The sequence below is a fragment of the Anomaloglossus baeobatrachus genome, chromosome 2 (genome assembly GCF_048569485.1).
Source record: "Anomaloglossus baeobatrachus isolate aAnoBae1 chromosome 2, aAnoBae1.hap1, whole genome shotgun sequence".
Lineage (NCBI taxonomy): Eukaryota > Metazoa > Chordata > Amphibia > Anura > Aromobatidae > Anomaloglossus > Anomaloglossus baeobatrachus.
Window position 1 is genome coordinate 387,403,991 of NC_134354.1, and position 576,716 is coordinate 387,980,706.

The 576,716-nt window shown below is 44.9% G+C and overlaps 1 protein-coding gene and 1 long non-coding RNA gene across 3 annotated transcripts in view; one reads left to right on the forward strand and one right to left on the reverse strand.

The window, feature by feature from the left end:
• The window catches only part of LOC142290148 (uncharacterized), a 50,165-nt gene extending 28,383 nt beyond the window's left edge, over positions 1-21,782 (forward strand). The window contains exon 2 of the long non-coding RNA XR_012750221.1: positions 20,234-21,782. This is a non-coding gene — a long non-coding RNA (uncharacterized LOC142290148). The remainder of the gene's footprint in view (positions 1-20,233) is intronic.
• Positions 21,783-536,706: 514,924 nt separating this feature from the next.
• Positions 536,707-538,385, reverse strand: LOC142290149 (uncharacterized). 2 transcript variants are annotated; one of them, XR_012750222.1, is made up of 2 exons: positions 537,550-538,385; positions 536,707-537,464 (listed from the first exon to the last, which is right to left on the reverse strand). XR_012750222.1 is itself a non-coding variant. In XM_075334087.1 (2 exons), the coding sequence occupies exons 1-2, from the start codon at positions 537,955-537,957 to the stop codon at positions 536,761-536,763; spliced, it is 915 nt and encodes a 304-aa protein (XP_075190202.1). In that variant the 5' UTR covers positions 537,958-538,385; the 3' UTR covers positions 536,707-536,760. The 2 variants fall into 2 exon arrangements, 1 of the variants encoding a protein (XP_075190202.1); XM_075334087.1 differs by having other exon boundaries at positions 536,707-537,267.
• Positions 538,386-576,716: the final 38,331 nt, after the last annotated feature.

The window sequence follows — 576,716 nt, forward strand, 5'->3', positions numbered from 1 at the left end:
GGAGTGAAAGAGAAGTCTCCAGACACAATACAGCTACCTGACATCGCTTCTTCTCTGCATATCGACAACTTGGGAAGATCAGTCTTTCACACAACCAAGGACGACGATAAAGTAGCCTTGTCAGTAGAGGACAGAGAATTAATCGAAATAATGGACTGTGAGTTTTCTAAAGACAAAACCAACCACTGGGTCTCTCCATTACCCTTCCGATCTACCAGGGTAGTACTCCCAAACAACCGAGATCAAGCTCAGACCAGATTTAACTCTCTTCAGCATTCCATGAACAGCAAGCCTGAAATGAGAGAACACAGCGTCGTCTTTATGGACAAGGAAATCTGCAACAACCTAGCAGAACCTGTACCATCTGAATTGAATCCAGCAGATCACGCAACCAAACCTATGTCTATAAGTTCTTTTGCTAACTCTTCTTGGCTTACAGGTCTAGAGTTCCTGCTGAGACAGTCAGAAGAAGGTGTCCAGGAAGCCTTCAGCATCCTAGATCCAGACAATGATCCAGATGTCCGAGCTGAAGTCAATACCCTGGTCACCAGTGCAGAAAAAACTTCCAACCTCGGTTGCCAACGCTTTGAACGTTTCTCCAGCTGGATGAGGCTCGCCAGGACCGTCGCTAGGTTAGTGCATATCGCCAGATGCTATCATACGGACCTTAAAAACAAAGACTGTCATCGCTGGCATGTCTGCCACAAACCCCTTTTTTCTGAGGACATCTCCCATAGCGAGTCCCTCATAATACGCCACCTCCAACAGAGTGAATTCGCCATAGAATGGAAGTGTTTACACAACAAACAGCAGATTCCATTAAGAAGCTCTCTCCCCAATTTAAACCCAGTTATCGACAGTTTCGGCTTACTGAGGGTTGGTGGTCGTTTGAACCAGGCTCATCTTGGAGTTGCAGAACAAAATCCTCTCATCATTCCCAACAAACACCATGTTACAGTCTTGCTGATCTGACACCACCATGAAAAGACTGAACACCATGGCAGGCAAATTACAGAAGGTGCTTTACGGTCTGCAGGCCTCTGGATTATTGGGATGAAGAGACGTGTAGCACAAATACTACACGATTGTGTGCACTGTCGTAAAGCGAGAGGAAAACAACTGTACCAACAAATGGCTGACTTGCCTACAGACAGACTTTCTACAGAGCCACCTTTCACCTACGTGGGCCTAGACGTTTTCGGACCATGGATGGTGTCCACACGCAGAACTCGCGAAGGGCAAGCAAACAGCAAGCAGTGGGCTGTGTTATTCACATGCATGAGTGTTCGAGCCATTCACATTGAGGTGTTAGAGTCCATGGATACCTCCAGCCTAATCAACGCCTTGAAAAAGTTCCTTGCCATCAGAAGACCAGTGAAACAGCTGAGGTCTGACCATGGAAGCAACTTCGTCGGTGCATAGAGAGAACTGAACATCGACACCAAACCTATCCAAGATCAGCTGGCAGAGAAAGGTTGCACCTGAATCTTCAATCCCCTTCACAGTTCTCACATGGGAGGCTCCTGGGAGAGGATGATCGGGATTTCACGCAACATCTTGAACTCCATGCTAATGGACGTCAATTCCTCAAGACTCACACATGAGACTCTAGTCACTCTTTTAGCTGAAGTCTCAGCCATTATCAATTCAAGACCCCTTGTGCCGGTGACCATGGATCCAGAAACACCAACCATATTGACTCCTACTATTCTTATTACCCAAAAAACTGACAACGCGGTAATGCCCAGCGGAGAGTTCACCCACGCGAACACTTATCAAAAACACTGGAAACGTGTTCAATACTTGGCTGACTACTTCTGGAACCGATGGAGGAAGGAATACCTCACCATTCTTCAAGGAAGAAAGAAGTGGCGACATCCCAAGCTGAACCTCAAAGAAGGAGACCTAGTCCTCATGAAAGATCAGACCACAGAAAGGACTGACTGGCCTATGGGACTGATTACTAGGATACTGCCTAGCCAGGACGGCAATGTTCGGAAGGTGGAGCTAAAGGTCATCAGGAAAGGTGAGACGAAGACCTTTGCAAGGCCAATCCACAAACTTGTTCTGCTGTTGCCCATAGAGAGCGTCTGTTATGATCCATGGAAGACCACCACAAATCATTGGCAAAAAGGTGACACGAGCATTGGCAACTAATCTGGCCGCCATCCCCTTACTAACCAACACAACTAGAAGTAGCCGAGGGGTGAACTAATATCCTGTGCACCGCGAACCCAGCCGGAGAACTAACTGTCCTAAAGGTAGGAAAGATGAATAGCTCTCTGCCTCAGAAAATAGACAAGAATAGCAAGCCCCCCACATTCAAAGACTGCGGTGATATAGGAAAAACACAATACACAGGTAGATGACAGGATTAGCAAAAGGTGAGGCCCCCGCTGACTAAAATAGGAAAGGACAGGAAAGGAACTGATGGTTGCCAGAGAAAAACCCTGCAAAATACCAACTTCCTGATAGTACAAAAAGGCCCTCAGATCGCTCGATCTGAACTCCGTCCTATACCAGGTGCCCTTGTCATACCAATGAACAGAAAACAAGAATCATAACAAAGTCAACAAGCCACAAACACATGGACCCAAAGGAGCTATACTCCACACAGAACTGCAGGGAGTTCCTCAACAATCCACTAAGGGGGAAAATCCCTGCAAGCAAAAAAACTGAAAATAACCACAGCAAAATGACAAACCCAGATAAACAAAAGAACCAGACAATAAATAAAGAGCAAGCACTTATCTGGGGAAGATGTGGTGTAAAGCAGGATCAAGCAGGCTAGAGATACAAAGAACAACTGACATCCGGCAACAGCCTGCAATCAGACCAGGACTTAAATAAGCAGAGAGTTAGGAAAGGAAACACCCACTGCACAACCCACCTGGTCTCTGTCCAAACCCTTCCTGGCCACCAGAGGGAGCCTCCCAGCAGCCAAGACATAACTAACATTCACAACAGTACCCCCCCTTGAGGAGGGGTCACCGAACCCTCACCCACGCCACCGGGTCGCTCGGGATGAGCATGATGGAAGGCGCGAACCAACCTGTCCGCATGAATGTCAGAAGCCACAACCCAAGAGTTATCCTCCTGCCCATAACCCTTCCATTTCACAAGGTACTGAAGCTGATGCCTACTGCGACGGGAATCCAGAATTTTTTCAACCTCATACTCCAGATCCCCTTGTACCAAAACAGGGTCAGGAGGCGCTGCTGCAGGAACTGCCGGCGCCACATGTTTCTTCAACAAGGACTTATGGAAGACATTGTGAATCTTAAATGACGCAGGCAGAGTCAAACGGAAAGATACAGGATTAATAATCTCAGAAATCTTATAATTATTAATCTCATGGCTGTAAAAAAATCAAAGGAATTAGTCGGGGAGAAAGAGAGGCCCATGGAGAGAACTTCAACCTGTGCCTCCAACAGTGCATGTACGGATACGTGAGACCAGATGGATGGTGACTCTTGGCACAGTCGCCCCATCTGGTCTCAACGAGGCTTTAAGTTTTGCCTCTTTCCTTTGAGATCACCATGTATGGGGTGGTCTTTTTTCCCCCTTTATTTTTAGGGGTTTTACTGTTTTTATTATCATTGCTTATGTGTTTTGGTCTTTTTTGACCTGGGCGTATATTTTTTTACTCATATAATCTCTTTTCTTTCCCCTATATCTTATGCGGCGCAGCCATAATTCCAGCTGTCACCCTCATCTTTTGGTCTCGAAATATGATTGCCTGCTATATGCTTCTACTCTCAAGCTACACACGGAGCCCTGGAACCAGCGCTATTTTTATCTGTGAATAATGTTTATGCATCTATGTACATTTATACTTATATTGTGATATACAATGTTGTTCATCATCAACTATTTCTCTGCATCATATGTTATTGCTTCGGTATGTGGTCTGAATTTCCGGGTTCTGTGCTCTCATTGATGTGCGCTTGCCTGCATCTCACCGCCGGCTCTGCTCTCCCCGGCTGTCTCTGTCTGACCTTTGTGCATGCGCGGGAGCTATGAAGACGCATCCCCGCTCCCGCGCATGCGCTGGGTCATGACGGCCAGTGGGAGGTGCTGAGTCCGTGTGGTGCGATGTGCGCACACGCCGAGAACAATCGGTGAGGTGTATCAGCTGGACGCTGGGCTATTTATAATAGCCCTGCCGCGTTTGTTACCCACTCCCTGATGAAGCGAATATACCACTAACGTGAAACGTACGTTGGAGTCCCACTGGGGGGGTCTTCCCTCCTCGTCACCTCCGGAGTTTTCTGCATGCCTTTTGTGTTACATCATACAGGTCCGCAGGTTGGTTGTAATGTAGTATGCACATGCATCAGTGTCTTCCTTTTGGTCTGACCTCTTTAACTTTAATGAACCCTTGTTTCTTTTACCCTCACAATTGGGGCATATGGTGCATGTGTTCCAACATTGCTGCCTGCTTGTCCTGTTACCACTCCTGACATTGCTTATATGTCCATTTAAAACTTTAGATGTTGTTACGTTACAAGCTATTTGGACATTTCCATTTGTTTACCCTTTGATACATGTGGTCTAGGTGTGAGGATTTGAAACTGAGGTTTCACACAAGTGCAGATATCCATTTTTTCTTGCCCTTTTTCATATTTGCCCCCTTCTGTGCCCTAATAATTGCCTTGGTCCCATGACCTTGTATTTTTCGATTTCATGATCTTTTGTACTAATAAATTGACTGATTTGAAGCATATCTACTCCTAGTTCTCTGTTTGTTATGCTATTTGAGTAGCTCTATAGTAGTGTGGCGATTTCATGTATGACCCACCCTACTGTGTTTTTCTATGCACATGGACATACGGTGTCTACTCCACACAGAACTGCAGGGAGTTCCTCAACAATCCACTAAGGGGGAAAATCCCTGCAAGCAAATAAACTGAAAATAACCACAGCAAAATGACAAACCCAGATAAACAAAAGAACCAGACAATAAATAAAGAGCAAGCACTTATCTGGGGAAGATATGGTGTAAAGCAGGATCAAGCAGGCTAGAGATACAAAGAACAACTGACATCCGGCAACAGCCTGCTATCAGACCAAGACTTAAATAAGCAGAGAGTTAGGAAAGGAAACACCCACTGCACAACCCACCTGGTCTCTGTCCAAACCCTTCCTGGCCACCAGAGGGAGCCTCCCAGCAGCCAAGACATAACTAACATTCACAACAGCGTCCCTACGGGATGAACGCTACCGGACCTGAACTTTGAGCCATCCATCTTGTTTTGGACTCAATTGAGCTTGTTTTTGCATTTAACATGCCTTTCCTTTCAGGTTCTATTATGGACTCAATAGTGAAATCCCCAAAGTGAATTTCAGACGGGGAATGTGCTGTTTCTATTTGTCTTAGTTAAAACTGTTATTTAATGTTTTTCATGCTAATCTCTGCTGCCATCTACTGGTCAGACCTTTCGGCTCCTCTGTTTCTTTTGTCCAGCCCATGGGAGTGTCTGATGACCCTCTTGCATCAGATCCTGGTATGTTCATTCCAGCCAGAGTTTTGTGAGAAACACATCCCTTATTGGAGCGGCTGAAGCAAAGTCTTCTGACCACAAAGTAGCTTCAGAGACAAACATCACTGGAGAATTACAATGCCAAGTACTTGGATTACTGCACTCTGCATGTCCTAACCTTATGAGAAAATAAACCACCAATGTTCCATCTCAGCATGTGCATGTTTCACTCTGGAGCGCTCTGGTCCTGTCTGCCTCACCTATAGGAAAAATGAAGGTAAGATTCTCACAACCTCTCACAACTACGCACCTTCCATCGCCTTTAAGTGGGGACCGAACAGGTAGCTCTGTGTAGGGTTCTGTTTCCCACTGAACGTCGAGTTTGTGAACTCTTCTCTTTCTTTTCAGAACTATTTCTCCGTATGGTAAAGGATCAGCTTTTGCTTTCTTATTATAGTCCTTTTCTTCTTAAACTCTGGTTCAAGCTCTTTTCAATACATTCCTGTATTTTCTTGTACTGCGCTTGACGATTAGTATTCCAGTCACTCTCTGATGAATCTAGTTCTGGCATGATAACTTACATTTCAAGATCAACTGGTAATCTTCCAGGTCTTGCTCTCATGGCATACAGATTGTTGAACTTACTGGGATGTTATTGTAGATATCCACTAGGTCAGATAGCTTCTCTGGCCACATGTTTCTTTCCTATAGTAGAAGAGTCTTCAGCAATTCAATGACAATTTAATTCATTCTTTCACACATGCCATTGGTTTGTGCATTGTAAGAGGTGGCACGAATCTTCTTTCCCGTACAAGTTTCAGAGCTCCTGGAATATCTTGGCTTCAAATGCAGGTCATTGATCCATTAACACCTGTCCTTTACTGGGACGACCACTAAGAACCTGGAGTAATGGTCCACCATGGTGGGGGCATACAGTATCTGTAGCCTGTTCTACTGGGTGTTAATTTTACATGGTCCAGGGCTACAAGCTCCAAGGGCTGTTTGGTAACAATGGGCTGTAGTGGTGCTCTTTAACTGTCACGATCCTTCCTTCTCAAGACACAGGGGCCACAGTTTCTGCACCAGTTTTCTATGGAGTTCCTCATCTCAATCCAATAGAACCTGTCTCGCAGCAATGCTTCCAACTTCTTTTAGCCAAAGTGTCCTGCCCGGTCATGGTAGGTTTCTGACACCATCTGGATGTGGCTTTTGGGTATTACATACTCTTTCATGAGTTTTAGGGTTAGTTATACTTCTGCATAGTTTACCTCGGTGGATGCACAGCCTACTCCTTTCTTTCCACAACTGTTGAGCTTCAGGTGTAGCATCAGGTCCCAGGTATGAATCTGGTTGGGTGATAAGTTCCTTGACCAACTTCACTGCAGGGTCCCCATCCTGGGTCTTCTTCCAACCATGATGAGGTAACGGGTTTAATGCAGCCTCTTGATGCTTATAACAGGATTGTTAGTACTGGGAGGCACTGGAGTGATGGAAGGCTGGTAATTCGATTTCTTCCTACTCATTCACATCTTCTCCCTCCCCTGGTAGGAAAGGCATCCTGGATAATGCATCTGCGTTGGTATTCTTGCAACCAGACTGATTCTTGATGGTGAAATTATAGTTTGCTACTCGAGCCACCCAACTTTGCTCCAGTGCACCCAATTTTGCTGTATTTACGTGGGTCAGAGGATTGTTATTCGTGAAAACGGTAACCTTAGCAGCTGCCAGATAGTGTTTAAACCACTCTGTGACTGCCCAGACCAATGCCAGGAACTTCAGCTTGAAGGAGCTGTAATTATCAGGGTTCCTCTCTGTAGGACGGAGCTTCCTGCTTGCATAGGCAATGACTATTTCTTTGCCACTCTGCACTTGGGACAGCACAGCTCCCAATCCCATGTTGCTGGCATCAGTATACAGCACAAAAGGTAGATTGTAATCAGGATAAGCCAGAATCTCGTCGCCAGTCAGGGCCAACTTCATCTGTCTGAAGGAGTTTTCTTCTCCCTCACCCCATTCGAATTGAGGACCAGAAGTTTTACCCTTTTTGGTCTGGCCTATCAGAAGTTCTTGTAGAGGTGCTGCCATCTTCGTGTAGCCTTTGATGAATCTCCTATAGCATCCTACCAGGCCCAGGAACTGACGGACTTCTTTGACGGTGGTCGGTCTTGGCCAGTTCTTGATGGCAGTAATCTTTTCTGGGTCTGGCGCCACTCCTTCTCCACTGAAAATATGTCCAAGGTATTGGACTCTGGGTTTCAACAGGTGACACTTTGATGGTTTCAACTTCATTCCATCCTTTGACAGTTCCTCAAATACTTCTACTAGATGTTCCAGATGTTCCTCGTAGGTTTTCGAGTAAACGATCACGTCATCCAGGTAGAGCAGTACTGTCTCGAAGTTGTGGTGTCCTAGACAACATTCTAACAACTTTTGAAACATTCCAGGTGCGTTGCAGAGTCCAAATGGCATGCTGTTAAACTCACACAGTCCCATCGGAGTGGCAAATGCATTTTTCTCTCGATGTTCTTCTGCGACAGAGACTTGCCAGTAGCCACTGGTGAGATCTAGGGTAGAAAAGTAGTTAGCAGCCTTCAATGCAGCCAGGGATTCTTCTATACCGGGTAGTGGATAGGCATCTTTGTGTGTTATCTGGTTGATCTGCCTATAGTCCACGCACATCCTCATGGTGCCATCCTTCTTCTTGACTAGAATCAATGGAGCTGCCCAGGGGCTACAACTGTGTCTGATAACCCCAGCCTCCTGCATATTCTTCAACATCTCCTTGGCACACTGGTAATGCTTAGGTGGTATAGATCTCTACCTTTCTTTAATAGGAGGGTGATTCCCTGTGGGTATGTGATGGTGTGCCTCTTTGATTCTCCCAAAGTCTAGTGGGTGTTTACTGAAGACTTGCTCGTATTCCTGTACTACCCTGTAAACCCCTTGTTTCTGGTGTGTATGCAATCAGTACTGTGAGGGCCGGGGAGGACTGGTAGGCCCAGGAGGTGTCTATTTATCTGCATGCTGGTGTCCACCAGGACAGATTTGATGTTGTGTCTTTCCTGACGGTCCTGAGGAAGGGGGCAGTGGCTCCTGAAACGCGTAGACCTGGATGAAATAAAGATGCATAAATCTAAACATCTGTTCCTGTGATCCTTTGGCGCAGTATCAAACACCCTTCTCTTTTGCTCTCTGTTTTCTGCCAATTGGGTGGCTGCAGCCTTGGATCAGATTCTACATGCGAATACAGTTGTTGTGACTCTCACAACAACATCTGGTGAGTAGTTTCACCCTCCTCCCACCCCTTATATACTGGGGTAAGACCCTATATGCGCTTTTCTCTCCACAGATTTCTTGTCCACTGCATAGTCTAGAATATCCCAAGCGTGAACCTGAGAGCAAGCTCATTCCGTTAGCCATACGGGTGAGCGGGACCCGTTTTAGTTTCAAGCTGAAAGGGACCAACCACAGAAAGAGGTGCAAAGGTCAAGGTCACAGGCTAACAAGCAACAACAATGGGCACGGGACCCAGGCGTGCTCCCTCCCTGCTGCAATGGCATCCAGAACTTTGGTTTACCACGGTTGTCAGCGTTATTGGACTGAGTGCGTAATTAACCCTTACCGGACCGATGGCACCTTCCCAACACCAACACTGAGTCCCGGGGAATTCCCCCTACCTGTGGAGGGGTCAAATACCTGGCTGCCACACCATCGCCACTGGGTACTTCTAGTCGCAGTGGTGGTACTTCACCCTTACCACGCACCACAGGTGGCGTCACAAACTTTCCACACCATCCCCTGTGCATGGCCCCCTTTGTTCGAGTGGCTGCGTGACCCCCCGGGTCCCGAGCGGCCTGGCTGCTGGCGCGGGGGTTGCACATATGCAATTCCAGACACCAATCCTCTAACTGCTTTTGGGGGTGGTCAACCTCTGCTTGTTCTGATGGAATCAGGGATTCCACTGCCTGGATGGAGTCATTTGTTACAGTCAACAATTAGGCAATGGTGGCGTACCTGGGCAATTTGCACAGGTACTCTTACCCGGTGTACATCAACCACTCCCCTGGCTGTCAGGATGATGGACCAATTTTCTGAAAAGATAGGCTCCACTATTGCCTGGTAGTCCTACCCTCTTAAGCCTATGGCCGCCCGACGCCAGATCATCATTTCACTTCTGGGAGGTATCCCAATTTGACCGGAGTCAATTACCCGTACATTACCAATTTCTCCACCAGACAGGTTTACCTGTTGTTTTTGCAGGAGGGCTCGGATTTCTCTTTGCAGGACCCTCTGCTGCCCAGCACCTGCAGTTTCAGCAATCTGTTGGAGTAAAATCACTTCCCCCAAACAGTTTTCAATCACATTGGTACCCAGAATCCCCTGCGGATTCTTGTCCTTTACATCAGTTTCGACTACAATTAAGCCTTGGGCCTTTAATACTACCCTCCCCACTTTTATGGTTGCTTCCTTAAACCCAATCTGAGTTACTGGTAGTCTATTTACAGCATAAATAGTGAGGCCTGAGTCCGGACGGGTAAGTTCAGCATCTTACCAAAACCTTTTGTAAAGTATATATGGTATGGTGGTTACCTGGGAGCCGGTGTCCAGCAATGCAGGTGTGGGGATTCCATCCAGGGTGATGGACAGAATCGGTCGTCTTCCTACATACTGGTCTTGCCAGTCAGATGAGGCTTGTCGTCTTAATCCTGGGGGTTGGCCCTTGGGCCCACGGTTTGCCGGTTTAAAGGACACCTGCGTGCAAAATGGCCGACCTTGTTGCAATGACGGCAGATGGGTTGTCCAGATGAGTTGTAGCGGTCACTGCTCCTCCCTCTGGACGATGGGATTCTTCTATCTCGCATCCATGGGATGTCTTCAGGGCAGTCGGCTAGCAGGATCTTCTCCACTGGCTTGGATTCTGGCTTGATCTGCATCACTTTCAGGATATAGCAACATCCTTGCTCAGCTGCTGTACCTGGGAACACAAGTCAGTTGGAACACAAGGGGGTTCAGCCTGCTCATTAGCTGCTGCCACAGTTGAGGAAGGGGGTTCAATCCTTACAGGCGAGGTACTGGCTTGCCAGGAGTGGGAAACAGAGTCTGTGGTTGCAGGGGATTGCAGGGCTTTTATGGCTCGGTCGTTTAAAACATCAAAGTCGAAGTCCGGGTGTTCTAGGACCCACAGGCACAGTTGTTTACGGTCCTCCACGGATTGTAAACCCTGCAGGAAATGTTCAACCATCATTTTGTTCCCTGTGGGATCACCGATGGGGTCTACGTGTTTCAGGGCCCGCAGTGCTGCTTGCAATCTTAAGGCTGGGGCCACATGGGGGACTAATGTGATCCTCGCATGACACTCGGCTCACGCTGGCAGCACAGTGGGAGCCGAGTGTCATGCAAGTGTCACTGCGAATGAGGTCCGATTATGTGATCGGACCACAGCTGCGGGGGGCAGGCCGGCACTGAGGAGGAGAGGTCCAGCGTTGAGGAGGGGCAGGCCAACACTGAGGAGGGGAGGACCGGCGCTGCAGAGAAGAGGGAGGGATTTATCTCCCTCTCTCCTTCATAGCCGGCTATTGCCATTCTCGCCCTGCACTTGCGGTACTGTCTATGAGGCGATTTTTCACTCACCTCATAGACTTGAATGGGTGCGAGAGAAACTAGGAACGCATTACAGTCGCAGCATGCTGTGATAGTTTTCTTGGTCTGATTAGGGCTGAGAAAATAATAGCTCATGGGTGCTGACACATAGGCTAATATTGGTACGAGTGAAATGCGATGTTTTATCGCATTCCACTCGCTCCGATTTTCATGCCATGTGTCTTAGGCCTTACGCATAGTCTCTGATGCTATCCTGGGGTCTCTGCCTGCAGTTATAAAATCCCATCCCCAGCTCTGCTTCTGTACGGGTTTCAAAAGCAATCTGTAACTTGTCAAAGATGGTGGTCACTGATGCCCAATCCACATCTGACCAGGTTTCTATTTCCAGCTCTGCTGTACCCATTAACTGTCCCAGCACAACAGACGCTCATTGCTTGCAAGTCATTGCATACATGTTCAACACAGTGCATATTTTCTTTTTAAACCCGGGTAAGGCATCTGGTTTGCCATCATACTGGGGCAGCCACACCGCTCCTGAGACATACGGCAGGGGGATCGGCATGATCTGTGCTACCGCACCGACTCCGAGCGCTGCCGCTTACACTACCGGAGCAGACCCCGCTGCATTCTCGCTATCAGGCGCCTGCATCTTCCCGTTCCCCCTTGGTGTTTCTCACCACTCTCTCGCGGGACTGGAGCACCTCGGGAACTTCCGGGTCAGGTTACTGCCCCCTTCTGCCAGCGTTAAAAGGAGTCATGGGCCAGGTTTCTTTTCGCGCCTTTCTCACTGCTGTGGCGCAGTTAATTTTTACACCAGAATGGCAGCGGTTTTTCAATCAATAAAACACAGTCCATGAAATACAGTATTTAAGGCACACGTCACCCGGTTTGACCTGGTCCAGTTCAATCCTGTTAGTGACGCCAGGAAAAAGCTGTGTCGCCAAGGGTTATGGGGTACTCAGTCCCGGGTGGTGTAATAACTGGGGAAAGTCACTTTGGTGGCCGTCCCTCGATCCTGGGTGCTTTTTAAAAGGGGGATATTTACAGGAGATTTGAGTATTGTTCACATGTGGCGCCACTTGCGGTTTGCGGCTATGTGGATGGAGCCGCTGCTCCACAGTTTTCACTACTGGGGCTGGTATTAGTGGCAGCCGGGATGTTAGGCCCTCCGCAAGCAGGGCCAGGCCCCAGAGGATAGGTGATGCATATGGGTGATGAAATAAGATAGGCCACACGAGAGGTTTCAGTGTAACTTGCACTAAAAAAACCGAACAAGATAACACTAATGCGGGCTTCACGCGATACGATCTTTCGAGCAAATCGCTGCCTGTGTCGCACAAAGTCGTTTAACCCCTGTCACACGCACTTATGTGCTGAGCGATGTCGCTGTGGGCGGCGAACATCCACTTCCTGAAGGGGGTGGGACGTTCGGCGTCACAGCGACGTCACATTGCGGCCGACCAATAGAAGCGGAGGGGCTGAGATGAGCGGGACATAAACATCCCGCCCACCTCCTTCCTTCAGCAGTGTTGGTGGGAGCCGCAGGACGCAGGTAAGCTGTGTTCATCATTCCCGGGGTGTCACACAGTGCGATGTATGCTACCCCGGGTACGATGAACAACCGGCGCAAAGTAAAATAAACGATTTTTTAAAAATAAACAACCAGTACACGATACCTGATTTCTGACCGATTTGCGATCGCTCGTAGGTGTCACACGGGACGACGTCGCCAACCAAGCCGGATGTGCGTCACGAAAACCGTGACCCCGACGATCTATTGCATGATAGATCGCCTCGTGTGACGCCCGCATAAGGGGTAATTGAACAGATTCACTCCCTTATGTATTTTTGGAAGGGTGTAAAAGATCGCTACAATTGGATATTTAGGTAATTGGAAATCAAATTCCTCTAGGGAAATCAATTTCATTGTTTTTGCTTCAATGAGAATGTTTCTTAAGGTACCGTCACACTTAGCGACGCTCCAGCGATCCCAGCAGTGATCCGACCTGGCAGGGATTGCTGGAGCGTCGCAACATGGTTGCTGGTGAGCTGTCAAACAGGCAGATCTCCACAGCAATCAGAGATCAGCCACCAGCCACCAGCGACTCGTGTAACGACGCTGTGCTTGGTAACCATAGTACACATCGGGTTACTAAGCAAAGAGCTTTGCTTATAGTTACCCGATGTGTACCGTGGCTACGTGAGCAGGGAGCCAGCTTCTAGAAGCTGCGGACACTGATAACCAAGGTAAATATCGGGTAACCAAGCAAAGCCTTTGCTTGGCTACCCGATGTGTACCTTGGTTACCAGCATCTGCAGAAGCCGGCTCCCTGCTCCCTGCACATTCAGATCGTTGCTCTCTCGATGTCAAACACAGTGATGTGTGCTTCACAGCGGGAGAGCAACAACCAAAAAATGGTCCAGGACATTCAGCAACAACCAGCGACCTCACAGCAGGGGCCAGGTCGTTGCTGGATGTCACACACAGCGACATCGCTAGCAAGATCGCTGTTGCATCACAAGAACCGTGACTCAGCAGCGATGTCGCTAGCGATGTCGCTTAGTGAGACGTGGCCTTAAGTTCTTTCATAAAGATTGCAGGGGGACCAGATTTCAAAGTCTCATAAGTGGAATGATGAGACAAAATAACTTGGCACATCATTAAATAATCCTTCTGATTCATTATCGCTACATTACCTCCTTTGTCAGAGGGTTTGATTACTATCTCAGGATTTGCTAGAGATTTTGAATAGCCATTCTTTGGTCTTTTTCCTGCACTCCCTTCTTCCCAGATTAGCTGCACTTCAGTATAGTACAGGGTTAGGAGGGTGAGCTGACGGTGAGCGGGGGTGTCATTTTGTTCACTTAGGGTGTCAACCTCTGTGGCAAGGCAGGGAAATTTGGAGGGCATTTGACCAAACCGTTCTCCACTACAGCACTTCATGTCCTGTTTCATTTTTTGTTTTTTGTTTGTGTGGGGAGTTCTGATTTGAATCAAATTCAATAAAAGTGTTTTTAGGGGTTTCTCTTTCTGGTGTTTCAGTTCTTTTAATCACTGCAAGCTGGTAACTGGTCACCCGAAGCTGGCTGGTCTTAACCGCAGGCCCCTGTAGTCCCAGTGCTGGTTTAGTGACCTGGTGCCTTCTTTCCCTTGCACCTGTCTTTGGTTGGTGGGTTCCAGTGGCGTAGAGCAGCTGGGGTCCCCTCCTGGTTGTCTTCTTCATGCAATCCGTATGACGGTAGCGTGAACCCTGTTGGGTTGGAGCCACTGATCCTGTCCCCGGTTCTCCCTTTGCTACTGAGTCCCGAACTTCAAGGTCAGTGAGGTCCTTGATGGACCCCCTCACTGTGCAGATTTTATCAGGTCTGCCTGGAGCTTTTGCCTTACCTAGAATTCTCAATCTCGTTGGTGCATAGTTCCAGGAGCACTGCACGATACTCCACCAGCAACTAACCGCCTAGGCCCCAGACTGGATTGGCTCCACCTCTAGGCGGTCATCCATTGGTTCAACCCTAGCCTGGTACCAGTCTATGTGTGATGTTGGGGAAAAACAGGGATTATCTGGAGTGTTTGGTGTGTTACTGGCACTGGTCTTCTGGGTTCTTAGGGGGAAGGCACTGCATCCTGGTGAGGATGCAGTACCTTTTAGCTCCCTGATGGCTTCAGGGGCGTTATATACGCACTTCTGTTGCCAGAGGTTTTGACATTAATGACTGTGTATTAAGTAATTTTGAGGGCAAATCAAATTTACACAGTTAAACAAGCTGTACATTGTCTACTAGACATTAAAAGTGTCATATCTTCACTGTTGTCCTATGAAAAAAAATAATACATTTTTTACAAAAATTTGAGAGTTGTACACGTTTTCTTTTGTGATCTACTGTACCATCCTTTCACACATATAATTCAGCAAAGTATCAGGAAATAATAGTCATTATTGGGCCATTCATATCCTAACATTCCAGAATTTTCCTTTTTGCCCCTTATTTGTGAAAAAAAGCCACAACATTTAAAAAATCACCTTGCTAGGGCTGAAATTGGCTCTAAAGCTGGTGTCACACACAGCGACAACGACAACGACGTCGCTGCTACGTCACCATTTTCTGTGACGTTGACGCGACGTCCCGTCGCTGTCGCTGTGTGTGACATCCAGCAACGACCTGGCCCCTGCTGTGAGGTCGCCGGTCGTTGCTGAATGTCCAGCTTCATTTTTTGGTCGTCACTCTCCCGCTGTGACACACACATCGCTGTGTGTGACAGCGAGAGAGCGACGAAATGAAGCGAGCAGGAGCCGGCACTGGCAGCTGCGGTAAGCTGTAACCAGCGTAAACATCGGGTAACCAAGGGAAGACCTTTCCCTGGTTACCCGATATTTACCTTCGTTACCAGCCTCTGCCCTGGCTGCCGGCTCCTGCTCTGTGCACATGTGGCTGCAGTACACATCGGGTAATTAACCCGATGTATACTGTAGCAAGGAGAGCAAGGAGCCAGCGCTAAGCAGTGCGCGCGGCTCCCTGCTCTCTGCACATGTAGCACAGCGACGTTATGATCGCTGCTTCTGCTGTGTTTGACAGCTAAGCAGCGATCATAATAGCGACTTACAAGGTCGCTGTTACGTCACCGAAAATGGTGACGTAACAGCGACGTCGTTGTTGCTGTCGCTTAGTGTGAACCCAGCTTAAGAATCCTAACAACTTACAGACGACTTTGTCCATTCAATGTAAATGTACTTTTTCATGCCTATACTGTGATATAGAAGGGTTAATAGTTTCTCTATTTCTTCATTAAAGATTTATTGTTATTAGTAAGTATATCTGGTGGTAGTTCATAGTCATTATGGAGCCTTCGGAATAAGAGACAGTTTCAAGGATTATTATTGTCTCTAAATGTTCTTCTTGTCTTCTTCTTATCTCATATGCATGACTCTACATTTTTGTTTTGCTAAAACTTAAAGGTCATATGAGCAACTTGTAAAATCCAGCTAAAAGCCTTATTTGCAAAATCACATTGATCTGTAAATGGTATAAATAAACTGTACTTTGGTTAAATAAACAGAAGAAATTGATCATGCCCACATGAATGCTGGTCTTTTCTCTCCGAGCGCTCGATCTTGATTAGGTCTGAAGAGGCCTAATTGAGAAGACCTCACTGGTGATCCCATAAGCTGACTTGTGACAAAACAGAACAGCTACAACAGTTTTTGGCGCCCAACGTGGGGCCGTGGCCAACCAGCCTATTCGGAAGAAGTTTTGGGGACTCTGGTGAAATTTCAGCTGCAGCAAGGTGAGAAGCTTTGTTCTTACACTTCATTTCACTCTCTCTGATTTCCCGAATATTCTGGGTAAGGCTGTACACACGGTTCAAGAACTCTGGCATCACCAGTGAGTATTGTTTTTTTTTCATGCATGTCTGAATGAGAGTTGAAATATAGAGTAATAAGATAATCTGTTGTCCGTCCATTAACTGATTGCATAGATTGCATAGCACAGAATTTGGGACAGTCTCTGTATAATTGCATTTGCTGTGTTGCTGTGTTTTGTGTTTTACTTTGGCCATCTTTGCATCTTTGATGGGCAATACACTGGTCTAGGGATATGTGTTCATAAGTGGTTTCATATTAATGCCTGGATAAAGTAGGCAGGCAATAGGTTGTTGTATATTGATGAGAAGCCTCTGAATAACAAAGTGACAAGTAATTGAGATAAGAGACTTGGTAAAATAATATGTATGTATAAGTCTAATGGTTATAGGCTATACTGTGGACTGTGAAAAGATGTTCCGGTTGTGAAATGTCACAGGGCATAGCCATATAGAGTATTTGAGTGGATACCTGACATATGTATTTTTTTCCCATCAGTGTCAAGAGCGGTTTAGATAATTTTATTTGCATGTGAGGTTAACTGATCCTTGGAAGGTGTATTGTTACATATGTTTCTGGAATCAATGAATGAGTAGGACAAGTGGTCCTGGGATCTGTCCTTATAGTGAGATATTGTGTGTTTCTTCCCCTCAAAATGGGGATGAAGGTTTTATAGTAAACTAGAATATTAGTGCTGTGAAGGTATATAAGTGGTCTCAATTTTCTGCTGGGATTGTGTATTATACCAGTGGGTATTAGGATTGTGTTTTGGAAAGCTGAATCTGGACGAGATAACACTCTTGCTAAACAAACTGTGCGCTGACATTCTTTTGGGAGGGGTCAAGTGAACAGCTGCGCGATTTTCTGCCCTCTGTGAGAAGTCAGCTTTGAGGATTGTTTTTGGTTTATTGGTTTAACTCTAGTTTACGTTCGTTGCTGGAATACTTTGTAAAGGACCAGCATGGAGTAGCCAACTGCACATCAGGTCTAAGTGGGTTAGAGAGCATTTGTGGCCTTCCCACTTACATGGAGGTGGTCTAGCAGGTGAGAGGACTATCACACCTGGTCCTTCCTGCTTTAGTCATATGGTCTATTGGGTGAGAGGTGTTTTTTAACCCTTCCCAATACGCCCTACAAGTGTAGCAGGTGAGAGTGAATGCTGATTGAGCCTTCTTGCTACCACTTGAGAGCCCATTCTGACTTGCCAGGAGACGTGTGGCCTGTTAACAAGGTTCAGGGACACTGAGAGGGCATTTGCAGAAAGGTGGGCTGTGTGGGAATAAGTTGAAGCCATGGGCAACTTGTTCAGTGTGCAGCGTGGGGCTCCAGCGGGATCCAAAACAGCCAAACAGTGCAAGAAAGGGAAGGCAAAGAAGCAGTGAAAAATGTCAGACTAATACTCAGAAAGGCAGACATGCCAGAGTGTGGGTGTTTGGATGTTGAGAAATGGCACAGATTCAAGGAAGAGGTGCAGCATTGTGGATGTAAAGAAATAACAGTGGGATGTATTATTATATTATTGTTATGTAAAGTGTATTATAAATGTTTTAATGCACCAAGAGCAAAAACTGTGACTGCTACCGCCCCCCCTTCACATGATCAGAAACCCAGACCAGATGAATGGACTTGTAAACATTGTAGTCAGAAAAACCCAGACTGGAGAGGTACTTGTGCTACGTGTAATGTTACTCGCCCTAAGCAGATTGCCCTAAATCCTGTTCGAACCAGATCACATGTGATGACAGAGGATGCTGACACTGAGACATAGGTAGTGAAGGAATTGAGTTTTGGGGAGGAAGCTGGACATTACTCTGATGGTGAGGAAAGAAAACAGTTATCTGACCCTGAAGACCAACCTTTCCCTCTTTCCCTGACTGACGTAATACAGCAGGAAGGGGAGAGTATAGAGACGTACTTTTGGAGGTTACAGCTGAAGTGGGCAGACGTGGGGTACAAAGTCAGAACCTCCCTTAATGACAAAATACTGATGAGTATATTCGTTAACGGTATGAATAAGGTTTTACGAGAAGCAGTACAGACAGCCAGACCTGAGTGGAGAAACATGGACCCAACAGACCTTCTGCAAGTAGCTAAGGGGGTTGAACTGACAAAATGCAAGTGACCAGTTATGTATGCTAGAGCACAAGGAAAACAGTGGAAGCAGAGAGGGGGGGCACCAGGTGACCGAGCGACCGTACAGTGCTGGAATTGTGGACAGAATGGACATTACGCCAGACAGTGCAAAAACCCCAAATAGGAGAGGGAGCAGACTGACTCTCCTCCTTCCTTCCCTGCTCCTTTGCCTCTGGCCTAGAAAACTGGTGACCATGAAGGGACTGGAGGGATTGGTGTTTGAAATTCCCTTGATAAACAGTATCCCTTAAGCTCAGCCAAATCAATGGCCCTGACCAGAGAATATGTGCAAGCGGGGGCTCTAGTACAAAGGTCCTCCCCCTGTAACATTCCCTTGTATCCAATCAAGAAAAAAGGGCCCAAAGGTTCCCCTGACACGTACAGAATGGTGCATGATTTGAGAGCTGTCAATGCTGTCACTGAGAGTGTAACACCAATTGTTCCAAACCCACATACCTTACTGTCACAAATCCCAGGGACCTCCAAATGTTTTACAGTAATTGATTTGGCAAATGCATTTTTCTCTGTGCCTCTAGACCCTGACTGTCAGTATCTTTTTGCCTTCACACATGAGGGGAAACAGTACATGTGGACAGTCCTCCCGCAAGGAGGAATGAATTCACCTACCATTTATTCTACAGCTATGGCAGGAATTCTGGAGCAGTGGCAACCACCTCATCCACAGGTTACGCTATTGCAGTACGTGGATGACCTTTTGCTCTGCTGTCCAGACCAGACGTCCTGCAAGGAAGCCACAATTTCTTTACTGTATTTTCTGGCAGAGAATGGTTGCAAAGTTTCACATGAAAAATTACAGTACTGTAAGCAAAAGGTAACCTTTTTGGGTCACTGTATCTCTGAAGGTACGAGACACCTGACTGAGGAGAGAAAACAAGCAGTCCAAAATCTCTCCCTACCCAGCTCCCACCGGCAACTGCGCACCTTTTTGGGCTTAGTGTCATACTGCAGGCCTTGGGTAAGGTCTGCCTCGCAAATGATGTAACCCCTCTATGATTGTCTGTCATCTGACCCCTTTGACCTCACTCAGGAAGCTATTGATTCCTTTCATTCCCTTAAACTACTCATTGTATCTGCCCCGGCCCTGGGTATTCCAAATTACGATCAACCATTTTCCTTGTTTTGCACAGAACAGGGAGGGCATGCGACAGCCGTCCTCGACCAGCAACATGGTGACAAACAAAGACCAAGAAAAACTGATGAAGGAACTAGTCTGTCGGTATGGCATCCCAGAAGCCATAGAAAGTGACAGGGGTACACAGTTCACTGGAGAAATAATGAGGGACATTATGCAGGCCCTGGGAATAGAGCAGGCATTCCATACCCCTTATCATCCACAGAGCAGTGGAAAAGTAGAGAGATTAAACGGGACACTTAAACTAAAAATTCAAAAGGCCATGGCAGAGACAGGAAAGAATTGGGCAGAGTGCTTATCCCTGGCACTCTTTTCAGTCAGACACACTCCAAATAGAAAGACAGGCTTGTCTCCTTTTGAAGTCCTTTTTGGTAGTGCCCCAAAAACAGGTCTCTACTTTCCACAAGTGTTACAGATGCAACATGGCACTATGACAGCCTACGTCCAGGCCTTACAGGAAAGACTTAATGTGGTGCATAAACATGTCTTTTCATCCATTCCAGATCCCAATGCAAGTGCAGATGTGCATCAGCTGAATCCAGGTGATTGGGTGGTCGTGCGCAGACACGTGAGAAGGAGCCTAGATCCACGCTTTGATGGCCCATTCCAAGTCCAGCTGACCACATCCACCTCAGTGAAACTTGAGGGAAAACCCACCTGGATCCACGCCAGTCACTGTAAAAAGGTCACTCCACCGGCAGAATGACAGTCTTGCTAATTATCCTGCTAGGTGTAGCAGGGTTGCTGCGCCAAACAAAGACACTGAGCGAACTTTTAAATATGGACTGGGATAATAAACTCATTTGCCACCATATTTCTCTTACTGAGGACATGGAAGGAGAAAAGCCAAAAGACTGTTGGATCTGCACACACAGTTTTATTTTCTTCAAAGACTATGCCATATTTAGCCTTACCTCTGGAACCACAGGAGGTGTTGATATCAGACTGTATACACAATGAAACCTGGACTCTATCGATATTCTGGTGAAAAGATGTATTTGCCACCTTGACTATAGCTGGAAAGGTCACTAATCCCTGGTTCCAGCTAAATATCACACGGCCTAGGGGACAGTCGTGGTGGATGGAATGCAATCCGGACATTGAGGGTGTAGTTACCAAACTAAAGACTAAGATCCCTCATTCAGGCCCCATTACCTACGATGGGTTATGGTTCAGTCTTCAATATAATGATGTTGCTATCTGTAGAAAGGACAATGATTGTTTCCGTGTGTTTGTGTCTATGTGTGTATCTACATACATAGTCACCAGTTTTTATCTGTTCTCCTATTATATGTATATACATGTGTATGTATATATGTATATATATGGATGACTCCAGCAAAGACTCCTGGTGGGGAAATACATTTTCTTTTATGAATCCAGCTAATTGGTTTAAGGGCCTGGCAGGTTGGGTTTCTGGCATTATACAATCCTGTATGCAAATATTGTTATTCTGTCTATTGCTTTATATAGCTGTAAAAGCATTGATATATGCGTTAGCTAAACTATTGAATAATGTATGTTCTAAGAGTTTCAGTATTGAACCCTCTGTAGTTTACTACGGACCCCAAATGGCCTCTACTGACGGGGAGTAGGTGTCCACACTGAGGGTGGATGGGTGAAGTCTTAGGAAGACCCCTCATGGGTACTAGGCCCATGAGCCAGCAGCTCCTGTTTGGACGCCTACTGACCCTGTAGTGAAGGTTATACCATTTACAAAAGGGGGAAATTGATATAGAAGGGTTAATAGTTTCTCTATTTCTTCATTAAAGATTTATTGTTATTAGTAAGTATATCTGGTGGTAGTTCATAGTCATTATGGAGCCTTCGGAATAAGAGACAGTTTCAAGGATTATTATTGTCTCTAAATGTTCTTCTTGTCTTCTTCTTATCTCATATGCATGACTCTACATTTTTGTTTTGCTAAAACTTAAAGGTCATATGAGCAACTTGTAAAGTCCAGCTAAAAGCCTTATTTGCAAAATCACATTGATCTGTAAATGGTATAAATAAACTGTACTTTGGTTAAATAAACAGAAGAAATTGATCATGCCCACATGGATGCTGGTCTTTTCTCTCCGAGCGCTCGATCTTGATTAAGTCTGAAGAGGCCTAATTGAGAAGACCTCACTGGTGATCCCATAAGCTGACTTGTGACAAAACAGAACAGCTACAACAACTGCCTTCAAAGTTCTCATACCATGAAAGGGGTTTCAATTTCTCATTCAAGATCTGAGAAAAGGTTTTCTTTTAAGGTCTTCATTTTTTGTGACACCTTAAATGTGATTTAACCAAATAAAATGTCCCTGCTCTCTTGGAAATGTTGGTGAAACCACTTAACATATCCAGAACCACATATTTGAACATAAAAAACACATTAACCCCTTAAGGACCATGGGAAGTAAAATTACGTCCCAGCGGCCATAGTGTTAAACCCACCCGGTTGTCGCAGGCAGCCGGGGGGGGGATCCCCGCACATGTCAGCTGATTTGTACAGCTGACATGTATGCCTAGCAGGCATGAACAGATTCGCAATCTGCCCGTACATGTTAACCCCTTAAATAGCACTGTCAAGATGTGACAGCATCATTATAATAGCAATCATGGTTAAACTTTACTCACTGCCCGACACCGGAAGCCACGTGACGTCATCATATGGATCCGATGGTTGTCATAGTAGAACAGAGTCATGTGATGTACTTCACATGACTCACTTCCTCTTTCACACGGCCAAGTGCTGTGTGAGACAGGAGATGAGCATATCTGGTGTTCCCAGCTGTGTAGCTGTGATGAACAGATATGGAAGAGCGATCAGACTGCTAATCCTTATAGTCCCCTGGGGTACTAGTAAAAAAATAAAAATAAAAAAAGTTTTGAAACAAAAATAAAAAATAAAAAAACCTAAAAGTTCAAATCACTCCCTCTTTCGCCCCATTGAAAATGAAAGGGTTAAAAAATATACACACATTTGGTATTGCCGCGTTCAGAAATGCCCTATCTATCAAAATACAAAATCAATTGATATGATTGGTAAATGGCATAGCATCAAAAAAATTCCAAATGCGGCAAATTTTGTGCAAAATTCAATAACATGATCATAACGTAGCATCTGCGCAAAAATGGTACCATTAAAAATATCAGCTCGAGACACAAAAAATAAGCCATCACTAAGCCCCAAATCCTGAAAAATGAAAATGCTATGGGTGAACTTCATGAAATAATAATTAAAAAATGGGCTTCCCTATATTTTTGGTTCCCAGTCGAGTACAAATAGGCAGCTAGGGGTTGGGGGCAGCCTGTGGCGAAGCCCACTTAATTTTTTCATTGTTGTCATTTTTGGGCAAAAAAAATTAAAAAAAAGGGCTTACCTGAATTTTTCATTGCCAGCGAAGGTAACAGCAAGCACTGGTGGTTAGCATCCAGTAGCTGCTTGGATTACCCTTAGCAATAGAAAATGCAGCGGGAGCAAACACATTTTTTTTAATTTTTTTTTTAAATAACTAAAAAAAAAGTGCTTCCCTGTATTTTGATTGCCAGCCAAGGTAAAGCCAGGGAGATGGGGGTGGCAACCCATATCCGTCTGCTTTATGTGTGCTGAGAATAAAAAATACCATGGAGGGCTACATTTATTTTTAAATTATTTATTACTATACAACTATATATACTATATATATATATAAATATATATATATATATAGATATATATATCTATATATATATATATATATATATATATATATATATATATATATATATATATATACACGGCTCTGGCAAAAATTAAGAGTCCACTGCAGTTTTTCTGATTTTTCTCTTTATATTTTAGAGTAAAATGTAAATTGTTATTTTATTCTATTAACTACTGACACTACTGACACTGATTCTATTAACTACCTATACATTATATATGCATTATATGTATATACGTATATACTAGTTTATACATAATATGGTATATACATTATATGTATATATATATATATATATATATATATATATATATATATATATATATACACAGTTAGGTCCAGAAATATTTGGACAGTGACACAATTTTCGCGAGTTGGGCTCTGCATGCCACCACATTGGATTTGAAATGAAACCTCTACAACAGAATTCAAGTGTAGATTGTAACGTTTAATTTGAAGGTTTGAACAAAAATATCTGATAGAAATTGTAGGAATTGTACACATTTCTTTACAAACACTCCACATTTTAGGAGGGCGAATCCTTTAGAGGCAATCACTGCCTTAAGTCTGGAACCCATGGTCATCACCAAACGCTGGGTTTCCTCCTTCTTAATGCTTTGCCAGGCCTTTACAGCCGCAGCCTTCAGGTCTTGCTTGTTTGTGGGTCTTTCCGTCTTAAGTCTGGATTTGAGCAAGTGAAATGCATGCTCAATTGGGTTAAGATCTGGTGATTGACTTGGCCATTGCAGAATGTTCCACTTTTTTGCACTCATGAACTCCTGGGTAGCTTTGGCTGTATGCTTGGGGTCATTGTCCATCTGTACTATGAAGCGCCGTCCGATCAACTTTGAGGCATTTGGCTGAATCTGGGCTGAAAGTATATCCCGGTACACTTCAGAATTCATCCGGCTACTCTTGTCTGCTGTTATGTCATCAATAAACACAAGTGACCTAGTGCCATTAAAAGCCATGCATGCCCATGCCATCACGTTGCCTCCACCATGTTTTACAGAGGATGTGGTGTGCCTTGGATCATGTGCCGTTCCCTTTCTTCTCCAAACTTTTTTCTTCCCATCACTCTGGTACAGGTTGATCTTGGTCTCATCTGTCCATAGAATACTTTTCCAGAACTGAGCTGGCTTCATGAGGTGTTTTTCAGCAAATTTAACTCTGGCCTGTCTATTTTTGGAATTGATGAATGGTTTGCATCTAGATGTGAACCCTTTGTATTTACTTTCATGGAGTCTTCTCTTTACTGTTGACTTAGAGACAGATACACCTACTTCACTGAGAGTGTTCTGGACTTCAGTTGATGTTGTGAACGGGTTCTTCTTCACCAAAGAAAGTATGCGGCGATCATCCACCACTGTTGTCATCCGTGGACGCCCAGGCCTTTTTGAGTTCCCAAGCTCACCAGTCAATTCCTTTTTTCTCAGAATGTACCCGACTGTTGATTTTGCTACTCCAAGCATGTCTGCTATCTCTCTGATGGATTTTTTTCTTTTTTTCAGCCTCAGGATGTTCTGCTTCACCTCAATTGAGAGTTCCTTAGACCGCATGTTGTCTGGTCACAGCAACAGCTTCCAAATGCAAAACCACACACCTGTAATCAACCCCAGACCTTATAACTACTTCATTAATTACAGGTTAACGAGGGAGACACCTTCAGAGTTAATTGCAGCCCTTAGAGTCCCTTGTCCAATTACTTTTAGTCCCTTGAAAAAGAGGAGGCTATGCATTACAGAGCTATGATTCCTAAACCCTTTCTCCGATTTGGATGTGAAAACTCTCATATTGCAGCTGGGAGTGTGCACTTTCAGCCCATATTATATATATAATTGTATTTGTGAACATGTTTTTGTAAACAGCTAAAATAACAAAACTTGTGTCACTGTCCAAATATTTCTGGACCTAACTGTATATGTACAGTACCTGACAAAAGATCAGTCGCTTATCCATGTTATGTAAATGAAAGCTTATAACCTAACTTTAAATTCATCCATTGTTTTCATAAATTACTCTTTTCATAGCTGAAACCCTCCTAAATTTGGTTTAGGTTATGAAAATAAAGTTGCTGCAAAGCTGAAATATTGATCATTTAATGAACACAGAAGGGTCAGAATTTGGCAAGGCAAAAGTTTTTTCGCCTTGTCATATAATGCACCCAATCCTAGCTTACATCCTCACCTGTGCTCACTAAATGATTGGTTAATTAGTGAGTGTGTATAAAAAGAAACCCAGCACCCCAGACCTTCAGTTGAACTGCAACTTGACCTCTGACAACATGCCAAAAATCCACCCTGCGACCAAAGCCTTGATTATCAAGAGGCTTAAGACCAGATACACTTCAGAGGCAGCTGGCACCTTTAATGTGTATCAGCGTCAAGTACAAAGAAGTAAAAAAAGATTTGAAGAGCCTGGAAATGTTTTTGACAAGCCCAGGTCCAACAGACCCCACAAGACAACTGCTCAGGAGGAACGTTTGTTGGTTAGAAAATCCAAAGCCATCCCCTCTTCCACTGCAGCAGAGCTCCAACAGGCCTGGTCACCTCAAGTCCCTGTGTCAACTAAAACAGTTTGTAGGATTCTGTCTTGAAATGGCCTCCATGGTCGAATCAGTAGCGAGAAGCCAGCACTAAACAAAAGGCAATTAAAAAACCGTGTAACATTTTCCAAGTCCCACAGCCTGCTAAACAGATGGACGCTGGAAAAGTGGCAGAAGGTGCATTTCTCTGATGAATCTTCAGTTTAATTACACCACATTCAAATTCTGCAGCAGGATGGTGCTCCATCTTATACAGTCATATGAAAAAGTTTAGGCACCCCTATTAACCCCTTCAGCCCCGGGGCACTTTCCGTTTTAGCATTTTTGTTTTTTGCTCCCCTTCTTCCGAGAGCCGTAACTTTTTTATTTTTCCGTCAATCTTGCCATATGAGGGCTTGTTTTTTGCGGGACAAGTTGTACTTTTAAATGAAATCATAACTTTTGCCATATGGTGTACTGGAAACCAGCAAAAAAATTCCAAATGCGGAAAAATTACAAAAAAAAGTGTGATGGCACAATAGTTTTTGGAATGTTTTATTCATGGTGTTCACTATATGGTAAAACTGATATATGGGTGATGCCTGAGGTCGGCGCGAGTTTGTAGACACCAAACATGTATAGGTTTACTTGTATCTAAGGGGTTTAAAAAAATCACAAGTTTGTCCAATAAACGTGGCGCACGTTTTGCGCCATTTTCCAAAACACATAGAGTTCTTATTTTTTGGGATCTATGGCTCAGTGACAGCTTATTTTTTGCGTCTCGAGCTGACGTTTCTAATGGTACCATTATTGCGCAGATGGTACGTTTTGATCGCCTGTTATTGCATTTTGCGCAAGACTTGCGGCGACCAAAAAACGTAATTTTGGCGTTTGGAATTTTTTGCCACTACGCCGTTTACCAATCAGATTAATTGATTTTATATTTTGATAGATCGGGCATTTCTGAATGCAGCGATACCAAATATGTGTGTATTTATTTATTTTTTAACCCTTTAATTTTCAATGGGGGGAAAGGGGGTTAATTTGAACTTTTAGGTTTTTTTTTTTTTGGTTTTTTTTTAAAAAACTTTTATTTTTACTTTTTTTTTTATTTTACTAGTCCCCCTAGGGGGCTATAGCGATCAGCAATCCGATCGCTCTTATCTATCTGCTGATCACAGCTATACAGCTGTAAACAGCAGATTCAGTCACTTTCTGTTTCTCTCTGCTCGCGGCCGAGGGAAAACGAAAAAGAAACTTCATAGCTGCAGGCGTCATCACATGACCCTGTGCTACGATGGAAACCACCGATAGTCATGTGATCACGCACGTGACTTCCGGTGGGGGCGGCGGTAAGTAAAAAACATGGCCGTGCGCATATAGATCTTGCTGCCAGACTTTGGCAGCAAGATTAAAGGAGTTAATGGCCGCGGGTGGAAGCAATTCCACCCGCGGCTAGCAGGCACACATGTCAGCTGTTGAAAACAGCTGATATGTGTGCCGACCGCCGCCGCCTGCCCGCGGCAGGGGGCAGGGCTTAACGGGACACGCTCCATGACGGATATATCCATCCATGGTCGTGGAGGGGTTAATGTTAACCTTTTTTCTTTATAACAATTTGGGTTTTTGCAACAGCTATTTCAGTTTCTTATATCTAATAACTGATGGACTGAGTAATATTTCTGGATTGAAATGAGGTTTATTGTGCTAACAGAAAATGTGCAATCCGCATTTAAACAAAATTTGACCGGTGCAAAAGTATGGGCACCCTTATCAATTTCTTGATTTGAACACTCCTAACTACTTTTTACTGACTTACTAAAGCACTAAATTGGTTTTGTAACCTCATTGAGCTTTGAACTTCATAGGCAGGTGTATCCAATCATGAGAAAAGGTATTTAAGGTGGCCACTTGCAAGTTGTTCTCCTATTTGAATCTCCTGTGAAGAGTGTCATCATGGGCTCCTCAAAACCACTCTCAAATGATCTGAAAACAAATATTATTCAACATAGTTGTTCAGGGGAAGGATACAAAAAGTTGTCTCAGAGATTTAAACTGTCAGTTTCCACTGTGAGGAACATAGTAAGGAAATGGAAGAACACAGGTACAGTTCTTGTTAAGCCCAGAAGTGGCAGGCCAAGAACAATATCAGAAAGGCAAAGAAGAATGGTGAGAACAGTCAAACACAATTCACATACCCCCTCCAAAGACCTGCAGCATCATCTTGCTGCAGATGGTGTCAATGTGCATCGGTCAACAGTACAGCGCACGTTGCACAAGGAGAAGCTGTATGGGAGAGTGATGCGATAGAAGCCGTTTCTGCAAGCACGCCACAAACCGAGTCGCCTGAGGTATGCAAAAGCACATTTGGACAAGTTACATTTTGGAAGAAGGTCCTGTGGACTGATGAAAGAAAGATTGAGTTGTTTGGTCATACAAAAAGGCATTATGCATGGAGGCAAAAAACACAGCATTCCAAGGAAAGCACTTGCTACCCACAGTAAAATTTGGTGGAGGTTCCATCATGCTTTGGGGCTGTGGGGGTCAATGCCGGCACCAGGAATCTTGTTAAAGTTGAGGGTTGCATGGATTCATCTCAGTATCAGCAGATTCTTGACAATAATGTGCAAGAATCAGTGACGAAGTTGAAGTTACTCAGGGGATGGATATTTCAGCAAGACAATGATCCAAAACACCGCTCCAAATCTACTCAGGCATTCATGCAGAGGAACAATTACAGTGTTCTGGAATGGCCATCCCAGTCCCCAGACCTGAATATCATTGAAAATCTGGAAATCAGGAATGGTCAAATATACCTTCATCCAGGATCCAGGAACTCATTAAAAGCTACAGGAAGTGACTAGAGGCTGTGATTTTTGCAAAAGGAGGATCTACAAAATATTAATGTCACTTTTATGTTGAGGTGCCCATACTTTTGCACCGTTCAAATTTTGTTTAAATGCGGATTGCACATTTTCTGTTAGTACAGTAAACCTCATTTCAATCCAGAAATATGACTCAGTCCATCAGTTATTAGATATATGAAACTGAAATAGCTGTTGCAAAAACCCAAATTGTTATAAAGAAAAAAGGTTAACATTAATAAGGGTGCCAAAACTTTTTCATATGACTGTACATCCATCTCTACAATACAGTTCCTCCTAGCAAAGAAGATCAAGGTGCTCAAGGACTGGCAAGCCCAGTCACCAGACATGAACATCATTGAGCATGTTTGGGGTAGGATGATAGAGGAAGCTTGGAAGACAAAACAAAAGAATCTAGATGAGCTCTGGGAGGCATGTTAGACTGCATTCTTTGCTAACCCTGATGACTTCATCAATATATTGTATGAATCATTGTTGAACTGCATGGATGCAGTCCTTCAAGCTCATGGAAGTCACAAAAAATATTAAATATGGCTCTAATATCACCACAACTTCATTCACCAATGTTATGCAATATATCTTTGTATTAGAAGTTAATTATTTGTTTGAATTTCACATTAGTTTCTGTGGGCGACAAAACTTTTGTCTTGCCAAAATCTGACCTTTCTATGTTCATTAAATGATCAATATTTTATCTTTGCAGCAACTTTATTTTCATAACAAAAAAACAAATTTGGGAGGGTTTCAGCTTTCAAAAGAGTAATTTATAAAACCAATGGATGAATTTAAAGTCAGGTTATAAGCTTTTATTTACATAACATGGATAAGCGACAGAACTTCTGTCAGGGAGTGTATAAGCATATTGATTTTTGTATAATTTTCTTTTCTTTTAAACATTTAATGATTTGAGTTTATAAGTTATATACTTTTTGTATAGATATCCTTTAGAAAGGCCGCATGTTAGCCTGATTAAAATGGCCTTTATTCACCTATTCTTTACATCCCTGATCTTCTCTGCTGAAGCTTGAATATAAGGAGTATCTTACTTTCTCCTTCCAACCACGACAATAATATGACTCTCCTTACCTGTTTATGAATAGTAGAAAGAGTTATCACAATTCTCAATGTTATGTATCAACAAATGTTGATATTGCATGCAATTATGGGTAGTATCCCCTATAAATATACACTACAGGTTGTAAAATCAACTGTAGTTTCAGGATCTCTGCCTCCTCTGTCAACTACCACCTAAAATGTCAAAGCTGACTTAAAGCACCACTCAAGCATTTGTTTTTCACCGCTGAAGTTGTGTTTTTAATCCAAGATCTCTGCTCCTAGTAATATGGCATATATTATATATACTCATAATACCTGTCCTCCAGCATCTTTACCTTTTACCAATATTGCTCCCGCCCCGCAGTGCCATCTTGTTACCACAACTTCTGACTGGCCAAAAGTTAGAATTTAAATTACAAGATCTCAATGCAAATCTATAAGAACCAGTACGATACTCTCATAGACTTGCTTTGAAGAGTGACCTTCAGGTCGCTCCATGAAACACTGTAGAGAGCTGGTAGGTAATATACTACCAAAGACTGATTTCGCGGGCGGAGGAGGGGACGCTGCGCTCTCCCACTGCTCGGGTCCGGCTGCCGCTGCTCTGCGGCTGCTGCTGCTCGGTGGCTCGAGCGATGGGGGACTTGAGTGGCGCTCCTCGCCCGTGAGTGAAAAGGGGTGGTTTGGTGTTGGGGATATTGTCCGTGACGCCACCCACGGTTGTGGTGATTGTGTGGACACCACCGCTGCTCTGAACGGGGATCCCGGGAGCGGTGACAGGGAGCAGCTTTGTTGTTATTTCTCTCCTCCGTGGGTAGGGGGTTGGTTGTCCCGGGGCCCAGTGATGGGGTAGGTAGGGATGATGGCAGGCGGGTTGTGGGGCCTGGTGAGGTGCAGGATCGCAGGGGCAGCGCTGTGCCGCATGGCACGGAGGTACTCACTCAGCCCAATGATGATGACACAGTTCACGGTAAAACAGGTGGCTGGATGGACGGGTCCCTCGGACGGCTGCGGTGTTGTTGTTCCCTGCAGCTAAGTGATGACTGTCTCTCCCTGCACCTATGTTCTATGTTGATTCCGATGGGTTCCCACCGGTAACCCGCTCTCCGACCTGGATGTGGGCCGGAGGAGCCCCTTTTGCCCGCAGGTGCTGGCCCTGGGAAACGGTTGCCCTTGGCGGTGGCGGTGTCTCCCCTTCACGGTTGGACGGTTGCCTTCTGTCGGGACTTGACTGTTTGGAAACCCGGAGGTCCCCTTCACTAATGGATTCGGCAACTTCACGGCGACTCCTAGCCTTGCCGGGGTCCGAAAAGCCCCTGCCAATGGTGCTGGCTTCTCCTTGTGTACCGGTCCGGTACCGCCGGGCCACCGCCCGTCCACGGTCCTTACGGCAAACTCCGATAGGACACTCCTGCAGACGGTCACCACCGTCTGCCAACCTTGCTGCTCTGTCCGGGCCACACACCCGGACCAACTTCTGGCTCTTTAGCTGTCACTTTACTCTTTCCACTTTCACTGTCAACACTGATCTCTTTCCTCTCCAAACTCTATCTCTCTACTTCACCTCCTTCCACTTCCTCCTCCAAAACTAGACTGCCTGTCTTTCCCGCCTCCAGGACTGTGAACTCCTCGGTGGGCGGAGACCAACCACCTGGCTCCACCCCCTGGTGTGGACATCAGCCCCTGGAGGAAGGCAACAAGGGTTTTGTGTTTGACCTTGATGTGCCTGCAGGGAGTGTGGGGTGTGTAGGTGTTGTGCTCTGTGACCCCTGGCTTGTCCAGGGCGACACACTGACAGCAGTGATTTAAGGTGAATATAATTGCAGGTGAGTATATAAGTAGGGCCAGGGATCTTTGATTAAAAGCACAAATTCAGCACTGATAAAAAAACACTGGAGTGGTGTTTTAAAGGGGTTGTCCACTACTTGGACAACCCTCTTCTCAAGCTGTATTGAAATAATATCCCATATACTTATGTCTGGTGCCAGCACTGCTCCAGTGGTTTTGGCACTGTCTCTCATGGGATCGTGCACCATTGTGAAGTTACGAAACCAGCTGCTTCACTCTACCCACCTTTGGAGAAATTGCTTACATCTGGATGAAGGTAGTGCTGCTGTTCTCGCTCTTCCTATGAATGTATGGGATTCATGAAAAGGTGGGTAGATGATCTGCCACGAAGATCGCATGACGTCACACTACACGATCTTGGGAGAGACCGTGTCAACACTGCTGGAACAGCACCAGATGTGAGTGTAAATGGTATATATTACTAGGGGCAAACTGAGGGCAAACATAGGGATTGAGCAGGGGTTGACCGGAGTGGACACCCCCATTAATGTGGATACCAGTAATTACATCAACAGAGGTATAGCTGTATTTGGTATTACTGTCCATGTAAAATAGTTAGGATTTTGTTTTTTAAGCCTCTCCGACACAAAGACTGAGTGTAACAGCATCTTACCACCCGATGCTATTTACACCCAGTCTTTGTGTCGGAGAGGCTTTAAAAACAAAATCCTATTTTACATGGGCGCTGATACCAAATATCTATTTTGTTAATGACATAATACTGATAACACTTACAAACAACTGTTTCAGTGTAATCATATTTAAAAAAAAGTGCTTGACTGCATCACTTCCAGACAGTTTTGTTTTATAACTTTTATTTTCTATCAACATTGACATGTGAGACCTTGTTATTGTACATTGAGATGTAATTTTGAATAATACATTCACTTTATCATGTAATGTATAGAAAAATGAAGAAACGGAGGAAATGGTGAAAAAAAATATAATTATAACATGGCTATTTGGGTTTAGTTTTCACAGTGTTCTTTGTGTGGTAAAATGACCTTGCAGTATGATTCTGCAGTATGATTACAGTGATAAAGTTGTATAGTTTAGTTACTATTTTAGCGATTTAAAATAATGACACACAACTTTTTAGTTTCCTAAAGGCCACTTTACACACAGAGATACATTTTTGGCAGATCTGTGGTTGCAGTGAAATCATGGACATATTGTTCCATTTGTACACAGCCACAAACCTGGCACTGATTGTCCACAATTTCACTGCAACCACAGATCTGCCACAGATCTGCCACAGATCTGCCACAGATCTGCCACAGATCTGCCACAGATCTGCCACAGATCTGCCACAGATCTGCCACAGATCTATCTCTGTGTGTGACAGGGCCTTAATGGCTTAAATTGTGAGTAGTGAGCTAGCAAGCTTTGATTGCATTTTATTACATTTCTTGAAAGAAGTATGTAGACTGAAAAATGATCATTCTGACATTTTGCTTTTTTTTCTCTTTGCAGTGTTTGTCTCATGGGTCAATTACCTTGATACATTAAATGTTTATCAAAGGGGTGATACCATATATGTTTTATGTGATATTGCCACATGTTGAAACTGGAAAAGTGGGGTGTGGGATTCAAATTTTTCAAATATTAATTTACTTTTTAAACTTATTTTATTTTTTTACTTTATTTGTAGTTCTCTTACAGGACTTGATCTTTTGATCCTTTGATCACTTTTTCCCTATACTGCAATATATTTGTACTGTATTGAAGTATATAGTGTAAATACTGGTCTTCTATGAGGCTTATACTGTGTCAAAGCTTTATAGGAGTAAAAAGATGGCAGCCATAACTTTTCAGCAAGCACTTAGCAAACAATCACATTGGCGCTTAGTAATTGCTCTATATAAATGTTGCCCTCAGTGTTTGACAGCGGCTCATAAATTTGACTGGAACTACTTCAGAGTGCTGTTGATACAGGCAGATGCTGACTGTGTAACACAGCTGGCATGTGCTGTGTGTCTATTGAGCTCAGCTACTGAGACACCTCAACACATACACATCCCAACACAGATGTACAGTAACATCCCTATACTCCAATGGTTTTAAGAATACATGTCACAATAAACATACTGCCCAGTCTAGGTGCAGCATGTTCTACATCAGAATTTAAACTGAAAGATCTATAGTTTGGGTGTAAAATATTAAATAAAGCCACTACTTTCTTTGGTTAGATCCCTGGCTGTTCTGCACTAGGAGTCAATGGGTGATCCTAATTAGTGATTGGTAGCTAATTATGTGCACATGTATGGGAAAGGTTGTTAGTCGCTGAGAGATACTGATTTTGCGTGATTCTGTATTGATGTGTTTTACATTTTAAATCACGTCATCTAGACAGGCACAGCATAAAAGACAATTATTTCCTGAGTTCTGGTATTAGGCATCTAAATATTACTTTATATCCGTATCAAGGATTATGCACTAATGATAAATATTAAAGATTAAAGGGTCCGGTCTCATTCAAACTTATGAATGCATGCACTGTGTGTTGTGAGGATTTGCCGGTTTATGAGCTGGGAATGACGGTCACATCCCGAGTATGGAATATGCAGGTTCCCAGCCAGAACTAGTGGATACGGCTGTGCCCATCAGATGGGCATTTGTTCTGAGCCGGGCTGCACCCACTAGTTGGATTCTGGCTCACAGTATGCATATCACATACTCGGCACGGGACCGGCATTCTCAGCTGAGAAACTGTTGAATCCTCGCCGCCCACAGTGCATGCGCTAGGAGGATTCATAACGCCTTTAACAGGGAAGTAGACATACTTGTGCTCTCAGTGAGAAGACCATGTTACAATATTTTTTGTGGCTTAAGGGCTTACCTTTACTGAAGCTATTTAAGAGGCATGTCATATTCTACCTATCTATCTAACTATCTATCTATCTATCTATCTATCTATCCATCTATTTTTTTTTCAAGATCATTTTGAGTAAGGATATAACACACTACTTGATATGAGAAAGCGTATTAAAGCAGCCCCTAGTCAGTAGACGCTGAGATTGCAGTAGTGAGGTAAAGGACATAAAATACCCATTTATCACTTTCACATCAGTGAATAGATGTCTAATTCATGGAGTTTAAACATAATTGTCTGCATTTACATTTATTACATTTTTTTTCTGTACAAGACCTGCATTTTGCTTTAAATTTGATAAATATTTTCTTGAATTCAGTATAGTACTTTTGAGCAAGATATTATATGTTAAAGGGAATCTGTCAGGTGAATTCTGCAACCAGACCCACGAGAAATTCTGGGCACATATTTTAAACCCAGCCTAACCGTCTCTGCATCTGGTAGCATACATAAAGTGATCATTGGAAAAATTATTTCTAAAAATCTTTTATCACATGCTAATGAGGCCAAGGACTAGTCACAAAGGCGTTTCTTCCCCTAGCTAGTTGGCCCCTTTAGCATGTTAGTACTCCCCTGTGGGCATGCTAATAAATGCACAGCATCAGAGGATGGTCGCGCTCACCTCTCCGCTGCCATCATGTCTGAGTCCTGGATTTCAGCACAGTGTGCATGATCCTGGACTTCCGGTCATGCCCACTAAATGGGTTTGAAGCCAGGACTCGTATACCCGGCTTCATAGTGCACACGACCGAAAGTCTAGGATCATGTGCACTGAGCCAAAATCCAGGACTTGGAAGCAGTGGCAGTAGAGAGGTGAGCGCGACCATCTTCTGACGCTTCGCATTCATTAGGATGTTAGCACACCCACAGGGGTGTACTAACATGGCTAATTAGATCTATTTACCTATACTAGTGTATACAGGGACGGTTAGGCAGGGATTAGCAATATACACCTGTAGCACCCCTGAAGCCGTCTGGAGCTTAAAGGAACTGCATCCTGTGAAAGATGCATGGCCTACCCCCAGGGACCCAGAATACCAGTGCAGGTAACACCAAAACACACATATAATCCCTGTTTTTCCCTTCCCCAAGGACTGGTGACAAGCTAGGGTTGGACAAACACAAGGAGAGGAAGGGCACTACCCGTGGGATCTCCAGGTATACAGAAAACTGGACCAATTAAAGAAAGAAAAAGAGGTATACCAAACAAGGAATCACCACATTATCAAACAATTAAGAGTAAATTTTATTGTACACAAAAAGCCACATGTCCGCACCGGAGGTGTGGCACACACAAAAGGTAATAAAAACACTTAAAAGCCCATGGCATAAACCAATCACATTGGGAAACAATATATATAGTATATAATGTATATAACAAATAACTATATAGATACAATATGCATAACCTCTCCTTAGTGCAACAGACATATATTATAGATAATATCTACACATTGCATAGCTACAACAATAGTCCTAAATATTGGATCAGTTGGATATACCGCAGATAATAATACAACAGTTTACAACACTATATGCAGTTTGAAGAGGCCTAGGCCTCCAAATATCCAGAAGAAAAAGATGCTAAATGAACATCAGGCTGCGATATTGACTCTTAGTGTGACTGGCTAAAGAATCTTATTTATATGGGGACAACATCACCAAACACCAGTGTAGCCCAAGAAATCAGGGCAGTTCATCTACACCAAGCCTTCAGGGTCCCTTGGGTCTATACTCACTATCGGTGAGAAGCCAGAAAAATACCAAAAGAACATGCAAATGGAAGTCGCATCAGGAGAGGGTTTCCCAAGGGATAACCCCACGCGTATCGCCACCTCTAAGGGTGGCTTCCTCAGGGGAAAAAGAGAAAGCTATGTGACACTTCAGTGTGTGCCCTATATATACAAGAAATTCATTAGGACTCACCAGTGCCGCAGCTGGAGAATCTCATATGTTTGCCGCGTTCTAATGGCGGCCGCCATCTTGCCTAGGTCATGTGGCAGACAGGTATACGCCCCCAATTCCTACTGCGCATGCGTTGGTCGTAAACAAGTAGCGCTTTTTAAAAATACCACTATATGTCCCTAAGCATGTCAATTTACTGACATGCACTCTAGCAGCACCTGAGAACTGCGATTCCATGATCGATTTAGTATATACATCTAAGTATAACGCCGGCTGTCTAGTTTGTATCACATGATAACAGAGAGGGGAGGAGCATCCCCATCTCATACTGGGCATGCGCAGGTATTCAGAATGCCGATAGGTTATAACAACATACACAGTGCAGCGTTATAGGTATTGAATATGGACGCATAATATAAGAACTTCACCCATATATATAAACAGATGCACATATTCATGTGAGAGCAGAAATTCACAGCAGATATCGCCGAAAAAGCACTCCATTACACTATCTGCACTTAGGTAGGAGAATGATGCTAGCACAAAGCTTTTTCAGCCTCTTTAATCGCATGGGGGGCAGCAATAATTCCCCAGCTCAATATCCAGCCCAAAGTACAGAGCAATCCAGGTTTATATCAAACCGAACAGGATGAGCAAAGAGCAGGGCAATAGTAAGTCTGCACGCAGACATGAGTTTCATTTGACCAATATGTGATCAATAATATGGATGTCCAATGATCAGAATATGATCACCATTATATTCATTTGGTTAATGCAAACAAAGCCCGTCCTAACATGCTGTTTCCAGCAGGTGCTGTGCGTATGCGGGAATCGTCGTCATTAGATGATACAAGATATTGCCCCTGTGGGGACATGCTCATACAAAAAAGGGCCGCATGTCAAAACCCATCAGGGTGACATACGGTCCCAGCCAATGCACAAGCACCAGCAGAACTCGCCATAAATAGGACTAAATAGGACTCTAGCCCACCGTTCCACCCTGAAGGCAATATGCTAATGCAGCAGGCGAATCAGGGTGGAACAAAGAGCAAGAGGACCAGATTACAGAACATGGAAATCCCATACTCGAAATATAATCGCAATTACATTTATTCAGGTGATACAACCAAAGTTCATCGGAATGCGCTGTTTCCAGCAGGTATCATACATATGTAGGGCTCATCAATATTAGATAATACATAATATTGCCCTTAGGGAGACATGCCCAAACACAAAAGCAAGACCATACGTCACAAAAAAAGGGTGACATAAGGTCCTAGCCAGTGCAGACGCAAATCTCCCCATGTAGGGCTTTGGCCCACTAATCTACCCTGAAGGCAAGGTGTAGTAACTATAGGCGGATTATGATAAAACAGGGAGCATAGGGTTGTGGAGACCACATACAGGGTGGAAATCAGTCAAAAACCCTCGGATTAGTATTGCAGAAGATTAATCAAGGAGTGATCATAGTCAGAAAAAAGTAGTCAAGCTCACCCAGAGCTCTCAAAACATGGAAATAGTCGGCAGACTCATCCATCCAACCTCAAAGACAAAGTAGACAGTGCGCCATGGTAACCCCTCATGAGATATGATTAGGAGCACTATAATTACATCAATGGCAAGAATGCATAATAAGAATAAAAGTTAACAAGGAGGAAAAGGGTTGTCCTTCAAAGGTCCATAGATTTCATCTAGGGATGAGTATAAATATAGAAGATCAAGCCAAAGAGGGTATTCGATGTGGTTTGGTTTAATAACCCCCGCTGTCATAGTCCTTTCTTTTTATTTCTTTCTTCTTTCTCTTTCTATTTTTGTATACCTCTTCATTTTTTCTCTCTTTTCCCTTTTCCCTTTTCCTTGTTCCCCTTCTCACTTCTCTCCTTCCAAGACGTCATGCACAAGTATATGTCCATGAGATCTCATTGAAACAATTGGGAAACCTCATCAGGTTAGGTCGGCACCGCAAGGATGGTAGGAAAATGCTCCAATATTAAAAGTCCGATGTTCTCATCGTGTCAGCTCTTCCCTCATCTTTCATCCTAGATGTCCTTCTTCACATTCTACTTGCTCGAATATCACCTCCTAACCAGAAAACAGGAGACTGGTGAGCAACAGAGACAAACGAGATGACAAAAATAGCTTGTGAGGACCCACAGTTTCAGATGATGTTATAGAAACCCGTGTACAGTAATTCTTCATTTAGGCCGTGTGGAGCCAGACTCTTAAGGGTGTAAATCCACCGGGATTCCTTCCGAAGGAGTTCCTTGGTACAGTCCCCACCCCTAATATTCTGTCTAACAGAGTCAACGATCATTATCTTAACCGTGTTGAAACGCCCTCCATGATGGGTAAGGAAGTGGGCAGCTACCGAGGTAAGCACTTTGCCCTTCTTTAGGTCTGTGCTAGCCGTGTTGATATTTGAAAAGTGCTGTTGAACCCTCCTTCTTACCTCCTGTGTGGTTTCACCGACATACAGTTTGGGACAGCTGCAGATAAGGACATACACGCCGTTCCTGGTCCGGCAGTTGTAATAAGCACCAGAAGAAATTCGCCTAGGAGAAATAGGTAGGGAGAAATGGTCATCAGCCACCATAAAAGGGCACACTGTGCATGCTCCACAGGGAAAGGTTCCTTTCAATCTAACGCCGGTGCCCAGGCTCTGCTTCGGTCTGATAAAATGACTGCTTGAGAGGATACCCCGTAAATTCTGGACCCTCCTTGCTACCAACCTTGGTTTTACGCCCAAAAAGGGAATCAGCTTTTTGTCACTTCGTAGAATATCCCAATTATTGTGAAGCAAACCATAGAGATCTTGCCACTGGTTATTAAATGGTGTGATGATACTCACAATTGTCTGTTTTGTCCGTATTTTCGGTTGGAGTAGGGTCTGTCGTTCTATAGACTTGCAGGTTTGTAGTGCTCCAGAGACCACCCTCCTCGGGTATCCCCTTTTGCGGAACCTGTTGGTCAGATCAAGGGCATGTGATTCAAAATCGATGTTATTACTACAGTTCCTTTTCACCCTCATGAACTGGCCCTTAGGGATGCCGTTTTTAACATGCGTTGGGTGAAAACTGCTATAATGTAGCAGACTGTTAGTTGCTGTGGGCTTACGATATAAAGCCGTGCAAATGGTCCCTTCTGTTTTCGTGATTCGAAGATCAAGAAACTCAACAGACTCAGAGGAGATGTTGGAAGTCAAATTGATATTCAGACTGTTGTTATTCAAGGTGGCAATGAATAATTCGCATTGATCAAGGGTCCCCGACCAGAAAAACAAGATATCGTCGATATATCTAAACCACCGGACCACATTGGTTTTGTACTGTTCCAGGGTGTAGACATATAGCTCCTCCCACCACCCTAAAAAGATATTAGCATAGGGTGGTGCGCAGCACGCCCCCATAGCGGTCCCGGACGTCTGGCGGTAATAGACTCTGTCAAACAAGAAATAGTTCCTGTCGAGCACTAGGAAAAGTAAATCCAGAATAAAAGAATCGTGCCTCCTGTTCCCAGTTGTTTTGTTGTCAAGGAAAAAAGACACCGCCATTGATCCCAGCTTATGGTCAATTGAGGTGTATAGGGACTCCACATCTAAAGTAACCAAAAGGGTCTCAGGTGGAACTTCCAATTGTGCCAGTTGGTCAATTAGGTGAGTAGAGTCCCTCACATAAGAAGGAGAAGATTGTGCCAATGGTTGGAGATAGAAGTCCAAGTAGATACAAGGCCTCTCCAGTAAACCACCAATCCCTGAGACTATTGGCCTACCCGGAGGCTCCGGACGGCCTTTATGAATTTTGGGTAGCATGTAAAATGTTGGTGTTACTGGGTCCTTTGTTGTTAAAAAAATTTTTTCCTTCAAAGTTATGGTACCTTGATCATGCGCTGTGGTCAGGAATCTATCCAGATTCTTTTTGAAAGTGCTCGTTGGATCTGATGGTAACGCTGTATAGCATTCTTTGTTGGATAACTGTCTCTTCGCCTCCCTAGTGTAAATTTCTGTTGGCCACAACACCACATTCCCACCCTTGTCGGCTTCCTTTATCAGGAATTCCTTGTTGTCCCTCAATTTAGACAGGATACGTCTCTCTCCAATGCTTAAGTTATTAGCTCTATTCCCATCTAATTTGAGCTTCTCAATGTCTTTACACATCTTATTAAAGAAGATCCCAACCGCTGGACAAAGACCAAGGGGGGGTGTGGCTTGGGACAAGAGTCGCCCCGCAAAAGGGATCTTCTTACCAGCTTGTCGCTCGTTTTCTTCCAGGAGGTCCAGGAGATCGTTAAACACCTGGTGGTCCTCAGGAGGCAGTGTATTAATAAGCTCGGGTCGACTGTAAAGATATTTAAATGTTAGTTGACGGCAAAAGAGGTAAATGTCTTTTGTTACAGTGAATTTATCCAACTTGCTCATGGGTGCAAAAGATAGTCCCCTCATAAGCAAATTGGTTTCCACTTGGACAGTTGGTATTCGGAAAGATTTACTATTTGTAGATCTCTTAGATTACCTGTTACCAGTTCTGCCTCCGGCTCCTTGTTTGCCTCTGTAGGGGTGATCGCCAAGGTTGAGCTCTCCTGTTCCTTCTCTTGGTGTTTTGATTTCCGACGGCCCCTCCTGGTACGCTTTCTGGGTCGCTTGTATCCGTTGATAAAAAAAGATCACTAGAGGAAGCTTCAGAGGTCGCTGGAGCACTAATGGGTTCCTGATTAGCTAGTCTACGCTTGTTGCCCCTATGTGACCACTTATAGGCCCTATTCTCAGCGTAATCGCTTCTATCTCGTTGGAACTTACTCTTTTTACCCTTGATAATATCTTTTTCGTAATTGTCAAGGATATTTTTCAGTTTCTCCTGAAATGGGGCTACTACTGTCTGTAGGTCTTGCTGTTTAAGTATATGTTCTTTATTGTTTATCTCCTCCTTTAGTTGGGCGAGGAGGGAACGATCATGTTCGATTAGCATATCCAGAAGTATAATCGAGCATGTCTGCAATCCCTGCTCCCATGTGATTCTAAACTGTGCATCAGTCTCCCAGGCCGGGAATATTTGTACTCTAAGACCCCTCGGTGTGATTTTGAGTTTTTTATACTCTTCTAGGGTTCTGATGTTCCACCACACTTTGGTTACTCTTTTATGCAAGTTGATCAAATTTTGCATAAGTTGTTGATTCTCATCCTGTAAACCACCTGTACCACCAGTTGCCCCAGAATTAAAAGGGGCACCAAAAATATCTGTGGATTGACAAGACCAGGCTGCTTCTCTAGCTGCTAAATCCATATGGTTTAATTGTACAACACTATAAACTCCAAATACACTCGTCAATAATACAATAAATTTGGCTAAATACCAAACAGAAGAGTGAAAGGGTGTGCCACCTTCCAGAAACGGAGCAAAAATGCACCTGGAAAAGGATAAACACAAGGAGAGGAAGGGCACTACCCGTGGGATCTCCAGGTATACAGAAAACTGGACCAATTAAAGAAAGAAAAAGAGGTATACCAAACAAGGGATCACCACATTATCAAACAATTAAGAGTAAATTTTATTGTACACAAAAAGCCACATGTCCGCACCGGAGGTGTGGCACACACAAAAGGTAATAAAAACACTTAAAAGCCCATGGCATAAACCAATCACATTGGGAAACAATATATATAGTATATAATGTATATAACAAATAACTATATAGATACAATATGCATAACCTCTCCTTAGTGCAACAGACATATATTATAGATAATATCTACACATTGCATAGCTACAACAATAGTCCTAAATATTGGATCAGTTGGATATACCGCAGATAATAATACAACAGTTTACAACACTATATGCAGTTTGAAGAGGCCTAGGCCTCCAAATATCCAGAAGAAAAAGATGCTAAATGAACATCAGGCTGCGATATTGACTCTTAGTGTGACTGGCTAAAGAATCTTATTTATATGGGGACAACATCACCAAACACCAGTGTAGCCCAAGAAATCAGGGCAGTTCATCTACACCAAGCCTTCAGGGTCCCTTGGGTCTATACTCACTATCGGTGAGAAGCCAGAAAAATACCAAAAGAACATGCAAATGGAAGTCGCATCAGGAGAGGGTTTCCCAAGGGATAACCCCACGCGTATCGCCACCTCTAAGGGTGGCTTCCTCAGGGGAAAAAGAGAAAGCTATGTGACACTTCAGTGTGTGCCCTATATATACAAGAAATTCATTAGGACTCACCAGTGCCGCAGCTGGAGAATCTCATATGTTTGCCGCGTTCTAATGGCGGCCGCCATCTTGCCTAGGTCATGTGGCAGACAGGTATACGCCCCCAATTCCTACTGCGCATGCATTGGTCGTAAACAAGTAGCGCTTTTTAAAAATACCACTATATGTCCCTAAGCATGTCAATTTACTGACATGCACTCTAGCGGCACCTGAGAACTGCGATTCCATGATCGATTTAGTATATACATCTAAGTATAACGCCGGCTGTCTAGTTTGTATCACATGATAACAGAGAGGGGAGGAGCATCCCCATCTCATACTGGGCATGCGCAGGTATTCAGAATGCCGATAGGTTATAACAACATACACAGTGCAGCGTTATAGGTATTGAATATGGACGCATAATATAAGAACTTCACCCATATATATAAACAGATGCACATATTCATGTGAGAGCAGAAATTCACAGCAGATATCGCCGAAAAAGCACTCCATTACACTATCTGCACTTAGGTAGGAGAATGATGCTAGCACAAAGCTTTTTCAGCCTCTTTAATCGCATGGGGGGCAGCAATAATTCCCCAGCTCAATATCCAGCCCAAAGTACAGAGCAATCCAGGTTTATATCAAACCGAACAGGATGAGCAAAGAGCAGGGCAATAGTAAGTCTGCACGCAGACATGAGTTTCATTTGACCAATATGTGATCAATAATATGGATGTCCAATGATCAGAATATGATCACCATTATATTCATTTGGTTAATGCAAACAAAGCCCGTCCTAACATGCTGTTTCCAGCAGGTGCTGTGCGTATGCGGGAATCGTCGTCATTAGATGATACAAGATATTGCCCCTGTGGGGACATGCTCATACAAAAAAGGGCCGCATGTCAAAACCCATCAGGGTGACATACGGTCCCAGCCAATGCACAAGCACCAGCAGAACTCGCCATAAATAGGACTAAATAGGACTCTAGCCCACCGTTCCACCCTGAAGGCAATAAGCTAATGCAGCAGGCGAATCAGGGTGGAACAAAGAGCAAGAGGACCAGATTACAGAACATGTCATAGTCCTTTCTTTTTATTTCTTTCTTCTTTCTCAGGACCTTTGAAGGACTATTTCCATGTTTTGAGAGCTCTGGGTGAGCTTGACTACTTTTTTCTGACTATGATCACTCCTTGATTAATCTTCTGCAATACTAATCCGAGGGTTTTTGACTGATTTCCACCCTGTATGTGGTCTCCACAACCCTATGCTCCCTGTTTTATCATAATCCGCCTATAGTTACTACACCTTGCTTTCAGGGTAGATTAGTGGGCCAAAGCCCTACATGGGGAGATTTGCGTCTGCACTGGCTAGGACCTTATGTCACCCTTTTTTTGTGACGTATGGTCTTGCTTTTGTGTTTGGGCATGTCTCCCTAAGGGCAATATTATGTATTATCTAATATTGATGAGCCCTACATATGTATGATACCTGCTGGAAACAGCGCATTCCGATGAACTTTGGTTGTATCACCTGAATAAATGTAATTGCGATTATATTTCGAGTATGGGATTTCCATGTTCTGTAATCTGGTCCTCTTGCTCTTTGTTCCACCCTGATTCGCCTGCTGCATTAGCATATTGCCTTCAGGGTGGAACGGTGGGCTAGAGTCCTATTTAGTCCTATTTATGGCGAGTTCTGCTGGTGCTTGTGCATTGGCTGGGACCGTATGTCACCCTGATGGGTTTTGACATGCGGCCCTTTTTTGTATGAGCATGTCCCCACAGGGGCAATATCTTGTATCATCTAATGACGACGATTCCCGCATACGCACAGCACCTGCTGGAAACAGCATGTTAGGACGGGCTTTGTTTGCATTAACCAAATGAATATAATGGTGATCATATTCTGATCATTGGACATCCATATTATTGATCACATATTGGTCAAATGAAACTCATGTCTGCGTGCAGACTTACTATTGCCCTGCTCTTTGCTCATCCTGTTCGGTTTGATATAAACCTGGATTGCTCTGTACTTTGGGCTGGATATTGAGCTGGGGAATTATTGCTGCCCCCCATGCGATTAAAGAGGCTGAAAAAGCTTTGTGCTAGCATCATTCTCCTACCTAAGTGCAGATAGTGTAATGGAGTGCTTTTTCGGCGATATCTGCTGTGAATTTCTGCTCTCACATGAATATGTGCATCTGTTTATATATATGGGTGAAGTTCTTATATTATGCGTCCATATTCAATACCTATAACGCTGCACTGTGTATGTTGTTATAACCTATCGGCATTCTGAATACCTGCGCATGCCCAGTATGAGATGGGGATGCTCCTCCCCTCTCTGTTATCATGTGATACAAACTAGACAGCCGGCGTTATACTTAGATGTATATACTAAATCGATCATGGAATCGCAGTTCTCAGGTGCTGCTAGAGTGCATGTCAGTAAATTGACATGCTTAGGGACATATAGTGGTATTTTTAAAAAGCGCTACTTGTTTACGACCAACGCATGCGCAGTAGGAATTGGGGGCGTATACCTGTCTGCCACATGACCTAGGCAAGATGGCGGCCGCCATTAGAACGCGGCAAACATATGAGATTCTCCAGCTGCGGCACTGGTGAGTCCTAATGAATTTCTTGTATATATAGGGCACACACTGAAGTGTCACATAGCTTTCTCTTTTTCCCCTGAGGAAGCCACCCTTAGAGGTGGCGATACGCGTGGGGTTATCCCTTGGGAAACCCTCTCCTGATGCGACTTCCATTTGCATGTTCTTTTGGTATTTTTCTGGCTTCTCACCGATAGTGAGTATAGACCCAAGGGACCCTGAAGGCTTGGTGTAGATGAACTGCCCTGATTTCTTGGGCTACACTGGTGTTTGGTGATGTTGTCCCCATATAAATAAGATTCTTTAGCCAGTCACACTAAGAGTCAATATCGCAGCCTGATGTTCATTTAGCATCTTTTTCTTCTGGATATTTGGAGGCCTAGGCCTCTTCAAACTGCATATAGTGTTGTAAACTGTTGTATTATTATCTGCGGTATATCCAACTGATCCAATATTTAGGACTATTGTTGTAGCTATGCAATGTGTAGATATTATCTATAATATATGTCTGTTGCACTAAGGAGAGGTTATGCATATTGTATCTATATAGTTATTTGTTATATACTATATATATTGTTTCCCAATGTGATTGGTTTATGCCATGGGCTTTTAAGTGTTTTTATTACCTTTTGTGTGTGCCACACCTCCGGTGCGGACATGTGGCTTTTTGTGTACAATAAAATTTACTCTTAATTGTTTGATAATGTGGTGATCCCTTGTTTGGTATACCTCTTTTTCTTTCTTTAATTAAGCTAGGGTTGGACCCAATGGATAGCCACCTAGGAGTGGAATTGATCCAGTTTACTAGACTAGAGGTCCCCAACTCCAGTCCTCAAGGCCCATCAACAGTGCAGGTTTTTGGGATTTCCTTAGTATTGCACAGGTGTTAATGTAATTACCTGCCCAGGTGCTGGTTCCAACAGCAGTGCAATGCTAAGGAAATCCTGAAAACATGCACTGTTGGGGGGCCTTGAGGACTGGAGTTGGGGAACCCTGTACTAGACGACAACCAGGTTGGAGGGGTCAGACAGTTAGTAAGTGGAAGTGAAAGGAGACGGACATAACCATGTTAACGGGAGTGTGTAACAGTGACCTGTCAGGCGCAGGCGTGTGGTTGCCAAAGGAGTACGGTGGAGTACTCTCGGAATCATAGCACCGATGGTGTACAGAACGCTAGGTCAGGAAAATTCTCCAGGCAGACCTGATAAAATCTGCACAGTGAGGGACCTCACCAACCGTAAAGTTCGGGGCACCAGCAGTGATGGGAGAACAAGGGACTGGAACAGAGCACCGACCCTACAGGGTTCAAACTGCCTGCCGTACGGACTACGACTGAAAGACTACCAGGAGGGGACCTCCAGATGCTCCAAGCCACGGGGACCCACCAACCAGGTGCAGGGGAAAGAAGCCACGAGGTTACCACACCGGCACTGGGACTAAGGGGACCAGTGGTGAAGAACAGCCTTCCTCAGGGTACCAGCCATCACAACGCTGTGAGTAAAAAAAACAGTTACACTGCAATCCCTTGTGAGGCCTACCTTCTTTCCGTGCCCAACTCCATCACCGACCCCCTGGGGCCTGGCCCAACTTGCGGAGGGCCCAACATCCAGGCTGCCATTAACATCGGCTCCAGCGGTGAGAGACTGTGTAGCAGCTGTGGGCAGCTCCATCCGCAAGGGACATCATAATAAAACCTTTATTATTACTCCCCTGAACATAACCCCTTTCAAGCAACCCCCAGGGTCGCGGAACCAGGCAACAGCCACCCAGTGAACTGTCCCAGTAAATATACTGCCCGGGACCGAGTACCCCAAAGCCCTGGGGTGAGTAACACCCAGGACTGCTCATGGTTCTGGGTGCATATTGCACCTGACAGGTTCCCTTTGAAAAAAAGTCAACCATAAAAAACACATATTGTGTCTATAGTAGGAAAAAAAAACCACGTATTGTGTCTGTAGTAGGAAAAAAAACATATTGTGTCTATATTAGGAAAAAAACACATATTGTATCTATAGAAGAAGAGCATGATATTTGCCCTATACAGCCAGCTAACCAATCTGAGCAGACACAACCAAAGAATACTGTTGTTCTGGAAAAGCCTGCAGTGCACGGATGGTGATGGAGAAACTAAAGCCACATTGCTTTTATCAATCTTTCCTGTATCTCTGTAATCAGTCACAGATGGACACCACGCAGTAGCCGTGCTTCCATTTTTCATTGATATAAATCATTTTGAATACATTCATATTTTATGTCCAAGTTATTGTTTTCATCTGCACAAATTCTGATTCTGTGCCGCACATGTTCTTTAGGGCTGTGTGTCAGACTGTGCGCTGTATAGATAGAAAAGGCTTTTAGGCATTCTTATTCATTTCTATAACTGAGTTCTTCAGCCGGAGGCATCCCTGTCACAGTGCACAAGCTTACTGCTCCCTCTGTAGGGTTATTATGTAATGTCTCGCTGTGAGGTCATTTCCAATGTTTAGAGCTAAATGCAACAACATATCTTTGTGAATAGTATGGAAATTATAATTTTGATATCATTTTTACTTTTATCTGAAAACACCGGTCAGAGCTATAAGAAATGCATTTATAATTTATATCCTATTTTTTTATAAGCAACACCCTATAGCCAAAGAAGGTTGCGTTTTTAGCTGCTGTATCTCTAAAACATTGTAAAACAGTTTTATTATATGTGCCCAAATGTGAAATGCAAGAACTGTAGCTTTGAGCATTGCTGAGAGTCTAGGGAGGACAATTTTTATTCTGCACGTATGTGTGACGCCTTGGACTAGCCAGGTAGTCACAGGTAGGCCCTTACACAAACACTTCCCCCCTTAATAAGATGACAGCAGCCAACCTACAAAAACCTTGTCACCTCCCTCCGGGTTTGATGTTCACACCAGGGGGGGTGCCTGGTGTGAATCCGCCCACCGAGGAGTTCACAGGCCCTGAGGCAGGAGAACGTGAGAGATTAGCTTTGACAGTGGAGTGGAGTTCAAGTGCAGACCTATGCCCAGGTCTGCTATAGTCTAACACCAGGTGTCTGGGTTGGAGCCCAGTCACCTCTGGCAAGGAGGCAGATGGTGGTGGCCGCCTGCAGGAGCTGGGATTACAGCCGGTGGAACCGTAAGGACCGGGGATGGGTAGTGGCCCGCCGGTACCGAACTGGGGAACCGATTTGAACCCGGAGCACCAGGAGGAGTACTCAGACAAAGTACGAGGCCCAGAAACAACTAGACCGAGTCAAATCAACTGATTGAGGACTGGACTTTAGGCCCTTTCCCACCTAAGACCCGACTGAAGACAACAGCCCAACCATAGGGGTAGAAAGCCACCGCCCGGGCATCGAGACCCGACGGGCCAGTGTCTGTACCGGTGTGTGCTGGCTCTACCGGCACACACCAGGCTGGGGAACGGACTACCGTTGCTCAGGCATAGGAGTCATCATTTCTACAAAAGTGAGGTGCAGGAGAAAGGCGGAAACTACCAACCTGAAAAGGGGAAAAAGCGCAGCCGGCTGCGGGCACCGTTCATCATCTTGTTTGGTTTACCAGAGACTCCAGCGTGTTTGTAATAGTGAGTACAAAAGTGCCTTCGGGCCGCGCACCGCGCCGCACCACACCACACCGACACGCCAGCACGCATCCAATCCCCCGCCTCAGCACCTCCCTTGGGCCCCCGGGACCATCATCCACCTACCCATGAAGGGGTCAACACCAAGCTGCGCAACACTGTCCCGGGAGCCTAGTCAACCGCAGTGGTGGTGTCCATCCATTCACCACAACCCATGGGTGGCGTCATGAACTCAAATCCCCTACAAACAACAGCGGCTCTGGCCGTGAACCTCCCCACCGAAGTCCCTACATGTAGCGCCACCCCCCCCCCCTTTTCAGAGGGATGTGACCCCCGGGTCCATGAGGAGTTCGAGCCACCCACCGACAAGCACAGATCCGAGCGGCTCGGCAGCCGGCCGAGCCCCGGGGCGGTACACATCCATGTCTTTATTAAGGTGCTCAAACCCTTTTTTGCTAATACTTGTAAGGCTGCTATTAATTCTAATTGCTACATGTAGGAAAAGCAGGAGCACAACGATCTAGTGTATCCATAGTAAGAGGAAATGGTGCCCATAGTTATATGTTCCAGGTCCACTGAATATTTCAGAGAAAGACACTTAAGCACCCAGTGTACCGCCCCGGGGCTCGGCCGGCTGCTGAGCTGCTCGGATCCGTGCTCGTCAGTAGGTGGCTCGAACTTCTCCCACACCCGAGGGTCACGTCGCTCTAAAGGGGGGTTGGCGCTACGTGTAGGGATTTCGGTGGGGAAGGTTCACGGCCGAGGCCGTGGCGTTTAGTGATGTAAGTTCATGACGCCACCCACGGGTTGTGGTGAATGTGGACACCACCGCTGCCGTTAACTAGGCTCCCGGGGACGATGTTATGTAGCCTGTTATTGACCCCTCCGCGGGCAGGGGGTGATGGTCCCGGGACCCGGTGGTTGTGAGGTGCGGGCAAGATGGTGTGGTGCGATGCGCGGCCCGAGGGCACTATTGTACTCACTATGACAGATACACCGGAGTCTCTGGTAAACCAAAAAGGATGGTGGTCGGTGCCCGCAGCCGACTGCGCTTTGCCCCTTTCTCAGGTTGGTGGTTCCCGCCTTTCTCCTGCACCTTTTTTGTAGAACTTGACTGCCTATGCTTCCACAACGGTAGTCCGCTCCCCGGATTGATGTGTGTCGGCGAACCCGTTTGCCCGCAGGCGGTGTCCCGTGGGATCTCTCTGCCTGTGTGGTGGCTTTCTATGCCCCTCGGTGGGCTGTTGTCGTCTTTCGGGTCTTGGGATGGGAAAGGACCTAAGATCCAGACCTCAATTAGTGAATTTGACATGGTCCAGTGGCTTCTGGACCTCGTTCTGGGTCTGAGTACCCCTCCTAATGCTCCGGTTTCCAGTTGGTTCCCCGGTTCGGTACCGGCGGCCCACTACCCGGTCCCGGTCCATTACGGTTCCACCAGCCGTCTTCCCGGCTCCTGCAAGCGGCAACCACCGTCTGCCTCCTTGCCACGGTACCAGGGCTACAACCCCGGCACCGGTCAGTGTCGCTGCAGACTTGACGCCTCAGGCCTGCTGCACTTGAACTTCAGCACAAACTGACTTGACTGACTGCACAGACTGAACTGAACTACTGAACTCACTGTCTAGTTCCTGTCTCAGGCTCTCTGGACTCCTAGGTGGATGTAGCCAACTGCCTGGCTCCACCCCCTGGTGTGACCATTGAACACAGAGAGGTGACAAGGGTTTTGTAGGTTGGCTGCTGTCACCTTATTAGGGGCTGGTGTTTGTGCAGGGGGTCTACCTGTGACTACCTGGCTAGTCCAGGGCGTCACATTCCCCCTTGGTTTAATGCAGATTGTCTGCGGGCTGCCCGACGACCACCGGTTTATTTTTGTTTGCTGGAAAGATAAAACGGGAAAAACATAAATACAAGTATACTAAACTTTTTTTTACAATTCAAGTATTTTAGAAATCATCCCTTGCAAAAAGCACATTTTTAAACGTTGCAAAAATAAAACAGTTTTATTTAACGGGAACGGGACCACGTCCTTCAGTTACCCACCCAAACAAACCTAGCCTTGATGCTGCCTCTAGGAAACAGGCAGCACCCCTTTTCCCCAGTCCAGGAATGGGTCAAGGCTCGGGTATTGCCCTTGCTGGCCGGGTAAAAAGTTCCTTACCTGGCAGTCTCTCAGAGGCCCCACGTCCAAGAGACCCCTGGACCCCTGGACCCGGAGGGCTGTCACTGGTTACAATGGTGACGGGACCTCGACCTCCTCTGCCGCAGACCCTTCCTCCAGTCTGCCTCTCCGGAGGTTGTGGGATCTGAAGGGTGGTCCGGGAATTATTTACAAACAGGACTTTCCTGCTGGCGCAGCCTCCTCCAGCCACTTTCCCACAGTCCACTACAGGGCAGCTTGGGTCCCCAATGCCACATTTACTCACAGTGACACTGTCCACAAAGACCCCGTCTTCCACTGCCTGCAGTGCGGGTACGGTGAACTGAACTCTGGAACGGGTACTGTCCTCACTCCTTTAACTCCCTGCCATACTCCACCAGGGGCTCCGACCCCTGATGGCGCCCTCCGCGGCTCCGACCGCAGCGGCGTTCAACAAGTCGTGCAGGGTCCTCCTCCTTCCACCCGTGTGCTGGATGGCGTCTCCAGGAACATGGGGGACGTTCAACAAAGACAGGAGGGTTTACTGCAGGAGCGGGTCCTTTAATACTTTAAAACGTTCAACTTTAAAACTTTAAAATGTTGGAACTTCAGGGGTTAACTTTGGGTGTGGCTCCTTAAGGACGGCTGTTCTCAGGGCACATGCCTGGGAAGTGCCCTAGCTGCCGACAGTACCTGCAGATTGCCATCATCGTGTTCCCAAAGAAGCCGACGACGAGCGGCGCCTCATCTCCGGATACGGACTCCGTGTCATCCCCTGAGCTGCTGCTAACCGTTGCCTCCGACTCTGGGCTGGAGATCTGGGGGGGCCTCCAAACCGGGCACCGCTCCCATCGCGGCCAGGCGGACTGCCGGAGCCGACATCCTTCCTGCGGCAGGCGGGTCACTGCCAGCTGCTGCACGGGGAGTCACCGCCGGTACTTCAGGGCCCGTCGCTCCCGCGTCCGGAACGGGGACTATAGCCTCCTCCTTGCTGGTGGCAGTCTCTGCGGGCGCCGCCGCTCCAGCGGTCGGCGCGGGGCCGGCATTGGTTTCAGGAGCAGACATCCTCCATCCGTTCCCCTTGGTCTTTTCGGGGCACTCCGCTCTCTTTCTCTTCAGTGTCACTTTTTAGCTGCACTAACGTCTGCACCGCTCTGTTCCCAGGGGGCGGGGCTTCAACTCTCGCGCGGAAGACAGGTATGGCAGGAAACTTCGCGCCAAGGGATAGTGACAAGATGGCGAATTCTGAAATTTTTCAACGGGTCACCGCTGACTTCTGCTTCAAGGCGCACTTCCACCGGTAAGTGGATGGGTTCAATCCTTTTCGTGACACCAGAAGAGTCGATGTGTACCGCCCCGGGGCTCGGCCGGCTGCTGAGCCACTCGGATCCGTGCTCGTCGGTAGGTGGCTCGAGCTTCTCCCGGACCCGGGGGTCACGTCGCTCAGAAGGGGGGTTGGCGCTATGTGTAGGGATTTCGGTGGGGAAGGTTCACGGCCGAGGCCGTGGCGTTTAGTGATGTAAGTTCGTGATGCCACCCACGGGTTGTGGTGAATGTGGACACCACCGCTGCCGTTAACTAGGCTCCCGGGGACGATGTTATGCAGCCTGGTGTTGACCCCTCCGCGAGCAGGGGGTGATGGTCCCGGGACCCGGTGGTTGTGAGGTGCGGGCAAGATGGTGTGGTGTGATGCGCGGCCCGAGGGCACTGTTGTACTCACTATGACAGATACATCGGAGTCTCTGGTAAACCAAAAAGGATGGTGGTCGGTGCCCGCAGCCGGCTGCGCTTTGCCCCTTTCTCAGGTTGGTGGTTTCCGCCTTTCTCCTGCACCTCTTTTGTAGAACTTGACTGCCTATGCTTCCGCAACGGTAGTCCGCTCCCCGGATTGATATGTGTCAGCAAACCCGTTTGCCCGCAGGCGCTGGCCCGTGGGATCTCTCTGCCTATCCCCCTCGGTGGGCTGTTGTCATCTTTCGGGTCTTGGGACGGGAAAGGACCTAAGGTCCAGACCTCAATCAGTGAATTTGACATGGTCCAGTGGCTTCTGGACCTCGTTCTGGGTCTGAGTACCCCTCCTGGTTCTCCGGTTTCCAGTTGGTTCCCCGGCTCGGTACTGGTGGGCCACTACCTTGTCCCGATCCCTTACGGTTCCACCAGGTGATGCAAGGTGAGATTCACGCGAGATACACGCGAGGCCCTAGTAAGTGTGACACCGGCGTTATTCTCACCTCAGGTGCCAATGCTGTTACAGCGGTGTCAGTACCCACTCCCTGGTTCTCACATGATGTTATGTCACATGAATCCTACGCCTAATAAACGCTCGCTTCTCTCACCACAACTTTGAATAATTTAACCATCAGGAGGAAGTTAGAGCTGCATTAGGTTGCTCATTTTAACTTGATCATTGATATGTTTAACAGTAACTGTTAGGGGTACTTTACACGCTGCGACATCGCTAGTGATTGCTAGCCATGTCGAGCGCGATAGCTCCCGCCTCCGTCGCTCGTGCGACATTTGGTGCTCTCTGCTGTAGCGAACATTATCGCTACGGCAGTGTTACACACACATACCTGGTCAGCGACGTCGCTGTGACCGCCGAACAATCCCTCCCTTAAGGGGGAGGTGCGTTCGGTGTCATAGCGACGTCACTTAGCGGCCGGCCAATAGAAGCGGAGGGGTGGGGATGAGCGAGTCGTAACATCCCGCCCACCCCTTTCCTTCCGCATTGCTGGTGGACGCAGGTAAGGAGATGTTCGTCGCTCCCGCGGTGTCACACATAGCGATGTGTGCTGCCGCAGGAACGACGAACAACATCGTACCAGTGGCTGCAGCGATATTAAGGAAATGAACGACGTGTCAACGATCACCGTTTTTGAACGATTTTGCGATCGTTGATCGTCGCTAATTAGTGTTACACGCTGCGATGTCGCTACCAGCGCCGGATGTGCGTCACTAACGACATGACCCCGACGATATATTGGTAGCGATGTCGCAGCATGTAAAGTACCCCTTAGAGCAGGATATGTGTCATAATTTTATTGATACAATAAACAAAACAATTTGGAGTAAAAAATAAATACATACATAAATGAATACAAAAGAAACTACAATATTGCCGTAATACATGCATATGATTCACATAAACAATGAACTTGTCATGTGTAGGGATGAGAGAACCCACCAATCTTTGGTGAACTTCCCGATGTTTGCCGAACGATCCACCGAACATTTTTGAAATCCATTGAATTCAATGGCCGGCCAACCCTAAAACAGAGAAAACACCTTTAGGGGGTCGAAAAGCTTCCAAAACAGCAAAAATACATTTTATAATGGAGCCCTACTGTTTTGGCATAGCCAATAGCTTCCTAGACTATTGACATAAGAAATATTGAGGTAGTTGAGAGACAGGTGTAGGGCTGGTGCTCCCACACCCCTGCCAGTACAGACAAGGCACAACTTGGAGACCCATCTTAAAGTCTTGATATTTAAAAACATTTCAGGCAGACAGCAGGACAGTGGCATCAATTGCCCCATAGTGTCATTGCACAGCAGTCAGGAATGGTCCATGCAACACACAGGATGTGTCCTCATATTTTCATTTTTAAAATCAAGAGGTGAATGTGTGACTAGATGAGGCCTCTTGCACCCACAACCTTCAGTACAGGCACTACTAGTACCTGGCACTACAGACAAAAGACAATTTGGAGACCCTACTTGGAAACTCCACATTTTTCAAAATTAAGGTAAGACAACAGGAAAAGTGCCAACAATTTGCACAGGCTACAAATAGCCGAATGCCACAACATGGATGCGTGGGACCGGCCTTGTAACAATTCCTGAACCAGGAAATCTAACTTCAACAGAGACAGCAAAATGACAGACAGGAGTAGGACAGTTGCTCCCAGACCCCTAACACTACAACATCACCTAGTCTGCACAGTCTGGGACTGAGGTAGCAAAGTCATTGGAATTCTATGACTTGTTCATCTTTATGAAAGTTAGGTGGTCTACACTTTAAGACAGGGGTGGGGAACCTCCGGCCCGCGGCCGCATGCGGCCCACAATGACCTTTTATGCGGTCCGGCGCAGATTCCCAGGGGCTGCAGTGCTGGGGCCGCCGGCCCTTTAAATGACCACATGCACTGTTTGGGCGAACCAATGGGCTCCCTGCTGTCCAGTGTTAGCGTGATCAGCGGTGTGAGCCCGCCCCTCTTTCCTATCCTGCTGTGTGCCCACCCCTCTGCCCTCCGAAGCAATCTGCCCGTCCCTCTTTCCTCTCGTGCTGTGTGCCCACCCCTCTGCCCTCCGGAGCGATCTGCTCGCCCCTCTTTTCTCTCGTGGGGTGTGCCCACCCCTCTGCCCTCTGGAGCGATCTGCCCACCCCTCTTTCCTCTCGTACTGTGTGCCCGCCCCTCTGCCCTCCAGAGTGATCTGGCCCCTCTGCCCCCTTTGGAGCGATGTGCCCGCCCCTATGTCCTCTCGTGTGGTGTGACCACACCTCTGTCCTCTGGAGCGATCTGCCTGCCCCTCTGTCCTCTCGTGCGGTGTGCCCACCCCTCTGTCCTCTGGAACGGTGTGCCCGCCCCTCTGCCCTCCGGCTTGCACTGTCTTCGGTACTGTGTGTGCGCGCACCTGCACTCTGCTACCCATCCAATACTTTATGTACCATCTCCCCAGAGTTGTGTGCAACGATCAGTGCTGTGTCCCTCACCCCATGCTGTGTCTCACCTCAGGTTTGTGGCTCCCCAGTAATGTCAGGGCTCTGCAGGTGCTGTGTGCAGAGCCCTGACATTACTGGGGGGCAGTGCTGTGTACCCTCCCAATGCTGTGTATCACCCCCAGTGTTGTGTTTCCCCAGTGATGTCTGTGCCCCCCTCAGTGATGTCTTTGCCCCCAGCCCCTCTTGTGATGTGTGTGCCTCCACCTCTTGCATTGTGTATGCCCCCCAGCGTCTCCTGTTATGTGCATGCCCCCCAGCTCCTCTTGTGTTGTTTGCCTTCAGCGTCTCCTGTGACTTATACATCACATTGGAAATGCAGGGTGCATATACATCACAGGAGACACTGGGGACATACACAACACAGGAGGGGCTTTGGGCATTTACATCACAGGAGGGGCTGGGGGCATTTACATCACAGGAGGGGCTGGGAGTATATATATGTCCCCAGCTCCTCATGTGATGTATGTGCCTCCAGTGTTTCCTGTGATGTGTGTATACAGCAGTCCCAGAGTTTCCTTTTTGTTGTGTATACATCAGTCCCAGCGTTTTCAATGTGATGTATGTGCGTTTAGTGACTCCTGTAATGTATATAGAGCAGTCCCAGTATCTCCTATGTGTTATATGTGCCTCCAGCATCTCCTGTGATGTATATACAGCGTCTCATATATGATGTATATGATTTACCAAATATTATGACAAAGAGTTGACTGCGCTTCAGACCGAGACAAACCTAGAGCAGCAACATGATTAGTATCACCGAACATCACAGCCGCACCGAAGAGAAGCTGCTCCGGCCGCCACAGTAGGGGTGAGTTAATTAATTGTTTGACCAAATATAGCAGGGTCATTTTCACATTGATAATTTTGTGCGGCCCCCGAAGGTTGGTAGAAATTTCCAAATGGCCCCCGGTGGTAAAAAAGGTTCCCCACCCCTGCTTTAAGGGGACAGCCAGATGCGCTTTTTTGTCAGCACACCACCCGCAGTGCTGAAGACACATTCTGAAAGAACACTGGCTGCCGTGTAGGCCAAAACTTCCAAGGCCTGACTGGCAAACTCAGGCCACGCTTCTATTTTTTAAGGCCAAAATACAAAAGGATCCAATCTCCCTTTTATGGCATCAATATTAAGCTCTAGATACTCCTGCACCATCCTCTCCAGTTCTTCACTATGTGTCAGACTTCTACTCAGTTCTGCTGGTGCATACGATGGTCTAAAAAATGTGTGCCAAACCTCACAGAAAGTGAGTCTGCTACTTGACCTGCTGCTGCTTCTAATGTTTCTGTGATGACAATGCAACGTTCCCTTAGTTGGAATTTTAGAACTGGGATGCACACTGTGTGCCTCACTGCTGTCTTGTGGAAACCTATTATAAGATGGTCTACTAGCTTGTTTTGCTACTCTAGGGTCTGCATGTCGCTTTCCAGGGGGAAAGCATCTTGCTTTGCTACATTTAGGGGCACTTTGCACACTATAACATCGCAAGCCAATGCTTGCGATGCCGAGCGCGATAGTCCCCGCCCCCGTCGCAGCTGCGATATCATGGTGATAGTTGGCGTAGCGAACATTATCGCTACGCCAACTTCACATGCACTCACCTGCCCTGCGACATCTCTCAGGCCGGCGACCCGCCTCCTTATTAAGGGGGTGGGTCTTGCGGCGTCATAGCGACATCACACGGCAGGTGGCCAATAGAAGCGGAGGGGTGGAGATGAGTGGGACATAAACATCCCGCCCACCTCCTTCCTTCCGCATAGGACGCAGGTAGGAGATGTTCCTCGCTCCTGCGGCTTCATCCACAGCGATGTGTGCTGCCGCTGGAATGAGGAACAACATCGTAACATCGGTCATTTACAAATTATGGAAATGACCGACGCTACACCGATGATATGATTAAGACGATTTTGCACTCGTTAATCGTATCAAAAAGGCTTCACACACTACGATATCGCCTGCGACACCCGGATGTGCGTCACTTTCAATTTGACCCCACCGACATCGCACCGCGATGTCGTAGTGTGCAAAGTGCCCCTTACTCTTGTACCAAGGAACAACCCAGTAGCAGCACTATTTCTAATCCTAACAATTCGGACATCATGTTGCAGATGTCATATGTCAGACACTTTCATGAGGTCCAAGTCCATGTTGTGTTGGTAGTGAGGTAACGCTCAAGCTTGCCTTCTCTATCTCCTCCCATGAACCACAGACAACAGAGGCATGATCAATATCTTCTTCATCTTCTGACATTCTGTGCTCATCACCTCTTCCTCCTCCATTTATTCCTCGTCTCCTGCACCTTCATTAGCAGTTTGTCTGTTACCATGAGCTTGTCGCAATCGATGGATTCCTTGCTTTCATGACACCCGTCTGTGCAAAGACTGTCCAGACTTTACAGAAAATGGTATCCCTACCCCATACTCCTTTGCTTCCTATTCTTCCTCTGGGACCACCAACTTCTCTCGTAGACTATTCAAAGTATTCTCCAACTTGTAAATGACCGGAATAGTGATACAAATGATGCCATCATCAGTGCTAACCCTCTTTGTAGCCATTTCAAAACTGTAGGAAGGTGCAGAGTTCCTTCATCTGTGCCCACTCAGCAATCATGATTTGCCCCACATCTGTACTGTGGTGTCCCAGGCTTCCTTGTGAGTCTGTGAATCTTTGGAGCTGATCTCTGATGCCCATTGAATAGAACTGGTGAAAAGCTCTGCAAACACGCCCATCTGTGGTTCCCCCCACAGTCAGTTGACTGGTTGAAGAGTTGTGACGCAGGGGAAACAAGGGTAATTGGTGTGTCACCTCTGAGGACTGTACTGTGTGTGTTGTTGTGGTGGAGGAAGAGGAAGAGAGGTCACTTAATGCAGCACTTGCCATCTACTATTGCACATGCTCTTTCTGGCCCTCATCTTATCGTACCTCATCATACCACTGTGCGGCTGACAAAGAAAGAGAGTCAAGTAGCCTGTCCAGTAAGAGAAGTTGTCAGTTGTCTTTGGATAGGAAGAGCCAATGTTTGTTCAGTACAGCATTCAGTAACATTAGCACCTACCCTACGTGCACCTCCAACGCCATGCCTATTACCCCTTCTACCACTACTGTGAGATTCCCCATGCTTGATGTACCATTCCACTTTTTTTAACCAGCTGTTTCCCCACCCTAGGTCCACACCTGTTAGTCACCTGTCACTAAATTAGCAATGTCTATTTAAGTAATATAATAATAATAATAATAATAATAATAATAATAATAATAATTTTATTCATTTATATAGCGCTATTAATTCCACAGCGCTTTACATACATAAATAGCAATTATTTACCATTATATAGATGATGAAATGGAAATTTTTGTCTGGATGACAGATTTGGCACTATTTAGACAATGAAATAGCAAATTTGGGTTGGACCATAGAATTTGCAATCAATAAATAAAATTCCGATTTGTGGCACACAACGTTCCCTACACTGCACGCCCCAATAATAACCTATTCTACACTATCACCCTCCTAACTATCTCAACTACCTAAAATTAATCCCACCGCCGGTCATGTCATCTTGACTGCAATGTGCCATTATATTTGTGTCATACAAAAAGATAAAAATAAAAAAAGAAAAATAACACATCTATCTGTTGAAGCTGGACTTTTTTTCAATTGGTACTTGATGTAGCACTTGCTATCGACTGTGGCACATGCTCCTTCTGGGCCTCATCTACAAGTCGTACTGCTGTGCTGCTGTTAAAGTAAGGTGTTCGAGTAGCCCGTACAGTAACAGAAGTTGTCAGATCTCTTGGAATAAAATGAGACGGCGTTTGTTAAGTGCAGCTTTCAGTAACATTGCCACCTACCCCACATACACCTTGAATACCACAACCTTGGTGTTTCCACCTCATGTTTGATTTCCTATGGTCTATGCTTGTCTACAGAAGTGTGGCACCTTAAGTGTGCAGAATAAATATACCAGAAATATAATTTCACGATAACCACCCTTGAATGTCACCACTAGTCCTGATCTGACAACCCATCTGTTTAATCCACAGGTATGTCTGCAACGTCAATACAATATCACAACACCATGCCTATTACCTCTTCCTCCACGACCTTGGTATTTCCAGCTCATGTTTGAAGTACCCTTTACTTTAGCGCAATAAGATTCCCCCACTAATGCTTATTAGGTCTCCTTGGGTTGTGTGTTGCCTGTAGCAGTAGGGTTCCCAGACTGGCAGGCATGCAGCTACCTTTCAACCATCTATGTCTCTTACTATCTTTAAATGTGTATAGCAGTAACAGTCTATGAAGCTAATATGGCTGCCACCTGAGTGTGGCTGAGCAGAAAAGCAGTTTGAACTCTTGCATGAGGTATGTGGGCTCTTAGCCCACCAGGATCCCTTGTTTCTGTGACCTTGTCTTGTGTTCCATAATTGAACTCTGCACACCAATGGTGCAGAGTTTGTGGTAATCCTCCTCAAAGATTAAACCAAAAATGGATAAGGGAAAGAGGTATATACAAATATGCACCAAAAACAAAAAACCTATAAACGCAGTAAATTTTTATTAATATAAATATAAAAATCCAGACAAACATACCAGGTGACCGAAACAAACTGGTGTGTGAAATCTACATGGGTAACAGCAAGTGATGGCCCGTGTAGGTCAGGGCATGGGTAGTCCAACAAAATCTGGAGGACATGGGCCTTGCCCTACACTTTTTCCCTGCCTGACAACGGAGGTAATATCACCCTAATTTTTATGGCGCCCCCGTTCTTCGGCGTCTTTTTCTGTTACTCCCTACTCTGCCTCTAGATATGTACCCTTCACCAAAACCTCATTCAAGTGCAAGTGCAGATACAGTCATGTAACACATTCCAGTCAGAGAAAATTCAAATCCATCCATCAGAATATTCATGTGTATACACAAAGAATTACAACTTCCCACCACACCATAAGACCAGGGAGACCCCTACCCAAATGATGTTAGTAAGTAGGAATAATGGTCCTTGTTAGGGGATAGTTAGTAGTTCCCTTGAGGTCCATAAAGATAATCTACCAGGCCAAGAAGATCCCCAAGGTTAGTAGAGACGCCATACTAACCTTGGTAATCCTCTTCCTTAATACCAATAGATACCTTGGGACTGTAGTCCTTGCCAGTAGCTTTTATGCAGTCCACAAGTTGTTTTATTTTCATAGCTCATAATTACATTCAGCTTTCCATCTCCAACTCCATCTCTATAGATTATGATGTGTGATGAAAGTGCTTTGTTGCAGGTATCCCAAGCATTTTAATTAGCTTGGATACAAGCTTTCAGTCTATCAACTATTTCTTGTGATCACTTTTGATGTTGCAGAATGAAACGCGGAAACCACCAAATCATTCTTTGATTTAAACTGGTAACAAACCCAGCAACTTTTTCCAGCCAATGTGTCATACTATTAATTTACAACAATCATTTATTTTAGTGGGATTTCTAAAGTCCACAGTTCTCCACCCATTTTACAATTCTTCTGTAGAGCCATTTTTAAAGCAACTGAAATAATAGTTTGTTGTTTGCTCAGGGTTTTAGCAACAACAAACCGACATGAAACAGGGCACTTAGATATTTCTTAAATTCATCATAATGATCCTTTCTGTTACTGGATAATTTGATGATGGGCAATGGGAAATCCCCCTTCCCTGTAGCTTCTGGTAGTCCAACGTGAAGTATGTTCTTGTTATGCTCACCAAGGAGTGGCGAGCATCCGGAGGTGGACTCACTGGACCGTGCCCCGGACTCCCCTGAGAAGGCGACCAGCAGCGAACCCCTATACAGGGACTGTGCGGTGCCTCCCCAGAAGGCCTAGAAGCACGGCAGCCAGGAACCGGTGGTAGGAGTCTCTGTACGGCCAGGCGTAGCTTGGGTATGACGTCCGCAGCAGGCAGAACACGGGTGTGGCACCGGAGATGATCACAGCAGGTGGCACGTTCACTGCGGGTAAGGCCGGTGACGTCCACTGCGGGTATGACCGGTGACGTCCACTGCGGGTATGACCGGTGACATCCACTGCGGGTATTGCCGGTGACGTCCACTGCAGGTATGGCCGGTGACGTCCACAGCCGGAAGGTACAGATGGCACTACGGTGAGATAGAGTATTAGTAACGGACAGGAACACACAGATAACAGTAGTATAAAGGGGCCTGAACACTAGCAGGGCTCTGGTAGAAGTGTTGCTCGGGCGCCTGCTGCCGGGGGAGGTGAACCTAAATAGTCTTTAGGTAGCAGGTGGCCTCTGAGGTCACTTTCAGAAAATGAGGCACTGCTGCTTTAAGAAAGGGTGCGTGGCCTCGCGTGCAGCCTAGAGTTGCTCACTGCAGAATTATGTGTGGACGGGAGATAGGAAGAGACTGCACCAGCTCCAGGAAGAGGACGCCTGACCCGGGATTGAGCAGAGCCATGGGACTGGTAAGAGGAAGCACGTCGCTGCCGGGGGCTGGGACCGGGAGTGCACGTGGGGGCCATGCTGGGGCTGGGCAGATGTGAGGGAGAGCGCCCCCCTCGGGATCTGGCGGGACCAGGTGCTACAGTTCTAACCTAGGGCTCTGCACCATGACGGTGCTGGTCCCGAAGGGGCTGTTGGGGCTCACCCTCCAGCTACCGTGTTGTTCCTCTGTCTCACTGCTCCACCCGGTCGTTTCCTGCTTCTCTTTGGTCTGCCCAGTACCCAGTCGGCCATTCTGAGGGGAGCCTTTCAGGATCCCCTCAGAGGCCTTGCTCTTCTCTGTCTCAAGCTGTTCTCTAAACTGTTCTCTCAAACTGTTCTGAAGTTAAACTGTGTGTGTTCGCTCACATCCCCAGGCAGCCCTCACCTTCCTGATGACTCTTCACTTTCAGTGCTTGGGAAAAACCCATTGCCATGGTGCACACTTGCAGCCCAGTCTGGCGGGAAACTACCTAAGTGTATTATGGAAGTGAAAACCCGTGGTTAACCTCTTCCTTACCCGGGATGAGCATTGCACCTTAAGTCAGATGCAATACCCCATGGCGACTGAAGCCTCAGGGGTGCCACAATATCATCAGCTTCAATCAAAACTGCCTTGTTCATTCTTATTCACAGTTGTTGAGACACATTGAATGGTTTTGTGAAAGAGCATTGGCAGTGTCATAGTGCCTTCAACAGTAAATCAACAACTAGCTATCCAGTGACTTTACATAAAGTAGAGTAGGTCCTTTTAATTGTTTTGACCAGTCTGAAAGCTGAGCATCAATAATCCCAGCTTTTTTTCATTGCAAAGTTTTATCTGAAGGTAGAACTCTTCCAGTGAAGTTTTGGGTCATTATTTAGACCCTGTTAAAGTAAAAAAGGAGTTAAAAATCTTCAGGACTGCTAGAAGATTATGAGACCTACTGCTGCCACTCATTCAACTCTTCATTCAAAAGCTGTAAATTCTGGGCAAGACTCTGCCTCACTGTTGCCCAACACACTATGAGTACTGTGGGGCAATTTGTTACTGGTGTCTGCTCCCTAATTTTTGGAAATGTGGAGACTCCAAGTTGGGTCTCCAAGTTTTTTCTTTTTTATAGTAGCAAGGGTCTCAGAGGAACAGGCCTACTCCAGTCACTTATCTACTTCTTTATTTGAAAGCTGTAAATTCTGGGCCAGACCCTTTCTGCAGCATGGCCCATGCCTCATTGCTGTGCAAAGACACTATGGGTACTCTGGGGAAATTAATGAAACTGTCCAGATGTCTACCCTTAATTTTGGGAAATGGGATGGGTACTCCTAGTTAGGTGGACTGGGTGGACTGGCAGGCATACAGCTACCTATCACTCATCTACCTCTCTTACTATCCTTAAATGTGTCTAGTAATAACAGTCTATGAAGCTAATATTGGGGCCACCTGAGTGTATAAAATCAGTTTGAGCTGTTGCATGACGTATGAGGGCTCCCAGCCTACCAGGCCTACAGCTGTTACTCATCCACCTCAATATTTCTTATGCTAATAGTCTAGGAAGCTAATGGCTGTGCCATAACAGTGTGGCTCCACTGTAAAACAGTTTGAGCTGTTTTGGAAACGTTTGGGGCCCCTAAACGTGTTTTCAATGTTTTTGTTTTTGCTTCCCATTAAAATCAAACAGAAACACAAGCAAACACAGGCAAACACAGGTGAAGTCGTCAAACACAAACCAAATCGTACCTTGGGAGGTTTACTCATCTCTCATCTCAAACACCGTGCTATTCATGCGAGTAACGAATAGTACTGAGTATATTCACTCATCACTAATCATTGGTAAATTACTTAAATTAATTTAAATTAAATAATTTAATAATTTAATATTTTAATAATAAATTAAATTAAATAATTTAATTAATTAAAATTGATTTGGGTACTGTATGTGAACGCTTGACACATATTGCATGTACCATATATATGTGTACACATGTGTGATTATTCATCCTGCTATGAATGGCCTGTATTAGCTTCTTTGCACTGGCCATACTATTTAGATGCCTATAGTACAAATATAAGATGCCATGGCACAACAGCTATTCATTCAACTAATTATACAGCATGCAATGCTTTCCTTTCTGTAGTGAAATGAAAATGTCAAATAGTTTTCTGGTGAGCAAGCACAATAGCAAGAATAACCGAGCTTTAATACATAATACAAACAGTAGGTTGCATTTTCCACTGATTTTGCTCTGCAGCTGAGATTTCCCTTACTGTACATCAAATGAAATTAAAGTTGCTCTGAAGAATCGAGGTTTTGCTTCTTTGAGTTTTTTGTCTGTAGTAAATTGACAATAATGTTTCCGAATCTTGGCTTACTCAGAAGAACATCCAACAACATTAGACCAATGTACTCTCATAGCACCGGAGAATAATAGCTGAATAAATAGAGTTTGCCTCTCAAAATGTCTAAAATACAAAAGCAAAATCAAATAACTTAGTTGTATATTAACCAGCGTGTGCTTGAGCCCAGCTGTATGTGCTTTTGATGACACATTCTGTCTGGGATATGAATGTAACAGATTTGGGTTTGCCAGTTTTCGGGAATTCTGAAGATTTAGTACAATTATATAAAGTAGACTATTAAAAGGAAGAAAGTTACTTGAAGTAAAGTGAGCGCCAAAGAATATATAAGGCACCTGCTTCACATGGTGCCTATTTTTTGTGTTCAAAAGCTCTTAAAATGTAAAAAGACAGCAAAATTCCTTAAGGAGAAGCTGTTAGCAGATCAAAAGGGACCAGTTTTGCTCACACTTTGCAATTCACAATTTTGGGTATTTTTTTTTTTCTTTTGACTACATCTGGTTACAGAGATATGAGTCTTTTTTATTTAGTGCTAACCTTTAGGCCACATGCACACGTTTAGTATTCGTAAGGCCATGTGCACACGTTTAGTATTTGGTGATTTTTTACCTCAGTATTTCTAAGACAAAACCACGAGTGGGTGATAAATGTAGAAGTGGTCCTTGTGTTTCTATTATACTTTTCCTCTGATTGTTCCACTCCTGGTTTTGGCTTACAAATACTGAGTTAAAATCGCCCGAAATACACAAAGTGTCCATGTGGCCTTATGGTCTTTACAATGAAGTGCTGAAGACCGGGTAATAATGCAGAGCAGCCTAAAGACACATCCACCCATAATTCTGTAAGAAACAACCTCTTGGTAATCACCATAAAAACTACCACTAAATAATGGGGTTTAGAAAACCAAGGTGGTGGCAACAGCGACTTCTACTCTTATCTCCAGGCGACGCCGTGTTCCTGCCGTGGATAGTGCTGGTGATGGGAGAGGAGTCGATGCCTGCGGCGCCGATGGGCGCAGGCTCTGCTCATCCACTGGGTTGCGTTTCCTTGGGATCTGCAGTACCACTGGCTGACTGTAGGTGGCAGGTGTCTCCCAACTGAAGTACCATAATCCAGCTACAACCTATGGGAAGACACCACACCCTTTTTAATGCCTCTCCTGTCTGATGACTACTGCCAGAGATAGTTCTACACTTTTGGTTCCTGTTCCGCCCTGTTCTCTTTTGTGATTTTGTGTGCTGACTACCGCTCTTTTCCTGACTTCGTCTCCTGCCTGCTGTTTATGTACCTCGCTGCCCGATTCAGATTTGACCACCGCTTGTTTTCTGACTACGTCTCTTGCCTGCTGTTTATGTACCTTGTTGCCCGATCCGGATTTGACCACCGTTTGTTTCCTGACTACGTCTCCTGCCTGCTGTTTATATACCCCGTTACACGATCCGGATTTACCCTCTGCTTGTTTTCTGATTACGTCCTTGCCTGCCAATTCTGTCCCTGTTCCACAATTCCTGGTTTGACCCTGCCTTACTATTACTCTCTCAGACTGCAGCCTTCCACAGGTAGTGATCACCTTGGGCCCTGTGTAATTCCAAATCCCTGTATAGGGGTTAAAGGTTTTCGGGGTTCTGGGTTCTAGGGGTCCTGTTTGCTGAGTGGCTTCCCTCTAGCCTATCCTTTACAGCCCGTCTGAGTGTGTGGATCCAGGCAGGCGTTACACCGTGCCCTCTGTAGAAGCCCATCTATGCCGCGATAGTCTGTTAAAAATTGCTGGACAACCAGGTTCAACAAATGAGCTATACAAGGCACGTGTGTCACATTGCCCCGGCGAAGGGCCACACCGGGTTTGCAGCAATGTCACACACAGCCTTCCCTGACTGCAGGTTGAGTGGAGACAACCATTAATGAAATTTGGTCTGATGATCAGCACCACTATACCAATTTTATGCCTGCTGGAAAAAAAGCTGGAGGCTATGATGGACAAGGTGGTGGCATTGGAGGCAGAGGAGCAGTAGGAAACAATGACTCATTTATCTGGGCTGCCGTCCACACAGGGCTCCGAGGTATGGTTTCTGAGCCAAAAACGGCCATGTCCCCAACTTTTCAGCTAGGGGATAGTTTCAGAGCAGGAGGAGGAAAAAAGTCTACCCAGCAGGGTGGTCGGGAAGTTATGTCAGGGGCATCACTGCATTATGGCTGGGGGAATACAGAGGAGCCAGTCCACACACCTGCGACTGAGGACAGCTCATCATTGACTCTGTGAAGTCTGGCACACTTGAGCCAATACATGCTGTTGTGCCTGTACAATGGCCCTAAGTTGCAAGAATTCTGACCAGTAATGAGGTGGGGACACTGCTGGATCCACGCTACAAAGACAACGTAACATTGCTACTTTCGCCACTGGAGTGGGATTGAAAAATGCGTGAATATAAGGCCAAGCTGTAACGCTGCAGTTATTGCCTTCCCACCAGACATCAGGGTCTCGGTGGTACAACAAGGCAGCGGAGAAGAAGGAGGAACTAAAGAACAAAGCAGTTGCACCGACCACACCTTTGGAGGGAGAATCATGCTGGCCGCAATGTGGCAACAATTCATGTGCAGCCCTCCACACCATCATCCAGCAACACCATCTGCTACAGTGCGTATTTCCAGGAGTCAGCATTTAGCGAAAATGGTGGAAAAGTACATGTCCACACGCATTGCAGTGCTAGCTGGTGGTTCTGCGTCATTTAACTTGTTAGTTGCAAAATTGAAGACATTGACTGAGCTTGCACAAAGCGCTTTGGAGGTGCTGGTCTCCCCTACTTCAACTGTACTGTCTGAATGTTTAGCACAGCAAGGGGTCATTACAGGCAAACACATCAGCCTGTCCTCAGTTAACATGGACCAGCTGACTTTTGTTAAAATGAATGTTGTAGATTACACCAGACTTGTCTGTACCATTGGCTGAGTAGAAAACTAGATAACAATCACCTGCAGACATTGGTATATTTTATTTGCAATGCCCAGTGTTTTGGAGACTCCAAAATACAGTAACCTCTAAATGCAATATTAAATTGAAAACCAAATAAATAAATGGTTTGTGCCTCCTCCTCCTCCTTCTCTTCCAAAATTCTACTTCTTACCAGTGTGCAGCCGGGTCTCTGGCCTTAATTTTTTGGAAAAAAGAATACTTCTCGCCACTAGAAATGAGCAAACCTTTCAAGGTTTGGTTCAGTTCAGTTCACCGATGTTCCCAGTGTTCACTGAACAGTTCAACAAACATATTTGAACCATATTGAATTCAACGGAAGGTAAAAACAAAGGCAGAGACAACACCTCCAGGGGAGTCCAAAATCTCCCAAAACAGCTCAATGCACAGCCATTAGCTTCCTAGACTATTACATAATATTGAGGTGGATGAGTGACAGGTGTAGGCCTGGTGGACTGGCAGCTGTCATAATTGATGCAATAGCTTAAACTGCTTTTCTGTTCAGCCACACTTAGGTGGCATCATTATAAGCTTCATAACTTTTATTGCTAAACAGATTTAAGGATAGTAAGAGAGATATATAAGTGAAAGGTAGTTACTAGGTATACTCATCCCCATTTCCAAAAATTAGGGTCAAACACCAGGAAAGTGGAATCAATTGCCCCAGAGTGCCAACAGTATTTTGGCAGAACAGTCAGGCGAGAGCCATGAATGAGACAAGTCTGGGACAGCATTACAGATTTCAAGTTAATTTAAAAATAAGAGGTGGCTGAGTGACTGGTGTAGGCCTGCTGTGCTGGATCCCTAATACCTCATGCAACAGCTCAAACTGCGTTTCTGCTTAGCCACACTCATATGGCATCAATATTAGCTTCAAAGACTGCTATTGCTAGACACATTTAAGGATAGTAAGAGAGGTAGGTGAGTGAAAGGTAGGTACATGCCTGCCAGTCAGGGAGCCCTACTGCTACAAACAGGACTCAACTAGGAGTCCCCATCCCCATTTACCAAAATTAGGGGCAGGCACCAGTACAGTGGCATCAGTTGTCCCAGAGTACCAAAAGTATATTGGTGCAGCATGAATTCATGGGACAGGACTTGGCCAAGCATTTCTACCCTCAATATTGATCAGTAAGCAGTGGCAGGTGTAGGCTTGGTGCTCTGAGACCCTTGACACTACAGGCAATACATTCTAGATTCTATTCGGACCCTACTACCTCTTGCAATTTGTCACTAGGGTCTGTGGCCTTAGTTTTTGGAAAAAAAAACTACCTCTTGCCACTTCTTACCAGGGTTTGTAGTCTTTTTTGGAAAAAAATGCCGCTCGGCACTGCTGAACAGGGCTTGTGGCCTTAATTCTTGAGAAAAACTACCTCTTGCCACTTCTCACCAGGGTCTGTAGCCTTAATTTTTTTAAACAATACCTCTCGCCATTTCTGAACTGAGTCTGTGGCCTTAATTTGTGGGGCAAACTACTTCTCAGCACTTCTCACTATGGTCTATGGCCTTATTTTTTTAAAAAAAATCTACCAGGCAGGCCTGGGACTTTAGTTTAAAAAAAAGTAGCCACTGGGAACATGGTATTGCAGGCTTAATCTGTCTCAAAGCAATAACTGTGATGCAGCAGGCACAGTGTTGTGACGCTCTGAAAAACATTTATATTATAGCGTGGCACCCCAGTGGTCCGGATGCCACAGTAGCATTGCCCTCCTCACAGGGGTTGATGTTATGCCTGGAAGCAAGGTGGCACCAGCTGCCAACACTTTCCTGACTCCAGACCAGAAGGGGGAGCTCTAAAACCCAGTTTAAGAGGAGCTTCCCTTTAAATTCTGGCTTGGGTAAGGGGTTAGTGTGGGGAAGGATGGAGGGGTAGGAGGAGAGACCAGCCTGACGTCCTGAGGACCGGAGTCACCAAAGGACTCATCTTAGGGAAGTGGAGGGTTTAGTGAAAGGGAAGAGGAGAGAGAGAGAAGTCGAGAAAAGCCAGGGGAGTGGAACGGTGACTGAGCTCAACCCAGAACAGAGCGCTAGAGTCAAGACGCCGGAGTCCTTGGTTGCTCGGGTCCTGAAGTCCCGGTAGCTGAATCCGGAAGGCAGGAGACTGCATGTCTTCTAGCCACACAAAACGCCCGGCGGCACAGCAGCATACTAGAGCCCGGAACCACTACCAGAAGAGCGGTACTTGTAAAAGGCTTGCACCGCCTGCCATACGGGTGAGAAAAAGTACAACACCAGGAAGAGGGCCACAGCACAGCTTTAAGCAGCAGGGACCTACACAGGACAGCGCAGAAGAAAGGCCTCTCTACCCACCTGGCTAAGTGGATCCCCAATTGCTTCCAGGCTGCCCGGACCTCCATTACCATCTGAACTAGTTTCCCTGGCCTGCACTATCCACTACCAAGTAAAAAGGTAAATGAAACTACAGTCCCTGTGTCATCCAGTTATTGGCTGCGTCTTCGGTCCTGCACCCCAACGTTAATTTCTCCATCACAAACTATACCAGTTGCCCTGGGTCCCTGTTTCACCTGTGGGGAGCTGTACCATCATTGCTGCATCACCATCTGCCCCAGCGGTCCCTGACTGTTACCAGTGCTGTCTACTGAGCGGCCACCTTGCTGGAAGCCTGCTAATGTGTTAATTTGCCATGGTTACTTCCATCACTGAAGCATGGCCGAGTCACCTTGTCATCATGGCCACAGTACCACCAAACCCAAAAATTGAAGCAGAGTCTTATTACATTTTTTTAAATTTGTAGTATTCAGACATAGCTGCCTGCTTTGAACTATAATATTTTCAAAATAAATGCTTTGCATTCCCGAAATGGACACTAATTGGTATAGGTGGGCCACTTCAATTCTAAAAAACAAAATGCTGTGTGAATATCTCTGGACCCACTTTTTTTTTCAAAATAAATGCTTCGGATTCCCGATATAGACACTCAACATGGGTGAGCCGCATCAAGTGTAAATGGCTGAGACTGGCAGTAGCAAGTCTAACTGGCGTATGTCCTGCTCAATTCTAAATCCAACTATGAGCTTTTTAAATACAACAACTAGACTGTCCACCACTGGAGCAGAAAATTGGCTACTGGGTGGGAACTGTTAAAATAGGCAGTCTATGAATTGGTGTGCTGCTGAAAGTGCAGAGTTGGCACCTGAAGAGCATGGACATCTTTCTTCAACATCACACTCTTGAAAACGAACAAAGCAATGAAAACCTCAACAAGTCAGGCAACTGGCAATACAGGCTATATAGGGCACATTATTTGTTAAACTTTTTGCTTTGTGGTTAAGCTATGCTAATATTTCATGTCTGCCTGCTTTGAACAATAATTCGGGATAGACACTGAGCAGCATGGGTGTACCACTTCAAGTCTACATGGCTGGGACTGGTAGTACTAAGTCTAGCCGGCGGACCATCAGCTTTATCACAAATCCAACTACGAGATTTTAACTGCAATAGCTATGAGGGGCTGCTGATAAGTCTTTGGTTTGTGATCTTTTTTGTTTCTATTGTAACAAATGTTACATTACATGAAAGACTTATGTATCTAATATATGTTTCCAAAATTTTGTGCTTGTTGCTTATGGCAACAGTGTTTTACAAACACAGGAAAACAAAATGGCCTAGTCTAATTCACAGCAACTGAGAGCAGAGGAGTGATAAAATTCTTGTTTCTGCAAGGAAAGTCCGCAAAGGATATTCATGGTGATATGTTGCAGACATTGGGGGATCAATGCCCTATATATTGCACAGTTAAGAACTGAGTTGCCAAATTTAAAACGTTCCACTTTAGCACCAATGATGAGGAACGTCCTGGACAACTGAGAGTAGTTGCTGTTCTTGAGACTGTCAATACTGTGCACAGCCTCAAACTGGAGAATCGATGAATTTCAGCTAAAGCAATAGCAGACATCATGGGGATTTCCCGTGAACGTGTTTGTGTCATTATCCATGAACATTTGGATATGAGGAAGCGATCTGCAAAGTGGGTCCCCAAATGTTTGACAACAGATCAGAGAAGCATGCGTGTGAAAACTTCCCGGTACATTTGTCAGCGTTTCTGGACTCATAAAAACTTCCTGGATCAACTGGTCACTATGGATGAGACCTAGATTTATTTGTATGACCCTGAAAACAAGGAACAGTCAAAAGAATGGAGGCACAGTATTAATCTTTGTTTTTTCATTTACTTGCTTTGTAACCATAATTGCTGTGGGGACAAAAGCCCTTTAAGTCATTTATCTAGATATTAAAAAAAAAATATTTGCAGGGCAATTACCATGCTCTTACCCTATTTAGGTTCCTTTTGCAGCCTCCACGACCATTTTACAGCCCCAAACTTGGGCTCCCCACTGATTTGTTTGTGGTTTGAAGTTCGGGGTCAAGTTCGACTGGCGAACTAAATTTTTTTTTTGTCTATGCTGATTTGGTGAATCCGAATATCCACGGGTTTGCTCATTGTTAGCTGCAACTTTTCTCAGATGCCATTTTTATGAAACATAAAGATAACAGCCTGGAAAGCACAATATATTTTCCTCTTTAATTGTGATATATGGTAGGACATCTAGTAAATGCCAAGCTGAGAAGTAATTAGAAGTTTTGAACACTTTTCTCATTCCATCATATAAACAAAGAACGTAATGAAAACATTACTGTTTAGGATGATGATAATGTATTACAGAGAGCAAAATGTGTTAAAGTTTTTCTTCAGGAAAGGTTTTTCAACTCGATAACATGTCTACCAAACAATCCTGATCTCAATCTTATTATATGTTTGAAATAAAAATTGCTCCATGACAATGCTTTCTCCTTTAAAGCTGATTAAAGCTGTACAAACCAAAAGACTGATTACTAAAAATAGGCGAATGAATTCCTAACAAATCAAATTAGTTATATATTTCCAGGAAAAAATTAAGAATCACCCAACAGCTACCATTTTGCTGTACTCTGAAGACTGAGAAAGGGGAAAAAAAGGAAAAATCTTATACATATTTATTTGAGTAGAAGTGAATTTTCAAAACTTACAAATATTGATATACTCCAGAACACGGATTTCTTGCAATTCAGGAAAATAGTGGTTATCTGGCCACTAATTTTGTTGACACATACTGGGTTTAAAGCTGATTTAGCAACCACTTTCTTTGAGTAGAGACCAGAATACTAATTACTAGAGATTACTAGAGATGTATAAACTAATTCTTAACAAAATACCGTAAATTAAAATTAGTTGTAAATATCCTCCAACAAGCATGGAGGATTAAAAAAAAAAAAAAATTAATAATAATTATACTCATCTCACTGATAAACTGCTGATAAACTGATCCACTTCTCCAACAGACCGTCATCCACTTTTCTTTTTTTATTCTACATTCTACTTTTATATTGCTCTGAGATCTAAAAAGAATAATAATAAAGAACATTAAGCACTTCTTAGTTCCCCTCCTGTCTGCTGACCTCTGCCAGAGATAGTTCTGATTTCCTGGCTCCTAATCTGTCCTATTCTGTTTTGTGATTCCTGTGTGCTGACTTCTTCGTGTTTTCTGACTACCCTTCTGCCTGCTGTTTTTGTACCTCGCTGCCCGATCCGGATTTGACCGTTGCTACGTTTTCTGATTACATCCTTGCCTGCCGATTCTGCCCCTGTTCTGCTATTCCTGGTTTGACCCTGCCTGACGACTACTCTCATCGGACTGCAGTCTTCCACAGGTAGTGATCTCCAGGGCCCTGTGTAATTCCAAATCCCTGTATAGGGGTTAAAGGGTTTCAGGGTTCTGGGGATCCTGCTTGGTGAGTGACTTCCCTCTAGCCTGTCCATTACATCTCATGTGAGTCTGTTAATCCAGGCAGGCATTACAGATTCCTGACCTCGGTTCCGTTTCTCCCTTCTGTCATTTACTAGACTTCCTGGTATCCGACCCATGGCTTCCTCCCGACCATGACATGCTATTTCCTTGGTATTGATTAGACATCCTGATACTGACTTGACATGATGATTACTCTCTTGTATTCTATAGCCCTCTAGTGGTTTGTCTGCTTACTGTATATTGCATCTGTCTCTCCAGCTAGCTTCAGGGCCCCAACTACAGTCATGGCAAAAAGTTTTGAGAATGCTACAAATATTAATTTTTACAAAGTCTACTGCTTAAGTTTTTCTAATGGCAATTTGCATATACTCAAGAATGTCATAAGGAGTGATCAGCTTAACAGCAATTACTTGCAAAGTCAATATTGGCTAAGAAAATGAACTTTAACCCCCAAAACACATTTCAACAGCATTGCATTCCTGCCTTAAAAGGAGCAGCTAACATTGTTTTAGTGATTGTTCCATTAACACAGGTGTGGGTGTTGATGAGGACAGGGCTGGCGATCAGTCATGATTAAGTAAGAATGACACCACTGGACACTTTAAAAGGAGGCTGGTGCTTGGTATCATTGTTTCTCTTCAGTTAATCATGGTTATCTCTAAAGAAACACGTGCAGCCATCATTGCTCTGCAAAAAAATGGCCTAACAGGGAAGAGTATCGCAGCTACAAAGATTGAACCTCAGTCAACAATCTATTGCATCATAAAGAACTTCAAGGAGAGAGCTTCCATTGTTGCCTAAAAGGCTCCAGGGCGCCCAAGAAGGATCAGCAAACGCCAGGACCGTATCTTAAAACTGTTTAGCTGCGGGATCGGACTACCAGCAGTGCCAAGCTAGCTCAGCAATGTGAGTTGGAGACTCTTTGAGCAAGGCCTGGTTTCAAGGAGGGCAGCAAAGAAGCCACTTCTCTCCAGAAAAAACATCAGGGACCGACTGATATTCTGCAAAAGGTACAGGGAGTGGACTGCTGAGGACTGGGGTAAAGTAGTTTTCTCAGATGAATCCCCTTTTTGATTGTTTGGGACATCTGGAAAACAGCTTATTAGGAGAAGAAGAGGTGAGCACTACCACCAGTCTTGTCTCATATCAACTGTTAAGCATCCTGAAACGATTCATGTGTGGGGTTGCTTCTCAGCCAAGGGAATCGGCTCACTCACAGTCTTGCCTAAAAACACAGCCATGAATAAAGAATGGTACCAGAATGTCCTCCAAGAGCAACTTCTCCCAACTGTCCAAGAGCAGTTTGGCGCCCAACAATGCCTTTTCCAGCATGATGGAGCACCTTGCCATAAAGCAAAGGTGATCACTAAATGGCTCATGGAAGAAAACATAGAGATTTTGGGTCCATGGCCTGGAAACTCCCCAGATCTTAATCCCATTGAGAACTTGTGGGCAATCATCAAGAGACGGGTAGACAAACAAAAAACAACAAATTCTGGCAAAATGCAAGCATTGCTTATGCAAGAATGGACAGCTATCAGTCAAGATTTGGTCCAGAGGTTGATTGAGAGCATGACAGGGAGAATTGCAGAGGTCCTGAAGAAGAAGGGTCAACACTGCAAATATTGACTTGCTGCATTAACTCATTCTAACTGTCAATATAACCTTTTGGAACTCATAATATGATTGCAATTATATTTCTGTATGTGATGTAAACATCAGACAAACACAATTAAAAACCAGAGGGCAACAGAGCATGTGAAAAAATAATTTTGGTGTCATTCTCAAAACTTTTGGCCATGACTGTAGTAAAGTAGCATGAAACATATAATATAAATTTGAAGCCAAAGTGTTCTCCCATCAAGCAAACATTCCTTCATCTTCTATCTATGATTTGTGTAGTTCCTTTGGAGTAAATAAAAAAAGACCTCCCTTTAAAGCATGGTAAGACTCTAGAATTTTCACAAAGAGTTTTACATGAATGTCTATTCATTTGAATGGTCATCATGTAATTCTCAATAATGAATAACTCACCAATATTTGTTTTTCAATGAAATCAAGCATAAATCACATTGCATATATAGACTTAATAAATTAATTGCACAGAAATGGGAACAAAATATTCAGCAAGAATACATTTCTTCCTGTAAGAAAATAGGAGCAAAACATTTTGAATGATGTGATAGTAGTTGATATATACTGTATATTTTTTTAAACTTTGAATCACAGAAATTAGTGCTTTGAGGTTACCTAAAAGAACTGATATAATAAAAATGAAAAGCTTTTAAATATTATCAAGAAGGAGGTAACCACAGGGAGTAGAGATAAGACATTTCTTGACATGGACAGAAATAGCTTACTACCTACAGCCTTGATTCTCAGCGCTGAGTGCTATGGCAACTCTCTTTGCATTGTTATACAATTATATGCTTTCACATATTACACAAAAAAAAAAAAAAAACAACAAAAAAAACAAACAGAACTAGCTCTTGAAACCTAAACAGCTAAAAAGGTTTACAAATCAAAAGTTCTAATTATGTACCACATGCCAGAATGATAATGCAATAAGGCACTTTATTATGGAACGCCATCTGATGCTAACAGCCAAAGGCAGCAATTAGCTAATCCTTCGAGTCGTTTGCTATGCAAATTAAATTATTGTAATTGTGCAAGGTTTTCCATTTATTACATTAGCATCAGGTTTTATCAGTCCATCTGCACTGTGAGTTTGTTTGGGGCCCTTTCAGATAACAGGTACAGGTTTGGTATTGCAATTACTTAAATTAAATTAGTCTGAAAAGATAAATAATTCTGCACAAAGCAGGTTATGAAAATCAGTTCACATATGTATTAAAGGTACAGTTTTTAATTTTACATAATATGAAGTGTTAAGCTTTTGAAATGAGCAAAAGTTTAGCTGATGCTTAGATATCAACTTACTGCAGTTCTGGATGGCCATCTAATAAAGCAATAGTTCTTATTGGCAATGAGCGAACCCAAGGAAGTTCAGTTCGGCGGCTTGAACCGGACTTTAGATAAAATTTGGTTTGGGACCCGGACTTGACCTGAACACCAATGTAAGTCACTAATGCCCACTAATGTCATTTATGCCCAGTTTGAACCATGCTGACACTGCAAGCAGCTTACACTGGGCTCAGTACTGAGCGTATCTGAGCACAGCGATGCTCACACAATTGGTTTGCATATGTAAAGCACCTGAACTCCGAACTCGAAATCTGTTTTTTTTATAAAGTCTGTGTTCAGTACGGACACCGAACACCAAACCTCGAGTTCCCTTATCTCTACAGATAATCGGGTCGGAACTTTAAGTTAAATGTTCTTGTCAAACACAGTCGTTACAAAAATATCAGAATTTGGGATTGGTTTTTGGGTGCTTTACTTATGCAATCCATTGAAACGAGCATTGCTATACTCAGAAACGCTCGGTGCTTGGCCCAGTGCAAGTCACTTCCAGTGTTGAATGGCTCACACTCACTGAAAGTAAAATCAAAGTTATAGGATGTAGTCTTTAAAAAAACAAAAATAAAAAATAATACTCTCTTCCTCCCCTGGAAGTGATCGGCTTATGACTGGCTATATGTGGGCAGCCCAGTGCGAGCAGCTCACACTGGGGGTAACAACATTTTGATTGGATGCAGCGTGGAAAAAAAATTAAAAAGCCCCACCTAACATCCCCCGAAAGTGTTCTGTTTATTGCTGGCTGCATGTGGGCAGAGACTCGAACTGCCCAGTTAGGGACGTCCATTGAGGGTCATATCTAGAGATGAGCAAACCCGTGGAAGTTCAGTTCAGCATGGGACCCGGACATGACGTGAACCCGAATAAAAGTCAATAATTGTGCAGTTCGGGTCTCCGTCCTCATGCAGCCAGCCATAAACAGATCCCTTCTTGGGGTACTGGGTTTTTCCATTTATTTTGTTATGTGCACATTACAGCTGATCATGCTGTTGTTATCCCCAGTGTGAGCCATTCAAACACTTGCAAGCGGCTTGCACTGGGTTGAGCACCAACTGTTCCTAAGCACAGTGAGTGTTTTCCATTCGTAAAGCACCTGAACTTCGAGCCCAAAATCTTTTTTTCTAAGTCTGTGTTTTGTACAAACACTGATCACCGAACCATGGGTTTGCTCATCTCTATTCAGGTCAAGTCCGGGTACCAAACTGAAATTATCTGGAGTTCGGCTGAGCCAACTTTCCATGGGTCTGCTTATCTCTACTCATCTTTATCACTTTAGAAATGAGTACAGATGAGAGAACCCGAGGTTCGGTGTTTGTTCCAAAGACAGACTACAAAAAACAGAGTTCAAGTTTGGAGTTAGGGTGCTTTACCTATGCAAACAACTCTCGCGAGCAACGCTGTCCTCAGGGTGAACCACTTGCAGTGTATGAATAGATCGGACTGGAGGTAACAACAGCATGATTAGTTACAGTGTGCACCAAACAAAAAAAATGAAAAAATCCACCCACCAGATGCCAGAAATCTGTTTATGGTTGGCTGCATTTGGGTCAGCCCAAACTGACCAATAAAGAAAAAAAAATGATGTGGGCTCATACCTATTTATGATACTCAATGCAGGTAAAGCAGACAAATGAGAACTGCAACCCTCAGCTGTTAGCTTTACCTTGGGTGATTATCAAAAATAGAGGGGATGCCCTTTTTGTTTTATTTATTTAAATAAATAGTTTAAACATGCGAGCTTTGCCCTATATTTGATGACCAGCCAAGGTAAAGCAGACAACTGCAGGCTGCTATTATCAGGGTGGGAAGGCTCATGGTTATTTTGCCTTTCCTAGCCTATAATTAGCAGCCCGCAGCCGCCCCAGTAGTGTCACATCCATTAGATGTGCCTAATCTAGCTCTTTGCTTCACTCTTCCTGGTTGACCTGGTGAGGTGGCAATCAAGGTAACAATTCTGAGGTTGATACCAGCTGTGAATTGGCAGCTGGAATCAAGCAAAGGCCCATGTGTACAGACCTTGAACTGACAAAGATGTTATAGACGCCTCTCAGAATGTTCCCCTCACAAACGTGAAATTTAGACAATTTGAGAAGGGTTTGAGAGGACTCTATCAAAGTTTTAGATAAAATGGTTAAGAATTTGAAAGGGTGTTAAGAAAGATAATGGATCCTGATTAGAGAGGAGTAGACCCATGGAAGTTCAGCAGGGTCAGCCGAACTTTAAACTAAGATCGGTTTGGGAACCGAACATGAACTGAACCCCAACAGAAGTCACTAATTGGGCAGTTTGGGTGTCCGCCCACATGCAGCCACCCATAAATAGATCACTTTCGGCAGTGGGTGGGCAGGGGATTTTCAATTATTTTGGTGGTGCACATTACGGTCAATAATAATGCTGCTGTTACCCCAGTGTGAGCCATTTAAACACTGCAAGTGGCTCACATTGGGCTGAGCACTGAGCGTACCCAAGCACAGCGATGCTCATGCAAGTGGTGTTCATACACAAAGCACCCGGACTTCGAACTCTTTTTTTTTTTCTAAAAGTCTGTGTTTGGAACGAAAACAAAAAGAGGGTCCGCTCATCTCTAGTCCTGAATCTGATTGTATTTGTGGAAACTTTAGATGTGTGAATGTTAACCCTCTAGTCCCATTTGCATTTGATTATGCAGGACTGTTGAATGAGGCCTTAGGGAGCTCAATGGAAAGAATCAGGACAAGGTACACAGGTACAGCAAATTGTACAGACATAAGTAGGACTATGACTGTGTTGATAGATACTATTGCACAATTAAAGAGGGCTTTGACGTTCAAAGGAGCATAGTCCCACCTGCTATTGTGATGAATTATACTTCCTATGAACAGCAGCCAAAAAATGCTTTCTTAAAAGGCTGTCAGCCACAAATAAGTGAGTACAGTGCGTACAGAAAGTATTCAGACCCCTTTAAATTTTTCACTCTTTGTTTCATTGCAGCCATTTGGTAAATTCCAAAAAAGTTCATTTTTTTCTCATTAATGTACACTCTGAACCCCATCTTGACAGAAAAAAACAAAAATGTAGAAATTTTTGCAAATTTATTAAACAAGAAAAACTGAAATATCGCATGGTCATAAGTATTCAGACCCTTTGCTCAGTATTGAGTAGAAGCACCCTTTTGAGCTAGTACAGCCATGAGTATTCTTAGGAATGATGCAACAAGTTTTTCACACCTGGAGTTCGGGATCTTCTGTCATTCTTCCTTGCAGATCCTCTTCAGTTCCATCAGGTTGGATGATGAATGTTGGTGGACAGCCATTTTCATGTCTCTTCAAAGATGCTCAATTGGTTTAAGTCAGGGCTCTAGCTGGGCCAGTCAAGAATGGTCACATAGTTGTTTTGAAGCCACGCCTTTGTTATTATAGCTGTGTGCTTAGGGTCATTGCTTTGTTTTAAGGTGAACCTTTGGCCACGTCTGAGGTCCAGAGCACTCTGAAAGAGGTTTTATTCCAGGATATCTCTGTACTTGGCAACATTCATCTTTCATTCAATTCCAAGCAGTCATCCTGTCCCTGCAGCTGAAAAAAACCCCCATAGCATTATCCTGCCACTACCATGTTTCACTATTTGGATTGTATTGGTCAGGTGATTTGCATTGATTGTTTAATCCACACATACCGCTTAGCATTATCACCAAAAAGTTCTAGCTTCGTCTCATCAGACCAAAAAATCTTATTTCTCATTGTCTGGGAGTCCTTCATGTGTTTTTTGCAAACTCTACGTGGGCTTTCATGTGTCTTGCACTGAGAAGATGCTTCCGTTTGCCACTCTGCCATAAAGGCCCGACTGTTGGAGGGCTGCAGTGATAGTTGACTTTGTGGAACTTCCTCCCATCTCATTACTACACCTATGGAGCTCAGCCACAGTGATCTTGGGGTTCTTCTTTACCTCGCTCACCAAGGCTCCTCTCCCACGATTGCTCAGTTTGGCTGGATGGCCAGGTCTAGGAAGAGTTTTGGTGGTCCCAAACTTCTTCTATTTAAGGATTATAGAGGCCACTATGCTCTTGGGAACCTTGAGTACTGCAGAAATTCTCTTGCAACCTTGGCCAGATCTGTGCCTTGCCACAATTCTGTCTCTGAGCTCATTGGGCCGTTCCGTTGACCTCATGATTCTTATTTGGTCTGATATGTACTGTTTGCTGGGAGGTGTTATATACACAGGTGTGTGCCTTTCTAAATCAACTCCTATCAGTTAAATTAAACACGGCTGGACTCCAATGAAGGAGCAGAAACATCTCAAGGAGGATCACAAAAATATGTACAGTTAGGTCCAGAAATATTTGGACAGTGACACAATTTTCGCGAGTTGGGCTCTGCATGCCACCACATTGGATTTGAAATTAAATCTCTACAACAGAATTCAAGTGCAGATTGTAATGTTTAATTTGAAGGTTTGAACAAAAATATCTGATAGAAATTCTAGGAATTGTACACATTTCTTTACAAACACTCCACATTTTAGGAGGTCAAAAGTAATTGGACAAATAAACCAAACCCAAACAAAATATTTTTATTTTCAATATTTTGATGCGAATCCTTTGGAGGCAATCACTGCGTTAAGTCTGGAACCCATGGACATCACCAAACGCTGGGTTTCCTCCTTCTTAATGCTTTGCCAGGCCGTTACAGCCGCAGCCTTCAGGTCTTGCTTGTTTGTGGGTCTTTCCGTCTTAAGTCTGGATTTGAGCAAGTGAAATGCATGCTCAATTGGGTTAAGATCTGGTGATTGACTTGGCCATTGCAGAATGTTCCACTTTTTTGCACTCATGAACTCCTGGGTAGCTTTGGCTGTATGCTTGGGGTCATTGTCCATCTGTACTATGAAGCGCCGTCCGATCAACTTTGCGGCATTTGGCTGAATCTGGGCTGAAAGTATATCCCGGTACACTTCAGAATTCATCCGGCTACTCTTGTCTGCTGTTATGTCATCAATAAACACAAGTGACCCAGTGCCATTGAAAGCCATGCATGCCCATGCCATCACGTTGCCTCCACCATGTTTTACAGAGGATGTGGTGTGCCTTGGATCATGTGCCGTTCCCTTTCTTCTCCAAACTTTTTTCTTCCCATCATTCTGGTACAGGTTGATCTTTGTCTCATCTGTCCATAGAATACTTTTCCAGAACTGAGCTGGCTTCATGAGGTGTTTTTCAGCAAATTTAACTCTGGCCTGTCTATTTTTGGAATTGATGAATGGTTTGCATCTAGATGTGAACCCTTTGTATTTACTTTCATGGAGTCTTCTCTTTACTGTTGACTTAGAGACAGATACACATACTTCACTGAGAGTGTTCTGGACTTCAGTTGATGTTGTGAACGGGTTCTTCTTCACCAAAGAAAGTATGCGGCGATCATCCACCACTGTTGTCATCCGTGGACGCCCAGGCCTTTTTGAGTTCCCAAGCTCACCAGTCAATTCCTTTTTTCTCAGAAAGTACCCGACTGTTGATTTTGCTACTCCAAGCATGTTTGCTATCTCTCTGATGGATTTTTTCTTTTTTTTCAGCCTCAGGATGTTCTGCTTCACCTCAATTGAGAGTTCCTTAGACCGCATGTTGTCTGGTCACAGCAACAGCTTCCAAATGCAAAAGCACACACCTGTAATCAACCCCAGACCTTTTAACTACTTCATTGATTACAGGTTAACGAGGGAGATGCCTTCAGAGTTAATTGCAGCCCTTAGAGTCCCTTGTCCAATTACTTTTGGTCCCTTGAAAAAGAGGAGGCTATGCATTACAGAGCTATGATTCCTAAACCCTTTCTCCGATTTGGATGTGATAAACTCTCATATTGCAGCTGGGAGTGTGCACTTTCAGCCCATATTATATATGTAATTGTATTTCTGAACATGTTTTTGTAAACAGCTAAAATAACAAAACTTAACAAATATTTCTGGACCTAACTGTACAGCATGTGATTTAAATATGAGTGTCAGAGCAAAGGGTCTGAATACTTATGACCATGTGATATTTCAGTTTTTTTTTGTTTAATAAATTAGCAAAAATGTCTACATTTCTGTTTTGTTCTGTCAAGATTGGGTGCAGAGTGTACATTAATGAGAAAAAAAATGAACTTTTTTGAATTTACTAAATGAATACAATGAAACAAACAATGAAAAATGTAAAGTCGTCTGAATACTTTCCATACCCACTGTATGTTACCAAACATATGGTTACACACAGGACAGCCTTACTGACTGAAGCTTTAAATTATGCCAGACAAGCAGAAAAATTCTTCAAAGATAAAAAAAAAAGTTTAGAAAGGACAGGTGTTTGTAGTTGAGGATGAGTGTAAAGGTTTCCTCACTCAAATGAAGAATAAGGTTACAAAGGTAGAGGAAAAGGTAGAGGTAAGAGAGTGGGACACATCCTTGATGGCATTGTGGAAAAATTGGGCACTTCCTTTTAGAATGCTCTGACAGACAAAAGAGCTCAGACAGAAAAGCCCCATGATTAGACAGGTCTCCTATAAAAAAAATTACACCTCAACTGCCAGATCACTACTTAAAAAGCAGCACATAAAAACCCTATGGAAATATTTTATTTAGCTGAAATAGAGATGCATTTACAAATATTTTCACTTCCAGAAGTAACCCTCCTCTTGGGAAGCCATGAGGTTACTTTCTTTTTGATTCAAAATCCACTACAACCTTAGTAAGTCAGAAGAGATACTCACTATTGGAGTATCTGCTGCCTGTATAGTAGTAAAAGGAGCTAATGGTAGGACACACAAAGAACAATTGCCTACCTCACTTGCCACTGCTGCAGGACCCCAGGTAAAATTTACTCGCAGTCCACAGTAGTGGTGTACTGCCAATGGTGGCAGGCCACACGACCACTATGTGGCCCGTGAATCAGGAGGGCCCGATGCTATGATCGCACTTTCAATTGTATCGGCATCGCAGTTGCTCATACAATTGAAAGCAATGATGAGAGAGTGAGTGGCGTGCTGCCTCTCTCATCATTCTCCTGCTATGTCTGCACTCTGACAGCTCAGCATAGCGGAGCGCGATGACGTCACTTTTGTGTGCCTGCTGTGCTGAGATGAGCAGTGTGGCACAACAGTGGACATGATGAGGAGACAAGAGCAGTAGGGGAATGAGGAGAAGGGAGAATTTATGTATTTAATCACGGTGGCTAGAGGCCAATGGGCCAGAGGGTGCATTAACTAATATGGGGGCTGTATACCACATGACGGTGCATAAAACTATATGAGGCTGTATAGTGCTATATGGGGGCTGCATAGTGCTATATAAGGGCTGCATAATGCTATATAGGTCTGCATAATCCTATATGGGGGCTGAATAGTGCTATATGGGGCTGCATAATGCTAAATGGGGGCTGCATAGTGCAATATGGGGGCTGTGTAGTGCTATATGGGTGCTGCATAATGCTATATGGGAGCTGCATAGGCCAATATGGGGCTGCATAATGCTATATGGGGCTGCATAATGCTATATGGGGGCTACATAATACTATATGGAGGAATATGGGGACTGCATACTACTATATGGAGTAATATGAGGCTGCTTTATATTATGTGAAGCATCATGGGGTGCATTATATTATATGGAGGAATATTGGGTGCATTATACTGTATGGTGGAATATGGGGCTGCATAACACTACATGGAGGAATATGGCTGTTTGTCCCCTCCAACCCAGAGCTGTATGCCCGTCCACATCAGTGCTGTATACCCCCCAGAGCTGTATGTATTCCAAACCCGAGTGCTGTATACCAACAGAGCTGTATGTTCTCCAACCTCAATGTTGTATGACCCCAAAGCTGTATATCCCCCCACTCCAGTGCTGTATGCCCCCAGAGCCTAATGCTCCCCCTATAGAGCTGTATGCCCCCCTCTGGAGCTGTATACCCCTTTTGCTGTATAGTCCTTCCTTAGTAATATGTATGCACCCCAGTAAGATGTATGTCCCTAACCTCTCCTGTGATGTATAGTGTCAGTGTGCTCTCTATGCCACCATGTCTGTTAGTGTATTCAATAAGGAAAGAGAGGAGTCTTAGGGGGCCAATCATAATATAATCAAAGAAACATAAGAAGCCTTGTGCATATCAAAATATATCAATTTATTGAGTGATCAAACTACACAAGGACACAATACATAGACATTAAAAACCTTCATAAAGTGCAGGAGGTGAAGCTCAGAGAAAAAAGTTCCCATACCTAAGAATCTCTGCCATGTTTTTAGAAATAACAAAAGGGGGTCTAGCAATGCTCCCTAGTAATTACAAAAGGAGTCATGGAAGATGTCATGGAAGCATTGCTACTTACCCATAGTATGAAGATCAATAAAGGCAAATGCCAGGGCAGAGATCCGGTACCAGCGGGAGGAAGCCCCAACGCGTTTCGCTGCGTTGCTTCTTCAGGGGGCAGTGTGTGGCAAGTGTACCCCACGGACTCTCCTTTATATGCTGCCAATCCCAGAGATTATCCACATTAGCGCCGCATGCGCCGCGCCGAACAACCCCTGTCCGCCTGCCACCTCCGGGTTCCACCAGCGGAAGTGACTCATAATGATGTCACATCCTACCGCCGGAGAAATCCTAAGTGCGCGCAGAGTGGAGAGCGGCACAACGCATGCGCCGCAGACATCTCTGTTGTGGGCACGGAGGTGGGCGTCCCCAGCCTCACAAGCCCACATCCAAACAGACCGTGAGTAGTGTATGTCGGCCGCCGAAATCATTACATCACAGAATGCAGCAAGAGAGGAGGAGCACAGCCCATATATGGCATATGCTCCACCTCAAAATTCCACTGCACTCAATATTGCAGGCAGCGGCGACAGACCCATAAATAGAGCCCAAACATAGGAGAGACTGGGGTTATGTTATAATAGTCCTGGTTCACACATAAAATTATGCAATACATCTATAATAAGACAACAGATAATATATCAAAATACATCATAGTGGAGGATAATAAGGAGGACAGTAATAGACATCCATATATAAATAGAAAAAATAGAAAATCTTTAATGGAAAATTCATCATTTATAATGTCATCCCGATCCAATGGAAGAGGGGAAGTTGCTTATATCCAATTCAATGTATCATAAATCAGTCATAAAGATGGGGAAGCAGGACATCTCAATTACCTAAGTCAAAAGCCACATTAAAAACAAAAAGAAAAAGGGAACAAAAGAATAAAATTAAAATCAATTTAAAAACAACACATATATGCTAAAAAACACACATGAGTTGCCCCCAGAGAGACAGAGGAGGAAATTATGTTCGACATATGTCAAATTGAGATGAGATGTAATTAATCATGATATTTCATGTTTATAAAAATGCCGAGAAGCTGAGTTTCTCATTGAGACCATTCGCTGTCATGGTCCCCAGGCGAACAATCCAGCTACACTCCCGTTGAGCAAGGGTCTTACTATAATCACCACCCCTCGCCCCAAGGTGTACCATGTCAATTCCTCTAGCCTTAAAAAGGGTCGGGTCACATCCATGTTCCACCTTGTAGTGACGGGGGTAGCATGGTCAAACGTGGGTCATCAAACTCCAAAGCTGGAGCCGCCAAAATGTTCCTCACATGCTCACGTGTGCGTACCCGTAACTCACGAGTAGTGAGCCCTTCATAGATTAGGTTGCACACACACATGGCATAGTAAACCACATTGGTAGTACGACACGTGATATGGTGGCAGATTTGATATTCACGACCACTATCAGCAGAGAGAAAAGACGTGGCCCCAATCATATTGCGGCAAGCAATACAATTGCCACAGGGAAAGAAGCCCCAGAGTGGTTCTCCAGCATCAAAAATACGCGGCACCCTGGCCACATAGTGACTATGGACCAGGGTATCGCGCAAATTCGAGTCTCTCCTAGCTGTCATGGGGGGGTTATCCGGCAAACTAACTCCAATTGTGGGTTCCGTCTTGAGTATACTCCAGTGATGTTTTAAAATGGATCTCATATCCTGCCATTTATTGTTATAGGTAGAAATAAAACGGGCAGATGGAATAGTCTCTTTCATCTGTCTGGAGATTAGCAGTTCGTCTCTTGATGTGTTTCGGGCACGTCGATATCCCCTCTGTACACTCCTTCCACTATAGCCCCTCGATAAAAATCTTTCCCTAAGATCTTGGGGCTGCTCCTCAAAAAGAGTTTCATTGGAACAGACCCGTTTGGCTCTTAAATATTGGCCAGTTGGAATTGCGGAGATCGTAGATGGAATATGGGCTGATGACGCGTGAAGGAGACTATTTACTGAGGTCTCTTTGCGATAGATTGTAGTCTGGATAGAGCGGTCAGGATGCACCAAAATACGAATATCCAAAAAATCAATAGAGGTAGGGTGGCACTTAAATGTCAACTTAATATTATAATTATTCAAATTCAAATCAGAAATAAACTGTGAAAACTCAAAATCAGTGCCCCTCCAAAGAATCAAAATGTCGTCAATAAAACGGAGCCAGCACTGCGCTTGGGACGCGGCAGGCACGCGCTCGCCAAATACCTCCCTCTCCGAAAACCCAAGGAAGAGGTTGGCATACGAAGGTGCACACGCCGCGCCCATCGCAGTGCCACGCTCCTGTAAGAAAAAACGATCTTTAAATAAAAAATAATTGTGGGTCAAAACAAATGAAAGTAATTCCATAATCAATTCAATCATTGGTGCATCCAGACCGCTTGTCTCCAGAAAGAACCTAGCCGCTCTGAGACCATGCTCATGCTTAATTGAAGAGTACAAAGACTCAACATCCACTGTGGCCAGGATAACGCCCGGGTCCACAAAGATCCCATCAATCTGCCTCAGGACGCCAGTAGTATCCCCGATATAGGAGGGCAAAGTCTGAACCAGAGGATGCAAGTAAATATCAATAAACCTGCACACTGGCTCAGACAGCCCCCCAATGCCGGAAACTATCGGACGACCCGGGGGGATGAGGGGATCTTTGTGAACTTGTCTGTTAGTGACAGCCACCAATCAGCCGGCTGAACCACATGCCCGGAAGTAGCTGGACGGGAGACAAGTGCGGGAGGTGAGTGAGGCTCCTGCCGGCTTCCTAATATTAGAAATATCTGTAAGGTATCTGTGTGTGCATGCATTATGTGTTTATCTATGTATGTCAGTGTATATGACTGTGTATAGATTTATGTCTATTTATGTGTTTTTCTGAATTTTTCTTTATGTATGTGTACGTATGCCTGTACGTATCTGTGTATGTGCGTGTCTACGTGTGGATGGGGCCCACTGAGACTCTTTCGCCCGGGGCCCGCAAAAACTTGGAGTCGGCCCTGCATAAATCTATTTGAGGCAATACAGATTCCCAAGACAATGACTACTGTATGTGTAAATGGGAAGCACATACAAGTAAAGATGACCTATATGTATACTCAGAAAATACGATTTTTTTTTTCTTTACTAAACAAATTTTAAGGAAAAAAGTATTGCCTTGTTGTTATAGGTGTCCTTAGCAGGTGGAATGAAGTTTTTCCAACTACCCACCCTGATGCATTAACAGTAGCTAAGACCCTAGTAAAAGAAGTTATACCTAGATTTGGGGTAACAGAGAGAATATACAGTTGAAAGAAGAAGTTTACATACACTATCTGAAAAGACACATATGCATGTTTTTCTCACTATCTGACATGAAATCACAATAAACCTTTCCATGTTTAGGTTAATTAGGAACCAAAATTATTTATGTTTGCCAAATGCCAAGAGAGAGAAAGAGAGAGAGAAGAGAGAGGAGAGAGAGGAGAGAGGAGAGTGAGAGAGATGAGAGAGAGATGAGAGAGAAGAGAGAGAAGAGAGGAGAGAGAGAGAGGGAGAGGAAAGAGAAAAGAGAGGAGAGAGAGAGAGGGAGAGGAGAGAGAGGAGAGAGAGAGCGAGAAAGAGAGAGAGGAGAGAGAGATGAGAGAGAGAGGGGAGTGAGGAGAGGGAGGAGAGAGAGGAGAGAGAAAGAGGGGAGAGAGAAAGAGAGGAGAGAGAGAGGAGAGAGAGGAGAGAGAAAGAGAGGAGAGAGAAAGAGAGGAGAGAGAGAGAGGAGAGAGAGAGGAGAGTAAGAGAAAGAGAAGAGAGAGAGGAGAGAGAGAGAGAGGAGAGAGAGGAGAGAGAGAGTGTGAGAGAGAGAGAAAGAGAGAGAGGAGAGAGAGAGGAGAGAGAGCGAGAGAGAGAGAAAATATGGGACCGCCCACATGATGATGTCATGTACGGTATTTGGAAGCTTCTGATAGGTTTATTGGCAATATGTGTTAGAGACAAACCTGTGAGTGTATTTTAATGCACACCTGAAACACACTGCTTCTTTGTGCAGCATCATGGAAAAGTCAAAAGAAATTAGCCAAGATCTCAGGAAGAGAATCTGGTTGATCCTTGGGTGCAATTTCCAGATACCTGAAGGTAAACCTTTGACTTTGTAAGAATGTAATAAAAATACCTTAAAACATTCTTTCTCTCTCATTATTCTGGCATTTGGTTAATATAAATAATTTTGGTTCCTAATTGACCTAAAATGAGAGGCTTATTCTGATTTCACAGTAGATAGTGAGAAAAACATGCAGATGTGTCTTTTTACATAGAGTGCATGCAAACTAATGGTTTCAACTGTATATTGACAATGTTCCACACGTTGTAAACCAAGTAATATCACTATTAAGGTGGCCACTTGCAAGTTGTTCTCCTATTTGAATCTCCTATGAAGAGTGGCATCATGGGCTCCTCAAAACAACTCTCAAATGATCTGAAAACAAAGATTATTCAACATAGTTGTTCAGGGGAAGGATACAAAAAATTGTCTCAGAGATTTAAACTGTCAGTTTCCACTGTGAGGAACATAGTAAGGAAATGAAAGAACACAGGTACAGTTCTTGTTAAGCCCAGAAGTGGCAGGCCAAGAAAAATATCAGAAAGGCAGAGAAGAAGAATGGTGAGAACAGTCAAGGACAATCCACAGACTACCTCCAATCAATGTCAATGTGCATCGGTCAACAATACAGTGCACGTTGCACAAGGAGAAGCTGTATGGGAGAGTGATGCGAAAGAAGCCGTTTCTGCAAGCACGCCACAAACAGAGTCACCTGAGGTATGCAAAAGCACATTTGGACAAGCCAGTTACATTTTGGAAGAAGGTCCTGTGGACTGATGAAACAAAGATTGAGTTGTTTGGTCATACAAAAAGGCGTTATGTATGGAGGCAAAAAAACATGGCATTCCAAGAAAAGCATTTGCTACCCACAGTAAAATTTGGTGGAGGTTCCATCATGCTTTGGGGCTGTGTGGCCAATGCCGGCACCGGGAATCTTGTTAAAGTTGAGGGTCGCATGGATTCAACTCACTATCAGCAGATTCATGACAATAATGTGCAAGAATCAGTGACGAAGTTGAAGTTACGCAGGGGATGGTTATTTCAGCAAGACAATGATCCAAAACACCGCTACAAATCTACTGAGGCATTCATGCAGAGGAACAATTACAATGTTCTGGAATGGCCATCCCAGTTTCCAGACCTGAATATCATTGAAAATCTGTGGGATGATTTGAAGCGTGCTGTCCATGCTTGACGACCATAAAACTTAACTGAACTGGAATTGTTTTGTAAACAGGAAAGGTCAAATGCACCTTCATCCAGGAACTCATTAAAAGCTACAGGAAGCGACTAGAGGCTGTTATTTTTGCAAAAGCAGGATCTGCAAAATTTTAATGTTACTTTTATGTTGAGGTGCCCATACTTTTGCACCGGTCAAATTTTGTTTAAATGCGGATTGCACATTTTCTGTTAGTACAATAAACTTCATTTCAATCCAGAAATATTACTCAGTCCATCAGTTATTAGATATATGAAACTGAAATAGCTGTTGCAAAAACCCAAATTGTTATAAAGAAAAAATGATAACATTAATAGGGGTGCCCAAACTTTTTCATATGACTGTATAATGCACCCATATAGTCCATGTATAAGGTGTCCTTCATGTTTATTATGCAGCCCCATAGACCTCCATGTATAATGCAGCCCCAGAGACCTCCATGTTTCATGCAGCCAGCCCCCCCCAGGGCCTCCATGTGCCATGCAGCCAGGCCCCCCAGAGCTTCCATGTGTCATGCAGCCAGCCCCCCAGGGTCTCTATGTGTCATGCAGCCAGCCCCTTCTCAGGTCTCCATGGGTCATGCAGCCAGCTTCCCCCCCAAGGACTCCATGTGTCCTGCAGCCAGCCCCCTCCAGGGCCTCCATGTGTCATGCAGCCAGCCCCCCCCCAGGGCCTCCATGGGGCCTGGCTGCAGGACACATGGAGTCCTTGGGGGTCCCTGGCTGCAGGACACATGGAGGCCCTGGGGGGGCCTGGCTGCAGGACACATGGAGTCCTTGGGCTGCAGGTTCCCCCCAAGGACTCCATGCGTCCTGCAGCTAGCCCCCCTCCAAGGACTCCATGTGTCCTTCAGCTAGGCCCCTCCAATGACTCCATGTGTCCTGCAGCCAGGCCCCATCCAAGCACTCCATGTGTCTTGCAGCAAGCCTCCCCATGTACTCACTGATTTATAAAAAAAAAAAATAAAAAAACAAGTACTCACCTCTCTTCCCCTTCCACCGCAGCTCTGTCCTCACCTCTACTTGTTTCATCGCTGCCCGTCCTCAAGTGGCTCCGGTTGGCGTCCTCCTGTGCTCTGTGCTCTCACCACACACAGCAGTCGCACAGGAGTGACGTCACCGCTCAGGTACGAGGGAAGACTGATGATGCCATAGAGCGGCGCCGGCTGCTCTATGTAATATCAAAGCAGTGCACGGGGACGGGAGTGCGGTGAGTGACGGGAGCGCGGTGACGGGAGCGCAGTGATGGGAGCATGGTGAGTGATGGGAGCCCGGTGATGGGAGCTTGGTGATGGGAGCACGGTGAGTGACGGGAGCAGGGTTAGTGATGGGAGCACAGTGATGGGAGCGCGGAGAGTGAAGGGATCGTGGTGACGGGAGAACGGTGAGAGACGGGAGCGCGGTGAGTGACGGGAACACGGTGAATGTTGGGAGCGCGGTGAGTGACGGGAGCGCGGTGAGTGACTGGAGCGCGGTGACACCACCGCTGACACCAGGCAGGTATGCTCGGTGTCAGCGGTGGCAACCGGGTCATATAGCGGCAGCCGCGCTGGGTGGTCTGCGGCAGAACAGCGCAGCTCCTCTCACAGAAAGGAGCTGGCTGCTGATCTGCCGGGCAGCCGCAGGCCCCTAACCTCCCGGGCCCGGCTGCAATCACGACCGCTGCGACCGCGGTAGTTACGCCCCTGGACAGAATAAAATCTGACCTGCTTTTCATAGGCCCAGCTACAAAGTGAGATTTTCCACAGGAAAAAACTTGTCTCAATCTGGTCCAATTATTCTCTTCACTCACCAAGATGGTCAGATCTCTAATGCATCTATTAGGGTAGCCTAACTGTAGCTCAAGACTATGGGTTTAAGTCTTATGGCTACATGGAGTTAAAAGCCAGGCAATAAGAAGAAAATAATCTCCCCTTGTGCAAATGAGGATAATTATAACCAGTTACTGAAAACCTTAAAAATTCTAAGATGAGGGACTAAAGGTTATATGCCATTTGAGCTGATGTATCAAGAACAAACCCATTAGGACTTTTTTGCATAGAAGATCAGAATAATACCATACCAATCAAAGGAAAGTATGTTAGAAATGACCATAATAGAATACATGGGATCCACAGTAAGATGATCGATCCACAGTGAGATTTACTAACGTGACCTATGAAGATAAACTAGCTATATAGCTAGCTAGCTATAGAGACATGCAATAAGAATAAAAATCAATGGTTGGCATGGCTTAGATATACTGCAAAAAGCCATAAAAAACGTAGCTGTATAGCTTGTGCAATAGCCAGACCACAACTACGAACTATAACTTTTCTACTTTATGATCAGGAGGATCCAAAAGTGTTACAGTGTGTAACTAAACTCTATCATAGAACTTATATCACCTTAGATTAAAACTGGGTTCACACATAGCGACAGCGACAACGACATCGCTGTTACGTCACCATTTTCTGTGACGCAACAGCGACCTTGTAAGTCGCTGTTATGATCGCTGCTTAGCTGTCAAAAACAGCAGACGCAGCAGCGATAATAACGACACGCGTCGCTGTGCTACATGTGCAGAGAGCAGGGAGCCGCGCATACTGCTTAGCGCTGGCTCCCTGCTCTCCTAGCTACAGTACATATTGGGTTAATTACCCGATGTGTACTGCAGCTACATGTGCAGAGAGCAGAGAGCCACGCACACTGCTTAGCGCTGGCTCCCTACACTTCTAGCTACAGTACACATCGGGTTAATTACCCAATGTGTACTGCAGCTACATGTGCACAGAGCAGGAGCCGGCACTGGCAGCTAGAGGATGCTGGTAACGAAGGTAAATATCGGGTAACCAGGGAAAGGTCTTCCCTTGGTTACCCGATGTTTACCTTGGTTACAGCTTACCACAGCTGCCAGACGCCGGCTCCTGCTCCCTGCTCGCTTCATTTTGTCGCTCTCTCGTTGTCACACACAGTGATGTGTGCGTCACAGCGGGAGAGCGATGACCAAAAAATGAAGCTGGACATTCAGCAACGAGCAGCAACCTCACAGCAGGGGCCAGGTCGTTGCTGGATGTCACACACAGCGACAGCGACAGGACGTCGCTGCAACGTCACAGAAAATGATGACGTAGCAGCGACGTCGTTGTCGTCGTCGCTGTGTGTGACACCACCCTAAGAAGGGAATTGTAAAACATTATCACTTTTATTTCCCTCACTTAATAAACCAGATATGTCACCACAGGTGATTGCTTATCCTGGTAACTATACTTGTTTAAGGCTATGTGCGCACTTTCCGTCGTCCTACATGCAGTTGTAAACGCACGTTTTAGCATTAATTGATTTAGCCAAAGTTGCCTTTTCTAGAAATTTAGCACAGAAAACGCATGCGTATTTACCGCGTTTTAGATGCGTTTTTAGCGCTTTTTCCATGCGTTTCCACATGCGTTTTCACACATGCGTTTTGAACATCAAAACACTGCTAAATAAAGATTAAATAGTCAAACAGATCGAAAAAAGAGAAAAAAAAGGGACAAATCTATATTAATGGGAAAAATAATGGAAAAAGATATATTTAATAAAATTATAGCGTTAATATACATTTTATCGGTAAAATAGCAATAAATGCATATTATTCTTAAATTTAATTGTCGGATTATGTGTGTGTGTAAAGGGTCATATTAAATCATTATTTTGATGTCCAAAACGCATGTTTTCTGCAATGAAAAAGCAGGTAAAACGCAGGAATTTTGATATTTCTTGCTTTTTGTTACTTCTCATTGACTTCAATGTTAACAAAACGCACCACAAATGGCAAAAACAATTGACAGGGTCCTTTTCTGAACGCATGGTTTTTGACCAAACTTATGCAAATTTTGAGATGTGTTTGGAAACGCAAAGTACGGACAAGAAATCATGAATTCTCATTGTCTTTAATGGAAAACCAAAACGCATGCATTTGGGCACAAAAACGCTGCAGTTCAAAACTGATCCTAAACGCACCTGAAACGCAGATGAAAACTGAAAGTGCGCACATAGCCTTAGTCTTCCAGGGAACGGACACAACCTTGGTGAACTCCAGGATGACTTTTATAGAGAATCAATTAATGTCGCCCACACCAACTACTCAGCCATATGACAAAGACAAATCACCAAAGTTATATAGTGGGAAGAGACAGATACGTGAAACCCCCAATGATCCTTCAATTGTAAATCTACATAGATGATATTGAAGTTCCCAGAGAAGTGCCCAACGAGTACAAAGCTATGAACCAGGTGGCAGCTGGGTGGGAGTCCATCATATGGTGGGTGGTAATAAACATAAATTTAGCTTGGATAAATTATGTATTCTATAACTAAAAGAGAATTATTAATCACAATGGAGCTGCCGTTAAAGGGCTAGCTGAGCAGCTAGGACCAACTTCCTGCATTGCTTGGCAGAATAGAATGGCAGTAGACACACCATTTGCAGAAAGGGTATGTACGCTGTTTGGAAGATTTTATTGTACTATCATCCCTAACTCAATTGAGCATTGAGGTACTTGTTTATACTCGGTTATTGATCAAATACTGCATGTGCTAGAGCTAAATGCTTAACCCAGTTACTTTACCGGCCCTTCACATAACTCCCAATGACTAAAGTCCCCAGACATTGCCCAGCAAAGTCCGTTCAGTCTTTCCGGTCTTCATAAGTCTCCATCATTCAAGTGCTTTTGGCATCTTCCGGCACCTTCCATTACATGAGCATCAACCAATGTTCCCCCAGCTAAAGTACCTGTGCGGTTAGTTCCGCTCAAGTCTTCGTTCCCTAAAAGAGAAGAACGGGGACTCATGCATAACCAACAGCACAGTTATTAAGGCCGGGGGTAACATTTGGATGGCACACATGGCACAGTAGTTGCAAGCAATGCCAGTTGCAGGCTGGAGGATGAAGGCCTAGAAGACAGAACAAAGGCTGCTGGGTGGTGTCAGCTGCTACGGGGACTGTGGTGGTAGGGAACTATATCCGATGCAGCTAAGAGAATGGGCGACTCAAGCAAAATATTTTCTCAAGTCTTTCCTTGACTCTTTTTGTGCTCAAGACTGCAGTCGAGCAACCGAAGATTCCATTTTTCTCTATTCGAGTATTGAGCACCTGAGCACTTTTATGCTCAAATATTACTAATCCCTAATAATACAGCACTAGATGGAAGCATTACAAAAGCCTTTTATGAATCAACTGCTCTGCTTAATGAATTAGCTGAGAACTCTGGATTTGATGACATGCTTTTTTCCTGGATTAAAGGATGGTTTGGAAAATGGTTTGGCCTGGTAACATACGTGCTGATATGCTGATATCTAGTGCTATTGCGACCAGTACACTTACAGTTTATGGATGCTACGCAATACCATGAGTCAGATAACATGTTCAAAGACTGATTGACTCTGCCCTGACAAAAATTATGTATTAAGAGATGGAGGCTTTGGAAGTCAGTGATAACGATTCAAGATATCACGCCCTTCCCAACATAATGAATACTTTGGAGTGTGACTTTTTTTGCAAAAACTGTAAAAGCGAAGAAAAAACCCTGATGTACACATAGAAATTATATTGAAATTTGCAAAGGGGAATGTTATAGACATTTGTTACACCTATCACTTATCTATTTTATTTATACATATAATGTATTAAGAAACTTTAAAGACTTGATATGCAATAAATAAGCTTTATAGCCTTGTTATGGATAAATTAAGTATCACTGACATAATGTGACATTTTGTTGTTAGAAGCAAAATCTGCCACTTTATATGTAACAGAAAAAGTGATCAAATCTGTGGTGAAGCTTGTAACTATGTAACTATCTCTATTTTATGGCGTAAATAATGCCTATATAAATCTGAAATGTAAATGTTGAATCCAGATGTCCTCATTTCCTCATTTGGTAAAGACTGGAATTTCCTTATCAACTTCCGTAAACAACACTGGTGAAGATTGTGGGAGAAAGATTACTTTAAAGGTACCGTCACACTAAAAGCCATGTCTCACTAAGCAACATCGCTAGCAACATCGCTGCTGAGGCACCACTTTTGTGACGCAACAGCAATGTTGCTAGCGATGTTGCTGTGTGTGACATCCAGCAACAACCTGGCCCCTGCTGTGAGGTCGTTGGTTGTTGCTGAATGTCCTGAACCATTTTTTAGTTGTTGCTCTCCCGCTGTGAAGCACACATCGTTGTGTGTGACAGCGAGAGAGCAACAACTGAATGTGCAGGCAGCAGGAGCCGGCTGCTGCGGACGCTGGTAACCAATTTAAATATCGGGTAACCAAGAAGCCCTTTCATTGGTTACACGATATTTACCTTCGTTACCAAAGTCCGCCGCTCTCACGCTGTCAGTGCCAGCTCCCTGTTCCCTGCACACATAGCCAGACTACACATCGGGTAATTAACCCGATGTGTACTCTGGCTAGGAGTGCAGGGAGCCAGCGCTCAGTGTGCGCTGCTCCCTGCTCTCTGCATGTGTAGCTCCGTGCGCTGGTAACCAAGGTAAATATCGGGTTGGTTACCAGATATTTACCTTAGTTACCAAGCGCAGCATCGCTTCCACGCGTCACTGCTGGCTGGGAGCTGGTCACTGGTTGCTGGTGAGACCTGCCTGTTTGATGTGGTACCCCAGGGTTCAGTTGCCACAAATATACCTGTTCCTGGGCAGGGAAGGATCTCCACATTAGGTAATCCCACATACAACATTTCCACTCCAAGCCTGGAGGGGGAGCTCTACAAGTCGAGTTCAGGTGAGGTCCCCATTAAAGCCAGGTTTGGAGGCGGAGTCAGAGAGACAGTTGACAGTTGGAGAAAAAGAGACTGTGCGAGCAGAGAGTGAGGGGAGACATCAAAATGGAGAGGGCAGTGCTTAGCTCGCACAAGTAACTGTGTGACCGCCTGAGGGATCAAGAGTGAGGCAAAAGAGGAGAGACCGGGGAGGTGGAGCCTGACCGGTTCATCCCCAAGGAACAGCACTGATTATCAGACACCGGCGTCTGAGATTGTGAGGGATCTAATCTGCCCAGCAATAAAGACCGGGGGCCAGGGAGACTGCAGATCTCCTGGCCGCAGCAGCACCTGAAGGCAAAGCCGCTACACAGAGCTTAGGGACCGCAGTGAGTACAGCAGTGCCCCTTAGAGAAGCTCCCGCCGCCTGCCATACAGGTGAAGACAGTGAGAGAGGGACAAGGTATAGCTACAGGCAGCCTAGTACCAAGGAGAAACAGTGCAGCAGGGAGGCCACACAACTGACCTGGTGTAGAGATCCTGAACTGTTCCCAGATTAACCAAAAACTGTATCATCAGAAACTGAACCCATTTTTAATAACACCTGCAAGTAAAATCTGGTCAGAGTTAATGAATTGGTGTGACGCCCTTTATTTCTTTCATCTGAGGAGCCATAGGCTGCTGCACTAAAGTGACAGTTGAAAAGGCTGTGAAGAAAAACCGCCATATCTGTGTACTACTAAAACTGCCCTGGGGACCCCGCTTCACCTACGGGAAGCGTAAACAACTGGCTGCCTAACCATCACCCCAGAGGTCTGACCTGCAGCCCCAGTAACCATACTGGAACCGTAGGTGGCGTCACAAAATACTTTTATTTATTTATTTATTTATTTTTTTTTATTATTTTTTTTTATTTTATTTTTTTTTTTATTTTTATTATTTATTGACTTTCAGCGACCACCAGGGCCACGGAACCGGGCACAGGCCCCCGTGACATAATCCCATTAACCAATACCCGGAACCGAGTACCCCACGGCCCTGGGGCGGGTCAGCTTTTGGCATCACGAACAGGATCTGGACAAGGCCCAGTAACCCTGGGTAACGTGTGCCTTGAAAACTGTTTAATAATAACTGAACTTTGCCGCCATTTTAAGCATTTAAAAAACTAACTGCGCCACAGTGAGGATGGAGATGCAAGGCGATGCTGATGCCGCTGGAGCAGCTGCAGCACCTGAAGCTGTAGCCCCGATCATGCCGCTTGCTCTGCCGTATATCCCAGGGGCGGCATGGTTACTGCAATATGCTGGGGAGCCCATTTAGAGAAAAGATGTGCAATTTCCTGGATATATACTCTATGACTGACAAGCAAAAGTGTCTGTTTTGCTGGGGCAACTGACGGGTGCAGCAGAGCGAGAGGTTAAATCCTGGCTTAATACAGATAAAAGGACAATAACCCAGATATTTGCTAATTTAAAAGCTGCTTTTGAAACTCGCACTGTAGCTGAGCTAAGAATGAGGTTTTACAACTGCAAACAAAGACCGCAGGATAGCATACGGGATTATGCATTGAACCTTCAGGAGGCGCTGCAGGCTGTAAAGCAGCTAGACCCTGAAAGTGCACGAGAGGAAGATAAAATGTTAATTAAACAGTTTCTTGAGGGGCTACATTCACCAATTCATCAAACACAGCTGCGTCTATGGGTCATGGAGCATCCGAGTCTAAACTTTGTAACTCTGAAGAACCGGGCCATTAGAGCACTGCGAGTCCCTGTGACTACAGACCCCGCACCTCAACCGCGGCAAGCCATCACCTCTCCCTCAGAGGTGGCGTCCCTTTCCTTAACTCCAGCAGAAATCAATGGACAGACTGTAATACATGGTGCCTCTGATGACTTGCATTCCCAGGTACAGCAGCTGACAAAAGATGTGGCCATGCTCCTAAAGGCCATGCAACTCCAGCAGAAACCACAGTCGTTGGAGAGGATCCAGTTGGCTGACAGCCCTGAGGAAATCTCATGGATGCAAGGAAGGAGGAACCCACCGCCCAGAGGAAGACCCAACGACCGCTACGACTCGTCAGGACAACCTATCTGCCGCCGTTGTAACGAGGCGGGCCACTTTGCCAGGTCATGTCCTTTAAACCAGCGACTCCTGGGGCAGCGGGCCGGCCACCAGGAATAAAACAACCAGGCCCATCAAACTGGCACGATAGATATGTGGGAGGACGACCATTCCTATCTATCGTGCTAGATGGCATTCCCACACTTGCTCTATTGGACACTGGCTCACAGGTGACGACGATCCCGCATATCCTTTACAAAAGATTTTGGGCCGATTCTGAGCTCACTCGCCCAGACCCAGACCTTACTATATATGCTGCTAATGGACAGCCGGTATCGCAAGTAGGGTACAATGAGGTGACGATAAAGGTGGGGAGGGAGGAGCTAAAGGGCCAAGGACTTATTGTGGTGGATACTGATTGTCGTGAAAGAAATCCAACAATGATATTAGGTACTAATGTTGTTGAAAATTGTCTAGGAGAAGTTCTTTTCTTGTTCCAGCAGGTTGCAGAAACTGCCAGCGTCGGGCAGCAGAGGGTCCTACAGAAAGAAATCAAAGCCTTTCTGCAGAGACAACAGGTAGAGTTGTCTGGTGGAGAAATCGGCAGTGTACGGGTAAGCGACCCATTCCCCATTGTGTTACCCCCAAGAAGTGAAGTGATGATTTGGTGTCGGGCAGCTATAGGCCTCAGAGGGCAGGATTACCAGGCAATGGTAGAGCCCATGTACTCAGATAGTAGGCCCACAGTCCTGACAGCCAGGGGGATAGTTGATGTACGCAAAGGGAGGGTACCTGTACGAGTTTTAAACTGTGGAGAGAAAGAGGTCAAGCTACCCAGATATGCTACTGTTGCCAAGTTTTTCACTGTCAACAACAACTCAATTCAGGCAGTGGAACCCTTGACCCCGTCCGACCAGGCAGAGGACAACAGTTCCAAGGGACAGCTGGAAGACTGGTGTCAGAAGCTGCATGTTGGCACTGATTCCACCCCTTCTTACCAAAGGCACGGAGTTTATCGAGTGGTGAAGGATTATGAACGGGTCTTTAGTAAGCATCCATTAGACTTTGGGCGGATAAAAGGGGTACACCATTGCATACCCACGGGAGACCATCCACCTATAAAAGAGAGATACAGGCCTATCCCACCAGCTCACTATCAGTGTGCTAAAGATATGTTACAGGAAATGAAGGAAGCTGGGGTTATTAGAGATAGTTGTAGCCCCTGGTCAGCTCCACTTGTCCTGGTAAGAAAGAAAGATGGCACAATGAGGATGTGCGTTGACTATAGGCAGATAAACCGCATAACACACAAGGATGCTTACCCATTGCCCCGCATTGAGGAATCACTTGCTGCACTGAAAGCTGCTAATTTCTTTTCCACCTTAGATCTTACCAGTGGGTATTGGCAGGTTTCCATGGCAAAAGAAGATCGAGAGAAGACCGCATTCACGACACCGATGGGTCTGTGTGAGTTCAACAGCATGCCGTTTGGACTCTGCAATGCACCCGGCACGTTCCAAAGGCTGATGGAGTGTTACCTGGGGCACCGAAACTTCGAGACTGTACTGATATATCTTGATGACGTCATCGTGTATTCCAAGACGTATGAGAAACATCTGGAGCACCTGGCCGAGGTGTTTGAAGCATTTTCAAAGTTTGGTATGAAACTAAAGCCTTCAAAATGCCATTTGCTGAAGCCGAAGGTTCAGTATCTTGGGCATGTGGTCAGTCCGGATGGTGTGGCACCAGACCCTGAAAAGGTCACTGCTATCAGAGACTGGCCAAAACCAACAACCGTCAAAGAAGTGCGTCAGTTCTTGGGGCTGGTAGGATACTACAGGAGGTTCATAAAGGACTTCACGAAAATAGCGGCGCCTTTGCAAGATCTCCTGGTAGGCCAGACAAAAAAGGGCAAGACTTCCGGCCCTCCGTTTGAATGGGGTGAGAAAGAAGAAGACTCCTTCAAGCACATGAAGTGGGCCCTGACCAGTGAGGAAATCCTGGCCTACCCTGATTATAATCTGCCATTCGTGCTGTACACAGATGCCAGTAATGTGGGATTGGGAGCTGTGCTGTCGCAGGTGCAGAATGGCAAAGAACGTGTAATTGCCTTTGCAAGCAGGAAGCTCCGTCCTACTGAGAGAAACCCGGAAAACTACAGTTTATTCAAGCTGGAATTCCTGGCCTTAGTCTGGGCCATAACTGAACGATTCAAGCACTACCTGGCATCTGCGAAGTTTACCATATTTACGGATAACAACCCGCTTACTCACTTGGACTCCGCAAAACTAGGTGCACTAGAGCAGCGATGGATGGCCCGGTTTTCAAACTATGACTTCACCATCAAATATCGGGCAGGCCGTAAAAACGCTAACGCTGATGCATTGTCGAGAATGCCCCATTTACCAGATGCAGGAGAAGACTCGGATGAGCTAGAAGAGATAGAGCTGCCGGTTTTTCACCACAACAGTGCATCCCAGTGTAACCAAGGTGTTAAAGGCAAACGCCAAGAGGCCACGCTGAATCCGTTACCTTACCACGGGTGGGAGGAAACGCAAGACAGTGATCCGGCTGTTCGCCTAGTTAAAGAGCTAATAATCCAACCAGACTCAAGTCTTAGACCAGATGCCCCACCGGAAGCGCAGCACCTGTGGAAGGAAAAGAGCAGATTGTTCATCTACAGGGGTAGGCTATGCAGACATTACATCAACCCCCAAACCTATGAGAGGGTGTGGCAAATAGTGGTACCGAAGAGAGATGTTCAGATGGTGCTGGAGGCGTACCATGATGGAGCAGGACACTTCGGGTGGAAGAAGCTTGAGGTACTGTTACGCAATAGATTCTATTGGGTTGGCATGAGAACTACCATTGAGAACTGGTGCCGAAACTGTGGCCCATGTAACCTGAGAAGAAAGGATCGTGACAGTCAAAGAGCTCCACTACAACCAATTGTCACCAAGCAGCCGCTGCAACTTGTAGCCTTGGACCATGTGAAATTAACATCCAGTAGATCCGGTTATACGTATGCCCTCACTATGGTGGACCACTATTCCCGGTTCCTGGTGGTAGTACCTGTAAAGGACTTGACAGCAAGAACTGCAGCGAGAACCTTTCAAGCCTACTTCTGCAGACCACATGGCTACCCGGAACAGGTGTTGACGGATCAAGGTTCTGCGTTCGAAGCTGAAGTGTTCCAGGAGTTTTGCAACCTGTATGAATGTAAGAAAATCCGAACCACACCAAATCACCCACAGACAAACGGCATGTGTGAGAAAATGAACCAGGTGGTTATAGACCTGTTGAAAACCTTGCCCTTGGAAGAAAGAAGCATGTGGCCAGAGAAGTTGCCTGATTTAGTGGACATGTACAACAACATCCCTGTGAGTTCCACCAATTGCACGCCAGCATACTTGATGAGAGCAAGACCCGGGAAGTTACCAGTTGACTTAGAAATAGGAATTGTTCCTGAAACCAGTTCACCTGAAGCTGATTGGGACACTAAGCGCCAAGAGCAGTACAAAAAGGTACAGGAGTGCGTAGAAAGAAGCCTAGACCAAATTAGAGAAAGGCAAGAGAAAGATTATAACAAGAATGCACCAGCTGCTCCTTTAATACCTGGAGAGATGGTTCTAAAAAGAAAAAGAAAGACCCATAAGCTTGATGACCAGTGGGAAGCAGAACCATACATAGTATTGCCCTCTAAATTTGACAACAAGAAAATCTGCTTAATCAGCAAGGATAAGAGAAAAACGTCAGCGGCAGTTTCTAGAGACCACCTTAAAAAATGTCCTGAACAGTTGAAGCAAAAAGAAGTAATCCTGGGTATACCTCAACCTAAAGAGGAAAAGAAAGAGAAGATGATAAGAACAGTACTTGGTGATTTTCCTGAAAGTTGGCCTCAGTACAATGGAGCCATAATTATACCATTATTGACTGGCGCTCAACCAGTAGAAGTCCCAGAAAGACTGGAGGAACCGGTCAACCTTTCAGAAGAACTACCTGTCGCAGTAGAACCAGAGAACCCTGCTATTGGGGATCCTGCCAGTCCTATGGTAAGACTAAAACAACATTCGCGCATACCAATATTGCGTAGATCCTCATGCAGGCTAGTAGATAGTGCACACATAGCACCAGCACTAAGTACCAGTACACTGCACCAACCAGTTGTGACACAGGCATTACGTAGGTCTAGCCGTAGCAACTTTGGTCAGCCCCCGTACCGTTATATAAAAGAATATTAAATAGAAAGTGTAGTAGTTAGTAAAATGTAAAAATATTTTATTTATTTGTTTATTGCAACTAAGTAAATCCGTAACCGTCAAGCGTGTTTAACCTGCAGGACTTTTTGCATGAACTTTTGCATCTTCTTGAACTTTTATGGAACAATGGACCACAGAACTGGTAGTGGTCAAAAACTTTCTTATATATACCATACTCACATTTTGCAGCGGAAGGACTGCATTTTTCTGTTTTATTGGTTTCTGTAATTTTTATTTTTTAAGACTTTGTACTACTCTTTATTGTTGCTAATGTTTTATAAGTTTGTGTTTCCAGTCCAGGAGTACTGAATTTAACTAAGAAGGAATGTGGCACCCCAGGGTTCAGTTGCCACAAATATACCTGTACCTGGGCAGGGAAGGATCTCCACATTAGGTATTCCCACATACAACATTTCCACTCCAAGCCTGGAGGGGGAGCTCTGCAAGTCGAGTTCAGGTGAGGTCCCCTTTAAAGCCAGGTTTGGAGGCGGAGTCAGAGAGACAGTTGACAGTTGGAGAAAAAGAGACTGTGCGAGCAGAGAGTGAGGGGAGACATCAAAATGGAGAGGGCAGTGCTTAGCCCACACAAGTAACTGTGTGACCGCCTGATGGATCAAGAGTGAGGCAAAAGAGGAGAGACCGGGGAGGTGGAGCCTGACCGGTTCATCCCCAAGGAACAGCGCTGATTATCAGACACCGGCGTCTGAGATTGTGAGGGATCTAATCTGCCCAGCAATAAAGACCGGGGGCCAGGGAGACTGCAGATCTCCTGGCCGCAGCAGCACCTGAAGGCAAAGCCGCTACACAGAGCTTAGGGACCGCAGTGAGTACAGCAGTGCCCCTTAGAGAAGCTCCTGCCGCCTGCCATACAGGTAAAGACAGTGAGAGAGGGACAAGGTATAGCTACAGGCAGCCTAGTACCAAGGAGAAACAGCGCAGCAGGGAGGCCACACAACTGACCTGGTGCAGAGATCCTGAACTGTTCCCAGATTAACCAAAAACTGTATCATCAGAAACTGAACCCATTTTTAATAACACCTGCAAGTAAAATCTGGTCAGAGTTAATGAATTGGTGTGACGCACTTTATTTCTTTCATCTGAGGAGCCATAGGCTGCTGCACTAAAGTGACAGTTGAAAAGGCTGTGAAGAAAAACCGCCATATCTGTGTACTACTAAAACTGCCCTGGGGACCCCGCTTCACCTACGGGAAGCGTAAACAACTGGCTGTCTAACCATCACCCCAGAGGTCTGACCTGCAGCCCCAGTAACCATACTGGAACCGTAGGTGGCGTCACAAAATACTTTTATTTATTTATTTATTTATTTATTTTTTTTTATTATTTTTTTTTATTTTTATTATATATTGACTTTCAGCGACCACCAGGGCCACGGAACCGGGCACAGGCCCCCGTAACATAATCCCATTAACCAACACCCGGAACCGAGTACCCCACGGCCCTGGGGCGGGTCATTGACAGCTCACCAGGAACCCGTGTAGCGATGCTCCAGCAATCCCACCAGCAACCTGACCTGGCAGGGATCGTTGGAGCGTAGCTACACGGGTTGCTGGTGAGCTGTCAAACAGGTAGATCTCACCAGCAACCAGTGACCAGCCCCAAGCCAGCAGCGACGCGTGGAAGCGATGCTGCGCTTGGTAACTAAGGTAAATATCAGGTAACCAACCTGATATTTACCTTGGTTACCAGCGCACACCGCTTAGCGCTGGCTTCCTGCACTCCTAGCCAGAGTACACATCGGGTTAATTACCCGATGTGTAGTCTGGCTTTGTGTGCAGGGAGCAGGGAGCTGGCACTGACAGCGTGAGAGCGGCGGACGCTGGTAGCGAAGGTAAATATCGGGTAACCAAGGAAAGGGCTTCTTGGTTACCCGATATTTACATTGGTTACCAGCGTCCGCAGAAGCCGGCTCCCTGCTCACTGCACATTCAGTTGTTGCTCTCTCGCTGTCACACAAAGCGATGTGTGCTTCACAGCGGGAGAGCAACAACTAAAAAATAGTCCAGGACATTCAGCAACAACCAGCGACCTCACAGCAGGGGCCAGGTTGTTGCTGGATGTCACACACAACAACATCGCTAGCAACATCGCTGCTACGTCACAAAAGTCGTGCCTCAGCAGCGATGTTGCTAGCGATGTTGCTTAGTGAGACGTGGCCTTAAGGCCACGTGCACACACTGAGTATTTGTTGAGATTTTTTCCAGAGTGTTTTTAAGTCAAAACAAAGAGTGTGTAAAAAATACATAAGTGGTGCTCGTGTTTCTATTATACTTTTCCTTTGATTGTTCCATTCTGGTTTTTGGTTTACAAATACTGAGGTAAAAATCTAATAAAATACTCACAAGTAAGTAAATAGTATAATAAATACATCATTTTTTCTTTTACTGATAAATATGTTTTGTGAAAAACAATGGAAATTAATTGTAAGCTTAGAAAAAAATTGTGATATTAAAGTGATTGTCCAATTTTGGAGACAATGTTTTTCTTAACTAAAATGCGTGTAATTAGTGTTAAAAGTCATTTTGCATTTGGGTTCTATTACAGATTTTGGAACAATTTGCTTTAGCTTTTTGTTTTGCTGCTAATTGAGCTTTGATGTCTTCTGTGGTCGTAGAACACCTGAAAGGAGCTAATAAAATGACAAAAGAATTACAATCTTTTGTGATTCAATCTGAATGACCAGACTGATAGATTAGTGATCTATTTCTGTAGCCAGCAATATAATTAAAAAAAAGAGTATAGAAAGTAAAAGGTGCAAAATTTTTATTGTACCCCAATTTTAAGTAAAAAAAAAACAAGTTGCAAAAGATAGACAACTCCTTTAAGGCATGCAACACACATCCGTGCCGCCGGTACATGTTTGTGACTTTTTGACACGTACCGGCGGCACGAACACACGTGCACCAATGTTCCCCTATGGTAACAGGCACACACACGTAAAGCCACACGGAACGTGTGTCCGTGTGGTTTGTACGTGTGTGCATTTTTTTAAATGGATGACATGTCCGCGTGTCTCCGGCATCACGCAGACACGGACCCGCTAAAGTCAATGGGTCCATGCTGGAACGTACATGACACGTAGCATGTATGTGTGAAATCCGTACCATCCGTGTGCGTTTTTTGTTTTTTTTTAATGGTGAAACAGCTCAAGACACACGGACAGCACACAGACTGCACATGGACATGACACATACGTATTTCACGCATACACGGACATTCTACACGCACGGCAAGCATACGCTATCACACTGATGTCACACGTAGCGGAGAAACGGACATCCAAAACGGAACACGGACCCGAAAAACGGACCGTGAGAAACGCACGTGTTTTCTGTGGACCTGTGTTTCAGGCCTAAAACATGGTGTACTCTGCAAAAGAAAAAGCTTCATCTGAGACTTGGCTTTACTTAGTTTTCCATAAAATGACGGGTTTTTTTATTTTTATTTTCCACATGAGTTTCAATTTCACATTTTAATTTCTATAACAACGCCTTCATTTATGTTCTTCAGGGATTTGAATGTATTTACATAAGAAAACCAACTTATTTTTACAACAAAGCCCCGTTCAAGGGAGTCTGGTAATTTAATGAAAGATGAAAATTTGGACTAAACACTTTACTAATTAATTGTGAGACAAGTAGTGGCATGCGAACATGCTCTTTATTTTAAACACTGGTTTAATATGAATGTAATCTTCTCCAAAATTTCATCACAAGCAGCGTACAGTGGGAATTAGTGTTCGTTCCCCTCGCTGAGTAATGTGCTAAGTCAAGCATGTTAAGTGTGCATTATCCTGAAACGGTAGACTGATCAAAGGTTGTTAAGCTTTATATTAAGGAACGCTTGTGCCTTTGTTGTATTTTAAATATGAAAAATATTGGTGTAATTATGTCATGCAATTTAGAATATATATTACATTATATGGTCTTCCATATGTTTTATATAAGGAAAATTGTTTGGCATTAAGTTTTAAAGGGCTATCCCCAAAATCACAATGTGGTCTTAAAATAACGTGTACATATATTTTTTTCATTTGGCCAATATAGCCCCTTTTTAAATTTGTCCAGTTTTTCACATATCCTCCCCTCCTTCACCTGCCAGGGACTGTGGTCGATCCGGGTGCAACCCAGTCTTACTCAGTTGTTTATCCGTGAACAAAGTTGTTCTGAGACTAAAATAAAGCTTGTACTCTGAGGAATTATGCCAAGGAAAAAAGGAGAGTCCCCTTTGTTACAGTGCAGGGCTCATTGCTAAAAAAAAGTGTTACCTGTGTTTTAGTAACTAAAAAGAGAGATATTCTGCAGGATGAGCGTAATACAAAATCTAAGAAGAGATGTATGCTGTAGAATTTTCTGTATATACAGGAGACAAAAAGGGAACATATACTGTATGATAAATCTGTATCTAGAGGGGCAGAAAGAATAGCTATACTGCAAAATGGAGCTATGTGTAGTGGGACAAAGTTAAGAGATATACTACAGAATGGGCTGTATTTAGAGGGAACATAAAGAAGAGATTATATGCAGAATGTAACTGTATACAGGTACTAAGTTTAGTTGTGCTATGTTTATTGTCAGCTGCTGAAAGTTTTGTGATGTAAAACAGCAAATACAGCTCTATTGATGAATTTGGCAGATAATCCTATGGTATAAACATTAACAGATCTGCATTTGCAGTTTGATATTTATATTTTTTCTGCAGCAAGCACAAGCAGATCTCTGTACTGCCATTGTGGAAGAATGCTGAAGAGTTAAAGTCTACTAAAACCAAATAATGATAGAAAACCACACTGCGACTATACTGATATACATGGCATTATAGAATATTAGTCAGAGAGGGTACAGTACCACAGCAGACAAGTACACATAAGTAGAGTTGAGTGATGTTCGAGGTTTGCTAATTTCATGTTTGAGTGATTTTAGGGGGTGCTCGAGATCGAACTCGAGTTTTTTGCTAAAAGCTCGACAGTTCGAGTTAGGTTCAAGAACGGGTCGATCACCATAAACGTGGCTTTTCACATTAAGGATATGTGCACAAGTTGCTGTCTGCATGCGTCCTTCGTCCCCAGCACAATCCCTCTCCCTTTCATACTCACCGATCACGGGCGCCTCGCTCCACGTCTGTCACAAATCTGCTGTGTCTTTTCCTCTTTAGAAAATAGCTGCCGCTTCATTAGTTAATGAGTTATTCCATGCTTTCCCGCCCACCGGCGCCCATGATTGGTTGCAGTCAGACACGTCCCCAAGCTGAGTGATTGCTGTCTCACTGCAACCAATCACAGCCGTCGGCGAGCGGGTCTATATCATGCAGTAAAATAAATAAATAATAATTAAAAAAAAAATGCAGTTCCCCCCATATTTGATACCAGCCAGGATAAAGCCACACGGCTGGAGGCTGGTATTGTCAGGATGAAGAGCACACGTTATCAGGAGCCCACCACCCTAACAATATCAGCAGGCAGCCGGCCCGGAATTGCCACTTCCATTAGATGTGACAGTCCCGGGGGACTCCACCCAGCTCATCCCGAATTGCCCTGGTGCGGTGGCAATCGAGGTAATAATGAGTTAATCATGCCAGGCGTCTCCCCGAGATACCGTCCATGATTAAACTGAAAGTGAAAGTAAATAAACACACAGCAAAAAATCCTTTATTTGGAATAAAAGACAACAAACCACCCTGTTTCACCCCTTTACTAATCCCCAAACGCCCCTCCAGGTCCAACGTAATCCACACGACACTGTCGGTTCTGCTACAGAACACGAGTGCACTGTATCAACTCCATGAAGCAATGAAGTGAATCGCGCAGTCAGCAGAGACTTCAGCACTGCAGACTTCAAGATTACCAATGTGTCAATCTTGATCAATAGAGTCAGTAGCTCAGTGTATAGAGCGCTTGCCTCAGAAGCATTAGGTAGCGAGTTCTAATACCAGTAAAGAGTTCCATTTTTTTATTTTTATTTTTCATTTTAAATGATAATTATTAGATATTTATAATTATAATTTAATTTAATTATGCACTGAGAGGAGGAGCCAGACAGTAGCTGTGAGCTGCGGGACACACCTCTAAAATCGGAACAGTTCACGGAATGAGGCTGCATTGCTCTCTCCTCTCTCTTCTCTGTCTTCTCTCTCTCTTTTTCTCTCTCTCTTTTTCTCTCTCTCCCTTTCTCTCTCTCTCTTTTTCTCTTTCTCTCTCTCTCTCTCTTTCTCTCTCTCCCTCTGTCTCTCTCTCCCTCTGTCTCTCTCTCTCTCTTTTTCTCTCTCTCTCTTTCTCTCTCTCTTTCTCTCATTCTCTTTTTCTCTCTTTCTTTCTCTCTCTCTCTTTTTCTCAGTCTCTCTTTTTATCTTTTTCCCGCTCTCTCTCTCTCCTCTCTCTCTCCTCTCTCTCTTCTCCCTCTCTCTTCTCTCTCTCCCTCTCCCTTCCTCTCTCCTCTCTCTCTTTTTCTCTCTCTCTCTTTTTCTTAGTCTCTCTTTTTCTCTTTTTCCCTCTCTTTCTCTTCTCTCTCTTTCTCTCTTTCTCTCTCTTTCTCTCTCTCTTTCTCTCTCTCCCTCTGTCTCTCTCTCCCTCTGTCTCTCTCTCTCTCTCTTTTTCTCTCTCTCTCTTTCTCTCTCTTTTTCTCTCATTCTTTCTCTCTCTCTCTTTTTCTCAGTCTCTCTTTTTATCTTTTTCCCGCTCTCTCTCTCCTCTCTCTCTGCTCTCTCTCTTCTCCCTCTCTCTTCTCTCTCTCTCTCTCCCTTCCTCTCTCCTCTCTCTCTATTTTTCTCTCTCTCTCTTTTTCTTAGTCTCTCTTTTTCTCTTTTTCCCTCTCTTGCTCTTCTCTCTCCTCTCTCTCTTTTCTCTCCTCTCTCTCTTCTCTCCCTCTCCTCTCTCTCTCTTTTCTCTCATCTCTCTCTCTTCTTTCTCTCTCTCTTTCTCAGACCTGGCGATGATCAGCTGATTCTGTCGGACAGGAGTCTGCACTGAAGTGTGCAGTTTTTGTTTTTTTTTGCACTGATGCATCACCTGATTGTATAAAAGCCGTTTATACAATAAGCTTCTGTGTCATGTGATTCAGGCCCTTGAACCTGACACATCATCTGATCGCTTTGCCTTCCAGCAAACCGATCAGATGATATTGGATCCAGATTGGACGGCGCGGGACCCTTGACCCAGAATTACTGCGGAGGGGGGTTCTTTATTTCAATAAAGATGGAGTCACTAATTGTGTTGTGTTTTATTTGTAATAAAAATATTTTCTGTGTGTTGTGTTTTTTTTTATCTGTACTAGAAATTCATAGTGGCCATGTCTAATATTGGCGTGACACCATGAATTTCGGGCTTAGGGCCAGTTGATAATATACAGCTAGCCCAAACCCCAATATTACCCAGCAAGCCACCCATCACCAGGGCAGCTGTAAGAGTTGGATACAGCGCCAGAAGATGGCACTTTTATGAAAGCGCCATTTTCTGGGATGGCTGCAAACTGCAATTCGCAGCAGTGGTGCCCAGAAAGCTTGGGCACCCCCGCTGAGGATTCCAATCCCCAGCTGCCTAGTTGTACCTGGCTGGACACAAAAATTGGGCGAAGCCCATGTCTTTTTTTTTAATTATTTCATGAAATTCATGAAATAATTAAAAAAAGGGCTTCCCTATATTTTTGGTTCCCAGCCGGGTACAAATAGGCAGCTGGGGGTTGGGGGGAGCCCGTAGCTGCCTACTGTACCTGGCTATCATACAAAAACATGGCAAAGCCCACGTAATTTTTTTGGGGGGCAAAAAACTGCTGCATACAATCCTGGATGGAGTATGCTGAGCCTTGTAGTTCTACAGCTGCTGAATGTCTCTATGGAGGAGAGTAGAGATGAGCCAACCCCCTAGAGTTCGAGTTCGGTTCGTCGAACGGTGCCCCGTTCGACGAGCCGTTCGACGAACCTCTCGAACCCCATTAAAAACAATGGGAGGCAATCACAAACACATAAAAACACATTATAAATGTACACATACAGTTAATAAACACTGCCATAACACTTACCGGTCCCCGCGATCCGTCCTGCACTCTGTCTCATGTCGCTATTCCTTACCATGATCGCTGCATCCTCCCGGTAACCAGCACTAACAGGACCTTCCGTGACATCAAAATAGCCATGTGACCAGTCACGTGTCTGTTATCTCATTGGCTACATAACAGGGAAAGGTAGAGATTGGTTTTCATATGCCGCGCCAATGATCACCATTCAGAAGATCAGATTAATGTATCTTTATTTTTTGCACAGGTCTACGCGTTTCAGGAACTCAGCTCCCTTCCTCAGGACCGTCAGGCACAAGACAACATCAAATCTACTGTAGTAGACACGGACATACAATAAATAACTATGATGACGTCAAAGAAACACCCCTTCTTGAAAAAAATGGCAGGAAAGGGTGCATCGTGATATAGACATGACGCAACATATGTAGCTTTATAATACTCATTTATTATGAAGCTACATATGTTGCGTCATGTCTATATCACGATGCACCCTTTCTCTGCGTTTTTTTCAAGAAGGGGTGTTTCTTGGATGTCATCATAGTTATTTATTGTATGTCCGTGTCTACTACGGTAGATTTGATGTTGTCTTGTGCCTGACGGTCCTGAGGAAGGGAGCTGAGTTCCTGAAACGCGTAGACCTGTGCAAAAAATAAAGATACATTAATCTGATCTTCTGAATGAACCCATCTCTACCTTTTACTCACAAGGAGATAATCTTTATCAAAAACACAATCTCGTGGTCCCCGAGTGCATCTTAATCAATAATCCATATAAATCACTCCAGTGACCATTTCAAAACATATAATTAATCTTTATTGACATGATTAAAAAAACACATACACAAAAGACAATTCAGTACATAATTAAAAAAGAGATGAGGTGTAAAAAGGAGGGTCTGTCAAAATAATCACCAATCAAGATTATAATATGAAACCATACAGTTCCATGAAGCACACCATTGATCCTTAAGGTAATTACGTTCAGCTAAGCTCATTAAGGGTTAATATATGATGATTTGCATGGAGTTTTTAAGAAAAAGCATCAAATATAACAAACAGGAGGATCACATGAAGAGGTGCATTTGATACAAAATACCATAAAATGCAATATAATATCATAAATGCATCAATCCAAGAAGGGGGGCTAGTATTCACCAATTTGTCAGGGTATAATACCACTAGTCAGTGTTAGCATATAAGACCATGCATTTCTATGAGGCACGCCATTGATCCTCCAGTGTGTTTATACATAAGATGATTTTATTCAGCTGAACCCATCAGGGGTTAATATATGGTGGTATATGGTGGTTTTCATAGAGCTCTAGGTAAAAAGGCATCAATCAAATATGACACCCAGGATACTCACATGGAGAGATACATTTAGTTTCCACACTATTAAATGCATTGCACATTCCATCAGTGTATCAATCCATGTAAAACTAATATTTACCAATTTGTTTAGAGTATATTACCTGGTACAGACAGACCCCCCCACACCACTCCAACGATCGTTTCACGTAGCTTCGTCAGGGTGTGATGTGAGGGGATGTCAGGGCACTTAATATAGCTCCCACACAGCTGAACTATCAATTTAATTAAGCGCTTTGCTTACCGGACGCTGTTGACACGCATACCATGGCGTCCCTCCCCCACCACGAGACGCAGACGCGTCAGGAGAGGCGACGCAGTCGCCTGTGATGACACATCGGCAATCCGAGGTAAGGGGAGGAAAAGCCACGCACGCGCACAGCAGCGTCAGCACTCATAATGCTGTGCATAGAGGGAGTGAGCGCCATTTTATCGAATACTTTAGGGAATCTTCCCAAAAATGACTGCCATTACATAAGCTTTACAAACTGCAGTAGATAGATATTTATTATATCAACTGTAGGAAAAAGATCCACAAGATCATGATGTGCCCTGTTATGTATAGAAGGAAGGAATGATAGAAAGACAACCACTAATTCGTTTATGCAACCACAATACACTTATTCTGAAAAAATGCATCAATATTTATATATAAAATAAGTTGTATCTTATACTTTTATACTTTATTCCAAAAATCATAAGTGCCCTGAATCCCCCCAGTTTAAAATAAAGGAGACAGTACAATGATGCAGCTAGAACATCCAGAGGATAATACACCATGTGCATATATCAGTCCATATAATCAATTATTTTCATGGATCATAGGCATGGTGTCCACTATAGTAATGTCAGAAAAGGGAGACATTCAGTCCGCATAGTAACCACGTGGTCCAAAAGAACCCTTCTATGACAATGTCACAGAGAGGAACGGCACAAGCGTGCCATTGCCCTCTGTGCATGGCATAGAAAATACAAAAACCAATCAATCTCAAAGTTGGAGAGATTCCACAATATCATTATTTCAAAGGGAGGGGATACTCAGCCAGGACCCCATTCCCTTGGTCAATCGACCCTACTATACAAATACTACAGAGAGGGGCGGCACATAAAGGTGCCGTCACCCTCTGTGTATGGCATAGAAATACGCGTTTCAGGAACTCAGCTCCCTTCCTCAGGACCGTCAGGCACAAGACAACATCAAATCTACCGTAGTAGACACGGACATACAATAAATAACTATGATGACGTCAAAGAAACACCCCTTCTTGAAAAAAATGGCAGGAAAGGGTGCATCGTGATATAGACATGACGCAACATATGTAGCTTTATAATACTCATTTATTATGAAGCTACATATGTTGCGTCATGTCTATATCACGATGCACCCTTTCTCTGCGTTTTTTTTCAAGAAGGGGTGTTTCTTGGATGTCATCATAGTTATTTATTGTATGTCCGTGTCTACTACGGTAGATTTGATGTTGTCTTGTGCCTGACGGTCCTGAGGAAGGGAGCTGAGTTCCTGAAACGCGTAGACCTGTGCAAAAAATAAAGATACATTAATCTGATCTTCTGAATGAACCCATCTCTACCTTTCCCTGTTATCTGCCGTTTGGGTTGCTGCTGCCGTGGTCTATCTCTACATGCGATTACAGTAGTTGTGACTCTCACAACTCCATCTGGTGAGTAGGATTACTCGCCCTCCCTGCACCCAGCACATTTTGGGGAAAGACCCTATTTGCACTTTTTCTCCACAGCTTTCCTACTCATCTCATTGGCTACAGACTGGTCACATGACTATGACGTGTCATGTAGGACCTGCATCTCTTCAGTACGCGGTGATCATTTGTGCATCCCCGTGTATCAGCAACATGCTCTGGCACACGGTCGGGTTCCGGGTCTGCTTCCCCGTTCCGCTATAAACCAGCTGCAACAGCCGGTCAATAATGGAGATCACCGTTGCTAAAGTAACGCGCCTGTCAGTGGTGACGTCACAGCTTACAGGCAGCAGCTCCTTCTCACTCACAGAGTGAAAACACTGCACGGGGAACAGCGTTTTCCCCCATGCAGCGCTGCTGATGTAGCAGAGCTGCATGTGTTGAAGGAGAAAGAAGACAGAAGAGCCGGATTGTGGAGGGATAAGAGGGAGTAATGAACAATGGAGTGTCTAAGTGTATCTGTGTATTTATTTCTATTAAAGTATTTTTTCACTGTGTGGTGTCTTTTTTTAACTCTTTATTGGAGATTCTTAATGGCCGGGTCAAACTTGACTGACATTAATAATCTCTGGCTATATACTAGCTAGTAAAACAAAGCCAGTATTAACCCATTATTACCCAGCAAGCCACCGTCAGCAGGGCTGTTAGAAGTGTTGGATAGAGCGCCAGATGATGGTGCTTCTATGAAAGCACCATTTTCTGGGGCGGCTGCGGATTGCAATTCACAGCAGAGGCGCCCAGAAACCTCGGGCTAACCTGTGCTGAAAATTCCAATCCCCAGCTACCTAGTTGTACCTGGCTGGACACAAAAATATGGCAAAGCCCACGTCATTTGTTTTTTAATTATTTCTTGAAATAAGTGAAATAATTAAAAAAAAACAGGCTTCCCTATATTTTTAGTTCCCAGCCGGGTACAAATAGGCAGCTGGGGGTTGAGGTCAGCCGTACCTGCTTGATGTACCTGACGTGGACTTCGCCATATTTTTGTGTCCAGCCAGGTACAACTAGGCAGCAGGGGATTGGAATCCACAGCACAGGTTGACCTGAGCTTTCTGGGCCCCTTTGCTGTGAATTGCAGTCCACAGCCACCCCAGAAAATGGCGCTTTCATAGAAGTGCCATCATCTGACGCTGTATACAACTTTTCCAACAGCCCTGGTGATGGTGGCTTGCTGGGTAATAATGGGGTTAGGGCTAGCTGTATATTATCAACTGGCCCTAAGCCCGAAATTCATGGTGGCACGCCAATATTAGACATGGCCACCATGAATTTCTAGTACCGATAAAAAGAACCACAACACACAGAAAAATATTTTTATTATAAATAAAACACAACACAATTAGTGACTCCATCTTTATTGAAATAAAGAACCCACCTCTTCAGTAATCCTGTGTCAAGGGTCCCGTGCCGTCCAATCCGGATCCAATATCATCTGATCGGTTTGCTGGAAGGCAAAGCGATCAGATGATGTGTCAAGTTCAAGGGCCTAAATCACATGACACATCAGCTTATTGTATACTTTTATACAATCAGCTGATTCATCCGTGCAAAAAAACCCAAAGCAAACTACACACTTTCATTGCAGACTCCTGTCCGACAGCATCAGCTGATAGTTTAGCCGGCCGGACAGTAAAAAGCCGGCCTCACCGCTTGACTTATAGTGTCAGCTGATGCCGTCAGGTGACCGCATCAGCTGATCATCGCCAGGTCTGAGAAAGAGAGAGGGAGAAAGAAGAGAGAGAGAGAAAGAGAAAGAGAAAAAGAAGAGAGGGAGAGAAAGAAGAGAGAGAGGGAAAGAGAGAAAGAAGAGAGAGAGAGAAAGAGAGAAAGAAGAGAGAGAGAAAGAAGAGAGAGAGAAAAAGAGAAAGAAGAGAGAGAAAGAAGCAAAAGAGGAGAAAGAAGACAAAGAGAGAAGGAAGAGAGAGAAAGAGAGAAAGAAGAGAGAGAAGAGAAGAGGAGAAAGAAGAGAAAGAAGAGAAAGTAGACAAAGAAGAGAAAGAAGGAGAAAGAGAAAGGAGAGAAAGAAAGGAGAGAAAGAAAGGAGAGAAAGAAAGGAGAGAGAGAAGGAGAGAGGAGAGAAAGAAAGGAAAGAAAGAAGAGAGAGAGTGAGAGAAAGAGAGAAAGAAAGGAGAGAGAGAAAAGAGAGAGAAAAAGGAGAGAGAGAAAAAGAGAAGGAAGAGAGAGAGAGAGAAAGGAGAGAAAGAAAGGAGAGACAAAGGTGAGAAAGAAAGGAGAGAGAGATATCTACGAGGAACTTCAGAGGGAGGCGGCCCAATTCCAGCTCAAAGGTAAGGTGCTCATCTGTGGAGACCTGAACGCCAGGATAGGTACAGAGAAGGACTACCTGTCACCTGACGGAAACACATACGTCCTGGGAGATGAGCCCTTCTACAGAGACTCAGTACAGACAACAAGAAAGAGCTATGATAGAGTGGTGAATAAAAGCGGCAGAACACTACTGAACCTGTGCCGAAGCTTGGGGCTGCATATACTGAACGGGCGCACCAGGGGTGACTCATTAGGGAGATTTACACTAAACTCCCACATGGGCAGCAGTGTAGTGGATTATGCCATAACAGACATAGACCCAGCAAACATAAATGCCTTCATAGTAACCCCCGACACCCACATGTCAGACCACAACCAGACACTGCTGTACTTGAGATCCACGGACAAATCACCCACACAAAAGCCCCACTTGAGCTGGCTCCACAACTTGCCACCATCCTTCAAGTGGCCCAAACAGTTAGCCATTGAATACACCAACATGACCAACAGAACAGAGATTAAAGAGCTGCTTGTAAACTTTCACACAAATTCCTATACATCAGACCAGCATGGGGTAAACCTGGCAGTAGAGTTGAGCGCGGTTCGCGGTTCGTGGTTCTCCAGTTCGCGGCTCGAGTGATTTTGGGGGCTGTTCTAGATCGAACTAGAACTCGAGCTTTTTTGCAAAAGCTCGATAGTTCTAGATACGTTCGAGAACGGTTCTAGCAGCAAAAAACCCAGCTAATTCCTAGCTGGCTTTCCGCTGTAATAGTGTAAGTCACTCTGTGAGTCACACTATTATGACATTTCAGTGTATAGTGTGCGGGAACAGCGCATTCAGATCACTGCTGTTTGGATAATGGCGATCGCCATTTTTTTTTTTTTCCTTGTCTTCCTTCCCTAAGCGCGCGCGTGAAGTGGGGCGGGCCAGCATGTCAGCCAATCCCAGACACACACACAGCTAAGTGGACTTTTAGACAGAGAAACAACGGCATGTGTGATAGGATGTCCATGTCACATGTCCCTGCATTATAAAAACGAGTATCTGCCCGTCCGGATGCCATTATCTCTTCTGCGTCCTTGGTGTCAGACATCACTGGCGCAGCTCCTATCGCCGATACAGCTGTATACGCTCCATACACAGCGCTGGACAGCATAGGGATAGCACTTTCTATCAGTCCTTTTAAGGGCTCATACCGGCAGGGTCAGAGCCATAGGTGACAGGTCCTGAAAACAGAGTTTAACAGCTACACAAGATGACAGCGTCTGTGTAGCTAAGGTCAGGGATTTCCTCGCTGCATTTCCCCATTAGGAGGGATAGAAAGGCAGGCTTCCTTTCCTCTACCCAGAGACCCACAACCCTGCCACTGTACCCTCCTGCCCTTTGCACACTACAAACTCATTGTTACTAAGCCATTATACTAGCAAACACTCAGTGATCTTAGTGGCATCCTAAACGTGGCTATTGGACTTCTGTATAGTCCCAGTAGTGCAAAGATATTTGCAGCACATCTGCCTGCATTGCACACTCAAACTCATTATAACTAAGCCATTATACTTGCAAACACTGAGTGAACTTAGTGGCATCCTAAACGTGGCTATTGGACTTCTGTATAGTCCCAGTAGTGCAAAGATATTTGCAGCACGTCTGCCTGCATTGCACACTCAAACTCATTATAACTAAGCCATTATACTAGCAAACACTGAGTAAACTTAGTGGCATCCTAAACGTGGCTATTGGACTTCTGTATAGTCCCAGTAGTGCAAAGATATTTGCAGCACGTCTGCCTGCATTGCACACTCCTACTCATTGTTACTAAGCCATTATACTAGCAATTTATGCTGCCAGTTTAAGGGCCGTAGTTGCATTGCCAGGGATATTTATTATTTATTATTCTGCTGTTAATAAAGCTAGACCACCGCTGCAATCTACACCACCTCTCAATTTTTACTACCACATTTTCAGTGCACAATCTTGTTGCAATCAACATGAGTGGCAAAATGACAGATGCTGGTGGAAAGGGGAAGAGGCGTGGTGGAAAAGGAAAAAAAGGGTTTGTCCGTGGGGAAGGTGGCAAAGCTCCATTATCATCTGCTGAAGATAGACCATCTACCAGCAAAAGTAAGATGTCTACTACTTACCGTGGACAATCCGATGTGCTCCCTTTTTTACGGACACAAACAACAGGAACAAAGGTAGATGATGGCCAAAAAAGGAAAATGCTTGAATGGATCTCAAGTGGTCCAACAAGTGCCCTCTCAGCCACCTCAAGTACCGCATCCAAAAAACACCAGTCCTCTGAGTTGTCATCCCAATAAAACTTGCTTTCTCCCAGCTCTGAAGTCTCCATCAGCCCTGCACAGTATGGTGGAACTGAGATGGCTGAGTCTGCAGAGCTGTTCAGTCACACTATAGCCTGGGAATCAGAGGTCTGCTCCCAAACTACAGGGAGTACAAACCAGGAAATGGTCTGCAGTGATGCCCAGAACCTTTGTGACTCTGATTCAGGCCGTGAGGATGAAGTTTCTGAGCATAATGTTGACCCTTTGTCACAAACTGTAACACCTGTGGTTATAGACAATGAGGAACATACTGATGACGATGAGACGCAGATACCAGATTGGGATGACAACTTAAATATTCGGTCAGGGCAAGAAGAGGCTCGGTCTGAGGGGGAGGGGAGTGCAAACACAACAATTGATGATGAAGTTCTAGATCCCACCTACTGTCAACCCCCAGTCAGGCACTCTAGGAGGTCAACAGAGGCGGTGGAGGAGGATGCAACCGACGACGAAGTTACCTTGCGCCTTCCTGGACAGAGTCGGAGCACTGGTAGCACATCTACAACTGCATCCTCAGCCACAACTCTACCTCTGAGCACTAGTCGGGGGGGCTCAGCAGGTCGCATGCCCTCTAAGCCTTGCCTAGCCTGGTCCTTTTTTGACATAGAAAAAGATCGCCCAAATTATGTGATCTGTAAAATTTGTCGTGATTCTGTTAGTAGAGGTCAAAACCTCAGCAGTTTGACAACTTCTTCCATGAATCGTCACATGAGTAAATATCATAGGTCCCAGTGGGAAGTTCACCGTGCTGCAATGCGGCCTAGCGGAGCGAACCATCCACGGCCTGCCCCTTCCAGTGCATCCGCGCACTCTTCATCTTCTAGGACTGTGGGGACAGCTGTCACACCTGGTTTTCCACGCACAACTTCCACCACTGTAACCGCAACAGGCAGTTTGCTTGGTAGGTCGTCAGTTGGTTTGGAAGGGGAAACAAGTGAGTGTGTACAGCTCTCTCAGACATCGATAGCACCAACGTTGGATGAAGGCAACATCATGTCTCCGCCTGCACTTTCCTCACAAACCTGCATTTTTCCAGGGACACCCTACTCAACACCGTCTACACACAGCAGCCAGATCTCTGTCCCTCAGATGTGGTCAAATAAAAGGCCATTTCCTGCGACCCATGACAAAGCTAAGAGGTTGACTCTATCCCTCTGTAAGCTCTTGGCTACCGAAATGCTGCCTTTCCGCTTAGTGGACACACAGGATTTTAGAGACCTTATGTCTGTCGCTGTGCCCCAGTACCAGATGCCTAGTCGCCACTACTTCTCTAAGAAAGGTGTGCCCGCGCTACACCAGCATGTCGCACACAACATCACCACTTCCTTGAGAAACTCTGTGTGTGAATGGGTGCATTTCACCACCGATACTTGGACCAGTAAGCATGGACAGGGACGTTACATGTCGCTGACTGGGCACTGGGTAACTATGGTGATAGATGGTGAAGGGTCTGCTGCACAAGTCTTGCCATCCCCACGACTTGTGTGTCAATCCTCTGTCTGTCCAAGTTCCGCCACTGCTTCTGCCTCCTCCACCTCATCTGTGTCCTCCACCTCCGCCCCAAGCCTTCCTGGTCAGGCCACCAGCGTTCTCACTGCGCAGAAGGAATCACGCACCCCTCATTACTATGCTGGCAGCAGAGTGCAACGGCATCAGGCGGTCTTTAGCTTGACATGTCTTGGTAATAGGAGTCACACAGCTGAGGAGTTGTGGTCAGCTCTGCGGTCCGAGTTTAATAAATGGTTGTCTCCACTCAACCTGCAGCCTGGTAAGGCCGTGTGCGACAATGCTGCAAACCTGGGTGCGGCCCTTCGCCTGGGCAAGGTGACACACGTGCCTTGTATGGCTCACGTGTTGAACCTTGTTGTCCAGCAATTTTTAACACACTATCCCGGCCTAGATGGCCTTCTGACCAGGGCACGAAAACTGTCTGCTCACTTCCGCCGTTCAACCGCGGCAACTGTGCGACTTGCATCGCTCCAGAAGTCTTTCGGCCTGCCGGTTCATCGCCTTAAATGCGATGTGGCGACACGCTGGAATTCGACTCTCCACATGTTACAGTGACTGTGGCAGCACCGCCGAGCCCTGGTGCAATACGTCATGACGTATAGCCTGGGGCAACGAGATGCAGAGGTGGGGAAGATCACCCTGATGGAGTGGTCTCAGATCAAGGACCTATGCACCCTTCTGCACAGTTTCGACATGGCGACGAATATGTTTAGCGTTGACAATGCCATTATCAGCATGACAATTCCAGTCATTTACATGCTGGAGCACACGCTAAACACTATTCGGAGTCAGGGGGTGGGACAACAGGAAGAGGAGGAACTACAGGAGGATTCATATGCGCAAGGGACAACAACATTACCAAGGTCCAGACGTTCATCATCACCAACGCGGCAGGCATGGGACCATGGGGGACAAGGATCAACAAGGGCGCATAGTAGCAGGCGAAATGTTGAGGAAGGTGCAGGAGAACATGAAGAAATGGAGGACGAACTGTCCATGGACATGGAAGACTCAGCGGATGAGGGAGACCTTGGTCAAATTTCAGTTGAAAGAGGTTGGGGGGAGATGTCAGAGGAAGAAAGAACGGGTAGCACCTCTATGCCACAAACACAGCGTGGACTTGGTCTGCATGGCTGCGCAAGACACATGAGTGCCTTCTTGTTGCACTACCTCCAACATGACCCTCGTATTGTCAAAATTAGAAGTGATGATGACTACTGGCTTGCCACACTATTAGATCCCCGGTACAAGTCCAAATTTTGTGACATAATTCCAGCCATAGAAAGGGACGCACGTATGCAGGAGTATCAGCAGAAGCTGTTACTCGATCTTAGCTCGGTTTTTCCACCAAACAACCGTGCAGGTGCAGGGAGTGAATCTCCCAGTTGTAACTTGACAAACATGGGACGGTCTCGTCATCTTCAACAGTCTACCCGTACCAGTAGAACTGTATCTGGTGCTGGTAACAGCAATTTTATGGAATCTTTTCATAATTTTTTTAGACCCTCCTTTGCAAGGCCACCAGAGACAAGTCTGACACATAGTCAACGGCTGGAGAGGATGATACAGGAGTATCTCCAAGTGAACATCGATGCCATGACTTTGCAAATGGAGCCTTGCTCCTTTTGGGATTCAAATCTAGAAAAACGGCCAGAGCTCTCCAGTTACGCCTTGGAGATTTTGCCGTGTCCAGCTGCCAGCGTTGTCTCTGAACGTATCTTCAGTGCTGCTGGGTGTGTGCTGACAGATAAGCGCACGCGTCTGTCCAGTGACAATGTGGACAGACTAACGTTCATCAAAATGAACAAGTCATGGATCCACCAGGAATTTACTACCCCTATGTCATCCTGGGGAGAGTAAATGCTTGTGGATTTGGAATGTGCTTGATGCAAATCTAGCTGTGAAGTGTACAACTAGGGCACAAGTGCTGCCACTGAATGGGTGGGTGTGTGTGGGGCACAATTTTTGGAAAAAAAAGGGAGACTCCGCTTGGAGTAACCCTTGCTTGCTGTGTTTTTTAAAAGGAGCCAAGATGAACAAGTCATGGTTCAGCAAAGACTTTGCTACCTACCCCAATGTCATCCTGGGGACGGTTAAGTATGGCGTATTTTTGAATGTGCTTGATGCAAATCTACCTGTGAAGTGAACAACTGGGGCACAAGTGCTGCCACTGAAGGGGTGTCTGTGTGGCCCAATTTTTGGAAAAAAGGGAGACTCCGCTTGGAGTCACCTTGCGGTGTTTTACATGATTTTAGAAGGGCATGCCATGCCTATATCTGTGTCTCGTCCTCTTTTTCCTCGTAACGCTGTTTTGTTTTCGCATGAGAATTTGTCCTTGTCACTTTCCCATGTGTTTGTGTTGTGTTGTGAGTTGTTTGTCACCTTTTGGACACCTTTGAGGGTGTTTTCTAGGTGTTTTTATGTGTTTGTGATTGCCTGCCATTGTTTCCTATGCAGTTCGAGTTCGGTTCGTCGAACGTTCGACGAACCGAACTCGAACGGGAGCTCCGTTCGGTGAACCGACCTCGAGCCGAACCGCAACCTGTTCGCTCATCTCTACCTGGCAGTAAACGACTTTATTAACATCCTATATACCATGGCAGAGCTAGCATACCTCTGAAGGACCAACTCCAAGAGACCTACAAATAAACAAGGCCAAAAATGATTTGACAAAGAATGCAAGGCACTGCGCAACTCCCTAAGGGTAGCCTCAATTCAAAAACACAGAGATCTGGACAACAAGGAGCTAAGAGTGGTCCATGACACCCTACAGAGGCAATACAAGTGAACCCTCAAGGAGAAAAAACAAAAGCACATCTCCCACAAACTGCAGCAGCTCGAAGACTCCCTCCAGGACAACTCATTCTGGGAGACATGGAGCCATATCGGTACAAATCCCAAGCAAAGCACCCTCCACATTCAAAATGGCAACATCTGGCACAGCTACTTCAAGGGCCTCTGCAAGAATATCCCTGAAGACGACCTAACCCCAGAACAAGAGCATATAATGACTAAACTGAGGGACATGGAGGAGACAATCAAGAACTTTCAAAATCCTCTGGACATACCAATCAGTGTGCTGGAAATAAAACACAGAATCAAACTGCTAAAATGTAAGAAGGCCGCGGGCAGTGACGGCATCCTGCTAGAGATGATCAAATAGAGTTCCCCAGATATACATGCAGCACTGGCAAAACTATTCACCCATGTCCTGAGTGCCGGCTAATTCCCTCAAAGCTGGTATCAAGGTCTCATAATGCCCATCTACAAGAATGGAGACCGATATGACCCAGCAAACTACAAAGGGATCTGTGTCAACAGCATTCTGGGAAAACTGCTTAACAGCATCATCAATAATAGGATTATCGCCTTCCTCACCCAGGGTGACATCCTCAGCAGAAGCCAAGCTGGGTTCATGCCAAACCACCACACCACGGACAACATTTACACCCTGCAAAGCTTCATCAAGACCCACGTCCACGGCAAAAAACAGGGGAAAATATTTACATGTTTCGTGGACTTCAAAAAGGCATTTGAATCAGTTTGGCACACAGGCCTGTTCCTGAAACTTCTGGAGAGCGGAATAGGTGGCAGAACCTACGACGTGATCAAGAGCTCATACACTGAGAACCGGTGCAGCGTGAAGGTGAATGGGAAGAGGATGGCTTTCTTCCGACAGGGCCGTGGGGTCAGTTGGGCCTGAGCCCAACTCTATTCAACATCTATATAAATGGACTAGCAACAGCTCTAGAGTCCTCCCCCATTCCAGGCCTCAGTCTGCATGACCAAGAGGTGAAGTTCCTGCTGTACGCAGGCTACCTCCTGCTACTCTCCCCAACCGAGAAAGGCCTCCAAGATAGCCTGGCAGTACTGGAAACATTCAGCACCACATGGACGCTTCCCATCAACCAAAAGAACACCAAAGTCATGGTGTTTCAGAAGAGGAACCAGAATAAAATAAACTCTCCCTCCTTCACATTAAATGGCTCCACGCTGGAGAAAACCAGCAGCTATACCTACCTCAGTCTGGAGCTAAGCAATAACGGGAGCCTCAAGAAAGCAGCAGAAGCCCTGAAAGGAAAAGCGTGCAGAACCTTCTACGCCATCAGAAGACAACTGTAACACCTCAAACCACCTGTGATAGTCTGGCTCAAGATATTTGACAGCGTCATCACCCCTATACTGCTGTATGGCAGCGAGGTATGGGGCCCAGTGACCTACCCAGACCACACAAAGTGGGATTCCAGCCCAAGTGAAGACTTCCACATGGAGTTCTGTAAATATCTCCTCCAAGTCCATCGCAGCACCTCAAACATAGCCTGTCGGGCAGAGCTGGGCCGATTCCCCTTATGGTTCAGTATACACAAGAGGGCGCTATCACACCAGGCGCACATACAGAACAGCAACCCCAGCTCCTACCATCATAAAGCCCTGCTGAGCCAGAGTCCAGAGCAAGCCAGGAACCCCGACAGCCAGTCCAGCCAAAGTCAGCAACACACCCTGACAAAAGCCCAAATAAAAGAGATCTCAGAGAGCTGCAAGATGCAATATATAGAGGACTGAAAGTGAATTAGAGAACTCCCAGAAACTCACCATCTACCGGTCACTGCGGAGGGACTACAATCTGGCCTCATATCTGGAAAGGTTACGCCACCCCAAAGACAGGCAGACCCTGAGCCTGTACAGACTGAGTTCTCACAGCCTGGAAGTGGAAACAGGGCGGCACCGACAGACATACAAGCCACGGGAGAACAGACTGTGCCAGCACTGCCAGCAGGGGGCTCTGGAGGATGAGGCGCACTTCCTGCTGCACTGTGACAAATACTCAGCAGTGAGGGCCTCCCACTTCCAGAAATTTACCACCCATACCCTGGACTTTCCATTCACGGACGAAGAGATGAAACTCCGCTTGCTACTGGGGGGAGAGGAATCAACGGTGGAGATCACTGCCCAATATGTCACCACATGTCATAAGCTGAGGGGAACCTAAGACCCCTAAATGGACTTTCAGAGCCCAAATTGTGCCCCCAACTACGCATAACCCTGAATCCCTCCCACCACACTTACTGTATTTCTCTTGCTTTGGCAACACTAATTGTATTTTGGTCCTGCCAATAAAGCATATTTGAATTTGAGATGGATAGGAGAGAGAGAAAGGAGAGAGAGAGAGAAAGAGAGAGAGAGAGAAAGAGAGAAAAAGAAAGGAGATAGAGAAAGGAGAGAGAAAGGAGAGAGAAAAAGAAAGGAAAGAGAGAAAGGAGAGAGAGAGAAAGAAGAGAGAGAGAAAAAGAGAAAGAAGAGAAATAAGAGAAAGAAGAGAAAGGAGAGAAAGGAGAGAAAGGAGAGAAAGAAAGGAGAGAGAGAAAGGAGAAAGAGAGAGAGAAAGGAGAGAGAGATAGGAGAGAGAGAAAGGAGAGAGAGAAAGAGAGAGAGAGAAAAAAAGGAGAGAGAAAGGAGAGAGAGAAAGAAAGGAGAGAGATAAAGAAGAGAAAGAGAGAAGGAAAAGAGAGAGAGAGAGAAAGAAGATAGAGAAGAGAAAGTGGAGAAATAAGAGAAAGAAGAGAAAGTAGAGAAAGAAGAGAAAGAAAGGAGAGAGATAGCAGAGAGAGAAAGGAGAGAGAGAAATAGAGAGAGAAAGAAAGGAGAGAGAGAAAGAAGAGAGAGAAGAGAAAGAAGAGAAAGAAGAGAAAGAAAGGAGAGAAAGGACAGAAAGAAAGGAGAGAGAGAAAGGAGAGAGAGAAAGGAGAGAAAGAAAGGAGAGAGAGAGAAAGGAGAGATAGAGAGAGAGATAAAGGAGTGAAAGAAAGGAGAGAGGGAAAGGAGAGAGAGATAAAGGAGAGAGAGAAAGGAGAGAAAGAAAAAAAGAGAAAGAGAGAAGGAAGAGAGAGAAAGAGAAGAGAAAGAAAGGAGAGAGAGAGAAAGGAGTGAAAGAAAGGAGAGAGAGATAGGAGAGAGAGAAAGGAGAGAGAGAAAGAAGAGAGAGAAGAGAAAGAAGAGAAAGAAAGGAGAGAAAGAAAGGAGAGAGAAAGGAGAGAAAGAAAGGAGAGAGAGATAGGAGAGAGCGAAAGGAACAGAGAGAAAGAAAGGAGAGAGAGAAAGGAAAGAGAAAGAAAGGAGACAGAGAAAGAAGAGAAAGAGAGAAGGAAGAGAGAGAAAGGAGAGAGAGAAAGGAGAGAAAGAAAGGAGAGAGATAAAGAGAGAGAGAGAGAAAGGAGAGAAAGAAAGGAGAGAGAGATAGGAGAGAAAAAGAGAGAGAGAATGTAAGGAGAGAGAGAAAGGAGAGAGAAAGGAGAGAGAGAAAGAAATGAGAGAGAGAAAGGAGAGAGAAAGAAGAGAGAGAGAAGGAGAGAAAGAAGAGAGAGAAGAGAAAGAGGAGAAAGACGAGAAAGAAGAGAAAGTAGAGAAAGAAGAGAAAGAAAGGAGAGAAAGAAAGGAGAGAAAGAAAGGAGATAGAGAAAGAGAGAGAGAGAGAGAGAAAGGAGAGAAAGAAAGGAGAGAGAGATAGGAGAGAAAAAGAGAGAGAATGTAAGGAGAGAAAGAACGGAGAGAGAAAGGAGAGAGAGAAAGAAATGAGAGAGAGAAAAGAGAGAAAGAAGAGAGAGAGAAGGAGAGAAAGAAGAGAGAGAAGAGAAAGAGGAGAAAGAAGAGAAAGAAAGGAGAGAGAGAAAGGAGAGAGAGAGGGAGAAAGGAGAGAAAGAAAGGAGAGAGAAAAGAAAGAGAGAGAGAAAGGAGAGAAAGAAAGGAGAGAGAAAGGAGAGATAGATAGAGAGAGAGAGCTCACAGCTGATGTCTGGCTCCTGCCCTCAGTGCATAATTAAATTATATTTATAAATAGATTATAAATATAATTTAAATTAAAAAAAAAAATTACAAGATCTAGAATTCGCGACCTTATGCTCCCTAGGTGAGCACTTATCCAGTCAGCTATTGCCTCTAAAGTGAATAATAGGCAGATTTGCTAATCTTGAGGTCTGGATTGCTGAAGTCTCAGCTGACCACGTGATTCACTTCATTGCTACGTGAAGCTCATGCAGAACACTCGTGTTCTGTAGCAGAGATGATAGTGTCGCGTGGATTACGTTGGACCTGGAGGGGCATTGGAGGATATTAATAAAATGGTGAAACTGTGTTTTTTTGTCTTTTATTCCAAATAAAGGATTTTTCGCGGTGTGTGTGTATTTACTTTCACTTTATAAATAGATAATAATGATAATTTAAAATTCTAAAAAAAAAAAAAATTAAATTCTTTACCGGGACTAGAACTCGCAACATTATGCTTCTTAGGCGGGTGCTTGATCCACTAGTCTAGTGCGTCTTACAATATAGATAGGCATAACCGCTAACCGCGTGAGTCACTTCAGTGCCACTACATCTTGAGGGAGCAGAGCTGACAGTGTCATGTGGATTACTTCGGACCTGGAGGGGTATTTTTGGGATTAATAAAGGGGTGAACCAAGGTTGTTTTTTGTCCTTTATTCCAAATAAAGGATTTTTCGGTGTGTGTGTTTCTTTACTTTCACTTTAAGTTTAATCATGAAAGGTGTCTCGGGGAGACGCCTGCCAATATTAAACTCATTATTACCCCAATTGCCACCGCACCAGGGCAATTCGGGATAAGCCGTGTAGAGCCCCGCAGGACTGTCGCACCTAATGGATGCGGCAATTCTGGGCGGCTGCTGGGTGATAGTGTTAGGCTGGAACCCTACCGGCTCCCCCTACCGTGGAGCTCTCCATCCTGACAATACCAGCCTCTAGCCGTGTGGTTTTATTCTGGCTGGTATCAAATATGGGGGGACCGCATTTTTTTTTTTTAATTTATTTAATTATTTTAATGAACGATATACACCCACCCACTGGCGGCTGTGATTGGTTGCAGTGAGACAGCTGTCACTCAACTTGGGGACGTGTCTGACTGCAATCAATCATAAGCGCCGGTGGGCGGGGAAAGCAAAGAATAACTAATTGACTAATGAAGCGGCAGTCAATTTCTAAAGAGGAAAAGACGCCGCAGATTTGTGACAGCCGTGGAGCGAGACGCATGTGATCGGTGAGTAGGAAAGGGAGAAGAATTGTGCTGGGGACGCAGGACACATGCAGGTAGTAACATGTGCACATAGCCTTACTGTGAAAAGCCACGTTTATGGTGATTGAACCGTTCTCGAACGTAACTCAAACTGTCGAGCTTTTAGCAAAAAGCTCGAGTTCGATCTCAAGCACCCCCAAAATCACTTGAATATGAAATTGACGAACCTCAAACATCGCTCAACTCTAGAGGAGAGCAGACAGCAGCTGCAGAATGACAAGGCTCAGCATGCTCCATTCACTAGTGTATGCAGGAGAGCAGACAGCAGCTGCAGAACTAGAAGGCTCAGCATACTCCATCCAGGACTGTATGCAGGAGTTTTTTGCCCACCCAAAAAATGACGTGGGCTTTGCCATATTTTTGTATGCTAGCCAGGTACAGCAGGCACCTACGGGCTGCCCCCAACCCCCAGCTGCCTATTTGTACCCGGCTGGGAACCAAAAATATAGGGAAGCTCGTTTTTTTTTAATTATTTCACGAATTCCATGAAATAATTAGAAAACAAAGGACGTGGGCTTCGCCATATTTTTGTATGCTAGCCAGGTACAGCAGGCAGGTATGGCTGTCCCCAACCCCCAGCTGCCTATTTGTACCCAGCTGGGAACAAAAAAAATAGAGAAGCCCTTTTTTTAATTATTTCACAAATTTCATGAAATAATTAAAAAGACAATCGACATGATCTTCACCCCATTTTTGTGTCGAGCCAGGTACAAGTAGGCAGCTGGGGAATGGAATCCGCAGCACAGGTTGGCCTGAGCTTTCTGGGCCCCTCTGCTGCAAATTGCAGTCCGCAGCCGCCCCAGAAAATGGCGCTTTCATAGAAGCGCCATCATTTGGTGCTGTATCCAACTCTTCCAGCTGCCCTGGTGACAGTGGCTTGCTGGGTAATAATGGGTTAATACTAGCTTTGTTTTACTAGCTAGTATTAATCCAGAGATTCTTAATGTCAGGCAAGTTTGACCAGGCCATTAAGAATCTCCAATAAAGAGTTAAAAAAAGACACCAGACAGAGAAAAAATACTTTAATAGAAATAAATACACAGACACACTTAAAGACTCCATGTTTATTACTCCCTCTTATCCCTCCACGATCCATGCTCTTCTGTCTTCTTTCTCCTTCAACCCATGCAGCTCTGCTACATCAGACAGCACTGCATGGGAGAAAGACGCTCACGTAGTGGATAGACTGCATGGAGCAGCAGCGTTCTTCCTCCCCTGCTGTGCTGTCTGATGTAGCAGTGCTGCATGGGTTGAAGGAGAATCAACCCATGCAGCTCTGCTACATCAGACTGCGCTGCATGGGAGAAAGACTGTTATGAACCGGCGGCGGCTGCCGTTCTTGGCCGTGCCTCGGGTCGTCCAGTTGGCTGTTCCTTCCACCACGTCTAAGTGTGGAGAGGCGGCTAGTGCGCATGCGTGCGCCGATTTACCCCAGCCAGAGTTTAAGCCCGGTGTTTTGCCTAGTGAGCATGCTCAGCCTGTTTGTGTTATGTCTGAGACTAAGTCCTCAGTTCAGGCTACTGAACATGCTCCCACAATTAACCCTAACAGCCTCTTTGCATAGGTACTTGGACTTTGTGCTGTGTCTAAGTTCTGGGATGTGCCTACTGAGCATGCTCAAACTGATAGTCTGCTTTCTAAGCCTGTGGCTCAGGCTACTGAGCATGCTCAGGCACTTAGTGCATCAGAGGCTAGGTCCGGTAAGGACCTCACTGAGCATGCCCGTGAGGTGGCAGGCCCTGATAGGGCAGAGGGTGTCAGGTGTCCTGATGATGTAGCAACTTCGGACTGGCTCGCAGAGGCCCGCCCCTATGATCTGGCACCTCAGTATTGGTCGTCAGACGATGACTGGTGAAGTGTTTGCGGCGTGGCTGTCATTAGGTCATCAATGACGTGGCAGTTCCGGATAGGTCGCATGTGACGTCACTGATGACATGGCACTCTGCTATTGGACCTTGGTGGTTCCACCCTGGATTTGGGGCGGACCCAGATTATAAAAGGGGCTGGAGACAACATGGAGGTGCGCAGTCTTCACTTTTGCTCAGTCAGAGCACACCTCCATGTTAGAGCCTCATTGCGGCATAAGCCTATGTTGGGAAGCGGTAGGTAGGGTTAGGCGAACGGTGCCTGTCACGCCAAGATTTATGGCTCGGCACATCAGGGTCAGGCGCCATGCTTCCCTCCTGCCGTTCCAGTATTGCTATAGCAGCCCAGTGGCGTTAACTGGGCTGTGGCTGCTATGCTTCCTGTCCGATTGTGCCCCCTACACACACGGACAACGCACCTGCTGCGCCACCTGTCCGATTGTGCCCCATACGCACACGGACAACGCACCTGCTGCGCCACCTGTCCGGTTGTGCCCCCTACGCGCACGGACAGCGTACCCCAGGACCCCTGTGGAGTTAACAGGGTGTTCCTTATCCTGCTCGGCTTCCCGGTCAACGCTACTGGTGTACCCATCTGGCCTGACGTGTCCTACACACACGTGGCCATTCGAGAGGTGGCCAGAAACGCTAATCGGAGGACCGCTCGGCCTGACGTGTCCTACACATGTGGCCGACAGGGCGCTTTCGTGGCGGTCTTCCGGTCAACGCTACCTGGTTACCACCCGGCCTGACGTGTTTCCTGCACACGTGGTTGGTGTAGCGCTAGGTGCACCAAAACGCTAATCGGGTTGTCGTCCAGTCTGACGTGTCCCAACACACGGGACTGGTTCCCAGAGTTCCTGGGTTATCTCAGAGCCATCCAGCTCTATAGTCTCCGCCTAACCCTCAGGTGCCAGCAGCTCCTTTCTCATCTGGAGCACGGTGGGCCCCGACTGACGATTAGGATATATACCCCCTGGTCCTAATCTGCTGGTCCCCCCGTAACAAAGACGCTGTTGCTCCGTGAGTGATCAGAAGCTGCGTGCTGTAAGCGGTGACATCACCGCTGACAGGCGGGTTGCTATAGCAATGGTGATCTCCGTTATTAACGAAATGGGGAAGCAGAACGGGGAGCCGACCATGTCCCAGAGCATCTCGCCAGTACACGGGGATGCACAAACGACCACCGCGTACCAAAGAGATGCACTGACAGGACCTAGCAATGACGTCTAGCCATGTGACCAGTCTGTAGCCAATGAGGTAATAGACACGTGACTGGTCACATTCTTTTTTGACGTCACGGAAGGTCCTATCATCAGTGCTGGTTACCGGGAGGATGCAGCAATTATCAGAAGGAAAAACGGTGGGAGACAGAGTACAGAACACGTCGCGGGGACAGGTAAGTGTTATGGCAATGTTTATTAACTTAATGTGTACATTTATAATGTATTTTTATGTGTTTCTGTTTGCCTGCCATTGGTTTCAATAGGGCTCGAGAGGTTCGTTGAGCCATTCACCGAATAGAACTCGAACGCGGCCTCTGTTCGACGAACTGAACCGAACTCGAGCCTCTTGAGGCTTGTTCATCTCTACACATAAGCAAAACATGCATTCTACCCTTAAATTAGCTTGATGATAATTCAGAGAAATTAGGCTTATCACAATTGAGGGGGGAGAGGTCTGCAGCACAGAGCAAGAGCAAGTGGTACTTGGAAATACACACAGTTTTAACAGATAAGACGAAAACCATAAATAATGCTATGTAAAGCTGGCTACACTGAAGGGAAGATAAAAATTAAAAAGATACATAAAAAAAGAATATATTTTGGGCTTAGTCTGTATATAATAAAAAGTATACATTGTGGGGAAAAAAAGGGGATTCTCTTAATAATTAGGAATGAGCAAGCCCGAACTGTAGAGTTCAGGGTTCATACTGGTCACAGGGTGTCTGGGTCTAAGACTCGAATACAAACTTTTAATTGAAAGTCTTTGTCCCAGTTCGGATTTCAGGTACTGAAAGTATGGAAGTAAAGCTTGTTGAAAGGCTACAAGCAGTCAATCAACAAACCTCATTCCGTGCAGAAGTTTTGTGTATGCTGCTGTGAACAAAAAAAAATTAAAAAGAAGTGGATTCCTACATATTTTTGATAACAAGAGCAGGTAAAGCAGACAACTGGTGTCCCACTGGGTATGGGGAAGTACCAAGCAAATGGTGAAAGGGAAGGGAAACCCTGTGTCTAGGGAAAGGGAAGTTGGTGGCCCCTGACCAAACCTACTGCTGGTCCCTGTGGTCCCTGACCACTATAGATAGGTTCCTCACCGATGGACCGAGCCAGATACCTAACCCTAGGTATCCCTAGTGTTGGGCCCTAAATAGGGAAATAATGGGATGAGCTCTTTATCAATCCAATTAAACACTATAGAAGACACAAGGAGGACACACAAGAAAAAAATCATGAACTTCTTGTCCATAGATAGCACCAGTAGACGTTCAGCAAAGTTTTCAGCAATGATACCACAGAGAACTACAAGCCTCCTGCTTGCAACCAAAGCTTAAATGGACTGAAAAATATCACCATCACCAGTCCAAGGAAGAAAGGGGTATTTAAGCACTAAAGGAATGCTGATGTTCAGCAGCTTGGTGGAAGGCAAGCTCCTGTTGACTCCAAAAGGCGAAAAATGAATCCAGCAGGAAAGCTACCTATGCCAATGAATACTGACAGCAGGAACAATGGAAGTCAGGGAGCATTCTGTGCAGCCAAATGCTGTGACCTTCTATGGCCAGAAACCAAATGACTGTCTGTCACCTGTTAATCACCTGTGACAGCTGGAGGCTTCATCCTTCAGCTATCAGTTTTACCTTCGCTGGATATCAAAAACAGAGGGGATCCTACACCGGTGTTTAGAGTAATTTAAATAAATAATTACCAGCCAAGGTAAAGCTGACAGCTGGGCGCTTGTATTATCAAGCTGGGAGGGTCCATAATTATTTGGCCCTTTCCAGCCTAAAATAGCAATCCACTACCATCCCACAAGCGGTGCATTCATTACATGTACCAATTCTGGAGTTTACCCAGCTCTTCTAGGTTGCCCTGCTGTGGTGCCAATCAGGATAATACCTTTAGAGTTGATATCAGCTGTGAATTGACAGCTTTATTCAAGCCCAGGGTTTACTAATGAACAGTTGTCTACCAGGGAAAAAAAGTGAACAAACGCTCCCCCACACCCTCATTCACCAATTTATTGAATTAAAAAATCTTCAATTTTCCTCACACCTTAAAGTAGTCATTCTTTTTGCTGTTATTGCTCCTGCTCGACGACTCTAACTTTTCTCTTACCACAAATATGGCTAGTAGTTCCACATTGCAATTCTCTACCCGTAGTCCTGAGATCTGTTAATAATTTTTTCCATCACTTAGGGAAACTATAGATAACAAACATGAGATTTTTGAAGTAGTAACATTTTGATTGTTTGGTCTCTGCCAGCAAAAACCTTTGTGTGTTAAAAAAAAATTCTTGGGACAAACCAACTTTTCCTGCAGTCAGCTCTAAAGAAAATCTCACCACCAAGCAATTGCTGGAGGAGGTTCTACAGAACCTTTAAGATCTGGTCACAGTGGAGGCTTCATGTCTGTATGAGTTATTTTTCATAATGCTACCAGATACACACGTGGTCAAAATTGTTGATACTCCCTCGTGTAATGAAATAAAAATCCACGATGGTCACAGAAATAACTTGAATCTGACAAAAGTAATAATAAATAAAAAATCTATGAAAATGACCAAATAAAAGTCAGGCATTGCTTTTCAACCATACTTCCACAGAATTTTTTTTAAAAATAAAACTCATGAAATAGGCCTGGACAGAAATGGTGGTACCCTTGAAAATAATGTGACAAAAGGGACATGTTAAATCAAGGTGTATCAACTAGTTAGCATTACAGGTGAGTACAATCTTGTAATCAGTCAGTGGGCCTGTATTTAGGGCTACAGATACTCAATGTGCTGTTTGGTGACATGGTGTGTACCACACTCAACATGGACCAGAAGAAGCAAGGGAAGAGTTGTCTCAGCAGATTAGAAAGATAATTTTAAATAAGCATGTTAAAGGTAAAGGTTATAAGACCATCTCCAAGCAGCTTGGTATTCCTGTGACTAGAGTTGCACATATTATTCAGAAATTATGATCCATGGGACTGTGGCCAAACTCCCTGGATGTGGCCGCAGGAGGAAAATTGATGGCAAATCAAAGAGACGGATAATGCGAATGATAGCAAAAGAGCCCAGAAAAACTTCTAAAGAAATTGAAGATGAACTTAAAGCTCAAGGAACATCAGTGTCAGATCGCACCGTCTGTCTTTGTTTGAGCCAAAGTGGACTTCATGGGAGACGACCAAGGAGGACACCATTGTTGAAAATAAAATCATAAAAAAGCCAGACTGGAATTTGTCAAACTACATGTTGACAAGCCACAAAGCTTCTGGGAGAATGTCCTATTGATAGATGAGACAAAAATGGAACTTTTTGGCAAAGCACATCAGCTCTATGTTCACAGATGGAAAAATGAAGTATATCAAAAAAAGAACACTGTCCCTACTGTGAAACATGGAGGAGGCTTTGTTATGTTCTGGGGCTGCTTTGCTGTATCTGGCACAGGGTGTCTTGAATCTGTGCAGAGTACAATGAAATCTCTAGACTGTCAAGGGATTCTAAAGAGAAATGTGCTGCCAAGTGTCAGAAAGCTTGGTCTCAGTTGCAGGTCATGGGCCTTGCAACAGGATAATGACCGAAAACACAGCTAAAAACACCCAAGAATGGCTAAGAGGAAAATATTGGACTATTCTGAAGAGGCCTTCTATGAGCCCTGACCTAAATCCCATTGAGCATCTTTGGTAAGAGCTGAAACATGCTGTCTGTAAAAGGCAACTTTCAAACATGAGACAACTGGAGCAGTTTGCTCTTGAGGAGTGGGCCAAAACACCTTTCGAGAGGTGCAGAGCTCTCATTGACAGTTACAGGAATCGTTTGATTGCAGTGACTGCCTCAAAAGGTTGTGCAACCAAATATTAAGTCAGCTCTATTTCATGAGTTTTATTTTTTTAAAAATTCTGTGGAAGCATTGTTGAAAAGCACTGTCTAACTTTCATTTGTTCATTTTCATACATTTTTTTTATTTATTATTACTTTTGTCAGATTCAAGTTATTTCTGCAACCATTGTAGGTTTTTCTTTCATTAAACGAGGGGTACCAACAATTTTGACCACGTGTGTAATTCTTTGGCACTCTGCAGGTACTGCAAAAGGTAAATAAGCTGTGAAGATCTCAGCTCTAAAGCTGGTGTCACACATAACGACGACGACAACGACGTCGCTGCTACGTCACCATTTTCTGTGACGTTGCAGCGACGTCCCGTCGCTGTCGCTGTGTGTGACATCCAGCAACGACCTGGCCCCTGCTGTGAGGTCGCCGGTCGTTGCTGAATGTCCAGCTTCATTTTTTGGTCGTCACTCTCCCGCTGTGACACACACATCGCTGTGTGTGACAGCGAGAGAGCGACGAAATGAAGCGATCAGGAGCCGGCACTGGCAGCTGCGGTAAGCTGTAACCAGCGTAAACATCGGGTAACCAAGGGAAGACCTTTCCCTGGTTACCCGATGTTTACGCTGGTTACCAGCCTCCGCTCTTGCTGCCAGCGCCGGCTCCTGCACTGTGACATGTGGCTGCAGTACGCATCGGGTAATTAACCCGATGTATACTGTAGCAAGGAGAGCAAGGAGCCAGCGCTAAGCAGTGTGCGCGGCTCCTTGCTCTCTGCACTGTGACATGTAGCTGCAGCACACATCGGGTTAATTAACCCGATGTGTGCTGCAGGAGAGCAAGGAGCCAGCGCTAAGCGCGGCTCCCTGCTCTCTGAACTGTGACATGTAGCTGCAGCACACATCGGGTTAATTAACCCGATGTGTGCTGCAGGAGAGCAAAGAGCCAGCGCTAAGCGCGGCTCCCTGCTCTCTGAACATGTAGCACAGCGACCTTATGATCGCTGCTTCTGCTGTGTTTGACAGCTAAGCAGCGATCATAACAGCGACTTACAAGGTCGCTGTTACGTCACCGAAAATGGTGACGTAACAGCGACGTCGTTGTCGCTGTCGTTTAGTGTGACACCAGCTTTATAGATTAGGAACTACAGCTCAGCACATAAAGTGACATAATTTGCTAATTTGGCAAAGTCAATCTGGCCAGTAATCAGAGTAAGCCTCAAGTTGACCTCCAGCTTCATGTCACAGTCATTTTTCTGTCAGCCAAGCTGATTGATAAGGTAACACCTTTTTGGTGTCATCCTCACAAACATCATCATTGATATCCTCCTCTACTGTGTGTAGTACTCTAAGTACACCTCTTCCATCAAAATGACAAATATCCATCAGAGATTGTGTGACAAGGTCAACAATCATAAGCTCTTAAGCCCGCTTTACACGCTGCAATGTATCTTACAATGTGTCGACGGGGTCACGTAAGTGACGCACATCTGGCATTGTAAGTACATTGCAGTGTGTGACAGGTACGCGCGATTGCGATTGAACAGTAAATCGTTCATCGCATACACATCGTACCTTTCTCTAAAATTGCACGTTAGATTGTTCATCGTACCCGGGGTAGCACACATTGCAGTGTGTGACACCTCGGGAACGATGAACAGATCTTACCTACGTCCTGCGACTCCCGGCCCACAATGCGGAAGGAAGGAGGTGGGCGGGATGTTTACGTCCCGCTTAGCTCCGCCCCTCCGCTTTTATTGGCCGGCTGCCGTGTGACGTCGCTGTGATGCCGAACGTGCCTCCCACTCCAGGAAGTGGACGTTCGCCGCCCACAGCGAGGTCGTATGGAAGGTAAGTACGTGTGACGGGGGTTACTCGTATGTGCGGCACGTTCAACAAATTGAACGTGCCAAACATAAGATGGGGGCATTGCAAATCGCATACGAAATCGTATGCGAAATTGCAACGTGTAAAGCAGGCTTTAGTTACACACTTGTTTGCCAACTAAATTCACATGTTGTCAAGTTGTCTGTGCAGTCGAAGCCTTATCTGCTTGTGTGTTCCACTCACTTTCCTGAAATGATTGTGTGTGATTAATCTCATTAAAATATAGCAAGTTATTATTATTTTTTACAGAAAGGGGAGCCTACTTTCTATTTTCATATGCAGGACATCATAGGCTGCTCTTTGTACTTGTCTTAAATCTCCAAAGCGTTTTGAACTATGGGCACTTGGAGGAGTTTCACAGCTGACTGGTTAATTGTTTATAGGGGGAGAAATGCACCACTACACCACTACATCAGTGACAGGTAGTGAGGCTTTGACAACTGAGACGTATATCTGTTAACATTAAGCAGCAGCTGTTTCCTACAGCTTGTCCAGATATTGCTCAAATAACAGGACCTCATACACAGCAAGCACGGAGCACATCATTGGTTCCACTCTTCTTTTTGCTCATGCAAGGTAAAGTGCTGCTGTGCATGAATTGGCAACTTGTTCACCAGCCGGCTCCCTATGAACTGAAAAACAGAACTGTGAGCAACAATACACTGAACATTCTGGCTGCATTATGTAATGGCTGTCAGGGACCAGAGACACAAGTGTACTGTTGTAACGGGGTGCCGGGGGTGCCTCGGGGGGTGTAGTCGTGGCCCCTTTGGGCGACAGGCTAACCCCCGGCCCCGCCGTTACTATTGGGACAGGGGATTGTTTTGTGGGGCAGAGTGTGGATGAAGGAAGCACGTTGACAGACGCAGGAAGATTCTGCAGGCGGGCATCAGTTGAACCAAACGGCATTTTATTGCACATAGTTTCACAACAGGCTCAATGCACGAATCTTGTAACAAGCAATCACAATTCCTGCCGGGGAAAAACTGCTCCTGTCTTCTCTTCTCAGGGGACCTTGCCCAGCTACTTCTAGTCTTCTTCACCCGGGCTCCCGCTCCGGCTACCACAGATTTGACCCACACAACTCTGCTTCACCGACTAGGACACTTTCTTTCTCCTTTCTTTTGCTAGCTGCCACCATAGCTCCCACACTCTGCCCCCGTTGCTCTTGCTCCCCCGTCCCGGAATCGACTGACTCAATCTCAAACTTTCCTCCCTACAGCACTCTCTCTCCCTCCCCTAAGCTGCCGGCTCCACCTCTCTCCTGCACTGTTTCTATGGGGACAGCCATCCCACCAGGCCACTAGGGGGAAACCCACTAATACAGTAAAAACACAATTTATCATTAACATTAATATTAACAGCTTTATCTACCCCAGCGTGGGGTATCTTCAGGGGGGGAAAACTACGCCTCCTTGTAAGGGGTCCGTCCACCCCTTACATTCCTCCCCTCTTTTTGCCTTAGCCTCCCGGCAAGGCTCGCACCTGCAAAACACAATCTTAGCAGCAAGGCAATTTTTTTTTTTTATTATAAAACCTTAAAACTTTCATGTAAAAACTCAATCAATGGGCGCTCAAGTCCGGCGCCCGGAGTCCCTCCAAGGGAGCTCCCGGTCTTTGTCGTCAGTTTGCCCGGAGGCCCTCAACAGGCGCTCCCGGTCTTGGCTGGTCTTCTGCCCGGAGGCTCTCATAGCACTCCCGGTCTTTGTAGGTAGGAAACCACAGACAAGAAAGATTTCTATCACAATCACGGAGGGAGTCCTGCACAGTCCGGCATCAGGCTCCATCCGGGCTCGGTAACTTAAACGTTACTACAACCACAAACCTTCACCGTTTTTTCTTTAACACTACCGGTTCTTGACACATCTATGTCCATCATCTCCGATCGTTAGAATTCACACGGGATGATAGGCACGTGGACTTCCAACGACGACCACCGGGTGCGTCACCATACTTTGACGAATCGCCAATACCGCCGGCGTCCCCTTTTCCGGCTCAGCTATCAGTCCTGTAATGACTTCTGGCGACACCGCCAGCGTGTTTCTCGGCCGGCAAGTCTCAGCCAGCACCGGTCTCTGTTGTGTACGTCTCCGGTACTAACATTCTTCCCACTCAATCTCTTGTTGCCACTGTGCGGCCTCTTGAGCAGTGGGCATCCGGGTCACTCCCACGGCAAATAAGCCCCGGCATCCTAGTTCTCTCCGGAACTTCACTTTCTCCCCCGGGTACAGTGTATGGAGGCGATGAGGTAACCCTTCAATGTCCAAATTGACCCGGTTATAAAAAAAATGATCCCCGGTCTCATCGTCTTCAATGAACCCGTAGCTTTCGGCCTGATTGAACTTGACCACGGTGCCAACGGTACACTGCCGATCAAACTCTTTACTAAGGGGACCAGCCATCATCTCCCGGGCCACGGTCTCGGCCAGTAACCTTTCTTGCACCGGATCTATTTCAGGCGGCGGGGACTGTCGTCGGGTCAGGGGCGCCGGCTTCACCGGCTCCCAGAAAAATCCCCACTCATCTTCCTCTAACTCCGGGGCATGTTGCTCTCCCGGGGCCGGAACTTCTGTGGGGGCTGGAGGTCCCACCTTAACTGGCGTAACCACCTCCGGACTCTGGGGGGGTGTTCCCAGGGTTTCGCTTCCCGGCTGTAGTTGCGTCTTGTAGGTGGCCCGGACTTCAGTGGATGTTTCACCGGTCACGGCATCCCATGAAGTGACCCACGTTACTTTTGCGGGCCGCTCCGGACCTCCTGGCATAGCCGGTAGCTTAATGGTAAGTGCCTCCTTGGCTGCAGTCTGCCTCAGGCGTCCTTTTCCCAAGCTGGTTGCCACCAGCACGCCCGCTGCAGCTCGCTGTTTTGTCTGGGTCTCCATCTCACTCAGAGTCAGTCGCTGAGTTGGCGTCTCTTGCAGCCCTTCCTGTAATGGCGCCGGGGACGGTGGAGATGCTGGGGAAGGTGGAGGCGGGCCTTCTTTTCCCGCTCTTGTATACACTCCACCCCCAGTCTCGCACATCAAATCGGCCCAGCATAGGCGACCCTTCTTTTTTTCTGTAACGCCGCCCTCTTCACATGTCTTCAGCAGCATCTTGGGGCCAGTACCTCCCCTCTTTGGGCGGCGTACTCTGTACTTCTTTTTCTTCGCCGGCCAGCTCAGGGTTCTTCGCTTGGCGCCAATTCTTCACGTGCTCACTGTATTCGTGAAGACGGTGGCCATCTTAGCGCCATCTTATGCCTGGTCCAACGCCTTAGGCACCACTTGGTCTTCACATTCAGGGATCGGGACCCCCCGCAGATAATCCGTATCCTGCCGACTACGCCACATGCAACGGGGTGCCGGGGGTGCCTCGGGGGGTGTAGTCGTGGCCCCTTTGGGCGACAGGCTAACCCCCGGCCCCGCCGTTACTATTGGGACAGGGGATTGTTTGGTGGGGCAGAGTGTGGATGAAGGAAGCACGTTGATAGACGCAGGAAGATTCTGCAGGCGGGCATCAGTTGAACCAAACGGCATTTTATTGCACATAGTGTCACAACAGGCTCAATGCACGAATCTTGTAACAAGCAATCACAATTCCTGCCGGGGAAAAACTGCTCCTGTCTTCTCTTCTCAGGGGACCTTGCCCAGCTACTTCTAGTCTTCTTCACCCGGGCTCCCGCTCCGGCTACCACAGATTTGACCCACACAACTCTGCTTCACCGACTAGGACACTTTCTTTCTCCTTTCTTTTGCTAGCTGCCACCATAGCTCCCACACTCTGCCCCCGTTGCTCTTGCTCCCCCGTCCCGGAATCGACTGATTCAATCTCAAACTTTACTCCCTACAGCACTCTCTCTCCCTCCCCTAAGCTGCCGGCTCCACCTTTCTCCTGCACTGTTTCTATGGGGACAGCCGTCCCACCAGGCCACTAGGGGGAAACCCACTAATACAGTAAAAACACAATTTATCATTAACATTAATATTAACAGCTTTATCTATCCCAGCGTGGGGTATCTTCAGGGGGGAAAACTACGCCTCCTTGTAAGGGGTCCGTCCACCCCTTACACTGTCATGGACAGAGTAGGCACAAGCCACCCACAAAGCAGGATCCTGAGGTACCCTGAGACCTTTTAACCTCTATTCAGGGATCTGGACTTACTGCAAGGTCTAGGAGATCGCTGACTATGGAAAGGCTGCAGTGTTAAGTAGGGGGATATTCACCAGGCAGGGTCAAAACTAAGATGTCCGCAAAGTACCAGATCAGCAGGCAGAAGAATCATCAGGAAAACAGGCCGAGTTCAAAACCAAGATGTCAGGCAGGCTACAAAATCAGCAGGCAAGTGAAACATCAGTAAACAGGCAGAGATCAAAAACACAGGGAACTATGGCACAAAACTAGCAGAGGGGAAACTAGATACGCAGCAGTGGAAGTACTCAAGGCTATATCTGGCAGGGAGAAGCAGACAACTGAAAATATAAGAAAGGTGTGGTGCCATCTCATAGGCTGGAGCTGGAAGCTGAGAACTTCGCCTGGAAGGCACACACTACCACAGTCAGCCAGTGGTACTGCAAGTCACAGGCATACCAAGCTGGGACTTTAATAAAGGTAATGAGTTCAAACAGGTACAATTAATACAGGTAATAAGTGCAAAGTAGAAGGGCTTCTTAAAAAATAACAGGTTCGTGAGAGCCAAAATTCTTGCTGGTTGGAAGGTGATTAAATACTTATTTCATGCATTAAATGCAAATTAATTTTCCAAAAATTAATGTAATTTTCTGGATTTTTTAATATTCTGTCTTTCACAGTTGAAGAGTAACTAAAATAAAAATTACAGACCTCTCCTTTCTTTGGAGTTAGAAAAGCTTGAAAAATCGTCAGCATACCAAATTTTCCTTACTTTATAAATTTTTTTTAAGAATTATTGCATTGGCTTCCTGCATTCTTGTGCATGAAGAATGAAGAAAAATGTGTATTTAAAATGCAACAGGATAAATGCCAGCCAAATTAAATTAATATGTAGTCAATCACACACTGCTTCTGGCACCTCATCTTTCCCTCTCCCCTATTAATAGAATCTCTGTATCATATGCAGAATATATGTATATTCCACCATGTTACCACATTGTTTTTTTTCTGTCTATTCTGGCTTTATTTCTGTCTCTTTCTGTAACTGTTTGCTATATGCAGAGTGTCTTGTTGGATCACTATATACTATATCTATAGTTACATTAAACAACAAGGGAAATCGGTCTACACAAATGTTTTTAATATGTTTGTTATTCTATGTGTATATATGTTTTTTTGTGTATATATTTTTTGTATCTGTGCACACTTGCATTATACCATATTATATCATGTATACTCATATATGTGAATTTGCTACTGTGTATCTCCATTTGTTTCGGATCCCTCGTAACTACTAGTTGAGGAGTTGCCTCTAGTGAAACCACACATGTGAAACTAATTAGTGGACCAGGGATCTGATTTAAGGGAGATGGTTACACTCTAAAGTCAGAACATGACTAAGACCTGAAGCGTCGAAACGCGTTGTTCTGCCATCTTTCTGACATCTATTATGGTATTTGCTGGATTTTTATTACCTTATTTTCAATAAAAAAGGATTTTTAACCTATTCCTGGCGCTGGAAACCTCTCTTTCTGTTTGCATAATGTTTTATGCTTTCACTCCCTATCTCTGAAGATGAGCTATGAAATTATGTCCTCTCATTATTCAGAATTGTCCTGAAATAGCTGCTGTATTCCCTGTTTTGGTTTTTATTTGGCTATTATAGTCCCACTTGATAGGCTGTGCTACACCATATGACATATGCTGTTATGAGAAAAATCCTTAGCAAATTATCTAAGATTTGACACAAATTTTTATCACATTAAATTGATTTACCCATTTCTACTCAACACCAACTATAAAACATGTTTGTTATTAGGGTGTTTTATAGGATGATTTTAATTTTTCAAGGATTTATCATGGGCGGATTATGGAAAAGCAGAAGAAGGCTATACAATGAAACTGTCCACAACCAAAGAAAAATAACACATTTTTTAGCATATAGGGGAACTTTGCAAAATTTCTGATGCAAATACATGATGGATATGTTTTATTTTTTAATCTTTCACCCCTGAATAAATAGTAAAAGGTAATAATTAAGTTATATATGACCCTATCTGATGCCATTAACAATTTCCTTACATCTAGTCTACATGTATGGCACAAGTCGGTGCCACGTGTATGGCGTGGGCTCAGAAGCCCACTGGCAGATAATGGCTGTAAAATATCTTCAGGATCTATATGTATGTATATATATATATATATATATATATATATATATATATATATATATATATATACATACAGTCATATGAAAAAGTTTGGGCACCCCTATTACTGTTAATCTTTTTTCTTTATAACAATTTGGGTTTTTGCAACAGCTATTTCAGTTTCATGTATCTAATAACTGATGGACTGAGTAATATTTCTGGATTGAAATGAGGTTTATTGTACAAACAGAAAATGTGCAATCCGCATTTAAACAAAATTTGACCGATGCAAAAGTATGGGCACCTCAACATAAAAGTGACATTAATATTTTGTAGATCCTCCTTTTGCAAAAATAACAGACTCTAGTCGCTTCTTGTAGCTTTTAATGAGTTCCTGGATCCTGGATGAAGGTATATTTGACCATTCCTGTTTACAAAACAATTCCAGTTCAGTTAAGTTTGATGGTCGCCAAGCATGGACAGCACGCTTCAAATTATCCCACAGATTTTCAATGATATTCAGGTCTGGGGACTGGGCTGGCCATTCCAGAACATTGTAATTGTTCCTCTGCATGAATGCCTGAGTAGATTTGGAGCGGTGTTTTGGATCATTGTCTTGCTGAAATATCCATCCCCTGCATAACATCAACTTCATCACTGATTCTTGCACATTATTGTCAAGAATCTGCTGATACTTAGTTGAATCCATGCGACCCTCAACTTTAACAAGATTCCTGATGCCGGCATTGGCCACACAGCCCCAAAGCATGATGGAACCTCCACCAAATTTTACTGTGGGTAGCAAGTGCTTTTCTTGGAATGACGTTTTTTTTTGCCTCCATGCATAACGCCTTTTTGTATGACCAAACAACTCAATCTTTGTTTCATCATTGCATAGGACCTTCTTTCAAAATGTAACTGTCTTGTCCAAATGTGCTTTTGCATACCTCAGGCGACTTTGTTTGTGGCGTGCTTGCAGAAACAGCTTCTTTCGCATCACTCTCCCATACAGCTTCTCCTTGTGCAACGTGCGCTGTATTGTTGACCAATGCACATTGACACCATCTGCAGCAAGATGATGCTGCAGGTCTTTGGAGGTGGTCTGTGGATTGTCCTTGACTGTTCTCCCCATTCTTCTTCTCTGCCTTTCTGATATTTTTCTTGGCCTGCCACTTCTGGGCTTAACAAGAACTGTACCTGTGTTCTTCCATTTCCTTACTATGTTCCTCACAGTGGAAACTGACAGTTTAAATCTCTGAGACAACTTTTTGTATCCTTCACCTGAACAACTATGTTGAATAATCTTTGTTTTCAGATCATTTGAGAGTTGTTTCGTGAAGCCCATGATGCCACTCTTCATAGGAGATTCAAATAGGAGAACAACTTGCAAGTGGCCACCTTAAATACCTTTTCTCATGATTGGATACACCTGCTTATGAGGTTCAAAGCTCAATGAGGTTACAAAACCAATTTAGTGCTTTAGTAAGTCAGTAAAAAGTAGTTAGGAGTGTTCAAATAAAGAAATTGATAAGGGTGCCCATACTTTTGCACTGGTCAAATTTTGTTTAAATGCGGATTGCACATTTTCTGTTAGTACAATAAACCTCATTTCAATCCAGAAATATTACTCAGTCCATCAGTTATTAGATATATGAAACTGAAACCCAAATTGTTATAAAGAAAAAAGGTTAACATTAATAGGGGTGCCCAAACTGTTTCATATGACTGTGTATATATATATATATATATATATATATATATATATAGTATACATATATATATATATATATACATATATTATGTATAATTTTAATATTAGCAAACACTTCCAATTAGAAATGTAGTATAGTTCTCCTGATATAGCCAAGTCTCCTACCTTATGTGCACGGAATTGGAGTTTAGGTACCTATTGTTACGACCATGAGCAACTAACTAACTGTGACTATATGAATGGATGCAACCATGAACACTTAAGCTGCAATGCCCTGCACATGAGGTAAGAGACATAGCTATATCATGAATATATATATATATATATATATATATATTTATTTACAGTATATATATGTGTATATATATTTATTGGGGGTATTTGCCATTATTATTATTATTATTATTTTTATTATTATTACTATGCCCACTATATATTTGAATATGATATCAGAGATGGGAATAACCCTTTAAGTATCCCAATAGGTAGATAGAGAAAGAAAGAAATTAAAAACGCTGTAAAAAAAAAAAGCAACCAAAATTTAGTATCTACTTAGAAGTTGTATAAAAAAAAAATAATGCATCCACCGGTGGCCGCGGGTAACCTCAGTGACAGCAGCTGATCGCACGGCTGTCTTCATTTGCTGCATGGAGGTGACCGGAGCGGCTGTGTCTGCTGCGGCTCCGGTCACCTCCATGCAGCTGCGGTGGAAGCGACGCTGGATCATCCTGGATTACGCCGGACAAGGAGGGCTTTTTGGGGCTGATTAAAGTGGTTAACCAGGGTATATGTGTGTTTTTTATTTCTAATAAAGGATTTTTCGGGTGTGTGTGTTTATTTACTGTAACTTACAGATTAATCATGGAGGGTGTCTCATAGACGCCTGACATGATTAATCTAGGACTTATTGGCAGCTATGGGCTGCCAATAACTCCTTATTACCCCGATTTGCCAACGCACCAGGGTAAATCGGCAAGAGCCGGGTACAGTCCCAGAACTGTCGCATATAATGTATGCGGCAATTCTGGGCGGCTGTTGGCTGATATTGTTAGGGTGGGGGGCTCCCCATAACGTGGAGCTCCCCATCCTGAGAATACCAGCCTTCAGCCGTATGGCTTTATCTGGCTGGTTTTAAAAATGGGGGGAACCGCACGCCGTTTTTTTTAATTATTTAATTATTTATTTCACTACACAGTATAGACACGCCCACCGACTGCTGTGATTGGGTGCAGTGAGGCACCTGTCACTCAGAGTGGGGGCGTGTCTCACTGTAACCAATCATAGGCGCTGGTGGGCGGGGAAAGCAGGGAATACGAAATTGTTTAATGGGCGGCCGGCTTTTTCAAAACAGTAAAAGCCGCCGGAGCAGTGTGAATGCCGTGCAGCGCCGGGGATCGGGGATCGGTGAGTATGTGAGAGAGGGGGATAGACTGACATGGACTGAGAGTGAGGGACAGAGATAGTGACGGACTGACAGAGATTAGTGCATGACAGACATTGTGAGGCGCTTCAGAACGCAGATTTTCAGCTGCGCTCTGAAGCGGACCTTTTTTAAGCTGCGGTGCAGAGCGCACACCTGCGCACATAGCATCAGACAACAAAATCGTATGAGGGATGTCACACGTTACAATTCACTAGGTTCGTGCAACAAAACGCTCAATTCTAGAGAATGATACGATGTGTTTGCGATCAACGGTTTTGCGTTCAATCCTGATCGCATGTAGCTGTCACACGCAGATACCTCACAAACGATGCCGGATGTGCGTCACTTACAACTTGACCCCAACGACGGATTGTGAGATATATTGAAGCGTGTGTAGCGGGCTTTAAATAATCACAATACCATTTCATTTATATTACACAATGATGGCCATGAAAAGGAGACCAAAAGCAATATAGAAATGGCCTTTTATTTGCAATTTTATTTCACTTTTATTTATTTTGTGCCCGTTTTTTGGTACATATTATATGGTGAATTGAATGGTGTCATTGAAAAATCCAAATAAATAAATAAAAAAAAGAGGAAAATCTAAAATACTAAAATAATAATTGACCACATAGGGAAGTGGTTAAAAACTAGAATTAATCCTTCAAAAAATCCAAACCCTCAAATATCATCATCATCTGAAAAAATAGTAAAATTATGGCTTTCAGAATATGGTAGTGCAAAAAAACCCAAAACATAATGTGTGTAAAAAGCTATACTAAAAATATAACATAAAGTGGAAAACTCAAGATTTTTTTTTAAATAATTTATTGCCATTTTTTAATGTGATGCATAAAAATAAAAATGTTTTCTTTACAATTTACAAGATATTTTAATCACATGGTTCTAATATTGCATAAAAAAACACATGGCAAATTGGATCTCAGTTGCTAGATACAAGAACACCCCAGTCCTTCATCTAATATTCATGCAGTTGATTGTGTTACTGGTGCACTGAGAGGTATTAATGTGCCAAATCAATGCAGACCGGTGGGATATTTTCAATGAAATTTACATTCCCTGAAGAGTCTCTTTGAGCAGATTTCCACGTATGCCATAGAGTATATTGGAGTTCTTGAAATGCATATTGAATGTTGATGTCAACTTTATTGTTTTTGGACTGAGTCAATCTGTACGCTAACATCAGGCGAAGTAGGAAAACCGACTATTGCAGGCATTACATGTCATTCTTCATACCTAGAAAGATTTAATTTTCTCTGTTGCCAAAGCGGTTATGCTGGTCTCACGCTGGCTGTTTAATTAATGCTTTCTGTGTGTTTAAGAACCATCTGCGTTATTAGCCGTAGTAAGAAACTGGAATCTCTTATTGTTTCACAGAGGTGCAGGAAATAATTGTTTATATGTATAATTGTGAAAAGATATGTACTACACATAAATAAATATATATAAATATATATATATATATATATATATATATATATATATATATATATATATAGCCATTGATGTCGAAACAGCTGGTAACAAAAGGGAGAACACCCCTAAGTAAAAAATGTCAAATTATAACCAAAGTGTAAATATCTTGTGTAGCTGCCATTATTTTCAAGCAATGCCTTGTCTTTCTTCACTAGCACTTCACAGGTTGCCTGTAATACCCGTACCGATGTCCACTCGCTTTTATGCCCCCCCCAGTGGGGACACTGGAATTCTCACCTTCTCACCCGCCCAGCGGTGGCTGCCCCATCCCTGGTCCATGCTGCTGACTCCCAGGTCCTGTGCATGCAGCATAGGTCTCCTGGGAAAGCCTGTAGGGTGCACACAGGGACATGCCCCTTTTACAGTATACCCTGACCTGGAAGTGCCTCTTAGATCAGCTGAGAGGCATCAGGTATTTAAGGTACCTTCCCCTAAAAGAGGTGCCTGGCAACGAGTTCTATACATTGCTAGTTCTCAGGTCCTAGTGCTGCTGCTGTTATTCTGCTGTGTGCTCTTGCTGATTCCTATCTGTATTTCCTTGCATTACAATTCCATTGTTGCTTTTGCAACTATCCATGCCAGCAAGCTCCTACGATATCCACAGCCACTGCTAAATAAATCTACACTGCCTGGCTCCTATGTTATCCTCTGCTGCAAGTATCTATGCCAGCTTTCTCCTAAAATATCCACTGCCGCTGCTGCAAGTATCCACCTTGGTTGCTAATACTGCATCCATCCATCCTGGCTAAATCCTTCACACTGACTGCTTCTGCTTTTTCTATCATCAGAGGCTGTCAGGTTTTGTACTCCTGGGACCAGCTGTGTCAGCATCAGACTTCTTGAGTGTCACCTGGTCTCACACCTAGAGCGCAACACACTCACCATCAAAGGCTCTGGTGAAAACCAGGTGTAGTTCTGTTATCAAGCCCCTTTAGGTTTTCTGTGCGCTGTGGCCCAGTGGATGTGCTAATTCATGCTTGCTCTATCAGTATGTCCATACCCAGAAATTCCTCTCAGCTCAGTTGAGAAGCATCAGATATTTAAGGCACCTTTGCCTTTAAGGGAAGTGTCTAGACAACAAGTTATATTCATTCAGTGAGTTGGCCATCACCACTTCCTCAGGAAGAGAGTTCCAGAGCCTCACTGCTCCTACCGTGAAGAACCCTCTTCTATGCTGATGTAGGAATTTTCTTTCCTCCAATCGAAGATAATGCCCCTTTGTTCTTGTCACAGTCCTTGGTACAAACAGATCATGGGAGAGATCTCTATATGGCCCTCTGATATATTTTTACATGTTTATTAGGTCTCCCCTAAGTCTTCTCTTTTCTAGAGTAAATAGACCTAATTTTGATAACCTTTCCATGTATTGTAATGGAGTGGGTGCATTACAATACACCAAAGAAAAAAAACCCTAAAACAGTACTTTATTTCTATTAATAAAAACGGCATACCTTAGAACTATCGATATAATTCTATCAGACCGTAGTCAAGTGAAGGGGGTGAGATGCGAAACATAAGCTAGTGTACAATAAAGTGGTGAAAGGGGCAACAATGTTCTCCAATACTTACAAAAGATTATATTAATAATCAGGGGCACTATGTCTGTCAATTAGCCCTCACTGTCACCTACTTACCAGCGTAGTTGCACCATAATGTTTAGGGTGCCCCCCGCTCCTCGTCGGCTGTTCCCTACCTTACCCTAGAATAATATTTACCATATTTAATATTGCCAGGTGGCTTTTTTGTTCCTGCACTATTATCCTGTGAAGGTCCCCTAATGAACTCCAAGAAATCCGGGGGGAAATGCGTTGGGACTGAGACATTCTGCGGATACTGGCAGATAAGTCCCTGCTTGAAATTTATATTCTATGATCCATCTATGCTAGAATATACATCTGGTGTTTGTGCTCTATGAGCATTGGTCTATTCTGTAGATTCAGGCAGTTTGAGTTTGAGTCCCCGATAACTGAGGAGGACTTAATTATTGCCTTATTTTCTGACTTCTGACAGATTTTTGGCACAAATTATCTTCACAATTATTCTGGTGGTGGTGGTCAACCTCTGGTAAATATTATTCTAGGGTAAGGTAGTGAACAGACGATGAGGAGCGGGAGGCACCCTAAATATTATGGTGCAACTCCGCTGGTAGGCAGGTGACAGTGAGGGCTAATTGACAGACATAGTGCCCCTGATTATTAGTATTATCTTTTGTAAGTAACGGTGAACACTGTCACCCCTTTCATCACTTTATTGTACCCTATCTTATGTTTTTTAACCTCACCCCCCTCACTTGACTACGGTCTGATAGAATTATATTGATGGTTCTAAGGTATACCGTAATTGATAGAAATAAAGTAGTGTTTTAGGGGATTTTTTCTTTGGTCTATATTAGTGTTTACCACAAAAGAAAATTATAGATAATATAGGTAAAAAGGGTAGCATGTGATAAAATTTAACCTTTATTGAATAAGTTAAAATGTGCTTATATTAAAACTATTGCAGTAGGTCTAAATATTCAAATTCTGAACATATATTTTAGATCATGAATGTGTATCGTAGATGGGTAAGTAATCTCACAAAGGTGATCCAACAAGAGTGTCAATGTATAATAGCAGGAAATTAAACTTATTATCTCCTAAATAGGGTCAAAGCCAAGGTCCCTTTATTTTATATGGCCATTCCTTTTGCAGAGTAGCCAGCTTCCTCGTATGAATAAAAAAACTCCCACCTGCAAATGTGGCGCCCTGGACTAGCCAGGTAGCCACAGACAAAACACACACACACCCACCTCCCAGACAGTTACATTAGTCAGACAAAACCCCTTGTTGCCTCCCTCCAGGGTCTGATGTCCACACCAGGTGGGGCGGAATTCAGGCGGTTGGCCCCACCCACCGAGGAGATCACAGGCTTGGAGGGGGGAAAAGCAGTCAGTGAGAGTTTGGAGTGGTTCAGGTCAGGAGGTGAAAGTGAGAGGTCACGTACTGCGAGTGTCTGGGTTGGAGCCCAGGCACTGAGAGCAAGGTTGGAAGATGGTGGTGGCCGTCTGCAGGAGTTGGTGGAACTCCGCAGAGCCGTAAGGACCGGGGCTGGGCGGTGGCCCACCGGTACCGGACCGGGGAACGGAGTGAAGCTAAGCACATAGGCAGAGCCATTGGACCCCTACCAGGCTTGGAGTCGCTGTCAATAGTCAAATCCGAATGTGACAGGAACCCCCGGGGTTCCCTAACAACTTAGTCCCGATTAAAGGCAACCGCTCACACCGTGAGGATATACAGCCACCGGCTAGAAATCCGAGGGCCAGCGCCCGCGGGCAAAATAGGCTCCTCCGGTATCTATACACCTGGGAGTGGACTACCGTTGGGAAGCCATTGGAGTCATCACAGTACACAAAGGTGCAGGGAGAGACAGCCACCATCACCTGTCTGGGGAGAGACACTGCAGCCGGCTGCGGGACCCGTGCATCCAGCCGTTTGGTTTACCGGAGACTTTGTGCATCCATTGCTGAGTGAGTACACCCGTGCCATCCGCACCGCGCCGCGCTGTCCCTGCAACCGTGCACCTCACCGACCCTGCCTCCCCATCACACCACTGGGCCCCGGGACCACCAACCCCTACCCATGGAGGGGGAAAACAACATCCCAACTGCTCCCTACCATCGCTCACGCTCCCCGTCACCAGCAGCAATGTTGCCCATCTTCACCACAACCCGTGAGTGGCGACACAGACTAAATCCCCAAACAAACCACCCCCTTTTCACTCATGGGCAAGGAGCGCCACTTGAGTCCCTGGATCCGGCCCACCACTCGAGCCACCGAGCAGTAGCTGCAGCGCCGGACCCGAGCGTTAGCGAGCGCAGCGCCCCGCCGCCCGCGACACTAAATCTTGCAGTGGGGATATATGGCAAACATTTATGTATTATAGCACAGCTTCATATAAGGGGATACCTGTTTAAAATGAATGCGTTATCAAGTATTTTAATGACTTAATGAAAAATAGACTAGGCTGGTATTTTTAAATAGATGTCCTAATGAGTGCTCTGTTAGTAGCCAGCTATAGTGATGTAAAACTCAGATCATCCCAATATCTTACTCTGGATATGAAAAATGACTGCCATACAAATTGTGCCCCGTGGGCATCTCTGATCTGTGATTGGTCATGTCTAACCACCACTATATAAGGTATGTTAATCCATAAAATGTCATGACTATAAAGCAATATGGAAAAGCCCATGCAGCAAGACAAAATACAATTTTCCTGCTTACTGATGCTGCAGCATTGTGAGAAAAGTTACCAGGCATGTTTTATTTTTGTAAACTGCAATTTGAATTTGTAGTGTAACATTGAAAGACCTAATTATATATATATATATATATATATATATATATATATATATATATATATATATATATATATATACATACAGTGCCTACAAGTAGTATTTAACCCCCTGCAGATTTAGCAGGTTTGATAAGATGCAAATAAGTTAGAGCCTGCAAACTTCAAACAAGAGCAGGATTTATTAACAGATGCATAAATCTTACAAACCAACAAGTTATGTTGCTCAGTTGAATTTTAATAAATTTTCAACATAAAACTGTGGGTCAATTATTATTCAACCCCTAGGTTTAATATTTTGTGGAATAACCCTTGTTTGCAATTACAGCTAATAATCATCTTTTATAAGACCTGATCAGGCCGGCACAGGTCTCTGGAGTTATCTTGGCCCACTCCTCCATGCAGATCTTCTCCAAGTTATCTAGGTTCTTTGGGTGTCTCATGTGGACTTTAATCTTGAGCTCCTTCCAAAAGTTTTCAATTGGGTTAAGGTCAGGAGACTGACTAGGCCACTGCAACACCTTGATTTTTTCCCTCTTGAACCAGGCCTTGGTTTTCTTGGCTGTGTGCTTTGGGTCGTTGTCTTGTTGGAAGATGAAATGACGACCCATCTTAAGATCCTTGATGGAGGAGCGGAGGTTCTTGGCCAAAATCTCCAGGTAGGCCGTGCTATCCATCTTCCCATGAATGCGGACCAGATGTCCAGGCCCCTTGGCTGAGAAACAGCCCCACAGCATGATGCTGCCACCACCATGCTTGACTGTAGGGATGGTATTCTTGGGGTCGCATGCAGTGCCATCCAGTCTCCAAACGTCACGTGTGTGGTTGGCACCAAAGATCTCGATCTTGGTCTCATCAGACCAGAGAACCTTGAACCAGTCTGTCCCAGAGTCCTCCAAGTGATCATGAGTAAACTATAGACGAGCCTTGACATGATGCTTTGAAAGTAAAGGTACCTTACGGGCTCGTCTGGAACGGAGACCATTGCGGTGGAGTACGTTACTTATGGTATTGACTGAAACCAATGTCCCCACTGCCATGAGATCTTCCCGGAGATCCTTCCTTGTTGTCCTTGGGTTAGCCTAGACTCTTCGGACAAGCCTGGCCTCGGCACGGGTGGAAACTTTCAAAGGCTGTCCAGGCTGTAGAAGGCTGATAGCAGAGAGAAATAGTGGAACGGGGCTTTAAAGAACCGCGCCAGAGATCACAGATGTAATCTTGGATTAATGTAAACTTTTATTTTGGCACAGGTCTACGCGTTTCAGGAGGCTCAGCTCCCTTCCTCAGGACCAGCAGGCAAAAGATACATCAAATCTCTGTTCTTTGTGCCTGAAATACTTCTTAATACTTTAGGGGAACCAAACAGAATTCTTGTGGTTTGAGGGGTTGAATAATAAATGACCCTCTGAATAAACTTTTCACAATTTAAAAAAAAAATAAAAAAAGAAATAACATTCTTTTTTGCTGCAGTGCATTTCACACTTCCAGGCTGATCTACAGTCCAAATGTCACAATGCCAAGTTAATTCTGAATGTGTAAACCTGCTAAATCTGCAGGGGGTTGAATACTACTTGTAGGCACTGTATATATACATATAAATATATATATATATGGAATGACTAGACAATATTTTAAAAATTCAATAAAGTTTATACAGCCCCTGCATACAAAGACTGTAAAAAGCCAACATAATGAAAATAACTAATTGATTTATTTTCTACACACAGAGTAAACAAAATTAATAGTTCAACTGCTTTTCATTTCTCAGTCATTTTACATCCTAAAAAAGTAAATTTACACGTAAAGTGGTTGTCCGGTCTAAGGCTATGTGTGCACTTTGCGTTTTTACCTGCGTTTCAGCTGCGTTTTGAACTTCAGCGTTTTCATGCCAAAATGCATGTGAGTCGACCATCAGAGTTTTTGATAGGGGGGTACTCTGGTGCCGGGACTATGGATACTTTACTCTCGATGGGGTTATCACAGGTGGTCGGTCCCGGCCTCGTGCCCTGGGCGGTCACTCTCCGGCTGTGGAATGGGGTACAGGGATGATTTTGGGGATATATGTGATGCCACCTGTGGTGTCTGGTAAGCAGGATACACCAGCGCTGCCCGCGGCCGACCTCTGAGGCGATGGTGACGGCAGCTTAAGATCTCTCAGCTCCCCACGGGTGGAGCTATTTTACCTCAGGGCGGCGGGTTGCTGACCAGGAGGGAAGCGACCGAGCAGTGATGGCTGCCTTCTTCTCTGATGTCGCAGGGTCCTGTCAAACGGCGGAGAGATGACACACCGAGTCCACATCAGCTTAAACAAGTCCTTTTTACTGGCATCTGGTTTGTTTTGCACAGTACACAGCAGAAACAGTTCGGTTACCAGAAGGCCAATGGTCACAAATTTCGGAGGAGATTTAATGACAGAGTCTCTCTGTGAGATAACCTTTCTATGTCTCTTTCTCGGTCCCTGCTCTGAGGGCTCTGTGACTCCCTCTTTAACCCACTCGTTAGTCTCGTCACTGGTTTTCCCAGGGGTCTGATGCTGCACGATTTCTTTATCTATCCCGCAACAGCGTCGTGAACTCGGCTTGGGGTTAGTAGTCAGACTCTCGATGGGTACCGGGACTCCTCTAATTTAGGATCCCAGGTTAAAGGGAACCTGTCAGCAGAAATTTCGACTTAAACCTAACAGATTCCCCCTCTGCAGCTCCTGGGCTGCATTCTAGCAAGGTCCCTGTTAGTATTGTGGCCCCTTTCTGACCCAAAAAAAGAGTTTATATCGAGGTACCTTTTTGGCTTCTCATTCTCTAAATGTGTCACGGGGGCGGGCTGCCTGATGGCCGTTATTCTGCCCCCTGTTCCTGTATGCCGCCCCCATCGCCGATTTCTATACTTCTGGACGCCGCCCACTGCTCCAGCCATCCCCGCGCATGCCCAGTGCTCATCTCTCGTGGATGAGCACTGTGCCCAGTGTCACCGGTGGTGACGTGCGCGCAGGGTTTAGATTATGGGCGGTGCTGTGATGTTAATTACCAAGCAACCGCCCATAATCGCGGGACCGCGCATTCCCCCTCGGCCTGCTTCTTTCTGCGCAAGCGCGCTGCAGCTGAACTCCTCCTGATCGGTGTAGTCACTGCTCCGCGCTCCTCCCATCTATTTCCTGCCTCAGGGCAAGATGGGAAGGAGGTGACGTGAGTTCAGCTGCAGCGCGCTTGCGCAGAAAGCAGGCCGAGGGGGAATGCGCGGTCCTGCGATTATGGGCGGTTGCTTGGTAATTAACATCACAGCACCGCCCATAATCTAAACCCTGCGCGCACGTCACCACCGGTGACACTGGGCACAGTGCTCATCCACGAGAGTTGAGCACTGGGCATGCGTGGGGATGGCTGGAGCAGTGGGCGGCGTCCAGAAGTATAGAAATCGGCGATGGGGGCGGCATACAGGAACAGGGGGCAGAATAACGGCCATCAGGCAGCCCGCCCCCGTGACACATTTAGAGAATCAGAAGCCAAAAAGGTACCTCGATATAAACTCTTTTTTTGGGTCAGAAAGGGGCCACAATACTAACAGGGACCTTGCTAGAATGCAGCCCAGGAGCTGCAGAGGGGGAATCTGTTAGGTTTAAGTCGAAATTTCTGCTGACTGGTTCCCTTTAACAGTCAATGGTTTGGGGATAAACCTGACAAACTCCTCGGTTCCTTTATACCAGTGTCGACCTGAACTCTTCAGCTGGCTCTCGCCAGACCTAAAGTGTCCTTTTTCCATCTGGGTTACCCCTTTTCCTGTGTCTTTCTTTTCTTTTGCGGTACCCTCGCTCAGGACGTCGGACCTATGTTATTTCTAGCCCTTCTTTCAGTCATCAATTTACTCTCGTCTCTTCTTGTCACTCCTGTTAACTGACTAACTGTCACTCAGTCGTCCTGTCAATCACGTCGCGTCTCACACTCAGCTAGGCTCCACCCCCCTATGGACCTACTATATTAACAGTCCCAGGAATATGAAAGTAGGGGCTGCTGAGTCAATGTTACTCAATCTAATATAAGACTCTGCATTTCCTCTCTCTTTCACCTGTGTCCAAAGGGCACTGTACCTTGAAGTTAAGGTGCTGTATTCCCCTGTAGCACCTAACCACAGGGGCGCCACATACCCCCTTAGTTAATCACACTCGTCCCCGAGTGTGACAACAAGGTATAGGTTAAGCTAAACATTTTCTTATAATTTAACCATAACATATTGGTAATATTTACTGTTTTTTGTTTTTTTTTAACACAGAGTCTTAAAAATAAAAACTACAAAAATTGAATAAGATAGGTCAGCAGCTCATACAGCATTAGTCCATTGGCCGTAAGCTGTTAAAGAAACTTTTGCCACACCCAGTCTTGTGGCTCGGTCTTCACTTAAAGGGCAGCAATACAAAAAAAAAATATCAACAGTTACAAGTGCTTTAGTTTAAGGCGGGCTTTGCACGCTGCGACATCAGTAACAATGTGTTACCGATGCTGCAGCGATAGTCCCGCCCCCGTCGCACGTGCAATATCTAGTGAAAGGTGCCGTAGCGATTATTATCGCTATGGCAGCTTTACACGCACATACTTGCCGTGCGATGTCCCTCTGGCCGGGACCCGCCTCCTTCCTAAGGGGGCGGGTCGTGCGGCGTCACAGCGACGTCACGCGGCAGGCAGCCAATTGAAGTGGAGGGGCGGGGATGAGCAGGATGTAAACATCCCGCCCACCTCCGTCCTTCTCATTGCAGCCGGCGGCAGGTAAGGTGAAGTTCCTCGCTCCTGCGGCTTCATACACAGCGATGTGCGCTGCCGCAGGAGCGAGGAACAACATTGCACCTGTCACTCCACCGGCATTATGGAAATGTCGGAGGCTGCAGCGATGATACGATAACGACGCTTTTGCGCTCGTTCATCATATCAAAAAGGTTTTACACGTTGCGATATCGACTGCGACGCCGGATGTGCGTCACTTTCGATTTGACCCCATCGACATCGCACGTGCAATGTCGCAACGTGCAAAGCCGCCCTAAGAGTTCTAAGTGTGGTGAGGTTCCATATCAGTCCTAATCACTGTAGACCTCTTGGCCCTGGAGTCACTTTCCTGGCCCCTGTACAGCATTATGCCATCTTCCTTCACCCCTTTTATACATTAATACTATCTACCTATTCAACTATTCACATATTCTACTTTCTACATTTTATTCTCAGTATCTAAGTGGTAGACAGCCAAAGTTAATACGTGTTGATCTGCGTAAAATTGGTATACTTGAGGGTCTACTTACTCTCCTAGTGGAAATGGCAGGTTTACCGACTGCAGGAATCTCTGATTCCATTACGACGGGTGGTTCTTCTGCTCTGGGCGTTTCACTAGGTTGTGGAAAAGTCACCATCAGTATCAAGTATACGCCATCTACTTGCGGCCAATCTGCAGGAAGTTCTCCTAAAATTGTCTTGACTATTCTTTCTTCCTCTTCTTTTCTCTGAATAGGAATTCTCTCTACTGGTGGCAGCTGTTGAGGGTATTTCTTTAAATGATCCCTGGACACCATTGCTGTTATTTCACCATTGTCTTTGCTAATCAAACAGGTTTTCTGGTTGTTGAAGTTTGATGGTTTTACAGTGTAGGGTTCTGCTTCCCATTGATCATCTAACTTATGCAGTAGTCTTTTTCTCTTTAAGACTAATTCACCTGGTAGTAAGGGTGTTCCTTGAGCATTTTTGTTAAAGTTTGCTTCTTGTTTTTCCTTTGATTTTTCCAGGCTTCTCTCGACACATTCCTGTATTTTCTGATACTCCTCCTTTCTTTTTACTTCCCAATCTGCTTCTGAGGTATTTTCTTCAAGAACTACTATGTCCATCTCCAAATCCACCAGCAATTTTCCTGGTCTTCCTCTCATAAGGTATGCAGGAGTTATATTCTTGTAAAGAGATGGGTGTTTAGGTACCGCGCCAACGACCACTAATCCAGGAGATGAAATTAACGTGACTTTATTCCATGTTCAGGTCCTGGATGGACCTGAACATGGAATAAAGTCACGTTAATTTCATCTCCTGGATTAGTGGTCGTTGGCGCGGTACCTAAACACCCATCTCTTTACAAGAATATAACTTCATCCTAGGGGTGACTGCTGCCGCTGACCCAGTATATATGTTTGCATAGTGGTTGTGACTTTCACAACTCCACTTGGTGAGTAACCTCTGTGAATTATACCCTATCTGTTTGTAGGGTAAGACCCTATTGCGCTCTCTTTCCACAGTGTTTTCAAGGTATGCAGGAGTGCAATTTGTTGAGCTTACTGGAATGTTGTTATACATGTCAACTAGATCTGGTAACTTCTCTGGCCATCTGTTCCATTCCTCCAAGGGCAGAGTTTTTAGCAGCTCTATCACAATGGGATTCATTTTCTCACACATTCCATTAGTCTGAGGATGATAAGGAGTAGTACGAATTTTCTTGCATCCGTATAATATACAGAATTCTTGAAACAGTTTAGACTCAAATGTCAGGCTTTGATCTGTTAATACCCATTCTGAATATCCAAGTGGTCTGCAGAAATAGGCTTGGAATGTTTTTGCCGCTATTCGAGCCGTTAAGTCCTTCACTGGAGCTACTACTAGGTACCTGGAATAGTGGTCCACCATGGTAAGAGCATAAGTATAACCGGATCTGCTGGGTATGAGCTTGATGGGATCAAGGACTACCAGCTCTAATGGCTGTTTGGTAATGATGGACTGTAGTGGTGCCTTCTGACTGTTACGGTCTTTTCTTCTTAATGAGCATGGTCCACAATCTCTACACCATTTCTCTATAGTAAATCTCATGCCAATCCAGTAAAATCTTTCACGTAACAGGATCTCCAACTTCTTCCATCCAAAATGTCCTGATTGATTATGATACATATCTAACACCATTTGGGTGTCACTTTTTGGAACCACAATTTGCAAAACCATCTCATGTGCACTAGGATTAATATATCTTCTGCACAGTTTATCTTGATGGATAAATAACCTGCTTCTTTCTTTCCACAATTGCTTGGCCTCTAGTGGGGAATCTTTGTCAAGTTTGCAGCTTGGTTCGGTTACTAGCTTTTTCACTAGACTCACTGCCGGATCACTATCTTAGGTTTCTTTCCAATTATAGTGAGGCAACGGGTTCAATGCTATATTCTGGTGGTTTTGATAGATAACGGCCTCTGTCAATTCCCATTTTTTGTTCTTATGGAAAGCTGGGTGTTCTACTTCCTCCAAGTCATCCTCATCTACTTCTGATCCTTGTAGATATGCCTGAGGATTCCTAGACAGGGCATCAGCATTGGCATTTTTACGGCCTGTCCGGTACTTGATGATAAAATCAAAATTTGACAATCTGGCCATCCAGCATTGCTCCAGTGCACTGAGTTTTGCAGTGTCCAGATGCGTCAATGGATTGTTATCCGTATAGGCGACAAATTTTGAAGCAGCCAGATAATGTTTAAACCTTTCCGTTATGGCCCAGACTAAGGCCAAAAACTCCAACTTAAAAGAACTATAATTTTCAGGGTTTCTTTTGGTGGGTCGAAGTTTCCTGCTGGCATAAGAAATTACCCTTTCTTTTCCATCTTGTACCTGAGATAATACTGCTCCTAGGCCTACATTACTTGCGTCGGTATACAGGACAAATGGTAGGTTATAATCAGGATATGCCAATATTTCCTCACCAGTCAGAGCTGTCTTCATCTGTTGGAAGGAATCTCCTTGCTCTTTACTCCATACCAATGACGGTTCTGACCTTCTTCGTTTAATTTGGCCTACCAGTAGGTCTTGTAAAGGTGCTGCCATTTTCGTATAGCCCCTTATAAATCTCCAGTAATATCCTACCAAACCTAGGAACTGGCGCACTTCTCTGACTGTGGTTGGTCTCTGCCAATCTTGGATAGCTGTTATCTTCTCCGGATCTGGTGCTATTCCATCTGCGCTAACTACATGTCCAAGATATTGGACTTTTGGTTTCAGCAGGTGACATTTTGATGGTTTAAGCTTCATTCCATATTTTGCTAGAGATGCAAATACCTCAGCCAAGTGTTCCAGGTGATCTTCATAGGTCTTGGAGTATACAATTACATCGTCTAGGTACAAGAGTACGGTCTCAAAGTTCTTGTGTCCCAGGCAAATTCCATGAGCCTTTGAAATGTTCCTGGTGCATTACATAATCCGAATGGCATCCTATTAAATTCACATAGGCCCATTGGTGTTGTAAATGCCGTCTTCTCTCGGTCTTCCTCTGCCATGGAGACCTGCCAATATCCACTAGTGAGATCTAATGTAGAAAAATAATTAGCAGTCCTCAATGCAGCAAGAGACTCCCCTATACGGGGTAATGGGTAAGCATCTTTGTGAGTGATCTTATTTATTTCCCTGTAATCCATACACATCCTCATAGCGCTATCTTTTTTTCTAACTAGGACTAAGGGGGCTGCCCAGGGGCTACAACTATCTCTTATAACCCCTGCCTCTCTCATGTCCCGCAGCATCTCTTTTGCACACTGGTAGTGTTTTGGTGCCACGGGTCTATGTCTCAGTCTAATTGGGGGATGATTCCCTGTGGATATGTGATGACGTACTTCGACCTTAACAAAGTCTAACGGATGCTTACTAAACACCTGTTCGAATTCTCGTGCTACCCAATAGATTCCATGTTTTTGATAGGAAGGGGTGGTATCAGTCCCTACATGCAACTGCTGACACCATTCCTCCAGCTGTCCCTTGGAGTTGTTGTCCTCCGCTTGATTTGATGATGGTAAAGGCTTTATCGCCTGTATATGGCTGCACAGACAGTGTACAGCTTTGCTACTGTAGCGTACCTGGGTAATTTTACTTCCTCTTCCCTACAGTTTATGATATGAATTGGTACTCTTCCTTTGCGTACATCCACCACCCCTCTGACTGTCAGCAGCGTAGGTCTGTGCTCTGAGTATACCGGTTCTACAACTGCCTGATATTCCTTTCCTCTAAGACCCATAGCTGCTCAACACCAGATCATCATTTCACTTTTAGGTGGTAACATAATAGGAAATTGGTCTATAACCCGTACACTGACAATTTCCCCTCCAGACAGATTTACCTGTTGTCTGTGTGTCAGGACTCGAATGTCACGATGTAGCACTCTCCTCTGTCCATGATCAGCAGTCACAGCAATCTGTCAGAGCAAAAACAATACTTTCCCAAGGCAGTTTTCAATTACATTTGTTCCAAGTACCATGGAGGGGCATTTGTTGTTAGGGTCATCTTCTACCACACATAATCCTTGGTCTTTTAACTCTACTCTCCCCAGTTTTAATGTGACTTCCCCAAACCCAACCTGGTTTAGTGGTAGTCTATTGGCTGCTAGTATAACCAAACTAGAATCTGGGGGTCTAAGATCATCATCAGACCAATAGTGTTTGTACAATATATGTGGGATGGTGGTTACTTGTGACCCAGGGTCCAAAAGAACTGACATGGGGATTCCTTCTAGTATAATATTAAGGTATGGGCGGCCTCCCACGTACCAACTACGCCAGTCTTTCGGGGCCGACTGTCTTATTCCTGAGGCTCGGCCCTGGGCCCCAGGAATCGCCGGTTTAAAAGACATCCTCTTGCGAAATGGCCTGGCTTGTTACAACGAAGGCAGACGAATTGTCCTGAAGAATCTGTGTGGTTCATTGCTCTGCGTTGGAATGGTGCGTTGGTCCCCTGAATGGGCGACTTGTTGGTCCCCTCCACAGGCGACATGTACCTTTTCTTCATCCATGGAACATCCTCAGGAGAATCAGGTAACTGTATTTTACTGGGTAGTTGTAATCCTGGCTGGTTCTGCAAGAGTGTTAGCACAAAGTCCATCTTTTTAGTCAGCTGCTGTACTTGATTGCGCAAATCATCCTCTCTGTTTGATGTCTCAGCCGGCTTTACAACCTTTACCAAATCTTTGGAAGCATTTGTTATGCCGGCGGGAGAAGTATCAACCTGCCAGGATGGGTCCAGTGACTTGGCCGGCAATTTGTACTGTAATACTGTTATTGCTCTATCTTTAATAGCATCAAAGTCAACATCAGGGTGATCTAAGACCCACATATGCACTTGCTGACGGCTGACTTCTGACCTCAAGCCAGCTATGAACTGTTCGGCAAGCATTCTATCCTCGTCGTCCACACTTGCTGGATCCACTTGTTTTAAGGACCGGAGTGCTACCTGTAAATGTAAGGCATAATCTCTGATGGTTTCCTTTGGCCCTTGTTCACATTGGTAGAATATCATCCTCAAATCAGCCCAGGTGCGTTTCTCAAAAGCAGCTTTTAACTTGGCAAATACATTTTCTCTGTCTCTGTCAGTATCTTTCCATGACTCTATCTCCAGCTCTGCTGCACCGATTAATTGTCCCAGCACCATAGCGGCTCGCTGTTTCCCGGTCATAGCATACATATGAAGCACCGCACATATTTTCCTCTTAAAAGCTGACAGAGTGCTTGGTTTCCCTTCATAGATTGGCAACCATTTTGCTCTGGGCACATATGGCAAGGTTATTGGCATTATTGAGGCTACTGGCGCGGCTCCTGCTTCTGTAGGGACCCAGGAATCATTGTCCTCACTCATGGCGGCGCCCCCTTAGTTAATTGCGGCTAGTTGCAAAGCCTTTAGATACAGTCAAAGTTCAGCACACACTAGGCTTTTGCATAGACAGACCCGCCTTTTGTCAGTTCTCGGGTATTTTCGGAACCAGCCACTGCACTTCGGGTAGTCTGAGCAGAGCGCTGAGCGGGACTTATCCTCGCTCTCCTTTTCACCTGTTGTGTGGTGCAGCTTCAATTTCTGTGGTAGCTCGCGCCTATTTCAAACCAATGAGCAACGCCGTTTAATTACAATGAATATGGAGGTTCTGTGCGCACTTTACATAGCCAATACAGTCTTTTTAGGCACACAATGTTGGTTTTTAAGTACGATCCTGTTCGTGACGCCAATTGAGTCAACCATCAGGGTTTTCGATAGGGGGGTACTCTGGTGCCGGGACTACGGATACTTTACTCTCAATGGGGTTATCACAGGTGGTCGGTCCCGGCTTCGTGCCCTGGGCGCTCACTCTGCGGCTATGGAATGGGGTACAGGGATGATTTTGGGGATATACGTGATGCCACCTGTGGTGTCTGGTAAGCGGGATATACCAGCGCTGTCTGCGGCCGACCTCTGAGGTGATGGTGACGGCAGCTTAAGATCTCTCAGCTCCCCACAGGTGGAGCTATTTTACCTCAGGGCGGCGGGTCGCTGACCAGGAGGGAAGCGACCGAGCGGTGATGGCTGCCTTCTTCTCTGACGTCGCAGGGTCCTGTCAAACGGCGGAGAGACGACACACCGAGTCCACATCAGCTTAAACAAGTCCTTTTTACTGGCATCTGGTTTGTTTTGCACAGTACACAGCAGAAACAGTTCGGTTACCAGAGGGCCAATGGTCACAAATTTCGGAGGAGATTTAATGAAAGAGTCTCTCTGTGAGGTAACCTTTCTATGTCTCTTTCTCGGTCCCTGATCTGAGGGATCTGTGACTCCCTCTTTAACCAACTCGTTAGTCTCGTCACTGGTTTTCCCAAGTGTCTGATGCTGCACGATTTCTTTATCTATCCCGCAACAGCATCGTGAACTCGGCTTGGGGTTAGTAGTCAGACTCTTGATGGGTACCGGGACTCCTCTAATTGAGGATCCCAGGTTAACAGTCAATGGTTTGGGGATAAACCTGACAAACCTCCTCGGTTCCGTTATACCGGTGTCGACCTGAACTCTTCAGCCGGCTCTTGCCAGACCTAAAGTGTCCCCTTTCCGTCTGGGTTACCCCTTTTCCTGTGTCTTTCTTTTCTTTTGGGGTACCCTCTCTCAGGACATCGGGCCTATGTTATTTCTAGCCCTTCTTTCAGTCATCAATTTACTCTCGTTCTTCTTGTCACTCCTTACTGACTGACTGTTAACTGACTAACTGTCACTCAGTTGTCCTGTCAATCACATCGCGTCTCACGCTCAGCTAGGCTCCACCCCCCTATGGACCTATTATATAAACAGTCCCAGGAATATGAAGTTAGGGGCTGCTGAGTCAATGTTACTCAATCTAATATAAGACTCTGCATTTCCTCTCTCTTTCACCTGTGTCCAAAGGGCACTGCACCTTGATGTTAAGGTGCTGTATTCCCCTGTAGCGCCTAACGACAGGGGCACCACACATACGTTTAGATTTTCCAGCAAAGTCAATGGGAAATGGATTTCTTGTGCGCACTTTGCTGTTTAAAACGCTGCATTAACTTTGCATATTTTTGGGCAAAAACTCAGCGTTCAAAGAAGCAACATGTCAATTGTTTTTGCCATTTTGGCTGCGTTTTGCTAACATTAGAGTTAATGAGAAATTTCAAAACGCAAGCTGAATCAAAATACCAGTGTTTTACATGCTTTTTGGATGCAGAAAACATCAATTTTTGACAAAATAAAAGCATGCGTTTAGGCAATTAAAATAATGATATGATATGTCTCTTTACACACACACATAGTCCGACAATTAAATTAATGCAAATCCATGATTTAACTTTATTTTATGCATAAATATATTAAAATAGTTAGAATTTCAATTAAATTATCTATTTTGTGCATGATTTTAAATATATTTGTTATAATTTTTTCCGCTTTTTGTCATAGTATTTTACAGTTTAAACTTTATTTAGCGGTGTCTATATGTTCAAAACGCATCTGTCTTTTTGCAATGAAAAAACTTGTAAAAAGCGCTAAAACGCGGTAAATACGCACACGTATTTATAGCGTTTTGATGGTCAAAAGCAATTTTGGCAAAAGCAATTTTTGCCAGAGGATGTGTTTAGAACTGGAACTACCTCGACGCAAAGTGCGCACATAGCCTAACATGTCATGTCTGAAATGACTCTTTATGACTGCAGACTGGTGAATCATCCCATTGCACTCTGCGAACGGCGGTCAGGTGGCAATGAGTATATAATATGCATACTCACGGCCGCATTTCGACTAGATGGGTGCGGTCTCGCTCAACGCAAGTATACTTAGCAAAGCTGCATGTAGTTGGAATGAATTGGGAGTATAGATATCACATACTCATTGCCACATGACAGCTGGCCCATATTGACAGAGGCGAATCCTCACAGTGCACAGTGCATGAGATATGAGGATTCAAAACTCTGCAGACATGGAGTGACACACAAAGTGACTAGACTTATGGAATTAAGTCAGACAATCCTTTACTTAAAAAGCAATTATGTACCCAAAATGTTACCAATTAATACTAAAATTGACCTGCAAAAAATAAGCCTTCAAACATTTCTTGGAATATGGAAAAAAAAATAAAAAAAATTACAAACTGTGCAATTGTAGTGTAGGAAAAAAATACATAAATCTAAACAAAGACTGGTATCAAGATCATTGAAATGACACAAAGAGTAAAGTTACCAAGGCCATTGATAATGCAACACTAATAAAACAAACAATAAAAGGCAAAATTGCTGTTTTCTTTTCCATTTTGTCAAAATAACTTACTAAATATATTATGTATACTTCTAAAAGTTGCTATGAAAAAACACAACTTATGCTATAATAAGCACATTTTGTTGACCATAATTGTAAAAGGTTATTATTTCTATGTTGTGGTTATGAAATAAATATAAAAAAACACTATAGGTGCTTTACACGCTGCGACATCGCTAACGATATATCGTCGGGGTCACGTCATTGGTGACGCACATCCGGCGCCGTTAGCGACATCGCAGCGTGTGACACCAAGGAGCGACGATCAACGAGCGTCAAAAATCGTTGATCGTTGACACGTCGCTCCTTTTCATAATGTCGTTGCTGCAGCAGGTACGATGTTGTTCGTCGTTCCTGCGGCATCACACATCGCTGTGTGTGACACCAAAGGAACGACAAACATCTCCTTACCAGCGTTCATCGGCAATGAGGAAGGAAGGAGGTGGGCGGGATAATCTGCGTGCTCATCTCCGCCCCTCCTCTGCTATTGGGAGACCGCATAGTGACGCTGCAGTGACATCGCTATGATGCCAAACGCACCTCCCCTTGAAGGAGGGATTGTTCGGCGGTCACAGCGACGTCGGTGAGAAGGTATGTGCATGTGACGCTGCCGTAGCGATAATGTTCGCTATGGCAGCGATCAACAAATGTCGCACGAACGACGGGGGCGGGTGCTATTGCGCACAACATCGCTAGCTATCGCTACCAATGTCACAGAGGGTAAAGCACCCTTATGTCCTTAAAGAGTACAACCTCTCTGTGGTTCCCTTTTTTAACTTAAAGGGGTTGTCCACTAATTCCTCTTCTTAAATACTTTGTAACCCAGTGTAAGTTTGAAATAACATATACCGTATATGCCGGCGTATAAGACGACTGGGCGTATAAGACGACCCCCAACTTCTGCCCTAAAAATATAGAATTTGGGATATACTCACTGTATAAGACTACCCCGCTCCCAAATGAAAAAAAGTCTGCTTTGATTGCAACATGTTAATTTTAATTCCGCGAGAGCCGTACAATATGTTTTTAAAGGGCCATTGACAGATCAATCGCTCCAATGTTCACTTAGTACAGCAAGGAATGCTCCTCCCTGCTGTATAAAGCCGCAAATGGACTGAAACAATGGTACTACACTCTGCTACAAACAGACACACACAACTCTGCTACAAACAGACAAACACACACAACTCTGCTACAAACAGACAAACACACACAACTCTGCTACATACAGACAAACACACACAACTCTGCTACATACAGACAAACACACACACACAACTCTGCTACATACAGACAAACACATACAACTCTGCTACATACAGACAAACACATACAACTCTGCTACATACAGACAAACACACACAACTCTGCTATATACAGACAAACACACACAACTCTGCTACATACAGACAAACACATACAACTCTGCTACATACAGACAGACACATACAACTCTGCTACATACAGACAAACACATACAACTCTGCTACATACATACAGACAAACACATACAACTCTGCTACATACAGACAAACACACACAACTCTGCTACATACAGACAAACACACACAACTCTCCTACATACAGACAAACACATACAACTCTGCTACATACAGACAAACACATACAACTCTGCTACATACAGACAAACACATACAACTTTGCTACATACAGACAAACACATACAACTCTGCTACATACAGACAAACACATACAACTCTGCTACATACAGACAAACACATACAACTCTGCTACATACAGACAAACACACACAACTCTGCTACATACAGACAAACACACACAACTCTGCTACATACAGACAAACACATACAACTCTGCTACATACAGACAAACACATACAACTCTGCTACATACAGACAAACACATACAACTCTGCTACATACAGACAAACACACACAACTCTGCTACATACAGACAAACACACACAACTCTCCTACATACAGACAAACACATACAACTCTGCTACATACAGACAAACACATACAACTCTGCTACATACAGACAAACACATACAACTTTGCTACATACAGACAAACACATACAACTCTGCTACATACAGACAAACACATACAACTCTGCTACATACAGACAAACACATACAACTCTGCTACATACAGACAAACACACACAACTCTGCTACATACAGACAAACACACACAACTCTGCTACATACAGACAAACACATACAACTCTGCTACATACAGACAAACACATACAACTCTGCTACATACAGACAAACACACACAACTCTGCTACATACAGACAAACACATACAACTCTGCTACATACAGACAAACACATACAACTCTGCTACATACAGACAAATACACACAACTCTGCTGCTCTGTGGGGCCTGCACCCGCGGCTCGGCGGGTACAGCACCCGCGGCATCGGCGGGGGGGGGGATTGGCAGGGCATACATCTGGGGGGTTAGAAGCAGCTCACCGGGGCCCATAATGGGGAGGCGGGGAGGGCATTTACCTGATTAGGTCACGGTGGAGAGGGGGCCCACACAGCGCCGGACAGAAGCTCGCCTCCTTCATCTGTGGGACTGAGAAGGCGGTAGCTCCGCCCACAGATGAAATTCAAAACAGGATGTCTGCGCGCCTTAAAGTGACGGCGCCGCAGATTGCTGCCGAGGACTGCGGTCCCCGGAACTCGGCCGGGGGCAGCAGAACTATAAAGGCGAGTGGGCCTCGGCCAAGGGACAGGAGAACTGACGAGGCCGAGTGGGCCCCCCCGGCTCTCCAGGGCCCCGGCATTTGCCCATAGACAGGTAGGAGCCCTGTCTGCGAGCCAGATACGGCCATCAAAAGAGCCATATCTGGCTCGCGAGCCATAGGTTCCCGACCCCTGCTGTATGATATATACCGTATTTTTCGCTTTATAAGACGCACCTGATTATAAGACGCACCCCCAAATTTGGTGAAGGAAAAGAGAATTTTTTTTTTTTAATGTTAAATGGGGTCCATCTTATAATGCCAGTGTCCCTCTAACAAATCATATAGGGTATATGTCCATCATAGCCCCCCATCCTAAAATTAGCCCCCTTAATCTGGATATGGCCCCCTTATATTGAATATAGCCCCCTTGTGATGGCACACGTTCCCCTGTGCTGCTTATAGTCCCCTATGGATCGCACACGTTCCCGTGTTAGATAACGCCCCCATGCTGCTGCCCATGGCCCCTATAGATCGCACAAGTCCCCCTGTGTTAGATATCGCCCCCATAGTGCTGCCCATGGCCCCTATAGATCGCACAAGTCCCCCTGTGTTAGATATCGCCCCCATAGTGCTGCCCATGGCTCTTATATAGATCGCACAAGTCCCCCTGTGTTATATATCGCCCCCATAGTGCTGCCCATGGTCCCTATAGATCGCACAAGTCCCCCTGTGTTAGATATCGCCCCAATAGTGCTGCCCATGGCCCCTATATAGATCGCACAAGTCCCCCTGTGTTAGATATCTCCCCCATAGTGCTGCCCATGGTCCCTATAGATCGCACAAGTCCCCCTGTGTTAGATATCGCCCCTATAGTGCTGCCCATGGCCCCTATATAGATCGCACAAGTCCCCCTGTGTTAGATATCTCCCCCATAGTGCTGCCCATGGCCCCTATAGATCGCACAAGTCCCCCTGTGTCAGATATGGCCCCTAGGCTGCTGCCCAAAGTAAAATAAAACCCTCTTTCCTTATCTCCTCCAGCGCTGAGCTCCCTCCTGTCTGGCTCCGTGCTTCTGTTCCTCCACTTCCTGGTTCTCAGTGCGGTCATGTGATCGGCACAGCAGCCTGAGCTCTCTGCCTGCCTGATCACAGTGGAAGCAGGGACACGGGGAGAAACGCTGCAGGGGTAAGTAAAGCTTTTTTATTTTAGAATGAGCAGCAGCCTGGGGGCCAAATCTAACACAGGGGTGGGCATGTGCGATCACACTGGGACGCAGGCTCATATAATATGCACCGCTGCCCCAGCCCCTCACTGCGGTGCGATTTCAGCACCATTGGAGATGGACAGCGGCTGTGCATATTATATGAGCGGGTGCAGGAGATCAAAGGCTGCAGCCCGCAGCGTTCCCCTGTGCTCCAGAGCTGCTGCCCCCACCTCCCCTGGACGCTGCAGTGTACATATATATATACACCACCCCCCCCTGTTTATCCGGCGTATAAGACGACCCCCCACTGTAGCCATTATTTTAATGGGGTAAAAAGTCGTCTTATACGCCAGTATATACGGTACTCACATTGTGCATCGCTATTGCTTCCAAGATACCTCCTAAAGTTGCACATTACATTGTTATAGAACTTGAGCACTGCAGCCAATCAATGAATATTAATGGGCTGCAGTCGCCATACATTCTTCAAACATCTTAGGTTTGTTAGCAGGAAGAGTGAGTGAAGCTGATAACAATATAATGTGAGTCTTGGAAGACCCAGCGTTAACTTGCTGTTCGAGAGATGAATATCTGTTAGCAGTAATGTATATCCCTTTGATAAAATAGTGGCAAACCCCAGACTGGATGTATTATTAAATATTTATAAACAGCCAAAGGGCTGGAAGAAAGAAGTGCAAATAAGGCCTTATCCGAGGGTTAAACCAAGGATACAAAACAGTCAAGGCTCACCTTGGGTGGTTGTGTTGGCCACAACTACCGTATCAGCATGGATTCATGACTGCTCCAGCTCCACATGGAAGAGATGTTAGATTAGTAGGAAAAGGGTTAATTTGTATAACCATTTTTTAAACAAAAACCCAGAAGTGCCCCTAATGCCAAGCTACAGGACCAGAATTTCTATCACAAGTTGAGTCCAAACATCCGATATGCTCAGCAGGATCTCACAACTCTACATGTGCTCGCCTTTAACCCCTAACTATGAAAGCATGAGATAGGGCCCGTTATTACAAGATTTGGGGATTTTTACCTATACCAGGACTAAAACATCGAGAACTAAGAAAGCCATTACTGATTAGTAACATAATATCATTATACAGGTACTGATCAGAAACTTTTTAGTAAAGATGAGGCAGCACTGGTTTACTTCCAACGCGCAAGATCTTATGATGATATTTGAAGTCTTGCTCTTTCACAGGGCCATGAAGAGTTGATGGATACAGCCCTGCATATCAGGATCATACTACACAGTTCTGGCAACTTTAGATTGGTATTAGATACACTTCAAGCAATTTTTGGTATAAGTTATATTTAGTCATATCATGTCTATGGCTGCCCACTGTATACTAAATTCAAAAAGGGAAGCTACCGACAGGTGACAGGTGCTCTTTAAGATCCAAACTAGTCTTTAAGGTCTAGACTAGTTCTTTAAGTGGTTTTCAGGGAATTGTAAAAAATAAAGCTTGTAAAAAAGGAATGTAATAAAATTAAAACAAACACTTCTGCTGATAAATCCTCCACGGTTTTTGTCTTTAAACTTTGGTGGTCTTGTTAATTGTTTATGTAGTAATTAACGGCATTACAGGCAAACTTGATGACTGTGACAATCAATGTCTGCACGTATGGCACCAGAACGCTGATGCCGGTAATTAACATCTTGTTATGGTAACTATTACTGTATATTTTTAGGAATTGCAAGACAGACATTTTGTTACAACATTCCTTTTGAATTGAAATTGCAACACCAAGAAGGAAAAGGCATGGAATTATAGAAATCAAAGAATCGCGAGACATGTTAATGATATGCAAATGATGAAAAAATGGAAATAATATTTTCAAAATATCTTGATTTACTCAGTATTGAGTATGAAAACTATATGGAGAAATACATGCACTTACACAGCTTAGCATTCATCAATGAGGCGTCACACTTGCTGGGTGTAGCATGCGTGGCAAGGTATGTTCAGACCTACATGTATCTGATTCACAATAAACAACACAAGATAAGGGGGGCACCGGGCACACAAAAACAAATGGAGGCCCTGGAACTAAGCAGAGGGTAGATGGACACATCCTAACCTCACCTGAGCTGTCCCTCCTCTCCTCACCAGTCCCTCTGTAGTCTCCGCAACTGTCGCCGAATAGGAACCTGAGAGCCTCGGAAGACCCTATAGTAACCCTGACTAATGAGGGGCAAGTGGGGTTCACTAGACCTCACCGCTGAACTAACAACACACTAGGGAAGAAAAGACAAACAGGGGGAAAAACAACCAAAAGGATATAGCTTGAGAACAGGAAACCTAATGCACAACCTTCCTCTAAGGCGGCCAGAGACAATATGACTTTGTTGCTTCAGCAGGGATTGCTGGGATACACTACTATTTAAAGCAGAAGGGCATTACTACAAAGTGAGTGCAGCTGAAAACGCTCAGCAAGGCTGCAAGAGCAAAACTGACACTTAACCACTTCAGTGCCAAGAGAAACGAAACTCATTTAAATGTAGAGAGTCAGATGAGAGGCTCCAATCCAAAGGCGGTCACTGGTCTCTATATGCAGAAAGACCAGTGTTACAGGAGGTTAATAATGGTTGTCTGAAGACTAACCTGCTATCCTGAATGCACCTGGGAAATGCCTCTGTGACGCCCTGGCCTATCAGGTCGTCACAGGGTATTGTGCAACCTGCCCTTCTGCACAGTATCCAATCCTCCTTGGTTAAGGATCCTTGTCCTTTGGTGTTTCTAAAATCAGAGCCAGTCAAAACCCTAGGAACACTTTTTACCATACCCACCAGACACACCATTGGGGGCCTAAAGAAAATAGGGCTGCCCACTTGGGGGGTTGGTAGGGGAAAGTGAAAAAGAGAAAAAGGAGAGTTGTCGTGTGGAGGCGAGAAAGAGAGGAGGTCAGGAGCAGGGCTCCTTGAGTCTACTAGGTGGCAGACGTTGGTCTGGGCCTGGTGGCAGCTGGAACCCCGGTCGCAGGGGATCGTGTCAAAGGGCACAGATTGCCGAGAAGGGCAACCGGAGGCCTTGAGCCATCTCCAGGCAGGGGCCAGGGCATGACGGGGTACGTGGACTCTAGGCCGGGAAGTAGCTTCAAGTGTCCTTGTAATTGAAGTCTTCAAGATTCATGCCTCACCCGCTCCAAAATTGGGGTACTAGCGCACCGATGGGATAGGACTTTCCCAAACACAGTCCAGAAAATCCCGAGTGTGAACCCTGTGAGCAAGCTCATTCCGTTAGCCATACGGGCGAGCGGGACCCGGTAAGTTCCAGACTATAAGGTCCAACAAGTGAGAAGGTGCCACGGAAAAGGCCATAGGCTAACAAGTAACACCAAGGGCACGGATTCAAGCGTGCTCCCTCCTTGCTGCAGCGGTGCTCAGAACTCTGGTTTACAAGCTTTCGGTGTCAGTGTTCTTGAACTGAATGAGTACATGAGACCCTTCCTTTTCCCAACGGCACCCCAAGTACCGCCACCGGGCCCCGGGGCACAAACCCCCTACTCACGGAGGGGTTAAACACCTTGCTGCCATACCACCGCCACTGGGCTCCCCCACCAACAGCAGTGGTGGTATTCCACCTTACTACGCACCGTGGGTGGCATCACAAACTTCTAGTTCCCCTGTACTTACTCCCCTTTTCAAACTCGAGTGACCGCGCGAACCCCCGGGTCGGGAGACCCCCCGAGCCACCGCGGCTCTGGATCCGAGCGGCTTGGCCGCTGAGACGGGGGCGGTACACCTCGAAAAACTTGGTGTCACAAACAGGATACAAGCAGGACCCACTTACCTGGGTGACGTGCGCCTTGACAATCGAAAACCGTGAGTCAAGAGTCCTTTTCCCGCCAATTCCACCATTGTCTGCCATAATTTCATGCCAAAACGCTGTCTTCTCTGAAAAAGCACACAAAGCCTAAGCCCTGCCCTTCGTCTTGCATGTGAGGCCGGAACCGGAAGTTCCCAGAGGGCCACAGTGCACAAAGAGTGCTGAGAAAAGACAGAGGGGGCATGCTGGAATGTAATACCAGCAGAAGTGGAGCAGTCAGTTTGTCTACTAACCACCACAGAAGCGGAGCCAAAGAGTCCACCTATCCCGCTACCGCGCGGCATCCCGACGGCTGTTGGGGCCTCAGAGTTCAAATAAAGCCAGAGCCAGATAGGGAGCTGAGGCCGGACGCTGATGCCCCCTACTGGGAACGACAGCAACAGATGATGCCAGCGATGACTATGCAAGAACGACGACAACAAGAGATGCTTGCCCGAACTTAGAAAGAGTATCTGAGGAAGGATACATTCCGTGTCCATGGGCCGCAGCGCAGAGGGTGCGTCAGGCGGTTTAACCCTGAGAAAGGATGGGGTTTCCTCTGGGAAGCAAATCTTTCAGAAGAGGCGTTTTGTCACGCGGTAAGATGTCGAGCAACATCTCCCCAATGGCCATCCAGGTTGCACTATAGGACTATAGGGTCCAACAAGTGAGAAGGTGCCATGGAAATGGCCACAGGCTAACAAGCAACACCAAGAGCTCGGATCCAAGCGTGCTCCCTCCTTGCTGCAGCGGTGCTCAGAACTCTGGTTTACAAGCTGTCGGTGTCAGTGCTCTTGGACTGAGTGAGTACATGATACCCTTCCTTTTCCCAACGGCACCCCCAGCACCGCCACCGGGCCCCGGGGCACAAACACCCTACCCATGGAGGGGTTAAACACCTTGCTGCCATACCACTGCCACCGGGCTCCCCCACCAACAGCAGCGTTGGTATTCCACCTTACCACGCACCGTGGGTGGTGGCACGAACTTCTAACTCCCCTGTACATACCCCCCCTTTTCAAACTCGAGTGACCGCATGAACCCCCAGGTCCGGAGACCCCTCGAGCCACCGCGGTTCTGGATCCGAGCGGCTCGGCCGCTGACACGCGGGCGGTACACCTCCATCAAGCACATATGGGATATCAATCATCAGCAATTGCAAAGGGAGCTGCCAGCAGTGGATCCTGATGATCTGGGGGCACTCTGCACTATCAGAAGAATTTTACTCAGACAACCATAACGGGGGCTTTACACGCTACGATATTGTTAATGTTTTATTGTCGGGGTCACGTCTTTAGTGATGCACATCCGGCGTCATTAACGGTATCGCAATGTGTAACACTTACCAGCGACCTTCAATGTCCTCCAAAGTGGTGAAAATCGTTCACCATGGAGAGTTCGTCCTAAAACCAAAAATTGTTAATGGTTGCTTATAGATGTTGTTCCTTGTTCCTGCGGCAGCACACATCCCTGTGTGTGACACCGCAGGAGCGAGGAACCGCACCTTACCTGAGTCCCGCCCGCAATGAGGAGGTAAGGAGGTGGGCGGGATGTTCGTCCCGCTCATCTCCGCCCCTCCACTTTGATTGGCTGGCCGCTTAGTGACGTCGCGGTGATGTCGCCGTGATGCCGATCGCACCTCCCCCTCGCCGCCGACCAGGTAAGTGCGTGTGACGCTGCCGTAGCGATAATGTTCGCTGCGGCAGCGATCACACAATTTCGCATGCACGACGGGGGCGGGTGCTTTTGCGTACGATATCGCTAGCAATTGCTAGAAATATCATAGCGTGTAAAGCCCGCTTTACTATCCTCATTGATAACATACCAAGACATGTAATTGCGTCTACTTCTGGATGTGTGCTCATAGTAGATAATGAATAAATTGAGATATTTTGAAAATGTTGTTTCCATTTTTTCATAACTTTTATGTCATAACATATCTTTAAAACCTGTGAAGTCCATAACTCCATAACTTTTCCATTTTTGTTTTGCAATTTCGCTATTGAGATAAGTACATCATCATGTTGACAAAATGATGGCTGTTAAACAATATAGCTGCATATATAATGGTCCTTTTTGCAAAAATGGCTAGTATAAAAATCAAAACAATTACTTTGGGGATTTTTTAGTAAATAAAAAGAACATAATTATTAAATGGTGATATTCTTCTAACTACCATTACTTTCAAAAGAAAATATTCAATAAGATGGTTATGTAATATATCTAATTATTGGGCCTGGCCATGCAGTGAAGCATGATGGCTCCATTATTAGTTAATTCTGACAGTCTTAAGCGGGCTTTACACGCTGCGACATTGCTAGCCGATGCTAACCATAGCAAGCGTGATAGCACCCGCCCCTATCGTTATGCCGATATGTGAAGATCGCTGCCGTAGCAAACATTATCGCTACAACAGCGTCACACACACTTACCTGCTCGGCGACGTCACTGTGACCCGCAAACCGCCTCCTTTCTAAGGGGGCAGTTCACTCGGCGTCACAGCAACGTCACTAAGCAGCCGCCCAATCAAAGCGGAGTGGCGGAGATGAGCGGAATGAACATCCCGCCCACCTTCTTCCTTCTTCATTGCTGGCGTGTGGCAGGTAAGGAGAGGTTCCTCGTTCCTGCAGCGTCACACGTAGCGATTAGTGATGAGCGAGTACTAAAAAGCTCGGGTGCTCGAAGCTCGGGCCGAGCCTCCCAAGATACTCGTGTACTCGGGCCGAGCAACGAGCCCAATGTTATCCAATTGGAGACCCGAGTATTTTTGTGAAATGACCCCCCGGCAGCATGGAGAAACCCTAAAAATGTCACAAAAGTCTCAGAAGAGTGCTCAAATGACATGGCAACAGCATGGGGAAGACCCCTTGAAGCATTTATCACTGAAAAGTCACAGCTGTGAACAATTTTGTCCGCGTTTTACGCCATTTTTACGGACTCACCAGAAAACCTTCCAAAATGACCCCAAAATGATTTTTCATGGCGGAAATGTTAAGGGCACATACCCAATAGTGAGATAGAGCTGGTGTATGTTACTTTTTGAGATTAATACATGAAAGATTTTACGTGAAAACATTGTGTGGCACTCCGATGTCCCTGAGAAGAGACGTACATGAAGGCCTCTTGAGTCTAATGTGCCCATTTTGAGGAAGTGAGTCTTTGTAGTATTTTCCTTTGCCAGGGCAGTCCAAAATTGTGAGGTTCACCAATGCCCCTGCATACAGACGTGCATGAGGGCCTGTAAACCTGAAGTGCCCATTGGAAGGAAGTGGGTCTATTGTAGTATAGCCCTTAGGCAGGGCAGCCAAAAATTGGGAGGCTCCACATTGTCCCTGGATAGAGACGTGCATGATGGCCTTTAAACCTGAAGTGCCCATTGTAAGGAAGTGGGTCTATTTCAGTATAGCCCTTTGCCAGGGCAGCCAAAAATTGGGAGGCTCCACGTTGTCCCTGGGTAGAGACGTGCATGATGGCCTGTAAACCTGAAGTGCCCATTGTAAGGAAGTGGGTCTATTTCAGTATAGCCCTTTGCCAGGGCAGCCAAAAATTGGGAGGCTCCACATTGTCCCTGGGTAGAGACGTGCATGAGGGCCTCAAAACATTAAGTGTCCATTTTAAGGAAGTGGGTGTATTATAGTATAGCCCTTAGGCAGGGCAGCCAAAAATTGGGAGGCTCCACGTTGTCCCTGGGTAGAGACGTGCATGAGGGCCTCAAAACATTAAGTGTCCATTTTAAGGAAGTGGGTGTATTATAGTATAGCCCTTAGGCAGGGCAGCCAAAAATTGGGAGGCTCCACGTTGTCCCTGGGTAGAGACGTGCATGAGGGCCTCAAAACCTTAAGTGTCCATTTTAAGGAAGTGGGTGTATTATAGTATAGCCCTTAGGCAGGGCAGCCAAAAATTGGGAGGCTCCACGTTGTCCCTGGGTAGAGACGTGCATGAGGGCCTCAAAACCTTAAGTGTCCATTTTAAGGAAGTGGGTGTATTATAGTATAGCCCTTAGGCAGGGCAGCCAAAAATTGGGAGGCTCCACGTTGTCCCTGGGTAGAAACGTGCATGAGGGCCTCAAAACATTGTTCCCATTGCAAAGGAGCGGGTCTCCTGTCGTTGTAATGTCCATTCTGCAAAGAATGGGCGAAAAAATTTACCACTGGGGGTATACCTGAAACAAAGGCCTAAGTATTGCAATTTGTAACGGTCATCATCATGGTGGCGCATGAGGAGAAGGAGGAGGAGTCCAGCGATTATCCAAAGTCCAGAAGTGTGTACCCATGGGTGAGTGGAGGTACATGGCAAACTTTAAATTCCGCTCTCATTTGCTGGTGGTGTGGTGAAGTCTGGCCCAATCCAACCCTTGTTCATCTTGATCAGAGTCAGCCTGTCAGCATTTTCAGTTGACAGGCGGGTGCGTTTATCTGTAATGATTCCACCTGCGGCACTAAAAACACGCTCTGACAAAACGCTAGCAGCAGGGCAGGCCAGGACTTCCAAGGCGTAGAGAGCCAATTCATGCCACGTGTCCAGCTTGGATACCCAATAATTGTAAGGCACAGAGGAATGTCGGAGTACAGTTGTTCGATCTGCAAGGTACTCCTTCAGCATCTGGGCAAACTTAGGATTTCTTGTGGCACTACCCCGCACCTCAGGGGCTGTGGTACGTGAGGGGCTGAGAAAACTGTCCCACATCTTAAAGACTGTTCCCCTACCTCTGGCGGATTGGACTTGTGCCTCTCTCGGCTGTACGCCTCGGTTGTCCACTGATTCATGACCTATGCCACTAGCGTTTTGTGAGGGGAATGCTTTGCCTACTTCCGTGAGTATGGCCTTCCGAAACTGCTGCATTTTGGTTGACCTCTCCTCCACGGGAATAAGAGACAAAAAGTTCTCCTTGTAGCGTGGGTCTAACAGTGTTACCAACCAGTAATGATTGTCGGCCAAGATGTTCTTAACGCGAGGGTCACGAGACAGGCAGCTTACCATAAAGTCAGCCATGTGCGCCAGACTCTTAACAGCCAGGACTTCAGTAGCCTGACCAACAAGATGACTGAACATGCTGTCCTCCTCCTCCTCCTCCTCCTCCTCCTCCTCCTCATCTACCCTGTCCTCTGGCCAGCCACGCTGAACCGAGGATATGACTGGTGTGCATGTCATATCCTCAATTTGGCCGGAGAGTTGCTCCATGTCTTCATCCTCCTCCTCGTCATAGTCCTCCACTGCACGTTGTGATGAGACGAGGCTGGGCTGTGTGTTATCACCCACACCCACTACTGTTTCTTGCTGCAACTCATCGCGCTCCGCCTGCAATGCATCATGTTTGTTTTTCAGCAGAGACCGTTTTAGAAGGCAGAGTAGCGGTATGGTGACGCTAATAATGGCGTCATCACCACTCACCATCTTGGTGGAGTCCTCAAAGTTTTGGAGGATGGTACATAGGTCTGACATCCATCTCCACTCCTCAGGTGTTATGTGTGGAGTTTGACCCATTTCCCGACGGCTTAGGTGATGCAGGTACTCAACAACTGCCCTCTTCTGCTCACATATCCTGACCAACATGTGCAGAGTTGAATTCCAACGCGTGGGGACATCACACACCAGTCTGTGAGCCGGAAGATGCAAACGGCGCTGAAAGCCGGCAAGGCCGGCTGAAGCAGTAGGTGACTTTCGAAAATGTGCAGACAGGCGGCGAACTTTTACCAGTAGATCAGACAGCTCTGGGTATGACTTTATAAACCGCTGAACCACGAGGTTGAGCACATGGGCCACGCATGGAACATGTGTCAGCTGGCCTCGCCTCAAAGCCGCCACCAGGTTCCGGCCATTGTCACACACGACCTTTCCTGGCTTTAGGTTCAGAGGTGTGAGCCAGTGATCTGCCTGCTGTTTCAGAGCTGTCCACAGCTCTTCTGCATTGTGGGGTTTGTCACCTATGCAGATTAGCTTCAGCACAGCCTGTTGCCGCTTCGCCGAGGCAGTGCTGCAGTGCTTCCAGCTTGTGACTGGTGTGGAGGGCACAGTGGATGAGGATGCGCAGGAGGAGGAGGAGGCTGAAGAGCATGACATTCCGGAGCTGTAGAGTGTGGGTGAAACACTGACTGAGGTAGGGCCTGCAAACCTTGGTGTGGGAAGGACGTGTTCCGTCCCTCGCTCAGACTGGGTCCCAGCTTCCACAATATTAACCCAGTGTGCCGTCAACGAGATGTAGCGGCCTTGCCCACAAGCACTTGTCCACGTGTCTGTGGTTAGGTGGACCTTGGGTGAAACAGCGTTGTTCAGGGCACGTGTGATGTTTTGTGACACGTGGTTATGCAACGCGGGGACGGCACACCGGGAGAAATAGTGGCGGCTGGGGACCGAGTAACGTGGGACAGCTGCCGCCATCAGGTCACGGAATGCTTCAGTCTCCACCAGCCTAAAAGGCAACATTTCCAGCGCAAGCAGTCGTGAAATGTTAGCATTTAGAACTGTGGCATGTGGGGTGTTGGCAGTGTATTTGCGCCTGCGTTCAAAGGTTTGCTGAATGGATAACTGAACGCTGCGCTGGGACAAGGACGTGCTTGATGATGGTGTTCTTTCTGCGTAGGCAACTGCAGGTGCAGGAGTGGAGGAGGCTTGTTCACAGGCAGCATGGACAGAGGATTGGCTCGCATGCACAACCAGCGAAGACGTAGCAGTGACATCAGCAAGCACTGCTCCTCGACTCTGTTGTACTTCCCACAAAGTCGGGTGCTTGGCTGACATGTGCCTGATCATGCTGGTGGTGGTCAGGCTGCTAGTTTTGGTACCCCTGCTGATGCTGGCACAGCAGGTGTTGCAAATGGCCTTTTTTGAATCATCTGGATCCAACTTAAAAAACTGCCAGACTCGGGAAGACCTAACATTTGTACAGGCACCTTGTGTCGTCGTGTTGTTCCGGGGAACGGTTGCCTGACTTCTGCCTGGGGCCACCACCCTGCTTCTTACTGCCTGTTGTGATGCTATGCCTCCCTCCCCCTGTGCACTGCTGTCCTCGCTCTGCATATCCTCCTGCCAGGTTGGGTCAGTTACTGGATCATCCACCACGTCGTCTTCCTCTTCCGCACCCTGCTCCTCCTCCTGACTTGCTGACAATTGTGTCTCATCATCGTCCACCACTTGTTGAGACACGTTGCCAACTTCGTGAGAACGTGGCTGCTCAAATATTTGGCCATCTGTACAGACGATCTCCTCATGACCCACTTCAATATGAGCTGGCGAGAGGCCAGAATGTGTGAATGGAAACGTGAACAGCTCTTCCGAGTGTCCAAGTGTGGGATCATTAATGTCCGAAGAGGACGTGTACTCAGCCTGGTGGTAGGAAGGAGGATCAGGTTCAGAAATGTGCGGTGCAGTATCACGGCTACTGACACTTGACCGTGTGGAAGACAGAGTGTTTGTGGTGGTGCCAATCTGACTGGAAGCATTATCTGCTATCCAACTAACAACCTGTTGACACTGGTCTTGGTTCAAGAGCGGTGTACTGCTGCGGTCCCCAAGAATTTGGGACAGGACGTGCGAGCGACTAGATGTGGCCCTTTGTTGTGGCGAAATTAGAGCTTGCCCACGACCTCGGCCTCTGCCTGCACCACCATCACGTCCACTTCCTTGTTCCTTGCCAATGCCCTTGCGCATTTTGCAATGCTGTGCACTGCTGACGTGTATATTCACTACTTGTGCGTTATATCAAAGTGTGTGGAAATTGCACACAAGTGCACCTGTACGCTGCCACCAACAGGCACACACGTGCGGTTTTAAAAACCAAGCACGGACGCAATAATAACCTAACAGGTTTTTTTGGGGAGCGACAATTACAGACAAGTCAGACACTATCTGGACTGTTTTACACTGTGTACACCAGCCCCAGATATGATGAAGGCTGGTATACGGTCACCACTACCCTGCCTGCCTGCCTGCCTGTATACTGGTACAATAGTCCTGACAAGGACTCTTTTGGTCACTAGCCTGTATTCAGACCTGGCTATACCCTGCCTGTATATAGCAACAATAGTCCTGAGAAGGACTCTGCTACTGTACTCCGACCTGGCTATACCCTGCCTGCCTGTATACAACTAGAATAGTCCTGAGAAGGACTTTTGGTCACACTGTTTGCAGCCCTGCAACTGAAAAAGCTATAAAGGGCCGCAAAGCTTTCCCTGAATCAGCGACACTCTCCCTACACTGACTGTCTGAATAGCTGTGAGCAGAGCACAGCGCGCCGGCCGATATAAAGGCTCGGTCACGCTGTGCAGGCCGGCCAATCACTGCAATTCCACAACTAACAGGGCTGTGGCATTGCAGTGGTCTGCCAGCCAATCCCTGCATGAGGGCTGGCTCTCAAAAGAGCGCCAACATGCAGAAATGAAGACCACGAGTACAGCACGAGTATCGCGAGATTACTCGGTCCCCGCCGAGCAGCCCGAGTACAGCGATACTCGTGCGAGTACCGAGTAGTGACAAGCATGCTCGCTCATCACTAGTAGCGATGTGTGCTGCCGCAAGAACGAGGATCAACTTCACCCAAGCAACAGCAGCGAGAATTGGTAGAGGACCCCCATGTCAACGAAAAGCGATTTTGGACGTTTTTGCAACGATCCAAAATCGCTCCTAGGAGTCACACACAACGAGATTGCTACAGCGGCCGGATGTGCATCACAAAATCTGTGACCCCAACGAGATCGTTGTAGCGATCTCGTAGTATGTAAAGCCACCCTTAGTATTTAATAATTGCAGAGTGCCTTCTTTTCTCTAAAAAAAAGGATCAAATGCTTGCTTTGCCTTAGGCACATCAGTGGGTTGAGAAAATATCAATAAGATACTTGGCAGTCATTTATATATGGTGATCAATCAATTGAAGTATAAAGGGTGCTTTACAGGCTGCGACATCGCTAATGATATATCGTCGGGGTCACGTTGTTAGTGACACACAGTCGGCACCATTAGTGACGTCGCAGCGTGTGACACCAAGGAGCGACGATCAACGAGCACAAAAACGTGAAAAATCATTGCTCGTTGACACGTTGCTCCTTTTCCAAATATCATTGATGCTGCAGGTACGATGTTGTTCGTCGTTCCTGTGGCAGCACACATCGCTATGTGTGACACCGCAGGAACGACGAACATCTCCTTACCTGCGTCCACCAGCAATGAAGAAGGAAGGAGGTGGGCGGCATGTTCTGGCCACTCATCTCCGCCCCTCCTCTGCTATTGGATGGCTGCCGTGTGACGTCGCTGTGACGCCGCACGAACCGCCCCCCTTAGAAAGGAGGCGGATTGCCGGCCAGTAAGTCCATTTGACGGGTGTTAGCGATATTGTGGGCGGCGATTTGCCCGTGACGCACATCCGACAGGGGCGGGTACGCTCGCTAGCGATATCGGTACCGATATCGTAGCGTGTAAAGTACCCTTAAGGCAATAATTGTGAGAGGTATGTGTCATGACTCTCTCATGGCTCTGCACATGCAGAGCCACTGTATGTGTTTGTTTTTTCTGTCGGTTCCCTCCGGGGGTTAGGTCATTTGGGAGGAGCCTTTTGGCACTTGACATGACCATTTGTCTTATTTACCCTCTGCTCTCACCAGACTCTGGCTTTGCTTTCTTCTCTGCACAGACGTGACTTCCTGGCACTGACCTAAGGCTTACTGACCACTCTCTTGCATCCCCACTTTTGTGCTAGTGACCTCTAGTGGTCTTGCGCCAGACTGCACCCAGGAGCACTTCATTCTCCCTGAGTTCCTGAGCTTCCTAGTGGTAGCATCCCAGTATGCCTCTGGTTTCCATATGTACTTTATAGTAATTGCTTTCATGTAATATTTATATCTCACAAATTATAATATTAAAATGTTGCCTATGTTAAATTATGGTAATATGTTTTGTCCTTACCTCTCGGCTAAGAATTAGTGTGTTGTTTGAAAAAAATGTTTGATATTATATGCACTTCTCTATTTTCTGAAGGTTGATAGAAATTTCTGTTTCCCCACTATTGGTTGAATGATATATCATTGTCTTAGAGGCAGACACATCATTGGTGCAAGAATAAATGAATCCCTAGGTCCATATTCAGACATATATTAAGAAGAGTCACCAAAATCAGGCATGCTCCTACAAAAGACCTCCATAGAAATATATATATAAGGCAAACTACAAAAATATGTCAATTTTATAGTAAACATACACTTTATTTCATACATAATAATAACATGATTTCATAGGGATACAAAATTGAGCAGAAGTACAAAACGTGCACATGTTAAAACTGCAAATTGCAGGGGGGGGTGTCCAATGCACCAGCGTCTAAGGGAATTTAATAATGCCTCAATAATGACCATCACAGCCCTCCAAGTATAAAGAATAGATCACCAAGTAAGCATATAACCACATCAGTCATAATAGTAGTTATACCACATCACAAGTACATCAAATTATCATGTGGAACATTTGATATATAGCAAACCATTCAAGTGAATAGATATTTAAATTCAAATGGCTGATGGGAACACACTAACAGGCTGCTGACATGCCAAGTCTGTCAGATAGGGAGGGGTGCAACCTCACCCAGGCCCAGTATAGTACAAATAACGTACCCAGGTGTTTGCCAGAGACACCGTGCAGACACACCACCCTGCACCTCGACGCGTTTCGCTACCGCTTCGTCGGGACAAAGTAGCTTTGTTGGAAGGCAAACTTTGACAAAGTACATTCTAATTACTAAGGAGGAGCAACTCAATGCAAGGTACTAGCTTGAAGGCAGACTGAACGGCTCCACATTAGAAACCTCTAATGATAATTGAAGTAAAATATTTTTGAGTGCTATATTTATAAAACTCTAGTTTTATAGAGTCCATGACTATATCCATCATTGGGGAACATATTTATGGGTGAAATTGCCAAAGTTTTGGTAGCTCGCAAAGTACAGGTACACAAGATCTTCCTGAATTATGTATATATTAAATTCATGTGTGGTAGTAGTATGTATCAAATGCTTGAATGATGTTAAATAGGATGATGACCATATTGTTTCTCTAGAAAGCTCCTGAGGAAAATATAGTTGCAATAAATACACTGTGTTCCAAATTATTATGCAAAAAAAGTTTAGGAGTGATAAGGTTAGACATTTTTTGTTTGTCATTTAAACTCATTGCTGGTGATGTGTGTCAGGGCTCTTTCTATTACTGAAAGCAATTGCAGATACCTGTGCACATTAGTTTGGCAGGTGTGTCCAAATAAAGGCAAGACTACTTAAGAAGGCTGTTCTACATTATTAAGCAGCCTATATTTTTTGCCAAAATGGGAAAGAAAAAGGATGTGTCGGATGCTGAGAAGCAACAAATGGTGGAGTATTTAGGTCAAGGCATGACTACAATCAACATTGCCAAGACACTTCATCATGATTATCGCACAATCAAGAAGTATGTAGCTGATTCACAGCACACACGTGTGCGTGCTGATAAGGACAAATTGAGGACTCTTTCCAACAGGCAATTGTGTCAGGTTAAAAGAGCAGCTGCTAAAATGCCTTGTCACAGCAGCAGACAAGTTTTTGAAGCTGCTATGGGCATAAAAGAGGACAAACTTATGGTGTGGCCACCATCTTCCCCTGACCTCAACCCCATTGAGAACCTCTGGAGCATCATCAAAAGGAATGTCTATGATGGCGGGAGGCAGTTCACATCTAAGCAACAGCTCTGGGAGGGTATTCGGTCCACATGCAAAACAATTGAAGCACAAACCATCCAAAAACTGACAAATTCAATGGACGAGAGAGTTCAGAAGCTTCTTTCAAACAAGGGGTCCTATGTGTAAATGTAACATCACCTAGAATTAAGTTTCGACTTGAAAACTGTTTAATTTCATTTTGTAATAAACTGATAATGCTTATAATTTCACAATTGACCATTTTGTTTTTCAAAATAAAAAGGTTGAAAACTCTGCTGTGCATAATAATTTGGAACATGCATTTTGAGTGCATTTTGAGTGTTTATTATTTTTAAAAATATACTGTTTTCATAGGCAGTATGATCAAAAATATTTCAATTATACTGGAATAGTAGATGACTGGAAAAGAAAAATGACTGCAATTCATAAAGTTAATTTAGGAAAATATGAAAAAATATGTTTTGCATAATAATTTGGAACACAATGTATGGCCTGAAACTATTAAAATTGAATCTAATCAGCTGGTCTCCTCTGACCTTAGGTGAGGGAGAAGTGAGGAGTCTTGTAGACCCCATTATAACATTTCAAATATCCAGACACCAGGAAAAACAATGAATATTGAGTATTTGTTCATATTTCCTGCAGGGTTCTCTGATAGAATCTCTCACAGACCCAATTTGCAAGTCTTATCCACATTGTATCTCTTTTATTTTATGCTGGTTTTGCCTGTGTGTGTCTTTTTTATGTATGTAATTTTTTTTTAGCACTATATTTCTTTCTGCATATTAAATCGAAAATGAAAGCACCACTCAAGCATTTACTTTTTAATTGCACCACTGGAGTGGTGTTTTAAATCTAAATCCCCTGACCCCTATCACATACTCAACTTTAGGCGGATTTATCTGCATTAACATTGCTAAGGTTGAGCTTGTCGATTTGTGATCTGCAAGCGCTCCAGTGTTTCATGGAGAGTGCCGGGGGTCACAAGTCAAAAGTTCTCTATGAAAGCCTCGATCAGGCTCTCCTAGAGAAGCATTGGGAGCTTGTGAAATAATTTCTGGCCAATCAGAAGTTACTGTCACAAGAATGTGATGCGAAACTGGACCAGTCTCACAACTTTGCTGGAATGTGGTGTGGTTGCCTTAAGCCACACCCTGCCATTTAAACTACGTATCCATCCCACTTCCTGCTAAATCCAACTCAAAATATCTCAGATATGCTCTCTCACCATTTTTAAAGTCAATAAAAACGCATGTCCTCGTAATCTCCCGCTTAGATTACTACAATATTGTTCTCTGTGTCTTTCCATCTATCTAACAATGATCTTCACCTCAATAACTCTGAACTCTGCTTCCTAATTATGCTCTCTCTCTCCTTCTCTCTCTCACTCGTCTTCCAATGGCCTTCTATTGTCAAGCAAATTAGGTTCAACATTTTATGCTATGATAAACAATCCTGTTGGTACTATACGATTGTATGGTTGACTGTAAACGATTATTAGCAGTCTCCTCTCTCTATGTATCGATTCATTCATCATTTTGATATGTTTATGCACTTTCTTGCCTTATATAGTTTTGCTTTGTACACACTGTGTGCACAATTATTAGGCAAATGAGTATTTTGATCACATGATACGTTTTCTACATGTTGTCCTACTCCAAGCTGTATAGGCTTGAGAGTCAAATACAAATTCAGTAAATCAGGTGATATTCATCTCTGTAATGAGGAGGGAGGGGTGTAGTGTAATGACATCAACACCCTATATAAGGTGTGCTTAATTATTAGGCAAGTTCCTTTCTTTTGGCAAAATGGGTCAGAAGAGAGATTTGATGGGCTCTGAAAAGTCCAAAATTGTGAGATGCAGCAGTCTTGAAATTGCCAAAAATTTGAAGCGTTATCACCGAACAATCAAGCGTTTCATGGCAAATAGCCAATAGGGGCACAAGCAGCATATTGAGCAAAAAAGGCGCAAAACAACTGCCCATGAATTGAGAAATATCAAGCGTGAAGCTGCCAAGATGCCATTTGCCACCAGTTTGGCCAGATTTCAAAGCTGCAACGCTAGTGGAGTATCAAAAAGCACAAGGTGTGCGATACTCAGGGACATAGCAAAGGTAAGGAAGGCTGAAAAACGACCACCTTTGAACAAGAATCATAAGATAAAACGTCAAGACTGGGCAAAGAAATACCTTAAGTCTGATTTTTCAAAGGTTTTATGGACTGATGAAATGAGAGTGACTCTTGATGGGCCAGATGGATGGGCCAGAGGCTGGATCAGTAAAGTGCAGAGATGGTATGGGCTGGTATCATCAAAGATGAACTTGTGGGACCTTTTCGGGTTGAGGATGGGGTGAGGCTCAACTCCCACACCTACTGCCAGTTTCTGGAAGAAAACTTCTTCAAGCAGTGGTACAGGAAGAAGTCGGTATCCTTCAAGAAAAACATGATTTTCATGCAGGGCAATGCTCCATCACATGCATCCAACTACTCCACAGTGTCGTTGGCCAGTAAAGGTTTAAAAGATGAAAAATTATGACATGGCCCCCTTGTTCACCTGATCGGAACCTCATAGAGAACCTGTGGTCCTTCATAAAATGTGATATCTACAGAGAGGGAAAACAGTACACCTCTCGGAACAGTGTCTGGGAGGCTGTGGTTGCTGCTGCATGCAATATGGATGGTAGGCTGTTGAGTGTCATCATAAAGAAAGATGGCTAAATTGGTCACTAATTTTTGGGGGTTTTGTTTTTGCATGTCAGAAATGTTTATTTCTAAATTTTGTGCAGTAATATTGATTTACCTGGTGAAAATAAACAAGTGAGATGGGAATATATTTGGTTTTTATTAAGTTGCTTAATAATTCTGCACAGTAATAGTTACTAGCACAAACAGATATCCTCCTAAGTTAGCCAAATCTAAAAAAAAAACACTCCAACTTCCAAAAATATTAAGATTTTAAATGAATGAGTCTTTTGGGTTCATTGAGAACATAGTTGTTGATCAATAATAAAAAATTCCTCTAAAATACAACTTGCCCAATAAGTCTGCACACAGTGTGTGTATATACATATATATATATATATATATATATATATATATATATATATATATATATATATATATATATGTATATATGAAGAAAAAACAAAAAGCCAGCACCAAATGTGCACTACAGCACTAAACATTCCAAACTGTACTTATTATAAAAAAATTTTTGAGATTTTTGGCAAAAAATTGCAATTTCTTGAGCTGCTTCGCCACGTCACGGCAAATCTCATTTGAAGCAGTCCTACACTAAAATATTTTTATAAAATGTGCCATACGGCCTCACATATGAATAGTAGAACTGCTCTTAGCAGCACTCACCTGGTCTATTTCAATCTCGTACCCATGACTGAGTCATGGCTGTGGGCGGGACAGGTCCAAGCAAATGCTGCATGAAGTAAATAGCCTGTGGACAAAGCCTGATGACTTAATGTGAACAGTCACCAACCGCCAAAATCCAGACAGATGGAATACATCCCAAATTGGGGTGCATAGCAAGGTGGAGGTCAACCACCGACCAATTCAATGAAGAAAAAACAAAAAGCCAGCACCAAATGTGCACTACAGCACTAAACATTCCAAACTGTACTTATTATAAAAAAAAATTTGAGATTTTTGGCAAAAAATTGCAATTTCTTGAGCTGCTTCGCCACGTCACGGCAAATCTCATTTGAAGCAGTCCTACACTAAAATATTTTTATAAAATGTGCCATACGGCCTCACATATGAATAGTAGAACTGCTCTTAGCAGCACTCACCTGGTCTATTTCAATCTCGTACCCATGACTGAGTCATGGCTGTGGGCGGGACAGGTCCAAGCAAATGCTGCATGAAGTAAATAGCCTGTGGACAAAGCCTGATGACTTAATGTGAACAGTCACCAACCGCCAAAATCCAGACAGATGGAATACATCCCAAATTGGGGTGCATAGCAAGGTGGAGGTCAACCACCGACCAATTCAATGAAGAAAAAACAAAAAGTCAGCACCAAATGTGCACTACAGCACTAAACATTCCAAACTGTACTTATTATAAAAAAATTTTTGAGATTTTTGGCAAAAAATTGCAATTTCTTGAGCTGCTTCGCCACGTCACGGCAAATCTCATTTGAAGCAGTCCTACACTAAAATATTTTTATAAAATGTGCCATACGGCCTCACATATGAATAGTAGAACTGCTCTTAGCAGCACTCACCTGGTCTATTTCAATCCCGTACCCATGACTGAGTCATGGCTGTGGGCGGGACAGGTCCAAGCAAATGCTGCATGAAGTAAATAGCCTGTGGACAAAGCCTGATGACTTAATGTGAACAGTCACCAACCGCCAAAATCCAGACAGATGGAATACATCCCAAATTGGGGTGCATAGCAAGGTGGAGGTCAACCACCGACCAATTCAATGAAGAAAAAACAAAAAGCCAGCACCAAATGTGCACTACAGCACTAAACATTCCAAACTGTACTTATTATAAAAAAAAATTTGAGATTTTTGGCAAAAAATTGCAATTTCTTGAGCTGCTTCGCCACGTCACGGCAAATCTCATTTGAAGCAGTCCTACACTAAAATATTTTTATAAAATGTGCCATACGGCCTCACATATGAATAGTAGAACTGCTCTTAGCAGCACTCACCTGGTCTATTTCAATCCCGTACCCATGACTGAGTCATGGCTGTGGGCGGGAAAGGTCCAAGCAAATGCTGCATGAAGTAAATAGCCTGTGGACAAAGCCTGATGACTTAATGTGAACAGTCACCAACCGCCAAAATCCAGACAGATGGAATACATCCCAAATTGGGGTGCATAGCAAGGTGGAGGTCAACCACCGACCAATTCAATGAAGAAAAAACAAAAAGCCAGCACCAAATGTGCACTACAGCACTAAACATTCCAAACTGTACTTATTATAAAAAAAATTTTGAGATTTTTCGCAAAAAATTGCAATTTCTTGAGCTGCTTCGCCACGTCACGGCAAATCTCATTTGAAGCAGTCCTACACTAAAATATTTTTATAAAATGTGCCATACGGCCTCACATATGAATAGTAGAACTGCTCTTAGCAGCACTCACCTGGTCTATTTCAATCCCGTACCCATGACTGAGTCATGGCTGTGGGCGGGACAGGTCCAAGCAAATGCTGCATGAAGTAAATAGCCTGTGGACAAAGCCTGATGACTTAATGTGAACAGTCACCAACCGCCAAAATCCAGACAGATGGAATACATCCCAAATTGGGGTGCATAGCAAGGTGGAGGTCAACCACCGACCAATTCAATGAAGAAAAAACAAAAAGCCAGCACCAAATGTGCACTACAGCACTAAACATTCCAAACTGTACTTATTATAAAAAAATTTTTGAGATTTTTGGCAAAAAATTGCAATTTCTTGAGCTGCTTCGCCACGTCACGGCAAATCTCATTTGAAGCAGTCCTACACTAAAATATTTTTATAAAATGTGCCATACGGCCTCACATATGAATAGTAGAACTGCGCTTAGCAGCACTCACCTGGTCTATTTCAATCCCGTACCCATGACTGAGTCATGGCTGTGGGCGGGACAGGTCCAAGCAAATGCTGCATGAAGTAAATAGCCTGTGGACAAAGCCTGATGACTTAATGTGAACAGTCACCAACCGCCAAAATACAGACAGATGGAATACATCCCAAATTGGGGTGCATAGCAAGGTGGAGGTCAACCACCGACCAATTCAACATTGCCTAGTAAAAGACTATGTGAGCCAGCGTTGAGAAACATGTGATGGTGTCTCCGCAGGCCTTCTTGCTTTGAATATTTCCCAGGGGGCATTGCTCTAGAATCATTGCGTTGAGAAACACGTGATGGTGTCTCCGCAGTGGTGGATGTTGATCTCCCTAAGGTCAACCATCCTTGCTCACATAGTCTTTTACTAGGCAATGTCCCACTAGCCAGATTCCTACTCCACACTGATGAGGGGCAAATACCCCGAAACGGCTGTCTGTGGATGGATACCATGTTTGGCATAGGTGGTCTCCTTGACTGGAGACTACCCTTCCCGTGATTGTTCCTTCCCGGTGAAAGACCTGGCTAGTTTCCTGCCAGCGTTGAGAAACATGTGATGGTGTCTCCGCAGGCCTTCTTGCTTTGAATATTTCCCAGGGGGCATTGCTCTAGAATCATTGCGTTGAGAAACACGTGATGGTGTCTCCGCAGTGGTGGATGTTGATCTCCCTAAGGTCAACCATCCTTGCTCACATAGTCTTTTACTAGGCAATGTCCCACTAGCCAGATTCCTACTCCACACTGATGAGGGGCAAATACCCCGAAACGGCTGTCTGTGGATGGATACCATGTTTGGCATAGGTGGTCTCCTTGACTGGAGACTGCCCTTCCCGTGGTTGTTCCTTCCCGGTGAAAGACCTGGCTAGTTTCCTGCCAGCGTTGAGAAACATGTGATGGTGTCTCCGCAGGCCTTCTTGCTTTGAATATTTCCCAGGGGGCATTGCTCTAGAATCATTGCGTTGAGAAACACGTGATGGTGTCTCCGCAGTGGTGGATGTTGATCTCCCTAAGGTCAACCATCCTTGCTCACATAGTCTTATACTAGGCAATGTCCCACTAGCCAGATTCCTACTCCACACTGATGAGGGGCAAATACCCCGAAACGGCTGTCTGTGGATGGATACCATGTTTGGCATAGGTGGTCTCCTTGACTGGAGACTGCCCTTCCCGTGGTTGTTCCTTCCCGGTGAAAGACCTGGCTAGTTTCCTGCCAGCGTTGAGAAACATGTGATGGTGTCTCCGCAGGCCTTCTTGCTTTGAATATTTCCCAGGGGGCATTGCTCTAGAATCATTGCGTTGAGAAACACGTGATGGTGTCTCCGCAGTGGTGGATGTTGATCTCCCTAAGGTCAACCATCCTTGCTCACATAGTCTTTTACTAGGCAATGTCCCACTAGCCAGATTCCTACTCCACACTGATGAGGGGCAAATACCCCGAAACGGCTGTCTGTGGATGGATACCATGTTTGGCATAGGTGGTCTCCTTGACTGGAGACTGCCCTTCCCGCGGTTGTTCCTTCCCGGTGAAAGACCTGGCTAGTTTCCTGCCAGCGTTGAGAAACATGTGATGGTGTCTCCGCAGGCCTTCTTGCTTTGTATATATGTATATATACATATATATGTTTTATATATGTTATGTACTGTATACCATATCTCCTCCTTCCATATACATAACAAAATCCATAGGCAAACTTCAGATCTTAAAGGAAATCTGTCAGGTGCAATATGCACCCAGATCTACGAGCAGTTCTGGGTACATATTGCTAGTCCCTGCCTAATGCTGGGTTCACACATAGCGATGCAGCAGCGATCACGATGGGTGACCTGACCTTATCAGGATCGCTGCTGCGTCGTTACATGGTCGCTGGTGAGCTGTCAAACAGGCAGATCTCACCAGCGACCAGTGACCAGCCCCCAGCCAGCAGCGACGGGTGGAAGCGGTGCTGTGCTTGGTAACTAAGATAAATATCGGGTAACCAAGGGCTTGGTTATCCGATATTTACATTGGTTACCAGCGCACACCACTTAGCGCTGGCTCCCTGCACACCAGAGTACACATCGGGTAATAAGCAAACCCTTGCTTATTTACCCGATGTGTACTCTGGCGTGCAGGAAGCAGGGAGCCGGCAGCACAGGCAGCGTGAGAGCGGTGAATGCTGGTAACGAAGGTAAATATCGGGTAACCAAGGAAAGGGCTTCCCTTGGTTACCCGATCTTTACCTTGGTTACAGCTTACCGCAGGCTGCCAGAAGCTGGCTCCCTGCTCGCTTCAGTTCGTTGCTCTCTCGCTGTCACACACAGCGATGCGTGCTTCACAGCGGGAGAGCAACGAGCAAAAAATGAATGAAAAGAAAGGAGGAACGGAGTATATATGGTGCAAAATAATAACGTTTATTTAGAAATGCATGATTAAAATGATACACACAAAATCAGGGCCATGATTAAAAGGGTTAAAACCACATGGAAGGGTGGTGGCACTATACGACTCAGGGTGCCTTGGTTTAACACTGGATATAAAGTTACATAGAGAATGAAAAATCCATGAAAGGTAAACAACAGTATGTAATACAATGAGTCACAATGCAGTAAAACCAAATTGAATCAGATGCTGTGAACAGATTCTGGCTGAGTATTTATGTCCACTAAAGTGCATGTGCCAAAAAGGGACCATGAGTCATAATAGAACCATGGGGATAATAGTGTAGCAATTACCATAATAGAATTAAAGTTGTCACATACAAAGAAAGCTCCCAGAGCAATAGTGCCACCCAACCTGCCCTAAAGCCATCCTCCAACATACCTTTCGCTAAATGGTGAATCACAGTGGCTCCAGCTTCTTCAGGGAAAGGCGATAAAAAAAGCAAAGAGCAAAAAATGAATCAGGACATTCAGCAACGAGCAGCGACCTCACAGCAGGGGCCAGCTCGTAGCTGGATGTGACACACAGCGACAGCGACGGGACGTCGCTGCTACGTCACAGAAAATGGTGACGTAGCAACGACGTCGTTGTCATCGTCGCTGTGTGTGACACCACCTTAACTGTCCCTGTATCTAGTAGTATAGATAAAGAGATTTTTAGAAAAAGTTAGAAAAAGTATTTCTAAAGATCTTTTATTGTATGCTAATAAGACCAGAGACTGGGGTGTTATTTCCACTGGCTAGTCGGCCCCTGAGCATGTTAGTACGCCCCTGTGGGTGTGCTAACATGCTAATGTATGCCCAGCGTCAGAGGACGGTTGTGCTCACTTCTATGCTGCCATTGCTTCCAAGTCCTGAATTTTGGCTCAGTGTGCATGATCCTAGACTTTCGGTCATGCGCACTACATGGGTTTGAAGCCAGGACTCGTACACCTGCATTCATAGTGCGCATGCCCGCCGGGTATATGAGTCCCGCTTTAAACCCATGTAGTGAATATGACCTAAAGTCCAGCATCATCCTCACTGACCCGAAATCCAGGACGCTAATGCGATGGCAGCGTAGAGGTGAGCGTGACCATCCTCTGATGCTGCGCATTTATTAACATGTTAGCACACCCACAGGGGCGTACTAATATGCTGAGGGACCAACTAACCAAGGAAACCAACACCTCGCGACTAGTTTCTGTGCTCATTAGCATACCATCAAAGATCTTTACAAATACCCTTTCTAAAAATCTTTTTATCTATGCTAGTGTATACAGGGATAGTTAGGCAGGGATCAGCAATAATATTATTAATATTATTTATTATTATAGAGCCACAAATCCGGGAAAGGTTTTTGAGTTGGAGGCGGCAGGAGGTGAAGAGGGCTTGGATGTGTGGCTTGAAAGAGAGATCAGAGTCTAGAGTTACTCCCAGGCAGAGAGCACGTGGGACTGGGGAAAGTGAGCAGCCATTGACATTGATGGATATATCAGGTGGGGGGGTTAAGTGAGGAGGAGGTAAAATGATGAATTCTGTTTTGTCCATGTTCAGTTTTAGGAATTGAGCAGAGAATAAGGATGAAATAGCAGACAGACATTGTGGAATTCTGGTTAGTAAGGAGGTGATGTTAGGTCCAGAAAGGTAGATCTGCGTATCATCAGCGTAGAGATGATACTAAAACCCATGGGACTCTATGAGCTGTCCCAGGCCGAAGGTGTAGATGGAGAACAGCAGGGGTCCAAGAACTGAACCTTGGGGGACACCAACAGATAGGGGGCGAGATGAGGAAGTGGTGGGAGAGTGGGAGACGCTGAAAATTTGGTCAGTTAAGTATGAGGAGATCCAAGATAGCGCCAAGTCTGTGATGCCCAGAGACAAGATAATCAGTAGTAGAAAGGAATGGTCTACTGTGTCAAAGGCAGAGGACAGGTCCAGGAGGAGGACAGAGTAGTGTCGCTTGGCTTTTGTGGTTAGTAGGTCGTTAGTGACTTTGGTTAAAGCAGTTTCAGTGGAATGATGGGGTCGGAAGCCAGATTTTAACCAGTCAAAGAGGGAGCAGGAAGAGAGGTGGGAGGACAGTTCAAAATGAACATGGTGTTCCAGTAATTTTGAGGCATAAGGGAGAAGTGATATGGGGTGATAGTTTACCACAGAGGAAGGGTCAAGGGAGGGTTTTTTGAGGATGGGTGTGATGGAGGCATGTTTAAAGCATGAAGGGAATACACCAGTTGTTAGTGATAGGTTAAAAAAATGCATCCAGAACTGCTCGTGGTTCTGGGTGCATATTGCACCTCACAAGTTCCCTTTAAAATGTTCTCTCTATTTTTCCATTAGCTTACCCACTATTCCCCCACACACATTCTGAGGTCCGGCCATTGCTGATCTTTACAGTTTAAATTTTTTATTGTACATTTTGATACATATCATTTGCAGTTTTGTTTTTAGCTAAGAGTTTATCTTTACGCTTTAAAGCATATTTTATTACTGTAATAAATGAAAGCATTTAAGAGAAAAGACAAGTAAGTATATTACTTGAAATTCATATATTTCGCCATCAGTAAACCGATACTCCAGAAAAGCCTTTTATTGCTGTCATATATATTAGTTAGACTAGAATAAATGACGGCGCTCTATTGTTATAATCTTAGATATTTGTATTGTGTGACAACTATTAACAATAGCTCTTTAATACTTTAATACTGGCGTGCTTTATGTGGCACTAAACTGGAGATACTTTTTAATTCTCAGTAAAGATGAACATATCTACAAATATGTATTTCTATTGCCCTGATCTGCTCATAAACTTACAGCTTCAAGAGATTGAAGTCATTGAAAATCGGAGCTATTAGCTAGTTATACATTAATATACAGATTATTGTCCATACCATAATACGTGCTATATGCAATTAAGGCTCTTTATTGAATTGAAACTTTATTTTTGTTAATGAGAATGCCGTGAGAGCCATGCATAAGACATTATTGCATTAATTTCATTAATGTGAGTATGTGCATCGTTTGTCACTGAGTTCATTATTAGGTGCAAATTCCTATTAAATTACAACAATTTATTTAATGCAAGTAAATGTGAGAATTAAAAGCAGAAAAAGCAACAAAGATTGAAGTATTTCATTGAACATTAAGGTTTTTCTGCTCAAACCGGCATCATTATGGTAAAGTGCATGTGCGGTGGCAATGTCAGTAATTATTATTTCATATAACAGCTCTAGTGATCAGAATTATTATTCAGCAAAGACTTAACAGCTTTGTGCTTTAGCTATCAGTTTTTATAATGGAAGGAGACTATAAAATTATTTTAAATAGCTTATAAGTATATATGTTTTTCTGCTGTATTTTTATTTTTTTTTAGAATTTTAAAAGATTAAAGGGCTCTCCGTGAAAAGAAAACTAATATAAGAAAATGTCATTACACATAAATTGCTAAATTTCTTTATTAGCAGATCCCAATTGTTTTGTCTAGAGGTAATCACTATAAAATCTATATGGTCGCTACTGTCTTGTTAGGCCACAGGCACATATTGAGTATTTGGTGAGATTCTTACCTCAGTATATGTAAGGCCATGTGCACAGAAGTATTTGGTTAGTTTTACCTCAGTATTTGTAAGGCCACGTGCACATGCTGAGTATTTGCTGAGTTTTACATCAGTATTTGTAAGGCCATGTGCACACGTTGAGTATTTGGTGAGTTTTACCTCAGTATTTGTAAGGCCATGTGCACACGTTGAGTATTTGGTGAGTTTTACCTCAGTATTTGTAAGGCCACATGGAGATGTTGAGTATTTGCTGAGTTTTTTACCTCAGTATTTATAAGGCCACGTGCACATATTGAGTATTTGGTGAGTTTTGTACCATGCTGGGTATTTGGTAAGTTTTGTACCTCAGTATTTGTAAGGCCAAGTACACATATTGAGTATTTTGTGATTTATTTTACCTCAGTATTTGTAAGGCCACATGCACATATTGAGTATTTGGTGAGGATTTTTTACCTCAGTATTTGTAAGGCCACATGCACACATTGAGTATTTGGTGAGTTTTACCTCAATACAGTCATATGAAATAGTTTGGGCACCCCTATTAATGTTAACCTTTTTTCTTTATAACAATTTGGGTTTTTGCAACAGCTATTTCAGTTTCATATATCTAATAATTGATGGTCTGAGTAATATTTCTGGATTGAAATGAGGTTTATTGTACTAACAGAAAATGTGCAATCTGCATGTAAACAAAATTTGATCAGTGCAAAAGTATGGCCACCCTTATCAATTTCTTGATTTGAACACTCCTAACTACTTTTTACTGACTTACTAAAGCACTAAATTGGTTTTGTAAATTAAAAAGTGTCCTCAGACAATAGTGAGCGCTTGACCCAGAAAACTTACTTATAATTCTGCAGCTGGTTTTAAGGCAAAAACCACCCCAAAAATTGCCTGAAAGGTTTAATGATATAAAGTAGAGATTTCTTCCATATTGGGAAATCTCACAAACCAGCGCTGAATAATAAGAGAGTGAAGATTAATTTAAATAATTTTTTATATATTTTAATGGTTACAATACTCCTAATCCCTAACAATGAACGAGACTAATTTCTACAAATAGATAAAATGGACAAAACATATACAATATATATGCACAATATGACTAAAGGATCGTGGGGCCCCGGCCGGTGGCAACCACGATCTAGTAAAGGTTAATAGAAGTTAGTAATATTATTAAACCGGTTGGAGAGCTCAAGGAAAAATAGTTAATAACTACAAAAAGTTTTTCCAAGAAAGCACTAGGACTGCGCCAACTCGTATGTACAGGAAATCTTCCTGCTTAAGGGTACCTGCACCAAGGTTGAAGCTTTAATGTTTGTTGAATTTTCACTAACAGCCACGCTGCACTCATTCACGATCCCTGGTTAAAGTTGAATATACCGCGCTCCTGACAGGAGTCTAGCGGTGATTGGATCAGTGCACCGGGGGCCCGTTACAGATCCCCAGTGTATGTTACCTGACACCGATAACAACCAAGGGGGGTCCGTGAGATGTGGTCCTTGCGTGGAGTAGTTTTTTTTCTCCCTGTCTGGAGAGGAAAAGTTGATGCTGGATCTCACTGTACAAAGTCCTCAGATCCAGAAAGCAGGATACCGATTAAACGTTATTGCAGAAAACCAGGGTTGTTTTAACCTGGATTGTAGGCTTTTCCATGTGCCTATTTGGGGGTTCACCTGCCAGTGAACCGACAGGTCCCGTAGTCCGGTAGTAGTAAAGAGCAACCAGACACTTAGGTCTAGTTCACAGCACTAAACTGAGCACAATCCGATGCAAGTTTCGGGGGCATTACCGGTCCCCTTCCTCAACTACTTTTTGTAGTTATTAACTATTTTTCCTTGAGCTCTCCAACCGGTTTAATAATATTACTAACTTCTATTAACCTTTACTAGATCGTGGTTGCCACCGGCCGGGACCCCACGATCCTTTAGTCATATTCTGCATATATATTGTATATGTTTTGTCCATTTTATCTATTTGTAGAAATTAGTCTCGTTCATTGTTAGGGATTAGGAGTATTGTAACCATTAAAATATATAAAAAATATGTAAATTAATCTTCACTCTCTTATTATTCAGTGCTGGTTTGTGAGATTTCCCAATATGGAAGAAATCTCTAAATTGGTTTTGTAACCTCATTGAGCTTTGAACTTTATATGCAGGTGTATCCAATCATGAGAAAAGGTATTTAAGGTGGCCACTTGCAAGTTGTTCTCCTATTTGAATCTCCTATGAAGAGTGGCATCATGGACTCCTGAAAAACAACTCTCAAATGATCTGAAAACAAAGATTATTCAACATAGTTTAGGGGAAGGATACAAAAAGTTGTCTCAGAGATTTAAACTGTCAGTTTCCACTGTGAGGAACATAGTAAGGAAATGGAAGAACACAGGTACAGTTCTTGTTAAGCCCAGAAGTGGCAGGCCAAGAAAAATATCAGAAAGGCAGAGAAGAAGAATAGTGAGAACAGTCAATGACAATCCACAGACCACCTCCAAAGACCTGCAGCATCATCTTGCTGCAGATGGTGTCATTGTGCATCGGTCAACAATACAGCGCACGTTGTACAAGGAGAAGCTGTATGGGAGAGTGATGCGAAAGAAGCCATTTCTACAAGCACGCCACAAACAGAGTCGCCTGAGGTATGCAAAAGCACATTTGGACAAGCCAGTTACATTCTGAAAGAAGGTCCTGTGGACTGATGAAACAAAGATTGAGTTGTTTGGTCATACAAAAAGGCGTTATGCATGGAGGCAAAAAAACACGGCATTCCAAGAAAAGCCCTTGCTACCCACAGTAAAATTTGGTGGAGGTTCCATCATGCTTTGGGGCTGTGTGGCCAATGCCAGCACTGGGAATATTGTTAAAGTTGAGGGTCGCATGGATTCAACTCACTATCAGCAGATTCATGACAATAATGTGTAAGAATCAGTGACGAAGTTGAAGTTACGCAGGGGATGGATATTTCAGCAAGACAATGATCCAAAGCACCGCTCCAAATCTACTCAGACATTCATGCAGAGGAACAATTACAATGTTCTGGAATGGCCATGCCAGTCCCCAGACCTGAATATCATTGAAAATCTGTGGGATGATTTGAAGCGTGCTGTCCATGCTCGGCGACCAGCAAACCTAACTAAACTGGAATTGTTTTGCAAACAGGAATGGTGAAATATACCTTCATCCAGGATCCAGGAACTCATTAAAAGCTACAGGAAGCGACTAGAGGCTGTTATTTTTGCAAAAGGAGGATCTACAAAATATTAATGTCACTTTTATGTGGAGGTGCCCATACTTTTTCAGTGGTCAAATTTTGTTTAAATGCGGATTGCACATTTTCTGTTAGTACAATAAACCTCATTTCAATCCATAAATATAACTCAGCCCATCAGTTATTAGATATATGAAACAGAAATAGCTGTTGAAAAAACCCAATTTGTTATAAAGAAAAAAGTTTAACATTAATAGGGGTGCCCAAACTTTTTCTTATGACTGTTTTTGTAAGGCCACATGCAAACGTTGAGTATTTGGTGAGTTTTACCTCAGTATTTGTAAGGCCACGTGCACATATTGAGTATTTGGTGAGTTTTGTACCATGCTGGGTATTTTGTGAGCTTTGTACCTCAGTATTTGTAAGGCCAAGTACACATATTGAGTATTTGGTGATTTATTTTACCTCAGTATTTGTAAGGTCACATGCACAAATTGAGTATTTGGTGAGGATTTTTTACCTCAGTATTTGTAAGGCCACATGCACACATTGAGTATTTGGTGAGTTTTACCTCAATACAGTCATATGAAAAAGTTTGGCCACCCCTATAAATGTTAACCTTTTTTCTTTATAACAATTTGGGTTTTTGCAACAGCTATTTCTGTTTCATATATCTAATAACTGATGGACTGAGTAATATTTCTGGATTGAAATGAGGTTTATTGTACTGACAGAAAATGTGCAATCCGCATGTAAACAAAATTTGATCGGTGCAAAAGTATTACCACCCTTATCAATTTCTTAATTTGAACACTCCTGACTACTTTTTACTGACTTACTAAAGCACTAAATTGGTTTTGTAACCTCATTGAGCTTTGAACTTTATAGGCAGGTGTATCCTATCATGAGAAAAGGTATTTAAGGTGGCCACTTGCAAGTTGTTCTCCTATTTGAATCTCCTATGAAGAGTGGCATCATGGGCTCCTCAAAACAACTCTCAAATGATCTGAAAACAAACATTATTCAACATAGTTGTTCAGGGGAAGGATTCAAAAATGTGTCTCAGAGATTTAAACTGTCAGTTTCCACTGTGAGGAACATAGTAAGGAAATGGAAGAACACAGGTACAGTTCTTGGTAAGCCCATAAGTGGCAAGCCAAGAAAAATATCAGAAAGGCAGAGAAGAAGAATGGTGAGAACAGTCAAGGACAATCCACAGACCACCTCCAAAGACCTGCAGCTTCATCTTGCTGCAGATGGTGTCAATGTGCATTGGTCAACAATACAGCGCACGTTGCACAAGGAGAAGTTGTATGGGAGAGTGATGCAAGAGAAGCCATTTCTACAAGCACGGCACAAACAGAGTCGCCTGAGGTATGCAAAAGCACATTTGGACAAGCCAGTTACATTTTAGAAGAAGGTCCTGTGGACTGATGAAACAAAGATTGAGTTGTTTGGTCATACAAAAAGGCGTTATGCATGGAGGCAAAAAAACACGGCATTCCAAGAAAAGCCCTTGCTACCCACAGTAAAATTTGGTGAAGGTTCCATCATGTTTTGGGGCTGTGTGGCCAATGCCGGCACTGGGAATATTGTTAAAGTTGAGGGTCTGCAAATAAGCATTAAAATATACACCTTTATTGATATAGACCTAAAAAGAGCAACCTTAATTACTCTAGTGCAAACAAGTCAAGCTCATAAAGCCATCACCACTAGAGATGAGCGAACCGGTCGCGGTTCGGCTCGAGGTTGGTTCGCCGAACGGACCTCCCGTTCGAGTTCGGTTCGTCGAACGTTCGACGAACCGAACTCGAACTGCATAGGAAACAATGGCAGGCAATCACAAACACAGAAAAACACCTAGAAAACACCCTCAAAGGTGTCCTAAAGGTGACAAACAACTCAAACACATTGGAAAGTGACAAGGACATATACTCATGCGAAAACAAAACAGCTGGACAAGGAAAAAGAGGAGGACACACAGATATAGGCATGGCACGCCCTTCTAAAATCATGTAAAACACCGCAAGGTGACTCCAAGCGGAGTCTCCCTTTTTTCCAAAAATTGGGCCCCACACACACCCACCCCTTCAGTGGCAGCAGTTGTGCCCTAGTTGTACACTTCACAGCTACATTTGCATCAAGCACATTCAAAAATACGCCATTCTTATCCATCCCCAGGATGACACCGGGGTAGGTAGCAAAGTCTTTGCTGACCCATGACTTGTTCATCTTGGCTTCTTTTAAAAACAATGTAAGCAAGGGTTACTCCAAGCGGAGTCTCCCTTTTTTCCAAAAATTGGGCCCCACACACCCACCCATTCAGTGGCAGCAGTTGTGCCCCAGTTGTACACTTCACAGCTAGATTTGCATCAAGCACATTCAAAAATACGCCATTCTTATCCATCCCCAGGATGACACCGGGGTAGGTAGCAAAGTCTTTGCTGACCCATGACTTGTTCATCTTGGCTTCTTTTAAAAACAATGTAAGCAAGGGTTACTCCAAGCGGAGTCTCCCTTTTTTCCAAAAATTGGGCCCCACACACCCACCCATTCAGTGGCAGCAGTTGTGCCCTAGTTGTACCCTTCACAGCTACATTTGCATCAAGCACATTCAAAAATACGCCATTCTTATCCATCCCCAGGATGACACCGGGGTAGGTAGCAAAGTCTTTGCTGACCCATGACTTGTTCATCTTGGCTTCTTTTAAAAACAATGTAAGCAAGGGTTACTCCAAGCGGAGTCTCCCTTTTTTCCAAAAATTGGGCCCCACACACACCCACCCCTTCAGTGGCAGCAGTTGTGCCCTAGTTGTACACTTCACAGCTACATTTGCATCAAGCACATTCAAAAATACGCCATTCTTATCCATCCCCAGGATGACACCGGGGTAGGTAGCAAAGTCTTTGCTGACCCATGACTTGTTCATCTTGGCTTCTTTTAAAAACAATGTAAGCAAGGGTTACTCCAAGCGGAGTCTCCCTTTTTTCCAAAAATTGGGCCCCACACACCCACCCATTCAGTGGCAGCAGTTGTGCCCCAGTTGTACACTTCACAGCTAGATTTGCATCAAGCACATTCAAAAATACGCCATTCTTATCCATCCCCAGGATGACACCGGGGTAGGTAGCAAAGTCTTTGCTGACCCATGACTTGTTCATCTTGGCTTCTTTTAAAAATAATGTAGGCAAGGGTTACTCCAAGCGGAGTCTCCCTTTTTTCCAAAAATTGGGCCCCACACACACCCACCCCTTCAGTGGCAGCAGTTGTGCCCTAGTTGTACACTTCACAGCTACATTTGCATCAAGCACATTCAAAAATACGCCATTCTTATCCATCCCCAGGATGACACCGGGGTAGGTAGCAAAGTCTTTGCTGACCCATGACTTGTTCATCTTGGCTTCTTTTAAAAACAATGTAAGCAAGGGTTACTCCAAGCGGAGTCTCCCTTTTTTCCAAAAATTGGGCCCCACACACCCACCCATTCAGTGGCAGCAGTTGTGCCCCAGTTGTACACTTCACAGCTAGATTTGCATCAAGCACATTCAAAAATACGTCATTCTTATCCGTCCCCAGGATGACACCGGGGTAGGTAGCAAAGTCTTTCCTGATCCCAGCTCTGTTCATCTTGGCTTCTTTTAAAAACACATCAAGCAAGGGTTACTCCAAGCGGAGTCTCCCTTTTTTCCAAAAATTGGGCCCCACACACCCACCCATTCAGTAGCAGCAGTTGTGCCCCAGTTGTACACTTCACAGCTACATTTGCATCAAGCACATTCAAAAATACGCCATTCTTATCCGTCCCCAGGATGACACCGGGGTAGGTAGCAAAGTCTTTCCTGATCCCAGCTCTGTTCATCTTGGCTTCTTTTAAAAACACATCAAGCAAGGGTTACTCCAAGCGGAGTCTCCCTTTTTTTCCAAAAATTGGGCCCCACACACCCACCCATTCAGTGGCAGCAGTTGTGCCCCAGTTGTACACTTCACAGCTACATTTGCATCAAGCACATTCAAAAATACGCCATTCTTATCCGTCCCCAGGATGACACCGGGGTAGGTAGCAAAGTCTTTCCTGATCCCAGCTCTGTTCATCTTGGCTTCTTTTAAAAACACATCAAGCAAGGGTTACTCCAAGCGGAGTCTCCCTTTTTTTCCAAAAATTGGGCCCCACACACCCACCCATTCAGTGGCAGCAGTTGTGCCCCAGTTGTACACTTCACAGCTAGATTTGCATCAAGCACATTCAAAAATACGTCATTCTTATCCGTCCCCAGGATGACACCGGGGTAGGTAGCAAAGTCTTTCCAGATCCCAGCTCTGTTCATCTTGGCTTCTTTTAAAAACACATCAAGCAAGGGTTACTCCAAGCGGAGTCTCCCTTTTTTCCAAAAATTGGGCCCCACACACCCACCCATTCAGTGGCAGCAGTTGTGCCCCAGTTGTACACTTCACAGCTACATTTGCATCAAGCACATTCAAAAATACGCCATTCTTATCCGTCCCCAGGATGACACCGGGGTAGGTAGCAAAGTCTTTCCTGATCCCAGCTCTGTTCATCTTGGCTTCTTTTAAAAACACATCAAGCAAGGGTTACTCCAAGCGGAGTCTCCCTTTTTTTTCCAAAAATTGGGCCCCACACACCCACCCATTCAGTGGCAGCAGTTGTGCCCCAGTTGTACACTTCACAGCTACATTTGCATCAAGCACATTCAAAATACGCCATTCTTATCCGTCCCCAGGATGACACCGGGGTAGGTAGCAAAGTCTTTCCTGATCCCAGCTCTGTTCATCTTGGCTTCTTTTAAAAACACATCAAGCAAGGGTTACTCCAAGCGGAGTCTCCCTTTTTTTCCAAAAATTGGGCCCCACACACCCACCCATTCAGTGGCAGCAGTTGTGCCCCAGTTGTACACTTCACAGCTACATTTGCATCAAGCACATTCAAAAATACGCCATTCTTATCCGTCCCCAGGATGACACCAGGGTAGGTAGCAAAGTCTTTCCTGATCCCAGCTCTGTTCATCTTGGCTTCTTTTAAAAACACATCAAGCAAGGGTTACTCCAAGCGGAGTCTCCCTTTTTTTCCAAAAATTGGGCCCCACACACCCACCCATTCAGTGGCAGCAGTTGTGCCCTAGTTGTACACTTCACAGCTACATTTGCATCAAGCACATTCAAAAATACGCCATTCTTATCCATCCCCAGGATGACACCGGGGTAGGTAGCAAAGTCTTTGCTGACCCATGACTTGTTCATCTTGGCTTCTTTTAAAAACATTGTAAGCAAGGGTTACTCCAAGCGGAGTCTCCCTTTTTTCCAAAAATTGGGCCCCACACACCCACCCATTCAGTGGCAGCAGTTGTGCCCTAGTTGTACACTTCACAGCTACATTTGCATCAAGCACATTCAAAAATACGCCATTCTTATCCATCCCCAGGATGACACCGGGGTAGGTAGCAAAGTCTTTCCTGATCCCAGCTCTGTTCATCTTGGCTTCTTTTAAAAACACATCAAGCAAGGGTTACTCCAAGCGGAGTCTCCCTTTTTTTCCAAAAATTGGGCCCCACACACCCACCCATTCAGTGGCAGCAGTTGTGCCCCAGTTGTACATTTCACAGCTACATTTGCATCAAGCACATTCAAAAATACGCCATTCTTATCCATCCCCAGGATGACACCGGGGTAGGTAGCAAAGTCTTTGCTGACCCATGACTTGTTCATCTTGGCTTCTTTTAAAAACAATGTAAGCAAGGGTTACTCCAAGCGGAGTCTCCCTTTTTTCCAAAAATTGGGCCCCACACACCCACCCATTCAGTGGCAGCAGTTGTGCCCCAGTTGTACACTTCACAGCTAGATTTGCATCAAGCACATTCAAAAATACGTCATTCTTATCCGTCCCCAGGATGACACCGGGGTAGGTAGCAAAGTCTTTCCTGATCCCAGCTCTGTTCATCTTGGCTTCTTTTAAAAACAATGTAAGCAAGGGTTACTCCAAGCGGAGTCTCCCTTTTTTTCAAAAAATTGGGCCCCACACACCCACCCATTCAGTGGCAGCACTTGTGCCCTAGTTGTACACTTCACAGCTAGATTTGCATCAAGCACATTCAAAATCCACAAGCATTTACTCTCCCCAGGATGACACAGGGGTTGTAAATTCCTTCTGGATCCATGACTTGTTCATTTTGATGAACGTCAGTCTGTCCACATTGTCACTGGACAGACGCGTGCGCTTATCTGTCAGCACACACCCAGCAGCACTGAAGACACGTTCAGAGACAACGCTGGCAGCTGGACACGACAAAATCTCCAAGGCGTAAGTTGCGAGCTCTGGCCATTTTTCTAGGTTTGAAGCCCAAAAGGAGCAAGGCTCCAGTTGCACAGTCATGGCATCGATGTTCATTTGGAGATACTCCTGTATCATCCTCTACAGCCGTTGACTATGTGTCAGACTTGTTGTCTCTGGTGGCCTTGCAAAGGAGGGTCTAAAAAAATTATGAAAAGATTCCATAAAATTGCTGTTACCAGCACCAGATACGGTCCTACTGGTACGTGTAGACTGTTGAAGATGACGAGACCGTCCCATGTTTGTCAAGTTACAACTGGGAGATTCACTCCCTGCACCTGCACGGTTGTTTGGTGGAAAAGCAGATCTAAGATCGAGTAACAGCTTCTGCTGATACTCCTGCATACGTGCGTCCCTTTCTATGGCTGGAATTATGTCACAAAATTTGGACTTGTACCGGGGATCTAATAGTGTGGCAAGCCAGTAGTCATCATCACTTCTAATTTTGACAATACGAGGGTCATGTTGGAGGTAGTGCAACAAGAAGGCACTCATGTGTCTTGCGCAGCCATGTGGACCAAGTCCACGCTGTGTTTGTGGCATAGAGGTGCTAACCGTTCTTTCTTCATCTGACATCTCCCCCCAACCTCTTTCAACTGAAATTTGACCAAGGTCTCCCTCATCTGCTGAGTCTTCCATGTCCATGGACAGTTCGTCCTCCATTTCTTCATGTCCTCCTGCACCTTCCTCAACATCTCGCCTGCTACCATGCGCCCTTGTTGATCCCTGTACCCCATGCTCCCATGCCTGGCGCCTTGGTGATGATGAACGTCTGGACCTTGGTGATGTTGTTGTGTCTTGCGCATATGAATCCTCCTGTAGCTCATCCCCTTCCTGTTGTCCCACCCCCTGACTCCGAATAGTGTTTAGCGTGTGTTCCAGCATGTAAATGACTGGAATCGTCATGCTGATAATGGCATTGTCAGCGCTAAACATATTCGTCGCCATGTCGAAACTGTGCAGAAGGGTGCATAGGTCCTTGATCTGAGACCACTCCATCAGGGTGATCTGCCCCACCCCTGCATCTCGTTGGCCCAGGCTATACGTCATGACGTATTGCACCAGGGCACGGCGGTGCTGCCACAGTCGCTGTAACATGTGGAGAGTTGAATTCCAGCGTGTCGCCACATCGCATTTCAGGCGATGAACCGGCAGGCCGAAAGACTTCTGGAGCGATGCAAGTCGCTCAGCTGCGGCGCTTGAACGGCGGAAGTGAGCAGACAGTTTTCGTGCCCTGTTCAGAAGGCCATCTAGGCCGGGATACTGTGTTAAAAATTGCTGCACGACAAGGTTCAACACGTGAGCCATACAAGGTATGTGTGTCACCTTGCCCAGGCGAAGGGCCGCACCCAGGTTTGCAGCATTGTCGCACACGGCCTTACCAGGCTGCAGGTTGAGTGGAGACAACCATTTATTAAACTCGGACCGCAGAGCTGACCACAACTCCTCAGCTGTGTGACTCTTATTCCCAAGACATGTCAAGCTAAAGACCGCCTGATGCCGTTGCGCTCTGCTGCCAGCATAGTAATGAGGGGTGCGTGATTCCTTCTGCGCAGTGAGAACGCTGGTGGCCTGACCAGGCAGGCTTGGGGCGGAGGTGGAGGACCCAGATGAGGTGGAGGATGCAGAAGCAGTGGCGGAACTTGGACAGACAGAGGATTGACACACAAGTCGTGGGGACGGCAAGACTTGTGCAGCAGACCCTTCACCATCTATCACCATAGTTACCCAGTGCCCAGTCAGCGACATGTAACGTCCCTGTCCATGCTTACTGGTCCAAGTATCGGTGGTGAAATGCACCCGTTCACACACAGAGTTTCTCAAGGAAGCGGTGATGTTGTGTGCGACATGCTGGTGTAGCGCGGGCACACCTTTCTTAGAGAAGTAGTGGCGACTAGGCATCTGGTACTGGGGCACAGCGACAGACATAAGGTCTCTAAAATCCTGTGTGTCCACTAGGCGGAAAGGCAGCATTTCAGTAGCCAACAGCTTACAGAGGGATAGAGTCAACCTCTTAGCTTTGTCATGGGTCGGAGGAAGTGGCCTTTTGTTTGACCACATCTGAGGGACAGAGATCTGGCTGCTGTGTGTAGACGGTGTTGAGTAGGGTGTCCCTGGAAAAATGCAGGTTTGTGAGGAAAGTGCAGGCGGAGACATGATGTTGTAATAGCAAAACGTAATTAATGTCAACCTTAATTTTCAAAATATATAAACCAGCAAGGTCTTAAATCACATAAATCTCCTAGGAGACACTAGTATAAAACTTAACATTTAATATACAGATTAAAAAGTGAACAGGGTCACTAAAAAACGTGACATACTCAACACAAAAATAACAAATGCATATATGGTGTTAGATCACAGCCCCACACGTATTCACATATAGGTGCGCAAGCACACCACCATACTCAATGGTACGTGTCAGGCTAATCAAGAATCAACACCAAACAGCAATGACACATTCATATGTCCATATGAGAATAAACCCTCTATTCAATTATCCTAGGAACTAACCACCTAATATAGGGGTACCCAGGAATAGAAGTGGAACAGATCTCACTCAAAGTAGCGGGCTATATTAATGCAGCAAACCTGAAACTCGACTATCATAGGTCGAGTAGACTTGTTTCCTTGATTTGTGAAAGCATTAATAAGTAAAAACTTCCATCAGAGTATACATAACTTCCGACGCGTTTCATTAATATTCCTCAGGGAAGTTAGTAATCCAAAATAGAGGGTAATACCACCATCACAAGGGCAGGCATCCCCGGTGGAACCTCAGTGCTGGACTGAAAATAAAACAGAAACAGCCATAAGCCCACCATTCAAAATATCAATGTATCAGAAAAAGGACCCCAGATAGGGCACTCACCCAAGAAACAAGCTCTATAAGTCCCGGTGCTAGGCCACATCAAACCGCCCATCTATGAACGCACACTATAAAAATAAGACTCCATTAAGCCACCACTTATTACAGAATCATAGGGGAGAAGAAGGGGGTCCCGAGATCAGGAACACTCACCAAAGCACGTCCCCCACATCTATTCTGTTCAAAAATGTGCCGCGCTGCCGGCCTCATGGACCGCGCCATCTTATATCACGCGCGCATGCGCAGTACACCCCATTCAATGGTGTGACGCGCAACCGGAATCCCCCGAAACCGGAAGTTAGCGTGTCATCATTAGCCGCCGCCCACATCATCACATGATGTCGGCCGCACATCCGGTGACGCTATATCCGGAAAATGGAACGCAAGCTAGGTAAACACCATACAATCGCGTCATTACCATATTAACGCTTGCGCTCCCATACCAAAAGGTACTGGCAGTGAATGAGAACAAGCTCCATTCACAAACGTTTAAAGCCTTATCACAGGCAGAATGCAATACTCCTCAAAAAAACACACCTCTACAATGCAGTGATGTTTAAGGCAAAAGACGCCCCCCCCCCCAAGAATCAATCAGAATGATCTCACTATCACATAGTTGGAAAACATTACAGCTTAAGACCATCACAGAGAGGGCCCCCATAAAGTACCGTCAAGGAAAATTTCAGAATGAGGACAGACCACCAAAGTCGATCCAGTAGGCCCAGAGCACGAACCAACCCCCTCCCACCCCAAAAGGAGTCCCATACACATAGCAGGAGATGGAAAGAGAGGCTAAGTGCACACTAAATCTACCCCTCATTCTTGGAAAACTTACCCTACCTTACTGCAGAGGTCGGCACCGTAAACAATACCCACGCCCATGGCGCCCCCGCTCACCGTCGACTGGCCCTCCTACACTACCCCTACAAACTAAGGTGCACCTAAAAAGGGGGTAAAGGATAATTGCTCATTAAGGCCATTTGGGGCCATGGTACCCAGCGTGTAGATCCAAAAACACTCCTTACGGAGTATCAACTTGTCCCAGTTGCCTCCTCTTGGTGGTGGTTTGATGGAATCAATGCCCATAATCCTGATACAGTTTTCATCTCCATCATGGTATGCATTGACGTGTCTAGCCAGTGGGGTGTCGTTCCTATTCCTAATGTCGTTTTTGTGCTCACCAACCCTCTTTCGTAGTTCCCTGATGGTCTTTCCAACATAATGTTTATTGCAGGGACATGTCACCCTGTATATAACACCTCTAGTCCTACATGTGATAAGTGACCTGATCTCAAATGTCCTATCATTGAACCGGCTACGGAAAGTCTTACCCTCTTCCACGAGGAAACAGTTCTTACAGTTATGACACTTAAAGCAGCCTCTAGCCCCACAGGTTAACCATGGCGGTCTGTCCTCCCTGAAAAAGCTATGGACCAATCTGTCCTTCAAAGATCTCGCCTTCCTGTATGTTATAGAAGGATGATCTAATATGTATTTACCCACAATCGGGTCCATCTTCAGGATCGGCCAATGCTTACAAAGAATCTCACGTAGGCCAGTTGCTCCATTGTCAAATGTGGTGATATACCTCAACGGCTCATTCAACTCTTTACTTTTGGGTCTTGGATTAAGAATCTCTGTACGGTCCACCCTACAAACCGATTGAAAAGCTCTCTCAACCTCCTTCTTTGGATAACCTCTCTCATCCAACCGCTTTGTAAGATCCTCAGCCTGCACTTTAAAGGCCTCGTCACTAGAGCAGTTGCGCCTCATCCGTAAGAACTGGCCCCTTGGGATGCCCTTTTTATGAGACCTGGGGTGCGCACTCTCCCATCGTAACAATGAGTTGGATGATGTTTCCTTCCTGTACGTACTTGTCATCAGCTCATCAATGGGGCAACTGGCCTACGTGAGATTCTTTGTAAGCATTGGCCGATCCTGAAGATGGACCCGATTGTGGGTAAATACATATTAGATCATCCTTCTATAACATACAGGAAGGCGAGATCTTTGAAGGACAGATTGGTCCATAGCTTTTTCAGGGAGGACAGACCGCCATGGTTAACCTGTGGGGCTAGAGGCTGCTTTAAGTGTCATAACTGTAAGAACTGTTTCCTCGTGGAAGAGGGTAAGACTTTCCGTAGCCGGTTCAATGATAGGACATTTGAGATCAGGTCACTTATCACATGTAGGACTAGAGGTGTTATATACAGGGTGACATGTCCCTGCAATAAACATTATGTTGGAAAGACCATCAGGGAACTACGAAAGAGGGTTGGTGAGCACAAAAACGACATTAGGAATAGGAACGACACCCCACTGGCTAGACACGTCAATGCATACCATGATGGAGATGAAAACTGTATCAGGATTATGGGCATTGATTCCATCAAACCACCACCAAGAGGAGGCAACTGGGACAAGTTGATACTCCGTAAGGAGTGTTTTTGGATCTACACGCTGGGTACCATGGCCCCAAATGGCCTTAATGAGCAATTATCCTTTACCCCCTTTTTAGGTGCACCTTAGTTTGTAGGGGTAGTGTAGGAGGGCCAGTCGACGGTGAGCGGGGGCGCCATGGGCGTGGGTATTGTTTACGGTGCCGACCTCTGCAGTAAGGTAGGGTAAGTTTTCCAAGAATGAGGGGTAGATTTAGTGTGCACTTAGCCTCTCTTTCCATCTCCTGCTATGTGTATGGGACTCCTTTTGGGGTGGGAGGGGGTTGGTTCGTGCTCTGGGCCTACTGGATCGACTTTGGTGGTCTGTCCTCATTCTGAAATTTTCCTTGACGGTACTTTATGGGGGCCCTCTCTGTGATGGTCTTAAGCTGTAATGTTTTCCAACTATGTGATAGTGAGATCATTCTGATTGATTCTTGGGGGGGGGGGCGTCTTTTGCCTTAAACATCACTGCATTGTAGAGGTGTGTTTTTTTGAGGAGTATTGCATTCTGCCTGTGATAAGGCTTTAAACGTTTGTGAATGGAGCTTGTTCTCATTCACTGCCAGTACCTTTTGGTATGGGAGCGCAAGCGTTAATATGGTAATGACGCGATTGTATGGTGTTTACCTAGCTTGCGTTCCATTTTCCGGATATAGCGTCACCGGATGTGCGGCCGACATCATGTGATGATGTGGGCGGCGGCTAATGATGACGCGCTAACTTCCGGTTTCGGGGGATTCCGGTTGCGCGTCACACCATTGAATGGGGTGTACTGCGCATGCGCGCGTGATATAAGATGGCGCGGTCCATGAGGCCGGCAGCGCGGCACATTTTTGAACAGAATAGATGTGGGGGACGTGCTTTGGTGAGTGTTCCTGATCTCGGGACCCCCTTCTTCTCCCCTATGATTCTGTAATAAGTGGTGGCTTAATGGAGTCTTATTTTTATAGTGTGCGTTCATAGATGGGCGGTTTGATGTGGCCTAGCACCGGGACTTATAGAGCTTGTTTCTTGGGTGAGTGCCCTATCTGGGGTCCTTTTTCTGATACATTGATATTTTGAATGGTGGGCTTATGGCTGTTTCTGTTTTATTTTCAGTCCAGCACTGAGGTTCCACCGGGGATGCCTGCCCTTGTGATGGTGGTATTACCCTCTATTTTGGATTACTAACTTCCCTGAGGAATATTAATGAAACGCGTCGGAAGTTATGTATACTCTGATGGAAGTTTTTACTTATTAATGCTTTCACAAATCAAGGAAACAAGTCTACTCGACCTATGATAGTCGAGTTTCAGGTTTGCTGCATTAATATAGCCCGCTACTTTGAGTGAGATCTGTTCCCCTTCTATTCCTGGGTACCCCTATATTAGGTGGTTAGTTCCTAGGATAATTGAATAGAGGGTTTATTCTCATATGGACATATGAATGTGTCATTGCTGTTTGGTGTTGATTCTTGATTAGCCTGACACGTACCATTGAGTATGGTGGTGTGCTTGCGCACCTATATGTGAATACGTGTGGGGCTGTGATCTAACACCATATATGCATTTGTTATTTTTGTGTTGAGTATGTCACGTTTTTTAGTGACCCTGTTCACTTTTTAATCTGTATATTAAATGTTAAGTTTTATACTAGTGTCTCCTAGGAGATTTATGTGATTTAAGACCTTGCTGGTTTATATATTTTGGAGACATGATGTTGCCTTCATCCAACGTTGGTGCTATCGATGTCTGAGAGAGCTGTACACACTCACTTGTTTCCCCTTCCAAACCAACTGACGACCTTACAAGCAAACTGCCTGTTGCGGTTACAGTGGTGGAAGTTTTGCGTGGAAAAACAGGTGTGACAGCTGTCCCCACAGTCCTAGAAGATGAAGAGCGCGCGGATGCACTGGAAGGGGCGGGCGGTGGATGGTTCGCTCCGCTAGGCCGCATTGCAGCACGGTGAGCTTCCCACCGGGACTTATGATATTTAGTCATGTGACGATTCATGGAAGAAGTTGTCAAACTGCTGAGGTTTTGACCTCTACTAACAGAATCATGACAAATGTTACATATCACATGAGTTGGGCGATCTTTTTCGATGTGAAAAAAGGACCAGGCTAGGCAAGGCTTAGAGGCCATGCGACCTGTTGATCCACCCCGAATAATGCTCATAGGCAGAGTGGTGGCTGAGGATGCAGTTGTAGACGTGCTACCAGTGCTCCGACTCTGTCCAGGAAGGCGCAAGGTAACTTCGTCGTCGGTTGCATCCTCCTCCACCGCCTCTGTTGACCTCCTCGAGTGCCTGACTGGGGGTTGACAGTAGGTGGGATCTAGAACGTCATCATCAATTGTTGTGTTTGCACTCCCCTCCCCCTCAGACCGAGCCTCTTCTTGCCCTGACCGAATATTTAAGTTGTCATCCCAATCGGGTATCTGCGTCTCATCTTCATCAGTATGTTCCTCATTGTCTATAACCACAGGTGTTACAGTTTGTGACAAAGGGTCAACATTATGCTCAGAAACTTGGTCCTCACGGCCTGAATCAGAGTCACAAAGGTTCTGGGCATCACTGCAGACCATTTCCTGTTCTGTACTCACTGTAGCTTGGGAGCAGACCTCTGATTCCCAGGCTATAGTGTGACTGAACAGCTCTGCAGACTCAGCCATCTCAGTTCCACCATACTGTGCAGGGCTGATGGAGACTTCAGAGCTGGGAGAAATCAAGTGTGATTGGGATGACAACTCAGAGGACTGGTGTTTTTTGGATGCGGTACTTGAAGTGGCTGAGAGGGCACTTGTTGGACCACTTGAGATCCATTCAAGCATTTTCCTTTTTTGCCCATCATCTACCTTTGTTCCTCTTGTTCGTGTCCGTAAAAAAGGGAGCACATCGGATTGTCCACAATAAGTAGTAGACATCTTACTTTTGCTAGTAGATGGTCTATCTGCAGCAGATGATAATGGAGCTTTGCCACCTTCCCCACTGACAAAACCTTTTTTGCCTTTTCCACCACGCCTCTTCCCCTTTCCACCAGCATCTGTCATTTTGCCACTCATGTTGATTGCGACAAGATTGTGGACTGAAAATGTGGTAGTAAAAATTGAGAGGTGGTGAAGATTGCAGTGTTGGTCTAGCTTTATTAACAGCAGAATAATAAAGAATAAATATCCCTGACAATGTAACTTAGTTATAATTAGTTGGAGTGTGCAACGCAGGCAGACGTGCTGCAAATGTCTTGGCACTAGTGGGACTAAAGCAAAGTCCAATAGCCACGTATAGGATGCCACTAGGTACACTGAGTGTGTGCTAGTATAATGGCTTAGTTATAATTAGTTGGAGTGTGCAACGCAGGCAGATGCGTTCTGCAAATGTCTTGGCACTAGTGGGACTAAAGCAAAGTCCAATAGCCACGTATAGGATGCCACTAGGTACACTAAGTGTTTGCTAGTATAATGGCTTAGTTATAATTAGTTGGGGTGTGCAACGCAGGCAGATGCGCTCTGCAAATGTCTTGGCACTAGTGGGACTATAGCAAAGTCCAATAGCCACGTATAGGATGCCACTAGGTACACTGAGTGTGTGCTAGTATAATGGCTTAGTTATAATTAGTTGGAGTGTGCAACGCAGGCAGATGCGCTCTGCAAATGTCTTGGCACTAGTGGGACTATAGCAAAGTCCAATAGCCACGTATAGGATGCCACTAGGTACACTGAGTGTGTGCTAGTATAATGGCTTACTTATAATTAGTTGGAGTGTGCAACGCAGGCAGATGCGTTCTGCAAATGTCTTGGCACTAGTGGGACTAAAGCAAAGTCCAATAGCCACGTATAGGATGCCACTAGGTACACTGAGTGTTTGCTAGTATAATGGCTTAGTTATAATTAGTTGGAGTGTGCAACGCAGGCAGATGCGCTCTGCAAATGTCTTGGCACTAGTGGGACTATAGCAAAGTCCAATAGCCACGTATAGGATGCCACTAGGTACACTGAGTGTTTGCTAGTATAATGGCTTAGTTATAATTAGTTGGAGTGTGCAACGCAGGCAGATGCGCTCTGCAAATGTCTTGGCACTAGTGGGACTATAGCAAAGTCCAATAGCCACGTATAGGATGCCACTAGGTACACTGAGTGTGTGCTAGTATAATGGCTTAGTTATAATTAGTTGGAGTGTGCAACGCAGGCAGATGCGTTCTGCAAATGTCTTGGCACTAGTGGGACTATAGCAAAGTCCAATAGCCACGTATAGGATGCCACTAGGTACACTGAGTGTGTGCTAGTATAATGGCTTAGTTATAATTAGTTGGAGTGTGCAACGCAGGCAGATGCGTTCTGCAAATGTCTTGGCACTAGTGGGACTATAGCAAAGTCCAATAGCCACGTATAGGATGCCACTAGGTACACTGAGTGTGTGCTAGTATAATGGCTTAGTTATAATTAGTTGGAGTGTGCAACGCAGGCAGATGCGCTCTGCAAATGTCTTGGCACTAGTGGGACTATAGCAAAGTCCAATAGCCACGTATAGGATGCCACTAGGTACACTGAGTGTGTGCTAGTATAATGGCTTAGTTATAATTAGTTGGAGTGTGCAACGCAGGCAGATGCGTTCTGCAAATGTCTTGGCACTAGTGGGACTAAAGCAAAGTCCAATAGCCACGTATAGGATGCCACTAGGTACACTAAGTGTTTGCTAGTATAATGGCTTAGTTATAATTAGTTGGAGTGTGCAACGCAGGCAGATGCGCTCTGCAAATGTCTTGGCACTAGTGGGACTATAGCAAAGTCCAATAGCCACGTATAGGATGCCACTAGGTACACTGAGTGTGTGCTAGTATAATGGCTTAGTTATAATTAGTTGGAGTGTGCAACGCAGGCAGATGCGCTCTGCAAATGTCTTGGCACTAGTGGGACTATAGCAAAGTCCAATAGCCACGTATAGGATGCCACTAGGTACACTGAGTGTGTGCTAGTATAATGGCTTAGTTATAATTAGTTGGAGTGTGCAACGCAGGCAGATGCGTTCTGCAAATGTCTTGGCACTAGTGGGACTAAAGCAAAGTCCAATAGCCACGTATAGGATGCCACTAGGTACACTGAGTGTGTGCTAGTATAATGGCTTAGTTATAATTAGTTGGAGTGTGCAACGCAGGCAGATGCGTTCTGCAAATGTCTTGGCACTAGTGGGACTATAGCAAAGTCCAATAGCCACGTATAGGATGCCACTAGGTACACTGAGTGTGTGCTAGTATAATGGCTTAGTTATAATTAGTTGCAGTGTGCAACGCAGGCAGATGCGCTCTGCAAATGTCTTGGCACTAGTGGGACTATAGCAAAGTCCAATAGCCACGTATAGGATGCCACTAGGTACACTGAGTGTGTGCTAGTATAATGGCTTAGTTATAATTAGTTGGAGTGTCCAACGCAGGCAGATGCGTTCTGCAAATGTCTTGGCACTAGTGGGACTAAAGCAAAGTCCAATAGCCACGTATAGGATGCCACTAGGTACACTGAGTGTGTGCTAGTATAATGGCTTAGTTATAATTAGTTGGAGTGTGCAACGCAGGCAGATGCGCTCTGCAAATGTCTTGGCACTAGTAGGACTATAGCAAAGTCCAATAGCCACGTATAGGATGCCACTAGGTACACTAAGTGTTTGCTAGTATAATGGCTTAGTTATAATTAGTTGGAGTGTGCAACGCAGGCAGACGTGCTGCAAATGTCTTGGCACTAGTGGGACTAAAGCAAAGTCCAATAGCCACGTATAGGATGCCACTAGGTACACTAAGTGTTTGCTAGTATAATGGCTTAGTTATAATTAGTTGGAGTGTGCAACGCAGGCAGATGCACTCTGCAAATGTCTTGGCACTAGTGGGACTATAGCAAAGTCCAATACCCACGTATAGGATGCCACTAGGTACACTGAGTGTGTGCTAGTATAATGGCTTAGTTATAATTAGTTGGAGTGTGCAACGCAGGCAGATGCGCTCTGCAAATGTCTTGGCACTAGTGGGACTATAGCAAAGTCCAATAGCCACGTATAGGATGCCAATAGGTACACTGAGTGTGTGCTAGTATAATGGCTTAGTTATAATTAGTTGGAGTGTGCAACGCAGGCAGATGCGTTCTGCAAATGTCTTGGCACTAGTGGGACTAAAGCAAAGTCCAATAGCCACGTATAGGATGCCACTAGGTACACTAAGTGTTTGCTAGTATAATGGCTTAGTTATAATTAGTTGGAGTGTGCAACGCAGGCAGATGCGCTCTGCAAATGTCTTGGCACTAGTGGGACTATAGCAAAGTCCAATAGCCATGTATAGGATGCCACTAGGTACACTGAGTATTTGCTAGTATAATGGCTTAGTTATAATTAGTTGGAGTGTGCAACGCAGGCAGATGCGCTCTGCAAATGTCTTGGCACTAGTGGGACTATAGCAAAGTCCAATAGCCACGTATAGGATGCCACTAGGTACACTGAGTGTGTGCTAGTATAATGGCTTAGTTATAATTAGTTGGAGTGTGCAACGCAGGCAGATGCGTTCTGCAAATGTCTTGGCACTAGTGGGACTAAAGCAAAGTCCAATAGCCACGTATAGGATGCCACTAGGTACACTAAGTGTTTGCTAGTATAATGGCTTAGTTATAATTAGTTGGAGTGTGCAACGCAGGCAGATGCGCTCTGCAAATGTCTTGGCACTAGTGGGACTATAGCAAAGTCCAATAGCCACGTATAGGATGCCACTAGGTACACTGAGTGTGTGCTAGTATAATGGCTTAGTTATAATTAGTTGGAGTGTGCAACGCAGGCAGATGCGTTCTGCAAATGTCCTGGCACTAGTGGGACTAAAGCAAAGTCCAATAGCCACGTATAGGATGCCACTAGGTACACTAAGTGTTTGCTAGTATAATGGCTTAGTTATAATTAGTTGGAGTGTGCAACGCAGGCAGATGCGCTCTGCAAATGTCTTGGCACTAGTGGGACTATAGCAAAGTCCAATAGCCACGTATAGGATGCCACTAGGTACACTGAGTGTGTGCTAGTATAATGGCTTAGTTATAATTAGTTGGAGTGTGCAACGCAGGCAGATGCGTTCTGCAAATGTCTTGGCACTAGTGGGACTATAGCAAAGTCCAATAGCCACGTATAGGATGCCACTAGGTACACTGAGTGTGTGCTAGTATAATGGCTTAGTTATAATTAGTTGGAGTGTGCAACGCAGGCAGATGCGCTCTGCAAATGTCTTGGCACTAGTGGGACTATAGCAAAGTCCAATAGCCACGTATAGGATGCCACTAGGTACACTGAGTGTGTGCTAGTATAATGGCTTAGTTATAATTAGTTGGAGTGTGCAACGCAGGCAGATGCGCTCTGCAAATGTCTTGGCACTAGTGGGACTATAGCAAAGTCCAATAGCCACGCATAGGATGCCACTAGGTACACTGAGTGTGTGCTAGTATAATGGCTTAGTTATAATTAGTTGGAGTGTGCAACGCAGGCAGATGCGTTCTGCAAATGTCTTGGCACTAGTGGGACTAAAGCAAAGTCCAATAGCCACGTATAGGATGCCACTAGGTACACTGAGTGTGTGCTAGTATAATGGCTTAGTTATAATTAGTTGGAGTGTGCAACGCAGGCAGATGCGCTCTGCAAATGTCTTGGCACTAGTGGGACTATAGCAAAGTCCAATAGCCACGTATAGGATGCCACTAGGTACACTAAGTGTTTGCTAGTATAATGGCTTAGTTATAATTAGTTGGAGTGTGCAACGCAGGCAGATGCGCTCTGCAAATGTCTTGGCACTAGTGGGACTATAGCAAAGTCCAATAGCCACGTATAGGATGCCACTAGGTACACTGAGTGTGTGCTAGTATAATGGCTTAGTTATAATTAGTTGGAGTGTGCAACGCAGGCAGATGCGCTCTGCAAATGTCTTGGCACTAGTGGGACTATAGCAAAGTCCAATAGCCACGTATAGGATGCCACTAGGTACACTGAGTGTGTGCTAGTATAATGGCTTAGTTATAATTAGTTGGAGTGTGCAACGCAGGCAGATGCGCTCTGCAAATGTCTTGGCACTAGTGGGACTATAGCAAAGTCCAATAGCCACGTATAGGATGCCACTAGGTACACTGAGTGTGTGCTAGTATAATGGCTTAGTTATAATTAGTTGGAGTGTGCAACGCAGGCAGATGCGTTCTGCAAATGTCTTGGCACTAGTGGGACTAAAGCAAAGTCCAATAGCCACGTATAGGATGCCACTAGGTACACTAAGTGTTTGCTAGTATAATGGCTTAGTTATAATTAGTTGGAGTGTGCAACGCAGGCAGAGGCGCTCTGCAAATGTCTTGGCACTAGTGGGACTATAGCAAAGTCCAATAGCCACGTATAGGATGCCACTAGGTACACTGAGTGTTTGCTAGTATAATGGCTTAGTTATAATTAGTTGTAGTGTGCAATGCAGGCAGACGTGCTCTGCAAATGTCTTTGCACTAGTGGGACTATAGCAAAGTCCAATAGCCACAGATAGGATGCCACTAGGTACACTGAGTGTTTGCTAGTATAATGGCTTAGTTATGAGTTGGAGTGTGCAGAGGACAAGAGGGTACAGTGGCAGGATTGTGGTGCTCTGGGTAGAGGAATGGAAGCCTGCCTTTCTATTCCCTCCTAATGGTGAAATGCAGGGAGGAAATCCCTGACCTTGGCTGCACAGACGCTGGCGCTGTTTTCAGGACCTGTCACCTTAACTCTGACCCTGCCGGTTTGAGCCCTTAAAAGGACTGCTATAAAGTGCTCTCCCTATGCTGTCTAACGCTGTGTATGCAGCGCATACAGCTGTATCGGCTATAGGACTCAGGATGACGGAGCTGCGACAGTGATGTCTGACACCCAAGACGCAGAAGGCAGATAATGGCGTCCGTGAAGAAAATGTCCGGTTTTATAATGCAGGGACATGTGACATGCAGATCCTATCACACATGCCGTTGCTTCTCTGGCTCAAAGTCCACTTAGGTGTGTGTGTGTCTGGGATTGGCTGACATGCTGGCCCGCCCCACAAGACGCGCGCGCTTAGGGAAGGAAGACAAGAAAAAAAAAAAAAAAAATGGCGATCGCCATTATAGAAACAGCAGTGATCTGAAGGCGCTGTTCACGCACACTATACACTGAAATGTGATAATAGTTTGATTCACAGAGTGACTTACACTATTACAGCAGAAACCAAGCTATGATTTAGCTGTTTTTTGGCTGCTAGAACCGTTCTCGAACGTTTCTAGAACTATCGAGCTTTTGCAAAAAGCTCGAGTTCTAGTTCGATCTAGAACATGCCCCAAAATCACTCGAGCCTAGAACTGGAGAACCACGAACCACGAACCGCGCTCAACTCTAATCACCACCTACGGTGAATACACCATGGCCACTTGAGTCAGCCTAATAAGGACATTCCCATCAGGTGTCCTATCTGGTGATGGCCACAAGAGATAATAAACACAGGAAAAAAAAACTAAACAAACAAACCAAAAAGTGATATTGCTGTGAGCAAAGGACAGTGGTCCAATTGGCAAAAAAACACAACAAAAGAAATAATGAATACCTAAAAAACAAATCAATGTGCACTCATATTCCTGACGGTGGTCAGTCATAAATAGACATTAATACACAATAGATTTTCCGGGTATTAAAATAGGAATGGTCTCACCCAGTCCCTTTTCATACGAGGTCATGCAGTCTCTCCATCCCAGTCAGTAGAGTCGTCCACCATATACTAACCCTACTACTCTTTGGGTTAAAAAAATAAGAAATAACTGCTGCCCCGGACTTCCGTTCTAACAAGGACGGACCACATCTAAGGTCTCAAGCTGGACCCCTACGCTGACCCTGATGACATCCCGACGCGTTTCGTCATTAAGACTCCTCAGGGGACACAATAATTGTCAGTCAGGTCATTGTTGCTAGCCCTCACAAAACCATAGTGTCAGAGATTCTGGCGTGGCCAAAACTGGGGTCATTTAAACATATGAGTCATATAATTTCTCCAATCAGGAGGTACAGCTGACCTGATGCTTATTTAGTAAGGATTATGTGGATCCTGCCATGTGGGTTTAGTTCAGCATGTGTGGTTATATTTCCTGGATAATGTCGCGTGCGTTCCACAGAGGTAACGCCCATGATACCTGGAGGTGCAAATCAAATAAACACTCCAGTAAATGTGCCACTGAATCCCACTCCTTCCGGCGTGCGTTTCACCTGTAAAGGTCTAAACCGTAATCAGAGGTGCACATCAGGAAATATCCCCGCATCACCTCCGGCCGGTCACAATAATCACCCGAAGAGGCAAAACACATCCTGCACTTACCGGCACTGGAGAAAAGGGACTTCCCGTCACCTAGAACCATGTGACCGGAAGTGCGCGTCAGAGCTGCAGCGCGCGCATCGCTTCCTACCATGCGTGCCAATCATGGGTACAGAGGAAACTGTCACGCGCACACCGGAAATAGGGGGGAACCTTTATTTCAACGGAGCACATACTTCAGTCCCCCAGGTCTCAGTTTACATAGCCCAAGTAAAGGAAAATGTATCAGAGATCGGAGACGCACGCTCCAGATGGAGCAAGCACATACTCCAGTCCTCCGGGTCTTGGTTTATATAACCCAAATAAGGGAAAATGTAACAGTGACCAAAGACACACGCCGGTGTCACTCGATATATTGTCACCAATCCATCAAACCACATGTATGGATGAAAATAAAGAGTGACAGGGGTGTGCCAGAGGTGGGAAGAGGAAAGTCACTCCCCTCCTGGCATATTCAAGTGGGGAGGGTTTGCATTCGATATAGATAATATGACTCAATAACTGAGTCCTATGCATAACGGAATATACTCCCGACTGGCAAGACTCCTCCCACAGATTGAGCTCCAAAAGGGATAACACCACCAACATGTGCCTGACATAGCACCATTTATCCGGTCCCAACACATGACATCGGACTAATAAGATGGATCCCTTTAAGAGACTCAATCAGATGAACAAGCACGTCAACCACACAAGTCTTAAGAACAAGTCAAACCCCTATGGTCTAATTTGTTCCACACATGGCGTTATTCTATTCCACATTAGTTCGTGAACCGCACAATATATGACGGTACACATGTGTAAATAGCGATATGTGACTCTAAGATATAATATTAAGCCACGACCAAAATGGTAATCTAGAGTGGGCAGAATCAAAAATCATCCCAAGGTCCCATTTGGTGGGCACTGAAGGGGTATGAAGGATAATATAGACAGCAGGGATACACCGTCCACAAAAGGCTAAATAAAACTGTTGAAAAGTAATTGCTCATTTAGACCTTTGGGGGAGAGAGTTTCTAGTTTAAAAATCCACCTTGTCTCTCTTTGCAGGATGAGTCTATCCCAATCCCCTCCTCTTTTGGGTCTCAAAATTTTATCAATTCCAATGAACCTCAACACACGTACATCTCCACCATGTTTTTCGGTGACGTGTCTGGCCACCGCAGTTTTCCTACGATGTTCCACGTCACCAAGATGTTCACCTATCCTCCGTCTAAACTCACGAATAGTTTTCCCGATATATTCGAGGCCACAGATACAGTCGATTTTGTAAATGACCCCCTGTGTACGGCAGTTGATAAAGTGCCGAATTACGTACTCTCTGAAGGTCACATTACTTCTGAAAGTCCTAGTAGTCTGAATGACCGGACAAGCAATGCAACCTGAGCATTTAAAACATCCCTTAACTCCTCTTGTCAGCCAATTGTCATCGATTGAGCGCACAAAATGGCTATGGACCAGCCGGTCCGATAGGGATTTCCCTCTCCTGTATGTAATCTGTGGTCTCTTCGGGAGAATTGTACACAAACCCCTGTCCATTTGTAAGATGGACCAATGTTTACCCAGTATGCGGCGTACGCTTCCCGCACCATTATCAAATGGAGTTATAAATCTTGTTACTCCATCCTGGGTCTCCATTTTCTTTTTAGGGATCAAAAGTTCAGTTCTTGGTCTCTCCTTAGCCACCTCGTAAGCTCTCTTTATAATGGTCTTGGGGTACCCCCTTTCTTGGAATTTGGCTCCCAAGTCACATGCCTGCGCCTGATAATCTCCTTCTTTGGAACAATTTCTTCTAATCCGAAGAATTTGTCACTTTGGTATACCCCTCTTTAGATGCTTCGGATGACTGCTATCCCACCGAAGTAGGGAGTTAGAAGCTGTCGGTTTATAGTAAGTACAAGTCTGTAAATTTCCTACAGCATCTTTCCGAATCAACACATCCAAAAAGGGGAGAGAGCTCCTCTCCTCAAATACCGATGTAAATTTTAGACCAATATTATTCATGTCTAGGCCCGCTACATAGTTAGACAAATCGTCCCTTGAACCATTCCACACCACCAGGATATCATCTATGTAGCGGGCCCAGATTTTGAAATGTTGTGTAACCTCCTCTGTCTCATGTATAAAAATCATTGGCTCCTTCCACCAGCCCAGGAGCAAGTTGGCATATGAGCTGGTGGTAGAAACGGACATCGAAGAGGAAAACATTCTTGGTCAAACAAAAGTTGAGGAGTCTCAAGACGAAATCATTATGTCGTTGATATTGAATGCCCCTTGTCGAGAGAAAATGTCTCACCGCCTCCATCCCTTTTTCATGCGGGATGAAGGAATAAAGAGCCTCAACATCAATGCTTGCGAGGGTAGCATTAGGTTGAACGGTGATGCCTTCCAACTTGCGTAGAAGGTCTAGTGTGTCCTGAACATAAGATTGTAATGCCAAAACAAAAGGTCTCAAGATTTTATCGAGGTAAATTCCACAATTCTGGGTGAGGCTATTAATCCCCGAGACGATCGGTCTCCCTCTCAGGGGAACCAACCCCTTGTGTATTTTTGGGAGGCAGTAAAAGGTTGCCATGACAGGATTTTTTTGGAACAGAAACTCATATTCCGACCTGTCAATGACTCCCAATGACAAACCCTCATCCAGAATTATTTTTAGTCCTTCCATATAAGTCTTGGTGGGGTTCCCTGGAAGAACCTCATAGGCATCCCTATCACTCAGCAATCCAAAACAGAGATCAACATATTTATCCTTATCCATGACGACCACATTGCCACCCTTGTCAGAGGGTTTTATGACAATGTGGTCATCGCCCTCCAGGTTTCTCAGGGCCTGGATCTCCAAGATGTCCAAATTATACTTAGGTATCAGTCATAGACAGACTCCTAAGTTCATTTGTTACCAACTGCTCAAAAATATCTATTGCTGATAAATCACCAACAACCGGTGGAGTCTTAGAACTTTTATTTTTGAGCTTTGTAAAGGGGCCTAGACCCTTCAAATTAGGGTCTTCATCCTCCAAACTGTTCAAGAGCCTTATATCCGGAAGCAAATCAGATGGGATGTCCAGATCTTGACAGACCCTGGCATCCTGCCTGAGAAAATGCTTCCTCCACCTCAACTTTCTAAGAAACAAATTGAGGTCTTTAATAGACTCAAACAGATCAAAGTTGGAGGTTGGCACAAACGATAACCCCCTTTTTAAAAGATCGATTTCTGTTGGACTAAGTACCTTTTTGGACAGATTGATAATCTCTATGTTGGGTGTCATTTGCCCCTGTGGAATTGCCGGTTTCTGAGAAAATGGGGTTCGAACGGGTGAGTGGGGGAGGTAAAATCCACCCTTTCCCCTGATTTATAACCACCCCTACCTCTACCTCTGCCCTTGTTTTTATTTTTTCTGGACTTCCTAAAGCCCTCGGTATCTGAAGTTTCAGTATCTGTGGAGGGTGGTACTGTGGGAGGGATATCTGGGCCTGGTTGATTGTTGAATACCTGATATGCCCGATTATCTTTAAAGTCCAAGATATCCCTATTGTACTGCTATGTTTTCGTTCCTTTAGGTGATATTGAAACCTTTCCAGACTATCCGGTAACTTCTTTTCTTTATTAGCAAAGTCTGGCTCACCATAATACTTCTTAGTGACTTCAATGGATTCCTTAAGTTTAGTATTCAACTGAGAGAGTGTGGCCCTCTCTTCCCCCAGCATAATCTGCATGAGTCTTAGAGAGCTAATAGTGGCCTCTCTCTCCCAGTTGGCAATAAAGGAAGCACTTTTATACCGTGGCCCAACTGACAATTGAATTCTGAGGTCCCTTGGGACGATTCCAGCCTTAATATAACTTTCCAGGGTTTGAACCTCCCACCATGAGGCAATTTGATCTCTATACACCTGGGTTAATTCAATAAAGGCTGCCCCATAGGAAGGTATGTATTTTTTCTGTGTAAGCTCCTTATCTGAAAGACATTTCTAGCCTAGACTAACCATTCATCAGTATTTAGACCAGTGGATAGGAACCCTGCTATCACTCAATGTAAATCAGCAATCCCAAATAATTAGTATGCAAATAAGCATTAAAATATACACCTTTATTGATATAAACCTAAAAAGAGCAACCTTAATTACTCTAGTCCACTGGTCTAAATACTGATGAATGGTTAGTCGAGGCTAGAAATGTCTTTCAGATAAGGAGCTTACACAGAAAAAATACATACCTTCCTATGGGGCAGCCTTTAATGAATTAACCCAGGTGTATAGAGATCAAATTGCCTCATGGTGGGAGGTTCAATCCCTGGAAAGTCATATTAAGGCTGGAATCGTCCCAAGGGGCCTCAGAATTCAATTGTCAGTTGGGCCACGGTATAAAAGTGCTTCCTTTATTGCCAACTGGGAGAGAGAGGCCACTAATAGCTCTCTAAGACTCATGCAGATTATGCTGGAGGAAGAGAGGGCCACTCTCTCTCAGTTAAATACTAAACTTAAAGAATCCATTGAAGTCACTAAGAAGTATTCTGGTGAGCCAGACTTTGCTAATAAAGAAAAGAAGTTACAGGATAGTCTGGAAAGGTTCCAATATCACCTAAAGGAACGAAAACATAGGCAGTACAATAGGGATATCTTGGACTTTAAAGATAATCGGGCATATCAGGTATTCAACAATCAACCAGGCCCAGATATCCCTCCCACAGTACCACCCTCCACAGATACTGAAACTTCAGATACCGAGGGCTTTAGGAAGTCCAGAAAAAATAAAAACAAGGGCAGAGGTAGAGGTAGGGGTGGTTATAAATCAGGGGAAAGGGTGGATTTTACCTCCCCCACTCACCCGTTCGATCCCCATTTTCTCAGAAACCGGCAATTCCACAGGGGCAAATGACACCCAACATAGAGATTATCAATCTGTCCAAAAAGGTACTTAGTCCAACAGAAATCGATCTTTTAAAAAGGGGGTTATCGTTTGTGCCAACCTCCAACTTTGATCTGTTTGAGTCTATTAAAGACCTCAATTTGTTTCTTAGAAAGTTGAGGTGGAGGAAGCATTTTCTCAGGCAGGATGCCAGGGTCTGTCAAGATCTGGACATCCCGTCTGATTTGCTTCTGGATGTAAGGCACTTGAACAGTTTAGAGGATGAAGACCCTAAATTGAAGGGTCTAGGCCCCTTTACAAAGCTCAAAAATAAAAGTTCTAAGACTCCACCGGTTGTTGGTGATTTATCAGCAATAGATATTTTTGAGCAGTTGGTAACAAATGAACTTAGGAGTCTGTCTGTGACTGATACCTTTTCTAAGTATAATTTGGACAGCTTGGAGATCCAGGCCCTGAGAAACCTGGAGGGCGACGACCACATTGTCATAAAACCCTCAGACAAGGGTGGCAATGTGGTCGTCATGGCTAAGGATAAATATGTTGATCTCTGTTTTGGATTGCTGAGTGATAAGGATGCCTATGAGGTTCTTCCAGGGAACCCCACCAAGACTTATATGGAAAAACTAAAATTAATTTTGGATGAGGGTTTGTCATTGGGAGTCATTGACAGGTCGGAATATGAGTTTCTGTTCCAAAAAAATCCTGTCATGGCAACCTTTTACTGCCTCCCAAAAATACACAAGGGGTTGGTTCCCCTGAGAGGGAGACCAATCGTCTCGGGGATTAATAGCCTCACCCAGAATTGTGGAATTTACCTCGATAAAATCTTGAGACATTTTGTTTTGGTCTTACAATCTCATGTTCAGGACACACCAGACCTTCTACGCAAGTTGGAAGGCATCACCGTTCAACCTAATGCTACCCTCGCAAGCATTGATGTTGAGGCTCTTTATTCCTCCATCCCGCATGAAAAAGGGATGGAAGCGGTGAGACATTTTCTCTCGACAAGGGGCATTCAATATCAACGACATAATGATTTCGTCTTGAGACTTCTCAACTTTTGTTTGACCAAGAATGTCTTCCTCTTCAATGACCGTTTCTACCACCAGCTCTGGGGCCCCGCGATGGGGAGCCCCTGTGCCCCATCATATGCCAACTTGCTCCTGGGCTGGTGGGAGGAGACGATGATTTTTATACATGAGACAGAGGAGGTTACACAACATTTCGAAATCTGGGCCCGCTAAATAGATGATATCCTGGTGGTGTGGAATGGTTCAAGTGACGATTTGTCTAACTATGTAGCGGGCCTAGACATGAATAATATTGGTCTAAAATTTACATCGGTATTTGAGGAGGGGAGCTCTCTCCCCTTTTTGGATGTGTTGATTCGGAAAGATGCTGTAGGAAATTTACAGACTTGTACTTACTATAAACCGACAGCTTCTAACTCCCTATTTCGGTGGGATAGCAGTCATCCGAAGCATCTAAAGAGGGGTATACCAAAGGGACAATTTCTTCGGATTAGAAGAAATTGTTCCAAAGAAGGAGATTTCCAGGCGCAGGCATGTGACTTGGGAGCCAAATTCCAAGAAAGGGGGTACCCCAAGACCATTATAAAGAGAGCTTACAAGGTGGCTAAGGAGAGACCAAGAACTGAACTTTTGATCCCTAAAAAGCAAATGGAGACCCAGGATGGAGTAACAAGATTTATAACTTCATTTGATAATGGTGCGGGAAGCGTACGCCGCATACTGGGTAAACATTGGTTTATCTTACAAATGGACAGGGATTTGTGTCCAATTCTCCTGAAGAGACCACAGATTACATACAGGAGAGGGAAATCTGGCTGGTCCATAGCCATTTTGTGCGCTCAATCGATGACAATTGGCTGACAAGAGGAGTTAAGGGATGTTTAAATGCTCAGGTTGCATTGCTTGTCCTGTCATTCAGACTACTAGGACTTTCAGAAGTAATGTGACCTCCAGAGAGTACGTAATCCGGCACTTTATCAACTGCCGTACACAGGGGTCATTTACAAAATCGACTGTATCTGTGGCCTCGAATATATCGGGAAAACTATCCGTGAGTTTAGACGGAGGATAGGTGAACATCTCGGTGACGTGGAACATCGTAGGGATACTGCGGTGGCCAGACACGTCACCGAAAAACATGGTGGAGATGTACGTGTGTTGAGGTTCATTGGAATTTATAAAGTTTCGAGACCCAAAAGAGGAGGGGATTGGGATAGACTCATCCTGCAAAGAGAGACAAGGTGGATTTTTAAACTAGAAACTCTCTCCCCCAAAGGTCTAAATGAGCAATTACTTTTCAACAGTTTTATTTAGCCTTTTGTGGACGGTGTATCCCTGCTGTCTATATTATCCTTCATACCCCCTTCAGTGCCCACCAAATGGGACCTTGGGATGATTTTTGATTCTGCCCACTCTAGATTACCATTTTGGTCGTGGCTTAATATTATATCTTAGAGTCACATATCGCTATTTACACGTGTGTACCGTCATATATTGTGCGGTTCACGAACTAATGTGGAATAGACTAACACTATGTGTGAACCAAATTAGACCCTAGGGGTTTGACTTGTTCTTAAGACTTGTGTGGTTGACGTGCTTGTTCATCTGATTGAGTCTCTTAAAGGGATCCATCTTATTAGTTCAATAGTATGAATCAGCTCACCGTGGAAAAAGCTCAGTCTTGATTTCGTCCTGGAGCACGGACAGGCACTGCCAAAGCCCAAAATAATGCAAAAGATGAGGATGTCCAGCTCTTCAGGCAAAAAAATCACGTCTTTATTTTATCATGCAGACACAAAGAATGACATGATCAGCACAACGCGTTTCAGGTGAAAGCACTCACCCTTAATCATGATTAAGGGTGAGTGCTTTCACCTGAAACGCGTTGTGCTGGTCATGTCATTCTTTGTGTCTGCATGATAAAATAAAGACGTGATTTTTTTGCCTGAAGAGCTGGACATCCTCATCTTTTGCATCCATCTTATTAGTCCGATGTCATGTGTTGGGACCGGATAAATGGTGCTATGTCAGGCACATGTTGGTGGTGTTATCCCTTTTGGAGCTCAATCTGTGGGAGGAGTCTTGCCAGTCGGGAGTATATTCCATTATGTATAGGACTCAGTTATTGAGTCATATTATCTATATCGAATGCAAACCCTCCCCACTTGAATATGCCAGGAGGGGAGTGACTTTCCTCTTCCCACCTCTGGCACACCCCTGTCACTCCTTATTTTCATCCATACATGTGGTTTGATGGATTGGTGACAATATATCGAGTGACACCGGCGTGTGTCTTTGGTCACTGTTTTCATTTTCCCATATTTGGGTTATATAAACCAGGACCCGGAGGACTGGAGTATGTGCTTGCTCCATCTGGAGCATGTGCTTGCTCCATCTGGAGCGTGCGTCTCCGATCTCTGATACATTTTCCCTTACTTGGGCTATGTAAACTGAGACCTGGGGGACTGAAATATGCGCTCCGTTAAAATAAAGGTTCCCCCCTATTTCCGGTGTGCGTGTGACAGTTTCCTCTATACCCATGATTGGCACGAATGGTAGGAAGTGATGCGCGCTGCAGCTCTGACGCGCACTTCCGGTTACATGGTTCTAGGTGACGGGAAGTCCCTTTTCTCCAGTGCCGGTAAGTGCAGGATGTGTTTCCCTTCTTAATTAATTAATTAATGTGACCGGCCGGAGGTGACGCGGGGGGATTTCCTGATGTGCACCTCCGGTTACGGTTTAGACCTTTACAGGTGAAACGCACGCCGGAAGGAGTGTGATTTAGTGACACATTTACTGGAGTGTTTATTTGATTTGCACCTCCGGGTATCATGAGCGTTACCTCTGTGGAACGCACGCGACATTATCCAGGAGATATAACCACACATGCTGAACTAAATAAACATCAGGTGAGCTGTACCTCCTGATTGGAGAAATTATATGACTCATATGTTTAAATGACCCCAGTTTTGGCCACGCCAGAATCTCTGACACTATGGTTTTTTGAGGGCTGGCTACAAGGACCTGACTGACAATTATTGTGTCCCCTGAGGAGTCTTAATGACGAAACGCGTCGGGATGTCATCAGGGTCAGCGTAGGGGTCCAGCTTGATACCTTAGATGTGGTCTGTCCTTGTTAGTACGAAAGTCCGGGGCAGCAGTTATTTCTTATTTTATGAACCCAAAGAGTAGTAGGGTTAGTATATGGTGGATGACTCTACTGACTGGGATGGAGAGACTGCATGACCTCGTATGAAAAGGGACTGGGTGAGACCATTCCTATTTTAATACCTGGAAAATCTATTGTGTATTAATGTCTATTTATGACTGACCACCGTCAGGAATATGAGTGCACATTGATTTGTTTTTTAGGTATTCATTATTTCTTTTGTTGTGTTTTTTTGCCAATTGGACTACTGTCCTTTGCTCACAGCAATATCACGTTTTGGTTTGTTTGTTTAGTTTTTTTTCCTGTGTTTATTATCTCTTGTGGCCATCACCAGATAGGACCCCTGATGGGAATGTCCTTTATTAGGCTGACTCAAGTGGCCATGGTGTATTCACCGTAGGTGGTGATGGCTTTATGAGCTTGACTTGTTTGCACTAGAGTAATTAAGGTTGCTCTTTTTAGGTCTATATCAATAAAGGTGTATATTTTAATGCTTATTTGCATACTAATTATTTGGGATTGCTGATTTATGGTAAAGTTGAGGGTCGCATGGATTTAATTTAATATCAGCAGATTCTTGACAAAAATGTGCAAGAATCAGTGACGAAGTTGAAGTTACGCAGGGGATGGATAATTCAGCAACACAATGATCCAAAAGCACCGCTCCAAATCTACTCAGGCATTCACGCAGAGGAACAATTACAATGTTCTGGATTGGCCATCCCAGTCCCCAGACCTGAATATCATTGAAAATCTGTGGGATGATTTGAAGCGTGCTGTCCATGCTCGGCGACCAACAAACTTAACCAAACTGGAATTGTTTTGTAAATAGGAATGGTCAAATATTCCTTCATCCAGGATCCAAGAACTCATTAGAAGCTACAGGAAGCGATTAGAGGCTGTTATTTTTGCAAAAGGAGGATCTACAAAATATTAATGTCACTTTTATGTTCAGGTGCCTATACTTTTGCAGCGGTCAAATTTTGTTTAAATGCGGATTGCACATTTTCTATTAGCACAATAAACTTCATTTCAATCCAGAAATATTACTCAGTCCATAAGTTATTAGATATATGAAACAGAAATAGCTGTTGAAAAAAACCCAATTTGTTATAAAGAAAAAAGGTTTTCATTAATAGGGGTGCCCAAACTTTTTCATATGACTGTTTTTGTAAAGCCACATGCAATCGTTGAATATTTGGTGAGTTTTATCTCAGTATTTGTAAGACCACATGCACTTATTGAGTATTTGGTGATTTTTTTTCCCTCAGTATTTGTAAGACCACGTGCACAGGTTGAGTAGTTGGTGAGATTTTTACCTCAGTATTTGTAAGGCCACGTGCACGCATTGAGTATTTTCTGAGTTTTTTACCTCAGTATTTGTAAAGCCACGTGTACACGTTGAGTATTTGGTGAGTTTTACCTCAGTTATTGTAAGACACCATGCACATGTTGAGTATTTGGTGAGTTTTATCTCAGTATTTGTAAGGCCACATGCATACGTTGAGTATTTGGTGAGCTTTTTTACCTCAGTATTTGTAAGGCCAAGTGCACATGTTGAGTATTTAGTGACTTTTTTACCTTAGTATTTGTAAGGCCACGTGCACATGTTGAGTATTTGGTGAGTTTTTACCTTAGTAATTGTAAGCTAAAACCAGTAGTGGGTAAAAAAATACATAAGTGGTGCCCGTGTTTCTATTATACTATTCTTTTGATTGAAAGTACAAAGGTATCCAGCTCACCTGTTCCACCAAGTGCACGGCATCTATCCAAGACAATCCAAGAAAAACTTTGTTCCAGCACATACGGAGTAAAAATATGGTAAAAAACACACACGGATGGTAGGTGAAAAAACAGCAAACTGGCCCTAGAAATACCAGATCTTCTTTCTTTTTTTCTTTCACTGTCTTTCTTTTAACCGTTTTTTTCTGGGGCCAGTTTGCTGTTTTTTCACCTGCCATCCATGTGTGTTTTTACTATATTTTTCCAATAAAAGAAGTTTATACTCCATATATTCTTTTCACTCCTGATTTTGACTTACAAATACTGAGGTAAAAAAAACAACAAATACTCAACGTGTTCACTTGGCTTTACACTGACAGACACATGTCCTAAATGTTAGTAAAGATGTCTACAACATTTGTCCTCTTCCTTCAAGTACGGTGTGGGCCATTTATATGGATACACCTAAATAAAATGGAAATGGTGGGTGATATCAACTTCTGTTTGTGGCTCATTAGGACAATTGTTTTCAGATGACCCCAAAGACAAACGTCTAAGGGGGTCAGATCAGGAGACTTTGGTGGCCATTCAACTGGCCCATGATGACCAATCCACTTTCCAGGACACTGTTCATGTAGGACAGTGCACCATCATATTATGGGTGTCTGAGCATTCCTACATGAACAGTGTCCTGGAAAGTTGATTGGTCATCGTGGGCCAGTTGAGTGGCCATCAAGGTCTCTCGATCTCACCCCCTTAAACTTTTATTTTTGAGGTCATCTGAAGGCAATTGTCTATGCTGTGAAGATACAAGATGTGCAGCATCTGAAATAACGTGTGCTAGCATTTCTTCTGCGGGGTTCCTATCAGTGTGTCAAGCACACCATTGTTTTTCATGTGAAATTCTCAATAAGTTTGATGTGTTACATGAGCCTCTTCCCATTGGAAAAAATAAACTTAGATCCAAAATGTCTGACTTCAAAATTGCCGCCATTGTCACCACCCATCTTGAAAAGTTTCCCCCCTCCCATATACTAATGAGCCACAAAGAGGAAGTTGATATCACCAACCTTTCTAATTTTATTTAGGTGTATCCATATAAATTACCCTCCCTGTATAAGAAGGTGTGCTCCTAGTGGACATTTGGCCTGATGCTGGAGATATCAGGAGTGCTGAGGTAAGAAGAGACACTAACAAGAAAACTTTGGGTTTAAGCCTTCTCGAACTGTATTTCACCGTTCAAGCAGCTTTTTCTAAAACAGTATAAATATCAGAATAGCTAAGAAAAAACATCACTATAATGATTAAAATTAATATATAACACTTTTTGTGTCTTTAAATTCAAATCCTGAAACAACTTGTACAAAACATTACTTATTACTCTGGTTTCCAGAAGTATATCCATACATAGTAGTAATTAATCAACAGGAAATATACGACATGGAAAAACATCCAAAGTCATTATCTTGTAACCAATAAACACATGGCAGGTATCTTCGACACCTGTGGTCCATGCAAACTTTCCTTATTAAGGTCCTATGTGTATATCATGCTGTATTGCACATAAATCTATTACAAATAGACAAAAAGCAATGCAGTTTGCTTTTAGATTTTTCTAAGAAGTCCATGTGAATCTGCACTATTGCACATCAAGCTGTCACATGGTGTTTGGCTCTAAACTTGTCGAGTGTCATGACAGCATCAGACACTGTTCAGATTACAGACTCTGACACTCCTCACTATACTTTCTCTGGTGCTTCTGAGTTGCACAGGCAGCTTCAGGCGTTGACCAGCTGGGTGCTCATTAGTGTTGGACTAGCAGGAATTAATTTCTGCTAGCCTGCTGGTTAGCTCTTGGATCACATGCTGCGGGAGACCTATCACAGTTACTCCATGCCCTTTTAAGATGGGTGGATTTGTCTTTCTATGCTGATTATAGCTTCTTTTTCTATGCTGACTATATCTTCTTGCTAAACCTGTCTGTGTACTGTTGTGTTCCAGCTAAAGGCTGGGTTTTACAGGCTGTCAGTGGGTCACTTACACACATCTCATGTACTGCTGTACACGAGAACAGCAGCATATGAGATCAGTGACCAAAGTAAAAAAAAAAAAATAATGTCCCACAGTGGGTCTAAGTAAAAAAATAGTCAAAATGTGTAAAATAGTTAAAAACACACACACCAAAAAGAGCACGCAAATCACAAAAACCCATTTTGTCACTAAAAAAACAACTCTTGTGTTCAAAGAAAAATAAACAAGAACACATAATAATATAAACATAATTGGAATCCCTGCATCTGGATCTATAAAAATGTCATGTTACTTATTCCGTAAAAATAAATAAATAAGAAACACATCAAAAATGGTATTTCTTCATTAATCATAAAGGTTTTATTAAATTTCCAGCATATAACAAAGAAATTTGACAATGTCAAACCACATACAGGTAACAATACAAAAACAGAGTACATATAGGGTATATCAACATATCATTGTGGGACATTAAATACCCCTACAGTACGAACTGGGAAAAACATAGGGTGGAGGGGGGAAAGGGGGTGAGCAACCATATAGATAAATTACTTTAGTGAGTCTAGCAATTTCCCTGGGGTTATCTGTCTCAAGGGGCCAGCTCTAAGTTACTTCAAAGTTCAGAGGAGCCTTGCAACTGTGGGGGGTAAGAAGGTTGCGGGAGAGCTGCGGCATAAGGAGAAGTCGCCCAGGGGGCCCATTGTTCTAGCACTGCCTCTTTCTTTTTCAGACTAGAAGCTAAACTCGTTTCATATACCCACTGTAGAATCAGCCTGTCTGTTAGCTCTGTCCTAGTTGGAGACAGCGGGGACTTCCACCTGTAAGCTATACAATGCCTACCTGCAATAAGGAAATGGGAGATAATGGTTTTAAAGGGGTCAGGAATTGTGTCTATACCCATATGTAGAACGGCGAGGGCTGGGGACGGGGGGATCCGGAGACCAGTGACCTCCCGGATCATTTCAAAAACTAAATTCCAAAATTCAAAGGTCCTCGGGTAGAACCACCACATATGACTTAAAGACCTCTGTGGTTGCAGCCTCTCCAGCACAGTGGGGACATGTTTGGAGAAAAGGTTGCTCATTTGATGGGGAAATTAGGTGGATTTTTTTTAGTTGTTCAATATGGTTAAGGCATAAATCTTTGGATCCACTTTGAGGCAGAGTGCCAGGCCTAAGTTGGGAGTGGGGAGGAAAGATCCGTCTCCCATTTAAGCATGTAGGGGAGTTGTTTATCATCTAGTGGGCCATTTAATAATTTATAGACGTATGAGAGGCCCTTAATTTTACTATTTTGAAAGAAGTTTTTAATTGAGATGGGGTCAGCTACAAGAGGGTTGGAGAAGATGGGAGCGTTTATGAGAAAGTGGCGTAACTGAAAAAATTGGAACAAGCTGTGCCGAGGAAGATTGAATTTCTCACACATCTCTGAGTAAGGAAGCAAAACTCCATCTTTATATACAGTTAGGTCCAGAAATATTTGGACAGTGACACAAGTTTTGTTATTTTAGCTGTTTACAAAAACATGTTCAGAAATACAATTATATATATAATATGGGCTGAAAGTGCACACTCCCAGCTGCAATATGAGAGTTTTCACATCCAAATCGGAGAAAGGGTTTAGGAATCATAGCTCTGTAATGCATAGCCTCCTCTTTTTCAAGGGACCAAAAGTAATTGGACAAGGGACTCTAAGGGCTGCAATTAACTCTGAAGGCGTCTCCCTCATTAACCTGTAATCAATGAAGTAGTTAAAAGGTCTGGGGTTGATTACAGGTGTGTGCTTTTGCATTTGGAAGCTGTTGCTGTGACCAGAACCCATGCGGTCTAAGGAACTCTCAATTGAGGTGAAGCAGAACATCCTGAGGCTGAAAAAAAAGAAAAAAATCCATCAGAGAGATAGCAGACATGCTTGGAGTAGCAAAATCAACAGTCGGGTACATTCTGAGAAAAAAGGAATTGACTGGTGAGCTTGGGAACTCAAAAAGGCCTGGGCATCCACGGATGACAACAGTGGTGGATGATCGCCACATACTGTCTTTGGTGAAGAAGAACCCGTTCACAACATCAACTGAAGTCCAGAACACTCTCAGTGAAGTAGGTGTATCTGTCTCTAAGTCAACAGTAAAGAGAAGACTCCATGAAAGTAAATACAAAGGATTCACATCTAGATGCAAACCATTCATCAATTCCAAAAATAGACAGGCCAGAGTTAAATTTGCTGAAAAACACCTCATGAAGCCAGCTCAGTTCTGGAAAAGTATTCTATGGACAGATGAGACAAAGATCAACCTGTACCAGAATGATGGGAAGAAAAAAGTTTGGAGAAGAAAGGGAACGGCACATGATCCAAGGCACACCACATCCTCTGTAAAACATGGTGGAGGCAACGTGATGGCATGGGCATGCATGGCTTTCAATGGCACTGGGTCACTTGTGTTTATTGATGACATAACAGCAGACAAGAGTAGCCGGATGAATTCTGAAGTGTACCGGGATATACTTTCAGCCCAGATGCAGCCAAATGCCGCAAAGTTCATCGGACGGCGCTTCATAGTACAGATGGACAATGACCCCAAGCATACAGCCAAAGCTCAGGAGATAGATGATTTTTGGGAGACATATCATTTTGAAAGTCTGCATTCTTGCCATCCAGGACAGAGGAAGCAGAGTGCGGCGGGCAAGTTCATTTTCCAGTGAATTATGTAGAGCTATCATATTTTTTTGAATTATGGTCTTAAATGGGGCCAGTATAATACCCAGGTAGGGGATGCCATCCTCTTCCCACTTAAAGGTGTATAACTGAGATAAGGCAGTTTTGGTAGCGGGAGGCAGGAAAAGCGGAAAAATTAGGGATTTATTAACGTTTAGTTTGTAGTACGAGATTTGTGAAAAAGAGGTCAAAATCTCCATTATATGCTTCAGGGACACCACCACATTGGTACACGATAGGATGACATCATCTGCATATAAGCTGATCACATGATCCATCTTGTCCGCTTTCACTCCCGAAATCTGCAGACACTCACGAATGGCCTGGGCCAAGGGTTCAATGGTGAGAGCATAAATAATAGGGCAGAGGGGGCATCCTTGACGTGTCCCATTAGTGATTTCAAAGCTCCGAGACATAAACCCGGATGCCAATACCTTAGCATTGGGACTAGAAAAAAGCGCCATTATAGCAGATAAAATAGGGCCTTCAAATCCAAACTTATCTATTACCGATTTCAGGTAACCCCTGTGTACCCTGTCGAACGCTTTTTCTGCGTCTAAGGACAGGAGCACACTGGGGGTTTTCCTTTTCTCAACTAGCGCGATCAGGTCCAGCATCCTTCTTGTTCCATCCTTCGCCTGTCTGCCCGCCACAAACCCCACCTGATCTGGAGCAATTAGTTTCGGGAGAATTTTATGAATCTTGGCCGAAATAATTTTTGCATACAATTTTACATCGCAATTCAAAAGGTATATGGGCCTAAAGTTTCCGGGGGTTACTGGGGGTTTTCCCGGTTTAGGTAAGGTAGTTATTATGGCCTCAAGATTACTTGGCGTGATAGCTGCTGATTCTTGCCAAGAGGAGAAGATTCTCAGGATAAATGGGGACAGAATGTTAGTGAATTGTTTATAATATGTGTTAGTGAGGTTGGCCTGTAATTGACATCAAAGGGAAACCACAACTATGAGAGACAAAATGAGAAAACAAATCAAGAAAATCACTTGTTTAATTTGGCAAGATTTATTTGCAAAATATAGTGGAGAATATTTGGTCAATAACAAAAGTTCATATTAATATTTTGTTATATATCCTTTGTTGGCAATGACAAAGGTCAAACATTTTATGTAAGTCTTCATAAGGTTGGCACACACTGTTTGTGGTATATAGGCCCATTCCTCCATGCATATCTCCTCTAGAGTAGGGATATTTTTGGCCTGTTGCTGGGCAGCACAAACTTTCAACTCCCTCCAAAGGTTTTCAATGGAGTTGAGATCTGGAGATTACCTAGGCCACTCCAGGACCTTCATATGCTTCTTTCGAAGCCACTCATTCATTGCCCTGATGGTGTGCTTGGGATCATTGTGATGCTGTAAGGCCCAGCAACATTTCATATTCAATGCCCTTGCTGATGAAAGAAGGTTTGCACTCAAAATCTCATGATACATGGCCCCATTCATTCATTCCTGTACACAGAACAATCGTCCTGGTCCCTTTGCAGAGAAACCAACTTTGCATGCTTCACAGTAGGTATGATATTCTTTGGATGCAACTCAGCATTCTGTCTCCTCCAAACACGATGAGTTGTGTTTCTACCAAATAGTTCTACTTTAGTTTCATCAGACCATATGACATTCTCCCAGTACTCTTCTGGAAAATCCAAATTATCTCTTGCAAACTTCAGACGAGCACGGACATGTACTGGCTTAAGCAGGGGGACACATCTGGCACTGCAAGTTCTGAGTCCCTGGTGGCAGAGTGTGTTACTGATGATAGCCTTTGTTGCGGTAGTTGAGAAGAAGTGAAGAGTGGACCCAGCACCACAATCCAGTATATTAAAATGTCAAAAATTTATTAGATATTAAAAAATCCAACAGTATTTTAATATACTGGATTGTGGTGCTGGGTCCACTCTTCACTTCTTCTCAGCTATATACCAGCCTGGCTGGCCTGGAGGACTACTAGCACCTGCAAGTCCTGGAGCGCAGTTGCCTATGGTAAGTTGAAGTCTCATTACGTTTTTTCTTACTTTCTTGTGGTAGTCCCAGCTCTATGCAGGTCATTCACTAGGTCACCTGTGTGGTTCTGGGATTTTTGCTTATCGTTCTTGTGATCATTTTGACCCCACGGGGTGAGATCTTGTGTTGAGCCCCAGATCAAGGGAGATTATCAGTGGTCTTGTATGTCTTACATTTTCTTATTATTGCTCCCACAGTTGATTTCATTACACCAAGCTGCTTGCCTATTGCAGATTCAGTCTTCCCAGCCTGGTGCAGGGCTACAATTTTGTTTCTGGCGTCATTTGACAGCTCTTTGTTCTTCACCATAGTAGAGTTTGGAGTGTGACTGTTTGAGGTTGTGGAAAAGTGTCTTTTATACTGATAAGTTCAAACAGGTGCCATTACTACAGGTACATGAGTGGAGGACAGAGGAGCCTCTTAAAGAAGAAGTTACAGGTCTGCGAGAGCCAGAAATCTTGCATGTTTAAGATGACTAAATACTTATTTTTCACCATAATTTGCAAAACAAATCTTGCAAAATCAGAAAAGGTGATTTTCTGGATTTCTTTTCTCATTTTGTCTCTCATAGTTGTGGTCTACCTATGATGTCAATTACAGGCCTCTCTCATCTTTTTAAGTGGGAGAACTGGCACAATTGGTGGCTGAATAAATACTTTTTTCATAAATATGGTGCAATATAGGTACAGGGAACAGATGGAGACTTCAAGTATGAATACAATTTTTTATTTTTTTTTAAATCTTAAAATGTGTTTAAATATGCTCAACGCAAAGTATAAATGCTGAATAAAGTGTCCAAGTGTCTACCCTAGGTGACTACGTTAAAAATTATACAGATCTGTATCATTAAATATATGTAGGGAACTAAAAAACATTGTATAGATATAGATAAAGAACACCAAGATATGTTTAGGCTACTAGATAGTGTACCATAATCTGAGTAAGGTTAAACAATGCCAGCTATTTCCCAAGGTAACTTGCTAAGAAGAGATTTACTAGTGTATTAATGACAGTAGCTCCATCTGGTCCTACTACCTCTCAATACTTTAATATCTCTAATAATCAATAGACCTTTTTTAGCACAGCTCTACACAGCAGAAATGCTGACCTACTGTGAACACTGGTGAACTATGTGAACTATGTCATGGCAGGGAAAGGGGTTATGAGCCCTCCCACTCTGCCCTCCAGTTTGCCATGATGCTTTGCTCTGTCACTCCTCTGCTCTCCACTCTGCCCTGACACTCTGTCTTGATCTGCCTACATCTGATGTAGCATCTTTGACTTTCTCTGCTCTGCAACATCTGACTATCTCATTCAGATGTAAAAGAGCTGAGACGATCAGAGATGCTACATGCTGGCCTGTGAATTGCTGTTAGGGTCACAAGTTGCTACAGACCTACACAGCCAACTCCACCCTTTAATAGATGGTGGAGCCTGTTCCTCCATGCCAATTATAGCTCTAGCTTTGCTCTAGTGATACAGTTCTTTATGCATTGTGATCCCGCTATTGGTAAACTGCTGAGTGCTGTTTGTTGTTAGTTTATTTTCTCCCTGTACTTTATTTCTCCCTGAGCACATATTGTTGTATCCCCTGTGTGTGCTTGCAGTGAGTTTGAGCTTTGGTTTTCCCCTGTTTGTCTGTTTTTCTGGGATTCACACTCCTGTCCTGGCCCTCCCCAGGGGAATTAGACTAGGACTGTTCAGGAGTTAGGGCTACGCTGATGGTCCAGATCTCTTCATCATCTGAAGTACCTCTGGAATAAGGGGCAGCTTAGGGACTGAATTCAGTAAAGGTGACTTTAATACCTCACTTTGTCACAACTGTACTTTGGCCACAAGACCTTCAACCTGATTGGTCAACTGTTTTGTTTTTCTGTTCCACTGTGTGGTTATCATATAGATGTCCTATATTAAACACATTCATAGTAGTAACAATCAACCATTGAAAAACAAACAAATATGCAGATATTTGTTTGTTTTTCAATGGTTGATTGGTGTAAGACAAATTTGTGATTAGACTTTTAAAATTATACAATTTATTAAATACTAGCTTTACTACCCGGCTTCGCCCGGGTTAATAACTGCTGTTAAAATAGAATGTATTAACAAAAATGTATTCTGCACACAAAAACCACAAAACAAATAGATATAAATGTAATTATAATGCCTGTCTCCCCCCTCTGTATATATCTCTCTGTCTCTCTCTCTATCTCTTTTTCTGTCTGTCTCTTTCCCTGTCTGTCTCTGACTGTCTCTGTCTCTTTCTCCATCTGTCTCAATCTCTTTCCCTGTCTGTCTATCTCCCTGTCTGTCTATCTCTGTCACTTTCCCTGTCTGTCTTTTTCCCTCTCTTTCCCTGATGGTCTATTTCCCTCTTTCCCTGTCTGTCTATTTCCCTGTGTCTGTCTCTTTGTCTGTCTCTTACCCAGTCTGTCTGTTTACCTCTCTTTCCATGTCTGTCTGTTTCCCTGTGTCCGTCTCTGTCTCTTTACCTGTTTCTCTCTTTCCCTCTCTTTTCCTGTCTGTCTCTTTCCCTGTCAGTCTGTCTCTTTGTCTGTGTCTGTCTCTTTCCCTGGCTGCATTGTGACACGCCAACATTCCATATAAGGGCGTGGCTGTGCATTCTTCTGAAGTTCTGGCTGCACTGGGGCTCCCAGCTCCATTCGCTTTAATGGAGGCAGGTTTTTTGGTGAATAACTGTAAAGCGCGGTGTTAAAATTTCCCCTCAAAACATAGCCTATGACGCTCTCGGGGTCCAGACGTGTGAGTGTGCAAAATTTTGTGGCTGTAGCTGCAATGGTGCAGATGCCAATCCCTGACATACACACACACACACACACACACACACACACATTCAGCTTTATATATTAGATAAAACCAAAATATTATTTTGCATCCACATTTTATGTAAATTATTTTTTTTCATATTATGTAACACTTAAATTAAAAAAATGTCAACTATTATATTTTTTATTAGTGATGGAATTCAGTGCTAGCTGTAATACTAAATAAACCTCTTGCTGTGAATTACATGGTTGAGGTCCAATTTTAGTCACAAGAGTTGTTTGTAAAGTTCATTTTTACTATAAGAGAATAGGAATGTCTCAATGTTTCAATGATTTTTCACCCTAAGGCAAGAGTCATTTCTCACCATCTCAATGTTCTCCCTAGTATGTTTAGTGCGACAGTGTCATTTGTTTTTAAATAACGTTTTATTTTCCATTATCAGTTTGATGAAAGGTCGTATTATTTTGCTGTGGGATAAAATTTGGATTCGATCAGGAGAACCTTCCAGGAAACAGCCAGCTAATGAAGCATCAGAGAGCCAAGTGTCTGCGCTGCAGGGAATCCTGGAACCGCAGACGCTGGGGATGCTAAAAGCATGCAGCAAGATTTATTTTTTCAGTTTCTTAAAGTGTACACCACCCTGATGTAAACATAAATCGTAAGGAAGTAGCATGGATGAGAAAGAGTGTGCTTAGATTAATGTATGCTATACTGAATATCATCTTTGAATTTAAACTAGAAAGGGTGATGGCTTAATAATTGACAAAACAAGCTATCAGAGAAGATATTAGCCATGAGTGATGGTGTTTGGTCCATTTTCATTAGATTGTGTCTGTGCCTGGGCCAGATTACCATTATATGCCTGTATACAAACTGTATTTTCATGATGCCTTGAAGCCAGTCTTAAGTCTCACCCCCACAGTAGGATATTGGTAATCACTCTCCATGCATGCAAGCACTCTTTTCTTCTGTGATGGACCTTACAACTCACCCACAAGTATCATCTCCTCACCTGGCTGCAGCAGGCTCCATCTCTCACACATAGTGGTGGCAATCTCATCTCCACTCCTTATAAGACGGCGGCTGGTCTGGTTCTGTCTATGATACCACACAAAGACATAATTTAATGGGATGCCCTCTTTTTACCTTGTATAGAGCACCAATTCTCGAGTGCAGAATAACCACTTTTTCTATGATACAGGCTAACTATAGCTGTTGTGTGTCTCCTATGCACTCATATTTCATCACTTTTGGGAAAATAGAACCTAATATATAACCTTTCATGATTCACAGGGTTTATTAACGTTGAGCTCACATCACCTTCTGACCCAGCTCATGAAATGCACCTTTCAATACCTAATCAATAAATCAATGTCCTCCAATGGATGACATTTCAGACCTTGATAGTCATCCCACCACTCTGCCAGCCAGACTGATTAGGGCCAAGCATCACCTGTACTAATCACCAAACATTAATTGACCCCACATACTATGTTGTGCTTGTCACACAAAAGCAGGTGGAGGAATCCTCCTAAATCCAGCTCACTATATGCGCTTGGAAGTCCTATAGATGGTGCACAAAAGCAGGTGGAGGAACCCTGCTTAAACCAATCACAGCCACCAGCAAGCAGGGAAGGCGTGAATATGTTATGAGCATAATGAGCGGCCGGCTCTTGAAGATGACAGAGCTGCCGCAGCAACAGTGTGACAGTCGCCCGGTGATCGGTGAGTATGAAGCACTTGCTCCTACCCCTTTGCGCTCGATACTGGTCCCCATAGTCAGAAAAATGCACAAAAACACATTTTAAAATAACAACTTGCGTTTTTCATTGCAGTTTTCCACATCCCATTGAATTCAATGGGGGAAAAACGGAGTGAAAAATGCCAAAGAATTGCATGGACATGCTGCATCTTTGTGGTCACCACAAAGACGCAGGCAAAAAAAAAACTTCAACGTGCAGACAGCAAAAATGAAATCTCATAGACTTTGCTGGGGAAGGAAATTTATGCAGTTTTCAGACCAAAACTGCAGTCAAAAAAAGCGCAAAAGGTGCGGCAAAAAAAGCACATTGCGCAAATAGCCTAAATGATACGGGGGGCTGTCTGATAATAACCTAAAGGAGTATCAGACAGTCAGGGTCCACCGTGCAAAGACTCTGCTGCAGACTATGGCAGAGTGCAATACCTCTGTTAACTCACAGAAGGATATAATAAGTAAGTAAAGCAATTCCTCCCTTACTTGGAGGGTGTGTGGAATGATCTCTGTTAATAATCACAGAGACAAAGGCAATGTGTGCGAAATGGCACCTACCTAGGTCCGCATTTCTAGTGGTGCAAAAGAGACGAACAGCAGCGTAAGCCGCACAAATCTCCTACCTGCGTTCGCTCCACTAGTGTGCGAGGACACGAACCACTAGATATGGCACCTGCCTAGGTCCGCTCTTCTAGTGGTGAAAAAGAGACGAACAGCAGCGTAAGCCGCACAAAGCTCCTACCTCTGTTCGCTCCCCTAGTGTGCGAGGATACGAACAACTGCCAGACGCAGTATAAGGAACGTTACCCTAGCGGCAACGTCCACCTACGAGTCGAACCATTAGGCCCAGCCAGACCATGTGCCTCAGGCACCTGCCTATGTCCGCTCCCCTAAGAGGTAAGGATACGGACAGCAGCCGAAGCTGTAAGGTATAAGAACGCTACCCTGCCGGTAGCGCTCACCTAGCATAGACAGAGGAATGCCTAGAGGAACGCGCACAGAGCGTCTACTCTTATGCATGAACCAAGAGGACTGAGCGCCATGCGGCGTGTGTCAGGGTCTTATATAGACTCTGTGCCTCATCCAAGATGGAGGACACGAGAGCCAATCCGCTGCCAGAACGACAGGAGTGACGTCATGCTGGCCTATCACTGACCAAGGCATCACAAACACATGACCAGCGACCAATCGGCATAGAAGAAAGAAATCTGGACTTAGTCTCCAGCGCTCGCACATGTGCAGTAGCAAGAAATCTGGACTTAGTCTCCAGCACTCGCACATGTGCAGTAGCAAGAAATCTGGACATAGTCTCCAGTGCTCGCAGCAACCGTAACACTAAAATTGTTATATAAAGTATTGTCATGTATGTAATGGAGCTGTAATACAGATTAAATGCAGAAAAATCTTGGCACACCAAAATGAATATAAGGCCTTTATTATAGAGGCAATCAAAAAAATCCAAAAAATTTAACAATTCGACCCCTATATTTGGGTCTTTAATAGACACAATAGATTCTTGAGTAGAAATATGCCTTTAAGAAGGTGACAGTCAAAATCACTTTGAGAGCTATAGAAAACAACAGATTGCTGTTCTGTATAGAAATAATGGCGCAGTGTAGCAGAGCATCTTACATGCAGAGAGGAGGGCACCCTCCTTCCTGTGTGTAAGACGCTCTGCTACACTGTGCCAACACAGCACACAACCCTCATCCGTACAAAAATGCATCACCAGAACTATCTACTGTACAAAATTACATCAGTAGAACCAAAAGCACTAGAGAAATACATCACAATAATCACCATCACTACATGAATTCACAACCCTTATCAGTATAGTAATACATCACCAGAACCACCATCAATATGTAAATACATCACGAAGACCTTCATCAATACAGGAATACATCACCAGAACCCCAATTAGTGCAAAAACACAGTATAACAACATTCATCAATTCATCAATACAGAAAAAAACAAAACCACCAGTAGTACAAAAAATAATCACCAGAACCAGCAGCCATACAAAAAAAAAAGAATCACTAGAACAATCATCAGTACCAGAAGCAAAGCATCACAACATTCATCAGTACAGAAATGCATCACTAGAATTGCCATCAGTACAGAAATACATCACAATACTCACCAGTACATGAATAGATCACCAAGATCACTATTTGTGCATGAAATCAGCACTAAAATCAACATTAGTACATGGAAGATTATTTGTAATGTCAGGTCAACCCCACAAACATTTGTATCACACGAACCTGTACCTCCCAGTATGTTGTTAACAATGGTAAGAAGATACTGGGAGTTATCTGTGATCATTAAACTGCAGACCATACAGGAGCCACAGTATAAGTGAGAATTAGCCAGTATCACAAATAAACATCTATATCCAGAATTTTCTCTGATTGGAGTGTTTCTGTTTCTTTCTTCTTCATCTTGCCAAGACACCACAATGACTTTTCACAGCCACCACTTGTCTCTGTACACATCAGTCTTTTTCCGTCATCTATATCAGATCCTAAAGCGGGCTTTACACGCTACAACAAATCTAATGATGTGTCGGCGGGGTCACGTCGTAAGTGACGCACATCCAGCATCGCTAGTGTTGTTGTAGCGTGTGTCAGTTACGTGCGATTGTGATTGAACGCAAAACCGTTCATCGCATACAAGTCGTTCATTTCCTTAAAATTGCACGTCGGGTTGTTCAATGTTCCCGAGGTACCACACATCGCAGTGTGTGACACCCCGGGAACGATGAACAGATCTTACCTGCGTCCCGTGGCTCCCGCCGGCAATGCGGAAGGAAGGAGGTGGGCGAAATGTTTACTTCCCGCTCATCTCCGCCCCTCCGCTTCTATTGGCTGGCTGCCACGTGACGTCGCTGTGACGCCAAACGTCCCTCCCACTCCAGGAAGTGGATGTTCGCCGCCCACAGCGAGGTCATATGGAAGGGTAAATATGTGTGACGGGAAATAATCGTTTGTGCGACACTGTCAACAAATTGAACGTGCCGCGCATATGATGGGGGCGGGTACGATCACATACGATATCGTATGTGATATCGTAAGGTATAAAGCAGCCTTAACACAATGGTCTGAAAAATAGCAATGAGTTTATAATTCTCCTGAATAAAAATATCTGCCCTAGTATTATGCATGGGAGGAGATTGAGCCAGTCTCGCATTGGACCAGCAATAGTACAATCACAGATGCACTTTGCAGTCTGTGCTAAGCAGACCTTAGGGGCTGGGATAATCTTCACCTATTCCCGATATAGGGAGAGGGGCTTTGGCAGAGCCCTTCCCAAACTGCTGTTACAGGATTTTTGGCATCTGGTAATGTGGTCAAAGTCATGTAACATGAGTGTGCCCAGCTCAAGTAGCGCAGTACAGATTCAGAATAACTAAAGGAAATACCAGGGACTATAGCCAAGATGAAGAACCAGAAATAACTGTCAACCAGAAGCAACCAGACACTTACCAGAGAACACTCATCACACCACTGCACAGGAAACTGAATAAACAGAATTGAGTTGGATTAGGAGCAAGGTAAAAATAGCCAGTCCAATGGTACAGATTAAACTCAGGTGCTGCATCCCTCCCAATCATGTCCAGTCAGTCACTACCTATCCACTTGTACAGCAGAGGGAACACATTCCCACCATTGGCTTAAACCAGGCAAGGGAGCATCCGGCATTTTTTGGCAAAGGGGAGACACAGCGTCCAATGTCTGTTCTCCAGGAAAACAAGTGGGAGGCATGGCCAAGGCATCATATATAGCTGCGTAAGTCTGCAGAGTGGGCAGATTTGCGGGGAAGTTTGGGAACTGAAAAAGGATGATTGCAACCATGGCAGGTATTCCTAACACCTACAGTGTGCTCCTGAATAAATAATTGTTTCTCACTGTGCTCCCTGCACAAAATATGAAAATATCACCCTATCACCCACACATTGTCTCTCTTATGGTACATGGCCTTCACATTACCCTGTCCCTTCCAAACAGGGCCCCTGCTTCAACTGTAAACCCACACTATGCCCCCCTATATTGCACATTCTTTATATCGTGTAAATAACCAATCTCTATTATGTGTCCCCTCACACTTTTAGCTTCCCATACTGTATCTTCAAATTATTCCCCCCAAACACCATCCATTCCATTATACATTCCCCCCTCATAATCCTTATTGTCTCTTAATACATTTTTTTACCCTTCTCCCCATACTGTTTCCACACCCACTCCAGCCTCTATTCATACTGTTTCACCACACATTCCACACTCCCCATACTGTCTTTTCATATTTCCCCCACTGCTTTGCATAATGTCTCCTCACACATTGCCCTTGCTCACCACACTGTCTTCCTACACATTCCCCCTTGCTCACCATACCATATGTGACGACACGGACTCTCATGGGTTAAAGTTTCTTAAAATTCAGCCAGACGTATTGTTCTACTGTGTGGTAACTCATGTTTGCTTAACTATTGTCTGGGACTAGACCCTTCGGAGCATTCATTGTAATGTAGTTGTGTATTGCTAATCTAATGTAAATTACCTTAGTAGCCATTGTCGACTCTGTGACTTGCAGACTCCATGTAGATATCTTCAGTCTTTCTATGCACATCATTTGAATGAACATTGTCCATGCAGCTTGAGATTCATCCAATGGGAGAGGCGCTCTTGTCCAACCAATCGATGAGGACGCAGTGTATCTAAGTGGAAGGCTGTGGCTATAAAAAGGGACTTCATTAACCCACCAGGTGGTTGATGGTGGTTGATGGATGCTGATGGATCCAGTCTAAGCTCTTTGGAGCTGACTAGAGGATCAGGATATCTTATGGCTTCAATCTAGGGGCTCCGGTTCCGGTTGGAGATCATATCCACAGCCTAGGGATTTCGACTCTGGCTGCCAGGATTGTAACATCAAACCAGGACTACCTAAGGAGGACACTCAGGTTGGGACAGTTCAGTCACCTGTTACAGACTTTGCAGACCTCAGTCAGCTTCCTAAATCTGGCATTATTCCTTTCTCGGTGGGTGCCCGCCAAAAGCGGGGTGCTGCTGGATTTGAGTAAATAGCCCTGGAACCTCTGAGGCATGGACATTCTAAATCCCTGGTGAGCCAGCGGAAGGGTGAGACTCTGTTGCCTGTTACATTTGTGTGTTTTGCTGGTTATGTGTTATGTGCCGTTAATTGTTTGGGGATCCAATAAAGTCTAATTATTGTGGTTCCCTCACCCTGTGTTGTCTGAGTAGTGTTACGCCCACGGTTAAGGAGGCCGGCGTTCAGTTGGGATGAGCTCTGAGCCATGCTGTCTTTCTAAAGGCGGCGGGTTTTAGTGGACGAGAGCACCCACTGAGCCCCGTGTCTCCACAATTGGTGGCAGCGGTGGGACACTACTCAGCCTGGTTTACCCAGGGGAGCTGCAGCAGACTGGTGTTTTCGGACACCGTCCAGGGCTCAACAACCAGGGAGGCACATAAGCATACCCAGCAGGCCATAGGGGAGGCATTCAGGTTTCGGACGCTGCCATGTCCAACCCCACCAGCTCAGCCATGGGACAAGGACAAGAGAGGAGTTACGACCGCTGCAGTAAATGGATGCTACAGGATCTGTGCCAGAGGCGAAAGATTATCTACTGGAACGCTGAGACTCGGTCAGCCTTGATCCAGAAATTAGTCCGTTGGGATGCCCAGAATGATGCAGAGGACGATGAGGATCCCGCCGATATTGACCCAGAGGATTTAAACTATGTTCCACATCATGGATCTAGTGACAATCGGGAATCAACTTTGTCCAAAATGGCCCAAGCCACAGCGTTGTTGGATGCATTGGGGCCTAGATCCTCAAGAGAAGAGAGGGCTTATGTTCTGGAATATGTTTATGGGATTCCAGCTGCAGTACTGCTAACACCAGCCGGTCGAGAAGGATGGTCGCGCTACCCAGCAGAAGCTGTGCCAAAACAAAGGACTACAAACAGGGCCTGTGACTCGCCCAATCTATGGCGCTGTTATACATGTGGGCGCAATGGACATATAGATAAAGATTGTCTCCAAAACCGAGGCCGCATGCTTGGAGCCCGTCTGCCACTCCAACCAGTCAACATATGCCGAGATGAACCAACGAGACCTGAGGAATGCTACTCCCAAGAAACACCAATAGCTGAGGAAGTGGTTTATCCAGTCCACACTCTACGGCAGGCCGGACACCATACACCAGCCAACCTCCATCCCCACATCCAGACGGTCAAGGTCTGTGATATACAGGCTCAGGGACTTCGAGACATTGGATCTTCCATCACTGTGGTAAGCCCAGTTATTGTTTCCCCAGAAGACCCTTTACCAGATTCCCAATTATCCATCTCCCTGGCTGAGGGCCAGCGCTCAGACATCCCTCTGGCATGTGTGCAGTTGGACCTAAGGACCGACCAGGGAGAGGTCGAGGTGGAGCTTGTGGATAGCCTCCCCACACCTGGTATTTTGGGGACCAACCAGGAAGTGATCGATGTGGGGATTGTGAACAGCCTCCCCATACCTGTCATTGTGGAGACTAATCAGAGCAAGGCTGATATGGAGCTTATGGACACAGTCCCCACACCAGTTACTTTGGGGTCTGACCAGGAAGAGGTCCATATGGCGTTTATGGACAGCCTCCTCACACCTGTTGTTTCGGGGACTAGCCAGGAGGAAGTTGAAGTGGGGTTCATAGATGGCCCCACCAAGCCTGTTGTTTCGGATACCACTCAAAGGGAAGTGAAAGTGGGGCTTGTGAATTACCTGCGCACACCAGTCATTTTGGAGAATGACCTAGGACAAGGACTTTCCAGTCAGTTTGAAGCAGCCATCACCCACCTCCAAGCCAAGCAGGACCCTGATGTGGATCTTTCTAACATCTTTTCCAAGGATAATTCACATTCCCAGTCTACAGCATCCACTTCTGAGCCAAGAACCGTGAGTAAGCCTAACCACACTGTGGCTATTAACTGGGGGAAGATTGATAGTAAGAAATGTATGCAAGCCCAACTCATGGACCCCAACTTAGTTCTTGTCCACAATATGGCTGCTCAACTTGGGGGAGGTAATCAGGGGGAGGTGTATAGATGCGAGCCTCTGTTGCTGACCTCACCATTAAAAAGGACAATGCCGTCAAGAGGAGAAGGATGATCGGAAGCCTATCATGTCTGGCTAATATTAAGAAGGGGGAGGAATGTGACGACATGGACTCTCATGGGTTAAAGTTTCTTAAAATTCAGCCAGACGTATTGTTCTACAGAGTGGTAACTCATGTTTGCTTAACTATTGCCTGGGACTAGACCCTTCGGAGCATTCATTGTAATGTAGTTGTGTATTGCTAATCTAATGTAAATTACCTTAGTAGCCATTGTCGACTCTGTGACTTGCAGACTCCATGTAGATATCTTCAGTCTTTCTATGCACATCATTTGAATGAACATTGTCCATGCAGCTTGAGATTCATCCAATGGGAGAGGCGCTCTTGTCCAACCAATCGATGAGGACGCAGTGTATCTACGTGGAAGGCTGTGGCTAAAAAAAGGGACTTCTTTAAGCCACCAGGTGGTTGATGGATGCTGATGGATCCAGTCTAAGCTCTTTGGAGCTGACTAGAGGATCAGGATATCTTATGGCTTCAATCTAGGGGCTCCGGTTCCGGTTGGAGATCATATCCACAGCCTAGGGATTTCGACTCCGGCTGCCAGGATTGTAACATCAAACCAGGACTACCTAAGGAGGACACTCAGGTTGGGACAGTTCAGTCACCTGTTACAGACTTTGCAGACCTCAGTCAGCTTCCTAAATCTGGCATTATTCCTTTCTCGGTGGGTTCCCGCCAAAAGCGGGGTGCTGCTGGATTTGAGTAAATAGCCCTGGAGCCTCTGAGGCATGGACATTCTAAATCCCTGGTGAGCCAGCGGAAGGGTGAGACTCTGTTGCCTGTTACATTTGTGTGTTTTGCTGGTTATGTGTTATGTGCCGTTAATTGTTTGGGGATCCAATAAAGTCTAATTATTGTGGTTCCCTCACCCTGTGTTGTCTGAGTAGTGTTACGCCCACGGTTAAGGAGGCCGGCGTTCAGTTGGGATGAGCTCTGAGCCACACTTTCTTTCTAAAGGCGGCGGGTTTTAATGGACGAGAGCACCCACTGAGCCCCGTGTCTCCACACCATACACCTCAGATCACTGAACAGGTGGCCAGATGGTGCCCCCTCCCGGCTACGAATGGGAAAAATGCGCCACTCACCCTCCACCTAAGATACTTTCCTGCTCTGATGATCTATAAGTGTTAGAAATGGTGTGGGGTAAATTGAGTCTCAACTTTTTTGACCCATGAAGTTCATGAAATTCGATTCAAACTTGATCCTCCTCAGATAAATTCACTCATACCTAGTTATGGTGTTTATTCTGTATTACAGTGTGATCAATGTAATATATTTAGTTGGAATGCACTATGTATTTGTTATATTTGGGTAGCTCCGTGGTTAGTTAGCACAGTTGCTTGGCAGCGCCAGGGTCATGTGTGCAAATTCCGCCAAGGACACATCAGCAAGAAGTTAGTTTGTTCTCCCTGTATTTGTGTGGGTTTCCTCTGGATACATTGGTTTCCTTCCATACTCCATAGACATACTGATAGTGATTTTAGATTGTGAGCCCCAGTGAGGACATTAGGTACGTAAAGCGCTGTGGAAATTAATGGCACTATACAAGTACAAATCAAAAAGAAGGAGCCAGCACGATTTTCTATACTGTATTTGTTGATAAATTAGAGATTTTTGGCAAAACATTGCAATATTTTGAGCCACCCCGCCAACGTTACGGCAAATCCCATGGGGCAGTCCTACACTAAATATTATATTTTGTTTGGGGTGCCATATGGCCTCACACATCAAATGCAGAACTGCTTGAGGCAGCACTTACCTGGTGCTTTTCATTCCCGTACCTGTGACTGAGTCACAACTGTGGGCGGGACAGGCCCAGCCAAGTGCTGCTAAGTAGAGATGAGCGAACCGGTCGCGGTTCGGCTCGAGGTTGGTTCGCCGAACGGACCTCCCGTTCGAGTTCGGTTCGTCGAACGTTCGACGAACCGAACTCGAACTGCATAGGAAACAATGGCAGGCAATCACAAACACAGAAAAACACCTAGAAAACACCCTCAAAGGTGTCCTAAAGGTGACAAACAACTCAAACACATTGGAAAGTGACAAGGACATATACTCATGCGAAAACAAAACAGCTGGACAAGGAAAAAGAGGAGGACACACAGATATAGGCATGGCACGCCCTTCTAAAATCATGTAAAACACCGCAAGGTGACTCCAAGCGGAGTCTCCCTTTTTTCCAAAAATTGGGCCCCACACACACCCACCCCTTCAGTGGCAGCAGTTGTGCCCTAGTTGTACACTTCACAGCTAGATTTGCATCAAGCACATTCAAAAATACGTCATTCTTATCCGTCCCCAGGATGACACCGGGGTAGGTAGCAAAGTCTTTCCTGATCCCAGCTCTGTTCATCTTGGCTTCTTTTAAAAACACAGCAAGCAAGGGTTACTCCAAGCGGAGTCTCCCTTTTTTTCCAAAAATTGGGCCCCACACACCCACCCATTCAGTGGCAGCAGTTGTGCCCCAGTTGTACACTTCACAGCTAGATTTGCATCAAGCACATTCAAAAATACGTCATTCTTATCCGTCCCCAGGATGACACCGGGGTAGGTAGCAAAGTCTTTCCTGATCCCAGCTCTGTTCATCTTGGCTTCTTTTAAAAACACAGCAAGCAAGGGTTACTCCAAGCGGAGTCTCCCTTTTTTTCCAAAAATTGGGCCCCACACACCCACCCATTCAGTGGCAGCAGTTGTGCCCTAGTTGTACACTTCACAGCTACATTTGCATCAAGCACATTCAAAAATACGCCATTCTTATCCGTCCCCAGGATGACACCGGGGTAGGTAGCAAAGTCTTTCCTGATCCCAGCTCTGTTCATCTTGGCTTCTTTTAAAAACACATCAAGCAAGGGTTACTCCAAGCGGAGTCTCCCTTTTTTTCCAAAAATTGGGCCCCACACACCCACCCATTCAGTGGCAGCAGTTGTGCCCCAGTTGTACACTTCACAGCTAGATTTGCATCAAGCACATTCAAAAATACGTCATTCTTATCCATCCCCAGGATGACACCGGGGTAGGTAGCAAAGTCTTTCCTGATCCCAGCTCTGTTCATCTTGGCTTCTTTTAAAAACACATCAAGCAAGGGTTACTCCAAGCGGAGTCTCCCTTTTTTCCAAAAATTGGGCCCCACACACACCCACCCCTTCAGTGGCAGCAGTTGTGCCCTAGTTGTACACTTCACAGCTACATTTGCATCAAGCACATTCAAAAATACGCCATTCTTATCCATCCCCAGGATGACACCGGGGTAGGTAGCAAAGTCTTTGCTGACCCATGACTTGTTCATCTTGGCTTCTTTTAAAAACAATGTAAGCAAGGGTTACTCCAAGCGGAGTCTCCCTTTTTTCCAAAAATTGGGCCCCACACACACCCACCCCTTCAGTGGCAGCAGTTGTGCCCTAGTTGTACACTTCACAGCTACATTTGCATCAAGCACATTCAAAAATACGCCATTCTTATCCGTCCCCAGGATGACACCGGGGTAGGTAGCAAAGTCTTTCCTGATCCCAGCTCTGTTCATCTTGGCTTCTTTTAAAAACACATCAAGCAAGGGTTACTCCAAGCGGAGTCTCCCTTTTTTCCAAAAATTGGGCCCCACACACACCCACCCCTTCAGTGGCAGCAGTTGTGCCCTAGTTGTACACTTCACAGCTACATTTGCATCAAGCACATTCAAAAATACGCCATTCTTATCCATCCCCAGGATGACACCGGGGTATGTAGCAAAGTCTTTGCTGACCCATGACTTGTTCATCTTGGCTTCTTTTAAAAACAATGTAAGCAAGGGTTACTCCAAGCGGAGTCTCCCTTTTTTCCAAAAATTGGGCCCCACACACACCCACCCCTTCAGTGGCAGCAGTTGTGCCCTAGTTGTACACTTCACAGCTACATTTGCATCAAGCACATTCAAAAATACGCCATTCTTATCCGTCCCCAGGATGACACCGGGGTAGGTAGCAAAGTCTTTCCTGATCCCAGCTCTGTTCATCTTGGCTTCTTTTAAAAACACATCAAGCAAGGGTTACTCCATGCGGAGTCTCCCTTTTTTCCAAAAATTGGGCCCCACACACACCCACCCCTTCAGTGGCAGCAGTTGTGCCCTAGTTGTACACTTCACAGCTACATTTGCATCAAGCACATTCAAAAATACGCCATTCTTATCCATCCCCAGGATGACACCGGGGTAGGTAGCAAAGTCTTTGCTGACCCATGACTTGTTCATCTTGGCTTCTTTTAAAAACAATGTAAGCAAGGGTTACTCCAAGCGGAGTCTCCCTTTTTTCCAAAAATTGGGCCCCACACACACCCACCCCTTCAGTGGCAGCAGTTGTGCCCTAGTTGTACACTTCACAGCTACATTTGCATCAAGCACATTCAAAAATACGCCATTCTTATCCGTCCCCAGGATGACACCGGGGTAGGTAGCAAAGTCTTTCCTGATCCCAGCTCTGTTCATCTTGGCTTCTTTTAAAAACACATCAAGCAAGGGTTACTCCAAGCGGAGTCTCCCTTTTTTCCAAAAATTGGGCCCCACACACACCCACCCCTTCAGTGGCAGCAGTTGTGCCCTAGTTGTACACTTCACAGCTACATTTGCATCAAGCACATTCAAAAATACGCCATTCTTATCCGTCCCCAGGATGACACCGGGGTAGGTAGCAAAGTCTTTCCTGATCCCAGCTCTGTTCATCTTGGCTTCTTTTAAAAACACATCAAGCAAGGGTTACTCCAAGCGGAGTCTCCCTTTTTTCCAAAAATTGGGCCCCACACACACCCACCCCTTCAGTGGCAGCAGTTGTGCCCTAGTTGTACACTTCACAGCTACATTTGCATCAAGCACATTCAAAAATACGCCATTCTTATCCATCCCCAGGATGACACCGGGGTAGGTAGCAAAGTCTTTGCTGACCCATGACTTGTTCATCTTGGCTTCTTTTAAAAACAATGTAAGCAAGGGTTACTCCAAGCGGAGTCTCCCTTTTTTTCCAAAAATTGGGCCCCACACACCCACCCATTCAGTGGCAGCAGTTGTGCCCCAGTTGTACACTTCACAGCTAGATTTGCATCAAGCACATTCAAAAATACGTCATTCTTATCCGTCCCCAGGATGACACCGGGGTAGGTAGCAAAGTCTTTCCTGATCCCAGCTCTGTTCATCTTGGCTTCTTTTAAAAACACAGCAAGCAAGGGTTACTCCAAGCGGAGTCTCCCTTTTTTTCCAAAAATTGGGCCCCACACACCCACCCATTCAGTGGCAGCAGTTGTGCCCCAGTTGTACACTTCACAGCTAGATTTGCATCAAGCACATTCAAAAATACGCCATTCTTATCCATCCCCAGGATGACACCGGGGTAGGTAGCAAAGTCTTTGCTGACCCATGACTTGTTCATCTTGGCTTCTTTTAAAAACAATGTAAGCAAGGGTTACTCCAAGCGGAGTCTCCCTTTTTTCCAAAAATTGGGCCCCACACACACCCACCCCTTCAGTGGCAGCAGTTGTGCCCTAGTTGTACACTTCACAGCTACATTTGCATCAAGCACATTCAAAAATACGCCATTCTTATCCGTCCCCAGGATGACACCGGGGTAGGTAGCAAAGTCTTTCCTGATCCCAGCTCTGTTCATCTTGGCTTCTTTTAAAAACACATCAAGCAAGGGTTACTCCAAGCGGAGTCTCCCTTTTTTTCCAAAAATTGGGCCCCACACACCCACCCATTCAGTGGCAGCAGTTGTGCCCCAGTTGTACACTTCACAGCTAGATTTGCATCAAGCACATTCAAAAATACGTCATTCTTATCCGTCCCCAGGATGACACCGGGGTAGGTAGCAAAGTCTTTCCTGATCCCAGCTCTGTTCATCTTGGCTTCTTTTAAAAACACAGCAAGCAAGGGTTACTCCAAGCGGAGTCTCCCTTTTTTTCCAAAAATTGGGCCCCACACACCCACCCATTCAGTGGCAGCAGTTGTGCCCCAGTTGTACACTTCACAGCTAGATTTGCATCAAGCACATTCAAAAATACGCCATAATTAACCGTCCCCAGGATGACACCAGGGTAGGTAGCAAAGTCTTTCCTGATCCCAGCTCTGTTCATCTTGGCTTCTTTTAAAAACAATGTAAGCAAGGGTTACTCCAAGCGGAGTCTCCCTTTTTTTCCAAAAATTGGGCCCCACACACCCACCCATTCAGTGGCAGCACTTGTGCCCTAGTTGCAAACAGGATGTTTTGATTTGCATCAAGCACATTCCAAATCAACAAGCATTTACTCTCCCCAGGATGACACAGGGGTAGTAAATTCCCTCTGGATCCATGACTTGTTCATTTTGATGAACGTCAGTCTGTCCACATTGTCACTGGACAGACGCGTGCGCTTATCTGTCAGCACACACCCAGCAGCACTGAATACACGTTCAGAGACAACGCTGGCAGCTGGACACGACAAAATCTCCAAGGCGTAAGTTGCGAGCTCTGGCCATTTTTCTAGGTTTGAAGCCCAAAAGGAGCAAGGCTCCAGTTGCACAGTCATGGCATCGATGTTCATTTGGAGATACTCCTGTATCATCCTCTCCAGCCGTTGACTATGTGTCAGACTTGTTGTCTCTGGTGGCCTTGCAAAAGAGGGTCTAAAAAAATTATGAAAAGATTCCATAAAATTGCTGTTACCGGCACCAGATACGGTCCTACTGGTACGGGTAGACTGTTGAAGATGACGAGACCGTCCCATGTTTGTCAAGTTACAACTGGGAGATTCACTCCCTGCACCTGCACGGTTGTTTGGTGGAAAAGCCGAGCTAAGATCTAGTAACAGCTTCTGCTGATACTCCTGCATACGTGCGTCCCTTTCTATGGCTGGAATTATGTCACAAAATTTGGACTTGTACCGGGGATCTAATAGTGTGGCAATCCAGTAGTCATCATCACTTCTAATTTTGACAATACGACTGTCATGTTGGAGGTAGTGCAACAAAAAGGCACTCATGTGTCTTGCGCAGCCATGCGGACCAAGTCCACGCTGTGTTTGTGGCATAGAGGTGCTAACCGTTCTTTCTTCCTCTGACATCTGACCCCAACCTCTTTCAACTGAAATTTGACCAAGGTCTCCCTCATCCGCTGAGTCTTCCATGTCCATGGACAGTTCGTCCTCCATTTCTTCATGTTCTCCTGCACCTTGCTCAACATTTCGCCTGCTACTATGCGCCCTTGTCGATCCCTGTCCCCCTTGGTCCCATGCCTGCTGCGTTGGTGATGATGAACGTCTGGACCTTGGTGATGTTGTTGTCCCTTGCGCATATGAATCCTCCTGTAGTTCCTCCCCTTCATGTTGTCCCACCCCCTGACTCCGAATAGTGTTTAGCGTGTGCTCCAGCATGTAAATGACTGGAATCGTCATGCTGATAATGGCATTGTCAGCGCTAAACATATTCGTCGCCATGTCGAAACTGTGCAGAAGGGTGCATAGGTCCTTGATCTGAGACCACTCCATCAGGGTGATCTGCCCCACCTCTGCATCTCGTTGGCCCAGGCTATACGTCATGACGTATTGCACCAGGGCTCTGCGGTGCTGCCACAGTCGCTGTAACATGTGGAGAGTTGAATTCCAGCGTGTCGCCACATCGCATTTCAGGCGATGAACCGGCAGGCCGAAAGACTTCTGGAGCGATGCAAGTCGCTCAGCTGCGGCGCTTGAACGGCGGAAGTGAGCAGACAGTTTTCGTGCCCTGTTCAGAAGGCCATCTAGGCCGGGATAGTGTGTTAAAAATTGCTGCACGACAAGGTTCAACACGTGAGCCATACAAGGTACGTGTGTCACCTTGCCCAGGCGAAGGGCCGCACCCAGGTTTGCAGCATTGTCGCACACGGCCTTACCAGGCTGCAGGTTGAGTGGAGACAACCATTTATTAAACTCGGACCGCAGAGCTGACCACAACTCCTCAGCTGTGTGACTCTTATTACCAAGACATGTCAAGCTAAAGACCGCCTGATGCCGTTGCGCTCTGCTGCCAGCATAGTAATGAGGGGTGCGTGATTCCTTCTGCGCAGTGAGAACGCTGGTGGCCTGACCAGGCAGGCTTGGGGCGGAGGTGGAGGACCCAGATGAGGTGGAGGATGCAGAAGCAGTGGCGGAACTTGGACAGACAGAGGATTGACACACAAGTCGTGGGGACGGCAAGACTTGTGCAGCAGACCCTTCACCATCTATCACCATAGTTACCCAGTGCCCAGTCAGCGACATGTAACGTCCCTGTCCATGCTTACTGGTCCAAGTATCGGTGGTGAAATGCACCCGTTCACACACATAGTTTCTCAAGGAAGCGGTGATGTTGTGTGCGACATGCTGGTGTAGCGCGGGCACACCTTTCTTAGAGAAGTAGTGGCGACTAGACATCTGGTACTGGGGCACAGCGACAGACATAAGGTCTCTAAAATCCTGTGTGTCCACTAGGCGGAAAGGCAGCATTTCGGTAGCCAACAGCTTACAGAGGGATAGAGTCAACCTCTTAGCTTTGTCATGGGTCGGAGGAAGTGGCCTTTTATTTGACCACATCTGAGGGACAGAGATCTGGCTGCTGTGTGTAGACGGTGTTGAGTAGGGTGTCCCTGGAAAAATGCAGGTTTGTGAGGAAAGTGCAGGCGGAGACATGATGTTGCCTTCATCCAACGTTGGTGCTATCGATGTCTGAGAGAGCTGTACACACTCACTTGTTTCCCCTTCCAAACCAACTGACGACCTTACAAGCAAACTGCCTGTTGCGGTTACAGTGGTGGAAGTTTTGCGTGGAAAAACAGGTGTGACAGCTGTCCCCACAGTCCTAGAAGATGAAGAGCGCGCGGATGCACTGGAAGGGGCGGGCGGTGGATGGTTCGCTCTGCTAGGCCGCATTGCAGCACGGTGAGCTTCCCACCGGGACTTATGATATTTAGTCATGTGACGATTCATGGAAGAAGTTGTCAAACTGCTGAGGTTTTGACCTCTACTAACAGAATCATGACAAATGTTACATATCACATGAGTTGGGCGATCTTTTTCAATGTGAAAAAAGGACCAGGCTAGGCAAGGCTTAGAGGCCATGCGACCTGTTGATCCACCCCGAATAATGCTCATAGGCAGAGTGGTGGCTGAGGATGCAGTTGTAGACGTGCTACCAGTGCTCCGACTCTGTCCAGGAAGGCGCAAGGTAACTTCGTCGTCGGTTGCATCCTCCTCCACCGCCTCTGTTGACCTCCTCGAGTGCCTGACTGGGGGTTGACAGTAGGTGGGATCTAGAACGTCATCATCAATTGTTGTGTTTGCACTCCCCTCCCCCTCAGACCGAGCCTCTTCTTGCCCTGACCGAATATTTAAGTTGTCATCCCAATCGGGTATCTGCGTCTCATCTTCATCAGTATGTTCCTCATTGTCTATAACCACAGGTGTTACAGTTTGTGACAAAGGGTCAACATTATGCTCAGAAACTTGGTCCTCACGGCCTGAATCAGAGTCACAAAGGTTCTGGGCATCACTGCAGACCATTTCCTGTTCTGTACTCACTGTAGCTTGGGAGCAGACCTCTGATTCCCAGGCTATAGTGTGACTGAACAGCTCTGCAGACTCAGCCATCTCAGTTCCACCATACTGTGCAGGGCTGATGGAGACTTCAGAGCTGGGAGAAATCAAGTGTGATTGGGATGACAACTCAGTGGACTGGTGTTTTTTGGATGCGGTACTTGAAGTGGCTGAGAGGGCACTTGTTGGACCACTTGAGATCCATTCAAGCATTTTCCTTTTTTGCCCATCATCTACCTTTGTTCCTCTTGTTCGTGTCCGTAAAAAAGGGAGCACATCGGATTGTCCACAATAAGTAGTAGACATCTTACTTTTGCTAGTAGATGGTCTATCTGCAGCAGATGATAATGGAGCTTTGCCACCTTCCCCACTGACAAAACCTTTTTTGCCTTTTCCACCACGCCTCTTCCCCTTTCCACCAGCATCTGTCATTTTGCCACTCATGTTGATTGCGACAAGATTGTGGACTGAAAATGTGGTAATAAAAATTGAGAGGTGGTGAAGATTGCAGTGGTGGTCTAGCTTTATTAACAGCAGAATAATAAAGAATAAATATCCCTGACAATGTAACTTAGTTATAATTAGTTGGAGTGTGCAACGCAGGCAGACGTGCTGCAAATGTCTTGGCACTAGTGGGACTAAAGCAAAGTCCAATAGCCACGTATAGGATGCCACTAGGTACACTGAGTGTTTGCTAGTATAATGGCTTAGTTATAATTAGTTGGAGTGTGCAACGCAGGCAGATGCGCTCTGCAAATGTCTTGGCACTAGTGGGACTATAGCAAAGTCCAATAGCCACGTATAGGATGCCACTAGGTACACTAAGTGTTTGCTAGTATAATGGCTTAGTTATAATTAGTTGGAGTGTGCAACGCAGGCAGATGCGCTCTGCAAATGTCTTGGCACTAGTGGGACTATAGCAAAATCCAATAGCCACGTATAGGATGCCACTAGGTACACTGAGTGTGTGCTAGTATAATGGCTTAGTTATAATTAGTTGGAGTGTGCAACGCAGGCAGATGCGCTCTGCAAATGTCTTGGCACTAGTGGGACTATAGCAAAGTCCAATAGCCACGTATAGGATGCCACTAGGTACACTGAGTGTGTGCTAGTATAATGGCTTAGTTATAATTAGTTGGAGTGTGCAACGCAGGCAGATGCGCTCTGCAAATGTCTTGGCACTAGTGGGACTATAGCAAAGTCCAATAGCCACGTATAGGATGCCACTAGGTACACTGAGTGTGTGCTAGTATAATGGCTTAGTTATAATTAGTTGGAGTGTGCAACGCAGGCAGATGCGTTCTGCAAATGTCTTGGCACTAGTGGGACTAAAGCAAAGTCCAATAGCCACGTATAGGATGCCACTAGGTACACTAAGTGTTTGCTAGTATAATGGCTTAGTTATAATTAGTTGGAGTGTGCAACGCAGGCAGATGCGCTCTGCAAATGTCTTGGCACTAGTGGGACTATAGCAAAGTCCAATAGCCACGTATAGGATGCCACTAGGTACACTGAGTGTTTGCTAGTATAATGGCTTAGTTATAATTAGTTGGAGTGTGCAACGCAGGCAGATGCGCTCTGCAAATGTCTTGGCACTAGTGGGACTATAGCAAAGTCCAATAGCCACGTATAGGATGCCACTAGGTACACTGAGTGTTTGCTAGTATAATGGCTTAGTTATAATTAGTTGGAGTGTGCAACGCAGGCAGATGCGCTCTGCAAATGTCTTGGCACTAGTGGGACTATAGCAAAGTCCAATAGCCACGTATAGGATGCCACTAGGTACACTGAGTGTTTGCTAGTATAATGGCTTAGTTATAATTAGTTGTAGTGTGCAATGCAGGCAGACGTGCTCTGCAAATGTCTTTGCACTAGTGGGACTATAGCAAAGTCCAATAGCCACAGATAGGATGCCACTAGGTACACTGAGTGTTTGCTAGTATAATGGCTTAGTTATGAGTTGGAGTGTGCAGAGGACAAGAGGGTACAGTGGCAGGATTGTGGTGCTCTGGGTAGAGGAATGGAAGCCTGCCTTTCTATTCCCTCCTAATGGTGAAATGCAGGGAGGAAATCCCTGACCTTGGCTGCACAGACGCTGGCGCTGTTTTCAGGACCTGTCACCTTAACTCTGACCCTGCCGGTTTGAGCCCTTAAAAGGACTGCTATAAAGTGCTCTCCCTATGCTGTCTAACGCTGTGTATGCAGCGCATACAGCTGTATCAGCGATAGGACTCAAGACGGAGCTGCGACAGTGATGTCTGACACCAAAGACGCAGAAGGCAGATAATGGCGTCCGTGAAGAAAATGTCCGGTTTTATAATGCAGGGACATGTGACATGGACATCCTATCACACATGCCGTTGCTTCTCTGGCTCAAAGTCCACTTAGCTGTGTGTGTGTCTGTGATTGGCTGACATGCTGGCCCGCCCCACAAGACGCGCGCGCTTAGGGAAGGAAGACAAGAAAAAAAAAAAAATGGCGATCGCCATTATACAAACAGCAGTGATCTGAAGGCGCTGTTCACGCACACTATACACTGAAATGTGATAATAGTTTGATTCACAGAGTGACTTACACTATTACAGCAGAAACCAAGCTATGATTTAGCTGTTTTTTGGCTGCTAGAACCGTTCTCGAACGTTTCTAGAACTATCGAGCTTTTGCAAAAAGCTCGAGTTCTAGTTCGATCTAGAACATGCCCCAAAATCACTCGAGCCTAGAACTGGAGAACCACGAACCGCGCTCAACTCTACTGCTAAGATTAAAAAGCCTGTGGACAGGGTCGGTGGCTGTGTGTGAACAGACACCAATAGCTAAACCAGTTTACAGGTAGAACAACCAAAATAGGGTGCACGGCCTGGTGGAGGCTAACCACCTGCCAAAAAAAATTCAAAAAGAAGGAGCCAGCACGATTTCTATATTGTATTTGTTGATAAATTAGAGATTTTTGGCAAAACATTGCAATATTTTGAGCCACTCCGCCAACGTCACGGCAAATCCCATGGGGCAGTCCTACACTAAATATTATATTTTGTTTGGGGTGCCATATGGCCTCACACATCAAATGCAGAACTGCTTGAGGCAGCACTTACCTGGTGCTTTTCATTCCCGTACCTGTGATTGAGTCACAGCTGTGGGCGGGACAGGCCCAGGCAAGTGCTGCTGAGATTAAAAAGCCTGTGGACAGGGCAGGTGGCTGTGTGCCAACAGTCACCAATAGCTAAACCAGTTTACAGATAGAACAACCAAAATAGGGTGCACGGCCTGGTGGAGGCTAAGCACCTGCCAAAAAAAATCAAAAAGAAGGAGCCAGCACGATTTCTATACTGTATTTGTTGATAAATTAGAGATTTTTGACAAAACATTGCAATATTTTGAGCCACCCCGCCAACGTCACGGCAAAACCCATGGGGCAGTCCTACACTAAATATTATATTTTGCTTGGGGAGCCAAAAAATCTCTAATTTATCAATAAATACAGTATAGAAATCGTGCTGGCTCCTTCTTTTTGAATTTTTTGGCAGATGGTTAGCCTCCACCAGGCCGTGCACCCTTTTTGGTTGTTCTATCTGTAAACTGGTCTAGCTATTGTTGACTGTTCACACACAGCCACCTGCCCTGTCCACAGGCTTTTTAATCTTAGCAGCACTTGCCTGGTCCTGTCCCGCCCACAGCTGTGACTCAGTCACAGGTACGGAAATGAAAAGCACCAGGTAAGTTCTGCCTCAAGCAGTTCTGCATTTGATGTGTGAGGCCATATGGCACCCCAAACAAAATATAATATTTAGTGTAGGACTGCCCCATGGGATTTGCCGTGACGTTGGCGGGGTGGCTCAAAATATTGCTTTGTTTTGCCAAAAATCTTTAATTTATCAACAAATACAGTATAGAAATCGTGCTGGCTCCTTCTCTTTGAACTATACAAGTACCTCAATGACCCATGCTATATGGGTACCATTTTAATTATCCCCTTAAATATCATGACGGAAAGTTACAGTCTAGTTACTCTGCTGCCTCTTGGTGATTTCTAATTTTTCTAATATTCCTTACAATAAAGAAAGATTACTGTGTCAATGCAAACTATATTTATATTTTCTACATGCTACATTCATTCCTGTAATGTTCTCCCCATTCAGATATAAGCTTAGATGATTGCAATATATTTCTTTCACGCTGAGTAAATGTTAAGAAGTATTAAAAGTGAGTAAAGTATAAAATTTTGAAAAGAAATTACATCATCTCAGGAGTAACTTAAATTTTACTGGGGACATCTGCAGCACAGACATATGCGAGTTTAATAATCCTTCCTGGATTCATAGCGCTCTATAAATCTTCATCTTTCTATAATATATTGTGTAGGCAGATATGCTAAATGAGTTTCTTGTGTTATAGGAACCTCTGACTTCTGGAAAAATGACAGCTAAACTATACCAGTGAATGTAACTTGAAATCCATTTGTCTTTTGTAGTAATGTGTCCTCATCAGATTACAGGATGATAATAGTTTTACTTGTCTACTTCTACCCGCATCCCCATCCTGCCACATATAATAAATCTGTCTACCTGTTCAGTGTCTGCATGGCCAGCTGCTACCAGTCTCCTACACATCTCTGTTACACCACAGTCCGCCTGCTGCCCTTGATAAGTGTTCCAAGGAGAACACTAAGCATTAACCTTCGGACAACAGCTTGTTACTGGCAAGTCATAGCTTCCCCTATGATCTCATTAGTCATTTTAAACTGCATTGTGTTGCTTTGGATCTCAGTGTCAAAAAACCCTAAATGTATGGGATAATCAGTTCAATTATGATGTGGCAATAGACATCTACAATAAAGGACTAGTTAAAAATGATAGCAGGTTAAATGAAGGTACATTACCACTTTAAAAAGAAGTCGCTAAATTGACCTCTCATGTCAAATTGTTAAAATGCCCTAGATATGTTTTGCTTGTGTATATACTTTTATTTGTTTCTAGATAACAAATATAGATATGTCATTCTTTCCTAGCTTCCAGAGATTTTTCACAATGTTTGATTTGCAGTCTTGCCTCTTTATAAACTGAGACATAAGTGCACAAAAGTTAAAGAGAACCTGTCACTGAATGTTCATAATACTTACTTAATGGTCGGTGCGGTGCAGACTGGTCGGATGGGCCTCTCCTTTCTCCGGGTCCTGCGCCTCCTCTTTCGGCTATCTTTGTTCTCCTTCTGAAGCTAGTGTGAATGACGTGTTCTATGTCAGCTATACTAGCCAACAGGGAGGTCCTGCGCAGGCGCACTTTGATCTTCCCATCTCTGCAGATCAAAGTGCGCCTGCGTAGGACCTCAATGTCGGCTAGTATAGATGATGTAAAATGCATCATCAACACTAGCTTCAGAAAGAGGAGAAAGATGTCTGAAAGAGGAGGCGCGGGAGCCAGAGAACGGGAGACCATCTGCTCCGCACCGACCGTTAGGTAAGTATTATGAACATCCGGTGACAGGTTCCCTTTAAATTTCACCTCTCCTTGATAACCAAAGATAAGTGTATCAGGCAGAAGTTAGAAGTCAGCATGGCCATCAGGTAAAATTTCTTCTTTATTAGGTTATTTCATAAAATGACAAACATGGGGAGAATAAAAGTCCTGTTCTGGTGAATTTCGATAATATGTTATGAATAAGAGTGCATAAAGCACTCGAAGCACGTCAGAACAGGACTTTTCTCCATTCCATGTTTGTCACTTTATGCAATAACCTAATAAAGAAGACATTTTACTTTACCAGATGCCTGTGCTGGACGTCTACCTTCTTCCATTATGCTGAGATGCACCAACAGATCCATGCACCTTTCGGCATACTGTGATTCCAGCCTTGGATCCTGGACTATTTGTTTGGTGTATCAGGCAGAATTCAAGTTTGCCTGTTTGCACATTTTTTTTCCAATAAGTTTGATTTGTGGAGAAGTTATTCTCTGCGAATTTAATGTTCTTAATCAAGCTCTGGGGTCTTTCAAAAATCCAGAGCATAACAAAGGCAATTTGTAAATAGTAATAAACATACTTTTACTCACCTCAATGTTCTCCTTTCTTTGTCCATCTTCTTCTCACTGCCAACTGTCCAATCCTCATTGCATGTTCAGATTGCCACTGGCAGTACAGAAGTTCCCTGAAAACTTTGTTCATTAGGCCAAGGCTTCCAAGTTTCCTAGGCCCGGTATGGGTCTGTGCATACTCCAGCAAATGTAAAAATGCATGCTTTGGCATCATGGACTCATGTACAAAGCCTTCCCAGGCTTAGCAAACCTGGAAGCCTCTGTCTAGTGACTGAGATCCTGGGAATTTCAATGCTTTTGTCACCAATCTCAAGTTGTGAAGAGTTGACAGGTTTCTGTGAAGAGCGGAGGGGCTGGAGAGGTGGGTATAAATGCTTGATTAATTTATACATTTTGATGGCCTTTAATGTTGAAGAAAAATTGCAGACTGTGGTTGCCATCTTTCCGAATCCAAATGGGAGTCATTTAACAAAAATGCTCATTGTTATAACATTTGAGTAGAAATCAATTCCACTTAAATTTATTTGCTTATCTTCATTGATAACTATACTAGTTGTAATCTTGTAATCAAAAACATTAAATTGCTGTTTATTGTAAATAATAGCAATGCAATGTACAATTGTTTAAAACATTATTCTAACAGGAAAAGTCTGTGTAATCTTGTAACACATAATAGGTTGTACTTTAGGACCACAATGCTGTGCAACTCTGGTGAATGTTTGGCACATGAGTATTGTATGCAGTCTGGTTTGCTTCATTGAAGAGGTGAAGAGATGATTCAGTGGTGGATTCGTGAAAAGGAGAAGTGAACAAGAAAATGTGAAACCAGGAAACAAAATATTCAACCTCCCTGCTGACATTTACGTCACGATTCCAACACTCACTGTATCTTGTAGTCAGGGAATGACAGCTCAGTATTGTGAGTGACAGTCCAGTTGCCTAGCCCCTTTGTCTTCATTTGCTATCTTCCTGGAATTTTGACTTCGGACTGTGACTGGACTACTCCCTCCTTTATCTTATCCATTTGTTTAATCACAAGCTCTCTGTTACGGGGGAACCGGCAGATTAGGACCAGGGGTATATATCCCAATCGCCAGTCGGGGCCCACCGTGCTCCAAATGGTAATGGAGCTGCTGGCACCCTGTGGGTTAGGCGGAGACTATAGAGCTGGATGGCTCTGAGATAACTCAAGAAACCGGTCACGTGTGTAGGGACACGTCAGACCGGACGACAACCCAGTTAGCGTTTCAGTGGAGCGGACGCTACTCCGACCACGTGTGTAACTACACGTCAGGCCGGATGGTAACCAGTTAGCGTTGACCGAGAAGACTGCTGCGACAGCGCCCTGTCGGCCACGTGTGTGAGACACGTCAGGCCGAGCGGTCCTCCGATTAGCGTTTCTGGTCACCACTCGACTGGCCACGTGTGTAAAGGACACGTCAGACCAGGTAGTCACACCAGTAGCATTTGACTGGGAAGCCGAGGAGGATAATACGGTTCCCACACCCAATCCAGGAACACCCTGTTAACTTCACAGGGGTTCTGGGGTGCGCTGTCCATGCGCGTAGAGGGCACAACGGGACAGGTGGCGCATCAGGTACACTGTCCGTGTGCGTAGAGGGCACTCTCGGACAGATGACAAAACAGGTATTCTGTCCGTGTACGTAGGAGGCACAACTCAACAGGTGACACAGCAGCCGCAGCCTAGTTAACGCCACTGGACTGCTCTAGCACAACAGGAACGGTAGCAAGGAAGCACGGCCCCTGACCCTCATGTGCTGAGCCACGAATCTTGGCGTGACAGGCACCGTTCGCCTAGCCCTACCTACCGCTTCCAACAAGGCTTATGCCACCAAGAACTCTAAATGAAGACTGCGCACCTCCATGTTGTCTCCAGCCCCTTTTATAACCTGGGTCCGCCCCAAACCCAGGGTGGAACCACCAAGGTCCAATAGCAGAGTTCCATGTCATCAGTGACGTCACATGCAACCTATCCGGAACCGCCACATCATTGATGACCTCATGGCAGCCACGTCCCAAACACTTCACCAGTCATCGTCTGACGACCAATGGTGAGGTGCCAGATCTTAGGGGCGGGCCTCTGTGAGCAAGTCCGGAGTTGCCACGTCATCAGGACACCTGACACCCTCTGCCCTATCAGGGCCTGCCACCTCACGGACATGCTCAGTGAGGTCCTTACCGGACCTAGCCTCTGATGCACTAAGTGCCTGAGCATGCTCAGTAGCCTGAGCAACAGGCTTAGAAAGCAGACTATCAGTTTGAGCATGCTCAGTAGGCACATCCCAGAACTTAGACACAGCACGAAGTCCAAGTACCTGTGCAAAGAGGCTGTTAGGGTTAATTGTGGGAGCATGCTCAGTAGCCTGAACTGAGGACTTAGTCTCAGACATAACACAAACAGGCTGAGCATGCTCACTAGGCAAAACACCGGGCTTAGACTCTAGCTGGGGTAAATCGGCTCACGCATGCGCACTAGCCGCCTCTCCACACTTAGACGTGGTGGAAGGAACAGCCAACTGGACGACTCGAGGCACGGCCAAGAACGGCAGCCGGCGCCTGGGCGCAACAGGAACCACAGCAGACTGATTGCGGCTATGGCGGCGCCGGTTCGTAACAGTAACCCCCCTCTAGCGGCCCTCCCACTCGAATGGTCTATAGTCGCCACAGATACCACTGAGCGATGGGCGGAAGATGGAGACATGCAGTGGGAGCTACAAGACTCGCTCCACCGCGTAATCACCCCAGACGACCAGTCGATATGTGGGGAATGCCGCTTCAACCAAGGAATACCCAGCAGAATATCATCTGCACCCTTAGGGAGAATCAGAAATGAAATGGTCTCCCTATGACCAGATGACATGGCAAGGGTAATGGGCACTGTCCGCTGGTGAATTACCTTGGGCAACAAGGACCCATCCACCACACGGACTCTCACTGGCCTTGGCATTTGCACCGACGGGATGGCATGCCGCTGGGCAAAAGAGGAGGAAATGAAACTATCCCCAGCACCTGTGTCCACACTTGCCCTTGTGGACCATGTTGACCCCTTAAAGGAAATGGACGCGGGAAACATCACCCTAATGGATGACGCAGAGTCCAGTCTACCTCCAGCTATGGTCACCAATCGCGGTCGCTTACCCTGACACTTTGGGCAACGGTTGGCATAATGACCATACTGCCCACAAGCAAAACAGGAAATGCCCTTGCGACTCGAAGACCTAGCAACACCAACCCTAGCGATGTCCATAAAGACAGAGATGTCCTCTAAGGGTGGTGCAGTAGGAGAGACCACTACAGTGGCTGAACGACCCTCTGACCTGCGCTCCAGCTGACGTTCGGAGGTCCGCAGGTCAACGCGGGTAGCCAGAGTCATGAGGCCCTCAAGGGTAGTTGATACCTCACGCAACGCTAATGCGTCCTTCACGTGCGAGGCTAATCCCCTCCAGAACAGTGGAATGAGAGTCCTCTCTGACCACCCCAGTTCTGCAGCAAGTGTCCTGAAACTCACAGCATATTGACTTGAGGAGGTACGCCCCTGCTCCAAAGTCAGTAGCTGTAGGGCCGAGTCGTGAGTGACCTGAGGCCCCAGGAACACTTGTCGCAAGGACTCCAAAAACTCCTTAGAGTCCTGTACTACGGGGTCATTCCTCTCCCACAATGGTGTAGCCTACTCCAATGCTCTATCAGAGAGCAAGGAGATGATAAACCCCACCTTCGACCTCTCAGTAGGAAACCGTGCAGCCAACAGCTCTAGATGGACTGAGCACTGGTTCACAAATCCCTTACATGCCTTGCTGTTCCCAGTAAACTTGTTGGGCAGCGAGAGGTGAGGGAGGGTTGGAGTAGGCTTGGTGACGGACACCATTGCAGCCGCTTGAGCCACCACATCATCCATATCAGCAGCAAGAGCAGACTTCTCCAAAGACCTCACTCTGGCATCAAGCTGCAGCATGAACTGACCTAGCTGCTCCATCTCCGCCATGCCAGCCAGACCCTGGCACAGTCTTACTGTTACGGGGGGACCGGCAGATTAGGACCAGGGTTATATATCCCAATCGCCAGTCGGGGCCCACCGTGCTCCAAATGGTAATGGAGCTGCTGGCACCCTGTGGGTTAGGCGGAGACTATAGAGCTGGATGGCTCTGAGATAACTCAAGAAACCGGTCACGTGTGTAGGGACACGTCAGACCGGATGACAACCCAGTTAGCATTTCGGTGGAGCGGACGCTACTCTGACCACGTGTGTAACTACACGTCAGGCCGGATGGTAACCAGTTAGCATTGACCGAGAAGACCGCTGCGACAGCGCCCTGTCGGCCACGTGTGTAAGACACGTCAGGCCGAGCGGTCCTCCGATTAGCGTTTCTGGCCACCACTCGACTGGTCACGTGTGCAAAAGGACACGTCAGACCAGGTAGTCACACCAGTAGCATTTCACTGGGAAGCCGAGGAGGATAATACGGTTCCCGAACCCAATCCAGGAACACCCTGTTAACTTCACAGGGGTTCTTGGGTGCGCTGTCCATGCGCGTAGAGGGCACAACCGGACAGGTGGCGCATCAGGTACACTGTCCATGTGCGTAGAGGGTACTCTAGGACAGATGACGCAACAGGTATTCTGTCCGTGTGCGTAGGGAGCACAACTGAACAGGTGACACAGCAGCCGCAGCCCAGTTAAAGCCACTGGACTGCTCTAGCACAACAGGAACGGTAGCAAGGAAGCACGGCGCCTGACCCTCATGTGCGGAGCCACGAATCTTGGCGTGACAGGCACCGTTCGCCTAGCCCTACCTACCGCTTCCAACAAGGCTTATGCCACCAAGAACTCTAAATGAAGACTGCGCACCTCCATGTTGTCTCCAGCCCCTTTTATAACCTGGGTCCGCCCCAAACCCAGGGTGGAACCACCAAGGTCCAATAGCAGAGTGCCATGTCACCAGTGACGTCACATGCGACCTATCCGGAACCGCCAAGTCATTGATGACCTCATGGCAGCCACGTCCCAAACACTTCACTAGTCATCGTCTGACGACCAATAGTGAGGTGCCAGATCATAGGGGCGGGCCACTGCGAGCCAGTCCGGAGTTGCCACGTCATCAGGACACCTGACACCCTCTGCCCTATCAGGGCCTGCCACCTCACGGACATGCTCAGTGAGATCCTTACCGGACCTAGCCTCTGATGCACTAAGTGCCTGAGCATGCTCAGTAGCCTGAGCAACAGGCTTAGAAAGCAGACTATCAGTTTGAGCATGCTCAGTAGGCGCATCCCAGAACTTAGACACAGCACGAAGTCCAAGTACCTGTGCAAAGAGGCTGTTAGGGTTAATTGTGGGAGCATGCTCAGTAGCCTGAACTGAGGACTTAGTCTCAGACATAACACAAACAGGCTGAGCATGCTCACCAGGCAAAACACCGGGCTTAGACTCTGGCTGGGGTAAATCGGCGCACGCATGTGCACTAGCCGCCTCTCCACACTTAGACGTGGTGGAAGGAACAGCCAACTGAACAACTCGAGGCACGGCCAAGAACGGCAGCCGGCGCCTGGGCGCAACAGGAACCGCAGCAGACTGCTTGCGGCTATGGCGGCGCCGGTTCGTAACACTCTCTTGGTATCTGACCCCAGACCTCCTTAGAGTACCGTCTTACTAAACGACGTACAAGCGATTCCGACCACGATACGACCTGGTCAGGATCGCTGGTGCGTTGCTACATGGTCACTGGTGAGCTGTCAATCAGGCAGATCTCACCAGTGACCAAGCCACCAGCCACCACCCCCCAGCGACTCTGCGCTTGGTAACCAGGGTAAATTTTGGGTAACTAAGCAAAGCGCTTTGCTTGGTTACCCGATATTTACCTTGGTTACCAACGTACACCTCTTAGCGCTGGCTCTCTGCACACATAGCCAGGGTACACATCGGGATACTAAGCAAAGCGCTTTGCTTAGTTACCCGATATTTTCCCTGGTTACCAGCGTACGCTGCTTACACAGAGTCGGTTCTCGTTGGTCTCCCGCTGTCAAACACGCTGATGAGTGCTGCACAGCGGGAGACCAACGAGCAAAACATGAACAAGAACAGTGTGTAACAATCAGCGATTTCACAGCAGGGGCCAGGTTGCTGCTTAGTGTCACACACAGCGAGATTGCTGATGAGGTCACTGGTATATCATCACAAAACCTATGATTCAGGAGCGATCTCGCTAGCGATCTCACTATGTTAGAAGTACCCCTTACTCCCCTTCCTCACTGATTATCAATGAGTAGTGACTCACATTTTGCCTCACAAGTTGCCTGTAAGTAGTGACTGAGCATCACAATGCCATGTCACAGAGAACTCGTGTCAGAAAACATCCACTTCAGGTCATTCATGATCCAGTGCATATCGCCAAACATTTCAACAAGACTTAAAACGAGCAGAAAGATCTGAAAACATCCAGAAAAGTTAAATATTCTTGGAAATCATATACTATAGTTAGCCCCAAGGAAATAAATTCCAGTTATTCCTGTTTAGAGCCTGAGATGGTTGAATAAATCATTAAAAATGTCCTGTTACCATGGTACAGAGACTAAATTTAATATATAAAGCTGAGTGTGTGTGTGTGTGTGTGTGTGTGTGTGTGTGTGTTGTATCTCTGCTAAAGGAATCTGCACCGTCGCATTTACAATCACGAAATTTTGCACAGACACACCATGTGACTCAGGGAACGTCATAGACTATATTTTGATGGGAAAATTTAACCCCACGCTTTACAGTTACTATGCAAAAAACCTGCCTTCATTAAAGTCAGTGTAGCTGTGAGCTACAGGTCATTAATAGCAGGTGTGATTGGTTGCTATAGGAACAAAATAAATTGTTACGATTCTTATACTATGTGTGAGGTAATAAGATGGCGGTGGGGAGATGGATAGAGAGAGACAGAAAAGACAGACAGAAATGGGCACATACAGAGTAAGAAGCAGACAGTGAAAAAGACAGACAGACAGAGACAGACAAGGAAAGAGACAGAGAGAGACAGACAGTCAAAGAGACAGACAGAGGCAGACAGACAGGGAAAGAGAAAGACAGAGAGACAGACAGGGAAAGAGACAGACAAAGAGACAGACAGGGAAAGAGACAGGGAAAGAGGCAGAGACAGGGAAAGAGACAGACAGGGAAAGAGACAAAAACAGAGAAAGAGACAAACACAGGGAAAGAGACAGAGACAATGAAAAAGACAGGGAAAGAAACAGAGACAAGTAAAGAGACAGGGAAAGAGACAGACAAGGAAAGAAATAGGGAAAGAGACAGACAAGGAAAGAAACAGGGAAAGAGACAGACAAGGAAAGAGACAGATACAGGGAAAGAGAAAGAGACAGGGAAAGAGACAGAGACAGACGGGAAAGGGACAGATGGGGAAAGAGACAGAGACAGGGAAAGAGATAGGGAAAGAGACAAGAAAAGAAACAGTGAAAGGGAAAGAGACAGAGACAGGGAAAGAAACGGAGACAGATGGGGAAAGAGACAGATGGGGAAAGAGACAGAGACAGACGGGGAAAGAGACTGACAGAGACCAAGATAGAGAGAAACAGACAGACACAGACAGACAGAGATAGAGAGCTAGACAGACAGACACATAGATAGAGAGAGACAGAAGAGACAAAGATAGAGAGTGACAGATATAGATACTGATACAGAGACAGACAGAGAGACTGATACAGAGACAGAGATATAGACACAGACAGACATGGATAGAGACAGACAGAGAAGGAAAGGGAACGAGACAGAGAGAAAGATACACAGAGACAGACAGGGAAAGAGACAGACAGAGAGACAGGCACACAGAGACATACAAAGACAGACAGAGACAGAGAGAGAGACAGGCAGACAGAGACAGACAGACACACAGAGAGACAGACAGAGACAGACAGACACACAGACAGACAGAGAGAGAGACAGAGACAGACAGATAGACAGAAACAGACAGAGACAGACAGAGAGAGACAGAGAGACAGTTACTATCCCAGGCAACACCCGGGTACTACAACTAGTAGCTACATATTAAAGAAACCCCAGTATTTCTACTACACTGTGAATATGCATTCATTTGTCATTATTCACAGACTCGTTTTCTTGAATACTGTTTGAATATTCATCCTTTTAGTAAAGCAAAAATTCATTACAAAAAAGTGTCTACATCTAGACAATCCTCCGATTTCACTTTTTAAAATGAATGCATTACCACAATTTTTCCATCTAATCTAATTGCAAGAATACTAGTAAACCTAAGTACTTCACGATCATGAAGTCTGCATAACCCCGGCCTACCACTGATTTCTGCCTATGCACAGTATACACAGAAAGCTGCCAATCAGTAAGGAGGGTGGGGTTATATGGAGGTCAGCATGTAGAAAACTAATAAATCCTCAGAAAATAAAATAGTGATTTTATCTTGGCGACTTGGTGTTTAGCATTGCAGTCTTGCAGCGCTGGGGTCCTAGGTTCAAATCCCACCAAGGACAGCATCTGCAAGGAGTTTGTATGTTCTCTGGGTTCTCCGGTTTCCTCCCACACTCCAAAGACATACTGATAGGGAATTTAGATTGTGAGCCCCAATGGGGACAGTGTTTCTGAGGTATGTAAAGTGCTATGGAATTAATGGTGCTATATAAGTGAATAAATATGTTTCTGAGGTATGTAAAGTGCTATGGCATTAATGGTGCTATATAAGTGAATAAATATGTTTCTGAGGTATGTAAAGTGCTATGGAATTAATGGTGCTATATAAGTGAATAAATATTATTACTATCCAAACTGCTGTCTCAGTCAGAATCTCTATCCCTACATTACGGTGCTCTCATATGTGGTAAAAAAAAAAAACAAAAACTGGTGACCAATAAGTTTAAATTTGGCAATCTCTTATAGTTATAAACCAAAAGAAATTGAACATTTTTATATACCACAAAATACAAAAGTTAAAAAAAAGGAAGACAAGATGGTACTTTCACTGTGATTCTATGGCGGACCCACTCCAGTATTTTCATTACAAGGCCATCAATTGATTTCACTGCCTGACATTTAATACTACATTTCCTCAGGTACAGAACAAATTCTAGAAGATCCTGCAACAGTCAAGCGATGGCCATGTAGACTTCAATTGAATTGAGGAGTCAATACCTTTAGTAGTCCTTATAATATTTCACCTAATATTCTATTTAACTATCAATATGGCAATGGAATTATTAGATTACTGGTAAGGTTGAAAAGTTTTTAACTTTTTATAGAAATTTCCCATCAAATGTTGAAAGCACTATGCAATAATGGACATTGTAAAATAATATTTTAATGCAATATAATAATGCCAAATAATATCTCCTACAATTAAATTTACCCAAGCAACTGTTAGCTCTTATAAAACATCAGCTTGTAAAGCACATTACAGAAGGGTTGAACTGGATGTCTCTTGACTATCATCATGGGATATTACTTAACGGAATATATAGTCTTTTCTCAGGCAAATCTCTAGATAGGATAAAGACTCATCATGCTAGTGACTTTAAAACTTACTGCTTTAAACTATTGCCCTGCTCCAAAGATGAACTCATTGATGCCTCACCGGTAAAAGTTCAAAGACTTGGCATTATCACCTTTGCTTTTCCCAAGATGCATCTAAAGAAACATATTACCCTTGAGTTGATTCTCCAAACTATTGATGCAGATTGTCCTTTATAACCTTTGTCCTAATCTTATTCTTAACAAAATGCAAAATGTTTCTGATGCCTAAAGCAATAAAGGTGTTCTGTGACATTGTGAAAGGTGAGGTCCGAAATCTGCAACTTGCCAACTTTTCATTTCCTATAGTATAAGAAACTAACATCAAGCTTCTCTGTGAGTTTTATGGAGGTTGTGACGCATTTTATTGCAATCCTATAAATGTTGTAGGCGGTTGTTATTGTAAGACTTTAAGCTTTGCCATTATTTATGCAGGTTTCATTCTATTTCATATATAGGGACAAATATAATATGATTGTCACTGAGAATTTATACATTAAAAGCTTTTGAGATACCATATTTCACAATACAGTTGCATACAATTCCCTTTCTGCTGAACTGAAATAATCATCCTCAAAATTAGTTTCAACTTTGTTTTTTTGAAATATATGATGATGTGATAATATTTATAAAGGTTTTATTGACGTGAACGTTTTACCAGATTTCAGTAGCAACCCATCCAATCCACACAGCCAAAGAAATCAAACCACTGATATTATAAAATTAAGTTGTATGTAGTAATGAGAAATGAAACAGTCACAACTGCAGACTGTCCAAGACATGGCCGTCCTGCTAACTTGACATCTCAAGCAAGCAGAGAACTAATTGGAAAAGCAGCCAAGATGCCCATGGTAATTCTGGAGGAGCTGCAAAGATCCACACCTGAGGTGAGAGAATCTGTTCACAGGATAACTACATAGGTATGCAAAATTTGGGTTTATGATTGTTTTTCAAATCCAATAATTGATTCTCATGTTATCTTATGCAATGATTTAAAAAAACACTACTGTTTATAACCATCAAGTATGGATTTTGCACAAAATGTGCATGAAATTACATAAAAGTGAAATGAGCAAGAACAATCTTATTATAGGCAAACATGTACACAATGTTATACAGTATATAAAAATATTTTGAACATTTATTCTGCAACTTCATTGGAAATTAATTTTTGCACCATTTCCTTTTCTCTTCAAATCTTCTGTTGATACCTTTTCTTCTATAGCAGGCATGCGGATCTTCTCTATAATGCATCCAGCAATAGTCCTCCGTAATGTTCATGTTCCATCTACCTTGGCATCATCATTCCATCTCCTTGATATCCTGATGAAATCTTTCTCCTAGCTCTTCATTAACAGCATCAAAGTTTTCAGGAAAGTAGACCAAATAGGAATGTAAAAAATGTAACTTCAAATTCATCAGACAACCCAAGACTTTGAAACATTTCAGAATGTTTTTCATAAGAGACTTACATTTTGGATCTTTTTTGTTATCTAAAAATTTCTTAATGACATCTTTAAAAGAATCCTAAGCTCTTTCTCCAAGAGCTTTCATTTGTTTCGATCAAGTCGTCCTTCATAAGTTTTCAAATATCAGAATTCACAAAAATGCCTTTTGTTTTGCTTCGGGCAGTCAAGGAAACTTGAAACACAGATAATAAAAGTCTGTCCTTCTTTCACTGGAGCTTTCACCAACTACCTCATCATTCCAAGATTATTGTGAAGTAGTGGCAGGAGAACTTTAGTGGTATCAACTAAACTTTCTGCAACTACCATATTTTTCGCTTTGTAAGACGCACTTTTGTTCCCCCAAATTTTGGGGGAAAGTAGGTGGTGAGTCTTATAAGCCGAATATACGGGGGGAGGTGTGTATATATTTATATATATATATATATATATATATACACACTGCAGGGTCCAGGGGAGGTGGGTGCAGCTCTAGAGCGCTGCTGGGGGCAGGTGAACGCTGCGGGCTGCAGCCTTTGATCTCCTGCTCCCGCTCATATAATATGCACAGCCGCTGTCCATCTCCATGGTGCTGAAACCGCACCACAGTGACGGGCTGGGGAAGCGGTGCATATTATATGTCCCTGCGCCCCCCTGTGATGGCACATGCCCCCCCTGTGTTAGATATGGCCCCCATGCTGCTGCTCATTCTAAAATAAAAAAGCTTTACTTACCCCCTCCAGCAATTCTCCCCGGTATCCTTGCTTCCACTGTGATCAGGCACACAGAGATCTCACTCTGCTGTGCCGATTACATGACCGGCATGAAGAACCAGGAAGTGGAGGAAGAGAAGCAAGGAGGGAGACAGGAGGGAGATCAGCGCTGGAGGAGGTAAGGAAAGAGTGTTTTATTTTACTATGGGCAGCAGCATGGGGGCGATATCTAACACAGGGGGACTTGTGCAATCCATAGGGGGCCATAGGCAGCACAGGGGAATGTATGCAATCCATAAGGGGCCATAGACAGCACAGGGAAACGTATGCAATCCATAGGGGGCCATAGGCAGCACAGGGGAATGTATGCAATCCATAGGGGGCCATAGGCAGCACAGGGGAATGTATGCAATCCATAGGGGGCCATAGGCAGCACAGGGGAGCATATGCAATCCATAGGGGGCCATAGGCAGCACAGAGGAATGTATGCAATTCATAGGGGTCATAGGCAGCACAGGGGAACGTATGCAATCCATAGGGGGCCATAGGCAGCACAGGGGAACGTATGCAATCCATAGGGGGCCATAGGCAGCACAGGGGAATGTATGCAATCCATAAGGGGGCCATAGGCAGCACAGGGGAACGTATGCCATCACAAGGGGGCTATATTCAATATAAGGGGGCCATATCCATATTAAGGGGGCTAATTTTAGTATGGGGGGCTATGAGGGACATATACCCTATATGATTTGTTAGACGGACACTGCCATTATAAGATGGACCCCATTTAACATTAAAAAAAAAAAAAATTTCTCTTTTCCTTCACCAAATTTGGGGGTGCGTCTTATAATCAGGTGCGTCTTATAAAGCGAAAAATACAGTATATTCTTGTGTCCAGGTTGCAAAGATGTTCTCATTGGCTAACTTTTTTGCCTCCAGAGAAGAGTCCTATCTAAGATGTCCCATTTACACTGAAAGCATGGGCACTTTTTGTATCCTGCTTGCTGGTAAACAAGCTAAGAGATAATTTTCAGACCACAACATTTGACCACATTCACCATTTTTGATCCTTGTATTTAAATTTCCTGAGAATGCAGTCTAAATTCTCATGACTTTCCTTAAAGTGTACAGAATTCAATACAGGTACTGAAGCATACTTGCTGCCGTTGTGTAGTAGCACAGCTTTCAGACTACTTTTGGATGAATCAATAGTCTCCAGTCACTCACATTGTACTCAATGTTATATTTTTCTTCCAGCCAATGAACATCACTGCAATACACTATAGCACCGTGTTGAGAAAAGTATGGACGGAATGCCTTTTCTCTGCTTCTGTACCATGAAAAACCAGGCACTAGAAGCTGGCCTAAAGGTTCTGCAGAATGTTTAGGAAGATCCAGGTTCTTGCCAATCATTTAATTCAAGCTGGGAATAAAGCTATGGTTAGTAAAGGTACCATCACACTAAACAACTTACCAGTGATCCCAACAACGATACAACCTGATAGGGATCGCTGGTAAGTTGTTAGGAGGTTGCTGGTTAGAGGTCACACAGTCAGACGCTCCAGCGATCCCACCAGCAACCTGACCTGGCAGGGATCGCTGGAGCATCGCTACACGGGTTGCTGGTGAGCTGTCACACAGGCAGATCTCACCAGCAACCAGTGACCAGCCCCCAGCCAGCAGCGACGCACTGAAGTGATGCTGCGCTTGGCAACTAAGGTAAATATTGGGTAACCAACCCGATATTTACCTTGGTTACCAGCGCACGCAGCTACACGTGCAGATAGCAGGGAGCAGCGCACACTGCTTAGCGCTGGCTCCCTGCTCTCCTAGTTACAGCACACATGGGGTTAATTACCCGATGTGTACTCTGCTACACGTGCAAGGAGCAGGAGCCGGCACTGACAGTGAGAGTGGCGGAGGCTGGTAACGAAGGTAAATATCAGGTAACCAAGGACAGGGCTTCTTGGTTACCCGATGTTTACCATGGTTACCAGTGTCCGCAGAAGCCGGCTCCTGCTGCCTGCACATTTAAGTCCCCTTTACACACTGAGACTTTCTAGCGATCATGCTGCACAGCGGGAAACAAAGGACCAAAGAATGGTCCTGAACGATTTGTAGCGATCAGGAACTTCACAGCAGGGGCCAGGTCGCTGATGTGTTTCACACACTGCAATGTCGCTGGGGAGGTCGCTATTACGTCACAAAACCGGTGACGTTACAGCGATGTCGTTTGCGATGTTGCAGTGTGTAAAGCCACCTTTAGAATAAGTGTGAAACTATTCTTCGGAATCCCACTTTTCTTGTCCTCTATCTTCTGAATCAAGTGTGTCATCAAGATTCTCTGGAGGTGAAGGAACAGATATTCCTGAACCATGAGGCACAGGATGAATCGTTGTTAGGAGGCCTATAATTTCCTTCTTATTTTTATGGATGAACCCCTACATGTTGCACGTACAAAAGTATCAGTCATCACTATGGTTTTGTTGTTCCCTCCAGATATTAGGCACGCCAAAACAAAAGCTCTCTTTCCTCCCTTTAGACCATTGTTGGTGATCATCTGCATAAACAGAAGACACTACATGTGGAGCCCACAATTTGTCCTGATCACCTAGTTTTACACCAAAGTGCGCATAATACATTTTTCTAATTAAGTCCATACTGTTCTTTAATTCTTTCTTTACTACAAAACTATTGCAAGTGTAGCAAAAGCTGTTGGGTGATTTGGGCACCCCCATGTATCCAAAATTATCCACTAAAGCTTCTACAAAGAGGCTAAAGTATAGTGCAAGAAAAAGTACATGGAGATATTTTACTGAGTTAAGTGATAAAAAGTATATAAAATCCCCTGTTATTTTGAAACAATTTTACCCTTGCAGACTAGAGAGCTATTAGTCATACTGTATACTCCACAAATTGGCCTTTATTGAAGAGTCCAAGAAGAAAGGCATTTTTGGAAGTAAGCCATAAGAAGTCCCATTTACAATTTTCTAAAAGCCATCTAGGGGACACAGCTAGCACATGGAAGAAGGTGCTCTGGTCAGATGAGAAACAAGCAGAACTTTTGGGGGTAAATGCAAAATGCTATGTGTGATGAAAAACTAACACTGCACATCACCATGTGTCAAACATGGTAGTGGCAGCATCATGTTGTTGGGATGCTTTTCTTCAGTGAGGACTAGAGTTGAGCGATGTTCAAGTCGAACGGTTCCCCAATTTCATGTTTGAGTGATTTTGGGGGGGTGTTCGAGTCGTTCGACGAACTCGAATGATTTGCTTAAAGTCTGGCAATTCGAGTTACGTTCGAGAACAGTTCGATCACCAAAAGCGTGGCTTTTCACAGTATGTGCGCACGTGGTGCATCTGCATGCGTCCTGCATCCCCAGCACAATCCCTCTTTCTTTCCTACTCACCAATCACGGGCGCCTCGCTACACAGCTGTCACAAATCTCCGGCGGCTTTTCCTCTTTTGAAAATGGCTGCTGCTTCATTATTCAATCAGGTATTCCGTGCCTTCCTCGCCCACCGGCACCCATGATTGATTGCAGTCAGACACGCCCCCACGTTGAGTGACAGCTGTCTCACTGCAATGAATCACAGCTGCCGGTGGGTGGGTCTAAATTGTGCAGTAAAAAAATAAATAAATCAATAATTAAACAAAAAAAAAATGCGGTTCTCCCCAATTTTGATACCAGCCAGGATGAAGGCACACGGCTGGAGGCTGGTATTGTCAGGATGGAGAGCGCCATGTTATGGGGAGCCCACCACCCTAAAAATATCAGCAGGCAGACTCCTGGAATTGCCGCATCCATTAGATGCGACAGTCCCGGGACTGTACCCAGCTCATCTCGAATTGCCCTGGTGCAGTTGCAATCAAGGTAATAACGGGGTTAATCATGACAAGCGTCTCCCCGAGACACCTTCCATGATTAAGCTGTAAGTGAAAGTAAAGAAACACAAACAGCGAAAAATAATTTAGTTGGAATAAAAGACAAAAAACCCCTCATTTACCTCTTTATAAATCCCCAAACAACAATCCAGGTCCGAAGTAATCCACACGACACTGTACATGAAGATGACTGGAAGCCCCGTAGAACACAAGCGCTCTGTGTCTTCTCCACTCAGCCCCTGAAGTGAGCGGCACTGTCAGCGGAGACTTCACTCTGCAATGCAGAGGTCAAGATAACCAAATCTTCCTTTGTTTCTCATTGGAGGAAGTGGCTCAATGGTTAGCGCTTCTGCCTAGGGAGCAATAGTTCACGAGTTCAAGTCCTGGCCACACCGGTAAAGAATTTAATTAATTTTAAATTATAATTATTATTTATTTATAATTATAATTTAATTATGCAATGAAGGGAGGAGCCGGACATCAGCTGTGAGCCGCGGGCCACACCTCTAAAATCGGAGCAGTTCATGGAATGAGGCTGCTTTGCTCTCTCCTCTCTCTCTCCTCTCTCTTCTCTCTCTCTTCTCTCTCTTGTTCTCTCTCTCTCTTGTTCTTTCTCTTTCTCTCTCTTTCTCTCTTTTTCTCTCTTTCTCTCTCTCTTTCTCTCTCGTTCTATTTTTCTCTCTTTTTCTCTCTCTCCTCTCTCTCTTCTCTCTCTCTTCTCTCCCTCTTCTCTCTCTCTCTTCTCTCTCTTGTTCTCTCTCTCTTGTTCTCTCTTTCTCTCTCTTTCTTTCTCTTTTTCTCTCTTTCTCTCTCTTTCTCTCTCTTTCTCGATCTCTCTTCTTTCTTCTCTCCTCTTCTCTCCTCTTCTCTCTCTCTTCTCTCTCTCTCTTCTCTCTCTCTCCCTCTCTCTTCTCTTTTCTCTCTCTTTTCTCTCTCTTTTTCTCTCTCCTTTCTCTCTCTCAGACCTGGCGATGATCAGCTGATGTGGTCACTTGACGGGATCAGCTGACACTAAATGTCGACCGGTGAGGCCTGCTTTTTACCGCCCGGCTAAACTATCAGCTGCTGCTGTCGGACAGGAGTCTGCACAGAAGTGTGTAGTTTTTGGGGTTTTTTTGCACTGAAGCATCAGCTGATTGTATAAAAGCCGTTTATACAATCAGCTGCTGTGTCATGTGATTCAGGCCCTTGAACCTGACACATCATCTGATTGCGTTGCATTCCAGCAAACCGATCAGATGATATTGGATCCAGATTGGACGGTGCGGGACCCTTGACCCAGGATTACTGCGGAGGGGGGGTTCTTTATTTTAATAAAGATGTAGTCACTAATTGTGTTGTGTTTTATTTCTAATAAAAACATTTTTATGTGTGTTGTGTTTTTTTTTTATTTGTACTAGAAGTTCATGTTGGCCATGTCTAATATTGGCGTGAGACCATGAATTTTAGGCTTAGGGCTAGTTGATAATATACAGCTAGCCCTAACTCCATTATTACCCAGCAAGCAACCTGTCACCAGGGCAGCTGGAAGAGTTGGATACAGTGCCAGAAGATGGCACTTCTATGAAAGCGCCATTTTCTGCGGCGGCTGCGGACTGCAATTCGCAGCAGGGGTGCCCAGAAAGCTTGGGCACCCTGCGCTGATGATTCCAATCCCCAGATGCCTAGTTGTACCTAGCTGGACACAAAAATTGCGCGAAGCGCACGTCATTTTGTTTTTTTAATTATTTCATGAAATTCATGGAATAATTAAAAAAAATTGGCTTCCCTATATTTTTGGTTCCCAGCTGGGTACAAATAGGCAGCTGGGGGTTGGGGGAAGCCCGTAGCTACCTGCTGTACCTGGCTTGCACGCAAAAACATGGCAAATCCCACGTAATTTTTTTGGGGGGGGCAAAAAACTCTTCCATACAGTACTGGATGGAGTATGCTGAGCCTTGTAGTTCTGCAGCTGCTGTCTGCTGTCTGTCTGTATGGAGGAGTGCAGACAGCAGCTACAGAACTACAAGGCTCAGATGCTCAATTCACTAGTTTATGCAGGAGAGCAGACAGCAGCTGCAGAACTACAAGGCTCAGCATGCTCCATTCACTAGTGTATGCAGGAGAGCAGACAGCAGCTGCAGAAATACAAGGCTTAGCATACTCCATCCAGGACTGTATGCAGGAGTTTTTTGCCCACCAAAAAAATGACGTGGGCTTCGCCATATTTTTGTATGCTAGCCAGGTACAGCAGGCAGGTATGGCTGCCCCAACCCCCAGCTGCCTATTTGTACCTCGCTTGGAACTAAAAAAATAGGAAAGCCCTTTTTTAATTATTTCATGAATTTCATGAAATAATTAAAAAAAAAATCGACGTGGGCTTCACCCCATTTTTGTGTCCAGCCAAGTACAAATAGGCAGTTGGGGATTGGAATCCGCAGCCCAGGTTGGCCCCAGCTTTCTGGGCCCCTCTGCTGTGAATTGCAGTCCACAGCCGCCCCAGAAAATGGCGCTTTCATAGAAGCGCCATCATCTGGCGCTGTATCCAACTCTTCCAGCTGCCCTGAAGCCGGGTGGCTTGCTGGGTAATAATGGGTTAATACTAGCTTTGTTTTACTAGCTAGTATTAAGCCAGAGATTTTTAATGTCAGGCGAGTTTGACCCAGCCATTAAGAATCTCCAATAAAGGTTTAAAAAAAAGATATCACAAAGAGAAAAAATATTTTAATAGAAATAAATACACAGACACACTTAGAGACTCCATGTGTATTACTCCCTCTCATCCCTCAATGATTCTGGTCTTCTGTCTTTTTTCTCCTTCAACCCATGAAGCTGCGGTGCATGATGCGTCTACGTCATACCCACGCGCCGACACTGAGGTCATGCGCAGGCGAACTACAATACTTAAATCTGCCCTGAGCAGGGCAGATCAAAGTGCGCCTGTGCAGGAACTCAATGCTGGCGCATGTGTATGACGTAGACGCGTCATGCACTGCAGCTTCAGAATAAGGAAGACCAAGATGGCCAAAAGGGGAGGCGCTGGTCTTGGAGAACGGAGACACCCATCCGACCGTTGTGCACCGGAGCGACTTTCTAGGTGAGAATTATAAAGTGTTTTTTATGTTATACAGCACAGCCTGGGCTCTTTTTTACAGTAGTTAGAATGCTGTATATAAGAGCCCAGTGGTGGTGGCTGCAGCTTATAGGCCAAAAATGTGGTGACCGGTTCCCTTTAATTGTATTCAGGGGGTTTATGGGATTTGTTTATGTTTAGCTGGATAAGTTGTAAGCTCTTGTGCTGCACCACCGGTAAGGCGTGTTTACACACCCACAATTACTCCTGCTTCCTAGAGGGATTACTAGGTATTAGGTTACTGTTCAGACAGTCCCTTTGGTTAAGCAAAGGTTGGTGAGAGGGCGACATAAATTGCTGTTACGGGTGGCTCAGCACATGGTGGTTGGCCTTCGGCATTAAATTTATAGTATTCTGTTTTATGGATGCCTTTCTGTTTTTTGTAAAGTCAAGCAATAATTTATCAATTCAACTGCCTTGAGTCGCTTTCCTGGTGCCTGGGGTTGCTGTATACTGGGGAGCACATCCTGCACACGACTTACACAAGGATATACTAGAGAATGTAACGCTGCCACATGGTGAAACCAAAGTAGGTAGGAGCTGGAAATTCTAGCAAGACAATGATCTTAAGCACACCTCCAATTCAGTTAAAAATTGGTTAGCAAAGAAAAATGTTCACCTGTTGCAATGGCCAAGCCAATCAACTAATTTACACCCTATAGAACACCTTCGGGATAAGTTAGGGAAATTAGTTGTGGACATACCCAAAGCAATAAAGTTGAATTGTTTACAGATTTGTAAATGGAATAGAGCAAGATCCCTGAAGATGTCTTGAATACCCTAGTGGCTTCAATGCCCCATCAGTGTAGTGCAGTAATTAAAGCAGGATGTGATGCTACAAAGTATTAAGTAATAGCATTGTAAACAATGAATTACTCTCTATGATGTGATCAATAAAAATTGTATTCAAAACCTTAAGCCTGCTTTACACGCTGCAATGTATCTTACAATGTGTCGGCGGGGTCACGTCGTAAGTGACGCAATCCGGCATTGTAAGTTACATTGCAGTGTGTAACAGCTGCGTGCGATTGCGATTGAACGGTAAAACGTTCATCGCACGCACGTCGTACATTCCTCATGAATTGTACGTCAGATTGTTCATCGTACCTGGGGTAGCACACATCGCAGTGTGTGACACCCCAGGAACGATGAACAGCTCTTACCAGCGTCCTGCGGCTCCCGGCCGGTAATGCGGAAGTAAGGCGGTGGGCGGGATGTTTACGTCCCGCTCAGCTCCGCCCCTCCGCTTCTATAGGCCAGCTGCCGCGTGACGTCGATGTGACGCCGAACGTCCCTCCCATTCCAGGAAGTGGACGTTCGCCGCCCACTTCGAGGTCGTATGGACGGGTAAGTACGTGTGACGGGGGTTAATCGTTTGTGTGGCACATTCAACAAATTGAACGTGCCACACATACGATGGGGGCGTTGCAAATCGCATACGATATCGTATGCGAAATTGCAACGTGTAAAGCAGGCTTTAGACTGTCAGTTTTCTTTAATTAATGATCATACTTATATTCAAAAGTATTTTTCTTAAAATTAAGGTCTCACATGATGACAACTTCATGCACTTCCAATTTATCACCAGGAAAATGGCATCACAACAACCAGACAGAAGTAATCACATTTAAAAAAAAAGCACAACTATTGGTTACCACTGTATATAGAAGATAGAATATGGTTCTCCCATACCATGTGACTAAAGGAGATTAAAAAACCAGACAAGCAGAGATTAACTCTCGCAAGCCTGCCTAGGAACTACAAGTCTGTGAGTTGACGCCCGAGTCTCTCTGCGCTGATCACAGACATCAGAAAAAGTAGAAGGCAGAGAGAAAAAATCTGGAGTTTCCGCAGACCCAGAGACCACCATGATAGTCGACTATATTTGCAAAACCTTCTTAATGTGAGTGGTCCTACAAAGTATTAAGTTAGGGGGGTGAATACAAAGGCACCTTACAATTTTCAAATTTATAGGTTTAAAATGCTAACAAAACCATACATTGTTTCCTTTACAGTTCACAAATACTTGCTTGTATGCATGTATATACATATATGTTCAGCATAATTGAGTACACCTGAACAGATTTCTCATAAACAATTTAGTATTCTATTGGATACCATACTACAAAAAAGTCCTGTGTATGTATGCCATTGATTGCAATCAAGATTTGCTATTTTGCGCACTCAAAAACTTATTTTTTCTAATGCATGTATTCAAAATCATGGACCTAGGATGCGGGCCATTAGTACAGGATGGGGGATATAACTACACAATGGGGGCAGCACATTTGTCTTAATAGAGAAATGGAAGATTTGTAGGTCAGAGCAGCTTCGCTCTAATCTGCAGAAAAGCTGCTCTCCTCTCACACACGGCCCTCTTGCCGGTTGTAACAGGAACTGACTCATGATAGCTAGAGTCATCACATAACCTTGTGTTACCATGGCAACCATTGGATCCACGTGATCACATCACGTGTCTTCCGATAGAGCCGGGTGAGTGAGTAATTACCACGGCTGGGATGTACACCACGCTGTCACATTTTAACAGCAAGCGGTTAATAGGCACGAGTGGAGAGCAGATCCACTCTTACCTGATAGCCGCACATGTCAGCTGTTCAAATTAGCTGACATGTGCGGAACTTACCGCTGGCTTCCCGCGGCAGCTGGCAGTGAGTATACCGACATGAGGCAGGACTTATCCAGTATGTCCAATGTTGGTGAGAGGTTAATAGGTTTTCGAATACTAAAGGGGCATACATCTGATCAAAATGGAGGGGAGGCAGGTTCAACTTTTGCATCAGGGCGCATCAGACTCTAGTTAAGCCACTAGGTGGGGTTTTTTTTTTCTGAAAGGCATACACATTTCTACTCATAAATAGAGATGAGAGGATCCATTGGGTAGGGGGTAGAATTTAGCGAACCTGAAATGTAAAATTTGGTGTTCGCACTGAATATGGACTTTACCAAAAAATCATTGTTCGAGTTCGGAGTTCGAGTGCTTTAAATATGCTAGCCACTTGCTTAAGTATCACTGTGCTACAGCGATCTGCCTAGTGTCATCCACCTACAGGGTTTGAATGGCTCGCACTGAGGGTAACAAATGTGTTATCGGAGGAAGTGTGCAGCAAAAAAATATGGAAAGAAATCCTCCCACCCTCCCCCGGAAGTGTTCTGTTTATGGCTGGGTGTATGTGGGTGAAGATTTGAACTTCCCAATCAGTGACTTCTATTTGGGTTCACGTCAAGTCTGGTCCACAACCGAATTTCATCTCAAGTCCAGCTGAACCTGCCAATCTAAATGTCAACAGGTCTGCTCATCTTTTCTAGGGGGCAACAAAAGGAAGCAAAATGAGGATAAGAGCAGGACAAGTATACATATTATGTTTCCCAGAAGATAACACTGCAGTAAGACTCTTTTATGGGCCTGATCATTAAGCTTCATAAATATTCACTGCTTCCTCCACCCACCCTTTGTGTCGGCATCTGTGATTGGTTGCAGACTGCTATACATGCTCCCTTCTCTCTTTGTCTGCTTTTATGATTGGTTACATACCAGTTTGCTGTATAAAAAAGTGTAAAAAGAAATAAATAATTTAAAAAATGTTATCATCCCCCTCCCTATTTATCCCGCCACCAACACACTATGGACTTGGACCTCACGGAAGTGCCCGACACATGAATGCCATCTTGTACTGACTGCAACATGAATTCCGAATTGGTAATACTGTTAGAATTAAGCCCGCTTTACACGTTACAATATATCTAACGATGTGTCGGCGGGGTCACGTCGTAAGTGACGCACATCCGGCATCATAAGGTACATTGTAGTGTGTGACAGGTACGTGCGATTGCGATTGAATGAAAATCCGTTCATCGCATGCATGTCGTTCATTTCTCATAAATTGAACGTGCGGTTGTGCAATGTTCCCGAGCAGCACACATCGCAGTGTGAGACACCCCGGGAACATTGAACGACAGCTTACCTCCGTCCGCGGCTCACGCCGACAATGCGGAAGGAAGGAGGTGGGCGGGATGTTTACGTCCCGCTCATCTCTGCCCCTCCGCTTCTATTGGCCGGCTGCTGCGTGACGTCGATGTGACGCCGAACGTCCCTCCCACTCCAGGAAGTGGACGTTCGCCGCCCATATCGAGGTCGTATGGACGGGTAAGTACGTGTGACGGGGGTTAATCATTTGTGCAGCACGTTCAACAAATTGAATGTGCCACACATATGATGGGGGGGTGTCACATCGCATACAATATCGTATGCAAAATTGCAACGTGTAAAGCAGGCTTTAGAAACAGTGCTGACAATTAAGTTGCCATTCTGTTAGATCCATGGTACAATGGTACAAGTTTTCCCAGATGCTTCTCCCCTTGAAAAGGACGCATGCATGCTTGAGTATCGAAACCAGCTTGTACAAAATTGTAAGAGACGTTTTCCCCAAGACAACAATGAGGCACATTAGCAGCAGCAAGTTAAGCGGCAGAAGCAATTTCTGTGAGTTGTGGCACACACATTTTAGACCATATTGTGCATCAGCAGGATAGAGTACAAGTCTCCCACATAGTGCATGACTTCAGAGGATGGTCCAGGAGTATCTAGAGCTCATTATCAATGCCTTTGGGGGGGGGATTTGAACCCTTTTGCATTTTGGTCATCAAAAATAGAAAAGTGGCCTGAGCTCACCAGTCATGCCTTGGAGGTTTTGCCATGCCCGGCAGCATGTGTTCTCTCGGAACGTGTCTTCAGCACTGATGGCGGTGTCCTGATGAATAAGCGCATCCAGCTGTCCCCTGAAAGTGAAGACCACCTAACATTAATCAAGATGAACAAGTCATGGATCTCCAATGACTTTCCACTCCAATCGCATACTATGAAGACTAGGCAATGGTATACTTTTCAGTGTGCTGAACTAATCTCGCATTATTGCAGTCTTTGACACCTTTGTCGTAGCTTTCATGGTTGCTACTGCTGCTGATGTTACTAACAAGTGCCTTGGTGGAGCATCAATCAAACGGCATATCCACCATTGTTACATTTACAGTTTGGCTTTTGTTCTGTATGAAGCACCTAAAACTCCCCCTATTCATCCTCCTTTTGTTTCCTTCTGAGTCACAACTTACCAACTTTTTTGTAAATAGAGACTCCTATTCAGGTCTCCTTGTTGTGTGTTGCATGTAGTGGCAAGGGTCTCTGAGCACCAGGCCTACACCTTTCAGTCATCCATCTTTTAATGTTAACTTAATTTGAAAGCTTTAAATGCTATCCCAGACCACGTCTCGTGCATTGCCAATGCCTGACTGTTACTCCGTGACACTATGGGTACTCTGGGGCAATTGATGCCACTTTTCTTGGTGCCTGTCTCTAATTTATGGAAGTGTGGAGCTTCCAAGTGGAGTCTCCAAGTTGTGTGTTGTCTGTAGTGTCAGGGGTCTCAGATCTCCAGGCCTACTCCTGTCACTCATCCAACTGTCCCTGATCAATGTTTAAGCTAGAAATGCTTGGTCGAGCCTTGCTCCAGGCCCAGTCCCATGTACCCATGCTGCGCCATTGTACTATTTGTACTCCTGGGCAATTGATACCACTTCTCCTGGTTTCTGCATCTTATTTTTGGAAATGTGGAGACTTCAAGTTGGTTCTCAAAGTTGTGTGTTGCCTGTAGTGGCAGGGGTCTCAGAGCACCAGGCTTACACCTGTCACTCATCCACCTATTAATTTTATCTTCATTTGAAAGCAGTACATGCTGGCCCAGACCCTATCTCCTGCTTGGCCCATGCCTAACTACTGTGCCATAGCAAAAAAGGTAAATCAAGCACTACCACTCAGTAGGTAGGTGCTATTGAGGTAAACAAATATAGTACAATAATAACCTCAGAACTCAAATGGACAAGAGAAGATATGAGAATTTTGAAAAATTTTTAATTTGAAAAACTGCAAAAAGGTGCACAAAAAGGTATAGCAAACCCGACGTTTTGGCTTTACAAGCCTTTCTCGAGGTTTTATGTAGAAAGAAAGAGGAGACACGAGTCTGAAATTTTGCTTGGCGGTTCGCCTGTGACTCGTGTCTCCTCTTTCTTTCCATTTTCTTTTCCTCTTTCTTGTATATATAGGACAACACAAAGAAAAGGGAACAAATACCTAATTGTTAGGGAAAGGGGGAAGTGGTGAACCCTGACAACAACCTGCAGGTCACCCTTACAGCCCTCATTTACCCTATACAGGTTCCACACCAGTCACCAAGCTGAATACCTGGGGCTCTGTCTTCTCCTGGTAATAGGGCCCTAAGTTAAGATTGTGGGTATGAGTGCCAGTCAACACCACTAATACTAAAAGAAGACAATAGAGGTTAAACATGAATGCTATTACTTGAGGGCAGGCAGATAGCAAAAGTCAAACACTTATCTGAGGAGAAGCAACCAGTCGCTGGAGCAATAGAAGATAACCACTTCAGAAGACACCAAGTAGCAAAGTATAAATTGCACTCAAGCCACCCTAGGGTGAGGTTAATAATGCAAGTCCTAGGATAGTACCTGAGAGGAAAAACTGACAGTTCTCCAGGGTCATAGAGTCTGCTGGCTGCAGAAACAAAGACCTGTCAGATAACAATATGTGCCACCAATTTCTGTGATCTTTTTGCACTCATTGCCCCCTATTGTCAGTCGGCCGTGATACCTTCGTGACAGGCCGTGACACATCTGTGACAATAAGACTGTTAGCTCAGGTCAGGACTGGAGACCTTTTGGTTTGGTTGGGTATTGCATTACGATACGACTTGAGACTGTTTTTCATTGCTCAGCTTAGCTAATACAATAAGATTAGAAATGAAGGTAGAACATTACTTTTTTTTCCTTCAATAAGTTCTGATTTTAGCCTATGCAGTCAGGTCATGCACCTGTAGAGATGAAATGCCATCTGTAGTTCTGCATCTTCATAAATGAGTGGCATTACTGTAACAGTAATGTGTCGATTTCCAGGAAAGCAGAAATAAAATCAGCAAACATATAATCTCAGAGGGAAGCTTGAAAACTGAATGAGTTAAAATGTGCATAGCTGCAATTTCACTTGTCCAAACCACAGTGGGATGCTCTGAGCTACTATATTAGCTGAAATGAGGACTAATTCTAATTCTACTATTGTTACAAGTGTCTAGCACTAGGATAACATTGTTACTGTAACAATAACCACTGCTGCTATGTACTTTGTTTAAGAATAGTGGTCCCCGGAGGGAGAGTATAACCTTTCCGCAGCTGCTGTTTGTAGGGGAACATCCAAAACAATTCAAGACACATTTGGGGCAGCTTGAATGAGCATTTGTGCTGAGTTAATTCTGCCACATGCTATAAAACTAAGCACAAATCAAGTTCACAGTATGAGTACTACTGACCCTAGTGTTTGTAGAAAGTCTGCCAGTTAAGGACTATAACAGTATACCGGGGGCGCGGGAGTTTTTCTTTTGTTATTTATACTGCATCAGGAAAATACAAGACTATAGCAGGTGTATTTTAATTTACTGTATATTATGTATCATATTTTCCAGTCATTTTAAAATATCTAAGTGGTCAGGCAGCATTGCAGGGCTTCATCTATCAATGAATGTTGATGAAAAGTGTGATGCTTATTCGTAGTTATTGTAGCAGGAATTGATGATGACTCTCTGAGCACCAAGGCAAGATAGTCACATCATGGATGGAGATATGAACCTTAGAGCAGATTCCTACTGATAGTTCTTGTTGCTGTCTTTATGTATTCGAGCCTTGTGTCATTTCTCCAGGGACAATCCACTGTAGTGTAGTGCCCGGTCCCACTACTGGTGCCGCATCCCCGCACACTCCCGCTCCCATGCCTCGGGCGCCGTTCTCCTCACCTGTCCGGCAGTCCCAGGCATCCCGTTCCTGCCCCGGGACCTGCTGCAGCCTCTTCCTGCTGCCAGGCCACATGCAGGCCTTCTGTCATCTTGTTGGAAATAAAGGTCCTTTGAATTAGGCTGTTGAAGTAAATGGGGAACAACTTGATTCATTAGAATTTTGAGATACTTATCTATTGTGACTGTTCCATCAAAAAATAATGGTCCTAAAACAACAAAACTTGAAATACCACCCCAAACATTGACACCAGGCTCATTTAGTTGTTGCTCTAATGTTAAATGCATGTTCACGTTATACTAAAACAACAAAACAACAAAACTTGAAATACCACCCCAAACATTGACACCAGGCTCATTTAGTTGTTGCTCTAATGTTAAATGCATGTTCACGTTATACCAGTAAATAAAATTATATCTGGTAATATGGCCACATAATTTGAAAGAAGGTTCATCACTCTGTCGCGGGCGGGGAGGAGGGTGTCGGCACACTACGCTCACCCCTTCTGCTTGGGTCCGGCAGCTGCTCAGTGGTGGCTCGAGCTGTGGGCCGGATCCCGGGGTTTCTCGAGCGACACTCCTCGCCCGTGAGTGAAAAGGGGTTTTATGGTTGGGTGTGGGGATTGTTATAGTTCGTGACGCCACCCACGGTTGTGGTGATTTCACCACCGCTGCTCTGTACGGGGCTCCCGGGGATGGTGATGCGGAGCAGCCAGGTGTTGTGTTGCCCCTCCGTGGGTAGGGGTTGGTTGGTCCCGGGGCCCGGTGATGGAGAAGTAGGTGCGGGGCCTGATGGGCGCAGGGACGCGGGGGCAGCGCTGTGCCTTGCGGCACTGTGGTACTCACTCAGCCTGAGACATGGACACAGTTTGTACGGTAAACCAAACGGCTGGTAGGACGGTCCCACAGACGGCTGCACCTGCACTCCCGGTAGGTGACGGTGATGTCCCTCTTCCTTGCACCTATGTTTGACTTGTGGTAGCGGTGGATTCCCTCCGGTTACCCGCTCCCCGACTGCAATCTGGGCCGGAGGAGCTCTACACTTTGCCCGCAGGCGCTGGCCCTGAGAAACTGGTGCCGTGGCGGTGGCGGTGTCTCTCTGCTTCAGGTTGGGCTGTTGCCTTCAATCGGGACTTGGTTGTTGGGGGATCTGCATCCCCGTCACTGACGGATTCGGCAAATTTGGCGACTCCTAGCCTTGCCGGGGTCCGAGAGGCCCCTGCCCTGGTGCTGACTGTCCTTCGGAACACTGCTCCAGACCACCGGGCACACAGCCAACGGGGTCCTTCCAGGAACTTCCAAACAGTCCCCCTCCAGACAGTCACCGCCGTTGCTGACCTTGCTGATCTGGCCCTACACAAAGCTGGACCCTTCAGGCTTTCTTTCTCTTCTGTCACTTCACTTGCTTTCCTTCTTTTCCACTTTTCTACTTTCACTTTCACTTTCTTAGCTCATCTTAGCTGTCTACTCCTTCACTCCCTTAACTGAACTGCCTGGTTTCTCCCGCCTCCAGAGCTGTGACCTCCTTGGTGGGTGGAGCCAACCGCCTGGCCCATTCCCTGGTGTGGATCATCAGCCTCTGGAGGAAGGCAACAAGGATTTCTGGTTAGCTGTGATGTGCCTACCTGGGATGTGGGGTGTAGTGGTGTGTGACCTGTGTCCCCTGGCTTGCCCAGGGCGACACATTCCCCCTTAGCAAAATGCAGACCGTCCGCGGGCTGCCGTCCTACACCGGTTTTATTTTTCTGAAAAAGATAACATTTGAAAAATCAACATATTTACATTTTTAATCAAAACTCTTCCCAAGATGGGAGGCACATTTACTTTTAACGTTGCAACGGTTTACGGCTACGGTTTCCGCTCTCTCCCACCCAAGCAACCTGACCCTGATGCTGCCCCTAAAACCCAGGCAGCACCCCTTGACCCACAGTCCAGCACAAGTTACCCGAGCAGGATCTGTCCTTCCCCTCCAGAGGGTAGCCACCGGTTCCTTTGGTGGCTGGGCCCTAGCCTGCTCTGCTCAGGGCCCTCCCTCCAACCTGCCTCTCCGGAGGCGGCATTGCGGAAACGGTAACGGTAACCAACATATTTACAAGCCACTTAACGTTTGTGGTGCCCTGCAAGTTCACGGGCTTGTCCATGGATGGTTCCCATGCCAAATGAACCTTAAACAGTCCCCACGGGGACAACGGTGCCGGCTCCAGCCGGTTCAATCACAAGCAAATCAGGTAAAACTTCGGTAATTTTCATTTTCCTTATCATTCTTTCCAAAACTTTTAAACAAACTTAACTCAGTGGTGGTCCCAACGGGGACGGTGCAACGGGCATCCGCTGCCCTACTCCGGATATTCAGCTAACGCAGCTCCATCCCCCTCCACCAGCATATCCAACATGCACTGACATGCCTGTGGTGACAGGGGCACCCGGTACCCATTTCCACCGGTACACGGGGCATGGACGACCACTGGAACTCCTACACAGTGGGAACGCTCACTTGCTCCTTCAACTGCAACAGGGGACCCGGAGCTGGGGCAGGAGTCGTCATCACTTGTTTCTGCGTCAGGCGGGTTGCCGCCAGCTGTCGCAGCCTCCCGGCCTCCAACATCCAGTACTTCAGCCCCTTCTGCGGTAGCACAGAGCAGCAGATTAGGCGAGCTGACATTAAGGCGCCTCATAAGTAACGGCAAGGGTGATGCATAGGCCGAGACTAGGCCGGGCCCCTCAGCCGCAGCGGCCGGGCCCCTCAGCCGCAGCGGCCGGTCCTGGTAGGACATAGGGACGTGGGTCATCAGTCGGTTCTGCTGCATCCATTCCCCCTCCGTACCTCGGGGCAGTTGTAAGCAGCTCCTCCACTTCATTGGTCCACTGCTCCATCATCCGGAAGATCTGATCCTGCTGACGCTGGTGGAATTGCATCACCCGGGCCTTCATCCAGGCCACGGTCTCGAGCTCAGGGTCTGGCACAGTCTCTACTGGGACTTCCGGCACCATGCTGTTAAGGGGTCGCGGTTCCAGCGGTTCCCCCTGGCATACTTCAGGGATGTCCCGGACGTCTGCAGCCGGCTGGTCCGCCGGAGCGGCTGGGCAGGGTATCGCTACCGGTTGGGCAGGTAGCGGGCCTAATGGCGGGGCGGCAGCAGCTACTACGGGTAGCAGGGAGAGAGGCAGGGTGAGCGGAAGCCGGCCGGGCCCCTCAGCTCCAACGGCCGATCCCTCCGGAATACAGGGGCGTGGGTCGCTTACCCGCTCCTCCAAATCCTCTTCTGCCTCGCGTCTCCACATAGCAGCCACCACATCCGCCATGTCGGTCTCCCACTCCTCCAGGAGGAGTTGCCTATGGGCCTGCAGACGATTACTCAGCGGGACAGTCCGGTCTCTCAGCCACGTCGCCGTGCCGGGCGCGGGGGCTTCCTCGTTGGGAGTTGGGTTGTACATCTTGGCAATCGTGCCTTCCAGGAACCCAGTGTTGCTGCAGAGTCCTGGTGTCCCTGCTTTTATAGCTGCAGCTACATGCGTCCAGCCGCCATCGCGTCCCCCTTAGCTCTTTCCGGACCCTCCTTTCTCGGGGCGGGTTTTGGCCTTTGCGCCTCTACTGCTCGAGAAGACGCTCGAGCGGGAACTTTTCACGCCAAAGATGGCGGCTTCTGAAATTTTTCTGCCGGATACCTCCGGCGGTAACAAGGCGCACCTCTACCAAACGGCAGAGCGGTAAGATCCTGTTCGTGACGCCAAGTTGTCGCGGGCGGGGAGGAGGGTGTCGGCACACTACGCTCACCCCTTCTGCTCGGGTCCGGCAGCTGCTCAGTGGTGGCTCGAGCTGTGGGCCAGATCCCGGGGTTTCTCGAGCGACACTCCTCGCCCGTGAGTGAAAAGGGGTTTTATGGTTGGGTGTGGGGATTGTTATAGTTCATGACGCCACCCACGGTTGTGGTGATTTCACCACCGCTGCTCTGTACGGGGCTCCCGGGGATGGTGATGCGGAGCAGCCAGGTGTTGTGTTGCCCCTCCGTGGGTAGGGGTTGGTTGGTCCCGGGGCCCGGTGATGGAGAAGTAGGTGCGGGGCCTGATGGGCGCAGGGACGCGGGGGCAGCGCTGTGCCTTGCGGCACTGTGGTACTCACTCAGCCTGAGACATGGACACAGTTTGTATGGTAAACCAAACGGCTGGTAGGACGGTCCCACAGACGGCTGCACCTGCACTCCCGGTAGGTGACGGTGATGTCCCTCTTCCTTGCACCTATGTTTGACTTGTGGTAGCGGTGGATTCCCTCCGGTTACCCGCTCCCCGACTGCAATCTGGGCCGGAGGAGCTCTACACTTTGCCCGCAGGCGCTGGCCCTGAGAAACTGGTGCCGTGGCGGTGGCGGTGTCTCTCTGCTTCAGGTTGGGCTGTTGCCTTCAATCGGGACTTGGTTGTTGGGGGATCTGCGTCCCCGTCACTGACGGATTCGGCAAATTTGGCGACTCCTAGCCTTGCCGGTGTCCAAGAGGCCCCTGCCCTGGTGCTGACTGTCCTTCGGAACACTGCTCCAGACCACCGGGCAGATAACAGAGAGCACAAGAGAGTGGTGTTTTAATGCCGCGCCAATAGATCACTTCAGATGATGTTCAGACCAGTGTTACTTTATTGTTTTCCAGGTCAACGCGTTTCTGGGGCATCTGCCCCCTTCATCAGGACCACCAAAGAAACAGATAACACAGCCAACGGGGTCCTTCCAGGAACTTCCAAACGGTCCCCCTCCAGACAGTCACCGCCGTCGCTGACCTTGCTGATCTGGCCCTACACAAAGCTGGACCCTTCAGGCTTTCTTTCTCTTCTGTCACTTCACTTGCTTTCCTTCTTTTCCACTTTTCTACTTTCACTTTCTTAGCTCATCTTAGCTGTCTACTCCTTCACTCCCTTAACTGAACTGCCTGGTTTCTCCCGCCTCCAGAGCTGTGACCTCCTTGGTGGGCAGAGCCAACCGCCTGGCCCACCCCCTGGTGTGGATCATCAGCCTCTGGAGGAAGGCAACAAGGATTTCTGGTTAGCTGTGATGTGCCTACCTGGGATGTGGGGTGTAGTGGTGTGTGACCTGTGTCCCCTGGCTTGCCCAGGGCGACACAACTCCACATAATGTTATCTAAAATTACTGAATTTTCTTCAATTTAGTTAAGCATAATCTCACTAAATTGCAGCCGCCTGTCTGGATCATCCTCCAATAAACCATGAATTAGACGTGGATGATAAGCTTTCCACGAAATAGAATTCAGGATTCGCATGATAGAAGCTCATGAAATTCCGAATACTAAAGATACTCTTCTAGTGGACTTTTTTGGACTCTGAACAAATGTTTCAGCAACAAGTTGTTCATTATTTTCTGTACAGGCTGTTTTGGGTCGACCAGTTTTTGGAGTGTGACACCCTGGCAAAACCAGGTAGTCACAAATAGGCCCCTGCACAACACCGTTCCCCCATTAGGAAACACACAGCCAACCATTAAACCCTAGTCACCCCCTTAGGGACAGTTAGACACACCAGTGGGCGTGGCCAGGCGGTTGGTGCACGCCCACCCAGGGGTCTAGACAGCCCAAGGCGGGAAAACAAGTGGTCTGAGTCAGTAAGCTTTGGAGTTCAGTTTGGAGACGAGTGTGGGCTGGAGCTAGGGGTAGCTCCAGCAGAGTCCAAGTTGAACGGTACCAGGGTAGGAGCCCTGGTGCCACTGGCTAGGAGGCAGATGGTGGTCTTCGTCAGCAGGAGATGGGAAGATGGCTTTGTGGAACCGAGGTGGACCGGGCAAGGGTTGTAGCCTGCCGGTACTGACACGGGGAACTGACCCAGAAACCGTAGCACAAAGGGGGGCACTTGGACCCTGAAGTCAGAAGCCAGAATCGACTGGAGTTGGTTAATTAACCGATTGAGGCCAGGACTAGAGGTTCTGTCCCACCCAAAGTCCCTCATAGAAGACAACAGCCCACCGATTAGGGATAAGAGGTCACCGCCAAGGCCCATAGATCCCACGGGCCAGCGTCAGCGGGCCCGGCTCCTTAGGCCACATCCAGTCAGGAGCGGACTCCTACGTTTCACACTGGGAAGTCATTTCTACTTGAAGCAGTGCAGGAAAGGGATAGAGACCACCAGCTGGGTGGGGGACCAGAACACAACTGGCCGCGGCACCGACCACCATCACCTAGGTTTACCAGAGACTAGTGTGTGTTTCTAACTGTGAGTACATCAGCACCCCCTGCAGTCGCCATCCCCTGCAACGTGCCAACCGGGTCCCGGGGGCCACCATCCCTGCTCACGGAGGGGTTAACAACTCGCTGCAAAACATCTTTCCCCGAGTGCCCCGTTACAGCAGCGGTGGTGCCCTACCTCACCACACACCGTGGGTGGCGTCACCAACTCAATACGGCCCAGCCTGTACATTTACATCCCCCCATTTATTCGGCATGTCTGCAAGACCCCCGGGTACGGAGACCCTCGAGCCACCACCCCTGAAGGTCTGGACCCGAGCAGCGGCGGCTGCTGGCACGGGGGCGGCACACCCCAAAACTTGGCGTCATGAACAGAATACTTATCCATCTACTTACCTTGTGGAAGTGCGCCTTGTATTGGACAGTCAACGATGATCCGTTGCACATTTTTGAAAAGTCTCCAACTTGTCGCCAGTTTTGGGAGCAAAAATTACAGCCCAGCGTCTTCTTCCCCGCGAAAAGGGCACAAAAGCCGAAGCCCCGCCCCCTGGAAACGCGGCCGGAAAGCGAGGCCGGAAGTCGCAAAACGAAACCTACAGGCCTGAAAGAGGAGTGCCAGAAAAAGACCAAGGGGGAGCAGCGGGAAGATGTCCGCGCCCAACCCCGATGGCGGAATCGTGCCGGCCGCTGGAGTGGCAGCGCCCGCAAGTGAAGCAGTCGGTGAGAAAGCTGCAGCCCCCGCTCCGGTCGCAGGAGCGGTGGATCCTTGGGCTCCGGTCATGACTCCCCGTGCAGCAGCTGGCGGTGACCCACCTGCCACAGGAAGGATGTCGGCTCTGGCATTCCGACCGGCCGCCATGGGAATGGCGTCCGGCTCGGCGTAGGATGACACCGGCTTGAAGGGTGATACGGAGTCCATTTCGGAGGACGAAGCCCCGACTGCCGCTGGGGGTATGATAATACCGATCTGTAGATACTGCAGACAACCTGAGCACTTTGCCGGTGAGTGCCCTGAGAATGGCCGGTTTTAAAGGAGCCCGCTTTGGGTTCTAAAGTTTGAAGTTAAAGTTGCAAGTTCGATGTTTGTGGACTATCACCCTTGTTGAACGTCCTCATGTTACCAAAGGAGGCCATCTGCACCGCAGGTGGAGGGTGGCAGGGCAGTTAAAAAGTTAAAAGACATAACGCTCCGCTCTTGTTGAACGTCTTCACCCCTGCAAGTTCCAAGTGAAGAGGCCATCTGGTGTCGGAGCCCTGGGTGGAGTATGGAGCCCAGTCCGGAGGAGCAGTCGTACCCGCACTATCGGCAGATAAGAAAGACGGAGTCTTTTGGACAGTGCCGCCCGTGAACGAAGGTGGCATTGGGGACTCGTGCTGTCCGGTGGTGGTCCGGGGAAAAGCTACAAGAGGAGGCTGTCCTGGCAGCGGTGTTTATGAGTTAAATAATCCCTAACCCTCCTTCTACACCTTTGCAGTAGTCTCTGGAGAGGCTGATTGGAGGATGGGCCTGCGGTAGAGTAGGCCGAGGCCCAGTCACCATTGGGACCGGTGACTATCCTGCGGGTCAGGGGTCCCCTGGACGTGGGGTCCCTATAAAGAACTGCCAGGTAAGGAACTTTTTACCCGGGCCGTTTGGGCAACACCCGGACTTAACCTGGACTTGGGCAAGGGGTGCCAACCCATGTTTTAGAGGTGGCACCAGGGTTAGGTTTGTTTGGGTGGTAAAGGAGAGAAAGACCCGTTCCCGTCCCGGTTATGTTATGCAACGTTTAAGTAACCTGCCTCCCGAAAGGGAAGAAAACAAAATATTCTTACCATGTAAATATGTTATTATGTTTGTAAAATGTTTTATTCTTTTATCTTTCTGCAGTAAAAATAAACCAGTGGTGGTCGGACAGCCCGCGGACGGTCTGTGTTTAACCAAGGGGGAGTGTGACATCCTGGTAAAACCAGGTAGTCACAAATAGGTCCCTGCACAACACTGTTCCCTCATTAGGAAACACACAGCCAACCATTAAACCCTAGTCATCCCCTTAGGGACAGTTAGACACACCAGTGGGCATGGCCAGGCAGTTGGTGCACGTCCACCCAGGGGTCTAGACAGCCCTGGGTGGGAAAACAAGCGGTCTGAGTCAGTAAGCTTTGAAATTCAGTTTGGAGAGGAGTGTGGGCTGGAGCTAGGGGTAGCTCCAGCAGAGTTCAAGTTGAACGGTACCAGGGTAGGAGCCCTGGTGCCACTGGCTAGGAGGCAGACAGTGGTCTCCATCAGCAGGAGACGGGAAAACAGCTCAGTGGAACCGAGGTGGACCGGGCTAGGGTTGTAGCCTGCCGGTACCGACACAGGGAACCGACCCGGAAACCGTAGCACAAAGGGGGGTACTCGGACCCTGAAGCCAGAAGCCAGAATCGACTGGAGCTGGTTAATTAACTGATTGAGGCCACGACTAGAGGTTCTATCCCACCCAAAGTCCCTCATAGAAGACAACAGCCCACTGATTAGGATAAGAGGTCACTGCCAAGGCCCATAGATCCCATGGGCCAGCGTCTGCGGGCACGGCTCCTTAGGCCACTTCCAGCCGGGAGCGGACTTCTATGTTTCACACTGGGAGGTCATTTCTACTTGAAGCAGTGCAGGAAAGGGATAGAGACCACCCGCCGGGTGGGGGACCAGAACGCAACCGGCCACGGCACCGGCCACCATCACCTAGGTTTACCAGAGACTTGTGTGTTTTTCTAACAATGAGTACATCAACACCCCCTGCGGTTCTTCAGAGTAGCCACCTTTTGCTTTGATTACTTCTTTGCACACTCTTGGCATTCTCTTGATGAGCTTCAAAAAGTAGTCACCGGAAATGGTCTTCCAACAGTCTTGAAGGAGTTCCCAGAGATGCTTAGCACTTGTTGGCCCTTTTGCCTTCACTCTGCGGTCCAGCTCACCCCAAACCATCTCGATTGGGTTCAGGTCTGGTGACTGTGAAAGCCAGGTCATCTGGCGTAGCACCGCATCACTCTCCTTCTTAGTCAAATAGCCCTTAAACAGCCTGGAGGTGTGTTTGGGGTCATTGTCCTGTTGACAAATAAATGATTGTCCAACTAAACGCAAACTGGATGGAATAGCACGCCGCTGCAATATGCTGTGGTAGGCATGCTGGTTCTGTATGCCTTCAATTTTGAATAAATCCCCAACAGTGTCACCAGAAAAGCACCCCCACACCATCACAGCTCCTCCTCCATGCTTCACGGTGGGAACCAGCCATGTAGAGTCCATCCGTTCACCTTTTCTACAAAGACATGGAGGTTGGATCCAAAGATATCAAATTTGGACTCATCAGACCAAAGAACAGATTTACACTGGTCTAATGTCCATTCCTTGTGTTCTTTAGCCCAAACAAGTCTCTTCTGCTTGTTGCCTGTCTTTAGCAGCTATATTACCATGAAGGTCTGCTGCACAGTCTCCTCTTAACAGTTGTTCTAGAGATAAAAAGGTGTGTCCAAACTTTCGGTCTGCACTGTATATATATATATATATATGAAAAAAAACATATATATATATATATAATGTACACAATATTTAGTTGTATAAAAATAAATCATTAAAAAAATGACGTAGCGCTTCGCAGTATTTTTGATTCTCAGCACAGATAAATTAGATGTCTATGGGCTGCAACCCCCATCTCCCTGGCATTACCTTGGCTTGCAATCAAAATACAGGGAAGCCCATTCATTTTTTTTAAATTATTTAAAAAAATAATTACAAAAAAATGTGTGGGCTTCTGCCGTATTTTGATCATCAGTCAGGTAAAGCTAGGCAGCTGGGGGCTGGGATTCTCCGCAGCCCGCAGCTGCCCCGGGAAATGGTACATTGTTTCTTAGCGCCATTTCCAGGCACTTTACCTGGCTCATTCAGTGGCCCTGGGGGCACTGGCATGCTGGGTAATAAAGGGGTTAATACCAGCTTTGTATTCTTAGGTGGTACTAAGCCCGAAATTCATGGTGTCACGCCAAATTAGATCTGGCCACCATGAATTTGTAATAAACAGTAAAAAAACACAACACAGAGAATTTTTTTATTAGAAATAAAACAAAAAACATTTAGAGACTCCATCTTTATTATAAAAAACTCCTTAGTCCGATGTAGTCTGCAGTGTCAACTCTGCTTCATCACTCTGTACAGACACAGTCTATACACAGTGAGAAGCAGAGAACATTGTCAGCTCTGCTACATCGCTCTGTACAAAGTGTGAAGCAGACACTGAGAGTGTGACTCGTGTCTGACAATCTTCAGACAGGAGCGCCTCAACTACATGAATATATGTGCAGCTGACCCGCTCCTGTGGGGAGATTGTGTGCTATGATGCGACACTCGAACAGTGACAGTCAAAGTTTAGTTAAAAGGACCTTCGATGACGTCATAGTCATGTGACCAGTCTGTAAGCCAATGAACATTCACACCAGACTGGTCGCATGGCTAAGATGTCATTGAAGGTCCTGTAAGTCAGTGCTGGTTACCGGCGACACAGCAATGATTGGACGCAAAAGCAGAAGCTGCCAGGAGTCTGCAGGATGCGTCACGGGACCTGTAAGTAAAATGACAATGTTTATTGCTAACTATATTCTTTATTTTACAGCCCCCCCATCCCATAACTGTAAAGCCCAAGATCGGTGATCGGACGCAAGATTGTGTTATCTTGATCCTGATCTTGATCTTTACAAAAAATTTGTGTGAGGCTCCTGATCCCAACCATGGGAGGGATCGCCCATCACTATTAATGACACAAAACTACACTTACAAGAAAAACAGTAACAATGTTTTAAACTTTTGAATTTCAGGCGACATATTTCCCCATTTATACAGCTTTAAATTTGTGACTACCTTAATTTTATAGACAATCATCTTGGCTACCTCATACATAAACTTGACTTGTAGCTATTTAGCATGTGATTAGTTATGCAGGTTCTTGTCACATCACTGCATTGTTACTGTTTTGCTCCTGGTGGTGGAAAAATCTTTTCAGTCCTGTATACTACAAATTAAAGCATATTGTCACTTGCCCTATTAGCTCAGTGTGTTATCAGCTTGTTTTCAAAGTGAAAGATCACTGGTTCAAATTGAGGAGCAGTCATGAACATTTCCAAGGAAGATAGAAACAGAATCATTCAGCTCATTGACAGCGGTGTCTTGGCCACGAAAATTACCAAACTGCATCATGTGAGTGCCTGACAGTTGGAGGAATATGAAACTAAGTGCATCCATACATTCAAAAGCCATGGACGGCCAGGCAAAATATGGGAGTGAACAAGTTATCACAAGGCAAAGAACAGGAGAAACAACAGAGTATGGTGCAAGTAATTAAATTATATTTAATGTTGGAACTGGCACATAGAGAAATTGGCAAAACAATCCATGGACATAGATGGAAAATTAGATGTTCAGTTATAAAGTAACCAATATAAGACAATGCAAAAATTACATATACAAAAATGGATACAGACAAAGAAGGACACTGATGTATAATCAAAGCGTTGTTTCAAATGCATCAATGATGTAAAGGGTGTTGCATATTTTCAAAAAAGTGCAGCAGGTAATGATGGTAAAGTAAATCCCCACCAAAGTATATTATATATATATTGCACTCCGCCCTAGCAGCATAACATAGCAGCGTATGTAAGTATCATAAATCTATAATATCCATATAACTATGGTCATATGCACAACTTGTGATAATGGAATAATATTTTTTAACATGGATAGATAGATCATGTGAAAACAGACAACTGCTGTAGTGCAATTGATGCAATATGGGACAGTGAGCACTTAATTTTAAGAGGTAGCAGGCAGGGATAAAAAATCACCACAAGATTATTGCATGATAATATTGCACAGCGCCCTAACAGCATTCACATAACGACAAATATCCCAGAAACATCCATCATACCCATAAGTACAAAGTCCAAGGGATGCAGCAGAGAGGACCCCAATACCTGGACCCCAATGTACGTTTCACAATCTTATAGTATCATCATTTCATCAGGGGGGGAGATGCAGAACTGCATCCTGTCCATGGTTTTAAACATGGCGCCTGACCTCTCTAATGTTTAACAGCATGGACAGGATGCAGTTCTGCATCTCCTCCCTGATGAAATGATGATACTATAAGATCGTGAAATGTACGTCGGGGTCCAGGTATTGGGGGACCTCTTATGGGTACTTATGGGTTTGATGGTCATTTCTGGGATATTTCCCGTTATGTGAATGCTGTTAGGGTGCTGTGCAATATTATCGTGCAATAATCTTGTGGTGATTTTTTTTATCCCTGCCTGTTAACCTCTTATAATTAAGTGCTCACTGTCCCATATCACATCAATTGCACTACTGCAGTTGTCTGTTTTCACATGATCTATCTATCCATGCTAAAAAATATTATTCCATTATTACATGTTGTGCATATGACCATAGTTATATGGATATGATAGATTGATGATACTTACTTACACTGTGTGCAGAATTATTAGGCAAGTTGTATTATAGAGGATTATTTTTATTATTCATCAACAACTGTGTTCTCAATCAACCCAAAAGACTCATAAATATCAAAGCTTAATATTTTTGGAAGTTGGAGTGGGTTTTTTTAGATTTGGATCTTAGGAGGATATCTGTTTGTGCAGGTAACTATTACTGTGGAGAATTATTAGGCAACTTAATAACAACCAAATATATTCCCATCTCACTTGTTTATTTTCACCAGGCAAACCAATATAACTGCACAAAATTTGGAAATTAACATTTTTGACATGCAAAAACAAAACCCCAAAAAATTAGTGACCAATATAGCCACCTTTCTTTATGATGACACTCAACAGCCTACCATCCATAGATTCTGTCAGTTGCTTGATCTGTTTACGATCAACATTGTGTGCAGCAGCCACCACAGTTTCCCAGACACTGTTCCGAGAGATGTACTGTTTTCCCTCCCTGTAGATCTTACATTTTATGAGGGACCACAGGTTCTCTATGGGGTTCAGATCAGGTGAACAAAGGGGCCATGTCATTATTTTTTCATCTTTTAGACATTTACTGGCCAGCCACACTGTGGAGTAGTTTTATGCATGTGATGGAGCATTGTCCTGCATGAAAATCATGTTTTTCTTGAACGATACCGACTTCTTCCTGTACCACTGCTTGAAGAAATTGTCTTCAAGAAACTGTCAGTAGGTCTGGGAGTTAAGCTTCAGTCCATCCTCAACCCAATAAGATCCCACAAGTTCATCTTTGATCATACCAACCCATACTAGTACCCCACCTCCACCTTACTAGCGTCTGAGTCGGAGTGAAGCTCTCTGCCCTTTACTGATCCAGCCTCTGGCCCATCTATCTGGTCCATCAAGAGTCACTCTCATTTCATCAGTCCATAAAACCTTTGAAAACTCAGTCTTAAGATATTTCTTGGCCCAGTCTTGATGTTTTATCTTATATTTCTTGTTCAAAGGTGGTCGTTTCTCAGCCTTCCTTACCTTGGCCATGTCCCTGAGTTCGGCACACCTTGTGCTTTTTGATACTCCAGTAACGTTGCAGTTCTGAAATATGGCCAAACTGGTGGAAAATGGCATCTTGGCAGCTTCACGCTTAATTTTCCCCGATTCATGGGACGGTATTTTGCATCTTTTTTGCCCAACACGCTTCTTGAGACCCTGTTGACTATTTGCCATGAAACGCTTGATTGTTCGGTAATCACGCTTCAAAAGTTTGGCAATTTCAAGACTGCTGCATCCCTCTGCAAGACATCTCACAATTTTGGACTTTTCAGAGCCCGTCAAATCTCTCTTCTGACCCATTTTGCCAAAGGAAAGGAAATTGCCTAATAATTAAGCACACCTTATAAAGGGTGTTGATGTCATTACACCACACCCCTTCTCATTACAGAGATGCACATCACCTGATTTACTTAATTGGCAGTTGGCTCTCAAGCCTATACAGCTTGAAGTAGGACAACATGTATAAAAATTATCATGTGATCAAAATACTTATTTGCCTAATAATTCTGCACACAGTGTACAGTGTGCTGCTATGTTATGCTGCTAGGACGGAGTGCAATATTTATATAATATGCTTTGGTGTGGTTTTTCTTTACCATTATTACCGGCTGCACTTTATTGAAAATATGCGACACCCTTTACAGCATTGATCCATTTGTAACAACGCTTTGATTATACATCAGTGTCCTTCTTCTTTGTCTGTACCAATTTTTGTATATATAATTTTTGCATTGTCTTTTATTGGTTACTTTATAACTGTATATCTAATTTTCCCTCTACGTCGATGGATTGTTTTGCCAATTTCTCTCTGTGCCAGTTCCAACATTAAATATAATTTAATTACTTGCACCATACTCTGTTGTTTCTCCTGTTCTTTGCCTCTTGTTCGGAGTGTACCATGTGGAGTAATAATTTTTAATGCTCCTTTGTTTTTGACTTATGGATATCTAAATACTAAGTTATCACAAGGTCTGTCAGTTCTGGCGCAACAACATAGCAGGGGAGATGGCTCATTTGCTCAGTAATATTAGGATCACAGATATCCATGCAAGCACAGTACGACACATGTTACACAAATCTGGAATGGGAGCTTGAGAAAGTTAAAGAAGCCTAGATATTATTATTATTATTATATATTGAAAATTGTCTCAAGTGTTTTAAAAAAAAGTGTAAGTGTATAATAGAAGGTAGAAAAACGGTTGATTTGTAGATATGAGGCAAAAGTCAATAGACTAGGCACTGATAAGTGCAAATGGGTCTGGAAGAAACAAGGGAAAAGGGAGCTACTGGATTGAGAGATTGAAGGATTTGTCAAATTCAAAGGAGGAAGCTTAATGATATGGGGTTGTTTCACAGCCAAAGGCATTGAAAACTTGACCAGGTTCGATGGGGGTCTCAATGTTGAGCTATATGTTAGTATCCTTCAGGAAGACTTTCTTTGTACACTTGAGTACTATGGCTGTGAAAATGTGTTCCTGCAGGACAATTGTCATGGTGACTATGGGGATAGCAAGGGACAAGGGCTTCTAGACTTACCCTCAGGATAGAGGGCCCTAACTATCTCTGATTTCAGAGTTACATCTGAAGGTAAGGATGTCTGAGCCGCTGTCATTGCCCTGCTACTGACCAGCTCTGATCTTATTGTCCCTCCCCACAACCCCAGAGGAGAGCTGAGACAGGAGTGTGATTAAACCCACTGATATAGACAAACATGGGAAACTAAAACTCCATCTCACAGCACACTCACACAAAGGTATAAGACAATAAGAACTGAGGGTGAAAATAGGAAGGAAACAACAAGTCCACAACAACTCCAAGGGAAAGCAAAACAATTATAAAAACAACTGGGACACAACAGCACACAGACCAACACAGCAAAAAAACTATAGTTGATGTGAGAGTAAAGATTCCACAATCTTAAATAGGAAGGGACCAAAAGTGATATACTTCCAACAACATATGATCCCAGAAGTAACAAGCAGGCTAGCAGAGGTTAATGTTAATTCTTTCTAGCCTGACCATGAGTGAGCTACAGCTGTTCAATGCCAGAGCCTGCCTATGTAGCTCAGAAGCACCAGAAAAACCATAAGATGGTGTGTCAAGATCTGTATTGTGAACAGCATCTGATGCAGCCATGACAAATGGTGAGATCTGTGCAAAACACTTTGTGACAACAATGCATCAAAGCATATGAAGCATCCACGGGGCCTTAGGGTACTCGTCACCGGGCCAGTGGTTCCTTGGGGTAGCTGTGACTGGCCTGACCCAGTTCCATGACCCCATCGCCTACATGAAAAACAAACAACAACCAAAAAAGTGTCCAGTACAGATGGAGATGGAAGGAGGGTGACGGGCCCCTGGGAATTGTATCACCGGTTGCAGCAGTGATTGTGGTGTCGGCCTCCTCCGCTGCCAACCCTTCCTGCAACTAGTCCTCTCTCAGGGGCAGTACTGGATGGGGAACGGGGATGGTTCGCAGCGCCATCCGTGGTATGCGGCCAGGAATTAGCCGCCGCTGCACAGTCTCTCTCCGGGGCAGATATTAGGTGCAGCCAGGATGGTATTGCTTCCCACGGGCAGAGCGGGGAACCCCGGGAGGTTGGTGAGAACAGGGGTGGCAGTCTATGGGACCACCGGAGTGCAGGGCAACGGCAGTTACTCACAGAGTCACCAGGTGCGGGTTCCAGTTATTTTATTTTCTGGCTCAGGTGGTATCGCACCATGGGTGCTGGTCCTCGCCATCAGAGACTCCGGACACTCCCGGGCAGGTCAGAGGCTGGATCCGGTTTGGTAGTCTGTGGCCTTTTTCCTCCATTCTCAACTCTGTACTCTCCCCCGGTCCTGGCCCATACGGCCGGCAGCCTGAGCCTCTCGTGGGTCGGACCTCTGTCCCATCTCCCAGGCTCCATCTCTGCTGCCGCGCCTCGGCCACCCGAACTAGGGCTCTGTACGTCTCTTGTGCTCAGTCCCATGCTCTGGCGACTATTCTCTTTTAGTCCAAGATTACAGGTGCCGGGTATAGTCTCTCTAGGTGTTACTGGCCCCAACTTGGTTGTGCTGTCTCTATGGTGTTACACTCAGACAGCTCTGTTCTGCCTGCCTGAGGGGCCTGGCAGCCCTTCGTCAGGGAGCAACACATTGTGCGTCTGCTCTGTCTCGTATCCAAGCTGCTCTACCTGACTAAAAGTGAAACTGCTTAGTTTTCTACTCCTCACTGCCCATGGCCCCATCTTTGCAAGTTCTCCCTGCTGTATGGTGGGATGAGGTGTGTGTCTGTAAACTTACCGGGCCAATCTCTCATTGCCTGGGAAGGAAATAATGATATACCCTGTAGTGGCTAGTCTCAGGGGCGCTACACATATGTTAAAGGGAATCTGTCAGCAGATTTTTGCTACCATATCTGAAAGCAACTTGATGTATGCAAATATATCCTGAATCAGCAATGTATCATTTAGTTTGCTGACTTCAGCCATTCTGACACAATCAAAGATTTTAGTTTTAGCATGTAGCCAAGCTTAAGCTGCCCATGCCCATTGCAGACTTTAGTGTGCATTTCTATAAACAGAAGCTACTAATCTCAGACGGGAGGAATCAGAGTTGAGCTCAAGTGCTCCTCAGACCAACTAATGATAAAGCTACTGAAGCTTAAACTAACATTGCAGGTAAACAAAAATATACTTTGTGATTAGAGACAAATGGCTAAAATCTCAATGTTATTCCTTACAGTAGGCTGTCAAACATACCCAGTCCAGAGAAGTATTCAAAGATATATGGTGTGCTCACAACCAAAAAATAAGTTGGAAGTTATGAGGTGCAAATGAGAGGACCAGCGTCCTGGTTATCAGACAATATTTAAGCACTGCACTCTCATGCATAAGTAAGGTAGAAAAAAGACTTGAAAAAGGTTTGTTCCTTTGCAAAAAATCATAGAATTTTATTAATTATTAGTAAAAATTAGTAAAAATGCGCGTTGCTATTAGATTATAAGTGGTACCGTTAGGTCTAGAAGAGAAGCGCACGCGCATGCGCAGTGTGGTGAATTACCAACTTAGAAAAAAGGAGCTGCGCTGGGAAGACGTTGCACACGTAGGTGTATGGAAGTGGGCGGTATAGCTAGGCTGCTGTCATGGATTTCAGAGCCAGAGAGGAAGAATTTTAAATGTAGAGGTAACGTTAGTTATCATAATAGTGTTAGATATATGGAGGCAATGTTTTGAAAGATAGATATGGTAAGATCAATACGCTGGAAAACAGTAGGAAAATAAATAAATATAAGATGACATGAAGACAATTGGATAACCCAACCTGGTATAATAGCACTTATTTCAAGATGTAGACATACATGATGTAGATTCAAATAACGGGTTTTCCATATATAATAATATACAATACATTTGCTTTATAATATAGAGGTCCAGGAGGGGAATATGACCTGAAAACAATATTTGGTTAGTCGCATATAGTCATTTTTTCATTATATTTCATTTTTTTAATTAAAATTTTTTTTTTAATTTTTTTTTTTAAGAAGGGTCCCAATATGCTAAAAGAAAAAATAAATAATAATACAAGATGGAAAACTATGAAGAGATTATATAGAAGTGCAGTTTTATATGTCACCATCTATGGAGGAGTGCACGATGGGGGAAGAGGAAAAGGGAGTAAGGATGGCATCTCTCAAGATTTCTGTAAGTAATATAGTATAGTTAGTATATGATAGCATTCATAATGGAGGCAAAAAGAATTAGTTATTAGGAGAAATAATGCCAATTATAACGGCCAGTCCATCTCTCTATTGAGGCCTTTAGGAGTTAATATTTGTAACTTATGAATCCAGTAGCTCTCCCTCCTTTTAAGGAGCTCAATATGGTTGCCCCCCGCCTTGGTCTATGGTCTCAATCACTTGATAGCGTAGTTGTGCTATTGTGTGTTTTGCTTCGTGGAAGTGATGGGGGATGGGTAACCATAGCTTACCACACCTAATGGTAGATTTGTGGCTGGCTATGCGATCGCCAACGTGCTGAATGGTTTCCCCAATGTAAAGGAGGCCACAGGGACACTTGATGAGATATACGACAAAGTTGCTCTCACACGTGAAGTATTCATTAATGTGAAAGCTCTTTCCAGATCTGGGGTGCGTAAAATGATCCCCTTTTATTACATTGGAGCAAGACGGGCAGTTTAAGCAAGTAAAGGTTCCAGTGCGTCTTGCTGCCAGGAATGTCTATGTATCAGATTTCTTGTCACTGCCTACGTCTGCTCTGACCAAAGAGTCCTTGATGTTTTTAGGTTTTTTTTGCACATGATGGGGGGGAGTAAAAAGGTCCCTATTTGTGGATAGGCTTTTCTCAATAGAGGCCAGTGGCGGGTGATGATGCTATAGATCTTTGGCATGGTGGGATGGAAGGTGTGAACAAATGGTACTCTGTCAGGAGTTGTTATGTTTTTTTCAAGAGAGGTGGTGGTTAACGCCATCTCCTTTTCCGTTCTAAGTAATGTGTCCGGATAGTTCCGTTCACGGAACCTTTCTGACCTTTCTTCTAATCTTTCCTTCTTAATGGTTTCATCCGACACAATCCTTGTGACTCTTTTAAATTGAGAACTTGGGAGGCTGTTTTTTGTGGACTTAGGGTGACAACTACTATAGAGCAACATACAGTTGCGGTCCGTGGGTTTGCGGTACAAGTCTGAGGAAAGATTACCCAACTGATCTTTTTTTATGCAAGTATCCAGGAAGTTAATATTATCAGAGTGGTAGTTGAGTGAGAATTTAAGTTCTGGCCATGCAGTGTTGATGTGATTGTCAAAGGTCAAAAGGGTGTTTAAATCTCCTTGCCAAATGCAAAACACGTCATCTATGTAACGGACCCATAGATGAGATTGCTCTTCAAAGGACGGGTAGGAATATATGAAGCGTCCTTCAAAATAGTCCATAAAGAGATTAGCATAAGCCGGGGCCATGTTAGACCCCATTGCGGTCCCATGCATCTGGACGTAGTAGTCGTCCTTAAAGAAGAAGTAATTTTCATGCAGGACTATTTCCAGGAGGCCTATGATGAAGTTAATTGAATCATGACTAAGTTTGGTATTATTAAATGCTAATTTAGTGGCCATAATACCTTTTTCGTGCAAGATTGAGGTATACAGACTGCTCACATCCCAAGTGCGCAGAATGCTATCAGGGGGAACTTGCCTCAGTTCTCTGCTTTTCTGTAGAAAATTGCTTGTGTCCACGATGTATGACTTGGTGTTTTTTGCTAGTGGAGTAAGAATTTTTCTCAGTAAATGGATAATGGTGCTAGTACAGACCCAGTAGAAGCTACAATTGGTCGGCCGGGAAGGTTTGTGAGTGACTTATGGATTTTAGGTAGTACGTAGAATACTGGAGTTAGGGGATGCAGTTTGGTCAAAAAGGTGCACGACATTCGGTCAAGGGTACCGTTTTCAAAATAACCGGATACAATTTTTTTAATCCTCTGTTGTATTTTGAAGACTGGGTCAAATGGTATTCTTTGGTAGGTAGTAGGGTCTTCTATCTGGTATTTAATCTCTCTAACGTATTTGTGGGTATTTTGTATTACAATTGCTCCCCCCTCTTATCTGCAGGTTTTATCGTTATCTCTTTATTATTCTTTAGGGAGGTTATGGCCAATTTTTCAGAAGTATTCAGGTTATTATGTGTTGGAAAAAAGCCCAGTGCATGTTCGTGGATGTTGTTCTTAATGTCCCGGTCTACTAGGGCTATGAATGTTTCTACCGCATGGTGTGCCCTTGGGGGCATGTACTGACTAGGGTTGCGCAACCCTAATGTTTTTATGCTAATTTCTTTGGAGGGAGAGGGTGTGTCTGTACTTAAATTGGGATTTAGGCCAAAATGTGTTTTTAATCTAATCAATCTGTACAATTTCTGCAAATCGTTTTCTAAAGAAAAGGCATCCCATTTAGGTGTGGGGCAGAAGGTTAAACCTTTGTTGAGTACAGAGAGCACCTTAGGAGCTTGAGTGTAGTTGGAAATGTTAACAACTAGATTGAGACCCTTACCTGTGACCGTAGTGTCATTCCCCAGTCTCCTCCTCCTCCTCCTCGACCTCCTCATGGGTTTCCTCTTTTCTTCCCGCGCCCTAAAAAAGAAGCGGAATTTGTTTGACTGCCACTTGACTTGCTCCCTGAGCTTGCGAATTGGTTGAAAGAGGGTTGTCTTTGCCATTGCCTTGTACTGTTTATTGACCAGTCGTTCCATCTATAAACCCGATTTTGCAAGTAGTCGTCGGTATCCCTTTGGAACTTTTGTCTTTTTTTGTCTTCAAGATTCCTTCTAAATTCTTTAAGTGCGTCCTCTGTTTTATTTTTGAGAGTAGCAAGATCACTCGGAGTCAGGCTGTCTGCCAGTTGTGCTTCGATGGTTTGAATCTTATCTTTGGACTCTTTTATAGCGGTTTGTAAGTATTCGATAGTTAGAACTATCAAGTCTAATGAGCATTTATTAAGTATTTGTTGGTATTTCTTGCAATATTCGTCAATATTAGCAAAAAGAGTGGGTTTTAGATTACTTCTCAGGCCTCTAGGAATGTGATTCTGTTGGTGGTACTCTGCTAAAGTTGTGCAAGCTTGTCTCCTGTGACCCCCAATCAGATATACCCCGGGTGGAGATTTACTCTTTTTATCTTTACCCCTGCATCTACAGACTTCATAAGAAAAAACAAATCTCTTAAGAGTATCTATTTTATTCTGTGGAGGTATGCCAACCATACTTTACTTGCTGTCACCTTCATACTATACTGCTACTGTGTCCTGTATACAATCTTGTGAGAGAAATAGGTGTTCCCTTCTTCTGCCTGTATCCGGCACCGTTGTATCCATACATCTACAGTTCACCCCCTTCATGGGTTAACTTGCTCAATGTATATTGTCTGTTATATTTGTATATATGTAAACTATGTATAATATTGTAAAATATTGATTATCATTTTTCTTTCACCCTTCCCTAGTGACTTGGCGTGAGAAAGGCCTATAACCAGGCCGAAACGTCTTCCTCCCTTGTCAAGTTATAAATAAAATTCTACGATTTTTTGCAAAGGAACAAACCTTGTTCAAGTCTTTTTTCTACCTTACTTATGCATGAGAATGCAGTGTTTAAATATTGTCAGTCCAGAGAAGTGGCAGCCATGAAGAGCGGAGGCACTGAAGATGAGGTCCGGCATGGATTGGGAAGATATTACTGAAGAAGAGTCTGGAAGAAGAGGAAGAAGGAGATGGCCATGAGCAAAGGGTGTGGCAGCCAAAGAGACACCTGCTGGTGAGTGAGCTCCAGCGTGATCGAGAGGCATGGCTGTGGACAAGGTTGGCGAGATGGACAAGTGATGCAACAGGGCACTAGCGTCGGAAAAGGTGGGCCTTGGGATGCAGAAGCATTCGTCATAAAGCCAGCCGGCTCCATTTTGTGTGAGATGACGAGGAGAGAGGAAGTTGTGCACGAGAGCTATGGAGCGACGGCAGCAAGCAGCAGCTGCTGAATCAGCAAGATTAGTGGCCCAAGGGGCCAGGACTGGCCTGGGAGAGAAGAGGGAACCCCAGATGACTCAGCGGCTGGTGTGGGAACAGGAAGGACTCCCGCCATCCCCTGTAGTGGCTGCAGCAGCCCCCTCAGTGGTCGTTAACAGCAGCAGAATCGTCCAAGTGTACTTGGAGAGCGCAGCGGCTGCAGCAGCCCCCTTAGTGGTGGTTAACAGCAGCAGAATTGGCCAAGTGTAGCTGGAGAGAGGCTGTGGAGACAAAGTGAGAGACATCGGATCCTGATGTGTAGAAGACCAGAGGGCCACTCCTGTGGCTTGTGGACTGGAGGAAAAGACACGGACACAGAAGGCATGGGGCTCAGTCCTAAGGACTTGAAGAGAGCCAGTCGGGGACACGACTACTACAGCCCCTCGGCAGAGCCCCAGGCGGTTCCTTCATTAGTAAGGTCAAGGGGGATAGTGTCAATAGAGGAGAGGGGTGCTGAAAAATAAAGATAATAAGTAATGAAACAGGACAGATATGCTTACCGAGTGTCCCATACGGCTGTTACATTTCTTCTCGCTCCACTCATTGACCTTCATACATTTTCACTACTTACACATCCACTGGCAATCCCAGCATCTCTGATTGATTGCAGTCTGGCCATGCCCCCAACCTGTGTGACAGCATCTGTGATTGGTTGGAATCAAACATGCTGTCTTGGTCCACTTATGGAGTGTAAAAATAATGAATTAAAAAAAAAATTGGTGTAGGGTCACCCATATATCAATACTCAGTGCAGATAAAGCAGGCGGCTACAGATTGCTGTTCCCAGCCATGTGCTTATCTTGGATGTGTATCAAAAAACAAGAGTTACTATGCGGCTTTTTAAAAAAAATTCCTTAACTAAATAATTTTAAAAAATGATTCGCCACCGCCTTCAATTTTTATACCCAGCCAAGACAAATCGAAAAGCTGGTATTTGCAGTCTAGGGAGGCCCATGGTTATGGTTATGCTAAAAGTAGCAGTGTGCAGCCGTCCAGAATTGTCCTTCCAATAGATTGGCATGGTACAGTGGCCATCAGGGTAATATAAGGAGTTAAGGAGGCTCCCAATTGTCCCTAAGCTCTAGACTAGTAATGAAAGTCGTCTATGAGACCCCCTCCCCATTACCACTTTGTAAATGAAAAGAAATAAACACAAACACCCAAAAAATCCTTTTAAAAAAATAAAATACAAAAAAACATCCTCTTTCACCCCTTTATTAACTCAAAAAACACCCAGGTCCGACATAATTTACACGAAGTCCCACGACGATCCCGACTCTGCTAAAACCTACAGTTTTGATATAGTCCTGGTATGTGTAGAGCTTGCTCCACATGCTGGGACCTGGGCTGGCCTTTAACCACAATTGCCTCTTTTGCAACATGGAAGCAGCTATAGACAGGTTACAGGTATGTGTGCTGTGCTCCATTATGATCCTGCTTTTAACTTTATCTAGGAGGCCACATGGCACATGAAATACATAATATAGAGTAGGACCCCACTACTGAGATTTTCCGTGACGTTGGCAGGGGTGGCTCAAAGAATTAATCAATTATTTGCTAAAAATCTCATTTTTTTTATTATAGTACAGTTGGAATAAATCTGTGAATTTGCACTTTTTATATGATGCATGCCATTTTCAGATCGTGCTTGCTCCTTTTTTTTATGTTACTGGTCCGGTGGCTGACTCCCACCATGCCATGCACGCCTGGTTTGGTTTGTATATTCCTTCTGCTTCTATCAATATTTTACATTGGTGGTTGTTCACATTCAACCACCTCTCCCTTGTCCACAGGCTTTGTTAATCAAGTACCTTATATCTGGACCTGTTCCACCTTCATTCATGGACCCTGGACTGGCACTGTGAGGGTCAGTTCTGACATTGTCGCGGCGTGTGTGGTGTTCGCTGCACATGCTGGGATCTGGATTGACTTCATTCGTAGTTGCTTTTCCTTGATAACATGGAAGCGGTTTCTGATATGTTGTAGGTACATGTGTTGCTTTAATATTGTTCTGCTTTTAATGTATTTAGGAGGCCGCATGGCACAATTTAAATATTAAATATAGAGTAGGACGCCCCAATCGAGATTTGCCATGATGTGGCAGGGGCGGCTCAAAAAAATGATCAATTATTTGCTAAAAATCTAATTTTGCATTATAGTACAGTATATATACATATATACAGTACAGTATAGTTTGAATAATATTTTAATTTTCACTTTTAATTATTTGCATGCCATTCTCAAGCAGTGCTGGCTCCCCTCCCCTTTTGATATCACTAATTAAGCACCATATTTGTATCTGGTCCGCCTTTATCAATGGTTGCTGTCTGGCCCTGGGAGGGCTAGTTCTGATATAGTCCTGGTATGTGTAGAGCTTGAGCCACATGCTGGGACCTGGGCTAGCCATTATCCACAATTGCCTCTTCTGCAACATGGAAGCGGCTATATACAGGTTACAGGTATGCGTGCTCAATTATGGTTCTGCTTTTAATTTTATCTAGGAGGCCACATGGAACATGAAATACATAATATAGAGTAGGGCCCCACTATTGAGGTTTGCCGTGATGTTGGCAGGGGTGGCTCAAAGAATTCATCAATTATTTGCTAAAAATCTCATTTTTTTATTATAATACAGTTGGAATAAATCTGTGAATTTGCACTTTCTATACGATGCATGCCATTTTCAGATCATGCTGGCTCCTTTTTCTCTTTTTCTACATCCTACAGTTGCAGCACGATGGCACCAGCTGGAGCCAGACACTGACTGAGCTGCAGCTGTGAGTCACTGAGTTTATGTGCGATCACAACTAAAGGTTCTCACGGTAACCACCTGTGACAGCAGGAAAACTCATGTCAGGTGAACAGATTGAACTCAGTGACTTCACCTCAGGTGAACTAAGTTCAATCAGACTTGCATCTCTGGCAGGAATGCCAAGAGATGCATATTTGATGCTGTAATTTATAAAGTGGGGAAAAAAAGTATTTAGTCAGCCACCAATTGTGCAAATTCTCCCACTTAAAAAGATGAGAGGCCTGTAATTGACATCATAGGTAGATCAGAAATATGGTAGAAGAAATGCAGAAACAAATCAAGAAAATCACCTTGTCTGATTTGGCAAGATGGTGTTTGCACATTATGGTAGAAAATAAGTATTTGGTCAGTAGCATCTGAATATTTTCTTATATATCCTTTGTTGGCAATGACAGAGGTAAAACGTTTTCTGTAAGTCTTCATAAGGTTGTCACACACTGTTGGTGGTATGTTGGCCCATTCCTTCATGCAGATCTTCTCTAGAGCAGTGATGTTTTGGACCTGTCACAGGGCAACATGGACTTTTAACTCCCTCCAAAGGTTTTCAATGGGGTTGAGATCTGGAGACTGGCTAGGCCACTCCAGGACCTTCATATGCTTCTTACAAAGCCAGTCCTTCATTGCCCTGGGGGTGTGCTTGGGAACATTATCATGCTGAAAGACCCTTCCACATTTCATTTTCAATGCCCTTTCTGATGAAAGGAGGTTTGCATTCAAAATCTCATGATACATGGCCCCATTCATTCTTTTATGTACACAAATCTGTCGTCCTGGTTCCTAGGAAGAGAAACAGCCCCAAATCATGATGTTGCCACCCCCATGCTTCACAGTAGGTATGGCGTTCTTTGGATGCAACTCATCATTTTGTCTCCTCCAAACACTATGAATTGTGTTTCTAAAAAACTGTTCTACTTTGGTTTCATCAGACCATATGACATTCTCCCAATACTCTTCTGAATAATCCAAATGCTCTCTAACAAACTTCAGATGGGCCCGGACATGTACTGGCTTAAGCAGGGAAACACGTCGGGCGCTGCAGGATCTGAGTCCCTGGCGGCGTAGTGTGTTACTGATGGAAGCGTTTGTTACGGTGGTCCCAGCTCTATGCAGGTCATTCACTAGGTCACCCCGTGTGGTTCTGGGATATTTGCTCACCGCTCTTGTGATCATTTTCCCCCCACGGGATTGAGGGAGATTATCAGTGGTCTTGTATGTTTTCTATTTCTTATTATTGCTTCCACAGTTTATTTCCTGACACTAAGTTACTTGCCTATTGCAAATTCAGTCTTCCTAGCCTGGTGCAGGGCTACAATTTTGTTTCTGGTGTTCTTAGACAGCTTTTTGGTCTTCACCATAGTGGAGTTTAGAATGACATTTGTCTTTTATACATATAACAAGTTCAAACAGGTGTCATTACTACAGATAATGAGTGGAGGACAGAGGAGCCTCTTAAAGAAGAAGTTACAGGTCTGTGAGAGACAGAAATCTTGCATGTTTTTTGCTGACTAAATATTTTTCACCATAATTTAAAAAAAAATCTTGCCAAATCAGGCCAAGGTGATTTTCTTGATTTGTTTTCACATTTTGTCTCTCATAGTTCTGGTCACCTATGATTTCAATTACAGGCCTCTCTCATCTTTACACGTGGAAGAACTTGCACATTTGGTGGCTGACTAAATACTTTTTTCCCCACTGTATGCCATATTCCTGCACCATATCTGCATTGTCTGTCAAAAAAATGGATCAAAACGCAATACGGTTTTGATGCTATATTGAGGCAATTTTTTGCTAGGAGATGCAGATTTGGTGCAGGAGTATGGTGTATAAATTTCAGCACCTACTCTGCATCTCTTGGCAAAAAAATCAAAAAATGCCGTTTTGATTTGGTTTTCTGCCAGGATATGCAAATTTAGTGCTGAAATGTCTGCACCAGATTTCAAAATTGCATCAAAACTGTGCTTTTTGCCAGAAGATTCAGATTTGGTGCAGGCATTTGGTGTATAAATTTCAGCACCATATCTACATTTCCTGGCAAAATATCGCATCAAAACTGCATCTCGCATTGACACAGGGTTTTTTTGCCAGGAGATGCAGCATTGGTTCAGTAATTTGGTGTATAAATTTCAGCACCATATCTGCTCACTTGGCAAAAATTACCCACATTATTTCTGCAAGGAGATGAATGTCTCATTGAACTGAATGAGTTCACCTGAAATATGGTCATTGAGGTCAATGAGGTCAGTTTACAAAAAGGTGTGCATAACAAAGGCAGTGGCAGAGCTGGGTGTGAGCTCCCCCAGTCCTGAGAAAGCTCGCACCCAACTCTGCCACTGCCTTTTTTATGCACACCTTTTTGTTTCAATAAATATTTTTTACGGACGTCGGTGTGCAACCACTTTTTCTTCTCTTGTGGATTACTTGCTGGACATCTGCCTCCTTTGAAATGTGCCCCTCTGGACTTGTTTGATTCTTGGATCTGGAGCAGCTTTGCTATGGCCACCCAATCATGAAAGGTAAACCTTAGTAGTGCAGAGTTAATTCTCTGTTTATTCAATGAGGTCATTTTACTTGCAGTCACAAGTGGAGTACCATGGGGACCTCCAGCTGTACTGCAGATAAATTGAGTGACATCATCACTCACAACAGCAGCTCAGTTAGACTGTGACTGAAGCCACAGTATGCACTCATGTTCTGTGTCCGCACGCTGTGACTTCCGTATTGCAGAGCCGGGATCAATGAAGGACCTTGTTTGGATTATGTCGGAACTGGATGTTTGAGATGAATTAATTGGAGAAAGAAGGTGGGTTTTTTTCTATTTTATTTCAAATGAAGGATTATTTTGGTGTCTTGGAGAAAGAGGGTGGGGTTTTTCATATTTTATTTCAAATAAAGGATTATTTTGGTGTCTGTGTTGATTTGTTTTCATTTATACTATTAGTAATGTTGAGGTCTCATAGATGCTTCCCATTACTAATCTAGGGCTTAGTGGCAGCTGTGAGTTGTAATTACCCCTTATATTACCTCAATTGTCACCGCACAAGGGCAAACAGGATGAGCTGAGCAAAGTACAATGATTATCGCATCCAATGATTCGACAATTCTAGGTGGCTGCAGGATGCTGCTTTTAGGCTTATGGGAGCCAATAACCATAGGCCTCTCCAGTCTGAGAATACCAGCCCAAGCTGTCGGATTTATCATGGCTGAGTATCAAAATTGGGAGGCACTACATGCGATTTTTAAAATTATTTATTTAAACAATTTTAAAAAAAGCTGCATGGGGTCCCTCTTATTTTGATACACAACCAACATAAGCACCAGGCTGGGTGCTGCAGCCTGTAACGTGTGCTTCATTTGCACTTGGTATCATAATATGAAGGGACCCTACAACAGTTTATTTATTTATTTTTACACTATAGGTACGCAGATAGTGTGTGTGATTTTAACCAATCACAGATGCTGTCACATAAGGTGGGGTCTGACTGCAACCAATTACAGACCCCAGGACTGCTAGTAGGCAGGGGAATCAGTGAATATGTATGAAGGTTAATAAGAGGACCCGGAAGTAGCTTTACAGCTGCTGTAAGTATGTTCTGCTTTATTCCTTTTGCTTCTTTTTTTACAGTGCTTTCCCTGGCCAATCACAGCTTTGCCAATACTTAACATGGCTGTGATGGGGCCGTAAGTGGATGGGTTTTGCAGTAATGTAAACACGAATAGTTACCGTACAAAGCCAAACTTTGTTGATTTTTGAGAAAAGTGTTCTTGAATCTAATCCTGACCCGAACAAGCAAAGACTTCTGCCAAATTTGAGATTTGCAAACCTTTTTCAAACAAGTTTGCTTATCTCTTATTGGGGTACGCTATCCTGAATGCATATTAACTGTCTCCTGGCCATGTAAATCCACAATCAGGCAACTGCTAAAGCTTATTTTAAAATCATATTCTAAAATTCCTGGTGCAGAAATTGGTTCAGTGCCTGGCACCCATGTGGACAAACAGAGCATGCTAATGCACAGTAAGACCACTGATTCTTACTACACTCTCCCTTGCTATCTCTCCCTAAAGCCAATCTAATTTCTTTCACTTGCTGGCTTTCTGAGTCTTACCTCGATGACTTCAACTTGGGTGTGGTTGTGAATGTGACAGAATCTGCTCTGTATATAGATTGATTTGATTGGACTTTGTGTCTCAATCTGGTAGTCCTGCTTGCACTGCTGCCCATGTGTTCCCATACATTTAAATGTGGAAAAAGCAGAAAATCCTCACCGTGCTCCATGTTAAGTCACAATTCTTATCCAGAGCCGCTGATAACTGGATAATATAAAAATTTTAAAATTTAATTAACGCACCCATACATAAAACTCTACAAGTTGTATTAAAGTTAAACAAAATCCCAAAGACCCCCTTGGTGAATAATATAAAATATATATATACAGTTAGGTCCAGAAATATTTGGACAGTGACACAAGTTTTGTTATTTTAGCTGTTTACAAAAACATGTTCAGAAATACAATTATATATATAATATGGGCGGAAAGTGCACACTCCCAGCTGCAATATGAGAGTTTTCACATCCAAATCGGAGAAAGGGTTTAGGAATCATAGCTCTGTAATGCATAGCCTCCTCTTTTTCAAGGGACCAAAAGTAATTGGACAAGGGACTCTAAGGGCTGCAATTAACTCTGAAGGCGTCTCCCTCGTTAACCTGTAATCAATGAAGTAGTTAAAAGGTCTGGGGTTGATTACAGGTGTGTGGTTTTGCATTTGGAAGCTGTTGCTGTGACCAGACAACATGCGGTCTAAGGAACTCTCAATTGAAGTGAAGCAGAACATCCTGAGGCTGAAAAAAAAGAAAAAATCCATCAGAGAGATAGCAGACATGCTTGGAGTAGCAAAATCAACAGTCGGGTACATTCTGAGAAAAAAGGAATTGACTGGTGAGCTTGGGAACTCAAAAAGGCCTGGGCGTCCACGGATGACAACAGTGGTGGGTGATCGCCACATACTTTCTTTGGTGAAGAAGAACCCGTTCACAACATCAACTGAAGTCCAGAACACTCTCAGTGAAGTAGGTGTATCTGTCTCTAAGTCAACAGTAAAGAGAAGACTCCATGAAAGTAAATACAAAGGGTTCACATCTAGATGCAAACCATTAATCAATTCCAAAAATAGACAGGCCAGAGTTAAATTTGCTGAAAAACACCTCATGAAGCCAGCTCAGTTCTGGAAAAGTATTCTATGGACAGATGAGACCAAGATCAACCTGTACCAGAATGATGGGAAGAAAAAAGTTTGGAGAAGAAAGGGAACGGCACATGATCCAAGGCACACCACATCCTCTGTAAAACATGGTGGAGGCAACGTGATGGCATGGGCATGCATGGCTTTCAATGGCAGTGGGTCACTTGTGTTTATTGATGACATAACAGCAGACAAGAGTAGCCGGATGAATTCTGAAGTGTACTGGGATATACTTTCAGCCCAGATTCAGCCAAATGCCGCAAAGTTGATCGGACGGCGCTTCATAGTACAGATGGACAATGACCCCAAGCATACAGCCAAAGCTACCCAGGAGTTCATGAGTGCAAAAAAGTGGAACATTCTGCAATGGCCAAGTCAATCACCAGATCTTACCCTAATTGAGCATGCATTTCACTTGCTCAAATCCAGACTTAAGACGGAAAGACCCACAAACAAGCAAGACCTGAAGGCTGCGGCTATAAAGGCCTGGCAAAGCATTAAGAAGGAGAAAACCCAGCGTTTGGTGATGTCCATGGGTTAAGGGAAATTTGAAGTGACAAATATATCTATAAACCCTTAAAACATCATTTTATTATAAAATTTAAAAACATCCAAAATACACACTATAGAACCTAAAGTGCACAGGTGGAGAAGGGAGGAGGGTAAAGGATAAAGTAACCCCTAAATATAAACCTCCCTCCTGTCCACTACCTCACGCGGGGGTTGGCACCCTAAAAGCACGATATGGCGCCCCCACTCACCGCCGGCTATCCTTAGCCTGCCCTAGTTAACCCTAGCGGCAGGTATGAAAGGTGCTCAAAAACTCATAAAGTGCATAAGTGCGGATAGCTAATGAGGTATAAAAAGAGGATCATGTAAATCAATTGGCCTTAGAGGTTAGGCGAGGATGCGCCAGAAAACGTGGAGGGGACCTTAATAACTGTCTCCTAACCACTCCCTACCTCAAGCGGGGGTCGGCACCCTGAATACACGATAACATATGGCGCCCCCACACCACGAAGGCTGCCCCTAAAGAGTCCCTATTGCACCCTATCAGACAATATGCATACAAATATAAAGTGCCTGTGCTGTGGGCCTAAAGTGCATAGTGATAAATAACGATAAGGAGGCACTTATACTAGGATGCAATAATAAATTTACAGCAGCATTTTAAACCAGAAAGTGCATGTGCTTAATCAAAGATGCAGGGGACTAAGAAAGGGGTGTACTCATCACTGATACATGATCCAATTGTCGCCTTTGGTTGCCTCAACGCGTTTCTCCCTCCAGGGTCATCAGGAGGCCTGATATTCAACGTGACAGACAGATGTAAAGATGAGCAGATGAGAAAAGGGGCCTGATGCCAGCAGCTCCCTTTTAAACTGAACCAGGCACCTCTGGGCCCACCCCCCCATCCATCCACGCCCCATAGATATGGATAATATACCTAAATGTCCATGATTCACCCATCAGCATGTTTATCAACATTTGGTGCCACAAAGGCGTTACTCACACGCCTCGTGGTGACTAATGTAATCCTCCCTCCGGCCAATTCAGGCATGTGGAGGCCGTTTGCGTTCCAGGGTGAACCGCATCACATGACCGGGACCGCATCACATGACCGGAAGTGACGCTACGATATCCAGCATCAAACCGGAAGTGATGCGGTAACATCCGCGATCATGTGACCGGTGTTTGCCTTCCAGTCTGGAACGCACCACCATGTTAATAACTGGTGCAATAGGGGCTGAGAACCCCCCTTCTCTCCTCCAAACCACTGCTGAGTATATAAACCATGGGCATCAGTCATCCCTCATCCATATAGACGACCATACAAGGACAATAGATAAACAAAGTATACAAATGTATACATAGATAGTTTCTGTCCCTTCATCACCCTTCATCAATTATTCCAATATTTCATTATGGTTTAATTATTTACTGATTAAAGTCTCAAACATGAGGCACTAATGTTCTTATGTTGAAAAAAATGCCATTTAATCATGTGGTCAAATAAAACAAAAAATACCCTTAATGAAACACAAGGGAAAAATATTGGTCGGGAGTAGGAAAAACAGGGGGGGGGAGGGGGAAGAGGGGAAGGGGGAAGGGGAGGGCCCGCCGTGCCAGGCATCACATATGAATGTCAAAAATGCACAAAAATGTCATTTAATGCAAAGTATTTACCTCCCAGTTGCGGGATACAGACCAGTATGACCATCACAAACCAACAAAGTAGCATTCCTGGGCTTAAAGGAAAGAAACATACGATAATTGCTCATTAAGCCCCCCAGGGTGTACCGACTCCATCCTGAAGATCCACTCACACTCCTTTCTCAGGAGGATCCTGTCATGATCACCCCCCCTAGGGTTCTTTTTTACCACCTCTAGTACACGGAAGGATAACTGATGGATATCCCCTCCATGATGTCCATTCATGTGTCTCCCTAGCGGCGTATCACGCTGGTTGCGGACATCACCCAGGTGTTCCCCAACTCTCCTACGTAGTTCCCTCTTAGTCTTCCCTACGTAGTCTAGGGGGCATGAACAGGTGGCCACATATATCACCCCTGTGGTCTTGCAGTTACAGAAACTCCTCAGAAAAAATTCTTTGCCATTTTTGGCACTGATCACAGACTTTGAGGGTTTCATGGAGCCACAGTATATACAGTCACCGCATCTGAAAAAACCACAGAGACCTCTATTGAGCCAAGTGCCCACAGGTTGTGGTCTTGTATACCAACTGTGAACCAATCTGTCCCTGATCGATCTACCTCTCCTATATGTAACACTCGGTTTCTGGGATATCATCCCCCTCAAATCTGGATCCAGCGTGAGTACATCCCAGTGTTTTCTCAGGACTCCTAGCACCCGCTCATTCTGGCAATCAAAGGTGCCAATTAATCTGGTGATATCCTCATTGCATTTATCCCTATTGCCACATCTATGCAGGAGTGCTGCTCTGTCCTGTTTCTCTGCAAAATCACGGGCTGTATGTAGAATCTTGCCAGGGTAGCCTCTATCCAGGAAGCGTCGGGTCATGTCCCTAGCCTGTGTCCTAAAGCTCGTCATGGTGGAGCAATTCCTCCTCAGGCGCAAATATTGGCCCTTCGGGATACCCATCTTTAAGGGAGTCGGGTGGTGGCTATCCCATCGAAGTAGATTATTTGTCGCAGTAGGTTTGCGATAAGTTCGAGTGGAAAGACCACCATCCCGCTCCTTCAGTATAGTAACGTCCAGAAATGGCAATTCATTAGCATTAATCTCAAATGTGAAATGGAGCCCCAAATCATTGATGTTAAGCTGTTCTACAAATTTTTCAAACAGAGCACTCGTCCCTGACCACAAAACAAAAACGTCGTCAATAAATCTAGTCCATAAAATAATATGTGTCTGCCACCAATGGTCCTCATCAGTAAATACGACGGTTTCTTCCCACCAGCCCAGGAAGAGGTTAGCATACGAGGGAGCACAAGGGCTCCCCATAGCTGTCCCCCTGAGCTGGTGGAAGTACTTACCGTCGAACTTAAAGACATTATGATACAGCAAAAATTTAAGGAGACTCAGAAGGAACCGAGTATGATTGGAGCATTCAATATTTCTGGTGTTTAAATAATACTCAACAGCTCTAAGCCCCAAATCATGTGGTATATTACTATACAGTGCCTCCACATCAATGGAGGCCAAGAATACCTCCTCCCCTACAACAATGCCATCAATTTTGCCCAACAGGTCTGCAGTATCCCTTGTGTAAGAAGGGAGTGAGATGACAAATGGACGGAGAATCTCGTCAATATAGATACCACTGTTTTGTATATATGAATCGACTCCAGATATTATCGGACGCCCCTTAAGTACATCAGGACCCTTATGAACCTTGGGCAAGGCATAGAAAGTAGGTAGCATCGGGGAAACAGGCTTCAAGAAATCAAATTCACTGTTTGATAGTAAACCACCTTCCCTGGCCTCCTCAAGGATCACCACAAGGGCTGACTCAAAATCATTCATGGGGTTAGAGGGGAGAACCGCATAGATGTTTCTATCCCCCAAAATGCGCTGACACATCCCCAGATATTTTTCATGGTCCATAATTACAAGGTTTCCACCCTTATCAGATGGTTTCAGTACGAGGTTATCATTTTTCTCCAGTTCCTCTAGTACTGACCATTCCTCACTAGAAAGATTACTCTCTGAATTGCTTCCCCCTTTACGTGGGATCCTTTTTAGGTCCCTTTCCACCAGTTCCAGAAAGATATCAATATTAAGGGTGTCACCTTGTGGAGGCATTTTTTTGCTTTTCCCCCTAAGTCTGGTGAATGGACCAAGACCATTTTCTGAGGTGGTGCTCTGTTCTTGCAGAAGCCCCATCAATGATTGATAGCCCTCCAAGTCTTCCTCTGTCAGCCCCATCCGTTTGCAATTCTCCCTATCATTGTTCAGAAAGAACTTCCTCCACTTCAACTTCCTTCCAAAGAGTTGTAGATCTTTCACCCAATGGAAGCAGTTGAAGTCATTTGTGGGGACAAACGATAGGCCCTTTTTCAAGACATCATATTGTTTCTCACTCAATGAACAGCTAGATAGATTAATGATTTGATTCCTGTTGAGTCCACCCTGCACTATATCACTAGACACTAGTTCACTCGACTCCTCAATTGATAAACCTTGGATATCCCCTGTTCTAAAAAAGAGGGTGCCTTGGATGCATTGGATGAAGCCGAGGATGAGGAGAAATTTGATTCCTGTCCATAAGGTCTTGAGTTTCCTGGTCCCTTCCCAGAGTACCCCTTTTTTCCCCGCCATCTCTTATTATACTGCCCCCTTCTGTTACTCCAGCCCTCTGCTCCTGTTTTTTCGGTATCTGAATATTCCAAGTCTGATGAGGAGACGTCCGTCTCCCTCTGGGCTTGGCTGGCAAAGTGATAGGCCTGATTTGTGTTGAATTCCCTTAGATCCCTCTGAAACTGTAGATGTTTTCTCTCCTTCAAATAACCCTGATACTTTTCGATTGAGGTCTGTAGGGTACTTTCACGTTTATTAAAATCAGGATCCGATTTGCATTTAAGTATGCTTTCAATATCTGTATTCAATTTGACCGTAGCTTGTTCTAGAAGAGCTTTTTCCTCCTGTAGGAGGATGGTCATTAGTCTAAGGGAAGATTCGACCGACTCTTTTTGCCAAGCCTCATTTTTGTGCATTTTTGACATTCATATGTGATGCCTGGCACGGCGGGCCCTCCCCTTCCCCCTTCCCCTCTTCCCCCTCCCCCCCCCCTGTTTTTCCTACTCCCGACCAATATTTTTCCCTTGTGTTTCATTAAGGGTATTTTTTGTTTTATTTGACCACATGATTAAATGGCATTTTTTTCAACATAAGAACATTAGTGCCTCATGTTTGAGACTTTAATCAGTAAATAATTAAACCATAATGAAATATTGGAATAATTGATGAAGGGTGATGAAGGGACAGAAACTATCTATGTATACATTTGTATACTTTGTTTATCTATTGTCCTTGTATGGTCGTCTATATGGATGAGGGATGACTGATGCCCATGGTTTATATACTCAGCAGTGGTTTGGAGGAGAGAAGGGGGGTTCTCAGCCCCTATTGCACCAGTTATTAACATGGTGGTGCGTTCCAGACTGGAAGGCAAACACCGGTCACATGATCGCGGATGTTACCGCATCACTTCCGGTTTGATGCTGGATATCGTAGCGTCACTTCCGGTCATGTGATGCGGTCCCGGTCATGTGATGCGGTTCACCCTGGAACGCAAACGGCCTCCACATGCCTGAATTGGCCGGAGGGAGGATTACATTAGTCACCACGAGGCGTGTGAGTAACGCCTTTGTGGCACCAAATGTTGATAAACATGCTGATGGGTGAATCATGGACATTTAGGTATATTATCCATATCTATGGGGCGTGGATGGATGGGGGGGTGGGGCTGGGAGGGGGTGGGCCCAGAGGTGCCTGGTTCAGTTTAAAAGGGAGCTGCTGGCATCAGGCCCCTTTTCTCATCTGCTCATCTTTACATCTGTCTGTCACGTTGAATATCAGGCCTCCTGATGACCCTGGAGGGAGAAACGCGTTGAGGCAACCAAAGGCGACAATTGGATCATGTATCAGTGATGAGTACACCCCTTTCTTAGTCCCCTGCATCTTTGATTAAGCACATGCACTTTCTGGTTTAAAATGCTGCTGTAAATTTATTATTGCATCCTAGTATAAGTGCCTCCTTATCGTTATTTATCACTATGCACTTTAGGCCCACAGCACAGGCACTTTATATTTGTATGCATATTGTCTGATAGGGTGCAATAGGGACTCTTTAGGGGCAGCCTTCGTGGTGTGGGGGCGCCATATGTTATCGTGTATTCAGGGTGCCGACCCCCGCTTGAGGTAGGGAGTGGTTAGGAGACAGTTATTAAGGTCCCCTCCACGTTTTCTGGCGCATCCTCGCCTAACCTCTAAGGCCAATTGATTTACATGATCCTCTTTTTATACCTCATTAGCTATCCGCACTTATGCACTTTATGAGTTTTTGAGCACCTTTCATACCTGCCGCTAGGGTTAACTAGGGCAGGCTAAGGATAGCCGGCGGTGAGTGGGGGCGCCATATCGTGCTTTTAGGGTGCCAACCCCCGCGTGAGGTAGTGGACAGGAGGGAGGTTTATATTTAGGGGTTACTTTATCCTTTACCCTCCTCCCTTCTCCACCTGTGCACTTTAGGTTCTATAGTGTGTATTTTGGATGTTTTTAAATTTTATAATAAAATGATGTTTTAAGGGTTTATAGATATAATTGATGTCCATGGGTTCCAGACTTAAGGCAGTGATTGCCTCCAAAGGATTCGCAACAAAATATTGAAAATAAAAATATTTTGTTTGGGTTTGGTTTATTTGTCCAATTACTTTTGACCTCCTAAAATGTGGAGTGTTTGTAAAGAAATGTGTACAATTCCTACAATTTCTATCAGATATTTTTATTTAAACCTTCAAATTAAACGTTACAATCTGCACTTGAATTCTGTTGTAGAGGTTTCATTTCAAATCCAATGTGGTGGCATGCAGAGCCCAACTCGCGAAAATTGTGTCACTGTCCAAATATTTCTGGACCTAACTGTATATATATCGCTACTCTGACGTGTTTCTGACATTACCACCCTCAGTCAAAGAATATGGCTGTATGCTGGAAAGAGTTTTATTTAAATGATGCACTGCTAATCGTGAAAGACAGGAAATGAGGTGGCCAAAATGTTACTAAAGATAAAAGATTAATATCATGTTATAAGGAACATTAATAATGTGAGGTTAAATAAAGAAACATAGCGTCATTTCTATACTTCATACCTTTAGGTGTTTTAGTATTTATATTTAGTTTAATAATCCAGAAAGCTTATCTTAAAAAAAGTTTTTTTTTTGGGCAATTTTAACCCCTCACTTGCGGATAGACTCTTTCAAAGCCAAAAAAGAGAAGCTTTCCATAATTCCATTATGTACATCTACATAGTGCTTAACTGCACTGGAATATGTTCTATTTTTATTATTAAGGTTATGTACATGTTCTGAGATCTTTAGATACATCGTAAATATTTCACGTTGCACATGTCACATTCTTAACAATATACAAAATATTGGGTATTACAGTTAACGAAAAAGTTATTAGTACAGATGTCATCAATTTTATGTGTTTTCTTGGCATATCTGCACATAATACATTTCTGACCAAAACCTTGACATTCAACCATGTGTGATTATTTTGTTTGATTTTCGTACATGCAGGGGGAAAGTGTTGCCAAGGTAAACACCATCTTTAGCAACACATCTACGAGGGGCTGCTGATAAGTCTCTGGCTTTGTGATCTTTTTTTGTTTTTATGGTAACGAATGTTACATTACATGAAAGCCTTATGTGTCTAATATATGTTTTCATAATTTTGTGTTTGTTGCTTATGGCAGCAGTGTTCTACGCATGGGGGAAAACAAAATGGTGGAGTCTAGTGCGATATTCACAGCAACTGAGAGCAGAAGAGTGATAAAATTCTTGTTTATTCAAGGAAAGTCCATGAAGATATTCATGGTGATTTGTCGCAGACATTGGGGGATCAATGCCCTTCATATTCCACAGTTAAGAACTGGGTTGGCACATTTAAAAAGGGCCACTTATCAGCACCAATGATGAGGAACGTCCTGAACGACCGAGAGTGATTGTTGTTCCAAAGATTGTCAATGCTGTGCACAACCTCATACTGGAGAATCGATGAATTTCAGCTAAAGCAATAGCCGATATCATGGGGATTTCCCGTGAACGTGTTTGTGTCATTATCTATGAACATTTGAACATGAGGAAGCTATCTGCAAAGTGGGTCCCCAAATGTTTGACAACAAATCAAAGAAGCATGCAAGTTAAAACTTCACGGCCCATTTGTCAGCGTTTCTGGACTGATAAGAACTTCCTGAATCGACTGGTCACTATGGATGAGAACTGGATTTATTTGTTTGACCCTGAAAATAAGGAGTTGTCAAAAAAGTGAAGGCACAGTTGTTCTCCTCATCCAAAGAAGTTCAGGGTGCAAAAAATCAGCCACTAAGGTGATATTGTCTGTATTCTGGGATAAGCAGGGCGTGTTGCGAGTGGACTACATTCAAAAGGGTTCCACCATCAATGCTCTGAAGGCTAAAAGATGTGGCAAGCTGTCCAAAGGAATCTTTTTCCTGCAAGAAAACGTCTCCGCTCAAACTGTACAAGCGACCATGGAAAAACTGGCAGAGCTGGGCTTCCAGCTGGTTGACCACCCACCTTATTCAGCAGATCTAGCTCCCCCAACTTTCATCTGTTTCTAAACCTGAATAAACAACTCAAGGGTACCAACTGTCACACCATTTGTGATGCCATGGCTGATACGGATGCCTGGTTTGAGGCACAACCAAAATCCTTCTTTATTAGTGATGAGCGAGCATGCTTGTCACTACTCGGTACTCGCACGAGTATCGCTGTACTCGGGCTGCTCGGCGGGGACCGAGTAATCTCGCGATACTCGTGCTGTACTCGTGGTCTTCATTTCTGCATGTTGGCGCTCTTTTGAGAGCCAGCCCTCATGCAGGGATTGGCTGGCAGACCACTGCAATGCCACAGCCCTGTTAGTTGTGGAATTGCAGTGATTGGCCGGCCTGCACAGCGTGACCGAGCCTTTATATCGGCCGGCGCGCTGTGCTCTGCTCACAGCTATCCAGACAGTGAGTGCAGGGAGAGTGTCGCTGATTCAGGGAAAGCTTTGCGGCCCTTTATAGCTTTTTCAGTTGCAGGGCTGCAAACAGTGTGACCAAAAGTCCTTCTCAGGACTATTCTAGTTGTATACAGGCAGGCAGGGTATAGCCAGGTCGGAGTACAGTAGCAGAGTCCTTCTCAGGACTATTGTTGCTATATACAGGCAGGGTATAGCCAGGTCTGAATACAGGCTAGTGACCAAAAGAGTCCTTGTCAGGACTATTGTACCAGTATACAGGCAGGCAGGCAGGCAGGGTAGTGGTGACCGTATACCAGCCTTCATCATATCTGGGGCTGGTGTACACAGTGTAAAACAGTCCAGATAGTGTCTGACTTGTCTGTAATTGTCGCTCCCCAAAAAAACCTGTTAGGTTCTTATTGCGTCCGTGCTTGGTTTTTAAAACCGCACGTGTGTGCCTGTTGGTGGCAGCGTACAGGTGCACTTGTGTGCAATTTCCAGAAACTTTGATATAACGCACAAGTAGTGAATATACACGTCAGCAGTGCACAGCATTGCAAAATGCGCAAGGGCATTGGCAAGGAACAAGGAAGTGGACGTGATGGTGGTGCAGGCAGAGGCCGAGGTCGTGGGCAAGCTCTAATTTCGCCACAACAAAGGGCCACATCTAGTCGCTCGCACGTCCTGTCCCAAATTCTTGGGGACCGCAGCAGTACACCGCTCTTGAACCAAGACCAGTGTCAACAGGTTGTTAGTTGGATAGCAGATAATGCTTCCAGTCAGATTGGCACCACCACAAACACTCTGTCTTCCACACGGTCAAGTGTCAGTAGCCGTGATACTGCACCGCACATTTCTGAACCTGATCCTCCTTCCTACCACCAGGCTGAGTACACGTCCTCCTCGGACATTAATGATCCCACACTTGGACACTCGGAAGAGCTGTTCACGTTTCCATTCACACATTCTGGCCTCTCGCCAGCTCATATTGAAGTGGGTCATGAGGAGATCGTCTGTACAGATGGCCAAATATTTGAGCAGCCACGTTCTCACGAAGTTGGCAACGTGTCTCAACAAGTGGTGGACGATGATGAGACACAATTGTCAGCAAGTCAGGAGGAGGAGGAGGAGCAGGGTGCGGAAGAGGAAGACGACGTGGTGGATGATCCAGTAACTGACCCAACCTGGCAGGAGGATATGCAGAGCGAGGACAGCAGTGCACAGGGGGAGGGAGGCGTAGCATCACAACAGGCAGTAAGAAGCAGGGTGGTGGCCCCAGGCAGAAGTCAGGCAACCGTTCCCCGGAACAACACGACGACACAAGGTGCCTGTACAAATGTTAGGTCTTCCCGAGTCTGGCAGTTTTTTAAGTTGGATCCAGATGATTCAAAAAAGGCCATTTGCAACACCTGCCGTGCCAGCATCAGCAGGGGTACCAAAACTAGCAGCCTGACCACCACCAGCATGATCAGGCACATGTCAGCCAAGCACCCGACTTTGTGGGAAGTACAACAGAGTCGAGGAGCAGTGCTTGCTGATGTCACTGCTACGTCTTCGCTGGTTGTGCATGCGAGTCAATCCTCTGTCCATGCTGCCTGCGAACAAGCCTCCTCCACTCCTGCACCTGCAGTTGCCTACGCAGAAAGAACACCATCATCAAGCACGTCCTTGTCCCAGCGCAGCGTTCAGTTATCCATTCAGCAAACCTTTGAACGCAGGCGCAAATACACTGCCAACACCCCACATGCCACAGTTCTAAATGCTAACATTTCGCGACTGCTTGCGCTGGAAATGTTGCCTTTTAGGCTGGTGGAGACAGAAGCATTCCGTGACCTGATGGCGGCAGCTGTCCCACGTTACTCGGTCCCCAGCCGCCACTATTTCTCCCGGTGTGCCGTCCCCGCGTTGCATAACCACGTGTCACAAAACATCACACGTGCCCTGAACAACGCAGTTTCACCCAAGGTCCACCTAACCACAGACACGTGGACAAGTGCTTGTGGGCAAGGCCGCTACATCTCGTTGACGGCACACTGGGTTAATATTGTGGAAGCTGGGACCCAGTCTGAGCGAGGGATGGAACACGTCCTTCCCACACCAAGGTTTGCAGGCCCTACCTCAGTCAGTGTTTCACCCACACTCTACAGCTCCGGAATGTCATGCTCTTCAGCCTCCTCCTCCTCCTGCGCATCCTCATCCACTGTGCCCTCCACACCAGTCACAAGCTGGAAGCACTGCAGCACTGCCTCGGCGAAGCGGCAACAGGCTGTGCTGAAGCTAATCTGCATAGGTGACAAACCCCACAATGCAGAAGAGCTGTGGACAGCTCTGAAACAGCAGGCAGATCACTGGCTCACACCTCTGAACCTAAAGCCAGGAAAGGTCGTGTGTGACAATGGCCGGAACCTGGTGGCGGCTTTGAGGCGAGGCCAGCTGACACATGTTCCATGCGTGGCCCATGTGCTCAACCTCGTGGTTCAGCGGTTTATAAAGTCATACCCAGAGCTGTCTGATCTGCTGGTAAAAGTTCGCCGCCTGTCTGCACATTTTCGAAAGTCACCTACTGCTTCAGCCGGCCTTGCCGGCTTTCAGCGCCGTTTGCATCTTCCGGCTCACAGACTGGTGTGTGATGTCCCCACGCGTTGGAATTCAACTCTGCACATGTTGGTCAGGATATGTGAGCAGAAGAGGGCAGTTGTTGAGTACCTGCATCACCTAAGCCGTCGGGAAATGGGTCAAACTCCACACATAACACCTGAGGAGTGGAGATGGATGTCAGACCTATGTACCATCCTCCAAAACTTTGAGGACTCCACCAAGATGGTGAGTGGTGATGACGCCATTATTAGCGTCACCATACCGCTACTCTGCCTTCTAAAACGGTCTCTGCTGAAAAACAAACATGATGCATTGCAGGCGGAGCGCGATGAGTTGCAGCAAGAAACAGTAGTGGGTGTGGGTGATAACACACAGCCCAGCCTCGTCTCATCACAACGTGCAGTGGAGGACTATGACGAGGAGGAGGATGAAGACATGGAGCAACTCTCCGGCCAAATTGAGGATATGACATGCACACCAGTCATATCCTCGGTTCAGCGTGGCTGGCCAGAGGACAGGGTAGATGAGGAGGAGGAGGAGGAGGAGGAGGAGGACAGCATGTTCAGTCATCTTGTTGGTCAGGCTACTGAAGTCCTGGCTGTTAAGAGTCTGGCGCACATGGCTGACTTTATGGTAAGCTGCCTGTCTCGTGACCCTCGCGTTAAGAACATCTTGGCCGACAATCATTACTGGTTGGTAACACTGTTAGACCCACGCTACAAGGAGAACTTTTTGTCTCTTATTCCCGTGGAGGAGAGGTCAACCAAAATGCAGCAGTTCCGGAAGGCCATACTCACGGAAGTAGGCAAAGCATTCCCCTCACAAAACGCTAGCGGCATAGGTCAGGAATCAGTGGACAACCGAGGCGTACAGCCGAGAGAGGCACAAGTCCAATCCGCCAGAGGTAGGGGAACAGTCTTTAAGATGTGGGACAGTTTTCTCAGCCCCTCACGTACCACAGCCCCTGAGGTGCGGGGTAGTGCCACAAGAAATCCTAAGTTTGCCCAGATGCTGAAGGAGTACCTTGCAGATCGAACAACTGTACTCCGACATTCCTCTGTGCCTTACAATTATTGGGTATCCAAGCTGGACACGTGGCATGAATTGGCTCTCTACGCCTTGGAAGTCCTGGCCTGCCCTGCTGCTAGCGTTTTGTCAGAGCGTGTTTTTAGTGCCGCAGGTGGAATCATTACAGATAAACGCACCCGCCTGTCAACTGAAAATGCTGACAGGCTGACTCTGATCAAGATGAACAAGGGTTGGATTGGGCCAGACTTCACCACACCACCAGCAAATGAGAGCGGAATTTAAAGTTTGCCATGTACCTCCACTCACCCATGGGTACACACTTCTGGACTTTGGATAATCGCTGGACTGCTCCTCCTTCTCCTCATGCGCCACCATGATGATGACCGTTACAAATTGCAATACTTAGGCCTTTGTTTCAGGTATACCCCCAGTGGTAAATTTTTTCGCCCATTCTTTGCAGAATGGACATTACAACGACAGGAGACCCGCTCCTTTGCAATGGGAACAATGTTTTGAGGCCCTCATGCACGTCTCTACCCAGGGACAACGTGGAGCCTCCCAATTTTTGGCTGCCCTGCCTAAGGGCTATACTATAATACACCCACTTCCTTAAAATGGACACTTAATGTTTTGAGGCCCTCATGCACGTCTCTACCCAGGGACAACGTGGAGCCTCCCAATTTTTGGCTGCCCTGCCTAAGGGCTATACTATAATACACCCACTTCCTTAAAATGGACACTTAATGTTTTGAGGCCCTCATGCACGTCTCTACCCAGGGACAACGTGGAGCCTCCCAATTTTTGGCTGCCCTGCCTAAGGGCTATACTATAATACACCCACTTCCTTAAAATGGACACTTAATGTTTTGAGGCCCTCATGCACGTCTCTACCCAGGGACAACGTGGAGCCTCCCAATTTTTGGCTGCCCTGCCTAAGGGCTATACTATAATACACCCACTTCCTTAAAATGGACACTTAATGTTTTGAGGCCCTCATGCACGTCTCTATCCAGGGACAATGTGGAGCCTCCCAATTTTTGGCTGCCCTGGCAAAGGGCTATACTGAAATAGACCCACTTCCTTACAATGGGCACTTCAGGTTTACAGGCCATCATCCACGTCTCTATCCAGGGACAATGTGGAGCCTCCCAATTTTTGGCTGCCCTGGCAAAAGGCTATACTGAAATAGACCCACTTCCTTACAATGGGCACTTCAGGTTTACAGGCCATCATGCACGTCTCTATCCAGGGACAATGTGGAGCCTCCCAATTTTTGGCTGCCCTGGCAAAGGGCTATACTGAAATAGACCCACTTCCTTACAATGGGCACTTCTGGTTTACAGGCCATCATGCACGTCTCTATCCAGGGACAATGTGGAGCCTCCCAATTTTTGGCTGCCCTGGCAAAGGGCTATACTGAAATAGACCCACTTCCTTACAATGGGCACTTCAGGTTTACAGGCCATCATGCACGTCTCTATCCAGGGACAATGTGGAGCCTCCCAATTTTTGGCTGCCCTGGCAAAGGGCTATACTGAAATAGACCCACTTCCTTACAATGGGCACTTCTGGTTTACAGGCCATCATGCACGTCTCTATCCAGGGACAATGTGGAGCCTCCCAATTTTTGGCTGCCCTGGCAAAGGGCTATACTGAAATAGACCCACTTCCTTACAATGGGCACTTCAGGTTTACAGGCCATCATGCACGTCTCTATCCAGGGACAATGTGGAGCCTCCCAATTTTTGGCTGCCCTGGCAAAGGGCTATACTGAAATAGACCCACTTCCTTACAATGGGCACTTCAGGTTTACAGGCCATCATGCACGTCTCTATCCAGGGACAATGTGGAGCCTCCCAATTTTTGGCTGCCCTGGCAAAGGGCTATACTGAAATAGACCCACTTCCTTACAATGGGCACTTCTGGTTTACAGGCCATCATGCACGTCTCTATCCAGGGACAATGTGGAGCCTCCCAATTTTTGGCTGCCCTGCCTAAGGGCTATACTATATAATACACCCACTTCCTGACAATGGACACTTAATGTTTTGAGGCCCTCATGCACGTCTCTATCCAGGGACAACGTGGAGCCTCCCAATTTTTGGCTGCCCTGCCTAAGGGCTATACTACAATAGACCCACTTCCTTACAATGGGCACTTCAGGTTTACAGGCCCTCTTGCACGTCTGTATGCAGGGGCATTGGTGAACCTCACAATTTTGGACTGCCCTGGCAAAGGAAAATACTACAAAGACTCACTTCCTCAAAATGGGCACATTAGACTCAAGAGGCCTTCATGTACGTCTCTTCTCAGGGACATCGGAGTGCCACACAATGTTTTCACGTAAAATCTTTCATGTATTAATCTCAAAAAGTAACATACACCAGCTCTATCTCACTATTGGGTATGTGCCCTTAACATTTCTGCCATGAAAAATCATTTTGGGGTCATTTTGGAAGGTTTTCTGGTGAGTCCGTAAAAATGGCGTTAAACGCGGACAAAATTGTTCACAGCTGTGACTTTTGAGTGATAAATGCTTCAAGGGGTCTTCCCCATGCTGTTGCCATGTCATTTGAGCACTCTTCTGAGACTTTTGTGACATTTTTAGGGTTTCTCCATGCTGCCGGGGGGTCATTTCACAAAAATACTCGGGTCTCCCATAGGATAACATTGGGCTCGTTGCTCGGGCCGAGTACACGAGTATCTTGGGAGGCTCGGCCCGAGCTTCGAGCACCCGAGCTTTTTAGTACTCGCTCATCACTATTCTTTATGCTATGCTTACAGAACTTGGAATACCGATGTAAGAAGTGTGTTGACATCAGTGGAGAGTATGTGAAATAAATGTAAAGTTTCATCATCCTATCGCATTTATTTCTGGGTAAAGCCAAAGACTTATCAGCAGCCCCGCGTATAAGCCTTGGACAAAATAGCTTTGAAAGTGTTATCTTGAAATAAAATAGGGATGTGTTTGGAAATAATTTGTGTGATGTGATTGAATTACAAATTATAAGGGGTGCTAAATGCAATTATGTTGTTACTGTTGATTTTGCTCCTATAGCTTTTCTAGAGATATTTTTTATTTTATTGTATGATTTGTCAACTCTATTTTTTATATCCTCTGATTTGCAATATTTTGGTTATAACTTTACCCTTTTGCATGAAGGTTTTTTCATCTGAGCAAATTCTTTTTGCTCTGGTGAATTCTCCATAGGGAATTAAATTTATGGTTTGAACAGAGTTTTATCTGTCAGCGTATTATATGGTTTTGCCACTGACTGGTTTATGATAGACAGAGCTACTGATCTTACCTGTGTCAATATTGCCTTCCAAACTTACATCTAACAAATCCATTGTGGGACCTCAAATAGAAAACCTAAAATTAAACTAATTTCTATTCAAATATGTAAAATAAAGTGTCATTACTGTTGTATCGCCTGACCAGAAGTGTAACACATCATCCACGTATCTACCATATTTGTCTTTGTGATTCTATGGAACTGTAATAAAAATTGAAGAATTTTATCTACGGATGTGACAATCCATTTTTCTACATTTTCATAAGATCCCATAGACTGTTATGATACAGGTCCTCTCTCGGATGCAATAGAGGTGCTGTACCTTTCTTTTTGTAGAAATTTGGAGGGCAAGCAAGCTGAAAAAGTGATTCTGTTGCCTTCTCTATTTTACTTTTAACAAGGAGACTCATCCATTGTTGTTGTAAGAATTAGGGGTATATGTGTGCTGAAAAAAGTGCTTATGTTGCTTCTAATATCTCCCTCTGCATGTGTGTGGGGTAATGTCCTTATGTTTGCAAGAATCAAGTGGATGTGTATGCTAAAAGATTGCCACCCTGAACTTCTCCAGTAATCTTTTGACACTATGTGGAAGGATTGACTTTCTATTGTCAAAGTGGAAAAAAAGTGCTCATGTTGCTTCTAAAATGACCCTCTATATGTACTTGGGGGTGATACTTTTTTCAAGAATCAAGTGGACATGTAGGCTGAAATATCGCCACCCTGATCTTCTCCAGTAGCATTTTGAACCGGTATGAAAGGATTGACTCTTTGTTGTCAACGTTGAAACTCAGAACTCAAAGAATGTACAAAAGAGAGAATTTCTGCAGCACAGTTGTTGGAACAATAAATGTGTGAATGGAATGGGCAATGAAACTAATGGATTAGTTTACTAAGAGAGCACAAATGTTGAAATGATGGATTACTGAACAGTAGAAGGTAGTATGAGTAATTGAAAAGAAACTGATACAGTGTAATGGATTGTATAATGATCCTGATGGATGATGGATTGTATAATGATCCTTAGCCCTGCAAAGTTGTTTTATTGAGCAGCATGGTGGTTGGCTCAGTGGGTGGTAAGATCCTTAGCCCTGCAAAGTTGTTTTATTGAGCAGCATGGTGGTTGGCTCAGTGGGTGGCTCAATGGTTAGCGGTCTTGCTTTGAAGTGCTCAGGTCCAAGGTTCAAATTTATCCCCTATAAATTAGTTTAGAGAGAAATGTAAATAATAATGCTTATTTCGATTGGAACAATAATTTTTGCAATGTTTTCTTTTAAATTACATTTATTTTGTTCCCATGTTTTTATTTAGAGTTATACTGTTTATTTTAAGTTCACAAGAACTAATTAAGGTGAATGACAAATGGACAGGCCTATAGCTGTCTATTTATATTAATGTCTATGTTTGTCCACATCTGTTTGTGTACTATTTTAAAGTGGTTAATCAAAACTGGTGGAAGGTGAACAACATCTCATCCACGTAAAAGGGTGAGTGGCTGCAAGGAGGAGTGGTAGTGCATGACATAGTAGAGCGGAGAATGGACCTCAGGGGGGAACATACTGAGTTAAATGTGACAGGGACTTTTGCCCTTCCTTTAATATAATCTCAACATCCTAAATTCTTGTTCTGAAGAAAAGAAACTATGTAGTAGGTTTGAGTGGGTCACATACAAGATAGTTCATGAGCTCTGAGACATCCATACAGTTACTGCTAATGTGACACCCATTGTACCCCATAAACCTCGGTACTATCCTCTTGCAACATGATCTCCTCCTCTGTTATTACAACCACATATATCATTGTTCCAACCACAAGTATATTGCTGATCATGGGTGCAAGTGCTCTCTTCAAAATCAACAGTTTTGTATGACCACTAGAGATGATAACCATATTACAAGCAGAGAGATGCAGACCTGTAATAAAGTCCATGGAAACGTCTGGTCAAGGTTGACTAGGTATACTCAAAGGCTATAGATATCCTGAGGAATGAGAGTGAGATACCTTAGAGCGTGCAGTTATGGCACACGCAGACACATAGAATACCTCATGCTTCTGGATTCTGGGCTACCAAAAGTGATGTAAAATGAGATCCAGAGAACCTTTTACCCCAGGGTGACCAGCAAGAGCAGAATTCTGATGCTGTACCAGAACCCTTAGGCAAATATTCAGAGTAACAAATGTCTTTTTAACTGGAGCCCCAGATGGCACCTCACCTTGAGCCTGGGCAATCTCAGCTTCAACATCAGCACTGAGTGCAACCCCTTCCCCCCACCTTAGGGAAACTCATGGACAAGTCATTGGCTTTAATGTTCTAAAAACCAAGGCGATACGTTTTTTTAAAAAAATAAACCTACTAATAAACAATGACCACCTGGCTTGTCTTGGTGTAAGATGGCTAGTGGACTCGGTAATTACTGTACCAGGATGGATAGCACCCTTAAGAAAGTGTCGCCATTCCTCAAAAGCTAATTTGATAGTAAGTGATTACCAATATCATTGTGATTACCAATATAGTGATTACCAATATCGTAATTGCGTTTAGCCAGAGATATTTTCTTAGAAAAGAAGGCACATGCTCACAGTTTACTAACAAACGGACTAGATTTTATATTCTATCTCTCACTGTTAACATTAACCTACTTTTAAAATTATAGACTGTTCAAGTCTTTGGCAGTGGGCAAACTAATAAAATCAGCAAGGGATCAAATAATTATTTCCTTCAGTGTAGGCTTAGGGACTCTCTGGTGCAATACTCTGCCCTGGAGTACCTGGAAGCCGCCATGGCCCTCACCATTAGAATGGATCGACACCTCAGGGAGAGACCCTCAAAGACCCTATCCCTGTCATTTTCCCCAGGGAGCAGCTCTCACTGGAGGAAGCTGACGAACCTATGCAGTTGGGGGGACCCACCCAGACAAGGGAAGGGCGGAGTCCAGGAACTGTGGCAGCTGAGCCAGGGCTACATGACCGCAGGACAAGCGACAGTTCATGGTTCAAGGACAAAGAGGACTGGCACGGCAACACAGTACAGTTCAGTCAGGGTAGACAGTTCTGGAATGGATCAGGATCAGGCTGGTTGTAGGAAACAGAAATGGACTGGACACAGGACAACAGACACTGGAGATAATCAGGCAAGGCTCTAGACATCGGGCAGAGGTCATCAGACACTGGACATTGGGAAGACTCCAGACATCGGGAAGAGGTCAGACACCGGACATCGGGTATGGCTCCTGAAATCAAGTAGAGGTCACCAGACACTGGACATCGGGTATGGCTCCAGACATCAGGCAGAGGACACCGGACATTGAATATGGCTCCAGATTTCGGGCAGAGGTCATCAGACACCAGACTCTGGTAAGGCTGAAGATATTGGGCAGAAGTCTTCAGCAGGGTGGCACAGTCACAATAAGCACAGACTGCAGCAGGGCTTCAGGTACAGAACATACGGACAAGGCTGGAGTCTCAGGACAGACCGGTAACTGGATACGCTGGTCCCTGAAAATGCAGGTAACTGAATACGCTGGTTCCAAGGTCAGCCGGACTACAGACAAGATACCAGAAGCAGACAGGCGACCGGACTCAGGCAGAACACCGGATTACAATAGCAGCAGACTCCAGCACTTGAGCGGCAGCAGCAACACAGTCGAGCACAGACTGCAGCAGGGCAGTGCTGGCACAGCGGGATTGGACCACAACAGAGTAGTGCAGGCACAGCGGGACTGGACCGCAACAGGGTTGTGCAGGCACCGTGGGATTGGACCGCAACAGGATAGTGCAGACACAGCAGGATTGGACCTCAACAGGGTAGAGTAAGCACAGTGGGTTTGCACCGCAGCAAGGTGGTGCAGGCACAGCGGGTTTGGAATGCAGCAAGGTAGTGCAGGCACAGCGAGTTTGGACTGCAGTAAGGTGGTGCAGGAACAGCGGTTTTGGACCGCAGCAAGATGGTGAAGGCACAGCAGGCTTAGACCATAACAGGATGGTGCAGTCACAGCAGGGAATCCAGACTTCAGGTTCGAAACATAAACAGGACTTTATTAACAGGAACCAGACACAGCAGGGCCAGTTACAGAACACAGCAGGGCTTCAGGTGCAGAACACAGCAGGAACAAGGCTTAAGTCTTAGGACATGCCGGTAACTGGATACGCCAGCCCCCGAATACACAGGTACCTGAATACGCCACAGTTAACCAGACTTATACAGGATTCCAGACTCAGACAGTTGACCAGACTCAGGCAGAACACTGAGCTTCAACAGCAAAATACTCCAGTTTTTCAGCAGCAACACAGACATAATGGGTCCAGGGCAGACATCATCATGCCACAACTAGATACAATCAGAACTGGTGCACAATACAGGCAGATCAGAGCAACATGGCAGGACCAACACAGAGCTCGGTTCAGTAACTTAAGGAAGTTGCTTGGCAACGACGATCAGGAAAGCGGAATTTTTATACCAGATGCCTCCCAGCCATAGGCTGGGGACATCTTAGCAAGGTGAGCATGCCTCTTAATAAAAAGACAGGCAGCATGTGGGCGCACACCCTAGGCTGGAGGCCACGAAACCTCACACAACATGTGCAGGGCCTGGGACCTAGGCAGGAGCTGAAGACATCAGACGTGGACATCCGCAGGTGGGGTCAGCTGGGGACCGCACTACACATGGATGAATATGCAGGTAAGAGGAAGAGCAGGGACATGGCGCTAGGAGACTGCATAGCGCCGGTGTACTAGGAGAGACAGCATTACAGCATCCTCCTGGTCGCATGGAGGGATGCAACTGTGACGCCCTGGGCAAGCCAGGGGTCACAGGTCATCACACCACCACACCCTACACCCCAGTTAAGAACTCCAAAGCTAACCAGAAATCTTTGTTGCCTTCCTCCAGGAGCTGGTGTCCACACCAGGGGGTGGGCCAGGCGGTTGGCTCCACCCACCGAGGAGTTCACAGCCCTGGAGGCGGGAAGAACCAGGCAGATAGAGTTTGGAGGGAGAAGTGGAAGGAAGGAGTAAACAAGTAGATGAGTTTAGGAAGTGAAAGTAGAAGGAAGCGAAGTAGTAGTGGAGCTAAAGTGAAAAGAGACAGTTTGTAAAGCCTGAAGTTGGTCCGGGTGTGTGCCCCAGACAGTGACAGCAAGGTCAGCAGACGGCGGTGATAGTCCGCAGGGGTGACTGCTCGGAGGTTGCTGGAAGGACCGCGGATGGGTAGTGGCCCGGCGGTCTGGAGCAGTATTGAAGAACAGTCAGCACCAGGGCAGGGGCCTTTCGGATCCCGGCAAGGCTAGGAGTCGCCATAATTTGCCAAATCCGTCAGTGAAGGGGACGTCTGTCTCCAAATAACCAAGTCCCGATTGAAGGCAACAGTCCAACTGTTACAGAGAGACACCGCCACCGCCAGGGCACCAGTTTCTCAGGGCCAGCGCCTGCGGGCAAAGTAGGGCTCCTCCGGCCCATATCCAAGCCGGGGAGCGGGTTAAAGGTGGGAACCCATCGCAACCATCATCAACTTAGGTGCAGGACAGAGGGACCGTCACCATCACCTACTGGGGAAAGCAAGTGCAGCCGTCCGTGGGAACCGTCTTTCCAGCCGTGTGTTTTACCGAGAACTGTGTCATCGTCTCAGGCTGAGTGAGTACCACAGTGCCGCAAGGCACAGCGCTGCCCCCGCGTCCCTGCGCTCACCAAGCCCTGCATCTCCCACCTCATCACTGGGCCCCGGGATCACCAACCCCTACCCACGGAGGGGCAACACAACAACTGGCTGCTCCATACCATCCCTCCCGGGATCCCCATACAGAGCAGCGGTGGTGTCAACAAATCACCACAACCATGGGTGGCGTCATGGACAATAAACAATCCCCAGCACCCAAAACCCCTTTCACTCACGGGCGAGGAGCGCCGCTAGAGTCCCCGGGATCCGGCCCATCGCTCGAGCCACCGAGCAGCAGCAGGCCGCAGCAGCCGCGGCAGCCGGACCCGAGCAGTGGGAGAGCGCGGCGTCCCCTCCTCCGCCCGCGACACAACCAGGCAGTGTATATTACTCCAACTACACGTCCCAGTTCACCATTACGGCTGAGGTGGTTGTTGGTGGAAAGACTGAGACGATCTCTGTGCTAGTGCACAGTGCAGTGGGTGCTAATCTAGCTGATTATGGCTTTGCCCAGTCTCACGGTGCATTAACGAGTTCCATCCCCATTCAGGCTATTGATTCTGCCCTCCCTCAGTCAGAGGGAATTCACTCATACGGTACCAAATATCAACCTGTGGGTGGGCCCCTTTCATGGTGCACGTGTCTCCTGTTATGTCTTGGAGGGGCTGCCCACTCCCATCATGTTGGGTCTGCCCTGTTATTGACTGGCAGTCAGGGGAGGTAGTCAGTTGGGGCAGTTTTTGTGAACACAAGTACCTGCGTGCAACCATTTCTGCGATTCTTAGTGAAAAACTGTCACTCTGTCCACCACTAGTATCTACCAGGGAATCTAAGAAAAAAGATGGTGTGCTACCCCCACGTCAGAGGAAGAATAGGCCTCAGTTTGATCCCAGTAGAGGTAATAGGGGGTATGTAATTGTTCCCCACTAAGTGCTTGGTACCGGAGTATAAGGTGTCAAATTCCTAGAGTTTTTCCTCTACTACCTGCTACGTTCGTGAAAATAAATTTTCAGGTCCAGACCTGGTTAAAAATTACTATGTGTGGTTTTCCACTAAAGTCCCAAGGTGGAAGTGTACATTTGGGACTCTAGGCCTGAGATTCATAGGTCCCTTTGGTGTTATTGACATTCTCAACCCTATGGCCATATGGCTAGAGCTACCCTCCCTACCAAGACGTAGTCCACAGATCTGTGCAGCGGAAGTGAGTTGTGTCTTCAACTGGTAACCAGAGGGGCCTGTTCATATTTGAGGTGGATGATGTTACCAGTCTTGAGTGTCCAGAAGCCTCTCATTAAATGGGGGTACTGTCACGGTCATCTCCCTGCTGTTTTGAGACTAGTGATAGCCTTAGGACTGGAGCCTCCCACCTACTTCATGACTCCTCATTTAATCGACGTTTCATTTCCTTTGGCATCTCATGAGTTAATTTCAGGTTTTGTTGCCAGAAGCTCAGAGCAGTGCAGGTCAGCTGTTGCAGCTTTGGGTTCACAGCCATTTAGGTTAAATATTGGAGCCTTCCCAGCAGACCTTGCTGCTGTTAGAATCATTTCTACTTTCACCAACCTGGTGGAAAGAACAGCTGAGTTTTTGTCCTGGGCCCATCCACCTTCTACTTAAAGTACCTGTCAGCACTTTTTTGGCATATAAGCTGCGGCCACCACCACCGGGCTCTTACAGTTAGGTCCAGAAATATTTGAACAGTGACACAATTTTCGCGAGTTGGGCTCTGCATGCCACCACATTGGATTTGAAATGAAACCTCTACAACAGAATTCAAGTGCAGATTGTAACGTTTAATTTGAAGGTTTGAACAAAAATATCTGATAGAAATTGTAGGAATTGTACACATTTCTTTACAAACACTCCACATTTTAGGAGGTCAAAAGTAATTGGACAAATAAACCAAACCCAAACAAAATATTTTTATTTTCAATATTTTGTTGCGAATCCTTTGGAGGCAATCACTGCCTTAAGTCTGGAACCCATGGACATCACCAAACGCTGGGTTTCCTCCTTCTTAATGCTTTGCCAGGCCTTTACAGCCGCAGCCTTCCGGTCTTGCTTGTTTGTGGGTCTTTCCGTCTTAAGTCTGGATTTGAGCAAGTGAAATGCATGCTCAATTAGGTTAAGATCTGGTGATTGACTTGGCCATTGCAGAATGTTCCACTTTTTTGCACTCATGAACTCCTGTTGGCTGTATGCTTGGGGTCATTGTCCATCTGTACTATGAAGCGCCGACCGATCAACTTTGCGGCATTTGGCTGAATCTGGGCTGAAAGTATATCCCGGTACACTTCAGAATTCATCTGGCTATTCTTGTCTGCTGTTATGTCATCAATAAACACAAGTGACCCAGTGCCATTGAAAGCCATGCATGCCCATGCCATCACGTTGTCTCCACCATGTTTTACAGGGGATGTGGTGTGCCTTGGATCATGTGCCGTTTCCTTTCTTCTCCAAACTTTTTTCTTCCCATCATTCTGGTACAGGTTGGTCTTTGTCTCATCTGTCCATAGAATACTTTTCCAGAACTGAGCTGGCTTCCTGAGGTGTTTTTCAGCAAATTTAACTCTGGCCTGTCTATTTTTGGAATTGATGAAAGGTTTGTATCTAGATGTGAACCCTTTGTATTTACTTTCATGGAGTCTTCTCTTTACTGTTTACTTAGAGACAGATACACCTACTTCACTGAGAGTGTTCTGGACTTCAGTTGATGTTGTGAACGGGTTCTTCTTCACCAAAGAAAGTATGCGGCGATCATCCACCACTGTTGTCATCCGTGGACGCCCAGGCCTTTTTGAGTTCCCAAGCTCACCAGTCAATTCCTTTTTTCTCAGAATGTACCCGACTGTTGATTTTGCTACTCCAAGCATGTCTGCTATCTCTCTGATGGATTTTTTCTTTTTTTTCAGCCTCAGGATGTTCTGCTTCACCTCAATTGAGAGTTCCTTAGACCGCATGTTGTCTGGTCACAGCAACAGCTTCCAAATGCAAAACCACACACCTGTAATCAACCCCAGACCTTTTAACTACTTCATTGATTACAGGTTAACGAGGGAGACGCCTTCACAGTTAATTGCAGCCCTTAAAGTCCCTTGTCCAATTACTTTTGGTCCCTTGAAAAAGAGGAGGCTATGCATTACAGAGCTATGATTCCTAAACCCTTTCTCCGATTTGGATGTGAAAACTCTCATATTGTAGCTGGGAGTGTGCACTTTCAGCCCATATTATATATATAATTGTATTTCTGAACATGTTTTTGTAAACAGCTAAAATAACAAAACTTGTGTCACTGTCCAAATATTTCTGGACCTAACTGTATATACAGCATTCTAACATGCTGTATTTAAGAGCCCAGGCCGGGAGTATAACATAAAAAACACTTTATAATACTTACCTAACGGTCGCTCGGTTGGCCAGATGGGCGTCTCTGTTCTCCGGTGCCGGCGCCGCCCCTTTCGGCCATCTTCTTCCTTCTTCTTCTCTAGCCGTGGTGTATTACGTGTCTGACATCATCCACACTCGTCGGCATTCAGGTCCTAAGCAGGCGCACTTTGATCTGTCCTGAGCAGGGCAGATGAAAGAATTGTAGTGCACCTGCGCAGGACCGGCGAGTGTGTATGACGTCGGATGCGTCATGCACACAGGAATCAGAAGGAAGACGAAGATGTCCAAAAAAGGCGGCGCCAGCACTGGAGAACAGAGATGCCCATCTGGCCAACCGAGCGACCGTTAGGTGAGTATTATAAAGTGTTTTTTATGTTATACCCCTGGCCCGGGCTCTTATATACAGTGTTACGAAGCAGTGCTGCCATAGCGGCAAGCAGCCTGCTGCGGTTCCTGTTGTGCCCAGGCGCCGGCTGCCGTTCTTGGGCATGCTCAGCCTGATTGTGTTATTTCTGAGACTAAGTCCTCAGTTCATGCTACTGAGCATGCTCCCACAATTAATCCTAACAGCCTCTTTGCACAGGTACTTGGACTTCGTGCTGTGTCTAAGTCCTGTGTTGTGCCTACTGAGCATGCTCAGGTAGATAGTCTGATTTCTGAGTCTTTTGTTCAGGCTACTGAGTAGAGATGAGCGAACTGGTCCCGGTTCGGCTCGAGGCCGGTTCGCCGAACGGGGGTCCCGTTCGAGTTCGGTTCGTCGAACGTTCGACGAACCGAACTCGAACGTATAGGCAATAATGGGAGGCAATCACAAACACATAAAAATGCATTATAAATGTACACAAACAGTTAATAAACATTGCCATAACACTTACCGGTCCCCGCGATCCCTTCTGCACTCTGTCTCCTGCCGCTATTCCATCCGATGATCGCTGAATCCTCCCGGTGACCTGCACTGCCAGCAGAGATGCAGGACCTATCGTGACGTCAAAATAGCCATGTGACCAGTCACGTGGCTATTATCTCATTGGCTACAGACTGGTCACATGACTATGACACGTCATGTAGGACCTGCGAGTGCATCTCTCCGGTACACGGTGCACATATGTGTATCGCCGTGTACCGGCGACATGCTCTAGCACACGGTCGACTCCCCGTTCCGTTAGGGACCTGCTGACACAGCCAGTCATTAACGGAGATCACCGTTGCCATAGCAACGCAGTTAGCGGTGACGTCACCGCTAACCGCGGCTCCGAGAGCACCGTTGCTATGGTAACGCGTCTGTCAGCGTTACCGCTAGCAGCCAGCACTGATCACTCACGGAGTGAAGGCTGCACGCTGCTTCCCGATTGTAGTGATGATTGTAGTGAGGATGAGGTTCCCCAGCCCCAAGTGATGAGCTGGTGAATCTCATCCTCACTACAATCGTCACTACTACTACACTAGAAAGAAAGAAGACAGAAGAGCAGGATCGTGGAGGGCTGACAGGGGGTAATAAAGATGGAGTCTCTAATGTGTCTGTGTATTTATTTCTATTAAAGTATTTTTTCTCTGTGTGGTGTCTTTTTTTTAACCCTTTATTGGAGATTCTTAATGGCCGGGTCAAACGTGCCTGACATTAAGAATCTCTGGCTTAATACTGGCTGGTAAAACAAAGCCAGTATTAACTCATGATTACCCAACAAGCCACCCGGCTCCAGGGCTGTTGGAAGAGTTGGATACAGCGCCAGATGATGGCGCTTCTATGAGAGCACCATTTTCTGGGACGGCTGCGGACTGAAATCCGCAGCAGAGGCGCCCACAAACCTCGGGCTAACCTGTGCTGCGGATTCCAATCCCCAGCTGCCTAGTTGTACCCGGCTGGACACAAAAATGGGGCGAAGCCCACGTCATTTGTTTTTTAATTATTTCATGAAATAAGTGAAATAATTAAAAAAAACGGGCTTCCCTATATTTTTGGTTCCCAGCCGGGTACAAATAGGCAACTGGGGGTTGGAGGCAGCCCGTGGCTGCCAGCTGTACCTGGCTAGCATACAAAAATATGGCGAAGCCCACGTCATTTTTTTGGTGGGCAAAAAACTTCTGCATACAGTCCTGGATGGAGTATGCTGAGCCTTGTAGTTCTGCAGCTGCTGTCTGCTCTTCTCCATACAGACAGACAGCAGCTGCAGAACTACAAGGCTCAGCATACTCCATCCAGGACTGTATGCAGAAGTTTTTTGCCCCCTGAAAAAATTATGTGGGCTTCGCCATATTTTTGTATGCTAGCCAGGTACAGCAGGCAGGTACGGCTGCCCCCAACCCCCAGTTGCCTATTTGTACCCGGCTGGGAACCAAAAATAAAGGGAAGCCCTTTTTTTATTATTTCATGAATTTCATGAAATAATTAGAAAACAAATGACGTAGGCTTTGCCCCATTTTTGTGTCCAGCCAGGTACAACTAGGCAGCTGGGGATTGGAATCCGCACCACAGGTTGGCCTGAGCTTTCTGGGCCCCACTGCTGCGAATTGCAGTCTGCAGCCGCCTCAGAAAATGGCATTTTCATAGAAGCGCCATCTTCTGGCGCTGTATCCAACTCTTCCAGCACCTGCCTGCTATACCTGGCTAGCATACAAAAATATGGCGAAGCTCACGTCCTTTTTTTGGAGTTTTTTGGCAAAAAAAATAAAAAATGCTTCCCTGGATTTGCCATTGCCAGTGAAGGTAACACCAAGCAGTGGGGGTTAGCAGCCAGTAGCTGCTTGGATTACCCTTAGCTAGCAATACAAAAAATGCAGCGGGAGCCCATATATATTTTTTTTAATTATTTATTTAAATAACTAAAAAAAAAATGGGCTTCCCTGTATTTTGATTGCTGGACATCACAGTGCTGTAAAAATAAATCTTTAAAAAAATGACGTAGCGCTCCGCGGTATTTTTGATTCTCAGCGCAGATAAAGCAGACAGCTATGGGTTGCCACCCCCATCTGCCTGCCGTTACCTTGGTTGGCAATCAAAATACAGGGAAGCCCATTATTTTTTTCTATTTAAAAAATAGTTAAAAAAAAAAATGACGTTGGGTCCCCCCATTTTTGATAGCCAGCTAGGGTAAAGCAGACGGCTGTAGCCTGAAAACCACAGCTGGCAGCTATACCGTGGTTGGGGATCCAATGTGGAGGTCCCCTCAGGCTCTTTTTTATAATTATTTTATAAATATTAATAATTACACAATAAAAGTAGGGTCCCCCCCAAATTGGATCACCAGCCAAGGTAAAGCGGACAGCTGTGGTCTGGTATTCTCAGGGTGGGAAGGTCCATAGTTATTGGGCCTTCACAGCCTAAACATAGCAGGCCGCAGGCACCCCAAACGTGGCGCATCCACTAGATGCGCCAATCCTGGCGCTTCACCCCAGCTCATCCCGTGCCCTGGTGCAGTGGCAAACGGGGTAATAAATCGGGTTGATACTAGCTGTAAAGTCACCTGAGATCAAGCCCAGCAGTTTGTGATGTCATGGCGTCTATTAGATACCCAACATCATAAACTGTCAGTACTAACAAAAACAAAAAATCGACAAAAGAAATTTATTTGAAAAAACAGTCCCCAAAACATTTCCTCTTTCACCAATTTATTGTAAGAAAAAAAATAAACGGGTCCCACAATGACTCTGGACCGTCTAGAATATGGGGGGGAGACACTCAGGGAACGTATCCCCCATTTTCTAGGAGTGCGGACCCTTCATGTGAGGAGTGTGGGTGCAATGAATCTGCACTCACTCTCCCCGGGTCCACAGCAGCAGAGTCCATGCCGTAATGGTTGCTACCAAAGCTGCAATGCCCTGCTCATGAGGTAAGGGCATGCCTAATCAGGAGAACTACTGTAGAGGAAGCTCTGCTCACTGGTATATAGGTGCTCAGAGGTAATAATAGATAAAATTAGTGAGTAACCTCGGCACTCTATATCTCCCAGACTAAGTCAGTAAGTCACAATGGATAGTAATGCAAAATCACTCTTTATTGGTCCGTATTAAGAAATTTTTTTTTTCATAAGCATATATGTTTTTGTCCAAAACAAGTTACAAATGACGTTTCGGCCTGAGCCTTCATCAGATTGGACTTATCTGCATGTAATCATGAAAAATGACAATAATCAGTATCACATAAGAGTGAGAGAACAATAACATAAACTCGAACAATGTAGAGGTACAATTGGGATGCAGCAAAAAAATTGCAACACAGCAAGAAATGAAACACATGATACAAATGTCATAATACAGTACAAGGACAATATAGTAATGACAAATATGGGGTCAGAGTAGGCTTAGACAGCTCTGGTACGAAAGAGATGTCAATCATAAAGTAACATGTGCAGTAGGTGTAGAGCTACAGTATGCATGGCAGAGCTAATTGGTAGACCGACCATAGAAAAAGAACGGAGAAAAAGTGGAGAAAAAGTGGAGAAAAAATGGAGAAAAAGTGGAGAAAAAGTGGAGAAAAAGTGGAGAAAAAGTGGAGAAAAAAATGGAGAAAAAGTGGAGAAAAAGTGGAGAAAAAAATGGAGAAAAAGTGGAGAAAAAGTGGAGAATAAATGGAGAAAAAGTGGAGAAAAAAATGGAGAAAAAGTGGAGAAAAAGTGGAGAATAAGTGGAGAAAAAGTGGAGAAAAAAATGGAGAAAAAGTGGAGAAAAAGTGGAGAATAAATGGAGAAAAAGTGGAGAAAAAAATGGAGAAAAAGCGGAGAAAAAGTGGAGAATAAGTGGAGAAAAAGTGGAGAAAAAGTGGAGAAAAAAATGGAGAAAAAGTGGAGAAAAAGTGGAGAATAAATGGAGAAAAAGTGGAGAAAAAAATGGAGAAAAAGTGGAGAAAAAGTGGAGAAAAAGTGGAGAATAAGTGGAGAAAAAGTGGAGAAAAAGTGGAGAAAAAAATGGAGAAAAAGTGGAGAAAAAGTGGAGAATAAATGGAGAAAAAGTGGAGAAAAAAATGGAGAAAAAGTGGAGAAAAAGTGGAGAAAAAGTGGAGAATAAGTGGAGAAAAAGTGGAGAAAAAGTGGAGAAAAAAATGGAGAAAAAGTGGAGAAAAAGTGGAGAATAAATGGAGAAAAAGTGGAGAAAAAGTGGAGAAAAAGTGGAGAAAAAAATGGAGAAAAAGTGGAGAAAAAGTGGAGAATAAATGGAGAAAAAGTGGAGAAAAAAATGGAGAAAAAGTGGAGAAAAAGTGGAGAAAAAGTGGAGAAAAAAATGGAGAAAAAGTGGAGAAAAAGTGGAGAATAAATGGAGAAAAAGTGGAGAAAAAAATGGAGAAAAAGTGGAGAAAAAGTGGAGAATAAGTGGAGAAAAAGTGGAGAAAAAGTGGAGAAAAAGTGGAGAAAAAAATGGAGAAAAAGTGGAGAAAAAGTGGAGAAAAAAATGGAGAAAAAGTGGAGAAAAAGTGGAGAATAAGTAGAGAAAAAGTGGAGAAAAAGTGGAGAAAAAAATGGAGAAAAAGTGGAGAAAAAGTGGAGAATAAATGGAGAAAAAGTGGAGAAAAAAATGGAGAAAAAGTGGAGAATAAGTGGAGAAAAAGTGGAGAAAAAGTGGAGAAAAAAATGGAGAAAAAGTGGAGAAAAAGTGGAGAAAAAGTGGAGAAAAAGTGGAGAAAAAGTGGAGAAAAAGTGGAGAAAAAGCGGAGAAAAAGTGGAGAATAAGTGGAGAAAAAGTGGAGAAAAAAATGGAGAAAAAGTGGAGAAAAAGTGGAGAAAAAGTGGAGAAAAAGTGGAGAAAAAGTGGAGAATAAATGGAGAAAAAGTGGACAAAAAAATGGAGAAAAAGTGGAGAAAAAGTGGAGAAAAAGTGGAGAATAAATGGAGAAAAAGTGGACAAAAAAATGGAGAAAAAGTGGAGAAAAAGTGGAGAATAAATGGAGAAAAAGTGGAGAAAAAGTGGAGAAAAAGTGGAGAAAAAGTGGAGAATAAATGGAGAAAAAGTGGACAAAAAAATGGAGAAAAAGTGGAGAAAAAGTGGAGAATAAATGGAGAAAAAGTGGAGAAAAAGTGGAGAAAAAAATGGAGAAAAAGTGGAGAAAAAGTGGAGAAAAAGTGGAGAAAAAGTGGAGAAAAAAATGGAGAAAAAGTGGAGAAAAAGTGGAGAATAAATGGAGAAAAAGTGGACAAAAAGTGGAGAAAAAGTGGAGAAAAAGTGGAGAAAAAGTGGAGAAAAAGTGGAGAAAAAGTGGGGAAAAAGTGGAGAAAAAGTGGAGAAAAAATGGAGAAAAAGTGGAGAAAAAAATGGAGAAAAAGTGGAGAAAAAGTGGAGAATAAATGGAGAAAATGTGGAGAAAAAGTGGAGAAAAAAATGGAGAAAAAGTGGAGAAAAAGTGGAGAATAAATGGAGAAAAAGTGGAGAAAAAAATGGAGAAAAAGTGGAGAAAAAGTGGAGAAAAAGTGGAGAAAAAAATGGAGAAAAAGTGGAGAAAAAGTGGAGAAAAAGTGGAGAAAAAGTGGAGAAAAAGTGGAGAATAAATAGAGAAAAAGTGGACAAAAAAATGGAGAAAAAGTGGAGAAAAAGTGGAGAATAAATGGAGAAAAAGTGGAGAAAAAGTGGAGAAAAAAATGGAGAAAAAGTGGAGAAAAAGTGGAGAAAAAAATGGAGAAAAAGTGGAGAAAAAGTGGAGAATAAATGGAGAAAAAGTGGAGAAAAAGTGGAGAAAAAAATGGAGAAAAAGTGGAGAAAAAGTGGAGATTAAATGGAGAAAAAGTGGAGAAAAAAATGGAGAAAAAGTGGAGAAAAAGTGGAGAAAAAGTGGAGAAAAAGTGGAGAAAAAAATGGAGAAAAAGTGGAGAAAAAGTGGACAAAAAGTGGAGAAAAAGTGGAGAAAAAATGGAGAAAAACTGGAGAAAAAGTGGAGAATAAATGGAGAAAAAGTGGAGAAAAAAATGGAGAAAAAGTGGAGAAAAAGTGGAGAATAAATGGAGAAAAAGTGGAGAAAAAGTGGAGAATAAATGGAGAAAAAGTGGAGAAAAAGTGGAGAAAAAGTGGAGAAAAAAATGGAGAAAAAGTGGAGAAAAAGTGGAGAATAAATGGAGAAAAAGTGGAGAAAAAAATGGAGAAAAAGTGGAGAAAAAGTGGAGAAAAAGTGGAGAATAAGTGGAGAAAAAGTGGAGAAAAAGTGGAGAAAAAAATGGAGAAAAAGTGGAGAAAAAGTGGAGAATAAATGGAGAAAAAGTGGAGAAAAAGTGGAGAAAAAGTGGAGAAAAAGTGGAGAAAAAAATGGAGAAAAAGTGGAGAAAAAGTGGAGAATAAATGGAGAAAAAGTGGAGAAAAAAATGGAGAAAAAGTGGAGAAAAAGTGGAGAAAAAGTGGAGAAAAAAATGGAGAAAAAGTGGAGAAAAAGTGGAGAATAAATGGAGAAAAAGTGGAGAAAAAAATGGAGAAAAAGTGGAGAAAAAGTGGAGAAAAAGTGGAGAATAAGTGGAGAAAAAGTGGAGAAAAAGTGGAGAAAAAGTGGAGAAAAAAATGGAGAAAAAGTGGAGAAAAAGTGGAGAAAAAAATGGAGAAAAAGTGGAGAAAAAGTGGAGAAAAAGTGGAGAAAAAAATGGAGAAAAAGTGGAGAAAAAGTGGAGAAAAAAATGGAGAAAAAGTGGAGAAAAAGTGGAGAAAAAGTGGAGAATAAGTGGAGAAAAAGTGGAGAAAAAAATGGAGAAAAAGTGGAGAATAAATGGAGAAAAAGTGGAGAAAAAAATGGAGAAAAAGTGGAGAATAAGTGGAGAAAAAGTGGAGAAAAAGTGGAGAAAAAAATGGAGAAAAAGTGGAGAAAAAGTGGAGAAAAAGTGGAGAAAAAGTGGAGAAAAAGTGGAGAATAAGTGGAGAATAAGTGGAGAAAAAGTGGAGAAAAAGTGGAGAAAAAGTGGAGAAAAAGTGGAGAAAAAAATGGAGAAAAAGTGGAGAAAAAGTGGAGAATAAATGGAGAAGAAGTGGAGAAAAAGTGGAGAAAAAAATGGAGAAAAAGCGGAGAAAAAGTGGAGAATAAGTGGAGAAAAAGTGGAGAAAAAAATGGAGAAAAAGTGGAGAAAAAGTGGAGAAAAAGTGGAGAAAAAGTGGAGAAAAAGTGGAGAAAAAGTGGAGAATAAATGGAGAAAAAGTGGACAAAAAAATGGAGAAAAAGTGGAGAAAAAGTGGAGAAAAAGTGGAGAATAAATGGAGAAAAAGTGGACAAAAAAATGGAGAAAAAGTGGAGAAAAAGTGGAGAATAAATGGAGAAAAAGTGGAGAAAAAGTGGAGAAAAAGTGGAGAATAAATGGAGAAAAAGTGGACAAAAAAATGGAGAAAAAGTGGAGAAAAAGTGGAGAATAAATGGAGAAAAAGTGGAGAAAAAGTGGAGAAAAAAATGGAGAAAAAGTGGAGAAAAAGTGGAGAAAAAGTGGAGAAAAAGTGGAGAAAAAGTGGAGAAAAAGTGGAGAATAAATGGAGAAAAAGTGGACAAAAAGTGGAGAAAAAAATGGAGAAAAAGTGGAGAAAAAGTGGAGAAAAAGTGGAGAAAAAGTGGAGAAAAAGTGGAGAAAAAATGAAGAAAAACTGGAGAAAAAGTGGAGAATAAATGGAGAAAAAGTGGAGAAAAAAATGGAGAAAAAGTGGAGAAAAAGTGGAGAATAAATGGAGAAAAAGTGGAGAAAAAGTGGAGAAAAAAATGGAGAAAAAGTGGAGAAAAAGTGGAGAATAAATGGAGAAAAAGTGGAGAAAAAAATGGAGAAAAAGTGGAGAAAAAGTGGAGAAAAAGTGGAGAAAAAAATGGAGAAAAAGTGGAGAAAAAGTGGAGAAAAAGTGGAGAAAAAGTGGAGAATAAATGGAGAAAAAGTGGACAAAAAAATGGAGAAAAAGTGGAGAAAAAGTGGAGAATAAATGGAGAAAAAGTGGAGAAAAAGTGGAGAAAAAAATGGAAAAAAAGTGGAGAAAAAGTGGAGAAAAAGTGGAGAAAAAAATGGAGAATAAGTGGAGAAAAAGTGGAGAATAAATGGAGAAAAAGTGGAGAAAAAGTGGAGAAAAAAATGGAGAAAAAGTGGAGAAAAAGTGGAGAATAAATGGAGAAAAAGTGGAGAAAAAATGGAGAAAAAGTGGAGAAAAAGTGGAGAAAAAGTGGAGAAAAAGTGGAGAAAAAGTGGAGAAAAAAATGGAGAAAAAGTGGAGAAAAAGTGGAGAAAAAGTGGAGAAAAAGTGGAGAAAAAGTGGAGAAAAAATGGAGAAAAAATGGAGAAAAAGTGGAGAATAAATGGAGAAAAAGTGGAGAAAAAAATGGAGAAAAAGTGGAGAAAAAGTGGAGAATAAATGGAGAAAAAGTGGAGAAAAAGTGGAGAAAAAAATGGAGAAAAAGTGGAGAAAAAGTGGAGAATAAATGGAGAAAAAGTGGAGAAAAAGTGGAGAAAAAAATGGAGAAAAAGTGGAGAAAAAGTGGAGAATAAATGGAGAAAAAGTGGAGAAAAAAATGGAGAAAAAGTGGAGAAAAAAATGGAGAAAAAGTGGAGAAAAAGTGGAGAAAAAGTGGAGAAAAAGTGGAGAAAAAGTGGAGAAAAAAATGGAGAAAAAGTGGAGAAAAAGTGGAGAATAAATGGAGAAGAAGTGGAGAAAAAGTGGAGAAAAAAATGGAGAAAAAACGGAGAAAAAGCGGAGAAAAAGCGGAGAATAAGTGGAGAAAAAGTGGAGAAAAAATGGAGAAAAAGTGGAGAAAAAGTGGAGAAAAAAATGGAGAAAAAGTGGAGAAAAAGTGGAGAAAAAGTGGAGAAAAAGTGGAGAAAAAGTGGAGAATAAATGGAGAAAAAGTGGACAAAAAAATGGAGAAAAAGTGGAGAAAAAGTGGAGAATAAATGGAGAAAAAGTGGAGAAAAAGTGGAGAAAAAAATGGAGAAAAAGTGGAGAAAAAGTGGAGAAAAAGTGGAGAAAAAAATGGAGAAAAAGTGGAGAAAAAGTGGAGAATAAATGGAGAAAAAGTGGAGAAAAAGTGGAGAAAAAAATGGAGAAAAAGTGGAGAAAAAAATGGAGAAAAAGTGGAGAAAAAGTGGAGAAAAAGTGGAGAAAAAGTGGAGAAAAAGTGGAGAAAAAAATGGAGAAAAAGTGGAGAAAAAGTGGAGAAAAAGTGGAGAAAAAGTGGAGAAAAAATGGAGAAAAACTGGAGAATAAATGGAGAAAAAGTGGAGAAAAAGTGGAGAATAAATGGAGAAAAAGTGGAGAAAAAGTGGAGAAAAAAATGGAGAAAAAGTGGAGAAAAAGTGGAGAAAAAGTGGAGAAAAAAATGGAGAAAAAGTGGAGAAAAAGTGGAGAAAAAGTGGAGAATAAATGGAGAAAAAGTGGACAAAAAAATGGAGAAAAAGTGGAGAAAAAGTGGAGAATAAATGGAGAAAAAGTGGAGAAAAAGTGGAGAAAAAAATGGAGAAAAAGTGGAGAAAAAGTGGAGAAAAAAATGGAGAAAAAGTGGAGAAAAAGTGGAGAATAAATGGAGAAAAAGTGGAGAAAAAAATGGAGAAAAAGTGGAGAAAAAAATGGAGAAAAAGTGGAGAAAAAGTGGAGAAAAAGTGGAGAAAAAAATGGAGAAAAAGTGGAGAAAAAGTGGAGAAAAAGTGGAGAAAAAGTGGAGAAAAAATGGAGAAAAACTGGAGAATAAATGGAGAAAAAGTGGAGAAAAAGTGGAGAATAAATGGAGAAAAAGTGGAGAAAAAGTGGAGAAAAAAATGGAGAAAAAGTGGAGAAAAAGTGGAGAAAAAGTGGAGAAAAAAATGGAGAAAAAGTGGAGAAAAAGTGGAGAAAAAGTGGAGAATAAATGGAGAAAAAGTGGACAAAAAAATGGAGAAAAAGTGGAGAAAAAGTGGAGAATAAATGGAGAAAAAGTGGAGAAAAAGTGGAGAAAAAAATGGAGAAAAAGTGGAGAAAAAGTGGAGAAAAAGTGGAGAAAAAAATGGAGAAAAAGTGGAGAAAAAGTGGAGAATAAATGGAGAAAAAGTGGAGAAAAAGTGGAGAAAAAAATGGAGAAAAAGTGGAGAAAAAAATGGAGAAAAAGTGGAGAAAAAGTGGAGAAAAAGTGGAGAAAAAAATGGAGAAAAAGTGGAGAAAAAGTGGAGAAAAAGTGGAGAAAAAGTGGAGAAAAAATGGAGAAAAACTGGAGAATAAATGGAGAAAAAGTGGAGAAAAAGTGGAGAATAAATGGAGAAAAAGTGGAGAAAAAGTGGAGAAAAAAATGGAGAAAAAGTGGAGAAAAAGTGGAGAAAAAGTGGAGAAAAAAATGGAGAAAAAGTGGAGAAAAAGTGGAGAAAAAGTGGGGAAAAAGTGGAGAAAAAGTGGAGAAAAAAATGGAGAAAAAGTGGAGAAAAAGTGGAGAATAAGTGGAGAAAAAGTGGAGAAAAAGTGGAGAAAAAGTGGAGAAAAAGTGGAGAAAAAGTGGAGAAAAAGTGGAGAAAAAATGGAGAAAAACTGGAGAATAAATGGAGAAAAAGTGGAGAAAAAAATGGAGAAAAAGTGGAGAATAAATGGAGAAAAAGTGGAGAAAAAGTGGAGAAAAAAATGGAGAAAAAGTGGAGAAAAAGTGGAGAATAAATGGAGAAAAAGTGGAGAAAAAAATGGAGAAAAAGTGGAGAAAAAGTGGAGAAAAAGTGGAGAAAAAGTGGAGAAAAAAATGGAGAAAAAGTGGAGAAAAAGTGGAGAAAAAAATGGAGAAAAAGTGGAGAAAGAGTGGAGAATAAATGGAGAAAAAGTGGAGAAAAAAATGGAGAAAATGTGGAGAAAGAGTGGAGAATAAATGGAGAAAAAGTGGAGAAAAAAATGGAGAAAAAGTGGAGAAAAAGTGGAGAAAAGTGGAGAATAAGTGGAGAATAAGTGGAGAAGAAGTGGAGAAAAAGTGGAGAAAAAAATGGAGAAAAAGTGGAGAAAAAGTGGAGAAAAAAATGGAGAAAAAGTGGAGAAAAAGTGGAGAATAAATGGAGAAAAAGTGGAGAAAAAAATGGAGAAAAAGTGGAGAAAAAGTGGAGAATAAATGGAGAAAAAGTGGAGAAAAAGTGGAGAAAAAAATGGAGAAAAAGTGGAGAAAAAGTGGAGAATAAATGGAGAAAAAGTGGAGAAAAAAATGGAGAAAAAGTGGAGAAAAAAGTGGAGAAAAAGTGGAGAAAAAGTGGAGAAAAAATGGAGAAAAAGTGGAGAATAAGTGGAGAAAAAGTGGAGAAAAAGTGGAGAAAAAGTGGAGAAAAAGTGGAGAAAAAAATGGAGAAAAAGTGGAGAAAAAGTGGAGAATAAATGGAGAAAAAGTGGAGAAAAAAATGGAGAAAAAGTGGAGAAAAAGTGGAGAAAAAAATGGAGAAAAAGTGGAGAAAAAGTGGAGAATAAATGGAGAAAAAGTGGAGAAAAAATGGAGAAAAAGTGGAGAAAAAGTGGAGAATAAATGGAGAAAAAGTGGAGAAAAAGTGGAGAAAAAAATGGAGAAAAAGTGGAGAAAAAGTGGAGAATAAATGGAGAAAAAGTGGAGAAAAAAATGGAGAAAAAGTGGAGAAAAAAGTGGAGAAAAAGTGGAGAAAAAGTGGAGAAAAAAATGGAGAAAAAGTGGAGAAAAAGTGGAGAATAAGTGGAGAAAAAGTGGAGAAAAAGTGGAGAAAAAGTGGAGAAAAAGTGGAGAAAAAGTGGAGAAAAAAATGGAGAAAAAGTGGAGAAAAAGTGGAGAAAAAGTGGAGAAAAAGTGGAGAAAAAGTGGAGAAAAAGTGGAGAAAAAAATGGAGAAAAAGTGGAGAAAAAGTGGAGAAAAAGTGGAGAAAAAGTGGAGAAAAAGTGGAGAAAAAGTGGAGAAAAAATGGAGAAAAACTGGAGAATAAATGGAGAAAAAGTGGAGAAAAAAATGGAGAAAAAGTGGAGAATAAATGGAGAAAAAGTGGAGAAAAAGTGGAGAAAAAAATGGAGAAAAAGTGGAGAAAAAGTGGAGAATAAATGGAGAAAAAGTGGAGAAAAAAATGGAGAAAAAGTGGAGAAAAAGTGGAGAAAAAGTGGAGAAAAAGTGGAGAAAAAGTGGAGAAAAAGTGGAGAAAAAGTGGAGAAAAAAATGGAGAAAAAGTGGAGAAAAAGTGGAGAATAAATGGAGAAAAAGTGGAGAAAAAAATGGAGAAAAAGTGGAGAAAAAGTGGAGAAAAAAATGGAGAAAAAGTGGAGAAAAAGTGGAGAATAAATGGAGAAAAAGTGGAGAAAAAAATGGAGAAAAAGTGGAGAAAAAGTGGAGAATAAATGGAGAAAAAGTGGAGAAAAAGTGGAGAAAAAAATGGAGAAAAAGTGGAGAAAAAGTGGAGAATAAATGGAGAAAAAGTGGAGAAAAAAATGGAGAAAAAGTGGAGAAAAAAGTGGAGAAAAAGTGGAGAAAAAGTGGAGAAAAAAATGGAGAAAAAGTGGAGAAAAAGTGGAGAATAAGTGGAGAAAAAGTGGAGAAAAAGTGGAGAAAAAGTGGAGAAAAAGTGGAGAAAAAGTGGAGAAAAAAATGGAGAAAAAGTGGAGAAAAAGTGGAGAAAAAGTGGAGAAAAAGTGGAGAAAAAGTGGAGAAAAAGTGGAGAAAAAAATGGAGAAAAAGTGGAGAAAAAGTGGAGAAAAAGTGGAGAAAAAGTGGAGAAAAAGTGGAGAAAAAGTGGAGAAAAAATGGAGAAAAACTGGAGAATAAATGGAGAAAAAGTGGAGAAAAAAATGGAGAAAAAGTGGAGAATAAATGGAGAAAAAGTGGAGAAAAAGTGGAGAAAAAAATGGAGAAAAAGTGGAGAAAAAGTGGAGAATAAATGGAGAAAAAGTGGAGAAAAAAATGGAGAAAAAGTGGAGAAAAAGTGGAGAAAAAGTGGAGAAAAAAATGGAGAAAAAGTGGAGAAAAAGTGGAGAAAAAAATGGAGAAAAAGTGGAGAAAGAGTGGAGAATAAATGGAGAAAAAGTGGAGAAAAAAAATGGAGAAAAAGTGGAGAAAAAGTGGAGAAAAAGTGGAGAATAAGTGGAGAATAAGTGGAGAAGAAGTGGAGAAAAAGTGGAGAAAAAAATGGAGAAAAAGTGGAGAAAAAGTGGAGAAAAAAATGGAGAAAAAGTGGAGAAAAAGTGGAGAATAAATGGAGAAAAAGTGGAGAAAAAAATGGAGAAAAAGTGGAGAAAAAGTGGAGAATAAATGGAGAAAAAGTGGAGAAAAAGTGGAGAAAAAAATGGAGAAAAAGTGGAGAAAAAGTGGAGAATAAATGGAGAAAAAGTGGAGAAAAAAATGGAGAAAAAGTGGAGAAAAAAGTGGAGAAAAAGTGGAGAAAAAGTGGAGAAAAAAATGGAGAAAAAGTGGAGAAAAAGTGGAGAATAAGTGGAGAAAAAGTGGAGAAAAAGTGGAGAAAAAGTGGAGAAAAAGTGGAGAAAAAAATGGAGAAAAAGTGGAGAAAAAGTGGAGAATAAATGGAGAAAAAGTGGAGAAAAAAATGGAGAAAAAGTGGAGAAAAAGTGGAGAAAAAGTGGAGAATAAGTGGAGAAAAAGTGGAGAAAAAAATGGAGAAAAAGTGGAGAAAAAGTGGAGAATAAATGGAGAAAAAGTGGAGAAAAAGTGGAGAAAAAGTGGAGAATAAGTGGAGAAAAAGTGGAGAAAAAGTGGAGAAAAAAATGGAGAAAAAGTGGAGAAAAAGTGGAGAATAAATGGAGAAAAAGTGGAGAAAAAGTGGAGAAAAAAATGGAGAAAAAGTGGAGAAAAAGTGGAGAATAAATGGAGAAAAAGTGGAGAAAAAGTGGAGCACCCTTTGGTGCCTTTCATGTGGCACTAAGGGGTGCTTAGCTTTGTATTTTGCCAAAAAAATGAAAAAAAAAATGACGTAGGGTTCCCCCTAGTTTTGTAGCCAGCTAGGGTAAAGCAGACGGCTGCAGCCTGCAGACCACAGCTGGCAACCTTACCTTGGCTGGTAATCCAAAACTGAGGGCACCCCACGCTGTTATTTTAAATTAAATAAATAATTTTAAAAAAAAAACACGTAGGGGTCCCCCAAAGTTGGATCACCAGCCAAGGTAAAGCAGACAGCTGGGGCCTGATATTCTCAGACTAGGGAGGTCCATGGTTATTGGACTCTCCCAAGCCTAAAAATAGCAGGCCGCAGCCGCCCCAGAAGTGGCGCATCCATTAGATGCGCCAATCCTGGTGCTTCGCCCCAGCTCATCCCGCGCCCTGGTGCGGTGGCAAACGGGGTAATATATGGGGTTAATACCAGATGTGTAATGTCACCTGGCATCAAGCCCTGGGGTTGGTGAGGTCAGGCGTCTATCAGATACCCGACATCACCAACCCAGTCAGTAATAAAAAAAAATAGACGACAAACACATTTTTATTTGAAAAAACACTCCCCAAAACATTCCCTCTTTAACCAATTTATTAGAATGAAAAACAAATCCAGGTCTGCTGTAATCCAAGGGGTTGCCATGACGATCCACACTGTCCCAGTCAATGAAGAGCAGGATGTTCCCCATTGGCTGGGAGAGCAGTGCAGTGACCTGAGCTGATCAATGGGTCAGCCCAGGTCACTGCAGGGGATGACAAGTGCTGCTGTCAGCGAGGTACATTACCTGCGCTGATCTCCAGCACTGCCGACAGCACTTGTCACTGAGTTCAGTGACCGGCGCCTTCACAGCCAAATATCGCGAGAGGTCCGTGACGTCACCGCTAGTCAGTCTCGGGTCGGAAGCGAGAGGTGATGTGACAAGCGGCGGCCATGGAGGACAGTGACAGCGCTGAGCTCGGGTTGGCGGGACTTCATCACCGCAGGTAAGCCGAGCGGGGGGGGTGGATGTGTGTGTGTGTGTGTGTGTGTATGTATGTGTACGTGTGTGTGTGTATATGTGTACATGCCGCGGGCAGGAGGGGGCGGAGTGAGCTGAGCGGGAAGTGTGGGCTTCCTGCTTGTAACTAAGATAAACATCGGGTTACTAACCAAAGCGCTTTGCTTGGATACCCGATGTTTATCTTGGTTACCAGCTTGTGGCAGGCTGCCAGCGATGGCTCCTGCACACTGTAGCTGTAAAAAGCCCTGCTTTTTGCTGCTAGATCCGTTCTCGAACGTACCTAGAACTATCGAGCTTTTGCAAAAAGCTCGAGTTCTAGTTTGATCTCGAACAGCCCCAAAAATCACTCGAGCTTAGAACTGGAGAACCTCGAACCACGAACCGCGCTCAACTCTACTACTGAGCATGCTCAGGCACTTAGTGCATCAGAGGCTAGGTCCAGTAAGGACCTCACTGAGCATGTTCGTGAGTTGGCAGGCACTGATAGGGCAGAGGGTGTCAGGTGTCCTGATGACGTGGCCACTCCGGACTGGCTCGCAGAGGCCCGCCCCTATGATTTGGCACCTCACCATTGGTTGTCATACGATGACTGGTGAAGTGTTTGGAGCGTGGCTGCCATGAGATCATCAATGACGTGGCGGTTCCGGATAGGCCGTGGTGTCGTCCCTGATGATATGGCATGGTTATAAAAGGGGCTGGAGATAACATGGAGGTGCGCAGTCTTCACTCATTCACTTAGAAGTCATGGTGGCATAAGGCTTGTTGGAAGTAGTAGGTAGGAGTAGGCGAACGGTGCCTGTCACGCCAAGATTCGTGGCTCAGCACATGAGGGTCAGGCGCTGTGCTTCCTTGCTACCGTTCCTGTTGTGCTATAGCAGTCCAGTGGCGTTAACTGGGCTGCGGCTGCTGAGTCATCTGTCCAGTTGTGCCTCCTACGCACACAGACAGCATACCTGCTGTGTCACCTGTCCAAGAGTGCCCTCTACACACACGGACAACGCACCTGTTGCATCACCTGTCCGGTTGTGCCTCCTATGCGCACGGACAGCATACCCCAGGACCCCTGTGGAGTTAACAGGGTGTTCCAGGATTGGGTGTGTGAACCTATTATCCTCCTGGGCTTCCCAGTCAATGCTACTTTTGTGATCCCTTGACACAACGTGTCCTCTACACACGTGGCCATTCGAGTAGTGACCAGAAATGCTAATCGAAGGACTGCTTGGCCTGTTGTGTTTGACACACGTGGCCGACAGGGCGCTGTTGCAGTGGTCTTCTCGGTCAAAGCTACCTGGTCACCATCCGGTAAGACATGTTCCCTGCACACGTGGTCGGGGTTGCGCCAATTCCACCAACACGCTAACTGGGTTGTCGTCCGGTCTGACATGTCATACACATGACGGGTTCCCTGGGTTATCTCAGAGCCATCCAGCTCTATAGTCTCCGCCTAACCCACAGGGTGACAGCAGCTCCATTACCATCTGGAGCACGGTGGGCCCTTACTGGCGATTGGGAATACACCACTTTATCCTAATCCGCCAGTCCCCCCATAACATACAGCATGTTAAAATGCTGTATATAAGAGCCCGGTGGTGGTGGCTGCAGCTTATAGGCCAAAAAAGTGGTGGCAGGTTCCCTTTAAGAGTCTGTCTTCTACAGTGAAGTTTCGTGTTTTGTATCCTTCTGTTTAGTCCCCCATTTTTCTTTCCTTTCCCTCCATGCTTTCTTAGTTTAGTGGCGAGTCTAGTGTACTCATCGGCCTACTCACTAGAGAAGTTGAGTTTAGGGCCAGCTGAAGGACCCAGGTATCCTGCTCGCCGACAGGTTGAAAGAACCTGTATAGGGACTCCAGGGAGCTGAGGAGTCAGCTTGAGGTGAGTTCAGGAAGTGCCCTTTCACGACTCTCCCTAGTGGCAGGGACCTCCGTTTTATTGTGACCCCGATGTTTCCCCCTTTTTGTGGTGTTTGTTGATGCTCGTTGGTCTGATCACATGTGTCCCGCATTATATATGGACATCTCCAACTTCGTGCTTAACAGTTTGCCCCAGAACCAATATCCAGAAAAAATGTTATAGGGACCTCTTGATCCCAACCTTGGCCACATTAAAAATCAACTCCTCCCCTTTTTTCAATAGAAAAGTTTTTCCTCATATGAGACTTCCCTCCAAACTGCATATGTGACGCCCCTGGACTATCAGGTCGTCACAGGGTATTGCACAATCTGCCCTCCCATGCAATATCCACCTACTTCTTGGTTATGGATCCCCAACTATATGGTGTTGCCTACATCAGCTAATCAATATCCTAGGTACACTCTGCACCGCACCCACCAGACACACCAGTGGGTGGCCTGAGTGGAATAGGGTCGCCCACTTGGGCGGTTGGTTAGGGGAGGTCAGGAGTGTCAGGTAGTGGAGAGTTGGAGTTCGGAAGTGAAGGAGAGAGGAGGTCAGGAGCAGGGCTCCTAAGACGTTATCTAGGTGGCAGATGGTGGTCTGGGCCTAAAGGAGCTGGACCCCCGGTAGCAGGGTATCTCGGCAAGGGGCACGGAACTGTCGAGGAGGACAGCCGGCAACCTTACACCATCACCGGGCAGGGACCAGGGCTCAAAGGGGTACGTGGACCCTAGGTCAGGTAGTAGCTTCAGGCAACCTGACAATTTACCCGACGAGAACGGAGCCTTCAGGATCCGCTCTCCACCCACTCCAAAATCAGGGTATTAGCGCAACGAGGGGGATAGGACTTTCCACACAAACCATCCAGAAAATCCCAAGCGTGAACCCTGAGAGCAAGTTCCATGCTACCGGGATCAACAGAGAAGTAAACTTAGTGCCAGGAGGCAGGTCACGGATTACCAGGCAACACCATTGGGGGCGGGACCCAAACTAGCTCCCCTCAGCGGCAGCAGTGTCCAGAAGTTTGGTTTATCCAGTTGTCAGTGTCAGCTTAATGGACTGAGTGAGTACGCAAGTGACCTCTTTGCACACAACGGCACTTTTCCTCACTATCACCGAGTACCGGGGCATCCCCCCTACCCGTGAAGAGTTCTAACATCTAGCTGCCCCATTCCATCACCCCCGGGTACTGCCAACTACAGCGGTGGTACTCCAAATTACCACATACCACGGGTGGCATCACAAACTCTAACATAATCCCCTGTAAATACCCCCTTCATTTGAGTGGCCGCATGACCTCCGGGTCTGAAAACCCTTCGAGCCACCGCAGATCCGGATCCAAGCAGCCCGGCTGCTGGCATGGGGGCGGCACACATAGGCTCGGGTAAGGCCTCTGGATATGGAGTTTCAGACTCTGCAAGGAGAACAGAGCCTGATGCCGCCATGACAGTCAGCGAGTTTTGTGCAAAACTCCATGTGATAGTCCGCTCCAGAACGCCCATTTCTCTGACACAAGACTAAAGCGGGCTTTACACACAGCGACATCGCTAGTGATGTCGCTGGTGAAAGCACCCGCCCCCGTCGGTTGTGCATCATGGGCAAATCGCTGCCCTCGGCGCACAACATCGCTTACACCCGTCACACGAACTTACCTGCCTAGCGATGTCACTGTGGCCGGCGAACCGCCTCCTTTCTAAGGGGACGGTTTGTTCGGCGTCACAGCGGTGTCACTAAGCGGCAGCCCAATAGAAGCGGAGGGGCGGAGATGAGCTGGCCGAACATCCCGCCCACCTCCTTGATTCCTCATTGCGGGCGGACGCAGGTACAGGGATGTTCCTCGTTCCTGCGGTGTCACACATAGCGATGTGTGCTGCCGCAGGAATAACGAACAACCTGTGTCCTGCAACAGCAACGATAATCGGGATAGGAACGACTGGTCAACGATCAACGATATGGTGAGTATTTTTGATTGTTAACAGTCATTCTTGCGTTTCACATGCAACGACGACGCTAACGAGGCCGGATATGCGTCATGAATTCTGGGACCCCAACGACATCTCATTAGCGATGTCGTTGCGTGTAAAGCCCGCTTAACTAAAATATTTCCAGGACCTAAAGGATTCTATTCTTAGTGCCAATCATTTATGACTAGTCAGTTATAACAAACCTTTCATCCTCTTTTGTTCACTAGTTTTTGGGCATGCTCAGACTATCCTTACTCAGGAGGATCAAGGGTTCAATAATATGTTTCTTGCAAATTAGTCTTTACACCTTGACCCTTTCATCCGAGGGAATTTGTATTGTTTTAGGACTTTTGACAGATGTTTTTGCGCTTCAAGGGATTCTGTGAGCAGCACTTCACCCCTCAATTATTTATATGATATTTAGCTTTTTCAAAGACCTGTCCTGCAATTACTGAGAAATCAGTATAAAAAATTATATGCAAATGAGGCTATAGATCTGAAACCTCTGTCACTTCATCTGTATTCCTTTTCAGTCCCACCTTCTCTAGCTTGACTAACAACCTGTGTGCTGTGTGACTTCAGGCAAAAGAGCAGTCAACAAAGCAGGAGGAAACGGTGCTGGGTGTGGAATACACTTGGAGTGACAAAGTCTTTAGATCTACAGCCTCATTTGCTTATCAATTCAAATACTGGTTTCTCAGTAATAGAGGGAGAGGCTAGCAATGTAAAAGTATTACTGAACATGTGTTTGGTCTGAAAAAGCTACATGCACATATAAATAGGGGTGTGAAATCCAGCTGACAGAATAACTTTAAAAACAAATCCACAGATATTGCTATTAACCACTCTCACACTCATGGTCCTCCATGCGGTCAGTGAAATTCTCAATCAGAATCAAACTAACACCTATCAGGACCAAATACAAGGTTTCCTCCCTTTCTCCCCAATATTGAATAATCAAATGCTGTTCTTGTGGAATGCCTCTATTTTATTTTGTCTGAATCTAAAAAAGATGGAGAAGAAGACGCCCAATGAGAACAGGTATACTCTTCTTGATACCTTGAATATAGAATACAGAGTATTATTTTAGTTGAGCTGTTACCACCAGATTACTGCTTAGAATAGATGAAGCTAGATAGTAAAGACCTAGACAATGATGCAAATATGTCAGCCATAATGCATATTTTGAGTTATTTGTAAATGGCTCCAGATTCTATAAGGAGAGGTCAACAGAAGTACTTCTACTACAACTTCTCCTATCTGGGATGTCAACTCAGGAAGTCAAGCTAAGGACACTCACTGAGGAGTATAAGATGCTTTAAAGGGAATCTGTCACCACTGTTTAAACTATTAATATGGGCATACAGGTTATAGAATGCTGACAATAATCATACCTGTCTGCCTCACATCAGATGCCTTGTTGTGGAAAAATCATCTTTTATCACTTTATGTAAATGAGCTGTTCCAAGCTATGGGGCTGATGCTGCCTGGAAGATAACTCCACCTCCAGATGGCACAAATATGAATGGCAGATAGTGTGAATTAATTTTAAAATTCTTTACTACGGATATCTGTACTGGATGGCATCTCTGAGCGTTGGTGCTACTATATTTATAACCCAGAGCCCGATGACATTGAAAGGTCCTGAGTAGACATGACCATTTATGATTCGGCAGAATGGCAGGTCACTGGAATTGCTCGGTATCTTCGGGCTTGAGTGGTTGGTCACCAGTCACGTGAAAGGCCTGGTGGTGTCTGCGATGTGATTATTGGCCTGTTTTAATGGGTGACTCAATAGGCTGAGCAGGGCTAATGTCATGAATGGAGGTGGGCTTTAACATTTAAAAACCAGGTTTTCGCGTTCAGTATGCGTGGCATACATCTTGGCCAAAAAATGTGTATTATTGCCACATAATATTAAGAATAGCCTCCTGATGTATCCCCCATCTAACAGGGTGACGAAACGCGTTGAGGCAGAATGTTATTACTGTCTTGATGAGGACAGTAAAGCTTAATAACACACTGCGTGCATGACTGGGAGACCGAGGTTGCTGCATGATTCAAATGTGTGCAGCAATCAGTGAAGACACGCAGCATGTATATCTTACTGACACAGCACGCTGCTGTGCCAACTGGCATAATAAAGTAATAGCGACACTTTATATAGCAACATAGCACATGTGCCGTAAGATAGAGGAATCATATGCTATCAGTGAAAGAAATTATGTGGGAGCTAGGTTTATGTGTGGATATATAGAAAAAATAAATAGGTTCAGGGTGTTGTACAATTAATCCAAATGGCATGGATGTATTGATAATGAATTGATGCGCTTTGAATACTGTGCAATAAAATCAAGGGACTGGTGCAATACATATTTATAGAAGCAATTAAATTGCCTATGGTACTCATAGAAGAGTACTCAGTGAAGTATAATACTCCTAGGTAATTCCCGATTCTACCCTTTATAAGTCTTGCTATGGAAATGTAATATATTGTATCAAAAGGAATACATTTACTTTGTTGGTTCCCCAATCTCATAAGAATTTAAAAATTTTCTTTGTGGGAATTGATGCAAAAATGTGAGAATCTCTTTTCTGGAATATACAAGTGAATGAGGGTGAGAATTGAAAAGGTCTTGATACCCTATCCTATATATATTTGAAATAATTTATTCCACTGTGTGCTCTGGATTAGTATTGACTTGGACAGGCTTACACATTTTTAATTTCGTGGAGGTGTAATCAAATAATTTTAATATCCCCTATAAAGGTTATGGTTATGTTTTATTAAGTAATCCAGGTAAAGAAGGAAAAGCGGCAGCTCACTCTGGGAATTTGCAATGTTTATTCTGTATACACAGGTAACATCAGATGGGGGAGAGGGGAATGCGGGTACGGCAGACGGACAACAGCCATTTTGCTCTGTAACTAGAGCTTTATCGAGCCCCCTGAGGAAAAGAACGCTGAAACGCACGTCGGGGTAATGCGGCTCACAGGACTCACTTTGACCATCTTAAAGGTATAGTGTCCCCATATTAACTTTACATATCATTCACCTTATATTTATTGGGCATTGTTATTTTTAGCCCGGGGAACACCTTGCGCACATACTTAAGATTATATATAACTATTTATTAATTAAATATCATTAATGCACTAGGCACTTTGTTATATATAATTATTTATTATCATTATACAGTTGGTCATTGCACTACGCACTTTATATCCTGTGAAACCGCTGCTAGTTTATTTGGGAATTTGATCCAGTCTGTTATTTTCTGTATGAATATTATTGTTATTTTTTTTAATGATTTAAATAAAAACACAATTTTATTATGAATTGGTTACCATCCCCTTTTGTTTTGAATCGCTGTGGGGTCTCACCAAAGGCTTTTTGATATCTATTTAAAAATAGTCATGAATAAAGCGGGCTTTACACGCTGCGACATCGCTAGCAATGTCGCGAGCGATAGCACCCGCCCACGTCGGTGGCGGGTCACGGGGTGATTGCTGCCGTAGCGAACAATATCACTACAGCAGCATCACACGCAATTACGTCGCTGTGGCCGCCGAACAATCTTTCCTTTAAGGTGGAGGTTCGATCCGCGTCACAACGGCATCACTAAGTGACCGCCCAATAGAAGCGGAGGGGTGAAGATGAGCGGCTGGAACATCCCGCCTACTTCCTTCATTCCTCATTGCCGGTGGTCACAGGTACATTGTTGTTCCTCGTTCCTGCTGTGTCACACATAGCGATGTGTGCTGCCGCAGGAACGACAAACAACCTGCGTTCCAAATGAGGAACAATTTTTTTAAAAATGAACGACGTGTACATGATGAACGATTTGACAGCTTTTTGCGATCGTTACTGATCGCAAAAAGGTGTCACACACAACGACATCGCTAACGAGGCCAGATGTGCGTCACCAACACCGTGACCCCGACGATATCTCGTTAGCGATATCATTGTGTGTAAATGGGCCTTTAGTGGGTCTGCTCAGCCAATATGAACGTGATCAATTATTTCTCAAATTGCATAGAAAAATATTAAACAAGCACCTCGTAGCAAAATCAGGTAAACAGACAATTGCTGTGATAGTATTGCTAGATCGTACAAAAAAAGCAAAAAAATAACAAATACAACTTCTCTCTGAGCGCTCTAAGATATACGGGAACATAAAATGCATTAATTAGGAACTGTGTTACAGCTATATAGAGTATACTTATAAAATTAAGGTAGAAAACAAAACAGAAATTTCTATAGGCTTGTGTGTCAATCACTAAGAGTTCAGTAAGTTTTTTTGGTTTTTTTTTCACTTAGCTAATAATAGTTTTTATTAAATGAGAATGTAAAAGAAAAATAAGATTTGAAGTCATATTAGTGAGAGGCGAGACATTGTTACATTTCTGCTTTTATTTGGTCCTATGTGGCTCTCTGCAGTCTCTCTGCTGACAGTGCATGGAAATTTCAGCCAGAACTGCCAGAGCTGAACATGAAGTTTAGATAAATGGAGGATTTCCTTTCTCATCAGAAAACTCAGCAGGAGCCAAAAACACAAGACAATAGTCAAGCATTTATTATAGGCTGATTGTGCAAATACAATACAGTTGGCACTTAAGCTCTGGGCTTTGAGAGCTACATTAAAGAAGTTCCACTCAATAAATCTTTTAAATGATAACAGAAAACTGCCAAGGTACCTCTTGGCTGTGCATCTCTGCAGTTGAAAAATTAGTGTTTGTTGCCGAGAGAAGGATGTAAGTACAAGTACTGAAGGAGCATTACTCATGGAGGGATTAATACATAATCACAATGAACATTTGCTAGCCTGGAATCTGATTGCGATGGCTAGGACAAACGCACAAGGTGGTGACCAATTATAGTTTCCCTTGTACCTTTGTAAACAAGTTCATGTTTCTTTATCTTGTACGCTGGCTAATAGCTCTAGACTGTTGCTGGAGGACTAACTGAAAACTTTTCCAGAACACGATCCATAAGTTATCAACATATCAATACTTTATAATGGGTATCGCATTTAAAACATACACTACAGTTCAAAACTTTAGGGTCACTTAGATATTTCCTTTATTTTAAAGAAAAACACATTTTTTTCAATGAAGCTAACATTAAATTCAACAGAAATACACTCTATACATTGTTAATGTGATAAATGACTATTCTAGCTGCAAACGTCAGGTGTGTAATGCAATATTTTCTTATATAGGTGTATAGAGGCCCATTTCCAACAACTACCACTTCAGTGTTCTAATGGTACATTGTGCTTGCTAACTGTGTTAGAAGGCTAATGGATGTCTAGAAATCCCTTGAGAACCCTTGTGCAAGTATGTTAGCACAGCTGAAAACAGTTTTGCTGATCAGAGAAGCTATAAAACTGACCTTACTTTGAGCTAGTTGAGAATCTGGAGCATTACATTTTTTGGTTCCAGTAAACTCTCAAAATGGCCAAAAAAAGAGAACTTTCATGTAAAACTTGACAGTTTATTCTTGTTCTTAGAAATAAAGGATATATCATGCTAGAAATTGCCAAGAAACTGTAGATTTCCTACAACAGTGTGTATTACTCCCTTCAGAGGAGAGCACAAACAGGCTCTAACAAGAGTAGAACGATAAGTGGGAGGCCCGATGCACAACTGAGCAACAAGACAAGTACATTAGAGTCTAGTTTGAGAAATCGATGCCTCACAGGTCCTCAACTGCCAGCTTCTTTAAATAGTACCAAACGTAAATAGTACAAAACGCCAGTGTCAATGTTTACAGTGAAGAGGCAAATCCGAGATGCTGGCCTTCAGGGAAGAGTGGCAAAGAAAAAGCCATATCTGAGACTGGCTCATAAAAGGAAAATATTAATATGGGCAAAATAACACAGACATTGGACAGAGGAAGATTGGAAAAAAAAAGTGTTACAGACAGACAAATCAAAGTTTGAGGTGTTTGGATGACACAGAAGAACATTTGTGAAACGCAGAACTACTGAAAAGATGCTGGAAGAGTGTCGGACGCCATCTGTCAAGCATGGTGGAGAAGATGTGATGGTCTGGGGTCGCTTTCGTGCTGGTAAAGTGGGAGATTTGTTCAAGGTAAATGGGATTTTGAATAAGGAAGGCTATCACTCCATTTTTGAACACCATGCCATACCCTGTGGACAATACTTGATTGGAGCCAATTTCATCCTACAACAGGACAATGACCCAAAGCACACCTCCAAATTATGCATAAACTATTTAGGGAAGAAGCATGGACCTGGTATTCTATCTGTAATGGAGAGGTCAGCCCAGTCACCAGATCTCAACCCTATTGAGCTGTTGTGGGAGCAGCTGGACCGTATGGTATGCAAAAAGTGCCCATCAAGCCAATCCAACTTGTGGGAGGGGCTTCTGTAAGCAGGGGGTAAAATATTTCCAGATTACCTCAGCAAATTAACAGCTAGAATGCCAAAGGTCTGCAAAGCTGGAATTGCTGCAAAGGGAGTATTCTGTGACGAAAGCAAAGTTTGAAGGAGAAAATTATTATTTCAACTAAAAATTATTATTTCTAACCTAGTCAATGTCCGGACTATATTTTCTATTCAGTCTGGGTGACCCCAAACGTTTGAACTTTGTATACATATATGTATATATATATATATGCATATATATATATATATATATATATATATATATACTGTATATGTACAGAACAACACCAAAGGGACAGGACCCTAAACCAAGGAGGAGTGGGTACCATGCAGAAGGGCAGATTGCACGGCACCCTTGTGATGACCTGATAAGCTAGGGCGTCACAGTCTGGCACTGTGAGGGCCAGCTCTGACATTGTCCTGGTGTGTGTGGCCTCTGCCGCACATGCTGGGCCTGGGCTGCCTTTATTTGCAGTCGCCTCTCTTTGCAACATGGGAGCGGTTCTGAAATGTTACAGGTACAGTGCCTGCAAGTAGTATTCAACCCCCTGCAGATTTAGCAGGTTTACACATTCGGAATTAACTTGGCATTGTGACATTTAGACTGTAGATCAGCCTGGAAGTGTGAAATGCACTGCAGCAAAAAAAAAATGTTATTTCTTTTTTATCTTTTTTTTAAATTGTGAAAAGTTTATTCAGAGGGTCATTTTTTGTTCAACCCCTCAAACCACCAGAATTCTGTTTGGTTCCCCTAAAGTATTAAGAAGTATTTCAGGCACAAAGAACAATGAGCTTCACATGTTTGGATTAATTATCTCTTTTTCCAGCATTTTCTGACTAATTAAGACCCTTCCCAAACTTGTGAACAGCACTCATACTTGGTCAACATGGGAAAGACAAAGGAGCATTCCAAGGCCATCAGAGACAAGATCGTGGAGGGTCACAAGGCTGGCAAGGGGTACAAAACCCTTTCCAAGGAGTTGGGCCTACCTGTCTCTACTGTTGGGAGCATCATCCGGAAGTGGAAGGCTTATGGAACTACTGTTAGCCTTCCACGGCGTGGACAGCCTTTGAAAGTTTCCACCCGTGCCGAGGCCAGGCTTGTCCGAAGAGTCAAGGCTAATCCAAGGACAACAAGGAAGGAGCTCCGGGAAGATCTCATGGCAGTGGGGACATTGGTTTCAGTCAATACCATAAGTAACGTACTCCACCGCAATGGTCTCCGTTCCAGACGAGCCCGTAAGGTACCTTTACTTTCAAAGCGTCATGTCAAGGCTCGTCTACAGTTTGCTCATGATCACTTGGAGGACTCTGAGACAGACTGGTTCAAGGTTCTCTGGTCTGATGAGACAAAGATCGAGATCTTTGGTGCCAACCACACACGTGACGTTTGGAGACTGGATGGCACTGCATACGACCCCAAGAATACCATCCCTACAGTCAAGCATGGTGGTGGCAGCATCATGCTGTGGGGCTGTTTCTCAGCCAAGGGGCCTGGCCATCTGGTCCGCATCCATGGGAAGATGGATAGCACGGCCTACCTGGAGATTTTGGCCAAGAACCTCCGCTCCTCCATCAAGGATCTTAAGATGGGTCATCATTTCATCTTCCAACAAGACAACGACCCAAAGCACACAGCCAAGAAAACCAAGGCCTGATTCAAGAGGGAAAAAATCAAGGTGTTGCAGTGGCCTAGTCAGTCTCCTGACCTTAACCCAATTGAAAACTTGTGGAAGGAGCTCAAGATTAAAGTCCACATGAGACACCCAAAGAACCTAGATAACTTGGAGAAGATCTGCATGGAGGAGTGGGCCAAGATAACTCCAGAGACCTGTGCCGGCCTGATCAGGTCTTATAAAAGACGATTATTAGCTGTAATTGCAAACAAGGGTTATTCCACAAAATATTAAACCTAGGGGTTGAATAATAATTGACCCACAGTTTTATGTTGAAAATGTATTAAAATTTAATTGAGCAACATAACTTGTTGGTTTGTAAGATTTATGCATCTGTTAATAAATCCTGCTCTTGTTTGAAGTTTGCAGGCTCTAACTTATTTGCATCTTATCAAACCTGCTAAATCTGCAGGGGTTTGAATACTACTTGTAGGGTCTGTATATGTGTTGCTTCAATATGGTTCTGCTTTTAATGTAATTAGGAGGCCGAAAATACAAAACATAGAGTAGGTCCCCCCTATTGAGATTTGCCGTGACGTGGCAGGGATGTCTCAAAAAACTGATCAATTGTTTGCTAAAAAACTCAATTTGTATTTTAGTACAGTTGGAATGATGTTGTGAATTTAAACTTTTATATATATATCTATATATATATATATATATATATAGATATATATATAAAAAAAATATGTATAAATGCTGTATATAGACATGACCAGAGTGTATGGCATCCTTGCAATTGTTCCAGAAGATGAAGGGTTTCTTCCAGAGAATTATTGCAATTACACGATTTGTTGTGCACATGTTCATTTCCTTTGTATGCATTGGTAGAACAAAGAAATAAACCAGAGAAAAAAAAGGACAGTTGAAGATATTTTCACACAAGACTCCAAAAATGGGGCGTACTAAATTATTGGCACCCTCATTTTAATATTTGGTTGCACACCCTTTACAATAAATAAGTGGAATCAATTGCTTCCTATAACCATCAATAAGCTTTTTACACCTCTCATCTGGAGTTTTAGACCACTCTTTTTTAGCAAACTGCTTCACATCTCTCATATTTGAAGGTGTCTTCTCCCAAAAGCAATTTTAGCAGCTCTCCATAAGTGTTCAATCGGATCTAGATCAGGACCAATTGCTGCCATTTCACAATGCTCTAGCACCTTGTTTACATTCATTTCTGGATGTTTCTTGAAGTATGATTGGGGTCATTGACCTGCTGGAAGACCCATGACCTATGATGCAAACCCACCTTCTTAACACTACGTACTACATTAAGGCCAAAAATCTTTTGGTAACACAGGTCTGCGACTAAAAAGCTGTTTGATTATTTGCATCTAATTTCCATGTATTTTGGTGTGCTGAAAATGAAAAAAATAGTGAAAAAAATCCTGGACATCAGGATTTGCCACAAAATGCAAAATTCTCTTTAACCCCTTAACGACCGCGGGCAGTAAAATTACGTCCTAAATGTCATAATGTTACTGCCCGCGGTCCTCCGGCGGCAGCATGCCGCGATCGGCGCACATCTCAGCTGATTTTCACAGCTGAGATGTGTGCCTGCTAGGCACAAGCAGAATCGTTATCTGCTTGTGCCGATTAACCCCTAATATGGCGCTGTCAATACGTGACAGCGCCATTATAAGCGCGAATGCGGTAATGTTTTACTTACCGCCCGATACCGGAAGTCACGTGACGCGATCACGTGACTCCCGATAGTTGTCATGGTAGCATAGGGTCATGTGATGACTCCTGTACTACACTTGACTTGGTTTCACTTTCGCTGTGCCACCGGCACAGCAAAAGAGAAAGAGAGCGTATCTGCTGTTTACAGCCTTGTAGCTGTGATCAGCAGATACTGCAGAGCGATCGGAATGCTGATCGCAATAGCCCCCTAGGGGGACTAGTAAAATAAAAAAAAAAGTTAAAAAAAAGTTTTAAAAAATTAAAAAAAAACAAAAAAATCTAAAAGTTCAAATCACCCCCCATTCGCCCCATTGAAAATTAAAGGGTTAAAAAAATAAAAAATATACACACATTTGATATCGCCGCGTTCAGAAACGGCCGATCTATCAAAATATAAAATCAATTAATCTGATCAGTAGCATCTGCGCAAAAATTGTACCGTTAAAAACTTCAGCTCGAGACGCAAAAAATAAGCCGTCATTGAGCCATAGATCCCGAAAAATGAGAACGCTACGGGTCACAGAATATGGCGTAAAACGTACGCCACTTTTTTCGGACAAACTTCCGATTTTTTTTTAACCCCTTCTATAAAAGTAAACCTATACTTGTTTGGTGTCTACGAACTCGCACTGACCTGAGGCATCACACCCACACATCAGTTTTACCATATAGTGTACACAGTGACTAAAATATCTCAAAAACCATAGTGCTATCGCACTTTTTTTGTAATTTTTCAGCATTTGGAATTTTTGTGCCATTTTCTAGTACACTATGTGGTAAAACTGATGGTTTCATTTAAAAGTACAGCTCGTTCCGCAAAAAATGAGCCCCCACATGACCATATTGACTGAAAAATAAAAAAGTTACATCTCTCAGAAAAAGAATGGCGAAAAAAAGAAAACGGAAAGCGAAAAATTGGCCGGTCGTGAAGGGGTTAAATTTAGTAAATTTTTCATAATTTTGTTTCTTTTTTTTAGGGTTTTGAAAGTCAAAATTACTATTAATTAATTCACATCAATGCATTGAAGATATATAATGCCAAAAAAATATAACTTTCAAAGAAAAGAACTTTCAGAGTGAGCTAATGAAACCAGCATCAACATTTTGCAAGCTGAATGAGCGGGCTCTGACATGCCCAGGGTTGTTTCAAATGTTTTATCTTTGTTCTTGCCTTTTCACACTTTTTAATCTCAGCTCGTGCTCTTCATATTCAACCGTGTTTCCCAAAATTAGCATTAATATTATTATATTAATTTGCCTGACAGTTTCTGTTACATTTGTGGTGAATATACAGTGTTGAAGTAACAGCAGAATATTACAGACTTTGTGAAAAAAGTATACTTCGCAAACGGTGTGTTGAAGACTTACAAAATTGGTTTAAGGGTAAGAAAAAAGCTTTCCGTTATGGGATTCCTATGGTATGGTGAGAGCAAAATAACCATAGTGACGATTGTTACTTTTGTTCATGCGATGTGAAAGGGTATAATTCAAAATGGAAGCATTCCATTTCATACCCCAATATTCACTCAGCAATTCTTCCCATCCCCCATGGCACAGATATACCAGTACCCAAGGCCCCTGCTACCTTGGAAGAGATAACTGTGTCCGATGAAGGTGGAGTCATACCTGAAACAGATGAATCAAGTTCTGACTTTGAAGATAATACAAGACCAAAATTGTTTTCCCAGGAGGAGATGAATGATTTTGTAAGAGCCTTAAATCTTCCCAAAGATGCCGCCGAGTTACTTCGCTTAAGGCTCAAAAGCAAGCATTTATTGCTGCCAGGAGTGTCTTTTTCTTGGTTCAGACATCGTGAAGACGAGTTTGTTCCTTACTTTTTCCAGGAAAAAAAAGTTGGTTTATTGCATCGATGTCGAAGGTTTGATGGGTCAATTCAATATCCAATATGATTCAGCGCAATGGTGTCTTTTTATAGATTCTTCAAAAAGAAGTCTCAAAGCAGTTTTACTCTACAACGGCGGTTTTTATGCTTTCATCGCTGTAGGTCATTCCGTACATCGAAACCTACGAGAACTTGGAATTGGTTCTTCGTAAACTTAAAAATGAAGACCATGGTTGGCAAGTGTGTGGGGATTTGAAAGTATTGTGCATGCTGCTCGGGCAACAAGCTGGGTATACCAAATACCCTTGTTTTTTGTGTCTATGGGACAGTCGAGACCGACAAAATCACTGGACCAAGAAGAATTGGCAGCCAAGGGTGCTCACAATTTGTGAAAAAAATGTCCTCCGATAAACTTTGGTTCCTCCCCATAAAGTTCTTCTACCACCTCTCCACATCAAATTGGGATTGATGAAGCAATTCGTAAAATCACTTTCAAAACATGGAGAATGCTTCAAATACTTGGTCGCCAAGTTTCCAGGCCTCCCGGAGGCAAAATTGAAGGATGGTGTGTTTGTCGGACTAGATATTAGAAGTCTTATAGCTGATCAAGAGTTTTTCTATAACATGATGCATCCACAAAAAGAAGCGTGGATTGCATTTAAAGAGGTCGTAGAGACATTTTTAGGCAATAACAAAGACCCTGACTACATACAAATCGTCGGACAAATTTGTATGTAGAATTTCAAGCTTTATTTTGCCTGATGAGTTTGAAAGTGCATTTCCTCCATTCCCACCTTGACAACTTTCCTGAAAATCTGGGAGCTGTAAGTGAAGAGTAAGGTGAGCGATTCCATCAGGACATTAAAGAGATGGAAAGAAGATATCAGGGAAAATGGAGCATTACAATGATGGCAGACTACTGTTGGACGCTTCAGAGAGAGACATTACAGATGCTACTCACAAGTGTAAATGTACCAAGAGAAGCCTCACAGGGAAGAAGAATCAATTTTAGTGTGTGTTAGTGAGCTCATTGCAGTTAAAAATGATTTTCATGAAACAATTTTCCCAACGTATTGTTACCCCTCTATAAATCACTTGTAAGGCCACATCTGGAATACGGGATCCAGTTTTGGGCTCCACATTTTAAAAAGGACATTCAGAAGTTAGAGTCAGTTCAAAGGCGGGCAACTAGACTATTACAAGGAATGGAAGGCCTCCCATATGATGACAGGTTGAAAAAGTTAGATATGTTTAGCTTAGAAAAAAGACGTCTCAGAGGAGATCTCATTTATATGTATAAATACATGTGTGGTCAATATAAAGGACTGGCACATGACTTATTCCTTCCAAAGACAGTACTAAGGACTAGGGGGCACTCACTGCAAGTGGAAGAAAAGCGATTCCGAAACCTAAATAGGAAAGGGTTCTTTACAGTTAGAGCGGTCAGACTGTGGAATGCCCTACCACAAGAGGTAGTAATGGCAGATACTATAACAGCTTTTAAAAAAGGGTTGGATGATTTCCTCAGTACACAAAACATTGTTGGTTATAAATGACTTAGTGACTAAATGTAGAACTGGTGGAGGAAGGTTGAACTAGATGGACCTAGGTCTTTTTTCAACCTAAGTAACTATGTAACTATGTAACTATGTAACTATGTATTTTTATTTATTTTGAGGTATTGTTTTATTTAACATAGTTACTTAAATTGTCAGAAAACGTGATGTTCTATGACAAAACGGAGGTCATTTTCAGATTCAGTGCACTCAAAAACATAAAGATTACATGGAATAACCAAAACAGCTCTCGAAAAAATTTTTTTGCAGACCTGTGAATCATTCAGATTTCATGATGCCTTGCACTCAGTCAAGACACTCAGTGCCAGAGGCAACAAAACAACCCCAAAACATCTTTGAACCCCCATCATATTTGACTGTAAGTACTGTGTAGTTTTCTTTGTAGTCATCATTCTGTTTTTGGTAAATAGTAGAATGATGTGCTTTACCAAAAAGCTCTATCTTGTTCTCATCAGTCTACAAGACACTTTCCCAGAAGGATTTTGGATTATACATGTACATTTTGGCAAAGTGCTGACTAGCTTTTTTTATGTCTCTGTGTCAGCACTGGGCTCCTCCTGGTCTCCTGCCATAGCGTTTTATTTAATTCAGATGCCGACAAATAGTTCACGCTTACTCTGTTGCACCCTGAGTCTGCAGGACAGCTTGATTTTTTGGTAACTTGATTCAGGCTGCTTACTCATTAACTGCATTATCCTGTGTTGCAACCTTTTATCAATTTTTCTCTGCCGTCCACATCCAGGGAGATAAGCCACAGTGCCATGGGTTGTAAACTTCTTGATTATATTGTTTTCAGTGAACAAACAACATCAAGATAGACTTAACTTTGAGAATATTGATATTTTTCATCAATGTTTCCTCTCAGATCCTCAGTCAGTCCTCTTCTCTTTTTTCTGTTCTCCATGTGACACACACAGACTCACAATGCAAAGATCGAATCAACTTCTCCCCTTTTTTCTGGTTTCAGGTATGATTTTCACATTGCCCACACCAGTTGTTACTTGCCACAGTAGAGTTTGAAAAAGCATCACATGCTTGAAATATAATTGTGCCGTGCCCGACCATAGACTCCGCTGGCCATGGGGACCGGGGGCATCTTCGCAGTGTCACCAGGGCTGGAACAGCTTCTGTCCGTTCTGTACTTACCATTTCCAGCAAGCTGACACAGCCCACGCGCGCGCCCTGCTTTCCTGTATCCACAGTGGCACTGCAGAGCTTTGCATGCACTAGGGATCATGTTATCTCTGACTCCTCCCCTACCTCTGATATCATCTCAAGTCCTGTTAATACAGAGCTGTTTTGAGTGCAATTCCCTCTTAGCCTATTGCTGAGCAGCTCTGTGTATATAAAGCATCCTCCCCTTATGGAAAGTACTTGGGCAACATTTCCTATCCTTAGGTATGTTGTCAGTGTAGAGGTTGCACTGTGTAACTCTTCCGGTGCCTCTTACTAATATGTCATTTCCTATCCTTAGGTTTCCTCTAATTTGCGGATCTTCTGGAGCTGCTGCATCTGTGTTGCCAAAGGAACCTACAAGCTGTGCCCCCTTCCTTGTCTATAGCTCCACTCTTGGTTCCACGTCCACAGAGCCTTGTTGTAACAGCAGTGCCACATCCGGAGGAGCTATTTCCACTTCCTTCGCGTTTGCTGTGTCTTCGCAGTTTGTGCAGTGCCACTGTCGGGGGAAAACTAACCTGAGACTTTGCTCTTTTCTTGTGACTCGGTGAGTCGTAACCACTGTCTGGGAGATCATGCATTTAGGCCCCCTGGGGTTGGGCCAGACAGCCCCTGTGTAGGGGTTTGCTCTCCATTGCTCGTCCAGGGGAGCATGGTCCGGTGGAGCCTCTCTCGGTCACCTTCGCACTCCTTTCCTATTTAAGGATTGTCAATAAACCCAGTCTATTTCTCACCATCTACGCTCTCCCGTGTCCTGCTTGTGTTCAGCTCCGCTGCGGTCCAGTGGGTTCCCACATCCACGCTTGCTGTGCTGCGATGAGCGTTATAAACTGTTTACCCACAATTTTGGAAAGGTGCCAACAATTTTGTCCTGCCTATTTTTGAGGTTTTGCATGAAATTATTTTCTAATTTGCCTTTTTTCCAGTTTTGTTTTTTTTTCTTGTGTTGTTTCACTACAAAACTTACAAAACCAAAGATAAAATTGATATAAAATTGAAAATTGGTATGTGATGTGTGCGACATGGTCAGACACATCCTGTGAAATTTATGAAGGAGAGACTATGAAACTCATAAAGCCTATGCAGACAATGCAAGAACTCTGAATAATGAGAAAGAAGAGGCACTTCAATACACTCAATATTAGACATAAAGAAGTGTTAATTTTAAACAAATTCTGACTCCTATCTTGGTAAAGCCAATGCACTAAGTGCAAGGCCTATCTTAAATTCCAAGGAAAGATTGCAATATACACTGCAAAAGATGTAAAACAGTGACTCTAACTACATTTTGGGACAATTTTAAAAAGATTTGACTCACACCCTACTAAAGACTATGCAGTCAGTACAAGGCCTAGCCTAATTTCCAAGAAAGGATTGCAATACCCGCAGTAAGAGGAAGGACTCCCAAAAGTTAGAACAAAGAGGCACTTTGATACATTGTGTGTAAGGGCTTCCAAAAATTAGAAGGACTAACTCCAATATATCCCAAAAATAACAAATGAGGACTCAAGAAAACATTTTTGCCCCATTGGAAGGAGTGGGACTTTAAGACTTATTAAGCCAATGCACTATGTGCAAGGGCTGGCAGATATTAGAAGGATGCATGCCTATACTCTTTGTAAGACATGTAGAAGAGGACCTCAGAAATCTGTTTATTTATTTTTTTGTTTTGTTATTTGTTTTTTATCACCATATGGATGGAGTTGTACTCCTAGACTAGTAAAGGGCTGAAAGAGGAACATTTGGGAAAGGGACACAGCTTTGCAGAAGGCATTGGGGGAAGTACTTTATTTAGAGGGGCAGTGTTTGTTTCATGGTGGGATATTTTACAGAGGCGCAGTGTGGGGGGAATATATTGGAGAGTGGCAGCATAGGGGGAAGTTTTGCAGAGGACAGTGTGGGTGAATATTATGCAAAAGAAGCAGAGTGGAAGAAAGTGGTGGGAATATTATGGAGAGGGGCAGTGTAGTGGGGATATTATGGAGAGAAGTAGCATGATGTGGGTATTATGAAGTGGGGAAGTGTGGGAGGATGATATAAAGGGTGGCAGTATGGGGGATATTTGTCTCACTAGGTATGAGGAAGTTCAAGCGAACGGCAAAAGGGAAGGGAAATTCTGTGTCTAGGAAAGGGGAAGATAGTGGCCCCTGACCACACCTACTACTGGTCCCTCGGCACACTTATGCGCCGAGCCAGATACCTGACCACTAAACACTATATAAGACACAAGGAGGACACACAGAGGGAAAATGCATGAACTACTTACCTACAGATGACTCAGGTAGAAGTTCAGCAAAGTTTTCAGCAATGACACAACAGAGGAGTACAAACCACCTGCTTGCAACCAAGGCTTGAATTAACTGAATAATATCACCAGCACCATTCCAAGGCAGGAAGGAGTATTTAAGCAGCAAGAGAATACTGGTAATCAGCAGCTGGGTAGAAGGCGAGCTCCTGCTGGATCCAAAAGGGAGAGAGATGAATCCAACAGGAAAGCTACCTAATACTGATAGCAGGAACAATAGAAAGTCAGTGAGCATTTAGCGCAGCCAAACAGTGTGACCTTCTATGGCCAGAAACCACATGACTGTCTGTCACCCATGGCACACTCGCGACAATATTATGGAGATGGGCTGTGTGGAGGTATATTATGGAGATAGACAATGTGGGGGATAATATGGAAAGGTGCAGTGTGGGGGAGAGATTGTGAAGAGGGGCAGTGTGGGGGGGCATTATGGAGAGGGGCAGTGTGGGGGAATATTATAAAGAGTATTAGTGTAGGGGGGACACTATGGAAAGAGGCTGTGTGTAGGAACATTATTGAGAGGGGCAATGTGGGGAAATATAAAGAGAGATAGCTTAGGAGTTATATGATGAAGAGGGGCAGTGTGAGGAGATATTATGGAGAAGAGCAGTGTGGGGAATATTATGGAGAGGGGCAGAATGGGGCAAGATTATGGGGAGGGGCAGCATGGAGGGTATATTTTGGAGAGGTACAGTTTAGGAGGATATTTAGCAGAGATGCAGTGTTGGAGGAATATTATGGAGAGGAGCAGTGTGGTTTTTTTTTAAAGAAGGGCAGTGTTGGTGGTATATGATGAAGAAGGGCAGTGTATGTGTGTGTGGGTTGAGATATTTTGTGAAGTAAGCACAGCACTTATTTATTCAGGGGCGCAGATATTTATATTTATGGGGCAGTATAATGCTACTTTTCTTTTTAAAGGCAACGTGTCGTGAAGTGGTGCTGTAGACCGAAGAAGAAGGAGGTATTCTGAGATCTGATGTGGGCATGAAATCTCATCATGGTGTCTGTACTACCTGGAGACAAAAGGGATGGGAAAGATACTGATCAGAGAAGATGTCACCTATAAGGTAAATGTTTATTTGCGATACTGGTTGCATCTTACCAGTAGAGATGAGCGAACCGGTTGCGGTTCGGCTCGAGTTCGGTTCGCCGAACAGAGGTCTCGTTCGAGTTTGGTTCGGCGAACGTTGGACGAACCACTCGAACCGAATAGGAAACAATGGGAGGCAATCACAAACACTTAAAAACACCTAGAAAACACCCTTAAAGGTGTCCAAAAGGTGACAAACAACTCACAACACAACACAAACACATGGGAAAGTGACAAGGACATATACTCATGTGAAAACAAAAGAGCTGGACACGGAAAAAGAGGAGGAGACACAGATATAGGCATGGCACGCCCTTCTAAAATCATGTAAAACACAGCAAGGTGACTCCAAGTGGAGTCTCCCTTTTGTCCAAAAATTGGGCCACACACACACCCACCCCTTCAGTGGCAGCACTTGTGCCCCAGTTGTACACTTCACAGGTAGATTTGCATCAAGCACATTCAAAAATACGCCATACTTAACCGTCCCCAGGATGACACCGGGGTAGGTAGCAAAGTCTTTCCTGATCCCAGCTCTGTGCATCTTGGATCATTTTTAAAAACAATGTAAGCAAGGGTTACTCCAAGTGGAGTCTCCCTTTTTTCCAAAAATTGGGCCCCACACACACCCACCCCTTCAGTGGCAGCACTTGTGCCCCAGTTGTACACTTCACAGCTAGATTTGCATCAAGCACATTCAAAAATACGCCATACTTAACCGTCACCAGGATGACACCGGGGTAGGTAGCAAAGTCTTTCCTGATCCCAGCGCTGTGCATCTTGGATCATTTTTAAAAACACAGCAAGGGTTACTCCAAGAAGAAAAACCGAACAACAGGGTCTTAAATATTAAGTTAAATCTTTATTATCATGATTAAAATTGTACATAAAACACACACACACACGGCTGTTGACTGGAAAAAGGCGTCAAAAAAACCTGCATAGTATATAGGGATAATAGCAATCGGAATGCAATAGTGGGGCAATAGGGATAGTGTGAGGGAATTCAAGGAAAACAATTGAATAATAATAGAAATAATTAATTATAATTATTCAAGCACAACCAAAAGCTGTCAGGCACTAAGGGAATGTAGCTAGAAATAGTGCCACATTAGTAAAGTAATCGGCAAAAGATACAGCTGATGGCAGGCAAGGTAAATAAGCAAAAGAGGTATCGTTCCTGAATACCACTAGCACTAAACCGACAGCCTCAAGGAAGCAGGTAGAATATAATATAAGAGAGAGACACACGGCTCAAAGAATTTTAGACCAGTAAGGAAAAAGACATAGATATAAATGGTCTTAAAGATGTGTCAGAATCGGCACACTCCAATCACTGAATAGTGATATATTCACCTGGGGTTATAGAGCACAGCCTCCTCATGGTATACAACGCCTGCCCCGACGCGCGCACGTTTTTTTTTTATTTGGTTTAATATATTCTAATCCGAATGGTCCTATTTGATCCTATATCCCCACATTTTGATTATGTTATAGTATTGACCTTATACGTATTCATATATTCATGAATCTTATGTGATATGGATTTTGTCCTCTAACTATTGGTGTTACTCCAAGAAGAGTCTCCCTTTTTTCCAAAAATTGGGCCACACAGACACCCCATCAGTGGCAGCACTTGTGCCCTAGTTGTACACTTCACAGCTAGATTTGCATCAAGCACATTCAAAATACACAAGCATTTACTCTCCCCAGGATGACACAGGGGTAGTAAATTCCTTGTGTATCCATGACTTGTTCATTTTGATGAACGTCAGTCTGTCCACATTGTCACTGGACAGACGCGTGCGCTTATCTGTCAGCACACACCCAGCAGCACTGAAGACACGTTCAGAGACAACGCTGGCAGCTGGACACGACAAAATCTCCAAGGCGTAAGTGGAGAGCTCTTGCCATTTTTCAAGATTTGAAGCCCAAAATGAGCAAGGCTCCATTTGCAAAGTAATGGCATCGATGTTCATTTGGAGATACTCCTGTATCATCCTCTCCAGCCGTTGACTATGTGTCAGACTTGTTGTCTCTGGAGGGTCTAAAATAATTATGAAAAGATTCAATAAAGATTCAATAAAATTGCTGTTACCAGCACCAGATACGGTGCTACTGGTACGGGTAGACTGTTGAAGATGACGAGACCGTCCCATGTTTGTCAAGTTACAACTGGGAGATTCACCCCCTGCACCTGCACGGTTGTTTGGTGGAAAAGCCGAGCTAAGATCGAGTAACAGCTTCTGCTGATACTCCTGCATATGTGCGTCCCTTTCTATGGCTGGAATTATGTCACAAAATTTGGACTTGTACCGAGGATCTTACAGTGTGGCAATCCAGTAGTCATCATCACTTCTAATTTTGACAATACGAGGGTCATGTTGGAGGTAGTGCAGCAAGAAGGCACTCATGTGTCTTGCGCAGCCATGCGGACCAAGTCCACGCTGTGTTTGTAGCATATAGGTGCTAACCGTTCTTTCTTCCTCTGACATCTCCCCCCAACCTCTTTCAACTGAAATTTGACCAAGGTCTCCCTCATCCGCTGAGTCTTCCATGTCCATGGACAGTTCGTCCTCCATTTCTTCATGTTCTCCTGCACCTTCCTCAACATTTCGCCTGCTACCATGCGCCCTTGTTGATCCCTGTCCCCCATGGTCCCATGCCTGCCGCGTTGGTGATGATGAACGTCTGGACCTTGGTGATGTTGTTGTGTCTTGCGCATATGAATCCTCCTGTAGTTCCTCCCCTTCCTGTTGTCCCACCCCCTGACTCCGAATAGTGTTTAGCGTGTGCTCCAGCATGTAAATGACTGGAATTGTCATGCTGATAATGGCATTGTCAGCGCTAAACATATTTGTCGCCATGTCGAAACTGTGCAGAAGGGTGCATAGGTCCTTGATCTGAGACCACTCCATCAGGGTGATCTGCCCCACCTCTGCATCTCGTTAGCCCAGGCTATACGTCATGACATATTGCACCAGGGCTCGGCGGTGCTGCCACAGTCGCTGTAACATGTGGAGAGTCGAATTCCAGCGTGTCGACACATCGCATTTCAGGCGATGAACCGGCAGGCCGAAAGACTTCTGGAGTGATGCAAGTCGCTCAGCAGCGGTGGTTGAACGGCGGAAGTGAGCAGACAGTTTTCGTGCCCTGTTCAGAAGGCCATCTAGGCCAGAATAGTGTGTTAAAAATTGCTGGACAACAAGGTTCAACACGTGAGCCATACAAGGCAGTGTGTCACCTTGCCCAGGCGAAGGGCCGCACCCAGGTTTGCAGCATTGTCGCACATGGCTTTACCAGGCTGCAGGTTGAATGGAGACAACCATTTATTAAACTCAGTCTCCAGAGCTGCCCACAACTCAGCCGCTCTGTGACTCCTATTTCCAAGACATTTCAAGCTAAAGACCGCCTGATGCCGTTGCGCTCTGCTGCCAGCATAGTAATGAGGGGTGCGTGATTCCTTCTGCGCAGTGAGAACGCTGGTGGCCTGACCAGGCAGGCTTGGGGCGGAGGTGGAGTACCCAGATGAGGTGGAGGAGGCAGAAGCAGTGGCGGAACTTGGACAGACAGAGGATTTACACACAAGTCGTGGGGATGGCAAGACTTGTGCAGCAGACCCTTTACCATCTATCACCATAGTTACCCAGTGCCCAGTCAGCGACATGTAACGTCCCTGTCCATGCTTACCGGTCCAAGTATCAGTGGTGAAATTCACCCATCCACACACAGAGTTTCTCAAGGATGCGGTGATGTTGTGTGCGACATGCTGGTGTAGCGCGGGCACAGCTTTCTTAGAGAAGTAGTGGCGATTGGGCATCTGGTACTGGGGCACAGCGACAGACATAAGGTCTCTAAAATCCTGTGTGTCCACCAGGTGGAAAGGCAGCATATAGGTAGCCAAGAACTTACAGAGGGATAAAGTCAACCTCTTAGCTTTGTCATGGGTCGCAGGAAATGGCCTTTTATTTGTCCACATCTGAGGGACAGAGATCTGGCTGCTGTGTGTAGACGGTGTTGAGTAGGGTGTCCCTGGAAAAATGCAGGTTTGTGAGGAAAGTGCAGGCGTAGACATGATGTTGCCTTCATCCAACATTGGTGCTATCGATGTCTGAGAGAGCTGTACACACGAACTTGTTTCCCTTCCAAACCAACTGACGACCTACCAAGCAAACTGCCTGTTGCAGTTACAGTGGTGGAAGTTGTGCGTGGAAAACCAGGTGGGACAGCTGTCCCCACAGTCCTAGAAGATGAAGAGCGTGCGGATGCACTGGAAGGGGCAGGCGGTGGATGATTTGCTTTGCTAGGCTGCATTGCAGCACAGTGAGCTTCCCACTGGGACATGTGATATTTATTCATGTGACGATTTATGGAAGAAGTTGTCAAACTGCTGAGGTTTTGCCCTCTACTAACAGAATGACGACAAATTTTACAGATCACATAATTTGTGCGATCTTTTGCTATGTCAAAAAAGGACCAGGCTAGGCAAGGCTTAGAGGGCATGCGACCTGCTGATCCACCCTGACTAGTGATCAGAGGCACAGTGGTGGCTGAGGATGCAGTTGTAGACGTGCTACCAGTACTCCGACTCTGTCCAGGAAGGCGCAAGGTAACTTCGTCATCAGTTGCATCCTCCTCCACCGTCTCTGTTGACCTCCTCGAGGGCCTGACTGTGGGTTGACAGTAGGTGGGATCTAGAACTTCCTCATCAATTGTTGTGTTTGCACTCCCCTCACCCTCAGACCGAGCCTCTTCTTGCCCTGACCGAATATTTAAGTTGTCATCCCAATCTGGTATCTGTGTCTCATCGTCATCAGTATGTTCCTCATTGTCTATTATAATAGGTGTTTCAGTTTGTGAATAAGGGTCAACATTATGCTCAGACACTTGGTCATCACCGCCTCAATCTGAGTCACAAAGGTTCTGGGCATCAGTGCAGACCATTTCCTGGTCTGTACTCACTGTAGCTTGGGAGCAGACCTCTGATTCCCAGGCTATAGTGTGACTGAACAGCTCTGCAGACTCAGCCATCTCAGTTCCACCATACTGTGCAGGGCGGATGGAGACTTCAGAGCTGGGAGAAAGCAAGTGTGATTGGGATGACAACTCAGAGGACTGGTGTTTTTTGGATGCGGAAGTTGAGGTGGAGGAGAGGGCACTTGTTGGACCACTTGAGATCCATTCAAGCATTTTCTTTTTTTGGCCATCATCTACCTTTGTTCCAGTTGTTCGTGTCCGTAAAAAAGGGAGCACATCGGATTGTCCACGGTAAGTAGTAGACATCTTACTTTTTCTGGAAGATGGCCTATCTTCAGCAGATGTTAATGGAGCTTTGCCACCTTCCCCACGGACAAACCCTTTTTTTCCTTTTCCAACACGCCTCTTCCCCTTTCCACCAGCATCTGTCATTTTGCCACTCATTTTAATTGCGACAAGATTGTGCACTTAAAATGTGGTAGTAAAAATTGAGAGGTGGTGTAGATTGCAGCGGTGGTCTATCTTTATTAACAGCAGAATAAACAACAATAACTATCCCTGACAATGCAACTACGGCCCTTAAACTGGCAGCATAGTTTGCTAGTATAATGGCTTAGTAACAATGAGTTTGAGTGTGCAATGTAGAGGTGCTGCACATAGGTTTGCACCAGTGGGATACTAATGGAAGTCCAACAGCCACTTTTAGGATGCCACTAAGTTTTACTCAGTGTTTGCTAGTATAATGGCTTAGTAACAATGAGTTTGAGTGTGCAATGCAGAGGTGCTGCACATAGATTTGCACCAGTGGGACACTAATGGAAGTCCAACAGCCACTTTTAGGATGCCACTAAGTTTACTCAGTGTTTGCTAGTATAATGGCTTAGTAACAATGAATTTGAGTGTGCAAGGCAGAGGTGCTGCACATAGGTTTGCACCAGTGGGACACTAATGGAAGTCCAACAGCCACTTTTAGGATGCCACTAAGTTTACTCAGTGTTTGCTAGTATAATGGCTTAGTAACAATGAGTTTGAGTGTGCAATGCAAAGGTGCTGCACATAGATTTGCACCAGTTGGACACTAATGGAAGTCCAACAGCCACTTTTAGGATGCCACTAAGTTTACTCAGTGTTTGCTAGTATAATGGCTTAGTAACAATGAGTTTGAGTGTGCAAAGGGCAGGAGGGTACAGTGGCAGGGTTGTGGGTCTGGGTAGAGGAAAGGAAGCCTCCCTTTCTATCCCTCCTAATGGGGAAATGCAGCGAGAAAATCCCTGACCTTAGCTAAACAGACGCTGTCATCTTGTGTAGCTGTTAAAATCTGTTTTCACGGACCTGACTGTCACCTATGGCTCTGACCCTGCCGGTATTTGCCCTTACAAGGACTAATAGAAACCTCTATCCCTATTCTGTATAGCGCTGTGTATAGAGCGTACACAGCAGTATCGGAGACAGGAGCTTCACCAGCGGTGACTGACACCAAGACGCAGAAGGCAGATAATGGCGTGCTGGAGAAAAGTGTCCGTTTTTCTAATGCATGGACATGTGACATGGACATCCTATCACACATGCCGTTTCTTCTCTGGCTAAAAGTCCACTTAGCTGTGTGTGTGTCTGGGATTGGCTGACATGCTGGCCCGCCCCACTACACGCGCGCGCTTAGGGAAGGAAGACAAGGAAAAAAAAAAATGGCGATCGCCATTATCCATACAGCAGTGATCTGAAGGCGCTGTTCCCGCACACTATACACTGAAATTTCATAATAGTGTGAGTCACGGAGTGACTTACACTATTACAGTGGAAAGCCAGCTAGGAATTAGCTGTTTTTTTTGCTGCTAGAACCGTTCTCGAACGTATGTAGAACTATCGAGCTTTTGCAAAAAAGCTCGAGTTCTAGTTCGATCTAGAACAGCCCCCAAAATCACTCGAGCCGCGAACTGGAGAACCTCGAACCGCGCTCAACTCTACTTACCAGTACTGTGGTTCCTGTATAGTCTGCAGTCTGATAGTTACTGATAACTCCTAGCATCTCCTTACCATTATTAAGGACAAACTGGGACTTGTAGATTCATGCGATACCATTGTACATGGGGATAAGCTTGGTGATTTATTCATGCACTGACAGTGGTTCTGATGCTACATTCAAGGACTGATGGTGGTTCTGACTCTGCATTCATCTGCTGATGGGGGTTTTGAAGCTGCATTCATGTGGTGATGGTGGTTCTGATGCTGCATTTGTGTGCTGATGGTGGTTCTGGCACTGCAATCATGTGCTGGTGGTGGTTCTGGTGCTGCCTTCATGTGCTGATGGTGGTTTTGGCCCTGCAATTATGTGCTGACAATGGTTCTGGTGCTGCATTCATGTGCTGACAGTGGTTCTGACCTTGTACACATTTAACAATCCAAAACAAGCTTCATGGCTATTTGAAAACGTAAAAATCTTAAAAACTTTGTTTTGACATTATGAGAAGAATTTGGCGAGATTCTGCTCAGTTTCTGCTCCAAAACCAGTGTAAATTAGCAAATATTTGAACATATTTTTGGAGTAGAAGCTGAGCAGAATCTCTCCAAATTCTCCTCAAATATAGAGTAGATTTTAAAGAGCTACCACGCTTCCTAAAAGAAAAACATAAAAAGGGATGGACAACAGACCATGTGTACCATTAGAATCTCAGCTACCTATTACTAAATGTAAAATCAATGTGGAGTATTGCTATTCGAATAATAAATGAAAAAAATGAAATAAAATTGAACTAAATACTTTCAATAGATGCACTGGGATGGTGGGATAGCCTGTTCAGGATTGCAATCAATTGACGCTGCAGATTGCCTGATCATTAAGTATTAAACATCACACTTACTTCAGTGGGGCTGTTTACCCTGAGAGATGATTGGTTTAGTCCGGTGGGAGAGCCATTGCCTGCATAAGAGTTTGTTTAATTACTTCCATGGGTGGTGTAGGCCCTTATCCTGTCCTGCCATCAAAGATCAGTAAAGACCATTGATATGCACTACACAGGAGATTGTCCCGGTCAGCGGTGCTCGGATGTGTGGGATAGCGGTGTATTTGGAAAGCTGTGACATCTTGTACTGGAGCAGGCTCGCTATGGATGCCTGTACCTTCCATTCACAGACAGCTGTTTCTGGGTATTTCCCATCATCAGTGTGGAGAAGGATTCTGGCTAGTGGGAGAAATGCCTAGTAGACCAGCAAGACAAAACAATCACTGAGCTAGGGGGGAAACCAGCTAGCGAAGGCGCTCAACACAGTGAAATCCTAGGTGCATTGCCCCCTGGGAAGTATGCAAATCAAAAAGGTCCGTGGAGCCTCTGTAAGGAGTCTCGACACGGAAAATAGCCGCATATCCCTCCGGGAAGGACCTAGCCAAGGAGTGGCTCTTTTTAGGAAACCACCATAAACACCATATTAAGTGGCCTTTTTAGTCAATATCCAACTCTTGACGAGTTTAAAGATAGGACAAGGGAAATACCAAGGCCAAGTATCCATCCATAGACAGCTGTTTTGGGGTATTTCCCCTCATCAGTGGGGAGTAGGATTCTGGCTAGGTGGGAGCAATGCCTAGTAGACCAGCAAGACAAAACAATCACTGATCTCAGGAAAACCAGCCAGAGAAAACACTGCCGGCAGCCAGCGAACGCGCACAACACAGTGAAATCCTAGGTGAATTGCCCCCTGGGAAGTATGCAAATCGAAAAGGTCCATGGAGCCTCTGTTAGGAGTCTCAACACGGAAAATAGCCAGATATCCCTCCGAGAAGGACCTAGCCAAGGAGTGGCTCTTTTTAGGAGTGGAACACCACTGTTTAGGCACATCAGGGATTCTGCAAATGCAACATGGCATCCACTAACAATTCAAGCCAATATTGTGTTTGAAAAGTCAAATTGTGCTCCTTCACTTCCGAGCCCTCTTGTATACCTGTACAGTAAATTTCAACCACAATTGGGGTATTGGTGTACTCAGGAAAAGTTACACAACAAACTGTATGGTGCATTTTCTCTTATGACCCTTGTAAAAATGCTAAATTTGAGGCTAAAGTAGCATTTATGTGGGAAATAGAAAAAAAAATTATATTTTTTCCTTCAACATTTCATTAGTTCCTGTGAAGCACTTAAAGGATTAATAAACTTCTTGGATGTAGTTTTGAGCAGTGTGAGGGGTGCAGTTTTCAGAATGGTGTCACTTTTGGGTGTTTTCTATCACCTAGGACTCTCAAAGCCACTTGAAATGTGATGTGGTCTCTAAAAAATGTTTTGCAAATTATGTTGGAAAATTGCTGATAAAATTTGAACCCTTTAAAGATTGTAACAAAAAAATGATGTTTCAAAAATTGTGCTGATGTAAAGTAGACATGCATGAAATGTTATTTATTAAGTATTTATTGTAACATAACTCTCTGGTTTAACGACATAAAAATTAAAAATTTGAAAATGGAAACATTTTCTCCAAATTTCTGATATTTTCACAAATAAATGCAAAACCGACACTGGTCAGAATAAAATTGGCCTGTCCCTTAACATGAAAACCAAGCTGGGGGGTTGAAGAGGTTAATAGAGCTATGAAAAGCACGCTGTTATTATTAATACTATTTAAAAATATATTCATTTTAATTGCTTATTACATTTTTTGTGGGGCTTCAGTGACTGAAAAAAAATGTAATTCTGGCATTTCTACATTTTTTATTTACAATGTTTACTGGTCAGGTTAATTCGTTTTATACTTTGATAACATTAACTTTCTTTTTAGTGACACCAAATATGTATATATTTTTATGGTTCTAATATGTTTATTTTTGATGAAGGAAAAGGAGGGTGATTTAAACTTTTATGCTTTTTTAGTTTTTATATTTTTCAAAACTTTTACTGTATTTTTTAAGTCCCATTTTGGGACTTGAACTGCAATCATTTGATCACTTACAGTTTTCCTTGCAATAAAACTTTATTGCTATATATAGTATAAATATTGGTGCCCTATCAAGCCCAGCCACAGGCAGAGTTTCAACAAAGTAACGTAATGGCAGGCACGGTGTCATTACTCATTCCGATGACTTCTGGTTGTGGTCTTTTTCCTTCTCTGTTGGACCACATACTATTTTGTCTTTGTTTAACGGTTGATAGTTCTGTTGCCTTTCCTTTCCTTTGACATGTTTGCCTGCTTTAGTTCTTTTCAGGTATTTTCACTTCCTCATTTTTTTGCCTTTTCACATCTTAGAAGGGGCAATCTAGTGATATGGATATATTCCGATATTAGGAAACGTGACAGATTTGTGCTCTGAGTCTCACTCTGCCTTGTGAGATTCTGGAGATTCAATATGTTTTCCTTAAGGGTTAATGTCAGTTTTGTTGCCAGCAGCTTTCTTGTAGTCTATGTCAGGTGCAGCCACTCTGTGACCAAGCCCCTTCATATTCAAATAGTGGCAATACTCATCAACCGTTGCTGTTGATATAATCGATTCTGTCCTGGCCACCTTGGTGTTAGAAGCTGCTGGGGTTCTGACTAGAGATGGGCGAACCTCTAGAGGCTCAAGGTCGGTTCGGTTCATAGAACGGAGGCCACGTTCGAGTTCGGTTCGGCGAACCGTTCGACGAACCTCTCAAACTCCATTGACAACAATGTGAGGCAATCACAAACACTTAAAAACACCTGGAAAACACCCTCAAAATTGTCCAAAAGGTGACAAACAACTAACAAGACAAGACAAACACATGGTAAAATGACAAGGACAAATACCCAGGCAAAAAGTAAACAGCTGGATGAGAAAAAAGAGGAGGAGACACAGATATAGGCATGGCATGCCCTTCTAAAATCATGTAAAACACAGCAAGGAGACTCCAAGCAGAGTCTCCCTTTTTTTCCCAAAATTGAGCCACACAGACACCCTTTCAGTGGCATCACTTGTGCCCCAGTTGCAAACTTGACGGGTAGATTTGCATCAAGCACATTCAAAAATACACCAGCCACAACTGTCCCCAGGATGACACCGGGGTAGGCAGCAAAGTCTTTGCTAATCCATGATTTGTTCATCTTGGATCATTTTTAAAAACAACGCAAGGGGACTCCAAGCAGAGTCTCCCTTTTTTCCAAAAATTGGGCCCCACAGACAACACTTTAGTGTCAGCACTTGTGCCCCAGTTGCAAGCTGGATGTTTTGATTTGCATCAAGCACATTCCAAAATACGCCAGCCTTAACTGTCCCCAGGATGACACCGGGGTAGGTAGCAAAGTCTTTACTAATCCATGATTTGTTCATCTTGGATCATTTTTAAAAGGACAGCAAAGAGACTCCAAGCAGAGTCTCCCTTTTTTCCAAAAATTGGGCCCCACAGACACCACTTCAGTGGCATCACTTGTGCCCTAGTTGCAAACTGGATCTTTTGATTTGCATCAAGAACATTCCAAAATACGCCAGCCTTAATTGTCCCCAAGATGACACTGGGATATGTAGTAAAGTCTTTGCTGATCCATGATTGGTTCATCTTGGATCATTTTTAAAAACACTGCAAGGGGACTCCAAGCAGAGTCTCCCTATTTTCCAAAAATTGGGCCCCACAGACACCAGTTCAGTGGCAGCACTTATGCCCCAGTTGCAAACTGGATGTTTTGATTTGCATCAAGCACATTCCAAAATACGCCAGCCTTAACTGTCCTCAGGATGACACCGGGGTAGGTAGCAAAGTCTTTGCTGATCCATGATTTGTTCATCTTGGATCATTTTTAAAAGCACAGCAAAGGGACTCCAAGCAGAGTGTCCCTATTTTCCAAAAATTGGGCCCCACAAACACCACTTCAGTGGCATCACTTGTGCCCTAGTTGCAAACTGGATCCTTTGATTTGCATCAAGCACATTCCAAAATACGCCAGCCTTAATTGTCCCCAGGACGATACTGGGATACGTAGTAAAGTCTTTGCTGATCCATGATTGGTTCATCTTGGATCATTTTTAAAAACACTGGAAGGGGACTCCAAGCAGAGTCTCCCTATTTTCCAAAAATTGGGCCCCACAGACACCACTTCAGCGGCAGCACTTATGCCCCAGTTGCAAACTGGATGTTTTGATTTGCATCAAGCACATTCCAAAATACACCAGCCTTAACTGTCCCCAGGATGACACCGGGGTAGGTAGCAAAGTCTTTGCTGATCCATGATTTGTTCATCTTGGATCATTTTTAAAAGCACAGCAAAGGGACTCCAAGCAGAGTGTCCCTATTTTCCAAAAATTGGGCCCCACAAACACCACTTCAGTAGCATCACTTGTGCCCTAGTTGCAAACTGGATCCTTTGATTTGCATCAAGCACATTCCAAAATACGCCAGCCTTAACTGTCCCCAGGATGACACCGGGGTAGGTAGCAAAGTCTTTGCTGATCCATGATTTGTTCATCTTGGATCATTTTTAAAAGGACAGCAAAGGGACTCCAAGCAGAGTCTCCCTTTTTTCCAAAAATTGGGCCCCACAGACACCACTTCAGTGGCATCACTTGTGCCCTAGTTGCAAACTGGATCTTTTGATTTTCATCAAGCACATTCCAAAATACGCCAGCCTTAATTGTCCCCAGGATGACACTGGGGTACGTAGTAAAGTCTTTGCTGATCCATGATTGGTTCCTCTTGGATCATTTTTAAAAACACTGCAAGGGGTCTCCAAGCAGAGTCTCCCTATTTTCCAAAAATTGGGCCCCACAGACACCAGTTCAGTGGCAGCACTTATGCCCCAGTTGCAAACTGGATGTTTTGATTTGCATCAAGCACATTCCAAAATACGCCAGCCTTAACTGTCCCCAGGATGACACCGGGGTAGGTAGCAAAGTCTTTGCTGATCCATGATTTGTTCATCTTGGATCATTTTTAAAAGCACAGCAAAGGGACTCCAAGCAGAGTGTCCCTATTTTCCAAAAATTAGGCCCCACAAACACCACTTCAGTAGCATCACTTGTGCCCTAGTTGCAAACTGGATCTTTTGATTTTCATCAAGCACATTCCAAAATACGCCAGCCTTAATTGTCCCCAGGATGACACTGGGGTTCGTAGTAAAGTCTTTGCTGATCCATGATTGGTTCATCTTGGATCATTTTTAAAAACACTGCAAGGGGACTCCAAGCAGAGTCTCCCTATTTTCCAAAAATTGGGCCCCACAGACACCACTTCAGTGTCAGCCCTTGTGCCCCAGTTGCAAACTGGACAGGTTGATTTGCATCAGGCACAATCAAAAAAATGCCATCCCTAATTGTCCCCAGGATGACACCGGGGTAGGTAGCAAAGTCTTTGCTGATCCATGATTGGTTCATCTTGGATCATTTTTAAAAACACTGCAAGGGGACTCCAAGCAGAGTCTCCCTATTTTCCAAAAAGTGGGCCCCACAGACACCACTTCAGTGGCAGCACTTGTGCCCCAGTTGCAAACTGGAAAGGTTGATTTGCATCAAGCATATTCAAAAATACGCCAGCTTTAACTGTCCCCAGGATGACACCGGGGTAGGTAGCAAAATCTTTGCTGATCCATGATTTGTTCATCTTGGATCATTTTTAAAAACATTGCAAGGGGACTCCAAGCAGAGTCTCCCTTTTTTTCTAAAAATCGGGCCACATAGACACCACTTAAGTGGCAGCACTTGTGTCCCAGTTACAAACTTGACAGGTACATTAGCATCAAGCAAATTCCAAATCCACAAGCCACAGGGGTAGGAAAGTCCTTGCGGATCCATGACTTGTTCATCTTGATGAACGTTAGTCTGTCCACATTGTCACTGGACAGACGCGTGCGCTTATCTGTCAGCACACACCCAGCAGCACTGAAGACACGTTCAGAGACAACGCTCGCTGCAGGACTCGACAAGATCTCCAAGGCGTAAGTGGCGAGCTCAGGCCATTTTTCAAGAGTTGAAGCCCAAAATGAGCAATGGCTCCAGTTGCAAAGTCATGGCATCAATGTTCATTTGGAGATACTCCTGTATCATCCTCTCCAGCCGTTGACTATGTGTCAGACTTGTTGTCTCTGGTGGCCTTGCAAAGGATGGTCTAAAAAAATTATGAAACGATTCAATAAAATTGCTGTTACCAGCACCAGAAACGGTGCTGCTGGTACGGTTAGACTGTTGATGACGAGACAGTCCCATGTTTGTCAAGTTACAACTGGGAGATTCACTCTGTGCACCACTGGTGTTTGCTGGAAAAGCCGAGCTAAGATCGAGTAACAGCTTCTGCTGATACTCCTGCATACGTGCGTCCCTTTCTATGGCTGGAATTATTTCACAAAATTTGGACTTGTACCAGGGATCTAATAGTGTGGAAACCCAGTAGTCATCATCACTTCTAATTTTGACAAACCGAGGGTCATGTTGTAGGTAGTGCAGCAAGAAGGCGCTCATCTGTCTTGCGCATCCATGCAGACCAAGTCCTCGCTGTGTTTGTTGCATAGAGGTACTAACCGTGCTTTCTTCCTCTGACATCTCCCCCCAACCTCGTTCAACCGAAATTTGACCAAGGTCTCCCTCATCTGCTGAGTCTTCCATGTCCATCGAGAGTTCGTCCTCCCTTTTTTCCTGGTCTCCTGCACCTTCCTCAACATTTTAGCTGCTACCATGCGTCCTTGTTAATCCCTCTCCCCCACCGTCCCTTGCCTGCCGCCTTGGTGATGATGAACATCTGGACCTTGTAGATGTTGGAATCCCTTGTGCATATGAATCCTCCTGTACTTCCTCCCCTTCCTCTTGTCTCACCCCCTGATTCCGAATAGTGTTTAGCGTGTGCTCCAGCATGTAAATGACTGGAATTGTCATGCTGATAATGGCATTGTCAGCGCTAAATATATTCGTCGCCATCTCGAAACTGTGCAAAAGGGTGCATAGGTCCTTGATCTGAGACGACTCCATCAGGGTGATCTGCCCCACCTCTGCATCTCGTTGGCCCAGCCTATACGTCATCACGTATTGCACCTGTGCTCGGCGGTGCTGCCACAGTCTCTGTAACATGTGGAGAGTGGAATTTCAGCGTGTCACCACATCGCATTTCAGGCGATGAACCGGCAGGCCGAAAGACTTCTGGAGCGATGCAAGTCAGTCAGCTGCAGCAGATGAACGGCAGAAGTGAGCAGAGAGTGACCGTGCCCTGTGTAGAAGCCCATCTAGGCTGGGATAGTGGGTTAAAAATTGCTGGACAACAAGGTTCAACACGTGAGCCATACAAGTCACGTGTGTTACGTTGCCCCGGCAAAGGGCCGCACCCAGGTTTGCAGCATTGTCGCACACGGCCTTCCCTGGCTGCAGGTTGAGTGGAGACAACCATTTACGAAACTCGGACCGCAGAGCTGACCACAACTCATCTGCTGTGTGACTCTTATTTAAAGACATTTCAAGCTAAAGACCGCCTGATGCCATTGAGTTCTGCTGCTAGCATAGTAAGGATGTGTGTGGGATTCCTTGTTGCAACGTGGGTTTCCTGACCAGGCAGGCTTGGGGCGGAGGTGGAGGACCCAGACGAGGTTGAGGAGGCAGAAGCAGTGGAGGAACTTCGACATAGAGAGGATTGATGCACAAGTTGTGGGGATGGCAAGACTTGTTCAGCAGACCCTTCTCCATCTATCACCATAGTTACCCAGTGCCCAGTCAGCAACATGTAACGCCCCTGTCCATGCTTACTTGTCCAAGTATCGGTGGTAAAATGCACCCGGTCACACACAGAGTTTCTCAAGGAAGCGGGGATGTTGTGTGCGACATGCTGTTGTAGCACAGGCACACCTTTCTTGGAGCAGTAGTGGCGACTGGGCATCTGGTACTGGGGCACTGCGACGGACATAATGTCTCGAAAATCCTCTGTGTCCACCAGGCGGAAAGGCAGCATTTCGGTAGCCAAGAGCTTACAAGGGATAAAGTCAACCTCTCAGCTTTGTCATGGCTCGGAAGACATGGACTTTAATTTGTCCACATCTGAGGGACCGAGATCTGGCTGCTGTGTGGAGACGTTGGTGAGTAGGGTGTCCCTGCAAAACTGCTGGTCTGTGAGGAAAGTGCATGCGGAGACATGATGTTGCCTTCTTCCAAACTTGGTGCTCTTGATGTCTGAGAGAGCTGTACACCAGTACTTGTTTCCCCTTCCAAACCAACTGACCACCTACCAAGCAAACTGCCTGTTGTAGTTAAAGTGGTGGAAGGTGTGCGTGGAAGAACAGGTCTGACAGCTGTCCCCACAGTCATAGAAGATGAAGAGAGCGTGCATGAACTGGAAGGGGCAGGCGGTGGATGGTCTGCTCCGCTAGGCCACATTGCAGCACAGTGAGCTTCCCACTGGGACTTATGCTTGTTATTCATGTGACGATTCATGGAAGAAGTTGTCAAACTGGTGTGGTTTTGGTCTCTACTTATAGCTTGCTGACAAATTTTACAGATCACATGATTTGGGAGATCCTTTGTAAGGTCAAAAAAGGACCAGGCTAGGCAAGGCTTAGAGGACATGCGACCTGCAGAGCCACCCCGACTTGTGCTGAGAGGCAGAGTGGTGGCTGAGGATGCACTTGTAGACGTGCTTTCAGTACTCCAACTCTGTCCAGGAAGGCGCAAGGTAACTTCGTTGTCAGTTGCATCCTCCTCCATCGCTTCTGGTGACCTCATCGAGTGCCCGACTGAGGGTTGACAGTATGTGGGATCTAGAACTTCATCATCAAGCATTGTGTTTGCACTCCCCTCGCCCTCAGACCTAACCTCTTCCTGCCCTGACTGAATAGTTAAGTTGTCATCCCAAACTGGTATCTGCGTCTCATCGTCATCAGTATGTTCCTCATGGTCTCCACCAACAGGTGTTACAGTTTGGGAATGAGGGTCTACATTATGCTTAGAAACTTGGTCATCAGGGCCTGAATCTGACTCACAAAGCTTCTGGGCATCACTGCAGACCATTTCCTAGTCTGTACTCACTGTAGCTTGGGAGCAGACCTCTGATTCCCAGCCTATAGTGTGACTGAACAGCTCTGCAGACTCATCCATCTCTGTTACACCATACTCTGCAGGGCGGGTGGAGACTTGAGAGCTGGGAGAAAGCAAGTGCGATTGGGATGACAACTCAGAGGAATGTTGTTTTTTACATTTTGAAGTTGAGGTGGAGGAGAGGCCACTTGTTGTAGCACTTGAGATCCATTCAAGCATGTGTTTTTTTTTGTGCATTGTCTACCTTTGTTCCAGTTGTTTTGTTCCATAAAAAAGGGAGCACATCAGATTGTCCATGGAAAGTAGTAGAAATCTTACTTTTGCTGGAAGAAGCCTATCTTCAGCAGATGTTAATGTACCTTTCCCACCTTCCCCACAGACACAAACCTTTTTTCCTTTTCCAACATGCCTATTCCCCTTTCCACCAGCATCTGTCCTTTTGCCACTCATTTTGTTAGCGACAAGATTGGACACTTAAAATGTGGTAGCAAAAATTGAGAGGTGGTGTAGATTTCAGAGGTGGTCTAGCTTTATTGACAGCTGAAGAACCAACCCTGACTATCCCTGACAATGCAACTATGGCCCTAAAACTGGCAGCACTGTTTGCTATAAAAATAGCTTAGCAAAATGGGCAGGAGGGTAGAATGCAGAGGCGTGGAACTTGCTTGGCACCAGTAGGACACTAAGTTACTATAGCAGACACTTTGTGGATGCCACTAAGTTTCAGCAATGTTTGCTATAAAAATAGCTTAGCAAAATGGGCAGGAGGGTAGAAGGCAGAGGTGGTGGAACTTGCTTGGCACCAGTAGGACACTAAGTTACAATAGCTGACACTTTGTGGATGCCACTAAGTTTCAGCACTGTTTGCTATAAAAATAGCTTAGCAAAATGAGCAGGAGGGTGGAAGGCAGAGGTGGTGGAACTTGCTTCGGCACCAGTGGGACACTAAGTTACTATAGCAGACACTTTGTGGATGCCACTAAGTTTCAGCACTGTTTGCTATCAAAATAGCATGGAAAAGTGGGCAGGTGGGTACAGTGGCCGGGTTCTGTGGGTCAGTGGACAGGAAAGGAACACTAAATTAGTATTCCCTACATTTTTAGGATGGCAGAAAAAATGTCAGCTCTTTGGGCAAATAAAATAGCGTTCCAAAAAAGGCAGGTGGGTACAGTGCCCGGGTTCTGTGGGTACCAGGACAGGAAAGGAAAACTAAGTTACTATTCCAGACACTTTTAGGATGGCAGCAAAAGTGTCAGCTCTTTGGGCAAATAAAATTGCACGGCAAAAGTGGGCAGGTGGGTACAGTGCCCGGGTTCTGTGGATCAGTTGACAGGAAAGGAAAACTAAGTTGCTATTCCAGACACTTTTAGGATGGCAGCAAAAGTGTCAGCTCTTTGGGCAAATAAAATTGAGTGGCAAAAGTGGGCACGTGGGTACAGTGCCTGGGTTCTGTTGGTCAGTGGACAGGAAAGGAAGCTTCACTTTCTATCCCTCCTAATGATGAAATGCAGCAAGGAATTTCCTGAGCTTAGGTACACAGACTCTGTTATCTGAAGCTGTATACAGAGTTTCCACGGACCTGCCTGTCAGCTATGGCTCTGAGCGCCTGGAAATCAGCCCTGAAAAGGGCTGAAAAAAACTGCAGTCCCTAATCTGTAGAGCGCTGTGTGTATAGCGTACACAGGAGGAGCGGCGGTAGGAGCAGCAAGAGCGGTGACTGTCACCCACACGCAGAAAGCAGATAATGGCGGCGTGAGGGAAAATGGCCATATTTATAAGGCAAGGACAGGTGACATTCACAGGCTAGGACACATGCCCTTGCTTGTCTTGCAAAAAGTACACTTAGCTGTGTGTGTCTGTGATTGGCTGACATCCTGGCCCGCCCCACTGCACGCGCGCTTAGGAAAAAAAAAAAAATGGCGATCGGCATTATCTTAGCACTCAGCTGCATCACAGATCTAAACCACGTCCCCTCCACACACTATACGCTGAAATTTAATAATAGTGTGAATCACAGTGAGTCACACTATTACAGTGAAAAGCCAGCTAGTAAATAGCTAGGCTTTTTGCTGATCGAACCGTTCTTGAACGTAACTCGAGCTATCGAGCTTTTAGCAAAAAGCTCGAGTTCGAGTTCGATCTCGAGCGCCCCCCAAAATCACTCGAACATGAAATTGGCGAACCTCGAACCTCAAACATCGCTCATCTCTAGTTCTGACCTGAACCCATCCGTCTGCTGCCTCAAAGTCTGGCTGCAGCTATGCAGTTTGTGTTTGTATCCTTTCCCCTCTGTTTGTCTTCCTACCCTTTGTGTTGCATTAGTGCAGTAGTGGGACTAGTGTTCCTCGACAGCCAGCTCACTAGCTGGGGTTAATTGCAGGTCAAACTGAGGGTTCAGGGTATCCTGCTCGACGATAGGTTGAAATAACCTGTATTGGGCTGGCTAGGGAGTGTAGGGCACAGCTACAGGTGAGTACAAGAGGTGTCCAATCATCCACCTCTTTAGCGCCAGGACCCATCACTGTTAAAGTGTCCCAACTTTGTATGTGTTAATTTTGTAGTGCGCCAGACATCCGTAGGTTTGATCGCAATTATCAAGCTGTGTAATCGGACTTCTCCCTCTCTAAGCATTACATTTAGACTTTTGGGTTGATTCTTTTACCTTCATCTTCCCTGTATGACTGTATGAACATGATCTTCACCCTGTGCCTCTGCTGATTGGAGCTTATTTTATGGTTAGTGTTGTTTTGTGTTACAGTTTGTTTAATAATATATTTATTTATATAGTGCCAACATATCCAAAATGCTTTACAAGTCAGAGGTTAATATATAGTCATAAGTAACATAGTTATAGATAATACAATAATTAAAGCAAAAATAATGACAACACTGGTCATAAAAGTATACAATCTACAATGAGGTGGCAATGACACAAAAAAAGTACAGGTGCCTATTTACTACTATGGTCCAGCCATCTTGAGCAACTGGGATGGGAGAAAAATATAAGGCTGCATGAGCCAATCATCAGTCAATATTTGTAGTGCTTTTGGGTGCGATGGAAAGTTTGATGGAATCTTGTGTTCAGAGAAATAATGAATGGGCTATTTATGAAAGGACTTTGATTAGGGAACATGATAGGCCACCATTAATGATGTGTGTTTACAGAACTGTGTAAGTTGTGGCTAGTCCTAAATTCTGGGGGTAGAGTATTCTAGAGAATTGGTGCAGTTTAGGACAAATTTTGGAGTTGGATGTCAGAATTAGTATGGATTTTAGTAGAAAGTCACTTGCGGAACTTAGAGAACAGGTGCGGCAGTAAACAAAGATGAGAGAGAAGATGTAAGGGGGTGCCACACTGTGGAGAGCTTTGTGGGTGAGAACAAGCAATTTAAATTGGATTCTGTAATTTATAGGCAGCCAGTGCAATGACTGGCACAGAGTGAAAGCATCAGGATTAGCTGGATAGGTGATTATGGCTGCTGCACTAAGGATGAACTGGAGAGGGGATAGTCTTGTGAGGAAGGAACGTCTAGTGAGGGGGAAGTTTATAGTTTAGGGTGCAGTTAAGGATACTTGAAGTCAGCCAACATTAAGTGGGAGCGCAATTGGGAAATCATAGGGTGTTAAACCTCCACAGAAAGGTAGGGACAAATCAGGGTCAGATTTAGGACTTTTCCTAGTCTGAATAAGGACCTGTAGATTGCCAATTTAACATATCTCCTTGTTTGTTCTTTCCCATGTGAGTGGAAGGTCTCAGTCGTAACACACAGCAGGTCTTCAGTGGACCTGTAGGTCTGGGGGCAAAAAGACCCTATGGAATCACATAATTCTGCCAGCTTGACCTATGGAATGTTGACCCACAATCTTGAAGCTCTCCTTTGCGAAGCAAGTTTTCATCAATGTTGTGTCACTTCTTTAACAAACATGGTCAATAATCTTTTATAGGGTTCATGTCCGGTGACTGACTTTGCCTAGTAATCCTATTTTTTTTAGCAGTGTGACAATTAGCTCTATCTTTCATGAACACAGTGATTGTTAGTTTTGTAGCCCACCTAAGGATATTGGGTCTTCTTCCAAATTACTTAGGTAGGGTGGTGAACACATCAGTCACTATATTCATGGAAAATGTATGTGCTTACTCCATTACTAAAAAGACCAGGTACAAAGAGCCCTTTAGGTAGTTCTTTGCTTTCTGCTAAAATGCTGAGGTAAAAACTATTTAGTTTTAAATAGTATATGTAATATTTTGATAGCCACTGATCTTATATTAATTTATTAAATACACACAAAAAGGAAAAGAGAAAAGAAGAGGAAAAGGTAAGAGACAAAACTGTTAAGAACTTGCATTCTGCGTTTACTCTTCTGATGATTTTTAATGAATGAAAATGGAAATGTGCAAGCCTGGCTTTATATTACTGAAGTGTACAGACACAACCTTTAGCGCCTCAAGCCCTATGTCATTCATAGAAATTAGTGTTTACACAGAGCAGTATATACCTTTGCCAATACATCAGAGAACTAACAACAGATTCATTATTGTAGCCAAATCCTCCCAGGCCAAGATATGTATGCATTTTTTCCTTTCTAGATTCTTTCTGAAGGTTTAACAATACTCTTTTCAAGGAAAGATCTATCTCCCAGAATCTTCTGCCTAAAGGCATGTCCTCACTGTACCTAATATTGTATCTGGTTGTAGCTCAATAAGACTGTTCTCTTGTAAACATATCTCATTCAGGTTTCTGATGTGTTGTAATAGAATAAGGAAACAACCTCAGAATCAATGTACTTACACTGTGAAAGGTAGGATATTTGGTTAAATCCCCAATGAATGTCCTAAGAGATTGATGACCGTAGTCCCAGGCCTCCTTAATATTTTTAATTGGAAGATAACATGAGTTGCCATGACCATTAAGTCTTTAGGTAAGAGACAGACTTATGTTGATAAAGCCACTACTAGAATCATTTTTTAAAGGGGCCAAGTAGTGGCGTTTGTAAACATAAAGGGAGCCTGTCAGGTGCAATATGCACTCAGAATCACGAGCAGTTCTGGGTGCATATTAGTAATCCCTGCCTAACCGTCCCTGTATACACTAGCATAGATAAAGGGATCTTTAGAAAAAGTATTTCTAAAGATCTAATATCGTATGCTAATGAGCGAGGGGACTAGTCCCCTGGGCATTAGTTCCCTTGCCAGTCTCCCCCATTAGCATGTTAGTACACCCCTGTGGGCTTGTTAACACACTAATGAATACGTAGCATCACAGGAGGATCTCACTCACTTCTCCACTGCCATCGCATCCGACGGGGGATTTCGACTTAGTACACATGACCCCGGAGTTTGGGTCATGCGTACTATGAAGCCGGGTGTACGCGTCCTGGCTTCAAACTGAAGTAGTGCGCATGACCCAAACTCCGGGGTCATGCGCACTGAGCCAAAATCCGCCATCGGATGCAATGGTGGTGGAAAGGTGAGTGAGATCATCCTGTGACGCTGCATATTCATTAGCATGATAGCACGCTCACAGGGACATGCTAACTCACTAATGGGGGTGACTGGCAAGGAAACTAATGCCCAGGGGACTAGTGCCCTCGCTAATTAGTATATGGTAAAAGATCTTTAGAAATACGTTTTCTAAAGATCTCTTTATCTATGCTAGTTTATACAGGGACAGTTAGGCAGGGATTAGTAATATGCACCCAGAACTGCTTGTGGTTCTGGGTGCATATTGCAGCTGACAGGTTCCCTTTAAGGAGAACCTATCAATAAAATTATCTTCGTTTACTTTAATAGCAAGTGCAAAAAAAGTGTAAAAATGTTTGTAATGATAGATTTATCAATCTAACCAATGTATGTCATGAGTGTCCAGTATGCACCCTATCTTTGAATGTTTGTGTGCTGCAGGTATTTACTGTATATGTGACCATTGTGCTTGCTGTATACATATACTATGTTAGCATGTGGCACACTGATCAAATATTATACACCTATTTCTTCAAACTGTCCCAGGAGTTATTTTTAATCACAAAAACTCCAGGCCACATGCTACTGTGAGCAGCCTGCCTAACCTAAACAGGCTACCATGGCCAGCAGCATTTCCAAACTTGTCTACCATTTTAGACATCTGGGACATCATTTGTCTGATTACACAGGAGCTGCCAGCAACAGATCTTGATGATTTGTCTAAGTGCATTCAGCATGGCAATACATTCATCAGACAACCACTGATATAATTGATAGAAGCCGAGGCTGTAAGTGCTGGCATATCTGGATGTGGCTCATACTGTATACATTGAGATGTTTTGAAAATTTAATTTACAGTATGGATGACATGACAAACAATGAGTAGATGCTCAGCAGAGAGTTGTCCATCTTCACTGTCATCAGCAAAACGTTGTAAAGAACAGCCAATAGACAGACGGATGGAATGGTCAATTTAATTATTGGCATCAGCTGTCAATGCATGAATGCACTCTATACCTTTCATTTCGACTAAATGCTAAATACTAAAGGCCGCTTTACACACTACGATATATCTAACGATATGTCGTCAGTAGAGATGAGCCACCCTCTAGAGACTCGAGTTCGGTTCAGTTTGTCAAACGGAGGCCGCGTTCGAGTTCGGTTCGGCGAGCCGTTAGACGAACCTCTCAAGCCCCATTGAAACCAATGGCAGGCAAACGCAAACACATAAAAACACATTATAAATGTACACATACAGATAATAAACATTGCCATAACACTTACCTGTCCCCGCGATGCGTTCTGCACTCTGTCTCCCGCCCCTTTTCCTTCCGATAATCGCTGTGTCCTCCCGGCAACCAGCACTGATGATAGAACCTTCCGTGATGTCAAAAAAAGCATGTGACCAGTCACGTGTCTATTATCTCATTGGCTACAGACTGGTCACATGGCCTTGACGTCATGCTAGGTCCTGTCAGTGCATCTCTCAAGTACGCGGTGATCGTTTGTGTATCTCCGTGTACCGACAACATGCTCTGGCACATGGTCGACTCCCCGTTCTGCTTCCCCGTTCCGTTATTCACCGGATGCCACAGCCGGTCAATAACGGAGATCACCGTTCCTATAGCAATGTGCCTGTCAGCAGTGACATCACCGCTTACAGGCAGCAGCTTCTGATCACTTACGGAGTGAAAAGACTGCACGGGAACAGCAGCGTCTTCCTCCTATGCAGCGCTGCTGATGTAGCAGAGCTGCATGGGTTGAAGGAGAACGAGCACAGAAGAGCAGGATCGTGGAGGGAAAAGAAGGAGTAATAAACATGGAGTCTCTAAGGGTGTCTGTGTATTTATATCTATTAAAGTATTTTTTCTCTGTGGGGTGCCTTTTTTTTTTAACCCTTTATTGGAGATTCTTAATGGCTGGATCAAACTTGCCTGACATTAAGAATCTCTGACTTAATACTAGCTAGTAAAACAAAGCTAGTATTAACTCATAATTACCCAGCAAACCACCTGGCTCCAGCGCTGTTGGAAGAGTTGGATACAGCGCCAGATGATGTCGCTTCTATGGGAGCGCCATTTTCTGGGGCGGCTGCAGACTGCAATTCGCAGCAGAGGGGCCCAGAAAGCTCGGGCTAACCTGTGCTGCGGATTCCAATCCCCAGCTGCCTAGTTGTACCTGGCTGGACACAAAAATGGGGCGAAACCCATGTCATTTGTTTTTTAATTATTTCATGACATTTGTGAAATAATTAAAAAAAAACGGACTTGCCTATATTTTTTGTTCCCAGCCGGGTACAAATAGGCAGCTGGGGGTTGGGGGCAGCCGTACGTGCCTGCTGTACCTGGCTAGCATACAAAAATATGGCGAAGCTCATGTCATTTTTTTGGTGGGCAAAAAATTCTTGCATACGGTCCTGGATGGAGTATGCTGAGTCTTGTAGTTCTTCAGCTGCTGTCTGCTCTCCTGCATACACTAGTGAATGGAGCATGCTGAGCCTTGTCGTTCTGCAGCTGCTGTCTGCTCTCCTCCATACAGACAGACAGCAGCTGCAGAACGACAAGCCTCAGCATACTCCATCCAGGACTGTATGCAGGAGTTTTTTGCCCCCCCAAAAAATTATGTGGGCTTCGCCATGTTTTTGTATGCTAGCCAGGTACAGCAGGCAGCTATGGGCTGCCCCCAATCCCAAGCTGCCTATTTGTACCCGGCTGGGAACCAAAAATATAGGGAAGCCCTTTTTTTATTACCGTCTTTTTCGCTTTATAAGACGCATCTGATTATAAGACGCACCCCCAAATTTGGTAAAGGAATAGAGAATTTTTTTAATAAATGGGGTCCGTCTTATAATGCCAGTATCCGTCTAACAAATCATATAGGGTATATGTCCCTCATAGCACCCCATCCTAAAATTAGCCCCCTTAATCTGGATATGTCCACCTTATATTGAATATAGCCCCCTTGTGCTGGCACACATCCCCCAGTGATGCCACATGTCCCCAATTGCTGGCACACGTCCCCTATGGCTGGCAGACGTCCTCTATGGCTGGCACACGGCCCCTATGGCTGGCACACGGCCCCCTATGGCTGGCGCACAGCCCCCATTGATGCCACATGTCCCCAATTCCTGGCACACATCCCCTATGGCTGGCACACAGCCCCTATGGCTGGCAAACGGCCCCCTTGCTGCTGGCACACAGCCCCCAGTGATGCCACATGTCCCCTATTGCTAGCACACATTCCCTATGACTGGCACACATTCCTTAATATGTGGCACACGGCCCCTCTGGCTGGCACCCGGCCCTCTGTGGCTGTCACACAGCCCCCAGTGATGCCACATGTCCCCTATTGATGGTACATGTTCTCTATGGATGGCACATGGCCTCTATGGCTGGAACATGGCCCTTATGGCTGGCACACGGCCGCCTGTGGCTGGCACATGGCCCACTGTGGCTGGCACACGGCCCACTGTGGCTGGCAGATGGCCCACTGTGGATGGCACACATCACCCTGTGTTAGATATCGCCCCCATGCTGCTGCTTTTAGTAAAATAAACTCTTTCCTTACCTTCTCCAGCACTGTCCTCCCTCTGTCTTCCTCCTTGAGGTTGAGCTCCGGCCTCCTGCACTTCCTACTTCCTGGTTCTCGGTGCAGGTCATGTGATCGGCACAGCAGAGTGATATCTCTGCGTGCCTGATCACAGCAGCAGGAGGGAGACCGGTAAGACACGCTGGAGGAGGTAAGTAAAGAGTTTTTTTATTTTACTATGGGCAGCAGCATGGGGGCCATATCTAACACAGGGGGGCATGTGCCATCAAAGGGGATCACAGGCAGATATAATATGCGCCGCTCCCCTAGCCCGTCTCCGCGGAGCGGTTTCAGCACCACGGTGATGGACTGCGGCTGTGTATATTATATGAGCGGGAGCAGGAGATCTCCAGCTGTAGCCTTCCCCAGCTCACCAGCCTGCACCAGCCTCCCTCAGCCTCCAGCACCGCTCCAGAGCGGCCCCCACCTCCCCTGGACCCTGCAGTATATAATCCGTATATTTGGATTATAAGATGCACCCCCTACTTTCCTCCAAAATTTGGGGGAACCAAAGTGCGTCTTATAAAGTGAAAAATACGGTAATTATGTCATGAATTTCATGAAATAATTAAAAAACAAATGACGTGGGCTTCGCCGTGTTTTTGTATGCTAGCCAGGTACAGCAGGCACCTACGGGCTGCCCCTAACCTATTTGTACCTGTCTGGGAACGAAAACTATAGGGAAGCCCATTTTTTTTAATTATTTTACTTATTACATGAAATAATTAAAAAACAAATGACATGGGCTTCGCCATATTTTTGTGTCCAGCCAGGTACAACTAGGCAGCTGGGGATTGGAATCCACAGCACAGGTTGGCCTGAGCTTTCTGGGCCCCTCTGCTGCGAATTACAGTCCCGCAGCCGCCCCAGAAAAGGGCGCTTTCATAGAAGCGCCATCTTCTAGCGCTGTATCCAACTCTTCCAGCTGCCCTGGTGATGGGTGGCTCGCTGGGTAATAATGGGGTTGGGGCTAGCTGTATATTATCAACTGGCCCTAAGTCTGAAATTCATGGTGTTACGCAAATATTAGACATGGCCACCATGAATTTCTAGTACAGATAAAAAAAACCACAACACAGAAAAATATTTTTATTACAAATAAAACACAACACAATTAGTGACTCCATCTTTATTGAAATAAAGAACCCACCTCCGCAGTAATCCTGGGTCAAGGGTCCTGCGCCGTCCAATCCGGATCCAATATCATCTGATCAGTTTGCTGGAAGGCAAAGCGATCAGATGATATGTCAGGTTCAAGGGCCTGAATCACATGACACAGCAGCTGATTGTATAAACGGCTTTTATACAATCAGCTGATGCATCAGTGCAAAAAAAATCAAACTACACACTTCAGTACAGACTCCTGTCCGACGGCATCAGCTGATAGTTTAGCCGGCCGGGTGGTAAAAAGCCGGCCTCACCGCTCGACTTATAGTGTCAGCTGATTCCGTCAGGTGACCGCATTAGCTGATCATCACCAGGTCTGAGAAAGAGGGAGAAAGAGAGAGAGAGAAAGAGAGAAAGAAGAGAGAGAAAGTTAAAGAAGAGAGAGAAAGAGAAAGAAGAGAGAGAAAGAGAAAGAAGAGCGAGAAAGAGAAAGAAGAGAGAGAATGAAAGAGAGAAAGAAGAGAGAGAGAGAGAAAGAAGAAAGAGCGAAAAAGAGAAAGAGAGAGAGAAAGAAGAGAGAGAGAAAGAAGAGAAAAAGAAAGTAGAGAGAGAAAAGAGAGAAATAAAGGAGAGAGAGAAAAGAGAGAAAGGAGAGAAAGAGAGAGAGAAAAAGAGAGAGAAAGGAGAGAGAAAGAGAGAAAGAAAGGAGAGAGAGAGAGAAAGGAGAGAGAGAGAGAAAGGAGAGAGAGAAAGGAGAAAGAGAGAGAAAAGAGAGACAGAAAGGAGAGAGAGAGAGAAAGGAGAGAAAGGAGAGAGAGAAAGGTGAGAGACAGAGAAAGGAAAGAAAGAAAGTAGAGAAAGGAGAGAAAGAAAGGAGAGAGAGAAAGGAGAGAAAGAAAGGAGAGAGAGAAAGGAGAGAGAGAGAGAGAAAGAGAGAGAGAAAGGAGAGAGAGAGAGAGAGAGAAAGGAGAGAGAGAGAGAGAAAGGAGAGAGAGAGAAAGGATTGAGAGAGAGAGAAAGGAGAGAGAGAGAAAGGAGAGAGAGAGAGAGAAAGGAGAGAGAGAGAGAAAGGAGAAAGAGAGAGAAAGGAGAGACAGAAAGGAGAGAGAGAGAAAGGAGAGAAAGGAGAGAGAGAAAGGTGAGAGACAGAGAAAGGAAAGAAAGAAAGTAGAGAAAGGAGAGAAAGAAAGGAGAGAGAGAAAGGAGAGAGAGAGAGAGAGAAAGAAAGAGAGAGAGAAAGGAGAGAGAAAGAGAAAGAAAGGAGAGAGAGAGAGAGGAGAGAGAGAGAGAAAGGAGAGAGAGAGAGAAAGGAGAGACAGAAAGGAGAGAGAGAGAGAAAGGAGAGAAAGGAGAGAGAGAAAGGAGAGAGAGAAAGGTGAGAGACAGAGAAAGGAAAGAAAGAAAGGAGAGAAAGGAGAGAAAGAAAGGAGAGAGAGAAAGGAGAGCGAGAAAGAAAGGAGAGAGAGAAAGAGAGAGAAAGGAGAGAGAGAGAGAGCTCACAGCTGATGTCCGGCTCCTCACTTCAGTGCATAATTAAATTATAATTATAAATATATTATAAATATAATTTAAAATAAAAAAAAAATCTTTACCTTATCTTTATGCTTCTTATGCGAGCGCTCTATCCACTCAGCTACTGCTTCTAATGATAAATATAGGCAGATTTGGTAATCTTGACTTCTGCATTGCTGAAGTCTCTGCTGAACGCGCGATTCACTTGATTGCTACGTGGAGGTGATACAGAGCACTCGTGTTTCGTAGCAGAGCTGACAGTGTCGTGTGGATCACGTCGGACCTGGAGGGGTATTTGAGGATTAATAAAGGGGTGAAACAGGGTGTTTTTTTTGTCTTTTATTCCAAATAAAGGCTTTTTCGTGGTGTGTTTTTCTTTACTTTCACTTTCAGTTTAATTATGAAAGGTGTCTCGGGGAGACGCCTGGCATGATTAAATTCATTATTACTCCAGTTGCCACCGCACCAGGGCAATTCGGGATGAGCTGGGTAGCGTTCCGGGACTGTCACATCTAATGGATGTGGCTATTCCAGGCGGCTGCTGGGTGATATTGTTAGGGTGGTGGGCTCCCCATCCTGACAATACCAGCCTCCAGCTGTGCGGGTTTATCCTGGCTGGTATCAAATATGGGGGGAACCGCATTTTTTTTTTAATTTATTTATTTATTTTACTGCACGATATAATTAAAAATAAAAAAAAAATGTAAAAAAATTCTTCACTGGGACTAAAACTCGTGACATAATGCTTCGTAGGGGAGCTTTCTATCCACTGAGCTATTGCCTCTATTGATAAAGATGGGAAGATTTTGTAATCTTGAAGCCTGCAGTGCTGACTGAAGTCTCTGCTGACAGCGCGATTCACTTCATTGCTACGTGGACCTGATACAGCGTGATGGTGTTCCACAGTGCTGCTACATCTTCAGGGAGCAGAGCTGACAGTGTCGTGTGGATTACGTCAGACCTGAAGGGGTATTTGGGGATTAATCAAGGGGTGAAAAAGGGTCTTTTTTTGTCTTTTATCCCAAATAAAGTATTTTTCGCAGTGTGTTTATTTACTTTCAGGTTGATTATAGAAGGTGTCTCAGGGAGACGCCTAGCATGATCAACCCCGTTATTACCCCAATTGCCACCGCACCAGGGCAATTCGGGATATGCTGGGTAGAGTCCGGGACTGTCGCATCTAATGGACGCGGCTATTCCGGCTGGCTGCTGGGTGATATTGTTAAGTTGGAGGACTCCCCATACCGTGGCACTCCCCATCCTGACAATACCAGCCTTTAGCTGTGTGGCTTTATCCTGGCTGGTATCATATATGGGGGAACCGCATTTTTTTTTTTTTTATTATTATTTATTTATTTTACTGCCCGATATAGACCCGCCCACTGGCGGCTGTGATTGGTTGCAGTGAGACAGCTTTCACTCAGCTTGGAGACGTGTCTGACTGCAACCAATCATAGACGCCGATGGGCGGGGAAAGCACGGAGTAACTAATTGACTAATGAAGCGGCAGCCATTTTCTAAAAAGGAAAATACACCGCAGATTTGTGACAGACATGGAGCAAGGCGCCCGTGATCGAAGAGTAGAAAAGGGAGAGGGATTGTGCTGGGGAGCAGGACTCGTGCAGTTAGCAACATGAGCACATAGCCTTACTGTGAAAAGCCATGTTTATGGTGATCGAACCGTTCTCGAACGTAACTCGAACTGTCGAGCTTTTAGCAAAAAGCTCAAGTTCGAGTTCGATATTGAGCACCCCCCAAAATCACTCGAACATGAAATTGGCGAACCTCAAACATCACTCAACTCTAGTCGTCAGGGTCACATCGTTAGTGACGCACATCCGGCCTCGTTTGACATATCGTAGCGTGTAACACAAATGAGCGACTGTGAACGAGCAAAAACACTCAGCTTATCGATGCTCGTTGACACGTCGCTCATTTTCAAAAAATCGAACGTCTTTCTGTGCTCCGGTTGTTCATCGTTCCCGAGGCAGCCCACGTCGTTCTGTGTGACACCCCGGGAATGATGAACTGCAGCTTACCTGCAGCCGCCGGCAATGCGGAAGGAAGGAGGTGGGTGGGATGTTTACGTCCCGCTCATCTCTGCCCTTCCGCTTCTATTGGCCGGCCGATGTGTGACGTCGCTGTGACGCCGAACGTCCCTCCCCCTTCAGGAAGAGGAAGTTCGCCGCCCACAGCGAGGTCATTCAGGAGGTAAGTACTTGTGATGGGGGTTACCAAGTTTGTGCGACATGGGCAACAAATTGCCCGTATCGCACAAACGATGGGGGCAGATTCGATCGCTCATGCGAATGCACGATAAATTGATATGTGTAAAGCTGCCTTAAATATTAAATTTTCCACAATTGTGGTAGTTATCCTTGTTACGAGGGGGACCCGGGGAAGCGTGCCAAGATGGGAAATGGACAGCTTCTGCCGGTCAAGGTCCACTGTGCGGTGTAAGGGACCGCTGCTATGGTCAGGAAAGAGTGAGCGGGTTGCTGCTAGTGATTGTCTGGAATGTCATAGACGATCTATGTACACCGGTCTGCCCTAACCCGTGAGGGTTGTATGGATCGGGGCTTCTCGTATGGTGTACCTGTTGCACGGGGACGCACAGAGGTGCCTACACACGTGTGCCAGCGGGAGTCACAGGAATATGGCACAGGGGTAGCACAGAGGTGCCCACGCACGTGTGCTTCAGAAACCAAGTGAGTCCGACAGAGACTTGAGGAGCTCACCTGGGACAGGAACACAGCCTGCTAAACGGGATACTGCCGGAGCAGCAAGGCAGGGGCAAGACCTGCAAACTAGGTGCTGCCTGAGCAGCAAGGGCAAAGCCCACAAAAGACAATAATGCCTAAGCAGTGGCGTGGCAGCACGCTGCCAGACAAACATAGAAGGACGGTCGCGCACCGCCATGATGGCAGGGGGAGCTTTTAAGGAGGTGTAGCTCCACCCAAGGGCGGGCGCGAGATGGGCGTGACTCAATCAGGGTTTGTGACGTCCTGGCCCAGCCAGTCAGGATTCAGCACATCACCAGCCTTGTCATGGGGCCGTGTGATATCAGTGAGCGAATCAGAAGACGTCACGTGGAGCACATGCTCATCTTCCTGCCTCTGGGTCATAAAGGCGGGATCCCCGGTTTCACAATGTGCAGAGACATGGGAAGTCTTGCTGCTTCCCTGAGCATCTATTCTTTGCACACTGCGCAACCTCCCAGAGCCTCCATGACGCTGAGCAGGAGAGCTCGTGGCAGGCAAGGGATGGGAGACCGCTCCATTCCTTGCAAGAGGAGAACCACTAGGTGTCACCCTTCTGCTGTGTCTCTGAGAAGGCAACTCCTGCAGACTGCGCAGTCTCCCAGACCTTTGGTGCTGCTGAGCAGGAGGGCTCGTGGCCGACAAGGAATGGGGGACCACCTCATTCCTTGCAATAAGAGAGCCATGACGTGTAACATATCCTATTCCACTTGGGTGGGATAAATAAATCAGCTGCATTGAATACCCTTTCTGATATGGCACTGGAGGCTGAATACACATTGCTTGCATAGCAAACTGCTCCAATTCTTGAAACTAACCCCATTTGTCAACCAATGATTCGTGGCACAGTGTATCTACCTGAGAAGGGACACAATCTAACTACAACTGGACCTGCTTGTTCCATCTGTATATGCTGAAGTGCGCTAAGTTGCTGCAATGGCAGAAAAAAATCTTTGTCATCATGACAAATATACTGTAAGTGTTGATGCTTTCATCTTGATTGCTTGTTGTAATCCTAATGCTGGTACAAGCAGGTTAATGTGGATCGCAGTGGGGTCTGCTGGTATGTCGCATGTGCAGCAGGCATTTTGTCACCAAATTAATTGCAGAATTATTTGCAGACTTTTCCAGTGTTCGACGAACAGCTCAGCCAACATATCTGAACACCATTAAATTCAAAGGGAGGCAAAACTTATGTGTTAGTAAGGGTTAGGGGGCTGATGTTAGTAAGGACTAGGGGGGGCTGTAAAATAAAAAAAATAAGGAATAAAGCAGACCAAGTCACATTGCTTCCTGGTCCACTCTTTAGCCCCCACACATATTCACTGCTTCCCCTGCCCACCGGCAGTCCTGACATCTCTGATTGGTTGCAGTCAGAGCTCACGCCCAACCTGTGTGACTGCATCTGTCATTGGTTGGGATCACACACGCTGTCTTTTTTCCCTTAATGGAGTGTAAAAATAGATAAATTAAAAAAATGGCATATGGTCCCCCCATATATTGATACCAAGAGCAGATAAAGCAGACAGCTACAGGCTGCAGCTCCCACCTGTGTGCTTATCTTGTCAGTTTATCAAAATACAAGGGACCCTAGGCAGCTTTTTTTAATTATTTAAATAAATAATTAAAAAAAATGATGTGCAGTCCCCCCCCCCCCCAATTTAGATACCCAGCCAAGATAAAGCCGACATCTGAAGGCTGGAATTCTCAGGCTGGGGAGGCCCATACTTATTTGCCCTCAGCCTAAAAATAGCAGCCCACAGCCACCCAAAATTGATGCATCCATTAGATGCAACAATTCCAGCACTTTACCTAGCTTATCCCGATTGTCCTGCAGCAGTGGCAATCAGGGTAATATAAGCGGTTAATGACAACACACAGCTGCAACTAAGCCCTAGATTAGTAATGGGAGGTGTCTATGAAAAGCCCCATTACTAATCTGTAACTGAAAAGAAATTAACACAAACACTGAAAAAATCCTTTATTTGAAATAAAATACAAAAAACACCCTCTTTCACCCCTTTATTAACCCCCAAAATACCCAGATCCGAGATTATATAAACAAAGGTCTCAGATGATCCCAGTTCTGTTAAATCATGCAGCTGCAGAAGGCAGACACAGAACATGATCAACCACTGTGGCTGCAGAAACTGACTAAGTTGCAGCTGTGAGTGGAGACATCACTGAAGTTATGTGCGGTCACGATACCCCACTTGTGACAACAAGAAAACTCACCTCAGGTGAACTGATTGAACTCAGTGATTTCACCTCAGGTGACCTGAGTTCAATTAGACCTGCATCTCCTGTCAGAAAATGGTGATTACTTTTTGCTAAGAGGTGCAGATTTGTTCCTGAAATTTATACACCATATTCCTGCACCAAATCTGCATCTCCTGGCAAAAAAATGCATCAATATCGCATCAAAACTGCATCGAGTTTTTTTTCCAGAGATGCAGATTTGGTGTATAAATTTCAGAACCAAATCTGCATCTCCTAGCAAAAAAACATACCGTTTTCTGCCAGGAGATGTAGGTCTCATTGAACTGAATGAGTTCCTTTGAGGTAAAGTCACAGAGTTCAATGAGTTCACTTGAAGTTAGTTTACCTGCAGTCACAAGTGGGGTACCATGGAAACCTCCAGTTGTGACCACAGAGAAACTGAGTGGCATCACCGCTCACAGTTGCGGCTCAGTCAGTCCATGCCTTAAGCCAGTCATGTTTTGTGCCAACACACTGTGAATTCAGTATGTAGCATGGGATGGTTGTGGGATCTCATGTGGATTACATCAGAACTGGGTGTTTGGGGTTAATAAATTGGAGAAAGTTTAATTTAATTTCAAATAAAGGACTATTTCGGTGTCTGTGTTAATTTCCTTTCATTTATAGTATTAGTAATGGGGGTTCTTATATATTCCTCCTTTTACTAATCTAGGGCTTAGTGACAGGTGTGAGTGGTCATTAACCCCTTTTATTACCCTAATTGCCGCCGCACCAGGGCAATCAAGATGAGGTGGGTAAAGTGTCAGGATTGTTGCATCTAATGGATGCGACAATTCTGGGTGGCTTGATGCTACTATTTTTAGGCTGGGGGAAGCCCAATAGATAAATAACCATGGGCCTCCCTAACCTGAGAATATCAGCCCCCAGCTGTCAGCTATATCATGGCTAAGCATCAAAATTGGGAGGGACCGCACACCGTTTTTTAAAATGATTTATTTAAATGTTTTAAAAAAAAGCCTCATAGGGTCCCTCTTATGTTGATACAAGACAAGCTAAGCACATGGCTATTAGTTGCAGCCTGTAGCCGTCTGCTTTAAAAGCGCTGTGTGGCATAATTTGGGGGAACTTATGGTAATTTATTTATTTTTACCCCTATATAGAGTCACAGACAGTGTGTGTGATTCCAAGCAATTACAGACGCTATCACATAGGGTGAGGGTGCGGTCTGACTGCAACATAAAATAAAATCCAATAGGTAATGTCAACTGGTTAAAAATAGTCAATACTATCACGGTAATTGTAAAAAAACTGATGCGTTTCTCATGCCTATTGCACCCTTGCTCATAGTACAGTCATGGCCAAAAGTTTTGAGAGTGCTACAAATATTAATTTTTACAAAGTCTACTGCTTAAGTTTTTCTAATGGCAATTTGCATATACTCCAGAATGTCATAAAGAGGGATCAGCTTAACAGCAATTACTTGCAAGGTCAATATTGGCTAAGAAAATGAACTTTAACCCCCAAAACACATTTCAACATCATTGCATTCCTGCCTTAAAAGGAGCAGCTAACATTGTTTTAGTGATTGTTCCATTAACACAGGTGTGGGTGTTGATGAGGACAGGGCTGGCGATCAATCAGTCATGATTAAGTAAGAATGACACCACTGAACACTTTAAAAGGAGGCTGGTGCTTGGTATCATTGTTTCTCTTCAGTTAACCATGGTTATCTCTAAAGAAACACGTGCAGCTATCATTGCTCTGCACAAAAATGGCCTAACAGGGAAGAGTATCGCAGCTACAAAGATTGCACCTCAGTCAACAATCTATCACATCATCAAGAACTTCAAGGAGAGAGCTTCCATTGTTGCCAAAAAGGCTCCAGGGCCATATCTTAAAACTGTTTCAGCTGCGGGATCGGACTACCAGCAGTGCCGAGCTAGCTCAGCAATGGCAGCAGGCTGGTGTGAGTGCTTCTGCACGCACTGTGAGGCAGAGATTGCTTGAGCAAGGCCTGGTTTCAAGGAGGGCAGCAAAGAAGCCACTTCTCTCCAGAAAAAACATCAGGGGCCGACTGATATTCTGCAAAAGGTACAGGGAGTGGACTGCTGAGGACTGGGGTAAAGTCATTTTCTCAGATGAATCCCCTTTTCGATTGTTTGGAACATCTGGAAAACAGCTTATTAGGAGAAGAAGAGGTGAGCGCTACCACCAGTCTTGTCTCATGCCAACTGTTAAGCATCCTGAAACGATTCATGTGTGGGGTTGCTTCTCAGCCAAGGGAATCGGCTCACTCACAGTCTTACCTAAAAACACAGCCATGAATAAAGAATGGTACCAGAATGTCCTCCAAGAGCAACTTCTCCCAACTGTCCAAGAGCAGTTTGGTGCCCAACAATGCCTTTTCCAGCATGATGGAGCACCTTGCCATAAAGCAAAGGTGATCACTAAATGGCTCATGGAACAAAACATAGAGATTTTGGGTCCATGGCCTGGAAACTCCCCAGATCTTAATCCCTTTGAGAACTTGTGGGCAATCATCAAGAGACGGATGAACAAACAAAAACCAACAAATTCTGGCAAAATGCAAGCATTGCTTATGCAAGAATGGACAGCTATCAGTCAGGATTTGATCCAGAAGTTGATTGAGGGCATGCCAGGGAGAATTGCAGAGGTCCTTAAGAAGAAGGGTCAACACTGCAAATATTGACTTGCTGCATTAACTCATTCTGTCAATATAACCTTTTGGTACTCATAATATGATTGCAATTATATTTCTGTATGTGATGTAAACATCAGACAAACAATTAAAAACCAGAGGGCAACAGATCATGTGAAAATGTAATTTTGGTGTCATTCTCAAAACTTTTGGCCATGACTGTATAACACACAAAACATTATGGGAAAGCTATTTAAAGTCTTATCCACTAATCAGATCAATCAAAACAGGTGTCAAATAGTTAACCCTATGTTAGCATTCAGAAAATACTTCCAAATAATTATCTGCAGTGTTAACATTTGGAAGAAATATTCAAGCAATAATCTACAATATACATATGTACAGTTAGGTCCACAAATATTTGGACAGTGACACAATTTTCGCGAGTTGGGCTCTGCATGCCATCACATTGGATTTGAAATGAAACCTCTACAACAGAATTCAAGTGCAGATTGTAATGTTTAATTTGAAGGTTTGAACAAAAATATCTGATAGAAATTGTAGGAATTGTACACATTTCTTTACAAACACTCCACATTTTAGGAGGTCAAAAGTAATTGGACAAATAAACCAAACCCAAACAAAATATTTTTATTTTCAATATTTTGCTGCGAATCCTTTGGAGGCAATCACTACCTTAAGTCTGGAACATCACCAAACGCTGGGTTTCCTCCTTCTTAATGCTTTGCCAGGCCTTTACAGCCGCAGTCTTCAGGTCTTGCTTGTTTGTGGGTCTTTCCATCTTAAGTCTGGATTTGAGCAAGTGAAATGCATGCTCAATTGGGTTACGATCTGGTGATTGACTTGGCCATTGCAGAATGTTCCACTTTTTTGCACTCATGAACTCCTGGGTATCTTTGGCTGTATGCTTGTGGTCATTGTCCATCTGTACTATGAAGCGCTGTCCGATCAACTTTGCAGCATTTGGCTGAATCTGGGCTGAAAGTATATCCCGGTACACTTCAGAATTCATCCGGCTACTCTTGTCTGCTGTTATGTCATCAATAAACACAAGTGACCCAATGCCATTGAAAGCCATGCATGCCCATGCCATCACGTTGCCTCCACCATGTTTTACAGAGGATGTGGTGTGCCTTGGATCATGTGCCGTTCCCTTTCTTCTTCAAACTTTTTTCTTCCCATCATTCTGGTACAGGTTGATCTTGGTCTCATCTGTCCATAGAATACTTTTCCAGAACTGAGCTGGCTTCATGAGGTGTTTTTCAGCAAATTTAACTCTGGCCTGTCTATTTTTGGAATTGATGAATGGTTTGCATCTAGATGTGAACCCTTTGTATTTACTTTCATGGAGTCTTCTCTTTACTGTTGACTTAGAGACAGATACACCTACTTCACTGAGAGTGTTCTGGACTTCAGTTGATGTTGTGAACGGGTTCTTCTTCACCAAAGAAAGTATGCGGCGATCATCCACCACTGTTGTCATCCGTGGACGCCCAGGCCTTTTTGAGTTCCCAAGCTCACCAGTCAATTCCTTTTTTCTCAGAATGTACCCGACTGTTTATTTTGCTACTCCAAGCATGTCTGCTATATCTCTGATGGATTTTTTCTTTTTTTTCAGCCTCAGGATGTTCTGCTTCACCTCAATTGAGAGTTCCTTAGACCGCATGTTGTCTGGTCACAGCAACAGCTTCCAAATGCAAAACCACACACCTGTAATCAACCCCAGACCTTTTAACTACTTCATTGATTACAGGTTAATGAGGGAGATGCCTTCAGAGTTAATTGCAGCCCTTAGAGTCCCTTGTCCAATTACTTTTGGTCCCTTGAAAAAGAGGAGGCTATGCATTACAGAGCTATGATTCCTAAACCCTTTCTCCGATTTGGATGTGAAAACTCTCATATTGCAGCTGGGAGTGTGCACTTTCAGCCCATATTATATATATAATTGTATTTCTGAACATGTTTTTGTAAACAGCTAAAGTAACAAAACTTGTGTCAGTGTCCAAATATTTCTGGACCTAACTGTATATGGTTTATGAGAACAATCCGTTCTGGAAGTGTGCTTGTAAACCAAGTTACTCGTCTAGCAAAGCAAAATTTCCCATAGGAAATAATTCAAGCTCAGACAATTTGTTCCACAACTTATGCAATGTCCCATCCTGGTCCCCTATTATGCCATTCCACGCACGCACAAACACACACACATGCACACACACACTATGCTCACCTCCTTTCTGTTCCCTCACCCGGCCTCTTGGTTCTTGTAGTCCGCAGGTACAGTATGTGTATCGGGTAACCATCGTGACCGATGCCGGAGCTTCCCCAGTCAATGCGTCAGCAGCAAATGCCATAAGCAGGAGCCGCTTGCCTCTGATTGGCTAGCGCGCTGACGTGAAAGGCATGAGACGCTTTACTCTGATTGGTCAGTGCACTGCCTTTGAGAACCACTAACAGTGGAAGTTCATCCATCGTCGCCATGGCTACTGGATACACATACCTGCGGACTACAAGAACCAGGAGGCTGGTGAGGGAACGGAGGATAAGGTAAGCATAATATGTGTGAGTGCGTGTGTGTTTGTGCGGACTGCAAGAGCGGGTCAGAGCGTGGTGAAAGTACGAAACCGGAAGTGTGTGCTTTCAGTATTTGCTTATACAGCAAAAATTGATCGAAACTTAGTTACAAATTTTCAGGAAGCAGTAGCAAAGAAGAAAAAGAAGTGCCAAATAGTGGGGTATCACCAAACAATCAATTCATAGTAAAAAAGATATATAATTGTATTGGTACAAAACACATACAAATGCAAAAATGCAGTTAAATAACCGTGAACAAACTTGTTTTATATAACAACCATTCACAGCAAGCTTTGCTCGTATAGCGAAATGCTCAAGCACCAAGTAACTTGTATAGCAAACATCCACTGTGTATGTATATATAAATATATATATATATATATATATATATATATATATATATATATATATTGCGTTAACAATTTCTATTTGTTGGCAAACAATGAATATGAATTGTTTTTTTATAACTCATGACTATGAATTGTTTTTATAACTCATGTTTGTTGGAAATTTAGATTCCAATGTTAAACTCCAAAAGACCTCCTGTAGTGTCAATTAATTTTATGAATTTTCTCCTCTCACAGGGTAAATTACTTTTTCAATTCCAAAAAAACGTAAGATATCCCCATTGTGAATGGTAACAAAAAGTTTTGAGTAACCTTAATATGTGATGTTTTTATCATTAATATTCCTTATTTATTCTGCTGCCCGGTTTTTTAAATTTTCATATGGTGCAGCCGATGTATTGCATATTGCACACCTGGCTTAAAATATACTATATCGCATGATGTGTATCACAGTTTGTAAAGGATTGTAATGTATATTATTTTTATTAAATTAAGAAAATGTGTATGTTTTATCAGTGGCAAAAGCACCATATTGCCCCTACACCCTGCACATTTGTAAAGACCCAGCATCGAAAGAAGCCAGTTTGATTTAGTGGTTTTTGCTGTGAACAAACTAGAAGACAATAGCTTGCCCAAATTACTTCCTTTTTTGTCACAAAATTACAGCCTTTTTCAAGATTTGTTTATATGTAATGTCCTGATTTAAAACAGGGAGGTATTTGGCAACAATGCATTTAATTTGATTGAATTGGGGACTGAAAGCTGCACTTAACTTGATAGTAGTATTGTGAAATAAAGCTCTGTTCACTTTCCGCAAAATATTTTCTCTGTGAATTTGATTAATTTTCTTTATAGCTGAAACAATTACTTTTTTATTATATCCTCTCTGAAATTATCTATCTCAAATGATGGCAGTTTCCAGAACAAAAGCACCATCATCTGAACAGATCTGACATGCTCTCATGAGTTCTCCAAGTGGAATAGATTTTATCATATGTTCAATGTAAAGAGTCAACCAGTGTAAAAAGCTTAACCTCTAATTGCTGTTGTTTTTTCCTTAAATAAATATATTTTTCCAAAATGAAAAATGTATACGTGAAACCTAAAATGCAGAGCCATGGTATGTGTTTGTTGTCCTGCTGTCGGTATCCTCTGGGGGTTAGGTCATTTTTGAGGAGCCTATTTTGTTCTACCTGGTTCCAGGACTCAAGCTGGTTTGTCGTGGAGTGGTTTCCTTTGGCTCATCGCCAGTAATAGTTCCTGCTTTGCAGTGTGCACTTCCTGGTCTCGGTGAGTTTGTCAGATCTTGTCCTGCTACCCAGAACTTCGTCCCCTGACCTCCGTCCGTCCGGCCTTGTTTGACTTCCTGGTCTTCCTCCCCTCTCTCCATTTGTTATCCTCTCTTCGCTCCTTCCTCTATACTTACTTGTCTCCCTGGCTTCTGACCCTAGTTTGTGCTCTGCTTCCCATTGCTTCTTGATGTGATCTGCTGGATTCTGACTCTCAGTTCTCATCTGACTTCAGCTCTGGTTGCTCCTCTGTTTTTGATCTGACATCCTGTCACTAACCTTCGGCTAACTGACCTCTCTATTACTGCACTGCTCTGCTGCTAGTGACCTCTAGAGGGCTTGTGCTAAACTGCACTTAGGAACATTACATCCATCCTGTGTTCCTGCGCCCTCTAGTGGTAGCATCACAGCTAGGTTTAAAAGTTGCTCCAAGTAGCTTCATGACCGGTAACAAATATGTTGCAACAATGGCTGTATTGTTGTGGGGTGTACGGTATCTGGAGTAGAAAATTAAAGCAGGTACTCCAAAAATAAAGAGAACTTTTATAAATAAAGTTTGCAAAAAAAAGTCCACATACTCTCACAAAATTGGATGGGACTAGAAACTGAAGGTAAAATCACTTGCCACAAACAATCACATGCAACAGTGCCATTGTACTCAGGTGGTGCATGTACTCGTCTAATACTGCAACCCGTGGAAAAAATTATGGAATCCCCGGGCTCTGAGGATGTTCATTCAGTTATTTACTTTTGTTTAAAAAAAAAAAGCAGATCACAGACATGGCACAAAACTAAAGTAATTTAAAATGGCAACTTTCTCGCTTTTAACACTAAAGAAAATCATGAAAACATAATGTGCTAGCCAGTAACGGTTACTTTTCAAGACCAAACAGGGGGAAAAATTATGGAATCACTCAATTCTGAGAAAAAAAATTATGGACACACCCTGTAAATTTTAATTCCCAAAACTAACATCTGCATCAAATAAGATCTGCTCATTAGTCTGCATCTAAAAACGAGTGATCACACCTTGGAGAGCTGTTGAACCAAGTGAACTGACATGAATCATGGCTCCAACACGAGAGATGTCAATTGAAACAAAGTAGAGGATTATCAAACTCTTAAAAGAAATGAAATGTTGCAAAATTTGTTGGTTGTTCACAGTCAGCTGTGTCTAAATTCTGCACCAAATACAATCAACATGGGAAGGTTGTTAAAGGCAAACATACTGGTAGACCAAGGAAGACATCAAAGCATAAAAACAGCAAACTTAAAGCAATATGACTCCAAAACAGGAAATGCAGAGCAAAACAAATGAGGAACGAATGGGAGGAAACTGGAGTCAATGTCTAGGACCGAACTGTAAGAAACTACCTAAATGAAATGGGATTTACATACAGAAAAGCTAAACAATAAAAAAATGACCGCCTGAAGAGAACATATAAATTTCCACAGTCATTGATGATATGGGGTTGCATGTCAGGTAAAGGCACTGGGGAGCTGTCATTACATCTTCAATAAATGCCCAAGCTTACATTGAAATTTTGGACACTTTTCTTATCCCATCAATTGAAAGGATGTTTGGGGATGCTGAAATCATTTATCAAAATAATAATGCATCCTGTCATAGATCAAAAACTATGAAAACATTCCTTGAAAGAAGACACATAAGGTCAATGACATGGCCTGCAAATAGTCCGGATCTCAATCCAATTAAAAATCTTTGGTGGAAGTTGAAGAAAAGGGTCCATGACAAGGCTCCAACCTGCAAAGCTGATCTAGCAACAGCAATCAGAGAAAGTTGGAGCCAGATTGATGAAGAGTACTTTTTGTCACTCATTAAATCCATGCATCAGCGACTGTAAGCTGTTATAAAAACCAGAGGTGGGGCAACAAAATACTAGTGATGTATTGGAGTGTTCTTTTTTTTGTTTGTTTTTCATGATTCGATAATTTTTTCCTCATAATTGAGTGATTCCATTTTTTTCCCCTTTTTGTTCTTGAAAAGTAACCGTTACTGGCTAGCACATTATGTTTTCATGATTTTTTTTTAGTGTTTCTTAAAGGCAGAAAGTTGCCATTTGAAATGACTAGTAATGAATTAGTTTTGTGCCATGTTTGTGATCTGCTTTTTTTAAACAAAAGTAAACAACTGAATGAGGGAGACCAGGGGAGTCCATAATTGTTGCCAGGGGTTGTGGACAAATTGCAGCAATGAAAATGGTTCAAAAAGTATGTTAAGCAACATACACACTAAAGCCCCTTTCACATGTCAGTGATTCTGGTACGTTTGTGCTTTTTTTTATACGTACCAGAATCACTGACATACGCAGACCCATTATAATCAATGGGTCTGCTCACACATCAGTGATTTTTCACTGAACGTATCTCCATGCAGGGTGCACCCTTGGCCATGATTCTGCACGGAGACATGTCAGTTTTTGTCTGGCATCACTGATAACCCACGGACCACACTATGGTGTGATCCGTGTGTGATCAGTGAAACACGTACCAGAAAATCGCGGACATATTAAATATTAAAAATTTTCAACTTACCTTGCCTGCGATTTGCTCTGGAGCCTCTGCTTTCGGCAGCTCCTGCCTGGCTCATGAATATTCATGAAAGCAGGAACTGCCGACCAGGAAGTAGCTGCTGAGAGCGGTGGGCGGACGCTGGACAGCCGAGGAGATCAGCACCATGGACAGCAGCAGTGAAGGCAGTTGAGTAATGTCCATATGCAATCACGGGATCATGATCAAGGATCACGGATTGCACATGGACAACCCACGTGTGCCGTGAATCACGGAACACGGAGGGACATGTGCGTGTTTTACACGTCAGTAAAGAACGTCAGTGTTTTTCACTGACGTGTGAAACGGGCCTAAGTAGTTTAAAACTTGTGCTCAACTTTATGGATTAAGTAGTTTTTAGTCTTAAAAAAAAAAATACAAACTTTTGCCAAATAAGATAGGACCAGGAAACCTTGGTAGAATCACGTTCTAATAGAAAGCAAGTGTAACCGGTCACTGAATTTAGGTGGCATGTTTATGTCCCTAATATTAGATTAATAGGAGCAATATAGAGTGCTCAAAATGTATTTAAAATTACCCACACTTTAGTTAGTAAACACTTGTGTCTAAGATTCAGTATTATGCAGCTTTTTCTTTAAAAAATAAAAATTAAAAAAAGTCCAAATGCCTTTACCAAATAGAATGGGACAAAGAAATCCAGGCAGGATCATGTCTCAGTAGTAAGGATGTGCAACTGGTATTCAGATTGCTATTATACGCATCTATAAGACTACTCGAGCAATAGGTCAGTTCAAAAAAATATTTATGCAATGCACACAACTTGGTCAGTAAACAGCTGTGTTTAGTTTTCAGGATTTGGGAGATTTCTCTTTTAAAAAAATGTGAATCTCAAAACAGCCATTGCACCTTTGTTAACAAACAGAATACACCACTGAATTCAGATTTAGCTGCAAAATCTATAACTAGAGGTTTAATACTATCCTTGTTTGCAGTCTCTGTGTAAAAACAAAAAAGCACTTTTAGGTTACGGTTCCACTTGCATACCGCTTCCGATGTGAGAGCATTGGAAGTGATATGCTATTGACCCTCTGCTGTGAGCGTCATGCGACTGTGATGCAATCTTGTGATCGGATCAAAGCTGCCGAGGAGAGGGGAAGCACTTTCTCCCCATCTTCTCCCCAGCCTGTCTCTGCATACATCACACTGCACTCGAATGGCATGCGAGTGCAGTGCGATGTTTCACGCGCTCCTATAGACTGAATGGGGATGCGGGAGCCGAGAATCGCTGCCAAATGTAGCATGCTCTGATTCATTCTGCATGCCGCTATGGCATGAAAAATAAATTGCAGATGGACACTGCCCCATAGGTTTGCACTGGTGTGAGTGCAGTCCGATGTTTTCTTCGTGCAAAACGCAAGTGAAACCATACCCATAAGGTGATGATGATGCTACATTTCAGATGTATTAATTCACAGTTCACTATATATCACTTGAATCTTGGATTTCTATTGACATACTGAGACTGAGAATAGTACACAACAATTGCATTGGCCCTTTATATATCGCTATCCTGTGTGCTCTGAGTGCTCCTGTGACGCCCTGGCCTATCAGGTCGTCACAGAACATTGTGCAATCTGCCCTTCTGCATGGTGTCCATCTCCTCCTTGATTACGGGTCCTTGACCTTTGGTGTTGCTAAGAACAAGCCAAAAGAAATCCTAGAAACACTCTGCACCACACCCACCAGACACACCAATGGGTAGCCTGAAGGGAATAGGGCCGCCCACTTGGGAGGTTGGTTAGGGAGGGTCAGGAGTGTCAGGAGTAGTCAGTCAAGTGGTGACTCTCTTGAAGAGAAGTCACTAGTAGTTGGAGGAGGTTAGGAGCTGGGCTCCTCAGTTACTAGGTGGCAGACGTTGGTCTGGGCTTAATAGGAGCTTGAACCCCGGTCGCAGGGGATCGTGTCAGGGGGCACGTTACTGCCGAGCAGAGCAGCCGGCGGCGATGAGCCATCTCCGGGCAGAGGCCAGGGCACGGCGGGGTTCGTTGACCCTAGGCTGGGAAGTAGCTTCAAGCGTCCTGGTAATTTATCCGACGAGGGCGAAGACTTCATGATTTGTTCTCCACCCGCTCCAAAATCGGGCTACTAGCGCAATGATGGGAATAGGACTTTCCCAATACATAGTCCAGAAAATCTCAAGCGTGAACCCTGATAGCAAGCTCATTCCGTTAGCCATACAGGTGAGTGGGACCCGACTAGTTTTACGCTACAGGGGCCAACCAGTAAAGAAAGTGCCAATGAAAAGGTCACAGGCTAACAAGCAATACCATCGGGCACGGGATCCCAGCGTACTCCCTCCCTGCTGCAGCGGTGCTAAGAATTCCGGTTTACAAGTTGTTGGTGTCAGCGTTATTGGACTGAGTGAGTACGCAGTGACCATTTCCTCCCCAACAGAGCTCCCCTCTCACCACCACCAAGCCCCGGGGCACTCTCCCCCTACCCTCGGAGGGGTTAAACACCTGGCTGCCATACCATCGCCACCGAGCGCTCTCCACAGCAGCGGTGGTATTACACCATACCACACATCGTGGGTGACGTCACGAACTCTAACGACAAAGCCCCTTGTAAATACCCTCCTTTTATTTCGGGTGTCCGCGCGACCCCCCCGGGTCTGGAGATCCCTCGAGCCACCGCGGATCCGGATCCGAGCAGCAGCCCAGCTACTAGCGGTACACCTCGAAACTTCTGGCATCACGAACAGGAAATGAGCAGCACCCACTTGCCTGGGTGACGTGCACCTTGAAGTCAAAATTCCTCTTCCCGCTGATTCCGCCATTTTCTGCCATCTTTTTGCTCCAAAACGCCGTCTTCCCTGAGAAAGCACGCAAAGTCTAAGCCCTTCCCTTCATGTTGCGTGGTAGGCCGGAACCGTAAGTTCCCAAAGGGCCACAGCACGCGAAAAAGTGCTGAGTGAAAACCAAGGGGGTGTGCCGGAATGTAACAACAGTGGAAGTGAAGCAGGGATGCCAGGACTATGCAATAACGTTTCTGGACAATGCAGAGGCAAGATGGCGGAGCGGAGCTGGTCACCGGAACGTGCTGTTCTCGGGACCGCGACTTGGATAGAGTAAGAGACGGAACAACTTTGCAGGAGAATGCGGACGCAGTTACTTTTCATACTGAACCACTGGAGGGAAGAGATGAGAAGCCTGGTGATGGCGGTGCGAGCCCGTGAGGTGGAAGTCCCACGAGAAGAGAGGGTAATCGGTTACCCAATCCCTGTCGATTACCCTAATCCGGCCACTGCAGATGAGGGATCCGGACTGCCCTCGCTCGCAGCAGACATTCCACCATCACCTACCCCATCCTCAGCAGACGCCGAGCTGCCCACACCAATCCCGGCAGCGGAACTCGCAGCACTAGTGTATGAGTCTCCAGCTACAGAAACCCTGGTCTCGACTATCATCCCAGTCATGACAGCGGTCACCCGGACCCCGGCTAGACCAGACCCGGCCGCATCACCGGGCCCGTCCTCTGAGGCGGAGCACACGGACCCTGCAATCCCGGCTGCAGAGCAGTCTGTATCTTTGCCTACAGCTGCAGAAGCAGAGCCTGAAAACCTACTGGTTCCGCTACCGCGTGGCATCATGATGACTGTTGGGGCCGCAAGAGTCCATATGAAGTCAGAGCCAGTTAGCGAGCTGAGGCCGGACGCTGACGCTCCCTACTGGGAACGACATCAGTACCAGTTGCAAGCTGCAATAGCAACCTGAGACCGGTGACGACGGGAGCTTGCTGCCCATAACTGAGCAGAAAAAGAGCAAGTGAGGAGCGCTGCTTCCCGAGTTAAGGGGCCACGGTGCTGTGGCCTTGTGGATCGATTTGACCCCAAGCAGGGATGGGGTTTAATCCGAGAAGCAGGCCTCACTGCCGGGGTGTTTGTGTCCTGATGGGACATGGCGCAGCATCTCCCTTGGGGGCACCCCGAGCCAAACCTTCAACCTGAGGAAATGGTTACCTACACCCGGCATTGCAGGGAGCGGGGCTGGTATGCCCTAGAGGTAACCAAGCATGTGATGTTTGAAGAAGGGTTTGTGTCGGCGTCAGTAGCATGTAGTCGCAATGAAGCGTGGCTACGGGACCCGGCAATTTACTGTTAAGAAAAAAATGTATAATACCAGTAGTTTTGCGATGCCATAGAACTGTTAGGTATCGGTGTTTTTGTTTATTATTTTCCACAGTTTGTTGTTTTTCATGTAGAGATGTTAGCAAATGAATGCTTGAGTAACCAATTATAAATGAACGAAGAAGTTACCTGATTAACAACCAGATTCCTTTACAGAGTGTACACCCGGTACATGGACTCTGTTGTTTTTATATCTTTAAGTAAATATGAACCATGGTCAGAGGACTGGCATGACCAACACAAACTTGTGTATTGTATATAGTTTCACCCCCTGTGCCAACCAGAGTCATTTAAAACCATGCCAGGACCTAAACGGACCCACGGATAGGTATCAAGGGGGTCAGGTTGTTTGGGTAGCGGGTTATTGGGATCCAGGACACTGGGACTGGACTGTCGCAGGAAGGTGCTGCAACGGAGTAGGTAGAGCCTCCGTTACCATAAAAAACGGTAGCGTCCCACCATTGGGCAATGAACTCTTTATAGTTACGTAACGTTTAAGAAAAGTGCCTCCCCTGTGAGGGATGAAAATTGCCAATAAAAATGTTAACCTGTTTTCCACCTTTTTTCTACAGTTTAAAATAAATAAATAAATAAGCCTCTGGTGTCCTGTAGCTCGGGGACGAGCTACGTTTAACCAAGGGGGAATGTGACGTCCTGGCCTATCAGGTCGTCACAGGACATTGTGCAATCTTCCCTTCTGCATGGTATCCATCTCCTCCTTGGTTACGGGTCCCTGGCCTTTGGTGTTGCTAAGAACAAGCCAATCGAAATCCTAGAAACACTCTGCACCACACCCACCAGACACACCAATGGGTAGCCTGAAGGGAATAGGGCCGCCCACTTAGGGGGTTGGTTAGGGAGGGTCAGGAGTGTCAGGAGTATTCAGTCGAGTGGTGACTCTCATGAGGAGAAGTCACAAGTAGTTGGAGGAGGTTAGGAGCTGGGCTCCTCAGTTACTAGGTGGAAGACATTGGTCTGGGCCTGGTAGGAGCTTGAACCCTGGTCGCAGGGGATTATGTCAAGGGGCACGGAACTGCCGAGCAGGGCAGCCGGCGGCCTTGAGCCATCTCCGGGCAGGGGCCATGGCACCGCCAGGTGGTACGTGGAACCTAGGCTGGGAAGTAGCTTCAAGCATCCTGGTAATTTACCCAACGAGGGCGAAGACTTCATGATTCGTTCTCCACCCGCTCCAAAATCGGGGTACTAGCGCAATGAGTGGGATAGGACTTTCCCAATACATAGTCCAGAAAATCCAAAGCGTGAACCCTGAGAGCAAGCTCACTCCGTTAGCCATACGGGTGAGCGGGACTCGACTAGTTTTACGCTACAGGGGCCAACCAGCAAAAAAAGTGCCAAGGAAAAGGCTACAGGCTAACAAGCAACACCATTGGGCACGGGATCCCAGCGTACTCCCTCCCTGCTGCAGCGGTGCTAAGAATTCCGGTTTACAAGTTGTCGATGTCAGCGTTATTGGACTGAGTGAGTATGCAGTGAGCATTTCCTCCCCAATGGAGCTCCCTTCTCACCACCACCAAGCCCCGGGGCACTCTCCCCCTACCCACGGAGGGGTTAAACACCTGACTGCATTACCATCACCACTGGGCACTCTCCATAGCAGCGGTGGTATTACACCTTACCACACACCGTGGGGGGTGTCACAAACTCTAACGACAAAACCCCTTGTAAATATCCCCCTCTTATTTCGGGTGTCCGCGCGGCTCCTCCCGGGTCCGGAGATCCCTCGATCCACCGCGGATCCGGATCCGAGCAGCAGCCCGACTGCTGGCGCGGTACACTCCTATCAATACACTACAGGCATAAGTCTTCCGCTGGCCCCTATATTTATACTGCCTGTGAAAGCCCCCTGATTCGCTGTGCTACATCATGTGATTCGATTGCTGTAGGGCATTAGTTTGAATCTGGCTGCCATGCCAGATGTCAATAGCCTACACAATGAGTGTGCATCATGTGTGAAATAGTGGTCAGCAATTTTATTTATTGTGAATGTTGAATCAAATTATAGATTTTTTTAATTTCCCTGAAACTGCCGATTTCAGGAAATTTGACTATAACTTATTTCTCAATAAATCTTGAGCTCCTAATATTAATAAAATATAGATAGCTAAAATCCAAAAATATTTAAACATTAAGGGGTATTGTAACTATGGACATGCAAGTGTTATAGAGAAGTCCTTATTGTCTGATACATAGAATGTGAATCCTAGGATGAGAAGAATTTTTCTTCTCATCTTTCTATGTCATCATTTACTCCTCCAAAATCCTTTCTATCCAGTGTCGTAACTAGAGTCCTGTTTAAGGACAAAATTTGGACCTGAGCCTCCCTACGCCACTAACATGTTGCTCGTTTGCCCAAGTACCATTAATAGTCTGATTTAGTTTCCCAAAAATAAATATAAATACAACCTACTTACAGCAAATAGAGGGCAACAGTTATAACTTGCCAAGGCCAAGGAACTAATGCACTAGCAGGATGCAGCAAGACCCCCAATAAGTGGAGGCATCACAAGTGGAGGAAGAGCAAATCACTCACACACTTCAAATCGATCGAGGGGGCGTTTGTTGGATGATAACATTGCACACAAGTGCCTTGTATAGGGCGTCGTTCACACATGTAGGTGCACAGTAACTGGTTAGCAGCCTATTAGTCACGCCCATACTATTTGACCAGGCGGGCTGTGCCAGTACTATCCAAGTGCACCACATAGGGGCAGGAACTCCAATATACAAGGCTTACCATTAAGGGGCCAGGCTGCATCCTGTATAAAATATTAGGTGCAAAAAACATATATAATTACTTACAGCAAAGATGGGCTGCAGTTATACATCGCCCAGGCCAAAAACTAGTATTCTAGCAGGATGCAGCTAAGTCCCCACTAAGTGGAGGCATCACAGGTGCAGGAGGAGCAAATCACACAAACACTTCCACAAAATGGAGGGGGTGATTGCTGGATGATAACACTGCACACTGATGGCTTGCATAGAGCGCTGTTCACACATGTAGGTGCACAGTCACAAGCCCGCAGCCTATTAGGTGACGCCCATACTATTAGATCAGGCGGGATGCCAAACCGTACTCCATCTGTGCACCATACAGGAACAGAAACTCTAATATGCAAAGCCTAACAGAAAGGGGCCTGGCTGTATCCTGTACAAAAAAATATGAGATTTTAGTTGGTATTATGACCAGAATACAGAAGCCTAAAACTCTCGTCCTGGGAACCTCATGCTTGTAGGTCCCTAGTAGGGATGAGCGAGCTCCGAGTACCAGCGAGATGCTCGGGTAGATGTTCGGCTCCCCTTCCCTGCATGTAGGTGCTGTTTACTGAGTCAACCCACATGCAGGGATTGGCTGCCACAAACTGTAATGCCACAACCAACATGGCTGTAGCATTACAGTGATTGGCTGGCCGCACAGCGTCATCAGCTCTATATGACACCTGACAGCACTGTGCTCGGCAGTGTGATCCACAGTCAGCTAGTGTAGGAGGAGGTGCTGCTGAGTTAGGGACAGATTTACTGTGTGTGTCTTAGGTTGTGTAGGTACTAGGAGATGTAATATCCCCCCTGCCACCATTGCCATAGTAACCTACCGAGCGGATTACTATAGCATCGGTGATCTCCGATCACCTGATTACCGGGACCGCTATGCACTGGCTCCTGCAGGAGACGCAGGAGTTAACTCTCTGTTTACCGGTGCCACTATTCCGTGGCTTATGCAGGATCCACTGAATAGTGATGCCGTAAATCAGCTGATTGGAGCTCACCGTTGCTGTAGTAACCCACTTAGTAGGTTACTATGGCAACGGTGGCAGCGGTGATGTCACTGCCTACCAACCCGCCACAACCTCTGCTCGATTACACAGCACGGGGAGGAGCAGCGTTCTTCCTCCCTGTGCTGTGTGATATAGCAGAGTTGCATGGGTTGAAGAAAACAGAAGACCAGGATCATGGAGGGGTGAGAGGGAGTAATAAACATGGAGTCCCTTAATGTGTCCATGTATTTATTTATAACAAAGTATTTTTTCTCTGTGTGGTGTCTTTTTTTTAACCCTTTATTGGAAATTCGTAATGGCCAGGTAAAACTTGGCCTGACATTAAGCAAAACAAAGCTGGTATTAACCCCATATTACCCAGCATTCCACGTGCCTCCAGGGCCGCTGGAAGAGTTGGTACAGCACCAGAAGATGGCACTTCAATGAAAGCACATTTTTCTGGGACAGGCTGCGGACTGCAATTCACCGCGGGGGGTGGGGGGGGCAGAAAGCTTGGGCCAACCTGTGCTACGGATTCCAATCCCCAGCTGCCTAGTTGTAATTGGCTGGACACAAATTCATGAAATAATTAAAAAAAGAGATTCCCTATATTTTTGGTTCCCAGCTGGGTACAAAGAGACAGCTGGGGGTTGGGGGCAGCCTATTCCTGCCTGCTGTAACTGGCTAGCATACAAAGATATGGTTAAGCCCATGTCATTTTGTTTTTAGATTTTTGGGAAAAAAATTAGCAAAGGGTTTCCCTGGATTTCCATTGCCAGTGAAGATAACACCAAGCAGTGGGGTTAACAGCCAGTAGCTGCTTGGGTTACCCTTAGCTAGCAATAGAAAGTGCAGCGGTAGGCCACGCATTTATTTTACCCCGTTATGTATTTGGGTTTTTTTATTTTATTTTTTAACGATTTTAAAAAAATCGACATGGGCTTTGCCATATTTTTGTATGCCAGCCAGGTACAACAGGCATGTACAGACTGCCCCCAGCTGCCTATTTGTACCCAGCTGGGAACCAAAAATATAGGGAAGCCCTTTTTTTAATTATTTCATGAATTTCATGCAATGATTAAAAACAAACGATGTGAGCTTTGCCCAATTTTTGTTTCCAGCCAGGTACAACTAGGCAGCTGGGGACTGGAATCCGCAGAGCAGGTTTGCCCAAGCTTTCTTGGCCCCCCTGCTGCGAACTGCAGTCCTCAGCCACCCCGAAAATGGCACGTTCATAGAAGCACCATCTTCTGGCACTGTATCCAACTCTTCCAGTGTGTAATGCCTGATTGGAGCCACAGACTCAGACTGGCTGTAAGGGGAGTCTAGAGAAAAGCCGCTCACAAAGCAGGACCCCAAGAACTCTGCAACCCTTTAATCCCTATACAGGGATTTGGAATTACACAGAGCCCCAGAGATCACTACCTGTGGTAGGCTGTAGTCCGTGGTCATCAGGCAGGGTCAAAAACCAGGAGATGCTAAAGAGGAACAGAATCAGCAGGCAAGGGCGTAGTGAGAAGACAAAGCAGAGGTCAAATCCGGAACTGGCAGCAAGGTACAAAAACGACAGGCAGGAGGGTAGTCAAACAACAAGCAAAGGTCAGCGCACAGGACTCAAAATACAAACAGCACATGAGCCAGGAGTACAGAACTATCTCTGGCAGTGGTCATGTGACAGGAGGGGGAATAAGAAGGGTGTGGTGTCTTCCCATTAGCTGCAGGTGAATGTTGGCAACTTCAGCTAGAAGACACACGCCACCTACAGTCAGCCAGTGGTACTGCAGGTTCCAGGGAAACCCAGCCTAGTGGATGAGTGGAGCCTGTGCTCTGCAGAGCCACGGGCACCGACTCCTCTCCCATCACCAGCACTATCCATGGTGGGAACATGGCGTCGTCTGGCGATCGGAGCAGAAGTCACAGGAGCGGACTCCGGTGGGGACGTGACACAATGCCCCTGGTGCCGGGTGTCTTGCTGGGTAATAATGGAATTAGGGCCAACTGTGTATTATCTGCTGGCCCTAAGCCCAGAATTCATGGTGTCACGCCAATATTAGACATGGCCACCATGAATTTCTAGTAAAGATGAAAAAAACACAACACAGAGAAAAATATTTTTATTAGAAATAAAACACAACACAATTTGTGACTACATCTTTATTGAACTAAAGAACCCCCACTCCCTCGTAGTCCTGGATCGAGGGTCCCACGATGTGCAATCCGAACACAACATCATCTGATCGGTTTACCAGAAGGCAAAGCAATCAGATGTTTCAGGTTCAAGAACCTGAATCACATGACACATCAGCTGATTGTTTAAAAGCTATTTTGGGTGCAGTTTTGTTGCCCCAAAAATGCGTGTATTATCCTTTGTGAGACTGTGACCGGGGTTATCTATGACGGCCGGTATGTCTCGCCCCGGTTGTGCTCACTCCATGATAATCCACTATAGGGTTAATGCTGTTTTCCCTACAGGCTGAAGGGAGGGATAAATAGATTCAGGAACAAGGGCAGGTGTGCCGGGTGTGAGAGGGTGATCACATCTCCCTGAGTTCTCTGCCGGAAAGGCACCTATGTACTATTGTGAACTTTTTTTTCTTTGGAATAAACCGTGTGCTGTGACCCTTGGTGCCTGGATCCCGTGTCTTCTGCAGCGCAGCCGACGACGCTACCTCACATATGGTGGAGAATCGGCGGGCATGACAGCCGGTGAGGTGTAGCATCCATCCCTGGTGACCCAGCTGCGCATGTCCTGGATTCGAGCGGCTATACTACAGCCCAAACCCGGCGACGCCATGGAGGACATACTAAAGCATTTGGCTCAGGCTAATGCACAGCAGCAACAGGCTAATGCACAGCAGCTACAAACCAATGCACACCTGCTCCAATCCTTGCAAATGCAGGAAAAAAAATTCCAAGAACAGATGGATCAGGCCAATGCACGTCAGCAGCAATCCTTGCAAGTGCACCAAGAACAGATGGAGCAGGCCAATGCACGTCAGCAGCAAGCCTTGCAATTGCAGGAAAAAAGGCACCAAGAACAGATGGTTCTCCTGGCCAAGTCGATCCGTGCCAGACCGGCAGCAACAACCCCGGGACCGGATGACGACAGCAGCGTCCGGAAAGCGGTGAGACAAGCGTTGCAAAAGATGACCCCGGGTGATGATGTGGAAGCGTTCCTGGCGGTGTTTGAGCGGGTGGCCGAGCGGGAAAAGCTGCCGACCCCGCAGTGGGCTGAGGTATTGTCGCCCTATCTGACGGGGGAACCCCAAAAAGCGTACCTGGACCTCTGTACCGAGGACGCCATTGACTATGTGACCCTGAAAGCCGAAATACTGGCTCGGTTGGGGGTGAATACCTATGTACGGGCTCAGCGGGTAAATCAGTGGTTCTTTGAGGAAGCCAAACCCGTACGCTCCCAGGCCTATGACTTGTTACATCTTGTAAAAAAGTGGTTGCAGCCTGACACTCTGAGCCCGGCGCAAATGGTGGAAAGAGTAGTAGTGGATCGTTTTGTGCGCACTTTACCCGTCACCATTCAACGGTGGGTCGGACAGGGTGACCCGAGTACCCTGGACCAATTAGTGTCCCTGGTAGAGCGGCATGTGGCTACGCAGGACTTGATACGGGACACTGAGACTTTGCGTACCGCCCGTCGGTCCGGCCCCTCCAAGCCTAGGGCCAAGGACCCACCGCTGACACCGGTGCGGGAGTCCGCTACCGTCCCGTCTGAAGCCGCACCCTCCGTCCCTGAGGTCCGGAAAACTATGTACCCTAAACGACAACTCGTCAAGGGGGTGTCCTTCCCTATTAGATGTTGGCGGTGCCAGCGGGTGGGACATATGGAAGCCCAGTGTCCACTCACCACGGAGCCCATGGATTGTGGGGTTACCCGGCGGGGTTCAATGTATGCTCAGGTGGTGTGTACCGCTGACCTGGTCTACCCAGAGACTGAGCCCCACTTGTGCCAAATTCAGGTGAATGGATGTCCGGTTACAGGCTTGTTGGATTCCGGAAGCTTAGTGACCCTTGTGCGATCAACCCTAAGGGCTAAAGTAAAGGCCACAGGACGTACCGTGGGGGTGGTTTGCATACATGGGGACCGCCGAGACTATCCCACGGGGATAGTCACCATCACAGCACCTTGCGGTCAGGTGCAACATGAGGTGGGACTTATTAATACTCTTCCCTATGATGTGATCCTAGGAAGGGATCTGCCCTATTTTTGGACTTTATGGAAGGGACCTCCTAAGTCCCCTCAGATATTGGTCAGTCCGGGACCTGAGCCCTACAATCCTGAATCCGGGACGCCTGCCGTAGGGGTCCCCATGATAGGGACAGGATGTGAACCTGATAGGTCGCCCCTAGAGGTATTGGCAGGAGAGGCTGAGACGGTCGAGCCCATCCCGGAGTTGGAGGCGTCCCCGGATACGTTTGGGACAGCCCAACTCCAGGACCCTACATTAATACATGCCCGGAGTCGGGTGACAGTAGTTGACGGGGTGGCACAGCTGCCTGGTGCCCAGGTAAGATACCCCCATTTCGCTCTTAAGCAGGATTTACTCTACCGGGTAGATGAAATACGGGGCATAGGGGTAGAGCAGTTGGTGGTGCCCCAGCCGTATCGCCGGCGGGTCCTCGACTTGGCTCATAAACACCTGATGAGTGGTCACCTAGGGGTCAAGAAAACGCAGGAGCGAATATTGCAAAGGTTCTATTGGCCCGGGGTCTTTGGGGAGGTAAAACGGTTCTGCGAAACCTGCCCGGAGTGTCAGCTTACCGCACCCCTGACACACTTTCGCAGTCCGTTGGTACCGTTACCCATTATAGAAGTCCCTTTTGAACGGATAGGGATGGATCTGGTGGGGCCCCTCGTAAAGTCTGCTCGAGGGCACCAGCATATCCTAGTGATCGTTGACTATGCCACCCGGTATCCAGAGGCGATACCTCTCAGACATACTGCAGCCAAGCTTATAGCTCGGGAGTTGTTTGCTGTGTTCTGCCGGGTGGGGTTGCCCAAGGAGATCCTTACGGATCAGGGGACCCCATTCATGTCTAAAGTGACCAAAGAGCTATGCCGGCTACTCCAGATCAAGCAGTTGCGTACGTCTGTGTATCATCCTCAGACGGATGGTTTAGTGGAACGATTCAATAAAACCCTGAAAACCATGCTCAAAAGGGTGATTTCCAAAGACGGGAAAGACTGGGATATGATGCTTCCCTATTTGATGTTTGCCATACGAGAGGTGCCACAGGCATCCACGGGGTTTTCGCCTTTTGAATTGTTATACGGGCGACATCCCCGGGGATTGTTGGACCTGGCAAAAGAAACCTGGGAGCAGGAGCCCACCCCCCATAAAAGTGTGATTGAACATATTTTGGGTATGCAGAACCGCATAAGCGCGGTCATGCCGATTGTGAAGGAGCATTTACAGGAGGCTCAGGCCGCGCAAAGCGGCCGCTACAATAGACAAGCCACCATGCGGACCTTTAAACCCGGGGATCGGGTGTTGGTATTAATCCCCACGGCGGAGAGTAAATTCCTGGCTCAGTGGCAAGGCCCCTACGAGATAAAGGAAAGAGTCGGGGTGGTTAACTGTAAAGTATTGCAGCCCGGTAGGCGGAAACCTGAACAAATATACCATGTCAACCTATTAAAACCTTGGCAGGAACGGGAAAGCCTGATGGCTGTTTTTTCCCCACCTCCCTCCTCTTCGGGTCGTTCACATCCGGCTCCAGCGACCTCCGGAGAGGACGAACCGGAAGTAAGGATTGGAGAAGCCCTCACCAAGCAACAGAGGCGAGAGGCCAGACGGTTGGTTCAGCAGAACCCCGATGTCTTCTCCGAGCTGCCCGGTAGGACTAGTCTGATACGACACGATATTGTCACCGAGCCCCACCTGAAGGTACGCCTGAAGTCATACCGGGTACCGGAGGCTCGACGACAAGCCATATCGGAGGAAGTAAAGACAATGTTACGCCTGGGGGTCATCGAAAAATCCCAGAGTGAATGGGCTAGTCCGATTGTCCTAATACCAAAACCCGATGGCTCCTTAAGGTTCTGCAATGACTTTAGGAGATTGAACGAAATATCCAAGTTCGATCTCTACCCCATGCCCCGGGTGGATGAGCTGATTGATAGGCTGGGACAGGCGCGATATTTTACCACGCTCGACCTGACCAAGGGGTACTGGCAGGTGCCACTAACGGAGTCCGCCAAGGAGAAAACCGCTTTTGTTACGCCGGAGGGTCTCTTCCACTATGTTGTCTTGCCTTTTGGGTTACATGGCGCTCCGGCCACGTTCCAGAGGTTGATGGACTTAGTGCTGGAACCCCACCAGGCGTATGCATCAGCGTACCTGGATGACATCATTATTTACAGCTCCGATTGGCAGACCCACTTGGAACAGGTACAAGCGGTGGTGGACGCGCTTCGAACAGCCGGATTGACAGCCAATCCCAAGAAATGTGCGTTGGGACTCACGGAAGCCCGCTACTTGGGCTACGTGATAGGCCAAGGAGTGATTAAGCCCCAAATTAACAAGGTTGAGGCGATCCAGAAGTGGCCTAGACCCCTGACCACGAAGCAGGTTAGGGCCTTCCTGGGTATCGTGGGGTACTACAGGAGGTTTGTAAAGGATTTTGCGGGACTATCAGCCCCCTTGACGGACCTTCTCAAAGGCAAGAAGTCTGTCATGGTGCGCTGGACTCCGCAGGCCGAGGACTCCTTCCGGGCCCTGAAGGGGGTCCTGTGCGGACAGCCCGTTCTGGTCAACCCTGATTTCCGGAAGGAGTTCATTGTACAGACTGACGCCTCGGAGGTCGGCCTAGGGGCAGTGCTGTCTCAGGTGGTTCAGGGGGAGGAACACCCCGTCACCTTCTTGAGTAGGAAGCTCACCCCTCCCGAGCGGAATTATAGCGTAGTGGAGAAGGAGTGCCTGGCGATCAAGTGGGCCTTGGAGTCCCTACGCTATTATCTGCTGGGACGGCAGTTTCGCTTGGTGACGGATCACTCTCCACTGGTCTGGATGAGGTCCGCCAAGGAACGGAATGCCCGGGTTACCCGGTGGTTCCTTTCTCTGCAGAACTTCCGGTTTACGGTTGAACACCGGGCCGGTAGGTTGCAGGGCAACGCCGATGCCTTGTCCCGCGGCCCGTGTTTGATGGCTGGAGTTCAACCCCGCACGCTTGAACTGAGGGGGGGGGTATGTGAGACTGTGACCGGGGTTATCTATGACGGCCGGTATGTCTCGCCCCGGTTGTGCTCACTCCATGATAATCCACTATAGGGTTAATGCTGTTTTCCCTACAGGCTGAAGGGAGGGATAAATAGATTCAGGAACAAGGGCAGGTGTGCCGGGTGTGAGAGGGTGATCACATCTCCCTGAGTTCTCTGCCGGAAAGGCACCTATGTACTATTGTGAACTTTTTTTTCTTTGGAATAAACCGTGTGCTGTGACCCTTGGTGCCTGGATCCCGTGTCTTCTGCAGCGCAGCCGACGACGCTACCTCACACCTTCCACAGCAAAGCCTATGAGAATTCAGAAAGGCTGTGCGCACGTTGCTCCCTTTTTTGTCTACAATTTTGAGTTGAAAAAAAAGAAGCAGCATGTCACTTCTTTTCTGCATTTTGGAGGACTGGCAGATCAATCCGCCGCTGGCTCGAGGTCGGAAGGAGGGATTTATCCTCGGTATCTGGCCAGATGTTGGACCTCATATAAAGTTCATGAGGACCAGAATCCGGCTCAAAGGGGTAGAAGCAAGCGCTACATACTCACCGATCACCGGGGCGGCTGTAAGACTGCTCCTGCGGCTTCTCATTCTTCTTCCCTGCCACTCATTAGGCTCATACATATTTACTGCTTCCCCCGCTCACGGTGCCTGTGATTGATTGGAGTCAGACTCGCCCCCACGCTGAATGACAGCTGTCTGACTGCAACCAATCACAGACACGGGTGGGCGAGTCTATATCTGACAGTAAAATAAATAAATAGTTTTAAAAAACGGCATGCGGTCCCCTTATTTTTGATACCTATCCAAGATAAATCCGCACAGCTGGAGGCTGGTATTCTCAGACTGGGGAAGCCTTTGGTTATTAGGTTGCCCCAAGCCTAATATCAGCCTGCAGACGCCCATAATTGCCGCATCTATTAGATGCAACAGTCCGTCACTTTACTAGGCTCCTCCCGATTGCCCTGGTATGGTGGCAATCAGGGTAATAAGGAGTTAATAGCATCCCATAGCTGCCATTAAATACGAGATTACTGATGGCAGATATCAGTCCATCACTAATCTGTACGTGAAAAGAAAATAGCAACAAACACTACAAAATAGCAACAAACACTACTACACTATTTATTTAAAATAAAAGACAAAAAGCACCCTGTTTCACCACTTTATTAACCTGCAAAACACCCCTTGAGGTCCAATGTAATCCACATGATGTCCTATGATGCTTCCAGCCCTGCTACATCTGACAATTATAGCGAGCGGCCATAGAGCATGGCTGCCGACTGGGAGGTGACTCACTCAGATGAGTCTTCCACCTGCAATTCACTTCAGTCGCGGCCTGATTTGCAGTCACAAGTGGAGGACTGCAGCTGTGACATAAAATCACCAGAATGACTGAATTAAGCAGCGCAATCTTCACTACTGCGACACCCATGGTAGTGCCGCACAGCTGTGACATCAATGGTTCACCTGAGTTTAGAATCAAGTGGGTGAACCCATTACATCCCTGCCGTGACACACACTGTAGTGCAGAGCACGCAACTGGCATGTCAGGGGTTCACCTGAGTTCATTTTGACACCCTGTGGCTGCGACTAACCTGAGTGATGTCACACTGATCGTGCAGCTCACTTCAGTCACTCTGGTGATTTACGGTCACAGGTGGAGGACTCCAGCTGTGTCTGTGACTACCCACGCTGATAGCGTTAATCACTTCAGTTGCTGCATGGAGCTCAAAGCGGGCAGTCTTGTTCTATTGCGCTCACTATGAGCGTCAGATTAAGCAGAGCTAAATTCGTTGTGGGACCTCGTGTGGATTTCTTCGGACCTGTGGGGGTGTTTTTGGAGTAAATAAAGTAGGTACTTTTTTGTCTTTTATTTCAATCAAAGGATTTTTGGGGTGTTTGTGTTTATTTACTTTCACTTACAGATTAGTGATCAGGTCTCATAGATACCTACCATCAGTAATCAAGGACTTAGTGGCAGCTATTGGCTGCTATTAACTCCTTATTACCCAGATTGCCATTTCACCAAGACAATGGGAAGAGCTGGGTCCAGCACCAGAATTGGCGCATCTAGTGGATGCACCACTTCCTGGGGCGGCTGTGTGCTGCTATTCTTAGGCTGGAAAGGGCCAAATAAGCATGGCCTTTCCCACCCTAATAATATCAGCCCCCAGTTGTCTGCTTCACCTTGGCTGGTTTTAGAAAAATGGGGGAACCCACGTCATTTTTTTTATGTAAATCAAACAATTGAAAAAGAAAGCATGGGAAGCCCTCAGTTTTTCATACTCAGACAAGGTACAGCAGGCAGCTGAGCGTTGCAGCCTGCAGCTGCTGCTGTTGCTTTGCTGGATATGAAAAATTGATGAAACCCCACGTCATTGTTTACCAAAACATAATTTAAAAAAACAGCTGGCCAAGCCAGCTATTTCTCTATTGAGCTATTCTGTTATTTATTTCTATCTGTTCTATCTGTTCTTTCTTATTTATTCTATATGTTCGATCTGTCTACCCTACATGTTTTATCTATTCTTTCTATTTTCCTATCTATCTATTCTAGCTATCTATCGATCAAAAACACTAATGAAGAACCAAAGCACATAGCCAAAAATAAAATGTAAATTTTATTTGAAATAATTAAAGTACAAGCTGAAAAAGAGTAATTGAAAAAAAGCAGCACAACACAGCAAGATGAGAAATAAGGAATGCAGCTGCACAGAAGCTGTCTACACAACAAAGCTCATATGACACCAGGAGATTGACTAAATAAATAGCTTGTCACTGCAAGATGCTGTGGTAGGCATGCTGGTTCAGTATGCCTTCAATTTTGAATACATCCCCAACAGTGTCACCAGCAAAGCACCCCACACCATCATACCTCCTCCTCCATGCTTCACGGTGGGAACCATACATGTAGAGTCAATCCGTTCACCTTTTCTGCGTCGCACAATGACACGGTCGTTGGATCCAAAGATCTCAAATTTGGACTCATCAGACCAAAGCACAGATTTCCACTGGTCTAATCTCCATTCCTTGTGTCCTTTAGCCCACACAAGTCTCTTCTGCTTATTGCCTGTCTTTAGAAGTGGCTTCCTAGCAAATACTTTACCATGAAGGCCTGCTGCACAAAGTCTCTTCTTAACAGTTGTTCTAGAGATGTGTATGCTGCTAGAACTCTGTATGGCATTGACCTGGTCTAGAGACTGGTCTGAGCTGCTGTTAACCTGTGATATCTGAGGCTGGTGACTTAGATACATTTATCCTCCGCAGCAGAGGTGACTCTTGGTCTTCCTTTCCTGGGGTGGTCCTCATGTGAGCCAGTTTCTTTGTAGCATTTGATGATTTTTGCCACTGCACTTGGGGACACTTTCAAAGTTTTACCAATTTTTCAGACTGACTGACCTTAATTTCTTAAAGTAATGATGGCCACTCGTTTTCTTTACTTAGCTGCTTTTTTCTTGCCATAATACAAATTTTAACAGTCTATTCAGTAGGACTATAAGCTGTGTATCCACCAGACTTCTGCACAACACAACTGATGGTCCCAACCCCATTTACAAACAAAAAATCCCACTTATTAATCCTTACAGGGCACACCTGTGAAGTGAAAACCATTTCCGGTGACTACCTCTCATCAAGAGAATGCAAAGAGTGTGCAAAGCATTAATCAAAGCAAAAGGTAGCTACTTTGAAGAAAGTAGAATATAAGAATATAAGACATATTTTCAATTGTTTCACACTTTTTTGTTAAGTAGTTCATTCCACATGTGTTAATTCATAGTTTTGATGCCTTCAATGTGAATCTACAAGTTTCAGAGTCATGAAAATAAAGAAATCTCTTTGAATGAGAAGGTGTGTCCAAACTTTTGGTTTGAACTGTATGTATGAACCACACACTATTTCTATCTGGTGTCTCAGTGTCACTGGAGTCAGATCCTATTTTGTTTCTCCTTTAAAAAACGCATGGGCAAAAACGTACTCATCATTGGACCAAAAAAAGCACAAAAAGGCATCGAAAACGCACTGAATCGCGTTATGCATTTTTCGACCAGAAGGTGCATTTTTTGCAGAAGAAACAAAACTGTAGCGTGTGCACATAGCCTAACTGAGTCATTCTAAAGGAAATATTCTTATTACTTCGATTTTGTGTTTCATAGCCTGATTTATTATTTAAATCTGTTTACTTTATATATTTGTGTTTTATAGCTTAGCTCCTTTAGGTATTGTTAAGGCAACCTTTTTCTAATCTACTTAAGAAAACTACAAGGCTTACACCACCTGCTTACACTATTTTCCTCCTAAGCCAGAGACAGTTGTTGAGATTGGACAGTTCAGTGTTGGATTATAAAGATGCCAGATTGTATTAATTGCACTTCCTCCGGTGAGACAATTTACTAGCATATGCCTCTAATTAATAAATCTGCACAATTATGCTGGACTCCAGAGAATTAAGAATCTTACCACAGTATATATGTATAACAAGCTGAGATCATTCAATTTTCACAAGTAATGAAAACTACAGATACTGTTTTTGCATCAGGGCTCTCATGAGCAGAGGAAAAATTGCTTCCTATGTAGATTTGTTTTTGGGCAGCCCTTACAATGACTAATGCTTAGAAACGTGATAATATATCATTAACATATGTATTTTCTAGTTTTCTACCTAACTGGAAGGGGGGGGGGGCTAATTAAAGAATGGATGAAGATGATGATGATGTTGATTCTTTGTCCAACAAAATCAGAGGAGAAGGCAGCTGGCATTGACAATAAAAAGTGCAGACAATCTGGTTAAACACATCCTTTGGGGCCAAATCAACTTTTCATGTGGTTAACTTTGGGGTAGTTAATGATGACGGACATGCAGCTAGTGGAGGAGGCTCCACAATGGCTGAAAGGTCTGGTCGAGGTGATGACAAGTCACACATATGGGCTTCTCATCTCTGGGAGCTCTTTTCCTGAAAACAAATCTTTGTCATTTTCTAGGCTGTACTGTTGTAAAATAGCCCTATTACATCCTGTCAGAAATGGAACCTGTCAAATGATACATGCTGCCCAAACCGTGGTACAGTAGAACATTGGAAATAGATGACTTTGGGGCGATGAAGAGAAAATCAATAGACTAGGCTCTGATGGTTGCAAATTGGTCTGTAGGAAACAAGACAAAAATGGGCTAATGGATCAAGAAATTGAAGGAACTGTCAAGTTTGGTAGAGGAAGCCTGATGATATTATTATTATTATTATTATTATTATTATTATTTATTATTATAGCGCCATTTATTCCATGGCGCTTTACAAGTGAAAGAGGGTATACGTACAACAATCATTAACAGTACAAGACAGACTGGTATAGGAGAAGAGAGGACCCTGCCCGCGAGGGCTCACAGTCTACAGGGAATGGGTGATGGTACAATAGGTGAGGACATGATATGAAGTTTTTTCTCAGCCAAAGCAGCCAAAACTTGACTGGGAGGGATCTATGAAGCGTCACTCTCAGAACAAGGCTCCATAGGTTGTGCTACAGAATGTAGCATTGTGGGAACGCCATGAACTATATCAGAGCTGCTAGGATTTTTTCAAATAATAAATTGGAGAACAAGAAACAGTCTATTGCTTTTATTTCTTTACCTCACTAGTTTTATGTCTTTCAGGTTTCCAATTGTCTAGTATGTCAGATTCCTTAGACTACTTTGGATCTTCATGGCTTTTTTTAATAAATTGGTGAACTAGGGAAAGAGTGCAAGAGTGTTGTTAAAAATAAAATATACTTTGTGTTTTATTAATTTTGTGCTTACTGAACAAACTTGTCAGTAAATACCATAAGTAACGTACTCCACCGCAATGGTCTCCATCCAGACGAGCCCGTAAGGTACCTTTACTTTCAAAGCGTCATGTCAAGGCTCGTCTACAGTTTGCTCATGATCACTTGGAGGACTCTGAGACAGACTGGTTCAAGGTTCTCTGGTCTGATGAGACCAAGATCGAGATCTTTGGTGCCAACCACACACGTGACGTTTGGAGACTGGATGGCACTGCATACGACCCCAAGAATACCATCCCTACAGTCAAGCATGGTGGTGGCAGCATCATGCTGTGGGGCTGTTTCTCAGCCAAGGGGCCTGGCCATCTGGTCCGCATCCATGGGAAGATGGATAACACAGCCTACCTGGAGATTTTGGCCAAGAACCTCCGCTCCTCCATCAAGGATCTTAAGATGGGTCATCATTTCATCTTCCAACAAGACAACGACCCAAAGCACACAGCCAAGAAAACCAAGTCCTGGTTCAAGAGGGAATAAATCAAGGTGTTGCAGTGGCCTAGTCAGTCTCCTGACCTTAACCCAATTGAAAACTTGTGGAAGGAGCTCAAGATTAAAGTCCACATGAGACACCCAAAGAACCTAGATAACTTGGAGAAGATCTGCATGGAGGAGTGGGCCAAGATAACTCCAGAGACCTGTGCCGGCCTGATCAGGTCTTATAAAAGACGATTATTAGCTATAATTGCAAACAAGGGTTATTCCACAAAATATTAAACCTAGGGGTTGAATAATAATTGACCCACACTTTTATGTTGAAAATTTATTAAAATTTATCTGAGCAACATAACTTGTTGGTTTGTAAGATTTATGCATCTGTTAATAAATCCTGCTCTTGTTTGAAGTTTGCAGGCTCTAACTTATTTGCATCTTATCAAACCTGCTAAATCTGCAGGAGGTTGAATACTACTTGTAGGCACTTGTATATTTGCCAAATGCCAGAATAATGAGATAGAGAATTTTTAAGGATTTTTTATTACAAAAGTTTACAAATAGTTCATTAGTATTTTGTACCATTGCCCTTAGGGGTACTTTACACGCTGCGACATCGCTAACGATTTATCGTCGGGGTCATGGTGTTTGTGACGCACATCCGCCGTCGTTAGCGACATCGCAGTGTGTGACATGTACTAGCAACCTTCAACGATCGCAAAAGTGGTAAAAATCGTTGGTGTTGGAGAGGTCGTCCAAACACCAAATATTGTTGTCTGGTGAGGAGTGATGATGTTCGTCGTTCCTGCGGCATCACACATCCCTATGTGTGACACCAAGGGAGCGACGAACATCTCCTTACCTCCGACCACCGGCAATGAGGAAGGAAGTAGATGGGCGGCATGTTCCAGCCGCTCATCTCCGCCCTTCTTCTGCCATTGGAAGGCTGCTGTGTGCTGTCGCTGTGACGCCGCATGAACCGCCCCCTTAGAAAGTAGGCGGTTCACAGGCAACAGCAACGTCATTAGGCAGGTAAGTACGTGTGACGGGTGTTAGCGATGTTCTGCGCCACAAGCAGCGATTTGCCCGTGACGCACAACCGACGGAGGCGGGTACGCTCAATAGCGATATCGGTCCTGATATCGCAGAGTGTAAAGTAACCCTTAAACTGTATGACTTGTCATACATTTTGGATATCCTTCCAAAAGCTTCTCACAATAGTTGGTAGGAATTTTGCCCATTCTTCCTGATAGAACTGGTATAACTGAGCCATGTTAGGTTGCCTTGCTTGCACTTACCTTTTCAGCTTTGCCCATAAATTTTCAATAGGGCTGATGTCAGGGCTTTGTGATGGCAACTCCAAAACATTGACTTTGTTATCCTTAAGCCATTTTGTAACCAGTTTAGCAGTATGCTTTAGGTCATTGTGCACTTGGAAGACCCATTTCTGCCCAAGCTTTAAGTTTTTGGCTGATGTCTTGAGATGTTGCTTCAGTATTGCCCCATAGTTTTCTTTCCTCATAATGCCATCTATTTTGTAAAGTGCTCCAATTCCTCCTGCAGAAAAACAACCCCACAACATGATGCTGCTACCCCCTTGTTTCACAGTTGGGATGGTGTTCTTAGGCTTCATAGTGTCTCCCTTTTTTCTCCAAATGAAACAACAGTTCATTTTTTTGTCAGACCACAGGATATGTCTCCAAAATGTAAGGTCTTTGTTCCTGTGTGCATTTGCAAACATTAATCTGTCTTGTTTATGTATCTTTTGAAGTAATGGCTTCTTCCCGGCAGAGAGGCCTTTCAGCCAATGGTGATTCAGTACTCGTTTCACTCTGGATAATGACACATTCTTCCCAGCTTTCGCCAGCATCTTCACAGGGTCTTTTGCTTTTGTTCTTGGGTTGATATGCACATGTCTGACCAAAGCACGTTCATTTCTGCTACACGGAACCTGTCTCCTTCCTGAGCAGTATGATTGCTGGACATTCCCATCTTTTTTGTTTTAAAATATTTTTATAGGATAATTTTAACATAAGAGTATATACAATACAATACAGTACAATACAGTACATTACCATAAATAACAATTAAAAGCTTGTCATAACCTAGTTACTTACTCATATAGTACATAAACATTTAACACATAGGAATCTGAAACATAAGGGAGGAGACGAAGGGAAAGAGAAAGGTAGGGAAGGAAATCTTTATTAGGGAAGAGGTAAAGAGCAGGAAGGAGAGGGAAATCCCTCAAAAAGGGAAAGATGACAAGCATCTAAACATGTACAATTACATTATAATTCAGTTCTTTGGATAAGTCGTGCTAAATATTAATGCACAGAGTAAGTAGCGGAGGATTATGTAAAGTCTTGAATATAAGACATTCCCATCTTGTTTGTACTTGTGTAGAATTGTTTATACAGATGAGTGAGGCACCAGGAAATTGCACCCAAGGATGAACCAGACTTCTGTAAGTCCAGAATTCTCTTTGTGAGATCTTGGTTAATTTATTTTGATTTTCCCATGATGCTACACAAAGAAGCAGTGTGTTTCATGTGTGCATTGAAATACATTATCAGATGTGTCTCGAATTCACTCCGATGTTCTCAATAAACATATTTGAAGCTTCCAAAGACATGACAACATCATATGGGATGTCCCATATTGTTTAAAGGCATAATACTCTTAAGGCCCTGTCACACACAGAGATAAATCTTTGGCAGATCTGTGGTTGCAGTGAAATCATGGACATTTTCTTCCATTTGTACACAGCCACAAACCTGGCACTGATTGTCCACAATTTCACTGCAACCACAGATCTGCCGCAGATTTATCTCTGTGTGTGACCTTTAGGCGGGCTTTGCACACTACGACATCGCAGCCCGATGCTGCGATGCCGAGTGCGATAGTGCCCGCCCCCGTCGCAGCAGCGATATGTGGTGATAGCTGGCGTAGCGAAAGTTATCGCTACGCCAGCTTCACACACACACTCACCTGCCGTGCGACGTCCCTGTGGCCGGCGACTTGCCTCCTTGTTAAGGGGGCGGGTCGTGCGGCGTCACTGCGACGTCACACGGCAGGCGGCCAATCAGAGCGGAGGGGCGGAGATGAGCAGGATGTAAACATCCTGCCCACCTCCTTCCTTCCGCATATCCTACGGAAGCCGCAGTGAGGCCGGTAGGAGACGTTCCTCGCTCCTGCGACTTCACACACAGCGATGTGTGCTGCCGTAGGAGCGAGGAACAACATCGGACCGTCGCGTCAGCGTAATCATGGATTACGCCGACGCTGCACCGATGATACGATTACGACGCTTTTGCGCTCGTTAATCGTATCATCCAGCCTTTACACACTGCGATGTCGCATGCGATGCCGGAAGTGCGTCATTTTCAATTTGACCCCACCGACATCGCACCTGCGATGTCGCAGTGTGCAAAGTGCCCCTTAGTGTATGTAAACTTTTGACTCTCTCTCTCTCTGTCAAACTGTCTGCACTTTCCGTGGTAGTCGTGTGCGACTATCTGTTATTATTGACCCTGCTGAGCTGAAAACATGCTCAGACAACACACTCGCAGCAGGGCAAGCTAGCACTTCCAAAGCGTATAAGGCGAGGTCTGGCCAAGTGTTGAGCTTGGAAACCCAATAGTTAAAGGGAACAGTAGACTCAGAAAGCAGGCTGATACGGTCAGCTACATAGTCCCTCACCATCTTACTTAACTGTTGCCTCCTTGTCATAATTCCCCCAACCATTATCTGATTCGCAGTTGACGGTTTGTGGAAAATGGACCAGTTTTGGCACATTAGTCCCCCGCCTGTGTTGCTCCTACTATGCGTAGCCCTCTCTTGTAATCCTGTTGCGTGAGATTACACGCTACCTCTACCTATCAAATCAGTGGAATGGTAATGCTGATATGAGCATCATCACTGCTCACAATGTTGGTACAGTAATCAAAATTCTCCAAGACCTGACAAATGTCTGCAATCCACACCCACTTTACAGTACATATGTCTGGCAGCTGCGTCTGACAGGCATGTTCCAGCTGGAATTGGGATACTGCCCTCAACTGCTCATGTATCCTGGCCAACATATGATAGGTTGAATTCCATCTCAAAGAGAGGTCACATATTAGTCTGTGATGAGGCAAGTGTAAGCGTTGCTGCAGCACTGCCAGGCCAGCAAAAGAGGGAGATGACTTGTGGAAATGGGTGCTAATACGTCGTACCTTGGTAAGTAGGGCTGGTATCCCAGGGTATTTCTTCAGAAAGTGCTGAACTACTAAATTTGCAAGCCACTCATCTGTCTGCACAGTTATTGCTTTCAAAAGCTCAGGTGCCGTGTGCAATTTGTCACCAATACAGATGAGCTTCAGTAGAGCGTGTTGCCACTTAGCCGAGGCCGTGCTGCAGAGATCTCAAGTGGGAAATGATGTTGATGGTCGGACACCGGCAGATGTTGAGATGGATGCACAGGAGCCAGATGAAGAATAGGAGGAGGAGGGAGTTGTTGCTCTGTAGGAGGCTACTGAAACTATGATTGAAGTGGGGCCCGCTATTCTGGGTGTGGGATTTATATGGGATGTTGCCAGCTCAGACTCTGTACCAGCCGCCACCAGGTTCACCCAGTGTGCAGTCAGAGAGATGTAGCGTTCCTGTCCACTTCCGCTTGTCCACATGTCTGTGGTTAAGTGGACCTTCCTTGTTATGGCGTTGGTGAGAGCCCGTTTGATGTTTACGGACACGTGATTGTGGAGCATGGGGACGGCACAATGAGAAAAATAGGGGCGGCTAGGCATAGAGTACCGATGTTCCAACACCACCAAAAGGTCATGGAAAGCCTGTTTCCACAAGCCGATACGGCAACATCTCAAGGGCTATCAATTGTGCGTTGTGTGCAGTTATGGTTTCTGCCCTTGGGTGCGTAACGGGGTATTTTCGCTTCTTTTTGAAGGTCTGTGATATAGACAACTGAACGGATCGCTGGGACACCGAAGCGGATGTGGTCGTTGATGATTAAGTTTGGACAACATCAGGCTGGGAGAAGGAGGCATCAGCGCCACCTTCTTGCACACCAGTTTCGGAGGCAGGCAGCCCAGGGGAAGTGGCAGAGTTTTGAGTCTGGAAATCGTGTTTTACACCTAGTGTGCTGTCAACCACCTAGTGGTGTGCTTGGCTAACATATGGTTTCTCATGCTGGAGGTGCCAAAGCTGGAAGTATTTCTACCTCTGATAAGCTTGGTCTGACAGATTTGACAAACGGCAACCGTTTGGTCTGACGGACTCTTGGAAAAAAATCTCCCACACAATCGCACCACGAACCCTTGGACTCTGAGATGGCTGATGTGGTTCATGAACCCTTGGACTCTGAGATGGCTGAGGGGGTGCACAGACCATTGGACTCTGAGATGGCACAGGTTGTGCCTGGACCCTTGGACTCTGAGATGCCACAGGTGGTGGTGTCATGTGCACAGTTGATTGACCTCTGGCAGTGGTCGAAACCTTATCTCTTACAATCTTTTTGTGGACTCTAGTCACATGCTCCTCTGCACTGCTGCTCTCGCAATCCATGCCATCTGTCCATGTTGGATCAGTCACCTCATCATCGACCAGGTCGTCTTCAAATTCATGGTCAACATTTTCGGTAATGGAGGTTTCAGGCTGACCTGAGGGCAACTGTGTCTCATCATCCTCCAACACTTTCACCTGATTGCCCAGCATGTCACAGCCAACGACATGGCTTTCTTCTGGCCTTAGGTGCTCAAAGATCTGTGCATCACTGCACACCACGGCCTCACCTGCGTAGGTAGTGTTGCGTGGTGAGAGGCAAGAAAGGTCATAGGGTTCCGTAAGCAGTTCCTCAGAGTCACCTGTTACTCATGTCTGTCTGTGTGGACCCTTGGGATTTGCTACTCGACAAGTAACTGGAGGTATTTTCTGCTAGCCAACCAGTTACCTGTTCGCACTGTTCAGGGCACAAAAGTGCTTTCCCACGTGGACAAGAAAAGTGAGATAGGAAGGAAGAGGTCAATAAAGCAGGAACCTTTTTCTTTGGCTCGGTCACACTGCTTGGGCGACCACCACTGTCACTTTAACCTCGTCAACGTCCCTTACCCCCTCTTTTTCCCATTTTTTTTGTTTAATCATTTGAAGGTGAATACTGTAACGTGACTTTTGGTACAGGCAGCGGAACAACACTGATGCCGGGTTGTTAATCTTGTGTTAATAGATTCCCATGATAGCTGTTTCTGTAAGTCTAAAAACCGCAAGGTACCTTTATTGGACAAAGTATCACTTGGAGGAGTCGACAAAAATGTTGTGAATGTCTTTCAGCCACAAAGGAAAACAGGGATTGACAACACTTTTATTTTAGTATTGGTTTTTGGCAATCAGACTGTGTTTTAGAAGGAGCAGGACACTATGTAGGTTCAGTAAGATATGAAGCCCCCAAAAGTATACTAGGTTGCTGATAAGAAGGTACTGGCCTTCAGGCAGAAGTAGTGCCACTGACACTGAGTATTAATAAAAATTTGGTAACACTCAGACTATATTTTAATAAGAGCAAGCCACTAAGTTCTGTAAGGTATGAAGCCCTTCAAAATTATGCTAGGTTGCTAATAGGAAGGTACTGGCCTTCAGGCAGAAGTAGTGCCACTGATACCGAGTATTAATAAAAATTTGGTAATACCTAGACTGTGTTTTAATAAGAACAAGCCACTATCTAAGTTTTGTAAGATATGAAGCCCCCAAAATTGTTTTCTTTTGCTGATAGGAAGGTACTGGCCTTCAGGCAGAAGTAGAGCCACTGACACTGAGTATTAATAAAAATTTGGTAACACTCAGACTGTGTTTTAATAAGAGCAAGCCACTATCTAAGTTCTGTAAGATTTGAAGCCCCCAAATCTATGCTAGGTTGCTGATATGAAGGTACTGGCCTTCAGGCAGAAGTAGTGCCACTGACACCAAGTATTAATTAAAATTTGGTAACATTCAGACTGTGTTTTAATAAGAGCAAGCCACTATCTTAGTTCTATAAGATATGAAGCCCCCAAAATTATGCTAGGTTGCTGATAGGAAGGTATTGGTCTTCAAGCAGAAATAGTGCCACTGACATCGAGTATTAATAAAAAATTTGGTAACACTGAGACTGTGTTTTAATAAGAGCAAGCCACTATCTAAGTTCTGTAAGATATGAAGCCACCACCAGGATGCTATATATAATGGTATTTGGCTTCAGGCAGAACTACAGGCTGTGACAGCAATTTTATTTATTTATTTTTTTTTTTTTAAACTTACATTATTTTTTTTAGCAGTAGGGTACTATGGAGTTTATGTACGCTATAAAGCCGACACAAGGACGCAACTGAGCTGGTATGAATTGAGATGGTGGCTGACAGGCACTACACTGCACCTGAACCCAATGTTTTGACAATTTTGGGACCTTTTTTTGCAAGTTGTAATACCTATTCCTAGTAGAACAGACACAAGGGACGTAGCAGTGGTGAGATTGTTGATTTTTAGTAGCAGATGTCAGGACAGCTTTAAATCTCTCCCTGCCTGTGAATAAGCTCTCCCTATATCACACACTGCAGTAACAGACCGTATGCAGTACTAATAAGCAGCGCTTTTTTTGTAAAAAAATATATTACCCGGTATGCATCTCTGAGGCGAGAAGCAGGGGTGGTGTTGCGGCCGAGATTGAGGAACGGGTGGGGGGGATCTGTCAGCCGGTGGCCGAGACTGAGGAACGGAGAGGGGGTGCTGTCGGGTGGCCAGGAGATCCTGTGCACAGTTTATCTGTTGAGGCACTGAGCGGCTGTCCCCATACAGCTCCGCCCCCCAGCCGCATTGCTGCCCCCTTGCATATAGTGCCGCCTGAGCAAACTGCTCAACTTGTCCAATGGACGGTGCAGCCCTGTTTCTCATTATTCAGTTTTGTAGTCTGTACGCTAATTTTAATCAAGGAGAAGAGCAGCGGCTGATGGGGATAGCGGTGACAGATGGAGGGGGCAGCGGCTGATGAGGGGGGGTGGCAGATGGAGGAGGCAGCAGCTGATGGGGAGAGCAGCGGAAGATGGAGGGGGGCAGATGGAGGGGGCAGCGGCTGATGGGGAGAGCGGTGGCAGATGGAGGGGGCAGTGGCTGATGGAGGGGAGAGGCAGATGGAGGGGGCAGCGGCTGATGGAGGTGGGAGGCAGATGGAGGGAGCAGTGCCTGATGGGGAGAGCGGTGGCAGATGGAGGGGGCAGTGGCTGATGGAGGGGGGAGGCAGATGGAGGGGGCAGCGGGTAATGGGGGAGAGCGATGACAAATGGAGGGGGCAGCAGTTGATGGAGAGGGGGAGCCAGATGGAGGGGGCAGCGGCTGATGCAGGGGGGAGGCAGATGGAGAGGCAGCGGCTGATGGGAAAAGCGGTGGCAGATAGAGAGGGCAGCGGCTGATGAGGGGGGGAGGCAAATGGAAGGGGCAGTGGCTGATGGGGAAGAGCAGTGGCAGATGGAGGGGGCAGTGGCTGATGGATGGAGGAGGGGAGGCAGATGGAGGGGGCAGTGGCTGATGGGGAAGAGCAGTGGCAGATGGAGGGGGCAGTGGCTGATGGATGGAGGAGGGGAGGCAGATGGAGGGGGCAGTGGCTGATGGGGGAGAGCGGTGGCAGATGGAGGGGCAGCGGCTTATGGGGAGAGTGGTGGTAGATGGAGGGGGCAGCGGCTGATGGGGAGAGTGGTGGAAGATGGAGGGGGCAGCGGCTGATGGGAGAGTGGTGGCAGATGTAGGGGGCAGCGGCTGATGGGGAGAGTGGTGGCAGATGGAGGGGGCAGCGGCTGATGGGGAAGAGTGGTGGCAGATGGAGGGGGCAGCAGCTGATGGGGAGAACAGTGGCAGATGGAGGGGGCAGTTGCTGATGGAGGGGAGAGGCAGATGGAGGGGGCAGCGGCTGATGGGGAGAGTAGCGGCAGATGGATGGGGAGCAGCGGCTGATGGGGAGAGCGGTGGCAGATGGAGGGGGGACAGCAGATGGAGAGGGGGGTGGTAGCGGCTATAACTTACTGATGCCGCACTTGCAGGGATCGCTCTTTTCAGCTTGCACAGATGGAGTGAAGCTGAGGGGAGCGGTCACCGGCCCCAGATCCACAGTGATTGGAGAGATCGGTCACAAGGCTGGTCTCTCCAATGAGAGCTGGGGGCAGGTGAAGTAGAGGTCACCCAGCTCCAGCCAATGATCAGTGCTATAGCTGCACTGATCATGGCTGGATTTCAATGTTTCAGCCATTTTCAGTGGCTAAAACATTACAGTTGCTGTGATTGGCTGAGTGGCGTTCGTCAGCCAATCACAGCCTCCGTAGGTCTGGGGAGGCACCACCCCTCCTGAGATCAGGCAGGTCCTGCAGCTCCAGTAGCCACCCTGCTTGTTGTGCCTCCACTCTAAACATGGCTAATTTGTATAGTTTACAAATTAGCCATGTGGACACAGCCAGAGGTGCTGACCCTCAGTGCTCTTCAGATTTTCTGGTACGCCATACTGGCACATAACGCCACAGAAAAAGCACTGCTAATAAGAGGATTTTTTTGGGGCGGTTCAAAACAGGAACGACTCTCACCTAACAAAGCAATGCACTAACACTGATCCTATAGCTATTTCTGCGATTTACACAGCTGGTAGCAGCTACTGGACACTGTCTTCAGCCCTTACAAGGACAATTTTGGATTTTGCAGCAGGAACACTGTCTCATAGAATCCACTGCACTGTCCCTATATCTGGTTCTACGATTTACACAGCTGGTAGCAGCTATTGGACTCTGTGTTCAGCCCTTACAAGGACTATTATTAATTAGCTGTATAAACGCTCTCCCGAATACAGTACAGTGTATCTACACTGCCAGCTCAGGAATGAATGCGTGTTCACAAAATGGCGGCAGCCTTATATAGCCCCTATGACGCTGTGTGGCCAAGCCAATCACAGTAACATCACAACAAAGATGGCTGCGGCGTTACTATGAGGGCAAGCAACGTCAGATGTGTTCATTCGCTGGAAAAAAGGCGCCAGGAAGGCAGAAATGAAAATGAAAGTATCAAAGTGAATACCATATTAGCCGTCAGATAGCGAATACCTCGAATACCCCATTGTCCATGGGATACCGAATAGGGGCAAATACATTCACTCATCTCTAATAATTGTTCCATAAATAAAAGAAATACATAGCCGTTGTCAGAGCATTTAAGATATAAATAAGGATTGTCATTTTCATTGGTATCCTTGAAGAAAATGCTGTTTAAGTACAAACATTTTTTCCAAATCATTTTACCTAATTAACTCAATTATTTGCTAAGCATACTGGAACAAACTTCTATATCTATACACCCTTGTTGTCTCAGTGGTATTACGATTAAGGGTGTATTACTCCAGAAAATGGTTGATTGCATAGCTGTCCTGTCGGCTGTCTGAAAATGGAGTCAATTTAATTCATACTTTAAATTTTACTTTTGGACTTGAATAAAACTTAATAAAAATAAAAAAAGACAAGTTTTATTTCATGGAGCTGGATTTTCTTTACAGTGTTTCAACTGTGTTTAAGCAAAGATGGCTTTCTGTGCTCCTGAATTATATGGACTTTGTGGTGAGCTGGTACTCATATTTGTAATGATGTTGTGCCATAGCCAGCACAGGAGATGCCAGGTGACATCATAGTTGTGGTTGAAAGACATCATAGATGGTCCAGTGTAGATCATAGAAATGCCATTGATTGAGAATTTAATATGTAAAGAAACTGTTGTACCCAAAAAATGTGTACTTGCCACAATAATTAAGGTAGGAATGTTTAAAGGGGCCTTTAATCCTGAATTGACTACTCCTCAATTGGACACCTATATAAAGAATTATAAAGGCAGAAAGAGTAGGCATACTAGTACCAACTAACTGGTTATCCTAAATTAAAATCATATGCAGGAAGATTTTGATTTTCTAATTATCTATATAAAGCTAAGAGCTAAATAAAATGTAAAGTAAAAACAAAATATGAAGCACCCTTGACTGGCAATGGCAAACAAATGTTTAGACGGGTTTGCCAGTTTAAGAAAATAAACTGTGCTTTACTCCGTCTCCCCAGATCCAGTGGTTAGCCAATCACTGATCTCAGCTAGTTTGAGTGGCTTGTGCCATCAGCTCAGTCAAAACCATTGTGCTCAGTTATTGGATGAAGTGCCAATAATTCCTTTAAAGATATCATTTGACATAGAAATATCTGTCCCACTAAGCTCCATACAGAGCCAATAACGTAGGTGCACGACTACAATGCGGTTTGAATATTTTCATCTAATTTCCATGTATTTTGGTGTGCTGAAAACAAAAAAAATCAAGGAATTTGCCACAAAATGCAATATTCACTTCAAATTTAATACATTTTTCTCAATTTTTGGTATTTTTATAATCTTAGGATTTTTAACCAAAGGTAATGCCAAAATTACTATTAATTAATTCAAATCAGTGCATTCAAGACATACAAAGCCAATAAAATATAACTTTCAAAGGAAAGAACTCTCTGAGTGAGCTAATGAAACCAGCATCAACATGTTGCAAGCTGAACGCATGGGCTCAGACATGCCCGAGCTTGCTTTTGTTGGCTCTCGCCTGTTGACACTTTTTCATCTCAGTTCAAAAGGAACCTCACAGGGAAGCAGAATCAATTTTAGTGTGTGTTAGTGAGCTCATTCCAATTAAAAAAATGATTTTCATGAAAAATGTGTAATGAAAAATGTATTGTATTAGTCTATTTTCATTTTGTGAGGAAAGAGTTAACTTTTTACTGGTTAGAAAAGTCATGGACTCTCATTCTCCTTGCAAAGAAAACAACCAAGAATTGTTTACCTAACAGACTCTTGAGACATTTTCAAGGACCCATTGTTTTGGCTTAAAGAAAGTGAAGAACACTGCTGACACAAACAGTTTTTTTTTTTTTGCTTTTAGAATAAAAGTCATCATGTTAATTTCTCTTGCTGGAAACATGTAATCCACGCCTATAATGAATGTAGACTAATGAATATGTATGTTACATAGTTACGCCCTAATTAGTTTTGTATAACCCAGTGTATCTAAACAAATCAATACAGTTCTATTTGGGAGCTGCACATCTCCAGTGCTTATGTGTATAAGAGCGTCTGCCTGTTTTCATTGAGACTGGGAAAGAGCAGGGGGGGGGGTTACAAGGACTCCCTCCGCATTTGGACATTGCTGGCAACAGTTGTGACCATTAGGTCAACCTAACATTTTCTGGCGCCCGAACAGGGACCCGTGTTTATCCCAGCACGCGGTGGATCATCTTGCCAAACCGAGGAGGAAGTGACCAGACGTGGGGACCAGAAATACCTGGCCAGGTAAGAGTTGAACACGTTCTGCTCTTTGCTCTGCTCCCCATCTCTGTTCTCTTCCCTCCTCAACATACAAGAGGTACACTGTGAGTAGATACTGGGAAATTGGCAGGTCACTACTGAACTCTGAGAGAACTTTTGCCAGCAGATGTTTTCTGTGTCCTTGTCTATTTGTTTTTCTGCTTCTCTGTGCTTTGCCTTTGTTGATCAGAGGAGTTGATAACATATGGTTCCTCCAGGCTAAAACTGTGTGCCCAGGGCCAAACCAGACACCTTCGGGTTATGGAGCGAGTACAGTGGGACCAGTGCCAGTGCTAAAACCACCTTGGGACGAACCAGATAACCAACTCCATTGGCCCTCACGTCAGTGAGTGTTGCTAAGGGACCAGTATGTCTGCTTTGTCTAATGGATGTGATATTCCCTGCCTTAGCGTTAGGTGGGATAGCCCTGTTTGCCATTGCCATCGGATATAGAGTGTACCTCTGGTACAAGAAGGGTAACCCAGCACCATTCAACATACTCAGCCCCCTCTGAACAAAGTTAGGACACCACCTTTCAGTAGGAATACAGATCAAGAGTCAGTCTCTGGGTACTTCCAGGATAGGTGGTTCTAGACCTCACCTTAGGTAGGAATACAAATAAGGAGTTAGTCTCTGAGTACTTCCAGGATAGGTAGGTCTAGTCCAATGGATGTTCAAGAATCTAAAAGCTGAAGATAGACGAAGAATGGGTCAAGGAATATCAAAAGACAGAGCTGGATGCACCCTGCAGCACCTCATTACGTGTTATCATGGCAAAAGAACAGCCAGTCAGTCCAAGGAAGTTTTCAAGACATTTAGATTGAAGGGAAAAGATCATTTGGACCCCAACAAATAGAAGAAAATAAGAGGTACTAGATCACGAGTAATAGAAGATAAATTATGGACTGAAGTGATCAGAACTCTTTCTGACATGGCAAAAACAGCCCACGATCAAGGCTTGATATACCATGAAGAATCAGACACATGGGAAGAAACTGGGAAGAAGGCTAATAAGGATCAGCAGCCTTCTCCGTACCTGTCAACTACTCATGCAACAACTCCAAAAATAGCAGGACCCTCAGGATGGACTTGCACAAACTGTGGCCAACAAAATCTGGACTGGAGTGAAACATGCCTAGCCTGTTGAGCCCCACAGCACAAGCCACAAGCCACAGCACCAGTGCCTCTTTATCCCGTAGTGGAAAGAAGAGTCCTAATAAGACCACCTGTTAATCCACAAAACCCAGATGCTCCCAGAGATGCAGTTCCTCGTACGTATGAAGACTAAGTACCCTGGACTCCAGCCGAGTAGATGGCTTTCCTGCAAAATACTCCAGACCCGACTAGAAACCCCGTCAGTTTTTCACGTTACCTGAACCAAATACAGGTCTCCTACAAAAGCACTTGATTGGATATGGAGGGTTTATGTAGAGTTAAAATATCCCCTGAGATGTATGCCAAAATCACTGCCCATCTGAAGGACATGTTCCAGCTGGTACCCGTACTGTGGAATCTGGCCAAGACTTCATGACAAGACTCAATCTCTTCTGCGCCTAGGAGCAACGAACTAAGGGCACAATGGGACCAGTGCATCAAAGTCCTGTGGAGAATGTTAGTTCATTTTACTACAGATTAATGCAGTCATTCGCAGATGAATGTTTTGACATGCAAGAAGGCGCAATACGTCGCCTGATGGTAAGATCCTTCATGGATGGAATACATGCACCTCTGGCAGATAGATTGAAAGCATGCTGCCCCAAATGGAGAAACATGGAAGACATAGATCTTCTAGTCAACAAAGCAAGTGGCTTAGAAACCGACGCAAAGGATAAAAGGATCAACAAGAAAGTTGTCATAGCAGCAGTGGACGGTCAGCCAGAAGGCGCAAGAAAGAAGGCACTGACCTGCTACTATTGTGGAATCAAAGGACATTTGATCAGAGACTGTAGAAAAAAGAAGAGGGACACTCAAATCCAGCCCGGGAGTCAGGAAGAAATGACTGCCTGACTTGCGGCAGCACGGGATAGGGATGCCAGAGGTCCATTTATACACATCCCCCTCTAAATTGGCAACAAGGAAAGAAGGGCTCTGGTGGACTCAGGAGCCTCACGCTCCGTACTCCCCAGGAACCTGGTGCCTGAAGGCTCCATCTCATCCGAAGCTGCTATAGTATCTGGTTTTGATGGACAAGCCCAGATAATCCCAATAACTCATCCACTGAAGTTGAAACTGGGACCACACATGTTCGTGTCCAAATTCTCAGTGTCCTCCCTGGGTGGAGATGCCCTAGTGGGAGCAGATGTACTATCAAGATTACAAGCTCAGATTGTATACAATGAAGATGATCTGCTATCCTGCAAATTACGGAGGAAATTCCTGACGAAGTCCTGTGCACTCTTCAAATGATCGAAGATCAAACAGAATATGATGTCACACAGGAAGCAAACACGGATCCAGTACTTCTACAAGTTCCTGCAAAACTCTGGTCCACGTCGAAAACTGACCTTGGCACACTACCTGTGCTCCCCGTAAAAGTTTCAGTCAAGCCTGGAATTACACCACCGCAGCTGAGACAATATCCTCTCAATGCTCAACAGGAAGCTGCCCTGGATCAACAGATAAAAGAACTGCTGAAGTCTGGAGCTCTCAGAACTACTAAGTCTCCGTACAACACTCCTCTGTTTCCTGTAAAGAAGAAACAAGTGAAAAAAGGTGATCCAGTCATGTACCGGATGGTACACGATTTGAGGGCAGTGAACTCAATACTGCAGCCCCTCACTCCTGTTGTTTTTAATCCACATACACTGCTTACACAGTTACCGGCTACATCTACCCATTACACGGTCATAGACCTTGCTAATGCTTTTTTTTCAGTACCACTGGACCCAGCATGTCAAGACCTTTTTGCATTCACGCACAAGCAAAATCAATATATGTGAACCAGGCTGCCTCAAGGAATGCAGCATTCCCTTACGCTATATACTCAGGCTATGAGTAGTGTCCTTCAAGGCTGGCAGCCTCCTGAACGCTGTGTCCTCCTCCAGTACGTGGATGATTTACTACTGTGCTGCCCTAGTGAAGAAGAATGTAAAACGGCTTCAATAAGCCTTCTTATCTTTCTAGCAGAATCTGGATGCAAAGCAAGCAGAGATAAACTACATTTCTGCAAAACGAGGGTCACTCTCCTGGGTCACTGTCTCTCTGCGGGACAAAAACACCTCAGCCCAGACAGACAAGAAGTGATTAGAAAAGCAAGCATTCCTAGGAATCTCAAGCAACTCAGAGGATTTTTAGGACTAATATCATTCTGCAGACAATGGATTCCTAATGCATCGCTACTCATGCAACCGTTGAATGATTGCACGAAGAATGTTCCTTTCTGCCTTACAGAAGAAGCTCGACAAAGCTTTCAACAGCTCAAGGAACTAGTGATTGATGCACCTGCTCTGGCACTACCAAACTATGATCTCACCTTCTATTTGTTTGTAGCAGAGCTTCAAGGATTTGCCGTAGGAGTACTCACCCAGAAGACGGACAAACATCACATAATCGGGTACTACTCCTCTCAACTCGACAACGTCACCAAAGCAGCACCAACCTGTGTCCGTGCTGTTACAGCAGTTTCAAACATACAGCAGAAAGCATCTGAAATCTCACTCGATTTCCCGACCACCATCCTTACCAGTCATGACATCTATGCTATTCTCAATCAAGTGCAGTTGAAACATCTCTTCATGGCAAGACACGTCAGACTTCAGTGCACGCTGTTGCTACCCCCAAACATCTCATTTGCTCGAGTGACCAGTCTAAACCTCGCTGATCTGCTGATCTTCACAAGTTTAGAAGGGGGGACAGAAGAAGAGAGTGACAAACGTACCAGCGCACCATTTGACCATGATTGTCAAGAACTCATTGAACATGAGGCATAGCCCCTGCACAATATTCAGGCAACACCGCTTACAAATCCAGACTTTGAACTTTTTGTGGATGGTAGCAGATATGCTGATGAAGCAGGCAAATTCCACACCGGATTTGCGGTAGTGACTTTACATGCAGTCTTAGCCAAACAACCGCTACCTCCGCGCATATCTGCCCAAGAAGCAGAACTTCTCGCCCTCATCTGGGCCTTTGAGTTTCTGGAAGAACAAACAGCGAATATCTACACGGACTCAGCTTATGCACACGGCATTGTGCACGATTTTGACACTATCTGGCAGACTAGAGGATTCCTAACAGCAACAGGAAATTATTATTATTATTATTATTTATTTTTATAGCGCCATTTATTCCATGGCACTTTACAGTGAAAGAGTGTATACGTACAACAATCATTAACAGTACATAACAGACTGGTATAGGAGGAGAGAGGACCCTGCCCGTGAGGGCTCACAGTCTATAGGGAATGGGTGATGGTACAATAGGTAATGACAGAGCTGGTTGCGCAGTGGTGTACTGGACTGAGGGTTATTGTATTTTGTAGGCTTGTTGGAAGAGGTGGGTCTTGAGGTTCCTCTTGAAGCTTTCCACGGTAGGTGAGAGTCTGATATGCTGTGGTAGAGCGTTTCAGAGTATGGGGGAGGCACGGGAGAAATCTTGTACGCGATTGTGGGAAGAGGAGATAAAAGAGGAGTAGAGAAGGAGATCTTGTGAGGATCTGAGGTTGCGTGCGGGTAGGTACCAGGAGACTAGGTCACAGATGTAAGGAGGAGACAGGTTGTGGATGGCTTTGTATGTCATGGTTAATGTTTTGAACTGGAGTCGTTGGGTGATGGGAAGCCAGTGAAGGGATTGGCAGAGTGGCGAGGCTGGGGAATAGCGAGGGGAGAGGTGGATTAAGTGGGCCGCAGAGTTTAGGATAGATTGGAGGGGTGCAAGAGTGTTGGAAGGGAGACCAGAGAGCAGGAGGTTGCAGTAATCGAGGCGGGAGATGATGAGGGCATGCACTAATGTTTTTGCTGAATCTTGGTTAAGGAAAGCACGGATCCGGGAGATATGTTTGAGTTGTAGTCTGGATGAGGTGAAGAGGGCTTGGATGTGTGGCTTGAAGGATAGAGCAGAGTCGAGGGTTACTCCAAGGCAACGAGCTTGTGAGACTGGGGAGAGCGAGCAATCATCAAGTTTGAAGGAAAGGCTTCTTGAAGGGGATGAGTGAGGAGGAGGAAAGACAATGAATTCTGTTTTGTCCATGTTAAGCTTTAGGAATCGCGCAGAGAAGAAGGATGAAATAGCAGACAGACATTGTGGGATTTTGGTTAGTAGAGAGGTAATGTCAGGTCCAGAGAGGTAGATCTGTTTATCATCAGCGTAGAGATGATACTGAAAGCCGTGGGACTCTATGAGCTGTCCCAGGCCGAAGGTGTAGATGGAGAACAGCAGGGGTCCAAGAACTGAGCCTTGGGGGACACCGACAGATAGGGGGCGAGATGAGGAAGTGGTGTGAGAATGGGAGACGCTGAAAGTTTGGTCGGTTAGGTATGAGGAGATCCAAGATAGGGCCAAGTCTGTGATGCCCAGAGATGACAGAATCTGTAGTAGGAGGGAATGGTCTACTATGTCGAAGGCAGAGGACAGGTCCAGGAGGAGGAGGACAGAGTAGTGTCGCTTGGCTTTGGCGGTTAGTAGATCATTTGTGACTTTGGTTAGGACAGTTTCAGTAGAGTGTTGAGGTCGGAAGCCAGATTGTAGCCGGTCAAAGAGGGAGCAGGAGAAGAGGTATGAGGACAATTCAAGATGGACATGCTGTTCCAGTAGTATTGAGGCATAGGGGAGAAGGGATTTGGGGCGATAGTTTGCACAGAGGATGGGTCAAGGGAGGGCTTTTTGAGGATGGGTGTAATGGAGGCATGTTTAAATCATGAGGGGAATACACCCCTTGTTAGTGATAGGTTGAAGAGATGGGTTAGGGCTGGGATGAGGACTGCGGTGATGTTGGGGATGAGGTGCGATGGGAGCGGGTCAAGTGCACAGGTGGTTAGATGTGATCTTGAGAGTAGAATGGAAAGATTGTTTTCTGTTATGGTGGAGTAGCTGGATTTGGAGAACGATGGCTGAGTAGCGATGATGAGGGGCTGTGGTGATTGTGGGCCAAAGCTTGCTCTGATGTTGTCAATCTTCTGCTTGAAGAAAGAGGCAAAGTCGTCAGCTGAGATGAGAGGAGAGGGAGGTGGTGCTGGAGGACGGAGGAGAGAAGTGAAAGTGTTGAATAGCTGTTTAGGGTTGTGAGAGAGAGAGGATATGAGGGGTGAGAAGTAGGTTTGTTTTGCAGCAGTGAGTGTGGACTTGAAGGTGGTGAGGGACTCTTTATATGCAATGAAGTGCTCAGTGGAATGAGACTTCTTCCATCTGTGCTCAGCAATTCTGGAAGCCCGTCTCAGTTGTTTAGTCTGACTTGTGTGCCAGGGTTGCCTGTTGATTGTGCGGGTTTTGATGTGTATGAGGGGGCAGCTGATTCGAGAGCTGCAGAGATTGTAGTGTTGTATAAAGTTGCAGCAGCATCTACGTCGTGTAAAAAAGCAATGTCTGTGAGAGGAAGAAGGGACTGTGAAAGTGCGTGTAAATCAAGGTGTTTGATATTTCTGCGAGGGTGTGAAAGTTTGTGGAGGGGGGGTTGCGTACTTGGCGAAGAGAGGGAAGAGAATGTGAGTAGGTTGTGGTCAGACAGAAATCCCATCAGACATGGAGCCTCAGTGAAGAAACTAATGGAAGTAGCCTTGATACCAAAACAGCTAGCTACCATAAAGGTTGCTGCCCACAACAAGGCTCAAACACCCGAGGCAAGGGGAAATCGCTTGGCCGACCAAACAGCAAAACAAGCAGCCCTACTTCCTTTGAAGGAGACGGAAACAGTGTCAACGACGGAGGAAGAAATGCAGAACCTCTCTGAGATACAGGAAAACGCCTCTGAGGAAGAAAAGGCCGGATGGCGGGCCAAGGGGGCAAAAAAGGTGGAGGGGATTTGGCGCCTAAACGGACCTTCCATCCTGCCACGCAGTTGGTTCCCTGCCATTTTCCAAATACTCCACTACCCTACGCACGGTAGCACAAACTCAATCATGATCCAGATGCAACCTCATTGGGTAGCCCCCGGCTTCAGACAATACACCTCCCAGAGAATAAAAGCTTGTCACATCTGTCAACAGCATAATCCAGGCCAGCTAACTAAAACCCCGCAAAGACACATGCCAAAGACGTTTGCCCCATTCTAAAGAGTACAAATAGACTATATCCAGTTGCCAAAACATGGCATCTACGAGTTTGTACTTGTCTGTGTAGAGATCTTCTCAGGATGGCCAGAGGCCTACCCTGTCAGCTCAGCCACGCCCAAAATCACAGCAAAAAAATTGGCCTGTGAGCTGGTACCCCGGTTTGGACTCCCTGAAGTCATAGAGTCAGACCAAGGTACGCATTTCAGTGGACAAGTTTTCCAGAACACTTGTGCCCTGTTAGGCATTCAGTCAGCCTTACACACGCCTTACCACCCACAGTCATCAGGGGAAGTGGAAAGGTTAAATGGAACTATAAAGCTCAAACTAGCCAAGGCAGTGGAGGAGACTGGTAGACCATGGACAGAATGTCTCCCCATAGCTCTTTACTCCATAAGGACCACCCCGCAGGGAAAACACAGGCTCTCACCCTTTGAAATACTCTTTGGTAGTGCACCCAGATTAGGATGCTACTTCCCACAGGAGTTACACCTGCAATGTGATAGCCTAACGTCTTATGTTGTTTCTTTGCAGAAGAGACTAACTGAAATCCACCAAAGGGTCTATTCTTCTCTACCTGATCCTGATGCAGTTCCAGGAACCCACTCCCTAAAGCCTGGTGACCGGGTTTACCTAAGGAAGCACGTGAGAAAGACCCTTGAGCCACGATTCGAAGGGCCTTTTACTGTCCAGCTGACCACTCCAACCTCCGTCAAACTTGAGGGGAGATCGACATGGGTCCATGCCAGCCACTGCAAAAAGGCCTAATACTGCTGATAAGTATTTCTATGTGTACTTCCTTTCTGGGGCCTTCTACACGCCTTACTTAGCTATACCAGTCCCAATAAACGAAGTGTTTCAATGGGGAGGCTGTTACAATAGACTATCAGTCAATGACACAAAGTATCAAAAACTGTGGAACACTAGTGTGCCCATACCAATTGTAGGATGGGTAGATTTCCCCTGGTTGCAAGGCAACCTTACTACCGGCCTTCCCGGAGCCCAGCAATATTTAGCCTTTGAAGGATGCAGCTGGGTACCTCGTAATTATACAAAAACACCTACTATGGGCAAGATTCCAACAGAAGGAATCAAAATAAGTTTTGGCGAACCACTGACAGTACAGATGCATTTAAACCCTTGCTGTTAGAGGGTGGACACACAATTCATTGTTTCCAGAAGGCACAAATGATACTTGTTACTCCCAACCCGGAAATTTATGGTGCAATGATTCTGACCCTTATGTGCCTGGCCGAGAAACCTGTGGTGAACAGTCCGCAGGCTATTCTAGTCCCCTAGGCCAACTTCCCGGATGGTGTATGCTCAGAAACATATCGGCCTTTATAGATATAGTACATAGACTCATACTACAACATTCTGCCATCTGGGATCTCCCGCCACAGACCTACTGGGTTTGTGGTTACAATGCCTACAAATGGCTACCAGTAGGAGTAAATGGCACCTGCACCCTAGCCCATTTGACTCCTGCCACCTTCCTTATCAATACCACTGACATACCGGGAGGAAAAATGCCTCTCCACCTTCTGGTAAAGAGAGCGGCAGATAACAAAGACAGGCCTAGTGGCCGACCCCATGTGGTTCAAATGAGCCATGTCAACACATTTTTCAGTTCCCTTTTTCTCTATCCCATGATAATGCAGATGTATGATAAGTTGGTGGACAGCACCGACTATCTTGATGATCAAATTTTTGAGGTTCTCCAAGCAGTAAATAGTACCATTGCCATACAGAGACAATAAATCATTGTAACCAACCAACATGCTTTGGTACTGGATTACCTCACTGCGGCCAAGGGGGGATGTGCCAAATATTAGGCCCCAGCTGTTGTCACTACATAGATTCAAAAGGAACCTTAAAAGCCCAAGCCAGTTTAACTGAGATACAAAATCTGAGGAAAAAACATCATGATGAGTATGTACTAAGAACCTCAGATGCTTGGTGGAGCAATGCCTTTTCAATGTTCAACCCTGCAAACTGGTTTAAGGGAATAGGAGGATGGTTAATTGGGATACTGCAATCAGTATTCCAAGTGCTACTCTGTTTATTAGTTGCCTATGTAGTGTTTAAGTTGCTAATGGCTTTGTTTTCCCGCTGCTTGAGGAAATGCAAATACAGTGATTATTCAGCACCCCTATGAAATCACTAATATGCTTTTTTCTTTTCCACTCTTTCCTCTAGAAATCACCTTGGTGTATCATGATGCGACACCTGTCGAGAGGCATGCAGGCAGTTTTTTGGAGGATGGATGATGACGACACTCCCCGAGCAACCCGCGGCTCGGAAAGTATCTGGTGGCTAGCCTGCTCTACACCGCTTCTCGATGGGCCCCCGTCCATCACTCACGCCAAAAGGGGGTATAGTGAGGAAAGAGTTAACTTTTTACTGGTTAGAAAAGTCATGGACTTTCATTCTTCTTGCAAAGAAAACAACCAAGAATTGTTTACCTAACAGACTCTTGAGACATTTTCAAGGACTCATTGTTTTGGCTTAAAGAAAGTGAAGAACACTGCTGACACAAACAGTTTTTTTTTTGCTTTTAGAATAAAAGTCATCATGTTAATTTCTCTTGCTGGAAACATGTAATCCCCGCCTATAATGAATGTAGACTAATGAATATGTATGGTACATAGTTACGCCCTAATTAGTTTTGTATAACCCTGTGTATCTAAAGAAATCAATACAGTTCTATTTGGGAGCCGCACATCTCCAGTGCTTATGTGTATAACAGCGTCTGCCTGTTTTCATTGAGACTGGGAAAGAACAGGGGTGGGTTTACCGGGACTCCCTCCACATTTGGACATCGCTGGCAACAGTTGTGACCGTTAGGTCAACCTAACATTTTATTTTGAGGTATGGCCTTATTTAGCATAGTTACCTAAATTGTGAGAAAACATGATGTCCTATGACAAAACGGAGGTCATTTTGGGATGCAGTGCACCCAAAAACATAATGATTACGGTAAATAACCAAAACAGCTCTTGAAAAAAAATTTTTTACAGACCTGTGTAATTTTTTAACTTCTGAAGGTAAACAACTAGTTCCAATTTTAAAGAGGTTGTCCTCCTCTGAATATTTTATATAAAAGAATACCGATGACATCCAAACTTACCGATGGGTTTTGATAGGCATGTGACTACTGTAAGCCCAATGTCTGTTAGATAAATTGTCATTAGGGATGATCGAATACCGTACCTCAAATATTTGGCTTCGCGAATATTTTCCGAATAGGTCTCCACTATACGAATATTCGTTGCGCAATGTAAGTCTATGGGACCGAATAGTTCCAAATAGTTGTTATTCGGGTTTCCCATAGACTTAAATTGCGCATCGAATATTCGCGAAGTCGAATAGCGGCAATTTTTTTTGTCAAATATTCGCGAAGCCGAATATTTGAGGTATTCGATCATCCCTAATTATCATCCTATAGTTTCCCATTAACTTTAATTAAATGAGATTATGAGCAATTCTAAGGTGTTGAGCTTCTTATTGTTTGTCTTTGTCATTTAAGATTTTCTTTCTACATAAATAGTTATCAAATCATGCCTCAAATTTGCAATATATGTTACTTTACATACAGTTTTCTTCAATTTTTGAGTTCTTAAACTTTTCAGAAATCCCCAACTAATTTAATGTAGATAATATACTAAATAAGATACCTAAAATTAATACCCCTAGGTCTGCTCCATTTACTGCTTGTGGTGTTTGCACTATTTATTCTGAAAATATTTGCTATGTGGTAAAGAAGAAGCATTTTTGCCTATTCCTTTTATTATACTAACTATAATTTTAATTACTACATACAACTTAAATTATGTTTTGCTCAATTGTCCCCATTCCCTAAACACCTATTCCATACAATCTTACCATCCATAGGTAGAATTAGTTATTTCTCTTCTATATTCTCAAGAGAAGGAGCCTTCTGGGATAGCAATGGTATCCATCTTGCTAAGTATTTTCTTTGTTAAGATACATGATCTGCTCTTTATAGCATGACATCTTTCTCTTGGGAGCAAAAAAGAGCAAGAATCTATGCTTTTTTTCCCGATACCCAAGGAATAGGCAATCATTTTTATGACAAATGGGGACATTTTTGCTGTGGCTTCCAATTTAGCTAATACCTATACAGCTATATATTGTAAATATCCTTGTACTAAAAATGGGAATATCCTAAGGCCAGAAAGGCTATTCAAAAACTCCATTATCTTTGTTTGTTTACCTTTGTTAAAAAAGGAGAGCATGACAGACATAAATATAAAAGTAAATTCCTAGTAAAACAAATGCGTATAACTCTTAAAGGGATTATCTCATGATAATAAATGATTAAAATTGCAAAGTGCATGTAAAAACAAGCAAATTTGCAAATAGTGATTTAAAATAATTTCCGCCCTCAGAAACTGAGAGATTTTTTTTCAAAATGGGTATTTTCATGTACAAGGAGCTCATTATTGCAAGTTGTTTGCTACACAGCTTGAAAGTACTACTCCAAAGCTGGCCGGATTACAAAATCCAGCTGGCTACAATGCCCCAGTTTAGCTCCTTCAACCCCGGAGATTTTTCCATTTTTCAGGGTTTTTTTACTCTCTTCCGAAAGCCGTAACTTTTTTTCTTTTTCTGTCAATCTTGCCATATAAGGGCTTGTTTTTTGAGGGACAAGCTGTACTTTTTAATGAAACCTTAAGTTTTACCTTATAGTGTACTGGAAAACAGCAAAAAAAATTCAAGTGTGGAAAAACTGCAAAAAACGTTTTTGGTATATTTTATTTACCATGTTCCCTATATGGTAAAACTGATTAGTCGCTGTGATGCCTGAGGTCGGTGCGAGTTTGCAGACACCAAACATGTGTAGGTATACTTTTATCTAAGGGGTTAAAAAAATTCAAAAATTTGTCCAAAAAAAGTTTTGCGCCATTCTCCAAAACCCGTAGAGTTCTCATTTTCGGGATCTATGGCTTAGTGATGGCTTATTTTTTGCGTCTCGAGCTGACATTTTTAACGGTATCATTTTTGTGCAGATGCTACGTTTTGATCGCCTTTTATTGCATTTTGCGCAAAATTTGTGGTAACCAAAAAACGTAATTTTGGCGTTTGGAATTTTTTTGACGCGACGCCATCTGCCGATCAGATTAATTTATTTTAGATTTTGATAAATCTGACATTTCTGATGCCAAATATGTGTATATTTTTCAATTGTTTAACCCTTTAGTTTTCAATGGGGCGAATGGGGGGGTGATTTCAACTTTTAGGTTTTTTTATTTTTTTTTTGAATTTTTTAAAACTTTTTATTTAACAAGGTCATCACATGATCATGTGCTACCTTGACAACCACCAGAAGTTACGTGATCACGTCACATGACTTCCGATCTGGCTGGGTAATGGCGACGCGCATATTCATCTCGCTTTCAGATTTTGACAGCGAGATGTAAGGGATTAATAGTCGCGAGTGGAAGCGATTCCACTTGCGTCTAGCAGGCGCACATGTCAGCTGTTGAAATCAGCTGATATGTGCGCGGATCGCCACCGTGGGGATTAACCTCACACAATCCATGACGCACATGTACGTCATGGGTCATGAAGGGGTTAAGGAGGTGCTCAGGAGGTCACGTTCCCCCCTGATGAATCTAATCATATTGATTTAATATGAATTGTGATGTGTTATGTTTAAATCGGTTTGCTGGACATATGTTAAAATAGAGATAATGTTTGCCTGCATATTGTTGTACATTTCAATGTGAGCAAGTTGTGTTCTTCCTAGCAACAGGCACTGAACAGGGACAGTTAGATATTGAAGTTAGGAGTAGCCCACAGAGGGAGGGACTAGTTAGTTAGTTTCTAGTTCAGGATTGATGAGTCGCTGATGAGCAAGGAAGAAATGAGGACACCCTCAGAGGAAGGAGAACAACTTTGGGGGTGTGTGTGTGTATGATAAAGACAAGGGAGCAAGCCCAGCAAGGAACCTACAGTGGAGGTAGTTATCTTAATCAAGCAAGTGGGGGTACTATTGGACTGAAAACGCTGTACTGTAGTCGTAGTGTACTAGTTCTGGGGAATAGCCTTGAAGAGAAGGTGGATTTGGTCAGACCAGTAGTGCGTTTAGTAAGGTGGTATCTAGCAAGAGCTTCCCTGCATTAGTTTCTTAAAAATGGAGTCACCCCTATTGCCATTCTGTTCATCTGAAATGTTCACAAGTATTGTGCCACCATCCTTAGCCACAATGCATCTGAATGTGTATTGTGCAGAAAAAAATCTACAAGTGGAATACCTGCTACTCTTTGAGTATACCTTTATTCTTCAGTAAAATGGACTGTGTTTTTTCAAATTTGTATGGCTTCCTCATATTTTGGAAAAAGGAGTCTGGCGCAACACAGGCTGCAGTAGGGCTGAAATTATTAAATGAAAAAGAATACGTTGGTCCATAATTGTACATCAATTGTTACTGACCAAAGTCAAAATATCATGAAACTGACTCTGTTCATAATTATAATACAACGTTCGTAAAGGCTAAATAGACCAAAATTTATGAATATAAAAATGTTTTTATTGTGCGCAGTACGGACAAGATCACACAGACAGTAATGATTAAAATCAACACACAAACCAAGACACGACAGTGTGGATGAGACAGGGCATAATATATTGCTATTGCAAATAGAAAAACCACATAGAGTAGCTATACAAAAAACTTTATAAAGCCATTCTAGGATTGCATTATTTGAGATCAAGTGACCAAAAGCAATGATCTACCACCTCTATATAGTAATGTAGAATTTATAACATGAATTCATAGAGCATCACATGGCCGGAAACTTAAGGCCACTTTACACACAGAGATAAATCTTTGGCAGATCTGTGGTTGCAGTGAAATCATGGACATATTGTTCCATTTGTACACAGCCACAAACCTGGCACTGATTGTCCACAATTTCACTGCAACCACAGATCTGCCGCAGATTTATCTCTGTGTGTAAAGTGGCCTTAAATATTAGTACATCAGATAAGCATTACATAGTAATAATAGATATAGATAGACCTAAGGTCATGTGATAATAGATATAATGCCAACAGTACTAAAGTAGATACCTGGTATCAAGTCTGGTATCGACTACCGATATATTACCAAGCCATTCAGATAATGCAGTTAAATACTGCTTAGTAGATGCTGCCCATGAAGATGATGAAAAAAGCAAAGTATGGCCGATCAGGGTGCTTCCATGATGAATCCCAACCAGTAATGCCCAGACCAAACACACTGTCCTGCACCTCGACGCGCATTTCACAGCAGCTTCATTGGGAGTAACAGCAATATATTATGCCCTGTCTCATCCACACTGTCCTGTCTTGGTCTGTGTGTTGATTTTAATCATTACTGTCTGTGTGATCTTGTCCGTACTGTGCACAATAAAAACATTTATATATTCATAAATTTTGGTCTATTTAGCCTTTATGAATGTTGTATATTATAATTATGAACAGAGTCAATTTTGTTAAAGATGCAGTAGGGCTGAAGCTGAAGATGTCCATAACAGTAACAGTACCACCTCACACACAAACACAGTACCCCCTTCTTTGTAAGAACATGGGAATTGATTACCTTACCCATGGCTACTGTCCCATGCCATGATAAACAAGTGCTCTCACTCTCACGCACATGGGTCGCACTAGTGAATCAACCATGTCGCTTATTTGAACTATCAATCTTTAGCAGGTGTACTGCACCTATAGCAAGAAAGTTGCTGGAAGGCAGAAACACAGAGCCCTTCTGAAGAAATAAGATAAGCACACAACTTTAAAAAAGCACTCCCAGTAACTTTTGATTCATTAAATGTGTGTATAGATGCATGTCATGTAGTGTGAATGTGATAATGTTCGCACCTACTGCCGTTGTCCAGTGCCATTCTTCTCTGCTTCTCACTGAAGCCATAACTATTCAGAATGAACTCATCATGACCCAGAATTCTCTTGTACAATGATGGAGCATCAGAACGAGGCTCCATAGGCTTTTATTGTAAAATTGATTTATGGCTCATGCATTGTGCATAGAATAAGATGGCTATGGTACTGCTGGACACCAGAGACCATCAGGGTCAGACTGACCTGCTGGGGTACCAAGAAATCCCTCAGTAGGCCTGGGCCATCAGTGGGCCCCTGTACCTTATATAGTGTGGGGCTGTGTACAACACTGCGGGGCCACCTGTTTCTCAGGGTCGGCATTATGTGCGGGCAGACTGGGCAGGGCCCTCACGTTCTGAGGGCCCACCAGCCTTTCAGTCACAAACTTCAGCGATAGCACAAGTTCTTTACCATCGCTGCAGTTTGCACGGTTGCAGATGGACCTGTGGTGACATCACAGTCATGTGATTCACCAAAGGTCCTGCACTGCGGATGTCTCAGGCCTGTACATACCCAGTGTACAGGTCCTGGAGACCGCGCCGCTATTCAAATGTATGCTCATCTTTCAGACACGCGTACATTTGAGCAGTGCAGCCGGTGACAGGACTGAGGTAGAGGAGCTCCTCAGTCCCGCACTGACATGCCGTGGCCGTCATCACACAGCCGCCGGGGCCGCAAAGAAAAAGAGGACGCGAAAGGCTGCAGAGAAGAGGTAAGTGCTCAGGAGGAGCGGAAGAAAAAAAATATTTTCACCTCTCCTCCGTTCCCGCGGTGCCTCCAGCTGCTTCTTGCAGACCGCAAGACAGATAGACCCCCTCGGTCATCCTGTCAGCTGGACGGAGCTGCTGCTACAGGCTGACTTCATGGCTTTACTGCAGATAAATGCTTTACAGCGTTGAAAAGCATTTAACTTCAGTAAAGTCATCATGGCATCCTGCGGCGATGGTTCCATGCACCGGACTAGATCATGGAGGGGTCTATGAGCCTGCGAACTGGTAAGGTAAGGACACCACAGGAACGGAGGACAGGTGAGAAAAACTTTTGTATGTGTGTCAACAACGGCATAATAGGAGACAAGAAGGGGACTGGAATGAGGACATTACTAAAAGATGAGGGGCCCATTGCTACACTGCACAAGGATGGAGAGGCCCATTGCTACACAGCACAAGGGTGGGGGGGCCCGTTGCTAACATCACAAGGATGGGGAGGCCCATTGCCACATGGCCCAATGATGGGGGGGACATTACTACATGGCACAAGGATGGGGGGGGGCCTGTTGCTACACAGCACAAGGATGGGGGGCCCATTGCTACATAGCACAATGATGTGGGGGCCCCGTACTACACGACACAAGGATTGGGGCATTACATTTTATTGGGGTCTATTTTTATTTTTGAAATGTACATGTAGCTGCTGCATTTCCCACCCTAGGCTTATACTCGAGCCATTAAGTTTTCAGGTTTTTGTGGTTAAGTTAGGGGCCTCGGCCTATACTGGGGTTGGCTTATATTCGAGTATATACGGTAACTTGAGATGAGAGGGCCTTGGTGGGGGAGGAGCGGTATTACTTTACAATTGACATTATGGGGCAGTGGAGGACTTATGGGGAAATGATGAACATTATGAGGCAGTTAGGAAGGGGAATTTGAGAGGCAGCATAGTATAATGAGGAGCAGAGGGGAATTTATGCAGAGAGATTATAGAAAGGGCAAGTTTTGGAGGTACATTATGGAAAGGGGCACTTTGTGGCCCTATTTTGGAGAGGAGCAGTGTGTGGGGAGATATTTTGTGCAGGAAGCAATTAATAACCTCTTCTGATTCCACTTGTTCCCCCAGATATTATTAAATAAAAGGGGCCAAAACGAGGGACATACATTATTGGTTTATGGTGGCATGTGGGGGATAATTACTGTAGGGGCAAATTAGGGGAGATTATTACTGATGAAATATAATTTAATTTTGAGGATACTGTCTTCCAGGGCCGCCACTAGGAATTTCAGGGCCCCATACTGGCAAAATTTCTGGGCCCCCTTGAGACTCTGCATAGGCTGCACTCCAGCTCCGCCTCCACCCCTCAAACCTTCCACACTCTCGACACCATGCATAGAAAAACGTGTGTCTGTGCATATATATATATACACAGTATATCTCTAATATATAAAGCTGTATGTATGTATGTATGTGTGTGTGTGTGTGTGTGTGTGTGTGTGTGTGTGTGTGTCCGCTAAAGGAATTTGCACCGTCACATTTACAATGACGAAATTTTGCACAGGCGCCTCATGTGACTCACGGAATGTCATAGACTATGTTTGAGGACAAAATTTAACCCCACACTTTAGTTATTCACCAAAAATCCTGCCTCCATTAAAGTCAACGGAGCTGGGAGCTACAGGTCATTAATAGGAGCTGTAATTGGTTGCTATAAGAACAAAGGACATTCTTAGTATAAGTAGCTTCTGTGTGAGATAGTATGATATCAGTAGAGAGACGGAGAGAGAGAGACAGAGAGAAAGATAGAGATAGAGGGAGACAGAGAGAGACAGAGAGTGAAAGAGACAGAGAGGCAGACAGGGAGAGATGCAGACAGGGAGAGAGGCAGAGAGGGAAAGTTACAGACACACAGACAGAGACAGACACACAAAGATAGACAGACAGAGAGAGACAGGGAGACAGAGTGAGGCTGGGAGAGAGACAGAGAGACAGCTACCATCCCAGGCAACTCTGCATATTACAGCTAGTGTGTATGTATTATATATATAGACATAGATGTCTATATATATATATATATATATATATATATATACATATATATACATACACGCTAACGCAAACAAACATGGCCAAAAGTGTTAGCACCCTTGAAGTTGTTCCAGAAAAATAAGTATTTCCCTCAAAAAATTACATTACAGACATCATTAGGGGGGGCGCACAGACATCACTAGGGGGGGGCACACAGACATCACCAGGGGGCGCACAGACATCACTAGGGGGGTACAAAACATCACTAGAGGGGGTACACGAGGGGGTACACAGACATCACTAGTTGGGGCACACAGACATCACAAGGGGGGCGCACAGACATTACTAAGGGGGCGCACAGACATCACTATGGGGCGCAAAGAAATCACTAGGGGGGTACACAGACATCACTGGGGGGTACACAGACATCACTGGGGGTACACAGACATCACTATGGGGCACGGACATCCCTAGTGGGCATGGACATCACTGGGTGGCACGGTCAGCAATTGCAGAGTACAGACATCTCTGGGAAGGGGGCAAACAGCACTGGGGGTGGTACACAGCATTGGAGGGAACACAACACTGGTGGTGATAAACAGAATTGGAGGGGGCTGCACAGAGCACTGGGGAGGCTGCACAGAGAACTGAGGGGGCTGCACACAGCACTGGGGGAGCTGCATACATCACTGGGGGAGCTGCATACATCACTGGGGGACTGCACACATCACTGGGGAGGCTGCACACAGCCCTGGGGGGAGGCACACAGCAGGGTGGCACACAGGACTGGAGGCTGCACACAGGACTGGAGGATGCACTCAGGACTGGAGGCTGCACACAGCATTGGGGTGGCTGCACACAGCACTGGGGGGCCTGCACACAGCACTGGGGGGCCTGCGCACAGTGCTAGGGGGCTGCACACAGCACTGAGGGGGCTGCACACAGCACTGGAGGGCCTGCATACAGTTCTAGGGGGCTGCACACAGCACTGAGGGGGCTACACACAGCACTGGGGGGGCTGCACATAGCATGGAGGGGTACACAGCACTGGAGGCTGCACACAGGACTTGAGGATGCACACAGGACTGGAGGCTGCACACAGCATTGGGGGGGCTGCACACAGCACTGGGGGGCCTGCACACAGCACTGGGGGGCCTGCACACAGTGCTAGGGGGCTGCACACAGCACTGAGGGGGCTGCACACAGCACTGAAGGGCCTGCACACAGTGCTAGGGGGATACACACAGCACTGAGGGGGCTGCACACAGCATGGGGGGGCATACAGCACTGGAGGCTGCACACAGGACTGGAGGCTGCACACAGCACTGGGGGGCCTTCACACAGTGCTAGGGGGCTGCACACAGCACATGGGGGCTTCACATAGTACTAGGAGGCTGCATATAGCATTGGGGGGCTGCACGCAGCATTGGGGGCTGCTCACAGGATGGGAGGGCTGCACACAGAACGGGGGGGCTACACACAGCATTGCGGGGTGCTGACCTCACTAGAGAGCAGGCACACAACACAGGAGGGACTCTGTCCTGACCACAGCACCGGAGCACTGCGGCTCCTGGGAGAATCTGCCCGGGGGCCGCAGAAAAAGTCATTGCAGGCCCATGTTTCCAACCCCTCACCTAAAGCAAGGCAGGGGCACCACCGGCGATGTTCAGGTCACCGAGCACCTACCTTTCCCCACCGAATGTCACGTCCTCGCCACCTCCTCGTTGCCCGCAGGACTGTTATGAGGCGCAGAGTGATGTCCTCATCATAGTGCTGTGTGATGACGCGCCGCCTCCCTGCTCCACGCGCCTTGTTTCCGGCTACATGGCTAATTTGCATGCGATGCCCTGGAAGGGCTTCGCTTGCAATTTAGCCATGTGTGCAGTGGTTGAAACAACACCGCCGGGCCCTTCTGCTGCGTCTGTGACTGGGGCCCGGTGAAGAGGGGAGGCCTGGCCTGCCCGGAGCTTAACAAAGCTAAGTAATTACCCCGGGCCTGTCTGGGCCCCCTCTCTTCACTGGGCCCCCTACACCGGGCACAGTAGTAATGCCCTGATGGTGGCCCTGCTGTCTTCCATGGGTGAACAAAAGTCTGATGTAGTGTAGAAATTGGGGAAAAAGTGAAGAATGTGATCTGGGAGTGATCAGCTATTGGTGACTGTGTGTTATTTTCTGCAGAGTCGCGTCATGGCAGGAAAAAGTGATGGCGGTCAGTGTCGGATGACGAGGGAAAGCGAAGATGAATAACTTCAGCTAGAGACGTCACTAGTAAATCAGTGTGTTACATGTACAAACGCGCTAAACACTGTATACAGAGCTTCTTTGTATAATGTCACTGATGATCACTACTGTATTACCTATATACAGATCTCCTGTTTATAAAGTCATCGGTGATTACTGTATGACCTGTACACTGACAATACATACAGAGCTCCTGTGTATAATGGCACTGATGGTAATATTAGTGTTATTAATATAGTGGTTTTTATTCATGATCATTTATTATAGTATTTGTCACTGTGTAGTAGTAATATGTGGTCTTGTCATGATTTGGTGGTATTTGTCTCTTGTATGTAGTATTATTTGGTCACTATGTAGTCTGGTCATAGTATCGTGGTTTTTCTCCCTTGTATGTTGTAATATTTGGTTACTATATGGTCTAATTATGGTGTGGCGGTATTACTCTCTTGCACAGACCTGGGCAAGGGGCGGCCCGCGGGCCACATCCGGCCCGCCTACTGTCTTTAACCGGCCTGCCCATTAGATCAGAGTTGGAGACGTGGTGCCGCTTCTCCTGCCGGGCAGGAACTTTTCAAATGACACACGAGCGTCGTACTGACGACATCAGGGCGCGCGTGTGTCACAGAGAAAGGTGCCATGCAGGGAACAGAGGACAGATTCCTGCGTTCCGCTGCTACACTGTGCGGAGCTTCAGGATCGGCCCTCTGTTCCCTGCGGCTGCTTTCTCTGTGACACATGCGCGCCCTGATGTCGTCAGTAAAGCGTATGTGTTCATTTGAAAAGTTCCCGCCCGGCAAGAGAAACGGCACCAGCTGGTGCCTGGACAGAGAGAAGCAGCGGTGGGGGCAGGGGCCGTACAAGAACAACAGCGGCGCAGCCAGTGCCCGTACCAGGGAAGAAGTAGCTCAGCGGGGACCCGTACGGACGTGCCTGAGGAGGGAGAGGTGAGTGGTCACTAATAACCTGAGGGGGAGGGGAAGGGGAGGGGAAGGGGAAGGGGGAGGGGTAACTGGTGTAATATTTGGGTGTAGTGATGTAGTATATGGGAATGTAATGATGTAGTTTTACAGGGGCAGTATATAGTGCTGTAATGTATTACAGGTGCAGTATATAGTGATGTAATGTATTACAGGTGCAGTATATAGTGCTGTACTGTATTACAGGGGCAGTATATATAGTGCTGTAATGTATTACAGGTGCAGTAGTAGCAAGTACATTTCTCTTAGTTGTATTCTGTTACTATGTGGTGGTAAAATGATGCCTGGTCATGGTGTGGCAGTATTTCTCTCTTGTATGTGGCTGTAGTCAGTCACTATGTGGTGGTAATATGTTGTCTGGTCACGGTGTGGCAGTATTTCTCTCTTGTATGTAGTATTATTAGTCTTGGTATAGTTGATTGTGTTGTGTGTGGAGGTCTCTTTTTCTCTCTGATTTCAATATGGGGAAAATTCTTTATTTCCATAGTTTTAAATATTTGAATGTTTAACCCCTCGCTGTCCTGTGACTATCGCACTGCAGCAAATATGCACTTACAGAGGTTCTCCAGTGAAAACAAGTAGTCACCTTTACTAAGGCCACGTGTACACAGTATTTGGTGAGTTTTTTTACCTGAGTATTTGAAGCCAAAACCAGGAGTTGCAAAATCAGAGGAAAAGTTTAATAGAAACACGGGCACCACTTCTAGATTTTTCACTCACTGCTGGTTTTAGGTACAAATACTGAGGTAACAAACCGACCAAATACTGAACATGTGAATATTGCACCCCATGGAGCTCAAGATAGGAGTTTACCTCCGTACCATGTATACCCGTCGCCGGGCCAGTGGTTTGCAGAAGTTGTGGCCAGACCCGGTAACATGGCCCCGTGGTGTACAGTAAAGGGGAGGCTAGCAAGGACTGTTCCTGGAGAGGTAGTCACCGGTTACGGTAGTGACTGGGGTCCCGGCCTCCTCCGCTATGGACCCTTCCTCCGACCTTTCCTCCTCCAGGAGTGGAACGGATGATCTCGACTACGCCATCTGTGGTGTGCGGCCAGGGATAAGGCTGCTGCTGCATGATGCCTCACTGGGGGAGATGTTGGAGTGCAGCCGGAATGATATCGCTCCCCACAGGCGGAGCACCCTCGGGAGGGAGAACGGGGAACTGGGCATTGCCGGATCACAAGGCGATGGCAAACAGAGTCAGAGTCACTAGATTGGGGGTTCTAGATCTTGTTTACTCATAGTTCTTTCATATTCTGCAATGACTCCGTTCGCTCCCAAGCAGGGCAGAAGTTAAGTCCTGTAGAGCAGCCTGTAGGTCTTCTCCCCCTGTGCTCTCATGTGGTGGTCCCCTCCTTGTCTCTGGAGCTCTTGGGACCCATTTCTCTGCCACTCGAAGCTGTTGGGCTCTGTACTTCATCCCGGCTAGCCACCTCTCCCATTCCAGGCCTCTGCCGGCTAATGGACCTGGAGCCTCCTAACTGGTGCTGTCCGCTCTCTCAGCTTAGGGGTCCTCAGCCATCCACTCACCCGGTCCCAGGTAAGGAAAGGGTATATGAACCGGTCTGGACTTGGTGGTTTCTTTGCTCTGCCTCCCTGAGAGACAGAGCTCCCTGAGGGAGCTGGTCACTACGTGTTCTCTCTCTCTCTGCTTTCTCAAGGCGTTCTGAAATAACTGAAGCTAAACTGTCCCTTTTGTAACTCCCTCCTGCACTTGCCCCCACCTAAGGAATGTTCCCTCTTCCTGTGTGTGTGTGTGTGTGTGTGTGTGTGTGTGTGTGTGTGTGTGTGTGTGTGTGTGTGTGTGTGAGGCTGTGTGAAACAGGAAATGAAACTTACTAGGAATTTAACCTCTGCCTGCCCAAAGTGGACGGATATTATACAATACTTGATAATACATAAAACACAATACCCTGTAGCACCCAGTCTCAGGGGTGCTACAAGAACGTGGCGTAAGCATGTGATAACTTATTCATCAGTGGGGTTTGACTGCTGGGACCTGCACCAGTCAGCAAAATGTGCAACTTTTATCCCCATTACACTGGAGCTCATGTCCGACTCGACCACTAATCCATTCATTCAATCAGTGGCTGCGAGCGCTGCACTTGTTTTTATCTGACCACCCCAAACACAATGAATGGAGCTGCGGTCACACATCCTACCTTCTGCTGCATTATATAATGGGGATATAAATGCCCTATCAGGGATAAAAGTTCCCCAATCTTTCGATCAGTACGGTTTCCACTGGTCTTGTACCACCGACCAATAAGTTATCACCTACCAAACCTGTGGATTGGTGATAATGTACTGCCCCGGGGCTCGGCTGGCTGACGAGCCGCTCTGATCCATGCTCGTCGGTGGGTGGCTCAAGCTCTCCACGGACCTGGGGGTTACGTCGCTCTGAAAGGGGGGGGCTTGGCGCTAGACGTAGGGACTTCGGTGGGAAGATCCACAGCCGGAGCAACGGTGGTTTGTAGGAAATTTAAGTTCATGACGCCACCCACGGGTTGTGGTGAATGGATGGACACCACTGCTGCCGTTGACTAGGCTCCCGGGGACGGTGTTGCGCAGCTTGGTGTTGACCTCCTCCGTGGCTAGGGGGATGGTGGTCCCGGGGGCCCGATGGAGTTGCTGAGGCGAGGGGACGGATGCGTGCTGGGGTGTCGGTGTGGTGCGGTGCGCAGCCCGAAGGCCCTGTTGAACTCACTATGAGAAAGAAAACACGCTGAAGTCTCTGGTAAACCAAACAACACGGTGAACGGTGCCCGCAGCTGGCTGCAGTCTTCCCCTTAACATGTTGGTGGTTTCCACCTTTCTCCTGCACCTCTCTTGTGTGAAAGCTATGACTTTTATGCATAAGCAACGGTAGTCCACTCCCCGACTTGCTGTGTGTTTCGGGAGAGCCCTGTTTGCCCGCAGACGCTGGCCCCTTGGGTCTCTATGCCTCGGCGGTGGCTTTACCCTAATCGTTGGGCTGTTGTCTTTAGTCGGGTCTTGTGTGGGAAAGGTCCTAAAGTCCAGTCCTCAATCAGTTGATTTGATTTAGCCTAGTTGTTTCTGGGCCTCGTACTGGGTCTGAGTACCCCTCCTGGTGCTCCGGTTTCCAATCGGTTCCCTGGTTCGGTACCGCCCGTCCCCGGTCCCTACTGTTCCACCGGCTGTAATCCCAGCTCCTGCAAGCTGCCACCACCGTCTGCCTCTTTGCCAGAGATGACTGGGCTCCAACCCAGACACCTGGTGTAGACTTTGGCAGGCCTGAGCACAGGTCTGCCTTCGAACTTGACTCCACTTCACTCCACTGTCAAGACTAGACTACTCTCTACTGTTTTCCCGCCTCCGGGCCTGTGAACTCCTCGGTGGATGGAGCCAACCGCCTGGCTCCGCCCCCTGGTATGAATATCAAACCCAGAGGGTGGTGACAAAGGTTTGTAGTTTGGCTGCTGTCACCTTTTTAGGGGAGGGGTGTGTGTGCATGGGACTACCTGGGACGACCTGACTAGTCCAGGGCATCACAATAACTTGTCACTAAAGACCCTTTTCTGCAAATTACTTTAATTATACATTAGTTATGGTGCACAGGAGATGTGCAGGAGCCATCTGTGTTTTACAGTCAGTGCTCCACTATAACGGGGATAGCGGCTAACAGGTTTTGTAAATTTTGTTTGCTGGATACCAGGCTCAATAGTGTTGGTTGGATGAATTTGGGTGTCTGTCCTTGTGGAGGGTACACATTTATATCACTGCGCAGCCTGCCTGATCTGATAATGTGTGCGTCATCATAGGCTGTAAGCCAGACACTGTGCATCACACATACCTGTTTGACTGGAGCTCTAGGCAAACCTTATCTGTGTGCATTTTTAATACCAGGCAGTCATCTCCTCCATGGATTGGTACATTTTGTGAATTACTGTTTGCGTCAGTATTTTGCACCTGTTTAAAAAGGCGGGGTCTTTTTTTATTGGGGTCTACTGCATTCTGCTAGTGCATTGTAATCTGACCTGATATTGGGAAGGCTGTTTCTTCCTATGAGGACACTCATCTTTATTCAAAACCGTAAAGTTTTTTTCACACTAAAGGTGAGTAAAAAGATTTGGAGCACTCTAGTTAAACAAATAGATATCAGTCCATAGTCATTAGTAGAGATGAGCGAACCCAAACGTCTCAGCTCGCCGAGCAAATGAAGGGCTGCACTTGCAAATCTTTGTCAAACTGAACCTGAACCTTTACCTTTAATTTGGATGACTTCCTGACGACACCCCCATGACACCCGATAGTGCTGGTGTTGTGGGGGTGTCATCAGGTGGTCGCTCGAGTTCATTAGACACTCGATGACCTCCTGACATCACTGCACACACTGCTGGATACTCATCTGTCTCCGACGATGCTGTCCCGGCGATGCTGTTGCTTCCGGGTCTGCGACTACTACATCTGCTATGGTAACGTCTAAATCCCAGTGGCTAGAAAGACCTTTGCTGACATCATGCCCATGTGACCAGAAGGGGCAGGGCCTCTTCCAACATAGCTGATATGGGGAAGCAACATTATTTTTTTAAGTCCACATGGGCATGGGGTTGATGATAATAGAAGTGGGTCTCTTGGGGTAAGACCCCTCAGATGGGGGTGTGCAGGAGGGTCAAAACCTGCATGATTATAGTGAATGTGAGAAAACATCATCACGCCCACCAATGAAGCTGGTCATGCCCACTAACTAAACTGGTAATGCCCAAGGTTTTCTAGTCACAAGGATTTACCACAACCCATTTGCTACATCTGACAATGACAGCGTACAGCCATAGAGCATGACTGCCACTGTGAGGTTCAGGCCGCAACTGAAGTGAGCCATGCGATCAACGGTGATGTCACTCAGGTTAGCCACAGCTGGAGTCCCCAACATGTGACTGCAAATCACCTGAGAGACATCATCACTGATCACCCGGCTCATGTCAGTCGTGGCCTGAACCTCACAGAGGCAGTCATGCTCTAAGGCCACTCTTTGTGATTTTCAGATGTAGCAGTGCTGGAAGCATTGTGGGACCTCGTGTGGATTACGTTGGACCTGGAGGGGTGTTTATGGAGTAAGTAAAGTGGTTAAAGAGGGGCTTTTTATGTTTTATTTCAATGAAGGATTTTTTTGAATGCATGTGTTTATTTCTTTTCACTTACAGATTAGTAATGGCGGTGTCTCATAGATGCCTGCCATTACTAATCTAGGGCTTAGTGTCAGCTGGAGGTTGACATTAACTCCTTATTACCCCGATTGCCACAGCACCACAGCAATTACAACGAGGTGGGTAAAGTGGCGGGACTGTCATATCTAATGGATGTGGCAATTCCTAGAGGCTGCACGGTGATATTTTTAGGCTGAGGGGCGGCCAATAACCATGGGCCTCCCAAACCTGAGAATACCAACTGTGAGACTTTGTCTTGGCTGTGTATCAAAATTGGGGGACCGCACGCCGTTTTTAAAAATTATTTATTTATTTATTTTACTGTACGCAATAGACCGGCCCACAAGCATGTGTGATTGGTTGCAGTCTGACAGCTGTTAATCAGCATGGGGGCGCGTCTGACGGCAACTAATCACAGATGGCGGTGAGGGAAGCAGTGAATATGTATGAACCTAATGAGCGGCCCTGGAAGAAGAATAAGAGGCCATGGCAGCAATGTGACAGCCATGCCGATGATTCAGTAACTATGACGCGCTTGCTCCTACCTCTTTGCACCAGATTCCAAATGTATTTTTGGCAACGCAGTGTTCGTGGGAAAACTGAATGCTGACTTTTAAGTGTTATGCTCATGTTTGCCGAGACCGAACAAACAAGCTTATGTACCGAACCTGAGTTTGGTGAGCCTTTATCGAACAGGTTCACTTATCTCTAGTCACCAGACTAAAGTTTTTTGAACCTCTTCCTACTTGCTGGCATTACTGGCATTTCTTCTGATTAGTAGTAGTTATTAGCAAACCCGAACTGTAAATTTTGGGGTTCATACTGTGTCCAGTGCTCAAATCTGAACACAGACTTCTCATTGACGTCCATGGTCAAGTTTGGAATTTGCTGATCGAATGCTGAAATAATTTTGTTAAAATGCTGCAATACTGCCAGTCAACAAGTTTTTCGACACTTCAGCAGTCATCAAAACCATTCTGAGAATTGGCATGGCTGTGATTTTTTGGAACTTATTGGGTTTGACTAAACACTCATCCCATCCATCTGTTCCCTACCTACGGCCTATTTTAAGGTCAGCCAGAGTCAGGTATCTGGCTCAGTGCATTGGTGTGGAACCTATCTAGGGTGGTGATGGAAGCCAGGGGCCAACAGTAAGTTTTGTCAAGGGTCAACAACTTCCTCTTCCCTGGAAACAGGGTTTGCCTTACCTTCTGTGATATAATCACTGGTACTATGCTGAGAGGGTTAAGGTGTGTTACCTGGGCCGGCTCTGTTGTGGACAGCTAATGAGATAGGTGGGACGGCTGTTCACCATATCTCCACCTCGGGGTGTGGTCCCAGGAATGAAAGTCAGGCCTCTGGACACACTCAGGGCCCTGCACTGAAGTTCCTGTGCTGGAGGAAGTAGCTGGGTGTATTGATGGGTGGAGGTAAGGAAACAGCATCTGAGAAGGCTCTGCAGCGACTTGTGGACTGAACATAACCTGAAGGGCTGAGGTTTGGGAATGTACCTGTTTTCCTGCCTGTACATGCCATGTGATGTCCGTACCAGCGCGGTGCTTTATGAAGTGGAATAAAGCAGGCTGTGATCTTAAGAAACTGTGCCTCCTATGTCTACCTGAAGCCCTCATGCTGAGCGAGTAACCCCCTATGTTGCAAGGTGCAACGTCACATATGGTGTCTCGAATGCGGGCATGCGGTCTGGTTGCTAGGGGCAACGCAGCCTGGTTGCTAGGGGCAACGGCCTAGGACATATTTCTGTGGATACGGACTGCTTGCGGTGGATCGGCGGGTCCACGAAAATTTTTTGACGCGGTTTGCAGTGGATCGGCGGGTCCACGAACAGGGACAGCGCTCTCAAGCACCTGGTGGTGAATCAGCAGGTCGTTGGGGACCCGTGCTGCAGTGGCGAGAGTCCAGCGACTGGAGATTCCAGGCCAGCCGGAATTGCAAGGCCCTGCTTGGTGAGCAGTGATACACCACAGGCTGGAGATCCTGGTTGTACGGGCAGTACAACCCGGAAAGGTTAGTGGTTCTCTAACCCCCCCCCCTGTCTTTGACCACCGGGTATTACCCATTGGAGCGCCCCTCCTGTTCCTCTTTTCGTTGCAGCATGGAGGAGCTCCTGAACCAGCTGCTGCAGAGCCAGCAGCACCAACAGCATGTGCCTGGAGGTCCAGTGACAGCAGTGGGGGCTAAAAGCCAAAAAGAGGGAATGGTCCCTGCAGACGTTGTGGAGGAGCTGTACCAGTTCCTGGTGCAGGGACAGCAGGAGCTGTCAGTGTGCAGCGATGTGGCAGCCATGGACCAGTTTGAGCGTTCCCTTCGGGGGCCGGTATGGACACTGGGTGCCCAGGGAGATAAGGGCGAACGGTGTGAACTGGGGGCTAAGGACGTTGCATGGAAACCCCAAAAGGGGGCGGAGTCCCAAAAAGGGGTGGTTGCCCAAAAGGGGGCGGAGTCCCAAAAAGGGGTGGTTGCCCAAAAGGGGGCGGAGTCCCAAAAAGGGGTGGTTGCCCAAAAGGGGGCGGAGTCCCAGAACGAGGTGGTTGCCCAAAAGGGGGCGGAGTCCCAAAAAGGGGTGGTTGCCCAAAAGGGGGCGGAGTCCCAAAAAGGGGTGGTTTCCCAAAAGGGGGCGGAGTCCCGGAACGGGGTAGTTACCCAACAGGGGGCGGAGCCTCAGAAAGCGATGGTGACCCACAAGGGGGTGGAGCATTTACAAGCCAAACAGGTAGACTATAGCAAGGGGCAATGGGGTTCGCCTTACATATGTCCTACCTGCGGTATAGGCTATCCATCCAGTATGAGGCCACAGAAGTGCTCCGTGGACTTGAATGGGCTACGTGTGTCTGGTCTGTTAGACCCGGGGAGCCGGTTGACCTTAGTTAGACCCATGCCTGATCTCCATGTGATGGTGGGTAGGACGATAGAAGGAAGTTGTGTGCATGGGACCACTAAAGTATATCCTCTGGCCAGGGTGATGATTCAAACGGCCAAACGTTTGGGACGCCCTGATGTGGGTGTAGCGCCAGATCTGTTATATCCAGTTATCATAGGATGGGACTTTGAGCTCTTTCAGGATTTATGGAAGACAGAGGCCGGGACCGATTGCACAGGAATGAGTCGGCCCTCGCCTAAGAAAGCCTCTTTTCCGTATGAGGTTATACAGATTCCCTGTGGGATATTGGGGTGCAATGAGGAGATGGTACCTCCACATAAGGACTGTCAAGAGTTAGGGGTGACCATGACGTCTCCAAAAGGAAGTGACAGTGTGACCACTACAGTTATAGTAGCTCCAGAAAAGGGGGCCGACATCTGGTTAAGTGGGGACGTGTTAGTCCAGGACACCAGGGGGAGTGACGATGACTCCAGTAAAGACACTGACTCCAGACAGGTGACAAGCAAGTACAGTAAGGTACAGAAGTGTGAGAAGGGGAAAACTTCCTCCCGACGCCGAAGACGTAATAAGCGCCGAGAGGTGGCACAGTGTATGTCGCCTGAGGGTGCAGAGAAAGTGAAATACCTGGGTAATGAAAACACGTTGCCAGTAGCAACTGCTACGGTAGAGTCTGACAGTGATATCCTACAAAAGAAAGAGGAATCAAAGACTGAACTGACACATTGTCACGACAAAAATCAGCAGGGTGAAATTGCAGGGAAGGAACCGACCAAAGAAGTAATGGCGGTGTCTCCTATAATTTCCATGCATGAAGCTGGAGGTCTGTTGGATGATAGCGCTGTACGAGATGACATCCTACAGAATAATATAGGAGAAGGAATCCAGGGCAGTGTTGGTGGAGTACAAATCCCCAAAGGTCATGGTGAGCAGACCGGTAAGCTACCCAGTGGTGAAGTGATGAATGTTGAAAATGGGGCCAAGGTTCTAAGAAGAACAGAGTGCCGTGCTGAAGGGCGTAACACCCTGGTAGAAGGCGATGCTGTAAACTCCCAAGAGAAGGCAGAGGGTGACACTGCAGAGACCCAAGTGGAAGTTGGAGGGAATGCAGTGAAGTCCCAAGACACAGCAGGTGCTGTAAAAGCGGAAAGAGCCTCTGAGGAAGAGGTGAAGTCTGGACGTGAGGTCTCATCAGAAGCTGAGAGCCTGACTGACTCAGTGGGTAAGACCAAGATCGCAGACAAGAAGATTGGCTCAGCTAAGAGCCTGAAACCCGAAGGCTCTGAGGCCGGGGCGGAACCTGAGGCGTGTGTAACTCAACAGGTGAAGCCTTTGGCGGAGAATATGGAGGAAGGCAAGAGACCTGAGAAACAGTCTAGTGTCCTTGACAGTGAAGGAAGCAGACCAGTCTTCAAGTACCGGATAGACGTGCCGGAAGACTTAAGAGAAGCCTGTGCCAGTGAGAAGGTGCATGAGAGATTCCAGAAGGCAGTAGGGGCCTGTAAAGTGTACTTTGCCGCAGAGACTAATCAGTTGGTGGTGTGCTCTTTCAGTGATGCCACAAAGAAGCGAGTGGCAATCCTGAGTGACATGCACCTACGGTGTCTTCGTACGAAGTGGCTCATCACTGCAAAGAAGGATGAAGACACCAGACGCTTGGCGCAGCTGACCGCAGGCTTTCAAGAAGTGGTGGTTGTGAAGAAAGCATTAATTGGACTGGCATTGAGAGCACTAAGAAATAATATTAAGCAAGCCAGGAAGGTTCCAGGTGTCACAGCTGTGCATTTAGATAAAGACAGTGGAACATTTCGTATCTATGGGACAACTGCAGAAGCGGTGAAGACAGCTCGCCGGTTATTGGAGTTTGTGGAAGAGATCATTCAAGTGCCCAAAGAGATGGTTATGAGGCTTATTGGACGACATGGAAGAGCCATGCAGGAGATGGTTGATAAGACCGGTGTGACGACATTAAGAATTGATATTCATAACGAAGCCAGGAGGCCCTGTGAAGTCGGTATGGTTCCATGTACCATTGTGGGCACAACTGGATGTGTTGAAGATCTACGAGCCCTCCTAGAATACCGTTTGGGATACCTGGAAGAGTTAAAACAATTGAATCGAGAAAGACGGAAGATTGCAAACCAACTTCGCCAAGTTGGTGTAGTTTGGCGACCATATAGGGGCTATGGCCCCGAAGAGAAAGGTGGCCCGCTCGATGAACGTGTTGCTTCAGAGGGCAAAAGCAAGTCCAATGGTAAAAGGAGCCAGGGTCATAGAGGACCCAGGTATTCATCGGGCTATAGCACAGACTCTGAACGGTCTCAGTCCTGTGAGACACAATCCAAAGGACTGAATGAAAGTAGCGATGGGTCGTTAGCCAATGTCGTTGACAAGAGAGTGCACAATCCGAGAAACAGACGACGATGCCCGGGTAGGAGAGCCCACGATAGATTTATACACAGACCCTGCGGAGGGCCTGGATATGGCGCCTCTTCTGGCAGTTCACCGCTGAGGCCCCTCGATAGTGACCCCTCTAGTGGTCGGGATAGCTCAGGGTTAGACAGAACGGTAGTATCGACTGGGAGAGAGACTCTCTCCTACACTGACCGTGGGTGGCAGCCTTGGAGAGCTGGGACTGACCAGGGGGCGTATGAGAGAGTTCGCTGGGGAGGGTCCAGTGACTGTGACGGACGGTACGTCAATGGCTGTAGTCCGGGGCGGACGGAGCGGGTGCTCTTGTCCGCTATGTCAAGGTGCCAAAACCCTCCGGCTTTGGGCAGAGGGGGAGGATATGTGATATAATCACTGGTACTATGCTGAGAGGGTTAAGGTGTGTTACCTGGGCCGGCTCTGTTGTGGACAGCTAATGAGATAGGTGGGACGGCTGTTCACCATATCTCCACCTCGGGGTGTGGTCCCAGGAATGAAAGTCAGGCCTCTGGACACACTCAGGGCCCTGCACTGAAGTTCCTGTGCTGGAGGAAGTAGCTGGGTGTATTGATGGGTGCAGGTAAGGAAACAGCATCTGAGAAGGCTCTGCAGCGACTTGTGGACTGAACATAACCTGAAGGGCTGAGGTTTGGGAATGTACCTGTTTTCCTGCCTGTACATGCCATGTGATGTCCGTACCAGCGCGGTGCTTTATGAAGTGGAATAAAGCAGGCTGTGATCTTAAGAAACTGTGCCTCCTATGTCTACCTGAAGCCCTCATGCTGAGCGAGTAACCCCCTATGTTGCAAGGTGCAACGTCACACTTCCCTTTCACCATTTGCTTGGTACTTTCCCATACTTAGCGTGACAATGTACTCTTAAGGTACTATTGATATTCAACCCATGTGAAATTTATAACAAAGCAATATCATACTTGAATAATAGATTTGTTTCCAATTTTTTTCCAAGCTGTTTTTTATCTTTGTGTGCAATTGTTTAGCTGGTTCTTTATCAATATATTTCAAGAGGTTGTCTAGTCTTCAGCTAAAAGTTTGCAGTCACTTTATTTGACTGCAGACAATTGAATCCTTACAACACACGCATGCTGCCAGTTTTTCCATTGTTCTTGGAGTGGGCAGTCACGTGACTACAAAAATGTGGTTTTGCATTGATGCAGTCAGGGGCCGATTAGAGGTGCTCAGTGTTGTTAAATAAAAGTGAATTGAACAAAGCTGAGCAGGTTTAGTTGGAATTTTGCCAAAAGTATGCTGGCAGCATCCGATGAGCTCACTGTATGGAGTCATTCATTTGCAGTCACACAGAGTGACTGCACACTTTTGCCAGAAGACTGGATAACCCTTTTAAGTTTTTTTATTTTCAATTAATGCATATTCTATATTATATTCTATATTATATATTATACATAATTCAGTGTAACTTTAAGAGATCAAGTTATCTAGGTTCTGATGTAGCAAAGCACATCAATACACACTATCACATGTCTGACCAAAGCACGATCATTTTGGTACACAGAACCCGTATCCTTCCTGAGCTTTATGATGGCTGGACATTCCCGTCTTGCTTGTAGTTGCATATAAGTGTTTGTACAGATGATTGAGGCATCTTCAAGTATTTTGGAAATTGCCCCCAAGGATGAACCAGTCTTGTGTAAGTCCACAATTTTCTTCCTGAGATCTTGGCTGATTTATTTTGACTTTCCCATGATGCTCCACAAAGAAGCAGTGTGTTTGAAGTGGGCATTTAAATACACCCACATTTGTGTCTCTGATTAACTCAGATGTTGCCAATACACCTATCAGTAGCTTCCAAAAACATGGCATCATCATATGGGCTGTCTCATATTGTTTAAAGGTATAGAACTTGTAGTGTATGTAAACCTTTGATTTTGCAGAACGAAATAAAAATGACTTAAAACATTCTCTCTCTCATTATTCTGGCATGTGACAAATATAAATAGTTTTGGTTCCTAATTGACCTAAAACAGGAAAGGTGTATTCTGATTTCATGTCAGATAGGGAGAAAAATATGCATATGTATGTTTTTGGATAGTGTATGTAGACTTCTAGTTTCAACTATACAAACAAATTGACTACAGTTTGGAGATTAGGATTTAACCCCTTCACGACCCATGATGGATATATTCATCATGGATCATCTGAGGTTAAGCTATTACTTTTACTTACCGCCGCCCCCACTGGAAGTCACGTGCGTGAACACGTGACTTCCGGTGGTTGCCATGGTAGCACAGGGTCATATGATGACGCCTGTAGCTAACATGAGTCAATTTCTCTCAGTGCCGGCATAGTTCCGGCATTGAGAGTAAAGCAGCATATCTGCAGTTCTCAGCTCTGTAGCTTTTTAAAAATAAAAAGTTCAAATCACCCCCTTTCACCCCATTAAAAATTAAAGGGTTAAGAAAATAAAAAATATACAAATATTTGATATCGCCGCGTTCAGAAATGCCCGATCTATCAAAATGTCAAATCAATTAATCTGATTGTTAAACGGTGTAGCGGCAAAAAAATTCCAAACGCCAAAATCAATTTTTTTGATCGCCGCAAGTTTTGCGCAAAATGCAATAACAGGCGATCAAAAAGTAGCCTCTGTGCAAAAATGGTACCATTAGAAACATCAGCTCGCGACTCAAAAAATAAGCTGTAACTGAGCCATAGATCCTGAAAAATAAGAACGCTACGGGTTTTGGAAAATGGAGCAAACCATGCGCCACTTTTATTGGACAAACTTCTGAATTTTTTTTAACCCCTTACATACAAGTAAACCTATACATGTTTGGTTTCCACAAACTCACACCGACCTCAGGCATCACAACGACACATGAGTTTTACCATATAGTGAACATGGTGAATAAAATATCCCAAAAACTATTGTGTGATCACAATTTTTTTGCAGTTTTTCCACACTTGGAATTTTTTTGCTGTTTTTCAGTACACTATGTGGTAAAATGTATGTTTTTTATTTAAAAGTACAACTCGTCTCACAAAAAACAAGCCCTCATATGGCAAGATTGACAGAGAATAAAAAGTTACGGCTCTTAGAAGAAGGGGAGCAAAAAAAAAAAAACGGAAAAACGGAAAATGCCCTGGGGCTGAAGGGATTAAGCTTCTTTGAGAAAAGTTTTACAAATAGTAAGCTAAAAAGGATAACAATAATGCCAAGGCATGATATATAATACTGTTTATAAATACAAAGTCCCACCTAAACAATAGTGAAATTGATAGCATGAACATTATTGTAGTCTGAAACTAATGTAAAATTACATTTTTATAAGAAAATGTAAGTAGAGTTTCTCCAATAAGCAGTTGTCAGATTTTATAATTATTTTATCTAATTTTTAGTATTGTTAGAGTAATTTTTCAAATTTAAATATTTAAAAAATGTCAAAACATCCAACCCATTGTGTATCAGAGAACCATGCGGTCATAAAAGAGACTGAACATGTTCAATCTGGACCCAGTATGGCCGGTGCTCCCATTCCAATGTAATTCTACAGTATCATCTGACTCAGTTGGCTTATTAAGTGTGAATTAATTACACTTGGCAGTCCATGAACTCCCTGCTGTTGATCTGTATTAAATATTCATTTGAGTATTCTTTATATTTTCTAAGCTAATTTGTGCTTGCAGCATTACCCTCCGAAGACCAAGAAATTTGGAGTTAATTATTACTAGATTTTGATACATTATCTCAAGGAATTAAATTTTCATGATTTCAGTTTGTGTTGACTCTATTATTGCAGTGTTCTAAATTCAACATATATGTTTATTAGTTTAATAGAGAATTGCAAATCTTTAGAAATGTATTTCGGACAGATATGCTTAATTGAGCTGACATCATTGAAATTATTTTGATTACTGAATAAAGGTTCCTCATGATCTGAGGTCTCTCCATAATAAGTGAAATGGAGCAAAAGGTTAAAAACAAATGAACAATTACACTCACCTGTCCTAGACCCAACCATTGGTCTGCTGTAATATCTCTCTGCCCAGTCCTCTGCTCGCTTCCTCCACATTGTCCCACATGATTGTATAGGAGTGAGTCAATAGCGAAAGATTTGAAGACCATAGAGAGTAAGTGGAGGGATGGGCGAGAGCTGTAATTGCTGGACAATTGGAGGACAGGCCTTGGATAGGTGAGTATAGTCTTTTATTATGTTTAGGTGCTTACCCGCCCTCAAAAAAATAAAAGCAAAATAGCAGCTGCTTAAATTTTTGCAAATCAAATCGTAAAAAAATCATATTTACCTTAAACAAGTGCAATTTGTTCAATTCTATGATTCAACAACTTAAGATTCAAATACCTACACATCCCCTCTAAATACACCTACCTGATTAACACCCAAAAACTATTTTCTTTTGGTATGCAAAACCTTCACAAACTGTTGGAGATCGGTAGAAACAGTTTTGAAAGGTAGATAGAAAGTGGAAAATGTGACAGAAGAGACCCTTTGTGCATTTTATTCATAATACATCTCTTCATGTGATGTTTTGAATGTAGAAGAGGATCCTTTTATCTCTTGGGCCCCTCTTTGAAGAAGGCAAAGTTAAATGAAAGTCCAAAAAGGCAAAATTGCAATTCAGAGATTAGCTAGATGCCCAACTTTGCTATCTCAACTGAGGCATAATAAGATGTCTGATCCTCTATTCTTTCAGCCAGAGGAAGTCTTGATTTGTTCAATTCTATAATTCAACAATTTAAGACTCAAATATCTACACATCCTCTCTAAATACACCTATCTGAATGACAACCGAAGACTATTTTCTTTGGGTATGCAAATGTGGCGCCCCTGCAGCTTCAGGCGCCACAGGGTACTTCTCCTCACTTAAAGTGCAGTATTCATCATGGATACGAATGAGGTCATCGCTGGTAACAACTATCATCACACTCAACCAACACATAACACGGGGGTTTTACCACTGAGACCGGGCTAAGGTAGGAGCTGGTGTGGCCATCACAAGGTATGGGATCTCATGCCCACTAATTCAAGAACCCGAGATGCGGGGCACCCACAGGGGAAGTTAGGATTCATCCTAGACACAACAGCCAGTCAGCACCAGACACTGTCCTTGTGAGGTCGCACTCAGGAGCAGACAAGCCAGGAAGCAAAGACATGAACATAAAGGGGCTCGTGCGCTAGAGCTAGAGACTCGACTCGGGTTCTTATGAAAAAAAGGGAATCCCAGGGTTCGCGAGGGAAGGCACCTGTGACCTGTTCCACGGCCCAGGAGCTGGGGTGGATGGAAACCGTCGAAAGGTGACGCATAGAAGGAAACCCCGTCCTCGTCCTCCGAAGTATCCAGGATCAGCTGGAGCCCATCACAGCGCAGCCCAGTTTTCCAAAGGCGGTTTGCTACTGCGAAGTAAAGACCCTGAACTGCACCAACTGTGTCATCCCGTTTCCTGCCAGCACTTCCAGCATCGCACTCAACGGAGAATACTACCTCCGTCATCCTCCCTGGGGCATAGCGCTATCTGTGGAGAGCTGTACTAACTGAGCTGTGTAGTCATCTGCTCCAGAAGAGAGAAGCAATCCCGCAGCAGAAGCTAATTTTGGCCACACACCACGGGGGGGTGTCTCAAACAACTACCCCCATCATCCCGCATCCCCTGCTGTTTATTGACACCTGGGGTCACAGAACCAGGCAAGGTATTGAAGAGGTGGAGCAGTGTAATAGATCTGTGAAAAAGGATGGACAGAGACAGATGAGGCCCCTTTTAAAGAGCAATATGAGGGCGCATTACAGTCTATAGTTTATCATAATACATCTCTTCATGTGCTGTTTTGAAGGTGGAATTGTTCCTCTTACCTCTAGAGCCCCTGGAAGAAGGCAAGGATAAATGAAAGTACAAATAGGCAAAATTGCCTGATCCTTCAGAGATTAGCTAGCTGCCCAACTCTGCAGTCTCAGGTGGCATATGATGTCTGATCCTCTAAACCTTCAGCCAGTATGAAGTGTGGCTTAAATCAAATGGTGGGGTGGACTGACCTGCATTATGCTTAAACAGTGCATGATGTGCGCGAAACACCTTTCACCGTATATTGCTCCAGATTGGCTGTGTAATAGGAAGAGATGAGTAGATCAGAAGAGAAAGTTCAGCCGGACTTTTAATATAGTTTGGTTTGGGACTCAGACGTAACCTGAACTCTAATAGAAGTCATTGATTGGGCAGTTTGGGTCTCCTCCCACATGCAGCAAGCCATAAACTGATCACTTTCAAGGGAGGATAGGCGTGGTTTTTCCAATTTTTTTGTTTGGTACACACTACATCCAATCATGCTATTGTTACCCCCCCTGAGAGCCTTTCAAACACTGCAAGCGGCTCGCACTGGACTGAGCACCAAACACACCCAAGTACAGCATGATCAGACGAGTGGTTTACATATGTAAAGCATCCGAACTCCGAACTAAAACTCCTGTTTTTTTTGCAAAGTGTGTGTTTGGTAAGAACACAGAACACTGAATCTCGGATTCGTTCATCTCTAATCCTTATAATACTCCATTTTTATTCAAATCTGATGTGTCACCTTATGTGGGAATAATTTGGAATCTCCACTGTTCCTAAATTATACATTTTGTGCATTCTTACGTATGTTTCAAATGTGGGTTTTTTTGCGGCAATTATCCAAAAACTGCAAAAAAAGTGCATGTTTATTTGTCGTTTGCCAAAATTGAGACAAAAAAATAATTTTTCCATAATTTCAGAAGCAAATACATACATGTGAACATACTCAAATCTTTGCAGTTTACTATCATAAACTACACTGCTCAGCACATTCATCTAGGGGTGTTGTGAACCTTTTGAACCCAGAGATGCTTCACAGAATTTTACAATGCTGGGGTTTTGGAAAATATTAATTACTTTTTTTTCCATTAAAATGTTGTTTTGGCTCCATTTTTTTATTTTCACAATGAAAAATAGGAGGAATTAACCTCCAGATTTTAAAGCAATTTCTCAAATGAGACAATGCTCAATTACTTATTATGTGTTTGGAAACCCATGTTTGTGCACATAGAAAGTTAAGAATCGCTATTTGGCTTTTGGAACACAAACTCGACTATAGTTTGCCTGTGCCAATTGCACAGGTCCGAGGTGAAGAACAACAGAAAATCCATAACGTGACCCCATTTTGGAAACTACACCCCTCAGGTAATTTATCTAGGGCTGTAATAAGCATTTTTCTTTTTCAAGAGTTGCACCGATTTCTCTTTCATTGGACTGTTTTAAAATTAAAAGTTACATTTTTATAATAATATGGAGATTTCTATCAAAATGTTATTTCTTTACATTGGCGAATAAGAAAAAAAACTCTATATAATTAATTTTGCTATTTATCCCAATCACAACAATACCTTATCTGTGGTAATACTCTTCTGTTTGGACATATAGCAGGGCTAACAATAGAAGGAGCCCAAGTTGACTTTTGGGGCACAGAATTTCCTGGAATAGTTTAGGCACCATTTGCAAAGCCCCTAAGCAACCAAAAAAGCAGAAATCACAAAATTGTGACGCAGATTTTCCAAATTACTCTCAGAGAAATAATCTTTAGATCTTGTGACATTTTTTACCCCACTGGAATTTTTTATAAAATAGTGCTCAATGGATATTGCAAAATGAAATTTGTAAAATTATGCCATTTTAGTGTCCAATACATAGTACCCAGCTTGTAGTGCTGGATATATGCACCCCATAAAATGTTAAGAGTTATCCATGACCTAACAGTTGTTCACTCATCTCAATATGAGATTGGTAAAGATCCAATACTTCTGTGATCACTAAAAAATTCCACTAGAAACTATCCAAACTTAGTGATGCATGGGCTATAAACAGCCACCATGCACATTTTTTAGGGGCCGCTGTAGAGTACTGCAGTATGTTCACTTCAATGTAAAATAAAGAACAATACTTGTCTGTGGTCAAAAGTCAATGTTCAGGTTGCTGTAAAGACCCTTGAGCCACGATTTGAAGGGCCTTTGACTGTCCAGCTAACCACTCCAACCTCTGTCAAACTTGAAGGGAGATCGACATGGGTCCATGCAAGCCACTGCAAGAAGGCCTAATACTGCTGATAAGTATTTCTTTGTGTACTTCCTTTCTGGGGCCCTCTACACCACGGCAGAATTCATTTGAGTCCCACCATGTAGTGTTTAGATTGCTAATGGCTTTGTTTTCCCGCTGCTTGAAGAAATGCAAATACAATGATTATTCAGCACCCCTATGAAATCACTAATATGCTTTTTTCTTCTCTACTCTTTCCTCTAGAAATCACCTTGGCGTATCATGATGCGACACCTGTCGGGAGGCATGCAGGCAGTTTTCTGGAGGACGGATGTGGACGACACTCCCCGAGCAACCCGCGGCTCGGAAAGTATCTGGTGGCTAGCCTGCTCTATCCCGCTTCTCGATGGGCCCCCGTCCATCACTCACGCCAAAAGGGGGGATTGTGAGGAAAGAGTTTACTTTTTACTGGTTAGAAAAGTCATGGACTCTCATTCTCCTTGCAAAGAAAACAACCAAGAATTGTTTACCTAACAGACTCTTGAGACATTTTCAAGGACTCATTGTTTTGCCTTAAAGAAAGTGAAGAACACTGCTGACACAGTTTTTTTTGCTGTTAGAATAAAAGTCATGTTATTTTCTTTAATCCACGCCTATAATAAATGTAGACTAATGAATATGTATGTTACATAGTTACGCCCTAATTAGTTTTGTATAACCCTGTGTATCTAAACAAATCACTACAGTTCTATTTGGGAGCCGCACATCTCCAGTGCTTATGTGTATAACAGCGTCTACCTGTTTTCATTGAGACTGGGAAAGAGCGGGGGGGTTACCGGGACTCCCTCCGCATTTGGACATCGCTGGCAACAGTTGTGACTGTTAGGTCAACCTAACACCCACAAACATTCCATTGGGTTGAGGTCTGGAGAATGTGGGGTCAATCCAGCACCTCTACTTTATTGTCATTGAACCATTTCTTCGCAAATCTTGACATATACTTGGGATCGTTGTTCTGCTTTAATAGAATGTCTTCCTTTTTATACTTTTAGTACTGGAGTGTGTGAGGTAACTTGTCTTGTAGGAAACTAACATATAGCTCAGCATTGAGACCACCATTGATTCTGGTCAAATATCCAAAGCTTCTGTCTGTGAAACAACCCCTTCCTCCACCAACCTTCACAGTTCCTTTAATTTCTTTATTTGTTAGCCCCTTCTACCCTTGTTTCTTCTAGACCCCACCCATCAGAACCTAGTCTTTTGAATTTCATCTCATTGCTCCACATCTCCTGCTTCCAGTCTTATACTATTCACATTTTGTACTTTTTTACAAAATCAAACCAGCGCTTCTTAATGCAGTATTGAAGTGAAGGCTTCTTTACCTTTTTTGGGCCTCCATTCCAGAGCTGTGTAACATGTGTTGCACGGTGCTTTCATGTACATCTGTGACCTCATTATTACGACACATATGAGTCCCCTCCACAGCCATGTACAGTATGTCGCACCGGCACTAATAGACCTTGTGATGAGCCGATTTGTTGACTTCAATATTTTGACTGGACTTCCATTTCTTGGCTTTTGAAGGGATGGACTGTCTTCACTCTATAAATCTACAACTGTCATGGCACTCACATGATGCAGTTTGCCAATTTTCTTGGTCAAAAGACTGCTTTGGATGAGCTGGATGATGCTATTTCTCTGTTCTTGGAAAATCTTCACCACCTGGATTTTTTTCTTCTTTTGATAGGGATTATTATTATTATTTATTTATAGAGTACCATTGGTTCCATCGTGCTGTACATGAAAAGGGGGTTACATACAGAATACATATACAATTTACAGTAGACAGATTAGTACAGAGGGAAGAGGACCCTGCCCTTGCAGGTTTACATTCTATAGGATTTTGGGGAGGAGACAATAGGTGGGGTGTAGTTTGGGCGGCAGCTCCGCATGGTGGCCAAGCGGCAGCTCCACATGGTGGTCAGGCGGCAGCTGTGGTGGTGGTGAAGCAGTGAGGTCATTGTAGATTATAGGCATTTCTGAACAGGTGAGTTTTCAAGTTCTGTTTGAAGCTTGCAAGTTTAGCAGATAGTCTGACGTGTTGAGGCAGCGATTCCAGAAGACTTGGGATGCTCCAGAGAAGTCTTGGAGGCAGTTGCATGAGGAGCAAATGAGAGAGGAGGAGAGAAGGAGATCTTAGGAGGACCGGAGATTACGTTTTGGAGTATAGCGAAAGATTTGTTCAGAGATATATGGAGGAGACAGATTATGGATGGCTTTGTAGGTCAGTGTTAGTAGTTTGAATTGGATACGGTGAAAGTGTGGGAGCCAGTGGAGGAACTTGCAGAGAGGAGAAGTGGGGTGATATTGAGGAGAGAGGTGGATCAGTCGGCCAGCAGAATTAAGGATGGGCTGGAATGGGCCAAGCGTGTTAGCAGGGAGGCCACAGAGGAGGATGTTGAAGTAATTGAGGCGGGAGATTATGAGGGCTTGCACAAGCATTTTTGTAGATTGAGAATTGCGGAAAGGTTGGATTCTGGAAATATTTTTGAGTTCAAGATGGCAGTAGGTGGTGAGGTATTGGATGTGTGGTATGAAGGATAAGGCAGAGTCAAAGGTCACTCCGAGGCACCAAACTTTAGGTACTGGAGAAAGTGTGATGTTATTTATTGTAATAGATAGATCAAGTAGAGAGTGTAGCTGAGATGACGGAAAGATGATTAGTTCAGTTTTGGACACATTCAGCTTTAGGAAGCGAGAGAAGAAGGAGGATATAGCAGATAGACACTCCAGGATCCTGGACTGCAGAGATGTGACATCTGGGCCAGAGAGGTAGATCTGAGTGTCATCAGCATATAGGTAGTACTGGAAGACATGGGACTTTATGAGTTGTCCCAGGCCAAATGTATAGATAAAAAAGAGTAAGGGTCCCAGGACAGAGCCTTGAGGGACTCCAACAGAGAGAAGGCGGGATGAAGAGGTTGTGTGGGAGTTGGAAACACTAAAAGTGCGGTTAGAAAGGTATGAAGAGATCCAAGAGAGAGAGAGAGGGCGAGGTCTCTCACACCAAGGGAAGAGAGGATCTATAATAGGAGGGAGTGGTCGACAGTGTCAAAAGCTGAGGACAGGTCTCAAAGTAAGAGTATAGAGAAGTGATTGTTGGCTTTGGCAGTAAGTAAGTCATTTGTGATTTTAGAGAGGGCAGTTTCGGTAGAATGATGTGGACGGAAGCCAGACTGTAGGTTGTCAAAGAGAGAGTTAGATGAGAGGTGGGAGGAAAGTTCAGCATGGACGTGCTGTTCCAGGAGCTTTGAGGCGAACGGGAGTAGTGATATGGGGCGATAGCTGGTAGCAGAGGTTGGATCGAGGGAAGGTTTCTTTAGGATAGGTGTGACTGTTGCGTGTTTAAAGGCAGAAGGGAAAGTACCAGTCATTAAAGATAGGTTGAAAAGATGGGTTAAGGCTGGAATAAGGATAGTGGTGAGATTGGGGAGGAGGTGGGATGGGATGGGGTAAAGGGTGCAGATGGTGAGATGCGCTTTTGAAAGAAGACTTGCAATCTCTTGTTTGTATGTATCTGCCACAAAAGATTTTTGTATTTATTATGGTTAAAAGATAACAGTTGATGGACACTACGCGTTAAGGGGGCGAACTGTCCCCTTCCTCGCGTGTCTAAGACACCCGATGAAGGGGACAGTTCACCCCTGTAACGCGTAATGTCCATCAACTGTTATCGTTTAACCATAATAAATGCAAAAATCTTTTAATCTCCTGGCCCATAAGTTTAATCAGCAGTGCACCCAACACCACATTTTTTTCTTTTTACCTCTGGTTCATATGCACTCACCACCTGTAAGTGAGCAGTGGTGCTGAAGCGATCAGACACTGCGTCTTGGTGAGTCACTGACCTCTGAGCACTGCATGCGCACCACACAGCTGCAGACAGTGGTACCTATGTGGCAGATTACAGGACGCTTCTCTCCAGCCTGCACAACTGGATCATCTCTGAACAATGCTTCCTAGCGCCTGGTCACCATCCCAGGTGACAGCATCATTATCCAACGCACAGGGAAAATCTTGTACCTGTGGTTACATGCTTTCATCAGTGTTGTGCCTGTAGCGCAACACATCCAGGTGAGCGGATTACATTATAGCACTACTTACTTGTCAGTAAGAAGCTTCACAGCAGCGCTCCCTCTCTTTTCTCTCTCTCATGGCATTAAAAGTAAAGCAGCATATCTGCAGATCTCAGCTCTGTAGCTGTGATCTGGAGATATGGAAGTGTGATCAGACTGCTGATCGATATAGTCCCCTAACACTAGAAGTTCCAGGAATTTCGGGCTTCATAGGGTTCCAATGGTAGAATTGTTAAATGACCCCTCTCTGGGACTTCTAGTACTAAGGGACCTAGTAAAATAAAAAAAAAGTTAAAAAACTTTTAAAAAATTGAAAAAAATTAAAAACCTATAAGTTCAAATCACCCCCCTTTTGTCCCATTGAAAATTAAAGGGTTAAAAAATAAAAAATATACACATATTTGGTATCGCCGTATTCAGAAATGCCCGATCTGTCAAAATATAAAATCAATTAGTCCGATTGGTAAACATTGTAGCGGCAAAAAATTCCAAACGCCAAAATTCCCTTTTTTTTATCACAACAAATTTTGCGCAAAATGCAATAACAGGCAATCAAAACGTAGCATCTGCGCAAAAATAGTACAGTTAAAAACATCATCTCGAGATGCAAATAATAAGCCATAACTGAGCCATAGGTACTGAAAAATTCTAACGTTACGGGTTTTGGAAAATGGTGCAAAACGGTTTTGGGCAAACTTGTGATTTTTTTTTAACTCCTTAGATTCATGTTTGGTATCTCCAAACTCGCACTGACCTCATCAGTTTTACCATACAGTGAACATGGTGAATAAAATATCTCAAAAAGTATTGTGCGATCCCACAAAAAACAAGCCTTTATATGGCAAGATTTATGGAAAAATAAAAAAGTTACGGCTATCGGAAAAGAGAGGGAAAAAAAACCGTAAAAACGCAAAACGCCCGGGGGCTTAATGGTTTAATCAGAAAAGTAGGCAGTGTTTATTAAAATATAGAAAAGTTACTGCAAAGGTGACATAACAATGCAGTATGTACAATCACATATAATAAAAGGGATAAACAAAAGAAAAGTACTAGACATGTGGTCAAAGGATGATGCAAGTCTTTTATGGAGGGAAGCTCTCTAATTTAGAAAATGTAGCAATCCTTCAGCAAGCTGTATCTTCCAGCATTGAAAAAGGGTTATAATTCAGAATATGATTTTATTAGATAATAGTCATGGCCACATACCTCCCCTTGGTGAACTCAAATTAAGGCTGGTCATTGAGATGTGGCTCAGACCCCCAAAAATATGAAATCATTGATCTTAAAGATATCTGTCCCCTCATCGTAGGTCCCAGGTGAAAAAATTAAATGACATGTTTCTTATCATGATTTTTGCTTTACATAGAAATGAAGCATGGCACATGCAACCCCATTCATCTGGATAAACGATGGCAAAAACGAAAATGTGTCTCCCATCACTATGGGACAACACCTGTCACAAAAAATGCAATATTCATAATTGGATCCCAGAAGAATTATCCACACAGGAGTAAAATTTCTCACCTCGCATATTCTTGTTCAACTTCATGTCTGCTTTCCATCAGGTATCCTGCGACAATTACCTGCTGTTATGGTGAAGCCATATTTTAATACTCCATATGAGGCTAACACATCCCTTCTCAAGACATGGCATAACAGATTTGTCCATTTTCATTTATGACAAGCAGTATGATGAATAGCTATATATTTTTGTGACATCAGCTTTCACTGGTTTTATGACAGGTCTAACTTCCTGCAATGCTTCTGCATTGCAGGTTCTTAGTCCTGTCAGTCATACACTGACATGAGACAAGTCTGGTCCTGTTTACAGGCCACCATAGCTGGGTGATCCCACAGACGTAATTCAGCCATGGGTCATCATGGTTGCCCGAAGTTGAGAGGGAAAATAAAGAGTTTGCTCTCAATTAAGCAGATAGATGTTTCTGTCACTATTGACAGAGCTATCGGAAAGGCTAAATAGCAACGATTGGTGGTAGTTAGGTGATAGAAATCTGATTTGTGGGGACACACTTCTCACTGGGCCATACATATATGGCAGATGACAGGAAGGTTATATCACAAAAATATTGAATTGCTCTTCAACAAAAGTCCATTAAATATACCTTTCTATAGTTAGATTTATTTTTTTTATGTGAAAATTATTTTTAGGACTACAGTATATGTTATTTTATTCGTGTATTGTAATACTATAGTATTTCTTATTTTACTTTTAAAGTTTACAATGAGTTTATAAATGATATTTTCTAATAGTGATGAGTGATTACTGAAGTGCTCAAGTGCTCTTCACTTGAGTCGAGCAGGCTGGAACACTCTGGCGGGCTTAATTCAAGTTAAAAGCATTATGGAAGTCAAATATTGGGCTTTCCGACTCTCCGCCTAAATACAGCCAGTCATAAACTGAGCATTTCTGGGGTGTGTGACAAAAAAGAGCTGTACTGGTGATCTAAAATTATCCAGCAAGGCTGCTACAGAAGACAGGAAGTGTTCAGGACTGCCCCAGGGGATGCTGGGAAATGGTTAGGGTGTCTTCTCTGAGTAGGAAGAAGCAGTACCAGAAATAGAATGGTGTGTGTGTGTGTGTGTGTGTGTGTGTCCTGACCTGTTTGAAGCTGCAGAGACCAGCCAAACCAGAGAAGTGTCTACCAGAAATGGAGAATAAACAGGCCAGTTCTAGAGCAACTCTTGATGTTCTTGATGTGCCGCAGTTGGAGAGTGCCCAAAATGGTACAATGTATAGATCTGTATAAAGACAATGTGTAAGTGACTGTGGGAAGAAAAGATATTCTGTGAAAAGACTTTCATGCATGTTATTCTGGAGGCCTTATGTGAAGAGAAGGAGCATTATTAAAGCTTTACCATCGACCACTACCTGAAGCTATGTTATATAGTAGTGTTCTTGCTGGAATTCTTAAATCACCAAAGGCGATATTAGTTAATTCTTCGAAAAAAACAAAGAAGTCATGTTTTCTTTCTCCAGCCACCCCATATGGTGGACACACAACAGGTTGGCTGGGTTTTGTTTTTTTTTTTTTTTTAATCACGGCATCCAAACACATTGTTTTTTACCCCTAATGAGTGCCATTCAGAGACTGAACTAGTGTCTCTCACCGGGGTTGCCTGCTCCCATCATTCACTGAAGGGAGCCATCTCTTTGTGTCAGATCGTTCATGAACGACACATCTTAGCACCCAACATATTCAGTAGAGTATCAAGAGTATCCAAGCACCCCGATGCTTAACTTTAGCATCAATGCCGTTTCTTTTCTGAATTTTATAACAACTCAAAATCTTTGAGACATAGACTGCAGTAACAATGAACAATATTCTATAAAATGCTGGCTCCAACTTTCTTAAAAGTGGTTGAAAGATCAGCTTTGCAGGCTAGGGCCTTGCCAGATGTCAATTTTTATTTTTTTTTCGACTACATATTTTAAAGGGACTCTGTCAGAAGGTTGCTATCCCATCAACAGCCTGAGAGTCTGAGGTAGGGGTTAAAACACTGAATTCAGGAATTTGTCTTTTATTATTTTGTCTGCTACATGCTATATCTAAGATCTCTTTTTGTGTCACAACTGCTGCACCCAGTAAAATAAGTGATGCATCATTGGAACTAGGGTCTCTTTACCTAGATTATGCTGCTCTAAGATGATAACCTGGAGACAGATTACTTTTAATTATATATTTTCTATTGAATGAATATTTAGACTGTCTCAGAAAAGCTGTAACACACTGCACTGTAGCCAGACAAAGTATAATCATCAAATCTGACTTTATCTTGACTAGGGATGGGCAAACCGGAACTGTAAAGTTTAGGGTCCGTACTGAACACATGGTGTTCGTGCACACGACCCCGAAAATGAGCTTTTCTGGTGTTACAGATCGGGTCCAAGGACAGTAAAAAAGAAAGCACATTATTAAAAAAACATTTTGATCATACTTACAGGTCCCGCAATGCAACCTGAAAACTGTCTCCCCCAGCTTCTGCATCTGTCTGATCATTGCTGTGCCACCCGGTAACCAGCACGGAGTTACAGGACCTTCCGTGATGTCATACCTATGCGACCAGTAACATGTGAATGTTGCATTACTTCATTGGCTACAGACTGGTCACGTGACTAATATCATCAAAGGTCCTGCGCCGTGATGCGATTGTTGCATCGCATCACGGCGCACAATCTCCCGACAGCAGCGGGTCAGCTGCGTTTATTTCCACAGCTGAGGCGGTGCTGTCGGGAGAATGGGGTGATGCAATGCAAGAAGCAAGTGCAATCATACCCTCACTGTCAGCCTGCTATATCGCTCTGTGCAGAGTGATGAAGCAGAGCTTACATGGGTTTCTTTTCTTTTCACTGTGTCTAGACACTGTCTATGCACAGTCATGAAGCAGAGTTGACATTGCTGTCCCAGTGGATTACGTCGGACTCAGGATTGTTTTTATAATAAATATATTGTCTCTAAATGTTTTTTGTTTTATTTCTAATAAAAAAAAAATTCTCTGTGTTGTGTTTCTTTTTGCTGTTTCCTAGAAATTCATGGTGGCCATGTCTAATTTGGCATGACACCATGAATTTTGGGTCTGATATCACCTGAGAATACAAAGCTGGTATTAACACCTTTATTATCCAGCAAGCCACCACCACCGGGGCCACTGGACGAGCCAGGTAAAGCACCTGGAAATAGCACTAAGAAACAATGCGCCATTTCCAGGGGCGGCTGCGGGGTGCCAAGAATCTCAGCCCCCAGCTGCCTGTCTTTACCTGACTGGCAATCAAAATACAGCGGGAGCCCACATATTTTTTTTTTAATTATTTTTTTAAATAAAAAAATTAATGGGCTTCCCTATATTTTGATTGCCAGCCAAGGTAAATCAGTCTGTGGGGGGTGGCAGCCCCAGCCGTCTGCTTTATCTGCGCTGAGAATCAAACATACTGTGGAGCACTATGTCATTTTTTTTTAATGATTTATTTATCTTTACAGTACCGGGTTGTCAGGCAATCACAGACCTGACACAGAGAATGTGTGGGCTCATGCTGCATTTTCTATTGCTAGCTAAGGGTAATCCAATCAGCTGCTGGCTGCTAACCCCCACTGCTTGCTGTTACCTTCACTGGCAATGGAAAATCCAGGAAAGCCTTTTTTTTTTTTAAGTTTTTTGCCAAAAAACTAAAAAAAAATTACGTTGGCTTTGCCATATTTTTGTATGCTAGCCACGTACAGCAGGCAGGTACGGGCTGCCCCCAACTCCCAGCTGCCTATTTGTACCCGGCTGGGAACCAAAAATATAGGGAAGACTTTTTTTAATTATTTCATGAATTTCATGAAATAATTAAAAAAAACAATGTGGGCTTCGCCCAATTTTTGTGTCCAGCCAGGTATAACTAGGCAGCTGGGAATTGGAATCCGCAGCACAGGTTGACCCAAGCTTTCTGGGCCCCCCCCCTCTGCGAATTGCAGTCCATAGCAACCCCAGAAAATGGCGCTTTCATAGAAGCGCCATCTTCTGGTGCTGTATCCAACTCTTCCAGCGGCCCTGGTTCTGGGTGGCATGCTGGGTAATAAGGAGTTAATACCAGCTTTGTTTTACCAGCTAGCATTAAGCCCGAGATTCTTAATGTCAGGCCAAGCTTGACCTGGCCATTAAGAATCTCCAATAAAGGGTTAAAAATAAGACACCACGCCGAGAAAAAATACTTTATTAGAAATAAATACACAGACACACTTAGGGACTCCATGTTTATTACTCCCTCTCACCCCTCCACGATACTGGTCTTCTGTCTGCTGTCACCGATCTAGCTCTGCTATATTACAAAGCATGGGGGGAGGAAGAACCCTTCTGCTCCCCATGCTGTGCAATCAAGCAGAGGTTGGTAAGCGGTGACGTTACCGCTGCCACAGTTGCCATAGTAACCTAATGAGCGGGTTACTATAGCAACGGTGGTCTCCGATCACCTGACTGCCGGTGTTGCTATTCACCGGCGTGTGGCAGCCAATCCCTGCATTTGGGCTGACTCTGTAAAGAGCGCCAACAAGCAGGGACGGGGAGCCATGCATGTGTCTGAGCATCTCACCGGTATTTGTCGCTTGCCAAGTATATCGAGTACTGAGATGCTCAGGTGCACACCGAGTACCTACGAGCCGCCAACGACGTCATAGTCAAGTGAGCAGTCTGTAGCCAATCAGATAATATAAGATTCTCACATGACTGGTCACATGGCTATGACATCATGGAAGGTCCTATCATCAGCGGTGGTTACCAGGAGGGCACAGCGATGATTGGACTCAGCAGCAGAAGCAGCCAGGAAAAAGAGTCTGAAAGATGCGTCCTATAAGAATAATGACAATGTTTATTATTAACAATATTTTTTATTTTACAGCTCCCCCGCCCCAACCCATAACTGTAAAGTCCAAGTTCAGCATTCGAATTCAAGTTTGCGTTATCTCAGAACCCAAACTTGAACTTTACAAAACATTCGGGCAAGTCTTGCGAGTTCGCCCATCACTAATCTCGACCAAAACTTTTTCTTTTGAAGGAATGCGAAAATTGTCCAAAATTTTCATGTACATTGACTGTTGAGAGAATAATGTTTTGTCTCCCTTGGACTTTTACCTAATGTGCAACCCTATATCATAAATGAATAATGAAATTTTATTGTTTTGTTCAGGCATTCATGTTTATATGTTTTATTTGGGCTTGGGTCACATTAGTGTATATTCTTTCTGTGAGATAATCAGATTGATTATGTTAATGAGACTTCAATAAACTCTGATCCGAGTTTCATCAGAGTGTCATCTTTATCTAAACTGATTCTTTTGCACAAGCGAATTGTAGCACAGGTGGGGAGATGAAGAACAAAATTTCTCCATTCTCTCCATTCTGTGAGTTTGTGAAAATCAGACTGCACTACAGACAAAAACCAGGTAAAAGGTGACGCCGAAATGCTCTTCGGGGTGGGCGCCACATGTTCTAACTGATCTCTCACCTGCATCAGGGAATATTTGGACTTCATTATCGCACCTTACATACTTTATATATTGTAACACCACCTGGGTCTTGTCTGTAGCAGCCCTTTGAATGCACTATGCTCTTTATATCCATTCATTGCTGATAGTCTTTTTACTCAAAATGAGTGGTTTGTCCCATAGTTAGATATGACTCTGTCTGTATTGATTTATAGGTCTTGATTATTTACACATATTTATTGATGCACGTGTAGGTTTTATATACATATGTATATATTCTTTATATACATTTTTTATCCATACATATCTATATACACATTGTATGTTGAAATACTTTATAGACCTCAATTTATATTTATTTTTACTATCTCAAAACAGTGCTATTATTAGAGTAAACACCAATTTTATATTACTGTGAATGATGCATGTTTATGTACATGACTTTGTACTGACAATACGTTAGCATGTAACGTCTTTTTTATCTGTTCGTGTGTCTTTGTCCCCCTTTTTTAAGATCAATAAAAATGTATGCGCATTTTGACCCTTGTTTTGCGAATTTCCTTTCGTCTTTGGTTCTCTGCTTATCTTGGCTGTGCATCAAAACAAGAAAAACTGTATGCGGCTTTTTATTTATTTATTTTTTAATTAGTTAAATAAATAGTTTAAAAAACGACATGCAGTTCACCCCAATTTTAATACCCAGCCATGATAAAGCCCGACAGCTGGGGGCTTGAATTCTCAGGCTGGGTAGACCCATGCTTATTGGGAGCCCTCTAGCCTAAAAATATCAGACTGCAGCTGCCCGGCATTGCCGCATTTGTTAGATGTGAGAGTCCAAGTGCTTTACCCGGCATTTCCCAATTGCCCTGGTGCAGTGATAATCAGTGTAATAAGGGGTTTATGTCAGCTCACAGCTGCCACTACGTGATAGATTAGTAGTGGGAGGCATAAGTGAAAAGAAATAAACACAAGCACCGAAAACATCCTTTATTTGAAATAAAAGACAAAAAATAACTCTTTCACTACTTTATTAACCCTCAAAACACCCCTGCAGGTTCGAAATAATCCACATGAGGGCCCACGACAATTCCAGCTCTGCTACATTACCAAAGGCACAGCGCGCGATCATGGAACATGACCGAACACTGTGAGGTTCAGGCAGAGTGTGTGCCACAGTGATGAGTGGTGACATCACTCCTGTTATTTGTGGTCACAGCTGGAGGTTCCCTTCCCACGGCCCTCCAACTGTGCCCGAAGGTAAGGGGTACTTCTCACATAGCGAGATCGCTAGCGAGATCGCTGCTGAGTCACGGTTTTTGTGACGCAGCAGTGACCTCATTAGCGATCTCGCTGTGTGTGACACTGAGCAGCGATCTGGCCCCTGCTGTGAGATCGCTGCTCGATGCACACACTACTGGTTCATTTTTTTATTGTTGCTCTCCTGCGGTTAAGCATACATCGCTGTGTGTGACAACGAGAGAGCAACAATCTGAACGTGCAGGGAGCAGGGAGTCGGCGTCTGACAGCCTGCTGTAAGCTGTAACCAAGGTAAACATCGGGTAAACAAGGTGGTTACCCGATATTTACCTTAGTTACTAGCGTCTGCCGCTCTCACACTTCCAGCGCCGGCTCCCTGCTCCCTGCACACGTAGCCGGAGTACACATCGGGTAAATAGGCAAAGGTTTGCTTATTAACCCGATGTGTACTGTGGCTATGAGTGCAGGGAGCCAGCACTAAGCGGTGTGCGCTGGTAACCAAGGTAAATATTAGGTAACCATACCCGATGTTTACCGTGGCTCCCTGCAAGCACAGCATCGCTTCCATGCGTCGCTGCTGGCTGGGGGCTGGTCACTGGTTGCTGGTGAGATCTGCCTGTGTCGCGGGCGGAGGGGTGGGAACGCTGCTCGTCTGGGATCGCTGGCGCTCGGGTCCGATGCTTCTGCTCCTCGGTGGCTCAAACACAGCGCCTCCTCGCCCAAGAGCGAAAAGGGGAGATTTATGGTGGGATGTTTGGGGATGTCGGTCGTGACGCCATCCACGGGTTGTGGTGATGGTGGGCACCACCACTGCTGGTGACAGGGGATCCCGGCAGCGATGGCGGAGAGCAGCTGAAGTGTTGACCCCTCTGTGGGTAGGGGCTGTTGGTCCCGGTGCCCCGGTTGGGGAGTAGGGAGGAGGTATAGGGGCAGGTGCCAATGCGGGGAGGCAGCGTGGGCGCGGGTGCAATGTTGCGGTGCAGCGCGGTGCCGAATGGCACTGTTGTACTCACTCAGACACAGAAGGACAGAGTCTCTGGTAAACCAAACGGCTGGATGGACGGGGCCCACAACCGGCTACGGTGTTCTCACTCTCCCCGGATGGGTTGCTGGTGGCTGTCGTTTTCTTGCACCTGTGTAAGTGTATTTGACTCCTATGGCTTCCCACGTGTAGTCCGCTCCCCGGCGTGTACGTGTCGGGAGAGCCCGTTTTGCCCGCAGGCACTGGCCCTTGGATCTCCGGCCCTTGGCGGTGGCACTTATCTGGAGGGGTTGGGCTGTTGCCTTCTGACGGGACTTAGGTGGGAATGAACCCCTGAGGTCCAGACCACAATCAGATAATTTGACCTTTACGGCGGCTCCGAGCCTGGTCGGGATCTGAGTACCCTGCCTTGGTGCTTGGCTTCAATCTGCTCCCCGGTTTGGTACCGGCGGGCCACCGCCCAACCCTAGTCCTACGGTTCCGCTGACCTACACCAATTCCTGCAGACGGCCACCACCATCTGCCGACCTTGCTTGAACGTGCCTGGGCTCCAACCCAGACACCAACAGTTTTCACTCCTCTCCCTTTCACTGTCTACCATGATCTTCTGTCTTTTCCCGCCTCCAGGCCTGTGAACTCCTCGGTGGGCTGGGCCAACTGCCTGGCTCCGCCCCACCTGGTGTGGACATCAGACCCTGGAGGGTGGCAGCAAGGGTTTCTGTTTGACTGGTGTCACCTACCATGGGGAGGGGGTGTGTGTGTGTGATGTTAGTGTACTGTGACCCCTGGGGGTCCAGGGCGTCACACCTGATTGACAGCTCACCAGCAACCAGGTAGCGACGCACCAGCGATCCTGACCAGGTCAGATCGCTGGTGGGATCGCTGGTGCATCGCTAAAGTGTGACGGTACCCTAACCTGACCTCAAGTTATCTCAATGAACTGTCACTGAGTTCACAGACCTGCATCTCCTGGCAGAAAAATGCATTTGTTTTGCCAAAAGATGCATATTTGGTGCTAAATTTTTACACCATATTCCTTCATCCAATTTACACCTCCTGGCAAAAAAACCAACCTCCAGATCACTACCACATGTGGTATGATGCGGTAAAGATGTGATTTTTTTTTTTCTGCCTGGTGGTGTAGACTGAGTGCATGAATGGTGTAATAATTTCTCTTGGGAAAAATGCACAAAAATGGTTTTGATGCCATTTCAGAGCAGTTTTCTGTCAGAAGGTGCAAATTTGGCGGTGAAATGTCTGCATCAGATTTCAGCACCAAATTTGCACCTCCTGGAGGTCAGTAAAAGGGTAGGGTTACAGGAACTGCCAGTCAGTGAATGGGTGGGGTTACAAGAGCCACAAACTATGACTGAAGTTGTGCGAGCCAAACCTCTATGACTAAAAGCTGAAGACTGCCAGGAGGAATAAACTAAATTTTTTCCTGGCCGCTGAGCTCTTAGTGCGGCTGCTAGCATGGCTTTAGAATTCTATTAACTTCTAGAGTAACCTAATATTTGCAGGTTAATAGCATTTTGGGGTGTGACAGGTTCCCTTTAAATATCTTAAGCATCATATTATTCATACTCCATTATTACATAGTGTTATTTTTTATATATTTCAGTATGTAATTCATACTTCACTTCGCTAATTTTTTACAGTTCTTTCATGAATATTGACTCATATTTGTCCTTCATTCATTTTATTTTGCAATTATTAGTTTTAAGGGATATTGCATTGAGCTCTCTAATTTAATGTCTTATAATATTCATATTTTGTTGAACAACCAACCTTTACTGCCACACTTTGTTGTGGATATCCATTCTGAAGAAGTTTTAAATGATAAATGTTCTGTTTGGGCTATATTTGCTTTCAATTTTGCTAAATCCAGCCATTCACGAAGGTATTTATAAGCTCTACGTTTTAACTGCAGACAAATTTTCAATTTTAGGCCTATGTTGACAAAGATTATAGAAATGCAATTTACAATTTAATCCTTTAATTTTTGTCCACATCATTGAGCAATTTCAGAATTTCTTCTGCTTCTTTCAAGAAAGATTGTATAATCAATTAAAATATTTTACTTTCACTTGTTAGGGTACTTTTTACAATTCCAGAAAATTCAGCCAATACGAAAAATATTGTCATCTTTTTAAGTACTGTCTAGTTATTAGATAGTCTTCAAAGTAGGAGGAGAAAAAGGGTTAATCCCGCGCAATCCGCCAGAATAAGATGTGGAAATGTTGAGAGATTAATAACTTTTTTATTCCATAGGTCTACGCGTTTCGAGGTATGAAAACCTCATCCCTCGAAACGTGTAGACCTATGGAAAAAAAGAGTTATTAATCTATCAACATTTACACATCTTATTCTGGCAGATTGCGCAGGATTAACCCTTTTTCCCCTCCTACTTTGAAGACATTGCCACGTGGGGCCGCGGCAGCCGCCATTATCTTGTGCTATCTATGGTGGTTGGGACCCTTCACAACCACATTTGGTTAGTGTATTATATTATATATTTCCTCATTGTTTATCTGGTAAGACCCTATCAGCGCTTCTGTTTTCTAGCTATATTACTAGTTATTAGATAGTGAAAGCTTAGATGATCTTCTTAAAGTGTGCCAAATGTTCTTAAAATGTGTCGGATTTCACAAAGTGGTTCATGGTGTTTGATACGTCTGGACATCTTTAGACATTTCAACTAAGCTTAAACAACCTAGGATTTGAATTCTGTTGTGCCAGAAAATTGCACCAAAATTTGGCTTATTTTTTGGTGCATGGTGTTCCGTTATGCCACTTCTCCTTTATCCTAAGCTGCTTTTTTTCAGCACACTATACTGCTTGTCTGACAAACTACAGGTAGTGTCTAAAATGCACAATAAATCTGGTGCAAGTCATGAAAGACATTCTTTTAGCACACATTGAGTCAGAATTCTGACACATTTAGCATATTAAATCTCCCGAATGGCATCATAGCTGTGTAATTCAAGTATTGCTAAATTTGGTGAAACATGCTCTAAGTGTAGTAATTTCAAATGTTTGTCAAGAGTTTTGCATTTGCATTGACTTCACTTTTAATTATAATTCGTGACCCTAGTCATTCAGCGTTTTCAAGCCATTGCACCTTACAATGAACACAGGAACCAAGAAAGAAAAATAATGTTTTTGCTGAATTTTGTGAAGGCATCGCATACATGTCGACATTCTCACTCCAACATGATACTTTCATGTCATTGGATCTATTGCCTATCTATTTACACTTGACACCAAGTACCAGAAGAAGAAAATGTATTGGTACGATGAGTTATATATGTTTCTATATACAGCATGATATTTTGCATCAGAGAATGATACTATTTAAACATTTAACACTAGAATTACTGATGTAGTCATTTTGACTACTTCGCACTATGTATTTCTCCTCTGTGACTACAATTTTTTGAATTCCGGCTTGAGACTCGGTGACATGTCCTCAAATAGGATGTTAAAAAAGATTTTGTGGCAATAAATAATTTAGGTGCAAAAATTGCGCATTTATTTCAACATTCACCTATAACTACTAAAGGTAGTCATTTTGACTACCTGCTATATTTTGCTGTCCTTTTGTCCCTAAAAGTAGCTATAAGTTGCTGTAAAGTTTTGTGCATAATTTTTTCACTGTATCTTATTTACCCTGATGTTCATATAGATGTAGTTCAATTCAGATGTCAGCTTTTCACATTTTCATTGTGTTACCTGGTTGTATTACTGTGTAATGCTGATCTGAATAGAGCTTTTTTGTAAAACTGTAGGCTCTTATCTTATGCTAACGAAGGGAGGTATTTTTCTCTGGTCCTAGCAGTAGACAGTAAAGGTACCTTCACACATAACGACTTACCTGCGATCCCGAAAACGATGCGACCTGATAGGGATCGCAGGTAAGTCGCTGGGAGGTCGCAGGTGAGATGTCACACAGTGAGATCTTACCAGCGATGCAGAACAATACAGATCGCAGTTGCGACCTGTATAACGATCTCAGCAGTCACTGTGATCCTGTTACACAGTGTCAAACACAGCGATGTGTCCTGCACAGCAGGATATCGCCTTTGAAGAAAATGGCCTGGACCATTCTGCAACGACCAGAGATCTCACAGCAGGGGCCTGATCGCTGGTAAGTGTCACACATAACGAGATCACCAAAACGGTGACTCAGCTGCGATCTCGCTAGCGATCTCGTTATGTGTGACAGTACCTTAAGTCTGGATACTAAATTACTTTCATTTCACTTGGAGAGACAAAGACAACAGATGCAGACATAAGAGCTCTGAAAACTGTTACAGTTATATACAACATTTTATTGTCATATTATTCGATTATTTTAGGAAAGACTTTAGCTGTCTGTCAACTGATTCAACCCACCTACGTTTGAAGGTGGCAGAACATGTATTATTTCTTATAGTTTTCATTTCATTTCTATTTTTCAGCAGTGAACCAGTGAACTCTCAAGTGGAATTTCTCCAATTTACTAATATGGCTAGAAGACGTGCGGTAAAGCCTGAAGATATTCTGGCTATTTTGCAATCCATACCAGAGGATGAATCGGAATCCGAATGTCAGGATACTCAAATTGATATGGACAGTGATGAAGATTTCAATCCTCAAAACATTTCGAGTGAATCTGAAGACTCAGAAGAAACAAATCTGGAAGGTAAGTAGTTATGTGTATTTAATTGTTCTTCCACACACTGAGTTACTAAACAAAAATTCTAAATATTCATCAACTTTTTTGCCAGACGTTGCAAGCTCATCAACTGGGGATCAGGCTCATGCGTTGATGTTGCCTCGCGACCATCCTCACGGTCGTGGACAGAAAAAATCTGCAAAACGTCCCAGATATGTATCCACAACAGAAGACGATGGCGGCGAAGGCGATGCAACCAACACAACAGAAGGCGAATCTCCAGGAATACTAGTTTCAGCTGATGGTATTCAATGGAAACCTCTTGAGATTGGAGAAAACTTACTTGGTAGGCGGGAAAAACAAAACATTCTTAGAGAAGCACCCGGCCCTACAGGATGCGCCAGAAGAAATATAATTAGTGATAGTCCTTTGAGTACATGGAGATTATTTTTTGATTCATTTATCTTGACTCACATAACGAACTGTACTATTGCAGAAGCACGCCGAAACAATAATGAAGAGTTTACTCTTTCTGATGAGGAGCTAGATGCATTTTTAGCAATATTTTATGTCCGTGGACTATCAGGCACGAGCCATCACTCTATTGCAACTATTTGGTCAAATGACTGGGGAATACCGTTATGCAAAGCGATAATGTCTAGGGACCGTTTTGTAGAAATTATGCATTACCTCAGATTTGATGAGAAGTCCAATCGATCGCAGAGACTGCAAACCGACAAATTTGCTTTCTTTTCTATTGTATGGGACAGGTTTATTGCCAATTGCATTGCTTGTTACAAACCTGGCCCATACATTACGGTTGATGAACAACTTTTCCCAAGCAAAACCAGGTGTCCTTTCACACAGTATATACCTTCCAAGCCAGATAAATATGGCCATAAATTTTGGCTAGCTGTAGATAAGGATAGTAAATATGTTGTAAATGGCTTCCCTTATCTGGGTAAAGATGATTCACGCCGTGCTGATGACCGTTTAGCTGACCACGTAGTCATTAAACTATTGCAGCCGTTTTTGAAAAAAGGTCGAAATGTAACCACTGATAATTATGTTACATCAGTAAAACTTGCCAAACAGCTAAAAAGCCAGGGAACGACTACCGTGGGAACGCTAAATAAGATAAGACAAGAAGTGCCTAAAGAAATAAAATCAATGAAAGAAAAGTTGTACAGCACTAAAGTCTATAAAAATGAAGATAATTTTACACTTACCGTGTATCAAGGTAAGCCAACCAAAAATGTGATAATTCTGAGTTCTGTCCATCCCGATATTCTTGTTGCTTCAGAATCTCCAAAAAACCCACCAGAAACTGTAAAGTTTTATAATGAAACAAAATATGGAGTAGATGTAGTAGATTAGATGGCACGCAAATACAGCACAAGAACAGGTACTAGGAGATGGCCTGTTCACGCATTTGAAAATACCTTAGACTTAGCAGGTATAAATGCTTGGATATTATACAAGGAGATGACAACCGGACAAATGTCACGCAAGGCATTTTTGCAAAAGCTTGTCACAGAGTTGAGTGGTCCGTATGTTGTATATGGGGGAAAAGGTGGTACGTCCGAAGTTGCTACATCTTCAGATGTGATGTCTCAAAAAAAATTTTGCCAGATAAAAGCAAAATGCAAAAATAATCGATCTGTTGGAAATTGTATGACTTGCCATAAGTCTTTGTGTGGGCAATGTACCGCTGTAATTGAAAGACAATGCCTGAAATGCGAATCAACAAATGTTTAGAAAGTTACCGGTTGTACTTCATAATAACGGTTGGTCAGTTTTATTGAGATTCTGCGCCATATTTTCATTTTTCTTCTCCTTTACTTACATTTTCTCTGCTTGTTGTTCTTGAGTTGTTGTTTATATGTGTGCACTTTAATAATAAATTATTTTAAAACGTCTGTTATTATTGTTTTACTTAGTTTACTTTTGTTATTTCCTGTAGAAAAATATGAAAAAAAATCAGAAAAAAAACATTCCAAAGCATTACTGTTGGATCTCACAATAATAATACATTAAAAAAAATATAATTATTAATAAATAACCACAAATGAAACTCTAAAAATAAACGAAAACAAGTCAGTAGTCAAAATTACTACATTCAGTAGTTCTAGTAGGTGTCAGGAGTCCAGTAGTCCTAGTGTTAATAATCTTAGTATTAATGGTGCTACTTGTTTTACCAATAAACAGTGGAAGCCATTTTTAGTTGTAGTTTACACTCCTGGATCAAATGTGTAAAGATTAGAGCTGCTGAAATTCGCAAAAAACGGGACTGGTGGGTCGCTGCTCAATTAAAAAAACAAAAACAATCAGCTCCAGAATCCGGTATCCATATAAGTCTACGGGGACCAGAATCCAGAGATTAAAAACGTTGATGGAAGGGATAGGGGGTAGGAGTGCACGCAAACTACTCACCAAGGCTGTGTCATGGCGGCACACTCCTTCCAGGTCACGCTTTCCCTTCCGGAGCCGACAATTGACTATTCAACGCATGTAATTGGTTGCAGTTAGATGCGCCCCCACCCTGAGTGTCAGTGTGCCAGCTGACTGCAACCAATCATAGGCACCAGGATGGCTGGTGGGCGGGGAAAGCAGTGCAAGTTTCTACAGGTCAGTATGGTGAGCGTGCATGTACATAGAAACACATGCGGCCCGCTCCTGTCAGAAGAGTGTGAGGCTGTGCAGGGTGATGTGATGCTAGACTCATGCGAATCTAGCAAGACATCACCCAGCATGGCCTGCCACTCTCTGAACACGTGCGTGCATGTATATAGAAACACATATGGCCCGCTCCTGTCAGAAGAGTGTGCGGCTGTTCCAGGTGATGCAATGTCAGACTCATGCGAGTCTGGCATGACATCACCCAGAATGGCCTGCCACTCTTTCAACATGAGAGTGCATGTACATAGATGATGCGACGTGAGTCACTAGCAAGTGTGACTCTGGCCTAAAAGAAACTGCATGCGGCTTTTTTTTAATTTAAATAAATAATTTTTAAAAAATGACGTGCGGTGCCCCCCAATTTTGATGCCCAGCCAAGATAAAGCCAACTGGGAGCTGGTATTCTCAGCCCGCATTCGCTCGGTATTGCCGCATCCATTAGATGTGTCAATCCTGGTGCTTTACTGGCTCTTCCCGAATTGCCCTGGTGTGGTGGTAATTGGGGTAATAGCAGGGGTTAATAACAGTGCACAGCTGCTACTAAACCCTAGGTTAGTGATGGCACAGACATCTATGAGATACCTGCATCAATTATCTGTACATGAAAGTAAATAAGTACAAATAGAAAAAATGCTTTATTTGGAATACAATACAAAAACACACCCTCTTTTACCACTTTATTAACCCCAAACACCCTGCAGGTGCGGCGTAATCCACACAACGTCCCACGCCGCTTCCAGCTCTGCTACATTTCACACTGAGTGGCCATAAAACACAAGCACCGGCTGTTAGTGTAGAGAATGACTGAGTTGGGCTGAGTGATGACTGCAGGCAGACGCTGTCACAGGTTAGGGGTGCGTTGACTGCAAACAATTACAGACAACAGGACAGTCGGTGGGCGGGGAAAGCACGGAAAGCTGTGTGTATGCGATGAGCCTATTGCGCAGTGCAGGAAGTGAATGTGCGACAAGTTTGCCGCCATGACACCGAGTCACCATAAGGATGTAACTCTCGTTTAATTCTTGTTTTCTCTATTGTCCCTTTAATTTGCCCAGTGCTGGATCGTGCAGCTAGAATTCCAGGCCCGGGTCCAGCACCCAGGCATCTTTGAAACCATTCGGATCCAGGCTTTTACAGTCCAGGTCTGCTCAGCTCTTGTAAAGATACAAATTCGGCAAATCTCTGAATTTATTAGGGAAATTTGATTTGCATTGAAGTGTTTGAAATTGAAATTAACGTTCCTTATTCTGAGCTGTGGTCTTTCCAAACCCCAGAATATAAAAAATGTAGGATGTGAAAAAATATAATATTAATTACGTCACCTTTGCCACAGCCCGCCTTCTGCTCCTCCATGCTTCGTCTTTTCAGCCTCCACCATTGTGTGCATATTCTTTGGCCTGATTCCCAATGGGCCACCACTTTGGGTGCAGCTAGGCCTCTGACTTTCCTGCGCTGTGCCGTTACCTGTCATGCTGTCACGTAAAAACAAGCTTTGCCCAATATCTAGTCATTGGCAGCACACATGGATGCCAAAATGCTTAACTTTGTCAGAATTTGTGGCCTAGATTAACGCAAGCCAAAGGAGATGCACACGAAGTTAGATGGTGGGGGCATTGGGCTGGTGAACAGTGAAATGCGTATTAAGTTTTTTGTTAACCTTTCGTCTGTTTGTTCAGTAAAATCACAATTAGCTGGCAGCTATTCTGCTGAATTCCTGTGGTGCAAATTAAAAAAATCTGGTTTCCAAAAATACAAATTTTTGTGACGCTCATCCACTCAAATAAATTTGCTCATCTCTACTCTTGTGCCTTCAAATATTAGAAGATCAGCACTCACATAAATCTTGCTCCTTTTTTTATTCCTGTTCAAAGAAATTTACAGTAACGTGTTTTGGTCTCATGTTTCAGACATTTCTCAAACAATGTTGCGGTGTCATGCAGTCCTACAGTACAGCAACGAGTTTACCTGCGGTCACAGTTGACACCGAGGGAGTCCTCGGCTATGAACTCCGGTGAAAAAACTGACACCACTGCTTCTTACTGCTCTCAGTTTGTTCCTGGAGGCTGCAGTGTCAATACTTTACATGGTTATGATAGGGGCCGGAAATACCCACAGCAATAAAGCTTGCTGATTGGCTACTTTACAGCATTTCAGCAAGCTTTATTGAAATGACAAACCCGAACAGGAACCGAACGTACAAGTAAAAATCCATATTCAAGTCCCAGACCCACACACACGGTGCCTGATACGAACCCTGAACTTTACAGTTCAGGTTCGCTCATCCCTACTGTAATTCCCATACCAGAATATCTGCTCTGTTCTTCCCCCCCCCTTCCCCCGGTGGGGACAATAGTTCTTTCATCTGGCTGGCCATCCTGTGCCGGTCTATGCTGCTGTCTCCCAAAGCCCTGACCCGGAAGTGTCTCTCAAGTCAGATGAGGTTTCCGGTATTTAAGGCACCTTTCCCTTAAAGGAAGTGCCTGGGCAATAAGTTAGTTACATTGCTAGTACATAGGTCCTCTGTGCTGCTGCTGCTGTTATTGTTTGCTACATTCTGCTGCTGGTTTTTGCTTGTTTCAGTGCACTCATATTCTGCTGCTGCTGTTATACCCACTTACACTGGCTGTCTGCTGCAATACCAGCTTCTGCAAGTATCCATGCAGGTGACTGCTGTCATACCCATCCATCCATCCCAGATGGATCCACAATGCTGCCTGGTGCTGCTGTTGCTACTACTAGAGACTGTACTGTGCCATGGCTCCAGCTGCCTGGGTACGCAGATCCCCTGGCTCTTCTCTCTGCCAGCTGCTTACCAGCGTGTGTATCTGCTGCCACTTACAGTGGCAAAAAACACCAAAAAACTGAGCTATAACAAAAAAAACAGTAAACATGCAACATTACAAGCATGTAAATGGCAGCCTCTAGGCAAAAAAAAAACAAAGAGAAAAATTGTATGAAAAATACCCTGAATAATAATGAATAAAATGCAAGTGCTTAATAACAGGGTACTTAGTATATACATTTTTGCAAAAATGTAAGAAGCCATCCCACCTCGTCATGGTGTACCCATCTGGGACGGTGCCTAACTAACTAAAGTTAAAACCATTATACAGACCTGATTTGTGTCTATGAAAAACTCCAATGAGGGCTGCGCCCCCAACTTGCAACAAAGCATTCATGTAATTTTTCATACAATTTTTCTCTTTGGTTTTCACTTACAGTGGCAGTAGTGAAGACTCAGTCGCCAGTCCACTTCGCTCCCTCAGGCAAGTGAATGGTACCTTCCGTCCAGGGAAGCCACTAATACAGTGCTTGCCTTGTGAGCATAACATCTTCCGATATATTGGATTATTACTTGAATAGTACTGTCTGTAGATTTATTGGCTCAAAATGCCCCTTCAAATTTTAGGCAGTCTTTATAAATAATTATTAGGCACTTGTACCAATAACCATAATAAAGGTTGTGTCGCTCTGGTCTAGGGTGATTAACCCTAGATGATTTGCACTATAGAATAGTAAAGGGTTGTCTAGGTTAGAAAACAGACTAATTACCTTGACCTGTGAGATACAAGATTTGAATGCAGTGGATTAAATATATTTCATATTAAAGATATGTCCAACTTTTCATTTTCTGAATGACTAAATCAACTCCAGTTTCTCAAGCAAATGCTTTATCATGACATGCTATTAAACCCATTCTCACCACCACAAACACCATAGATATATAAAAACATCCAGAGAATTACAAAATTATATTTTTAAAAAAATCTAGTAATCTGGAGCCATTGACTTTAGGAATACTGGCTTGCACTGACTAGAAAACTACAACCAAGCTTGCTCTGACTAAGCATGGCTTTTTAATTTCCAGAATTAATTTAGGAAGTAGAGCGAGGCCAAAGTCAGACTACACAACTGGATTTTTGTAGTCCATAAAATGAACACAAAATAGTACCATTTATTTAGGATTATTTGAAAAGTTGCTTTGCTTATAATTTTATCTATATTGGGACAATGAATAAGTGATTCTAAAGATATGACTTCCTTTAACAGGTATTACAAAAATTGCATTCCTTGATTATTGTTTGTTTAATCATAGTTTTGGTAGTGACCATTAAGCACTAAGTTATAAAAATGCTAACAAAGTCAGACAGACAATGGTTTTGATTCTGAATTGGTACTACATAAAAAGGATTACTGCTATACAAAAGAATTAATTATCTGATCCAATTCTTAGACAATACTTGACAAAGAGAGTTAAACATACAAGGTAATGAAACAAGAGTCTAAAGCTGGTGTCACACATAACGACGACGACAACGACGTCGCTGCAACGTCACCATATTCTGTGACGTTGCAGCGACCTCAACAGCGACGTCGCTGTGTGTGACACATAACAACGATCAGACCCCTGCTGCGAAATCGCTGCTCGCTCCTGAATGTTCCTGGTCATTTTTTGATCGCTGTTATCCCGCTGCGCATGCTGATAAGCGCTGCATTCTTGTATTTGACACCACAGCAGCGACCATCGCTACGACGCTGAAAACAGTGACGTAGGGCTGAAGGCAGGATAAGGGCGTGTTTTTGCGCTCTATTTTGCAACGCCCCTACGTCTCCGATTGGTGGTTACAACAGCGTTCCGATTGGGTACTTTGCCGAAGGCGTCACTGTGATTTCATTCTTTAAGTTCTATTTTTTGTTCTACGAGCTACATTCTCTGTTTGGCGTCGCTAGTGTGTCGTGTTTTCTGGATCTTTCATCAGACCTCTTATCAGACCTTGTATTTGAAAAGGTAGGTATGCTTTGAAATTGTTTTATATAGGATAGTACTTGTGTATACGGGAACAGTATTGTACTACTTGAATTCTTGTACTTAGGGAACCAATATTATAATATTTATATTCTTATACACAGGGAGCAGTAGTTATATTCTTGGATATAGTGGGCAATATTATAGTTGTATTCTGGGTCAGTATTATAGTAGTTATATTCTTGGATATAGGGGGCAGTATTATAGTACTTAGATTCTTGTATATAGTGGGCAGTTTTATAGTTGTTATATTGTTGCATATAGGGGGCAGTATTATAGTACTTTTATTCTTGTATATAGGGGGGAGTATTATAGTACTTACATTCTTGTATATAGTGGGCAGTTTTATAGTTGTTATATTGTTGCATATAGGGGGCAGTATTATAGTAGTTATAATTTTGTACATAGGAGCAGTATTATAGTAGTTATATTCTTGTACATAGGAGCAGTATTATAGTAGTTATATTCTTGTACATAGTAGCAGTATTATAGTAGTTATATTATTGTACTTAGGGGCAGTATTATAGTAGTTATATTCTTGTACATAGGGGCAGTATTATAGTAGTTATATTCTTGTACATAGGGGGCAGTATTATAGTAGTTATATTCTTCTATATAGGGGGCAGTATTATAGTAGTTATATTCTTGTATATAGAGGGCAGTATTATAGTACTTATATTCTTGTATATAGGGGGCAGTATTATAGTAGTTATATTCTTGTATATAGAGGGCAGTATTATAGTACTTATATTCTTGTATATAGGGGGCAGTATTATAGTTGTTATATTAATTTATTTACATAGCTGGAAGTATTATATTTTTTTATATTCCGGTATATAGGAATATACATACATATTGTTGAAAATTCTCTTATTTCGTTTTATTTTTGCAGTTTCACATCATGGATGATATGCAGTGTGCTGTTGTAGTTGCTGCAATGCTGGTGGAGGAAGCTCGGCGACAAGATGAGGCACGGATGCTAGAGAGGCGTTCAAAGCGAAAGCGTCGCATGTGGACCAGAGAGTGGCTGCAGAGGAGGTCCGAATTCTCACACATGCAACTTATCAGAGAGCTGCAGGAGAAGGATCCTCATGATTTCCGCAACTATCTGCGGATGTCAGAGGAATCCTTCAAAATGTTACTGGAAAGAGTTACGCCACTCATTCAACGAAAGGATACAAAGATGCGTGCTGCCGTCCCCCCAGATGAAAGATTGGCAGTCACACTGCGATTCCTGGCCACAGGACGCTCCCTCCAAGACTTGCATTTTTCTGCTGCTGTTTCAAGGTCCCTGCTCAGCGTAATAATTCCTGAGACATGTAATGCAATTGTTCGCAGTCTACGCAGTGATAATCAATTTCCTAAAACAGTGGAGGCATGGAATAAAATTGCCAAGGATTTTGAGCAGCTCTGGCAGTTCCCAAACTGTGGTGGGGCTTTGGATGGAAAACATGTGCGCATCACGCAACCACGGAACAGCGGATCCTATTTTTACAATTACAAGGGCTATTTCAGCCTCATAATGATGGCCCTTGTTAATGCAAACTATGAATTCATAAATGTCGATGTTGGCATGAACGGCAGGGTTTCTGATGGTGGTGTTTTGGAGCACACAGCATTTGGTGAGCATTTGCAGAACGGTGCCCTGCACTTGCCACCCAACTCTGAGACCACAGGAAACCTTAATTTTGTTTTTGTCGGCGATGAAGCCTTCCCACTTCATGCCAATCTTCTAAAACCGTTTCCACAAAACGCTCTTACGCAGGAAAGACGCATTTTCAATTACCGCTTGTCAAGGGCACGTCGGGTAGTAGAAAATGCCTTCGGGATCATGGCCAACCGCTTCCGAGTTTTCCATACTCCGATTAACCTAAAGCTTCAATCAATAGACTCTGTTGTTTTGGCCTGTTGCACGCTGCACAACTTCCTTCGTCGTCAAGATGTAAATGCGTACAGTCCGCCTGGTTTCGTGGACTCTGTGGAACCAACAAATGGGGAAGTGGTTCTTGGTGAGTGGCGTGCTAACGCTCCAACAATCGCAGGCCTTCAACCGGTCATACATGGCAGAAACAAGGATGATGCGAAGGCCTGCCGAGAAAACTACTGCCAATATTTTAACGGTCCTGGTGCTGTAAGTTGGCAGCAACAGATGTTATAGAGGCCTACTGAGCATTTTGCTGTCTATACTGTTTTTTTAATAATATATTTTTGTTGTCCATTTTATTTTAATCTTTCTGAATTTTATAATGTTTGCATTTGTTCAATAAAATGTTATATAAACTATTATGGTTGATGACTTTTATTACATTGACTGCCATTTGGACCAACAACCATTTAGGTCCTCTGTACCGATACCCCATCGAGTATAATTGCATGTCCGCTCTATTCTCCTTCCCATAATAGATTTGTAAATCAAAATGATACCACTAACACTTTATGCCATTGCTATACCCAGCAAAAAGTCATTGGGCCCCGGGACCACCCTCCCTACCCGCGGAGGGGTTAACATCCAGCTGCCACTACCTCTCCCCTGGGTGCCCAACAACAACAGCGGTGGTGTCCCACCTGCCCAGATGTACAAGATTATAACTACTATAATACTGCCCCTATGCACAAGAATATAAATACTTTAATACTGCCCCTATGTACAAGAATATAACTACTATAATACTGCCCCCTATGTACAAGAATATAAATACTTTAATACTGCCCCCTATGTACAAGAATATAACTACTATAATATTGCCCCTATGCACAAGAATATAACTACTATAATATTGCCCCTATGCACAAGAATATAGCTACTATAATACTGCCCCATGTACAAGAATATAGCTACTATAATACTGCCCCATGTACAAGAATATAACTACTATAATATTGCCCCTATGCACAAGAATATAACTACTATAATACTGCCCCCTATGTACAAGAATATAGCTACCATAATACTGCCCCATGTACAAGAATATAGCTACTATAATACTGCCCCATGTACAAGAATAGCTACTATAATACTGCCACCATGTACAAGAATATAGCTACTATAATACTGCCCCATGTACAAGAATATAAATACTTTAATACTGCCCCCTATGTACAAGAATATAAGTACTATAATACTGCCCCTATATACAAGAATATAACTACTATAATACTGCCCCTATGCACAAGAATAGAACTACTATAATACTGCTCCTATGTACAAGAATATAACTACTATAACACTGCCCCTATGTACAAGAATATTCCATAACTTTACATTCCATAATTCCATAACACAAAAATCCAATACACAAACATAAATCAAAGATTTAAATGCTATCTATGCCTTTTGCTATCTGACTCGGTTACAGCCGGGATCGCAGACGGGAACGCTACTATGACTCTGTGCTAGCTTTATTCAGACCGCTAGTTTCACAAACGGGAACGCTACTGTGACGCGGTTCGAGCGCCTCGTTGATAACGAGACCGCTAGCGGGATCGCTATTGCGACGTTGTTCAGAACGTGACGTGATGACGTTGCTCACGTCGCCTTTGAAGTCTGTTGGGCGGCGTACATGTTCTGTTAATGTTCAGAGGCGGGAACATGGCGGCTAGGAGTCGCAGTTCTCCATGGGGGCCTGTGGAGGTCCGTTATTTAGTAAAAATAATGGTCAAAAAAGACTATTTCTGCGAGGCACAGCATGACCATCCCATGCTTCATAAGCAGGCTGTGCTGAGGCTGATTAGTAGAGGCCTGGCCCGTCGATTTGGGGTGGAGCGATCCACAACCCAAATTAGGAAGAAACTGGCAGACCTGCGGTATAAGTCCAGTGAACTCCTCGCCAGCATCCGAGCAGACATCGAGAGGCGTCATGGTGAGTGCGGTTTAGCGGCTTTGGTCCTGTTCGTCTTTGTTTACCCATGAACAACCCATGGCTTTATGGTTCATGGATCATGGATATTTACCTGCTTATATTTAGACAGCAGCGCTGGAGAGAGGTAAATATAGAAAATCTTTTTATTAAAAAGACCCGTGTTTTCTCTGGTATTTGTCACACTGATGTCACACAGATCACATCAGTGTGCGATCCGTGTGACACCTGTGCTGCCAGTGAAAAAAAGGATAGGTGTGCGTGCAGGGCCACGAGGGGTCACACAGTCCGTAACTTACTGTTTGTGTATGAAGGATAGTATATATGTTATATACAGTATTGGGTAAAACCTCCTTCCTTACACAATGTGCCCGGGAGGCAGGTAAGGAGAGCTTCCTCGTTCCTGTGGCGTCACACGCAGCGATGTGTGCTGCCGCAGGAACGAGGAACAACTTCGTTACTGCTGCATTCACGATTTTTGAGAATGGACACCCATGTCGCCGATTAGCGTTTTTGCCCGTTTTTTCAACGATGCAAAATCGCTCATCGGAGTCACACGCAACGGCATCGCTAATGCGGCCGTTTGTGCGTCAAGATTTCCGTGAAGCCATCGACTTATATTTGCGATGTCGTGGTGTGTCAATCCCCCTTTAATGGTGTTGGACGCAGCTTACAGCAAGAAAAAGTGCTGTGAGGTTCCCGCAGAAAACATATGGGAACATTGACTGAAAAATCTGAAAAGTTCTGTCTGGTGGAAAAATGAAAGGTATTGAAAAAAATCAGTAAAACAAAAATAATCGAACACATGGGTGCTGAACGAGTTATCGAGGACCTGTCACCCACTCCCCACGCATGCATAAGTGCAGCAATGAATGCAGCATACATACTTTCATAACATGGACATTAACTGTGATATTCTTCCCCGACACTGGTGACCCAGCGATTACAATTGGAAAAACATGGCACAAAATGCCAATGACCAATCATTAAAATAAAAAAAAATAATCTTAATTTATATAAAATTTACAAAGAATAATAATACAATTGTGTAAAATATGAGGTAGTTTGGCGAGGACCCAAAGGAGGGGATTTATTTCTGAAACATATGCACTACAAATATACACACACATATGGCTTCTAAACTTGCTCACTCAGATATGCAACGAGATAAGAAGGATAGCCAGATGACTGGCCAATGCTCCAAACGCGATTAGAACAAGGTTGTTTGGAAAGCACAGTGTAGTTCAAATGCAATATATTGCAAAGAAAATAATCACATTATACCGAGATATCTAGTGTGCATATCAGAGGGACAAGGTGGCGAAAATGAGCTAATTATCCTTTGTAAAAGGTATGGTATGCAAACTTGATCATAGGTAACTTTCAGATAACTAAAAACTTCAATGCTCCTGGGGTAATGGGATTATTTACTCTTTGCATATATTAGGATTTGATCAACACTGTGCCAGTCTTTACAAAAACCATTTCGCAATAAACCATGCTGTGTAATCGCGTTTGGAGTATTGTCCATTGACCTGATTATCAGTGTTATCTCAGTGCATATCTAAAGAAAATAATTACATTATACCTAGATATCTAGTGTGCATATCAGAGGGTCAAGGTGGCGAAAAAGAGCTAATTATCTAACTTGATCATAGGTAAATTTCAGATACCTCAAAACTTCAATGCTCCTGGGGTATAATGGGTTTATTTTATCTTTGCATTTGAATCTCTGATTATCATTGTTATCTCGGTGCATATCAGAGTGACATTAGAAGCCTTGAGTACAAGCCATATGTTATACTATTTATAGAACAGAATAAAATAGAAGAATTTAAGTGATTGATTTTTGTGCCTTGTTTTTCCAATGAATGCAGCATGTTTGCTGCTTTGAGGCAAGTGGTCCCCATGTGTCTGGTGCCCCTAGAAAAAGGTTTGTCAAACATACGTAAAAAAGCAGGCTATACACGGGCTTTACATGCTACAATATATCTACCGATGTGTCGGCGGGGTCACGTTGTAAGTGATGCACATCCGGCATCGTTAGAGATATTGTAGTCTGTAAAACCTACATGCGATTACGATTAAACGAATAACCGGTCATCGCATACACGTCGTTCAATTACTAAAAATTGAACGTCTGGTTGCTCAATGTTCCCGAGACAGCACACATCGCAGTGTGTGACACCCCGGGAATGATGAACTGCAACTTACCTGCGTCCCGCTTCTTACGTATGGATGGTCGTATAGAAGGGTAAGTACTTGTGACAGGAACAAAGCATAGGTGCGACACGGTCAACAAATTTCAGTTGTCGCACATAAGATGGGGGCGTGTCACATCACATACGATATCGTATGCAGAATTGTATGGTGTAAAGTAGGCGTAAGCCATGGTGGCCTGGAGTTATGCGCTCAATAAAAGATTTCTCCTATACCTAGGACCACCTCCAGCTGCACAGGCAGCTCCACCATCTCCACCCTCTCCGGCTGTGGATCCACAATCTCCGCCAGCTCCAGCATCTCCTGCTGCGGAGCCATCATCCCCGCCGGCTCCAACATCTCCTGCTTCCGATCCACCACCTCCGCCTGCTGGGACACCCTCTCCTTCTCCAACCCCATCACCTGCTGCAACCCCATCACCTGCTGCAACCCCATCTCTTCCTTCAACCCCATCACCACCTTCTACCCAGTCTCCCCATACTTCTTCTAACGATGCCTTCTCCCCCGCATCAGTTGGTGAGTTTTGTGCAGGCTACCCTTCCTGTAATTTATGCACATATCATGGTGTCCCTACAAGTTGTAAAGGATACATGGATGTTTAAATGATGGTGGGCTGTCGTGTACTAATATTTGATTTGTGTTCCCTAGCCACAGGATCTGGTTGGGCCATCAGCGCCTCAGAAGAAGAAGAAGGTGATGAACCCCAGAACCGTAAGTGGTCAACCAAAAACATATACCTGACAGTTCGATGTTGGAACAAGGATGGTTAACTTTTCCCATTCCCTCCACAGAAATCCCCACACTACAGGACGTGTTGGATTCTCAACGCCATTTGTCAGAAGCCGTCCGGCGTCATGGCGAGCTGCTGGAACAGTTTTTGGCAGCCCAACAGCAGGGCCACTGAATGTTTGTGATTTAAATGTTTTTTTTGTTTTGTATGTCACATAAATCTTTCTAGTTTATTTTCGCTGTTGCTTACATTTTTGGACAAAACTTTAAAACAGGGTTTGGGAACCTATTTACTGCCGGGGACCATTTGGAATTTTCTACCAACCAACGGGGGCCACACCAAATTATCAACTTGAACACGACCAGGCTATATTTGTTAAAATAATTAATAAAATCAGCCCCAGAGTGGTGGCTGGAGAGACTGTGATGTTCGGTGAGATTGATCATTTTGATTCTCACCACTACATTTCCATGTATGTCTTGGTCTGGAGAGGCTGGGGGCATACACAACACAGGAGAAGCTAGGGCATATACATCACAGGAAACACTGAGGCATATACATCCCAGGAGAGGCTGCGTCATATACATCCCTTAAGAGTATGGGGCATATACATCACCCTGAGCAGTAGTTGGCAGCACAAAGAGCACTGTGCCGCCCTGGCAAAACCTGGGTGTTACAGAGGTCTGCATACATGTTATTGATGCTGATTTAACCCTCCCTTGGGGAGGTTCCCACACACAAACACACACCAGCCAATCAGACCCCACTCACCCCCTCCCCACGAAAACAGGAGGACATCAAGACTGTAGAGTGGCAACATTTTTTTTTTTTTTCAATGATCTTGACTGTCCAGGGGAGGGTGTGTGTGTGTGTGTGATGTTACCTCTGAGACCACCTGGCTAGTCCAGGGCGTCACATAAGCAGCCCCTGTGTGGGGCTGGGGTGAGTGGTACTCACGGCCTCAGGAATGGGCCAGCCTCTTGTGGGACCCGAAGTGGACCAGGAGAGGGGTGCCAGCTGACGGGACCCAGTACGGACCAGTGTGAAAAGAAGACACATACCTCGGGCAGGAAAAGATCACCTGAATTACACACACGGGTGTGGGACCCGTCTTCACAGCAGCGGGCCGTTGGCACCTGTTACCAGCAACTTGGTTAATTACTGGACTGGGGTTAGTTATTGGTTTATACTGTGAGTACTCCTGCACCACCCGGTACAAGGCGAGGACTGTACCCGTCACTCTACAAACTACCTCTCCCAATTGGTCCGTGGGACTATAAATCCCCCTACCCGTGGAGGGTATCCCACCTAGCTGCCCCACACCATCAGTCCCGGGCACGGTCCCCAGAGGCAGTGGCGGTGCCACCACCTTATCAACGCAACCCACGGGTGGCGTGACAGACAATTCCCCCTACCTAATCCCCCTCTTTTTTGGGAGCTTGACATTACAGACCGGGTCACGACACCGGGATACCTGCAGAAGTAACCCCTTGGCCAGGATCTCATTTCCCCCCCAATCCCTGGGCAACACAGCAATAGGTGGCAGCACAAAGAGCTGTAGGTGGCATAACACAAACAGCACTGACAGTGACAGCACTAGAAGGCAGCAGGGAGAGCACTATGTTCCCCACCACAGCTTTAAAACAAAGAACCCACAAAAACATTCTTATTTAAGAAAAATAAAAAAACACCCACACACACACATTATATATGTGCATCTGTAGCGTTGTGCCATGATGGCGACCTTGACCTCCACCCAACCCTTTACCCCGTGAATAATGTTATGCAGAATTCATGAAAGCTGTACAAAAGTTTGAAATCAAAGACATTTTTTATTACAATTCCCTAACATTGCTTAAACAACAACAAAAACAGCATAAATATTATAACAAAAAACAAAAACTATAAATTTTGGTATTGCTTATTCGAGTCATTTAAATGTTGCCTCTGTGGGCTGAAAAATTGGTTCGTTGGGGGGAACATGGGATACTGTGCGGGGGGGTCATGCTGGAGGTGTGGTGGAGGCTCCATCCTCATCCATGGCACTTGATCCCATGAAGACTGTTGTCGATGTTCTACGTCACACACTTTTGAGGAGTCTGTGAGTTTCCCCTCTGCCGCCTTGTTGAGGGCCTCCAGCATGACCCTTTCGACATGAACTCTTTGTTTGTCATCCAGCTTACGGAGTCTTTCATCCGTAAGCTGGGCAAATCCGCAAATGGATGGTCTGCTGTGCTGATCCAGGATTTTCTTCGCCATATCCATAAGGTCTGTTGAAGATGAGTTGTTCGGCTGCCTCTTACGGGTCGAGGAGATCCGCCGCGGTAATGGAGCTTCTGCGGTCTCCTCGGAAGTCCCGGCAATTTCATCATCACCACCTGTCACTATTGGCCCAGCTTCACAACGATCCTGCGGAACAATAAAAATGATGTTAAAATCAGATATCATGAGCAGCAGGCACAGGGATACACATGCACTGGAAACTAATGGGAGGGGCAGACTAGTACTACAAGATATGAAATGTCATTACATGGTATGAAAATAGAGTGTGGAGAAACTAGCAAAGGAGTATACTTATCTGAACTGGAAGGGATACATTTTGAAATCTGCAACAGTAATCATAGAAAACCGTAGTAACTATTTTCAATTAAATAATGCCATGTACATCAAAAGTTTCACAAAGGTACTTACATCTCCAACTGTGGTGTCAGACCGGACCTCAGGCTGTGTTCCCGGACCCAAGGACAGCGATGTTATTGTCCGTGGTACCTCTTGGTCTCTTATGAAGGCCAGCAAATCGTAGTACCAAAGCTTTGGAACGTAAAGTTCCTCCGTTCCGGCACCAGATTTGCTGGCCTTTTCCACCTTATTTAGTTCCTTTTTATAAACGGTGCGAAGACCCTGGATTTTCTTTCGCACAATCTCTGTCGTAATGGTCTCCGTAGGGTTATGCCTCTGGAACAGTTCAATAAGCTGCTCATAGGCCTGCTTTTTCTTGTATCGATTGCTGTAATCGACAGACTTTATCTTCCACAAACAAGGCAGGGATTGATACATCTCAATCACCTCCCTTATGAATTCTTGTTTGTTGGAAGACATCTGAAAAAAAAGGAAATTAATGTATTACTACATTGTTATAAACTAAGCACAAGAATATAGCTGCTATAATACTGCCACCTATGTACAACTACTTTAATACTGCTCCTATGTCCAATAATATAACTACTATAATACGGCCCCCTATGTACAAGAATATAACTACTATCATACTGCCCCCTATATACAAGAATTTAACTACTATAATACTGCCCCTATGTACAAGAATTTAACTACTATAATACTGCCCCTATGTACAAGAATATAACTACTATAATACTGCCCCTATGTACAAGAATATAACTACTATAATACTGCCCCTATGTACAAGAATATAACTACTATAATACTGCTCCTATGTATAAGAATATAACTACTATAATACTGCCCCTATGTACAAGAATATAACTACTATAATACTGCTCCCTATATACAAGAATATAACTACTATATTACTGTCCCTATATACAAGAATATAACTACTATAATACTGCCCCTATATACAAGAATATAACTACTATATTACTGCCCCTATGTACAAGAATATAACTACTATAATACTGCTCCCTATATACAAGAATATAACTACTATATTACTGTCGGTATTGAATATATAACGTCAGGAATAGAAAAGCTATAATACTTCCCCCTATGTACATAGATAAATATAACTAAATATAACTATAATACTGCCACAATATACAAGAATACAGTTGCTATATTAATGTCACGATGTACTAGAATATTGGTATAATACTGCCTAAAAAAATTACTTACCTTTAAGTCAGGAGAATATTGAAAATCCAAGACGAAATCAACAAATTGAAAAAATCACTGCAACAAACTGCGTTCTGAAAAAGCTCAGGTAGAGTGAATGGAAGCGCTACTGCGTCGTCTTTTGTTTGATACGGTCACCCAATCAGGCGACGCTGTAGTGATGACCAATCGGAACAGAGGGGCGTGAAGAAAGACAACGCAAAGCGCTGTAGCGATCACCAATAGGAACAGAGGGGCGTGAAAAGAGATAACGCAAACCTTATCTAGGGGTTAAAACCACACCTCTGACTCGTCGTGCAAAGACATGTCTGAAACCACACAACGACCGTCGACGTCGCTATGATCTCTGCTTCGTCGCTGCTTTATTTAGCATGTTTGACAGCTTACTAACGATCATCTATGGTCGCTGCAACGTCACACAATATGGTGACGTTGCAGCGACGTCGTTGTCGTCGTCGTTATGTGTGACACCAGCTTTAGCAATAAGCAGATCTAATGAGGTAATTCTAAATGAGATTTCAACATTAGCCCAGTATTACTTAACGAAGTCTAACAAAGCAATTGTATACACTACACAATTTAAAAGATACAGTAAACAAGAAAGTACAATCAGAGGAGAAAAAACTCCCAAATCCAGCTCACTGTATTCCTGTGGAAGTCCTTATGATAGTGCACGGAGATTCTTGAGCCAAGAGAGGTAACCATAAAGATTTAAAGGTCCAGCAGCACATCCATAAAAAATTATGAATTTATTTATTCCATATATAAAATGTTTAAAAGGACAAAAAGACGTGTTTCGGGAACAACCCTTGTTCATGGTCCATTACAAATGTCACACACATATGACTTAAAAAAGGAAGTAAGTGGGAGGGAAGGGGTGGGAAATGTAATGTAATAAGCAATATATTGTCAATACTTCCCGTACTCTGAGACGCCACATATCCGAGCATGTTTTTGATGCACTTACTCCAACTATGAGGAGTCTCCCTGGGGCATCCCAGCATTTCTTGAAACATCACGGTGGTGATTGCAGCAGTCTTAGAGTCACTGGCATTGAAAGGGTTACCTTACCTAGACGAGGTGGAGACCTAAAGAAATTGCTTCAGTACAGAGAAGGAAAGTGGATTTATATTATTGACAGCAGATATCCAAAGGGCATGAACTTAAGGAATGATTTGTTGTATCTTTATTGAAATTTGTTTTTCTGTGTAATTGTATTGATTAATTAACATGTCAAATATATGCTGCTTTTCTGTGCACCCCCCCTTTTTTTTCACCCCTTTCCTACCCCTTACTTCCTTTTTTAAGTGATTTGTGTGTGACATTTGTAATGGACCGTGAACAAGGGTTGTTCTCGAAACTACCTTTTTGTCCTTTTAAACATTTTATATATGGAACAAATAAATTCATCATTTTTTATGGATGTGCTGCTGGATCTTTAAATCTTTATAGTAAACAAGAAAGTGTATTTGAAACTTGTATGACATGCACTATGTTTAGGTATAGAACATGAACTTCTTAGACCACCCATTACCCACTTATGGACCACCCGTTGCCTTTTTACATCCAGTGGTCCTCTATTCTGTAGGTATGTTCTAAAGCATCACTGTATAGTAGTACAGCTACACATAATCATGTAGCTGTGAGAATGATGATCCAGATGTTAGAGAAAGCTTGAGTCCCGCTAAAGAAGTCAGAGATGGTTTATTACCATCTCTGCCTTCTCGATCACTGTGTACATAGCACTAAAGAAGTACCGTGTTTATGCAATAATAGGAAATATTGATGGCATTTCTTCTGTGGTCCAGTTTTAACTGTGTACAAGGAGGGAGCAAGAACTGGTGGGTCATTGGAGACCCATCAGTTTTGCTATGCAACCAGGGGCCTGCATTTCCCTTGTAACTGGGGCCAATATATCTGTCGCGGGCGGAGGAGGGGACGCCGCGCTCTCCCACTGCTGCTCGGGTCCGGCTGCCGCGGCTGCTGCGGCCTGCTGCGGCCTGCTGCTGCTCGGTGGCTCGAGCGATGGGCCGGATCCCGGGGACTCTAGCGGCGCTCCTCGCCCGTGAGTGAAAGGGGGTTGTTGGGTGTGGGAATTGTTTATTGTCCGTGACGCCACCCACGGTTGTGGTGATTTGTAGCACCACCGCTGCTCAATATGGGGATCCCGGGAGTGGTGATGCGGAGCAGCCAGGTGTTGTGTTGCCCCTCCGTGGGTAGGGGTTGGTGATCCCGGGGCCCAGTGATGGTGTGGAAGGTGCAGGGCCTGGTGGGCGCAGGGACGCGGGGGCAGCGCGGTGCCTTGCGGCACTGTGGTACTCACTCAGCCTGAGACGTTGACACAGTTTTACGGTAAACCACACGGTTGGAAAGACGGTTCCCACGGATGGCTGCACTTGCTCTCCCAGTAGGTAACGGTGATGTCCCTCTGACCTGCACCTAGTGTTTCTGTGTTGGTAGCGATGGGTTCCCACCGGTAACCCGCTCCCCGGCTTGGATATGGGCCGGAGGAGCCCTACTTTGCCCGCAGACGCTGGCCCTGAGGAACTGGTGCCCTGGCAGTGGCGGTGTTCCTCCTTAATGGTTGGACTGTTGCCTTCAGTCGGGACTTGGTTGTCGGGGGATTGACGTCCCCTTCACTGACGGATTCGGCAAATTATGGCGACTCTTAGCCTTGCCGGGGTCCGAGAGGCCCCTGCCCTGGTGCTGACTGTCCTTCGTATACTTCTTCAGACCGCTGGGCCACTACCCGTCCGCGGTTCTTACAGCAACCTCCGAGCAGACCCCCTCCAGACGATCACCGCTGTTGCTGACCTTGCTGACACTGTCCTGCACTTAGCTGGACTAACTTCAGGTCTTTCTACGTTCACTTTTACTCTCTTCTTCTTTGCTCCACTACCACTTCACTTTCACTTAGCTTCTCTTGTTTACTCCATCACTCCCCTAACTAGACTCTGTTTACTTAGCTCCTCACTCAAGCTCCCCCTGAGCTAATCTGCCTGGTTCTTCCTGCCTCCAGAGCTGTGTACTCCTCTGTGGGCGGAGCCAACCGCCTGGCCCACCCCCTGGTGTGTACATCAGCCCCTGGAGGAAGCAACAAGGATTTTGGTATCTTTGGTGTTCCTAACTGGGATGTAGGGTGTGGTGGTGTGATGACCTGTGACCCCTGGCTTGCCCAGGGCGTCACATTCCCCCTTAGCAAAATGCTGACCGTCCGCGGGCTGCCCCTCCAACACCGGTTTTATTTTCTGTAAATGTAAAAAGATAACATGTAAAGCATACCATCATCCCACAACGGGAAGCACATTTCTTAAACGTTAGTAAACGGTTTTACGGGTACGGTTTCCGCTCTCTCCCACCCAAGCAACCTGGCCCTGATGCTGCCCCTAAAACCCAGGCAGCACCCCTTGACCCACAGTCCAGCACAAGTTACCCGAGCGGGATCTGTCCTTCCCCTCCAGAGGGTAGCCACCGGTTCCTTTGGTGGCTGGGCCCCAGCCTGCTCTGCTGAGGGCCCTCCCTCCAACCTGCCTCTCTGGAGGCGGCAACTGCGGAAAACGGTACGGTAAAACAACATATTTACAAGCCACTTAACGTTTGTGGTTGCCCTGCAAGTTCACGGGCTTGTCCATGGATAGTTCCCATGCTAACTTTTTAAACGGTCCCCACGGGGACAACGGTGCCGGCTCCGGCCGGTTCAATCACTGTGAATCTGGTTAAACTTCGGTTATTATTTTGCTTATCATTTTCAACTAACTTTTTCAAACACTTTTTCAACAAACACAAAGGTGGTCCCAACGGGGACTGGACAACGGTGCTCCACTGCCCTACTCCAGGCTTTCAGCTTCGTCTGAGGGAGGGGGTGCAGGACTCACTCTGCTCTCCTGGCTGCCCCGCAGTTTGGCATCTAGGGCAAACCACCCCCTCTCTCCGCAGTGCCGAGTATACTGGACAATGTCTCCCGGCATTAGGTTGCGGCCGGGATGCTCTTCAGGCAGGTGGGCATTTACATCCCGCCGGGCTACAAACACCTCGGCCTCCAGGCCCGGTTCATAGATAAACCCGTAGCCCCGGCGGACATCAAACCGCCTCACCTGCCCCTCGTACAGCGGACCCCGGACACGGAACGTGGCCTGGCGGAGATTCTCCTTCTCCCTTATCGCTCGGGCCACCAGCTCGGCCTTCTTCCTCTCCCGTTCACCGATCTGTAGGCCCAACGGTACCGGCTCCCTATCCCAATATGGCGCTGCTGCGAGCTCCGGCGCACGGGTCGGGCCCCGCGGGACATCCTGGACGTTGCCCACTGTCAGAAATATGGGCGGCGTGTCTTGGCCTTGGGCGCTGCCTTACAGCAACAACCCGGCGCTACCTCAGCCGAGGTGTGGGGGATGGGCACAGGGGCTTTCCGCGGCTTGGCCTTCAGCTCGGAACGGGTCATCGGCTCCGGCTCGGGGAACTTTTCAGGGGCTGCCTCCGGTGCAGACTTCGGGGCCTTCCACGGCAACACCTCCGGCTTGCTACGGGCTCCGGCTACAGGTCGGCCCGCCGGGGCGGGCATGCTGGGTATCGCTACTGGTTGCGGTGGCAGCGGGCCTAGTGGCGGGGTCACGGCCTCCGAGACAGGTGGCGAAGAAGGCATCGGAGGGAGAGGGCTTGGACCGGGTCCCTCAGCTGCAGCGACCGGTCCCTCGGGGACATAGGGGCGTGGGTCACTCATCCTCCCTTCCTCCGCCTCCTCCTCGCGTCTCCGCACAGTGGCTATAACGTCCGCCATGTCGGTCTCCCACTCCTCCAAGAGGAGCTGCATCTTGACCTGCAGCCTTAGGTGGAGCTGTGCGGTCCGGATTTCCACCCACGCTGCGGTTCCCGGTGCGGGGGCCACGGTGTTTCGGGACGGCATCCACATAGCGACTTCTTCTTCCAGGAACGGAGTGACTGCAGAGTCCTGGCGTCCCTGCTTTTATAGCTGCGGTTACATGCCGCCAGCCGCCATCGCATCCCCCTTAGCTTCTTTCCGGCCACTCCTCTCTTGGGGCGGAGTTTTGGCCTTAGCGCCTCTGCTACTCGAGAAGACGCTCGAGCGGGAACTTTTCGCGCCAAAGATGGCGACTTCTGGAAATTTTCAGCCGGATACCTCCGGCGGTCACAAGGCGCACCTCTACCCAACGGCAGAGCGGTAAGATCCTGTTCGTGACGCCAAGTTGTCGCGGGCGGAGGAGGGGACGCCGTGCTCTCCCACTGCTGCTCGGGTCCGACTGCCGCGGCTGCTGCGGCCTGCTGCTGCTCGGTGGCTCGAGCGAAGGGCCGGATCCCGGGGACTCTAGCGGCGCTCCTCGCCCGTGAGTGAAAGGGGGTTGTTGGGTGTGGGAATTGTTTATTGTCCGTGACGCCACCCACGGTTGTGGTGATTTGTAGCACCACCGCTGCTCAATATGGGGATCCCGGGAGTGGTGATGCGGAGCAGCCAGGTGTTGTTTTGCCCCTCTGTGGGTAGGGGTTGGTGATCCCGGGGCCCAGTGATGGTGTGGAAGGTGCAGGGCCTGGTGGGCGCAGGGATGCGGGGGCAGTGCGGTGCCTCGCGGCACTGTGGTACTCACTCAGCCTGAGACGTTGACACAGTTTTACGGTAAACCACACGGCTGGAAAGACGGTTCCCACGGACGGCTGCACTTGTTCTCCCAGTAGGTAACGGTAATGTCCCTCTGACCTGCACCTAGTGTTTCTGTGTTGGTAGCGATGGGTTCCCACCGGTAACCCGCTCCCCGGCTTGGATATGGGCCGGAGGAGCCCTACTTTGCCCGCAGACGCTGGCCCTGAGGAACTGGTGCCCTGGCAGTGGCGGTGTTCCTCCTTAATGGTTGGACTGTTGCCTTCAGTCGGGACTTGGTTGTTGGGGGATCGACGTCCCCTTCACTGACGGATTCGGCAAATTATGGCGACTCCTAGCCTTGCCGGGGTCCGAGAGGCCCCTGCCCTGGTGCTGACTGTCCTTCGTATACTGCTCCAGACCGCCGGGCCACTACCCGTCCGCGGTCCTTCCAGCAACCTCCGAGCAGACCCCCTCCAGACGATCACCGCTGTTGCTGACCTTGCTGACACTGTCCTGCACTTAGCTGGACTAACTTCAGGTCTTTCTATGTTCACTTTTACTCTCTTCTTCTTTGCTCCACTACCACTTCACTTTCACTTAGCTCCTCTTGTTGTTTACTCCTTCATTCCCCTAACTAGACTCTGTTTACTTAGCTCCTCACTCAAGCTCCCCCTGAGCTAATCTGCCTGGTTCTTCCTGCCTCCAGAGCTGTGTACTCCTCTGTGGGCGGAGCCAACCGCCTTGCCCACCCTCTGATGTGAACATCAGCCCCTGAAGGATTTTGGTAGCTTTGGTGTTCCTAACTGGGATGTAGGGTGTGGTGGTGTGATGACCTGTGACCCCTGGCTTGCCCAGGGCGTCACATATCAGCCCCAGGTACAACAAAAATTAAATTATTATAAAAATATTTTAGTATTTAAAGGATATCTATCAGCAGGTGTTTGCTATTTAATCTGTAAACAGCATGCTGTAATGGTTAACAAAGAGATTTCAGCCATTTGTCTGTTATCACAAAGTGTGTTTTTGTTTACCTGCAATGTAAAGGTACCGTCACAATAAGCAACATCGCTAGCAACATCGCTGCTAAGGCACAACTTGCTAGTGATGTTGTTGCGTGTGACATCCAGCAACAACCTGGCCCCTGCTGTGAGGTCGTTGGTTGTTGATGAATGCCCTGGGCCATTTTTTAGTTGTTGCTCTCCCGCTGTGAAGCACACATCGCTGTGTGTGACAGCGACAGAGCAACAACTAAATGTGCAGGCAGCAGGAGCCGGCTTCTGCGGACGCTGGTAACCACGGTAAACAGCGGGTAACCAAGAAGCCCTTCCCTTGGTTACCCGATATTTACCTTCGTTACCAGCGTCCGCCGCTATCAGCTGTCAGTGCCGACTCCTGCTCCTTGCACACGTAGCTGGAGTACACATCGGGTAATTAACCCAATGTGTACTGTGGCTATGAATGCAGGGAGCAGGAGCCGGCACTGACAGCTGAGAGCAGCGGACGCTGGTAACGAAGGTAAATATCGGGTAACCAAGGTAAGGGCTTCTTGGTTACCCGCTGTTTACCGTGGTTACCAGCGTCCGCAGAAGCCGGCTCCTGCTGCCTGCACACGTAGCAGAGTACACATCAGGTAATTAACCCGATGTGTACGGTGGCTAGGTATGCAGGGAGCCAGCGCTAAGCGGTGTGCGCTGGTAACCAAGGTAAATATCGGGTTGGTTAGCCGATATTTACCTTAGTTACCAAGCGCAGCATGCTTCCAGGTGTAGCGACGCTCCAGTGATCCCTGCCAGGTCAGGTTGCTGGTGGGATCACTGGAGCGTCGCTTAGTGTGACATCTCACCAGCGACCTCCTAGCAACTTACCAGCGATCCCTATCAGGTTGTATCATTGTTGGGATCGCTGGTAAGTTTGTTTAGTGTGACTGAGCCTTTAGTTTCAGCTGCAGCAGCTTTATCATTAGTCAGACTGAGGTGCGTGTTTCCGATTCCGACTCCCTCCATGATTAGCAGTTTCTGGCTATAGAAATGTACACTGAAAGCCTGGTGTGGGTGTGGCAGCTTTTTAAGCTTTGCTGTATTGCTAAAACTAAAATCTTTGATTGTGGCAGAATGGCTGTACCCAATAACCTAAGTGATAGATTGTTGGATTCAGGGTCTAGTTGCCTACATTATGCTGCTCTCAGATTAGGTAGCAAAAATCTGATGACAGATTCTCTTCAAATGTCCCCTCCCAAAGTTCTCTTATGACCTTTTGGGGGGCACAATGTGTAAAATAAATAAAAAATAAGTAAATTAAAAATAATAGGTAAACAATTCATACATAAATAAAATAAATTAAAATCCAAATTTTAATCCAATCTGCTTTTACTAACCCTGCGACTATGAAAAAAATCCATGTCTAACATATAAATATTTGTCACAGAATGTGGAAGAAATATTTAAGTGTATTTTAATCATTCTTTGTGGTCATGAAAAATTGGAAAACCAGATACCTCCTTTATTTTTTCACCTACTGTACAGTTATAAATATATATCACATTAAAAAAGACACACAAATTACTTGAATATCCAAACAAGAAAAAAATGTACAGCTCTTTAAACCGCATATATGAAAAAAGTGCTTTGTCAAGAAAAGGGGGTAAATGACTTGGCCTTGAACTGCTTGATTTTCTCCAGGTCTATTTATTTATTTATTTTCTTATAAAGCACCATTAATTCCACAGCACTTTACAGACATTACCATCACTTTTCCAATTGAGACTCACAATATACATTCTCTACTGGTATGTCTTTGGAGTATGAGGGGAAATTGGAGAACAATTATTAATGACCTTGTAGATGGGATTGATAGTTAAGTGTCAGTCTTTGCTGATGACACCAAACTATGTAGGATAATAAAAACTGACCTTGATAGTACAATATTAAAAAGCGATCTGGATAAGATGTCTGAATGGGCAGACACTTTGCTAACGAGAATGTTGATAAATTTAAAATAGTGCTGGTGATGGGAGAGGAGTCGATGCCAGCGGCGCCGGTGGGCGCAGGCTCAGCTCATCCACTGGTCTGGGTTTCCTGGGGATCTGCAGTGCCACTGGCTGACTGTAGGTGGTGGGTGTCTCCCAGCTGAAGTACCATCACTCAGCTACAGCCTATGGGAAGACATCACACCCTTTTTAATGCCCCTCCTGTCTGCTGACCTCTGCCCGAGATAGTTCTGAAAATTCTGGTTCCTGTTCTATCTTGTTCTGTGATTTTGTGTGCTGATTACCGCATGTTTCCTGACTACGTCTCCTGCCTGCTGTTTTTGTACCTTGCTCCCCTATCCGGTTTTGACCTCTGCTTGTTTCTGATTACGTCCTTGCCTGCTGATTCTGTCCCTGTTCCGCAATTCCTGGTTTGACCCTGCCTGACTACTACTCTCTCAAACTGCTGCCTTCCACAGGTAGTGATCACCTTGGGCCCTGTGTAATTCCAAATCCCTGTATAGGGATTAAAGGGTTTCAGGGTTCTAGGGGTCCTGCATGGTGAGTGGCTTCCCTCTAGACTGTCCATTACAGCCTGTCTGAGTCTGTGGATGCAGGCAGGCATTACACTGAGCAGGAGCACTCAATGTCAAGCAGCAGCTGCAAAAGCAAACAAGATTTTAGGGTGTATAAAGAGAGATTAGATCCTGTGATCACAATGTATTGTTACCCCTCTATAAATCACTTGTAAGGCCACATCTAGAATATGGGATCGAGTTTTGGGCTCCACATTTTAAAAAGGACATTCAGAAGTTAGAGTCAGTTCAAAGGCAGCTAACTAGACTACTGCAAGGAATGGAAGGCCTCCCATATGATGAGAGGTTGGAAAAGTTAGATATGTTTAGCTTAGAAAAAAGACATCTCATTGGAGATCTCATTTATATGTATAAATACATGTGTGGTCAATACAAAGGACTGGCACATGACTTATTTCTTCCAAAGACAATAATAAGGTCCAGGGGGCACTCAGTGCGAATGGAAAAAAGGCGATTCCGGCAGCTAAATAGGAAAGGGTTCTTTACAGTTAGAGCAGTCAGATTGTAGAATGCCCCATTACAAGAAATAGTAATGGCAGACACTATGAAAATTATTAACCCCTTCACGACCCTGGACGGATCTATCCGTCCAGGATCGTGTCCCGTTAAGCCCCGCCCCCTGCCGCGGGCAGGCGGCGTGGATCGGCACACATATCAGCTGTTTTCAACAGCTGACATGTGTGCCTGCTAGCCGCGGGTGGAATCGCTTCCACCCGCGGCCATTAACCCCTTAAATCTTGCTGCCAAAGTCTGGCAGCAAGATTTAAATGCGCGCGGCCATGTTTGTTACTCACCGCCGCCCCCACCGGAAGTCACGTGTGTTATCACGTGACTATCGGTGGTTGCCATCGTAGCACAGGGTCATGTGATGACGCCTGCTGCTACGATGTTTCACTTTCATTTTCCCTCGGCCGAGAGCAGAGGGAAAACCAAAGTGACTGAATCTGCTGATTACAGTGGTATAGCTGTGATCAGCAGATAGCGATCAGCAATCGGATTGCTGATCGCTATAGCCCCCTAGGGGGACTAGTAAAATAAAAAAAAAAAGTAAAAAAAAAAGTTTTAAAAAATAAAAAAAAAAAAAAAAACCTAAAAGTTCAAATCACCCCCCTTTCCCCCCATTAAAAATTAAAGGGTTAAAAAATAAATAAATATACACATATTTGGTATCGCCGCGTTCAGAAATGCCCGATCTATCAAAATATAAAATCAATTAATCTGATTGGTAAACGGCGTAGTCGCAAAAAAATTCCAAACGCCAAAATTACGTTTTTTGGTCGCCGCAAGTTTTACGCAAAATGCAATAACAGGCGATCAAAACGTAGCATCTGCGCAAAAATGGTACCATTATAAACGTCAGCTCGAGACGCAAAAAATAAGCCATCACTGAGCCATAGATCCTTAAAAATAAGAACGCTACGTTTTTCGGAAAATGGCGCAAAACGTGCGCCACTTTTATTGGACAAACTTGTGAATTTTTTTTAACCCCTTAGATACAAGTAAACCTATACATGTTTGGTGTCTACAAACTCGCACCGACCTGAGGCATCACATAGATACCTCAGTTTTACCATATAGTGAACACAGTGAGTAAAATATCCCAAAAACTATTGTACGATCACACTTTTTTTGCAATTTTTCCGCACTTGGAATTTTTTTGCCGTTTTCCAGTACACTATATGGTAAAACTTATGGTTTCATTTAAAAGTACAACTCGTTCCGCAAAAAACAAGCCCTCATATGGCAAGATTGATGGAAAAATAAAAATATTACGCCTCTCAGAAGAAGGGGAGCAAAAAACAAAAACGCAAAAACGGAAAGTGCCCGGGGGCTGAAGGGGTTAAAAAAGGGCTGGATGATTTCCTCAGTACACACAACATTGTGTGTTGTAAATGATATAGTGACAACATGTATAATTGATGGAGGAAGGTTAAACTAGATGGACCTAGGTCTTTTTTCAACCCATGTAACTATGTAACTGTAACACCTGGCTGGAACCACAGTCTCAGAATGGCTTTCACGGATAGCTAGAGGAAAGCCACCCACTAAGCAGGATCCCGAGAACCCTGAAACACTTTAACAGGGATTTGGAATTACTACAGGGCCCCAGAGATCGCTAACTGTGGAAGGCTCAGTCCAGAGGAGAGTAGTTGTCAGGAAATGTCAAACCAGAAGATACTGAAAAGAGACAAAATTGTCAGGAAATCAGGCAGAGGTCAAAACCAGAGATGGCAGAGAGGTACAAAAATGGTAGGCAGGACAGTAGTAAGAGAGCAGCAGGGATCGAAACACAGGAATCAATATACAGAGCAGGGAGAACCAGAAACAAGCAGTACTATAAAATTAGATCTGGCAGGGACCAGCAGACAGGAGAAGGAATGTTGTGACTTCCCATTGGCAGCAGCTGAAAGGTGGTAATTTAATCTGGAAGACACACGCCACCATAGTCAACCAGTGGTACTACAGGTCCCAGGGAAACCTAGCTAAGTGGATGGGTGGAGCCTGCACCCACCAGAGCCATTGGCCCGACTCCTCCCCTTTCACCAGTACTGTCCTTGGTAGGAATACAGCGGTGCCTGGTGACTGAGGCAGAAGTCACAGGAGCGGACTCCGGTGAGGATGTAACAGTAACAAGGAGAAAACCCATGAAAACGTGGGGAAAAACTACATACTTCCTCCACATGTTGTCTTTGCTGGGCTTTTAACCTAAGCCCCCCAGCGCTATTGTGCTAACCACTTAGGTAACATACTCCAATTTCTTATGGAAATGACACTCCGAGTAAAAAAGATGTATAGAGTCTCTAACCTTTTGTGACTGCATATATCTAAGCACAGCAAAAATATTTAATAAAAGATCCTCTAAAGTGAAATTGCGTCACCAAGAAGGAAAATTCACGAGTTATGGAAGTCAAAGGATGAATTGACATGCTGATGATATGAAAGCAATGAAAAATTTGAATTCAAATTTTCAAAACATTTTGATTTATTCAGAATCAAGTATAATTGCCACATTCAGACATACACACACTTACACTCCTTGGCTGATGTCAAAGAGGTTATTACTGGTTGTCTCATGAATTTACCACTGGCATCTCTCTTTGTAATTGATGACCAATCACATGCCAGATGTGCTAGATGGGAAACAAACCCAGAATCATTCAGGCCATTGTAACATGGTTAAACCATGCAGGCTGTTAACAGTAGCCTGAGAAACATGCGATATGGCATTGTTGTGTTAAAAAACAGCTCCTGCGATGCTTTGGATAAATTAAAATAATATTTAATTGATACATTATGTAAGTGAAATATGATGTCACATACCAAGCCTAAGGCATTAAACCATGTCTCCACAAACCATGAGAAGTGATTTGCATGACATCGGATGTCCAATTATACAGTAGGAGTTCCATCAACCTTATGCTACGGCTCTCTATTGCTTTTATGGTACAGAGCAGGATGACAAAGGATGTTGGAATGAAGGTCTACCTTTTTTAAATGAATCCTGCTTTTGTCTTGGATTTAATGATAGTGATTGGTCTGGAGACCACGTGGACACTAGCATGAAGATGTCTTTACAAGCGAATATCATACTGATCCTAATCCTGTAATTATGGTGTTGAGTAGTATCATGTATGGTAGTTGGATCTCTTTAGTAGAGATGAACGATCTTGATTGGAAAAGATTTAAAAATTTAAAACTCGTATGATCCTTGGCGGGATAGGCAAATCGACCATTTGGCCGAAAAGTTGGAAATGATCGATTAGGATCAATACATGTTCAAGGCTTTTCTAATATTTTAACATTACTTTGGCTAATCTAGTGGGGCTGTTTGATTAGTGGGGGACATGTTTGATGAGGGGAGGAGGTGGAGAAATGTGAGAGGACCGGCAGATTTTTTTTTCTTAACTTTTTGTGTGGATGTTCCATGAGGCCAATCAGGGTGCAGTAAACACCCACAATGTTCAGACACAAGGACTTTTGTCACTAGATGCCTAAGTTACATTTCCCTCTGCATATAAAAAGCAGACATGCGGCATTGGTACCATTTTTTTATTCTGATTAGGGAAGGTTCTGCCGCTGCTGCTAGACAGTTAGGTTAGCTAGGAGTTAAATCATAGGTAGTTGAGATAGATAGGAGAGTGATAGTGTAGAATAAGGAAGTGCATCGTAGGGAATGTTGCTGTGTACCACAAATCAGCATTTCATCATTTAGGCTAGCTGATTGCGTGCTCCAGCTCCAACTTGCTATTTATCTAAATCAAAGGTTTTCTGTACAATAAAAATGCTTAAAAATATAGCTTCATATCTGCACCAAAAAACGCGAGAAAAAAAGAAGAAAAGGCATAAAAAACCAGCAACAATGCAATAATCAGAGAAGATTTCTATTGTATAATCTGGTGCGAACAGTGGCAGAAAACAAGCCAGACACAAAAAAGCAACATGTCATATAGTGAAGCTTATATAAATATGAAAAAGTTCTGGCTGCTATGAATGAATGATCCAGAGCATCTGCTGGATGCCCCTTACTGCCAAATAGGTGTGGCTTGGGGTGTGGCTAAAATTTGCCAGTTGTCCCTCTTTCTGTTCTTCAAGTTGGGAAGTATGCACTACATTGCTTCATGTATCTAACCATAGCATATGATAGTCTGCATGTGTAATCACGACATGTGAAACAGTGAGCAGTACCAACTAACAATCCGCTCTGCCAACCATCCTCCGTGTCCACATATCAGTATCATTGAGTAGTCACCAGTAATGTCTCTGCACTGTGCAAAAGGATAAGGGAGGATGAAGTTTAGGATAGAAAAAAACCCATAAAGGAGGAGACATCAGACACGAGAGCAGATCCTGCACACATTAACTGAAGGCATAATGAGACCTAGCAGTACACTAGGGCTTCATTCCAAATTTCAGCAGGTTCTCACTGCACACCCTATACATTTTCTTCATTATATACCATTACAAAGGCCCTTTTCGTTTAAAGGAGTTGTCAGCAGGTGCTGATCATGTGCAATCCTGTTGGACTGGATGACTGGCAGGTAATACCAATTTACCTGCTGATCATACCTGGTACCTGTCAGATGTGCCCATGCAATGTCATGACCATTTTCATACTGGTCTGATCATAACTAGGGTTGAGCAGATCCGGATTGTAAAAGTCCGGATCCGCGCAGTTTCAAAGATTTCTGGGTGCCGGATCTGAATTTGGAATTCAGGGTGCACGATCCAGATCCGGCACTGGTGAAAAAAATTGAAAAACAAAGAAAAACAGAAATAAAACAGCGTTTCATACTTACCGAAACTCGGTGTCATGGCGGCACACTGCTTCCGGGTCGCGCATTCAGTTCCTGTACTGTGCATCGTATACACACAGCTTTCTGTGTTTTCCCTGCCCACTGGCCATCCTCTCATCTGTGATTGGTTGCAGGCAACTGCACCCCTTGCCTGTGACAGTATCTGCCTGCCATGCAGTCATCGCGGCTCAGTCATTGTCTACACAGCCTGCGGTCGTGCTCTATGGCCACTGGCTGTGTTATGTAGCAGAGCTGAAGCAGCGTGGGACCTCGTGTGGATTATGCTGGAGCTGCAAGGTGTTTGGGGTTAATAAAATGGTGAAGGAGGATGTGTGTTTTGCACTTTATTCAAAATAAAGAATTTTTCTCTGTGTCTGTTTTTTTTACTGTCATTTACAGATTAGTGTGATGCAGGTATCTCATAGATGCCTGTGCTATCACTAACCTAGGGTCTAGGAGCAGCTGTGCACTGCTATTAACCCCTTATTACCCTGATTGGCACCGCTCCAGGCCAACAGGAAGAGCCAGTAAAGCATCAGGATTGTCACATCTAATGGATGCGGCAATACCGGGCGGATGCGGCCTGGAATATCAGCCCCCAGCTGTCTTTATCATGGCTGGGTATCAAAATTAGGGGGGACCACACGTCAGGTTTTTTTTAAATTATTTAACAAAAGAAATGCAGTTTGTTTTCTTTTGCTACACAGCAAAAAAAAGCACAGGGCTGGGGCTGCAGTCTGCTTATCTGTGGCAAAAACAGAGGCAAAAAAAGTTTTTTTGCCAGGAGGTGTAGATTGGATGCAGGAATATGGTGTAAAAATTTAAGGATCAAATTAGCATTTCTTGGCCCAAATATGAATTTTATTTTTTTTGCCAGGAGATGGAAATTTGGTGCTGAAATCTGGTGCAGACAATTTCAGCACCAAATATGCACCTCCTGGCAAATAATCTCGGCAAAAATCACGGCAAAAACAGCGTAAAAAAATGTGGCAAGAACTACGGCAAAAAAAGTGTCAAAAAAACAAGTTTTTTTGCCGGGAGGTATAGATTGGATGCAGCAATATGGTGTAAAAAATTCAGCATCAAATTTGCATCCCTTGGCTCAAAAATGATTTTTTTTTTTTTTTTTATTGCCAGGAGGTGGAAATTTGGTTCTGAAATCTTGTGCATCTTGTGCAGACGATTTCAGCACCAAATGTGCACCTCCTGGAAAAAAATCGCCGCAAAAATTGCGGTAAAAACAACGCAGCAAAAACCACGGCAAAAAAAGCATAAAAAAACCCACAGTGTTTTGCCAGGAGGTGTAGATCGGATTCAGGAATATGGTGTAAAAATTTCAGCACCAAATCTGCATCTCTTGGCCAAAAAAATTTCTGCTAGGAGATGAAAGTCTGTGAACTCAGTGACCTCTACCTGAGGTCGAGTTACCTGCGATCACAAGTGAAGGACTGTGGGAACCTCCAGCTGTGACCGCAAATGGCCTGAGTGACGTCACCACTTATTGCGCAGCTCACTCATTCTCTGGAGCTCTCAGCGAGTGGGCTATGGCTGTTTACTGTGATCTTCAGATGTAGCAGAGCTGGATGTGGCGGGGGACCTCGTGTGGATTACGCCGGACCTGCAGGGTGTTGGGGGTTAATAAAGTGGTGAAGGAGGTTGTGTGTTTGTATTTTATTCCAAATAAAGGATTTTTTTTCTGTGTTTGTTTTTATTTACTTTCATGTACAGGTTAATAATAGGAGTGTCTCATAGACGCCTGTACCATCATTAACCTAGGGCTTAGTAGCAGCTGTGTTTTCTGTTATTAACCTCTCATTACAGCGATTGCCATCGCACTAGGGCAATAGGAAGAGCCTGTATTGCACCGGGATTGTCACATCTAACATATGCGGCAATACCAGGCGGATGCGGGCTGAGATATACCAGCCCCTAGCCAGCTTTATCTTGGCTGGGTATCAAAACTAGCGGGGACCGTACGTCGGGTTGTTTTTTAATTATTTATTGAAATAATAATAACAATAAAAAAAAGTCGCACACGGTTTCTTTTAGGCCGGAGTCACACTTTCGAGGGACTCCCGCGAGTCTGACATCGCAGCACAGCTGTGCACACTTCTGACAGGAGCGTGCATGTTTTTCTAGGTACCTGCATGCTCATGTTCAGAGTGCAGCAGGCAGGCACCGGTGATGTCATGCCAGACTCGCAAGAGTCTGATATCGCATCATCCGCACAACCGTACACTCTGACAAGAGCGTGCATGTGTTTCTGTGTACATGCACGCTCATGTTCAGAGAGCGCAGGCTGTGCCGGCTGATGTCATGTCAGACTTGTACGAGTCTGACATCACATCACCGTCACAGCCACGCACACTTCTGACAGGATCGTGCATGTGTGTCTGAAACACATGCATGTTCCCCATACTGACCCGCAGACACTTGCACTGCTTTCCCAGCCCAACGGTCGTCCTGCCGCCTGTGATTGTTTGCAGTCAGCTGCCACGCTGCCACTCAGGGTGGTGGCGCATCTAAGTGCAACCAATTACATGCGTCGGTGGGCGGGCAAACCAATGAATATTGAATTGTCAGCTCCGGAAGGGAAAAGCGTGACCCGGAAGGAGTTTGCTGCCATGAAACAGCCTCGGGTGAGTATACCATGCGCTCCTGCCCACAAATCCCCTCCACAAATGTTTTTAATCTCTAGATTCTGGTCCCCATAGACTTATATGGGCACCGGAATCCGGAGCGAGTCCGGATTTTTTTTCAATCCGGCAGTGATCCGCCGGTGCTGGATTTTGGCGGATTCGATCAATTCTAATCATAACCTAAACAGTGCTCAAGTATTTTTGTTTTTTATTTGTAGCCATTTGGGGCTAAAAAGTTATTGGAACTGATTTTCAGAATAAAATTAGCATAAAAAAGGCCAAATTGGAAAAGTAGCAGTGGTGGACACACCATTTCATTGTTGCACCAGTCAGGCACTTGTTAGTAACAGCAATAGTAGCAACAGCAGTCACAGAAGCCACAACAAAGGTCCGTGTTTGGTCTGAGTCTCATTAATTTTTCTATGTGAAAATTTTAAAAAAATATTATTTTCCTACTCAGATATCAGTGACTATCCCACTGGCATCCGAGTGCTGCCCGATTTTTTTCAAGAACCCACATACTTGCATTGGAGGTTTTCATCCAACATGTCTGCGATTTTGAGTGGACCACTCAGCCCACAGAAAATCACTGTCTCAATTCACTATTGTAGATATGAAGGCTATCCGTGAAAAACATGGTTAGCACTTGTGTGCAAAAATCAGACGTCTAAATGAAGCCTTTAGCGTAGTAATTCATGGGTTGCATCAAAAGAAAGAATGTTAACAAGAACATGGAATATATTTGGAATATATTTGGATTATTGTGTACAATTTTGGTCACCCATGTACATAGAGGACCTAGGCGAACTTTGTTTTAGTAACCTGATCAAATAGGAAAATGTGAATTATATGGTGATTTATTCATTCAGATATCCATATTGCACATACTGTACATGTTCTGTGTTTTTCCTAAATACAACATTTCTCCATTATAGTCAATGGGGCTGCTGACATGTACATTTTTTTCACAAAAAAGTTTGTCTGTGTAAGGCCCCCTTCACACGTCAGTGAAAAACAAAAATGTATGTCCCTTCATGTGCCGTGATTTTGGCACACGTGTCATCTCCATGTGCTATCTGTGGTAATAAATGGAGATCAGGCACTTGTTATACTCACCTGTCCCCGCTCCCTGTGTTCCTGATCTCACCTGTGATGCTGTCTCTGGCCGCCACTGTCTAATCTCTGCAGCTACTTCCATGTCGGCTGTGCAGTGCAAAAAAATCCATATGCATGAGAATAATGAGCCGGCCTGGAAGCAGGAGACAGCAGCGGCTGAAGACAGCGTTGTTGGAGATGGGTGAGTTTAAAAAGCTTTTTATTTTAAATGTATGTTTTTTTCTGGTACAAGTTAAACAGACCACATCGTTGTGTGGTCCATGGGACATCAGTGATGCCAGAAAAAAAACAGACTTGTCTACGTGCTGAGCACACACGGAAACACGTCAGTGAGAAATTACTGATGTGTGCACAAACTCATTGATTTTAATGGATCTGCATATGTCCCTGATTCTGGTATGTATAAAAACTAGCACATACGTACCAGAATCACTAACGTTTGAAGGGGGGCTAAACCTCATGGAGACGTCCAATTTTTTGGGGGGCAGCATGGATGAAAAGTGCAGATACAATTTGTAGATAGTGAGTCCTCATGGGCAGTGTCCTCTCTCTTCTTGTACCAGACTGTTTTATATTGTTCATGTTTATTGTACTTGTTTTTTTATGTATACCCTTTTCAGTTGTAAAGCGCCATGGAATAAATGGCGTTTTAATTTTAAATAATAATAATAATAATAACAATAATAATAATAATAATAATAATAATAATAATAATAATAATACAAGTCTATGGGTCAGTGAGAAACTTGTGTAGATATCTATTTGCTGGCTGTGTTTCACAAGTCAAAGGATACAAGAATCTTCGTCATTTATCCATGCCTGAAAAAACACTGATGATACATGTACCCTTTTGTGATTATGCAAGAAACACTGACATTTGGCTGAGCCTTTAATCAATTTAATTTTTTATTTTAATTTTTTTAATTTTTTTAGTAAGTGTAACATCTTACAATTCACCCTATCACAAACATTTTCTTTAGCCATGTTAGATGCCCAAGAGAATTTTGTGAGCTAAAATTTTAATCCAAATTTGCACGCTCTATTTTTAATAGTTACTGTCAATCCACATAATACCATTGCTTTTATCTAGTCGTGTGCATGTTTCATTCTGTCTGACCCTTAGATCATGTTTTTTTCCAAGTGTAGAAAAAGTTGTGATGCATTCTCTGTTCCGGTTATTTACAACCTTCAGCCACCAGCTGTTTCTTTTCGGTAAAAGCACTAGAGGAAAGTACTTGTTTGCTGCAATCACACTTGCTCAGTTGTTTGTTTTCCTAACCTAAATGCCCCTTGACCCTTTTGTTTATTGAGATAGCTATGACAATTGCTTTTATCTAGAAAGCTGTATGTGATTTTTTTTTTTTAAAGAAAAATTCAGTTTAATTCTGTCCGAAAATAAATACAGTTCAAAATGTTGCTTTCACATTTGTGCTGAAATATGAAGATTCTCTGTCACTGGTTCTATATGTGCTCATGGTTTGTTATTTATTTACAACTTTAATCAGTATGGTAATCCAACATTTATGTGTCTTTTTAGATTATGTCTAGTATAATATCCGACCTCCCCAATATTTGTTTTAAACATCACTCACTGAATTGATGGGGCTTACTCATTTGGCTTGCTTCTTAAGGGTGCTTTGCACGCTGCGCCATCGCTGACGATATGTCGTCGGGGCCACGTCGTTAGTGATGCACATCCGTCACCGTTAGCGACATCGCAGCGTGTGACACCAAGGAGCTACAATCAACAATCACAAAAACGTCAAAAATCGTTGATCGTTGACACGTCGCTCCTTTTCATATTATCGTTGGTGGTGCATGCCGCTGGTTGTTCGTCGTTCCTGCGGCGTCATACATCGCTATGTGTGCCGCCACAGGAACGACGAACATCTCCTTACCTGCGTCCACCAGCAATGAGGAAGGAAGGAGGTGAGCGGCATGTTCCGGCCGCTCATCTCCGCCCCTCATCTGCTATTGGGCAGCCACTTAGTGACGCCACAGTGACGTCGCTATGACGCCAAACACACCTCCCCCTTGAAGGAGGGATTGTTCGGCAGTCACAGCGACATCACTGAAAAGGTATGTGCGAGTGACGCTGCCGTAGCGATATTGTTCACTACGGCAGCGATCACCAAATGTCGCACAAATGACGGGGGTGGGTGCTATTGCGCACGACATTGCTAGCTATCGCTAGCGATGTCGCAGCGTGTAAAGCACCCTTTAGAGGTAGTACAGGAAACAATTCCTTTTAAAGAAAACCTTTCAGGTCCAATATGCACCCAGAACCATGAGCAGTTCTGGGTGTATATTGGTAAGCCCTGCCTAACCATCCCTGTATACACTAGCATAGATAAAGAGAGCTGTAGAAAAAGTATTTCTAAAGATCTTTTACCATTTGCTAATCAGCAAGGGCACTAGCCCCCTGGGCGTTAGTTCCCCGGCCAGTTACCCCATTAGCATGTTAGTACGCCACTGTGTGTGCTAACATGCTAATGAATGCGCAGCGCCACAGGATGATCTCACTCACCTCTCCGCCACCTCGCACCAACGAGGGATTCCGGCTCAGTGCCCATGACCCTGGAGTTTGGGTCATGCGCACTATGAAGCTGGGTGTACGCGTCCTGTCTTCAAACTGAAGTATTGTGCATGACCCAAACTCCAAGCTGAATACCAGCATCGGGCGTCGATGGTGTTTGAGAGGTGTGTGAGATCATCCTGTGGCGCTGCGCATTCATTAGCATGTTAGCACACACAGGGGCGTACTAACATGCTAATGGGGGCGACTGGCCGGGGAACTAACGCCCAGGGGGCTGGTGCCCTTGCTAATTAGCATATGGTAAAAGATCTTAGAAATACTTTTTCTACAGCTTTCTTTATCTATGCTAGTGTATACAGGGACGGTTAGGCAGGCAATAGCAATATGCACTCAGAACTGCTCGTGGTTCTGGGTGCATATTGGACCTGACAGGTTACTTTTAACAGTCCAAATGGTTTATTTAGAGTGCACATAAACCACACTTAATAACTTAGACGCATTTCAGGTCCATAACATTCGCAGTATGTCCCCACAGTTCGCATCGATTTCTTCAGCAACCATAAAACACTTTAAGTATCCTAGTGGAGCTGTCTCGCTTCCATCCAGGAAGTCACTCATGGTACTACAGTTCATATCCTTTGCGATCCTTCCGCTACTGACTCCGTTCAGCAATGCACACCTCTGCATGCGGTTCCTTTTTGGAGGCATAGCAGACCTCACACACTGACCACACTCAGATGAAGCAGATTCTGTCTTGCTTCAGAGATCCCTTCAGAGAGGCCTCAATGCCTCTATTCACTGTGTAACAGCCTCTGGACACACTCTTTCAGAGGCTTCTTTTCACAGTTCAGCACTGGCTGCAATCTCCACACACTCTGATTGAATATCATGTGCAAAACAATCTCATTAAGGCACATACCAGACACAACCATGGGTAGGGTATGTAGATAGCTGGAGAGATGGGTGGGTCTGGCTCTCTGTAAACCTGGCCCTGTGAATACAAGTACCAGAATGGACCTCTGGGTTTACATCACTTCTGTGGTACACGCTGCCATATTTATTTTTCCATTCTATCACCCTGTGAAAATAGGATGACACTTGTATTTCATCCGAATGCAGGCCATTTTTTTCCAATGAGCAATGAATGCGAGAAAGCTGCCGTCACTATTCACTTTGACACGAAGAAGGCACAAGCGAATTAGAGAACATAAAAAAGTGTTTATCATTCAAATTACAGCAAAGTGTGTGCCATGGCACTGTGACACCCCGGACCCCAGGGGTCACAGGTAACAACACCCACCACACCACACACACACACCCCCATCCCTTGTGGGGACACACCCGTCACCCGAAAGGGAGACCCGATGCCTCCCTCAGGGCCAGTAGGGCACACCAGGTGGGTGGAGTCAGGCGGAAAGGCACGCCCACCAAGGAGAATACTGTCCTGAGGCAGGAAATAAAGTAGTTAGGAGTAGTGAGTGGAGAGTGGAGTTTGGAGAGTGACAGGAGGAGGAAGGAGAGAAGCTGTCAGGGACCCGGGTTGGAGCCTGGGAAACGTCCCAGAAACGTCAGGCAGGCAGACAGTGGTGGCTGCCTGCAGGAGTACCGGTATAGCGACCGGCAGAACCGTAGGGACCGGGCCAGGGTTGGCCAGACCTGAACCGGGGAGTCAACAGCTAATCGGAGCACCAGTAACCGGGTACTCAGACCCTGTCCTAGCTTAGAAGCCACTGAGTTTAGGGAAATTCACTGATTGCAGGCTAGACCTCATGGGTTCATCCTCACCCAAAGTCCCGAAAGAAGGCAACAGCCCACCGATACCGGGTGAGAGCCACCACCAAGGGCCAAACATCTGATGGGCCAGCGCCTGCGGGCAACCAAGGGCTCTTCTGGCAGCTAAACAACGGGGAGCCAAAAATCACAACAGAAGGTGCAAGGGAAAGGGGCCACCATCAGCCTCACAAGGGACACAAGCAGCCGGCTGCGGGACCCGACCATACCCGAACTTTGGTTTACCAGTGACTCCGAGTGTGAATTAATAGTGAGTACACCAGTGCCATCCGGGCACGATACCGCACCGCAGCACGGCACCCTGCACCCTGACATCATCGCCTGTTACGAGGGGGACCCGGGGAAGCGTGCCAAGATGGGGAATGGACAGCTTCCGCCGGTCAAGGTCCACTGTGCGGTGTAAGGGACCGCTGCTATGGTGGGTGAAGAGTGAGCGGGTTGCTGCTAGCGATCGTCTGGAATGTCACAGACGATCTATGTACACCGGTCTGCCCTAACCCGTGTGGGTTGTATGGCAGGGATCACACAGCTCGGTGTACCTGTTGCACGGGGAAGCACAGAGGTGCCCACGCACGTGTGCCAGTGGAAGTCACGAGAATATGGCACGAGGGTAGCACAGAGGTGCCCACGCACGTGTGCTTTCAATAACCAGGTGAGTCCAGTGGAGACTCGAGGAGCTCACCTGGGACAGGAACACAGCCTGTAGAAGGAGCTACTGCCGGAGCAGGATTCACCACGTCACCAGCCTTGTCATCAAGCCGTGTGACGTCAGTGGGCGAATCAGGATCCACCAAGCATAGCACATGCTCACCCTCCTGCCTCTAGGAAATAGAGGCGGGATCCTCGGTCTCACAATGTGTAGAGATAACGGGAGTCTCACTGCTTCCCTGAGCAGCAAATCTCTGCACATTGCGCAACCTCACAGACCTTCGAGGCTGCTGAGCAGGAGGAGCTGTGGCAGGCAAGGAATGGGAGACCTCCTCATTTCTTGCAACAGGAGTACCACTAGGTGTCACCCTTGTGCTGCCTCTCTAAGGAGGTTTCTCCTGCACTCTGCGCAGTCTGGCAGACCTTCGGCGCTGCGGAGCAGGAGCGCTCGTGGCAGGCAAGGAGACTGTCTCATTCCTTGCCACAGGAGAGCCACGAGGTGTAACATTACCCCCCCTGTCTAGGCCCCCCCCCTGCCCGTGCTCGAAGGCCGCTATCAAACCCGGGGCGTGGATATGATCCTCCAATTCCCAGGATCTATGCTCCGGACCACGGCCGACCCACTCCACGAGGTAGTACCTCCTGCCCCGTATAACTTTTGTCTCCACAAGCTTCGCCACCTCAGAGTCGTCGGGCGGGGAGTCAGTTTGAGGCGTCAGGGACCCCGAGAACTTATTAAGTCGTACGGGTTTCAGGAGGGACACGTGAAAGGTGTTGGCTATAGCCCAGCGTGGAGGGAGCTGGAGTCGGTATGCCACCGTGTTCCTCTGCTCTAGCACTTTAAACGGACCCAGGTACCTAGGGGCGAACTTGGCTGCCTGTACCCGTAGGTTAACATTCTTAGAGGACAGCCACACTAGGTCACCAGGGGCGAAGGATGGTGCAGGGCGGCGGCGCTCATCAGCCGTTGTCACCATCCGGTCTTTAGCCCTCTTAAGGGCCTCTTGGGTGTTATCCCAGATCTCCCGGGCCTCGGTCGCCCAATCCTCCACTCTAGGATCGGGTGACGTAATGGGCATCGGAACCGGGATTCTGGGATGTTGTCCGTTATTGAGCAGGAACGGAGTCTGACCAGAGGATTCATGGACCGAATTATTAATGGCAAATTCGGCCCAAGGAAGGAGGTTAGCCCAGTTGTCGTGGTGCGCGGCGATAAAATGGCGGAGGTAAGTTACCAAGGTCTGATTGGTCCTCTCTACCAGTCCATTGGTTTCGGGATGGTATGCGGAGCAGATGTTCAGCTCTATCTGCAGGAGCTTACAGAGCTCTCTCCAGAAGCGAGACGCGAACTGGGGACCCCGGTCGCTCACCACCTTGTCAGGCATGCCATGCAGCCTAAATACATGCCTAATGAATAAGGTGGCGAGAGCACGTGACGTCGGGAGTCGTGGGAGAGGCACCAAGTGGACCATTTTAGAGAAGTGATCCGTGATGACCCATACGACCTTGTGACCTGCTGACTTGGGCAGATCTCCCAGGAAGTCCATTCCCACCACTTTCCAGGGACGATCCGGCACTGGCAGTGGGTGAAGAAGACCTGCCGGTCTCTGCCGGGACGGCTTATTCCGTGCACATGACATACAGGCTCCCACATACTCCTGTATGTCCTGGGGTAGTCTCGGCCACCAATAGTGCCTAGTCACAAGGTCTCTGGTCCTTTTGACCCCAAAGTGACCCCCGACCTTGGAGGCATGGGCCCACGATAGCACCTCATTCCGTAGTTCAGGGGGAACGAGGGTCTTGCCAGGTGGCACCTGGTCCAAAGAAGTGGGAGTGACCATCCTCAAGCTGTCCGGGGGTAGTATAAGACGAGGCTCCTCCTCGTCCTCCTCCAACACAACCATACAACGTGACAAGGCATCGGCCCGTACGTTCTTCTCACCGGCCAGGTGGCGGATAATAAAGCGGAACCGGGAGAAGAACAAGGACCAACGGGCCTGCCTTGGGTTCAGGCGTTGTGCTGTCTGGAGGTATGTGAGATTTTTATGGTCGGAAAATACTTCAAATGGATGCTTCGCACCCTCCAGGAGATGCCGCCATTCCTGGAATGCTAGTTTCATCGCCAGTAACTCCCTATCCCCTATGGAGTAGTTCCTCTCGGCCGGAGAAAAGGTCTTGGAGAAAAAGAAACAAGGATGCTTCCTTCCTCGTTCGTCTTTCTGGTACAGGACTGCACCAGCACCGACCGAAGAGGCGTCTACCTCTAGTAGAAAGGGTTTGGAGATGTCTGGACGATGAAGGATGGGAGCTCTGGAGAAGTAAGTTTTGAGAGTGTGAAATGCCTCTACCGTTTCCCGTGTCCATGCTTTGGGATTAGCGCCCTTGCGGGTAAGGGCAATGATGGGTGCTGCCACCGTCGAGAAGTTGGGAATGAACTGGCGATAATAATTGATAAACCCCAAGAATCGCTGGATCGCTTTCAGCGAGCGGGGCTCAGGCCATTTCATCACTGTCTCCAACTTCCCCGGATCCATTGCTAACCCCTGACTGGACACGATATACCCCAGGAACGGCAAGGATTCACGTTCAAAAACACACTTTTCTAGCTTAGCATATAACGAATGAGTGCGGAGCCTCTTAAGTACTCGGATGACATCCCTCCGATGGGTGGCAAGATCGGGGGAGAAGATAAGGATATCATCCAGGTATGCAACCACGGAAAGATACAAATCCCGGAAAACATCATTCACAAAGTCTTGAAATACGGCGGGGGCATTGCAGAGTCCGAAGGGCATTACGAGATACTCGTAGTGACCGTCCCTGGTGTTGAAGGCGGTCTTCCACTCATCGCCCTCTCGGACTCGCACTAGATTATACGCCCCGCGTAGATCCAGCTTCGTGAAGATCTTTGCCCCGCGGAATCGATCAAATAACTCCGTAATGAGGGGCAAAGGGTATTTGTTTTTGATTGTGATTGCATTTAATCCCCTGTAATCGATACAGGGGCGTAGATCCCCTTCCTTCTTTTGCACGAAGAAGAACCCCGCACCGGCCGGTGAAATAGACTTGCGAATGAACCCTTTTGCCAGGCTGTCCTGAATATATTTGGACATAGCCTCCGTCTCTGGAGCAGAGAGGGGATACACTCTGCCCCTAGGGGGCTCGGAGCCTGGCTTCAGGTCTATTCGGCAATCGTATGGCCGGTGGGGAGGAAGGGTATCTGCGGCCCTCTTGGAGAAGACGTCCCTGTAGGCCTCATAAGGTGTCGGTAAACCTGGCTCCCCTGTATTCCCTGAGGACCCAACCGACCTAATGGTAGCGGGTGGTTCGGTAGTCACGAGGTGCTCCCTACAGGATCCTGCCCATGATGAGATCTCCCCTGTTGCCCAGTTGAATATAGGAGCATGCTGTCTCAACCAGGGGAGGCCCAGTAGGATCTCATCCGTCCCCCCTGGAAGCACCAGGAAGGACACCTGCTCATGGTGTCCTGGTGGTACTTCCATCCTGAGAGGGATGGTGATCTGGGTGATGGGATCGACTAGTAGGGACCCGTTGACTACCCGAACCCTGAGTGGCTTGGGTAAGAGAACCAGGGGAACTGAGTATCGGGTTGTCAGGGAGGTCGAAATGAAATTGCCATCAGCGCCTGAGTCCAGGCAGGCCAGAGCAGAGAAGAGAGTAGTGCCAAACTGCAACTGGGCGCTGATAGTCAACCTAGAGGGAGAAGCAGCGTCTAGTAACCCCCCTCTGATGGAAACTAGACGCTGTCTTTTCCCGATGGTTTGGGACATCGGGTAGCTATGTGTCCCCTCTGCCCACAGGAAAAGCAGATGACACCAGACCAAGAACCTGGGGTAGAGGAGACCGCTTTGGGCACCTCCATTGACTCCACGGAGTCGCCTACAGAGCTGGCTGGGAGACCTGTCTGGTGGAATACGGGAGCCAGACGCTTTTTAGGCCGTGAGGACGTGGGTGCTGAAGAGACCTCGAGCCTCCGCTCCGCCTGGCGGATGTCTATGCGAGAGGCAACCACAACAAGTAGCAGGCACCTCACGCGTGGCCAGTGCATCTTTGACGAACCCTGCCAGGCCCTCCCAGAACACAGGGACAAGGACCTTATCGGGCCAGTCCAGCTCTGCGGCAAGTGTCCTAAAGTGTAAGGCAAAGTCCCCGACTGAAGCGGACCCTTGCCGAAGTCGTAGGAGGCGCAGCGCGGAGTCGTGGGTGACTTGAGGCCCGAGGAACACCATTCTCATGGCCCCAAGATAAGATGCTAAGTTATTCACCACCCGATCTCCGCGCTCCCACAACGGCGTGGACCACTTCAGCGCTCTCCCTGTGAGCAGGGACTGGACGAAGGCTACCCTCGCCTTCTCGGTAGCGTAAAGAGTCGCGGACAGCTCTAAGTAGGTGGTAACTTGGTTTATAAACCCACGGCACTCGGAGCTGTCCCCGCTAAAGCGCTCTGGAAGCGCAAGGCGAGGACACCTTCCGCCCAATAGCACAGCCTGGGTAGCCGCCTGGGTGGCGACTGTCGTCAGAGCAGTCTTGTCGGAGGAAGACTGCTCCACTGCTGCCAAACGTGATTCCAACTGCTGCACATAACGCAGCAACTGCTGCTGCTCTTCAGCCATAGCCAGACCTTTGGCGCGACCGTAATGTTACGAGGGGGACCCGGGGAAGCGTGCCAAGATGGGGAATGGACAGCTTCCGCCGGTCAAGGTCCACTGTGCGGTTTAAGGGACCGCTGCTATGGTGGGTGAAGAGTGAGCGGGTTGCTGCTAGCGATCGTCTGGAATGTCACAGACGATCTATGTACACCGGTCTGCCCTAACCCATGTGGGTTGTATGGCAGGGATCACACAGCTCGGTGTACCTGTTGCACGGGGAAGCACAGAGGTGCCCACGCACGTGTGCCAGTGGAAGTCACGAGAATATGGCACGAGGGTAGCACAGAGGTGCCCACGCACGTGTGCTTTCAATAACCAGGTGAGTCCAGTGGAGACTTGAGGAGCTCACCTGGGACAGGAACACGGCCTGTAGAAGGAGCTACTGCCGGAGCAGCAAGGCAGGGACACGGCCTGCAAACCAGGTGCTGCCTAAGCAGCAAGGGCCAAGCCCACAGAAGAAGATAATGCCTGAGCAGTGGCGTGGCAGCACGCTGCCAGACATCCAAACATAGAAGGACGGTCGCGCGCCGCCATGATGGCAGGAGGAGCTTTTAAGGAGGTGTAGCTCCAGCCAAGGGCGGGCGCGAGGTGGAGATGACGGACTTGACCCAATCAGGATCCACGACATCCCAGCCTGGCCAGTCAGGATTCACCACGTCACCAGCCTTGTCATCAAGCCGTGTGACGTCAGTGGGCGAATCAGGATCCACCAAGCATAGCACATGCTCACCCTCCTGCCTCTAGGAAATAGAGGCGGGATCCTCGGTCTCACAATGTGTAGAGATAACGGGAGTCTCACTGCTTCCCTGAGCAGCAAATCTCTGCACATTGCGCAACCTCACAGACCTTCGAGGCTGCTGAGCAGGAGGAGCTGTGGCAGGCAAGGAATGGGAGACCTCCTCATTTCTTGCAACAGGAGTACCACTAGGTGTCACCCTTGTGCTGCCTCTCTGAGGAGGTTTCTCCTGCACTCTGCGCAGTCTGGCAGACCTTCGGCGCTGCGGAGCAGGAGCGCTCGTGGCAGGCAAGGAGACTGTCTCATTCCTTGCCACAGGAGAGCCACGAGGTGTAACAATCGCCCGTCCCACCGAGCCCCTGGACACACCGCCCCTACCCACGGAGGGGCTAACATCCAGGCTGCGCCTTCAACATCGATCCCGGGAGCCACCTTCACTCCTGCCGCAGCGGTGGTGCATCCCGTCACCACGACCCGTGAGTGGCGTCATGATCCGTCCAACGACAACGCGGCCCCCGGCTGGGAATCTCGTCTCACACCACCACCCCACTGCCTCCCCTTAACAGAGCGACGTGGCCCCCGGTTCGGAGGCGCTCGAGCCACCGACAACCCGAGCCCGGACCTCGAGCGGCTCGGCCCGGCAAGGGAGCCCTATAGCCTATAAAGGTATCACTCCTAAAATACTTTTGTCATTCTTGGGACATAGTGGTTCAGTTGATATTCTGGCTAACACGGTACCACAATTTTTTCCCTGTATTGCACGCTTTACAGAAGTAAAATAGATTTGTTCCTAGTCTGAGATCATAAGTAAAGGCAAAAAGAAATAAGCAAAAAAATTTAAGTGAAAAAAAATCCACAATCACTAAAATGCAGTTTTTTGTAATATGCTTCCGCGTGGAATCAGCAACATGTCGTCCACTGGCAGCAATTTTTCTGAACCATCATGGGCCATCGAAAGGTTAAACAAATTTATAAAAGTGTTAAAGTCTCCTTACTGCTCACCTCTCTGGCCCCTCCACTACTGACTGCCAACTGTCCAGTCATCACTGCATCTTCTGATCCCCTGCCACTCATAATGGGAACTTCAGGCCTCTCACAGTCTGATGAACCCTGGATCTCTTGGCGCCTGGGAGGGTTCTGCATAAGGGCACAGAAGGTCACTGTTCACTTCTGGCTTGCTTGCACAGAATTTTTGCGATTGCCCTAACACCTGGTTTTCCAGTAGAATGTGAGGACTGACGATTCCAAGCTGCTGATGAGAATGGAGGGTGAGTAATACAATTTATTTTATTTGTTAAATATTATATTTATTATGCTACGGGGTTTCAAGAGACCTCAAAGCATAATTAGGGATATTAAATTAAATCAAATTTCCTGGGAAAAAAACATGCCAACAGGTTAATTAGACGTTTTTCCTGATTTACCTATCTCTAAAAGCAAATTTTGAACAAACAAAGAAGTGTTGAGAAATATTCCCTCCTCTAAACCAAGAAATTGAACTGGGAATACGAGTTCCCACGATATTAAAATAAAACATATATATACAGTATATATATATATATATATATATATATATATATATATATATATATATATATACACACACACATTTTATGGGGTACCTTTGTGTTATTCAATTTGAAAATTACTGATTTACAGTTTGCTAAGTAGAAAATATCTTGGATTGCCAAATCTGACCAATAGAGAAGGAATCATTTGTAATTTACATAGTAAAATTTAAAAAATGCTTTGGACCAATTTGCAGTTTTTGCAAGAAATCATTTCCTCAGGATTCATAGCTTTACCCAAAAATCTTTCACTTTTGGAGTTTTTATGCCTGTTTCAGAATTTTTTTCTGGAAGTGAACAGGGCTTAGTGTAAGTGCTCTGGCTAAGCATTACTTGAAAAAAATTATCATAATTAACACCGTAAAAGTGAAGTAAATTAAGACTGTTGTGAAATGCATGCCTAATGCTGAGATACACACCCATAATGCCGGACCTGATGAATAGGCCTGAACGTATGAGCAGATATTTTAAAGTTCTTTAGCTTTATATGTAAAACAGTTCAGTACATTATACTGTAGTTAAAAATGCTTATTCAAAAAACACAATGCAATAGGATTTTAAAACCAAACTATTTTTCTGTGCATGTAGTGCTGTCAAAGACAAGTTCAGCAAAACCTTTACGTTGCAAGTCCGTAACTTCATTACTGATAAATCAGCATTTCAATTGATATGCAAATTAGAGATGCGCAAATTTCAAGTTTGGTATGAGCTTGAGCTTGCTCGTTCAGGCTCAGAAAACCCAAACCCCTACCCAAAAGTCAGAAATCTTCATTTTTGTTCGTTTTCTGCCCTCGAACGCTGCTCGTGTTGCCAAAAATGTTTTCTTTATAGCGTTTTGTAATGCCCATCTCCGCCTGGTCCCAAGGAGGGCTCATTTGCTCTCACCTGCCCAGCCCCAGCGTGGCCCCCACGCGCATTCCCGCTCCCGGCCTCCAGCGGCAGCTTCCTTCCTCTTACCTGTTCCTCGGCGTGGCAGGCTCTGCTCCTGATTCGGGTTCTGCTGAGGTCCGCTCTCACTCCCAGGTCGTGCACTCTGCTCCTAGGTCTGCTGCAGCTTCTTCCTGCTTGCAGGCAACACGCAGGTCTGCAGTAAGTGATCTTAGGCTGCATGCGAGTCCACGCCTCATTTCTTAAAGTGATAGTGTGACACCCTGGCCTTTCAGGTCGTCACAGGGGTGCCGTGCAATCTGCCCTTCTGCATGGTACTCGCTCCTCCTTGGTTACGGGTCCTGTCAATTTGGTGTTGCTACCAACAGGTATACCTAAATCCTGATGAACTCTCTACACCACACCCACCAAACACCCATTGGGACCCTGAGGGGAATAGGGCCACCCAAATAGAGGGATGGAAGTGGGAGGGCAGAGATGTCAGTTGAGTGGTAGTTGAGCAGTGAGACAGCGGTGACAGGACAGGTCACGCTGTGGAGCTGGGCTCCTGTACCCGTCCCAGGTGCCAGACGTTGACCTGGCCAGAAGGAGCTGGAACCCCGGTCACAGGGAGTAGTGACAGGGGGCACGGTGCTTCTACAGAGAGCGGGTCGGCTGCCTTGTGCTACAACCGGAAACGGGTCAGGGCATGACGGGGTACGTGAACCCTCAGCTGGGAAGAAGATTCACGCAGCCCAGTAATTAACCCGACAGGAACGTAGTCTTCAGGAAACGTTCCCCACCTGCTCCAGAATCGGGGTACTAGCGCAACGAGGGGGATAGGAATTCCCACAACTGTCCAGAAAATCCCAAGCGTGAACCCTGAGAGCAAGCCCACCCTGCTAGCCACGCAGGTGAGCGGGGCCCGAGTAGTTTTAAGCAAAAGGGATCCATACGAAGGACACACAGTGCCAAGGGACAAGGTTTCAAACCAACTAGCAACACCAAAGGGACACGGACCCAGCGTGCTCGACCAACGGAGACAGAGCATTGAAGAGTTTGGTTTACCTGGTGGCAGCATCAGTGACTTTGGACTGTGTGAGTACCCGATATCCCTTCACCCCCGACGGGCTCCCCACTCCATCCATCACCGAGTCCCGGGACACCACTCCCCCTGCCCACGGAGGGGTTAACATCTCGAGCTGCCACTCCATCGTTCCCGGGCTCCCCCCTAAACGGCCGTGGTGGTCCCTCATGTTACTACACACCGTGGGTGGCGTCACAAACATTATCCCATTCACGACCCAAAACAAACCACCTTTTTATTCCAAGGTAGCCGCGCGACCTCGCCTCGGATCCGGAGACCCCTCGAGCCACTGTGGATCCGGGTTCGAGCAGCACGCTGGCTGTCGCGGGGGCGGCACAATAGCGTCCCATTGCCTGGAAGTGACCTCAGAGGTCACAAGTTACCTAAAAGGTATTTAAGTTTACCTTCCCTGACAGAAGGCGCCCGAGAAACGCTGCTTTTAGTGCGTTGCTAGTATTCAGGCCCCTGTGTGCCATTGTATTGTATCTTTGCATCTGCTGCCCATTCCTAACCTTTGTCTCATCCTAGTTACATACCTGCTGTGGATGCCACACCTGTGCCATACCCGTGCCATACCTGTGCCATATCTGCTGTGGACACCACACCTGTGCCATACCCATGCCATACTTGCTGTGGACCCCGTACCTGTGTCACACCTGCTGTGACGTTGTATTGGTATCATCTCTGTTATGCCATCAGGAAACATCGGCATCAGACATCTAAGAGATTGTACCTGGCTTTAAGAGACTGTTGCTACTAGTCACTGGCTGCCGTGCATTTAGGCTGTTTGGGGAACGCACCACACAGTCCCTGTATAGGGGTTCACTGCTGGTCGATTCCTCAAGGGAGTCCGGTGCACTGTCCAGTGGGTCCACCCCCGGATGCTCGCCATCCCTTGGTGAGCATAACACATTTTCTACTTTTGGATAGGATTGTGATGCATTTTGATGTGGGAATATGTAAAATCAGTGGAGGAGGCGGCGACTCTAGACCGGAAGAAGCCAGAAGCGCAACGGTGCCATGTTTTTAATTTCCATAACTTTATTTATGGATGTTGCTGCAGCAAACATCCCCAAGGTTCAGACAGAAGTGCTTCTGTGATTGGCTGCCTAAGTCACATGTCTGTGTGCATTTAAATCGTGGACATGTTGCGTCATCGCCATTTTGTGAATGTGAAATGTTAGGGAAGGTGCTGCCACTGGGGCCACTAGACAGTGAACTTAGGGCTATGTTAGGTTGACCTAACGGTCACAGCTGTTGCCCGCGATGTCCAAATGTGGAGAGAGTACCGGTGACCCCCCCCTCGGCTATTCCAGCTCAATGAAAACAGGCAGACACTGTTATACACATAAGACTGGAGATGTGTGGCTCCGAAATTGAACTGTATTGTCTTTGTTTACATTACAAAGTTATACAAAGTTGATTAGTGCGTAACTATGCAACATACATATTCATTAAAGGCGTGAATTACATATTACCAGCAAAAGAAATTAACATAATGACTTATACTCCCATAAGAGTCTATAATGTTTCTTCTTCCCATAACAAGATGTTTGTCAGTCGTTTCTAAGTCAAAACATTCTGCGTCCTTGAGTTTTGGTCTCAAAGTTTATTACGTAAATAAGTCTGGTTTGGTCTTGCAAGGGACAATGAATTTCTATTATTTTTCTAAGCCAGTGAAAAAGGTTAACTCTTTCCTCACAATACCCCCTATTGGCATGAATGATGGACAGGGGGCCATCGAGAAGCTGTGGACTATAGAGCGAGCAGGCTAGCCTCCAGATACTTTCTGAGCCGCAGGTTGCCCAGGGAGTGTCGTCCACATCCATCACCCAGAGGACTGCCTGCATGCCTCTCAATAGGAGTCTCATCATGATACGCCAAGGTGATTTCTAGATCAAAGAGTAGAGAAGAGAAAAAAGGCATATTAGTGATTTCATACGGGTGCTGAATAATCATTGTATCTACATTGCTTCAAGCAGCGGGAAAACAAAGCCATTAGCAACTTGAACACTACATAAGCAACTAGTAAACAGAGTAACACTTGGAACACTGATTGCAGTATCCCCATGAACCATCCTCCTATTCCCTTAAACCAGTTTGCAGGGTTGAACATTGAAAAGGTATTGCTCCACCAAGCATCTGAGCTTCTGAGTACCTCCTCATCATGTTTTTTCCTCAGCTTTTGTATCTCAGTTAAACTGGCTTGGGCTTTTAAGGTTCCTTTTGGATCTATGTAGTGACAACAGCTGGGGCCTATTATTTGGCACATCCCCCCTTGGGCCGCAGTGAGGTAATCCAGTACCAAAGTATGTTGGTTGGTTACAATGATTAATTGTCTCTGTATGGCAATGGTACTATTTACTGCTTGGAGAACCTCAAAAATTTGATCATCAAGATAGTCGGTGCTGTCCACCAACTTATCATACATCTGCATTATCATGGGATAGATAAAAAGAGAACTGAAAAATTTGTTGACATGACTCATTTGAATCACATGGGGTCGGCCACTAGGCCTGTCTTTGTTGTCTGCTGCTCTCTTTACCAGTAGGTGAAGAAGCATTTTCCCTGCCGGTATATCAGTGGTATTGATAATGAAGGTGGCAGGGGTCAAACGGGCCAAGGTGCAGGTGCCATTTGCTCCTACTGGTAGCCATTTGTAGCCATTGTAACCACAAACCCAGTAGGTTTGCGGTGGGAGATCCCAGATGGCAGAATGTTGTAATATGAGTCTATGTACTATATCTATAAAGGCCGATATGTTTCTGAGCATACACCATCCGGGAAGTTGGCCTAGGAGACTACAATACCCTGCAGACGGTTCACCACAGGTTTCTCGGCCAGGCACATATGGGTCAGAATCATTGCACCATAAATTTCCGGGTTGGGAGTAACAAGTATCATTTGTGCCTTCTGGAAACAATGAATTGTATACCCACCCATGGTCATGCAGATGTCTCTCTAACAGCAAGGGTTTAAATGCATCTGTACTGTCAGAGGTTCGCCCAAAACCTATTTTGATTCCTTCTGGCGGCACGGTGGCTCAGTGGTTAGCACTGCAGCCTTGCAGCGCTGGTGTCCTGGGTTCAAATCCCACCAAGGACAACATCTGCAAGGAGTTTGTATGTTCTCCCCGTGTTTGCGTGGGTTTCCTCCGGGTTCTCCGGTTTCCTCCCACACTCCAAAGACATACTGATAGGGACTCTAGATTGTGAGCCCCAATGGGGACAGTGTTGCCAATGTATGTAAAGCGCTGTGGAATTAATAGCGCTATATAAATGAATAAAATTATTATTATTATTATTATTCTGTTGGAATCTTGCCCATAGTAGGTGTTTTTGTGTAATTACGAGGTACCCAGCTGCATCCTTCAAAGGCTAAATATTGCTTCGTTCCGGGAAGGCCAGTAGTAAGGTTGCCTTGCCACCAGGGGAAATCTACCCACCCTACTATTGGTATGGGCACACTAGTGTTCCACAGTTTTTGATACTTGGTGTCATTGACTGATAGTCTATTGTAACAGCCTCCCCATTGGAACACTTCGTTTATTGGGACTGGTATGGCTAAGTATGGCATTAGAAAAGGCTGTCACAGGTGCGTGTGTACATATCCAGCAGTCTGTGATCTCAAGTTTTTCAGCTAACACTTCATGATGGGTCTCAAATAAATTCTGCCATGGTGTAGAAGGCCCCAAAAAGGGACTACACATAGAAATACTTATCAGCAGTATTAGGCCTTCTTGCAGTGGCTGGCATGGACCCATGTCGATCTCCCCTCAAGTTTAACGGAGGTTGAAGTGGTCAGCTGGACAGTCAAAGGCCCTTCGAATCGTGGCTCAAGGGTCTTTCTCACGTGCTTCTTTAGGTAGACCCGGTCACCAGGCTATAGAGAGTGGGTTCCTGGAACGGCATCAGGATCAAGTAGAGAAGAGTAGACCCTTTGGTGGGTTTCAGTTAGTCCCTTCTGCAGAGAAACAATATAAGACGTTAGGGTATCACATTGCAGGTTTAATCCTGCGGGAAGTAGCATCCTAATCTGGGTGCACTACCAAAGAGTATTTCAAAGGGTGAGAGCCTGTGCTTTCCGTGCGGGGTAGTCCTTATAGAGTAAAGAGCTATGGGGAGACATTCTGTCCATGGTCTACCAGTCTCCTCCACTGCCTTGGCTAGTTTGAGCTTTAGCGTTCCATTTAACCTTTCCACTTTCCCTGATGACTGTGGGTGGTAAGGCTTGTGTAAGGCTGACTGAATGCCTAACAGGGCACAAGTGTTCTGGAAAACTTGTCCAGTGAAATGAGTACCTCGGTGTGACTCTATGACTTCAGGGAGTCCAAACCGAGGCACCAGCTCACAGGCCAATTTTTTTGCTGTAATTCGGGCCGTGGCTGAGCTTACAGGGTAGGCCTCTGGACATCTGAGAAGAGGTCTACACAGACAAGTACAAACTCATAGATACCATGTTTTGGCAACTGTATATAGTCTATTTATACTCTTTGAAATGGGGCAAACGTCTTTGGCATGTGTCTTTGCGGGGTTTTAGTTAGCTGGCCTGGATTGTGCTGTTGACAGATGTGACAAGCTTTTATTCTTTGGGAGGCGTATTGTCTGAAGCCAGGGGCTACCCAATAAGGTTGCATCTGGTTCATGATTGAGTTTGTGCTACCGTGTGTGGGGTAGTGGAGTACTTGGAAAATGGCAGGGAACCAACTGCGTGGCAGGACGGAAAGTCCGTTTAGGTGCCAAATCCCCTCCACCTTCTCTGCCCCCTTGGCCCGCCATCCGGCCTTTTCTTCCTCAGAGGCGTTTTCTTGTGTCTCAAAGAGGTTCTGCATTTCTTCCTCCAATGTTGACACTGTTTCCGTCTCCTTCAAAGGGAGTAAGGCTGCTTGTTTTGCTCTTTGATCGGCCAAGTGATTTCCCCTTGCCTCGGGTGTTTGAGCCTTGGTGTGGGCAGCAACCTTTATGATTGCTAGCTTCTTTGGTATCAAGGCTACTTCCATTAGTTGAAATCCAAAGAGAAGCGCAGTCCTGCACTACACGTGCGTACCTATCAAACTTGAGCTCACTCGTGGAAAGGGAAAACACAGCACCGGTTGTCAAAGCGGATTCCGGATCAGCGTGCAGGTCACAGTAGGAGCAGCAAGTCCCAACGATCATAATGAAAAAATAATGAATAAAGAATCACCGGATATAAAATATCAGCATTGGTGCGGTCTCATTCTTCTTCTTTGTGGATCGTTGCTACTTCCATTAGTTTCTTCACTGAGGCTCCATGCCTGATGGGATTTCCTGTTGCTGTGAGGAATCTTCTAGTCTCCCAGATAGTGCCAAAATTGTGCACAATGCCGTGTGCAAAGGCTGAGTCCATGTAGATGTTCGCTGTTCGTTCTTCCAGAAACTCAATTGCCCAGATGAGGGCAAGAAGTTCTGCTTCTTGAGCAGATATGCGTGGAGGTAGCGGTTGTTTGGCTAAGACTGCATATAGTGTTACTACCGCAAATCCGGTGTGGAACTTGCCTGTGTCATCGGCATATCTGCTTCCATCCACAAAAAGTTCAAAGTCTGGATTTGTAAGCCTGAATATTGTGCAGGGGCTTTGCCTCATGTTTAATGAGTTCCTGACAATCATGATCAAATGGTGCGCTGGTACGTTTGTCACTCTCTTCTTCTGTCCTCTCTTCTGTACCCCCTTCTAAACTTGTGAAGATCAGCAGATCAGCAAGGTTTAGACTTGTAACTCGAGCAAATGAGATGTTTGTGGGTAGCAACAGCGTGCACTGAAGTCTGACTTGTCTTGCCATGGAGAGGTGTTTCAACTGCACTTGATTGAGGATAGCATGTATGTCATGGCTTGTAACAATAGTAGTTGGGAAATCGAGTGAG

What these genes read in the sequence shown, in the direction of transcription:
- LOC142290149 (XM_075334087.1), bottom strand. Translation starts at nt 537,957, where the DNA reads ATGTCTTCCAACAAACAAGAATTCATAAGGGAGGTGATTGAGATGTAT. An exon ending in CTGACACCACAGTTGGAGAT is followed by an intron (nt 537,268 to 537,549) that starts GTAAGTACCTTT and finishes ATTGTTCCGCAG; the next exon opens with GATCGTTGTGAAGCTGGGCC.